Below are 427,775 nucleotides of genomic sequence, written 5' to 3'. Positions count from 1 at the left end.
CAATAATAATAATAATAATTTTTTTTTTTTTAAAAGAGGTAAACAGTGAGTAGACATAACTATACATAATAATATTTGTATAATTTTCAGCGAAAATTATACTATTAAATAATATTTCTACGTGAGTTTTTCCGTTATTTATTATGTATAGTTAATAATAATAATGTAACAGTAGGTTGGAGAATACCGGATATGAAGTCGAAGATAACAGAATGAAATATATGGTACAGTGCATTTACAGACCTGGCTTTCAGCTTCTGCAGATGAATCAGTGTATTGGCAAATTATCCTGATGAATATTAAGCAAGTAATCATCATGGATTGAGTAGAGGAGAAATCTCATGATAAGAATGAAGGAGAATTTATTGAGCTGTTAAGAAACATTGTTGTCACGCACCTTACGCAACATGTGATGGAAGGAACTCGGGGTCAATGAGTGTTACATTTGAAAATAGCATTAGAAGAAGGTCTCGGTTAAGAATATGAGTCTGCTAACAGATGGTGATAAAACCTTTCGAGTGATCATGTATTATGTTCCAGGAAGTAGATAACTATATAGATATTACAATCAGTACAAGTTACATGCTGAACTACAAAGATGGAAATTATGATAAGCTTTGAAGGAATACTATCAGTTTCCGTAGAGTATCAGCACTACATGGGAAGCTATCAGCATTACAGTGGCTATACGCTTCGAAACCTAGGAAAGGAGTTTCCTGGGTTCGACTCCCGTCACTGACATGAGGAGCTTAGGATCTTTCTCAGACATAGCCAAGTTATCCAGTTTTGGGCGTGGACTGCAGGTATTTTCTCCCCAGTTTATCTGGGATTTTTCATCCGCAAGCAGTCAAACCAGCTTTGAGAACATAACGCTTCTACAGACATAGAATACACCAGGCCAACTACCTTATCCTCGTATAACGGTTGCGGTTATAAGGAATTGAAACCCTCGACACCTCAAAGCTAAAAGAGGGAAATATTAAAAAAGAAAGAAAGAAATGCAGACTGTACCCTTGTATCAGTAGCTGATGAGCTTGTTCAAATCAATTGTATGTATGTAATATGCTGCAAGATATACTCAAATTAAGAAACAAAGAGAAAATCATGAAAAATCGGGATGAAAAAAAATATATATATATATATACGAAAGTCAAGTATATTATTAATATTATTATTATTATTATATGACACCTCCAGGAAGTCCAAAGACTTATCGAGGGAGGGCACATACTATACAACACTGTCACCAGCACTCAATCCACCAAAGAATTGCAACTACCTTCACATCCACATCAACGCCATCTACCGCCCACCATCTTCACTAGCATGTTCACAATCACAAACATCCATGCCCACGGCATGGATGTTTGTGATTGTGAATATATATATATATATATATATATATATATATATATATATATATATATATATATATATATATATATATATATATATATATATATATATATATATTCACAATCACAGTAAATAACAGTGGAACTGTTATTTACACTCCTCAGCGCTAAACCGCCAGAAGAAAGAGTACACAAGTTCGATTCTTCTCGCCGACCAGTAAATCACGAACAGTAAAGTATGAGAAAGTGGGTTTTTAACCCGAAAATCGGGTTTACGTCCTAAACTCAATAAAATCGACCGCAGAACGGAACCCACATTATTTCAGACATTAAATATATTGTGTTATGGTTAGAAACTACGAGATGGCGGCACTTGTTAAGCCGTCTCTCTTGACTGCATGCTGCTTAATTAATGATAATCTTGGACCAGTTATCTGTAATTAGCTACCAGTAGATATTAAACTGACCACTCGGTCTCCAAAAGTTAAATAGGACTAAAAAGTCCTCTCATGCTTCCTATGGCGATGGCTGGTTTTTTGAATATATATATATATATATATATATATATATATAAAATTAGCTAACGCCTTTTTATTTCCATACAGGGAGTAGGCGAAGCCGTTTCAGCCCTATCTAACTTCAGCCCTATATATATATATACGTGGGTGCTCTGAAAAGTTCCCGGCCTCGACCATAAATGACAACACTATCACCAAGATTTTTTTTTGTCTAAGTTGGTACATCTGTCATAAGCATCCGTGGAAAATTGCAAGTCATTCTATCAAGTAGGTTATATATATATATATATATATATATATATATATATATATATATATATATATATATATATATATATATATATGTTGGAAACCATAGTGTTGTCTGTATTTCTTCAAATGCATAAAATTGAGGATCTTGCGGTTAAAAAATTCTATCTACAAGGTTTAACTCTAAAAGAAATTCATTCGAAGTTCATAAAACTTTATCGGAACTCTTACCTTCATTTTCGACAAATAAGAAATGAACTACCAAGTATAAACACTGCCGTACTAGAACTGAAGTTGATCCACGTGAAAGACATCCAAAAAGTGTAACAACACCAGAAATCATTGATCAGTGCACAATATAGTATTGGATGACCGGTGAATCGAAGTGCTTGAAATTGCTGAGCTTATAGGCATTCAAAAGAACGTGTAGGATATATTTTGCATTAAGAATTGTAAATGAAAAAGCTTTGCGCAAAATGGGTGCCGCGGTTGCTCACTCACAGCAGATCAAAAACGCACTCGCATAAAAATCTCTGAATAGTACTTGGAGCGTTTTAACAAGAATAAAACTGATTTTATTGTACAAAGAAACCTGTGGAGAATTCATGACGAAAGAAACACAGGTAATATCATCCTGGCTGGCCGAGTGGTTAGCATATCCGCTCTCCAGCCAAAAGGCTGCGGTTCGAATCCTGCTGTGAGCATGGATATTTGTGTTGTCTGTGGAAATACCAGTGGCGGTGGTTGGCGGTAGATAGCGTTGGTGTAGTTGCGGTCAGTTGGTGGATTGGGTGGTTGAGGCAGAGTTGTAGAGCAGGTGCCCTCTCTCGTTGAGTCTTTGGACTCCCTGGAGGTGTCAAATAATAATAATAATAATAATAATAACCCCAGCAAAAAGTTTTAATGAGTAAATATTTCATCCTAAAGTATCTTAGGACATCATCGTCAGTACAGTTAATTCAAACAATACTAGGAGTAACATACAGTTAGAGCGCTTGATTACAATGGAATCCCAATATGTGTGCAGTAGCGTGTTATAGAATTAATTTAAAATATTTCTGGAGGGAAAAAAAAGATTACATTAAAATAAATAACATATATAAAAATTATTTTACACAATTTTGTATGACAATTTTTCATACTTTAGAAACAGCAAGAACGTCATTACGGTTTAGATTTGGTCTGTGACGAAGGGCTTCAACAATTTCTTCATATAAACGTTCATGTTTATATAAAGATCTATGTAGAAGTTTAGTCTTTTCCCAATGGATCCTATAGTTTGAGTTTTCAACTCTGTGTTGTGCGATGCCAGATTTATGCGATTTGATAAACCTAATGTGGTCTTGATGTTCCGAAATGCGTTTATGAACAGATCTACCTGTCTGTCCGTAGTAAGACAATTTACAGGAGCATGGAGCCTCGTACACGCAAGGTAGCATCAGAGGTGAGAGCTTGTCTTTAGGAGAAGGTAACAAGTTATAGATCTGGTTGACTGGTTTGTAGGTAATAGAAAGTGTATATTTCTTCATAATTTTTGAATGAGGTTCGGAGATGCGTTTGACTCCTGGTATGGGAATCTTATGGGCTTCTTCTTGTTTAGGTTGATGTTGGGGAAGTGAGTGATGATTTTTTGAGTTGTTTTAAGATTGTGTCATAAATTTAGCTTAAACCTTTATCCAAGTGTGAGCAAATAAAGTTTTCGCCTGAAAATATCTTCAGGACTGGGGTAAGGTAACACAACACCGGGCAACTCGTAGCAAAGGTGGACTAAGCTAACATCATTCCTATCTCAGTAGCTCCCATAATGCAAAACACATCTCCTTGTGGATATGTATAAGGTTATGCATTAAGGGAAGGCCCACTACCCAGACTAGTTTCGACCTTTATTGAGGTCTCTTCAGTGGGAGCCAGGCCCAGAAGTGGAGATACCAGGCAGAAGCAATAGGGAGGTTATCTTTACCTATAGGAGTTGACAAAAGGTGCCATCTTAAGATTGTATCCATCTAGTATGGCTGTATTTTTTATTATTTCCAATTCTTTGTTTAGAGATTCTTCAGAGGAGCAGAATCTGTGTGGTCTGGTTGCTAATGATTTGTTGATGCCAAATTTTTTGAGATGGATGATGAGCAGAAGAATTGTGAATGTAGCGGCCTGCTTCTGGATAAAATAAACCTTCTTCATCCTCGCATCAAATTTACGCTAGAAAAATAATCTCCACATGTTATCTCCTTTCTGGATTTACACATCCAAATAAAAGAAGATGGTTCCATCTCCACTTCTGTCTATGGCAAGCTGTCATTTTCAGGTCGCTACATTCACAATTCTTCTGCTCATTCACCTGCATCCACTCTGATTACTTCTGTTTTCCTGAATTTCTGCTTTCGCATGGTTGGTGAACAACGCTTTCTCTAGACTAAAATTAAGGGGGAGTCGAGATTGAACCTCGGACGTATCAATTTGCAGTCGATAACTCTACTATCGAGCTACACCGTATTAGTATTAGTAATAGTATATTGTAGTAGAGCAGAATTTTGCCAATAACTAGGCTTTCCTTTAATTTATTTCTTAGAATAAATAAATAAATAACTATAGAATTAATTATTTTTCTTTTCAATATTTAAGCAGAGTTGCAAAAATATAAGAAAAACACCAGTAGTTCCAGTCTCCCTTAACCCCAAGAGTAGTACTCTAGGTATTGTGGTACCAGGTTATGTGGAGCATAGTCTCCTAACTAAAGTATTGAAGGCAGTGAAGCGAGTTCGAGACACCTACCTCTTCACACTACTATGACTCGGTTGATCATCTGGGCAAAGATTTTCCGATTCAAGTGCTTCAATTTTGTCAGTCTCTGGAACATCTTAAATCAGTGGCTGTAACCTTTTCGAAATATTACTGTCGTTGAAAACACCGTATATTCGAGAAATATAGTGCTTTCATTTCTCTTCGCTAGGGAAACAACAGTGATGGTAAGCCAGCAGGTAAGAAAGAAATATAAGATAAGAAACTGAATGATTCACAATGGAGTATATTGAGGCCAAAGACAACGTTAAAGCAAGACTTGGGTATGTGTGGGAATGTAAATAACATAACATTAACAGACTTTTTCCAAGGAATATCCATCTTAGTTCTCAGGTGAGGTAAAGTTCAGAATGAGTGCAAGGATACTTGTGGCTAAAGGGTTTCAACTGCGTCAGCGTATGGCACATCCCAAGCAGGTGCTTGAATACCTGCTGCAGATGGATCCTTCAGTCTAGAACATCGGCTTCCCACTTCCCTATTGCAATAAGGGTAGGGACTCCTATTGAACTACTAATGGAGAAGCCAGCTATCAATAATGACAACAACAACAAGAACAAAAATAAGAATTCTCTAAAAACATCAGAGAGAATGCATTCAAACAGACTATCCTCAGGAAGGTGAAGAGTGTAAGTGTAGGCCATGCCTATTACTCTAATACCTACTTCTGCCTCAACCACATCAGCAGCTACTGAAGAACTGACAATTAATAACCGGCGAGAAATATCTTCAAAACGGGTTATCTTCCACCCAGCAAGAAACGTTCATCCAGCGCTCAACAACTTCCGAGCACAACACTCATTGTACTGTAGCCAGCGACCACTTAAGAAGAGATGTTAGTTGAAGAGAGGGAGATTATAGATTAAATCCTCCCACAACTACTACCAGTAGTACCACCCATGGTGACGAAAAGAATGGACGATTCAGGTCCAAAATCAGAGAATGTAATATATCAGTGAAAGATTTAGACAAGAATCTGAAAACGAACCTGAAACTCTCATTTCTTAGAAGACTCTCAAGGAAAAATCAAGTGGTGAATGGGATCGCAGTGTAATACATACCCTTACAATATCTCGAATGATGAACTGACCAGCTTCCAAATTAAGAAGAGCAAACAAGAGTTCAAAGTTCTGGCTAGAGTTCTTTCTTCAAGATCTTCCAACTTGAAGAAAGTCTGCAACATGGAGGATATTTCATACAAACAGAGTCCCTACCTTCATACAAACAGAGTCTCTACTCAGATTCGCTAAGCGAATTTAAATGAAGGTATCATATCAGGTATAATCAACAATGAAGCCACAATCTTTTTACATTGCCTCTCTTGGCATCCGAGGCATCCGTTCACCACTCAAACAGGAGCAAGTGTGGAAACTGATGATAGTATTCAACATCAAACAACTGTTCCTAGAATAGACATGATTCTATAACTTCAGAGATATGCAATAACTATACCAAGCATTGTACCAATGAACTGCATACTCCGGTTTTGCACAATAAATAGTGCTGCAGGTTGAGCACTTAGCAATAATCCTTCCTAGAGGCCTTTTTCAACATTCAAACTGGGGGTGCACAAAAAAACAGGATCACCATCTAGGTCTGGTCCACACAGCTCTAAGACCAGAATTCTTTCAGGGTCTCAACAACTACTTCTGTGGCGCTAATTCAACTGTGTGTGGCAAATCCAATTTTAGATAAAATTAGTAGGAGTTCTGGAAATCCAAATACTAAATGCTGAGCTCGGCAGTATAGCGGTCGCCTAACTGCCACGCCCATGATTACACATGGTTTGGCCAGAGAGTTTGTACGAGACTTGGCCGCTATTTGAAACATCATTACTAGAATGTAGAAAGTAAGGCGCGTCAATCAACCTAAGTAACAACTTTGACCAGAGTAGGATATGCTCACTTATCACTATCTAGAGAAAGTAGAAAATGGTCATGACCTCTAGAAGCTACCACCATATTTCCTCTTTCTCAATAACCTACACTATCTTTGTTCCAATTGAATGAATACTGGCAGGGATTGGGATAAGTGGATGCAATTTAAAATTCTCTGCGATAAGCAGCCGGAAGATAGACTTATATCTGACTCTAGTTGCCGAAGGGAAGAACTTTTTCTCAACCTTTTTTCGACCGGTTCCCAAGTTTATCGAACTCTGGAACAGCAAGCCTGGTTTCTCTCCCGGAAACTGGGGTTTATCGTTTAATAAAATCAATTAAACCGATCATAGAAACCGCAATATATAAGACAGGAATATATCCTTTAGGGGTAGGCACCTAGAGATGGCAGAACTTGTTTGCCATTATACTCATCGGTTGCCACTTATAAATAGCGATGATCTTGGGCAGGCTATATTTAGCTACCAGCAGAAATTGAACTGACCACTCAGTTTCCAAATGCTATGTAGGAAAATAAAGTCTCTTCTGCTCCAGTAAAGGAATAAAAGGCGTTAGCAGATTTTTTATCACCCCAAGAATGGTGCCAAGCATGTGCCTACCTGTGCTGATGTCGGCTGTGAAATCCACAGGAACAAACGTTCGAAGCGCCAGAGAATACCATGGAAAAACATCATCATCCTCCAAATCAATGCAGAAATTGATTAGAAAAGCCAAAACAAGCAGAGTAAACAACTTCAAGTTTTGATTGAATTACTACCCATCAGCTGTCTTACAACAGCAGCTTTGTAAATTTCAGAAAGGAGAGAACTATTATCAATATCATCTACGGCAATACCACGTCAGAACTTGAAATCTTTCACGCCTTTCAGATGCACTAGAGAGAGACTTGCTCTGGAGAAGGCTATTGCTCCTGGAATGTTAATGTCCTTATAGACATCCAAGCACGGTTGGAGCATTCAAATTGTCCGAATTAACACCAACAGATTTCGAGCAGTGTCTTACCAAGATAGCGGCTGGCACAGACCTAATGGGTCAAAGTTTTATATTGGGATTTAGTTTTTTTTCCCATTGTCACGACAGTTTATAACACCTTCCTCACCAACGAAAATGTGCTAAGCGAGTTCATGAGGCTACCACTACCAAGAATCGGGCCAAGAAAATGCCGATCTCTACTGATCTCGGCTCTGAGACCCAGGCAAAAAAGTTTTTGTAGCCAGTGAACGCAGGTAATGCCATACAGTTGTCATCCCAAGATAACAGGGAAGCATTTCTTATCGAAAATTGCATTCCTTCCTATCTAATTATGATTTCGAGTTGCTCTATCGAGTTATCAATATCAGTCTAAGAGTGGGGAATGCGATACTTCTATAAATACAACCAAGTGTATTACTTTCCGGAACGATCGACAGAATTCAATGTGTTCCTCCTTATACACCCACTCTGTCTAGTATATGCCATGTACTATCCTATGGCATTGCTTTCCATAATGATTCTCTTGTCCATTTTAGTTTTCAGTAATGACTGTAGTACATCATGTCTAAATGGAAACATTCAGCATTTGACAAAGATGCATTCGTTGCTACTCGACCGTCTCCAAAACGTAGGGGTAAGCAGGGACCTCCTTCCCATTCTACAGAAGACAACAACATCTCCAACTTCCTCAAGAGGAATGCATTCCTATCACTCCACATCGTGATCATCTACAGAGATTAAACAAGGACGTCACCCTTATCCCCTTACTTTTTGCAATGGCCCTTGAGCGCTTCATTCAGCAGATTAACAACTATATTCCCATAAGAGGGTTTTTACTTCCTCTCATTACTGAGGGACTTGAAAGAATATGCTATGCAGATGATGTGATGTGCATCTTTAGGGGCAAAAACTCTATTAGCAATCTGATGAACATCCTAGAGAGATATAAAGTGCCTGAACTTTAACCCAATCTCAACAAAACACAGCTCAAGATCTGTGGAGTCTCGGACCCAGTTAACATTCCCATAGGTGTAATTCCAACGAATAACCCTTTTACCATCTTAGTGGTACCGTTGTAAGTATATCCGGAACTTTACCTTGACCAGATTAAAACAAAAGCTCTCTACGACCACAAGTACTTGAAAAGTGGCAGCTCTCACCTTCCTCCACAGCAACACTTATCTGGAACATATAACCAGCCTACCATTACGTCGTCACTATTGCAGATATTTCAGAGCATAAAAATGATTGGCGATAGAGAAATCCTTAAAGTTGTTCTTGGACAATCTGCCCAAGGAACTTGATATCTAGATACCTTAGTTTCTGGACAAGTTTGGGCTTTGGCCACACAGTCATAAAAATATGACACCCAAATAATACCGCTTTTTCTAAACAGAACACTGCAATCCGATCATCTTAGAGCTGTCGTATTTGATATCACTCGAGTAATAAGCTTCGTCAGTTCAGAATCACTGCCTATCAAGGACCTAAACCAGAAATTGTCCCAGTATACTAAAACAAGCTGTGCTAGCTTCGACAACAACACTGATCTTCTGAACAGACAGCGTTACCATCAGGGGTGCTATACACGGGGTAACCATTTATTTGACATAGCGAACATCACTACCAACAGCAACAACAACAACAAAATCCTGTTTAGTCAACTAGTAAAGTATCTTGGCTACTCGATGAGACAGGACTTGGCGTGTTCAGGATGGTAATCCAATGTAATTTAATATCTGGAGATTCCAGATCACCAGGAATCTTCTGCCACCAGACACCTTTTGCTCGCGTTTGGGCAAAAGGCTTCCCAAATCTCTCCTTAATATGATTTTATGAGGGTACAATCGCCAGAAACATTTGGAAGAGATTAATTGACGTGGTTCTCATTCATCGTCTCCTACAGGATCAAGTTATAAGTATATTATTTGATCCTGTAGGAGAATATGTTCATCCAATTCTATCCGTTGGATGAATATCTTCCTGATAATTTTATACCGCCTTTAAGCATCAATGTGAAGTTTCTTGCTTGTGGAGAAAGGGACACTAGTTGAGCAGAAATTCAATTACATCTGGTGTTTTCCTCACACCTTTGTACCTTAAGAAATGTAGCAATTAAGTTAAGACCATGGTTTATCTAGTCTTCCTATTGCTCTATTCCTACAGAAGTTAGCCTTGAGAAGAACCTAGGCAGCGAAGGCCAACTCCAGTCGGTCAATACTTAATGGATAGGTCACCTGGCAGCAGGTTGCCTTCGTGATGATAGATACCCAGCAAACCTCTGGGAATAGCAAAGAGTTTGATGACCATTCCCAGAGATTTGCATTCTCATTGATTGTTATTATCAGCTATTCTCTTGGGTATCATTGTAAACAGTTAGAATCATAACTGTAAGCGATGTCGGTGAGGGGTGATGACCACATTCCTTTTTTACAAGATTCAACAATATTAACCTATTATTTTGACTATTATAGTCATGTACCCATTAGTTTCTGAAATAAAATAATTATTTACAATTTTTGTGGGTGTTTCTGTCACATCTAATATCATACTGCTTTCCACCAAATAGCATAAAAATTGACCAAGCAGTTTTTGAGTTATCGTGATTTTTCTCTTTGTCCTTAATTTAAGTTCGCCGGTATACTTGTTGATTGGTGACCATATAGAATACACAGGGTAAAATGAAACCAAATGGGATTCATCAAATTGCAAATAAATAAGAAAGAACATCTGCTATCCTAAAAAATGAGTTACTTAAAATAATTAGCCAAACGAAAACATCCAAAACTGCTGGAATTATCCAAATTCTTATTGAACTCTGGAAACACTGCGGACAGGCAACCATAAAATATTCATCGATACTTTTTAACCAATTCTTATTCTCAGTTGAAATAAATAATGATTGGAAAACTCGGATTATAATACCGATCCCTGAAAAAGGTGACAAACAAAAATGAGCAACCTATCGCTGTATCACCCTTTTAAATCATAGATACAAGGTATTTGTTCGATTTATACAAAACGGCATGTATAAACTAATGAAAGAAATCGTCGAGGAAGAACGAACTAGTTTCAGACCCACAAGATCTATAATTGATCAAATCTTCATACGTAATACTATAGCGGAAATGTGTGGGGAACACAATCTACTCTACTGCAGCTTTATTGACTTTAAACAAGCCTTTAATTCCATAGAAAGAGACAAACTGATGAACATACAAAACTCTAAATCAATACAGTCCGAATTGCTGCCCTTCGTTTCAAACTTTTACAATGACACAAAAGGACTTGCCAAATTTAATAACATAAAAACAGAAGAATTAAGATAAAAAAAGGAGTCGTGCAGGGCTTCCCACCTTCACCTCAATTATTCAACATATCTTCATCATCATCATTACGAACGATGGGCTCACTGCCCCTTGTGTCTGATGCTTCCTTCACTATCTTCTTCCACCTTTTTTGTCCAGTGCACAGCATTGCAGTTTCTGTACGCCCATTCCACACTACTCTATTATGTTGTCTATCCATTCTCTGTATGGACTACCTCTGCTCTTTACACCGTCCATAATGCCAAACATGAATGTCTTTATCTTCCGATCCTCGCTCATTCTCCAAATAATTTCAGCTTCCATTTTATAATCTTTTGCATTAGATTCTTCTTTGGTTGTATCGTCCGAAAGAGCTCTTTATTTTTAATTTTCTGTACCATCCTATTCTTAGAAATCTTCTTTAAAAAGTTCTTTCAAAATGCCAAAATTCTTTTTCTTGATTCCTTATTTATTACCCACGTTTCAGAACTGTACAGTACACCGCTAAAGATGTACAACAAAATAGCCACGAAAATATACCACAAACCCTCACACATCGGAAACTACCTCCATTTTCACTCATACCATCCTTATTCTGTTAAAAAATCTGTCATCTTATCACAATTCATAAATGCTTACAAATTTTCAACCAATCAAAATAGTCTAAACTTAGAAATAAAAAAAACTAACACAGATCTTCTTGAATCGCAACTATCCTACACAACTGATTAACTATGCAAACAAGACGGCAATAAAACCGCAAAAACAACCCAAGTACCAAAACGAACTTCCCTACACAATAAATTATCAAACTACCATACACCCAAAACACATACGAAGCCTACAAATACATTTTCAAACATACTGACTACAAACTGGTATTCACCACAAACCAAAAACTGGCAAACCTCCTAAAATCTACCAAACCTCACACACAGAAAGAAATATTTGAACAGCACAATGTAGTCTATAAATTTCCCTGCCAAAAAGACTGTGACATCACCTACACAGGTTTTACCATCAGGTCTCTATGGGCAAGACTACAAGAACACTTCCGTGACTGCAACATCCCTATTCCAGTACATTTAAACACTAAAAAACGTAACATCAAAAAAGAAAAATCGAATACAAAGCACAGGAAAAACGGAAATAGCTGTTCACACCCTTGAACAAAAACACACCCCGCAGATAGACAAGGCCATCATAGTTGACAGACAAGACAATGAAACAATGCTCAGAATATCGGAAACAATAGCTATAAAGTGTGACGCGAACTCTATCAACGTACACAGGCCCTACATAATCTCCGAGGTTTGGAAGCTTCACAACATAAAATTGAGGTCACAACCCCGACCAATAGGCAACAACACAAACACTTCAAAAGCAGAAGCACCTTCCCGACCTGAAATAGCATCCACTTTCCCAATGTGTTCAGATGACGACCACGAATAGTCGAAACGGACCGCACCCCGTCAACCACCTTTCCTCTTCCCCCTCCCTATTTTAAAAAATCAACCCTTTCACCTTTTGCCCACCTTACATAATATAATATATGTTTATATATATTATGGAAAAAAACCCGGGTTTTTCTAACTTTTTTCTAACTTAATTCTACCAAATTGCCTACTCCCCCCCCCCCCACACACACTCAGTAGTTTTTCGACATCGCAGAAGAGAGGAAAAGCCGCAACACCCAGAAAAAGGTATGTGGAAATTTCTATTCCTTATGCTACATATACTTTTTGGTACATTTACACTCACAATGCCCTAAGAATCCATGAGTAAATAGCCAATGACATTTAAACAGGGGCACTCCTAAACTGAAGCAGGCAAAATAGCTGTAATTATAATAGCAGCTAAATATATGTTTTTGGTTTTTCTTTTAGCTTTCTCTGCTATTAATCGCATTTTCAAAATCTGTTGAACTGTCGTTCCATCTTTCCTAAATCCTGCTTGCTCTTCTGCAAGGTATGCTTCCAATTGTGTTCTCCATCTCTCTGTCAGTATCATCATCATCATTACCTTACAAAGCCGACTTTTCAAAGCAATTGCTCTATAATTTTTACATTCTAGTTATTTCCTTTCTTTCATAATGTGACTAATATCGATTTTTCCTACTCCTCTGGCATTTTGCATACCACATTACATGGTGTATTTCTGTAACCATACTTATGCCACCATATTTAATCATTTCTCCAGTGTGGTTATAATTACCAGGACTCTTGTTGTGTTTTGGCCGTCCTGTTGCTTTTTCTACCTCTCCTCTTAATATGTCCATATTATACTTATTAACTGATGGTGATATCTGTTTCAATTCTTCAATCAGTTTCCCAACACTATCTAAATCTAGTTTTTCTTCATATATCTCACTATTATCTTGTCCACCGCTGTACAATTTTATCATTATTTATCAATACTTTTCCTTTTTAATCTTCAATCGTGGTCTGTTTTGGTTGCAACTTTCTATTAATAGTTCCAATCATTTTGTACACCTTCCTAGTTTTATGCTCTCCATAGTGCTGTGGTATATTATTGCACTGGGCTTCTAACCATTTCATCTTATCTCTTCTGACTGCTTTTTTCACCTCATTACACTTTCTTCTATATTGGTCTTCTATTTGTTCTGATGTATCCCTTCTAATCTTCAACATTCCCTTCTCCTGTACTAACTTCAATGTATATTGTCTATTCCACTTCTTCTTGATCTTCTCTTGTTCTTCTGGTACTGTTTCTTCAACTCCATCTTCTATCGCCTACATTACCCTTTTCACTCTTAGATTCAAATTTTTAATCTTCTAACTCTGTTCTGTACCTTATTCCATTTTTCTGCCTCACTTATTCTTGCTGTGTCTCTTCGTTTCTGACGACTGGGTTTTTGAATTTTCTTTTTAGTTTCAACTTGATGTTTGCAATCACTAAACTATGATCCGAGTCTATATCCTCTCCATGAAAAGTTCGACACTGCTGTACTGATGTTATTCATCTTCTTTTAATCTTAATCATATCGATAATGTTCTTGGTTTTCCCATCATTTGATCGACACGTCCATTTTCTACATTCCTTTTGCTGGAATCTTGTGTTACAGATCAACATCTTGTGGTTCACAGCAAATTCTAACATTTTTTCACCTCGTTCATTCCTTTCTTCAAAACCACATTTTTCTATGACGTTATCCCAACCACCATTATCTATTCCGAATTTGGCATTCCAATCTCCTTCAATAATTAGTACATCTTGCTTTGGTAGTGTTTCTGTTGTCTCCGTCAGATCTTTGTAAAATAAGTCCATATCCTCATCTGTGCTGTCAGATGTGGGTGAATATATCTGGACTATTGATATGTTAAGTGGTTTTGCTTGAAATCTTGCTACCATGATTCGTTCATTGACTTGTATGTAACCTAAGAGCGCCTTTCTAGCTTTTTTTATTAAGAAGAAAACCAACTTCTGCTTCATGCCATTCCCTGACCATATGATTTCACATCTATTTATCTCTCCTGATGATGTCCATCGAATCTGCGCCATTCCTAGTATATCACACTGATAGCACTTCATTTCCTGCGAAGTAATTCTAGTTTTCCTGACATCCAAAGTGTCCATATGTTCCATATTTCTACTGATAATATTTCTGTTAGTTTCAGTTTCTGTTTCCTTTTGATATCCCACTTTTCAATCCAACCAAAATTTCTCGATTGGTATCGCGGATCTTGTTCAGTCGGGCAACGTTCGCGCTGGCATGATTTAGATGTTGGTTGTATAGGCATCAGATAACAATTGTGTTTTTTCTTTGACAGAGCACTGATAGTCATCTGACTTACCTTCCTCTTTATCCAGGCTTCAGACTGGCATGTGACCCCTAAGGATCCCATGGCAGAGATCATCATATACCTAGAGGAAATATGCAAGGAAATCTCCAATGAACCAGTGATAAATATAAATGGAAGAAACAACAACCACATCAAATACTCAGACGATATAGTAATTCTGGCAGTATCAAAGCTACAATTAGAAAAAAACTGTCATCTATTAAATGAAGAATGTAAAAACTTTAAATGGAGATCAACAGCAATAAGACCAAAATAATGAAAATAAGAAAAGAAGTTGAAAACTTCTCAATTACCCTGCAGGACCAAATCCTAGAAGTAAAATCCTTTGTCTACTTAGGAAGCACCATTACAATTTGGACAACACTGAAAGACGCTGAATCAAAAAAACATAGAATTAACATTGGATGGTTGAACATGAACAAACTAAAGAAAATATGGAACAATAACCAACTCTAGAAACATCTTAAAATCAAAATATTTAATGCCATGATCATCCCTACAGCAACATATTAAGGTGAGTCCTGGCGTCTCACTAAGAACGAACTACCAAAATAAAATAAAAAATAAATCAACTATTGCGTTTTATACCCTTATAGGAAGTAGGCGAGGCCTTTATACCCTATCGAGCTTTTGGAGACTGAGTGGACAGTACAATCTCCACTGGTAGCCAAATAGAGATAGCTGGTCCATGTATATCACTAATTATACCAGACACAGATGAAGAGGCTGGCAAACAGGTGCTGCCATCTCTTAGTACCCAACCCTAACAAGATATGTTAATGTGGGTATTACGGTCGATTTTCTTGAGTTTAGGGGATGAAAAACCCATTTGTTCGTGCCAGAGATCGACTAACTCTGGAACCGGTCGAAGAAAGGCTTAGAAAAAGTTCTTCCAGTAGGCAACTAGACTTGAACTTAAGTCGAACTTCGAGCGACCAAGAGCAGAGGATGCAAGCGTCACTTCCACTGAGCTACACAGGCCAAAAGGGAAGTGTCTCAGAAAAATAAACAAACACACTGGACTGAACATAAAACCACAGAACAAGTAAAGCAGGATCTTAACTAGCAGGAAAATCTCACAGACATTATCCTTTAGCAACAGCTTCTTTGGTTCAGCCATGTCTAGTGAATGCCTTCTCACATACTTCCAAACATCATGCTGAATGGTAGAACAGCAGGTAACAGCATCCACCCGGAAAACCGAGGAAAAGTTGGCTCATATTCTTGAAAGAAAGAGGCAAATTCCCCAAATTCATTAGTTTGTTCGAAAAGACTGGAAGTAAAACGATTTGCAGATTGTACAAAGGGGAATCAACCCGTCATCAGACGGATGAGAAGAAGAGGAAGAAGATGGTGTGAGGCTCTCTAGAAATTGAGCAAAGTGTCAGTAAAAGAAATTTATAAGTATATTTTTCACATTGAGTGTGAAAACAAATGGAACAAATTACCTAAGTTTATTGATAGAATTCAAACTACAATAGGTCTTAAAAAAATCAGCTAACACCTTTTTATTTATAGGGAGTAGGCGATGCCGTTTTAGCCCTATCTAACTTTTGGAGACTGAGTGGGCAGTTCAATCTCCACTGGTACCCAATCAGAGATAGCTTGCCCAAGGCTATCACTAATTAAGCTGCAGGCAGTGAAGAGAATGGCTCAACAAGTGCCGCCATCTCGTGTCCCATAACCCTAACGCAATATATATAATGTATGAAATAGTGTGGATTTTACGTGCGATTTTCTTGAGTTTACCGGACGAAATTTTTTTTTTTCTCCCGAATTTCCGGGAGAAAAAAAAATACGCTTGCCCGTGCGAGAGATCGACTAAGTCGAGAAAAAAAAAAGGCTTAGAAAAATTTCCTTTAGTCGACAACTAGATTCGAAACCTAAGTTTTCCTTTGTACGCAATGGTGTGCAAACTTTACATTGACTGAGCTACAAGAATTAAGTCTAACTTTTCAATGCTCCTTTCCGATTTCGAGGCGTTTTCTGTTTTGAGGTACAATTATTACCATTATATTCCGCTAGGTTACTGATCTGATTTCAGAAGCAACTGCAAGAACGTTCTATGTTTGTTGTTGTTGTTCTACTTCTACTTCTAATAATAATAATAATAATTTGTGTTAAACATATTTTGTCTATATTTATTACGAATATTTCAAATAAGCTCTTCATAATATTAAGCAGTTCTTGGTCTTTTTTGACTCTTACGGCGAAGTCGGAAGCTTGGAAGTATACCAACAGAATAGTTCCGTTTTTAGACAGCCGTTAGGGTGCAAGCCACATGGCAAGTGCCATGTGGTTTTGTATTCGGTCTGTGTCTGTTAATAAGAAATGTTATATGTACTTTTCATTTTCCCGTATTATTTTCTGTTGTCAAGTGGAATGTGGCTGTACGCGTTACTCAACCTCGGAAAAGTATAAGAAGACGTTATTTCTGCCAAACACAACATTCCCTCACCATGTGAATAATCACCAGCGAGTAGAAAGAGATTTAGAAGTAGAGAAGGTGAGTGTTTATTATTATTATTATTATTATTATTATTCCTGATACCTCCAAGGAGTCCGAAGACTCATCGCGGGAGGACACCTACAACTGTCTCTACACCTAACCTCTACTACGAATCATCTCCATCAACGCCATCTACCGCCCACCTCCAACACCACCACAACTAGTAATTTTTGTCTGTAAATTGCGTGTGTTCTGAAGGGCCGATTTGTATGTATGCGGGATGAAAAACCCGAGTTTCCGGGAGGAAAAACCCTGCTACCTCCGTATGAGATCGGCTAACTCACCTTCGATTGAAATCAACCAGATAAAGTTTAGTTAAATAAATAAAACTGCTCTAATAATAGTTTTGCATGGTACTCGCCTCACAGTCCTATAAGAGGCACTAGACAAAATACTATTTATTTGCAATGCGAAAAATTTCAGATATGTGTTTGCTCGCTGTCTTAGGGAAACAAGGTATTTTCCACCATACGACATTCGACTCCTTGCGAAAGCGGTCCTAGAACATGCTATGGAGTCATTTTGGCGATAGAAACAACCCGATCAGATATCTTGTATAGGTGGTAATGAATTTAACGGGGGGGGGGGGTTCAAGATTTGCAGTAGATTTTGTGGTCACGGTATTATAAAATATCCAGTCTCGAATAATCCAGAATGAGGCTAGATTTTTTAATACCATGTATTTTTGTTTCAGCATAATTCTTAAAAATGAAATTAAATCATTTTATTTAAAGATGTCATGAGAAATTACTTTGGTTATCAATTTATTTCTTGTGACATGCCAGAAAACCAGGTGCTTCCATAGAAACCAAGTGATATGTGAAAAAAGAAAAAAAAAATGAAAATCATGATTCATATAACTAAAGGAATTCAGAACATTACCAAGCACGTGTAAGAAAAAAATATGTGAAACCTAGTTAATTATTAAAATTTAACAAATTAAAATTTTTTTAACTACATCCCACACTGAGGCATACTCAGTGTGGGATGTAGTTAAAAAATATTAACAACATTCCTTAGGACTGTGGACCTCATTATGTCTTTGGACCATTAAGCCTTAATAAATGAATTTTGCTTTCAGCATTCATTGAAAACACAGGCTAACTGATAAACTTTCCTCTGTATGATATGATGCTGTTTGCCTCTCTGAGTTTGAAGGAACACATTGCATCACTGTAATAAACCATCTCTCTATAGATTGCTATGAACTGGTAGGCTATTGGCCTACACTATAATAATACAAAATTCCATAATGTTAATTAACATACAGCAAAATATCTTGTAAATTTCTGAGTATAAGTTTATTTTATTCTAAAAAAATCCATACAAGAAAAGTAAAAAAAAAGAAAAGAAATGTTTTTGAGTTATCACATGGGTCTCTCATTTCTTTTAGTGTAGTTTTAATAATGTGGCAGTTTCTATTAGGTTTTATGTGTGCTGTTATAGTTGTGTATGTCTCATAAATTAGTGAAAAGTTGTATATCTCATGATTTTTTGCTTTCATTTAATTAATTGCACCATTGTGCTCGATATGACTTTGCATTTTTTACAATGTGATTGACAAATGTCATTAAAAGATTAAAGAAAAATAAAATACGAGGTACAGAGTTGGTTACAGATGAAATGCTCTAAAATAAACAGGATAACAGTATCATTCAGTTGATAAAATTTTTTAACTTAATATATTACCACTCAAACCATACAAATATTTAACTTCATATATAACCACTCAAACCACACAGATATTTAACTTCATATATAACCACTCAAACCACACAGATATTTAACTTAATATATAACCACTCAAACCACACAGATATTTAACTTAATTCATAACCACTCAAACCACACAAATATTTAACTTAATATATAACCACTTGGCAACTAAGCCGCTAGCCTGGTTGGCCTAGTGGTTAGCGTACCTCTCTCTGAACAGGCCATAGGCTTGAATCCTGCCATGGACATGTGATTGTCTTTAGGTGGGAGATGAATTTCACTCCCTAGTGTGAGAACACTGCTCTGCTGATTTGGAGACTTGAAGTGGCTTGAAAATGTTCCCTGATTGTTCTCTAGAGAAGGGTTTATGAACTATGTAAAAATAAATTAAACACACAAGAAATATATATAAAATTGATAAAAATAGAAAAAAGAAATCCTTAGCTTACTTATACAAATTGTACTATAGATTTGTAAATAGCATTTTGTGAGTGAGAGCAACATAAAATATATATATATGCTAGGGGGGGGGGGGCTGATGTCTACGGCGCCCCCCAAGTTCCGGACTGGTAGGCCGGTTCTCCTTGAATTCTGATGACTCGAAAGGGGAGGCTCTGCCCCCCCCAGCACCTACGGTGCCCAACCCCCTGAGTTCCAGACTGGTAGGCCAGTTCTCCTTGAATTCTGATGACTCGAATTTTGAAGACTTGAAAGGGGGATGCCTCCTCCCGGCGCATAGGGCACCCAACTCCCCCGAGTTCCGGACTGGTAGGCCGGTTCTCCTTGAATGCAGATGACTCGAATTTTGAAGACTCAAAAGGGGTCCCCCCTTCCAAGTTTTCAGCACCCAATCCTTAAAGTTCCAGACTGGTACGCCGGTTCTCCTTGAATTCTGATGACTGGAATTTTGAAAACTCAAAGGCCCCCCCCGGCACCCAACCCCCTGAGTTCTGGACTGGTAGGCCTGTTCTCCTTGAATTCTGATGACTTGAATTTTGAAGACTCAACACTCAGGGTAGCCCTGAGTTTCAAAACGTTACAAAAAAAGCCTTATCATTTTATATTATAGAATAGATATATATTTAATATGATTATGATGTCTTGCCTAAAACTATGAGAAACTTAATAATTATTTTAGTACAAAAAAAGTAAAATTCATTACAATATGATGTGAACTTGACATTTTTTCATTTTTATTTTTATCAGTTTTATATATATATTTTTTCGTATTTTTAATTTATTCTTTACATAGTCTGGAAACCCTTCTCTAGCTGAGCAAATGCTTGAAATTATTTCTTAAAATAATATTGGACAGATGTCGAAACCAGATAAATAAAATAATAACTGAAGAACAGTATAGATTCAGAAGTGGAAAAAGCACAAGCGATGCAATACTAAACCTCCGAATGATATTAGGAAGATCAATTGCTGTAGAAATTTGGTCCTCAGGATATGAAGGGGATAAATTATCTGTGGAAAAGAGGTACAGAGGTGGATAACAAAGATGATCTCAGGACTACAATGTTAGTTATGAGGATCAGCTGAGTGAATGTGGACTGCGGAGTTTGGTAGATAGAAGAAGAGGTGATATGATTGAGATTTTTAAACTGTTGAGAGATAGTTACAGGGTTGACACTGGGAGTTCTTTCGCATAGTGGAACAGCAAGAAGGAGTGATGACAAGGGACACTCCCTGGAAGTTACGAAAGGATGCTATGAGCAAGAGGGTGAGGAGTGGTTTCTTTCCATGGACGGTGGTTGAACTGTGGTGAGAGCAAGAACGATCAACGAGTTCAAGGAGTGGTATGATAGATTTTGTGTTTGGTACGAAGGACCTTCCACGATGAGTCCTTTGACTCCATGGAGGCCTGAAATTATAATAATAATAAAAACAGGTCTACCACTGCTTCATAGATTTCAAAAAAAAAAAAAAACACTTGATACTATCTTTCATGATAAACTTACAAGAATCTTAGAAATCATTGACCTGGATTCAGAGGATTTAAGGATAATATACTGGAGTCAACAATATACATTCAAGATAAACAATACTCTTTCACAGTGGATATTGCCAGCCTGGATATTGGATAGTAGATATTGCCGACCTGGTTGGCTGAGTTGCTAACCATCGCTAACCACTCAGCCAACAATGTTTGTGATGGTCTGTGAAAATCTAGTGGTGGTGGTGGGCGGTAGATGGCGTTGGTGTAGATGATGATGATAGTAGTTGCGGTTGGTCTCCACTAATCGCAACTACTATCATCTAACTACTAGGCACTAACTCTACCAACAAAGTTGTAGAGTTAGTGCCCTCCCTCAATGTCTTTAGACTCCCTGGAGGTATCATGTAATAATAATAATAATATTGTTTATCTTGAATGGATAAACAATATACATGTAACCCTCGTATAATGTTGTACTTATACAACGCTCTCTACAAATTGTAGTATCCCTTGTTCAACTCGGTTTTAATATAATGCGATCTACAATTTCTAGTAACCCTTTATTTATTTTTTTCATATTTTTCACCACAGGACTTAAAAATCAAATTTTATCTTCGTTAAATTTGTGTCTGCCCGTATCGTACAAGTAATTATAAGTATCGAATTTAGTTTTATTTTATCCCTGAATAAGGTACTGTACAGAGGCTTTTGCAGTCTGTGTCATTCTCAAGAAATAGTGCAATTAAAGACAATTAGAGACTTGGTATTTTTCCAATCAATTCTGTGGTATGTTTGGAGTGCGTGGTCAGAAAGGCCAGTTTTTCCAAAATGGAGGTATTTAATGTGTAGTTTGTGTTCATCTTGTCTGATTGGGATAGTTCGCCCTGTTTCCCCTATGTAAGGTATGTTACATGTGCATTGTATTTTGTATACCCTTGGGTGGGCTAGGTGTGGAAGAGAATCTTTAGAAGAACTGAGTAGATGTCTCAACTTATTTGGGGGATTAAAGGTGGTTTTAATGTTGTAATGTTTCAAGAATGTGGAGGACCCATCTACAACCTGTATAACAACTTAAACTAGCCATAGAAAAATCCCACTACAAGAAGACAACCTGGTGAAGTGTTTGTAACATTCAACAGCAATTGAATTTGCTGTTGAAACTTATTTGGGGGTTTAAAGGTGGTTTTAATGTTGTATTTGCGTAGTGTTCTGTCTATTTTTTCAGAAATGCCTCTAACATAAAGAATGGCAATAGCATTCCTGAAATCTTTTTTGTTCTTACTGGTATCGTTGTGGAGGATCTTGTGAATAGTTTTTTTACTGTATCCATTTTTTATAAATGTTTGGTTGATGATCTTGTATTCCTGGTTTAGAGCTTGTTCATTAGAACAAATAGTTAGAGCTCTGTGTTTAAGGGTGCTTATGACACCTAGTTTTTGTGTTGGGTGGTGGAAAGAATTTTTGTGTATGTATTAGCCTGTGTGTGTAGGTTTGCGGTAAACTGAGAAGGAGAGACAGCCAGAGGGAAGACGTGTGACAAGTGTGTCTAGGAACGGAAGAGAGTTGTTTTTTTCCATTTCAATGGTAAGTGTATGATAATGGTAATTTCTTTCTTAAAAGAAAGAAACATTCAAAGAAAACTATCAGCCCATTTTAATTCAAGGAATATCATGCTTTATAATTTATAACTAGTAATTCTAACTATATTTGTGAACAAACTATTCTTAGACTAACTTTCCAGTCCTGAACTATGATCTATGTTAAGCACAATAAATTTCTGTGGATTCTCAATCAATTTCACATATCATAAGCAAACACAAAAAAATTTACTCACATATCTTCTTTAACACTATTATACACCCGTTCCTAGTTCCTTTGGCTTCCATTCCATTTCAGGTTTTGACTTCCACTCAAAGATTCGGTCGTCACTGTGGTCTCATTTGGATGACTTGCAGGCTTGGAGCTCATTTTCCCGATGTCTATGAATCAGCTGAAGGGGTCCGACATTGAGGCACTTAGCAGACTGTCCTGTTGGCAATGCATGCTGGTCCTGCTTCTCTTCTCCCTCGGTAGTTTCATGGCTCTCATGGCTGTCCTCACTACTTCAACCAGACCGACGAACATGACAAATCGACTCGATCTAACTAAAGTTCTCTCTTCTCTTCCTCCTTTCCTTTTTTTTTTTTTTTTTTTTTCATTCTTAGATGACCTTTATACAATTTCTCGGGTCTCTGGACGAAGGGTCAAGGCCTCGAACATTCCTGCGCAAACCGTCTTGATCTTCACGTTAAAGCTCACTGTTAGTTCTCACCGAACATACAAACTTAATCCTATTTTCAAAGAGTGGAACTACTTCAGAAGTATATATAAGCCTTTTATCACTGTCCTTGAAGATGGTATCAGGCTGACTCTGAGCACATTAAAATTCACTTACATTATATACAATTCCTACATCAATACTATGCCGATTTCTAAGGCATTGCCTGTGAACCTTACAATTTAGACATTTTCTGTTTTGTACAATCTTGCATGTTAATTCCTTGGAGTTAAATACATGGGCTTTATATTATTTACGACGTTAATACAAAGTTAGTTTAGCGTGTTTACGAGTTGCGACCTATACTGCATCGAATTTTACGCATCCTTCTTATGAAAGGTATCATGCATGCTGTACTGTAGAAAGTTTCGATGAACCTGAGCTGTAGATGTAGAGGATGCCAGGTGAGGTTCAATGATAAATGACAGGTCAGGTTTGGATATCAGTAAGTGGCAGTGGTGATGTACATCAGTGATGTTGGTACTAAGTTCTCAGATATTGGTAAAGTCTATGTGGAAGTGTTTTTACCTGGAGTTTTGGATTTTTTTTTTGGGGGGGGGGAGGAAGGGATCTCTATTTTTAATTGGGTTTTGCAATTTTTTTGTTGTAATTTTTTATATTGTTTTGGTGGGAGATTTTTTTAAAATATACACACTATAATTATTATGCTGTCCTTCATATTAGAATGTTCAGAAAATTTATAGTAGGAACATTCAGTATGGGCAAAATGACTCATGAATACCCCATTCTCTCCTACATATGCATATTGCCCAGACCCCCAATCTAGACTTGGTCACAACAGGTCTTGTCCTCTGCAAGAGACTCAACTCCCACCAGGCATTAGATGTTTACTCTGTCAGGTTGATCAGGAAACTTCCACAAGTGCTATGGATAGGTTCAGTCCCATGAACTATCCAGGACTGCACCTGTCTGTAAAACTGCTTTATTGCTGTAACACTAAATGGAGGAAATGCTGCTCACTGGTTTAATAATTGCAGTGTGGAAAAAGGATGCTGACCTGCAGAGATCAAAGAGTTATCATTCCATTGTATAAGACCCTGATCAGACTATGCTTGGACTATTGTTCTCAGATTAATTTATCCCCTTCAAATCCCCAGGATTTGAAGGGGATAAATTAACTGTGGAAAGGGTGCAGAGGCTAATAACAAAGACAGTTTCAGGACTGTGCAATGTTAGATATGAGGATCGGCTGAGGGAATGTGGACTGCAGAGTTTGGTGGATAGAAGAAGGAGAGGTGATATGATTGAGACTTTTAAACTGTTGAGAGGTGGTTACGGAGTTGACACTGGGGAGTTCTTTTGTTTAGTTGAACAGCTGGCAGGAATGATGACAAGGGACCATCCCTGGAAGTTACGAAAGGAAACTGTGAGCAAGAGGGTGAGGAGTGGTTTCTTTGCATGGAGGGTGATTGAACCGTGGGATGCATTGCCTGATAGAGTGGTGAGAGCTAGAATGGTCAATGAATTTAAAGAGTAGTATGATAGACTTTGTGTTTCCTGGGAGGGACCTCCCACGTTGAGTCTTGATAGACTTGTGTTTCCTAGAAAGGACCTCCCATGATGAGTCTTTTGACTCCTTGGAGGCCTAAATAATAATAATAACAATTATCAATTACAAGGAATCATAATAGACTTTTGAACAAAAAATATGCTTTCACAAGATATATATATATGTGTGTGTGTGTGTGTGTGTGTGTCGTTCTCTATATAACAGAATACTGTTATGAACAAATGAAAGTATTCTCTATATAACAGAATACTGTTATGAACAAATGAAAGTATTCTCTATATAACAGAATACTGTTATGAACAAATGAAAGTATTCTCTATATAACAGAATTCTTTCATTTGTTCATGACAGTGCTGCATGCTATAAATAATACCAACAGATAAATATATAATTTATTGAACATAGTAATATTTCACTCGTTTTCGAACCAGCATCATCAGAACACAAATTACAACTGTGACAAGCACACAGCATTCAACAAGATGGTTATAGAAACAATTTTAACCAAAAAGAACTAATGTCCTGGTGTATATAAAGTTCATTGTGCCTGGAGTTTAGCCTTCTCTGAATGGATCTGTTAGCATCAGCCTTGAAGAACACAAAAATTACATCTGTGATCACCTGTGCCACAACAGGCAAGTCCAAACTGGCAGACATTGCTCTGGATATTCCTTCACACAGGAATGAATGGAAGATGTACTGCACAGAAATTGCTATAGGTCTGAGAGACTAGCCTAAAAATATGATTCCTTGTAGTTCCCATTATTACTCATCACGATAAAATAAAATAAGTACCATAGCATAAACCAGTCATTATTAATCATAGAACTCATATTAACATTCATTGTGACAAAGTTGATTGCCAATCCTCATCATTTGTGTTGAAGTTTTACAGAAGCTTACAGTATAACTTTTATATCAAAGTTTAATAACTAGTTTATTATTTTTTTAAAAATACTGAAATATTAAAAAGATATTTAAAATTTTTTTAAAAACATTTTACTAAGCTGGAAATTGACAAACTCAAAAGAATACTACATTTTGGTATCAGTTGCTGAATGGGAAGGATATCAGCAGTTCCTGGAAACCTCTGAAAGAAATGCTTAAATAATGCAGCATGAAAAGAAGTTTGCTGTGCAGGCCAAAGGCATCCTGAAAAAAAAATTTTTTCATTACAGTGCAAGTACAAGAAAGAAAGAATACATACATGCAGAAGAATAACCTTACTGAATGCAGGTAGTATACTTGGAAGTAAATGTGATTGTTGAAATAACGAGTGCTCACTATGCAGCATGGTGGAACATGCGAACATTACTACTACTATTATATTGAATGAAGAGACAGAAGTGCATGAGATGGAGGTTCTGTAGCTGTTGCATAACCTGAATAAGAATTCGGTTTATGCAACACTCGTGCAACTCATGGTCAATGAGCTGGGAATCAGTGTATAATGCTAAAAGAATTTTTAGCTAAAGTGGGTAGGTCCTTGATCTGGCTGTATAATTTGAGTCTCAGCTCATGAGTGATCTCACAGGATACACACGAGTGTCCCATTGTGTGGTGGTGGTGCAAAGACTGATCTATCTAACTATTTTGACCTCTCAATATTTCTCGAGTCATGGTGAAAATTTTAAAGTAGTTGTCAAGAACTTGCACACAAAAATGGATTGATATATATATATATATATACAGTCATACCTCGACTTACGCGAATCCGGAGTTACGCGGTTTCATATATGTACATATCCCCATCCTGCTTCACGCCTCACCACTAGTCGTATCTTTCCGGTGCCGGCCGCATTTGCCAGTGTCGCACATGCTGTGAACAAGCACTGACGTGTTTTGCACGGTCTCCATTCATACACGATTTTTATAGTCTACAAACCTTGCGATTGTTTAATGTTATGTTCTCGATAAAAATTTTATCACATAAAAAATAATAATGTCATCCAAAGGAAGCAAGTCCGATTCTTCTACAGCTAGCAAGAAAATAAAAACATTGACTTTGGAAACAAAACTCAACATTATTAAGGATTTTGAAGGCAGAATGAAAATTTGTGAGCTAGCAAAGAAGTTTGATCTACAGGAATCCACAGTAAGAACAATCATAAAAGAAAGGTTTACAGATTTTGGAGGACATAGATTCTAACGAGGAACGAATTGTAGCCACAAGGTAAGGAATAAAAAAATCATTAGCTTGCTATGAAGAAATTTTGCTTGACAAGAAAAAAGACAGTATGCCGTCAGACGAATCTATTAGATTTTATGAAACCATTGACATCGAAATAACTTTCTTTTTTTTTATGTATGAAAAACTACAATTATGATTATATTTCTTAAAAAATATAGGTGTTTTTGTAAACCTTTGGTCCCAATTAACTAATATTTTGTATGCAAAATTATACCCGAGTTACGCGAATTCGACTTACGCGCTTTTTGTTGGTCCCGCCTACCGCGTAACTTCGGGGTATGACTGTATGTGTGTGTGTGTGTGTGTGTGTGTGTGTGTGTGTATATATATACACACACTATACTTTGCAAAGAACAGCAGGACTTTACTAAAGGGAGGTCATGTCTGTGAGCAGTATGCTCAAATTTTATATTTGAGTTGGATGAAGGGAATGGATACGCTGTGATGCTGTTGGACATTTGACAGAATACTGCATGAAAGGCTGTTGCATAATTGGAGGATGTTGGATTTGAATATAAATTATTGATTTGGATAAGTTGATTGGTGAACATTTATCAGAAGTGCTATAAGGGAGATTTGAATCTGTCCGATTTGAAGTGACCAATGGTGTACTCCAGAATCAATCCCTGGATCATTTCTGTTCAATCTATACATTAATGATATTCAAAAAGTCCTGACAGGAGATGTTCAGTTGTTTGCTGCTGATTTTGCAAAGATAGGCAGGGCAGTCAAGGATATATTGATTATACAGCACTTGCAGAGGAAATTGAATATCTTGGAACTGTAAAGAAATGATAATGACTGTCAGCTCACTATTAGTAGATGATATTCACTATTATGTATCTTGGCATGATGAGATTTCCAATGGCATGTTATTTTAGCCTGCTTAGTTGACTGCATGGTTAGCATATCTGTTCTCCAAACAATAGGCAGCAGGTCTGAATTCTGCCCGGGCACGAATGGTTTTGATTGTCTTTAGATGTGATATGACTTTCATCATCTGATGTGAGACCACTCACCATATGGAACTTTTTCAAGCTGGAAGTGGCTTGAAAAAGTTTCATGTTTTGGTCTCTAGAGCAAGGTTTCTGGACTAGATAAAAAAAATTAATAAAAGTACAAAAATATATATATAAAATCAATCAAAAATAGAAAAAAATTTTTTGTCCACCCATGGTATGAATGCACAACAAGTAAACCTTTTTTTGGGTGGGAATAACATAAAAAAAAATTATCATTGTCATCATCTATGTCACTCTTCTTGCGAATTTAGAAAATTTTTAATTTAGTATTTTATCTTTTGCAGAAAGCAAATTTTTCTGATCTTTATACTTGGCAATTGGAAAATAACAAAGGGAAAAAATTCATTCTTCATGATGGTCCACCTTATGCTAATGGAAAAGTTCACATAGGGCATGCAGTTAATAAGGTAACGAAATTGTAAATTTTTGTATTTAGAATATTATAGCACATGACACAGTACATTATTATACATGCTATACATTACTATGTTAATGTATTCTATCTGGAATATACAAATGGTATACATTATATATATATATATATATATATATATATATATATATATACAGGGTGGCCATAAAATAACTTTCCCTCTTTGGAGGCATCTGTAGCTAAAACTAATAAACGGAATGACACCGATTTTATATTGGGACTTTGGAAGGCATGGGGAGATGATTTCCACGAAAAAAATATTTAATACCAAAAGTCGCCGATAGGGGAAATTTTGGTGCTGGCGGAGCCGAAAACAAGCAGATAATTACATTAAAGGCAGATAAAATGGAATAATAACACTTCGATGGTGTAAGCAACATCCTCGTCACTCATTCCAGTTGGATATGTGGCGCGTTACAATGATCATAAGAATAATAATAAGTAAACTAAAACAACAACTTGCGAGAGACACAGAAATTAATGTAGCGATTGAACTCACAGGAAATAATGTTTTATTCATCAGAACCAGGGTCCTCTGGACCACATGCACGATTTTCAATGTGCTGACCAGTAACGTCTGTTACTGTCTCTTCTTTCACTGCTTTCCATCCTCTGCCGGGTCTAACTGCTAGTGATCCAGTTTCTTCAAACTTCTTAATCATAGCTCTCAATGCTGCAGCTGACATAGGACATGTACGCAGGTTATGAAGCCTTCTAAATTACTGAAGGGCTGTTACGGCATTGCACTGTTTAAGGTAAAACAACTTAACAAGTAAAGCATGCTGAGGGCAAGGTAAGATGCATATTGAGCACAATTCATCAGTCATTCGAATAACTGCCTGAACGTTCCCAATCCCTTTTTAAGTGGAATTGGTGGTGCTGCTGTCACGTATGCACAGTAAAATTTGCATAATCCTTTTTTACCTGCTTTAGGCTCTGCCAACGCCAAAATCTCTCCTATCGGCGACTTTTGGTACTAAATCTTTTTTTCGCAGAAATCATCTCCCCATGCCTTCAAAAGTCTCAATATAAAATTTGTTCTCATTCCGTTTATTGGTTTTAGCTACTGATGCCTCCAAAGAGGAAAAGTTATTTTATGGCCACCCTGTATTTATAAAGATTATTGTATTTTTACAACTTCAATAGGCAGAAAATTGAAGTTTTATGACCAATATTGTTTAACTTATATGTTAACGATATTAGGACTGGCTTACCTGGAGACGTGCAGCTGTTTGCTGATTATACAAAATTGGGAAGAACTACGAAGGGGAAGGGTCTGGAAAGTTCTGATAAACACCTAGAACAAAAATGTGTTCATATAAAAAATTATTCATAAAAATTTTTTTTTCATATAGAAATGTTTTTTCAGAAAATATCTTTTCTTTTAGGATGTATAAGAAGACAAAATTAATTAATTTTTGTTCTAGGTGTTTATCAGAACTTTCTAGAAACCCCTCTCACATGAGAGGTAGAGCAGATGTTGTGACCTTGCAGGAGGATCTGAATGGAATGTGTGAGTGGGATATATAAGCATACTCTTCTCAAGTATGCTTATATATTATATACATCTTGCATGGAATATTTAGGCAGAAATTTCTCTGTAATGCTCACTTTGAACTTCATTCCCAGTTTTACAGATGGGAACTCGAAGAACTCTTCTCGAATCATCTAGAATTTTGGCACTCTCTTCTGACCAGGTCTTCTGAATTATGTAGTGTAGCCACTGTAAAACTTTTGTACCTCTATATTTAAACATTTCTGGTAGAATCTTCTGATCCAGCTGTCTTTTCACATTTCAGCTTTTGATATATTTTTTCAAGTATTGATTGCTTGAATTTTTGTTTGCCTTTCTCTTGAATATTTTATACTACTGTTTTGTTGCTATGTGTTTTGTTTAATAGTCTTTGCAAGTAATTACTCCATACGTCTAGGTTGTCCTTCAATTTTCATCTCACCATTATCATCTTTTCCAGTGCTCTTTCCTCCATATCCAAGCTTTTTGAATAGCCTCTGTATCATTTTACCACCTTACTGATGTCTTCCTATAACTTTTGTTGTTATCATTATAATTGTTATTGTACAGGCACCTCCATGGAGTCCAAAGACTCATCACAGGTGACTCAAACTATCCACACAATCTATCGTACCTCCACTTGAACCTATTAACAGACAAAATACACACAACTGACTCTGGCACTAGCAATCCATTACATTCATTCACAACTCTCCAAGCAAAAAATCTAGTCCTCGCATCCCTACTAACCACAACTTTATTCAACTTCCAGAAATGACCTCTTGTTCTACCCCCTCTTGCCAAGTGCGGAAACATTTCCCCTGTATCAATCCTATAAATAAACCCTTTAAGTAACTTAAATGTTTCTATCATATCTTCTCTTTTTCTCCTATCAACCAACTTCTGCAATTCACACACTCAATCGATTTTCATGGGGAACATTCCACAGACCACTCACCATGTTGGTCACTCATGTCTGAATCTTCTCTGCCACTTCCTCATTCCCAAGAAATCCAGAAGACCAGACCTGAGCACAGTGATCCAGATGTGGCTGTATCAAGGCCTTATAAATTGGAATAACAACTTCCTTATCAGTAAACAACTGAATATTTCCTTTCAGGTTACTTCCTATAGCAATATCTTATTTAAATCTCAACACTCTACCATCACCTGTAAATCTCTAGCTTCATCTATTTCCTGAAGTACAGTTCCATCAATGTAGTACTCAGCTTGTAATCTGTTTATTCATAAATGCATAACTTTACATTTCTCCACATTAAATTGTTACCCATTATCTTTTGCCCATACTGACAGCCTATTTAAATCATCCTGCAAGCTCTCCACATCACCTTGATTAACTATTACTTTATCTAATTTTGCATCATCAGCAAACAACTGAATATTTCCTTTCAGATTATTTCCTATATCATTTATGTACAAATTAAACAGTAGTGATCTCAGCAGCCTTGCAGCACAGCACTGGTTACCTGTTTTCTCTTTGATTCTGTCCCTTCATATCCCACGTTTTTGATATCTGTCCAGGAGCCATCCTCTTATTCACATAACCAGTGTCATATCCATCCCCATTTGTTCTAATTTGTGTAACAGAATTCCATGTGTATTCTGTCAAATGCCTTTGCAAAATCCTGCAGAGTCATCATGTAGCCATTTCCTTTATCCAACTCAGCTGTTACTCTATTATAAGAAGTTAGTAAATTACTAAGGCATGACTGACCCTTCACAAAGCAATGTTGCCCCATGTTTTTATGTACTTTTTTACATAGCTTAGTTCCCTTTATGTTTTTCTCTGTATTCTTTAATGGCATCTGCTAGGAGCTTTTGGTATGCTTTCTTTTTTCTCAGGCCTGCACTGCTTCTTTAACTTCTTATGTTTGTGATAGTGTTCTTATTTTTCCATCCATGCAGAAAACTTCATGGGATGCTTTCCTAGCTGAATCAATGTTTTTTTTGTTTGCTGTTCAAACTCCAAGGTTTTATTTTTGTTTTAAAACTGTTTCATTTTTTTTCTGAATAATGTTTGTATAGATGCCTTTACAGTTCACCTGTAAAAACTGCTAAACCTTTATTTGTTTTAAAACTTTCTTTCATGGTGTTCTTTTCAGTATGATATTCCTTTTTATCTTATTTAAAACTGAATGATGATCACTTCCTATTTCAAATTTTTTGTATTCTGTTGTATCCTGAACCAGAAATGCCTCATTAACAATAACATACTCAATGAGCCTTTTTTTATTTCTTGTGCCTTCTCTCCACATGAACTTGTATACATTTTTATGTTGGAATATGCTGTTAATAATGACTAGTCAATATCTGAGCAGAAATCCATCAGGTACTCACTGTTATTAGCCTTGCCTTTTTCTTCAAATTTTCACAAACTTTTCTATATGGCTAGTGGGATTCATTTCCTACTCTGCTGTTTAGATCTCTAACAAGGACCACTTTTCCTATTTTCTTTATATCACCTTCTTGCTCTAATGACTCAAAAAATTCTTCCACTTCTTCCTTTAGGAGAACCTTCTGTGGGATTTTCATTGTCCATTTTCTCATTTTGAAATTTGCCCATATAACTGTACTTGAAACTGCTTTCCAATCAAGACATTTATCTTCATGTTTGGTGTTGAATGCTCTTACTACTCCTTCCTTTCCTTGGTTGTTATTGCCCAAATATAACATTCTATACTTCTTATTTAGTAGGATCTCACCTGTTTTTGTCTTCTTCATCACAGTAATGCTAGTTATGTCCACATGTTACTTTCCATTTCTTCTGCAAGTTTGATTTTCCGTTCCATTAACACTGCTAACTTCTGTTCTTCTGACATTGGGTTTGTTGTTCTTCTTCTGAGTTTGAATTTATTCCAGTAGCAGACTTTTTGCTGTTTGCCATGGTTTCTTGATGTAAATAGCAGGGCCTTGGTCAACTGTGTGACTTCCCATCTGTCATTAAATATTGTCATATGTATTTCTGTTTGAAGCCAGACATTTCAAAGCATCTGTAATAACTAAGGTGTTGGTCTTGCTCTATGTACCAAAAATTGTCAACCACTACAACTGTGCTGAGGTTCTGTATAGTTGTATATAGTCAATTGCCTCTATTTACACACACACACACACACACACACACACACACACACACACACACACACACACACACACACACACACACACACACACACACACACACCTGTACAATACAAGTAATAAAGGAATAGTTATCAGATAGAGGCATTTGATTTCACATGAAGTTGCATTAGTACCTCCTTCTCTTCCTTTTCTGGTACTGTTTTACAGTACATATTGTATATCAAGCAGTATGGGAAGGGAGTAAGCACCTATATCTCTTTCAACCTTTGAGTTGTCATCAGTGGGAATTGTACCCATTGAAATATGTATTGATTGATTGATTGATTATCTAAAAATTTGTTTTTCTTATATATCAACTCCCACAGGAGATGTCACAAAACCTATAACACAACAGTGCTGTTTATGTGCAGAAGTCATTAGAGAGAAGGAAGGAAGGATTCTGTTAATGTGTTTCTTGAAAAGTTTGAGATTGTATTAATTGAAAATAATGATATGGGATTGGGAAGACAGTTCCAAAAAACAGATAGATAGAATTAAGATGATGAGATGTTGGTTTGATAAATTTGGAGTTGAACTGCATATGGATGTTGAGTGGCTGCTTGTGTTCTTACATGATTAAAGATGATCTTACATGATCTGACATTCACAAAAGTACCTGTAAAAAGACCTAATGTAGAAACAAGGCATCTGTGAGAAACTGATTTGGAGGTAGACTGTGAGGGGTAGGGGAGGACTGTTTGAGCATATAGAAGGAAGAGCATGGATGAGAATACACAGTGCCCTGAAATAAACCCAGGATTGATGGCAAACTCTGATGAGAGGAAGCTGGCAATCCCATCACAAGTAGCATATTCAAAGCAGTCAAGAATAAATAATTACAACACTATCCTAATTCACTTTAATGGTAACTATATTCTTGTGTTAAGTATGCTGGCTGAAACAAATTGCATTTTTAGTAGACTGCTATTTTTAGGATGCTGACTGTATGTTACCAGATTATAGCAGTACAAAAAAGGGAGACTGTAGATGCCTCATTCTATTCTGGCTATCTTTAGGTGTTATTACATAACTGAAGTGAGGCTGAAGGCAGTGATAGCATTTTTCTGGGACAACCAATTAATTCACATTTGTTCGGGTGGCTTTTATGTATTTTTGGACAGATATATTGAATTTCTTGATATGAAAATTTCACTTTTTTGAAATTCTTTGTGCTGTTGCATATGATGTCTGCAAAAGTCAGATGTCCAGTTCACTTCAATTACTTAGTGCAATGCCATCCAATTCTCCCATTTGAAAATTTCTTTTCATCCAGATTTCCATTAACACCAACTTACATTGGCCATGAAATTAATACCTCCTACTTTTTTTTCTCCCCCTCCAATTTAGGTGCAGCAGAAAGATGACACACTGGAGATGCATTTGGTCACATGAGCATAGTACACATATGTGGTTCAAAATAATGACTGTTATAGATGAATATATAACTAGTCAGGTGATAAAACATGGGTTCATGTTTATGGCCCTGAAATGAGGACACGTTAGATGAAATGGCATCATCTCAATTCACTGCACTGGAAGAAATCGAAAAGGCAGCTGTCGGTGGGGTCATTTTGACTGCGTCTTCTTGGACAAAGATGGAATGTTGCTTGTTAACTTTTTGGAAAGAGAGAGGCATCATGATAAATTCAGAATGGTACATGGAAAAGTGGAAATTGTAAAAACTCCTGTACAGTTTGGCTCAGAAGAATGAACGAAGTCCTCCTCCTCTATGAAAATGCCCATCTTTACACCAGTTTGCACATAATGGATACAATTGTAACATTCGATCGATCTTTTCAATCTTGTTCATAGCCTGAATCTGGCATCCTCTGATCACCACCTGTTTGTTCCCTTGAAGAATCTACACCAAGAATGCCATTTTATGGATGACCAGGAACTGAAGCAAGCTGTGAAGCTCAGATGTCAAAGTAATGACTTTTAAACGGTCAGCATACATGTCACTTACCAATGGCAGAAGTGTTTAGAGAATTGTGAAGATTTTGTTGAACAATCACAGAATGCTTGTGCAAGTTGGAAGATTAATTCATGTAAAAATCCTTGTTAAATAAATTATATTTTCTGAAAAAAAAAGTGGGAGGCATTACTTTCCTTCTGCTTCTCATACTTACATTGTCTATGCTACAGACTTTGAAACTTCCATTCATCATGTTACATCCTGAAACTTTTCTGTAAACTTATGTTTACAATTGTCATACATAATATTTTAATGCCCTTTCTACCACAAGCTTAGTGAATAATTTGATGAGTAAATGTGCCAAATTTGGCACATTATGAAATACCAAAGCTTAAGTAGTCTTAGATGATGCTGTCAGGCATTTAATCTTGTATGTACTGATGAAGGCATGAATGACAGTGACAGAAATGCTGATGAAAGAAGAATGGAATTTTATTTATTCATTTATTTTTGGTTTTGCAATTAGATTAAGAGAAAGTTTTAGCTATAAATGCATGTTTTATCCTAAACTTTCTTTTAACGTCATATCTCATCATCTTCCAGATAACAGGACAAAAAAAAAAGATTCTGACTTTATCCTTTCAATCTTACACATGACATTGATGAACTATAGGTTTTATAACCTTGTGTGCAGGGCTCAACAAATAATAATGCAAAATTCTACTTGCAACAACAACAACAAAAAAAAAAAAACCTCTCACAACTCCTCCATTTTCTTTAATGTCCCAATTTTCTGTTTGATTGTTTGGAGAACATTTCCATTGTGGATGGCCAATAAATAATAATAGGAAGAACAGTAAAAACAACATTGATTTTTTTGGAAAATATAATTAGTTCCACTAATTTTTGTTACTAGAATTCCTTTAAATTATGAACATTCTTTTGTGTATTATTAAAATTAAAAACGATTTTGTTTAGATTTATTTTTTATTAAATAGAACATGTCTGTTTTGTCCAGTGTCTGGCAAAATCTACTCACCAGGTTGAGTGGATGCCATATTTGTTTAGCTTTGTTTGTATGTGTGATATAAAATAGTCACTTAGACAGGTTCATTCTGAAAACAAATATTTTTGCTAACTACTTATTTAAATATCTTACAGTTACACAATACAAAAAGATCTCTAGTAGTTTCTAGAAATAATTATTTTTTTGTTTTTTAAAATTAGTTATTAGTGTATTAGCATATTAAATAGTCATGCTATACACGACTTCTGTATTTTGTGCTTAATGTTCTATTAGAAGGCATAAAAAAAAAAAAAGTTAAAGAAATGAGTTTTGGAACAAGTATAAGGATTTAATATTTAGATTCTTGAGCATCTTATTAGTTCCATTTTGTCCTTCTGTCTGTTTAGCTTCATATTATAGCCCTGTTTTGACTGGATGGATTTATTGAAATTTTTATTTATTTTTATGGTAATCCCATATACTGTACAAGAAGGGGGTTGCTCATCTTATAGTATGTTAATGGATAAGCAGAAAGTTGAGGAGAAAGTAGAAACATGTTAACACTGAAGGATTTCAGTGTTAACATGTTTCTTTTTTCAGATTTAGAGAAAAGTGGGGAAATTGCTGATACTAGTTTGGATTAATGGTGACTATGGAAATATTTGTAGAAAATGCAAGTGGCAAAAACAATTCCTGTTTCTATGTAGAACAGAGTGAAGGGTATAAATCAACTTCACTGCTGTTTTTCATACCAAGTAAAGTATTTTTAGTGACAGCTTAAGGACATCACCCCAAATATTAGAACAGTATTCAATTGTTAGGTGGACTTGTGATTTGTATAGAATTGTCACTAAAATGTATAGTAATGCTGAACAAAAGAGAGAGAGAGAACCTAATTTCTGGATACTGAGAAGGCATCCCTTGTAACATAGATAAGGTAATGAAGCTCTTTATTTCTTTTTTCTTTGTTGCTGTAGTTGTTATAGGTTCCGTCCCTTAGTCTTTTGATTATTTCTATCTTTTGTAGGTGGTGAGATGAAGTGTGGAGGAACTCACCAGTGTTGGTGGATTTTCTATATACTGAATATGTAAATCTTATATCTTCAGCGAACTTCTAGGAGAATATCAAGGAAAGGTCCTGTAGTTCCAGATATCAATAAGAGAGTGACATCAAAGAGTAGTATATGGGAGAATTGAATCCAGAAAATGGGTCATTAGTGGTGTACTACAGTATATTGTACTTGGCTACTGCTCCATTTTTCACATCAGTGATATAGGAAATGATTTAAGGAAAGATATCTAGTCATTTGTCAATAATGCAAAACTTTGAAGAGAGATAGTTAATGAAGATGATAGAGATACAGGATGAGTTAAATAGGCTGGCAGCACAGGCAAAAGATAATGGCAAAGAAAATGCAAGGTCATATACTTTGGGAAGAAGCGATCACATGCTTCATACTACACTGATGGAGCAGGACAGCAGAAAATTGATGATGCCAAGGATTTGGGTGTGATTGTGGACTGGGAGTTAAAGTTAAGAGGGTATATTGCAAAGATGACCAGAACAGCTCTTCAGATTATTTGGATGCTGAAGAACACACTCACAAGCAGAGAAAGGGAGATTCTTATTTCTCTGTATAAGGCTTCAATAATGCCACATTTGGATTACTGTGCACAGATTTGGTTGCCTGGTTTCAATGAGAATATGATGTTATAGAGATGAGCAATTGTGACAGGTCTATGGAATGCTCACTATCTGAACAGATGATTGAAGGTCTGTGGGTTACAAAGGCCAGTTAAAAGACAAAAAAGAGGGGATACAATAGAAATGTAAAAGTTATTAAAAGTGTTTTATAATGATTGACACAGAAGACTTTTCAGTATATGGCATGATGTAAGAGAACATGGGACCACTCCTGAAAACTATGTAAGAGTGTGGCTAGCAAGAGTTTGAGGATTAGATTTTTTTACTTGAAGGATGGTGAATAGGTGGAATGGGTTGCCAGAGGGTGGTTGTGAATGTTTTGTCATTGAATGAATTTGAGGAAAAGTATGATTGGTATTGTGTGAATAATGGTTAGTACTGGTCTTCTATGATGAACCTTTGACTTATTCATAACAGTGTTTCACAGTATAACACCTGAGGAAGTAAATAATTTATTTATTTCTTACTAATATTTTGCTGGATTTCCAACCAGCATCCTCAGAGCATAAAATATATTATAAATGTGGTAGACACATGTCACTCAATTAAATTATTGAAGAAGCAATTCAAGTTGTAACTGAAAGGAACTAATATCCTAAGGTGCCCTCCAGGGACTGGATAAAAATACAGTTAATTCAGAAATGTCATTGTAAATGTGGTCTTAGAATGACAGTCTTCCAGATTTATAGCAAATTAATTCAGTATTTCAGTAGTATTTGTTGAGGTTAGAGAGTGCTTCATAGCTGATGCTTGCTCTAAACATAGTCTCTCAGATCTATAGTGACTTTTCTGCAGCAAAGTTTTCTTCATTTAATCTTGTGTGAAGGAATGTCTAGAGCATGATCTACCAGTCTTGACCTATCATATAAATGATTTCAGATGTAGTTTTTATGTTCTTCAAGACAGATGTAAACAGATCTACCGTCTGTTTAAAGTAGCCTAAGTTGCAGATACGAGAAATTTTATACACTCTAGGATGTTCAGAAGGATGAAGGTGATCCTTAGGAGAACAGATGAAGGTTGTGAGTGATGTGTGACATGAGTCACCTGTCTTCTAGGATTTTTTGGAGGTAAATGTATGAAAACTTGAGCACAGTTATATTGAGAGATGTAATTAATCACTTCCAGACATCACTTAAGATGAGTCTTTGAGTTTTTCTTGAGGGATCCACGTGAATGGATGACGGCAGTGGATTCTTTCTTCAGGATAGAGCACGGTGGCTTTATCCCAGGATAACACGATTTCTGTTGGAAGAATGATAAGGTCGAATTTTTCTTTTTTTTTTCTTTTAAGCCACAGCACTGAGAGTTTCTTCTTTCTTGTTTCAAAGCTTTTGCAAATCTGGCTTTGTGAAGTAGACAACGAGAACAAGGAATTCTTTGAACACCTGGATGTTTATAGTGGAGATATTATCTTTCTGAGATTATGCCTTTGGAATAAAATAGTGATCTTGATGGAGACACTGATTGTATTACATGATAAGTATTTATTATTACTAACTTTCTATCAACAGTTTTCTTCTAAGTTAGTCTGTTATCTGTCATGATTCCAATATTATCAGATATTACAGTTCAGTCTTCTAAGACACTTCTAACTGCATCAGTCCACCTAGATCTTTGTCTTTTGCAGGAACTTGGTATCAAACACCTGTTTTTATTAACCTTTTCTGTTTAAGTTACCATACTACTTTAGATTAGCCCTGCTCATGCATTCCTGAATACTAATGTCAAGTTCATTTCTAATATCCTCATTTTTCATATGATTCTGCCATTGATAAATCTGTTCACTCTCCTAACTTCCCAGAACTTTTCATATCTGTAGTCTCTTCTCTTTGATCAACTGTTATTTCTAATATAGATCCATAAGTTAAAGTCGATTTGAACATCAACAAATATTCAGCTAGCTAGTTTAGTACTACTAAACCAGCACTATTCAGTATAAATTCATTCAGCTGACTGCCTACCCTACCAGTTTTGTTTATTTTGTTGTCCATTTCTATACTTAATTTGTCATCTTCACTGAAAATTGCCTCGATAGTTGAAATATTTTACTTGTTCTGTAGGTTCATGGATCCATTCAGGATGCCACTGATGTTTTCCCTCTCTTGTTTTCAGTTTTTATCTTTTCATTGCTGATTTTCATGCCATATTTATTAGTTATTCAGTTTAGTTAAAGAATCCTAAACTTCTGTTGGAGTTATTTAAGATTGTAACATCATCTATATAATATAAAGGACTGAGATTAACACATCTAATTTTGACATCAGGTTTAATGATACTTTCATTTATAATGTTTCATTTATTATTTTATTCATCATCCATATAGATGATGAATAAAAGAGTAGATAGTGCACACTCTTGTACTAAACCTAATTTGCACACCAGACTTTCTTCTACCTGCTCGAATTCTAACTTCTGACTAATAACTTAAATATAGACCATGCATTTCTCTGTGTAACTTATTTATGTACCAAAGAAGTATAGACTTTTAAACGGCCTTTGTTTAAATTTTTTTTACACAATTTTTTTAATCATCTTCTCAGGTATGCTTGCAGAAATTCATCTGGAATAATTAGTATAACAATTCCTCTGAAATTTTTATAAAAGCCTTATTCCAGTCTTACAGAATTCAGCCTTTCTGAAACCAGGCTTTCTGAACTACACAGCGCAGCTACTGTAAAACTTCAGTACCTCAATTTTTGAGCATTTCTGATTCATTATTATGTTCTCCAGTTGCCTTTCTGCACATCAGATTTTTGATATCATTTTTACCCCTTAAGTATTGATATATATACTCCTGACTGCATTCCTCTTGAATATTTTCTAACACTCCAGAAAATATTCATCCTACACAGTTGACCACAACACGTGTAAAACCACCATTAAAAGGACAAAGTCTAAATTTAATGTGGATAAATGTAGAAATTTGCTGATTATGCAACTGGCAGTCATACCTTCTGGTCCCTTGCCAAAGCCACTGTGTGCAACTCTGATCCATCTATGTTACCTTCTCTATCTCACCCTAATGGTAGCATTGTAACATCACCTAAAGACAAGGCTGATTCCTTGGCTTCATTATTCTCTTCTATTGCTGAACATAGATGAACTGGCAAATTACCTTCTTCCTTGCCTAGAACACTTCATGCTTCCTGTGACCTTCCAACAGAAAGACATGAACTCTGTTTATCTTCATAATCATATCTTAAAGTTTAGAAAGGGAACTTTGCTAAACTGCAAAAATGTCATCCACATATCTGTACACAAGGAAGAAAGGCTTTAGTCATACATTCTGGCTACTTGTCTGAACAAGCTTTACCAGCAGATTGAAGGCTACATGGGTAATATTAGTAGCCTCCTTTTCTAACCTATGCAAACTATTTCATGGAGCATTTTGAACAAAGGCTATGGAATAGCATCTCTCCTATGCCTTCCTTTGGTACAGATATGCAGATGACATCTTTGCAGTTTGGCCAAGTTCCCTTTTGGAACTTCAAGATTCTGTTACAAAGGTTAACCATCCAGATGACCATATGGATGAAATATACTGGTTTATTATTATTATTATCTGAGACCTCCAGGGAGTCAAGGGCTCATTGAGAGAGACTGTACATTGCTCAAACCAGCTGTTATACCTTTCCTTAAATTCATTCACACTAGATGCATTCACTACCTCTAAAGACAAACTATTCGCTCACTCATTGCTCTGTGAAAGAAAAACATAGCTCTTACCCCTTTCTTGACTGCAAACAAACTAAACTTCCATGGATGTCCCCCATGTTCTCTTCCCACCTTCCATATGAAACAAAAAATTTAATCAGATGTTATCCTATAACACCCATTCAGAAGTTTATAGACCTCTATCATATCACCTTTCTTTTGCCTGTTAACCAGAGTCTGTAATCCTCATACTCACAATCTGTCCTCATAATCTAAATCCCATAATCTGATATAATCTTTGTAACTCTTTTTTGCACCCTTTCCACGCTTTTTTTATCAGCTTGGAACTCAGGAGACCAAATCTGCACATAATAATCCAGGTTCAGTCTTATCAAGGACTTATAAAGAGGCAGAATGACTTTCTTATCCTTACATCAAGGTTTGCTTCAACATTGCAATTATCCTCTGAGTTGTATTTGATTTGCAACTTTTGGTATATGACCTTTGAACTTCAGATTCCTATCCATCATTGTGCTAAGATCCCTAGACTCGCTAGTTTCTTGTAGCATAACCCTGGTAATATAATATGCGGCTGGAAATCTTATCATGCCAAAGTGCATAACTTGCACTTACTAACATTAAACTAATAGCCATTTTCATTTGCCCAAATTTCCAGCATGTTCAAATGTTTTGTAAGTGCTAGATATCAGTAGCATCCTTGATTGCCCTGCTTCACATCATCAGCAAACAATTGCACATCTCCTGTTAGAACCTTCCTAATGTCATTACTGTATAGATTGAACAAAAATGGACCAAGGACTTAACCCTGAGGTACACCACTAGTCACCTTAAATCTGGCAGATTCACACCCACTGTATACCACTTTTTTGTTATGTTATACTGATCCAAGTCAAGAGTTTATATTCCAATCCCATATTCTTGAGTTTAGCAACAGCCTTTTAGTGGTATCCTATCAAATGCCTTAGCAAAATCCAACATTATATCCAACTCTGCCATAACATTATGATAAAATATGAGCAAATTGCTAAAACATGACCCTCCTTTAGTAAAATGATACTGCTGCTCCTCACAGAGTGTAGCTTGTTTGTCTGCCCATTTTTGTATGCGAGTTCTTACCAACTTCTCTAAAATTTTCACTACCACACCAGAGATACTCATGGGTCACTAGTTAGACATAGTTTATGCACCACCCTTGTACAATGGAACTATCATAAATTCCTTTCTAATTTACGCTTCATATCCATGTTATTTCAATGGGCACTTTGCACATCTGTAATTACATATATTATATATACCTCTAAGCACGGAGAGGAAAGCAATGTGCTACAAAGACCAAATTTGACTAGGCTGAGGAACTATGACGTCAACAAGACTGATGACAATCCTAGCCCACAAAATCATCAATCAGATCATCATAAAGTAACTCTCAGAAAGACTCTCAAGATAGGAACATGGAACATCAGAGGACTCCTGCAAACTGGGAAACTAGACATATAAAGAATGAAATGGAAGACAATAAGATACTAATCTTAGGGTTGGCTGAAACTCACTGCCCATTTTACAACACATAAGGGAAACAAGGTGTTCTTCTCTGGTCAAAACCATAACAGTGAAAAGGGAGTTGCCATCATTGTTAATAAAAACATTAGTAAAGCAGTAAAAGGAAAAGGATACAACCCAGTCAGTGACAGAATCATAACAGTAAGATTAAACACCATCCCAATTCCAACAACGCTGATACAAGTTTATGCACCCACATCGAATGCAGAAGATGAAGTAAGTGAGGAATTCTACAAAGATCTAAATGAAACTATGGATACAATACAAGAAAGGACATTCGAATAGTTCTAGGAGACTTCAATGCTAAGGTGGGATTCAATGCACATGATGATCACTTATATGGAATCATTGGAAAATACGGACTGGGAATTAGAAATGAACGAGGAGAAAAACTATTGGAGTTCTGCATTGAAAGAGAATTAGCAATTACTAATACAATGTACAAACTGCACAAGAGGAGACTATACACATGGGGAGCACCTGGGAATCGATATAAGAATTAAATTGACTACATTTTAATTGACAGAAGATGGAGGACATTAATCAAAACACTGCCAGGAGCAGATTGTGGATCAGACCATCAATTATTAATCTAATTTAAAGATCCATCTGAAAGCAAATAAGAATAACAGCAACAAAAGATATGACTTTTCACAAATGGACAACAAATTTACAATGGACGTTGAATCAGAGCTCAATAAACAAAAAAGCACACCTCAGGAACAAAGCATTGACTCATATTGGACACACCTAAAACAAACCACTGCAAAATCTGCAGCCAAACTCATCCCAACAAAAAAGAAGAATGGTAGTCCATGGATTACAAAAGAAACCCTAGAATTGAAAAAAAAAGGAAACAAATTGGCAAAACCCAAATTATCTGAACCTGAATAAAGCTATTAAGAAATCTTGTCAAAAAGATAAAAATAGCTATAGCCAAAACATCTGTAAAGAAATAGAAAGTCACTCCAACTCTAATGAAACAGCAGATTTATTCAAGAAGGTTAAGGATATAACCAAAAAATTCAAACCAAAACTTAATATAATTGCAGAGGAAAATGGCAAGATCTTAAATGACACTAATGACATAGCCAGAAGATGGAAAGAGTATTGCACCGAGCTTTACACGCATCCAACTATTCAACAAGAAGATGGAGCTATGGAAACAGAACTGGAGATCCTCATAAGTGAAGTGGAACAAGCATTCAAAAAATTAAGGAAAACAAAGCCCCAGGTCCTGATTCAATACCAGCTGAAATGTTGAAAAACCTTGGAGAGAATGCAGTCAACTGGATACACGATTTATGCAACAAAATCTGGAAGACTGGAAAATGACTGAATGACTGGACCAATTCCACCATTATCCCAATCTACAAAAAAGGCAATCACAACAACTGTGAAAACTACTGCATCATTGCCCTTATCTCACATACCAGCAAGATTTTATTATGCAATCTACACATTATTAAGGAGAGATTACAAAGTTTTATAGACCATCAGATCCCAGAAGAACAAGCAGGATTCAGAAAAGGTCGAGGGACTAGAGATCATATATCTAACATCAGACAAATAATTGAAAAAGCAAGGGAATTTGACTTAAGTTTTTATCTATGCTTTATAGATTACTTCAAGGCTTTGACTGCATGTGGTGGGATATCATGCAAGAATCAGGAATACCAAACCATCTAATAACCCTCATAAAGAACTTATATCAAGGAACTCAAGCAACAGTAAGAATTGAAAACTCACTGTCCCCTGCATTCCAATTTGAAAAAGGATCAAGACAAGGATACATACTCTCACTATTACTATTCAACCTTTACAGCGAAACTATAATGAAAAGATCTCTAGAAAAGTGGAATGGAGGCATTAAATTAGGTGGCCGAAAAATCAGTGACCTACGATATGCAGATGACACAGTGATAATAGCAAAAAGCAAACAGGAATTAAAATCCATCCTGAATCAATTAGAATGCGAAAGCCTAAGCCACAGTTTAAGAATAAATCAGGATAAAACGAAAATAATGATTTTAGACAATGCAGAAGGAATTGAAATTGTTGACCATTTCACAACTACCTTGGAGTATGATAACAAAAAAAGATGGATGTAAAAAAAGAGATAAGAAGAATAGCACTAGCTAAAAAAGCAATGACTGATTTAACCAAGATCTGGAAAGACAGGCACATCTCCAAAAAGAAAAAAATTAAGCTTGTAGAAACCTTAGTTTTTTTTCAATCTTTCTCTATGCTTCTGAGTCTTGGACTATGACAAAAGATGACAGAAGAAGAATTGGGGCATTCGAGCTCTGGTGCTGGAGATTGTTAAGAGTGTCTTGGACAGAAAAGAGAACAAACAAAAGTATTCTAGAAGAACTGAATATCCACACAAGACTGATAAACATAATCGAAAAGAGAATACTGCAATATTTTGGACACATATGTAGAAGGGAAGGCAACTGCCTAGAAAAAGTAATCATCCAAGGTAAACCATTTGGGAAAAGAAAAAGAGGAAAATTCCCCCAACAGGTGGATTGACCAAATATCAAGAATCACCAAACTTGAGCTAGAACAAGCAATAAGAGAGGCACAGGAAGAAATGGTGAAGCATCATCAGGAAGGTTACGAGTTCGACATGAGGAGATCCGAGAGAGAGAGAGTGATTATACATTTGAAGAGCAAATTCACTCAAACTAAAGTTCAAATTTATCCTTATCTGCATAGTACTGCATTGCTAGTACTACACTCTTGCTAAATATCTTTTATAAATATAGTAGAAATTGATCAGTGTTCATCATCCATGTGTATGAGATGACAGTAGTAATATATGCTTCCTTCAAATGGATAGCATAGCTAGTTTGAAATAATTTTGAAACCCATTCATATCCAAGTTGTGACTTTAAAATTATGAATAAAATTTGTTTTTAGTAGCAGGATACCAAAATTTTTTACCAGACCACTAGTACAGTAGTGACTTGATATTTATGTAGGGTGGCTATAATTAAAGAGGAGTGTTCAGAGCCCTGTAGCCAAAAAATTAATTGGACTAAATTTAACCAAACTTGATGTAAGTACACTCTGAAACATGGGATTTTTTATTTACAGAAGATAAAATAGTACAAAATTCTGCCATAAGGGCACATTTAGTACTCTAAGTATGTGATATTTGCATAATCTGACCATTTCTACTGACGAGTTGGTGGATATATGGAAGATCAAAACAGATTCGCATCATTCTGATAAGACTGAAGTGCTATGGATCTCACCTTACCAGGACATGCGTTGCTAGTCAAGCTTTACTATTGTTGAAAGTTTATTTTTCACTTGGTTAGACTATAATAAGTTTAGTTTAATCCTTTATCTAAGTGTGATCAAACAAAGTTTGCAACTGAAAGTATCTTCAGGACTGGGGTAAGGTGGTACAACACCGGGCAACTCATTGCAAAGGTGGAGCAAGCTAACATCACTCCTATCTCAGTATTTCCCATAATGCAAAACACATCTCCTTGTGGATATGTATAATGTTATTAAGGGAAGGGCCACTACCCAGACTGTATAGGTAGAGATGACCTTGCTAATGCTTCTGCCTGGTATCTCCACTTGGGCCTGGCTCCCACTGAAGAGACCTCAATAAAGGTCGAAACTAGTCTGGTTAGTGGCCCTTCCCTTAATGCATAACATTATACATATCTGCAAGGAGATGTGTTTTGCATTATGGGAGATACTGAGATAAGAGTGATGTTAGCTTGCTCCACCTTTGCAACGAGTTGCCCGGTGTTGTACCACCTTACCCCAGTCCTGAAGATACGTTCAGGTGCAAACTTTGTTTGCTCATGCTTTGATAAAGGATTAAACTAAATTTATTATACTTTACTATTGTTGGCTTTGTCTTTCATCCAACCTTATATTTGATAGCTGTTGGTTGACCCCACTTTCAAACATAAAGAAAATTTTTATTATACTGCGCCACTCTATGTTTGAAATTACACAATTATTGTAAAGGAATCAAGCATCAAATAGCACAACAGCAACGTGAACTAACTACAGGCCAAAATTTTCTTATTTATACATAGGGTTTCCCACAAGATTCATATTTTAATGAGCGGTGCAATGGAATTGAAATTGGCAAGCACAAGAATCAAGTTAAACAAGATATTTAATTCTCTCACAAAATTATTCTTACATAAGAAACAAGAAATCCATTAAAATCAATACAATTAGAAAATAATTTATGCGTTCTATAAAGTATTTAGATTCTACTCAGCTGAGTGCATCATTTACTGCTAGAACTTATAAGGTTTTCACAATTCTAATCTGTTAGGATTTCGACTTAGTTTCACTTTAAACAACATCAGTATTCAGCAAAACACTTAGAAATTAATTCTTTTTAGTCTCATAGAATAATCATAATCTTCAATAAGATAAAAAGCCAAATGGCATTCATATAGGTATGTAAGTTCTTTTCACTTAAACTTTGATATCATCTAGGTCTACCTACTCACTGATGAGACCTCAAAAAAGGTTGAAACCTGTCTGGGTAGTGACCTCTCCTCATAATGTAAGGCAGTATTACATCTCCTAGGAGCTGTGTTTTACATTATGAGAAAATATCAAGGATAGTGAGGGAGCTTGCTCCACCTTTGCTTCGAGTTGCCTTGGTGTTGTACTACCAGGTGTTCACTGACGCTTAGATTCGCCGATAGTTCTTCGGCATGGAACTCTTAGTTCGTAGTTTTCGATCTCAGAGTTTTGCATACTGGTTGTAAAATAATAAGGGATTTTTATCCCCTTAATTTAATCATGAACTTCAATTTTATCAAACACTTAGCTTTCATCATCAATATCTGTCAGAGGATTAAAATAGTAAAAAAAAGGCTCAGTCTTGAATTTACATATACATTGTGAGATAACACATTCAAACTCGAACTAATTCTACAATGAAGTTTCTCACATTAGTTTTACAAGGAAATGTTTTATAATATCACTCATTCAAGCTTGACTAGCTGGCTCCAACAACATGAAATTTGACTAAGTTCTCCGGACACAAGTAACACTATCACACGTTAGTTATAGAATAGATATTCTTAACAGTATGATCATCATAGCTTGCACAATATGGAAAAACTCTTACAATACTTCTAGGCACTCGCTAATCTTCCACTATAGGCAACACAAAACTTATGGTATTCCTGAGTTCAATAACTTATTTGTTAAGACTGAAAAATGTATTTTCTTACTCGTAATAACGTATCTTACGATAAATCTCAATCATATTATTATCCTTTCAATTGAGTAAATTCCTTTACAAGGTGACAGGAAACTATAAATAAATGTGAGTTCGAAGTAAGATTCATTAAAATCAGAACAAGTTTCCAAATCATTGTTACGTCATACGATCCCAGGTTAGATCACATCTCACGACCTTCCTACACTCCCTCCATTTTCCTTCTCGTTATATAGCAAAATTCCCACGTGATCGTTGTACAGTTCCCAACGCTAAGGTACGCACTATCTCAAAATAACTTAGTTTTCTGACAGCAGCCAATCAAATAACATTAGCAGAGTCCCTTATAAATACTTTCACTTTCAACAAATAAAATGCATATATTACAGTTCGCTTAGGATACATTTACAAGTTAATATAAAGAATTTATATAAGATAAATAACTAAAAAATTACAATTATTATTTCAATGAACAAAAAACAGTAAGTGTTTAAATTACAATTTACTTAGGAGCAAACTTAGCTCAGGAAATACAATTAATGTTAAATCATGAATGAAGTATTAATAATCATAAAATTCTTCATTCACATTTTAACACTATCAACAACACTGTAATGCTACACTTTGAGAATTTCGGCATTTGAAAGATAGGAGAAAAGGTCCAATGGCAATAACACATCTTAGAAAAATGATTTTACTATTTGAAAATAGTGGATCTTTAGCAGTAAGGCCAAGACGAGAGCACAAATGGGTTATTCCTCAACAAGTTGACGAAGTTGCAACTGCCGTCATGGAACACAAAATGAATAATGCACAAAGGTTCAGTAGTGCTTGGGCAATATCAAGGCAACTGGACATGCCATACTCAACTGTGTAGAAAATCCTGCATCAAATGCTGAGGTTTTTGCCCTACAAGATCTCCCATTCTCAAGCTTTGCTTCCTGGTGATGCAGAAACTCTACTGCAGTTTGTCCTGACATTCTTAGCTCGAATGGAGGTGGATAATCCATTGCCAAGTAAGATCTTGTGGAGTAATGAGGCATATTTTTATCTGAGCGGTAGTGTTAACTCTCACATAATTGCAACATTTAGGCTGTGCGAACAACCCTCATGTTTTCCATCAGAACCTTTTACGCTCACTGAAAGTCACAGTGTGGCGTGGTTTCACTTAATTTATTATCGGTCCATACTTTTTCGAAGAACTTTGCCTAACAGGACCAGTGACTTGTATCATCTCTGCGGTTAGGTATCGAGAGATGCTGCGCAACTTTGTTGTTTTGAACTGCAGCAACAAAGAGCAAAGATGCCTTGACTCTACCATATTTGTACAGGATGGAGTGAATGATATGAAAACACTTCACAGAACACAGAGTGATTAGGCGTGCATTTCCCACATCATGGTCACCTGATTTCAACCCCTGTAACTTTTGGTTGTGGGGCCATCTGAGCACGTGTATAAAGGACATGTTCCTGATTTAGCAACCTTGAAAGAATGACATAGTATGTGAAGGAAATCAGCAGATCTGCATTGAAAATGCATTCTCTATTGACTACATCCTGCATTCTCAGAATGCAGTCCTTTGAACATCTGAAAAGAGGACATGTTGAACCACATTTGTAACGAACACAAAAATTGCTGTTGTGTCTCTTCTAGCCATTACTGTTTAATTATGTTGAAAGTTTATTTTTCACTTGGTTAGTGTATAATAAATTTAGTTTAATCCTTTATCCAAATGTGAGCAAACAAAAGGATTAAACTAAATTTATTATACTCTAACCAAGTGAAAAATAAACTTTCAACATCTTTCTCTAAATCCAGAGTAATTTATTAAAAAAGGGTGGCACACCATTTGGCAACTCCAATAGGTAGAGATGACCTGCTAATGCTTCTGCCTGGTATCTGCACTTGGGCCTGGCTCCCACTGAGGAGACCTCAATAAAGGTCGAAACTAGTCTGGGTTGTGGCCCTTCCCTTAATGCATAACCTTATACATATCCACAAGGAGATGTGTTTTGCATTATGGGAGATACTGAGATAAGAGTGTTGGTAGCTTGCTCCACCTTTGCTAGGAGTACCCTGGTGTTGTACCACCTTACCCCAGTCCTGAAGATACTTTCAGGCGCAAACTTTGTTTGCCCACACTTGGATAAAGGATTAAACTAAATTTATTATACTGTTTAATTAATCCCAAAATATTTAATTAGTCCCCTGGTGTTAGAATTATACCAATTTTTATCTTCTGTAAATAAAAAAAACCCCAAGTTCCAGAGTGTATGTACTTACACCAAGTTTGGTTGAATTTCATCCTATACATGTTTTGATACAAGGCTCTGAATACCATATTTTTAATGGTGGCCACCTTGTACATTTAATTTGAAATGAATAGTTGTAGTAGTTATCAAAAAGTGTAGGTGGAAAAACCTACTAAGAGGGTATGAGTTTCATTATTTATTATTATTATATTTATTTTATTATTATTATTATTATATATAAATATATATTTTCAGATTTTGAAGGATATTACCATTCGCTATAAAGTTTTGAATGGTTATCAAGTTCATTATATGTTAGGTTGGGATTGCCATGGGTTGCCTATTGAGCTAAAAGCACTAGGAAAAGATGAACATAGATCCAACATGCTCTCAGCACTAGATGTTCGAAAACGAGGTGAGGGTAGTTGTCAGATGGTATGCATTTAATTGCTCATCAGGTTATATATAATTATGATGTTGTTTAAAATATATATATTATTAAATTTTTACACATAATTGTAATAATAATAATTATTATTAATAATAATATGTCAATCATTTCTCATCTTGAATAATTAATACTTTTTCAAAATAATTTATGTATATATTAATATATATATATATATTATGTTATTGGTTTCTAATGGTAATTATATTTCTATAAATTACTATTTATTATTTATGTCAAAGTTTCTCTAAGACCTTTTTTTTTTTTAATAATTATTATACCTGTTTTTATGGTATTAACTCATGACACCATGTAACAACAAAATAAACTCTGTAATTTATTAAACTCTTTAAGAAAGATGTCGATATATTTCCTCTCTCATGAAAGATTAACCATGTTTGACTCATAGACTTTTTATTCATTAAAACTGTTACTCTGACATGTTTTGCTGTCTTTATGGCTGACATCTTCAGGAAGGTATTTAATATAACCAAAAAACCTTAAATGTTTTCAACAGCCATTATTTCTGTAAATTGAAAAATACTAGTTTGATAGCTTAATTACATGTGTCATTAGGTACATCATGTGCAGTCTATACATTGTTGTGTAAACTCTATATGTGATTGCTGGCATAAGAGAGATTGAAAATGTTACATACCTTAATTATTGACTTCCAGTTGTCATGAAGTGTAAATCCTTGGTTTCTATTTAGTGAGCAAATGATCTCAGAAGATTCAGACAATCTGATAAAAGTATTCTCTTTTAAGTAAAGCATGTAGGAGGCTTGCCAATCTACCATGTAATGTTCTGCACGTATGTGTGCTACAAATATGCTTCTTTCTTCTCTCATTTTCAGCATTGCCTACATGTTCTTTTTTATGGATTTCAAAACTTTTCCTAGTTTGACCCACATACACCTTTTCACAAGAACAAGAAATCTTGTATACTCCAGGATGTTTGTAGAATGGAATGTTGCCTTTAAGGGAACAGAGGAAACTTTGTAATGGGTTAACTGGTTTGAGGGCTGTTCTGATATTGATTGATTTTATTACTTGGGTTATTTTTCTTGGTGTGTTGCGAATGTGTGGTAAGGAGCCCCATGCCTTTGTAATTAATTTCTAGGTTAACATGGGATGGTTTTCAGATTTGTTCTTTCTCAATTGCTCTTCACATACAGCACTGATGTGCTGTAGGTTCTTGTACCTCTTGTGAGGATTTAAAAAAACAAAAATAAAGATTCCTGATATATTGCTGGATTCAGATCAGAATTATTGGTTTTTGTCATAAAACACGAGGTACTACAATCAAGTAACTAGTGGAAAAAATAAATCTCAGTTTGTAATGTAATGGGGGAGGGGAATAGAGAAAGAGAGAAGTATAGGTAGTCCTTAGCTATTTGGCTAAAGGTGCTATTAACATAAGTCTCCCAATTTTAGGAAATTGGAAAAATGTATTCTAAACAAGAATATAATTTCTTGACAAGGAAGAACTATGTAATACCATCATCAATTTCCTGATATGTACCCCCAAGGAGTGTACAGGCTACCATAGCAGCACTACACGATTAAGTTTAAATTATTAATCTCTTATCAATAGTTTTCCTCCAGATTAGTCTATTACTTGTCATCACTCCAATATTGTCATATCTAACATTTCAGTCTCCTAAAGCACTTATGATTAAATCAACCAGAGGAAGACCAAGACCTAGGTTTGATCTTCTAAATTTAGATGTTCTAACCATTTTTGTCTATATTTACTTATATAATGATTAATTAGTTTTATATTCAGGGATTGTAAGATTTCTTAATTTGTTTTATGGTCCCATTTGGTATATCCAGCTGTTTTTCTAAGAATTTCATTTCTGCTGTTTGAATCCATTTTTCATTCTTTCTTTTTTTATGGTCCATGTTTCACTTCCATATGATGAAGTTGGTTTAGACAGAACATCATATAGTCTATTCTGGTGTGTTGATGGCTTAAATATATTATTTATTATGCTGTTTACTTTAACAAAATATGATATTTTAATGTCTATATCTTTTTCATCTTCACATGATAAGTTGCATCCCAGCTGTTTGAAATTGTTCTAATATTTTATTATCTATCACTGTTTTACTTATTGGGGTTTCTCCTCTGAAATTTTCTCCATTATTTTTGTCTTTACTTTTGATATTCTTATATTATATTGTTCTGAAATTTCATTTAATGATTTTACTGATCTCTGTGGAGGAGATAGAGACAGCCTTCCTGCAGTCCCCCAGCAGTAATATGTCCCTGACCTTGGGGTACACATAAAGCTGATGTCTCAAACCTTGTGTCCAAAGGGTACTATCCCTCCTGGACTTTTTTCTACTCAGCTATGTATTGTCCCACTACTCTGCCTCATGCATTCTCAACTGTCACTTGAAATAACAAGGGTCATGTGGCCTGCTTCGGAGGAGGCCACACGACCTTTGTTATGGTTGAGAAAAGACCACGAAAAGTGTACTACAGTCCACACATCAACCAGACCTCAGAATTCGCTCCCTGAACATTGAAGATTTCTCAAGATCCAAAGCCCAAGTCATTGGAAAAATGTTCCAGAACAAGAACATTGATGTCCTGTTACTTCAAGAGATCCATGTGCCTGATACCACCCCAAATAGACTCAAGATCTCTGGCCTCATCTTAGTTGCCCAGAGGTTCCATCCCATCCATGGTTTGGCTACTTTTGCACACTGCTAAACTCAACTCATTCATTATCTGACCTGGAACAAGCCACAGGAATAAAAATGGACAATCCTAAAATCTACAATGTCTACAAACCTCCATCTCAGCTATGGCCAAACCAGATGTTAATCTCCCCATCCCACCTTCTGCTTTACCTTCCTCTTATTTGTCACTGCTTCCACCAACGCAGGAGACTTCAACTCCCATCACTCCATGTGGGCTACCAATCTGTTGACCTTAACAGAGAACGACTAGCCAACTGGATGGATATCCACAACTTTCACCTGATCTTTGATGCCAAACAACCAGGAACCTTTCTATCTGCCAGATGGGGAAAGGCATATACTCCCAACCTATGCATAGTCTTTAGAAACACTGACCACCACCCTGCCAATAAATAGATCTAACCTTGACAGCTTTCCAAACAGCCAACATTGCCCTCTCCTTCTGGAGATCGGTTTATCTATTCCACTCATTAAAACTGCTCCAATTCCTAGATGGAACCTTCAGAAAGCAAATTGGATGGAGATTGGTTAAAAAAATTGAACTAACCATCAATACCATCCTGCCTGTGCCCAAAAACTACACCAGATTTGTGAAATTGATAAAAACAGTAGCCAATGCAACCATCCCTTGTGGTTTCTGGCCTCATTATACACCATGCTGGCTCTGCACGAAGAATTCGGCAACTCATTAGTGGCTAAAGAACTAATAAAGCTTTTGGATGACAACAGAAGAGAGAGATGAAAAAACTCGACTTTCCTAATCCAGCTAAAAAAGCTGGTCCCTGCTGAGAAAACTTGGAGGAGCAGAACGGATAACAAAAAAAAAAAAAAAGTTCCAGAAGTGACCCCACACCAAGTTGCATCCCATTTATTTTCAACATCTAAGAACAATTCAAAGACCTCTAGAAAGAAGGACATACAAAATACTCTGAGACACAATTTAGTTTCATGCCCTGAAACTTCAGACCTGTGTAGCCCAATCACAACAGAGGAAATCCAGGAAGCCCAAGAATGGCAAGGCTTCTGGTGTCGATGGCCTCCTCTCTCAGTTCCTTAAACACCTTGGCCAGTGTGGAAAGGCATGACTGTCAGTTCTGTTCTCCATTATTATTCTACTGGAGAATTACCAGCCCTCTGGTGAGAATCAAAGATAATTGCAGTTTTCAAGCCAGGGAAAGACCTCAGCTTATTTGGAAACCTTCACCCAATTTCCCTTCTATGCTCAACCTACAAGCTCCTGGAAAGAATCATACTGAAAAGGATTTCCTCGCTCATCAAGATGGCTCTCCCTATAGAGCAAGCTGGCTTTAGGCCTGGCAGAAACTGCTGTGATCATATCTTGACTTTAACAACTAAGATTAATCCAGTTTCCACAATAAATTAAAATCTGGAGCTGTCTTCACATTGACTTGACATTGGCCTGTGATACAGCCTGTATCAGAGACTTGCTCTCAAAGCTCAGTTTCATTATAAAATGCAAAACAAGCTTACACATTTTTAGAATTCATGCTCGCAAACAGAAAAATTCGGGTCCATATTGGAGGAAGAAAGAGCAGATCCAGATTCCTTCAGAATGGCTTACTCCAGTGCTCTTTTTGGCACCAACTTTTTTTTAGCATCTATATCTTGGGCATTTCCTCAACAACAACAAGCAAATATATGTATGCAGATGACATACTGATACTCCACTGATCGCCTTCTTTCGATTCCTTGGAGGCTATCCTAAACACAGATCTGGAGATTCTCGAGAAATGTTTTGAGCAGTGGCATCTAAAGTCCTACCAAAACAGTGCCCACACCTTTTTATCTTAACAACAAGGAGGCAAACTGGCAACTCAACCTAATTTTCTGTGCTAATTTGCCTGGTCATGCATGATCCTCACCTGCAGTACCTGGGAGTGAACCTGGATGGAAGTTTGACTTACAAAAATCACATCTGTAAAGTAAAAAACAAAATAAAAATGAGAAACAACAACATCTCAAGACTGAGTGGAACTAGCTGGTGTTGCAGAGTCAAGGATCTCAGGCCCTTGTTTACTCTGCTGCAGTGTACTGTGCACCAGTCTGGGAAAGAAGTGCTCACACAAACATCATTGGCCCAAATGGAACATAACCATGCACATGATTAGCAGGACCCTGAAATCCACCTCTCTGCCATGGCTACCCAGTGCTTTCAAATATAGCCCCACCAAATATACAAAGATGACAGGCTTCACTAAAAGAACTGGAAAAAATCGCAAATAACTCCCTATTGCCTCTGCACGCAATCCTCATGAATCCCTCTAGAACCTGGCTGAAGTCAAGGTACCCATTTTGGGACATAACCAGAGCATTTTCAGGCCCAGCACCTTCAACCTATGACATGTGGAACCAACAACTTGCCAATAAATGGCTCTCTTGTGAAAGACCCCTGCAGTCACCACCCTGGCTTCACCCTTCCTAGAAGGCTATGGACTACTATCCAGAGAATCAGGGTGAACCAGTGCAGATGTGGCTATCTACTGCGTAAATGGAATATGGCAAATAACCCTTACCATGACTGCACCCACACTCTATCATCAGTGACTATCCCTTTTGCCATTTCCACGGCAATCTGCAGAAGATACATGCAGTGTCAAAGGAGGCTAATTTGACTGCTGTTTTATTTCCTGTATGTAGTTCTTGAATAGACTGTAAGAGCTGGTTTGGTATATTTATATTGGTTAATATTTTAAATAACTTTTGTATATTAATTTTATCAAAGGCTTTTTGAAATTCTCTTCACTTTTCAATTAATATTTTTAGAGTGAATATTGAGTCTTTACAAGAATGGCATTTTTGGAATCCAATTTCTCTAGTAGTTTGTCTTATACAATACTGTGTAGTTTCTCTTTTAATATTCCTGCATATTGCCATCATCGTTATTTTTTATAAATTGGGATAACCAGTGCTGCTTTTTTCCATGAATTAGGAATTTTTCCAGAAATGTAGACCATATTAAAGATTTTCAGAAGTCTTTCATTAAAATTTTCACCTGCATTTTTGTACAGTTCCATGTTTATATTGTCTTCTCCTGTTGTTTTCCTATTTTTCATCTTATTTATTGTATTTTTTAGTTCTGACATCGTAATATTTTCTGTTAGATCATTGTTTGTTGTTATAAAATTGTACTTTATTATCATCAGTTGAGATTTGAACATAAGTTATCCATTTTTCTAATTCTATTAATTGCGTTTTTATTTTTTATTTTATTTCTTTGTTCATGTATTTTATAGATTTTTGGTTGTGGCTTAATTATATCCTTTTCTAGTTCATTTACAAAATTGTTCTATTTCTCTTTGTTTTTTTCCTTGCTTCTCATTTTGCAATTGCACTGTTTCTTTTGTACTCTATTTTTGCTTCTGCTAACTTGCAATTGAGCTATTTCTGGTGACTTATTATTATTATTATCATCTTTTCTATTTCTTTGTCATTTTGTAGTCCTCTTTTTCTTTTCCATTTACTCTTTATTCCTACTTTTGTCAGGATTTGATTCAAATTTTCCCATTCCTCTTCTATGTCATTTGTTCCATGTATAGTTTTTGTTTTTAAATCAGTGCATTTCTGATATTGTTATCTAGCATGGGAATCTTGTAATGAAGAAATTTTTATGTTAATAGTTATTTTTCATTTTATTTTTAGCCATTTTAGTTTAAATTGAATTTTTGCCAATACCATGAAACGATCGTCATTTAATTTAAAGCTTTGATATGCTCTTACATCTAGGATTAACTTGGCTAATTTAAAATTTGTGATAATGTAGTTGATAACCGACATGCATCCTCTGGCTGACCATGTATATTTACATATTCTTTGTTTAAATGCTGAGTTCATTATTCTCATATTATTATAAATGACAAAATCTTGCAATTTGTGTTCCTTTTGAATACATGCATCTTCAGCAAATCACCCTGTGTTTATTTTACATTTTCTGTTTCCTTCTGGCATTTAAATCCCCTATTATTAAAGTCTGTTTTATTTGTTTTATCTATGACTTTCTGCAGTTCTTTGTTAAAGGTCTTTCCCCCTCTTTTGGTGCATATGACCCAATTATTATGTGACCTCTTTTTTAGGTCACATAATAATGTTTTGAGTCTAATTTCTCTTAGTTTTTCAGTCCAGTAGTTATAATATACAATATTGTTCTTCATAAATATAATAATATAATATAGTATAATGTCTTGTAACATGAAAACGATATCTTGACAACCTCTGTTTGGCTCGAGTCCAGATTGTTCTTCACCAAGTTTCTCTTCCATAATTCTTCCCAGCTTCTTTTCAGGTGTGCTTCTTACCTGGAACACTTAGCATAGAAATTCCTTTGTAATTCTCACATTCAGCTTTATTGCTTTTATACACCTCTGAGTCAAAAATTTGTTGAATGATTTGCAATTCTAATTTATTGCATAGAAAATAATTATTACCAAATATGAATTAGCATCTTCTAAATCTATGTACTTCATAGATTACCATGTAAACTCGTAAAAATGTAACGTAAATTATAAGTAAACTGTTATTTGAAAACATTCACAAAATTAGAATAATTTTTAACATGGTTCAAAATATTAGAATAATGCAAAAATAAATGCACAAAAAATTAGTCAAAAGGAAACAACATGATAATTAGTACTTTGTTGCATCCTCCTTTAGCTTTTATGGCCATTTGTAAATGGTTGGGTGTGTTATTTATTAGTGGTTCACAGTCTTTTTTTTTTTTTTTTTTTAATCAAAACATGCCCATATGGACTGCAAACTAGAAACAAGTTCATTTTTGTCTCTTGGGGCAACTTCTTGAGGATGTTTTTTTCCATAATTCCCTACAAATTCTCAATGAGGTTTAAATCTAGCAAGTTTGCCATCCAAGGAATTACATTGATTGGTCTTTTTTTCAGCCATCTAGTAGTGGTCTTGGAAGTATGACAAAAAAGCTGAAAAAGAAAATCACCATCACATAAATCTTCTGATGCCAGTAACATAAAGTACTCAAGAATTTCTTGGTACGCTTTGGAATTGACCCTCTGTGGTCATACAAGCCCATACCATGACAGAGGTCAAATTTCACTGAACGTTTTGTGCATTCTTTATCAAATGCTTCTTGCTTAAGATGCCAAATATCTGACATACATATCCCTTGATGACCATGGGACACACAAAACATACTTTCATTGCTAAAAAGTACCTTTTTCTAGTCCTCTTGACCCCACAACATTCTTTGCTTACACCATCGCACTCTAGCTGCCTTTTGCTTGGAAGTCATAAGTGGCTTTGTCGTAGGGACACATGATTTAAAACCCAATTTGTGAAGTCATCTCAACGTTATAGATGTAGACACATTCACACCTAGTTCTTAACATCTCCTGTGAAAATACCTTGCACTTTGGAAGCAGTTTTTCTTCATGATATTCTTCAGTCTCCTCTCATCTCATGATGTAGTTATTACCTTTCGACTACTATTGCAGGGATTATTTTGAAAATTGCAGTTATTAGAACACTGTCTCAATACACTACTTACACTTGCTTGAGAACATTTCAATTCCTTAGCTATAAACTTTTTTTTTTTCTACTAGAGGTCATGCCAGTAGAATAACCTGTGATCAAATCATTGTTTTTCTAGTAGCTTACTGTATGTAATGTAACTCAGCTTGTCCTGTATATTTGTATATGCTCCAGATGATGATCTTAATATGAAGATCGAAACGTCGGGAAATTAAAAAAGTTATTTATAACACAGTTGTAAAGTCCATAATTTCTAAAATGAATGTGAGCACCGTGCAACACTAAAGGAAAGGATATAAACTGTTGAGTTTGGCCTTCTTTGTGTAGAGCCACCATACGAAACTTCTTAGCTTCTGATATATCACTCATTTGACCCATGTTTAGCAAATGATTCAGAGGTGCAGACAAGACAACTATGAGAGCTCTACTTCAATCATCTGGAATTATTAGTGTAGCCACTGCAAAACTCTTATACCTCCATATTTAAGCATTTTTGTTTGAATATCATTTCCTCCTCCAGCTGCCTTCTGTTGTGTCCCTATCTTTTAAAACTGCAAATTTTGTGTTCTCTACTTTTGATTTTCCCTAAAGAGTCACGTGGTACCTTCAAGACAAAGGGATTCCCTCAGAAGCGATCCAAAACCCAAGTGGCAAAGTTCTTGAAATCTGTCTTCTCATAGAGCTCTAGGAATATTTATTTTTTTTGCTGTGCCACCTAAAACAGTTAGATTAAGTAAAGTTATCTTAACCAAGAAGTGATTTCAAGATGTGCACAAATGACTAATGTTTTTACAGTCGTGACCCACAATGTAACTTAATCTTCCCTGCTCAGATTCGAACCTTTTACAAGTGGTGCATCGGATTCTAGAATTCAGACACTTAGGTTTAAAAATAACAAAGGTTTATTAAGCATATTAATACAGTACAAATACAATTAATAATCATTCTAAATTCCAATACTAGTTAGATAAGATTACATATACCCTTAATGAGACAAGAGTATCTAAAACAACATTTCTAATAAATCATTCACAAATATTGTTATCCTAAAGTAATATTTCTTCATTAAACATTCATTATATATCTCGTTACTCAGACTAATTCATCTCAGCTCTCTTCAAAGCATACACATTAAATTAACCTGTATTTGAGCTCGCTCATTGTACTCTTTAATGTTAACATGCTACAGTCCTGCTCTAAATAAATCAAAGTCCTCGATCCTTAATGTCTCTCAATTTCACTTAACTTAACACCATAATAGGTTACACACATAACATAGACAAAAGAAATTTTTAACATTACCATACACTAAGGCTTTTCATGCTCGATCCTTTTATTTGGACTGCCTTCCTTTGGTCGGTCTTCCTTCTTGTTCACTTAGACGATGAGATACCTTGGATTCTCCAGTCATTCTGTAATTTCACACGATTCTGGCATAACTGTGGCATAGGAACGATTTCTCCTTCACGATGCCTGCTATCTTGACGCTGAGTGTTTCCAAGGACTGCGAATACACTAGCGGAGATGTACTCCTTCATTATACGGTCAGGAACTTAAAACATCACCAGCACTTGGACAGCATTTCCTGCTATCGTTCACTGGATTTTTAACACTGCTTACCGCTGTTCCCAGTCCGAGCACTCCAGGACAGAGCTGCTGCCTCCGTGCAACTTTCTATCTCTCAGACGACCTCCGACCACCAGCCAAGGGAAGAAAAAATATACAAGAGCGAGGGGGGGGGTTCCTAACCCTTTTATTACTCTCTCCCCTACCGATAATCACTGTAACCTTCGTAACTCATCCAACGCGTAGCACTTCACCCACGTGAGTCTTGCTTCATACCATTTGTTTCCGATTTTCTTTTGACCCTGCTCCGCCTCGTGCGGTGAGCATGCGATTGCCTGAGGCCATCTCTCCTTCTGTTGGTGTGCCTTTGCCCTTTGCCCTTAATGACTTACATAAAATCACAATATTTTATGTAAGTCATATCATTCCTCAGACAAGTATTACACATTTTAGGACATCTTTGTTCAATTTATACATTATTAACGGCCTTGCACAATCAAAAAATTATTATTTCCTCTAACAAATTACAATATCTTTTCTTTATGTTAACATAATTTTCTTTTATATCACATGTATATAGAACATATTTAGAAGACAAGCATATTTTTATATTTTTTATAGGGTGTTAGCTCTGTTAAACAAATGATAAGTGGAATCTTAATATTCTAACTTATCAAGGTTTAACACTTCCTACATTTACATTTTGATGGCTTTTTGCATTCCTCTTGAAAATTTTCTATTACTGATCTGTTAAAGTTTGTTTCATTTCAAAGTAATTAGAATATTATTATTATTATTATCTGATAATATCACATAGTGTGTACCTCATCGTGGGAGGTACACACTATTGCACATGATGCTCATCCAACCATGCCTTAGAATGATTCATTGTGTCTACATTCACAACATACTCAGGCAATGCATTCCACTCACCAACCACTCTCCATGCATAGAACCTGCTCCTCACTCCTCTGCTTACAACCTCCTTATACAGTTTCCAGCAATGGCCTCTTGTTTTACCTCCTTCTCTAATTCTATGAAAAATCTCTTCCATGTTAGCTTGATAACAACTCCTGACTAGCTTATATGTCTCAATTGTATCCTCTCCCTTCTCTTCCTATTCACAAGGCAGAGCCTTGTGAATAGGAAGAGAAGGGGGAGGATTTTTATCACTGCTTAATTTATTAATCACTCTTGGATTTTTGTCACTGCTTAAGAAGAATATCTATTACTTGCAAAATTGACACTAAGCCATATAGAATATGTGTTTTTAATAATACATTTTAAGTGTAATTTAATGACAAAAAAATTAAAATATAAAAATTATTTGTGAGAATCCTGATAATTGTTTTTTTTTCTTCATCCTTTTACTGTTTTTATGCCTAATATATATTTTGAAATTTAATTAGGTATATTTTGCTTTTAGCTCGAGACTTTGCAGAAAAAAATTTGAAAGATCAGCTATCTGCTTTCAAACGTTGGGGGATTCTGACTGACTGGTCAAATTATTATTCAACTAGCAGTTATAATTATGTTTGCAAACAGCTTCATTTATTTTATCAGCTTTTTAAGAAGGTAAGATTTTTCCAGTGATACACAGAATGATATCATGGAGTGTGTGCATGTGTACGTTTCTAAGAGAGTAGGAAGTTGCGTGCTTTGTTATCACATACATTTCATTCATCTGTGTAAATTAACTATAATTTTATATGGTTAAGAACATATTCAGTAGAAGATAAATTTAACTTGTCTTCTATTATATGCTTTACTGAGCAAATTATATACATATTATGTATTGGTTGGAGTTGTCTTCAACCAATTGGAGTTGTCTCAGCAATATGATGCTGAGATGTATGCTCAGCATCATATTTGTCTTAATTAAAATAATAAAGAGGCATATTCTTGTTTTAAATTGTTTAATGACATGAGATTTACTCCTTTCAATTTTAAACAGTTTATTTTTGAAACTAACATGCTGTTCCTTTAAATGCATGCCATTACTATCTGTCATCATGCTACTGCAGAGTTGAATTAACAATTATTGTTTTAAATATTGTTAATTTAGTCTTTTTCATGGTAAGTTACGTAGCGTAACTTACCATGAAAATCATGATTTTTGAGTGTGAAAGTAACAACGTCATCCAAGGTGTCATTGTTTAAAGAATTTAACCAAAGAGGTTTCTGCAGTGCAATGTCTGCAAAATGTATGCATTACCAAATGCAAATGGAATTTAGTTTGAAAACAATAGTGCTGAGAAAGTGTGCCAAAAAGGCTATGAGAGCAAGGGTCACAAGTGTGTCTCAGGTCACAAGATTGAAGTAGCAGATGGAACTTAGAATATGCTTGAAACTGTGTGTGAAGTAAAGGCAGATAGGATTGAAAGAGAGATTAAATGTGACTTGATTGAGAGAGAGTAAAATTGTTGATCGAAAGAATAGTATGACTGATGTAAAGATTGAAGTGTTGGCTGTAATGAGGAAGATAGCTCGGTTATGTGGAGGATACAGAGGGCTAAGTGGGAGCTGGAATGAATGCTGAAACGTCTGACGAGTGGGTCAGCTGATAACAGAAAGAAAGAAGTTCAAGATAAGAGAAATGAGGGCTTGACCGAGAGAGAGAGAGAGAGAGAGAAAAAATCAAGGAGCCGGTCTTGTACAGATGCTTCAGTCATGAGAGGTGTGATTGACAAGAGATTGACAAAATCATGATTTTTGAGTGTGAAAATTAATGATGTTAATTGTTAGTGGTGCAGCTGTTAGAAAACAAAAGGGTAAGGTGAAAGAGATTATTGTATTGGCTGGAACAAATGACTTGGGAGAGGACATGAAAGAATTACTGAAAGTAATTCTTTCATGTCCTCTCACTGCAATTTTTGCATTATCACTGCAAGCCAGTGATAATGGCAAAAAGAAAGGAGTGAGAAAGTTAAGTTAGTGAGTCTGTTGCTGTGGTATGACAGAGTAGAGCTCAGAAGGAGGGCCATAATAGCAAACGACTTGATGCTCACTCCACACCACTTATTCAGAAGGAGTGGTGTGGAGTGAGTTTGATGGGTAAAAGGACTTATACAAGAAGGATGGTTTGCATCTGAATGGATTTGGTGTTTGGAGACTGGAAAAACTGTTGTTGAATGAAGTGAAAGTGGATGTGCAGAATCAGGGAAACTAGAGCATCTGAGACGGGGGGGGGGGGGGGGGGGGGCTGTTGAGTGGATATGCAGAGATCAGTGAGGCAGTTGAGTGTAAGAATGTGTGTAATATGCCTAAGTTAGTACCACTGGTAACAAACCAAAATGGGATAGTTAGTATAAAGTGTCAGGATATCTTCAGGCCTAAGGTGCTTTTGCACTTTATGTACACTTGTTCCGAATGCTGGGAGCATTCGGAACAAGCAGGAGGAATTTTTGCGTTGGTTAGTTCATTCTGGCCAAAGGTTATTGGCATTAGTGAGACATGGCTGACAGAAGATGATATAGTTAGTGGAATAGACTGTGAAGGGTGTAGCATGTTCAGGGAGGATAGAGAGAAAAGAATGGAAAAGAAGAGTGTTATTGATGATAGCCGATGAGCTGCAACCAAAGAGGAGTAGAAGTTCAACTGCAAGCCAGTGATAATGGCATATTTGAGGCTATCTGGTGTGAGATAGAGGCCAGCAGAACAAAATATACAGTTGGATGCTGCTATAGACCAGTGGAATGAAAAGACGATGAAGATAGAATTCATCGGCAAATAGACTCAGTGAGTGGAGGATAGGATATTATTATGGGGATTTCAACTGTGGGAACATAGATTGGAAGGAGAAGAGGACACATGGGAGGAAGGAAATGAATTTATGCAGTTACTAAGGCATAATTACCTGAGACAGCATATGACTAGGGTTTGAGAGTGCTCGATCTAGTAATTGCATCTAAGAATTTGTATATAACGAATATGATCACATTGCTACCAATTGGTGAGAGTGATCATATGGTTTTGACCCGGGAGGTGGCTCAATGTATGGAATTTTCAGTTAAGATGGTGTGTGTGTGTGTATATATATGGAATTTCAGGTTGGTAAGTATGACAAGCTTAGGAGATTGTTTGGATCGGTGTCATGGTGTCGAAAACTGTAAGGGCTGGATGTTGATAATGTTGATACTGCATGGGAAGTGGTAAAGGTCATTTGAGGGAAGTAATGGCAGACTTATATTCCTTGAGTCAGGAGAGTAAATCAAGTGACAGTTAAATGAATGAATATCATCATTCAGCTGCAAAAAAAAAAAAAAAAAAAAAAAAAATGAAACAATTGTGGAGGGAATGGAATTTAAGTAGAAATGTGACCAGCAGGCACATGAACAGTACAAGGCACAAGCCAGAAGAGTAGCTAGTACAGTAAGAAAGGCAGAAGCAGAGTATGAAAGGAAATTAGCAATGCAAGCTAAAGATAATCCCAAACAGTTCTTTCGATATGCTGCAAGTAAAAGAAAGAATATTTATGGCAGAATGATTTTAATGAATGCCGATGGTAGGGAGGTAACTGAATCAGTAGAAATAGTAGAATTACTAAGTGAACAGTTAGCAAGCATATATTATACAGGTGGTGATATTGCAGGAACAAGAGTGGGATAGGCTTACTATGGGAACTGAGGTAAACGAATTGGAGGGGGCATAGCATATTACAGAACCTTAATGTAAATACAGCTGTGGGATTGGATGGTATACAAGCTTGAGTTTTGCATGTCGCTGCTAGGAATTGTCAGCATCCTTGAACCACATTGTTTAATCTAAGTCTTAGCTCTGGGTTAGTCCCGAGAGGGGGGGGGGGAGAGTAGTTCCAATGCATAAAGGAGGCTCAAAGACTGATGTATTCACATTCAACACATGATCCTCATCAGCGTTTTTATACTTTTCAGTTTGCACAGTTGTTTAAGTAATTGTTGGCAATTCTCTTTGATTGTGGTTTTTCTTATGCTAGTCACTCTTTGATTGTGTTTTTTCTTATGCTAGTCACTGTTATAGATGTCTCTGGTCTGTTCTTGGTGGCATCTCGAGGTAGGTCATTTGTTCTTCACTCATGAGAAAAATAGGGACAGTTCTTCCTGATATGGCCTTCATCATGACAGTAGAAACACTGATCAAACTGATAGATATATAAAATGTGTAAGTGATTCTGTTTATGTCGGTATCAATAAGTTGCTTAGCGCATCACTATTAGTGAAATACCTAAGGGTTTGTCTTCAAAAACTTTGGTTGCTTGTAAACTCAGGCTTAATTGTGGTTGTTGATAGGTGCATATTTTTCCAGTAACTGAACTGTATCTTGTTAATATTCCTTGATGGGGATTTTTTTTTTTGGAAGGGGGCATTGCACTATTACTTTTCTGTGTGCTAGTAATATTGGAGCTGCTTCTAGATGTTAGAGATCTTTGTCAATGTCATTTTGCAGTACTGCCTGTGCCCATGAAATATGGTTGACGTATACTTGTATGGTTCCAGCTACACAAGAAGCATCGGTAATTATTTTGCCGGTATGATCTTGGAAATGGCTATCAAGTACTTTTCCAAAGGTGTATTTTCTTTTGTAGCAAAAATAACAATTCCATTTTCTCATGAGGTGATCATGGAGTTGGTTACTGAAGTATTACTGGATCTGGCCTTTTCTGAGATAAGTGTTTGTTGTTGAGAATACTATTTGATATGGCAATAAGTGGTACATTAGCATAAAGGAAGGAAGTTGCTGACTTGATTTCTGTTTCAAAGGTTGTTGCTCATCCTTTTGTTGATGAAGCGGTAGGGAGTTCTTGATCTTCTTCATTTGTGGCAGGGAGCTGTTTGGTTGATATGGTAATGCTAATTGTAGGCTATAGCTGAGGGAGACACTTCAGGTGTCTATGAAGGGTTAAGGTAGAGGATGAAGCTATGATGCTAAAACTGTTTGACCAGTTGACATTACTAGACAGAATCATCACAGAAATGCTCTATGAACCACTTTGCCATTTCCAAACACCCACAAGATTTAATATGGGAATAGTTCACAACTGTACACCATACAAGCTCTACCCTAAAAATAAAAAAAATCAGCTAATGCCTTTTATTCCCTTATAGGGCGTAGCCTTTATACCCTATCTAGCTTTTAAAGACTGAGTGGGCAGTTTGGTCTCCACCGGTAGCCCATGTCTATCACTAATTATAGACAGCTACCGATGAAGAGGCTGGCAAACAAGTTTTGCCATCTCTTGGTACCTAACCGTAACAGGATATGTTACTTTCTTAAATAATGTTGGTACTATGGTCGATTTTCTTGCGTTTATGGGACAAAAAACCCACTTCCCCATGCCAGAGATCGACTAACTTGGGAACCGGTCAAAAATAGACTTAGAAAAAGTTTCTCCAGTCGGCAACTAGACTTGAACCTAAATCTAATTTTGAGTGACCAAACGCAGAGGATGCGCCACTTCCACTGAGCTACACCCCCTAAAAATAAAAATAAATAGTAAATAATAATAAATAAATAAGGATAGCAGGTGCTAAACATCACATCTGACATCTAGTGGCGTAGACTGAAATAAAGTTAGAAAAAATGTGTGTGCACTCTCTACTTCTTTTCTTAAGCAAAATGGGTGAGTTCCAAATACATGAAAATAACATAACAGTTGAGACACAAACTTGAAATATATGTTTGATAATTCATGATACATATTGAAGTTATCATTTGTAGAATATTATCTGTAGCTCCTATACCGTAATCATAATCAAATAAGTTATTAAGCTTTTCATTTTCTTTTTTTTTTTTTTTGTTCATTTTAGTCTTCTCTTATTGATATCTTATTCGTGTCCTTCAGGTATTGATTCATTTTTCTCCCTTTACATCTTATGTTTTAAAATATAGTTCTGTTTTACTTCAGGAAGTTAGGCCCAACTTAGCTTTTGTTGTTGTTTCTGTATTTTTACAAGATAAATTCATTACAAATTTTGCATATTTGTTGTTTAAAACTGTTTTTTATGTATATCCAAATAGCACATTGCAAAATAATTTTAAAGATTATATATTTATTTTTAGGGACTGATTTTTCAAGATTATAAGCCTGTGTTCTGGTCTCCTTCTAGTCAGTAAGTTTATTTGCTTAAAATGTTCTACCTCTTGTTATTATTTTTTTGTTGTTTATTTTGGAACATTGCTAAGTAATCCCTTTAAGTTTAATAGAGAATAACATTATTTTCATCAAGGCATCTCCAGAACACTAAAATAGAGGTGAATACTAACCGTTATTGACACATTGCTCACACCTCTCTCTTAAACTCATTTACTGATACTGCACTGACATCTGTCTCTGTTAGTGAATTCCACTTATTCTCTAAGCAACAAATCTAGTTCCCACATCTTTGTTAACACTTATTCAACTTCTACAGTAACTCCCCTTCTCTTTCCTTCCATCATATAAAACTTCCTTAGTAACTTGTATTTTTATCATAACCCCTTCTCTGCATAACAGTTAAATTTTGTTACTCATATACTTTCATTCTTTTCTCAAAGGATGATTCCACAGACCTGTCACTTCTAGGTTACTTGTCTGAACCTTCTCAACCAGTTCCTTATTCCAATGAAACTCATGTGACCAAATCTGTACAAGCATGTTATCTTTTACCAAAAGTGTATAATCTTGTGCTTTGCAACATTAAACTGTCATTACTTTTTTTTTTTGCCCAATATACATGTCTCTTCAAATCATCCTGTAGAATCTCTATGTCATCTTGATCTTTCTTTACTCTTGTTCTGTACAGTTTAGCATCACTGTCAAACAGTTGGATATTTTCCTTCATCGTAATATTATTAATGTAAAAATGCTTGCTCCATTTTACATGATAGATTTTGCATTATCTTACATAGTGCCTTTGCATAGTCCAGCAATATCATGGTGTAGCCATTGCCTTTCTTCAACTCAGTTGTTGCGTTATTATAGAAAGTAAATAAATTACTGGATACAACCTTTCCTTTCCAAACCTGTACTGTCTCCATAGTGTATCATAATTCTGTTCAGCCATATCTGAATTCTGGTCTTAACCAACTTTTTGCCTTTCTATAACCATCGTTCCTTAACTTCTAACGCATATAATTTGCTAACTCTATGCATCTCGATTATGGATAAATTCTGAGTTGCTAACTTGATTATGGACAAATTCTCTGATGCTGTCACCACTCTGAAACTTCATTCCCCTCTCCCCCATATTATTGGCTATTTTACATAATTATCACCTGATTATTGTATAATTCTTTCTCCTCCTTCCAGTCTATATCCTTACACACACACACACACACACACAATTCTTAATGATTTCTCATCCTGTGCTCCTTCCCACCCCTAGATATGGTAGCAACTAGCTATATATTTTGTCCTGTCGGCCTCTATCTTAAACCAGATAGTCTCAGATGACCTATTTTCCATTATTGTTCCTGTTTTCCTGCTGAACCTGTATACATGCTGGTTGCTGTCATCAGCAGTACCCCTCCCCCTTCTATTTCATTGTCCCCCTTGAAAAGACGGTATCCCTTATATTCCATCTCTGTAATTATATCCTGCTCCATCAGTAGTCTCACTAATGTTTATAAATTTCAGCTAAGTTAAACTGACAAATGCTAGGCCCATTTTTTTTTTTTTTAGTTCTGATGTTTTTTTGTGTTGGTATATATGAATTTAAATATTCTTTTGTACCCACAAATATTTTTGCATCTTCCAATGACTGTTTCATTCATATTTCAGATATATGAAGCTACATTCAATGTTATGATCTCTTCTTTGATCATCTCTCATTCTCATGCTCATTTGTCTCAAGAATACTTGCTAACTCCTGCAATAACCTTACTTTCCCCAATGTGCATCCGTACCTACACTAAATATTTTCTCTAGACTCCAAGTCTCTTTGATGCAGACCATCATCATGCAAAACACGTGAAAATGAGGCCAGTTTCTAGAGACCAGGGAAAAGCCTGAAGAAAGCATTACTAGATGCAGCATGAGTGCCAAATAAAGTTATCTGTAAAGGTAGGAAAACAAAATATCTATAATGGACTCCAATATAAAGAGGCACTGTAGAAAAAGAAATTATATTAAAAATTCCTGACTTCTAGCTCAGCAAAGTATAAGTATTCTAGGTTATATCGAAAAGTAGCTAACCAAAAAAAAGGTAAGAATATAGAAAATGGATAATGTAGACAGTTTCTGGTATTGAGACCACGTGTTTTAAGATAAATAACGAGTTTAATAAAATATAACCCTGCAAGTTTCGTAAGTCATCTGACTTACATTGTCAGGGTTCTTAACAAAAGTTGTACAGAAAAGGGACTAGCAATTTTGCTAATACCTGACAATCTGATGACTTACAAAACTTGTAGGATCATATTTTATTTTATCGTCATCTTCTTCTTTCTTTCCATTACTAGATCTAGTGACCTGTTATGGTCTCTTTCCATCTTTTCAAATGTCATCCTCTATTCATTTTCTTTTGAGGGAGAATTATAGGCTTACTTATGTCTGATGCACACGAAAGGTTATGTGACCTCTAGCATATCAGTGCTGTGTATGGACAATAGGATAAGAAGATAGAAGGAATTTGTTTATGATGAATATGTTGATTTTATCGACCAAAAAAAATGAATGTTACAAAAAATAACTAAAACTGGGTTTCATAGGCTGTAATTGATATTTAATCAAACCTACTAGTTTCACCACATATGCTAGTGGCTTCTTCTGGGTCAGGAAGAACAAACAAATAAACAGTAAGTGATAAACATGAACCATTACATAACTAAAAGCCAAATAGGTAGGAACCGTTACACAACTAAAAGCCAAATAGGTAGGAACCGTTACACAACTAAAAGCCAAATAGGTAGGACTATTACACAACTTAAAGCCAAATGTGTAGGAACCATTACACAAAAATAGAACAGATATATGTGAAACATGGAATGGTTCAGTCTTTGTCAAACTATTGTGCACGCCTGTTGAACAATGACTGACCTGTGTCAGCTTACATGTTCCACGTGTTTCTGTTTTATTTTTGTGTAAACGGTTCCTGTATATTCATCATCATCATCATATACAGGATATGATGATGTACAGGATATGATAGTACTACATTAAAAATTTACATCATTACTAACTTCCTATCTACAATTTTCCTCCAGATCAGCCTGTTACTTGTCAAGACTCCAATATTATCAGATCTTGTATTTCTGTCGCCTAAGGCACATTGTACCGTATCAATCCACCTATATCTTGGTCTTCCTCTGGGTTGTTTTCCTGCCAACCTGGCAGAGAACACTTGTTTTGCCAATATTTCCTCGCCCATTCTATTTAAATGACCATATGACCTGAGATTAGCTCTGCCAACATATTCCTGGATGCTGATAATGTCAAGTTCTTTCCTAATATCCATATTTTTAATATGATATTGCCATTGATGCCATCTGTTCATGCCTCTAATCTTTCTCAGGGTTCTCATATCTGTGGTCTCTATTTTTTGGTCAAGTGTTTTACTTCTGACCCAGCTCTCAGATCCATAAGCTAAAACTGGTTTGAACACTGTCTTGTATACAGCTAATTTAGTATTCCGACTAGTAATTTCTCAGGGGTGCTTAAGGGTCAAAGCTGTATAACTGAGAGGAGACCTCCACATAGCCTTTAAAGGAATGCGGAGAACCCACCAGGGCTTCTGACCTAATGTCCAGTCCTCACCTTCTCGTGGTGCACCCTGTTGGTTATCTACTTGGATACTGAACGAACGAGAATGGGCTGGCAATTTGGGATTTAGCCGACCAAATTGTATTCTTATTGGTTAAACCAAAATAAAAAATGATGGTACAACATGACAAAATTTCATGCCGGCTGAGGCGCCGCCCGGTTAAACAAGGCCCCCGTTGTTTTTGCCAGGGAACCAGGGCAAACAGTGAAAAGTCAGCTACTGGAACAAATCTGAAAACAAACCCCAACTCAACATCACCAGAGTTAAAGATCGATACTATCAACGTAAGAAGCCTGATTGGCAAAGAAATGGAGCTAGCTGAGGAATTACCAGATCGACATAATAGGGGTGACTGAAACAAAAAAGACCAAAACTGGTCTTTTTTGTTTCTGAGATCTTTCTGAGCAATAAATACAAAATGTTATATTCAGGCAATGACAATCAAGGAAAAGAAGGAGTAGCCATAGTATTCAACACAAAATATGAGGCTAATCTACTTGAATGACAGTCAGTCTCAAGTAGAGTAATGTGGGCAAATATGAGAATGGGGAACTGGACAATGAGACTTATTTGTGCCTATGGTCCCACAGAAGGTTCTACTAAGGTATAAGTGGAGGAATTTTTTGACGCTCTAGAAAAAGCAACTGACACAATGAAAAAGGAAAAGTTGGTCCTTGTTGGGGATCTAAATAGCAGAGTAGGAAATGATTGTCAGACATACAAAAATATTTTGGGAAAATTTGGAGAAAAGAGCAAAGCTAATAATAATGGCAAATATCTGTTGGATTTCTGCTCAGGACATGGACTGGTTATTACTAACACCATGTTCCAACATAAAAATGTGCACAAATTCACATGAAGAGAAGAGGCAAGGAATAAGAAAAGTCTCATTGACTATGTTATTGTTGATAGTGATGTTTTCTCCCTGGTGCAGGACACCAGAGTGTACAGAGGATTTGAAATTGGAAATGATCACTATTTAGTCTTGAGTAGGATAAAATTGAATTTCATATTGAAAAGAATGACATGTAAGAAAGTTTTAAAGCGAATAAAAGTTGAGTAGCTCTCAGATGTGAACTGTAGACTAAAATACACAAAGATTATTGAAGAAAAAATGAAAGTTTGAGAAGAGGAATCAAACTTTGGAAATTCAGTGGCGAACTCTGAAGAAAACATTGATTGATTCTGCCAGAGAGTCATGTGGTGAGGTTGTCTGCAAGGATAAAAAAATCAGAACTCCCTGGTGGACACAGGAAGTTAAAGAGGCAGTGAAGAAAAAAAAGAAAACATATCAAAAGTTCCTGTCAAATAAGTCAGCTTGTGCTCTTAGAGAATATAGAGACAAATACAAGAATGCTAAATACTGTGTAAAACTAGCTAAAAAAAAAAAAAAGGTCATGGGAGGACTTTGGCAAGAAAATAGAAAATAAATATCAAGAAGGTGGCAAAATATTCTGGAGGATATTGAAGAAGCTTAGGAATGGAGGAAAGAGTGCTGTAAAGGGAGTTAGAGATGATAAAGGTGACATTTAAACACGAGAAAAAGATATCCTTTAAGTATGGAGTAATTACTTTGATAAACTGCTAAATGAAACAAGCAGTGATGAGAGGACAGTGGTAAAAAACACTGAACAGGCATGCAGTCAGGAAATCATATCCATCCCTAAAGTAGAAAAAGCCATCAATGGCTTGAAATGTGGAAAGGCAGCAGGAGTAGATGATATTCGACCAGAAATGCTGAAGTATGGTGGGATAAGAGTCTTACAGTGGCTGCACTGTATAGTTCAGAAAGCCTGGACAGAGGGACGAATTTCCGATGATTGGAGTAGAGCTGTCATAGTACCCATATATAAAAAGGGAAATAAAACTGAATTACAGAGGTATTTCTCTACTGAGTGTTCCTAGGAAAATCTATGCATGTATTCTTGAGAAACATTTGAGAAGAATTATGGAAGAAACGCTTGGTGAAGAACATGCTGGATTCAGGCCAAACAGAGGGTGTCAGGATCAGATCTTCACTTTACGACAAATAGTGGAGAAATCATGGGAATATAACAAAGATCTGTATTTAAGTTTTGTCGATTTGGAAAAGGCATATGACAAGGTGCCAAGAGAGAAGCTGTTCAATATGCTGCAGTTATATGGTGTCAATGGGGCATTATATCAAGCAATACTTAGTCTTTATTTGAGTTGTAAGTCAGCAGTTAAATAAGTTTCTCTCTTATTCCATATATATACAGCTAATTTAGTGTTTCGACTAATTTCTCTCTTATTCCATATGAATTTATTCAATTGACTTCCCACCATACCAGCTTTGCTGATTCTGTTGTCTATTTCTATATATTTAATTTACCATCTTCAGTAAAAATCGTGCCTAAGTAGCTGAAATGTTTTACTTGTTCCACAGGTTCTCCATTCACAACACAGTTGACATTTTCAATGATTCTGCCTATTTTCATTGTCTTTGTCTTTTTATTGCTGACCTTCATACCATATCTATTAGAACAGTTATTGAATTTAGTCAAGGAATCTTGCAGACTCGTAGCAGATTTATTGATATGTATAACATCGTCCGCATAAAGCAAAGAGCTGACATTAACACCTCCAATTTTGGTATCATGTTTAATATCACTTTCCTTCATAATGTGATCCATATAGCTAATGAATAACAGAGGGGATAATGTACATACTTGTCTCACACGAGATTTAACATTAAACCATCTTCCTGTACTTCCTTCTATTCTAATTGCTGACTTACAACTCAAATAAAGACTAAATATTGCTTGATATAATGCCCCATTGATACCATATAACTGTAGCGTATTGAATAGCTTTTCTTTTGTCGAATCCAAATTGACAAAACTTAAATACAGATCTTTGTTATATTCCCATGATTTCTCTACTATTTGTCGTAAAGTGAAGATCTGATACTGACAGCCTGTATTTGACCTGAATCCGGCTTGTTCTTCACCAAGCTTTTCTTCCACAATCCTTCTCAACCATTTCTCAAGTATACTTGCATATATCTTACCAGGCTCAGTAGGGAAATACCTCTGTAATTCTCACATTCAGTTTTATTTCCCTTTTTTATATATGGGTACTATTAGAGATTTACTCCAATCATCACGAATTCATCCCTCTCTACAGGCCTTCTGAACTATGCAGTGGAGCCACTGCAAGACTTTTATACCACCATACTTCAGCATTTCTGGTCGGATATCATCTTCTCCTGCTGCCTTTCCACATTTTAAGTCTTGGACTTTTTCTACTTCAAGTAAGGATATGTATTCCTGTTGAGTGTTTTTTACCACTGTGCTATCACTGATTTGCTAAATTGCTAAATTTTTGAAAAATTTAGCAATTTTTCAAAGTAATTACTCCATACTTCAAGGATATCTTTTTCTCCAGTTGTCATGTCATCTTTATCATCTCTGACTCCTTTTGCAGTATTCTTTCCTCCATTTCTAAGCTTCTTCAACAGCCTCCAAAATATTTTGCCACCTTCTTGATATTTATTTTCTATGTTCTTGCCAAAATCCTCCCATGACTTTTTTTTTAGCTAGTTTTACACAGTGTTTAACTTTATTACATTTGTCTCTGTATTTATTCTCAAAGAGCACAAGCTGACTTATTTGCCAGGAACTTTTGATATGCTTTCTTCTTTTCCTTCACTGCATCTTTAACTTCCTGTGTCCACCATTGAATTCTGATTTTTCTATCCTTGCAGACAACCTCACCACATGCCTCTCTGGCTGAATCAGTCGGTGTTTTCTTGGGCTTGTCACTGTATCTCCACGGTTTGGTTCCTGCTCTCAAACTCTTTCATTTTTTCTTGACTAATATTTGTGTATTTTAGTCTACAGTTCACATCTGAGAGCTGCTCAACTTTTATTCATTTTAAAACTTTCTTGCATGTTCTTCTTTTCAATATGAAATTTAATTTAACCTGCTCAAGACTGAATGGTGATCACTTTCAGTTTCAGATCCTTTGTACACTCTGGTGTCCTGCACCAGTGTGAAAACATCACTATCAACAATAACATAGTCAATGAGACTTTTCTTATTCCTTGCCTCTTCTCTCCATGTGAATTTGTGCACATTTTTATGTTGGAATATGGTGTTAGTAATAACCAGTCCATGTCCTGAGCAGAAATCCAACAAATATTTGCAATTATTATTAGCTTTGCTCTTTTCTCCAAATTTTCTCAAAATATTTTTGTATGTCTGACAATCATTTCCTACTCAGCTATTTAGATCCCTAACATGGACTAGCTTTTCCTTTTTCATCGTGTCAGATGCTTTCTCTAAATCCTCAAAAAATTCCTCCACTTCTACCTTAGTAGAACCTTCTGTGGGACCATAGGCAGAAATAAGTCTCATTGTCCAGTTCCCCATTCTAATATTGCCAACATCACTCTACTTGAGACTGCCTGCCATTCAAGATTAGCCTCGTATCCTGCATATTCATCATTTAGTTATGTAATGATTCATGTTTATCACTTATTGTATATTTGTTTGTTCTTCCTAACCCAGAAGAAGCGATTAGCATATGTTGCTAGTGGCTTCTGTATATCCAGGTTGCATGTGAAATGGTAATTCTTGTAGATAAACTTGTATGTTGGTTTCACATGACTTGAAATTTTTCAGGAAATGACAACGTATACTAAAATATTAATTAAAAAAGTTTAATCAATATCTTCCAATATTTTGGCAATGTTACATTGCCATCTTCTGGAAACATAAAACTATGATATGTGCATGCAGGCACTAACAACGAGCAAATGAGGTTGTAGAAGACAACTGGAGTTGATCTTAGAGTCCTAAAGGCACCCTAGCAGGCTAAATTGGATTGTCTTGGCTGTTGGGCTGATGTTCTTAGGATGCATGCTTCCCAAATTTGGGGCAGTCTCATGCACCCAAATTTGTTGAGGTTTATGAAATTTTTTACAGCTGAGGCTGATTCCAGGAATAATCTTATATATTTATATTTGCTAATTAAAAGAAACACATGTATTAACCACAGTGAAAATTATTTAATTGTAAATATTTCATCCTAAGTATCTTACAACATCATCAATACAGTAGTTTAAACAATAATAGGAATAACATGCAGTTAGGGCGCATGATTACAATAGAATCTCATTAAACATGCATAACATGTTTCAGAAGTAAAAAAAACTAATAATAATTATTTTACACAATTTTTATGACAATTTCCTACTTAAGGAATAGTAAGAACGTCATTGCGGTTTAAATTTGGTCTGTGTTGTAGGGCTTCAGAACTTTCTTTATATAAACGTTCATATTTATGTAAAGAAAGTTCTGAAGCCCTACTACACAGACCAAATTTAAACCGCAATGACGTTCTTACTATTCCTAAAGTATGGGAAATTGTCATACAAAATTGTGTAAAATAATCATTATTATTATTATTTATTTATTTATTTATTTATTTACTTCTGTAACACGTTACGCACGTTTAATGAGATTCTGTTGTAATCAAACATGCCCTAACTGTATGTTATTCCTAACTACTGTACTGATGATGTCCTAAGATACTTAGGATGAAATATTTATAATTAAATAATTTTTACTGTGGTTAATACGTGTGTTTCTTTTAATTATGAACTCACTACAGGTTTTGTTATTTAAAAAATAAAAAAAATTTATATTTGCTGCAGTATAGTAAAGTGGCTTTCTTCCAGCGTATTCTTTGGTGGGTATCAAGTGCATGGTCTGCAAGTCCTGAATGGCTGTATCAGTAAAACTGGATGTAGTCTTTGTGTTCGGATATCCTGATATTAGCTGTCATGCCTGTTTGGCCATAGTAGGACTGTTTACAACTGCATAGGACCTAGTATAATCCAGGTAGGTCTAGGGGAAGTGCCTGGTCTTTGGTGGAACAGATAAGGGATGCCAATTTCTTATGTTGTTTGTAACAGGTAGTCAGGTCATATTTTTTTAGGATTTTTCTTAGCTTTTCAGACATGCCCCAGGTGTGAAAAGGTAGCTAAAGTTCTTGATAAATATAATCATTATGACACTTTCAAGCAATACAATTTTTGTGCCCTATCAGGGTCATTCACATCCTTTTGCATATTCTGTTAGAGTGTATAAAGTTCCTTGTGCCTGCAACTTAGTCGATCATATGGATAATATATCTTGGACAGATCATATGGATAATATATCTCTCAAAATCTGTCTTGTAGAACATAGGAACTGCATCTGCAGTCATCTATATGGCAAGTCAGGACTGGCAGACCATGCTTTGGATTCTCTTTCACACAGAATTAAACGGAAGAAGAAGAATAAGACATCTCTGTTGCATAAATCTCTCATTTTCTTTCACTTCAGTTATCCTCTTGCTTAACAATATCCTTTTAAGAAGTCCCACCCAAAACTATTCAAATGTAATCCATCACTATTTTAGCTTCAGCCACTCCTCATATTCACTGAATTCATTCATTTACTCTGTTAACAAACTGTTGCTCCTTTTCTTTGCACAGCTCTTGAAATTACCTAATTCATTATCCTTGCTTGCTTTCTTAACTCATTGTCATACCTGGATTTCATACTGATCACTTTCTCCTTCTATGTCATTATCTTTCCCTCTCTTTAACAACCTATTTATGCATTTCTAACATTTCTGAAAGCATTCCTTCACATCCAAAGCTTCAGTCATCTTGGCTGTCTTTTCTCCTTATAAACAGCCCTTATATAACTCCTCCCTCCCCTTCTCATTCACCTTATTTGTAATAATGAAATGTCCATGTAGGGCCACCCATGAATCATGTATTACCTCTTTCACTGCGCTGCCATCCATATGATCCTTATTCACTCTTCAACTTTCACCTGCTACTGATTTAGCATCATCTAACATTGTGCATATATTTCATCTCAGATTTTCAGGTTCTTATTTTTTTTTATTTCTCTACTCCTCTTTCATCATGTGTACCTCTTATTCACCATCATTCTCTGGTCCAAATTGGGCTGTAGACAGCCAGAATAGAACTAATGATTGCAATGGATATAATGTTTGGATCACCATATATGGGTGTACAAACCACTACTCAAGCTCTATCTCTCTCCACACACACATATTGCAGAATGTAACTGATAGTGGTGAAATAGTGTTGGATCCTATTTCTTCTCACTCTATACTTTGGATCCGACATGATTACTACTACGATGTTCTTAACCTAAAAAATAGTTGCTAGTTGATTTCTAATACAAATATAGAGAAAATTTATATTTATAGACTGCGCCACTCTATATCTGGATTAGTTCAAGAATTGAAGATAAATCAACCCTCAACTATTACTCCTTAAAATATATACTGGCCGAGAATATTTAACTTACTTAATTTACCCGATTTGGTTCGAATATTTTATGAATGGTGCAGTAAAAGAGATTCAGGCAAAATACAACTTAAGGGTCAAAGCTGTATAACTGAGAGGAGACCTCCACATAGCCTTTAAAGGAATGCGGAGAACCGACCACGGCTTCTGACCTAATGTCCAATCCTCACCTTCTCGTGGTGCACCCTGTTGGGTATCTACTTTGATACTGAACGAACGAGGATGGGCTGGCAATTTGGGATTTAGCCGACCAAATTGTATTCTTATTGGTTAAACCAAAATAAAAAATGATGGTACAACATGACAAAATTTCATGCCGGCTAGGGCGTCGCCCAGTTAAACAAGGCCCCCGTTGTTTTTGCCAGGGAACCAGGGCAAACAGTGAAAAGTCAGCTACTGGAACAAATCTGAAAACAAACCCCAACTCAACATCACCAGAGTTAAAGATTGGTACTATCAACGTAAGAAGCCTGAATGGCAAAGAAATGGAGCTAGCTGAGGAATTAGATAAGTACCAGATCGACATAATAGGGGTGACTGAAACAAAAAAGACCAAAACTGGTCTTTTTTGTTTCTGAGATCTTTCTGAGCAGTAAATACAAAATGTTATATTCAGGCAATGACAATCAAGGATAAGAAGGAGTAGCCATAGTATTCAACACAAAATACGAGGCTAATCTTCTTGAATGGCAGTCAGTCTCAAGTAGAGTAATGTGGGCAAATATGAGAATGGGGAACTGGACAAAGAGACTTATTTGTGCCTATGGTCCCACAGAAGGTTCTACTAAGGTATAAGTGGAGGAATTTTTTGACGCTCTAGAAAAAGCAACTGACACAATGAAAAAGGAAAAGTTGGTCCTTGTTGGGGATCTAAATAGCAGAGTAGAAAATGATTGCGAGACATACAAAAATATTTTGGGAAAATTTGGAGAAAAGAGCAAAGCTAATAATAATGGCAAATATCTGTTGGATTTCTGCTCAGGACATGGACTGGTTATTACTAACACCATGTTCCAACATAAAAATGTGCACAAATTCACATGAAGAGAAGAGGCAAGGAATAAGAAAAGTCTCATTGACTATGTTATTGTTGATAGTGATGTTTTCTCCCTGGTGCAGGACACCAGAGTGTACAGAGGATTTGAAATTGGAAATGATCACTATTTAGTCTTGAGTAGGATAAAATTGAATTTCATATTGAAAAGAATAACATGTAAGAAAGTTTTAAAGCGAATAAAGGTTGAGCAGCTCTCAGATGTTAACTGTAGGCTAAAATACAGAAAGATTATTGAAAAGAAAATGAAAGAGTTTGAGAACAGGAATCAAACTTTGGAGATTCAGTGGCAAACTCTGAAGAAAACATTGATTGATTCTGCCAGAGAGGCATGTGGCGAGGTTGTGTGCAAGGATAAAAAAATCAGAACTCCCTGGTGGACACAGGAAGTTAAAGAGGCAGTGAAGGAAAAGAAGAAAGCATATCAAAAGTTCCTGTCAAATAAGTCAGCTTGTGCTCTTACAGAATACAGAGACAAATGTAAGAAAGCTAAACAGTGTGTAAAACTAGCTAAACAAAAGTCATGGGAGGACTTTGGCAAGAATATAGAAAATAAATATCAAGAAAGTGGCAAAATATTCTGGAGGTTGTTGAAGTAGCTTAGGAATGGAGGAAAGAGTGCTGTAAAAGCAGTTAGAGATGATAAAGGTGACATGAAAACAGGAGAAAAAGATATCCTTGAAGTATGGAGTAATTACTTTGAATAACTGCTAAATGAAACAAGCAGTGATGACAGTACAGTGATAAAAAACACTGACCAGGCATGCAGTCAGGAATACATATCCATACTTGAAGTAGAAAAAGCCATCAAAGGCTTGAAATGTGGAAAGGCAGCAGGAGTAGATGATATTCGACCAGAAATGCTGAAGTATGGTGGTATAAAAGTCTTACAGTGGCTGCACTGCATAGTTCAGAAAGCCCGGACAGAGGGACGAATTCCCGATGATTGGAGTAGAGCTCTCATAGCACCCATATATAAAAAGGGAAATAAAACTGAATGTGAGAATTACAGAGGTATTTCCCTACTGAGTATTCCTGGCAAGATCTACGCAAGTATACTTGAGAAACGGTTGAGAAGAATTGTGGAAGAAAAGCTTGGTGAAGAACAAGCTGGATTCAGGCCAAATAGAGGCTGTCAGGATCAGATCTTCACTTTACTACAAATAGTCGAGAAAGCATGGGAATATAACAAAGATCTGTATTTAAGTTTTGTCGATTTGGAAAAGGCAAATGACAAGGTGCCAAGAGAGAAGCTATTCAATACGCTGCAGTTATATGGTGTCAATGGAGCATTATATCAAGCAATACTTAGTCTTTATTTGAGTTGTAAGTCAGCAGTTAGAATTGAAGGAAGTACAGGAAGATGGTTTAATGTTAAATCTGGTGTGAGACAAGGATGTACATTATCCCCTCTGTTATTCATTATCTATATGGATCACATTATGAAGGAAAGTGGTATTAAACCTGATATCAAAATTGGAGATGTTAATGTCAGCTCTTTGCTTTATGCGGATGATGTTATACTTCTAAATAGATCCGCTACAAGTCTGCAAGATTCTCTAAATTGAATAACTGTTGTAATAGATATGATATGAAGGTCAGCAATAAAAAGACAAAGACAATGAAAATAGGCAGAATCATTGAAAATGTGAACTGTGTTGTGAATGGAGAACCTGTGGAACAAGTAAAATATTTCAGCTACTTAGGCACAATTTTTACCGAAGATGGTAAATTAAATATAGAAATAGACAACAGAATCAGCAAAGCTGGTATGGTGGGAAGTCAATTGAATAAATTCATATGGAATAAGAGAGAAATTAGTCGGAACACTAAATTAGCTGTATACAAGACAGTGTTCAAACGAGTTTTAACTTATGGATCTGAGAGCTGGGTCAGAAGTAAAACACTTGACCAAAGACTAGAGACCGCAGATATGAGAGTTCTGAGAAAGATTAGAGGCGTGAACAGATGGCATCAATGGCAATATCATATTAAAAATGAGGATATTAGGAAAGAATTTGACATTATCAGCATCCAGGAATGCATTAGCAGAGCTAATCTCAGGTGGTATGGTCACTTAAATAGAATGGGAGAGGAAAGATTAGCAAAACAAGTGTTCTCTGCCTGGTTGGCAGGAAAACGACCCAGAGGAAGACCAAGATATAGGTGGATTGATACGGTACAAAGTGCCTTAGACGATAGAAATATAAGATCTGATAATGTTGGAGTCTTGACAAGTAACAGACTGATTTGGAGGAAAATTGTAGATAGGAAGTTAGTAATGATGTAAATTTTTCATGTAGTACTGTCATATCCTGTACACCCCTTGAGGGTACATGGCAGGAATTTGATGATGATGATGATAAGTACAATCATTCAAACTCAGACAGTGGTTAATCTGTTATCTCTAATACAGTCTTCTTACATTTCCTTAAGTTCCAGATACAATAAAAATTGCAGTAACACATCTTCACAAACAAACACTTTTAAGTTTACACTTGAGGTAATTTCTGCAATAGTTACTGTTAGTATAAGGAAATTCTAGGATGAAACTCACACACCTCTCTGTATAGGAATATTAATGGTTGGAATAATCTTACCAATAATCTTCTATCTTCATCTACTTATACGTAAACACTTTTTATAACTGTAAACACTTAAACAGTATATGGCACTCATTAAATAAATCTTCTAAGCAATAACTGAATTAATCATCGGTCACTATACACATAAACAAACGTTCTTGAATGAAATACTACTGATCACTTATGAATTAAGGCAATACACAATAATTCCTTAACTTGAGGTTTTATATGTACAGCTATTCATTCTTCCTGCAATCATTTAATTCTTTAGGCAATATATTTCTAAGCACAGCTAACGGTAAATTTCAACTTTACAGCCTCTACTATTCTATAGATCTTCGTGCTTTGCTTCGAGGTTCTGTATGTCCTTGAAAGGTCGGCCCTGAAATTGAATCTCAATTCAAATATCGCTAGTCTATTTTGTAGTCACTCAGCTGTCTTCCGTAGCTATAATTGTTATTCTTCAACTTGTTAGCTAACTGCTTCTCGACTAGTAGACTTTATTAGCTACTTGAGTGACTTGCCGACTTGCTATTATCGCACTATGATTCCCGATGCCGAATGCTCCGATTCCATCCTAATGCCAATCCTCTCCTTTCTTCTTCTTCTTCTACAGCTTCTCCCACTTAAGTGGGGTCACTGTTTGTTATGAGTCTCCTCCACACCTTTCTGTCTTGGGCTGTCACCACATCCAAGTTCTTCATCTTCAAGTCCTCTTCTACCAGCTCCCTCCATCTCTTCTTTGGCCGCCCACGCTTCCGCCTTCCTTGCACATCCATCTGCATGACCCTTCTTCCCACATATTCATCCTCCCTCCTCATCACATGACCAAACCATCTCAACCTTGCCTCCTGTATTTTCGCTCCTAAGTTCGTAACTTTCACTGTTCCTCTGACATAGTCATTTCCCAGATGATCCTTTCTGGTCACACCGCACATCCACCTAAGCATTCTCATCTCTGCTACTTCCATCCTGCTGATGTTATTTTTCCTCAGGGCCACAGTTTCTATAGCATATGTCATAGCTGGCCTCACTACTGTCCTATAAATTTTGCCTTTCAGATTGATCGGCACCCTCTTATCGCATAACACTCCAGCTATCTCCCTCCAGTTCCTCCAACCCGCTTGTATCCTGCATCCCACTTCCTTCTCAGCTCCTCCATCTTCTTCCACTGTTGAACCTAAGTATCTAAAGTCTCTCACCTTCCTGATGACATTTCCTTCCAGCTCCAGATCTGTCTCCTGGCCACCGCCCACTGCGCAACACATATACTCTGTCTTACTTCTGCTCAGTCTCATACCTCTCTCTTCCAGTACTTTTCTCCATCTTTCCAGTTTAGTTTCCGCTTCTTCTCTTGAATCTACACACAGCAAGATGTCATCTGCATACAACATTGTCCAAGGTGCATCTTCTCTCACCTCCTCTGTTACTGCCTCCATCACAATATTAAACAGAAACGGACTTAATGCTGACCCTTGATGCAAGCCAACTGTTACTTGAAAACTTTCTGTCTGTCCCAAACAGGTCCGAACACTTGTCTTCACATTTCTGTACATTTCCCGCACCAACCTGACATATTTCTCCGGCACCTTCTTCTCCCTCAGACACCTCCAGACTTCTTGCCTTGGCACTCTATCGTATGCTTTCTCCAGATCAATAAATACCAGATGTAGCTCCTTTTGTTTCTCTCGATATTTTTCCATCTTCTGTCGTAACCCAAAGATAGCATCTGTTGTTGATCTACCAAGCATGAAGCCAAATTGTTCCTTTGCAATCTCCACCTCCTCCCTCAATCTACCATCAAGAACCCTTTCTAGGATCTTCATTGTGTGGGACATCAACTTTATTCCTCTGTAATTTTTACAGTCTTGTGCATCCCCTTTACCCTTGTAGATGGGAACAAGAGTACTCTCCCTCCATTCCTCGGGTATATTTTCCTGTTGGCAAACTTTCATGAACAGGTCCCACAGCAGGTCAATTCCCTCTTCTCCCAGTGCCTTCCATGCCTCCACTGGAATTCTGTCGGGGCCCACTGCTTTTCCATTCCTCATCCTCTTCATGGCCTCCGTCACTTCCATTCTACTGATGTTCTGCACTATCCCCTCAGAAGGCTGCCCATCTCCTCTGTGAGTCCTTGCATTTTCCTCATTCAAAAGTCCCTCAAAGTATATTTTCCATCTGTTTCTTATGTCCACAGCCCTCCATAATACTCTTCCTTCAGCATCTTTGATCTGCCTCACATGTAAGATGTCCTTAGCTGCTTTATTTCTACATTTCGCTAGTTGGTAAATTTTTCTCTGTCCTTCCTTTGTTTCTAATTGATCGTACAGATCTTGATATGCCATGGCCTTCGCCTGTGCCACAACTCTCTTGGCTTCTTGCTTTCTCTCTTTGTACACCTCTCTGTCCTCTTCCACTCTTGACTCATCCCACTTCTGCTTTGCCTTCCTCTTAGCTGTCACTGCCACTTGTACATCATTATTCCACCACCAACCCTCCTTCTGCTCTCTAATCTTTCCATATGTCTCACCAAGCACCTCGATTGCACAGCTCAGGATTACTTTTGAATTATGTTTCCACCAATCTTGTACACTTTCCAGTCCATCCGAAATCCTCTCTAACACTCTCTCCCTAAAACGATTCCTCACACTCTCCTCTTTCAAGCGAAACCACTTAATTGTCTTCATCCCATGGCAACCAGAAGTTCTTATCTTCGATCTTATTTTAAAGTCTGCGCACAGCAGTCGGTGTTGTTGTGCTACTTGATCTGTTGGAATTACTTTACAATTTGTCACAACCTTAAGATGTTTTCTTCTAGTCAAAATGTAGTCAATTTGTGAGCTGTTGTTACCACTTCTAAATGTTATCAAATGTTCTTCCCTCTTGAAGAAAAACGAGTTCACAATTGCCAGATCAAACGCTACTGCAAAGTCCACAACCCTCTCTCCTTCCTGGTTCATCATTCCCACTCCGTGGCCACCATGCACCCTTTCACAGTCTCTATTCTGTCTTCCTATGTGCCCGTTCAAGTCTCCTCCGACAATCACCATCTCTCCTCTCTCCTTTCTCTCTCTCTCTTAATAATCTAATCTCCCCCTTAATTTTCAGCATTCTTTCCTTTTTATATCCATTCTTCCGGCCTAAATCGTTTGTGTGATTTCTTTCTAAAACTCTTTTCAATAAACCTTCTCACGTGGCGTTCCAAAAACGTGCTCACTATCTAACATACGTTTCCATGACAACAAAACAAAATATAATAAAATTGAGCTATTGCATAACGTTAAACTTTTACAAATAGGAATAAATAGAGAATATTTACATTTCAAATAATGCGCAGTTAAATTATCAAATACAAGTTCTTATAATATTAACATAGTAATAATTAAAATAGCTTAATAATATTTAATACAGTCTTATCACTATTAATACATATATCTTTGATTAAATAATTAGATATTAGACAAAATTAAAGTAGTATATGAATATTAAATTGTAAAATAAGTTGTTTACATTAAATAATATTTACAAGTCTAGCTTTTGTGATGGAAGATTATGTTGGATTCTGAGGCAAATAATAATTACTTTAATCTCTACATAATCAGAATCCAACAATACCACTACTGCTACACCACTTGGTGAAATACCACTTCTGTGAAACACCGCCACCACAGTGGTAAATTAAAAGGTTGGGAGAGCAGAGGAGAGACTTAATTTGTTGCTCACCCCCCTTTTTTTTTTCCCTCTACCAGTAAGATTATTGTTGTTTTTCAGATTTGCTTAAGACATCATGGAAGGGCTCACCATTTCTTCATCTTAAGGATACAGCTTTAAAACTATTCTTTTACAGGATGGCTGCCCAATAGTATACTGGACTGAATCTAATGGTAATGCTCATGCTAGCTAATGAATAATCTTGCAATTGCTGTTCTGCAATGTGTGTTTGGAGAGAGAGAGAGAGAAAGCTTGAGTAATGGTATGTGGAGTTTTGACAAAACAACCATTTTTGAGTTGGTTAAAATAAGCCTTCATGTATGTAAAAAGAAATAGATCACATGGGGAAAATGGAAACATCCTCAAAACCTTGCAGGTCCACTTTACAAACATATATATTCTTGGTTCAAATCACGTTGAAGTTTCTTTGAATCTCCAATATTCCATAACACATTTACATTTTTAGACTAAAATGCAAATTTTTTTTTTTTTTTAATCACTAGTCATATCACTTTCCCATTTATGCACTTTTGAACCTTTTTTGTTTTTATCTCCAAGATGGCATTTATGCATGTGTTTGTGGTGATATTTCAGAGTATCAGAGTGTTTTGAATCTTCTTCTTTTGCCTCACTGTTGCTCTCTTGATTCTATCAGTCATTCTGAATTTTTGATTTCCTTCATTTAAATCAGGGGGTCGCAAACTGGCAGCCCGCGAGCCGGATATGAAATACCACTTACGTGATATTGCGGATACGCAAAGGCTTCGTATCTGCCCCGCAACCTTAATGATTTCTTTTCTAAAAATCAACGTTTCTAACATCCTGCAGGGATTGAAACAGAAAAAATTCAAACTTCTAAATGTTTTATGACAGCTTTAAACAAAAGTAAAACTTATTACCATAATTCTTTGTACATATTTCTATCATCAAATGTTGGCAACACTGAATGGAAGTTACTCGTCATGAAGCCATTTTAATCCACGTGATACACGTCAATAAGTTACAGGTTACCATTGTCGTATGATAGCGTGTTTATAAAAAGTTACCTCAATAACTTGGTAAACCGGTTTTTAAAAAGGAATGCACTTCATAACGTGAAGATTACAAGCAAGGTTGCAGCAGCAGATCAAGATGCAGCCAAAAATTTTCAAGAGAAGTTAGCCAAAATTATTGAAGATAGTGAATATTGTCCCGATCAAGTGTTTAACGCTGATGAAACAGGATTGTTTTGGAAGAAAATGCCTAGTCGAACTTACATCGCAAAGTCTGAGAAAAAAGCAAGTGGGTTTAAAGCAAGCAAAAATCGAGCAACATTGTTACTTTGCAGCAATGCATCAGGAGATCAAATATTGAAACCCCTCCTAGTAAATCGATTTCTAAGACCACATGCTCTAAAAAACAAAGATCTAAAACTGCCGGTACATTGGATGGCTAATACAAAAGCCTGGGTAACAACTGCTGTATTTACTGAATGGTTCAATAAGTGCTTTGTTCCAGAAGTGGAAACATACATGAAGCAAAAAGCTCTCGATTTTAAAGTTTTATTAATTGTTGACAATGCACTAAGTCATCTACATTTAGAACATCCAAATGTGCAGGTAGTGTTTTTTCCACTCAATACAACAAGCATTACTCAGCCATTAGATCAAGGTATAATTGCTATTTTTTAAAAATATTACGTTAAGCACCCTTTTCAATTTATATTGGATAAACTAGAATAATAGCAACTGACGTTTGGAAAAAATTTTCTATTTTGGACTGCTTAAATCATGTTGCATTTGCTTTCGCTGAAATAAGACCACAAACTTTACATGCTTGCTGGAAAGCAGCTTGGGCTGAAAGTATTGCAAACAGTGCAACCCTGCAAGCATCTACATTATCAGCTGAAATCATTACATTGGCACATGAAATTGGTGGAGAAGGTTTTGATACATTTAGCCAGAATGATGTAGACGAATTATTTGTGGATAATGCCTTAAGTGACTACGATATTATTGGATATCGATTAACTTTAGATATCATCAAAGATTCAGAAGTGAAGCGGAAGAAAAATCTGTCCCCCTCACTGCAAATATAATTCAAGAAGGTCTTGAACTGTGCAATAAATTGGAAAATCATTTTCTTGTTAATGACACAAATTCTGAACAAGCCTTTAAATTCCAACGTGAGCTGAAGAACTGTATGTCTGGATATCGCGAGCTGTATAAAAAATTAGTGAAATCATCATTGCAAAGTTTAATCACTGATTACATTGTCAGAAGAAAAAAATCAGCACAGAACGAGGGTGAAACTAATTCTGTTTGTGAAGAACCATTGCCTTTACCATAGAAATCTGGTGATGAAAGTGGTTTTGCACCAGTTTGCAAACGTTGCCGAATATTGTCTAATAGCGATGATAATTTTGATGACAAAATATTAAAAAAAAACAAAATGTTACTTTTCAATAAAATTAAATGAATAAAGCTTTAAAACCAACTTAGGTATTCTTATTTTCATGAATTTTCATAAACTTTTTTATGCGATTTTAGGTTTATTTTAATTCATTGCTTCAGTTTTAGCAAATTATGGAACGTATCCCTGATTTTTCAACCTAAGTTAGGCCTTTTTTGTGCGATTTTTTTATATGCGGTTTTCTGTGGAACATATCTAACGCATAAAAAGAGACCCTACTGTACATAATTTTGACTTACAAAAATAAAGATTTTTATCTACAAGTCCTTTTTTTAATTTGATTTTGATCCTGAAACCTGACATCTTTTCCTCTGTACTAACATGTCAATATCTGATTTTTTCGTTTCGTGTTGCAATATGAAGTATTGCATTTAATCTAGAATCTTTTATCCGTGGAACTTTGACTTATTTAGTTTCATAATTGAAAATAATTGCTCACATACATAGGTGCTTCCAAAGATTGACACATTTTTGCACAATAAATTTTATATTTGGGATATTTACTGCCTAGGTATTTATAAAAATTTGGTATACCAACTTCGTTATATTTATTTTTTAGTTCAGTATTGCACTGGAGTTAAATTACTTCCATTTGTAATTCTTCGTCAACATTTTCAAATTGGTTGAAATCAGAAAAATCTTTTTTCAAATTTAATTTTCAATTCTTCAATTTGAGGAATGTACTTTCCAGCATCATTATTATTTTGAGAAATTGATTTAAGTGTAGGAAAGTGAGCTAAATTATTCTTTGCCAGCTGGGTTTTCCAAAGATAGACTTTAGCCAGAAATGACTTCATTGAATCATACATGTGACATATCAACTGTTCACATCCTTGCAGAGCAGCATTCAAAGTGTTTAAGTGGCTTATTATGTCAACTAAAAAGGCTAAGTCTTTGCACCAATCTTCATCAGTGAACTGAGGAATCAGTTTTCCTTCAGATGAAGTAAACATGTAAATTTCTTTTAAGAGTTCAAAAAATCTTTTTAAAACAACGCCATGACTAAGCCACCTAACCTCTGCATAATATAGCAAACTGCTGTATTGTGAATCCGATTCATCCAACAAAGCATTGAATTGACGATGATACAAGCCATGAGAGCATATCCAGTTTAATGTTTTAATTACTACACTCATGACGTGTTCCATCTTTAGTTTTTTAGCACAAAGTGACTCCTGGTGTATTATGCAATGAAATGATTTAAGTTTGTCCTTGCACAACATTTCCTTTTTCATTTGAAGTTTTGTAACAAGTCCAGCATTAACACCAACCATAGCAGGAGCCCCATCTGTAATCACATTTACTAATTTTGACCAGTCCGCATGAGCATTTTCAACTTTTCTCAAAGCACAAATATAAGTCATTTCCTGTCGTTGTTTCTGACATAAGCACTATATCCAATAGTTCTTCAGTCACATTCATATCGTCAACGCCACGAATAAATATTGCTAACTGGGTAGTATTAATAATGTCTGTACATTCACCAACTGCAATGAAAAACACTACAAAACTTTTTTTTTTCATGCAATATATCTTGGAAGTTCTCTGCTATATCTTCAACACGCTCCGCAACTGTATTTCCTGATAGGCTTATACTTTGAAATGCCTGCTTTATTTCTGGACATATGATTTTGACTGCACTTAAAATACAATTTTTAATAAATTCTCCATCAGTAAAAGGTTTCGAAGCCCAAGCAATTTTTTCACTTACGATGTAACTACAGTTAACAGCAGCATCACTTGTTCTGATAACATTCGAAAATATCCTCTGTTGAAACTTCAGTTCATTTTTTAAATCTAAGTTTGTCATCATGCATCTTTTCTGTATATTTATCACAGTTCTTATGGTTTGTTTCATAATGCCATTTTAGGTTATATTCTTTCACCATGGCGACACTTTGTCTACATATCAAACATGTTGGAATATTTTTTTACTTCCACAAAGAAATATGCCTTCTCCCATTTTTCTTGAAAGGTTCTGCCTTCTTGACCTATTTTTCTTTTTTTAACTCTAAATTCAGACATTGTTATGAGTAAAAATTGCTTCATTTGTTCATAAAACCAAAGAGCTTTTTGTTTAATTAAATAACCACTTATAGGAATTTTTCTTTGAGTTAATTCTTCAATCCAAATTGTTAGCGCTCATTCCTTTTTTTCTAATAAAGCATCTCTTATTTTCTTATTGCGACTTCATTCTTTTTAATTACTCTTTTAGTAGATTCGCCTAAATTAAAATGTTTACCAATCACCGTAGATCCCTCTCCTTTTGCTAAGCGATCTAAAATTGCAGTTTTCATTTCCGAAGAAATTGCTATTCTTTGGTGCTTTCTTTCCACCACTGGGCCAAATTTAATTATTTATTAATAATTAATGATCCATTATTAATTAATAATAAAAATCAGCTAATTTAACAATTAATTATTAATTAATACATTACAAAATAACCAAGGTGTTCCATGAAAATTTCAGGATTTGTGAAGTGTTTCTGTCGTAGGAAAAGTTTGGGAAATGCTGGATTACCCTATTATCGGAATGGATTCTCCTTCTGTTGACATGCGCAGAAGTGTCGAAAGGTCTCGTATCTGTGGGCATGCACCGCATAACTTCAAATCCACATAAAAAGAGACCCGAGTGTATTTAAATAATTTTATTAAAGTATGAATAAAATGTAATTGAACTTATATTTTCTAGACTTGTTATATTTTTAAAATTTAAAAATAAAAATGGTTATAAATTTAAAATTTAAATAGTGTTGTAACTGTTTACGTTTGGAGAAACTGAGTATTTCACAATAGGTAAAAGGGTGCGACAAGGATGTATTTTATCTCTGCACCCGTTTAACTTGTACAGCGAATACATTTTAAGAATTGCAGGGCTGGAGGAATCTTCAGTTTGAATTAAAATTGGTGGGAAAAATATTAATAATTTGAGGTATGCAGGTGATACCACCTTGCTAGCAGAATGCAAAGATTTGGAGGAACTTATTATGAAAATTAAAGAAGAAAGTGCTAAATATGGGCTTAAACTTAACCTCAAAAAGACAAAAGTTATGGCAACGTGTGAACTTAATGATTTTGAAGTGGATGGGGAGAAAATGGAAGCAGTAAACAATTTTATGTTCCTGGGATCCCGAATTGATAAAGATGGTTATTATACCGAAGAAGTTAAAAGATTATTATTACTCGGAAAAAAAGCAATGACAAATTTAAGCAAGATCTTTAAAGATAAAGATATTAGCCTCACAACAAAAATCAGAATCGTGAAAGCAGTGGTATTCCCTGTGGTGCTATATGGATGTGAAAGTTGGACCCTGAGAAAGAGTGAAAGAAGGAAGATAGATCCATTTGAATTATGGGTTTGGAGATGCTTACTAAGAATACCATGGACTGCAAAGCAAACTAATAACTCAGTGATAGATAGAATAAAGCCAGATTGCTCCCTTGAAGCTATGAACATCAAGCAAAAATTGTCATACTTCGGACATACTATGCGAGCAAATGACAGTCTGGAGAAGATGATGATGCTTGCTAAAGTTGATGGAAGCAGGATAAGAGGAAGACCAAGAATTAGATGGGTGGATGGAGTTAAAGAAGCAACTGGAGTGCGCTTGGAAGTTCTGAAAGTCATGGTCAGGGACAGATCGGAATAGTAAGTGTATGTTTGTGGAGTCACCAGGAGTCGGAAACAACTCAATGGATCATAACAACAACAAACAACTGTTTACGCAAGTTGTAAAGGCCTGGCAACAAAAGAGACTTTGTTAGAGCCTTTCTTTTTTTAGTTTATGTTTTGGTTCACAGAATAATATTGAATACGGCCTGCGTCTAATATACCGGGTGATTATAAAATAATGTCAAGTGTTCAGAGCCCTCTATCGAGTAATGTACTGGACGAAACACACCAATATTCGGTAGATGTACACAATGGAATATGGGAATTCGATTTAATGGAAAAAAAGTACCAAAAGTCGCCAACAGGAGAAATTTTGGCACTGCCTAATTAATTTTAGTAGGTGTGACTAATGAATGACTAAATGGCAATGAGAGACAGCACACATCAATTTCATGACGTTTATTGTTAATTACAAATGAGGTTCAATATGACCACCATTCTGATGTTTCAGGAACTGCATGCGGTGCACGACATTTTCCACAGTGGCTCGCAACATATCGGAATTGATTTGTCTCACATGTAACGTTATTCGATCTTTCAAAGTTGGAATATCGGGTACATGTCCTTGATACACAATGCTTTTAAGAAATCCCCACAGCCAAAAGTCACAAGGATTGAGATCAGGCGATCTCGGTGGTCATGGCGTGGGAAATGCACAACTGATGATTCTTCTGTCAGAGAAATGTTGTCGCAAAGCACGCTGTACCTGAAGTCTGATGTGGGCTGGTGCACCATCCTGCATGAAGATGGTCGAATCGAGACATCATCTTTGCTGCAGTTGTGGAACCACAAAGTTCTGTAGCATATTGGCATACCTGTTAGCATTGACAGAACAGGTACTGGTCCATTTTGGCGATTTTCCTCGTAAAAGTATGGACTGACGATAAAAGATGCCGTAAATCCGCATCACACGGTAACTTTGATCGAGTGGATAGGCATCTGCAGACACGTGCGGATTAGTTGCAGCCCAAATGCGACAGTTGCGTGTGTTAATATCGCCGTTCAAATAAAAGTGCGCTTCGTCACTCCATAAAATCTGCCACGGCCATGCATCATCCACTTCCATGCATGCTAAGAATCTCAAAGATAAGTGGTTGTTGTATATGCGATATCCGTTTGCCAGGATATTGCTCGTGCACTGCTGGTAACCTGCACATTCGTCATCACCTGTTCCACAATAGCAGTTGCAACTTGTTGGTGATTGATTGGTTTGCATCCCCTGCCTACCTGCACTGCTAGAGTTCCAGTAGTTTGAAATCACCGAATCAGTTTTTGTAAGTTTGTTACGCTAATCGGTCCTTTTCGTAAATTTTTCATATGCCGAAAATCACAAAGGTAAGCACTGGCATTATTGTTCTGCTGATAATAGAGTTTGACTAACAAAGCACGCTCACTTTAGGTAAGTGGCATCGAAAAGCAGTTTGTCTATGAATGATAAGAAATCTCACAGCTTTCCTTTTATTGCATGATCACTCACAAGAAATGCGATAATGCAAATTAATGCATTTTACTCGGTAAACTGCACCAAAATTTCCCCTGTTGGCGACTTTTAGTACTTTTTTTTTTCGTTAAATCGAATCCCCATGTTCCACTGTGTACGTCTATCGAATATTGGTGTGTTTCGTCCAATACATTACTCACTAGAGGGCTCTGAACACTTGACGTTATTCTATAATCTCCTGGTACATCTAATTGACTGGCCCTTTGCTGCGTTTGAGTTTGAGACCCCTGATTTAAATGCTCTTTTTTTTTCCCCCACTCCAGTCCAATTTTTCTAGTAGTTCAGTCATCTTCCTTATTTCTCACAGAAAAAAAGGATTGTTTTTTCTGTGAGAAATAAGAGAGGATTGAGTTTTACTTGATTGAGAGATTCCATGAGCTAGAGATTCAAATCTTATTAACTTCAAAACTAGCAAAACTCAGTCCTGTCTTTTTTCTCCCAGGAAAAAAAACAAAAAGAATCCTTTTCTTCCATTTTACTTTTGAGAGTATATAAGTCTCTGGACAAAATAAGACCCTCTCTTTTTTAGAATAATGTAATCCTCTGATCTTTCTTGGTTGGCATAAACATCACAAATATTGCCTCTTCATTATTTCATAAATTAGGTTCATTTTTGCATGAGGCATTATTTTACTTCTAAACACATATTAACTTTATACAAATCACAAATCTATTCCTGGCATTGAATACTTTTTTCACATTTCAAGTGGTGATCCTAAGAGATGCTTAAAAATTTTTGACTCAGTACAACAGAATGCTTGTTTCTTAGTCCATTTGAAATTACATTGAGGCATCTAAATCTTGAGGACAGTGTATTATATCTGTTAATTGCATATTTTCTTGCCAGTTTGCTTGTTTGAAAAACCCAAGTTTTCATGCAGAAAATCCTGCCACTTATTATGAGACAAAACAACTCATGTTCTGTAGAAAAGCTTATAAAGGTTCTTTGCATTCTGGACAGGATTCGAATCTAGATTTTTCCAGCCGTAGAAGACTGGAAAGGTGAAATGTTGAGAGATTGATGACCCAATCTCTCAACATTTCAGCAGCATATTAAATTCTAAGCATCCTCTAATTTTAGACTAAAATTGAAAACTTATTATGGTCCTTCTGAACCAGTTAGAACTACAGAAGCAAAAACCATTATGAGGCTACACAAAGCACCCCACCATTTTTGTTATGCTGTAATCTGGTTTATTCAAGAAAATAAACAGGTTAATATTTTATGATTTTTAATGAAATTTATTACTGGTTTAATGTTATTAGGTGTTTATAATTTGTAATTCAAACTATTTTTAATATTAGCATTAATTTTTTTTAGAACTTCCTTAGCAGAATCTGAACTAGAATACAATCCAACTCACACCAGGTAATTTTACTTTTGCATAGAGAATTCATAATTTAGTGGTGTTTCCATTTTAATTTATCTGTTTAATTTGCATTTCTAGATATAATAAATAAACTTGTATGTACTAATAATCAGGATATACATATGTTTTAGGTATTTTGTCAATGTAGTGATTGAAAGTTTGTACCAAGAGATGTTCTATCTGTAGTCCTATTTATGACACACTTGGGGTTATGATTTATTGAATGGTACACTCTCTCTCAAGTATCATTAAAGCAGATGATGGGTTTGAGAGGTGGAGAGTAGTTGAAGTCTAAGGAAGAATGATGCAATAAGAAGCTAGAGTCCTGTATTGGAACATTTATATTAGATTATCCTGCTGGTCAAAACAGTTGGAATGATGCTTCCCCATAGAGAAGGTAAATTAGAATTGTAGTAAGCATGTTAGTATCAGAGAAGCCAAGCTCTTGTCCAGATATTTAATATTATTAGGAAGTCATTCTTGTTTAAGTTGGGCACATATTGATTCTTTCTATCACTTCTTTGATGCATTTTTCATGCTAATATTTGGTTTTGTGCATTGTTTCGATGACCTTCAAATTCTGCAACAGGTATCCAGAGTTTCATGATCTTGAAACTGGTATATATATATATATATATATATTTTTTTTTTTTGTTAAAAAAAATAAAAAAGGAAAAGAATACATTCTGTTAACACATGCACAGTTACTATCATCATAAGCATCAGTTGCTTTGAATGTATTTAAACCAAACCAAAAACCAGTGTGCTAGCTGACGTGACTTATTAAAATCAATATACTTAAACATAATTTTTGTATATGATTTCTTCTTTTCATAGATGGGTTACTTCTTTAACTTCTGTGTCCACCATAGTAGTTTTGCCATTTAGTCTTTAAGGTTTGGTCCATATTTTACCCCTTCCCCCCAAGTGATATTTGTGGATTTGAGTTTATGGGGGGAGGGGGGTCACTTAAAGATCAAATCTAGGTAACTGCAAGAAGAATTCCACACGTTTTAAGGAATACAGTGAGAAAAACCAACTGGGGGCTTCTGAACATGATGCACAATTCTCACTTTCTCATGGTGCATCCTGCAAGTTGGTATATACCTGGATACACAACATACAAGTATGGGCTGACAGTTTGAGATTTAGCCAACCAAATTATACTCTGTGTTGGCTTAAAACAAAAGACGATGATGCAACAAAATTTCCCAGTTAAACAAAGCCCCTGCTGTTTTCATTAGGGAGTGAGGACAAACAGCAAAAATCTGCTGGAGAAAATCTAAATCAGTACAATACAGTTCAAGGCAGGCATCATCAACACAGCAGAAGTGGAACTCACAGAACCATGTCAACAGAATTGGATTTCAAAACAAAGAAGATGACAACAGTTGAAATTCTTCTAAGTAATAACTACAAGATACTATATTCAAGTAATAATGATAAGGAGAAGGAAGGAGTAGCTATAGTATTCAACCCTAAGTATGAAAATAATCTTTTTGAATGCCAGGCAATTTCAAGTAGAGTGATGTAGCAGACATAATCAAAAAGGGGAAATGGACAGTGAGACCTATTTGTGCTTGTGTTTCCCATTGAAGAAGAAAGGAAGTGGAGAAATTTTTAGGGTCATTAGAGAAAGCAGGCAACATAAAGAAAAGGAAAAGTTGGTCCTTGTTGGAGATCTAAAAAGCAGAGTAGGAAATGAGTGCCAGACACACACAGAAAAGTGTTTTGGAAAAATTTGGAGAAAAGAGCATAGTTGATAATAACAGTAACCATCTACTGAATTTTTGTTCAGGAAATGGATTGATCATTACTAATACTGTGATCCAACATAAAGATGTGCACTAATTCACATGGAGGAAAGAAAACAGAAATAAGAATAGTCTTATTTGATTATAGTATTGTTGATAATGATACGTTCATGCTGTTTCAGGACACAAGAGTATACAGGAGATTTGAAATATAAAGAAATCACCACCTTGTTTTCCAAAGAATACAAATGAATTTCAAATTGAAAAGAAAAATGTGGCTAAAAGTTTTAGAAAAGAATCAAAGTTGAGAAATTTTCATAGGTGAACTATAGACTAAAATATACAAATATTAATAGATTTTAAAAAAATAAGAGTTTCAAAAGAAGAATCAAACTTAGAAACTCATTCGCAGAATCTGAAGAAAACATTCATTGATTCAGCTGGAGAGGCATGTTATGAAGTTGTTTGCAAAGATAGAAAAATCCAAACTCCGTGTTGATCTCAGGAAGTTAAAGAGACATTCCTGGAAAAGAAGCATGCTTATTGAAAGCGGTCAGTACATAAATCAGCATGTGTGCTGAGAGAATGCAGAAGAACATATAGAAAAGTAAACAAATATATAAAAGTAGCTAAACAGCTGGCAAGAAATCAAAAGATATATATCAATAAAGTGACAAAATGTACGACATTGAAAAAGATTAAAAATGGAGAGAGAGTACTGTGAATGGAATTGTATGAAGACCACTTATTTGTCTTTCTATTGCTGACCTTCATACCATATCTATTACAACAGTTATTCAATTTAGTCAGAGAATCATGCAGACTTGTAGCGGATTTATTTAGAAGTATAACATCGTCTGCATAAAGCAAAGAGCTGACATTAACATCTCCAATTTTGATATCATGTTTAATACCACTTCCTTCATAATGTGATCCATATAGATAATGAATAACAGAGGGGATAATGTACATCCTTGTCTCACACCAGATTTAACATTAAACCATCTTTCTGTACTTCCTTCAATTCTAACTGCTGACTTGCAACTCAAATAAAGACTAAGCATTGCTTGATATAATGCCCCATTGACACCATATAACTGTAGCATATTGAATAGCTTCTCTCTTGGCACCTTGTCATATGCCTTTTCCAAATCGACAAAACTTAAATACAATCCTTGTTATATTCCCATGCTTTCTCGACTATTTTTCGTAAAGTGAAGATTTGATCCTGACAGCCTCTATTTGGCCTGAATCCGGCTTGTTCTTCACCAAGCTTTTCTTCCACAATTCTTCTCAACGATTTCTCAAGTATACTTGCATAGATCTTGCCAGGAACACTCAGTAGGGAAATACCTCTGTAATTCTCACATTTTCAGTTTTATTTCCATTTTTATATATGCTATGAGAGCTCTACTCCAATCATCGGGAATTCGTCCCTCTGTCCAGGCTTTCTGAACTATGCAGTGCAGCCACTGTAAGACTTTTATACCACCATACTTAAGCATTTCTGGTCAAATATCATCTACTCCTGCTGCCTTTCCACATTTTAAGCCTTTGATGGCTTTTTCTACTTCAAGTATGGATATGTAGTATTGGTGTAACTGTGACAAACAAGACTAAAATCAGGTGAGATCCTACTAAATAATAACAGGATGTTATATTCAGACAGTAATAATCAAGGAAAGGAGTAGCATTCAGCACCAAAATGAATATCTTGAATGGAAGTCAGTTTTAAGTAGTTATGTGAGGAAACTTCAAAATGGGGAAATGGACAGTGGAACTTGTTTGTGCCTGTGTTTCCACAGAAGGTTGCTCTAAGAAAGAAGTGGAGGAATTTTTCAAATTGTTAGAGCAGGCAGCTGACATAAAGAAAATGGAAAAGGTGATCCTTGTTGGAGATCTAAACAGCACAGTAGGAAATGAAACTTAACAGGCATTTGCTGGATTTCTGCTCAGCATACGATCTAGTAATTATTAAAAAAAGTTACAACGTAAAGACATGCACAAGTTCACGTGGAGGGAAGACATCAGAAATAAGAAAAGTCTCAGTGACTGTTATTGTTGATAGTGATATTCATGCTGGTTCAGGATACAAGAGTGTGCAGAGGATTTGAAATCGGAAGTGATCATCACTTAGATATAAATAGGATAAATATGAATATCACATTGAAAAGAACAATATGTAAGAAAGTTTTTTAGAACATTCTTGCATAATGTTCTTTTAAAGTTGAGCAGCTTTTACAGGTAAACCATGGACTCAACTATACAAAAATATTCATTTTTCTTGAATATACTTTGAAAACAAAAACCAAATCTTTGATAAGTGGCAAATTGTAAAGAAAACATGGATTGCTTGCTTCAACTTGGGAGGCATGAATTGAAGTTTTCGGCAAGGATAGAAAAATAAGAACACAATGGCAAACACAAGAAGTTAAAGACGTAGTCCTGTAAAAGAAGAAAGGATACCAAAACTCCTAGCATGTAAGTCAGCAGATGTCCTAAAAGAATACATGGAAAAAGGTAAGAGAACAAAGTTATGTAAAAAAAAGTAGATAAGCAAAAAGTTTATCTATTTTATTCTTATCTACTTGGTGAAAAGGAATCACATATGATAGAGGTGAAAACTGAAGATAAGATATCCTAGATGCCTAGAGTAATTACTCTGAAAGACTGTTAAATGAAAGAAGCAGTGATGGAACAGTAGTAGAAAATTTTCAACAGAAATGTAAACAGAACATGTCAATACTTGAGGCAGAGAAAGCCATCAAAATCTTGAAATGTAGAAAGGAAGCTGGTGTTCATGATATTCAACCAGAAATGCTCAATTATGGTGATATACGAGATGTAACAATTTAATTATCAGAATGCATCTGTAAAGAAAATCTATGTTCGGACATCTATACATTAGTGGCTACTGTTGCCTCGAAGTAGTTCCCTTGTGCATTTATACACTGGTTTAGATGGCATTCCCATTTTTGGAAACAGGCCTGTAACTCTTTTTTCAGAACACTCTTGAGTTCCTTTATCACATTATGCTGGATATCAGCGATGTCATAAAATCTTCGTCCTTTTAGTGCAGTCTTTAATTTTGGAAACAGCCAGAAATCACAGGGAGCTTAGTCAAGTGAATAAGCAGTATGACCTAATTTGCTAATCGATTTTTTGGCCAGAAACTCTCATGATGAGCATACCTGGCACATTGTCGTGATGGATGATCCACTTGTCAGGCCACAATTTAGGTCTTTTTCTCTGAACAGAATCTTATTATCTTTTCAACACCTCTAAATACCTCTAAACAGCATTGTTCGTTGACTGTTTGACCCTGTTCAGTGAATTCATAGTGAACTATCCCCTTGATCAAAGAAACACCAGCATGGTCTTGAACTGTGAATGTGACATGCATGCTTTTTTCGGACGTGGCAAATTCGTGGTTTTCCACTGCATGCTCTGGCGTTTTGTTTCAGGACTGTACTGGAAGTACCAGGTTTCATCACCCGTAATTACTCTTGGAAATGTGCGTATTTGTAGAAATATCAGTCACAACTTGAAGCCGCCACTGCTTCTGTTCGTCCATCAAGATCCAAGGCACAAACTTCACAGAAATCTTTCGCATACCTAATTCTTCAGCTAAAATTACCTGAGTGTTTCTCGATTCATTTGCAATTTATCAACCATTAATTGCACAATTAATCATCTGTCAGACCATACTAAATCTCGCACTCTGTGTTTGTCATTTTGTTTTTGGCTACCCACTTCTGGGGTTGTTGTTTACATCTTGCCCACCTTTGAATCACTTATACCACTCAAAGACACTTGACTTTTTCAGAGCATCCACACTATATGCCACTTTCAACAGCTCCAACGCTTCAGTAACAGTTTTGCCGATTTTCACACAAAATTTGATGTTAACACGCTGTTCCATATTTCGATCCCACATTTTTATGCTAAATTTACACACATTTCTCTATTGTTTTTGCAATAGCCAACTAGCAAATGGCTCTATTGTCTTGGGATTTAATCATGCATTAGTTAAAACATACAAACACGATTACTCATGTGATCCCAACCAAATCACCACACGAATGACACTGTGACCATTCAGAGAATTAAATTGTCACACTTCGTACAAGTTTTGCAATGTCTACACTGCATAAATCACAGTCCCTGGTCAGAAGGTTTACCAGAGACTGTGATTTGGTTGAATCTGCTTTCATCATTTCTAATGTAATTCTATCTTCTCTTGGCATTTCATTATTTTTCATATCTTTTAATGCTTGTTCTATTTCAAAATGTTATATTTCTGGAATACTTTTGTCTTCCTGTTCTTCTAGCCTTCCATATAATACTATTTTCAACAGTTCTTGTGGTATTATACAATTCTGAAAAATACTATCTAGTCCTTTCTACTATGCTTTTTTATCTTTGATATCTCATCCAGTTTCATCTTCTAGTGTTATCATTTCTTTTTTTCCTATTGTGAGATTGTTTCATAGTGCTTTCATATTTTGTTGTTGTCTATTGTTTCTTGTATCATTTTATTTTCTTTAATATTTTTCTGATGCTTTTATTTATTTCTGTTAGTTCTACTGTATTATTTTTCTTTTTCCAATTAGCTGTCTTCTTTTTTTTTTTTTTTTAAGTTATTTTTAGCCTTTCTTATATACACTTTCTATAATGATTAGATTAAGATTTTCCTCTATATTATCCATTTGTGGATTTTAGTTTTCAATCATGCTATTTCTTTGATTGTATAATTTTTTTGCAAGGTCTTCTTGATATAATTTTTTGTTGGCTACTAATGTGTCATTATTTATCTTTACATATTATGTTTCCTCTTGTGAATTTTTTCTTTTATTGTTATTTTCCCTCTAACTATTCTCTGATCACTTCCTATGCCTATTTGATCGATGACTGAAACATCTTTAAATATTCTTATATGAGATGATAAAATATAATCTATTTTACTTTTTGTTTATTCATTTGAACTAATCCATGTCCATTTTAGATTTGGTCTTTTCTTGTAAAATGTATTCATAGCATTCAACTGGTTCCTCAACATGAAGTTTAACTTCATATTTCTTCTTTCTTCAACTTCTTCATAGTTGCTGGTTGGGTTGGTGCATCTATTTGTACTATCTTAATGGTTTTCTTTATTAATAATAGAACATGTATAGACCACAGTAATAACTTTAATTAAATAAAGGTACAAATATTTCATGCTGAAAATAACATTACATCCTCAGTGTAGAACAAACAGTTAAAAGGAATTGAATACAAAGTATAGAACAGTCGGTGGATCATCAAATAAATTGTTACCGCGTGCCAGAAGATTAATTACTAAATTATTATTAAATAATTCTTTAAAGATAATAAATTCATTGATGGTTGCATAAAATAAGAGTCTCCCAAACTTTTGGGAGAGAGAGAGACAGTCATTTCGATTTAAATTCGGCCGATGTAAGAGGGCTTCGCAACTTTCTTTAAAAAGACGTTCATATTTATATCTACATCTATTTATTTATTTAATTAAAGTTATTACTGTGGTCTATACGTTTTTTATTATTAATTTACTATGCCACAAGTGCCTTTTAAGATTAATGGTTTTCTGTTTTCATCATCAAATTCCTGCCCTCATATCATATCCTGTACCCTCAAGGGGTGTACAGGATATGATAGTACTACATGAAAAATCTACATCATTACTAACTTTCTATCTACAATTTTCCTCCAGATCAGTCTGTTACTTGTCAAGACTCCAATATTATCAGATCTTATGTTTCTGTCGTCTAACGCACTTTGTACCGTATCAATTCACCTATATCTTGGGCTTCCTCTGGGTCGTTTTCCTGCCAACCTGGCAAAGAACACTTGTTTTGCTAATCTTTCCTTGCCCATTCTGTTTAAATGACCATACCACCTGATATTAGCTCTGCTAACGCATTCCTGAATGCTGACAATGTCGAGTTCTTTCCTAATATCCTCGTTGTTAATATGATATTGCCATTGATGGCATCTGTTCACACCTCTAATCTTTCTCAGGACTCTCATATCTGCAGTCTCTAGTCTTTGGTCAAGTGTTTTACTTCAGACCCAGCTCTCAGATCCATTAGTTAAAACTTGTTTGAACACTGTCTTGTATACAGCTAATTTAGTTCCCTTAATGCATAACATTATACATATCCGCAAGAAGATGTGTTTTGCATTATGGGAGATACTGAGATAGGAGTGATGTTAGCTTGCTCCACCTTTGCAACGAGTTGCCCGGTGTTGTACCACCTTACCCCAGTCCTGAAGATACTTTCAGGTGCAAACTTTGTTTGCTCACACTTGGATTAAGGATTAAACTAAATTTACTATAGTCTAACCAAGTGAAAAATAAACTTTCAACATCTTTCTCTAAATCCAGAGTAATTTAAGAAAAAGGTGGCACACTGTTTGGCAACTCCTATAGGTAGAGATGACCTTGCTAATGCTTCTGCCTGGTATCTCCACTTGGGCCTGGCTCCCACTGAAGAGACCTCAATAAAGGTTGAAACTAGTCTGGGTAGTGACCCAGAATGCATAACATTAATGCATAACATTATACATATCTGCAAGGAGATGTGTTTTGCATTATGGGAGATACTGAGATAGGAGTGATGTTAGCTTGCTCCACCTTTGCAACGAGTTTTCCGGTGTTGTACCACCTTACCCCAGTCATGAAGATACTTCATGACTGGGGTAAGGTGGTACAACATAAGGTGGTATCTCCCATAAAGGAGTTGCCCGGTGTTGTACCACCTTACCCCAGTCCTGAAGATACTTTCAGGTGCAAACTTTGTTTGCTCACACTTGGATTAAGGATTAAACTAAATTTACTATAGTCTAACCAAGTGAAAAATAAACTTTCAACATCTTTCTCTAAATCCAGAGTAATTTAAGAAAAAGGTGGCACACTGTTTGGCAACTCCTATAGGTAGAGATGACCTTGCTAATGCTTCTGCCTGGTATCTCCACTTGGGCCTGGCTCCCACTGAAAAGACCTCAATAAAGGTTGAAACTAGTCTGGGTAGTGACCCAGAATGCATAACATTAATGCATAATATTATACATATCTGCAAGGAGATGTGTTTTGCATTATGGGAGATACTGAGATAGGAGTGATGTTAGCTTGCTCCACCTTTGCAACGAGTTTTCCGGTGTTGTACCACCTTACCCCAGTCGTGAAGATACTTTCAGGCACAAACTTTGTTTGCTCACACTTGGATAAATGATTAAACTAAATTTACTATAGTTAATTTAGTGTTTTCCGACTAATTTCTAATTAAAGAATCAACAAAGGTGGTATCTAATTAAATACCAGCTTTGTTGATTCTGTTGTCTATTTCCATATTTAATTTACCATCTTCACTAAAAATTGTGCCTAAGTAGCTGAAATGTTTTACTTGTTCCACAGGTTCTCCATTCACAACACAGTTGACATTTTCAACGATTCTGCCTATTTTCATTATCTTTGTCTTTTTATTGCTGATCTTCATACCATATCTATTACAACAGTTATTCAGCTTAGTGAGGGAATCTTGCAGACTTGTAGCGGATTTATTGATAAGTATAACATCATCCGCATAAAGCAAAAAGCTGACATTAACATCTCCAATTTTCATATCATGTCTAATACCACTTTGCTTCATAATGTGATCTATATAGATAACAAATAACATAGGGGATAATATACATCCTTGTCTCACACCAGATTTAACATTAAACCATCTTCCTGTACTTCCTTCAATTCTAACTGCTGACTTGCAACTCAAATAAAGACTAAGTATTGCTTTATATAAAGCAATACTTGCAGCATTGCTGCAAGTACGCACTCTCCCAACAAGGCAACAAACAAAAGAACAGCTTTAAATACAACCACAACGTTTTCATGCTAATTATGTATAGAGACTCTCTATGTTGTTCATAGTCTTTTAGCCTTCAGTGTTTAGTGTTTTTTCTTTTTTCTTTCTTTTATAATGTCACCTGATGAAAGCTGTTACAGGCCGAAACTAGTCATGTTTTTATATTAAAACCTTTTTACTTAAATCTCGGTTCTAGTCATTCATTTCTTCATAAATATATATATATATATATTGTTGTAATTAGGATTATATATATATGTCTGCACTGTTAGCTTAGTGGCTATTCATACATATTTACGAATTTAGGAACACAAAACACATGTGTTGAAATGATTATTTTACTTATTATTAGTAAAATAACACTTGACGTTTCGACCCCTGTATTGAGGTCATCATCAGAAAGATACATGTGTATAAGAAACCAAGCTACATGCTCTTGCACTCTATGAAGGTAAATTAACTCTACACTGTTAATTGATCTTTTTCTTAGCCTGACCTCTAGCGATAAAAATAAAATAAATAAAAACCTACTATAAATTCTGTTAAAGTCCTCCTGTACTAAGATTTTCTTCTGGACTTGTACATTCAAGTTGCTATTGAATGTTAAGGGGAAAAAAAACACTTCACCAAGTCTTCTTATATTGAGATTTTTCTTTGGCTTGTTCTGGTTGCTATAAAGGTTAGGTCCTCGACATTCTTGGAATGGTTAGTCCATCATTTTTGTTTAGATTTAGATTATGTTTGAGCATTTCACATGCTTCTTTAAATTTCCTCTCAAACCAGGTTTTGGTGGGGTGTAGGGACTTGATACCTTTCCAATCAATTCTGTGGTATGTTTGGAGTGCATGTCAGAAAGGCCGGTTTTTCCAAAATGGAGGTATTTAATATGTCGTTTGTGTTCATCCTTCCCAATTGAGATGGTTCGCCCTGTTTTCCCTATGTATGGTAGGTTACATGTGCATTGTATTTTGTAAACCCCTGGGTGGGCTAGTTGTGGAAGAGGATCTTTGGAAGAACTGAGTAGGTGTCTTAATTTTGTCAGGGGTTTAAAGGTGGTTTTGATGTTGTAATTGTGTAGTGTTCTGTCTATTTTTTTTGGAAATGCCTCTAACATAAGGTATGGCAATAGCATTCTTGAAATCCTTTTTGTTTTTAGTGGTATCTCTGTGGAGGATCTTGTGAATAGTTTTTTTACTGTATCCATTTTTTATAAATGTATGGTTTAGAGCTTGTTCATTTGAACAAATAGTTTGAGCTCTATGTTTAAGGGTGCTTATGACCCATAGTTTTTGTGTTATGTACTGGCCCATGTGTTAGGTTTGCTGTAGACTGAGAAGGAGAGACAGCCTGAGGGAAGACGTGTGACGAGTATGTATGTCTAGGAACGGAAGAGAGTTGTTTTTTTTCTATTTCAGTGGCGAATTAAATACATTTGTGTTGTTTGTTCAGGTGGCTAAGGAATGTATTTAGTGCTTCGCGGCTGTGGGACCAAATGGCGAAAATACCGTTGACGTATCTGTGCCGAATTTTGGGCTTTAGGCACGCTCACTTTAGAGCTCGTTTCTCAGTCTTCCATATAAAAGTTAGCTATTGGTGGGAGGAGTGGTGAGCCCATGGCTGTACCCTCCTTTTGAAGGTAAAAATTGTTTTGCCACACGAAATATCCGGAGCGAAGTACGTGGGCAAAGAGGGCTGTGATGTCATGTTGAAATATGTTCTGTAAGAGCAAGATAGTATATCATTGATCGGGACATTGGTCAAAACGGAAGTTATGTCAAAGCTGACTAATAAATCTTGGTCGTTGAGTGTAATGTGTTTAATTTTGTTTATGAAATGTTGTGTATTTTTTATGCAGGAAGGGGAAAGACCTACCAATTCCTTGAGTGTGGCCGCTAATTTTTTGGCTAAGTGGTAATTCGGGCTGTCGAGATGATTAACCCCAGATGATTGCTTATTTAAACCTTTATAACAGTATTTCATGCATAAAATCGTATAAAAAACAATGAAAATGCATAAAATCTTACACAAAATGAATAAATATAATAAATAGATAAAATATAGATGAAAGCTGATCGGATCTTTATTTTTGGGTATTGTACAGATAGTTGATTTTGCTACTATATGAACTGCATAGCAAGATCCGAGACAAAAATGCCATTTTCATGTTTGGATATGATTTCTTTTTTCACCTCTATCGTGGTTCTAACAACTTTTCTTTTCGCTATATTGTTATCACCATTCTTCTTCAGCCCCCCATGGTGGCTTATTTAATAATAATTTATAAAAAAACAACAAAACACAAAGAAAATCATGAAAAGGCACTGCAAATTTGAGCAGGTGTCTGCACTGAGCGGAGGTTGCGGCGTAACTGACGCTCTCCCGCTGTACATTTCAGCCTGCAGAGCACTTGGTTGCCGGTTTGCCTGTTCAGGAAACCAGTGCGTTTTTTGTTTCGGAAAATATGTTCGGGAACCGATTTGTTCGAGATGAGAGTCGTTCGACAACCAAGGTTCTACTGTATTTGTAATACATTTTGAATTCATTCAGAATTGACTTTTCATTTGTCCATATATCCATTGCTTTCATGATGATGCATCTGAGACACCGTCATTATAAAAACAATTAGTGATGTTTATCACAAATATATATCTGTCACAAAATAAATTTGTTGCAAGTTACTTCAATATTTTTCTTGAAGTGTTTTCTTTTTTTCCATGATATACATGATGTTGACTAAAGTATTTGGACACCTTTTCCAGATACTACCACATGCAAATATTCAGGGAGTGTCTGCATAATCTGGTAATAAACAGTGGGATGCACTTCATGTTTTACACTGTACTTGATGTCAAGATGCCATGTTCAGCTCAATTGACAGACTTCTAATGTGGGATGGTAGTTGGGTGTCACATCAGTGGTCTTTCTGTCTGTGACATTGCTACTCATCTCAGTATACTGAAATATATGAATGGTCTAATTGTAATCAAAATTTAAACAAACTGAGAAATTTTAAGAGAGATCTTAAATACCAAATTTCTTTAAATTCTGTTGAGCCAGTTTGAAATTATTAATGTCAATTTGAATAACTTTGTCAGTATAAATGATCAAATTAAAAGCAACTGAGGAAATGTCCTTACATCCTAAATAACTAAATCCAGAATTTTATTAAATTCCATTCAGCCAGAATGAAGTTGTTATTGCAATATATAATTTTGCTGAATTTTATCTTAGTTGAATCATTTGATATAAATAGTTCAGATTTCTTGCATCTTCTATTCATGTGAATTTGTGCACATTTTTATGTTGGAACATGGTGTTGGTAATAACTAATCCATGTCCTGAACAGAAATCCAGCAGGCATTTACCATTATTATTAGCCTTGTGCATTTCTGCAAATTTTCTCAAAACATTTCTATATGTCCAGTAATCATTTTCTACTCTGCTCTTTAGATCTCTAACAAGGACCAACTTTTCCTTTTTCATTGCGCTAGCTGCCTTCTCTAATGTCTCTCAAAAAAATTCCTCATTTCTTCTTTGGTAGAACCTTCTGTGGGATCCTAAGCACAAATAAGTCTCATTGTGTTTAATTATCATTCCATTCAGTGAATTGCTTTCCTTGCTATGGTACAAGCCATAGCAGGAAAACAATAGCTCACACACACACACACACACATGCGCGTGTGCACACGCACACATGCACTGTTGCAGTTATGTTTAATGAACTTTCCATATGCTTTTAAAAATATCACATCATTAAATTTGATTCAGGTTATTTAAATAACATAAGTTTTTAAACATAATAACATAAGTCATTAATGAAATAAAGAGCCAAAAGGCTTCACTTCGGCGATGCAAAATTATACAAATTAAGTGGATATTGAATCCAACATTATTTCAAAGCCGAATATATAGAAACTACAAGAGTTTCATGCCGAATATAGAAACTATAAAAGTATCGGCAGATCCAAGCCTAAGCAACCTTTCAGGACAGGGCAACTCATGGATAAAGGTGGAGTAAGTTCTGATTACTTCCCTTAGTATTTCTCTAACGAAAAGCACATCTCCCTGCAGACATGTATGATGCTATGCATTATGGGAAGGGGTCACTGCCCAGACTGGTTTCGACCTTTGTTGAGGTCTCATCAGTGGGAGCCAGACCCAGATGTAAAATACTCAGGTTGAAGTGATTCAGAAGTCATCCTTTCCCATATGAGTTGAATGATTTAAATTTCACATCTTAAAAGCTTGGATCCGCCGATGCTTTTATAGTTTCTATATTTGGCACGGAACTCTTGTAGTTTCTATATATTCGGCTTTGAAATAATGTTGGATTCAATATCCACTTAATTTGTATAAGTCATTAAGTTTAAGAATTCTGTTAGGTTGATAGCACTTTTTAAAGTCTCCACTTATGAAAATAAAATTTGTAAATAATATTTTATACCATCCTAAATAACTCAGTTTTAGAACCTTATTTTAAATAATTAGCCCTTTATTTTGAATGTGATCAAGAATATTAAAATTAAATAAAAATTACTTAAATATAAAGAACCAATAGGCTTCATTTCGGCAATATAATCTATATTCGGCATGAAACTCTCTGATTCCAATCTTTGAGTTTCTTATTCGGTTTTAAAACAATGTGGGATTTAATATCCTCTTAATTTAAATAAAAATTCAATTTTATGTGAAGTTATATATTTACCTTATTATTTTTTTTATAGCACATCGGTCTATGTTAAGTTTCCAGTAGCTAAATTAAGTAATGCTTTAAAGACTGGCATTGGTGAGTATTTATATAGATTTAGTTTTTTTTTGGTAGCATAGTTTATTTATTTATTTTTTTTTCAAAAAACATTTTTTTTTTAATTGAAGATTTTGAAAGTTAAATGCATAAGAGAAGGAAATTTTCTCTTGAGTTTGGTAATTTTATTTTAAAAAATTCAAAATTTAATACAGTTCTTTATCATTTTGACAAATTCCAATGCATCATCATTTTATGGTGTGAAGCCACAAATGTTGCATCTTGCAACATTTGACAAAATTTGTTAGTTCAAATGTTAGTCCAACACAGTTAAGTTTTCATTATCACCTTGCTTAAAGATCAAAGCTGTATAACTGAGAGGAGACCTCCACATAGCCTTTAAAGGAATGCAGAGAACTGACAAGGGCTTCTGACCTAACGTCCAATCCTCACCTTCTTGTGGTGCACCCTGTTGGGTATCTACCTGGATACTGAACGAACAAGGATGGGCTGGCAATTTGGGATTTAGCCGACCAAATTGTATTCTTATTGGCTTAAACCAATATACAAAATGAAGGTACAAAATTTCATGCCGGTTGGGGCGTTGCCCGGTTAAACAAGGCCCCCATTGTTTTCGCCAGGGAACCAGGGCAAACAGCAAAAAGTCAGCTACTGGAACAAATCTGAAAACACACCCCAACTCAGCATCACCAGAGTTTAAGATCGGTACTATCAACAGAAGAAGCCTGAATGGCAAAGAAATGGAGCTAGCTGAGGAATTAGATAAGTACCAGATCGACATAATAGGGGTGACTGAAACAAGAAAGACAAAAACTGGTGAGATCTTTCTAAGCAATAAATACAAAATGTTATATTCAGGCAATGACAATCAAGGAAAAGAAGGAGTAGCCATAGTATTCAACACAAAATATGAGGCTAATCTACTTGAATGACAGTCAGTCTCAAGTAGAGTAATGTGGGCAAATATGAGAATGGGGAACTGGACAGTGAGACTTATTTGTGCGTATGGTCCCACAGAAGGTTCTACTAAAGTAGAAGTGGAGGAATTTTTTGAGGCTTTAGAAATAGCAACTGACACAATGAAATTGGAAAAATTGGTCCTTGTTGGGGATCTAAATAGCAGAGTAGGAAATGATTATCAGACATACAAAAATATTTTGGGAAAATTTGGAGAAAAGAGCAAAGCTAATAATAATAGCAAATATCTGTTGGATTTCTGCTCAGGACATGGACTGGTTATTACTAACACCATGTTCCAACATAGAAATGTGCACAAATTCACATGGAGAGAAGAGGCAAGGAATAAGAAAAGTCTCATTGACTATGTTATTGTTGATAGTGATGTTTTCTCCCTGGTGCAGGACACCAGAGTGAACAGAGGATTTGAAATTGGAAGTGATCACTATTTAGTCTTAAGCAGGATAAAATTGAATTTCATATTGAAAAGAAGAACATGTAAGAAAGTTTTAAAACTAATAAAAGTTGAACATCTCTCAGATGTGAACTGTAGACTAAAATACACAAAGATTATTCAAGAAAAAATGAAAGAGTTTGAAAACAGGAACCAAACCTTGGAGATTCAGTGGCAAGCCTTGAAGAAACCCTGATTGATTCAGCTAGAGAGGCATGTGGTGAAGTTGTCTGCAAGGATAGAAAAATTAGAGCTGCATGGTGGACACGTGAAGTTAAAGAGGCAGTGAAGGAAAAGAAGAACGCGTATCAAAAGTTCTTGGCAAATAAGTCAGCTTGTGCTCTTAGAGAATACAGAGACAAATGTAAGAAAGCTAAACACTGTGTAAAACTAGCTAAACAAAAGTCATTGGAGGACTTTGGGCAAGGACATAGAAAATAAATATCAAGAAGGTGGCAAAATATTCTGGAGGTTTTTGAAGAAGCTTAGGAATGGAGGAAAGAGTGCTGTAACAGGAGTTAGAGATGATAAAGGTGACATGAAAACGGGAGAAAAAGATATCCTTTAAGTATGGAGTAATTACTTTGAAAAACTACTAAATGAAACGAGCAGTGATGACAGTGGTAAAAAACAGTGACCAGGCATGCAGTCAGGAATCCATATCCATACTTGAAGTATAAAGAGCTATCAAAGGCTTGAAATGTGGAAAGGCAGAAAGAGTAGATGATATTCGACCAGAAATGCTGAAGTATGGTGGTATAAAAGTCTTACAGTGGCTGCACTGCATAGTTCAGAAAGCCTGGACAGAGGGACAAATTCCCGATGATTGTAGTAGAGCTCTCATAGTACTCATATATAAAAAGGGAAATAAAACTGAATGTGAGAATTACAGAGGTATTTCCCTACTGAGTGTTCCTGGTAAGATATATGCAAGTATACTTGAGAAACGGTTGAGATGAATTGTGGAAGTAAAGCTTGGTGAAGATCAAGCTGGATTCAGGTCAAATAGAGGCTGTCAGGATCAGATCTTCACTTTACGACAAATAGTGGAGAAATCATGGGAATATAACAAAGATCCGTATTTAAGTTTTGTCGATTTGGAAAAGGCATATGACAAAGTGTGAAGTGAGAAGCTATTTAATACCCTACAGTTATATGGTGTCAGTGGGGCATTATATCAAGCAATACTTAGTCTTTATTTGAGTTGTAAGTCAGCAGTTAGAATTGAAGGAAGTACAGGAAGATGGTTTAATGTTAAATCTGGTGTGAGACAAGGATGTACATTATCCCCTCTGTTATTCATTATCTATATGGATCACATTATGAAGGAAAGTGGTATTAAACATGACTTCAAAATTGGAGATGTTAATGTCAGCTCCTTGCTTTATGCAAACGATGTTATACTTCTAAATATATCCGCTACAAGTCTGCAAAATTCACTGACTAAATTGAATAACTGTTGTAATAGATATGGTATGAAGATCAGCAATAAAAAGACAAAGACAATGAAAATAGGCAGAATCGTTGAAAATGTCAACTTTGTTGTGAACGGAGAACCTGTGGAACAAGTAAAACATTTTAGCTACTTAGGTACGATTTTTAGTGAAGATGGTAAATTAAATATAGAAATAGACAATAGAATCAACAAAGCTGGTATGGTAGGAAGTCAATTGAATAAATTCATATGGAATAAGAGAGAAATTAGTCAGAACACTAAATTAGCTGTATTCAAACAGTGTTCAAACCAGTTTTAACTTATGGATCTGAGAACTGGGTCAGAAGTAAAACATTTGACCAAAGACCAGAGACCACAGATATGAGAGCCGTGAGAAAGATTAGAGGTATGAACAGATGGCATCAGTGACAATATCATATTAAAAATGAGGATATTAGGAAAGTACTTGATGTTGTCAGCATCCAGGAATGCGTTAGCAGAGCTAATCTCAGGTGGTATGGTCACTTAAACAGAATGGGGGAGGAAAGATTAGCAAAACAAGTGTTCTCTGCCAGGTTGGCAGGAAAATGAACCAGAGGAAGACCAAGATATAGGTGGATTGATACGGTACAAAGTACCTTAGACGATAGAAATATAAGATCTGATAATGTTGGGGTCTTGACAAGTAACAGACTGATTTGGAGGAAAATTGTAGATAGGAAGTTAGTAATGATGTAAATTTTTCATATAGTACTGTCATATCCTGTACACCCCTTGAGGGTAAATGGCAGGAATTTGATGATGATGATATCACCTGCTTGTTATCAACTGCTTTCTTCTAAAGAAATTCTTTATTTATCAGGTCACCAATATTATCAGCTCTCTTCCAATGTTATCTTCATGTCAGTCTTCTAAAACAGCATTAATTGGTATAGAACTTGATCTTTTTCTGTTTTTTGTCATTCTTTCATCAGAACATTTTGCTAACCTTTTCTGTCCCCATTCTGTTTAACTGATCGTATGCTAAATAAATTTGATATTACTAAGATTTAAGAATGTATCAACAGAGTTAAGCTATTCTTAGATATCCTAAATACTAATGAAATGTCAAGTTCCTTTCTAATATCTTTATTTTTAATATTGTTGTGCTTTTGATTTTATCCATTCACTTCTAATTTTCCTTGGAACTTTAATGAAATTTTTTTGCTCATTGATTGCAGTCTCTCTGAGTGATGTGAATATCTCCATATCTTCTGTCTATACTACTAATACTGGTCCCACAAGGTTCTGTTCTTTGGCCACACTCTTCCTTCTATATATAAATGATTTACTCCAGCTGACTGCCAATTCAGTACACAATTTTGCTGATGATAGAATATTGCACTCCTTTTCACTTTACAATCCTTGTAAAGCACAAATCACCACAACCTGCAGAATTCTAACCTCTACTATCTGGTTAGGATAACCTTGTTAACTTGAATGCTAGCAAAACAGCTGTGCATTATTTCCTACAAAAAAGAACCCTGTTCTTCCAGGCTTTCCCCTTGACAGTACCTGAATCTCTATTTAAAATGAGATTTACCTTCTTGAAATAACTCTAACCTCACCTCTTTCTTGGCATATCACAAATATTGCCTTCTTTGTATCCAAAAAATTACGCTTTTTCTTCCATTTGAGGCATTACTTTAACTCCAAACAGCTCCTGACGCTATACAAATCACAAATCTGCCTGACCATTGAATACTGTTCTCACACCTGAGTGGTGCCTGTAAGAGCTCCTTAAAAATACTGAATTTTATACAGAAAAAAAAAAAGCATTTAGATTGATTGATGACCCATCTCTCACTAATGCACTCCACTCACTTTCGCACAGGCGTTCAGTCTTTGCAGCCTGTATCTTCTATAAATACCTCTATGGTTGCTATTTATCACAATAGGCATTGGCAATCCCCCTTTCCACACAGACCCTCTTGCAAATCTATCCAAACACGTGCAGCAGCCGACCAATACTTATCACAGTTCAACTCCAAACCCACAGAACAAATTACATTTCCTCTTTGTTCATCCCTTCTACTGTCCTCTGCAATAGTCTCCCATCATATGTGCTTCACTAGGAATGCAATCTACAGTTTTTTAAGTCAAATGTGAACACGTTCATTATTGTTCATCCACGGTACTAGTATATTATAGGTTAATTATTATTATTATTACGTGACCTCGGAGTCTAAAGACTCATCAAGGGAGGCATCTACTCTACAACTCTGTCTCAATCCACCAACTAATGAACTACAACTACATTAACACCATCTACTGCACACCACCACCACTAGTAATTTCACAGACAATCACAAACATCCATGCCCACAGCAGGATTCGAACCCGCAGCCTTTTTGGTTGGAGAACAGATATACTAACCACTTGGCCAACCAGGCTGGCTGTTGTGCTATCAACCAACCTCTTATGGATTCTCCATTAAAAAAAAAAAAAAATTCTCAGATCTATATGTTGAAATTGGTTTGAACACTGCCTTCCTATATACTGCTAGTTTGATATTTTGGCTAATTTTCCTCTTACTCTTTATAACTTAATACACCAGACTTCTGTTCTCACCAACATTGCTTATTCTGGTATTTACTTCCATGCTTAATTTGAGTTTAACTAGATAACTAAGAGGAGACCTCTATATAGTCTGTTAGAAATTTAGAGAACTGACAGGGTTACTGACCTAATGTCCAATCCTCATCTTCCCACAGTCACTTCATTGCTAAGTATCCACCTGGATATTCAATGAACAAGGATGACCAGCTTGGGACACAGTGAACAAATGGTATTCTGTTTTGGTTCACACACACACACACACACACACACACACACACACACACACACACACACACACACGTGATAGTACAACAAATTCAAATGCCATGAAAACTATTGCATTATTTGGTTAAACAAGGGCTGTGCTGTTTCTTCTGGGCAAGCAGTGAAAAGTCAGCTACTAGAACTACCTCAAACTCTAAAGAATTGAATACTCTCTATCAGCAAAGGAAGCACCAATAATAAAAAAAGTGTAACTAGCAGAGAAATTACAGAAATTCTATATTTATTTAAGTTGCTGATTTAGTTAAATGTACAGTAATCTAGGCAAATTTTAAAATGGGAAATTGAAGAATGAAACTTATTTATGTTTATTGTGTTACAGATACTTCATTTTAGTAAGAAGTAGAGAGATTTTTTGGGTCATTAGAAAGAGCAACATAAAGGGAAAAAATAATAATTGGTATTTATTAGAGATTTGAACAATATATGAAAATTAATTCTTGACCTATAGGAAAAATTTAGAAAAAAAAAAGAGTAAAATTAACATTAGAAAATCAGATCATGGTGTACACAAGAAGTTAAAGAGATAGTCCTAACATGGAAATTCTTAGCAAGTAAAATTCATCATTGTGCTTCACAGAATACGGGGAAAAACACAACAGCCATCATAAGACTGGTAAGAATATAGAAGATCAAAATAACAAAAGTGGCAAAATGATCTGGAGACTGTTGGAAAAAGCTTAGAAGTGGAGAAAGGAGTATACTACAAAAGAATTCAGAGATAATAAAGTGGCATAAAAACTGAATAAAGGATATTTCAGGTGTCTGAATTAATTATTTTGAAAACTTATTTTAAGTGAAATGAGCTGCAACAGCACAGTGGAAGAAAATATCCAAGAGTAATACAGTCATAAGTATGTTGTTTTGATATGAAAGGTAGAAAATGTCAGAAATTGGATCTGAAATGTGAAAAAGTAGCTGGAATAAATGTTCAACCACAAATTCTCAAATATGAATGTATAATTATATAGTTTTATATGTGTATAGCATAGTGAAGAATCCATTACTGTACACTGTTAGAAAGAAGTCAATGGAGACTTCTTTCTAAGGAGACACCATTGTGCGAGGATCAAACATCCATGCCATCCACCTTTATAAGATGTAGAATCTCCTTTTGCTGTGATGACTGCAGCAATCCTATGGGAGATTCGCAAGTGTACAATAGCGATTAAGGGTAATTTTGGACTGTTCTTCTTGTTGGCATGTAATATTCTTGGACTATTGTGGAGCAGATGTCTCTTGACCTCACCTGACACTCTAGTTCATCTCACAGATGTTTGCTAGGGTTCTGTAGAAGCCAGTCAAGTGTGGTGTGGTGATGTCCACAAACTACACAGTTACAGTAGTAGTAGCCTTGGACATGGTGTATTGTCTTGCTGAAAGAGACAATAGTCATTTCTGTTGAAACGCCACAAAGTAGGAAGCATTGCATTTTCCAGAATGTTCAGATACCTCTTGGAGTTAGTGTTCATGGCACCACAAATAGTCTGAAGCCAAACCAGGAGAAAAGAGAACCATACCATCACACTGCCACCTCCAAATTTCATAGTTGGGGTTATGCACTTTGGTAAGAGACATTTACAGAGCATCTGCCACACCCAAATCCCTCTATCTGCATGGTAGAGGGTGTAGCATGATTCATCACTCCATAACACAGCTTTCCAAACTTCCATGTCTGACTGTACATGCTCTTTGCATCACTGAGTGATGCAAAGAGCATGTATGCATAGACATACCCCCACATTATGCATACCCCACATTACCCAAACCAATATGCAACATCACTGAAGGTGATGCTGCATATTGATTTGGGTAATGTGGGGTATGCATATTGCAGCCCAACCATAGAAGCTCATGTTATGAGCCTTGGTTCTGAATGTTTCTGTGCAGATTCATGTTCCAGTGAAAGCCTGAACTTTATATTCAACATGTTGGCCAAAAAATGGTGGGTAACACTTGCAGTTAACTCTCTTCACTTACATCTCAGTATGGTATCATTGATTGTTGACCTGGGATGGTCTAATTTGTAAACAGATTGGCCTGCAACATGGCATCCTATCACAATGCCTCTTTCAACTCTGTCACTTCCCTTCTCACAGCCATTTCACCTGGACATTGACTTGGGACACAAATTATCTTTGACACTGTTTCAATTTGTCTAGAAGGATAAAAATTAATTAAAGAAAAAGAAAGTTATCTAACAGGAAACCAGAAGAAATAACTGCGCTTCTATTCTTGGCTGCAGCTAATCTAATGAGTGGAACTAAGCTAATTGTTTTATTGACAACCCACATACCTTTAATTCACATATAAATTTTGGTCAGTGTGAATGCACCAGTGAGTGCTCTGCTTAATCTGTGCTCACCTTCAGCTGTTAAAAATGCCCACAGATGCCTCATTGCAGACTCCATGCAAGCCTGGTTGGGTGAGTGGTTAGCTTATCCGCTCTCCAGCCAAGAGGCTCTGGGTTCGAATCCTGCCAAGAGCATAGATGTTTGTGATTGTCCTGCTAACCAATTGTATTGCTGTGACCTGTGTCCTGGTGCAGTATGACCCTTGATGTTTTTGCACCATAAAAAAAAATAAAATAAAATCAATAGACCCCATATAAGGACATAATTACATTACATTACATGAAGAGAAATAATTACATTATTTCTCTTCACATAATTACCAGTTAAGGCTTGCTGCAATGGTCTGCTTATCTGTCTTACAGTTACAGAAGAAATTCACAGTTACACTGTGAATTTCTTGATATTTGTAATAGTTCATGACTATTCATTTCAAATAAATAGCTGATATAAATAATAAATAAATACATTTATTTCTAATGAATAACTACTCAAAAATTATTTGTTGTGAATTTTCCATATTTGCAGCTCACACTTATGGAATTGCTCTGCATGTTAATTTCCTTGGAATCTTATGTTTTGATCTTTTGTGAAACCCCCAGTTCTATCAAGATTAATTGCCTCTGTTGTTCTAATGCCACCAACTATTCTGAACTTTTTTGATTTCCTTTCTTCAAATGTCCATTTTCTCCAGTCCAGCTTTCTTAATAGAAGATCATCTTCTTGAAAGTAGAATGTTTTTCCACAAAGTTACAAATGTTATGTACTGTTTTTTGCATTATAGGATACCGATGCAGTTGGTTGTGAAGTTACTTGAATTGCTTATGCTTGGGTAAAGGAGTAAAGCAAGAATGTAATTTGTCAAGTATAAAATCTTAAAAATTTTAATGTTCACAACTCCAACTGGCTTTCCTTTTCCAACTATACAAGTCAAGTAAATAGTGCTGAGACATGCTTTCACCAAATGATCTTATACAAATTGTTCAGATGTCTATCAAAATACCAGATAACCCTGACACTAGAGATCTCTTCCCCTAAGTGACCCTTCTAAGTGTACCGTTTGTCCTCTAGGAAATATGAACCAGAATCTAGCATTGATTTTTCTCTCATAGCACAACCATGCAGTCAATTTCATCATCATCAAATTCCTGATATGGTGTACCCTCAGGGATGTACAGGATAATTATGATAGTACTACATGAAAAATTTATACCATTACTTTCTTCTGATCAACAATTTTTCTCCAAATTAATGTCAAGATTCTAATATTATCTGATCTTATATTTCTGTCAGCATATTAAGGCAATTTTTACAGTATCAATCCACCTATGTCTTAGTCTTTTTCCTGCCAACCTGGCAGAGAATACTTGTTTTGCTAATCTATCCTCTCCCATTCTGTTTAAGTGACCATACTACCTGAGATTAGCTTTACTAACACATTCCTGTATGCTAACAATGTCAAGTTTTTTCCTAATATCCTCATTTTTAATGTGATACTGCTATTGATGCCATCTGTTCATTCACTTCACTAATCTTTTTCAGAACTCTCATATCTGTGGTCTCCAGTCTTTGATCAAATGTTTGATTTCTAACCAAGCTGCCAGACCCATATGTTAAAATTGATTTGAACACTGTCTTGTATACAGCTAATTTAGTGTTTTGACTAATTTCTTTCTTATTCTATATAAATTCATTCAGCTCACTTCCTACCATACCAGCTTTGCTAATTTTGTTGTCTATTTTCATATTTAATTTGCCATCTTCACTAAAAATTGTGCCTAAATAGCTGAAATGTTTTACTCGCTCTGTAAGTTCACCATTCAGGATGCAGTTGATGTTTTCAATGTTTCTGCCTATTTTCATTATCTTTGTATTTTTAATGCTGATTTTCATACCAAATTTATTACAATTATTCAATTTAGTCAGGGAATCTTGCAGACATGTACTGGATTTATTCAGAAGTATAACATACTCTGCATAAAGTAAAGAGCTAAGATTAACATCACCAATTTTCATATCAGATTTAATACCACTTTCTTTCATAATGTGGTCTCCATAGTTAATAAATAACAGTGGAAACATGCACCCTTGTCGCACACCTGATTTTACCTCAACCTTCCTTCAAGTCTACTGCTGACTTGCAGCTTAAATAAAGACTATGTATTGCTTGATATAATATGCTATTTACACCATATAACTAGTATTTTGAAGAGCTTTCCTCTTTGCATGTATGTGCCTTTTCCTAGATCAACGAAATCTAAATACAAATTCTGTTATATTCCCAAGATTTATCAGCTATATGTCTTCAAGTGAAAATCTGATCCTGACAACCTCTGCTTGGCTTGAATCCAGCTTGTTCTTCACCAAGTTTCCCTTCCTCAATCCTTCTCAACTGTTTCTCAAGTATACTTGCATAAATTTTACCAGGAATACTCAGTAGGGAAATTACCTCTGTAATTCTCACATTCAGTTTTATTTCTCTTTTTGTGTATGGGTACTATGAGCTCTTTTCTAATCATCTGGAATTCGCCCCTCTAACTAGACCTACTGAATTATGTAATACAGCCACTGTAAAACTTTTATATATCCCTATTCAAGCATTTCTGGCTGAATTTTATCTACTCAAGCTGCCTTTCTACATTTCAGTTTTTTATGACTTTTTCTACTTCAAGTATGTATTCCTAACTGCTTTCCTATTGGGAGTTTTCTACCATCATGCTGACATTGCTTGTTTCATTTAGCAGTCTCTCAAAGCAATTACTCCAGACTTCTAGAATATCTTTATCTTCAGTTTTCATGTCATGTTGATCATTTCTGATCCTTTTACAGTATACTTTCTTCCATTTCTAAGCTTTTTCAATAATCTCCAGAATATTTTGCCACTTTCCTGATATTTATTTTCAATACAGTAAAACCCTGAAGTTACGCGGTAGGTGGGACCAACAAAAAAACGCATAAGCCAAATTCGCATAACTCGGGGTATAATTTTGCATTTAATTTATATATACAAACATACAATTGGGACAATTGGTTTAAAAAACACCTATATTTTTTAAGAAATATAATCATAATTGTAATTTTTCGTACATAAAAAAAAAGAAAATTATTTCGATGTCGATGGTTTCATAAAATCAAATAGATTCATCTGACGGCATAATGTCTTTTTCTTGTCATGCAAAATTTCTTCATAACAAGCTAATGATTTTTTTATTCCTTGCCTTGTGGCTACAATTCATTCCTCGTTAGAATCTATGTCCTCCAAAATCTGTAAACCTTTCTTTTAAGATTGTTCTTACTGTGGATTCCTGTAGATCTTTGCTAGCTCACAAATTTTCACAAATGAAAATTTGTGAGCTAGCAAAGTCCTTAATAATGTTGAGTTTCCTTCCAAAGTCAATGTTTTTCTTTTCTTGCTAGCTGTAGAAGAATTGGACTTGCTTCTTTTGGATGACATTATTATTTTTTATGTGATAAATTTTTTATCAAGAGCATAACATTAAATATAGAATAAAAGCCAAAAGGCTATTTTTCTGGCAACCTTAATAATAATGAAGGGGATTCAAATCCTTTGATGTTTATTAGTTCTTAGAGTTTTGCTTACTAGCAGATAAACATCAAAGGATTTGTATCCCCTTCATTATTATTAAGGTTGCCAGAAAAATAGCCTTTTGGCTTTTATTCTGTGTAATAATATACAGGCACACCTTTATGGCATTCATATAGTGAAGGTATGTAAGTTCTTTTCACTTAAACGTTGTTATCTTCCAGGTCTACCTACTCATTGATGAGACCTCAAAAGAGGTTGAAACTGGTCTGGGTAGTGACCTCTCCTCATAATGTAATTACAGTATTACATCCCCTAGGGGCTGTGTTTTTACATTATGAGAAAATATCAAGGATAGTGAGGGAGCTTGCTCCACCTTTGATACGAGTTGCCTTGGTGTTGTACTACCAAGTGGTTACTTACACTTGGATTTGCTGATAGTTTTTCGGTATGAAACTCATAGATCTTAGTCCTGGTTCATAGAGTTTCGCTTACTGGCAGATAAACATCAAAGGATTTGTATCCCCTTCATTATAACATTAAATAATCACAAGGTTTGTAGACTATAAAAATCGTGTATGAATGGAGACTGCGCGAAACACATTGCTTGTTCACAGCATGTGCAACACTGGCGAATGCGGCTGGCGCCTGAAAGATACGACTAGTGGTGAGGCGTGAAGCAGGATGGGAATACGTACATATAAGAAACTGCATAACTCCAGATTTGCGTAAGTCGGGGTATGACTGTATTCTTACCAAAGTCTTCCCATGACTTTGGTAAGAATACTGTTTTCCCCTGCTGTTTAGCTAGTTTACACAGTGCTTCGCTTTCTTACGTTTTTCTCTGTATTCTCTAAGAGCACGAGCTAACTTATTTTTCAGCAACTTTTGATATACTTTCTTTTCCTTCCCCAATCCGATATTTGCCAACAACAACACTCTACTTGATATTGCCTGCCATTCAAGAAGATTATCCTTATATTTAGTGTTGAATACTATGGCTACTCCCTCTTTTTCCTGATTGTTATTCCCTGAATATAACATTTTGTATTTGTTGCTTAGTAAGATCTCACCTGTATTTGTCTTCTTTGTTTCAGTCATGCCTATTATGTCAATTACTTATTCAGTTCTTCTGCTAGTTCCATTTCTTTTTCATTGATGCTTATTACATTGATAGTACCAATCTTGAACTCTGTTGATGTTGAGTTGGGATGTGTTCTGGGATTTGTTCCAGTAGCTAACTTTTTTTGTTTGCTCTGATTCCCTGATGAAACAAGTAAGGGGGACCTTGATGCTTATACATTGATAGTACCAATCTTGAACTCTGTTGATGTTGAGTTGGGATTTGTTCCAGTAGCTAACTTTTTGTTGTTTGCTCTGATTCCCTGATGAAAACAAGTAAGGGGGACCTTGTTTTCTCATTCTCATTTGTTCAGTATCCGGGTAGATACCCAGCAGATACCACGAGAAGGTGAGGATTGAACATTTGGTCAGAAGCCACACTAATTTCTTAAAAGGCTGCTTGGAAGCTCTCCTCCCAGTTATGCAGCTTTGACCTTTAAGCAGTCATTTTCATCCTTATGCTTTCTTGCATTATGAGAAAGCCAAGTGGGTGATGAACTTTCATGACTTCTATGTCTCATTTTTGGTTGGAATTGAGACAGACATGAGACATTATTGTTTTTGTTGTTGTTCTCTGATTTGCGCTGAGGCAATTCTTATTGTATGGGAGCATTTATTTTTCATTCCACTTTAAATTCTTGTCCCTTATCTAAACATTGGTTTTCCAAGATGTCTGCCGAGGCTGTGCAAGGAAAGAACTGATTGAAATATTGATGAAAATCAATTGCATGTTGCTGTTGACTTTCATTGATATTTCTGTCTTTCTTTTCTGTTTATGTCATGCCAGAATAGCCAGAAACAAACTATCATCACATCCACCGCTTATTTTGAAAGTGTTGAAGCTATTATTCATAACTTTTGACCAACTGTGCTTCCACCTCTTTTTGTACTCAGATTGTTTCATTGTCATTACCCACAGAAAAATTTAATCTCCTGGCTTCGTACTCTTCCTCTAATTTTTGCATTGACAGTCTTGGTAAATGCGCTCTTACCATCTCATCATCTCATCTTCCTTTTTACCCTCTTTTACCTTGCGGTGTCAAGGGTTTATTAATCATCGGACCTCAAACCATTCACAGGATAAGGTGGTCAGCCCTATGCCCCGGTGTATCCTATGTTCTGTAGTGTTGAGTTCTCAAGGCCGGTTTGCCTGCTTTGCGGGATGAAAAACCCCAGGATAAACTGGGGAAAAAGCCCCTACTGTCCACGCCCAAGACTGGCTGACTTGGCTATAGCTGAGGAAGATCGTTCAGCTCCGCACGTCACTGACGGAAATCGAACCTAGGACACTCCCTCCCCAGGCATATGGTTGCAAAACGCACAGCCACTAGGCTAACCGCACGGTGCTCTCTTACCATTACAAAGATAAACCATTTTTTTTGTCCCTCTTTAATTTTTCATTTGAACAAGATCAGAAGAATCTTGTTCAAACAGGACAAAAAAAAGTCTCCTGGTCCTGATGGAATTCTCCAGTTATATTGGAGATTTGTGCTCCAGAATTGAATCCTCTTCTCTGTTACCTTTTATTCTCTTGTTTTCTGGTAGTATCTATCCTTCAGGCTGAAAATGAGCACATATTCAACTCATTCCAAAGAAGTGTGACAAATTCTTTGCTATCGAATTATTGTCCAACTTCACTTCTTTCTAAAGTAATGGAGAAATCCTTTAGAACTGAACTTCCTTCTGTGCCACCTCAATCCACTCAACTAATAAACGATGACAAGTATGGTTTCTGACACTTGATCATCTGGGGATCTTCTTGCTCACCTGTGGATATGTTCTATTGAAGAGTTTGGGGAATCTTGAGTGGTTGCTCTTGATATCTTTATGCCATTTGATCAGGTATGGCACAGTAAATTCCCATCATATGATATGAAGATCTGACTTCTGCAACTGGGTTGTGAGCTTTCCAGAAACATGTTACATGCAGTAGTAGATGGATGTTTATCCTGAAATTTGGTAACTAATGATGTTTCACAAGTCCCTATTCACTACCTACTCACTCCCTTCTATAATGTCAGTGATCTTTTCCATTTGACAGCAAATTCAATGCACCATTTTGCCAATTATGCACAATCATCATCATTCTTTAACCATACACAATTATTCATTCTTCAATTATGCACAAATGTAGGTAGCATGCAGTTATGATAATGGGAACTAATCTTAAGATCAGGATCTGTGCAGCTGCAGGCAAATTTTAAAAAAGTTTGGTGGGCCACAATTTTTTTTTTTTTTTTTTGAAAAAAATTACACACACACATATATGCGCACAGTTATATACACATATAACTATTGTGCACATATATGCACACACACAAATACAAAATTTATTTGTATTTGTGTGTGTGTGTGTGTGTGTGAATATTTTGTAAATTTATTAAGTTAAATAAATTCATGAAAATATAACCTTCCACCCTTGATCTTTATTTATTTAAAAGTTTTTGTTTTGTTTAAATTATTGCCACATAAGAGCATATTGTTTATTTGCACACAATCACACTCTATATACAATGTTGCAATCAAGCTATCAATAAATGGTTGCTAAGTAGTTAATGTGTTCAGATCCCACCTCGGGCATGGATGTTTGTGATTGTCTTTAGGTGGGAGATGAATTTCATTGCTTGTTGTGAGACCACTGCCCTGCTTATTAGAAGCCTGAAGTGGCATGAAAAAGTTCTCTAGAATAAGGTTTCCAGACAATTTAAAAAGTCAATAAAAATACCAAAAATTATTAAATTAATTTAATACTGATGTACAATACTCACAATATAATGTATAATGCTCACAATACTAATGTACTAGAGACATATAATGTTTTGTGAGTGGGAGTCATATACTTAAGGACAGAAAAAAAAGGGGAGCATATAACTGAAAGTTATGTGGTTATTTTGCAATGAAGTAAATATTAATTACATTTATTTACTATAAGAATAAGATTTTAAGCCTGTAATCACACACTGTTAGTTGAGAAACTGCAGAATGTTCCACTAGAAATGACACAGTAGGGAAGGAAATTTAGAAATGAAATTTGGTTTAGTTTATTCCTTCTTTTTTGAAATGCAAAATTTCATTCCGCAGGCTGTAACAACCTGGTAGTTGCCATTTGGACAGTACTGATGTAAGGTAACAAGAGTCATAAATGTAATTTCTTTTTACACAGTCCATTTAAAGATTTTTAAAGCTGTATGTTCACAATGGCTTTTTGTTCAGTATCTGATGATAGCATATTATGATGACACAAATAGGCATTGACTTATGTTTTCTATCATTTATTCAACTAGTAATGGATTTGTACTCAAAACTTATGCAATGTTAATATTTTATTTATTAATTTAAACTGTTCACAGTCATCATCAGTGCTGAGACTTGAGACATTCTTTAGACATAGTTTTTTCCTTCTTCTTAGTTATAGTAATTTTTTTGAATGAGTCAGGTTTAGGAGTCTTTGATCTCACAGGGTCCTAGTCCTGTACATACCACCATCACTAGTAAGTCTCTGTCTTCATTCACAATAATAGATGAAAAATGAGATGCCAAGGCCAATTTCATTACTGTATCCACAGTATATGAGAGATATAAATGAAATAATGTAATATTTAATGGAGGGTTGACAAGGAATAGCATTTGTAAATGTAAAGCCTATTTCGAGGAAAGAATTTTTCCTTTAAACATAGGTGATATTGCAAAATTGAAATCCCATTAAATTGAAATTAACTTGTAAATGGAAGCTTTATGAAGTTTTAGCATGATAAGCTAAGAGTGATTCTCAAATTCATATTTGTAAATTTAGGGATACAAAAACACACCTGTTGAACAGATTATTTTATTAATTACTAATAAAATAAAACTTCACGTTTCAACCCTGTATTGAGGTCATCATCGGAAGAATACAAGTGTATAAGGAACCAAGCTACATGTTCATGCCCTGTATACCGGCAAACTAAATATACATAGTTAATTAATCCTTTTCCCTAGCCTGACCTCTAGTGATTAAAAAATAAATAAATAAATAACTACAATAAACTGCTAAAGTCCTCATGTATTAATATTCTTCTGGATAGTTCTGATTATTATAATATGATTTCTTTCAATTGCTGTTGAATGTTACAAACACTTCACCAGGTCGTCTTCTTGTAGTGGGATTTTTTCTATGGCTAGTTTAGGTTGTTATGCAGGTTGTAGATGGGTCCTCCACATTCTTGAAATTGTTAGGCCATCATTTTTGTTGAGATTTGGATTGTGTTTGAGCATTTCACATGACTCCTTAAATTTTCTCTCAAACCAAGTTTTGGTGTGGTGTAGGGACTTGGTATTTTTCCAATCAATTCTATGCATGGTCAGAAAGGCCGGTTTTTCCAAAATGGAGGTATTTAATGTGTCGTCGTTTGTGTTCGTCTTGTCTGATTGGGATAGTTCGCCCTGTTTCCCCTATGTAAGGTATGTTACATGTGCATTGTATTTTGTATACCCTTGGGTGGGCTAGGTGTGGAAGAGAATCTTTAGAAGAACTGAGTAGATGTCTCAACTTATTTGGGGGATTAAAGGTGGTTTTAATGTTGTAATGTTTCAAGAATGTGGAGGACCCATCTACAACCTGTATAACAACTTAAACTAGCCATAGAAAAATCCCACTACAAGAAGACAACCTGGTGAAGTGTTTGTAACATTCAACAGCAATTGAAAGAAATCATATTATAATAATCAGAACTATCCAGAAGAATATTAATACATGAGGACTTTAGCAGTTTATTGTAGTTGTATTTATTTATTTATTTATTTTTTAATCACTAGAGGTCAGGCTAGGGAAAAGGATTAATTAACTACGTAGATTTAGTTTACCGGTATACAGGGCATGAGCATGTAGCTTGGTTCCTTATACACTTGTATTCTTCTGATGATGACCTCGATACAGGGGTCAAAACATCAAGTTTTATTTTATTAGTAATTAATGAAATAATCTGTTCAACACGTGTGTTTTTGTGTCCCTAAATTGACAAATATGAGTGCTGATCACCGTGTAACCTTAAAAGAAAGTATTATCATGATGATGATGATGTTATTTTAACAGACGTTTCACTCTGTGTTATTAGTCATCTAGGATTACAATACTAAATGAATTTATAAAAATATCCATTAAATGAAGTAAGTTTTCTCCCACTTTCTTAAATTTGAATTGTTATTGCTATGTTGATTGTTTATAGGCACCAGTGATCCAGTATATGTATTAATATGGACCACAACTCCTTGGTCGCTTCCAGCCAACCAAGCAATTTGTTTTGCAGGTAAAGAAAGGTATGAGAACAGACAATACCATTTACTGATATTTAATTATTAATCAGTCTGCAACTGTAAACTAAAATATATATAGGTTATTATCATCATCAAATTCCTGATATGTGTGATCAGTTAGTGTACAAAGATACCATGATAGCACTACATGATTAAGTTTACATTATTACTTGCTTTCTGTCAACAGTTTTCCTCTAAATTAGTCTGTTATTTCTGGACATCATGGTCAGATCTTTTAGCTTAGTATTATGAGGGACTTATAATTAAATCATTCAATCCAGGTATTGATCTTTTGGGTCTTCTCTTTACATTCGGGCATAAAGCAACTGTTTTCCTAACTTTTCTGCTCCCATTCAATTAAGAGATCATGCTATCTTCAATTACATGTATTTACACATTCTTAATGCTAAAATGTCAAATTGCTTACTCTAATATATTCATTTTTAATTGGATTGTGGCATTGAAGCTATCAAGTGACTCTCCTAATTTTTCTCAGAATTCTAATGTCTGGTCACTAGTCTTAGATCAAATGCAAAAAAAAATATATAAATTTGATGAAAATGGGGACAAAAATCCTTAGCCCACCCATGGTACTAAAAAGAAAGGTAATGTAGGTTTGCAACTATAGGTGAGAGCAATATTTAAAAAAAAAAAAATGGCTTTATTACTAACCAAACTCTCAGGTCGTAGTTTAAATTTGGTTTGAATGCTGTCTTGTGTGCTGTTAATTTAGTGTTTTGGCTAATCCCCCCCCCCCCCTAGTATATCAGTTTTGCTATTCTGTTATTTAGCTTCACTAAAATAGTTGACATAATTTACTTGTTCTATAGGTTCAACGTTGAGACTGCTGGTGATGTTTTCTATGTTAATGCCTATGCCTACTTCCTTTTGTCTTTTTATTTTCATTCCAAATTGATACATCAACTACTCAGTTACAGAACCCCGAAAACATATCAGACTTATTTAGCAGTACAGTATCATCAGCTTAAAATTAAAGAGTTACGTTGAACATGTTTGGTTTCTTAATACCTCTGTATAGCAATTGGAAGAATGATGGGACATTGCACCCTTCAATTGGAAAAATCCTAATTTGATTCTTATCCTGATGACAAGAGATTCTTTATGTGAGGTGTTTTCAATTGAAGGTTAGCTAGCCAATCTTATACAGAGGTAACAAGGTTTTTTTATTCCTGAAAACTCATGTTTTTCATCCTGCATTCAGGCAAATTGGACAAGAGTACTCACAGTTCATAGACAAAAATATTTGGAGCCAGTAGATGGGATAGTAGCATGCAGATGGTTGTAGTGGCATTGTGTGTAGATGGAACATGGAGTAGTGTAGATGGTAGGTTTTGTGGAATAGTGCCCTCCACGAGGAGTCATTAGACTTATTGAGGTGTTACATAATAATATCAACTTGAATGCCACTTTTCTTCATAATGAGATCAATACATTTAACGAATAACAGTGGAGATAGTGTGCACACTTATTTTCCATTTGATCTAAAGATATCACACAATGAACAAGAAACTCAATAAGATGTTTCTTATTTCTTGCATGTTCTCCCCATTTGAATTTTTGAATTTGAGCATATCTTGGAGCCAGTAGATGGGATAGTAGCATGCAGATGGTTGTAGTGGCATTGATAAGCACCGCCAACATAAACAGTACCAACGGTGGGGGGGGGGGGGGGAGTCAAAATGGCAGAAGCATTACAAAGTACCATCAACATTAGTACTTTCTAATGCTTCTGCCATTTTGATCTTTTTTTTTTTTTTTCCCCCCCCGTTGGTACTCTTTATGATGGTGGTGCTTACCTGTGACTGCCGATGTTGAGCTTCAGTTTATTTCAATAACTGACTTCATTTTTTGTTCCCTGATGAAAACTTTGTTTAACTAGTCTGCATCCCAGCCATAATGACAGTTGTTCATGTTGAACTTCCATTAGATGTATGTTTGTGGTTTAAGCCAATACCGGAACCAAATTTTGTCAGCCATTTTTCATTCATTTATTATCCAGGTGGATACCTAATATGGAATGCAACTATGAGAAAGTGAAATAAAAAGTTTTTCACTTGGTTACAAAGTAAATACTTACCAAGAAATTATATTCTTGTTTAATCCTTTATTCATGGCAAGCCTACTTGTATATAGAGGCTTGACTTTACATCATCACATCTGAAAGTATATGCGCTTTGCATTATGGGAGGCAGTTGATGTGAAGTCAACAGCTTCTATATACAAGCAAGTGCCCTACTTGTGAAGATACTTCATGCACAACTTTTGTTTGCTTACACTTGGATAAAGAATTAAAAGGAATATCATTTCTTGGCAAGTACAATTTACTTGAGAAGATCCTTGTCATTTTCCCACATTTTCTAAAGGCTGTGTGGTGACCTCCCATATATAAATATTATTGGAAAGACCAAACCTTGGAGACTTAGTGGGAAAATCAGTAGAAAACATTTATGGATTCAGCAGAGAAGGAATGCGAAGCAAAGGAGGTGTTAAGTGATTTGCAAGGATGGAGAAGAGAAATCAAAACACAATGGAACTCAGAAGTTAAAGAGTGTTGAAAAAAAATAAAAAGTCATATTGGAATGTAAGTCAGCAAGTGCCTGTAGCTTCTTTAAGAGAGTACAGAGAAAAATGTAAGAAAGTTGAATGTAAAAGTCAGTTAACAAAAGTTATGGATGATTTTGGTAAGAATTTAGAAGATAGAATAACAAATTCAGCAAAAGTTTTCTGAAGACTATTCTTGAAAATGCTTAAAAATAAGAAAAAAAACATTAGAATGAAACAGATGATAAATCTAATAGATAAGCTTATGTGTTGAATGTTATAATTTATTTTAACAGTATTAACACTAAACTATTTTATATATATATAAAAAGATGTTTATTAACTGGCTTATATTTAGCTTAATTTCAAACCAGCATCTTCAGAGCACAAAGCAGTATGTCATAGTTTACATTCAACAGTCAGTAAGTGAAACAATTCAAATCATAACAATTTGATTTGATTGAAATCCATCGAAATATAAGCCAGTTAATAAACACTCTTATTTTTATATGAAATAGTTTGTTTGGTATTGTTAAGACTGTTAAAATAAGTTATGAAGAGATGATAAAGGGGGCAAAAGCACTGAAGATACATATATTCTGGATGTCTGGAGTAATTCCATCCTTGATATAATCTGTTTGCTAAAAAGCAAAATGCTGGCTTGTTTAATTCAAACCCGCAGCCTAACTAGGCTGAGGGTTTGAATTTCACCATGAGTATGGATGTTTGGGATTGCATTTAGGTGACGGATGAATTTCACCTGTAGTGTGTGAGACTACCACCCTGCTTATCGGAGGCCCGAAGTGACTTGAACAAGTACCATGTTTGTTCTCTAGAATAGGGTTTCCAGATTATTTAAAAATGGTACTTTTTCTTATTCCACCTACTGTATTAATGTGTTACAGAATTAGAATTTTTTGTTGTTGGCGGTTACACATTGTTTTTTGAAAAGATTACTTTGAATGAGGTGTACATATCAGTATTTGTGGTAGAAGAAGCCCTCAGAAATCTAGTGGAGGAAATACTTAAATATGTAAGTATAAAAGTGTTGCTGTGGCTACAATACATAATTCAGAAATTTTCAGAAATTCAGTTCTTTATTATCAGGGTATAGCAATAAAACTGAATATAAGAATTAGGAATTTCCTTACTGAATTCCCTACTAAAATTTGTTAAAACTAATAAAAAAAAAAAAATAAGAAAAAACTTTGGAAGAGAAACTATGGGAAAAAGCTGGGCTCAGGCCAGATAAGGATTGTTGGAATCAAATTGCACTTTAAGACAATCAAGAAATCATGTAAAAATAACATATTTCATAGATCTGGAAGATAGCATGACAAGAGAGAAAGCTCTTCAAAACACTGTAGTTCTATTGTGTAAATTGAACATTACAGATAGCAATATCATCATCAAATTCCTGATATATATCCTCAAGGGATGTACAGGATATGATCCACATGAAAAATTTACATACAGAAATATAAGACATATATACAATTTTACATACAATTTTCCTCGAAATCAGTTCTGTTAGAGGTTAAGACTCCAATATTATCAGGTCTTATATTCTGTCTTCTAAGGCACTTTTTACTGTATCAATCCACCTATATCTTGGTCTTACTCTGGGTCTTTTTCCTGCCAACTTGGCAGAGAACACTTGTTTTGCTAATCTTTCCTCTCCCATTCTTCTTAAATGACCATGCCACCTGAGATGCTGACAATATCAAGTTCTTTCCTAATATCCTCGTTTTTAATATGATATTGCCATCTGTTCATGCCCCTAATCTTTCTCAGGACTCTCATATCTGCGGTCTCTAGTCTTTGGTCAAGTGTTTTACTTCTAACCCAGCTCTCAGATCCAAGTTAAAATCGGTTTAAACACTATCTTGTATACAGCTAATTTAGTGTTTTGGCTAATTTCTCTCTTATTCCATATAAATTTATTTAGTTGACTTCCTACCATACTAGCTTTGTTGAATCTGTTGTCTATTTCCATATTTAACTTACCATCTTCACTAAAAATCGTGCCTAAGTAGCTGAAATGTTTTACTTGTTCTGTAAGTTCTCCATTCACAGTGCAGTTGATATTTTCAATCTTTCTGCCTATTTTCATTGTCTTTATCTTTTTAATGCTGATCTTCATACCATATCTATTACAACAGGTATTCAGTTTAGTCAGGGAATCTTGCAGACTTGTAGCAGATTTATTAGAAGTATAACATCATCTGCATAAAGCAAAGAGCCGAGATTAACACCTCCAGTTTTGATATCAGGTTAAATACCACTTCATAATGTGATCCATATAGATAATGAATAACAGAGGGGATAATGTACATCCTTGTCTCACACCAGATTTAACATTAGACCATCTTCCTATACTTCCTTCAATTCTAACTGCTGACTTACAACTCAAATAAAGACTAAGTATTGCTTGATATAATGCCCCATTCATATAACTGTAGCATATTGAATAGCTTCTCTCTTGGCAGCTTATCATGTGCCTTTTCCAGATCTACAAAACTCAAATAGAGATCTTCGTTATATTCCCATAATTTCTCCACTTTTTGTCGTAAAGTGAAGATCTGATCCTGACAGCCTCTATTTGGCTTGAATCCAGCTTGTTCTTCAACAAGCTTCTCTTCCACAATCCTTGTTAACCGTTTCTCAAGTATACTTTCATATATCTTACCAGGAACACTCAGTAATGAAATACCTCTGTAATTCTCACATTCATTTTTATTTCCCTTTTTTATATGGGTACCATGTAGTTGCAGCCATTGAAAATTTTAAGTGGGGGGTGCTGCATATATATACAAAAAAAAAAAAAAAAAAATCCTAATCAGTAACGAATTTTTTAATAAATAAATTTACATATTAAAAAATTGCTTTATTAAAAATATTTCATCCTCACCACGAACAAACACCAATAATAAAAGTTTCGTATCAATAACAACAGCAACTGCAAACGAATATCGGCATTAGATCGCAGTGCATTTGTTTCATGTAATGATAATTGAAAAAATATTATTCTTTTCATTTTTTCAACAGTGACACTCGTCATAATTCAGCCTTGTATCTATAATAAATAAATAATTATATGTTATTTTAACAAAATAAAATAAGATTTACAAAAAATAGTTCACTATGCACAAACACCAATAATAAACGTTTCATATCTCACAGAAATAAGGTGCCTAAGCATACTAAACACTGCCGCGTGAGCAGTTACAGTTGGGAATGACGTAACGTGCAATAATGGGCAAACGAATATCGACGTTAGAAAGCAGTGCATTTCTTTCGTAATCTAAAGCATTAATTGAACAATTATAATTATTAACTATTCAATGAATGTCAAAACATAAGTCGTAACCTTTAACATGTTGTACTGCATTTATATAATGTTGTAAGCATTGTTATTATTTATAAACACAAACAAAATTTTTTCATTTTTTCCTTCGGGGTGCTGCAGTGTCGCAGTGCTTATGTACCGGCCGCTACTGGTACTATGAGAGCTCTAATCCAATCATCTAGGATTCTTCCCTCTGTACAGGCCTTCTTAACTATGCAGTGTAGCCACTGTACGACTTTTATACCTCCATACTTCAGCATTTCTGGTCGAATATCATCTACTCCTGCTGCCTTTCCACATTTCAGGCTTTTGATGGCTTTTTCTACTTCAAGTATGGATATGTATTCCTGACTGCATGCCTGGTCAGTGTTTTTTTACCACTATGCTCTCATCACTGCTTGTTTCATTTAGCAGTTTTTCAAAGTAATTACTCCATACTTCAAGGATATCTTTTTTCATCTCTATCATACCTCTGTCATCTCTAATTATTTTTACAGTATTCTTTCCTCCATTTTTCTGAGCTTCTTCAACAAACTCCAGAATATCTTGCAACCTTCTTGGTATTTATTTTCTATGTTCTTGCCAAAGTCCTCCCATGACTTTTGTTTAGCCAGTTTTACAGTGTTTAGCTTTTTTACATTTGTCTCTGTATTCTCTAAGAGCACAAGCTGACTTATTTGCCAGGAACTTTTGATATGCTTTCTTCTTTTCCTTCACTGCCTCTTTAACTTCCTGTGTCCACCATGGAGTTCTGATTTTTCTATCCTTGCAGACAACCTCACCATGCCTCTCTGGCTGAATCAATCAGTGTTTTCTTGTGCTTGTCACTGTATCTCCACGGTTTGGTTCCTGCTCTCAAACTCTTTCATTTTTGTTCAATCACTTTTGTGCATTTTAGTCTACAGTTGACATCTGAGAACTGCTCAACTTTTATTCGCTTTAAAACTTTCTTACATGGTCTTCTTTTCCAAATGAAATTCAAATTTATCCTGCTCTAGACTAAATGGCAATCACTTTCGATTTCAAATCCTCTGTACACTCTGGTATCCTACACCAGTGGGAAAACATCACTATCAACAATAACATAATCGATGAGACTTTTGTTATTCCTTGCCTCTTCTCTCCATGTGAATTTGTGCACACTTTTATGTTGGAACATTGTGTTAGTAATAACCACTCCATATCCTGAGCAGAAATCCAACAGGCATTTGCCATTATTATTAGCTTTGCTCTTTTCTCCAATTTTTCTCAAAATATTTTTGTATCTCTGACAATCATTTCCTACTCTGCTATTTATATCCCCAACAAGGACCAACTTTTCCTTTTTCGTTGTGTCAGTTGCTTTTTCTAGAGCGTCAAAAAATTCCTCCACTTCTACCTTAGTAGAACCTTTTGTGGGACCATAATTACAAATAAGTCTTATTGTCCAGTTCTCCATTCTGATATTAGCCCACATCACTCTACTTCAGACTGCCTGCCATTCAAGATGATTAGCCTCGTATTTAGTGTTGAATACTATGGCTACTCCTTCTTTTCCTTGTATGTCATTGCCTCAATATAATATTTTGTATTTATTGCTCAGAAAGATCTCACCAGTTATCGTCTTTTTTGTTTTAGTTACACCCTATTATGTCGATCTGGTACTTATCCAATTCCCCAGCTAGCTCCATTTCTTCACCATTCAGGCTTCTTATGTTGATAGTACCGATCTTGAACTCTGATAATGTTGATTTGGGGTAAGTTTTAGGATTTGTTCTAGTAGCTGACTTTTTGCTGTTTGATCTGGTTCCCTGGTGAAAATAAGGGGGGCCTTGTTTAACCTGGCTGCGCCCTGGCTGGCATGAAATTCTGTCATTTTGTACCATCATTTGAAATTTTGGTTTAATATATACACTCGGGTCTCTTTTTATGTGGATTTGAAGTTATGCGATGTACGCCCACAGATACGAGACATTTCGACACTTCTGTGCATGTCAACAGAAGGAGAATCCATTCTGATAATAGGGTAATCCAGCATTTTCCAAACTTTTCCAATGACGGAAACACTTCACAAATCCTGAAATTTTCATGGAACACCTTGGTTATTTTGTAATGTATTCATTAATAATTATTTGTTAATTTATCTGATTTTTTATTATTCATTAATAATTCATCATTAATTATTAATTAATAATTAATTAAATTTGGCCCAATTTAGGAAAAAAGCACCAAAGAAAAGCAATTTCTTTGGAAATGAAAATTGCAATTTTAGATAGCTTAGCAAAAGGAGAGGGATCTATGGTGATCGGTAAACATTTTAATTTAGGTGAATCTACTATAAGAGCAATTAAAAAGAATGAAGTCGCAATAAGAAAATCTGTCATTTCTGGCACAAAACTAAGTGCCAAATTATCATCGTACTCAAGAGATGCTTTATTAGAAAACACGGAACGAGCACTCATAATTTGGATTGAAGAATTAACTTAAAGGAGAATTCCTATACATGGTTATTTAATTAAACAAAAAGCTCTTCGGTTATATGAACAGATGAAGCAATTGGAGCCATCTACTTCCGCTTTCCAGGCTGATAAAGAATTTTCGGCTAGCAAAGGATGGTTAACTGGGGTTTTAAAAAGAAATGCACTTCATAGTGTGAAGATTATAGGCCAGGTTGCAGCAGCAGACGAAGAAGCAGCCAAAAATTTTCAAGAGAAGTTAGCCAAAATTATTAAAGATGGTGTATATTGTCCCGATCAAGTGTTTAATCCTGATGAAACAGGATTGTTTTGGAAGGAAATGCCTAATCGAACTTATATTGCAAAGTCTGAGAAAAAAGCAAGTGGGATTAAAGCAAGCAAAGATTGAGTAATGTTATTACTTTGTAGCAATGCATCAGAGGAGATCTAATGTTGAAACCCCTCCTAGTAAATCGATTTCTAAGAACACTTGCTCTAAAAGGGAAACTAGATTTGTTAGGGGCGGGGGGGAGTAGAGATACAGTCCTTATGGAGGCAGTTGAATGTAAGAATGAATATAATATGCCAGAGCAAATAAGGACAACAAATCTGAGTGGGATAGTTAATATAAGGCATCAAGGTAGGGTTGGGGCTAATGGGGGTCTTAAATTCATGTACACTAATACTAGGAGTATTAGGAACAAGAAGGAAGAGTTTTGGGCCATGGTTGACACTTCCAGACCACAGGTTATAGGTATTAGTGAAACATGGCTGACTGTAGATGATATAACTAGTGGGATTGAATGTGATGGGTATAGTGTGTTCAGGAATGACAGAGAGAATAAAATGGGGGGAGGAGTATTGTTGATGATAACTGATGAGCTCCAGCCAAGGAGAATAGAAGTTGAATTGCAGGATAGAGAAAAGAGCACATTTGAGGCCATTTGGTGTGAGATTGTGGCTAGCAGAACTAAATATACAATTGGGTGCTGCTATAGACCAGGTGATGGAAAAGATGGTGGTGACAGTATGCACAAGCAAATAGAAGAAATGGGTGGAAGGAGGGTGATTATTATGGGAGATTTCAACTATGGTCGCATTGATTGGAGTGAGGAGAGGACACACGGGAGGAAGGAACTGGATTTTATGTGGTTATTAAGGGATAACTATCTGCAACAGCATGTAATGGAAAATACTAGGGGTCAGAGAGTACTTGACCTAGTAATTACATCTGAGGATTTGGCTGTAACAAATATGACCACATTGCCACCAGTCGGTGAGAGTGATCATAGGGTCTTAACTTGGGAGGTGGCTAAAGGTGTAGAATTTTCAATTAAGACAGGGTACATGTGGAATTATCGGGCTGGAAAGTATGACAAGCTTAGGAGTTTGATTGGTTCAGTGCCATGGCATGTACAACTGCAAGGACTAGAAGTTGATAGTGCATGGGAGGTAGTTAAGAAGTGCTTGCAAGAAGCAATGGCTGACTGTATACCTAGAGTCCGAATAATAAATCAAGTAGGGGTTAAATGGATGAATAACACCATTAAGCTTGAGTTGCAAAAAAAGAAACAACTATGGAGGGAATTTAAGGAGAAGGGTGACCGGCAGGCACATGAACGGTATAAAGCACAGGCCAGAAGGGTGACGAGTGTGGTAAGAAAAGCAAAAAAGGATTACGAAAGAACATTGGCCATGCAGGCTAAAGAGAATCCTAAACAGTTTTTTAGATATGTAGCAAGTAAAAGGAAAAATGTACATGGCAGATTGATTTTAAAGAATGCCGATGGTAGGGAGGTAACTGAATCAGTTGAGATAGTTGAGTTACTGAGTGAGCACTTTGCAAAAGTATATCATCCAAGTGGTGACATTGCAGAAACGAATAAACCAGTAGATTATACGGGAATTGTGGTTAATGAAGTGGAGGTGAGTAGTCTATTGCATAACCTCAATGTCAATACATCTGTGGGATTGGATGGTATACCAGCTCGTGTTGTACGAGAAGCAGCTAAAGAATTGTCAGTACCCTTGACCATTTTGTTTAATTTGAGTCTCGGGTCTGGGTTAGTCCCGAGCGGGTGGAAAGAGGGGAAAATAGTTCCACTGCATAAAGGTGGTTCCAAGACTGCTGTAGTAAATTACCGACCGATTAGCATATCAGGAATCATTGTCAAGGTTTTAGAGAAAATAGTCAAGAGGAAAATACAAGATTGGATAGAAGAAAATGGGATACTGTATCGGGGACAGCATGGTTTTGTGAAGGGTAGGTCATGCCTCAGTAACTTGCTCACGTATTATAACACAGTGACGGCTGAACTGGATAAGGGTAATGGGTTTACGGTGATTCTACTGGACCTTGCCAAGGCCTTTGACAGGATTCCACATGGAATTCTAATCAGTAAATTGCAGCATATGGGAATGGACATAGGGTTGGTGAGATGGGTAGGAGGGTGGTTGACGGAGAGATATCAGAGAGTGGTTTACTCGGGAGTAGAGTCCACAAGATGGCCTGTGACTAGTGGTGTGCCACAAGGATCTGTTCTTGGACCACTGCTGTTTAATTTGTTCATAAATGATATAGGAAATGATCTGAGAGGAACAGTTCATTTGTTTGCGGATGATGCGAAGTTGGATAGGGCAATAGTGAATGCAGATGAGCGTCAGAATTTTGCAGGATGATTTGGATAGATTGGAGGTCTGGGCTAAGGAGAATGGATGTCAGTTTAATGTGGCAAAATGTAAGGTTATGCATTTTGGGGTGAAAAGATTGGCAGCAGTTTACTGCATTGGCGGAACCGTGCTCCAGGAAATTGATGAGGCACGAGATGTAGGAGTGTTGGTACATAAGGAATTGAAATTTAGGGGACACATTGCAAAAGTGACCAAAACAGCTCATCAAATCACTTGGTTGCTGAAGAATACGATGACAAGCAGAGACAAGCAGGTTATTGTTCCTCTGTATCGAGCCTTGATAAGACCCCATCTAGACTACTGTGCTCAGATTTGGTCACCTAGGTTTCTTCTTGATGGGGAGGAGGTGGAGAGGATCCAGAGGCGAGTGACCAAGATGATAGCAGGTCTGTGGAATGAACCGTATGAGAACAGGTTGAGGATTTGTGGGTTGCAAAAATTGGTTGATAGGCAGAGGAGGGGAGATATGATTGAGACATTCAAATTACTGAAGGGTTTCTATAAAATTGATTCAGAAGATATTTTTGAGAACAGGGCTGGTTGTGGGAGGACTAGGGGACATCCATGGAAACTGGGCAAAAGTGTGGTTAGTAAAGGTGTTAGAGCTGGGTTCTTTACTTTTAGAGTAGTGAATGAGTGGAATGCGCTCCCTGAGTCTGTGGTGGATGCTGTGACAGTGAATGAGTTTAAGGCGAGGTATGATAGATACTGTATGAATGTCAAATAGTTGTGATGAATATGATTTGGGGCCTCCCTCGATGAGTCCAATGACTCCCTGGAGTTGCCCGTAATAATAGTAATAAAAAAGGCAAAGATCTAAAACAGCTGCCATTGGATGGCTAATACAAAGGCCTGGGTAACAACTGCTGTATTTACTGAATGGTTCAATAATTGCTTTGTACCAGAAGTGGAAACATATATGAAGCAAAATGCTCGCGATTTTAAAGTTTTATTAATTGTTGACAATGCACTAAGTCATCTACATTTAGAACATCCAAATGTGCAGGTAGTGTTTTTTCCACTCAATACAACAAGCATTATTCAGCCATTAGATCAAGGTATAATTGCTATTTTTTAAAAATATTACGTTAAGCACCCTTTTCAATTTATATTGGATAAACTAGAAAATGAATCATTAACAGTAACTGACATTTGGAAAAAATTTTCTATTATGGACTGCTTAAATCATGTTGCATCTGCGATCGCTGAAATAAGACCACAAACTTTACATGCTTGCTGGAAAGCAGCTTGGGCTGAAAGTATTGCAAACAGTGCAACCCTGCAAACATCTACATTATCAGCTGAAATCATTACATTGGCACATGAAATTGGTGGAGAAGGTTTTGATACATTTAGCCAGAATGATGTAGACGAATTATTTGTGGATAATGCCTTAAGTGACTATGATATTATTGGATATCGATTAACCTTAGATATCATCAAAGATTCAGAAAACTATAGTGAAGCGGAAGAAAAACTGTCCCCCTCACTGCAAATATAATTCAAGAAGGTCTTGAACTGTGCAATAAATTGGAAAATCATTTTGTTGTTAATGACACAAATTCTGAACAAGCCTTTAAATTCCAACGTGAGCTGAAGAACTGTATGTCTGGATATCGCGAGCTGTATAAAAAATTAGTGAAATCATCATCGCAAAGCTTAATCACTGATTACATTGTCAGAAGAAAAAAATCAGCACAGAATGAGGCTGAAGCTAATTCTGTTTGTGAGGAACCATTGCCTTTACCATAGAAATCTGATGCTGACTATCTCTTCTGGTGATGAAAGTGATTTTGCACCAGTTCGCAAATGCTGCCGAATATTGTCTAATAGCAATGATAATTCTGATGACAAAATGTTACTTTTCAATAAAATTAAACGAATAAAGCTTTAAAACCAACTTAGGTATTCTTATTTTCCTGAATTTTCATAAAATTTTATGTGATTTTAGGTTTATTTTAATTCATTGCTTCGGTTTTATGTGGTTTTAGAAAATTATGGAACGTATCCCTGATTTTTCAACCTAAGTTAGGCCTTTTTTGTGTGATATTTTTATATGCGGTTTTCTGTGGAACGTATCTACCACATAAAAAGAGACCCAACTGTATATAGCATATTCATAAATCAACAAGATGTTCAATGTAAAATCAGTACAAGGGTGCCCCCAGTCCTCACTGTTATCCACAATCTGGATCACATGATGGAGGAAAGTGGCATTAAACCTGAACTCAAAATGAGAGTTATTCAGCTCAGCTAAATACTTCATGGAGATGATTTTCTGCTCCTAAATAAATCTGGATTAGAGGTAGTTGTTGGAAGTTTCCAACAACTATCTCTAATCCAGAGTATTTTAATAATATGGTATGACACCTTTTGGCAACTCGTTATATGAAAATATGACTTCTGCTTTACTTCAATCTTGGTATCACCTCTGGATCTGGCTCCCACTGATGAGACCTTAATAAAGTTGAAACTGGTCTGGGTAGTGACCCTTCCCATGAGGATATGTGCTTTGCATTATGGAATACTGAGGCAAGTGATGTAAAGTCATAAGCTTCTATATACGAGTTGTTCCATTCCTGAAAATAGTTCAGGTGCAAATTTGTTTGCTTACACTTGGATAAAGGATTAAGCCAAGTATATAATTTCTTGGTATCTTTAATTTATAGTATAACCAAGTGTAAAAACTTCCAACATGCAAAATTTCCATTATATCTGTACTGTTACAAGATCCTCTTACTGAGTTGTCTTTATTTGTTTCTTCATTTATATAGAACCCAGATGACATATCTGAGCACAGTAATCCAGACATAATTATCAGTACCTATGGGTCCAGTGTGCATTGGTGTTCAATGCTCTCTTCACCATTCTTTGCCATATCTCTCTGTCCATTTCCAGATGACTGAAATCCTGCAAACTCTTTCCATACCACTCCTTCACATCATCTACCCACTTTCATCTTGGGCATCCTCTTCTGTTTATGCCATCCATTGTACTAGGCATCAAGGTTTAATCTTGCAGATATATCCAAAAAGCTTAAGCTTCCTTCAAATTATTTTATGCATTAAATTCTCTTTGCTGTTTACTTTGCTATACAGTTATTCATTTGTTACCTTTTTTCATCCATCCAATTCATAGAATCTTTCCATAACATGTACTTTCAAAAGCCAGTATTCACCTCATGTGTCTGCACGGTTATCCAAGTGGCTATGTGCCTCGCAACCATATGCCTAGGAAAGGAGTGTCCTAGGTTCGATTCCTTTCGCTGATGTGAGGAGCTTAGGATCTTTCTCAGACATAGCCCCAAGTTAGCCAGTCTTGGGTGTGGACTGCAGGGTTTTCTCCCCAGTTTATCTGGTTTTTTTTTTCATCCCTCAAGCAGGCAAACTGGCCTTGAGAACTCAACGCATCTACCCACATAGGATACACCTGGAGGCATAGGGCTAACCACCTTATTCTTGAGTACAGTTGCGGTTAAATGAATAGAAAATTCTCAGCACCACAAAGTAAAAGAGGGAAAAGGAAGATGTATTCACCTCACAGAGTCTTTGACCATTATCCATGTCTATTACAGCATACAGAGCACTTGTGAATATGGATTTCCAGCAGTATTAGCTTTGTGGCAAGTCTCACTGATTTACTTTTCCATGCCTTGTCTATTGGTTGAAGGTTTACTTTCACTTTTGTTAGCTGAGATCTTATATCTTTTTTTTTTACGTTCTAGCTTGTGTCTTATTGCTCCCCCAATTACATGAAGCTCCTAACCTCCTCCAGCTTGTTCATTCACTTTTATTGACTTTTTCATCCTCTTCTCTCTCTCTCTCTCCAAATATTTTTGTTTTAGTTTTTTTGATGTTCTTTATCAACCCTTATCTCTTTCCTTCTTCACTTAACTTTAGTACTGTTCTTTCTAGTTTGCTTCTTCATTTTCAGTAATGACTGTCATCTGCAAATCATAAATTGTTGATTTTTGAACTTTGAAATGAAATTTCCTATATACAGGTAGTCCTCGCCTTACAACGGGGTTACATTCCAACCTCTACATCGTAAGTCGGTCTGACGTAAGTCGAGGACTTTTGTTAATTCTGATTTGTTTGATTTCTGTTATAATATTTTCATAAATTAGGTTTCTATATAACTTAAAATGGTGAAAAATGTATAAACTTGCATAAACATTTATAAATTATTTATTAGCACATACAAATACATAAATACAAAATTAAGAAAGAAAAATTTAACAAAAAAATACATAAACACATCAAAAATGATGCACTTACTTTAATTTGAAATTCCTTTAAATATTAGTTAACATAAACAAAAAACTTATTAACAGTGTCTTTAATTAAACAGATGAGTAACTCTCACTTATTTGGACGATATGGTTATTTCTTGCGATCGGGAGTATACTTTTTAATCAGAAAATTGGTTAATGTTGTCTGTTGGATTATTTTCTTTTTTCTTCATATATTTTGTGATAACATCTGACTGCTTCTCGAATTTGCTTTTCAACTTTGGCGAAGCTATCAGTGTCTTGATCCATATTCTCGAGTAGCTGAAGTCCTTGATTTATTTTAGAAAATACTTCAGCTAATCCTTTTACAGTAAATTTTTTTAACGATTTCTCTTCTTCATCTTCCTCGTTATTCTTTTCTTCTTCTACAACTCTTTCGTTTTGGAAAATCAAGTCTTGATCAGTCAGTTCACCTTCTTCGTGATCTGCTAATTCTTCTATATCTGTAATATCGATTTCTAAATCCAGTTTTCTTGCAATTTCAACGATTTCTTCACCAATTTGTTCTAACATACTATGCTCATTGTACTCTTCGAGTGTCTCCTGCGGCAGTAACTTCTTCCAAATTCCTCGCATACATTGTTCCGACACTTCCTTCCAAGAAGTTTCAATGTTCTGGATACATTGGCTAATATCGTAATTTTTCCAAAAATCACGTAATGTTATAGCATCATTGTCCATTGCTGTTATTGCTGTGAAAATATAGTTTTCAGGTAATATGTCTCAAATGTAGCAATCGAACCTTGATCCATAGGTTGAATCACAGCTGTCGTATTGGGCGGTAGATACATTACATTTATATTTTCATTCAAATCGCTGATGTGAAGATGTCCTGGAGCATTGTTAAGTAGCAATAGAATTTTATAAGGAATGTTTTTTTCCAAGACAGTAGGCATGTACTTCTGGAATAAAACAATTTAAGAACCTGTCTTCGAATAAAACAATTGTCATCCAAGCCTTAGGATTACTCCTGTAGTAAACCGGCAATTTATTCTTGTCAATATTTTTCAAAACTCTGGGGTTTTGTGAACGGTAAACAAGAAATGGTTTTAATTTAAAACCAGCAGCATTTCCTCCAAGAAGATGCGTAATCCTATCTTTAAATGCTTTAAAACCAGGCACCGATGTAGCTTCTCTGTGAATGTAAGTTCATTCTAGCGTTCTTTTCCAGAACAGCCCTGTTTCATCTACGTTAAAAATCTGCTCTAGCAAATAGCCTTCATCTTTTATCATCTCTTTCAAATTTTTCTTGAAAATTTCTGCACTTTCAAAATCGGAACTATCAACTTCTCCCGTTATTCGTATGGTATCTAAGTTTAAATTGGCTTTTGAATCGATAAAACCCACCTTTGTTAAATGTTAAATGTATACTCGCTGTATTTATCTTCTTGTTGTTTCCTTAAATTGTCAAATAGGCTGCATACTTTTGTTTGAATCGTAAACAAACTGAGAGGAATATTCTTGTTGATTTGATCATCTATCCATATTAAAAACTTCTCCATTTCATGAATTGGCCCTTCTCTTTTTTTTCGTTAAAATTGTACATTTCATATTAACTGCCCCTTTAGCTGCCTCCGTTATTCTTGATTTATCTTTTATGATTGTCGAAACAGATAGTTTTTCTTCTCATGCTATTTCACCAACTTTCTTTCCTTTGCCATATGCTTTAATGACCTTCATTTTGACATCTAAACTTAAAGCTTTCCTCACCATCTTTTTGATGTTGGAATTTTCATCAGTAGTTTTACTTCTCTTACTGGACATGATAGGGTTACGACGAGAGAAAAACGAACACTTCGACTGCTGATTAGCAACTAGATGTGATAAGTTAGAAGTGGATGAATCATAGCAGCAGCTATTGCATATTGGTGATAGGCTTTGCTTGTCAACTAATGGCGACGCTGCAATGCGTATGCAAAAGTAATGTGATATATGTATGTATATGCTGGCGACAAAGTTAAATTAGAGAATTTTTAATAATTCTTTTAATATTTAATAATGTTAATAATTTTAATATTTAATAATTTAATAATGTGACTAGTGGTGTGCCGCAGGGTTCTGTTCTTGGACCACTGCTGTTTAATCTGTTCATTAACGATATAGGGAAGGATCTAAGTGGAACAGTTCATTTGTTCGCTGATGATGCAAAGTTGGGTAGGGCGATAGTGAATGCAGAAGATGTCAAAGTCTTGCAGGATGACTTAGATAGATTGGAGTTCTGGGCTAAGGAGAATGGATGTCAATTTAATGTGACAAAATGTAAGGTTATGCATTTTGGGGTGAAAAGATTAGCAGCAGTATACCACATTGGTGGAACTGTACTCCAAGAGATTGATGAGCCAGGGACTTGGGAGTGTTGGTGGATAGGGAGATGAAGTTTAGGGGGCACATTGCAAAAGTGGCAAAATCAGCTCATCAACTCACTTGGTTGTTGAAAAATACTTTGATGAGCAGAGACAAGCAAGTTATTGTACCTCTGTACCAAGCCCTGATAAGACCTCATCTCGACTACCGTGCCCAGATTTGGTCACCTTGGTTCCTTCTTGATGGGGAGGAGGTGGAGAGGATTCAGAGGCGAGTGACTAAGATGATAGCAGGTTTATGGAATGAACCATATGAGAACAGTTGAAGATTTGCGGGTTGCAGAAACTAGTTGATAGGTGAAAAAGGGGCGATATGATTGAGACATTCAAATTGCTAAAAGGATTCTATAGGATTAATTCAGAGGATATTTTTGAGATCAGGACTGGTGGTGGGAGAACTAGGGAACACCTATGGAAGCTGGGCAAGAGTGTGGTTAGCAGGGGTGTTAGAGCTGGGTTCTTTACTTTTAGAGTGGTAAATGAGTGCAATAAGCTGCCAGCGTCTGTTGTGGGTGCTATGACAGTGAGCGAGTTCAAGGCAAGGTATGATAGATACTGTGAGAATGTCGAATAGTTGTGTGGACATGATGTTTAGGGCTTCCCTCCCTCCCTGGAGGGAGGAAGTCCTTAGACTCCCTTTCGGGCTACTCCAGGGAGTCCTTAGACTCCCTGGAGTAGCCTGAAATAATAATAATAATAATTATTATTATTATTATTATTATTATTACTACTATTATTGCTGGCGGCAAAGTTAAATTAGAGAATTTTTAATAATAATAATTGCTGGCGGCAAAGTTAAATTAGAGAATTTTTAATAATAATAATTTTGACCGTCGTAAGTCAAGGACTACCTGTATTTTCCTTTATGACATCCATTGTTCTTCAGCAGCATGATAAAGATGTTTTTGAATATTGGGTCTATTTGTCTTGTGCCTCTTGTTCTCCATAACCAATATCCTGTTTTTTCACAATTTCTCACAGCAACCTCTGTATTATCATTAATATTCTACAATTCTACATATCAGGTGCCTGTCCAATGAATAAAATAGGAGTTATAGCCCATGCCACTTGCTGATTTATATTAATGAATGCTTTTTGAAAGTCAACAATTAAACTCAATATTAATATTTGATGCACAGTACTCCTGCCTCTTCTGAATCCTTGCTCATCTTCTAGATTTTCTTCCATTAGTTTCCTTATCCTTTCTATTAATATCACTAAGTACTTTTTCCCCATATGAGATGTTAGAGTGACTTCTGTAGTTTTTGCAATCAATTTTGCTTCCATTTTTGTGAATGGGTATTATGATAAATCTTGTCCATTCTTTTGGGTTCTTTCCTTTTGTCCCATGAAATGTTACAAAACCCAGTATATTTAGAAAAAATTAAAGAAGGAAATTAAACTTACGTGAAACAACTTCATTAGGTGTAAAATTTTCACCTTAGTATAATAGACATTCTCAGTACAATAACAACAACGGAACACAAAACTGGGAGAGTGGGTCTGAGGCTATCTGGTGAAAAGACGTGTTGTTAAAAAACTCTTGAAAGATCTATGATTTTTGTTGATTTATTGAGTATTTAGTATATTATTATAGTTTTTTAGTGTAATTATTGTACTACAGCATTTTATAACATAATTGCAGAAATATTATTAGTTTTTACTACTCTTAAGAATGGCACTGAAAACACGTCAGAACAGGGCAGTGTCTAAAGCTCAAGTTGTTAACTACTGAGGAGAGCATTTGTCCTGATGTTCTGCTGCATTAATGATGATAATTTATCTGAAGATAGCTGATATTAGAAATATCTTGATTAAAAGAAATTATTAGAAAATCGACCAGAATTTAGAAAAGTGGAAAAACATTTGAACTTAGACACAGGATAAGAAAAAGGATCAGAACAAGAACAGGCAGGAAAGCACTGCACTTGTTAATTATAATATTGATAACCACAAGGTAAGTCGGTTAAAATCTAAGAAAAAAGAAGTGATACGGTATGGTAATTCAATCATAAAATTTGCGCATGACAATGGAGTCACCACTTCTAGTTTCCCAGAGGCAAAAATTAAAGATATGACAAACATAATTGAAAAACAAAAAAGAAAAGTAAAAGAGATGGTAATTCTGATAGGTACTAATGATATCAGATGACTTAACTCCAGTTAGGATAGAAATGCAAGAAAACAATGATAGTAACAATGTCCCATGTAGTGGTGAGTTTGAGGCTATCTGGTGTGAAGTGGAGGCTAACAAAATGAAATATATGGTGGGGTATTGCTATAGACCTGGAAGCTCAGTTGCAGGGAACAAAGAAATGCACTGCCAATTTAGCCTTATGGGTACGAAATGAGTGATCATTATGAGCAATTTTAATTTTCCAAACATTGATTGGGTAGAAGAGAAATCTCATGATAAGAAAGAAGAGAAATTTACTGAATTGTTGTGAGACAACTTTCTCATGTGAAAAAAAGGAACTCAAGTTCAAAGAGTGTTGCATTTGCTCATAGCATCAGAATGGTAGTCTCTGTTAAGAATATGGCTAATTTACCACCAGGTGGTGACATGATCATGCTGAGCTTTCTTGGGAAGTATCCAATTGTATTGAAGTTCTGATTAAAACAGGTTACATGCTGAGCTATAAAGCTGGAAATTATAATCATCTTAGGAGAATACTATCTTTGGTCCCATGGTATCAGTTACTTAATGGGAAAAATATCAGCAATGCTTGGGAATCTTTGAAAAAGTGCTTAAATGAGGCAGTATTTGAATGTTTCCCTAGTGTTCAAAGAATAAATAGGTTGAGAGTGAAATGGATGCAATCTTATTAAGCAAAAGATCTACAAGAAGAAGATGATGCGGAAAGAATATCATGAGAGTGAGAGGAGTTATGAAATGTATAAAGCTCAGGCCAAAAAAGTAACAAGTATTGTGCAGAAAGCTAAATCGGAGTATGAAAAGAAATTGGCCATGCAAGCTGAAAGCAATCCAAAAGAATTTTATCATTATGCTGCAAGCAAAAGAAAGAATGAATGTGGAAGAATAACTTTACTCAATGCAGATGGTACTCTAATGTCAGAAGCTAATAAGATTGTTCAGTTAATGAGTGCTCACTTTGCTAAGATATATCAACCAGGTGTATGTAACATGGTGCACAGTGCTACTGCTACATTAGATGAAGAGTTAAGTTACATGAAAATGAGGTTGAAGAGCTCTTGCACAACCTGGATAAGAATTTGTCAATAGGGACAGATGGAATATCAGCCCCTATTGCTAAAGGAATGTTCAGCTGACTTGGCTAGGCCTTTCACATGCTTGTATAACTTGAGTATCAGCTCAGGAATGATACCACAGGAATGGAAGGAATTGTAAAATCTCTTATGGTGAAATAAAGAAATTTTTTTTCCCCTATATCGATTTTACATAGGTCATAAAATATATAAAATTAGAAGTATATGTAACCTGCTTTAATGTATTAAAATTTGTATTATATTGTGAAAATAACTGAACGTAGAACTACAAGTATATGTAATAAAGGATTAGACAGGATTATGCTAGTGAGCTGGCGGTGAACAATAATCTCTAAAGTCACTGAAATATAGGAGTTTTGCCACCAAGACCTAAAGTAAGCATAGGTGATGTCAGGGTGCTTCAGTAAAATCTGAGAAGTTTGGATGGTAAGACAAGGGACATCGAATGATATAAAAGGCCATGATTGGCAGACGAAGGGCTTTTTTTTTTCCCCGAATTTTTCTGGAGTCTTGGGAGGAGAAGAGTAGAGAGTCCCTCAAGGAATTGTCCAGGAGATCTTGGGAAGTTCCGCTGGTAGGTGACCCCAGTGTGGAGGGGGGGGGGGGAGAGTCAGGAGAGGCCGTATTCAAAAGAGCCTTCCGAGATGTTCTTCGATGAAAGTACCGCTCCACATGCATGCTGATATGCTGCAACCGGAGCAATTCCTAACATCGCCGAAGAACTATATTACTTTTCCAAGGGAGAGAACTTGCAAGACAATTGTTGAATAGTACCCAATTGTAGCCATTTCGCAAGAATGAGGAAGGAACCAGCAGAACTCACCCATACCCCCTCAAAAATCCTAGAACTTTACAAGATACTGAGAGCTAGTAAGTAGATTGCTCTATGTAAATGTCCAAGATTGTTTGTGTAGATAATCAATGCTAATCCTGTTTAATCAATTGTAGTACGTAGCAAGAAGTTAGAGAGCTGTGTTAGTCTGTGAATGGTATAAGTTTGTATGTTGCTTGTGTTAACTAATGCATAGAAAGTGTTACGTATAATTTGTCTTAATTTTTATAAAACTGAATGCAATTCTTTACGGGCTAAGGCCCTTTCATGTGATAAGTAAGTTGAGTGTGAGATTTCTTTGTTTAATGTCTCAAGTGATTAGCTTTACTTCATAAATTGTGATTCAAGCACGCGATATGCCCATTGCTGTTTGTAAAATATTTGTCTTAGTTAAAATAAACATGTTTTGTCTTGTAAATAGCCTGCGTGATCTTTGTTAACCAATGCACTGTCTCACAAAAACTAATCAGACCTGTATGACCAAGGTAAAGCAACCGCCATGACTGTACAATTCAGAGTTGCTTGAGATTAATGAACAAAGGATTCTTATATGTGCTTAGCAGAAAATTCTCATGTTTGTAAAGAATAAAAATTTTACATAGTCCCTGATGGTGCAGTCATTAACTAACATAAATTTTTCAAGGACTATTAAACATGAGCATTAGCAATCTAAATTGAGGATTTAAATTTGGTTTTGCCTTTAACTAGTTAACTAGAGGTTTTCCCTTATTTTTAGACACTAGCACATATAAGGGTATACCTTATGATGTTGAGGGAGGGGGGGTAAGTTAAGTGGATTGCAAACAGACTAAGGTCATGTTAAATTATCAGGCGTAAGTTTTAAGATTAGAACATTTTAGGCAAAGATAGAGGTTACCATCTCCGAAGGAATTTAACATAAACTCAAGCTGACACAGATATCAATGTAAAGTGGAGGGGATCATTAAAGATAAGAGTAACTAGAAAACAAAGACAATTACAAATGGTGCAAATGAACATCACAAAAATAAATAACTAATAAATATGTACAGAATATATGATAGTTCCATTGTACAAGGGTGGTGCAAAAATTGATGTGTTTAACTACCAACCTATCAGTATCTCTGGTGTGGAAGTGAAGATTTTAGAGAAGTTGGTAAGAACTCTCGTACAGAAATGGGTAGACAAACAAGCTATACTTGCTGCAAGGAGCAGCATGGATTTACTAAAGGAAGGTCATGTTTTAGCAATTTGCTCATTTTATAACGTTTTATCCAAGTTGGATAAAGGGAATGGATACACTATGATAATGTTGGATTTTTCTAAGGCATTTGATAGGATACCACATGAAAGGCTGTTGCATAAACTGGAGAATATGGAATTGGAATATAAACTCTTGACTTGGATCAGGGGATGGTTGACAGACACATATCAAAAAGTGGTATACAGTGAGTGTGAATCTGTAGATTGAATGTGACCAGTTGTGTACCTCAGTGTTACGGTCCTTGGGCCATTATTGTTCAATCTGTACATTAATGACATGAGATAGGGTCTAATATCAGATGTGCAATTGTTTGCTGATGATGCGAAGATAGGCAGGGCACTCAGGGATGCTACTGATATTCGGCACTTACAAAATGATTTGAATAGGCTGAAAATTTGGGCAAACGAAAATGGCAATCAGTTTAATGTCAGTAAGTATAAAGTTATGCATTTCGTGATGAGATTTCCAGCAGCATATTATATTAGTGGGTTATGCTACAAGAAACTGAGGAGACATGGGATCTTGGTGTGTTGGTGGAGAGGAATTTAAAGTACAAAGGTCACATAGCAAAAGGTGCAAATGCAACTCAGAAGATAATTGCGATGTTGAAGCAAACCTTGACATGTAAGGATAAGGCCTCTTTATAAGGCTTTGATAAGACTACACCTGGATTATTGTGTGCAGATTTGGTCTCCCAGATTCCAAGGAGATAAAGAAGCTGTGGAAAGGGTGCAAAGAAGAGTTACAAAGATTATATATGGATTATAGTATTTAGATTATGAGGACAGATTTATGAGTATGTCCGTTACAGACTGGTTTAACAGGAGAAAGTGGGGCAAAATGATAGAGGTATATAAACTTTTGAATACATATTATAGAATATTGTCTGATGAAATTTTTCATTATATGGAAAGTGGGGAGAGAACATGGGGAGCATCTATGGAAGTAAAGTTTGTTTACATCTAGAAAGATCTAGGAGCTAGGTTTTTCTCTCACAGAGCAGTGAGTGAGTGGAATAGTTTGCCTTTAGGAGTAGTGAGTGCATCTAGTGTGAATGAATTTAAGGGAAGGTATGACAGTTGGTTTGAGTGATTTATAGTCTCCCTTGATGAGTCCTTGACTCCTTCGAGTTCTCAGATAATAAAAATAAATAAAATTACAATAAAAGAATCGCTTTCAAAAAGCACCACTACAATGTCAATATGACAGCAGACAGTCAGTAAATTTTCAGTCATAAAGAAATAAAAAAAAAAAGCACGGTCATATAATAATCAGGTATTTGCATGAAAAATGATATAATAATATTTTCCATAAAGTGGATAACTGAAGGCCATCAGATCTTTAAATTTGGTTAGTATTGAAAGGCCTCACAACACTTTTTATATAATTGCTCTATAAGGAATCTATTTTTATGTAAAAGTAGATTCCTTATAGAGCAGTTTTCTTTTTTAGTTTTCTTCCAAAAAAAAACTATGTTTAGTTGAGATGGCATGTTCTGCTAGGCCAGACTGCCTAGATTCAAGATACTGGATATAAGAATTCATGTTGTTCTTCATGATGGATGGCTGGAGATCTCTCAGACTGTCAAAACTAAGACAAATCACAGGAGCTCTGTAAGGTTGAGTGGAGAAAGCTTGTCTTTAGTTGAAAGAAATATTTCTGACAATATGAAAGGATACTGCAATATTAAGAGGTTTTAGAACTTTCAGAAATATCTTGAATATAAGGGAGTGAAACATTTAGACTACATGCTTATCAGTCATAATGGATAATTACACAGTCTTGCCTCATAGCTTTAGTTGAATTGGCTATGATCAGAAACAACTATTGAGCCAGATATCCAGCAACTCTGCAATGCCGAGAAGCTCATCCATCTCATTAAAAGTAAATAGTAAATAATTATATCATATTATTTATTTGTTTAATCAAAATTAAAACTTTGTTTGATGATGATGATATACTTTTACTCGTTTACTTCCAAGTTAATTATGTTTCCATATATATTCAAAACATGCTTTTAGATTTATTATGTTATAAATGGCACAGTTTTTCCAAAATGTTGGTAATCCCACATACGTTTTTAAAAAAATTACATAACTTAGTGTTCCATAGAATTGTTTTAGGCATTTTACTTGTCCTTGGGCTTAGAAAGGATGAGAAACGCTGTCTGGCTATCTGAGCCGGGCCAGAGAGGATCACAGGTATCATGTATTGGCAAATCATTGCAGATGCTCAGTCATAGGTTGTGTGCGATACACTCGTATTTTGTGCTATTTTGCATTGAGTTTGTTGAAAAGCATGTCTTGAACTTGAAACTTCTTTCCATTTCTGAAGAGTAACCTTACCGTACATAAATTCTTCAATAAGATTGAAGTTAAGTTAAAGTTAAAATTTTAAAGTTAAATTTGTAAAAGATTTCATTTTGTTTTTTGGATTTTGTGCTTCAAATTATGGCTGAAAATCATACACAGAATATTTTATTGAACTATTTCAAAAAACCAAAATAGAATGATTCAAATGTTAGTAGCAATGTTGGCGCTATTAATATTGTCAATTCCGATTTGGATTCAGTTTCCCCAGTTGTAGGTCTGACAAAACCATCGAATTATCCAGAAGAAAGTACTTCCTTAGTTATTAATAATTCTCACGACATCGCATTTTTGAAAGAACAAACATTTAATTCTGACGATAATTTAGATATTGTGAAAAAGTTGTGGAAACCAGAACCAACTTTTAATTTTCCTGCAACCTGTGCTGCAATTCACAACCGAAGTTTTCAGTACACATGGTTTGAAAAATTTACATGGCTTGTGTACTCTCAAGTTGAAAATAGTGCGTACTGTAAATATTGTGTGTTTTTTGCACCTGCTAATGTTGGAAAATCTAAATCTGAAGTACCAGGGCAGTTAGTTATGCAAGGTTATAATAATGGGAAGAAAGCCATTGAAAAATTTATAATCATCAAAAAAAAAAATATCATATAACTGCTGTTATGACTTATGAAAGGCTAAACAATATTCGATATGGAAAATGTATTCCAATCAATCGACAAATTGATGTAGATAGTGCATCACAAGCTGCAGTTAATCGGAAACAATTAGAGCCGATTATAAAAACAGTAATTTTATGTGGTCAGCAAAATATACCCCTGAGAGGACATCGTGATTATGGAGAATTTTCATTTGAACAGGAGCCAATCACCAATGAAGGCAATTTTCGAGCTATTTGTTAAGAACGAGAATCGATGCGGGCGACAAAAACTTGGCTGAACATTTTAAATATTCTGCCAAAAACGCTACCTACATTAGCAGAAGCATAAAAAATCAAATTATAAATGCATGTAATGAAATCATTTTGAACCGTTTGGTCGAAAAAATTAATTCGGCGAAATGTTTTTCAATTTTTGCCAATGAAACTTCTGACATTTCTACCACTGAACATCTTTCCTTGTGTGCCAGGTATATAGACGAAGAAAATGACAACAAAGTTTGTGAACAATTTTTACAATTTGTTCCTGTAACAAGCACTACAGGAAAAACTTATCCAACAAAATATTAGAAAGCTTAAATAATTATGGCATCGATTTGTCATATTTACGTGGGCAAGGTTATGACGCAGCCGCATCAATGAGTGGAAAGTTTAATGGTGTCCAATTACACATATCAGCCATATATCCACAAGCTTCATATGTTCATTGTGCATCACATAGTTTGAATTTGGCAATTGAAATGCTGTATCTGTGACTGAAATAAGAAATTGTATTGGCATAATTGAAAATGTACACAATTTCTTCAGTATCCCTAAGAGACAGGACATCCTTGTTGACAACATTGATAAATATACACCTGTGAAAATATTTATGTCTCCATAAAGACAAGGCATTTTTACATAAAATTTTACCAAGTTCAAGCCCACTAAGAACTGTAATCTGTACATAGATGTTTGTTAAATGTAAATAATCCCTATGGGAATTGTATATGCTCTCTACCAAATAAGAGAATATTCTAGAAGGTGTAGGATTGAGGCAATACCTTGCCACTAGTAAACAGTGTATTTTTAGCTCCTTATAAAGACATCAAATTTTGTGTGTGTATTCTAATGGAAACGCTCAAGGTCAGTGCTAGATGGACCGACAAAAGCTTCAAACAAATGTCCACTGCCAGAACGAATAGGATTTGGGGAGTGTTGGAGAAAAACAATGGAAGGGTCAGTCAGAGAAAGGGATCAAGGGTTTTCACCGAAATGTTCGGGGGGTCCCATATCTCCGTGCAAGGATTCGTGAGTGAATAAAAGGCGTTGGCAAAAAGATCGCGTGATTGGATGATTCAGTTCCAGAAGTTTTCATCGGTGACCCAGAGATCGTTGGTCAGTCGGCAGTTATCCGCCAGATGTACGCCATCGTGAACGTGACTTGGAGAAAGTATGCCAGAGGCCTAAAGGAAGGATGAGAGGAACCGATCTGCCAGGCAATGAATAGATCCCTGATGACAACTCTACACTGGGAGCTGTAGTCCAAGGAGAAGGAATCTTCAAGCGGAAGGAAATTGCTCCGTTGCCTTCTATGCACATGCAACTACTCCGTAAACCGAAGAATCTCCACTCGTATCCCGGGAAAATACTGACTCCGCAGGCCGTCAAAAAGTCTATCGCCGGCACAAGCAGGGAGAGAAAACCCGACACAGAAGAAAAAGGAACAGAGCTCCAGTGTGAAGCCAGATCAATAGAGGGTAGTCACCACCAAAGTGGGTGGATCTGTTTTTCCAATTTTTCTTTGAGTTTTTAAGGGACCTTTTATTAGTGGACTGTAAAGTAGAGGCTGATCAAAATAGGCATAATTAACAGTTGAAGATTAGAAGTTAAAATAATTGTCAGGAATTTGTATGTGAAATATGTCAGAGCGTAACTGTTTGCCAAATTGGTGAAATTTGCCTATAGAATATTCCCAGCATAAAAAGGAAGGAGCGTTTGTGTATAAAAGATATGGTCTATGTGCTCGATATTTAAGAGTTAACAGTTAAGTAACATGTACCAATGCTCAGCATAAATGATTTGTGTAATAATAGGAAACCTAGTTAATTATGTGATATAATTTGTGTGACTAAAATACAGGAATTTAACTAATTGATTTATATAGATCTGAATTGAGATACTTTATTCTATTATTGCAAGCTTAGTGTAAATTGTTTTATGCGAATTAAATTTGTTGTTTAAATATTAATAGAGTGTCGGCCGATATTTAATTCTTTGATGCACTGTTCTCAAAAACAACCGAGCTTGTGAGTGGGGAAGATAGATAATTAATACAAAATTAAAATAATGGGGTAGCCACGACTGTATATGATTGCAAGGAAGGATATCTACCGAAAGTAGTAATATTTCATGCCTTAAAAGGAACTCCTGAGGCACAGTCACTAATTCAAATAAATATCTAGAGATCCTTGGCATAAAAATAGGAATGCTGGAGGTATATAAGGAACAGAAGGGCATAAGTATAAAGTTAATAGAGGTATATAAGGGAACAAGACAACATTAAAGATTTAGGAATTGACATAAGGATAAAGATAATATTCTAGGAATAAAAAAAAAATTTATATGAAGATAAGGGAAGAAACAACAAACGATGAAAGAGGAGAATACAGAAGCAACAACAAAAAAATTAAAACCCATGCGACAGACAAATTTACACAGCGGATACTAAGAGACAGAAAGCTGTCTCTTAGTATCCGGTATTGCCCTACTAGGTGTGGGTGGAATGCCCTGAAGCCATCATGACCATGGTGGAATTATATGATGCAGTGATTCATAGTCTTGAGACAATCATTTCTTGGGAAGACTGAGACTCGTTCTCTAACGCAAAACTTTTGAATAATTCATTGTTTGAATTTGGTTTTATAATATCTCTATTTAGCTTGCAAAAAATATTTGCATACACCTTACCATTGTCTAAAATAATGCAAAAATCTGACAGTGACCTCTTATTGCCCTAAATTTTGTTGATGATGTTGTGGCTCAATTAAATACCATTCATGAAACACCAGAGTCTTCATTTAAAGATATTTACGATGAAGCATGTATAAAAGCCAATAATTTTAATATTGACATTAAAAAGCCTAGAATTTGGTGCTTAAAAAACATCAAAACAAACATTAAGGTCCAATTTTTCAGCTGATTCGATAGAAGAGTATTTCAGGAGAATTATTTTCATTCCATTTATTGATCAAATATTGACTCGACTTCAGGATCATTTCACTCGGCACCGCAACATTTTGATTTTTTTTTTCTTCTCTTCTACCAAATGGAAAAGATGCTCCAACAGCAAATGCAATGGAAGATTTTCGTCAGTTGTGTGAATTTTATGCTGGTGATTTGCCTTATAGAAATCCAGCAATTTTGAATGCTGAATTCAAGTTGTGTTATAAGAAATTTGAAAAACAGTTTGCAACAGCTCCATGCAAAAATGCCGTTGATGCAGTTTCAAAGCGTGACAAAATGATATATCCTAACATCTATAACTTATTAAAAATATTTGCGACGCTTCCGGTAACAATATGCGTCAGTAAAAGGTCATTTTCTATCTTACGCCTTTTAAAAACATATTTAAGATCTACCATGACACAATCACGATTGAACAGACTGGCTTTGCTGTATATACACAGAGAGATTAATATAACCATGACTGAAATAATTCAAGAGCTTTGTAAAAAGAAAAGAAAACTGGAATTTATTCCTTATTATAAATTATAAATATAATCACCTAATGAATTTTATTTAATGACTTTTAGTTGGAAAATATTTTTATCCGTTCAACTCTTCCCCCCCCCCCCCCCGATTAAATCCTGGGTGCACCACTGGATACAACTACCAGTTTAATATAAACCAAAATATACACTCGACGTTTCGACCTTCACATTAAGGTCATTTTCTGGAGTATATGTATATATACAAGAAACAAAGAGCACTACAATCTGCATGGCATGCTAAAGTTACTGATCAACCTTTAAAATTATTTGCCTGACCTTTGGTGCTTAAAAAAAAAAAACCTCACTACATCAAAGCTAGAGTCCTGTCGTTATGATTATTATTATTATCTATTAGGTTGCAAAGTTAAATTGAGCTAAAGAGTAACATGTTCATATAGAAAATAATAAATAAATAAATAAACAGAAAATAAAATTACTTATATAAGTATACATATAAATAAATGAGTGTTATGGTTTTACTGTAATCTATATTACTTTTTGATGAAGTTTTATGAAGAATTTTATTAATAGTATTTTTGCTATATCCATTATTTATAAATGTATTGCTAATAATTTTTAATTCTTGTTTAAGAGCTTGTTCATTAGAGCGAATTTTATAGCCCTGTTTTTGAGGGTGTTGATGACTCCAAATTTTTGTGAAGGGTGGTGATATGAGTTAGCATATATATATATATATATATATATATATATATTGGCCGGTGTGTGTAGGCTTGCAGTAAACAGTGAAGGATAGACTGCCTGAGGGGATGTGTGACTAGTGTATCCAGGAATGGGAGCGAGTTCTGATTTTCAATTAAGTCTGTGACCTCTTGGTGTTAGACACTGTTAAAAAACTAAACCCTATTACGCCCATTCTCCCAGAATATATATGGTGTTCCAAGGTACAAAAACATAACGTTTTGCTTTGGCCAATAGTTGAGAGAATGGACAGCCCTAATTATCACCTAGCCAAGAAAGTAGTGTCAACACTCAAGGATTTGGTAGGTCATTCCCCCTCCTATATAATGAACATGCAACACATCAGAAACAAAATTAAAATCATAACACTCAGCAAAGATGATTTATTAGTCAGTTTTGATGTTTCTGCCCTTTTCACAAATGTCCCAATCAATGACACAATTCTTATACATAACAAATTTCAGCCCGATATTACGCTCTTGTTGTCCACATACTACATTCCAGTCACTTCGTGTGACAAAATAAATTTTACTTACAAAAAGAAGGGACGGCTATAGGCTCACTACTACCCCCCCCCCCCCAATTGCTAATTTTTATATGAAAGCTTTTGAGCAACGTGCTCTTCATTCCTTTACTCTAAACCTTACAGTGTGGCTTAGATACCTTGACAATGTTTTCGGTATCTGGCCACACGGCTGCCAAACATTAAACATATTCCCTAACCACCTGAACAAACAACATGAGCATATGCAATTTACTATTGAAATTGCAAATCAGAACTCACTCCCATTCCTGGATACACTAGTCACACGTCTTTTCTCAGGCAGTCTATCCTTACTCTAATGAACATGCTCTTAAACAAGAATTAAAAATTATTAGCAATACATTTATAAATAACGGATATAGCAAAAATACTTTTAATAAAATTCTTCATAAAGCTTCATCAAAAAGTAATATAGATTACAGTAAAACCATAACACTCCCATACATTAAAGGGTTATTGGAAAAAATTAATAGAATCCTACATCATTATAATCTTAAATGCCACTTTTTAAACCACCTTTAAAATTAAAAAACATATACAACTCCTCTAAGGATCCTCTTCCCCCATTGGCACATCCTGGAGTTTATTACGTCTATTGCACCTGTAACTTACCTCTTTTGGGGAAACTGGACATACAATCCCTATTCGTTAAAAAAAAAAATAAAGACACAAATGACACATTAAATATAATAATTTTGGTGAAGCAGGCCTCTCAGATCACACTCTTAACACCCTACATCGAATTGATTGGAAAAAGTACTTGTTCTTTGCATCATACAAAAACTTGGTATGAACGGAAATTTAAAGAATCCTGTGAAAATTTGATTAACCACCCTAATCTTAATGATAATGGGGGCTTAAAAATCCCCAGAATTTGGATGGCACACATTCAGCCCACTTTGTTTCCAGCAAACCCCGACTTTAGGACCCTAAGCAGTTTTCATTTTTTATTGGCCACTATCCATACCAGTTGCAATTTATATGTCTACTTATATTACTAATTTTATTTTCTGTTTATTTATTTATCTATTATTTTCTGTATAAACATGTTACTCTCCAGCCTAATTTAACTCTGTAACCTAATAGATAATAGTAACAGGTCTCTAGCTTTGATGTAGCGAGGTTTTTTTTTTTTAGCACCAGAGGTCAGGCAAATAGTTTTAAGTTGATCAGTAACTTTACCGTGCCGTGTAGATTATAGTGCAGCTTGTTTCTTTGTAAATATACATATACTCCAGAAGATGAACTTAATGTGAAGGTCAAAAATTCGAGCGTATATTTTGGTTTATATTAAACTAAAGTTTTACTCTAACATGGTAGATGTATACATAATTTTCATAATGTATTCTGATCACCGTATAAGCATGAAAGAAAGAACTAGCTTTTTAATACTACATTAATATCTCAATTTAGTCACATCATACAGTATGTACATGCTGCTGCTATCATTTGAAATAATCCATTGTTAGAATTTTACTATATATAACCATTCCTGTACAGAAATAATACAGATTACTGATAATACTATCAGTAATTCTGACAGTTAATAAAATGTTATTATCAATTCTTCTATTTGTGTAAAAACATATTCATTATTATGACAAGTGCCTCTGAAAACAAGATAGACCTTTGGAGATGTGATCAGCTATCCCAGTGGCAAAATTAATTTTTATGTATGTAAAAAAAAGAGATTCCCAAGCATACTGCAGATGTTGAGGAGGAGTGGAAGCTGTTCAGAACAGCTGTCACTGCCTCTGCACTCTCATGCTGCGGCAGAAAGCAGGTCGGCGTGGCAACGGGTAGTGAGAAAAGGACACCTTGGTGGAACCAAAAAGTCCAAAAAACTGTCCAGGCAAAAAAAAAAAAAAAAGAGTCCTACCTAACGTGGCTTAGGATCAGGTCACCTGAGATGCGTTTGCGGTATACTGAGGCACAAAAAGCTGCTGCTGAGGCAGTAAAGACAGCAAAGCAGAAGGCTTGGGAATCCTTTGGAGAAAGATTAGACTCATCCTATGCAAACAAAGTATTCTGGCAGACCATCTGTGGCCTTCGAAAGAGGAAATCGTGCACAGCAAGGGCAATTAAGGCCTCTGATGTTGCACTTTTAACAACCGAGAAGGATATCCTCCACAGATGGAGGGAATACTTTGAGAGCATTCTTAACCTGGGTGGCCCAGCAGCTGTGGACATCCAAGAGGTGAAGATCGGGGCAATGACTAGTTTCAGCAGGAGGTCCATTTAGCAATGAAATCGCTAAAAACTCGAGTGTGTCAGGCTGCTTGGATATCTGGGCGAGCACCAAAGCAATGGCAGACAGGAATAATAATACCAGTCTTCAAGAAGGGAGACCAGAAGGATTGCAGTAACTATCGTGGCATCTCTCTGCTCAGCCTGCCTGAGAAAGTGTATGCTAGGTGCTTGGAAAGACGTTGCAGGAGCATAGTTGAGTCAAAGATCCAGGAAGAACAATGTAGCTTTCGTCCTGATAGAAGCACAAATGACCAAATCTTCACTTTAAGGCAAGTCTTTGAGAAATCTTGGGAATATGCCAAGAATGTCTACACATGTTTAGTGGACTTGGAGAAGGCATATGACCGGGTTCCTCGGGATAAGCTTTGGCAAGTAGTACAGGAGTATGGAGTGGATGGCCAGCTATTAGCTACCATCAAGTCCCTGTATGAATGCCCAGAGTTTTGTGACAAGGGTAAACAGCACAAAGTCTGAACCTTTCACAGTCTCCTTTCACCCCCTCCTTTTCATAATATTTATGGACTGGATTGATAGGCACAGCCGAGGCAGTGAGTGTGTCAGAATTGGAAGATGTTGCATTGGACATCTGCTTTTTGCAGATGACCTAGTTCTGCTTAGCTCTTCCACAGATGACCTCCAGCGGATAGGTTTGTAGCTGTTTGTGCAGACGCTGGAATGAAGATCAGTGTGGCCAAAACTGAAACATTTGTGGTCTCAAGACAACCATCCCAGTGCACTCTACATGTAAGTGGAGTCCCAATTAGACAGGTGGAGAAGTTTAAATACCTTGGGTCCATATTCAAGAATGATGGAAAATGGGACATAGAGCTAAATACTCGAATTGGCTTAGCAAGCTCAATATTGCAGGAGCTTGGTCATTCGGTAGTATTAAAGCCGGAGTTAAGCCAGAAGGCAAAGCTGGCTGTCTTCAATACAGTCTATGTCCCCATCCTCACCTATGGTCATGAGAGTTGGGTAATGACCGAAAGAATGCGGACATGAATCCAAGTGGCTGAAATGAGGTTCCTTCAAGGGGTTAGGGGGACTGACAAGACTCAACATGGTTAGAAGCTCTGCAATTCGGGAAACCCTCAATACTCAACGGCTGCTTCTCCGTGTTGAGAGATCACAGTTACGTTGGTACGAGCACCTGGTCAGAATGCCATAAGCAAGGCTCCCTCAGCAGGCCCTCTTTGCCAAGCCAGAGGATGGGAGACTACGTGGAAGGCCAAGGACTCGCTGGATAGATTATATCCAAAACCTTGGATGGACACGTTTGGGAATCCCACCAGAACACCTGAGCTTGGTGGCAGAGGATCATGACCATTGGAAGTTCCTCTTGCAGCTGTTGTCCCCACAACCCAATTAGGAAAGGTGGGCCTTTCCTAATTGGGTTGTGGGGTTGCTCTCCTTTCCACAACACCATCAAATAAAGGGTTAAATAGACTTTTGTGGCTGTTTTCCGAGTTTCAAAAATGTTTGGTATATTATTATTATTATGGGCAACTCCGAGGAGTCCTTAGACTGATTGAGAGAGGCCCTAAACACCATGTCAAGAACGTCCAACATTTGAGCAGTAGCTATCAAACTTTGCTTTGAACTCATTTGAACTCAACTTTTTCACTTTCAGTACATGGCACCCACAACAGACTCTGGCAACCTGTTCCACTAATTCAGTACTCTCCAAGCAAAAAAAAAAAAACCTAGGTTTAACACCCTTGCTAACTACACCCTTACTTAGTTTCCATGGATGGCCCTTAGTTCTCTCACTGCTAGACCTGTTTTGAAAAAATTCCTCTGAATTAATCTTGTAAAAACTCTTCAGTAATTTGTATGTTTCAGTCATATCACCCCTTTTCCATCTATCAACCAGTTTCTGTAATTCACAAATCTTCAACCTGTTCTCATAAGGTTCATTCTGTAGACCAGCTACCATCTTGATCACCCACCTCCGGATCCTCTCCACCTTTTTCCTCATCACCAAGAAACCCTGGTCCCCAAATCTGCACACAGTAGTCAAAATAGGGTCTTATCAAGGCTTGATAAAGAGAAACAATAACCCACTTGTCTCTGCTCATCAAAGTATTCTTCAGTAACCAAGTGATCTGATGAGCTGCTTTATCATAAATAATCATAAACTTCAATTTTATCAAACACTTAGCTGGCATCATCAATATCTATCAGAGGATTAAACTAGTTGTTAAAAGGCTTAGTCTTGAATTTACATATACATTGTGAGAAAACACATTCAAACACGAACTAATTCTTCGATGAAGTTTCTTACATTTAGTTTCACAAGGAAATGTTTTATAATATCAAGTTTGATATTATAAAACATTCAAGCTTGACTAGCTGGCTCCAGCAACACGAAATTTGACCAAGTTCTCTGGACACAAGCAACACTATCACACGTTAGTTATTGAATAGATATTCTTACCAGTATGATCATCATAGCTTGCACATTATGGAAAACTATTACAACACTTCTAGGCACTCGATAATCTTCCACTATAGGCAACGCAAAACTTATGGTATTCCTGAGTTCAATAACTTATTTGTTAAGACTGGAAAATGTATTTTCTTGCTTGTAATAACTTATCTTACGATAAATCTCGATCATATTATTATCCTTTCACTCGGGTAAATTCCTTTACAAGGTGACAGGAAACTATAAATAAATATGAGTTCGAAGTAAGATTCATTAAAATCAGAACAAGTTTCCAAATCTTTGTTACGTTGTATGATCCCAGGTTAGATCACATCTCACGACCTTCCTACACTCTCTCCATTTTCTTTCTGGTTCCTTCTTCCTCTGTCTCCTAAATCCTCTCTCTTTTTCCTGCCCAAACTTGTTTTTCTCCACTCTCTCAGTTTACAACGAAATTCCCACGTGATCGTTGTACAGTTCCCAACGCTAAGGCACACGCTATCTCAAAATAACTTAGTTTTCTGACAGCAACCAATCAAATCACATTAGCAGAGTCCCTTAGAAATACTTTCACTTTCAGTAACAACAAATAAAATGCATATATTACAGATCGCTTAAGATACATTTACAAGTTAATATGAATTTATATAAGATAAATAACTAAAATAATTCTTCTTCTTCTTCTTTCACTCTGCTTTATCCCATGTTAAATGGGGTCGGCGCACGAATCTTTAACCTTCCTCTTCCAAGTTCTCCGGTCCAGGGCATCCTTTGGACTCCATCCTTTCTCCCTAAGATCCTCTGTCATCTTATCCCTCCACCTGAGCTTGGGCCTGCCTCTTTTCCTCCTTCCCTCCAACTCCATATACTCCACTCGTTTACCAACATACTCCTCACCCTTCCTCTCAACATGTCCAAACCACCTCAGCCTACTTTCTTGTATCTTCTTGCCAATTGGTCCCACCTTAACCGTCCCTCTGATGTAGTCATTCCTTATCCTGTCCTTCTTTGTCGCAGCACTCATCCATCTCAACATCCGCATCTCCGCTACCTCCATCTTCCTCACCTGTGCCTTGGTTATAGGCCACGTCTCCGCACGATGGAGCATCGCCGGCCTCACCACCATCTTATAGAGCTTTCCTTTCCTCTTACAACTCACTCTCTTGTCGCACAGGACCCCCGCTCATCTTCCTCCAATTCATCCAACTGCATGTTATTCGGTGCTGTATTTCCTCATCCAGGTCACCATTCCTCTCGACAACCGACCCAAGGTACTTGAATTTCTTCCCTGAAATTAGCCTTTCACCCTGGAGTCGTATGACGATATCCTCGTCACTCCCCATTGACATATGTTCAGTCTTCACCCGGTTAATTCTCATGCCGCTCTCCTCCAATGCCTTTCTCCACTCTTCCAGGGTATTTTCAAGCTTCTCTCGGGATGATTCGCATAGAACAATGTCATCGGCAAACAGCATGCTCCATGGTGCCTCCTTCTTGACATCCTCCACTAGTACATCCATGACCAGGTCAAAGAGGTAGGGGCTCAGAGCTGACCCTTGGTGTAGCCCTACGACAATAGGGAACCCTTCTGTCATGCCGACACTAGACCTGACCTGAGTTTCTGTTCCCTCATACATCTCCTTCACCAACCTCACGTACTTCTCCGACACCCCCTTCTTCCTCATACACTTCCATACCTCCTGCCTGGCCACTCTGTCATATGCCTTTCCGAGATCTATAAACACCATGTGCAGATCCACTTGCATCTCTCTATATTTCTCCGTCAATCGCCTTAGTGCAAATATTGCATCCATTGTCCCTCTTCCTGGCATAAATCCAAACTGCTCCTCACCAATTTTCGTTTCCTGCCGTAACCTTGCTTCAGTTACTGTTTCCCATATTTTTAATGTGTGTGACATCAGCTTGATTCCTCTATAGTTGCCACAGTCTTGAACATCTCCTCTTCCTTTGTAGATTGGGACGAGAATACTTTTCCTCCATTCCTCTGGTATCTTTTCCTGTTGGGCTATTTAAACATCAGATCCCATAACATATCCATGCCATCACTGCCCAAACTTTTCCATACTTCCCCAGGTATCTGGTCTGCTCCCACAGCCTTTCCATTCTTCATTTTTCTCAGTACCCAAACCACTTCCTCTCTACTTATGTCTTGCACCGGTCTCTCATTTACCTCTCCATCCTCGCAACTCTCTCTTGGATTCTCCTCATTTAGTAGTTTTCGGAAATATTCTTTCCATCTTCCTCTGATTTTGTCCTCGTCTTGTAATACTTCTCCTGAGGCATCCTTTATCTGCTTGACTGATGTTATGTCTTTCGAGGCCTTATCTCTGGCTTTCGCTATTCTCAACAACTGAGCTTCGCCACCATTTCTCTCCAGTTCTTCATAAACCTCATCAACTGCCCTCGCTTTCGCCCTTGCCACAGCTCTCTTTGCATTTTTCTTTGCTGAAATAACTAAAAAAATTACAATTATTATTTCAATGAACAAAAAACAGTAAGTGTTTAAATTACAATTTACTTAGGAGCAAACTTAGCTCAGGAAATGCAATTCATGTTAAATCAAATGAAGTATTAATAATCATAAAATTCTTCATTCACAATTTAACACTTACACATTGTAACAAGAGTCCAGTACTTACTCTATCACTTGTGGGTAATTTTCATAAAACAGTTTAAGAGAAAGGATATGAAGAGCAAGACATCAGCTAGATCAAGAATGGCATGCATATTTGACACTGTTAATCTTCCTACCTCTTCTGTCCTAGGATATGTTGAGCCTTTCATGAATGATGATTCACCATTTTCTCCTGTCTTGCACAAGATTTCTCATTTTCTGGCTTATGAAGTTTATGGGGTTTGTTTTGTGATCCTTTCATCTGTCCATCCAGCACCTGATATAGACTCTGGATGTATTCTAACTCTGTCAGTGATTCTTGTCATTTGATATTATCTATAATCGTATCTGATTTATCAAGTTCATTGGTTTGAATTCTGTTCACTGTGTTTTATTAATTTTTCTGGGGACATTTCTTTCAACATCTTTTCTAATTGTCCATGTCTTAGCTCCATAGAGGGGTAATAAGAATAACGATTCAATCATAGAGCTTTAGTTTCAAGTGTTTCATTACTTTTCCATATTTTTTCCAATTTAGTCATCATTGCCCATCTTGTTGGGATTTTATTGTTAATTTAATGTTGAAGTATCTTTTAAAATAGATGCGATCTGTGAACCTAAGTATTACTTGTTCTATTATGTGATTATTTAAAATTATTGTTACTTCTTCTATCTTCTCTGTAGTTTTAGATTTGTTGATATCTTATATTTTTACAGGTTTTGTCTAATTTTGTTATCTGATAGTGAGGATTGGGGTTTAATATTATGTTTAATTATGGTGTTATTTGCATATTTTATAAAAACATTGTCTGCCTCTTATCATTATTCCTTTCTTTTCCTGTTTTGCATTATTAATAACATCCTCTATAATGAATTTAAAAAGTTAGAGGTGAGAGTGGGCAGTCTTGTGTCACACAATGACTAACTGTGCATTGATATTAACATATTTCACCATTTCATGAATATTCTGATAATATACAGTTAGAGTATTTCATAATCTATATCTTTATTATATAGGATTTGAGTAATTTTTCTCTATTACTAGAGATGAATGGTTGTTTGAAATCAACAATGAGCAATAAAGATTGATGTCTTTTTTCTCATACTATACCTAGACACCTTATTAATATGAAAAAATAATTGTTATAATAACTGATTGAATTGACAAATTCATTTGTACTATTTCAATTATGCAGAAATTGCTTGTTATGTTTAAATATATATATATATATTTAGGCTATTTTTGTTAATTTACTATCGAAAAAATATACCAAAGAGTATAACACTAATAAATTAAAATAAATCCTAAAAAAAGTCTGTGGATATACCTGTTATTCTTGAATCAAAGGAAATATTTTATTGTTTTCATCCATGGAAACAAAAATAATTTCTTGTCAAGCATAATTACAAACGCATCTGGTAGTGTTGCTTTCTCTATCTTATATGCATATAAATGTTGGTGGTTAAATTGTAATATAAAGTAATACAAAATTATATTTGTGTTATACCTGTAGTATACAGAACTATATGGTATATTTTAAACTAGTGGTATTTGTAGCATACTAAATTCTAAAATGATGAACATGTAACTGGAATTTTGCTGTCTTCTTTTCCTGTGTGCATGTGGCTGCATGCTGCTTAGACATCTTTAGAAATATTTGCAGCTTATTAAATTGTATATTTATTTTGTTCTTGTGATGTTGTGAATGAATAATGTGAAATGAAGAGACCAGAAACAGGATTGGATACATTTTATAATTATATTGGGTGGTCACTTATATATATATTTAGGTATACTAGGTGCATTAAAATGTGCTATTACATAGTCTATTCTATTATTCTGATCATTAAATAACACATTTTTATAAGAAATGTTCATCACACACTTTGTTCTTGAAATTATTTAGATATTCCTTGGTAAAGTCAGAAAAGTTTCAAGAACTGTTTATTGTTGCATCAGAAATGAACACTCAGTTAGAAGAGAAATTAGGAGATCGATTTTCATCTCTTTTCAGTTTTGAAGGTAAATCTTTTTAATAGGCTAAGTAGGAATTGCATACAAGTATTATAATAGATACAGTAAAAATAATTTGAGAATAAACTTACTTTAAGGCGATAATGCTTTAATGAGCAATAAAAAGACTAAAACTATATCAAAAAATTATAATATAGTGAGGGTTAATTCGTCACCTTTCACACCGTTTTGCTATTGACAAATAATCCCTCATCACATTTAATATTTTCATCATAGTATTTTTATTGCTCATTTTAGTACTGATTTGGCTAAAGACTCATGAAGACTTACTGCTGATTTATAGAAGAGGATGGCATCATCTTCATAGAGTAAAGGTCCTAAAATCTCCTATTTCTGACATGTCTTCTTGGGAGGGTACAAGATATTACAATAGTATTATATGAAAAGTTACATCATTACTAACTTCCTATTGAAAATTTTCCTCCAGATTAATCTGTTATCTGTCAAGGATCCAATATTATCAGATCTTATATTTCTAACTTCTAATGGACTTCTTGCTGTATCAATCCACCTAGAGCTTGTTCTTCCTCTGGATCTTTTTCCTGCCAGCCTGGCATGTTTTGCTAATCTTTCATTTTCCATTCTGTTTAAGTGACCATACCATACCACTTGAGATTAGCTCGTCTAATATATTCTGGAATGCTAAGAATGATCTTTCCTAATATCCTCATTTTTAATATGATATTACCATTGATGCCATCTGTTCACTCCCCTAATCTTTCTCCAAACTCTCATATCAGTGGTCTCCAGTCTTTCGTTAAATGTTTTATATCTAACTGAGCTCTCAGATCCGTAAGTTAAAATTGGTTGAAACTAAAAACTATTATTTTTCACGGAATAACAGTATAATAAAATATTAACTTTAATTAGCACCTTCCTATATTTTGGCAACATTACATTGCCATCATTAGGAATCACAAAAACAATGATATGTGCATGCAGGCACTAATACTTGGGCCTAAAGTCCTAAATGGCACTCCCTACTGGGCTAGATTTGGTGGTCTTGGCTGTTGGGCTGAAGATCTGAGGATGGATGCCTCCCAAATTTGTTGAGGTTTAGAGAGGCAGATTCAAGGAATAGTCTCTTATACTAGTATTTGCTGCAATGTGATAGAGTGGCCTTCTTCCTGCATACCCTATGGTGGGTGTCTAAAGCATGGTCCTGAGTGGCTGTAATGGTGGAACTGGATGTAGTTCTTGTGTTCTGAAATTCTGATATTGGCTGTCTTTCCTGTTTGGCCATAGTAGGACAGTTTGGAACTGCAAGTGATGTGGCAGACACCTGTTAGGTCTAGGGAATGTGGCTGGTCTTTGATGGAGTGGATAAGGGATGCCAATTTTATAAGTGATGTGTAAGTGGTTGTAAGGTTGTATTTCCTAAGGGATTTTTGTCAGTTTTTGGATGTGCTCCATATATATGGAATGATGATAGATCTTGAGTAATCTCTGCTCTAATGGGGGGGGGGGGGGAGATTGCACTTACAGGTTTTTAATACTTTTTGGATTTTTTTAGGATTATAGCCATTGGATAAGAAAGTGAGAATATGGTCAAGTTCAGTAGTTAGGGACTGTTATCAGAAATGATCAATTTTGCTCTGTTATGTAGGGTTTTTATAATCCCATATCGTTGGGGGTGGTGACTGATGGTGAATGTATCTATCTGTATGTGTGGACTTTCTGTAAATTCTTTCTTCATGAGCACTGTTCCAGTTCAGATGTTTTTTTTTTCTGGATCTTCTCTTATCTGTTCTCTACTATTTTCCATAAGCTTCCTCTTTCTCTTCCCCTCAAGTTTCATTTTTCATACATTCTTCTTCTTGATATTCTTTCTAAACTCATATTCATTATATGTTGAAACCACTTAAGTGAGAGTTCACAAGCATTTCTTCAACACTTTCTGTCCTACACCATTCCTAATGTCCACATTTCTTTATCTTTCCTTGTTTTTGCCAACAAAGTCCATAAAACTTTCATTTTCACTGCTTGTATTCTATTCTACTTATGTCTTTCTCTTTTAGTCTCCATATCTCCTACTGGAACAAAGACTGGAAGAATCGATAAAGCTTATAACATTATAAAAGGAATAAGCAAGCAAAACAAGACAAGAAGTACAATTATCAAAAATAAACAGGGGAACATACTTATAGATAAGGAAGAAATTTTGGAAAGATGGAATGAGTACTTAGAAGATCTATATAGTGGAAAAGATCTAGATGCCAAGGCTATAGAAGATGAAACAAGACTTGATATGGAAGAAATTGGTCCAACTATATTAAAAGATGAATTTGAATGGGCACTGAATGAATTGTCAGCCAACAAGGTACCAGGCACTGATGACATCCCCTCAGAATTAATAAAATACTCAGGAAACATAACTAAGGCATACCTTTTCAAGATCATAAAGGATATTTATGAAACAGGGATCATCCCCAAAGATTTTACACAATGCTCTATGATACCCATTCCCAAAGTAAATAATGCAAACAAGTGTGAAAATCATCGAACAACAAGCTTAATATCACATGCTTTGAAAATACTACTCAAAATTATACAAAAAAGACTAACAAAGAAGGTTGAAGAATATGTTGGTAATGACCAGTTTGGATTCAGGAAACAGCAGGGGACAAGAGAAGCAATCCTAGCTCTAAGAACATATTGAAAGAAGATTGGAGAAGAATCGAAATACTCTGATAGTCTTTCTTGACTTGGAGAAAGCCTTCAATAGTATTGACTGGAATCAAATGTTTCACCTCCTAAAAACAATAAAGGTAGATTGGAGAGATAGAAGGCTCATATTTAATCTTTACAAGCATCAAGAAGCCCTAATAGAAGCAGCCAGCAATACAACAAAAACCGCAATAGCAAAAATACGTAGAGGTGTAAGACAAGGGTGCTCTCTTTCACCCATATTGTTTAATCTGTACATTGAAGATGCAATAAATAAACTGAAAGAGCTAATAGAAACCATAATTAAGAGAAATGGAATTGATATTAACTGGCTACGGTTTGCAGATGATATAGCAGTTTTAGCTGATAACGAAAACAAACTGAAAGCCACCCTAACAAAGATGGAAGAAATCTTCACACAGTACAGCTTAAAAATTAATTATAAGAAAACAAAATTATTAATTACAAGTAAAGCAAATCCAATGAAAATAAACCTGGAAATAAATAATAACCTACTACAACAGGCATCCTCTTTTAAATATCTTGGAAGTCTTATCACAGAAGATGGAAGAAATGAATCAGATATTAAAGCATGAATAATCCTAGCCAGAAAAGCATTCTATAACAGAAGAAACATTTTTACCAGTAAAGGACTTAGCATCCAACTCAAAAAAAGGCTAGTGAAAACATACATATGGAGCATTGCATTATATGGTTGTGAGGCCTGGACTCTAACAAAACAAGACATGAAAAAGTTGGAGGCATTTGAAATTTGGTGCTGAAGAAAGATGATGAAAATTAGTTGGACAGAAAAGAAAAGTAATGAAGAAGTTCTGAATTCACAGAAATAATGGAGGGGACTGTAGAAGGAAAGAGGACACGAGGCAGACCAAGAATTTCATATATAAATAACATAATGATGCTAACTGGTGCTAAGAGTTATGAAGAGATAAAAAGGAAACCACAAGACAGGATGTTGTGATGTGCTGCTATATTCACCAATTTTCAGATTGATGCACCAAAGAAGAAGATCTCTGCTACATAAGTCAAGATGGACAAAAAAGTAACTCTTCGTCTAATAACAGAAATTATTCTTGCCAGGACGAGTGCTTTTATTCCCCACTCCGTTTAAAATCCTTAACCATTATCCATACTACCCATGTTGTTCAACAATTATGCCAAAATAGTCCAAGCTAAAAATTCAGCATATGCCCAATGGCTCATGCTGAAAGGCAGTGTCAGATCATGATCTGTCATTGCCTTTCAGAGAATGCCAAATTTAGAATCCCTTGCTTTTGACCTCCTCTGACTCAGGCTTTCCTTGCCCCACTTATTAACATTCATCTGCTGCATTTACTGGTTCTCCAAAATCCACTCAGACATGATGTCATCACTTTTCTTTCAATGAAGCTTGACCATCTTCAATCCAGCTATCCAAACAGTGAAGCCATCTTCCTGGATGACCTTAATTGTCCACAACTCCAACTGGCTCCCCTTCTCCAACATTATCAATCAAGCTTAATGTGATGTAGAAATTTTTGCTATAAGTATTGATCTTGCAGTTCTGTTTTGTAACTAGTTCTCCTTCCAGATATACTGTAGTGGTCACTTCTCCTCTCTGCAGCTCAGATCACAAAGTTGGGTTATTTCCAGTTCCACTGAACACCCCTCTTCTGATTACACCTATTCTTGTGTCCTCTGGTACTACAAAGTTACCAAGAAAAATGACCTCTGAAACTACTGCTATTTCTTTCCATGGCATGACTATTGCTTCTGATCTTCTGACCCAGGCATCTGCACTGAGCGAGTCATGGAAATTATCCTCACTGGCATGAAGGACTTTCATTCTACCTCCTTCATTCTGCCCAAAATTCTCACCACTTTCCAAGCTCTTGTTCAACAGAAGATAAAAAGTTGAAGAAAGAAAAACTTATCTTACTGCAGTTGGCTATTATCAAGAATCCCAGCTTTGTATTCTGCCTATGCTGAAGCACAATAAATGTAAAGCAGCTATTAGCAAATCCAATTCTAACTTCATAAAGACCAATAGCAGAAAACTCACCTCTTCTCCAAATGTAAGCAAAGCCTTCTGGTCCCTCACAAAAGCCATTGGATGCAACCTCTGCTCACCTGCACTTCCAATTCTCTACCTCTCTCTCTTTCATCTCCAGATGGTACCACTGTTATAGAATCCAAAGGTAATACTGACCTCCTGGCATCACTTTTTCCCTCCATCCCCTGCATATATGACATAGGCAGATCCTCTCCTTCGTTGTTAGCAACTAAGCACTGTTGCTTCCCCCTCCTGTCATCTTTTTGCATAAAAGATAGGAAGAATACTAAATAACCTAGACACTAAAGTCTTCTGGTATCGATGGTGTCTTTCCTATTGTATTCAAATATTGTCCAGAGCTAACACCTCTTTCCTATCATCTCTTCTATACTCAGTTGGTATCTATCTCAACACATAGAAGCAAGCATATATCCAGTCTTTCCAAAAAAGGAAGATCAAAGATTATCCTCCAAAACTGCCTTCCTTCAGCCTATCTGCCACCCTATGTAACTGGATAGCCAGCTTTCTCTCTGGTCATTTACTGCATTTACTTTTGCTATAAGTATTGATCTTGCAATTCTGTCATTGTGAATGGCACCCTTCAAGCTTTGCATCAATGTAAGAGTGCCTGCCTCAGGCTCCATTCTATTACCTACCTTTTTTTTCTTATACTTGAATGACCTACATTCAATTACCATTAATCCTATTCACAGCATTGCTGACTAAACACACTTCATTCATCCTACTCCTTCAAACTATGTAGTTCTCAGATATCCCAAACATCAAGATTATCAGCAACCAGCACCTTAAACATTGATCTTTATACCATCTTTTAATGTGACAAGAATAACCTTCATCTTCAGTACCACTAAAATGTAGTCCTGCCTTTTCTTTTGCAAAAGGGATCTTAGCTGACCTTCTGCTATCCTGTGTAATACACACACGTCACCAGATAAGATCAAAGTCTCTAAAAAAAGTAGGCATTCTTTTCCACTCAAGAAACTGTTTTACACCCACTTGGCAACTAACCCTATGTAAATTCCAAATCCACCTACCCTTAGAATCCTGTTCACACATTTGGGGTTGTGCACCTAAAACTTCCTTAAAAATTCTTATGCCATCCAGAGAACAATTTGGTTCATAGATGACTCTTCCCTCACAGCTCACTTCAATTTCTATCTCTCGGATGCAATGTTTCAGTTCTGTGTTTCTTCTACAGGTACTCCCATGGTCACTGTAACAGTGCATTAGCAAACATCATTCCTGGCAGCTGTTGCTCTTGTTTTAACAGGTTCACTTACAGCTGCTCAACATCCTTTTTTAGTACAACTGCAAACACATCAAATATGCCTCTCCTCTTTCTATTTTATTCCAACCTCTGTCTTCTAGAACAGCCTTTCTTAATGTGTTTCCTAACAACTTCAGTCTTTACTCTTTAAGAAAAATGTCAATAGATTTCTTCTTTCTTATTCTTTATCTACACCTCACACACACACACAGCAGATGTGCTGCAGGTTCTTGTACTTCTCACGTGTGTGTGTGGGGGGGGGTAGGGTAAAAGCTCTTGATCCTTCCAGTCCCTTGCCAAGACTGTAGGATACAACTTCTTCCCTTCCATGCTTCCACCTCTCTCACATTCTGATAGCACAATGGTAACACTCCTAATGATAAGGTAGCCTCTTGTCATCAGTTTTTGTTCTGACTCTCATCTAGACTAAGACATTTCCTCTTGCCATTCCACATGTTATCCACAGTATGCTTTCTCTGAAATTTTGCCAGAAGGATATCATAAAAAAAAGACTCAGTAGCCTTGATACCAATAAGTCTCCTGGCTCTGATGGTATTCTTTCAGGTGCACTGAAAGCTTGTACTCCAGAACTCTCACCCATCTTGTAGCTTATTTTCAAGTTGTTATTATACTCATTTGAATCTGCCCAAATGCTTGGAGTCAAGCTTTTGTCCAGCCTGTTCTTGCCAAAAAAAAAGAAGAAGAAGATAAAATTCAACTATCAAACTGTCACCTTATTGCCCTGACCCTAATACTTCAAAAGTAATGGAAAAGGTCACTGACTGCCACTTCACTGCTTATAGACTCATAGTTACTTAGTTTTGTTTTGATTTGATTTTTTTATGGTGCAAAGACATCAAAGGTCATACTTTGCCAGGACACAGGTTTACAGCAGTACATATGGTCGGTTAGTAGGACAACACAAACATCCATACCCTTGGTGGGATTCGAATCCGCAGCCTCTTTGCTGGAGAGTGGATTCGCTAACCACTCAGCCAACCAGGCTGGCAATTACTTAGTGAACACCAGTGTGGATTCTCCTTCCTCAGCTGATTTCCTAGTAAACCTCACCTATCTTTGGATGCACATCATAGAAGAGTTTATAGAAACTCTAGTGGTCACTCTCTTAATATTTTCATGGTATCTCATTGAATGTGGCATCATGGCCCTCTTACCAAGCTGTCATCTTCTGGTATTCCTCCCTCTCTATTTATGAATGAATTGATAACTTCCTTCCTAGTCATTCATTATGGGTCATGGTGGATGGTTTCCTTTCATCAGATTTTTCAATTAATGCTAGTGTATCCCTGGGTTTAGTGTCCTGTGCACTTCTTCTTATAGATCAGTGATTTTCTATCTCTGACATCCAATCCTAATTTATAGCTTTGCTGATGACAGTACTCTCCACACCTCTTTTTCATTTTCAAAATCTTATAGTGCTCAGGTAGTTCATGCTTCAAGATCTTCTTTAAAAAGTGCCTTCCTTGCCATACTCAAATGATGTGACAATAATCTGGTGAATTATAATGCCACCAAAATGTAGTTCCTGCCTTATTTCTTTGTTGATGGACCATGCCTCCCCCTCTCTTAGTTTTGACAGCATTCTTCTCACAGACCAGAATCAGTTTTCTTTTCTTTGGTTAACTGTCACATCTAATCTATCCTGGCATGAGTCTATCAGGTCTATATCCTCTTCAGCCTTGGAAAAGCTTGGTATTCTTTTTCATTCCAATGTCCATGGTTGCTGCTGCACCAAACTGGCCACTACAATTCCTCCAGTTTCTTCTAATCGTATACAAACATGAGCAGATGCTGGTCAACACCAATATACAGTTCATCTTCAAACTCATTGAACCAGCTGCTCATCCTCTGCTTTCATTCTCTACACCTTTGGATCAGTCTTTCTCAAACTGTTTTATCCAATCATTACAGTCTTCAGGTCATCAACAAATTCCTTTTTATCTTTTAAACTTGCCCACTTAGCACTGTTATTTACACTTTTTGATAACAAAAATTCTCTGTTTTAAAGTTAATTGATGTGCAGCAACAGCTGCAATATTTATCATCTGAAAAAAAAAACGTAATAATAATAATTAAACATTTATAAGCAAAATTTAAAAAGAAATTAAAATTAATAAATAATATTATGGTAAAGTAACTTGTTGCCCACCCTGTGTGTGTGTGCGTGCATGTGCACGCGCGCATACAGGGTGATCAAAATTAAGTATCCCTGCTTAAGGCCTATTGGAGTGCTATCCAGTGAAACTTTGCAGGAATACATTGTCCATCATGCAGAAGCAATATCTGAGGGGGCGGGGAGATCATTACAAAATTCACCACCAGGGGCACTGTATGATATACCAAATGTAGATATAGTAATTTTTCTGTGTGTATGTAAGAAGGAGAAAAGCGACACAAGCATAAATAAGACATATTTATTCACTTCCATTATGTGTTCACAGGTTGTACTGTTCAATGCACTGCCCTTCCCAGTATGCCACAAATTGCATCATTCGCACAGTGTGTTCAATGACAGAATGCATCTGATTGGGACTGATGTTGCACACATGCTATGTTATGCTGTCTTTCAATGCTGGCAAGTTATCAGGATGAACACGATAAACCCTGTCTTTGAGAAATCCCCAGAGTAATAAGTCACAGGGGTTCAGATCAAGTGAACAAGGCAGCCATGCAGCGGGAAATGCACAGCTGATCATCCAGGCTTCCATGAAATGTTCTCGAAGAACCTCCTGTATAGATCGACTGATGTGTGGAGGGGGCCCCATCAAATGCACATGTGCTGCTGTGGCTTTGGCACAACAAAATTGTTTATCATATCATGATATCTCTCGACAGCAACTGAGCAGGACACACCTGGTGAATGTCTTCATAGAAGAAGAATGTTCCAGTAATAAATGAAACTGTAAATCTGCACCAGACAATTACATTAGGTGAGTGCAAAGAAGTTTGTTGGTTGCATGTGGGTTTTGCTTAGCCCATAACCTGTTATTTGTGGAAATTCACAGCTCTGTTCAGGTAAAAGTGAGCCTCATCTTTCCACATAATCATCCATGATGCAGCATCCAACTCCACTCAAGCCAGGAATGTTAAAGCAAATGTCAGTCAACTTTCAAAGTCCTGCTAGCACAACTCCTTTATCAGGGTTATCTTGAATGAGTAGAAATACAGAATCTTCCATAGAATTTTCCAGACAGTTATGTAAGGCACATCCATTTCTTGATACAGCATGTGCACTGCAGGAACCAATGCTGTTATTCATGGCCTACTGTACAACGGTAGTAGCAACTTCATTCACTTGTTGTGAACTGATTGGTTTGTGACCTCTGCCAGGTCTAACTCCCAACGATCCCGTTTCCTCCAAATGACTAATCGCTCGTTGCAGAGCACATAAATCTAGTTGACCTCATCAGTATTTGTTCAGGTGATGAAATTTGCCAAGTACAGCAACAGCATTGCATTTGTTTAGATAGTACAGCATCACAAACAAAGCATGTTGGGATAAGGTTTGTGCCATTACATCATCAAATTCCTGACATGTACCCTCAAGGGGGTGTACAGGATATGATAGTACTACATGAAAAATTTACATCATTACTAACTTCCTATCTACAATTTTCCTCCAAATCAGTTTGTTACTTGTCAAGACTCCAACATTATCAGATCTTATATTTCTATCGTCTAAGGTACTTTGTACCGTATCAATCCACCTATATCTTGGTCTTCCTCTGGGTTGTTTTCCTGCCAACCTGGCAGAGAACACTTGTTTTGCTAATCTTTCCTTGCCCATTCTGTTTAAGTGACCATACCACCTGCGATTAGCTCTGCTAACGCATTCCTGGATCTGAAAGAACTTGACAATGTCAAGTTCTTTCCTAATATCCTCGTTTTTAATATGATATTCCCATTGATGCCATCTGTTCACACCTCTGAACTTTCTCGGGATTCTCATATCTGCGGTCTCTAGTCTTTGGTCAAGTGTTTTACTTCTGACCCAGCTCTCAGATCCATAAGTTAAAACTGGTTTGAACACTGTCTTGTATACAGCTAGTGTGCCGACTAATTTCTCTCTTATTCCATATGAATTTATTCAGTTGACTTCTTACCATACCAGCTTTGTTGATTCTGTTGTCTATTTCCATATTTAATTTACCATCTTCACTAAAAATCGTGTCTAAGTAGCTGAAATGCTTTACTTGTTTCACAGGTTCCCCATTCACAACACAGTTGACATTTTCAACAATTCTATCTATTGTCTTTGTCTTTTTAATGCTGTATACAGCATTAAAAAGACAAAGATCTATTATGACAGTTATTCAATTTAGTCAGAGAATCTTGCAAACTTGTAGAGGATTTATTTAGAAGTATAACATTGTCCGCATAAAGCAAAGAGCTGACATTAACATCTCCAATTCTGTATCATGTTTCATACCACTTTCCTTCATAATGTGATCCATATAGATAATGAATAACAGAGGGGATAATGTACATCCTTGTCTCACACCAGATTTAACATTAAAACGTCTTCCTGTACTTCTTTCAGTTCTGACTGCTGACTTACAACTCGAATAAAGACTAAGCATTGCTTGATATAATGCCCCATTGACACCATATAACTGTAGCATATTGAATAGCTTCTCTCTTGGCACCTTGTCATATGCATTTTCCAAATCGACGAAACTTAAATACAGATCTTTATTATATTCCCATGCTTTCTCAACTATTTGTCATAAAGTGAAGATCTGATCCTGACAGCCTCTATTTAGCCTGAATCCAGCTTGTTTTTCACCAAGCTTTTCTTCCACAATTCTTCTCAACCGTTTCTCAAGTATACGTGCATAGATCTCGCCAGGAACACTCAGTAGGGAAATACCTCTGTAATTCTCACATTCAGTTTTATTTTCCTTTTTATATATGGGTACTATTAGAGCTCTACTCCAATCATCCGGAATTCGTTCCTCTGTCCAGGCTTTCTGAACTATGCAGTGCAGCCACTGTAAGACTTTTATACCACCATACTTCAGCATTTCTGGTCGAATATCATCTACTCTTTCTGCCTTTCCACATTTCAAGCCTTTGATAGCTCTTTATACTTCAAGTATGGATATGTATTCCTGACTGTATGCTTGTTGAGTGTTTTTTACCACTGTGCTATCACTGCTTGTTTCATTTAGCATGTTTTCGAAGTAAATTACTTCATACTTCAAGGATATCTTTTTCTCCCATTTTCATGTCACCTTTATCATCTCTAACTCCTTTTACAGTACTCTTTCCTCCATTTTTAGCTTCTTCAACAACCTCCAGAATATCTTACCACCTTCTTGATATTTATTTTCGATGTTCTTGCCAAAGTCCTCCCATGACTTTTGTTTAGCTAATTTTACACAGTGTTTAGCTTTCTTACATTTGTCTCTATATTCTCTAAGAGCACAAGCTGACTTATTTGCCAGGAACTTTTGATATGCATTCTTCTTTTCCTTCACTGCCTCTTTAACTTCCTGTGTCCACCATGGAGTTCTGATTTTTCTATCCTTGCAGACTACCTCACCACATACCTCTCTGGCTGAATCAATCAGGTTTTTTTTTTGTTTTTTTTTTTCAAGGCGGTCTACTGAAACTCCAAGGTTTGGTTCCTGTTCTCAAACTCTTTAATTTTTTTTTCAATAATGTTTGTGTATTTTAGTCTACAGTTCACATCTGAGAGCTTCTGAACTTTTATTCGCTTTAAAACTTTCTTACATGTTATTCTTTTCAATATGAAATTCAATTTTATCCTGCTCAAGTCTAAATAGTGATCACTTCCAATTTCAAATCCTGTGTACACTCTGTTGTCCTGCACCAGTGAGAAAACATCACTATCAACAATAACATAGTCAATGAGACTTTTCTTATTCCTTGCTTCTTCTCTCCATGTGAATTTGTACACATTTTTATGTTGGAACATGGTGTTAGTAATAACCAGTCCATGTCCTGAGCAGAAATTAAACAGATATTTGCCATTATTATTAGCTTTGCTCTTTTCTCCAAATTTTCCCAATATATTTTTGTATGTCTGACAATCATTTCCTACTCTGCTATTTAGATCCCCAACAAGGACCAATTTTCCTTTTTCATTGTGTCAGTTGCTTTTTCTAAAGCCTCAAAAAATTCCTCCGCTTCTACCTTAGTAGAACCTTCTGTGTGACCGTAGTCACAAATAAGTCTCATTGTCCAATTCCCCATTCTGATATTAGCCTCGTATTTTGTTTTGAATACTATGGGTATTCCTTCTTTTCCTTGATTGTCATTGCCTGAATATAACATTTTGTATTTATTGCTCAGAAAGATCTCACCAGTTTTTGTCTTTTTTGTTTCAGTCATCCCTATTATGTCGATATGGTACTTATCTAATTACTCAGCTAGCTTCATTTCTTTGCCATGCAGGTTTCTTATGTTGATAGTACAGATCTTTAACTCTGGTCATGTTGAGTTGAGGTGTGTTTTCAGATTTGTTCCAGTAGCTGACCTTTCGCTGTTCGCCCTGGTTCCCTGACGAAAACAACGGGGACCTTTGTTTAACCGGGCGATGCCCCAGCCGGCATGAAATTTTGTCTTGTTGTACCATCATTTTGTATATTGGTTTAAGCCAATAAGAATACAATTTGGTTGGCTGAATCCCAAATTGCCAGCCCATCCTCGTTCATTCAGTATCCAGGTCGATACCCAACAGGCTGCACCACGAGAAGGTGAAGATTGGATATTAGGTCAGAAGCCCTGGTCAGTTCTTCACATTCCTTTAAACGCTATGTGGAGGTCTCATTTCAGTTATACAGCTCTGACCCTTAAGCGCCCCCTAGTGCCATTACTGTTAATGATATTAACAGTAATTTTTTTTTTTTTTTTTTCTTCAGGTCTTGCTTCTGCATGGTACACAATGTATTTCTGCAAAGTTTCACAGCATTTGGATCACTGGATGGTGCTCCATAAGGCCTTAAACAGAAATACTTTAATTTTGATCATCCTATATATATATATATATATATATATAGCTTTGTCCCCTTTTTGTCATGTCCATCTACAGAAAAGTATTAATGTGATATAGCTTAACAACCTTTTTTGTGAGGATTAATATGAAAAAATAATAAAAAGCAATAAGAATTCTATTTGTTCATTATTCTGCTAGAAATGACAATTTTTTTGCTAACATGAAATTATAAATTATATTTATTATATTTTTGTGAAGTAAGGTTTTTGTGCCAGTAACATTTTTCAGCCCTTCTCAAATTAATCACAGAAAAAATATATTTGTAAGAATCAGAGTGAAACAGCACATAGATACAATCAGTATAAGAATGGCTAAAAATATACTTGATTCTAAATTGCCACAATAAAAACAAGGTATATGTTACATTTTGTTTTGTGCAGCATTGTCAGTGATTACAGTCTTGTGAATTTTGTTGACCTTTTGTTGATTTTCCCATTATGAAATTGTGTACTAAACCAGATTATCTAACTTGCAAAAAAAAGGTTAGATAATCTGGTAAAACAAATTTTATTTATCTGCTTGATCACATTGTGCATTATGAAAATGACTGCCATATTGGTAATCCTTGATTGATACAGTAGCATCTACTGGATAAATTAAATCAATTTATGACCTAAATATGTGCAGTAATATAAAAAGATGATCTAATACCAATTAAGGATTACCAGTATGATAGCTATTTTCCTAATCTGCTGAAAGTATTTTACCTTGGGTATAATAAATGTTAAAGATACCAAGCTATTTTAAACCTGGTTTTACTCCATTTCCCAAGTAAGCAAACAGACAAATAGGTCAAGTTTGCACCTGCACGTAATGCAAGTCTAGCTGACCGTGCAGGTAGTGCAAGACCAAGGTAACTCATGGTAAAAGTAGAGTAAACTCTGATCACTAATCTTAATATTTACCCATTATGCAAAGCACATCTCCTGGAGGAGATGTATGATGCTTTGTATTAAAGGCAAGGGGCCACTACCCAGACCGGTTTTGACCTTTATTGAGGTCTCATCAGTGGGAGCCAGGCTAGAAATACCAAGATTTGACAATTGACATTTATGTCTTTAGGGGTGAAGCAAGATGCTTTTCATATTCCCCGCTATCTGTTGTGGTTGCAGTGAAGGTAAAATTTATGAGCAGAATGCTCGCCCTGATTGGGCATGGAGATTATGCATCACTAAAGGAGGCCAATATAGCTTTTGGTCTTCTGTATTTGAATATGTCCGTTGGATCGTATGCTGTAGCTTGTTGAACCAAATCGTTGGGATGTGTGGACGTCTTTAGGAAAAACTTGGTGGCTAAGGATCGTAGAAAAGAGAAGATATAGGGAATATTTGTGTCTCTGTGGAGTTGAATGTTTCTAACATACCACGGAGCATTCAAAATCATTCTCAGGCACTTGTTCTGCACTCGCTGTATTTTGATGATGTTAGCATTAGAGGTGTGGCTCCAGGCCGGAGAGGCATAGGTGATTATAGGACGAATCGTCAACTGGTATAGCTGCAATTTGATTCTGTTGCTGAGCTTGCTATTTCTATTAATTAGCGGATAGATCTGTGCTATGACTTTAGATGCCTTTGTGCATGCAGACTTGGTGTGTTGATTGAAAGATAGCTTTTTGTCGAGAATTACACCCAGGTAATTTGTTTCTGACTGCCAGGGAATTTTAATATTGAATAGTAACAAATCTCCTACAGGAGACATTGGCCTTTTTGAGAAAAGAACGGCTGAGCTTTTCTGGGGGTTGACTTCCAATCTCCATTTAGAGAACCAACCCTCCAGCTTTAGAATGTTTTCTTGAAGCTTTCTGGTAATGAAAAGGGGTCTGAGAGATCTGGTTAGTATTGCCGTATCGTCTGCATATAGGGCCAAAATGGAAGTCATCGGATTGTGTGGGATGTCTGACATGTATACAGAGAACAGCAATGGAGCCAGCAGAGATCCCTGCGGCACTCCAGCAAAGATGTGGCGCTGGGAGGATGTAGAACCGTTGATTTTTACTTGCATTGATCTATTTTGAAGATATGAGTGGATTAAATGAACCATTTTAGGTGAGATGCCGGCTGAGATAAGCTTGTGCAGGAGTCCAAAATGCCAGATTTTGTCAAATGCTTTGGATAAATCTAGGAAAACAGCACCTGCGCACTGGCGCCAGTTGTAGCTGGTTGTGATGTATTCAACAATTCTGTGGATTTGCTGGGTAGTACTATGGTGTTGCCTAAAACCAAACTGTTCTTTTGGAAGGATGTTTAGGTCATTTATTGAGGTTTGAAGTCGTGAGAGGATGACCTTCTCTGCAACCTTACCCAGATTTGAGATGAGACTGATTGGACGATAATTTTGGGGTAGGTGTGAGTCTTTGCCTGGCTTATGTATGGGAATTACGTCAGCCAGTTTCCAGGTGGAAGGAAAATAGTGAAATCTTAAAATTGCATTTATTATACTGGTCAGGTACACTACTGCCCTCCGGGGCAGAAGTTTAATCACACGATTAGTAATGCCGTCTGGTCCAGGAGCTTTTTTGTTCTTTAAATTTTTAATAATGTCATATATCTCAGCAGGTGATGTTGATGCAATATGGTCAGTGCTGGTGATAGGAAGTTTGAGTGAGTGTCTGACCTTGCTGTGAATCTTATGTATGTGGTCTAAGTCAAGGTTTCCATACGAAGGCCTGCATTGCTCTTCTAAGCTGTGCGCTATAACCTCTGCTTTGTCCACATCTGTGTGAGCAAGGCCCTGATCAGTTAATATTGGGGGAAGGGATCTGCCTTTGTTTTTGGTATTTTTCAGTAGTCCCCAGATGGAGTGATCACTAGGTGAAATGGAGGATAACTTTTCATCCCATACATAGTCTCTGTGAGCTTTCAGTGCATCTCTTACTGCCCCATTTAGTCTGTTTAGATTTGTTTTGTCTTGTGGTGCACACGTGTTACGGAATCTCTTTCGAGCTCTGTTTTTATCTCTGATTAAGTTCATGATGTCTTCAGGCAAACGATCTGGCTTGCGGGCAGTTTTGTAGGAGGAAGCTACCTTTATAGCAGAATTTATTTGTTGTGTGAGATTTGTAACTGCAGTTTCTACTTCTTCTTTTGTGCGTATGTGAGGAACAGGTCCAATATGATCCTTGAGTGCGGCTGACAGTCTTTCCCATACAATGTAGGAGTGAGAAGGAGGACACAGGAATTCCTGATTTCCCAGCTGCAGCAGTATTGGATTGTGATCGGATGATAGTTCATCCATAGAAATGATACTGTACTGAAGTTTAATATCCTGCAGGATAGCTATATCCAGGATATCAGCAGTGCCGAATGTACTGAGATGAGTTGGTTCGGTGGGGCCTGCCACAACAGCATTGCTTGATCCTAAGTAATTGAAAAGGATGCAACCATTCTTGTTTGTGGTTGAACAATTCCAGGCAGGGTGCTTGGAATTCAGATCCCCGGCAATAATGGTGGGCCCTCTGATGCCTAAGATGGCATTTAGATCAGAGTGAAGAAGAGATTTTTGGGGAGGGTTGTAAGCTGAGTAGATTTTCAGTTTGTCAGTGGAGCTGGTGACTACTTCCACTCCTGTGATCTCAAGGTTAGTGGTTGAAGGAATGCTCACAGAGTGGTGCTTAATGTAGTTTTTAATGAAGATGGCAGTGCCACCACCTCTGTAGAGTAGTCTGTCATTTCTGTATAGGTGATAGCCACTTATTGTAGGGTTGTCTGAGGGTCTTAGATGAGTTTCGCTGATTAGAATAACATCTGGCTGATACCTAGATGTGAAGGCACGGAGTTCCAGGATTTTGTTTTTGAGGCCATTTGCGTTCCAAGCAACTATTTGAAGAGATGCTGGAATGAGTTTGTTACTATTCATTTATGAGAGCTGTGAGGATGACCTGTGTTTCACGAAGAAATCTTTTAGTGGAGGTTTCAGTAGGGTTTGATAGGCTAAAATTTTGTAGCATGTTTGCTAGTGAGGCCGTGATAATAGCTGTTAGGTTTTTAGGTGCTCTTGGTTGATTTTGGTCTGGAATTGGCCTAGTTGTACGGGTCACATCGGCATAACTTCTTGTTTGCTTTTGGTTGGAGGTCTCCGACTGTGGTCGATGAGTCTCCGGTTTTGATGTCTGGGCCGCTGGTGTTCTTGTACTGTAGGAGGAGGGCTGATTGATTGCCTCCATCCGTCTGTTCTTTGGGTGTTGAGTACATCCTTTGTAGTTCGCCGGATGAGGGCCACTGCAGTTGGCACATTTGGCCGAGGTGGTCCTTGGCTTAGTGCAGGTATTGGTTGGGTGGCTGTCTCCACATTTTAAACATCTATATTCTGCTCGGCATAGATTCTGGGCATGGCCAAACTTTTGGCACCTGTGGCACTGCCCAGAAGATGATCTTTTACGGAGTGGTTCCGGTGTGACGATGAGACCACAGACTGTTTTTAAGTTGTAGATATCCTTATATATTTTGTGAATCTCAACAAGGACTAATGGCATGGGAGTTTTGTCTGCTTTGTACATTCTGCTCACTTTGACTGGTGGCAGATCCTGAGAATTTAGGTCAGCAGCGATTTCTGCTGTGTCAATGTCTTCACAGACACCACGAAGGACTACTTTTAAATTTTTTTCTGAACTGAGCGCAAAGGTATGATACTGGATGCCTCTGTTGTCCAGTTCCTTGGTCAACCTTCTGTAGTCTGTCACTGTTGCTGGCTGAATCTTTATGCCTTCATCCATGTTTTTGGCCTTAATGAAGCCAATATGCAGATTGGACATTGTGGATCGTAAAGCTGCCCACTTTTGTTTTTCTCTAAGGATGACCGGAGGCACCTTTTCTTTGGGAGAGGTAGCGGCGTCCGAACCCTGAGAATCCTGTTCCATTACAGTATTGTCATTGTGCGGTTCTTCTGTTGTTCTTCGCTTTTTGCGAGCACGCACTTCTACAAAGTCTGAAGGTGTAGAAGGCATCGACTCTAAATGATCTTCAGCGACGACTTTGTGAGCACGCACTTCTGCAAAGTCTGAAGGAGTAGAAGGCATCGACTCTAAATGATCTTCAGCGACAGCGTCTGAGACACATTCAGGGGGAAACGTGTCATACAGTTTAACCTTTCCCGGCCAGTTATCACTCAGTAGCTTTCCCAGTCTGAGGAATTCCCTGTAGACTTCTTCGAATTGGGTCTCATTTAGAAGTTTTGTCATTTCAAGAAATAAAAATGTGTTGATACACAGATGGAGAAAGAGTAGAGGTCCCTCAGGTGCCCCGAGCAGGCAAAGACAATCCTGTGAACTTTTGAGGGTCCACTAGCAGATCCCGTAGACACTCTTAGGTGTCTACCAGCAATAAAATGTTACTCTATTATATATATATCCCGTAGATCAAATCGATCTACCAGCAACGGTAGCAAATATTTCACCTTAAAAAACCTTAGAAAATGAAGAACACTTACCTCTGTATATATCATTTATCATTCAAAACTATCGCCACTAATTAACAACACAATGACTCAGCTGACTCTTTAATTTCATCATCAATAATACACTACACAAAACACTAACACACGGGCCGCCATTTTTTCTCCTCTACCAAGATTTTAGTAATACAGAGCTTATAAGTATTTTACCAGAACAAGTTACCATAAGGTGTTTTAACCTTATTAAATAAAAATCTCAGGAGGAGATATAAATGTAGAAAGTATTTTACCTTGGTTATAATAAATGTTAAAGATACCAAGCTATTTTAAACCTGGTTTTACTCCATTTCCCAAGTAAGCAAACAGACAAATAAGTCAAGTTTGCGCCTGCACGTAATGCAAGTCTAGCTGACCCTGCAGAGTGCAAGATCAAGGTAACTCATGGTAAAAGTAGAGTAAGCTCTGATCACTAATCTTAATATTTACCCATATTGCAAAGCACATCTCCTGGAGGAGATGTATGATGATGCTTTGTATTAAAGGCAAGGGGCCACTACCCAGACCAGTTTCGACCTTTATTGAGGTCTCATCAGCTTGGTATCTTTAACATTTATTATACCCAAGGTAAAATACTTTCTACATTTATATCTCCTCCTGAGATTTTTATTTAATAAGGTTAAAACAGCTTATGGTAACTCGTTCTGGTAAAATACTCATAAGCTCTGTATTACTAAAATCTTGGTATTTCTAGCCTGGCTCCCACTGATGAGACCTCAATAAAGGTCAAAACCGGTCTGAGTAGTGGCCCCTTGCCTTTAATACAAAGCATCATACATCTCCTCCAGGAGATGTGCTTTGCATTATGGGTAAATATTAAGATTAGTGATCAGAGCTTACTCTACTTTTACCATGAGTTACCTTGGTCTTGCACTACCTGCAGGGTCAGCTAGACTTGCATTACGTGCAGGCGCAAACTTGACTTATTTGTCTGTTTGCTTACTTGGGAAATGGAGTAAAACCAGGTTTAAAATAGCTTGGTATCTTTAACATTCCTAATTTGCTGATAGATTATTGCAATATTCCAATTAGTGTAGGGAAAATAGTAATAAGACTCACTTTTGAATCCAGGAGGGTTGCAAAATTCATTCTTTGTAACATACATATTATCAACTGTCAACTGACATACTTTTCAGATTGAATGTCAGTCAATTACCTTGTATGCTCAAGGTCATGATGGTATGCGTGACTTTCAATTATGCCAGATTTTAAATAAGAGGAACCATAATAGAATATAGTCTCTGAAAAAGCATAAGCATATTTACAGAATATATATTATTAACTGTCAACTAACATGCTTTTCAGACTGAATCTCTGTTAATTACCTTGTACACTACCATGAGCCACCACCATCATACAGCAAAAATTGATGGTATTATGTAAATATGCTTATGCTCTTTCAGAGACAATATTTTATTTGTGATTCCTCTTATTTAAATTTAAAATATGACATAAATGAAAGTCATGATGGTATGTGTGACTTTCAGTGATGTCATATTTTAAATAAGAGGAATCACAAATAAAATATTGTCTCTGAAAGAGCATAAGCATATTTACATAATACCATCAATGTTTGCTGTATGATGGTGGTAGCTCATGTGAACACATTGCTTATCATTATGTTTCTTTAAAGGATTTTACTTGGTCAAGTTTTTTATGTGCATTTAATGAAATATGTGTATTACTGTATATTGTACGTGTATTACTATTTATGGGTAGGCTAAGGATTAAATCATCTGGAAACTCTTCACCAGTGACTAAACATGATATTTGCTGAAGCCATTTCAAGTCTCATACCAGAGAACAAATATTGTCTACCATCTGAAGTCACACAGAAAAATCCATTCCATAGTAGGATTCAAACCCAACAGCTTTTTGGTTGGCCATAGCCTAGTATATTAAGCCTACTAGTATGAGATACTTGTAGCAAGGCTAAAATTGTTTGTTTCTCATTAGAGACCAGGCAGAAACCAAAAGAGAGCAAACACCTTCTATTCAATCAGAGCAATCCCATGTTGTGTTGAGAATGAAACAGCTCAAAATGTGACAGCTGGTCAAATAACTGAAGGTACAATTTACATGGTGCTGTATAAAGTCATTTGACACACTAACCTATTCACGGGTATTAATTAAAGGCTCCTTGGATAATTGAGAGAGCACTATATTAACCTGGTGCAAAAGAAGTTATAAAAAAACCTATAGCACAGTAGGCTTTCACTATTGCAGACACCACTGTAACAAACTTGTTCACTATAATAAAGGAGTTTACCGAAAAGTCCCAGAGGCACAATGCTATGCTGAAAGAAATTGACTGTAGCAAACTATGATAAACATTTCCTTTTGTTCTTACTTGGACTGCACAACAATGCCTGATGTAAGCAAAAGGTTAAGTAGAGAAAGAGAGACTTGATGTTTTTCTTGAATATCTAAAGGCCTTGGTATATAGTAGGTGAGCAAGACTGTTCCAGGGAAAAAGAAAAGATGGAGAGAATGAAAAAGAAGAACAGAAAGTCAAGAGTTTGGTTCAGTAGGTTTGACGTTGGACAATGAATGGATGTTCACCAGCAGCTGCTTGTGTTTTTATACAGGAGAGAGAGAGGCATGGGGGATAGAATCATCTTTTAATTTATTACTATTTGACACTGATTTCTTATAATATGTCCATTGCTGCAGGCATTCTGTATAAAACTTATGTGCATATTATATGATTATTCTGAAATTATGCTTTCATGTAGTTCCTCATTATATCACTAATATTGCTTATTATATAAATAACATTCCTTTTCAAAATTTCTATTACTATTCCTTCAAGTAAAGTAGACTCAGCTAATGTAGCAATTGAGTCTACATATTTCATGCAGTTTTATGCATAAGGTGATACAACAAATGAACAGAAAAAAAAAATAGCACTAAGTTAAATAACAACTTAAGTTAACTCAATCACTTTCTCCCACTGTAGACAATGCTCTATATGTTGATGACTTCACAATTTACTGTCACTCTCGTAACAGGAGGGTAACTGAATGACAACTTCATCAGGCAGTTGATCATGTTTCTCTATCTACTCTTAATAAATAATGGGTACAGATTTTTAACAGAAAAAAGTGTCTGTGTACACTTCTGTAGAAAACACACTCTTCGCCTAGATTCTGAATTAAGACTGGTATGAACTGTTATTCCAGTAGCAACATAAGCCAAGTTCTTTGGACTCATCTTTGACAGAAAACTTAATTCCTTGTACACATTCATCAACTAAGAGAAAAGTGCAAGAGAGCATTGAATCTCCTTCACACTCTCTCCTCTACTGAATGGGGATGCCAATCGATCTTCATTGCTTCATCTTTATCTTGCATATCTTCATCTTTATATCTTCAAAGCTGGATTATGGATCTCCTTGTCTATGGTTCTGCAAGGCAGAATAACCTGTGATGGTTGGATCCCATCCATCATCAGGGTATATGGATAGCCACTAGTACCTTTCACACATCACCCACTCAAAGTCTTTATGTTGATGCATATGAACTGGCTGTATTACTTAGATGGAAACAGTTTTCTTAATTATGCCCTAAAGATAGTCCCTTTCAAATCATCCTACAAGGACTAATCTCTTTTCTCTGCTTTGGGAAGCTTAATGTCACACATGTCAAACTGCCATACATCATTTTGTCATGCATGTTGAAGAGACTGTGCAAGCTGTTGGCATGAATGTTGACAACATTGCCTTCACCAAATATAACAGCATCCTTTCATAGCAGATTTACATTCCTGCAACCTCTCACTTTGTCAACTGCATAAGTTTCATACTCCATCTATCTACCAACAATTGTTTAATGCACAGAGCAGCCCACTCCAATTTCTTGCTAATCTATATTGATGGCTCAAGAATTGATACCTATAAATTAAAGATGCCAAGAAATTATATTCTTGGTTTCATCCTTTATCCAAGTGTAATCAAACAAAGTTTGCATGTGAAGTAACTTCACATGCAAACATTAGCCTCTATTCACAACTATACTACTTGTGAATAGAGGCTAATGACTTCACATCAATTGCCATAGTATCATGTAATACAAAGCTTATATTCTTATAGACAAACTTAATTTTTGTGCATGCATAATGCTTACTAATTTGTCTATTTATGTACTGCTGTAGTCTTTAACCTTGTGTATTGTTATAATTTTCTTTATATGTAGATACCGCATTGTTAAACATAATTTTTGTGCATGCATATCGGTTACTAATTTCTCTTTGACTATTTATCTAACCTTTGCTGTAATTTTATTTATATGTATATACTGCATTGGTTGGCTTGGTTTTTGTACCTGCATATTATTTCTTAGTTTGTCTTTGCCTATTTATGTATTGCTGTAACCTTCACTGTTCTTGTGCCAAAAAACCATAAACCAACCAACCAAATTTCTCTCGCAAAAGAGATCTGCTCACCTATCCTTACCCTCAGTAACACACAAATCACCAGACAATATCAGATCTCTCTCTCTGCTTGGACTAATGTTTACCAGTTCCTTGCATAAACACATCACATCAGTCTCCCCAGCATCCAAGAAACTGGACCTTCTCTTTCGTTCAAAAGGATATTTTACATCCAACCAACTCCTAACTATATACGAATCTCAAATCTGTCCATGCTTAGAATACTGCTCACGTGTTTGTGGTAGGACCTTAAAAATCCTTGATGCTCTCCAGAGGCAGCATTTAGGCTCATTGATGATTCCTCTCTTACAGATGCAGTATTTTTGAGATTATGATTATGGTCACTGATTCAGTGAATTGGCAACTATCATTCCTTCACTTTCAGTTTCACCTGTTAGTGCAAGAGCAGCAGCTACTATCCAGCATCCCTTAATTATGCAACTTCATATACACTGAACCTGCTTCTCCTCTTTTATTCCATCCATCTCTGTAACAGCTTTCCTCATGAATTATTCCCAAACAATTACAACTTGCAACTTAAAAAAAAAAAAAAAAAAGGCATTAATCTCTGTTCTCATCTGCACCTCACACGTGGCACTGATATACTTATAGGTCTTTTGACCTCCCATGTATGGGATCAATATAAAAAAAAAATAAATAAATTATAAAATTAATGGTGTATCAGCCATTTCAAGCATTGTGTCGTATTTTGAGAAAAAGATGCTTTTTGAATTTGTGGTTTATGTATATTTTCCAAAGCATGGATTGCAATTTCAGTTTTTGACATTCTGGGATTTTTATTTTGGGTCTTGTTTTTATTATTGGTAGCTAGATTATTATTATGTGACACCTCCAAGGACTCATCTTGGGAATAGGGATTGAAGTCTTTGAAATGTTCCTGAGTGAGATTATATTTAGCATGGGAGCTGTATACAATGCTGTGATATTCAAATATTTCTATATTAGCACAAATCTTTATGGGTTTTAAAAGGGTGGCTAATTTCTGATTTGTAGTGAATACTCATAAGAAAACTCAAGAAAAGAGGATTAAATATGATGGATAATATTCGAATAATCTACAGTTCACCAGTGATATTGTTAATAGTAACATCACCAAAAGAATTAGAGCATATGATTATAGCATTAAATGAAGTAAGTCTTGTAATAGGTCTACAAATAAATATGGACAAATTCAAAATAATATATATTGGAAACACTTGAGAAAGAGGACATATAGAAATAAATCAAAAACAGATTGAAATAATAAGTACATATAAATGTGACAAATTATTACTAGCATTGTAATAATAATTTGTCACATGATCCTAAATGTAGATAACAAAAATGCACTCAGAATATCATAATGAAAAGATTTTAACCAGTATAGATATTAAAGGAAATTTACTGAAATGTTTAAAATGCAAGATTGACTACCAATGTCTACTACTAGTGGTAACATATGGTAGTGAAGCTTGGTGTCTTACTAAAAGACATTAGAAGAGAAAACATAGCGTAACATGGAAGAACCCATTCTAGGACTAACATATTAGATAGAAAGACTAATAAGTGGATAAGGAAACAAAGATAATGGACATTGTAACAGTAATACAAGTCACTAAATGGCATTGATAGGGCATGTGATGGGAATGAATGAATGACAAGTGGACAAAGAGAACCACAGGATGGACAGAACTAGACATTTGAGAATAGGTAGGCCAGCAATGAGATAACATGAGATAAAAATATGTTATAGATATTTATTGGAGTAGCAATGCACAAGATTATCTAAAATGGAAGAAATATAGAAAGACATTCATCTGGCAGCAAACTGAAAAAAAAAAAAAATCTATTTGCTTTGTTGCTGTATATTATATTGCTCCAGATATTCAAGCAAAGTAAGAATATATTTATCTGTAAATTTAAGCACCATCCCATGTGCAGTAGCATTTGCTTTCTAGTATTTCAAACTTTGTAATACTCTTTTGTTTAGTTTGAGTAACTATCTGTGCCAATTTCTTTTTTGACTTTAGTTTTAAAATTCACATTTATTTATTTATTATTTTTTTTTATGTTATTTTGTTTCATTTGGTGATTAAAATGACACTATAAATAGAATAGTAATCAAGGATGAATAATGATAGCATTTATTTAGTAGGTCATAGCTGTAACTAGTTACTTCTTTCAGTTTACCCCAAAGCAGGAGCATTATTTTGTCCCCCTGTCAGTGTTCACAATTCAATATGTGTGTATGTGTGCTTAAACAACATAGGGCTTGCACACTGATAGATTCATAGTGAAGAATTTATGGAGGCACAACACACATGTTAGAATAATTACTTTGCTTAACCTTAAGCAGGTAGCAGTCGATGTTTTGACCTATGTATTGAAGTCATCATCAGGAAAACATGCATATGTACAATATACAAGCTACATGCCGCTGCACTATACAAAAGTAAAATTAATCTAAATTTGTTAATCATTTACCCTAACCTGACCTCTCGCGAGAAAAGATTGGAAAGGCACTAAGTCCCTACACTGCACCAAAACCTGGCTTGAAAGAAAATTCAAAAAAGCTTGTGAAATGCTGAAACATCATCCAAATCTGAACAAAAATGATGGATTAATTGTTCCAAGAATGTTGAAGACCCATCTTCAATCCATATAGCAAGGTGTTCAACCCGTCGATTTTTGGTCGATCTCTTGTGTATTCCTCCTTACTTACAAATTTAATTAAAACTGAAAACATAATATTTTATTTATCATTATTTTGTATTATTTTTAATTTGCTTTAAGTGTATTTATTGCTATTGTTTATTTATTTTTCGTTAAAATTGTCAAATCAGTAATTTTCTTATAAGTCCGGGTAAATGAATTAATTTGGATCAGTGGAAGTCAAACAGCGAGCTGAGTGAATACGATTATAAGCAAAGTGTAAAAACTCGATTGTAGCTTAAATATTAAATATTCCAAAGCACATTACATCGATGTTTTACTTAGATTAAGTCCCATGTGAATATTGTAAAAAAATAAACTTTGTTTGTCTCGGTATAGTTTGTATTAGATGTTTTTGTAAATAACTCTTTTGAAGCAAACTATATATACTGCTTTAATAAGAATATGTTAGAGCGTTAAAAACAAAGGCAATGTTTTTGTCGCCAAAACTGTAAATGGTGGCATTAGAAAGATTGTTATTGAAACTTGTATGTATGAGAAAGGCTTGCAGGCTCTTAAGTGTAAACATCATCGAAGTCAGTCAGAAAGAGTTCAAACAACTTTCCGATGGCCGGCAACTTACAATCAAAAGAAAGCGGAGGAGAACAAAAGGCATGCCGAACTTGAACCTTAAGATGAAAGACTCATACCGATTCTTCGGGGGTTGCCAAACTTCATGCGAGGTCTCAGAGGAGGCCTAATAAAAAGGGACTGAAGCAAGCAGAAGGGGTCCCGGTTCCAGAATTGCTGTCAGAGAGAGGAGGCTGCCCAGTCCAGAGTCACCATCAGGGAGACAGAGAGGCTGCCCGAATTCACCTTGCTTGAGAAAGGAGTTTCCCGCTTCCGGAAAGGAGCTTCTCAGTTCGAGACGTCGCCACAGAGAGACTACTTCTAGACCACAGACAAGGTTTCAAATTGCTGAAAGGAAGAGTTCCTATTGCCGGAGAAAAGTTTCCAGGCCAGAGAGGGATCCAGTTAACTGTTGGTGGCAGTTCTAGCTGTTGAAACGGCAGAAAAAGAAGGCAGTCATCCAGGCATTTTCGGCAAGCCCAAGCAGAGGAGAAAGGGCAAGGCAAATTTCTCGAAGCACCTTCGCTCTTAAGTCTTTCTTTTGCCGGAGCCGAATGAGCCCAGCCCGCTACGTTCCTGATGTGATGCAGCTGAGCCAGAATTTCCTGAAGAAGATCTGAGACTAAAGAATTGCTATAGAACTTTTAGTGAAAGACTTTTGACTGAATATGAGCTACAGAGCCTTTGTAAGTTCAAAACTTTTATATCTTCTTCCTTTCCAGGCTTATAGGCTAAGAGGCCTGTTCTAGACTCAATTCCATCTTTTTAAGGGTCTTCCTCTGCATCGAGTGGTAATTTAGAATTTGTTTAGGTATTCTGCTTCTATTCATTCTTAATATGTGTTCTTTCCATTTTTCTCTATAGCAAATCACTGTTTCATTTAGGGAGGTTGTAATTCCAAGTTTTTTTCTGATTTCGCTGCTTTTCATTTTGTCCATTATTGTGACTCCTTCAGTTCTGCACAGAAATTTCATTTTGGATGATTCAATTCTTCTTTCATCTGCCTTTTTTATTGTCCATATCTCACTGCCATAAAGTAAGGTTGGTTTAGCAACTGTATCGTAGATTCTTATTCGTGTGTGTTTTTGTACGTAATTGGGTTTAAAAATTTTATTTATAATGCCTGTTACTTTTAAAAAGTTTGATATCTTTGGTTCTATCTCAACTTCATTTTCATATGACATTGTGCAACCTAAATATTTGAATGTATTTAATTGCTCTATTATTTTGTTGTTTATTACTATTTTGCTTCTTATTGGATTAGCAATAAGTTCATGGCCTTTGAAGGCCATGACTTTTGTTTTGTCTGTTGATATTTCCATACATATGTTTTTATCAGATTATTTAGACTGCATAATGATTTTTGTAGTTCATCTTCATTATTTCCAAAGATTATTTGGAAATAATCAGCAAAAAGAAGAGTAGCTAATCTGGTGTTACGGTTTATCTTGAATCCTCCTTCATTAGTTATCTTCCATTCTTTTATAATTTTATCTATGTATATGTTAAATAAAACCAGTGAGAGAGGGCAACCCTGACGTACTCCTCGATTTATTGGTTTCCAGCTTGATGTTGAATTATTGTACTTCACAGATATTTTATTATCTTGATATATATTATGTAAGCCTCTAAAAAGTTGGTTTGGTATTTCATATTCTTCTAGGATTTCCCATAGTTTTTCTCTGATAATTTTATCAAATGCTTTGGTGTAATCTATAAAAGCTATGTGTGTTTCTATGTTCATTTCTCTGTGTTTTTCAATTAATAATTTGAATGTAAATGCAGAGTCTATGCAAGACCTGCCTTTTCTGAATCCATTTTGCTCTTCTATTAATTTTGGGTCTACTATATGTTTAAGTTTATATGCTAAGAGTTTTGCATATACTTTATAACAGGTACTAAGTAAGCTGATTCCATGATAATTGTTACAATCAGATTTGTGTCCTTTTTTTGTAGATGGGAATAACTATTGCTTTGGTCCAATCTTGTGGGCATTTTCCTTCTTTCCAGATCATATTATAAAAGTTAAGTAACCTGAGTGAGAATTCAAGTCCTGCATATTTGATAAGTTCCAAGTTTATATTGTCTTCTCCTGGAGCCTTTCCTGTTTTGCTTTGGGTTAATGCTTCTGTTAATTCTTCTAGAGTGATGTTTTACTCTATCAGAGATGTTTACAAAGGATAGTTTTCTGTTTTGAATGTTTTCATCATACCATAGATCTTGGTAGTGATTTTGCCATGTTTCTATTTTAATGATATTAATATCTGCTTTTTCTCTAGTTTCATTGCTTAGATATTTGAGAATTTTATATGCATTAGGTCTTTTGAGCGTACAGTCTCTCTAATTTTGTTACAAAATTGTTCCATCTGTTTCTGTTTATTCTCCTGCATGCTGCTTTTGCTATTGCTTTTTTTCTGTTGTATTCGATTTTTGATTCTATTGTTTTTAGGTTGAGCCAGTTTTTATATGCTTTTTTTCTTTTCTTCAATAATGCATTTAATTTCATCATCCCAGTCCCTAAGGCCTCTTTTCTTTGTTCCTAAACTTTCTTTTGCAGCTTTTGTCATTATGGTTTTTGGGTTTGACCATTCTTCTTCTATGTTCTGATTTTGTTTTATACTTGTCATCCAGTTCTTTATTCTTTTTTGGTACAAGTCTTTAATACTACTGTCATCCAAAAGTCTAACTTTGAAAGATTCAAAATTTCTATTTTCCTTGTGCTTTTTTGTTGTTTCCCATCTTGGTTCCCATTTTATTTTTCCAATTAAAAGGTAATGATCTGATTCTATTTCAGATCCTCTGTATACTCTTGTATCTATTATCATTTCTGACATTTTGATATTGCTGATTATGTAATCAATAATGCTTCTTGTGTCTCTTGCTTCCCAGGTGTATCTGTGGATGTCTTTATATTTGAAGAAGGTGTTCATTATTTTAAGGTTATTGCTTATAGTAAAATCTCTTAATCTATTTCCATTTGTAGTACAGTTAAGTTCTCCGATAGGTCCTATGTTTGGTTTATATGGTTTATTGCCAATTCTTGTGTTGAGATCTCCTATTACTAAAATCTTATGTTCTGCAGTTGGGTGTAGAAGTTTTCTGAGTCCTCCTCTTTTCCTTCTTCAGGTGCATAAGTTCCAATTACTGTCATATAGCCTCTGTCTATTTTAATTCTTATTTCTGTTATTCTATCACTTCAAAAGTTGTAATGGATTATATTGTTTCTAAGAAATTTATGTAGAAAGATCATTACACCAGATTTAGCTCTCCCTTCTGCTTTTACCCCACTGTATATATAGATATAAACTTTATTTATAAAAACTTTTATATAATTAATTGATGCAAGAAAGACTTTTAAGGTATATGTTTATTAATGTTAAGAAATATCAACCTCTAACATGCCAATTGATTATCCATAAGATAATCAATTGGCATGTTAGAGGTTGATATCAATTGTGTAAAGATAACTTAACACAGATTTAGGTAACCTCTTTACGAGTAAGCTTAAAGATTAATAAGTAAAAATTTGTAAACTGAGAGTAGGTAACCTTATGCATTAAAGAAAGTATTTAATATTGAAGAAAGAAGGTTCTAATTTTTGCTAAAGAGTTTTTATAGATGGATAGAGAAAGCAATCTCCCTAATGTTAAAATTGTGCATATTCATAGTAATGTAAATAATTGTCATTTGACTTTCTTGTTAAAAGAGTGCTGCCTGTTTGTTTATTTACAACTGCACTGTTTCTAAAATAAATCAGACTTGTTGAGCGGGAATCTAAGTGAGTTGGCCAAAGCGGGAAATTAAGAAAAGGAATAGACCACGGCTGTTTGTGAAAGTTTTAATGTAGGAATTTGTGTTAGAGAGAGAGAGAGAGAAATCTACCAGCCATATATTTGAGTTTCTTTTTGCTAATCAAAGATATTAGTGGCGCAGTCCCATTTTAAATAAATTTTCTAATATCTTAGGCATAAGACTCGTGTAAGTAATAGAAATTACAAGTATACCAAGTTACATAATAATAAAAGTTTACAATGTCGCAGTAACGACTGGATAGCAAAAGTAGATGTATAACAAAAGCACATCGTATGTGTTTCGTTTAATTTGAGGATAATCATGAGTGTATCAAAGACATCGAAGACGTATCGTTTTCACAAGGCATGGGAAATGGATTTTTTCTTTACAATGGTAAATGGAAAGTGTTGTTTTTTGATTTGTAATTCATCTGTAGCAATTCCAAAAAAAAGGTAATATTGAGAGACATTTTCGATTGCTACATGCAAAATATGATTTTCCCAAAAATTCCGAAATACGTAAATCAAAAATTATAAATTCAAAGGCAGGACTTTCCGAACAACAAAATGTGATTTTGAAAGTAATAAATAAACCAATATCAGTCACTATTGCATCTTTGAATGTGTGTCATTTATTAGCAAAAGCAAAAAAGCCTTTTACTGATGGAGAGTTAATAAAAGAATCATTTCTTACAGCAGCAGAATCTTTATTTTCTGATTTTAAAAATAAAAATGAAATCATTTCGAATATTAAAGATTTGCAATTTTCAGCTGCAAATCTGAAATCAAGAACAATGGTTATGAGAAGAGTTGAAATTTTAAGTACCAATCTGAATACTCAGTTAATGTCAGACATTCACCAATGTGTTGCGTTTTCATTACAATTTAATGAATCAAACGACTTCACTGATATTGCTCAGTTAATGGTATTTATTCGCATGGTATTTCTAGATTATTCAAGTAAAAAAGAACTTTTGAAAATTATACCATTATTGGGAAGGACTAGGGGAGAAGATATTTTTTCGGCATTTGATGAATTTGTGAAACAACACAAACTTCCGCTTTTTAAACTTGTGTCTATTACTACTGATGGTGCTCCTGCAATGACAGATAATAAATCAGGCTTCATTTCATTATGTAAAAACGAAGACAAATATCCAGATTTTTTAATTTACCACTGTAAATTAAAAAATCTGAGTTCAATTATTCACCAACAAGTACTGTGTAGTAAAAGATTAAACGCAAAAGATGTTTTGGATATTACATTTAAAATTGTAAATTCTGTTTGAGGAAAAGCCCTGCAATGGCGGTTATTTAAATTACAGGCAGATGATGATAGTGAACTTCTCTTGTACAATAATGTTCGCTGGCTCAGCAGAAGTCAATTTTTAGAGTGATTTCTTGTATTAATTAACGATATAAAATTTTTTTTGATGAAAAAGGAGATATTTATCCACAATTGAGTGATAAAAGATGGTTGTTACACTTATCATTTTTAGTAGATTTCTGTACGAAATTAAGCAATGTAAATTTAGAGTTACAAGGTAAAGATAAAAATTTAATTGACATGTTAAGTTCAATAAAATCTTTCCAACCATACTTACTTTTATTAAAGAAAAATATAAATGACTGCAAATTTAGACATCTCCCATATTTATTAAAATTTTTTTGAACAAAATCAAGAAATGCTTCACTATGATTTAAAATAATTTATTCGTGAAATAGAATTAGTTGAGGAAAAAATAAATTTGCGATTTAAAGATTTTAATAAAACGGAAATGATAGTATCTTTTATCAATAATCCGTTTGAAGAAAACTTGAACATCACAGAAATTTCAAATAAAATTAGTGGGCTGTTTGATATTAGCCAAGCTGAAGGAGAACTTGAGATAATAAACATTCTGAATAGTTTACATTTAAAATCAATAAACAATGAAGTCATTTAGAAGTATACACATGAAAAATTCCCAATATTAACTGATATTGCGCGAAATATTCTGTCGTGTTTCAGATCGACATACTTGTCAGAATCTACTTTTTCAAATATGAACGTCATTAAAAAATCAATTAAGAAACCAAATTACAAATGATCATTTGGATGATTTTCTGCGATTGGCCACTTCTTTATATCAACTTGACTATGAAATTATTGCGAGGTCCAAACAATGCCAAATTTCACATTAACTTCTTTTTTTTTTAATCAACCAGCATTTCCTATAGCTTGTGAGTAGTTTTTAATCAATCTGTTGTTGTTTTTTCTAACTTTGGTTTTCCAAAATAGAGAAATAAATATTTTATTCCAATATTTTTTTTTTTTGTTGTTGTTGTTGTTTTAAAATAATGAAAAGTGATAAATAAATCTTTAAATACACAAATAAAGTTTTTAGTTGTTTATTTGTGCATAATCAGATATCAGGTTGGGGAACGTGATCTATATAAGAGAGTAGATCTCCGAATAACTTATATATAAGAGAGTAGATTGCCGAGTAACTTATATATGAGAGAGTAGATTGCCGAATAACTTTTTATAGAAAAGTAGCTCGCGTAGTAAAAAAGGTTGAACACCACTGCCATATAGCAACCAGAACAATCCCAAACAGAAAAAAAATAATAAATCCCAATACAAAAGGACTGTAGAAATTGTTTAATGTAGTTCCATTTTTTTTTTTCTCACCAGAGGTCAGGCTAGGATAAATGATTAACAAACATTTAGATTAATTTTACTTTCATATAGTGCAGCAGCATGTAGCTTGTATATTGTACATGTGTATGTTTTTCTGATAATGAGCTCAATACAGAGGGCAAAACATCAATTGTCACTTTCTTAATGTTAAGTGAAGTAATTATTTTAATGTGTGTTGTGTCTCCATAAATTCTTCGCTATGAATGCTGATCACCATGTAACCTTAAAAGAAAGAATACTCTGGTGGAGTTACCATGGCCATTGTCCAGCAGCTCAAAATGATGAGCTAATCTTTCCTTGTTAATTATAATGGGCCATTTAATAAACCAACTGCCACATTCTTGACTGTAATGAGAATTTACCAGTTCATCTTCAATTTGATTACTTTTATAAAAATGTTGTTGCCTAACTCTCCATAAAAGGGTTATAGGAAATTGTTTAGAAGGAAGCATGCCAGAAATCTTTCTTAACATGAAATCATGAGAAAGAATGAATGAGAAAATGAGAAGTCATTGCAAAGGATCACAGCATGCCAATCAAAATGCATGATTAATTAATTGATTAATTGATTGATATTGATTAATTCTTAGTAATACTTAATATTATATATTCTTAGTGCTGTTTTACTAAGAATGACTCAGCTAGATATGTAAAAAATTTTATTGTTGTTAGAGGAATAAACACATTATACTTATTTGAAAATTTGGAATAGCTTTTCCTTTGCTGTTTTCATCTGAAAATATTGGTATGGCTGTTTTATAGTGGATTCTGAAAACATGATCATTTTAATATCTGAACTTTTCAATTAATTTGTTTTTCTTCACAGTATTTAAAAAAAATGTGAACTGTCACTGTGGACATTCTTTAAGAAATCAATAAACTTTTTTCCCTCTTCTTCAGGAAATAATTTGAAAGATACCACATATCATCATCCTATGTATCCAGGAAAAGAGTTTCCTTTAATAGATGGGTATCATGTAACAGTAACTAAAGGTACAGGTTTAATTCATTCAGCACCTAATCATGGGAAAGAAGATTTCATTGTAGCACAGAAGCACAACATGCCAGTCAAAGTATGTGATTATATTTAAAAAAAGCTTTCTCAGATATTATTTGCTATATCATCACTTGTTAACTTATTCACAGATTAGCTAACTCCAATTTATAAACAGGAAAGTAAGTCACAACAAATCTCCCACACATTTTCCAGCCTTCAAAAAATATAAAATAAAAAAAAAATTAAATAATTAAAATGGCTCAACCCATTTTTTTTAAAAAATTAAAATGTATTGATCCAGCTTTTACATTAAAAATCCTAATGGAGAAACATTGTGAATTCAGCATAGAAACATAACATTTGTAGATTACCAGAAAGCCTTCAACAGAATCTGAAGGAACAAACCTGCACCATAACTCAAGAATCTAAACTTTCCAAATCTGTTGCTTTCAACAGTAACTAATATGTATCAAAACTATCAAATAGTTGTAAGAATTAAAGAAAAAATTACAGAATGGAAATCAATAAACAGAGGATTAATAATTTAGCACGTATAAAAGCAACAGTAATAACTTGAATGAATTAAAGGTATAAATATTTCGTACTGAAAGTAACAGTACATCATCAGTGTACAAACAGTTAAAGGAATGGAATACAAAGTACAGAACAGTCGGTGGATTACCAATGAAAATTGTTGCCGCTTGCCAGAAAATTGAGTCCTATGTTCCAACACCTCAGGATTCCTCAACAGATGCAGAGTTCCAATCCCTTATATTTCAGTCATCTCAGAACCTATTGGCAGAATTTTGAAGAAGTATCATCTTATTCCTGCATATTTTCCTATCAACAAAATTTCTCACTCGTTGCCATCTACAAAAGACAAATTGGCACCTCTCTCATTAGCTGGTGTTTACCAGATACCGTGCGAATGCAATTTATCATACTTTAGACAAACAGGCCATTCTGTGGAAAAAAGAATGAAGGAACATCATTATTATATCGAATACATGAAACCTCATAAGTCTGGTCTAGCACAACATAGTATTGACAATAAACATAATATCCAGTGGGATAAAGTTTGTCTTCTCCACAGATGCAAGTTTAAATATGAACGCCTTTTCAAAGAAAGTTGCGAAGCCCTTTTACATTGGCCGAATTTGAATCGAAATGACTGTTTCTCTCTCCCAAAGTTTGGGAGATTCTTATCTTATGCAACCATCAATGAAATAGTTTTTGAGAATTATTTAATAATAATTTATTAATATTAATATTCTGGCATGTGGCAACAATTTTCATTGATAATCCACCGACTGTTCTGTACTTTGTGTTCCATTCCTTTAACTGTTTGTTCTACACTGATGATGTACTGTTACACTCAGTACGAAATATTTGTACCTTTAATTCATTAAAGTTATTACTGTTGGTTTTATACATGTTAAGTTATTAATTTTAATTATGCCACAGGCACCTCTAAAGATTAAAGAATAAACAGAGGAGTCTATAAGGGATGTACAGTGTCACCACTTATTTAATATCTATATAGATGAAATAGTAACAAAATGGAAGAAAAATATAATAATAAACTGGATTGTGGAACTATATTTAATATCCTTATGTTTGCTGATGACCAGATAATCACAGCAAGAAGTGAAGATTAACTCCAAATATCAATATACTCCTTAAATATAATTGCTAAAGAATTTGGAAAACAAATGTCAACAGACAAAACATACATCATGGTTTTTAAAGGACCATCTCCAGTTAGAAGTAAAATCATGATTGAAAATAAAATTTTAGTACAAATTAACTGCTTCAAATACCTTGGTGCTGTAGCATATCCAAAAGAAGCTGATATTGATATTTAAAAATTTCAAACTTCCTAAAGATAACTGTTCAAACATACAAGAATAAGATTTATAAAGTTCCTGGTGAGATTTTTACACGATTTTTTACAGTTCACCATTGCCCCCCCCTGTTTTATTTGGGCTCGGGACCAGCATATGGCTGGGATGTATTTGTGACTGTAATCCATGATCCAATGCGTGTTCACAGGGCAGGTTTGCCTCTGTTCTGGGGGAAGAAAAGCCCAAGTTTCCAGGTGAAAACACCCCCTACCTCCATATTATGACTGGCTTTATCTGGTCTCTTTCACCTTTCGTTGAAAGGGACCAGATAAAGGTTCGATTCCCGTCACTAACGGGAATCAAACCCAGGTTTTTTCCGACCAAAAGGCTTCATCTATACTGACTGAGTTATGGAGGCTCATTATGGAAGTGAATTATGGACCATAAAATCTTCAGAAGAAAAAATAATAGAAACTGGAAAATTGAAATTTCTGTCCCAGAGAGTATAGCTTTATTTTCTTCGTATAGCCTACAAAGAACAGCAAGCTATACTCTCTGGGATAAAAAAAGAATCACAGAAGTATATAAAGAACTCAAATTACACTCAGTATTGAACAAAGTATACAAATACCAAAAGAAATGGATTGAACATATTGAAAGAATGAACAGTTCAAGACTACCCACAAGGATACTCTGATACCACCCAGTTGGAGGACAGTCAGAGATGATCAAAGAAAAGATGGAATTAGACCCAATGGCCTGTTCGTAAAGAACAGGCCATTGTGTCTAAATCTGTGAAAAGTTGATGATGATAAACATACAGATCATAACAGTACAACATATGAAATAAAGTTAAAAGATTATTGGATTCACATTTCTCTGCTAGTTCCACGTACCTTTTTCTGTATACAGGTAACCCTTGTATAATGCGATACTTATAACAACACAGTTTCGATATAATGCGGTCTACAAATTGTAGTAACCCTTGTTCAACGCAGTACTTATACAATGCAGTTTCAATATAAGACGGTCTACAAATTGTAGTAACCCTTTATCGTTTCATATATTTTCAACGCGACTTAAATCTCAAATTTTATCTTCATTAAATTTGCATCTGCCTGTATCGTGCATGTAGTTATAAGTAGCAAATTTATATTAGGGGAAATACCCTTTAGTACGTATGTATGTCAATTGTTTATTGTTGAAAATTGTCTTTGTTTTCTGCCAGAAAAGCACATTAAAAATCATAAGTGTGTTAATCTCAAGCTGAGCATTTTATTTTTTGGCCAGTTACATACAATATGTAATGCTTTTTTTTTTTTTTTCATGTAAAAAATTTATTTTTATAGTAATGACCACTTAGGGCACTTTTGTGATATGGTTGAAAACGAAATTAGTGAATTATTTGATGGGGAAATAGATTTAAATGAGGAGGAACTGGTATAATTAATAGATGACGTTGAACCAAATGGTGGGAAAAATTCTGCCGAAGATTCTGATTGCGATGAATCCATTAAAGAATTCAATTTAAAGAAATTAGCAGAAGGATTGAACTTGGCAAGAAAGTTATTTTATGAATAATGATCTCTCAATGGAGCACTCGGGAAAATTCACAAGACAACTGGATATTTGTTTAGCTCCGTATTATGAACTTAATAAAAAATTGCAGCATAGTGGTAAGCAAGGTCTTATTACTGATTTCTTGATAACTAAACCAGCTGAAGTATGCAACGAGAATTATACAAATGATGCCCAAGAGATTTCAAGTGATGACGACGTCAGGTCACTAGTAAATGAAGAACATTATGAAATGTTAGTTTTGAAGAGAGTGATGATGATTAAAATATATACTTTATTTTATTTTGCCTAAAACATTTATGTATTATGTGCAATGAAGTTTATGTACAATTTATAATTTTTTTTAGAATTTTATACTATGTATTTGTTTCGTAGTTTATATGGTTTCTTAACTTACATGAATTACTTGAATTAAATAAAGATATATTTTTTTGGAGTATGTCACTGTTGTTTATATAATTTAAAACAAAACAAAAAAAAAGATTTCGGAACATAACCCTACTTTTTCTATGTGATCTGAGTCTCGCATAACACGACATATCTAACATCCGTGTTATACCAGGGTTACCTGTACTTTTTTCAGGAGTGTTGGTTAGATATAAGATATGTTTTGGTTGACAAGAAATGATATTCTTGTTTTGATCCTTTACCTAAGCATAAGCAAGGTTTGTATGGTGAAATTATCTTCTTGACTAGTGTATAATATTCCATTCACTTCAAATCATTATCTCATGATGCCAAAAACATTATGGGAAGGGTCACTGGTTTCAGACTTTATTGAGGTGAAAAAGTAAAGGGATGTTTGTCATAGGCATAGAATATTTAGTATAGGGGCAAGAGAGCTTGATAGTATTATGAGAAAGAAAAGACAAATATATAGTATGAGAGAGAAAAACAAAGCCATATAAATATATGGCTTTGTTTTTCTTTAATATCACCATGTAGCCAAAAGTTATAATTTTTTTTTCTTTTTCATCAGTCTCATGCAGCTGAACAACCAAAAGACCAATTGAAACTAAAGTCTAAAGATGACATACCCAGGTATCTGTTAGCCTTATCTAAGTTAACCGCCTTGAGTTGGCCTTCTCTGCCTGGGATTGTTCTCCAGTCATCCCTACAAATGACCATAAGATCACATTGAATTAAGATGATGAAACCATTTAAAAAAAACATACATCCAAGGAGATATTTCTATAGCAAAATTAGACAGAATTTTATCTCCCCCTGGTGGATATTGCATAATGTGGGTGGTCTACACCACCTAGCCAAAAATTTGGTATCTCCTAGAATGCTTCTTTCAAAATGCAAAAATCGTCTGACTGAACAATAACATTTCCATAATACAATATTGTGAAGCATTTGAGTGTCATATTGCTGGTTTTCAAATTCTCAAATTCACATTTGTGGTTGTTTTGTTTTTTTCCTAACTTTCCATAAACAATATTTCAACTCATTAATTATAAAAAGCAACTTTTTTATGCATGTTTAGCTGAGCATGCACTGAACCTTCTCTAGTGTAACTATTACTGTACTATGTCGTATATTTTTTTATTATTATTATTGTGACACCTCCAGGGAGTCCAAAGACTCATCGAGGGAGAGTGTGCCAACGGCATCAAATGATTGATCACCTTCCAACTACTAACCACACTCAACTTGCTTAACTTTTTGCTGAGCCATTAGTAGCAGAGGCTCTACCAGTCGACCAACCTTTGCTGGCAAGGTTGCTCAATTGGTAGACACAATCACAACAAAAGCACAAACTTTGAAATACAAGGAACACTGCACATATTTTCTTTTTTTTTTTTTTTTCTATTTCTGTATTTGTGTAAACAAACAATACACTTTGTGAAGATTTTTTTAGGGTTGTATTTATTATGTGTACTGTTATCGTCACTTATCAAATTTCTTTTGATAAGTGACATGTTTTATTGAAGCTTCACGTTTATTTTCTGAATAATCTACCAGATAAGTGTCATTTCACTGATCAGTGTATTATTTTCAACATGGGGCCAAAGAAAACTAAGAAAGAAGAGAAGAAAAATATCACAATAGAAATTAAGAAAGAGATTGTGGAAAAATATAAGAAAGGAGTCAGGCAAAGCAATCTCTGCAATCAGTATGACTTGTCCAAATCCACCATAGCTACAATTGTGAAGAAAGCAGATTTTTATAAGGAACTGGATGTGGCCAAAGGAGTATCTATCGTGTCATCTCAAAGAAATGGAAGAAATGGAAACTTTACTACTTGTCTGGATTAATGACATGCAATTGAAAGGAGGTAGTGTATCTCAAAACGTGATCTGTTTACAAGCTCAAACTATTTACAAAAATCTTTTGCTGAACTTTCTGTCACAACTTTCTGTCTCCACACTCAATCAACGAACACTACAACTAACATCATCATCTACACCAACGCCATCTACCGCCCATCATCACCACTATTATTTTCACAGACAATCACAAACATCCATGCCCACAGTAGGATTTGAACCCACAGCCTTTTGGCTGGAGAGCGGATACCCTGACCACTCAGCCAACCAGGCCGGCCTGGTTGGCCGAGTGATTAGCGTATCTGCTCTCCAGCCAAAAACGCTGCGGGTTCGAATCCTGCCATGGGCATGGATGTTGGTGAAAGTACTAGTGGTGGTAGTCGGCGGTAGATGGCGTTAGTGTTACGTGATGAAGATTGGTGGAGTAGTGAGACGAAGAGTTGTAGAGTAGATGCCCTCCCTCGATGAGTCTTTGGACTCCCTGGAGGTGTGATATAATAACAATAAACTTGCCTTCCACTAGCAAAGACATCGGCGAAGAGTTTAAAGCTAGCAAAGGATGGTTGGAGAAATTCAAGAATAGAACCGGTATCCATAGTGTTATTAGACATGGAGAAAGTGCTAGTGCTGACAAAGAAGCCGCATTAAGGTTCGTGAAGGAATTTCAGAAACTGATGGAGTCAGAAGGTTACAGACCAGAACAAGTTCTACTTTTCTACTCCTAAGAGAATGTTCATCACTAAGGAGGAAATGGCATTTCCAGGACACAAGCTAATGAAAGACAGACTAACTTTGCTTTTTTGTGCCAATGCTAATGGTGACTTGAAGATAAAACCTCTGTTGGTTTACCACTCTGAAAATCCTAGTCTTTAAAAAGCAGAAGTTAACTGGCACAAACTCAGCGTTATGTGGAGAGGTAACAGAAGAGCCTGTTACCTGTCATCCACTCACAGAACAATTCCTCTGTTGAGTGGATGACAAAAGTCTTTGCTCCTACAGTAAAACGATCTACAAGAAAAGGGTTTGCCTGAGAAAGTTCTTCTTATAATGGACAATGCTCCAGCACATCCACCACAGTTGGAAGAAGATTTAGATGAAGAGTTTACTTTCATCAAAATTAAGTTCTTACCTCCTAATACCACACCACTCCTACAACCAATGGATCAATATGTTATTTCCAACTTCAAAAAGCTTTATACCAAAGCTTTTTTCCAAAGATGTTTCGAAGTTATCACCAACACACAATTAACCCTCTGGGAATTCTGGAAGAATCACTTCAATATTCTTCATTGTTTGCATCTTATTAGTTGAGCATGGGAAGATGTTTCTCTGAGAACTCTAAAATCAACCTGGAAAAAGTTATGGCCCGTCTGTGTCTGAGGAACTGCATTGGAAAGACCTGAAAACGAAATTGACATATTAGGTACATTTGTCTCCCTGTGCAAGACCATGCATTTTGAAGTTGATGAAGCAGACGTAGAGGAGCACAATGGTGAGCTGACCACTGAAGAGCTACAGGAGTTAAGAAGAGAGCAGGAAAAAGAAAGGGATGAGGAGGAAAAGCAAAAGTCTTCAGAGGACAAAGAAGACAGCAACAAAAAGGGTGCAATTCCAACAAGTGACGTAAAAAAAATATCTTGCAGCACTGTGACGAATTGGTTAACAAGTGGCATTCAAATCAATGTTTTGTTTCTATAGCCACCAATATCTTCAATGACAGTGTCATTAATCATTTTAGAAGGGTGTTAAAAAAAATGACAGATTCAGTCAACGTTGGATCGGTGTTTTGAACCTCCCTCACCTAATAGACAAAAAGAAGCAACTGATGACAACAAATCAAACTCCTGACAGCCACAAGAAAATTGATTTTTTTTACAATATAATGGAAGATGATTTTCATACTAATCATGTAAAACCAAAGTTTCATAAATAAAAGTGAATATGTAATGGTATACAAAATGCATAGTTATAGTGTAAAAATGCTCCTCCTCACTCCCTCTCCATTTCTTTACATTTTCTTTATTTAGTTGAGAATAGTTTTTTATTTTTTTTAATTTTTGAACTGGAACGGATTATTGATTTCCTATAAGATATAATGGAAAATTGGGTTTCGAGATATGAACTGCGGTCAGGAATGAAAAGTTCATGAGTCGGGGTACCACTGTACTTTATAACCCACTGGGAAAATTTCCTACATAAATCAAATAAGTACCAAGCAATGTTTGCATATGGGAAATCTCATTTCAATGCTGGAATGGAATCAATTCATTATAGTTTAACAGTGGATGTGTAATGGTACATACAAGCTGGATTATTATATTTTAGAATGTAATGTGTGTGTGTGTGTCTTCCAAATTTTGTGTGCTGCATGAGATTCTTGATGAATGATGACCAGACTTGATGTAAAATGATACCTTGATTTTTATTGCATTGAGTAACATTTCTGAATGTTTCTTGAATTTTCTGACAAAGCATTTGTGGTCCATATAAGTCCTTTTTGTAATAATACAGGATGATTTTCATTAGCAATTTTCTCTTCTCTTCCTCTCTGCATCTTTAACATGTTCTGACGTTATTTCTCCAAAGCATCTTGTTTGTCCTACATAACTTGCACTGCATGAAGAGTGGATTTTATGCACCCCTGGTTTTTACTCAGGAGGATGTAAAAATCTTGATATCTTGCATAGTGGGATGAATCTATCTATCTATATATCATGAACTATTTCAGGAATTTTGTATGCTACCATGTTGGAGATATAAGAACCTTTGTGTTCTTGCTTATTTGTCATTGTTGGGAGGTGGGGGTTGCTGGCTCTTGTTCATCTTACACCTATATCCATTTTGAGATAAAATGTCACTGAGATATTTAAGTTCTTAATTAGTCTTTCCTATGTTGCTAGTGATGTTGTATGCTCTTATCTCTTTTAATTATTCATATTTTTTGTGCTGAGTGGTGGTGGTATGTGGCAAGGTGGAATCTTCTGATGTGGCTTCCTGTATACTGAATAACTGAGGTTTTTGAGAAGACATCAGGAAATGTTAGAGTCGTATTGTTTTGTGTGAATACAGGCTGTTCAATAGTGTGTGAATACTCTGTTGAACCTAGTCAGATGATGTTGAATATATCAACCACATAATGTAACCAAGTGTGTATGTATGTATGCTCTATCTCTTTTAATTATTCATATTTTTTGTGCTGGGTGGTGGTGGGATGTGGCATGGAGGAGTCTTCTGGCTTGGCTTTCTGTATATTATGATGGTAGCTTTAAATGGCTTTTTTATCATCATCTTCTTTTCAGCCATTTTCTGTCCATTCCTGGATGAAGACCTCCTCCAGTTCCTTCCACCTTTCTCTGTTCTTGGCAATGGTTGGCCAATTTTTCCCAACGAAATTTGACAATTCATCACCCCATCTTTTAGGACGTCCTCTGCCTCATTTCCCTTCTTTTGGAATCCAGTTCATTAGTATGGTGGTTCATCGCTCATCTTCTCTTCTGGCTAGATGTCTGGCCCATTTTCATTTTAGTCACTTATGGTGAAGAATGATGTCAGTGATGTGAGTCTGACTTCTTATCCAGGTGTTTAGCTTATCTTTTAATGTGATGCCTAGCATCAACCTCTCCATTTTTCTTTGAGTTAATTTATTTGCCAGTGCTTTTGTTAGCTACCAAGTTTCACAACCATATGAGATGACTGAAAGTATACACTGGTTAAATGTCTTCCTTTTTAAACAGGGTGGGACATCATTGTTTTGAAAAATGCTTTTCAATTTTCTGAATGCACTCCAGGCAAGTTGAACTCTCCTATTTATTTCCTTTTGGAGTCCACAGTTTAGATCAATGAGATGACCTAAGTATGTATATGAAGAGACTCTTTCCAAGAAATTGTTTTCTTTGATATGATTTCATAAATAAATTATCTAGAAGTGGTGACAGAGGTGAACCCATCGCAAGACTGTTAAATTCATACTGTTTATCTTAAAACTGGAAGAACATGTTTTCTATGCAATGTTGAAAAGTTGCATGGTGGCATTAAAAAAAGAGTTTGAAATAGTTCTAAAGTTTCCTCTCTGGAGATATTTGTAAACAGATTTCTAACATTGACCTACTCAGTTTTCACTTTTTCTGGTATTACTAACTCCTGACTTACAAACATAAGGAGAGGTTGGAGGTTACTGATGTAAGTAGTTTTGTGAAGATATATATGAGCATACCATTGTCATATATGGAGATATATGACAATGGTATGCTCAGAACTAACAGATGTTTGCATCTGAGTCATTTTTTAATTTCCTCTGGCCAGTTGATGAAGCTTTTGATTAAGTTATTTCTTTTGGGTATTGACTGTCAGAGCTGAGTTTAGTAATTCATAAATGTTATTCGTCTAGTAAATTATTAATTTTAGATGTGCATTCCTCAACATTGTGACATTGCCTTTGTCTTCTTATATAACTACATTGCTGCTGTTAAATTGTTATTTCTGAAGAGCTCTAAATTTATTTTGAAAATATTTTTGGCTGGCCATTTGGCTTTTATTAATATGGATGGTTTTTACAAGTAAATTAGATCTGCTGAATCATTTGGTAATTCTCCCAGTCCATTTTTTATTTTAATAACTATAATGTCTATTTCGGGATATATTAGGGATAAAGGCAAAATTAAAACCTTTTGACAATATATTCATCACTGCATTTGGCAATGTCTGTGAAGAAAGATTAAATATGACTGTTGTGGGATAGACACTTGTCTTGTTTCTCTGTTCTCTGTTTTGCATAACAACTTATTGAATTCCTTCAAGTTGTTGTTTTTTTTTTCTTAGTGCAATTAATAAAGCTTTGTTAGCAGACAATCTGTCTATAGTGTTCCATATGTCTGTGGAAAGTGTGGACAAACAACAGCTTAGAATGTAGGGTAAGCATGCTGAACTGCTTGGATATTTAAAATTTAAAATCTAGTTCTGGGATTTTATGGTGCACAAAAGATACATAAAGCAAAATGCCTTTCAGACCTGTTGTAGAGACACTAGACATTCACCAGCTTTCAATTTCTGCTTACATCTATAACTATTAGCACTGCACTTAGCAAAAACAATCCTTTATATATATATTGCCTGCCTGGTTGGCCGAATGGTTAGTGTATCCACTCTCCAGTCAAAAGGCTGCGGGTTCAAATCCTGCTGTGGGAATGGATGTTTGTGATTGTCTGTAAAAATACTAGTAGTTGTAGTCGGCGGTAGATGGCATTGGTGTAGATGATGAAAGTAGTTGTGGTTTGTTGTAGTTGGTGAATTGAGTGGTGAAGACAGAGAGTTCTAGAGTAGGTACCCTTCCTCGATGAGTCTTTGACTCCTTGGAGGTATCATGTAACAATAATATAATTTATCTGAGAGCTGCTCAACTTTTATTCGCTTTAAAACTTTCTTACATGTTATTCTCTTCAATATGAAATTCAATTTTATCCAATTTTATTCTGCTCAAGACTAAATAGTGATTACTTCCAATTTCAAATCCTCTGTACACTCTGGTGTCCTGCACCAGGGAGAAAACATCACTATCAACAATAACATAGTCAATGAGACTTTTCTTATTCCTTGCATTTTCTCTCCGTGTGAATTTGTGCACATTTTTATGTTAGAACATTGTGTTAGTACCAGTCCATGTCCTGAGCAGAAATCCAACAGCTATTTGCCATTATTATTAGCTTTGCTCTTTTCTCCAAATTTTCCCAAAATATTTTTGTATGTCTGACAATCATTTCCTTCTCTGCTATTTAAATCTCCAACAAGGACCAACTTTTCCTATTTCATTACATCAGTTGCTTTCTCTAAAGCCTCAAAAAATTCCTCCACTTCTACCTTAGTAGAACCTTCTGTGGGACCATAGGCACAAATAAGTCTCATTGTCCAGTTACCCATTCTCATATTTGCCCACATCACTCTACTTGAGATTGCTGCCATTCAAGAAGATTAGCCTCGTATTTAGTGTTGAATACTATGACTACTCCTTTTCCTTGATTGTCATTGCCTGAATATAACGTTTTGTATTTATTGCTCAGAAAGATCTCACCAGTTTTTGTCTTTTTTGTTTCAGTCACCCTTATTATGTCGATCTAGTACTTATCCAATTCCTCAGCTAGCTCCATTTCTTTGCCATTCAGACTTTTTATGTTGATAGTACCGATCTTGAACTCTGGTGGTGTTGAATTGGGGTGGGTTTTAGGATTTGTTCCAGTAGCTGACTTTTCGCTGTTTGCCCTGGTTCCCTGGCAAAAACAACGGAGACCTTGTTTAACCGGGCTACCCAGCTGGCATGAAATTCTGTCATGTTGTACCATCATTTTTTATTTTGGTTTAAGCTAATAAGAATACTATTTGGTCGGTTAAATCTCAAATTGCCAGCCCATTGTCATTCGTTCATTATCCAGGTAGATACCTAACAGGGTGCACCACAAGAAGGTGAGGATTGAACATTAGGTCATAAGCCCTGATCGGTTCTCCACATTCCTTTAAAGGCTATGTGGAGGTCTCCTCTCAGTTATATAGCTTTGACCCTTAAGCACCACTAGCTCTTTACTTTATGCAGATATTATACCTCTGAATAAATCCATTACAAGTCTACAAAATTCCCTGACTAAATTGAATAACTGTTGTAATAAATTTGATATGAAAATCATCAATAAAAAGACAATGAACGTAGGTAGAAATACTGAAAACATCAACTGTATCCCGAATGGTGAACTTAAAGAACAAGTAAAACATTTCAGCTATTTTGGCACAGTTTTTAATAAAGATGGTAAATTAAGTATGGAAATAGTCAACAGAATTATTAAAGCTGGTATGGTAGGAACTCTGCTGATTAAATTTATATATACACCTCCAAATCAAAAAATTAAAATAATCAAAGAAAATACAGGAATACCTTGTATAGCGCGGTTAATTGGTTCCAAGAAGCGTTCACGCTATGCAAAACCGCATTGTTCGAGGTCTGTTTATAAAGATTTTCAATTTAATTTGTTTATTACAAAAATTTAGGATAATAAAAGGTTTAAAAATGAAAAAAAAATATTATTTTTATTACTAAATAACAAATAAAATCCTTTTAAACTGATATAAAAGTTGTAGAAAACAAAACAAATATTGCTTCAATTTTAGCATACAGTAATTTACTTTTTACTAAAGTAGTTTAGTGTTCATCGAACCATCCTTGTCTTCCTTGTCTCTTCAAGTACTAGATCTCTGTAGCATTTGATGGCATTATTGAGACTTTCTCTCACTTTGATGCTTCTTTCCAAATTTGGGTCGGCATTTATGAGAAAGTCGGAAGCTTCGTCGATTTTTCTCACAAAAGTTGAAAGGTCAGCAAAGGAAAATTCTTGAACCATGACATCAGTGGGGTCATCTTCGTCTTCTTCTGCTTCATAGGCTCATTGTTGTTCCAACTCCAAAAGGGGTTTCATCATCCGGATCATTTGAATGAGAATCAATACATTCGTTCACATTGTTACAATCTAAACTTGTAAAGCCAAGATATTTGCCCATCTGCACAATTTCTGTTGAGATTTACTCTTTCTGTGTTGCAAAGGCAACAAAGTCCTTTGAACAATGCGGCAAGATATTATGCCATACGGCTCTCATGTTGCTTTGAGTCACCTCTTGCCAAGATTCATAAATAATTTGAATGGCATCTTTTATCTTAAATTTCTTCCAAAATTCACTCCAAGTCCAAGAATCTTCTTCTGCTGCAGCTTTAATAGCTTGAGCAAAAGTTCGTCCTAAATAGTAAGCCTTCTAAGTGGAGATAACCCCTTGATCCATCGGCTGCAGAATTGATGTTGTGTTTGGAGGGAAAAAATGAATCTTGACATTTTGATCTAAGGCAGTCAGTGAGCCATTACCAAATATGAATTAGCATAATCTAACCTCTATGTACTTTGTAGATTATATAACCATGTAAACCCATAAAAACTTAATATAAATTATAAGAAAACTGTTATTTGCAAACATTCACAAAATTAAAATAATTTTTAATTTGGTTCAAAATATTAGAATAATGTGAAAATAAATGCACAAAATTTACACTCAATCGGAAGAACGTGATAATTAGTACTTTGTTGCATCCCTCTTAGTTTTTATGACTGTTCATAAATGGTTGCACATATTATTTACTAGCAGTTCAGTCTTTTTTTTTTTTTTTTTTTAAATCAAAACCATGCCCATGTGGTCTGCAGAATACGAACAAGTTTATTTTTGTCTGTGGCAACTTCATGAAGACGTTTATTCATAATTCTCCACAAATTCTCGGGGTTTAAATCTGGTGAGTTTGCTGGCCAAGGAATTACTTTGATTGCCCTTTCTTTCAGCCATCTAGTAGTGGTATTGGAAGTGTGACAAGGAGCTGAATCTTACTGAAAAAGGAAATCACCATCACATAAATCGTCCGATGCCAGTAACATAGTGCTCAAGAATTTCTTGGTACGCTTTGGAACTGACTCTTTTCGTACACAATACACTGCCTACCTAGACCCTCTGTGGTCATACAAGCTCATATCATGACAGAGGTTGCAAATTTCACTGAACGTTTCATGCATTCTTTATCAATGCTTATTGCTTAAGATGCCAAACATGTATCCCTTGATGACTATGGGACACACAAAACATACTTTCATCACTAAAAAGTACCTTTTTCCAGTCCTCTTGACCCCCACAACAGTCTTTGTTTACACCATCACACTCTAGCTGCCTTTTGCTTGGAAGTCATAAGTGGCTTTGTCTTAGGCACATGTGATTTAAAATCCAAGTTATGAAGTCGTCTCAATGTCGTAAATTTAGACACATTCACACCTAGTTCTTAGCATCTCCTGTGAAAATACCTTACACTTTGGAAGAAGTTTTCTTCACAATATTCTTCAATCTTCTCTCATCTCTTGATGTTGTTACCTTTCGACAGATATTTCAGTGATTATTTTGAAAACTCCGGTTATTAGAATACTGTCTCAATACTCTACTCACACTTGTTTGAGAACATTTCAATTCCTTAGCTATAAACTGTTGAGTTTGACCTTCTCTGTGTAGAGAGATCATACGAAACTTCTTAGCTTCCAACATGTCATTCATTCAACCCATGTTTCGCAAATGATTAACAGAAATTCACACGCAAATGGTTCTTCACACACGAGTCAGTCCCACTGCTACTAAAATAAATGCTATTTCTATGCTCTCCTCAAAACCAATTGGAAAAATTTGGAGTATTCTAATATTTTGAACATGTTAAAAGTTATTCTGATTTTATATATATGTGTTTACATGGTTATATGATCTACAAAATATGTAGATTTAGATGATGCTAATTCATATTTGGTAATTATTATTTTCTATGCAATAAATTAGAATTGCCAATCATTCAATACATTTTCTTTTATTATTCTAAGTTTTTGATTCAGAGGTGTAGAATAAGAAGGAAGTTAGTTAAAACTAAATGAGCTGTATGCAAGACAGAGTTCAAACCAATTTTAACTTATGGATCTGAGAGCTGGGCTAGAAATAAAACACTTAATTAAACACCGGAAACCTCTGATATGTGAGAGTTCTGAGAAAGATTAGTGGAGTGAATAGATGGCATCATTGGCAGTATCACATCAAAAAGAAAGATATTAGGAAAAAACTTGCTATTGTTAGTATTCAGGAATGTGCTACTAGAGCTAATCTTAGGTGTGTTATGGTCACTTAAACAGAATGGGAGAGGAAAGATTAGCAAAACAAGTGTTCTTTGCCAGGTTGGCTGGAAATAAATCCAGAGTAAGACCAAGATGTAGATGCATTGTTACAGTAAAAAAGTGCCTTAGGAGACAGAAATATAAGTTCTGATGATATTGGAATCTTGACAGATAACAGATTAATTTGAAGGAAAATTCTCAATCAGAAGTTAGTAATGGTGTAGCTTTTTATGTAGTACTATCATAATTATCCCATACACCCCTGAGGGTATATTCAAGAAATTGATAATGATGGTTTAAGAGAGAAATTAGCCAAAACATCAAACTAGCAGTATACAAGATAGTGTTCAAATCAGTTTTAATTTATTCATCTGAGAGTTGTGTTAGAATTAAAGCACTTGATTGAAGACTCAAGACCACTGATATGAAGACTGTCAGAAGAATCAGAGGTGTGAACCCAATATCATATTAAAAATGAAGATTTTAGAAAGGAACTTGACATTGTTAGTATTCAAGAATGTGTCAGCAGAGCTAATCTAAGGTGGTATGGTCATTTAAATAGAATGGGTGAAGAAAGGTTAGCAAAACAGGTGTTTGATGCCAAGATGGCAGGAAAAGAGATGCATAGCAAGACTCAGTTTTAGGTTGCTTGATTCAGTCAGAAGTGCATTAGAAGCACAACTTGTGCTAATAAGTAATAGACTAATTTTGAGGAAAATTGTTGGTAGGAGATTAATAATAATGTAAACTTAATCATATAGTGCTGTCATAGTAATCTGAACACCCCTTGAGGGTACATATCAGGAAATTGATGATGGATTTCCTAAACACATACCAGTCTATGCAAATAGTTCATATCTAATTAATGCAGATTAAAATATAATTACTACTACACCTTTAAAAATTTAAAAATAAAAGCAGTTATAGAATTTTCTTTCATTCTGTATGACTCATATAACTGAAAACAAAAAGTCTCTAACACAACTTGTGTTTCTTTGGAAAGTACGCTTAACACATATTGTGTATCTAACATCTAACATATAGAGAAACCCAAAAAAACAAAGCAAAACAATTTGTTGGGTCCAGTATCCATGGGCCAGTACCACGCAGTGTAGATGGTATTATTATTATTATTATTACGGGCAACTCCAACGAGTCGACAGCCTCATCGAGGGAGGCCCTAACATCATATCAAGAACAACTATTCTTCTTTCACACAGTATCAATCATACCTCACCTTAAACTCATTCACGGTCATAGCACCCACAACAGACTCTGGCAGCTTATTCCACTCATTTACCACTCTCCAAGTAAAGAACCTAGCTCTAACATCCCTGTTAACCACATTTTTGCCCAGCTTCCATGTATGGCCCCTAGTCCTCCCACCACCAGCCCTATTCTCAAAAATATCTTCTGGATTAATCTTATAGAAACCCTTCAGTAATTTGAATGTCTTAATCATATCACCCCTTTTCCACCTATCAACAAATTTTTACAACTCATGAATCTTCAATTTGTTCTCATAAGGTTCATTCCACAGACCTACCACCATCTTGGTCACTTGTCTCTGGATCCTCTCCACCTCCTCCCCATCAAGAAGAAACCTTGGCACCCATTTCTGGGCACAGTAGTCCAGATGGGATCTTATCAGGGCTCGATATAGAGGAACAATAACTTGTTTGTCTCTTCTCGTTAAAGTATTTTTCAGTAGCCAAGTGATTTGATGAGCTGTTTTAGCCACTTTTGCAATGTGCCCCCCTAAACTTCAACTCCCTATCCACCAACACTCCCAAATCCCTGGCCTCATCAATCTCCTAGAGTAGGAGTACAGTTCCACCAATGTGATATACTGCTGCTAATCTTTTCACCCCAAAATGCAAAACCTTACATTTTTTCACATTAAATTAACATCCATTCTCCTTAGTCCAGTCTTCCAAACTATCCAAATCATCCTGCAAAATTTTGACATCCTGAGCATTCACTATTGCTCTACCCAACTTTGCATCATCCACAAACAGATGCACAGTTCCTCTCAGATCCTTTCCTATACTGTTAATGAACAAATTAAACAGTAGCGGTCCAAGAACAGAACCCTGTGCACACCACTAGTCACAGGCCGTCTTTTGGACTCTACTTCTGAATAAACCTCTCTGATATCTCTTTATCAACCACCCTCCTATCCATCTCACCAACCCTATATCCATTTTCATATGCTGCAATTTACTAATTAGAATTCCAGTGTTATCCTGTCAAAGGCTTTAGCAAGGTCCAGTAGAATCACTGTAAACCCATTACCCTTATCCAGTTCAGCCGTCACTGTGTTATAAAACATGAGCAAATTACTGAGGCATGATCTACCCTTCACAAAACCACGTTGTCCCCCATACAGTATCCCATTTTCATCTATCCAATCCTGTATTCTTCTCTTGACTAGTTTCCTGATATGCTAATCGGTCGGTAATTTACAACAGCAGTCTTGGAACCACCTTTATGCAGTGGAACTATTTTCCCCCCTTTCCACCGCATCGGGACTAACCTAGACCCGAGACTCAGATTAAACAGAATGGGCAAGGATACTGACAATTCTTTAGCCACTTCACGTACGACACGAGCTTGTATACCGTCCAATCCTACAGATGTATTGACATTGAAGTTTTGTAATAGACTACTCACCTCCACCTCATTCACCACAATTCTCGTATAAACTTTTGGTTCATTCATTTCTGCAATGTCACCACCTGGATGATATACTCTTGCAAAGTGCTCACGCTGTAATTCAACTATATCAACTGATTCAGTTACCTCCCTACCATCGGCATTCTTTAAAATCATTCTGCCAGATACGTTTTTTCTTCTACTTGCAACATATCGAAAAAACTGTTTAGGATTGTCTTTAGCCTGCATGGCCAATGTTCTTTCGTAATCCTTTTTTTGCTTTTCTTACCACACTCGTTACCCTTCTGGCCTGGGCTTTATACTGTTCATGTGTCTGCTGGTCACCTTTCTCCTTAAATTCCCTCCATAGTTGTTTCTTTTTTTGCAGCTCAAGCTTAATGGTGTTTTTCATCCATTTAACTCCTACTTGATTTATTATTTGGACTCTAATTATACAGTCAGCCATTGCTTCATGCAAACACTTCTTAACTGCCTCCTATGCACTATCAACTTCTAGCCCTTGCAGTTGTACATGCCATGGCACTGAACCAATCAATCTCCTAAGCTTGTCATACTTACCAGCCCGATAATTCCACATGTACCCTGTCTTAATTGTAAATTCCACATCTTTAGTCACCTCCCAAGTCAAGACCCTATGATCGCTCTCACCAATTGGTGGCAACGTGGTCATATTCGTTACAGCCAAATTCTCAGATGCAATTACTAGGTCAAGCACTCTCTGACCCCTAGTATTTTCCATTACATGCTGTCGCAGATAGTTATCCCTTAATAACCGCATAAAATCCAGTTCCTTCCTCCCATTTGTCCTCTCCTCCTTCCAATCAATGTTACCATAGTTGAAATCCCCCATAATAATTACCCTCCTTCCACTCATTTCTTCTATTTGCTTATGCATACTATCTCCACCATCTATTCCATCACCTGGTCTATAGCAGCACCCAACTGTATATTTTGTTCTGCTAGTTTCATTCTCATACCAAATAGCCTGAAATGTGCTCTTATCTCTATCCTGCAGTTCCACTTCTCTGCTCATCCGCTATCATCAATAATACTCCTCCCCCCATTTTATTCTCCCTGTCATTCCTGAACACACCATACCCCTCATATTCAATCCCACTAGCTGTGTCATCTTCTGTCAGCCATGTTTCACTAATGCCAATAATGTGTGGTCTGGAAGTGCCAACCAAGGCCAAAAATTCTTCCTTCTTGTTCCTAATACTTCTGGCATTTGTATACATGAACTGAAGAAGCCGATTTGTCCCATCCCTATTTTGATGCCTTATACTAACTATCCCATTCTGATTTATGGCCTTTCCTACTCTCTTGGGCATATTACACACATTCACACACTCAACTGTCTCCCTAAAATCTGCATATCTACTCCCCCCCCTAATAACTCTAGTTTCCCTGGTTCTGTACATTCACTTCCACCACATTCGACAACACCTTTTCAAGTCTCCACACACCAAATCCATTCAATTGTAATCCATCCATTTTATATAAATCCTTTCACTCATTCCACACATCCACAAATTCCACACCACTCATCAAACATAATTCACGCATAAAGTCATTGGCATTTTTGGCCCTCCTTCTATACTCGTCACTTTCATGCCGTGGCAACAGACTCACCATCCGAACTCTCTCACTCTTCTTTTGCTACCTCAAGCAATTTCTTCTCATCCTCACTCATAGCCTTTTTGTTTCCTTTCAAATCATTTGTACCCGCTACCACTATCAATTCCTTCACCCGCTGTTTCTGCATTCTAATTGACTCACTTACATTCTTTGCAGTCGCACCGGGTTGGTACTATTTTGTTAAACTCTCAACTAACACACCTCTTACTAGGGAATGTCCATGCAACACATGCTCTTTCATTTTGTTTACACTCACTATCATACCCTTATTTTTTCTATCATGCTTTTGCCGATTATTAGTCGGTACGCTTGTTAAAGATTTTTGCCAACGTTCCAGTTGCTGGTTTACTCCATGTATCGCTCCGCATAATAGAGCTATTTTACTCATTGCGTCAGTGTCATCATTCTTATTTTCTGATGATTCATTCAATCGTTCTGTATGCTTAACTTCATTCTCTCTTACAACGCCACTCTCACAGCTATCAGGTACTACCTCAAAAATATCCTCATTCATACCTCGAATATCGCTGTTATCTAGATTCTCACTTTCAACAATGTTATCACTCACACGACCTGAAACAATCTTTAAATCCTCACATTCTTTACACTTTTTGCACACATTCACTCCACAATCGTTGTTTAACCAGACTCCAACCGCTCTCCTCAATGCATACATTTCACAAACGGTACACTGAATCAAGTCTTTTAAGTTAAGATTTTCAGACAAATATGGCGACCTGGATGCCATCTTTGTATTCCTCTTTATGGGAGCCATGTGCACAGATAATCAATATATCAATTTACTATTAAAATACTCAAAAAACATACAAAAATCACCCAGGCACGTTAAAATACTAAAAGTAAACAATACTATGTAAATACTATGCAAATTCATCAATTTTTACTCAAAATATCACTTATCTGGTCAGGAGCTATCCTCAGACACTACATACTATATAGCCCTCTAGTGACTAATTATATATGGTGGCATTGTGGAACATTAACACAGGTGGGAATAATGTTCAAGTTGCAACAGCATTTGAGGAATGCCAATCTTTTTATTAGTCTCACTAATCACAGTTTTTGCTTGACAAATTGATGTCCTTAGCATGCCAAATCACTTCTGTGTAAAATCACTAATTTGGTATGGATGCTTAAATTTTGATTATCACTCATTTTGCTTTTTTATAGGATTTATTCCTATAAAAGGATATATACTCTGCCTATGCATTTCGCCAGCTTCCCACTGGTATTCCTTTGTGCACATCAGTAGGAAACCGGCTTTGACTTTAGGTGGGATTTTAAAGTCTTAGCTGGTTAACACTTTAGGAAATAGTCCTAATTTCAGATTTTCAGTATTGTTAATTTGCATATTTTTTTCATTGCTGAATTAGAAAATAAACCTTGGAATTAATGTAAGAATGTTATTGAAGAAAATATTGTTTATATCAATGCTCTGATGTTGATGCATTCATCACTGATGTTTTTGTAGAAATTAAAAACTCTATTTTGTATACTGCATCTTTCAGTTTGCATACACCTCACATATATATTTTCTCTACTTTACAGAGCTGCTTGATAGATAGCCAAGGCCGTTTTAAAGCCAATGCAGGAAAAGAATTATCAGAGAAAAATGTTTTGTCAGATGGTCAAAATTTGATAATGCAGATGATGGAAAAGTATATTGTACACAGCGAAAAATACATTCATTCCTACCCATATGATTGGCGGACTAAACAGCCTGTTATCATACTAACTAGTTTGCAGTGGTTTCTTGATACTGATGTTATTAAAGAACAAGCAATGGTAAATATCCATATAAAAATGTTTATAATAGATTTTTTATGACTATCCCACTCAAATAGGCTATTGTAGACCTATATCCATTGAGCCATTGGTTTTTTTTGTAAGTAAAAACAGAGGTGCTGGTACTTGTTCTTTGCTACCAAGAATAACTTAAAATGATATGAAAAGAAAACAAACAAAAAAAAATATTTACTGATATTGTTACATCATAGTGTGATAATGTTTTGGGAATAAGCACAGCAAATTAAATATATAACACACAGTTTATTAAGCATAAATTAACTGGTAATTAATTTATGGAATTAACAACGCATATAAAGTATATTAATTAAAGATAACTTTAATGAATCACTTCTATATTTCGGCAATGTCACATTGCCATCTTCAGGAACATAAAGATATGGTATGTGCACTAAGGAACTAACAAAGCAAATGAGGAAGAAAGTAAGAAACTAATTTTGTTCCTAAAGTCCTAATGGTGCCCTCTTGCGGGTTAATTTGGTAGTCTTGGTAGTTGGGCTGAAGTTCTCATATAATGAAAGTCTCCCAAATTTGGGGCAGTTTCATGCACCCAAATTTGTTGAGGTTAGGAACGATTTTTAGAGCTGCTGAAGATTCTTTGAATAATCTTTCGTATTTAAACTTGCTGCGATGGATTATTTTTGTTTTCTTCCAACGAATTTTATGGTGGGTATCTAAGGCATGGTCTGCCAGCCCAGAGTGGCTGTACTGGTGAAACCGGATGTAGTCTTGGTGTTCTGAAATCCTGATATTTGTTGTTCTGCTTGTTTGGCCAAAGTAGGACAATTTGCAGCTGCAAGGAACCTGGTATACACCAGGTAGGTCTAGGGGAAGTGGTTGGTCTTTGGTAGAGCGGATAAGGGATGCCAACTTTTTATATGGTCTGTAACAGGAAGTAAGGTCATATTTTTTGAGGATATTATTTATTTGCCGAGGCAAATAAATCGTCTGACATTCCTAAAATGCTGCCGGGATAACAAAGTGATCCCCAACTGTGTCAAATTGAAGCACCGTTTTACTTCCGAGAAAGCTCTATGCATTTATAACCGCACTAGCTTCGCCCTGTTAAGAGAACAAATTACCGCGACGCGCGTTCTCCTTGCCGACGAAAACAAAACCTTACGGGCGCTAGAGGAAGAGCTTTCTAACACATTCGGCCTTGATCTATGGTCTATACTTCATGACATCTCATGCACATCGGCAAGAAAGGAATTCGAAAAAATACGTAGTCGGCACGTGAAAAAATACGAAAACCTGACAAAGACTTCTACTTCTGTACCCCAGCCACCACTTAACACAGTAGTCAACCTCTCGTCGGCAGTTTTAAAGCCTGAAGCACTCACTGCACTTTCACGTGGTCACAATTTCGCCCTAGCTCCTAAAAGGATACCTGCTGAAGAAATCATGATCCAAATAGAGCGTGGAATTCGCAACCTGCCTAACCATATCGCCAACAACGTGAGACTGGATGTAGTCGGTGTTCTCACTAAAGCCAAACCTCCAAAATCCAACTTATCCAAAAACGAATATACAGCCCTACAAGAATTAAAAAACAACAAAAAAATAGTAATCACCAAAGCTGATAAGGGAAGCACCACTGTGGTACTCAATCAAAAAGACTACAAAGGTAAGCTAAATTCTTTAATACGAGACCGTACTACTTACCTCCCCATTGAATATAATCCGACCAGCTCTCAGATTAGAACTATCCACAGACTCCTTAAGAAAGTCACTTCTTGGCCTGTGGAAATCACCAACAAACTTAAACCTTATAACTCTAGACCCCCCCCGATTATATGGACTCCCAAAAATACATAAACAAAATGTGCCATTGCGTCCCATAGTGGATGGCATTGATTCCCCCACATATAAATTAGCCAAACATTTAGCCAAAACGCTCACACACTACACTGGCAACACACCATCACACATAAAAAACTCGGCCCACTTTAAAGCCAGTATAGAAAACCTCACACTCCAACACACTGACATAATGGTCAGTTTTGACGTCTCCTCCCTATTCACTAATGTCCCACTCAAAGAAACCCTTGAGCTCATCCAAGCCAAATTTCCTCCCGATATCTCAGCCCTATTTCAGTTCACAATGAACTCAGGCTATTTCGTTTGGCAAGGAAAGTTCTACAAACAGAGGGGGACAGACATGTGTTCACCACTTTCCCCACCCTTGGCCAATTTCTTTATGGAGACATTTGAAGAGAAAACCTTAAACTCCGCCCCACAAAAACCCACTATTTGGCTTCGTTATGTGGATGATGTGTTTGCTATTTGGCCACATGGCTCAGACACACTCCACTCCTTCCTAACACACTTAAACAACCAACATCCCAGAGTCCAGTTCACCTTAGAAAAAGAGGAAAACAACACCCTCCCCTTTCTAGACAATTTAATCACCTGCCAGCTTGATGGATCTTTGGTTTTCTCTGTTTACAGAAAACCCACCCACACTGGCAGATACATTCACCAGCAATCCCACCATCCCCCCTCACAACAGTATGGGGTGATAAAAACACTATACTGCTCAGATGACAAGGCCCTGACTATGGAACTAAACCACATCCTCAACACTTTCTTAGCCAATGGCTATAACCCCCAAAAAATCCAAAAATTACTAAAACCTATAAACCACAACCCCCCTCCACAATAAAGACTACAGCAAGTCTTTCACTATCCCCTACATCCAGGGCACCTCTGAAAAAATAACTAATATCTTCAAAAAATATGACCTTACTTCCTGTTACAGACCATATAAAAAGTTGGCATCCCTTATCCGCTCTACCAAAGACCAACCACTTCCCCTAGACCTACCTGGTGTATACCAGGTCCCTTGCAGCTGCAAATTGTCCTACTTTGGCCAAACAGGCAGAACAACAAATATCAGGATTTCAGAACACCAAGACTACATCCGGTTTCACCAGTACAGCCACTCTGCGCTGGCAGACCATGCCTTAGATACCCACCATAAAATTCGTTGGAAGAAAACGAAAATAATCCATCGCAGCAAGTTTAAATACGAAAGATTATTCAAAGAATCTTCAGCAGCTCTAAAAAACGTTCCTAACCTCAACAAATTTGGGTGCATGAAACTGCCCCAAATTTGGGAGACTTTCATTATGAGAACTTCAGCCCAACTGCCAAGACTACCAAATTAGCCCGCAAGAGGGCACCATTAGGACTTTAGGAACAAAATTAGTTTCTTACTTTCTTCCTCATTTGCTTTGTTAGTTCCTTAGTGCACATACCATATCTTTATGTTCCTGAAGATGGCAATGTGACATTGCCGAAATATAGAAGTGATTCATTAAAGTTATCTTTAATTAATATACTTTATATGCGTTGTTAATTCCGTAAATTAATTACCAGTTATGTCTAACCAACGTATAAGTCTTACTACTATAAGCATAAATTAATTCTTTTTATTTATTTTTTTCATATTTAACCCACACACAAAAGATCACTAGACACCTATAGCATATCAGTGCTGTTTGTGGGCAAAAGGATAAGAAGAAAGGAGGAATCTGTTTCTTTATTTATTTTTTAAATAACTGTGTGTTGAGGCTTAAGTGCTGTGAAGAATTCATGTTGGAGGTTTAATGGTCAGCACTGAGAAAGGATTAAAACTAATTTTAATACTTCCAATATTTCGTCTCCGTCACAGAGACATCTTCAGGGATTACAAAAAACTTTTTGTAACAACACACACACAAATACAATATAATAGTAAGTGAAACTAAAGTCCTATCTAGGTGGTGCGCCCTCTATGGACATTTGCAGGTGGCCTAGGATGTAAAGAGGGTCTCTGATAATTAATGTTTCCCAAATTTTGGGAAGTTTAATGCAACCGTATTTGTTTAAATTCGGTTGATTCCTGAGTGCAGATGCAGATTCAAAGAATAGTCTTTCTTTTTTGAATTTACTATGGTGGAGCATGGTGGTTTTTTTCTGGTAGATCCTGTGGGTTGTATCCAAAACATGGTCTGCAAGGTTAGATTGATTATAATCGTGATTGCAGATGTATGACTTGTGTTCTTCTAACCAGATGGTTGCTGATCTACCTATCTGTCCGAAGTAAGCCAGTTTACAGGCACAAGGTATTCTATATACTCCAGGCACTGAGAGAGGAGGGAGCTGGTCTTTGGTGGAACGGATAAGGGTAGCAAGTTTACGGTGGGGCTTAAAAGCTGTATGGAGGTTGTACTTTTTTAATGATCTGGCTATTTTTTTCTGATGTACCACGGATGTAAGGTATGGTGATGGCATTTCTTAAGAGATGGTCAGGGAATGACTTGATTATCAAGTCCTTCCCCATTCACCGACCCACTCCTGTTTATCATTGCTATTTTGGTAAATATCATTGCTGTATTGATTTTTTTTTTTTTATGTCACATCAGATAATCATAAAATACCTAAAATAAAAAATATTTTATGCTAGTTGGACTTTTCTCCTTGGGAATTCTGCATATAATTCTTATATATGTATGTATATATTATTGAGAAAAGTAGAATTGAAATAACATAATAATATTTTTTAGGAATGTTTGAAAGATATCCAGATACATCCTCCAATCCTTAAACAGTACTTTGAGGACATTCTGAAATCTTGTCCACAGTGGTGTATCTCACGCCAGAGAGTCTGGGGTGTTCCTATACCAGTGTTTTATCAAGAACCAAGTAAGAAGCCCATCATCACCAAGTATGATTTCTTATGATATTTTTCTGATGTAATAATCTGATGAATTTTTGACTGTATAATACATGTAGTATATAACTGTGCAGATTTTCATTTTATGGAGCATGCAAAACGGTGTTCATAAAGATTTCCTGTAATTCTTTTCAGTTCATGCTTCTACTTCCTTCACATCCTCCAAAAATAAGGCTGACCTCTGGCTTCAGGCTTCTCCTTCACCTCTTGTATAGACAATAAAGGAAAATCATATCTCACTATGTTCCTGTGATCTTTTAACAGAAAGATATCAGAGAAATCCTCATAAATCATTGATAATGAGATTCCTAGACCAGATAATGACTGCCAGTTGTACCCAAAACTGAACCTGAACTTAACATCCATTCTATATCATCTTTTCAAGCTAGCATAGCATACTTCCATGCCAGCATGAAAGCTAGAATATATTCACAAAAGTCATATATAAAAGTCAGCCATAAATTTGTCCTACTGTACACTCTCTTCTGTCTTCTTGAAAAAAATTGAGAGTCTTCAACAGCAAAATTTTTCATTTCCCCAGTCCTTCCCCATTGATCACCAAAATATGGATTACACCACTATTGTTCCACGTCAGATTTTCAGATCTGATTTCTCTTCTTCCATTGACTTTCAATCTAGTCATTCCTAGAAAAACACACACACATCTGGATCCGCCTCTAAATGTGTTTTTTGGTCAAGGCACTACTTTATTATCATCATCAGCCATTTTCTGTCCACTGTTGGATGAAGACCTCCATTCATTCCTATCTTGAGCTTTTCTATGCCCCTAAGTTCTCATCCTCCCACCATTTCTTTGGTCTTCCTGTAGCTCTCTTTACATCTTTAGGATACCATTCTGATATCAGCTTTGTCCATTTTCAGTTACTTCTTACAAATATGACCTGCCCATTGCCATTTGGATCTTTTAATGGTTGTTACAATGTCTCTCACTCTAGTCTGAGCTTTGATCTAAGTATTGATCTTTCCATCTAGAATGGTAATACTGAGTAATGAATATTTCCATTTTCCTCTGGGTAGTCCTCAACTTGCTCAATTTTTTAGTCCATGTTTCACTTTCATATGTCATGACCAGAAGTATACAACTGTCAAATTTTTTTCTTTTAAGGTTAGGGTACCCCCAAAAAAACATAGTTTTGAGGTAAAAATAAGAAAAAAAATTTTTTTTTTGTTTTTATAAAGTTATATACTAAAGAATATATTCCGTAATTTTCGTACTCAAAAACTTCCTTCATTTTGAGTTATCTTTTGAGATAGTTCAAAACTTCCTACATTTTGAGTTATAGTTATAAACTTTAAATTGATTTTTCTCTGGTTTTTACATTGCAGTTGGTTTTGGCAAGATATCTTAAAAACTATTAGTCCTAGAATATTAATTTTTTTTTTCTAACATAGCTTAATATATCCAGAATATATTGAACTAAAATTATAATCATTGATATATATTTTCATTTTTATTTTTTAAGTTTATTTTTCAAACATGCAAGATTTGTGTAATAATCATTATATGGACAAATTAAATTTCTTTTTAAAGGAACCGATATATGCTCAATAATTTTAGTTTATATTGTTTAATAGACATGATAGAATATCTGTAACAAATTTGAACTAAAAAAAATTATTTGTTTCATAAAAAAGTGACACAAAAAATGCATAATTTTTTAATAAAAATTTGATTTTTTAATTAATTTAATTATTTTTTATATATATAATAATTAAAATAAAATTTAATTAATTTAAATTTTTTTCCAATTTCATGGTACACCCTATCCTTAAGGCATACTGGGATGTTTCCTTTGAGTGCTTCACGGTTTCCAAAGACTTTCCAACCAAGTTGAATTCTGTATATAATTTTTTCTTTACAGTCACTCTCTACTGTGATCTTTTGTTTGAGGTTACTACTTCTTGCTTGTGCAATTTCTAATTCATATAAATCCCATATATCCAGAAGGAGATAATTCGTTCAGCAGATAACTCTCTGTCTCAGACCCACCCCTCTTCATTTGTTTTATTATGTTTCTGTAGGTATTTTCATGGCAGCTACTTCTTCAAACATGTAAAAACACAACAGATGCTGGTCAAAATTCAGTTCAGCTGTAGACTTGTTGAATGAACTTCTCATTTTCAGCTGTAGACTTATTGAACCAACTTCTCATCCTCTTTTATTCCATTTATTTCACATCTTTAGAATAGCGCTCCCATACCATTTTGCTGAATGACTGTGGTCTCTGTATGTTCAAGAAATGCATAGATTTCTTTCTTCACAACCACAGGTCACACTTTTTTTTTTTTTTTTTTGTGGGGTTGGTATATAATTCTCGAATTGTCCCATTTGCAGTTCATTCTATTTGCATAAGAATATTGTGACATACTTAGTGAACCAATTTGTGCAAAATATATCAAATGTCATTTTAACCTCTCTACCGGCCAAGGTGGATGAAATAGTGAGACCAAATTGTGTATCCTATCAATGTTATTCAATAGGTGTTACAGAATTGTATCCAGATTTAGCTGGACGTCTATAGATGTCATGGCTGGTTGGGTGGTTAAGGAAGTAACAGTAATCCTGAAAATTCCTAACAGGTAAAGTCCTATATCTGTAGCCTACATTCATTATCTGGCATCCACAGATAATTTTTATTTATTTGTATGGGTTCCCCCATTCCCCCACCATCCCTTAGGACTGGTTGAGCCCTCCTAATGAGGGATTAAGTATGTATTTTATGTAGAGCCATGTGTGTTCACAGGCTGGTTTGCCTGTTCTGAGGGAAGAAAAACCTGAGTTTCCGGGTGAAATACTCTCTGCCTCCGTATGAGACCGGCTAACTCACCTTTTGTTGAAAGAGACCAAATAAAAGTTCCTCGCATCACGGAAGGAAATCGAACCCAAGTCTTTCCGACCAAAGGGCTTTTATCTATACTTACTGAGCCACGGAGCCTCTTCCAGAGATAATGAATGTAGGACATTGGTTCTCAACTGGTGGTACGTGCTGGGCCATTCAGGGGTACTCGAAAAATAATCAGTAATGGCGAAAAAACAAGTAAAGTAAACAAAATGAAAAACGTTAGTTATGGAACAATAAATATCAGTATTTAAACACAGCCATTTTAAAAACAAGGGGTACAATTTATAGGAATGGGTTTAAAAGGGGTACACAAGTGGAAAAAGGTTGGGAATCACTGGTGTAGGATAAAGATATAGAGTTTCCATTCTTTATCTCGTATAACCTAACAACAATAAACAAGATATGCAAGATTTTAGTACATATGCACCTAACAATTCAGCAAATCAGTGAATCCATTTTGCAGCAGATTGATTCTGTATCATTTTGTTACATTTATTGGTTCTTCATCAATTTGTCATGGTTGTATGGTACCAGTTTAACTGATTAATATATTATTATTATCATTATTTGACACCTCCAGGGAGTCCATAGATCATTGAGGGAAGGCACCTGCTCTACAACTCTGTCTCCACCAACTGACTGCAACTACACCAATGCCATCTACCGCCGACCACCACCACTGGTATTTCCACAGACAATCGTAAACATCCATGCACACGACAGGATTCAAACCTGCAACCTTTTGGCTGGAGAGCGGATACACTAACTACTTGGCCAGCCTGGTTGGCATATTTATTCATTTTGAATTAGGATGCATATCAAATTCATTTTCTGTGTAAGCGTCAAGATTTTCAATAACCTATGTCTTAAATACTATCTCAGCATCATACTCAAGTGGTGTGTGTGTGGGGGGGGTGAATTTAAGTGCTATAAAAACATAGTCCTTTCTTTACCCAAAAGAATGATACTACTTCACTTTTTCTTAGTTTTGCTAATGTTTAATTCAAGGTAATTTTTCTCTTCTTGGACTGACTTTCTATACAACTTATCCTGGCATGTTTATGGATCTCATCTCATCTTCCTTTTTCCCTCTTTTACCTTGTGGCGCCGAGGATTTATTAATCATCAGACCTCAAACTGTTCACAGGATAAGGTGGTCAGCCCTACGCCCCAGTGTACCCTATCTGTAGTGTTGAGTTCTCAAGGCCAGTTTGCCTGCTTTGCAGGATGAAAACCCCAGGATTAACTGGGGAAAAAACCCACGCCCAAGAGTGTCTAACTTGGCTATGGCTGAGGAAGATCCTTCAGCTCCTCACGTCACCAACAGAAATCGAACCTAAGACACTCCTTCCCCCAGGCATATGGTTGCAAAGTGCACAGCCACTAGGCTAACCACGTGGACCTGTTGTTTATGGAGGATGGGAAACTACACTTTAGCCTCCTCATCCTCCATAAAACTGGTATTCTTTTTCATTCAAAACTCTACTTCTCACTTGCTCAAATCCTGACTTTTATAAATTTTAAGTCTGACTCATCTTACAATACTGTTCACACATTTGGGATGGCTGTGCCCAAAAGCCTCACTGTGCAATCTGCTCATCATTAGATCTCTGTCATAGGTTGCTGATGTGTTCACACCATCTGTGCTAATCACTTTATTCTCCCCTTTGCTGACTAATGAATGCTAGCTGTTCATCACCTGTGTCCCCTTTCTTTTTGTAATTGAAGATGCCTATACAGTGGATTGACTGTTGAAGTTTTCAGGTTGCATCTGATTTAATGATACAGGTTGCATATTTTAATTAATTTTGAAGATATCTGGAAAATGAGATTAATTTATACTATTAATATTTCATATTCAAACATTAATTCTGGATTGTCATTATTATAATTCCATATTCTTCTAGGTCTCTGCCTAGAAGGATATGGAATTATACTCATCCCTTGATACCCTTGACCTTAGGCTGAAGTTTTCTCCATAAATGTATCACTCTTGAGAAGAGCGTATTTCTTGGCTATAAATAAAACATTGTATTTATTAGCCTTCTTTATATTTATTTTTATTTATTTATTTTTTTGACTAGAAGTGTGCAATTGTAGTTTCATTGTACCATTGATCCTCACTGCACCAAATGTTTTTTTGTCTCATTTTGCCTTAACTAACAAAATTTTGTTTTCATTCATGTCTTCACAGTTGATTCACAATAGTATATTTAGCTTTTATCAATACATTTTCTAGTTTTAATGCAAAATGCTAATAAATTTTATACAGGCTTCTTCCCACAACATTACTCATATTTTGATCTGATGATTTTTAACAACCAGTTAATGTCAACATTGGACAGAACTGCCCTTCCTCTAAAACACGATAATCACCTTTCACATCTTTTGTTATGCCAGTGACAATATCTTATTCTTATGTGTAAAAAAATGTGCATCTGTTCCTGCAAACGGTATGCTGAAAAATTTAATTTGCTATTGTTTAGAAAGAGTAGATTATTTATTAATTATTAATCACCATTCCTCATTTGTTATGAGATTTTCTCTATAATGATTATTTCTATTTCCAAGTGTTTTTATATATGCACAAGAGTTCAATTCCAATTGGTGCAATGACTTTTAAACTGTTTCTTTCAAAATCCAAAAAAAATCACTGACTCAAGACCAAATACAAAATATACACATTTAATAAAACAAAAACAACATATACACTTCAAATAAAATTACACAACTAACTACAAAATTAACTGGATCCAAGGCCTTTTAAAATAAACTTACACTTTAAAGATCACCCATTCTCTGACTCATTCTATTACTGGTTTGTTTAACATATACTTAATCACTTCTACTAGACTAAACACCTGATTTACACAATAACAAAATGTTCATAGTTTTTTTTGTTAAGGCCTTTTTCTGAAGATATAAGATTCTCTTCTTTTCCATAGAATCCTTTCTCATCACCCTTATGTAGCACACATTATTCCTCCTCACTCTGAAGTAAAGATATTCTGAATTCATTGAAGTATAAGTATAACTCTTATCTCATGCAGTTCGATTTTGTTAATCTTTCTACCAGCAAAAAAGTTTCTTCTACTGCTTTATCTAAGTTGCCAAATTATGTCTCCTTTTCCAGTAGAAATAATAGATAGATCCAGCGTCCTTAAAATAGATGAAATTTTCCAATCAGTGTTTCCTCGAACATTCCTGTAGAATGGCAATTGCAATATTTTCTTTTATTTACCAATACTTATTTACAGTCTTAACTCCTCCAATTTAAAGGCTCACAGTTCTACGATTCCTTTTTCGGAATCTTCTATTAATATTCCTCCCACTGTCACATACAACTAAATAAGCTTCGTAAGAACAAAATTCCTCTGTCTGCCTTCTTAAACTTCCATTATCTCTCTCTCTCTTGTTTTTCCTCCGTTACTTAAATACCGAACGCTCCCTCTCCTTGTCAGCTGTCAATCATGCATCAAATTCCTTGGCGAGCATGCATCAAACTCCTTGGCGAGCATGCGCACTCCATGAAAGTGGCAAGCAAGAATTAGTATAATGGCTGACGTGTCATCTCCATTAGCTTTATGAGAATGTCTTTACAAAACACAGCACTTAATAATTTTAAACCACAATAAAATTTCTGAAAGTAACACGACTATCGAAATCCAGTAAGTACATAATTTTTTTTAATTGCCTCACATTTCATTTTGACAAAATAACATCAGTAATGGGCACATCGCAAGTGCCGACAATACGCATTATGAAACCAAAACTAATAATGTACTAGCACACACCACAACTCGACATCACCAGAGTTAAAGATCGGTACTATCAACATAAGAAGCCTGAATGGCAAAGAAATGGAGCTAGCTGAGGAATTAGATAAGTACCAGATCGACATAATAGGGGTGACTGAAACAAAAAAGACAAAAACTGGTGAGATCTTTCTGAGCAATAAATACAAAATGTTATATTCAGGAAATGACAATCAAGGATACAAAATACGAGGCTAATCTTCTTGAATGGCAGGCAGTCTCAAGCAGAGTGATGTGGGCTAATATCAGAATGGGGAATTGGACAATGAGACTTATTTGTGCCTATGGTCCCACAGAAGGTTCTACTAAGGTAGAAGTGGAGGAATTTTTTGATGCTTTAGAAAAAGCAACTGACACAATGAAAAAGGAAAAGTTGGTCCTTCTTGGGAATCTAAATAGCAGAGTAGGAAATGATTGTCAGACATACAAAAATATTTCGGGAAAATTTGGAGAAAAGAGCAAAGCTAACAATAATGGCAAATACCTGTTGGATTTCTGCTCAGGACATGGACTGGTTATTACTAACACCATGTTCCAACATAAAAATGTGTACAAATTCACATGGAGAGAAGAAGCAAGGAATAAGAAAAGTCTCATTGACTATGTTATTGTTGATAGTGATGTTTTCTCACTGGTGCAGGACACCAGAGTGTACAGAGGATTTGAAATTAGAAGTGATCACTATTTATTCTTGAGCAGGATAAAATTGAATTTCATATTGAAAAGAATAACATGTAAGAAAGTTTTAAAGCGAATAAAAGTTGAGCAGTTCTCAGATGTGAACTGTAGACTAAAATACACAAAGATTATTGAAGAAAAAATGAAAGAGTTTGAGAACAGGAACCAAACCTTGGAGATTCACTGGCAAACCTTGAAAAAAACCCTGATTGATTCAGCTAGAGAGGCATGTGGTGAAGTTGTCTGCAAGGGTAGAAAAATTAGAACTCCATAGTGGACTCAGGAAGTTAAAGAGGCAGTGAAAGAAAAGAAGAAAGAATATCAAAAATTCCTGGCAAATAAGTCAGTTTTTGCTCTTAGGGAATACAGAGACAAATGTAAGAAAGTAAAACTAGCTAAACAAAAGTCATAGGAGGACTTTGGCAAGAACATAGAAAATAAATATCAAGAAGGTGGTAAGATATTCTGGAGGTTGTTGAAGAAGCTTAGAAATGGAGGAAAGAGTGCAGTAAAAGGAGTTTGAGATAATAAAGGTGACATGAAAATGCGAGAAAAAGATATCCTTGAAGTATGAAGTAATTACTTTGAAAAACTGCTAAATGAAACAAGCAGTGGTAGCAGAGTGGTAAAAACACTCAACAGACATACAGTCTGGAATATATATCCATACTTGAAGTAGAAAAAGCCATCAAAGGCTTCAAATGTGGAAAGGCAGCAGGAGTAGATAATATTCGACCAGAAATGCTGAAGTCTGAAGTATGGTGGTATAAAAGTCTTATAGTGGCTGCACTGCATAGTTCAGAAAGCCTGGACAGAGGGACAGATTCCTGATGATTGGAGTAGAGCTCTGATAGTCTCCATATATAAAAAGGGAAATAAAATTGAATGTGAGAATTACAGAGGTATTTCCCTACTGACTGTTCCTGGCAAGATCTATGCCAGTAATACTTGAGAAACAGTTGAGAAGAATTGTGGAAGAAAAGCTTGGTGAAGAACAAGCTGGATTCAGGCCAAATAGAGGCTGTCAGGATCAGATCTTCACTTTACGACAAATAGTTGAGAAAGCATGATAATATAACAAAGATCTGTATTTAAGTTTTGTCGATTTGAAAAAGGCATATGACAAGGTGCGAAGAGAGAAGCTATTCAATATGCTACAGTTATATGGTGTGAATGGGGCATTATATCAAGCAGTACTTAGTCTGTATTTGAGTTGTAAGTCAGCAGTTAGAATTGAAGGAAGTACAGGAAGATGGTTTAATGTTAAATCTGGTGTGAGACAAGGATGTACATTATCCCCTCTGTTATTCATTATCTATATGGATCACATTATGAAGGAAAGTGGTATTAAACATGACTTCAAAATTGGAGATGTTAATGTCAGCTCCTTGCTTTATGCAAACGATGTTATACTTCTAAATAAATCTGCTACGAGTTTGCAAGATTCCCTGACTAAATTGAATAACTGTGGTAATAGATTTGGTATGAAGGTCAGCAATAAAAAGACAAAGACAATGAAAATTGGTAGAATTGTTGAAAATGTCAACTGTGTTGTGAACAGGGAACCTGTGGAAGAAGTAAAACATTTCAGCTAGTTAGGCACAATTTTTAGTGAAGATGGTAAATTAAATAATGAAATAGACAATAGAATCATTAAAGCTGGAAGTCAATTGAATAAATTCATATGGAATAAGAGAGAAATTAGTCTGAACACTAAATTAGCTGTATACAAGACAGTGTTCAAACCAGTTTTAACTTATGGATCTGAGAGCTACACTTGTCCAAAGACTAGAGATTGCAGATATGAGAGTCCTGAGAAAGATTAGAGGCATGAACAGATGGCATCAATGGCAATATCATATTAAAAATGAGGATAATTAGGAAAGAACTTGACATTGTCAGCATCCAGGAATGCGTTAGCAGAGCTAATCTCAGGTGGTATGGTCACTTAAACAGAATGAGCGAGGAAAGATTAGCAAAACAAGTGTTCTCTGCCAGGTTGGCAATAAAAAGACCCAGAGGAAGACCAGGATATAGGTGGATTGATATGATACAAAGTGCCTTAGATGATAGAAATATAAGATCCGATGATGTCGGAGTCTTGACAAGTAACAGACTGATTTGGAGGAAAATTGTAGATAGGAAGTTAATAATGATGTGAATTTTTCATGTTGTACTATCATATCCTGTATACCCCTTGAAGGTATATGTCAGGAATTTGATGATGATGGTTACTTAAACAAAATTAAAGATTACTAGAAGTGTTTAAAAGATCCAGAGGAAGATCATGGTGCAGATGGTTGATCACTTAAGGTGTGTACAAGACAGAGATGATAAGCTGATGAAACCAGGGATCTGACAAATCATAGACCAGTTTGATGTTAATTAAAAATTAGTAATGGAATTTTAACTGATTTTATCTCTTGTAATATCTAAAAATTTATTAAATAAATTAATCTAAGGTGTAATTGTATGTTTAGAACATACATTACTAAACATTAACGTATCTTGTTGGAACAACATGATGAGATTTCATGCCGCTGGGGCATCACATGGTTAAACAAGGCACATATGCTATTTTCATCAGGAAACCGGGATGAACAGTGAAAAGTCAGCTACTAGAACAAACTCCAACTCAACAGCTAGAAGAAGATGAATAAACCCACTGACAGAACAATGGCAGTAGAACATTTTCAGGAGAAGTAAAAAAAAAAGGAATACATATCAATACTCAAGGAAGAAAAGCCATCAAAAACCTGAAATGTGGAAAGGCACCTGGAGTAGATCATATTTGACTTGAATACTTAAATGTGGAAGTATAAAAGGTTTAGAGTGGCTGACAGAACAATGGCAGTAGAACATTTTCAGGAGAAGTAAAAATTGCTTTTAAATTTTTAAATTTTAAACTTTTAAATTTTAAAAAAGAGAAATAAAAATGCTTAATTCTGAGGGCCTGGTCAGAATGTTGAATTCCGGATGATTGGAGTAGAGCTCTCATATTTCCATCTTAAAGGAATAAAGCTAAAATTTGAGAAGTACAGAGGAATTTCTCTGTAATGATCCAGATAAGATTTATGCAAGGCGTACTTGATAAGAAGCTGAAAAAAATTGTGAAAGAGAAATTTGGAGAAGAACAAGCTGTGTTCAGGCCAAATAAAGGTTGTCCAGATCAGATTTTCACTTTACAACAAATAGTTGAGAAATTATTGGAATATGACAAGATATATATATACAGGTAACTCTTGTATAATGCGGATGTTAGGTTCCATAGAAATGCCATGTTATATAAATCGCATTATGCGAGACTCAGTCATATAGAAAAAGTAGGTTTAGGTTCCGAAACCGTTTTTTTTTTTTTTTTTTTAAGATTATATAAAGAATGGCATATCCAACAAAAAAATATTTTTATTTAATTCATGTAAATTAAGAAAACATAAATTATGAAACAAAATACATAATGTACACTTATAAAAATATAAATTTTGTGTAAACTTCATTGCCCATAATGCATAAATGTTTTAGGCAAAATAAAGTAAAGTGCATATTTTAATTGTCATCACACTCTTCAAAACTAACAGTTCGTATATGTTCTTTATTTACGAGTGGCCAGACGTCGTCATCACTTGAAATCTCTTGGGCATCATTAGTATAATTCTCATTGCATACTTCAGCTGGTTGAGTTATGAAGTAGTCAGTAATAAGACCTTTCTTACCACTATACTGCAATTTTTTATTAAGTTCATAATACGGAGCTAAACAAATATCCAATTGTCTCGTGAATTTTCCGGAGCGCTCCATTGAGAGATCATTATCCATAAAATAACTTTCTTACCAAGTCCAATCCTTCTGCTAATTTCATTAAACTAAATTCTTTAACGGATTCATCGCAATCAGAATCTTCAGCAGAACTGTCCTTCTTTCGACATCATCTATTAATTGTACCAGTTCCTCATTTAAATCTATTTCCCCATCATTTAATTCACTAATTTCGTTTTCAACCATATTGCAAAAGAGTTCTAAGTGGCCATTACTATAAAAATAAATTTTTCACATAAAAAAGCATTATATATTGTATGTAACTCACCAAAAAAATAGTGCTCAGCTTGAGATTAACACATTTATGAAAAAAAATCATAGCTTGCTATGAAGAAATTTTGCATAACAAGAAGAAGACATTATGCCGTCAGACGAATCTATTTGATTTTATGAAACCATCGACATCGAAATAACTTTCTTTTTTTTATGTACGAAAAACTACAATTATGATTATATTTCTTAAAAAATATAGGTGTTTTTGTAAACCTTTGGTCCCAATTGTATGTTTGTATATATAAATTACATGCAAAATTATATCCCGAGTTACACGAATTCGACTTACGTGCTTTTTGTTGGTCCCACCTACTGCGTAACTTCGGGGTTTTACCGTATATAAAAATAAGAAATTAGAGAGAAACAACGACGTAACAATATATACTGATTTTTCTTGATTTTTTTTTTTAAACTATATTTATACTGATATTCAGTTTTAATTTTCAGACCCATTATAGACCATATTTGTCAGCTGATTATTTCTCATGGGACTGACTGTTGGTGGTCATTACCTAAAGAACAGCTCCTTCCATCACATGTCCTACAGCAGGTAATTTTTCTTAATTTCCACTGTGTCATCCATATTGAATAATTCTTAGTATTTTATTATACATTACCTACACAAATTAATTCTTAGTGGTATTATATGAATAAAACCATTTTAGAAATTAAATTTGCATAAGGCTGTCTTATATGCTAGTTACTGATTTTTAAAATTTGAATATGTGCACATTTCCACATGAAATTGTAATATGGCTTTTTGATTGGAAAGACTTGGGTCCATATCCCATCTTCAGTGTGTAGAATCTTTATAAGGAGAGGAGTTTTTCAAGTGAAGGTAGGTTAGCCAGTTTCATATGGAGTTTGCAGGGTTTTTCTTACCTCCATATGAAACAGGAATGAAAATTCTTGAAACTCAGGTTTTTCATCCTGCAAAACAGGGAACCTGACCAGAACATATTCAGTTAGCAGATACTCAGATAGGATGAACCACCTTATGGAACATTAAGTAGGTTTCTGAGGTACCAAGTTACTTGGCTGTAATAGACCATTAAACCTAACTTGTAAGAGTAAGATGAGAAAGATATATAACATGCATGCCATGCCATGCATATTTAAAAGGATATTGGGAATGTGTGATAGTTGTGAAATATTTAAACAAATTGTTTTTGTGAATGAATATTAGGTGATCCTTAATGCAGATTTCATTTATGAGAATGGAGGCTGGAAGGGAAGAATAACCTACACAATCAAAGAAAATGTTTATTTGCAGAATGAATATCTTTGAAATAACGATTAAGAATTCAGATTTGGTAATGGAGAATTCTTTTATTATTTTGCAATTAAGAAGAATCAAATCCTATTATCCTTTCATAATGATTTTTGGAGTATTACTTCAGTTGGTAGAGATCAGAAGGAATTGCACCCACAGGTCATATGGAATTATTTAATGAACGCTGTAGGATTTTTCTTGCTTGTGAAACTAATTTTGTTAAAAACTCGAGGGGAGAGAAGAATACTAGAGGACTGGAATTTACTGAACTGGAAGAAAGAGTTAAGTAAACTGGTTTTCAAGAATACAGTGAGCTGAATGACATATATTGTTAAAAGGCATGAGTAAAGAGGTCATGACATCTTCTGAATTTGAGTATTTAATGAGAGTTTTGTAACAAGAAAGATAAAGGAATGGCAAGAGGCTGAAAATAGTCCATTATTCCTAAACAGAGCTTTAGAATTACATATTGATTGGTTATATTATAAATTAAAGATGCGAAAAAATTATATTCTTGGTTTAATCCTTCATCCAAGTGTAAGGAAACAGTTTGTGCCTGAAATATTTTCAGGACAGGGCAATTCGTATATAGAGGCTAATGACGTCACATCACTTGCCTTAGTATCCCATAATGCACATATCCATAAGGATGTGCTTTGCATCATGGGATACTAAGGCAAGTGATGTGAAGTCATTAGCCTCTATATATGAGTTCCCCTGTCCTGAAAATATTTCAGGCACAAACTGTTTCCTTACACTTGGATTAAACCAAGAATATAATTTCTTGGCATCTTTAATTTACATCTCATAAGTACTTAGCCAGCCTCCTGATTTTCTCCCTTATTTTTATATATAAACAGAACTGCTTTAAATCTAATTTTAAGGGTGCATTTTACACCTCAAAACTAACAAACAAACAAAAAAAAAAAAAAAAAAAAAGGTCTCAATAAATATCATCTGGAGAAAACTTGGAATTTCTGAGATACAGCCCTTCGTAGTGGCAAAGAGCTGTAATATGAACACTGACAAATTGCAATGCAGATAGAAAGCAAAATGTCAGGAACTGGTGTGAATCCCTTAATAGCATGATGAATGTAGGTGTTTGAAATGAACTGTGTTGCTAGTCACACCACCGCTGACACATCTGAGACAACCTCATGCACTTGGTAGTTCCTGGTTGTTATAAGTGTGGTCTGATGGTTGTGTATACATGATCAAGATAATAATCTGTAGGATTTAAGTCATGTGACTGAGGAGGCCATGTAATTCGTTCCTACTTTGACCAGTCCATCTTTCAGAAAATCCTTGGGCCTCATGATAAAGTAAATGTTGATATTTTCTTCCACAATAAAAGTGCATATCAACCACTTCAATAAATGTGAACTCTTCATCCATTGTAAAACATCAGCATATGATTTAGAAACACTGAAAGAAATAGCAGCTGTCACTTGCTGAGGGTGAATCTGTTACACTGAACGTAAACTCCAAGCACATTTTGCATGTGATTCTGTTTGTTTACAGTCACATGATTGGTTGAGTTGCATCCATCTGCTTTGTATGTTGATATTGTTCATCTTGTAACTACAAAGGCCTCTTTGTCAGAAATGTGAAATTCCATGGTGTAGTATGCCTTTAAAGTTTAGAGTGGAGTATTGCATCACTCCATTCATCTCCTGTCTATATATAAATACTACAGTTATCTCTATAAATCCTGTGATATTCTTTCATCCCTAATGTGAGCAGCACATTGGGGATGAAACATGAAGTCCTAGATAAGGTGATTTCCTAATCCTCACTAGTATTTATTTTTATATCAACCACTTCAATAAATGTTGTGGGTATATTCCATGGTTGATTTTGCTGTGATGTAGATTTGAAGTGCAAGTTTCTTTAGTAAACCCTACTTTGTCTTAAAATATTCTTTTGCAGGGGGGGGGGGGGGGAGTTAGGTAGAAAGCAGCTCATCTAGTTTGAAACTAGAATCAAACCTATAATGATCTTTCTTCTCCAAATCTAGTATCATGGAAATTGTTTCAGGTTTATGGAAATTTCTTTGACTTTGTAGCAAGGAATGCACTTTTGACTTACTCAGAATTATCAAATTGTTTTAAATCAAGCTAGTAAATTTGGAATAATCTAATATTTAAAGATCTCGAAAATATCAAACCAGGAATTTTTTTCTCGACCAGGTTTGTCAGTTTTTACATATATGATCCAACAATATGGGTAATATCCAGATTAAAAAAAAACTACAATTTTCTTACAGTGCGGCACTCAGATCACCGGAAATGCTTAGAATAGGCTGAGAATTTTATTGACTAATAGCGCAAAGAAAATTTTTCATTTTATGAATATTTAATGAAAAGCATAGCAAAACCTTATTGATTCCAGAATTGAAGATCATTTCTTCATTCTGGAATTGCTGATTTGTACCACTTTTTCATTAACGAGTTGATTCAGATGTTGCGTTCCATTTCTGAATCAACATTTGATACAAGAATGTTACGAAATGCAGATCTTCGTTTATTGACAGTATGTGAAAAATTTATCTTTTCAGGTTTTGATGCATTCTCAAGCCGTTGTGAATTGCATTGATGATAATGATGTAATAGCTCAAATTTAGTGTCCAGAGATAATCCTAAACAGTTATAGCAAGATTATCTTCATGTGAACTAACAGCTGATCATGGAAATTGAATCAAAATGAATAGATTAGCACTAGTGAACTTCATCTAGACGATACTCACCAATTTGCTAAATCTCACTTTTAGCAAATTTAAACCTTTCATTCAGTAAACATCTTCGCCACCTGGCGGTCTATTAATTTCTACTGACATATTTTTAATATCAGCTATTGTTCTGGTCCTGTTTTGAGCAGAAATGTTGATATTTCTTTGAAGCATGTGTCAGAATAATTTTTTAATTTATGATAATCAATAGTTTCAGTTTTATTATTGAAAAATTATGAATTACCTGATACAAGTACGTATGTGTTTCGTAGGTGTCCAACTTTTTTCTTTTCTTTTCTTTTTTTTTTTTAAGAGAGAGGTTACTCACCTATTCAATCTGCAAATATTTCAGATTATAATTCATTTCAAACCTTTCATAAGATAATTGAAAATGTAAATCACTTGGGAGCATGTACTTATACATTTTTAGTGTAAAATTGTAGTAAAAGTACAACTACTTCAAATATGACATGTATCTAAACTAGTAGAAAATGTATTTTTCAAATGTAGTTTCTTCTTCTTCATTGTACTGCAAGATAATAGCAAATAATAATGAGAAAAATATGATGTATTTTCTTTTTCATTGAGTGATCATTTCAGAATGAAATGTTATTTAAAATATTTCTTTCTTTCTTTCGTTGGATTTTCATATGAAAAATTATTTTTGCTAAATCTCGCTTTTAGCAGATTTAAACCTTCCATTCAGTAAACATCTTCACCACCTGGAGGTCTACTAATTTCTGCCAGTAGAATTCTACAAATTTCTGCCAACAGATTTCTACTGGCTGATGAAACGTGTCAGAATAATTTTTTAATTTATGATAATCAATAGTTTCAGTTTTATTATTGAAAAATTATGAATTACCTGATACAAGTGCATATGTGTTTCATATGCACTTGTATTATTAATGTAATTGTTTAATATTGCATTAGTTGTATTTGTTTCATAATTGTTTGTTTCAATTCATAATGCACGAATCTTGGACATGGAGAGGAAGGGTGGGGAGAACTTAGCTTCAAATACTGCAGATAACATACATTATTATTATATAATACTGCAAGCAAAAAAAGGGGGAAGAATTCTGCAATAGACTAGATCCAGTGTGAGCTTCATATACTAGAAGACAGAAGAAAACTCTCCACAGTTAAATTCACTAACAAAATCAGGAGCCACCAACAGGATCACATCTCACTCATGACTTTTGATGCCTGGACAAGAAAATCTAGACTAAAGAGATCATCTGCGTTATAATATGATCATGAAATTAGAAAACAGATTGACTTAGAGCATCTATCCATTAAAATAAGCAAAGAGCCATTCTTTTCCACTATTCCACCAAAAAACATAATGATAACTTAAATCTCCTCGAACCTTGTTCAAAAAAGGATTCACAGCAAGAAAATAAAAGAAAAGGACTTGACACTATACATCACTTAAATAATCTAAACCATGTCATTTGCCTATACTGATGGATCATTTGATGAAACTCAACCAAGGAGGTACAGGGGTTTTTCTAACTTTACTTGGAGGCAACGAAATGCAAATCAAAACCATAGCTGGCAAAATAGCTTCAAACTTCACTTGTGAATTAGCAGCCATACAAACAGCTCTTAAATTCTATCTCTCAAATCTAGTAATAAACATTACAGAAGGAATAACCGTCTACAGTGACTCAAAATCTGCACTTGGGTCATTAAAAAATGGAATCTCACACAGCCCATGTAAATATTGAAGGCAATGAAAGAGCTGATAGACTAGCCAAAGAAGCAAGACATTTACCTCAAAAATTACATCCACTATCACTAACTGATGTTAACTCTGTCGCCAAAATAAGATTGGCAAAACAAGCATTCAAGAAGAATGAAATCAGTGAAATTAATGAAAATAGAGAAATAACCTATTAGCACTACTGCCCTGAACCGAGATGGTAGTGCTAATAGGGCATTACCGAACACTGTAACTGGTCATGTCATCATTCAATGGTCATACAGCATCGTATGTCATGCTGGTTACCAAGGAATGCATTCAGGTTTTAGGCAGAGGGACTCGTTCGAAAAATATACTACAGTCTCCCTTAGACACCATTCCTCAGCACTCTGCTAGAAGAAACACCAACCACCGCTACCTGTTTGGGGAGGTGTTTAGGGGCAGCGCAAAGAAATGGTTCTGCAAAAGGATGGAAATGACAACGGCACCAGGCTATGGCTTTAGGCAACTGGAACATCTTTACTCTGACAGGGAAGAAGAAGGAACTGGTTGAGGAGGCCAAGCGCTACCAACTAGATTTAGTCGGGCTTTCTTCGACCAAGAGGAGAGGCTCTGGAACTATCGACCTGGATGAGGGGGTGGAAGCTCTACTACTATGGTGTGAGCCCGACAATATCTGCTCAGCCAGGTGTGGGGATATTCACAAGGCCACGGCTGTCAAACTGTGTTGCTGAATGCATACCATTGGGGGGGAACGGATATGTGTGTTAAGGCTCCTTATGAAAAACCACAACTTAGCTGTGGTTCAAGCCTATGCACCTAATCTGAGTCAGAATACTCTGTCTTCTTAGAGGAAGTGGATGCTGCTTTTGACAGAGTGGCAGACATAGAATCAGTCCTGCTAATGGGTGACTTCAATGCACATATTGGAACAGATAACCAGACATGGAGGAGTGTGGTTGGGAGAAACAGAGACCCTGACTTTAATGCGAATGGGTTGAAATTATTGGACTTCTGCTGTACAAACAGCTTGTCCATAATGAATACCTTCTTCCAGCACTGAGAAGTCCATAAGTATACTTGATACAGGGATACACTTGGAAAAAGGTCTCTGATTGGCTTCTTTATAGTCTTAGCAGACCTATTTTCCTCAGTGTTGGACATTCGTGTGAGAAGAAGGGCAGAACTGTCAACTGACCACCACCTTGTTGTGTGCACACTATGGCTTCAGAAACCAGATGTTACATCAATGCTGGTAGGCGTAAGCAGCTATATCGCATGAAATGGGAAGCATTGGAAAATGAGGCTGAGGAAGAATTTTGCAGATAACATCCCCTCCAGGTTCAAAGATATTCCCAAACATACTGCAGATGTTGAGGAGTAGTGAAAGCTGTTCAGAACAGCTGTCACTGCTTCTGCACTCTCATGCTGTGGCAGAAAGCAGCTTGTCGTGGCAACTGGCTGTGAGAAAAGGACACCTTGTGGAACCAAGAAGTCCAAAAAACTGTCCGGGCAAAAAAGAAATCCTACCTAACATGGCTTAGGGTCAGGTCACCTGAGATGGGTTTTGCGGTATGCTGAGGCAGTAAAGACAACAAAGCAGAAGGCTTGGGAATCCTTTGGAGAAAGATTAGATTCATCCTATGCAAATGCAAAGAAAGTATTCTGGCAGACCATCCGCTGCCTTCAAGGGAGGAAATCATGCACAGCAAGCAATTAAGGCCTTGCTGTGCATGATCCTTGAATTTGATTCATGATTCTTGTCTTGGATGTCCTCAGTTAGCACAGTAGCTGGGGACATCCAAGAGGTGCATATCAGGGCGATGACTAGTCTCACAGCAGAAGAGGTCCATTTAGCAATAAAATCGCTAAAATTGGCAGTGATGCTGGAGATGAAATTTAGCTCGAAATGCTAGAAGCCTTAAATCGAGATGGTGTTCTCTGGCTGACTCGAGTGTGTCAGGCTTCTTGGATATTTGGGCAAGCACCAAAGCAGTGGCAGACGGGCATAATAATACCATTCCTCAAGAAGGAAGACCAGAGAGATTGCAATATCTATCATGGCATCTCTGCTCAGCCTGCCTGGGAAAGTATATGCTAACTGCTTGGAAAGAAGGTTCAGGAGCATAGTCGAGTCAAAGATCCAGGAAGAACAATGTAGCTTTCATCCTGATAGAAGCACAACTGACCAAATCTTCACTTTAAGGCAAGTCTTTGAGAAATCTTGGGAATATGCCAAGAATGTCTACACATGTTTTGGACTTGGAGAAGGCATATGACCGGGATCCTCACGTTAAGCTTTGGCAAGTAGTACAGGAGTATGGAGTGGATGGCCAACTATTAGCTGCCATAAAGTCCCTGTATGAATGCCTGGAGTTTTGTGTCAGGGTAAACAGTACAAAGTCTGAATCTTTCACAGTCCCGTTGGCCTCCGCCAAGGGTATGTTCTGTCACCCATCCTTTTCATAATATTTATGGACTGGATTGATAGGCACAGCTGAGGCAGTGAGTGTGTCAGAATTGGAAGTTTCTTTAGTAAACCCTACTTTGTCTTAAAATATTCTTTTGCAGGGGGGGGGGGTAGGTAGAAAGCAGACATCCAAAAAAGCATTGGATGTCTGCTTTTTGCAGGTGACCTAATTCTGCTCAGCTCTTCCACAGATGATCTCGAGCGGACCCTGGATAGATTTGTAGCTGTTTGTGCAGAAGCCGGGATGAAGATCAGTGTGGCCAAAACGGAAACATTTATGGTTTCATGACAACCACCCCAGTGCACTCTACATGTGAGTGGAGTCCCACTGAGGCAGGTGGAGAAGTTTAAATACTTTGGGTATTTAAACTTCTTTATTCACAAGTGATGGAAAATGTGACGTAGTGCTAGATACTTGAATTGGCTCAGCAAGCGCAATATTGCAGGAGCTTGGCCATTCGGTAGTATTGAAGCAGGAGTTAAGCCAGAAGGCAAAGCTGACTGTCTTCAATACAATCTATGGTCATGAGAGCTGGCTAATGACCGAAAGAATGTGGACACAAATCCAAGCGGCTGAAATGAGGTTCTTTCGAGGGGTTGCGGGGCTGACAGAACTCAACAGAGTCAGAAGCTCTGCAATTCAGGAAACCCCTCAATACTCAACCGCTACTTCTCCATGTTGAGAGATCACGGTTGCGATGGTATGGACACCTGATCAAAATGCCACAAGAGAGAGGCTCCCCAGCAGGCCCTCTTTGCCAAGCCCGATGGTAGGAGGCCACGTGGAAGGCCAAGGACTCGCTGGATAGATTATATCCAAAACCTTGGGTGGACACGTCTGAGATTCCCACCAAAATACCTGATCTTGGTGGCGGAGGATTGTGATCATTGGAAGTCCCTCTTGCAGCTGCTGCCTCCACAACCCAATTAGGAAAGGTGGGCCTTGAAGATGAATGGATGGACTGATTGCAAAGTTTCATGAAAATAATTGATTATAAATAAATAATTATCTTCAATAAAGATTTTTGTGAACAAAAAAACTGAATGGTCATCCAATCATAATTAGGCAATATTACAAAAAAAAAAAAAAAAAACTTGCATTTCTTTTTCTAGGTTAATACAAGATTTACTTGCAATAATTATTAGCAACATCTTCTCTCACCCCATACCCCGGATGAAAAAATACTTTAGAATAGAAATTTTTCTTATTTTGCCCTGCCATTAATAATAAACTATAATTTTATGATAAAAGGACTAGAAATATAAAAAAATATATTGTATGCATTTAGTCTGTATGTCTATTTTAAATTACAGCTAAATTGCATATACTGCAAGGAACTATGCATTTCGTGCTTCCTAGTAGTGCTGGCTTATTATGAAACCGTTATTTCATGCAAAAGTAATTTTGTTCTTGAAAATCTTTATTGAAGATAAATTTAATGGTCATCTAACTGTAATTAGGCAATATTAAAAAAAAAATAATTATGACATTACTTTTTCTAGGCTGATGCAAGATGATTGCAATAATTGATGGTAACCATTTTTTTCATATATGTTGATGGTGTTTTCTTTTTTTTTTCTCCTCCAACCCAGATAAAAAAAAATATTTCAGAAAGAACTGTTGTTTTGTCCTGTGATTAATAACAAACCATGATTACATGATAAACGATTAGAAATGTAAAATTATACTGTGTGCATATACAGTAAGGCAGTGGTTCCCAACCTTTTTTCACTTGTGTACCCCTTGGTAGCCCATATCCATAAATTGTACCCTTCATATTAGCAAAATATTTGTAATAATATAGTTGCTGTTATTTCAAATTTATATGCTGTAACTGTAAATAAATAGCCCAATAATGGGATTAAAAATCAGTGGAATAATAAGATAAACAGACAGTGCACATATATTTACATTCAAAACTCAAAAGATACAATGAATTCAAGTAAATAGATCACAGATTACATTAAAAAACTACATTACATTAATTGATAATACATTATATTTGTTACTTTAATATATTAATAATTGAAGACTTTAATATGTTTTGAAATAATATTTATAAAACACACAACTAATGTTCAGTGCGATCCTTGACTTTGTTTTGAGGCACATATTTTTTGAAATCAGGTTCAACTAATGTAAGATACAGTTTTAAATCTGGAACTGCATTCAGCTTACTATGGTATATATTTTTTATAAAGTTATAAGGAGAAGAGAAAGCCTTCTCCACAGCTCTGTATTTGTAAATCGCAACAGAAACTTAAGTGCCTTGTCAGAAAGCTGTTCACATTCTTTGCTGATGTCTGCCCAAAAGTTAATAAGGGATTATTTTAGGCTTACACGGTGATCCGAATGCATTTTTGAAAAATTATGGAGACAACTACTGTGTTTGAATAAAAACTTTAGTTTAATATAACTAAAATCTACATTCGACGTTTCGACCTTTATGTCAAGGTCATCTTTTGGAGCATACAACTATACACAGGAAACAAGCTACACTACAATCAAACTGGTTTGTTAAAGACACTGACCAACCGCTACAACAATTGTTGGCCTGACCTCTGGTGGGGTGTGTGTGGGGGGAATTATACATCAACGCTAGAGTCCTATTATTATCTGTTGGTCGTAGAAATACATTGGGTACAACAACAAGTATCTATATATATATATATATATTAACATCATGTACACATTCCAGCCAGTTGGTATGGAATGGTTTCTAATACTAGCTGTAGATTGGCTAGAGTCCTGACTTATGCTGGATCTTACATATTAGGTAGGCTGAATGTGTGCCATCCAGATCCTTGGAATATTCATACCGTCTTTGTTGTTGATATTTGGGTGGCTTATCAGGATTTCGCAGGCTTCCTTAAATTTCCTTTCGTACCAGGTTTTTGTGCAGTGTAAAGAGCAGGTGCTTTTCCAGTTGATTTGGTGTAAGGTGTTGAGTGAGTGGTCTGAGAGGCCTGCTTCACCATAATGGTTATATTTAATGTGTCTAATGTGTTCTTTCTTGCGTATAGGGATTGTCTGTCCTGTTTCACCAACGTACGGTAAGTTACAGGTGCAGCGGATGCAATAGACTCCAGGATGTGCTAATGGGAGGAGAGGATCCTTAGAGGAGTTGAATATGGTTTTAAGTTTAGTGGATAGTTTAAAGGCAGCATTGAGGTTATAATGTTGTAGGATTCTGTTGATTTTTTCTGATAACCCTTTATTGTATGGGATGGCTATGGTTTTACTGTAATCTAGATTTGTTTTTGTTGTAGTTTAATGGAGTATTTTATTAACAGTATTTTTGTTATAATAAGGGATTTTTCTTTGAATTCAGTTTAAAATAGTATCAGTCAAAAGTTTGATCAATTTCTCTTTTTCCTTGATTGATAATCTGGTAGCTTGGAAGTATTCTTCTTTAAAGGGATTTGCAATCCAGTTGCTCTCTTCTCCAGGTATTTCTCGATAGATGATTTTAGTCTTTTCAAGTGTTCAGTTATTTTCTCGCTCATTTCCTGGGAGAGCTGTAACTTGTTCTCAGATAGATAATTGTGTAAAATTTCAAATACCTCAGGTTGGCCTTTTCAATATATGACCTCCAAAAATCTAATATTTTAATCATTGATCCAATTTTGTTTGAAACTTTGAAGATCATTATCGAACTATTCTGAACTGCTTGTTTATGTGTAAAAAAATATCTGAGAAGTATGCAAGAGCCTTAAGTCAATCACAGTCATGTAACTTGGAAGTAAGTTGGAAAGGATTGTCTACAAAAAAAAAAAAAAAGTCTGGACCTCATGTCTAAGTTTGAACAGCCCAGTAAGGACTTTACCACGAGGTATAAAGGAGCAGGATAGAATGAAGACTCATCTCTTCACACAGTGTTTTGAAAATCCTCAAGTTTGTTGAAACCAGATTAACAGCTTTATCAAGAACGACTTTCAATTCACCAGGGAAGTGCTTAGTTGCTAGGCTTTGCCTGTGGATGCAGCAGTGACTCCAGGTAATATTGAGGGCTACTTTCATGACTTGATTTGAAGACCAGATTAAAAACCTGACCTAGACTTGCCTCCATTAGTGTATAGCCTGCAGCAATTAGACCAGTTAACCTTTTCTTTGAAATAACAATCAATAACATTAAATACATCTTCAGCTTCATTGCCTTTCAAATACTTTGCAATAACAAGCAAAACAGCAAAATAAGCAACGTCTGTGCTTTTGTCAACTTGAATTGCAAAGAATTTATTATTTTCAGTTCTACCTATTACTACTGCCTCAACATCAGCAGACATATCTTGAATTCTCCGAGATATTATTTTGTTTGAAAGAGGGATGGTGTTCATTTTCCTCACATGTTCTTCTCCAAGTATACACAGAATGACATCTTACACAAGGAGAAATTAAATTCTCGGTTATAGTATGATTCTTATCACATATAGCAATACGACAACTAATATGACAGGAGGCACCAAGCACATTTTTGTTATCTTTGTTAGCTAATGACAAGAACAATGTCATTCTCTGATATTTCTCTAGGCAGTGAAAAAAACTGTATTTCTTGTTTGTATAAACAAGGAATGCAGTTTTTTTTGCACCTTACTATACCTTTAATCAGGCTTTGACAGATATACTCACCCACTCACCTGGGGTGAGTTGATTTTGCTAGCTGGTGAGTAGCTGCAGAATGAACAAAATTGAATATTTTTTACTTAATAACTAATGAGTAAATAATTTCTTCAACCACAGCAATATTAATCATTTTGTGGAACTCCTGTTGACTTATTAGGGACATAACATTAAAGTACTGGGTGATTTGGAGCAAGTACAGTTTTTTGCGTGGCAAATAGGGTTTTCCATAATTCATCTACCCCTGCCTTTAATAATACCCAGATCTCTAGATAAGATCAAATTTTTCTTCTTGACATATACCGCTAACACTTCTTGAGCACAAAAATGCCATATCTATAATTTCTCAGCCTCCAAAACACTTGATGCCCTTTTCTACTCAAGACACTGCTTCTCACCCATGTAGCTGTTAACCACATACAAATCCCAAATCTACCCAGTCACAGAATACTATTCTCACATTTCAGGTGGTGTTGCAAAAACCTTCTTAAAAAGATCTGTTTTTTCCTTATGCCTTTTTATAGGTATTTTCACAAGTGCTGTTCTGCTGAACAGACTTCTGGTCTTTGCTGACGTTCCTGCCATTTACGTCCTTTTCCATTGGTCCCATCTTAAGGCCTATTCTTACGATATATTGTTTTCCCGCCATTAACAACTTGATGTGGACATTATTTCCTGTGATTTGTGTTTTTTTCTGTTTTTTTCTCGGGCAGCAATGCTGATTTTCAAATCGATTTCTGCAGAAATCTGCACATTTCTGTTCCCAGATGGCATTGCTTTTGGCTGTAGTTTCATTTCCGCCATCACAGTGACTTGCATGCTTGCAGCAGTAATGTAGTGATGAGTGATACTGTGAGTTTTCAATCACAGTACAAATTGAAAAGATGGCATACTGGAACACGTGTGCATTTAGCAAAAGATCTTGGACTCTCCATTCCAATTTGAACACGATAGTAAAAAACAGGTCAACTATCGAACTCAATGCAAAGCAATCTGGCACTATGCCAAGAAAATGAAAAGCAAAAACAATCAACAATTAAAGAATTTTTTAAATAGATAAATGTAAGTAATTGTAAATTCATTTATTTTTAGTTATTAAATTTTGTAATCTAGTATGTAGACTCATATACTAGCAGTAAGTCATCTTTTAGCCTTTTTTAATTTTTTTTTACATTTCCTGCTATTTACACTTTTTTCCATCAGTTCCCTGAAAAGTGTAAAAAAATGGGTTTTACTATATTATATATATATATATATATATATATATATATATATATATATAAATGGAGAGAGAGATTGAATAAGTTCTGTGGCTACAGTTGCATTTATTGTGTTTAACACAGTTATCAAATGTTATGCAGTCATTTGTGACTGCAGTGTTATACACTAGTTTCCATAAATTAAGGAACAAAGTGAAAAATCACAATAGCTCAAACACCATATGATGAAATTTTATGCAGTTTGGTAAAAAGTCATGATATGAGATGTGAAAGAAACACCCACAATAATTGTAAATAAATGGTTTAATTCCATAGCAAATGGGTAAATGAAGACAATATTCAAAAAACAAAGAGGTTGAAATCAGATTGTCATAGTGTGCCAATAAGGAATGCAATGACCTCTCACAGCAATACAGTGCTCACAATGATGTTTCATACTGTTTATAATGTGCAGGAACACATTTGGTAATAACTATTACTTCTGAAAGCTCTCCTAAGTACCTCAAGGTTTTCAGGAGAAGGATTGAGAGTAGGAACAGATCTACCTAGAGTATTGTCTCCTATAGGAGAGTTAATAAAAGATCATCGATATGACAAAATTTAACAAGGTCACAGAACTTAACTTGCTAGTTACTCCCCACCCCCCCTCTCTTTTCCACTTCTCTCTCATTAGCTGTCTGGGCATGATTCTCCATTATCATGGCAAGGACAATTCTAAAACTTATAACCAATGCAAAGAATTATTACTGAGATTCAAAGCTAAAACCCAATTTTTACGAGGGTGATCTGAAAAGGTCTCCGCCTAACAATGAAAAAACGAATTTATAATTCAATTATTTTTATTTTTCAACATAATCTCCCTTAAGCCTAATACATTTATTCTAGTGATGCATCAGAGCCATTATCCTGTCCCTGAAGTCATATACATATTTAATGTTTATTGCCAAAAGAAGCTATCTTGGCATGAAAAAAACACTAGGTTTTCTTTTTGGTTCAAAGTATTACTTCTCACATAAACACCTCAACTTAAATTATGAGCACAGTTCCCACATTTGGTGATGGAACCTGATGTAAACCTTATGTTCAGCAGTTCCTGGAAGATCTAGAGACTGTGACTGATCTTTGGGGAAGTGAATAATGGGCCAATTTTTTATATAGCCTGTAAGTGGTTATAAAGTTGTATACCTATTTAAAATTTTTGTCAATTTTTTTTATGTGCCTCAGATATATGGAATGGTAATAGATTTGGTGTAGTCTGTGTTCTGGGGGTGGGGAGGAGAGTGTGATTTTAGAGTTTTAATATTCTTTGGATGGTGAGTGCTGGAGCCATCAGCTAAGTAGGCATTGTGAATATGTTCAATCTCAGTAGTGAGGGCATGTTATCAGAGCTAATCAGTTTTGACCTATTGTACAGGGTTTTAATAATCTTGTACCATTGGGAGGTGGTGACTGTTGGTGAATGTATCCACCTGTGTGTGTGTGTGTGTGTGTGTGTTGGAGGGTAACCAGGTCTGTAAACTTGAGGATGAAAGGGATCCATCAGGTTGATGTGTGAACAAGGTGTCTAGGTGGGGGAAACTATTGTTTTATTCTTTTTTCAAGGTGAACTAGATCCTGGGTGCTGGTTATTAAGAAGTGTTTGGAAGGTGTTTTAATAGCCTCAGAGCCTTCTGCCAAAAATGGGGAACATATCAGCATAGAGTAGCTAAACTGTAGGTCTCTGTGAGGAAGATGTTAAGGCTTTTTCTTCAAATGTTTCCTTAAGTAGTTTGCTTGGGAGGGGGAGGAAAATGGAAACCACAGACTGTCTCCCCTTTGTTTGCTTGTAAAGATTTCCTTGCCAAACAAAATAGCCTGAATTCATGGCAAACTTAAATAAAGCTAAAATGTCAGGAAGAAATTGTGCTTAGAATAAGGTCAGGTGTCTTTCAGGGGAACATTGTTGAGAAGAGACATCAAAAACTCACCATTATGTTGATGTGTTGGACTGTGAGGTTATCTATACTAACCTTAAAGTGGCAGAGTTTTTAATGTGTGAAGTGGTTTTGCCAGTAGATTTGGTGAGAACTTTGAGTAAATGTTTAGATAATTTGTATGTGGGTGAATCAATGCCATCCACAATACAGGGTAAAGGCACGACACATTCTATTTGTGGATTTTTGGTAACCCATATATCTAGGAAGAGGGAGTGGATGATCTGGAATTATATAGTTTAAGTTTATCTGTAATTTCTGCAAGTCATTTAAGGAGCCTCTAGAGGGCTGTGATCAGATGTGTCAGTAAGATCATAGTCTGAAGGGGTGGTAGGTAGAGCGATCCTTAAGTAGAGATAAGTTTGCATGTCTAATCATGTGTAAGAATACAGTGGCATTTTCCTTAGCTGCTTTCATAATTAAAATTCTTTTGTTCTTCACTCACCTAAGCTCAAATTCCTTGTGGGAGAAGTTGCATCTTGATAGTTTTGCTTGTGTTAGGATATTCGCTACATCCAGGCTGATATTTCTTGATAGGAAGGCTGTGAATCACTCTTTTAATCAGTGTCATAATTTCTTTTGCATGTTTTTTTTTTTTTTTTAGGTGCATTAGTGTAGTTATGGCCACAGCTGAGTGTACTAATAACTACTGGCTTGAGCATGACAGATTTATTAGTTTTTTCCTGTGGTTGTTGAGACTTGGAAGTATAACTTTAATAGTTTTGCAGATGTGCTGACTTTTACTTTTTGAAATTCTTTCGCTGAAGCATTGGAAACATCTGAAAGGACATTCAGTGCAGCAGCAAGCTCTGAATATCCATCACACGAATAGCTTGGTTAGTGTCGACAAGCAGAATGCATGCATTTGCCCCAATCTGTTATCATAAAAGTGTGAAGCAAGTGCTTTGGTAAATTGAAGTGGTGTTTTAATTTAACATACTTAGGCCTGATGATGTTATCCAGGGGGCATTTTAGAAAGGCTAACTGGTTTAAATGTCTAGAAAGCTACAGTTTTAATTTATTGTACTGATGGGTTTATGCGTGGAATCACCATGGATAATAGTAATTCTGGTGGTAAGGCTTATATGTTAGTTATTCATAATGGTATTACTTAAGTAAATTAACCACATACACTATATATTAATTAGAAAAATCTAATTAATAGTTCCAGTATTTCAACAAATTTACATTGTTCATCAGATAATAATAATAAACAAACTGATGCAAATGCAAACATTTATTTATTCATTTATTGATTTTACTATTTTTTTTTTTATATATAAAATACATGAATTTTTACTTCACAGACTGATAAACACACTAACAGATAAGTAATTAACATATTTCCTTCAACACTGGTAGTTGTATAGCATGAATATTGCCCATAGCTTATAATTGACCAGATTTGGTATAAAACACTGAATTACAATATAATAGATTTATGGTAGAGTATACCTGTGCTAACATCTGACTAACGAAATATTTACTTGACTGGTGATGCACAAAAATTTTCAACCACATAACCTTACAACTTGAAAATTTTCAAGTTGTAAGGTTATGTGCCTTACAACTGCATACTTTCTTGAGAAAATTTTTAAATTAGGGAAGTTCCCAAATATGATTAGTAGTACTGTGCTGTGTCGCATTCAAATTTTGAGAATTAAAATGAGGGAATTCTACAGAAAGAATCTTTTAAATAAATACATGATTTGATCCTAAAATGAGACTATTTAACATGATATGTAGATGTCCTGATTTAATTCCAGGATACTTATTTTTGAGATTTTATAGCTACAGACTTGGAAAATGGGAAGTATTATCATGAAACCATGGAGTCAAGTGACTCATCATGAGAGGTCCCAAACACACAGTTCATCATACTGTGCCTTAAATATATTCACCATCTCTGCATTCACAACACTCTCAGGCAATGCATTCCAATCACCCACCACTCTCCATGCAAAAAAAGCTGCTCTTCACCCTCACCCCTCTATATTGCTCACACTCTCATACACCTCCCATGAATGAACTCTTGTTTTCCCTTTGTTTTTCATCTATATAAAACATCATCCACATTAATCTTGTAACAGCTCCTTAAGTTTATATGTCTCAATCATATTCTCTCCTCTTCTTCATATCAACTAGTCTGCAATTTGCATTTTCGAAATCTGTCTTCATACTCCACATTCCAGAGACCAGAAACCACCTTAGTCAATCATCTCTGGACCTTTTTCAATATCTCCTCATCCTTTTGAAAGCCATGTGACCATCTGTGCACAATAGTTCATGTGTGACCTAATTAAAGCTTTACACCCTCTGTCCAAAAAGAAACCGAACTTTTGATAGAAAATAAAACACAGGCCAATTATAATTATTCAAATCATTTATTTCAATCAATATACTCTCCCTCAGCTTCGATACAGTATTTGGCACAGTCAATTCATTAAATGAGTTTTTTATATCGGTTTTTTGGAAACTGTTGAGGGTCGTGGTTACTGCTGCTTGAACGTTTTCAATGGTATTGTATTGCTTTCCTTTCATCGGCAAATGAAGTCGGGGGAAGAGAAAGAAGCCAGGGTGCTAAATCAGGTGAATACGGTGAGTGATCCAACACACAAACTTGGTTTTTGCTCAAAAAACTGTCTCTCAATGTTCGAACGATGAGATGGTACATTATCGTGCAAAAGCGACCAGCTGCCTGCATCACAATATTCATGCTGTACATGATGAATTCTCGCTATCAATCGCTTCAAAACTTCGAGATACAACTCACCATTGACCGTCTGGCCAGGCCAAATGGATTCTTTGTGGATGATGCCCTTGGAATCGTAGAAATAAATCAGCATTGTCTTTACTTTTGACTTCTCCAAGCGACTTTTTTTCGGATGCCCCTTTTCTGGTGGTCTCCACTCAGCACTCTGGTGCTTTGTTTTGGGCTCATACTCAAAACACCACGTTTCTTCACCAGTAACGATCGTTTCAAGGAAGTTTGAGTCCTTACGAGCAGTTTTAATGAGGTCCTCGCAGTGTTCAATTGGATACTTTTTTTGTCATTGGTCGACTTGCGGGGAACAAATCTCGAATTCAATTTACGAAGGCCCAAACTCTCAGTCAAAATGTTGTGCAAGTTGATGTTGGAATCCCCAATTCATCTTCAATCAATCTCATGGACGATTTTGGGTTTTCTTTGATGAAATCACGCACGTTTTGGATGTTAACTTTGCTCAGTCCAGTTTTTGGACAGCCCAGCTTTTCGTCATCCTCAGGCGTCTCACAACCACTTTGAAATTGCTTAAACCACTTGTAAACTTGAGCAAGAGATAAGCATTATCACCGTATGCTTTTTGAAGCATTTGATGCATTTTGGTTCAGTAAAACTTTTACCAAGTTTAACACAAAAATCAATCACAGCTCTCTGTTTGAAACTCATTTTCCAACCGTTCGTCAAAACACACTGTCATTGTTGTCACTATTACTCGGCTTCTAATGAAACAAATGTCATAAACAGTTGACACTAATGAAGGATGCCACTTTCGACAACAAAAAGATACAACAGGTGGTGCCACTAGTTTCTTCTATTTTTGAAAAGTTTGGTTTCTTTTTAGACCGAGGGTATATATAGTGGAACTATAACATCCTTACTTCTACATGGCAGTGTTGTCTGCATCATTGCTAAAATCTGTTGTGCTGTTTTCATGATTCTAACAGTGTTTCTCCAAAATTTTAATAGTTATCCACAATCACTCTCAGATCCCAGTTGTATATTCTCCATTCCATCTTTGTTTCCAAAATTTTTAAACTTTGTACTTTGCAACATTGAACTGCTAACCCTTCACTTGCCCATTTACCCAATGCATTCAAGTCCTTTTGTAAAGGATTCCTCATTGTTCTCCTCAACTTTGAATCATTAGCAAACACCTGAAAACTAGCAGTGCACAAACATGCACTGCTAGTAATTTTCCTCTTCTGAGATATCACTCCTCCATACACAACTTCGTGATACCTGTCAGACATCCAGTCTCTTATCCAATGTACAAATGTGCTATCCAATCCTATGCTTTCCACTTTTCCATTTTAATCACCAGCTTATCATATGGCACTCTATCAAAGAAATGTACGTAATGCTATGTATTATGGGAAAGGCCACCACCCAGACCGGTTTTGATTTTTATATCATCAGTGGGAGTCAGACCCAGAAGAGATACCAAGGTTGAAGTAATGCAGAAGTCATGTGTTTCTCATATACAAGTAGTCAAAAGGTGTTACACCTTATTAAAATGCTCTGGATTAGATGTATAGAGATAGATGTTAAAAGTTTTTTCCACTTGGTTATACTATAAATTTAAGATGCCAAGAAATTATATTCTTGGTTTAATCCTTTATCCAAGTGTAAGCAAACACCATTTGCACATGAAGTATCTTCGCAACTGGGCCACTTGTATACATACAGGCTGACTTCGCATCGGTTTCCTTAGTATCCCATAATGCAATTCGGATGTGCGAAAAAACTTTCAACATCTATCTCTGATTCAAAGTATTTTAATAAGTTGTAACATGTTTTGACTACTTGTATATGGGAAATATATGATTTCTGCATTACTTCAACCTTGTTGTCTCTTCTGGGCCTGGCTCTCACTGACCACACCTCAATAAAGGTCAAAACCAGTCTGGTTTTGGTGTCCTTCCCATAATGCATAGCATTATGCACATCCTAAAGGGTGTGTGCTTTGCATTAGGGGATACTAAGGCAATCGATGTGAAGTCATTAGCCTCTATATATAAGTAGCCTGGTTGTGAAGATATTTCATGCACAAACATTGTTTGCTTACACTTGGATAAAAGATGAAGCCAAGAATATAATTTCTTAGCATCTTTAATTTATAGTATAACCAAGTCAAAAAACTTGAAAGTCAATCAAAGGCCTTTGTAAAATCTAAATATTAGTTGTTTAATAGACATATATGTTAGACATACTGTATTTTTTGAATAATGGCTTCACACATATAAGAGAAAACTAAATATTATTTGTTACTTCTATAATTTCACTCAATATTTCATGAGCTTTCTTTCAGGGAGAAGATAGAAAAACTGGTAACAACATTTAAATACTGAATCCAAGAACGAGTCATGTTGGATCCTACTTCTACTTAATCTGTACCTTGGATCCGACATGTTAGTTACTACGATGTTCTTAACCAAATAGACGGTTGCTAGTTGATTTCTAATTCAAATATAGAGAAAATTTATATTTAAAGACTGTGCCACTCTATATCTGAATTAGTTCAAGAATTGAAGAAAAATCAACCTTCAACTATCTCTCCTTAAAATATATACTGGCCGAGTATATTTGACTTACTTAATTTACCCGCATTGGTTCGAATATTTTATGAATGATGCAGTAAAAGAGATTCAGGCAAAATACAACTTTAGATAAACAAAAACAAACATTTAATTTTAAAATCACAAATTATACACTTAACTTCAAATCACTAATTAAGTTATTAGAAACACTTCAGCCTTCCTGGCAATACAGTGTCATGCAAACTCAGACAATGGTAATTCTGCTATCTTTACTTTACAGTCTTCTCACAGTTCCTTAAATTCCAAATACAATAAAATTTTCAGTAACACTTCTCCACAAACAATCACTTTTAATTTTACACTTCGGCTAATTCTCCACAATAGTTACTGTTAGTATCAGGGAATTCTAAGATGAAACTTACGCACTTCTCTGTACAGAAGTATTAAGGTTGGAATAATCTTACCGATAATCTTTTCTTCTTCATTTACTCATATGTAAACACTTTTTATAACTGTAAACACTTTGAACAGTAAACGGCACTCATTAAAATAATTCTTCTAAGCAATAACTGAATTAATCATCGGTCACAATACACATAAACAAACATTGTTGTATAAAGTACTACCGATCACTCATGAAATAAAGCAATACAATAATTCCTTAACTTTAGGTTTTATAAGCACAGTTGTTCATTCCTCCGGCATTCAATTAATTCTTTAGGCACTATAATTCCAAACACAGCTAACGGTAAACTCCAATTTTACAGCCTGTACTATTCTCTAATAACTTCGTACTTTACTTCAAGGTTCCGTATGTCTTTGAAAGGCCAGCGCTGGAATTATATCTCAACTCAAGTATTGCTAGTCTATTTAGTAGTCACTCAGCTGTCTTCCGTAGCTATAATTGTTATTCCGAAACTTATAATCTAACCGCTTCTCGACTAGTAGACTTTATTTAGCTGCTTGAGTGACTTGCCGACTCGCTATTATCACACTGTGATTTTCGAATGCTGAATTCCAACCTAATGCCAACCTCTCTCTCTAATAAATCTCTGATCTCCTAATTAATTAATAATTCCAGCGTTCATCGCTTATATATCAGTTTTTCCCCCTAAATTGCTCACGTGATTTCTATCTAAAACTCTTTTCAATAAACCTCACGTGGTGTTCCAAAACGTGCTCACTCACTTACATACGTTTCCATGACAACAAAACCAAATATAATAAAATTGAGCTATTACATAACGTTAAACTTTACAAACAGGAATAAATAGAGAATATTTACATTTCAAATAATGCACAGTTAAATTATCAAATACAAGTTCTTATAATATTAACATAGTAATAAATAAAATAGCTTAATAATATTTAAAACAGTCTTTCTTTTCATTATTAATATATACATCTTTGAATAAATAATTAAATATTAGATAAAATTAAAGGTAGTTATATGAATATTAAATTATAAATAAATGATTTACATTAAATAATATTTACAAGTCTAGCTTATATGATGGAAGATCATGTTGGATTCTGAACCAAATAATAATTACTCTAATCTCTACATAATCAGAATCCAACAGTCATGCAGCATGTGTATAATATCATGTGTCGAAGTCGCAGCTGTCCAATAGGAGGACACTATTAGAGTTCAGAGGTGTGCGATGAGATGTATAATTAATTAATTCATTTAAAAAATAATACATAAATAAAAATATAAACAATTGCCATTGTTATTGTAGATAGCACTGAAGTTTAACTCTATCAGTTCTTGCTAGATATAATATACTTTCGATCTCTGAACTCATTCGTACATTTATACAGAGTGGTTAACATTATGTCCTACTATACAAATTACCACTAAATCATTAAGCAAATAAGTTTTAATAAGGGAATACCGTGAGCAGACATGTAAATACAAAATTAATAACAGAAAAACTCGTAACAAGATTATTTAATAGTATAATTTTCGCTTGCATGTCACAGGCATCTTCAGACATATAAATACAAAATTAATAACGGAAAAACTCACGTAACAAGATTATTTAATAGTATAATTTTTTCCTGCGTGTCATCTACATTAGCTACTTAGGTGGCACTTTTTGGAATTGTCAGTTATTGTTTAATTTTAGCTTAAAAATGTACTGAAGATGCCTGTGACACGCAGTCGAAAATTATACTATTAAATAATCTTTTTATGTGAGTTTTTCCATTATTAATTTTGTATTTATCATTAAGCAAAATTTGACCTCTCCAGCTAATGCTCCAGAAATGAATTTGCTTCTTGACTGTTTTTGTTCCCATAGTTGCACCTTCCAAAGTCAGTTGTTTATCTAGAGTAATTTCCTTCATTGGAAACTGCTGTATGTTGCATATATTACTAATGCTGCTGCACTAAACCTGTTACCGTTCCTATTCAGTATGTAGGAACATGTGCTGCTGCTTATTATCTACTGTCCAGTTTCAAACCTGTCAAATGTCTCTATTCAGTTTTCTTTCATTCTTTCTATGTGACTTCTTTGGAATAGCCTTCCTTATACTGTTTTCCCAAAGATAATTACAGCTGTTTTCTTCAAGAAACACATCAACAGGCTAACCTCAAGCCCACATATGGTATAGTTGCTAAAGATTTTGCAACTCCTTGTGTGGATGGTTGAAATAAAAAAATAATAATAATAAATAAATAAAATGATAATTTTAAAATTATTACTCATAAAGGCCACAAATTTCTCCATAGTGAATGTGAACATCATGTAACAGTTAAAGAAAGAGAATTCAAAAACTACTATTTCTTTGACTGTTACATAGTGTTCACCATTTACTATGGAGAAATTTGTGGCCTTTATTTAAGCCATGCTGTATTTCACTAATATGTAGTAGTTTTGCAAGAAATATTCTTAGCACTTGTTTTTTTTTTTTTTTTTTTTTTTTTTTTTTTTTTTTTTTGCCTAAGCTCTTCTTTCCATGTCAGAATGATAATGTTAAACTTACAGAGTAATTTGCCTGAAAATGTAAACTATGAACAGGAAAAAGACATCCTGGACATCTGGTTTGATAGTGGCTGCAGTTGGTTTACAGTCATGCCAGGTAAGCTACCAAAACATTATATGCTGATACTGTTTATCTGTAATTTGTTATTACTGAAAAATAATAGCTATTATATTTTTGTGCAGTAGAAATTTTAATACTGAAATATTATGAATAGCCAATGAAATAAAATACAGAAGATCACCCTTTGCATTTCTGACTGGTAAAACTTTTCTATTATGAACATTTTTACTGGTTTATATGTTTTATATCACAATCTTACAATTGACTGTACTGTATTATTACTATCATGTGGCTTATATCTTTTGAAATCCATTGCATTTGTTCTCTCTTATTGAATAAATACGAATGTTGTCTCTTATGTTCAGATTAATAAATATTTCATTTAATAAAATGTTATTAAATCTTTTCTATCTATGTGTTTCAATGTTTGTCTTATTATGAATGCATGTAATGCCAGACCACATAAGTGAGGCAATGAGGATTCAACCTTATTCTCAAAGGTGGATGTAACTGGTATCAAGCGTATTAGCAGGAGTGTGCTATTGGATGGTTTGAGTCCATTTAAGGTAGAATGTCATAATCGCAAAATAGTAACAGTTTTACATGTAATTTTACTCCACACCAGATAGCATCAAACTCATGCTTTACATCAGTTTGATGCTATCTGGTGTGGAGTGAAGTCTAACAGGAATCATATACATGTTGATGCATTGTTATAGACCTAGTGGATCAATTGCTGGTGATGACAAAATGCATTGCCATATAATCAAGATGTATGCTAAGTGAGTAATCATCATGAGTCACTTCAATTATCTAAACATTAACTGGGTTAGTGGTGAAATCTCATGAGAAGAATAAAGTCAAATTTATTTGGCTAGTACAAGACAACTTCCTCAAGCAGCATCTGACTGAAGGAACTCAGAGTCAAAGAGTGTTAGACTCCTGATACAGTGTCATTCTGTACTAACCTGGGAAATGGCTAAGTATATGAATATTGCATTCAGAAAAGTTTGCATGCTGAATTAAAAATGCAGGAAAATATGACCAACTGAGGAAAATACTGGGTTCAATCCCATGGTATCAGTTGCTAGATGGAAAGGATATTGGCAGTGCATGGGACATATTCAAAATACATCAGTAGTGCAATATTGGGGAATGTGCAATCTTATTAAACGAGAGCTTCTTAAAAAAAAAAAAAAAGATGAGGAAGAAATACTGAAGTCATAAGGATGACATTAGTTATGAAAATTATAATACATAGATCAGAAGAGTTACAGGTATTGTACTAGTATAGAAAAAAAAATGGCTCTGCAAGCTAAAGACAACCCAAAAGAATTTTGTCATTATGTTGCAAATAAAAGAAAGAATGAATGTGAAAGAATAACTACTGAATAAAGATAGTATGCAGGTGGCAAATGCAGAAGAGATTGTTCAACTAACGAATGACCATTTTATTATTATTGTTATTATTACATATGGGGCATCTTCATAGGGTCTGTAAATTTATCATGGGAGGTCCATTACATCAACATTAACCATTGATACCTCTACAATGCCTGTCATGTTTTGCTTTGAACTCATTCACTGCCAAAGCACATACAACTAACTCTGGCAATCCATTCCATTCATTCATCACTCTCCAAATGAAAAATTACACTATTAGTCCTTACACTCTCCTAACCATGCTCTTGCTTAATTTTGGTGGATAATCCCAAGTTTTCCTCACATGATTCATGTATGAAATATTTCGTCCATGTTCTATAAAATTCCATAAGCAACTTATATGTCTCTGTCATATTCCTCCTCCTCCTTTACCTGCCTGTCAACCAGTTATAACATCTTTAATCTCCTCATACGGAGCATCACACATACACCTGCTACCATCTTGGTTACTTGCCTCTGAATCTGTTCCACCTGCTTCTTTCATATCTCCAAGAAACCCAGGAGACCAGATCTGTTCACAGTAATCAAGATGAGGCCTTATACAGGAGAATAATAATAACCTGCTTATCTCTGCATGTCAGGGTTTAATAACCAGATAATCCTCTGTGCTGAACATGCATATTTCTGTGGTTTAGCAAATCTCCATTTAATTTCAAGTGTTGATACCACGTTTCTAAGCATAAAAAAACAGGCACATGCAGAATTCATTGCTCTGTCGGCCATAGTGTCTGGAGAGATACAGACATGTCTGAGTTTGTAAAAGATGTTAAGTAAAAAAGAAAGTACAGATCAGGAGTAGCCTTCCACACAACAAATGCAGGCCACCAAGTAGTTTGGAAAAGAAACAGAAATGCTATATATTGATTATAACTGTTTTATAAGAAAATTTAAAAAATCCTGGAATGCTCCATAATCATCCTCATACACGCTAATATTTTATAATCCAAAAACCCATATTCTCCAATTTATGCAACAGTCTTCCATCCTATATTCTGTCAAAAGCCTTAACAAAATCCAAAAGTATCATGGTGTATCCATTCCCCTTATCTAACTCACTGATAAAATTTTATAGAATGTGAGCAAGTTGCTAAAACATGACCGGAATATCATGTTTTAGCAACCTTAGTAAACGAATGCTGTTCATTGCAGAGTAGAGATTCTCTGTCAACCCATTTCTGAATGCGAACCGTAACCGAATTTTCCAAAATCTTCACCACCAATCCTGAGATACTGATTTGGCTGATAGTTGATACATTGATCTTTGCACCACCCTGGTGCAATGGGATTACCATACGTTCTTTCCGCTCCTGCAGAATCTTCCCTCTTCTGATACTCGAATTATATACCTTAGTCAATCCAATAGCCAATTCAGCTGAACACTGTTTTAGAATCTATGCTCCTTTATGCAGCTGAACTATTTTCCCCTCCTTCCATTCTCTTATGACTCTTCCAGTGGAGACTGAGACTAAGCAATCTTGTCAAAGACACTACCAATTGCCTAGCCCATTATTGTTATATGCAAAGTGATATCCCATCCAATCCCATTCACATCAAGATTTTTTGATATCCTGTATATATATATATATATATATACATATACACAGGCTATATACATCTCGTTTTCTATAAATTAAAGATGCCAAGAAATTATTTTCTTGGTTTAATCCCTTTATCCAAATGTAAGCAAACAAAGTTTGTGCATGAAGTAACTTCAATACTGGGCAACTTGTATATAGAGTCTCGTGACGTCACATCACGTCATCATCAAATTCCTGCCAAGTACCCTCAAGGGGTGTACAGGATATGATAGTACTACATGAAAAAATTACATCATTACTAACTTCCTATCTATAATTTTCCTCCAAATCAGTCTGTTACTTGTCAAGACTCCAACATTATCAGATCTTATATTTCTATCGTCTAAGGCACTTTGTACCGTATCAATCCACCTATATCTGGGTCGTTTTCCTGCCAACCTGGCAGAGAACACTTGTTTTGCTAATCTTTTCTCTCCCATTCTATTTAAGTGACCATACCACCTGAGATTAGCTCTGCTAACGCATTCCTGGATGCTGACAATGTCAAGTTCTTTCCTAATATCCTCGTTTTTAATATGATATTGCCATTGATGCCATCTGTTCACGCCTCTGATCTTTCTCAGGACTCTCATATCTGCGGTCACTAGTCTTTGGTCAAGTGTTTTACTTCTGACCCAGCTCTCAGATCCATAAGTTAAAACTGGTTTGAACACTGCCTTGTATACAGCTAATATAGTGTTCCGACTAATTTCTCTCTTATTCCACATGAATTTATTCAATTGACTTCCCACCATACCAGCTTTGCTGATTCTGTTGTCTATTTCTATATTTAACTTACCATCTTCAATAAAAATCGTGCCTAAGTAGCTGAAATGTTTTACTTGTTCCACAGGTTCTCCATTCTCAACACAGTTGACATTTTCAATGATTCTGCCTATTTTCATTGTCTTTTTCTTTTTATTGCTGACCTTCATACCATATCTATTACAACAGCTATTCAATTTAGTCAGAGAATCTTGCAGACTTGTAGGAGATTTATTTAGAAGTATAACATCGTCTACATAAAGCAAAGAGCATACATTAACATCTCCAATTCTGATATCATGTTTAATACCACTTTCCTTCATAATGTGATCCATATAGATAATGAATAACAGAGGGGATAATGTACATCCTTGTCTCACAACCAAATTTAACATTAAACCATCTTCCTGTACTTCCTTCAATTCTAACTGCTGACTTACAACTCAAATAAAGACTAAGTATTGCTTGATATAATGCCCCATTAACACCATATAACTGCAGTGTATTGAATAGCTTCTCTCTTGGCACCTTGTCATATGCCTTTTCCAAATCGACAAAACAAAAATACAGATCTTTGTTATATTCCCATGCTTTCTCGACTATTTGTCTTAAAGTGAAGATCTGATCCTGACAGCCTCTATTTGGCCTGAATCCAGCTTGTTCTTCACCAAGCTTTTCTTCCACAATTCTTCTCAACCATTTCTCAAGTATACTTGCATAGATCTTGCTAGGAACACTCAGTAGGGAAATACCCCTGTAATTCTCACATTCAGTTTTATTTCCCTTTTTAATATGGGTACCATGAGAGCTCTACTCCAATCATCGGGAATTCGTCCCTCTGTCCAGGCTTTCTGAACTATGCAGTGCAGCCACTGTAAGACTTTTATACCACCATACTTGAGCATTTCTGGTTGAATATCATCTACTCCTGCTGCCTTTCTGCATTTCAAGCCTTTGATGGCTTTTTCTACTTCAAGTATAGATATGTATTCCTGACTGCATGCCTGGTCAGTGTTTTTTACCACTGTGCTGTCATCACTGCTTGTTTCATTTAGCAGTTTTTCAAAGTAATTACTCCATACTTCAAGGATATCTTTTTCTCCTGTTTTCATGTCACCTTTATCATCTCTAACTCCTTTTACAGCACTCTTTCCTCCATTCCTAAGCTTCTTCAACAACCTCCATAATATTTTGCCACCTTCTTGATATTTATTTTCTATATTCTTGCCAAAGTCCTCCCATGACTTTTGTTTGGCTAGTTTTACACAGTGTTTAGCATTCTTGCATTTGGCTCTGTATTCTCTAAGAGCACAAGCTGACTTATTTGCCAGGAACTTTTGATATGCTTTCTTCTTTTCCTTCACTGCCTCTTTAACTTCCTGAGTCCACCATGGAGTTCTAATTTTTCTATCCTTGCAGACAACTTCACCACATGTGCCTTTCTAGCTGAATCAATCAGGGCTTTCTTTAATTCTTGCCATTAAATCTCCATGGTTTGATTCCTGTTCTCAAACTCTTTCATTTTTTTTTCAATAATCTTTCTGTATTTTAGTTTACAGTTCACATCTGAGAGCTGCTCAACTTTTATTCGCTTTAAAACTTTCTTACATGTTATTCTTTTCGATATGAAATTCAATTTTATCCTGCTCAAGACTAAATAGTGATCACTTCCAATTTCAAATCCTCTGTACACTCTGGTGTCCTGCACCAGGGAGAAAACATCACTATCAACAATAACATAGTCAATGAGACTTTTCTTATTCCTAGCCTCTTCTCTCCATGTGAATTTGTGCACATTTTTATGTTGGAACATGGTGTTAGTAATAACCAGTCCATGTCCTGAGCAGAAATCCAACAGATATTTGCCATTATTATTAGCTTTGCTCTTTTCTTCAAATTTTCCAAAAATATTTTTGTATGTCTCACAATCATTTCCTACTCTGCTATTTAGATCCTCAACAAGGACCAACTTTTCATTTTTTTTGTGTGTCAGTTGCTTTTTCTAAAGCCTCAAAAAATTCCTCCACTTCTACCTTAGTAGAACCTTCTGTGGGACCATAGGCACAAATAAGTCTCATTGTCCAGTTCCCCCTTCTCATATTTGCCCACATTACTCTACTTGAGACTGACTGCCATTCAAGAAGAATAACCTGATATTTTGTGTTGAATACTATGGCTACTCCTTCTTTTCCTTGATTGTCATTGCCTGCATATAACATTTTGTATTTATTGCTCAGAAAGATCTCACCAGTGTTGGTCTTTTTTGTTTCAGTCACCCCTATTATGTCGATCTGGTACTTATCTAATTCCTCAGCTAGCTCCATTTCTTTGCCATTCAGGGTTCTTATGTTGATAGTACTGATCTTTAACTCTGGTGATGTTAAGTTGGGGGTTTGTTTTCAGATTTGTTCCAGTAGCTGACTTTTTGCTGTTTGCCCTGGTTCCCTGGCGAAAACAACTGGGACGTTGTTTAACTGGAGGACACCCCTGCCGGCATGAAATTTTGTCATGTTGTCATGACATCACATCACTTGCCTTAGTATCCCATAATGCAAAGCACATATCTTACAGACATGTATAATGCTATGCATTATAAGATCGGTTGCTACCCAGACCGGCTTCAGCCTTTATTGAGGTCTCATCAGGGCAGCCAGATCCACTGATAAAAGATTTAAACCAAGAATATAATTTCTCTGCATCTTTAATTTATAGTATAATCAAGTAGGAAAACTTTCAACGTCTATCTCTAATCCAGAGTATTTTCGTAATAAGATGTGACACCTTTTTGCTACTTGTATATGTAAATCTGATTTCTTCATTACTTCAACCTTGTATCACTTCTAGGTCTGACTCCCACTGGTGAAACCTCAATAAAAATCGAAACTGGTCTGGGTAGTGACCCTTCCCATAATGCATAGCATCATACATGTCCACAAGGAGATGTGTTTTGCATTATGGGATACTAAGGCAAGTGATGTGTAGTTATTACCTTCTTTATACGAGTTGCCCCAGTCCTGAAAATAATTCAGGCGCAAACTTTGCTTACACTTGGAGAAAGGATTAAACCAAGTATATAATTTCTTGGTACCCTTCATTTATTGTATAACCAAGTGAAAAAAAAAAACAACTTCCAACGGTGTTAGTAGGCACCCCAGAAATATCCTTATGCATCATCATAGAACTACTGCTACTACTATCTTGATATAAAGTATGAACAAAAGGTGAAGCAGGAGGCTTTTGAGATGAGGTGAAGACCCTGGATTGATGTCTTGAATTATATCATGAGTAATCCCAGTGGATATGGAAAATCCAGGGAATGACCACTGCCCTAATAGTTGACCCTCTTAACACATCCCCTGATAATTTCAGATGAGGTTGAGTGGTAACTAATTTAGTAGTGCCAAGCACATGCTGCTTGTTGTTATCTGGAATTAATGTAATCCCTCTTGATTCAGTGAATTAAGAAATGGTAGAGAATCAATGAACAGTATGGATTTACTATGGTAACATCATGTTCGAACAACTTGCTTACATTTTATGATAATGTTCAGTGGCGGCCAGTACATAAACACTGCAGCACCCCCAAGGAAAAAATTTTAAATTTAAATTTTGTTTGTGTTTATAAATAATAACTGCTTACAACATTATATAAATGCAATACAACATGTTAAAGGTTACAGCTTATGTTTTGACATTGATTGAATAGTTAATAATTGGAATTGTTCTATTAATGCTTTAGATTACAAAACAGATACACTGTGATCTAATGCAGTGTCAGAATTATCATGTTTGGCCAATCGCAGCCAGGCTCACTGATATTCGTTTGCGCTTGTGATTGCACGTTTCGAGTCATTCAGGCACTGCTCAATTCGGCAGTGTATCGTATGCTTGCGCACGTTAGTTCTGTGAGATACGAAACTTATTATTGGTGAGGGTGAACTATTTTTTGAAAATCTTATTTTATTCTGTTAAAATAACATATATTTATTTATTATAGATACAAGGTTGAATTATGACAAGTGTCACTGTCGAAAATATGAAGAGAATTATATTTTTTCAATTATCGTTACATAAACAAATACACTGCGATCTAACACAATGTTAGAATTATCGCGTTTGGCCAAATGCAGCCAGACTCGCCGATATTCGCTTGCGCTTGTGATTGCACGTTACAAGTCATTCCGACACTGCTTGGTTGGGCAGTGTATTGTATGCTTGCGCACGTTATTTCTGTGAGATACGAAACTTTTATTATTGGTGTTTGTTCGTGGTGAGGGTGAAATATTTTTAATAATGCAATTTTTTAATATGTAAATTTATTTATTAATAAATTGGTAACTGATTAGGAGGGAAAAAAAATTTTTTTATTTTATTTTGTATATGCAGCACCCCCACTTAAAAGTTTCACTGGCCTCCACTGATAATGTTACTGTTGAGTTAAACAAGGGGTAATGGATACACCATGATACTTTTGGGCTCTGCTAAAGCTTTTGACAAGTATATAGCTTGAAAGACTTGCATAAATTTGAAAACAAGGGACTGGATTACAAAATCTTAGCATGAATAAGAGGATAGCTGATTGGTAGATATTAAAAAACAGTATATGAGGATGTCAGTCTGCAAGATTTAAATTGACTATTGGTTTACCACAGGGATCAGTCCCTGGTCTTACTGTATATAAGCCACATTCATGATTACCCTATCTTTGCATCATAAGCAAACAGCTGTATGTCACCAGTCAAATCCTTCCAATGTCATTAATTTAAAGATTCAATAATCAGGAATGCGGCTTATATACAGTACAGTAAAACCTCGATATATAACGGACTAATTTGGGTGAGGGGGGGTGTCCCTTAAATCCGAAAGTCCGTTATATAATAAAGCAGATTTTCTGAATGCTTTTTTCTGTTGAAAACCTGAACCCATTACTAAGAGCCCACAGAGAAACAAGAGTATGACTTTTAATTTTGGATTTAACATTAAATTAACTCTTTTTCGTTTGTCTATATTTTAAGGTTAGGGTTTCAAAGATGTGTTTTGCATTCATACATATCTGATTTTAAATTTATGTTGAATAGGTCTATGAAATGCATACGTACATAAACTATTCACCATGAGTAAACAAATGCACACTACTGGGCATGGCTCAGCGCACGTTGGAACATTGGCTGGCACGCGTTAAAACTGCTGCAGTAAGTCACAGCACATGACAAAAGAACCATTTACAGTGCGATTGGTGTGATCTTGTGCTAATCATTTGCCGAACATGTTTTATGAGGTGACTCATTTATGTCGGCTAAATTACTACAGTATTTTTCCAACATGTGATGGCCTATTCGCCAAAATTTGTTAAAAATAACAGGAAATTAATAACAAAAAATAACCTGTTAATTTAATTATAAGCAAATCTTGGTTAAAAGCATTTTAAAATTAACAGGGTGTTAATTTTCACATGTGACATATGGACTAGAAATTTGTCCGTTAAATCGAGGGTTTAACATACTTACTGTACTTGCACAATGCTTTCAATAGGCTGGAATTGTGGGCAGGTGAAACTGGCTGTCAGTTCAATGTTAATAAATGTAAAATTACATTCTTTGGTGTAATGAGATATCCATGGTTATATGCATCCTACTGTGGGCATGGATGTTTGTGATTGTCTGTGAAAATACTAGTGGTGGGTGGTAGATGGCGTTGGTGTAGATGATGATAGTAGTTGTGGTTTGTTGTAGTTGATAGATTGAGTGGTGGAGACAGAGAGCTGTAGAGTGGGTGCCCTCCCTTGATGAGTCTTTGGACTCCCTGGAGGGATCACATAATAATAATAATATATTGGTGGGATTATGTTAGAAGAAGCTGATCAGGCTAGTGAACTTGAAGTTTTAGTAGATAGGAAGTTGAAGTTCAAGGACCATATACAATAGCAAAGATTGCAAATACAACTCAGAAGATAATCGCAACGCTGAAATGAACCTTAACACATAAGGACAAGGAAGTCATTTTGACTCTTTACAGGGTGATGATGCAATGTCACTTGAACTATTGTGCACATGTCTGGTCTCCTTGTTTCCATAGTGAAGCTGATACAGTGAAGAGGGTGTAAAGGAGAGTGTTAAAGATGATATTAGGATTGTGGAATACAAATTATCAAAACCATTGATAATTTGTGGACTGCACACTGCAAACAGGAGAAAGAGGAGTGATATGATTGAGACTTACAAATATCTGAAAGGTCATACAGGATATTAGTTAATGGAATTTTTCATTTTATGCAGGGCAGGGAGAAGGCGAGAGCATCCATGGAAGTTGAAAAGTAATGCAGTGAAGAAGGTGCTCTCATAGAGTAGTGTGTGATTTGAATTCACTGCCTTTGGAAGTTGTGAAAGGAAGTAGTGTGAATGAATTCAAGAAAAGGTATGACATCTGGTGTGGGTGATATGCCTCAGTGAATCCCTGACTCCCCTGAAGTCTATCTTAATAATAATAAATCAGCAATAAAAAAAAAGACTGAAAATAGGAATATAGAGAACTTTAACTGCATTTTATGGAAATCCCATAGAACATCTAAAACATTTCAGCTATTTAGGTGCAATTTTTAGTGAAGGTGTAAATTAAATATGGAAATAGGCAACAAAAAAAGCAAAACTGGTATGATGAAGAGTCATCTGAATAAATTTATATGGAATAAGAGAGAAATTATTCAAAATACTGAACTATCTCATTATTACATTTAATGAAATGAATACCACAGAGGAACAATAAAATATAAGTTTATTGGATCCTGTATTTTGTCTCTTTCACAGCCAATACAACCTCAAAATTGTAAAAGAATACACAAAAACACTCAAAACAATTAGTGGAAAAAATTCGACTAAAAGACTAAAATCCTGTGAAGGAGCATCCTCCATTGGGTACATTTAGCTAGTCTTTGCTGTTGGGTGGGAGGCCTAAGGATTAAAATGTTAAAAATCTTGGGAAGCTTAACACAGCCGTATTTATTAAGATAGGCTATGGTTTAAAAAATTTGTAGCTGATTCTAATAAAAGGCTTTTGTTGCAGTGAAGCACAGTAGTTTTTTTTTTCCATCTGATTCTGTGCAAGATATCCAAAGCATGATCAGACTGACTATAGTTTGGCTGCAGATGTATTTCTTTTGTTCTTCTAGGCAGATGTTGGGAGATCTCCCAGTTCTTGCAATTTATTTCATCATAATTAAATAAATTACAAGAACACATAAACAGAGAAGGGAGGGTGGATGAGGACACTCAGCTTCAGATTAAGATTGAAAGACATACAGAGATTATATTTTTTTAAGGTTCTGGCTATTTTTTTCTTAGGTGCCTTAAATATAGGGAATAGTAACAGCATTACTATAGTCTGTAGAGAGGGGTGCGAGAAGGGAGGAAAACCAATTTATTAATCTTTTTAGCATCATAACCAGTGGAAAGGAAGGTCTGGTGAATAAGGGAGATTTCAGCTGAAACTCCCCTTTATTTGCTTGGATGGAATGGTTGGAGGCTTTGTTGACAAGGATTTTAATATCACAGTACTGTTGAAAGGGAGGATGATGGGAGATTTTATGTATATATCTACCTGTGTGAATGAGTTTTCTGTAAACTTAGAAAGAATGGGTGCATTGGGAAGACAAGTGATTCAAGTATCTAGAAAAGGCAGGCCATTATTATGTCTTTTTCTGGGATGCTGTCTGTTGGGGTGAAGGAGAAAGGAGTCTAATATATCTTAGCTAGATGGACAGTTTCAGAATGACAGTATGAAGGTTACCTTTTTTTTTTTTTTCAAATATTTCATAAAGAAATTATTTATGGGAGGAGAGAGAGGGTAGAATCCCTGGCTGTATTATTATTAACATCTGACCTCTATGGAGTTGGAGACTTATCATGCAAGGTACACATTATTGCACACAATGCTCATTGAACTGTGCTTTAAACTGATTCCATGTGTTTACATTCACAACACACTCAGGCAATGCATTCCACTCACCAACCCACCCTCCATGCAAAGAAGAACCTTCCCCTCACTCCTTATACAGTTTTCAGTGATGGCCTCTTGTTCTATCCCCTCCCCTCTCCCATTCTATGAACATTCTCTTCCATGTCAACCTGATGACAATCCCTGACTAGCTTATATGTCTCAATCATACCCCCCCCCTTTCCTCCTATTCACGAGGCTCTGTAACTTACATTCTCTCAATCTGTCCTCGTGCTCCACATTCCAAAGATCACTGACCACCTTTGCGAATCTTCTCTGGACCCTTTCCAACATATCCTTATCACCATGAAAATCCAGCGACCAAATCTGTGTGCAATAATCCATATGTGGCCTGATCAAGGCCTTATACAATGGCATCATAACCTCTCTCATTCTGCATGTCAGAGTCCTCCACATCATTGTCATTATCCAGTGTGACGTCTTCACAACTTATGCAGTATGGCTCCTGAATTTCAGGTCCTTGTCCACCATCACTCCTAGATCTCTCATCTCGTCTACTTCCTTTAAAGTTTCCCCACCAAGTGTATACTTTTCATCCCATCGTTGATTTGCAACATTGAACTGACAGTTCCACTTATCTGCCTATTCATGCAATCTATTCAAGTCCTCTCTTGTAAGGCCATAAAATCTGCTTGACTCTGCATTGCTTCCCCAGTTTTGCATCATCTGCAAACAGCTGCATATCACTAGTTAAACCCATCCCAATATCATTGACATACAAATTGAACAACAGTGGCCCCAAAACTGACTCCTGCAGCACACCACTACTGAGCTTTCTCTTTCGGGATACTGCACTCCCATATACAACTTTCTGATGCCTATCCAATAGCCAGTCACTGATCTAGCTCAGAAGTCTGTTATCCATTCCCATCTGTTTCAATTTATTTAAGAGCTTGTTGTGTTGACAGTCTATCAGAAGCCTTTGCACAATCCAAGTACACCACTGTATATGCATCTCCCCTGTCCAAGGTATTTGTCATCTTGTTATAGTACATAAGTGAGTGAATTATGATCTCCCCTTAACAAAGCCATGCTGATAACCACAGAGAATACTGCTATTATCAACCCATTTCTCTATCCTACTACACCAATCTGTCCAGTATCTTCATCACAACTCCAGATATACAGACCGGCTCTAATTTGAAGCTACAGCCTTATCACCACCTTTATGCAATGGAACAATTTTACCATACTTCCACTCCCTTGGAACCTGTGCTGTTGCAAGACTTTTATTAAACAAGCATGAGAGTGCTACTGCCAGTTCCCTGGAAAACAAATCCTATCACCTTATTGACATCAGGTTTATTTATTTCTTCAAATACCTTCTGCTCACTCACAATTAAGCCATCCTCTCCTGTGTCCTTTACACTTAAGTTCCTCATGATTTCACCCTAATCGGGATGAAACACCCTTATAAATTGAACACTGAATACCTCAACAATGCCTTCTGGAGCAGTTACCATTCTACCACTTTCATCCATTAACATCATCTTACCATGATTGTTCTTCCTTCTACTTGCCACATATCTAAAAAAACTCTCTAGGGTTTTTCTTTGCCTGATTGCCAATTTCTGCTCATACTGCATTTTTGTTTTCCTTACTAATTGAGTCACTCTCCTGGCTTGTTCTTTATACACTTGTAACTGATTGTTACCATTATTCATCTTGTACTTCCTCCAAAGTACTTTCTTTTTCCAGATTTCATGCTTAAGCTCCACATTCATCCATTTTACACCCATCTTATTCAGCCTTTTGGCCTTCGGAATACATTCACCCATTGATGCTGTTATGTGTTTCTTTGTCAATTCCCATGAAGCATTTATTTCCTTACAACTCAAACTCCTTATAACTGTCTCCTAAGCTTGTCATAATCTCACATATATCCTTATAATTTCACATATATCCTTTCCTCACGAAAGTCTAGCCACAACACAGGTGATCACTTCATTATCACTTTCACCGACTGGAGGAAAGTGTGAAACCCCTCTCACAATTATATCCTCTGATGAAATGACCAGATCTAGAACTCTCGATCCTCGTGTGTCCTCCTTTACGTGCTGCCTGAGATAGTTATATCTCAAGAACTCGAGAAATTCATTTTCCTTATTCCAAATGCTATTTCTTCATTCCAATCCATACTGCTATAATTAAAATCACCCATGATAATTACCCTTCCTTTGTTCACTAATCCAAGTTGTTTATACATTTCTTCATTGCCACCCTCTACATTCCCAGGCCTATAGCAACATCCAACTTCAACCTCCACGTTACACCACACTGCCTCATAACCAGTGCCATTATTTCTCCCTTTCATGTCTACCTTTTGTGAACTTCCCCTGCTATCATCAGCAGCACTTCTCCTCCCTTTTGCCCTTTCTGTCCTTGTGAAAAATATTGTATCCTTCCATTTCTATTCCTGGTATGATATCATCTTCATTCAACCATGTTTTGCTTATTCCAATGATTTTGGGACAAATAAACTCAATCAGAACTCTGCCATTGTCAGTCATCAAACCCATATAAAAAAGGAGGAGGGTTGTACTTGTAGTTAGCAGCCACAATATGAAAAAAAAAAAAAAAAAAACATTGCTACAGAAACCTCAAGGAATGAAAGAAATTGGATTTGCGTGTTGCTGAAGAACCTCCAGAGGAGATGATGCATGCTTGTGAAAGCTCATTTAGAGAAGAAAACTGGAAGGGATAACTTCACACCCAAACATGTGACAAAAATTAGATGCTGTAACATCAGAACAATGTATGAGACTGGTAAAGTATACCACATACAAATCCTGGGGACTTAGCAAAACCAGATGGAATGGTATTCGTGAAGTCAAATTGGCTTCAAACAAACATATCATATTCTCTGGCAACCCACAAGATGTGGAACATAGTAAAAGTATTGCTATAATGATGTCAGAGAAGGCAAGAAAAAGCATTGTCGGAATGGAAACCAATATCAGAAAGAATTTTAAGAGCTAGATTTAAAACAAGATATAAAAATGTCATCATCAAATTCCTGACATGTACCCTCAAGGAGTATATAGGATATGATAGTACTACATGAAAAACTTACATCACCACTAACTTCCTATCTACAATTTTCCTCCAAATCAATCTGTTACCTGTAAAGACTCGAACATTATCAGATCTTATATTTCTTTCTTTTAAGACTTTTACTGTATCAATCCACCTATATCTTGGTCTTCCTCTGTATCTTTTTCCTACCAACCTGGCAGAGAATATTTGTTTTGCTAACCTTTCCTCTCCCATTCTGTATAAGTGACCATACCACCTGAGATTAGCTCTGCTAACACATTCCTGGATGCCGACAATGTCAAGTTCTTTTCTAACATCCAAATTTTTAATATGATATTGCCATTGATGCCATCTTGTGTAGAGGCTTAAGTGCTGTGAGGACATTATGTTGGAGGTTTAATGGATTTTTTACAACACTCAAAAAGAATTAAATTAGAATTTAATACTCCTATATTTCGTCCTAGTCACTAGGACATCTACAGGGATTACAAAGACAATTAATGTAACATGCACACAAAAACTTACAATACTAAGCCCAACCACGTGGGTGACACTAAAGTCCTATCTAGGTGGAGTGCCCTCTAAGGGCGGTAGTAGACGGCCTGGAATGTAAGGTGGGACCTCTGGTGATGAGTGTTTCCCAAATCTTCGGAAGCTTAATGCAACCGTATTTGTTAAGATTTGGTTGGTTTCTGAGAGCTGCTGCTGCTTCTAAGAAAAGTCTCTCTTTCTTGTATTTGCTGTGGTAGAGCATGGTGGTTTTCTTCCATGATACTCTGTGTGTGGTGTCCAAAACATGGTCAGCCAAGCCTGAGTGGCCATAGTTGTGTTTACAGATGTACGACTTGTGTTCCTCCAGACGGATGGATGCTGATCTGCCTGTCTGTCCAAAGTACGCAAGCTTACAGGAACAGGGTACTTTGTAAACTCCAGGCAGAGAGAGAGAGGAGGGAGCTGATCTTTCGTAGAACGGATAAGGGTAGCAAGTTTGCGGTAGGGCTTATATGCTGTGTGTAGGTTATACTTTTTTAGTATCTTGGCTATTTTTTCCGAAGTGCCTCGGACGTAGGGTATGGTGATGGCATTTTTAAATTCTTGTTGACGCGAGGGACGGGGAATGGGGGGGGGGGATTGATTATTTTTTTGATACTGTGTTCGCTGTAGCCATTGGAGAGGAAAGTTCTGTGTATGTGGTTAAGTTCAGTAGTGAGGCCGGTTCCACTGGAACAAAGATTGTGGGCTCTCTTGGTAAGGGTTTTAATGATGCCATATTGTTGTGAGGGGTGGTGGTGGGAGAGTTTGTGAAAATGTATCTGCCTGTGTGTGTGTGGGTTTTCTGTATACAGTGAAGGCAAGTGTATCATTGGGCAGGCGCGTGACTAAGGTGTCTAGGAAGGGTAAACAATTGTTCTTTACCTTTTCCATAGTAAACTGGATTCTTGGATGTAGGCTATTGAGATGACAGAGGAAGGAGTCTAACGTGTCTGGGCCATGAGGCCAAATGGAGAACACATCATCTACATATCTTAGCCAGATAGAAGGTTTGAGTGGGGCTGAGTCTATGGCTCGTTTTTCAAAATCTTCCATATAGAAATTGGCAAGGGGGAGTGAGCGTGGGGAACCCATGGCGGTTCCTTCTATCTGCTTGTAGATTTTTTTATTCCAAGAGAAATACCCAGAGTTGATGGCAAAGAAAAAGAGATCTAAGATGTCAGAGGGGAAAACGTTTTCTAAGAGAGATAAAGTGTCAGTTAAGGGAATATTGGTAAACAAAGAGGAGAGGAGAACAATACAGACATATTGGTAAGCTTTGATATCTCCTCTTTGTTTACAAATATTCCCTTAACTGACTTAGAAAACGTTTTCCCCTCTGACATCTTAGATCTCTTTTCCTTTGCCATTAACTCTGGGTATTTCTCTTGGAATAAAAAATCTACAAGCAGATAGAAGGAACTACCATGGGTTCCCCCCTCTCACTCCCCCTTGCCAATTTCTATATGGAAGATTTTGAAAAATGAGCCATAGACTCAGCCCCACTCAAACCTTCTCTCTGGCTAAGATATGTAGATGATGTGTTCTCCATTTGGCCTCATGGCCCAGACACGTTAGACTCCTTCCTCTGTCATCTCAATAGCCTACATCCAAGAATCCAGTTTACTATTAAAAAGGAAAAGAACAATTGTTTACCCTTCCTAGACACCTTAGTCACGCGCCTGCCCAATGATACACTTGCCTTCACTGTATACAGAAAACCCACACACACAGGCAGATACATTCACAAACTCTCCCACCACCACCCTTCACAACAATATGGCATCATTAAAACCCTTACCAAGAGAGCCCACAATCTTTGTTCCAGTGGAACCAGCCTCACTACTGAACTTAACCACATACACAGAACTTTCCTCTCCAATGGCTACAGCGAACACAGTATCAAAAAAATAATCAATTCCTCCCCCATTCCCCGTCCCTCGCGTCAACAAGAATTTAAAAATGCCATCACCATACCCTACGTCCGAGGCACTTCGGAAAAAATAGCCAAGATACTAAAAAAGTATAACCTACACACAGCATATAAGCCCTACCGCAAACTTGCTACCCTAATCCGTTCTACGAAAGATCAGCTCCCTCCTCTCTCTCTGCCTGGAGTTTACAAAGTACCCTGTTCCTGTAAGCTTGCGTACTTTGGACAGACAGGCAGATCGGCATCCATCCGTCTGGAGGAACACAAGTCGTACATCTGTAAACACAACTATGGCCACTCAGGCTTGGCTGACCATGTTTTGGACACCACCCACAGAGTATCATGGAAGAAAACCACCATGCTCCACCACAGCAAATACAAGAAAGAGAGACTTTTCTTAGAAGCAGCAGCAGCTCTCAGAAACCAACCAAATCTTAACAAATACGGTTGCATTAAGCTTCTGAAGATTTGGGAAACACTCATCACCAGAGGTCCCACCTTACATTCCAGGCCGCCTACAAGCACCCTTAGAGGGCGCTCCACCTAGATAGGACTTTAGTGTCACCCACGTGGTTGGGCTTAGTATTGTAAGTTTTTGTGTGCATGTTACATTAATTGTCTTTGTAATCCCCGTAGATGTCCTAGTGACTAGGACGAAATATAGGAGTATTAAATTCTAATTTAATTCTTTTTGAGTGTTGTAAAAAATCCATTAAACCTCCAACATAATAATTGATGCCATCTGTTTACACCCCTAATCTTTCTGATGACTCGCATATCTGTGGTCTCTAGTCTTTGGTCAAGTGTTTTGTTTCTAACCCAGCTCTCAGATCCATAAGTTAAAATTGCCTTGAACACTGTCTTGTATCTAACTAAGTGTTTTGACTAATTTCTCTCTTATTCCATATAAATTTATTCAGTTGACTTCCTACCATACCAGCTTTGTTGATTCTGTTGTTATTTCCATATTCAGTTTACCATCTTGACTAAAAATCCTGTCTAACTAGCTGAAATGTTTTACTTATTCTATAGGTTCTCTATTCACAATGCATTTGATATTTTCAATGCTTCTGCCTATTTCCATTGTCTTTGCCTTGTTATTGCCAACCTTCATACCATATCTTTTACAACAGTTATTAAATTTAGTCAGGGAATCTTGCAGATTTGTTTAGAAGTATAACATGATTCACCTAAAGCAAAGAGCTGAGATTAACATATCCAATTTTGATATCAGATTTACTTCATGATGTGATCCATATAGATAATGAATAATAGAAGGGATAATCTACATCCTTGTCTGACACCAGATTTAACATTAAACTATCTTCCTGTAATTCCTTCAGTTTTAATTGCTGACTTACACTCAAATAAAGACTAAATATTGCTTGATATAATGTTCCATTGAAACTGTACAACTGTAGTGTTTTGAATAGCTTTTCTCTTGCCACGTTGTCATATGCCTTTTCCAGATTTACAAAACTTAAATACAGGTCTTTGTTATATTCCCATGATTTCTCAACTATTTGTCTTAAAGTGAAAATCTGTTCTGACAGCCTCTATTTGGCCTGAATGCAGCTTGTTCTTCACCATGCTGCCCTCTACAATTCTTCCCAACCAGTTTCATAGTATACTGGCATAAATCTTACCAGGAACACTCAGTAGAGAAATACCTCTGTAATTTTTGCATTCAGTTTATTTCCCTTTTATATATGGATACTATGAGAGCTCTACTCAATCATCTGGAATTTGTTCCTCAACCAGGCCCTCTGAACTATGCAGTGCAGCCACTTTATGACTTTTATACCTCCATACTTGAGCATTTCTGGTCACATATCATCTACTCCAGCTGCCTTTCCACATATCATGCTTTTGATGGCTTTTTCTCTTCAAGTATGGATATGTTTTTTTGTTTAGTGCCTGTTGAGTGTTTCTTACAACTGATTGTTTCATTTAGCAATTTTTCAATGTAATTACTCCATACATCAAATATAAATCCATATATAACATATAAAATGTTACATGTTACAATTATAAATATATATGTCCCCACAAACAAAGTCGATTTAAGGGAAAAAGAAGATTTCTCTGAATTACTAGATTTACTAGATACTAGAAAGAGATAGATATGATTAGTAGAAGAGACATGATTTTGCTTCTGGGAAATGCAAATGTAAAGGTGAGTAAAGATAATAGTGGATATGAAGCAGTTATAGGAAAGGAAGGACTAATAGTCGAAAATGAAAATGGAACAATATTAAGAGATTTCTGTCTTTTCAATAACTTGATAATAGGAGGCGCTATGTTTAAACATAAAGTTGTACATAAATATACCTGGATATCTGGTGATATCCAGGTAATAGTAAAAATCAAATAGACCATATAATAATAAATAAATTACAGAGATCCTCTCTACAGGATGTAAGAACAAAAAGAGGAGCAGATGCTTAGGCAGATCATATATTAATAATAGGAAAGATAAAAATAAAACTAGCAAAGTTTTTTAAACCAAGAAATCAGAGAAAACAATATCATTTAAGTAAATTAAAAAATAAGGATTATGCAGAAAACTTTGCATATACAATTAAAAATAAATATGAAATAGAAATATTGAACAAAATGGAACATACAGATATATAGGAACAAGTGGAGAGAAATAAAAGAAATTTATAATGAAACAGCTGAAGAAATACTTGGGAGACAGGATAGGTTAAAGAAACAATGGATAACAGATGAAAATGTGAGGAAAGAAGAGAAATGAAGAAAAAAGTACTGCAAAGTCAAAGTGTAGAAGAAAAAACAGTGAGAGGAACCAAATATATAAAGAAAAAAAATAAACAAGTTAAAAAGAATGCAAGAAATGTCAAAAGGAAATATATTGAAGAATTATGTGGAGAGGCAGAACAAGCTGCAAGGAACTAAGAATCTATATGAGATAATAAAGGAAATAACTTTAAAAAACATAAGAAAAGAAAATCAAATAAAAGATAAATATGGAAATTTACTGACTAGGGAAAAAGACAGAAAAGAGATGAATATTTTCAGGAAGTCTTGGGCAAGAAATCTACAACACGGGAAGAAATACTGCCATAGAACATTGAAATGGAGACACTAGATATAAATATAGGAGAAATAACAATAACAGAGATAACAAGAGCAATAAAGAAGCTAAAAAATGGAAAGGCAGCAGGGATAGATAACATTCCAGCAGAATTAATTAAAACAGACATTAAATTTTCAACAGAGATAATACACCCACTGATAAATGAGATATGGAAGAAAGAGAAATGGCCAAAGGACTGGGATATAGGAATAGTACCAAAAAAAAAAAAAAAAAAAAAAAAAAAAAGGTTATATTACAGAATGTAAAAATCGGAGAGGAATCTCACTGCTGAGCATGGCCAGTAAGATCTTTACAAGAATAATTCTGGAAAGAATACATACATACATGCATCTTCAAGGCCCACCTTTCCTAATTGGGTTGTGGGGGGGCAACAGCTGCAAGAGGAACTTCAAATGGTCACGATCCTCGGCCACCAAGCTCAGGTGTGCTGGTGGGATTCCCAAACGTGTCCACCCAACTTTTTGGATATAATCTATCCAGCAAGTCCTTGGCCTTCCACATGGCCTCCCACTCTCTGGCTTGGCAAAGAGGGCCTGCTGAGGGAGCCTCTCTTATGGCATTCTGACCATGTGCCCGTACCAACGTAACTGTGATCTCTCAACACGGAGAAGCAGCGATTGAGTATTGAGGGTTTCCCGAATTGCAGAGCTTCTGACTCTGTCGAGTTTTGTCAGCCCCGCAACCCCTCGAAGGAACCTCATTTCAGCCGCTTGGATTCATGTCCGCATTCTTTCGGTCATTACCCAACTCTCATGACCATAGGTGAGGTTTTTTTTTTTTTTGAAACAACGTAGATCCAAATATAAATTAAATAATACTTTAATAGATATTTCCGATATTTCGGCAATGTCACATTGCCATTTTCTAAAGGAACTTACAAAAAGGCAGGTGCACACAGGCACTAACAATACAGTAACTGAGAATGAAGATATGAAGCTATCGTTCTCCTAGAAGTCCTGATGGTGCCCTCTGGCGGGCTAAGTAGGCGTTCTTGGCCGTTGGGCTGAAGGTCTGCTGATGTATGTCTCCCAAATTTGGGGCAGTGGCATACAACCAAATTTGTTGAGGTTTGGAGAGTTTCTTAGGGCAGAGGCTGATTCCATAAATAATCTTTCGAATTTATATTTGCTCCGGTGTATTATTGTTGCTTTCTTCCACCGTATTCTGTGGCGAGTATCCAGAGCATGGTCTGCAAGACCAGAATGGCTATACTTGTAAAACCGGATGTAGTCCTTGTGTTCAGAAATTCTGATATTCGCTGTCCTGCCTGTTTGGCCAAAGTACGACAGTTTACAACTGCAAGGGACCTGGTATACACCAGGTAGGTCTAGGAGAAGTGGTTGGTCTTTGGTAGAGCAGATAAGGGATGCCAATTTTCTGTAAGGCCTGTAACAGGAGGTGAGGTCATGTTTTTTTAGAATTTTGGTAATTTTTTCTGAGGTGCCTCGGATGTAGGGAACGGTGATGGATTTAGAGTAATCTTTTTTGTGGAGGAGGGGGGGCTGTGGTTTGTAGGTTTTAATATTTTTTGGATTTTTTTTGGGGGGGGGGTAGCCATTGGCTGAGAAAGTGTTGAGGATGTGATTTAGTTCAGTGTTAAGGGCAATGTCGTTAGAACAGATTAGTTTAGCCCTGTTGTATAGTGTTTTTACCACTCCATATTGTTGTGAGGGGGGGGGATTGTTGGTGGATGTATCTGCCTGTATGGGTGGGTTTTCTGTAAACTGAGAAAACCAAAGTTCCATCAGGCTGGCGGGTGACTAGTGTGTCTAGTCACCCGCCAGAAGTTGGCAGTTGTTTTCCTCTTTTCCGAAAGAGGAAAACAACAGGAGGCAGTTGTTTTCCTCTTTTTCCAGGGTGAACTTGATTCTGGCGTGTTGGTTGTTTAAGTGTGTAAGGAAGGAGAGGAGTGTTTCAGAGCCATGTGGCCAAATAGCAAACACATCATCAACGTAGCGAAGCCATATGGTTGGTTTTTGTGGGGCAGAGGCTAAGGCTTTTTCCTCAAAGGTCTCCATAAAGAAATTGGCCAAGGGTGGGGAGAGTGGTGAGCCCATGGCTGTCCCCTCTATTTGTTTGTAGAATTTTCCCTGCCAAACGAAATAGCCTGAGTTCATTGTGAACTGAAATAGGGCTGAGATATCGGGGGAAAATTTAGCTTGGATTAGCTCTAAAGTTTCCTTGAGTGGGACATTTGTGAATAAGGAGGAGACGTCGAAGCTGACCATTATGTCAGTATGTTGGAGTGTAAGGTTTTCTATGCTGGCTTTGAAGTGGGCTGAGTTTTTTATGTGTGATGGTGTGTTGCCAGTATAGTGTGTGAGCTCTTTGGCCAAATTTTCTAAAAAAACATGACCTCACCTCCTGTTACAGGCATTACAGAAAATTGGCATCCCTTATCCGCTCTACCAAAGACCAACCACTTCCCCTAGACCTACCTGGTGTATACCAGGTCCCTTGCAGTTGTAAACTGTCGTACTTTGGCCAAACAGGCAGGACATCGAATATCAGAATTTCTGAACACAAGGACTACATCTGGTTTTACAAGTATAGCCATTCTGGTCTTGCATGGTCTGGATACTCGCCACAGAATACGGTGGAAGAAAGCAACAATAATACACCGGAGCAAATATAAATTCGAAAGATTATTTATGGAATCAGCCTCTGCCCTAAGAAACTCTCCAAACCTCAACAAATTTGGTTGTATGCCACTGCCCCAAATTTGGGAGACATACATCAGCAGACCTTCAGCCCAACGGCCAAGAACGCCTACTTAGCCTGCCAGAGGGCACCATCAGGACTTCTAGGAGAACGATAGCTTCATATCTTCATTCTCAGTTACTGTATTGTTAGTGCCTGTGTGCACCTGCCTTTTTGTAAGTTCCTTTAGAAAATGGCAATGTGACATTGCCGAAATATCGGAAATATCTATTAAAGCATTATTTAATTTATATTCGGATCTACGTTGTTTCAATTCCCTAAGTGATTTAGAAATGCATAACCAACGTATAAGCCTGTCTACGAGGACCATAGGTGAGGATGAGGACATAGACTGTATTGAAGACAGCCAGCTTTGCCTTCTGGCTTAACTCCCGCTTCAATACTACTGAACGGCCAAGCTCCCACAATATTGAGCTTGCTAAGCCAATTCGAGTGCCTAGCTCTACGTCCCATTTTCCATCATTCGTGAATATGGACCCAAGGTATTTAAACTTCTCCACCTGTCTCATTGGGACTCCACTTACATGTAGAGTGCACTGGGATGGTTGTCTTGAGACCACAAATGTTTCAGTTTTGGCCACACTGATCTTCATACCAGCGTCTGCACAAACAGCTATCCACAAACCTATCCAGGGTCTGCTGGAGGTCATCTGTGGAAGAGCTAAGCAGAACTAGGTCATTTGCAAAAAGCAGACGTCCAGTGCTACATCTTCCAATTCTGACACACTCACTGCCTCGGCTGTGCCTGTCAATCCAGTCCATAAATATTATGAAAAGGAGGGGTGACAGGACACACCCTTGGCAGAGGCCAATGGAGACTGTGAAAGGTTCAGACTTTGTGCTGTTTACCCTGACACAAAACTCTGGGCATTCATACAGGGACTTGATGGCAGCTAATAGTTGGCCATCCACTCCATACTCCTGTACTACTTGCCAAAGCTTATCCCAAGGAACGGAACCCGGTCATATGCCTTCTCCAAGTCAACAAAACATGTGTAGACATTCTTGGCATATTCCCAAGATTTCTCAAAGACTTGCCTTAAAGTGAAGATTTGGTCAGTTGTGCTTCTACCAGGACGAAAGCCACATTGTTCTTCCTGGAACTTTGACTCAACTATGCTCCTGCACCATCTTTCCAAGCACCTAGCATACACTTTCTCAGGCAGGCTGAGCAGAGAGATGCTACGATAGTTACTGCAGTCCTTCTGGTCTCCCTTCTTGAAGGCTGGTATTATTATGCCTGTCTGCCATTGATTTGGTGCTCGCCCAGATATCCAAGCAGCCTGACACACTCGAGTCAGCCAGAGAATACCGTCTCGATTTCAGGCCGAATTTCATCATCGCCAGCAAGCAGCCTTGCCCAATTTTAGCAATTTTATTGCTGAATGGACTTCTTCTGCTGTGAGACTAGTCATTGCCCCGATCTGCACCTCTTGGATGTCCACAACTGCTGGGCCACCCGCGTTAAGAAGGCTCTCAAAGTATTCCTTTCATCTGTGATGGATATCCTTCTCAGTTGTTAAAAGTGCACCATCAGAGGCCTTGATTGCCCTTGCTTGCACAATTTCCTCTTCGAAGGCGGCAGATGGTCTGCCAGAATACTTTGTTTGTATTTGCATAGGATAAGTCTAATCTTTCTCCAAAGGATTCCCAAGCCTTCTGCTTTGCTGTCTTTACTGCTTCAGCAGCAGCTTTTTGTCCCTCAGCATACTGCAAACACATCTCGGGTGACCTGATCCTAAGCCATGTTAGGTAGGACTCCTTTTTTGCCCAGACAGTTTTTTGGACTTCTTGGTTCCACCAAGGTGTCCTTTTCTCACTGCCCGTTGTCACGCCGAGCCGCTTTCTGCCACAGCATGAGTGCAGAGGCAGTGACAGCTGTTCTGAACAGCTTTCACCCTCAACATCTGCAGTATGCTTGGGAATCTCTTTGAACCTGGAGGAAATGTCATCTGTAGAATTCTTCCTCACAGCCTCATTTTTCAATGCCTCCCATTTCACGCGATATAGCTGCTTAGCCCTACCAGCATTACTGTAACATCTGGTTTCTGAAGCCATAGAGTGCACACAACAAGGTGATGGTCAGTTGACAGTTCTGCCCCTCTTCTCACACAAACGTCCAACACTAAGGAAAATAGGTCTGCTGAGACTATAAAGAAGTCAATCAGAGACCTTTGTTCTAATGTATCCCTGTACCAGGTATTCTTATGGACTTCTCGGTGCTGGAAAAAGGTATTCATTATGGATAAGCTAAAAGGTACAGCAGAAGTCTAATAAATTCAACCCATTCGCATTAAGGTCAGGCGCCGTTCCTCCCAACCACACCACTCCATGTCTGGTCATCTGTTCCAATATGTGCATTGAAGTCACCCATTAGCAGGACTGATTCCATGTCTGCCACCCTGTCAAAAGCAGCATCCACTTCCTCTAGGAAGGCAGAGTATTCTGACTCCAGATTAGGTGCATAGGCTTGCACCACAGCCAAATCATGGTTTTTCATCTGAAGCCTTAACACGCATACCCTTCCCCCCAATGAGATCCACTCAGCAACACAGTCTGACAGCTGGGGGCTTGTGAGTATCCACACACCCGCCTGAGCAGACATTGTCGGGCTCACACCAGAGTAGTAGAGCTTCCACCCCTTATCCAGGTCGACAGTTCCAGAGCCTCTTGGTTGAAGAAAGCCCAATTAAGTCTAGCCAGTAGCGCTTGGCTTCCTCAACCAGTTCCAACTCCTTCCCTGTCAAGAGAGAAGATGTTCCAGTTGCCTAAAGCCATAGTCTGGTGCCGTTGTTGTTGCCATTTCTGTCCTTTTGCAGAACCATTTCTTTGCGCTGCCCCTAAACACCTCCCCAAACGGGTAGCAGGCCCATTTATGGAGTTTCCTCTAGCAGAGTGGTGTCTAAGGGAGATTGTAACATATTTTTCGAACGGGTCCCTCTGCCTAAAACCCGAATGCATCCCTTGGTAACCCACGCGACGGATGATGCAGTATGAACATTTTTTGATGGCCTGATCATGTTACAGTGTTTGATAATGTCCTGTTAGCACAAGACGAAATGACACAGCAAAATAGGAAAGATTCCCCTCGAATACTCTAATAGCATTCGGGGAAAGTGGCAAGAAGAGAAGAAAGAAAGAAGCATGGGAGGAAGAGGAGGGACCAATCTACAGAGGTATATTACATGAAGTAAGGCATGGTCCAGCATCAGGTACCTCGGGTTTTGCCACGCCTGTACTCACTAAAGTGAGCCCCTGAGGAATCTCACTGCTGAGCCCAGTCGGTGAGATCTTTACAAGAATAATTCTGGAAAGAAGGAAATAGAAAATTGAAGAAAGGTTGAGGGAAGTACAAGCAGCCTTTAGACCTAATAATAATAATAGAACAATCAGTAGAATGGCAAAACAGCTTTTATCGATTTTGGTAAAAGACCTTTCACAGTATAAAAAGAGAAAAGATGTGGAGTCTAATGAAACAATAAAAACAATAAGTTTGGTGAAGAAAATGTATGACAACTATAAAATTAAAATACTGTGCAATGGAAAATTAACCAAAGAAATTAATACCACTAGCAGTGTAAGATAAGGATGTATACTCTCCCCCAGTTGATAATATAAATATACAATGGGGATGCACAAACAAATGATTTAGATTTTGCTGACGACATATGTCTGATAGCTCAAAAGCACCAATACATGCAAAAAAAAAAAAAGAGATAGCTTAAACCAGGAAGCCTCTAAATGTGGTTTAAAAATAAACAGGAAAAAGACAAAAATAATGAAGATAAACCCTGAACAAAATGTAACTTTTAAAATAATAGAAGAGTCACTGGAACTGATAGACACTTTTGTCTACCTGGGATCAGTAGTAAGTACCACAGGAGGAACAGAAGAAAATATAAAAATCAGAATACAAAATGCTCAAAGTATCTTCAATACAATGAAAAGCATATGGAGAAATAAAGAATTAAACTTAAAAACTAAAATAAGGCTTTTCAACACTAATGTTAAAACTATTCTGCTATATGGATCAGAAACCTGGAAATTAACTAAGGAAAATACAAACTATAGGAATAAATGTCTAAGAAAAATTTTGGGGATATACTGGCCAGATAAAATTTGAAATATGGCATTATGGGAAAGAACAAACCAACACATGTCGCAATAGAAATAAAAAAGAGGAAATGGATTGGACATGCTATCAAAAATCCTGATAGAGACATAGTTAAGGCAGCCATGGAATGGAACCCACAGGGGAAAAGGAAAAGGGGTTGCCCCAAGATGACTTGGGGGAGACAGACCGAGATATAGATGAAGCAGATGGGTAGATCCTGGAGTGAAGTCAAGAGAGAAGCAGCAAACAGAGCCCGATGGAAAGCATTGATTGAGGCCCTATGCTCCCCAGGAAGTGAACAGGATAAGTAAGTAAATTCAATCAGTGAAAACCATTTCAACTCCCTTATTTCTGATACTTCTGGAATTTGTAAACAAACACAGCACTTCATTTTTAAGTCTGTAACCAATCCTATCCAAGCCACGTGTTGGTTGTGATTCCCCCCCCCCCACACACACACCTTTATCACCACTTATCACATATATCTGCTCAGTCTCAACTTCCCCACCCACATTGCAATGTATTCCATCTTCATACACACATTCACTGCCACTTTCAACATCCACTCTCCCTATTCCATGTATCCCTGTCCACCCGAGCCCTCCCCCGTTTCCCTGTTCCTCTTGTATTCCCATTCTCTCTTCATCTCTCACACTACTAGTTTCCACTGCCAAGCACTTCTGTCTCTTCAATACCGCTCTCCTGATTTTTCCTTTCATCTCTTTCTTCTGATCTCTTGCACGCATCACACACTGAACTTCCATCTAGCAAAACTTTTCCAGTGCACTCATTCCAAAGCCATTTAAATGCAACTCATCATGCCTGTATATTTTCATTCTTCCCTCAAACACATGCCATACATCCACAAACTGCACTCCCTTCTCCTCACACAGCTCCACTAGCATACCATTCATGATTTTGGCTCTCCATTCCATCTCGTTATTGTCATACCTCAGCAACACACACTGACAGGCTTTCCTACTACACTGTTATCTTTGACTCTTCTCAATAGTCTCCTGATATTCATCCTCACATCCTTCTTATGTCCATGTAGATCATTCGTCCCCACAATCATGGCTAACTCTCTCTTGCTGATTTCCTCCTCATGTCCAATACCTTAATTATCCTACTCATTCTCCCACCTAGATAGCAGACCTTATCGACTCTCTCAGTAACTAGTCTTCTAATTATGGAGTCTCCATATACTGCTATCCTGGAATCACTCGCCTCTTTTACTCTTTTTTTTTTTCTCTCATTCTGTTCTCGTACACACTTTCATTAGTTTCCACTAGACGTATATCTCTCCATATATTCCATTTTCATTTTCAATTTCATTTTCAATAACTGTTTCATTAAATCTTGCATTCCGACAATTTCACTCTATCACTCCCACAGTATCGCTAACTCTCGTTCTGCTATACTTTACTCCTGTTTCCTCAGTCATACTTTCTTTCACTCCCTTATCACTAACTTTTGCTTCTACATCCTTGCATTCTTTCACTCCCTCAGTTTCTTTAGCTTTTGTAGAGAAATTTTTCATAGCTCTCATAACTTCTGTAACTTTTTCCATAATTTTCGCTTCTACATCCTTGCATTCTTTCACTCCCTCAGTTTCTCTAGCTTTCATTTCATTTCCATTTCTTTCATGTACACCATCTTCTATCTTTTAAGTCAGTTTTGCATTCTTTTCCACATGGTCCAACAATATATCACACTTCTGACAAATCTATATTTTATCTCGTCTCTTGTTCATTTTCTCTCTCTCCACAAAGACATCTCTTGCACTCTGCTACACATACATATGGCACTCATGACATCGAATCATTTTCGAAAAATCTATGTCATTAATGCCACTTGATTTTTGTGGTGCTCACCTAGTAGCACCGGTCAATGCCAGTGCTATGAATGCTAAAAATCATGCAGACACACTTTATCAAAAATAAATAATAAACCCCTAAAATTCATGATATATTGCCAATTATTATTCTAAAGTAGCACTTCTTTCCGGAGCTCTTTCTAACACTACACAACTTACGGCCTTCTAGCAGAGCTACTTCTACAACTGTATGTATCCTCTGTCTGTTTATATTAGTAAGTTCAATTTATTGAACTTACTAATATTTCACTAGTTTTATACTTAGCACCATCTGAGCACAAATTATAAATGCGACAAGCACTGCACTAATACATTAGAAACAGTTCAGTTTGTAACTGACACAGAACTAATGTCCCAACAAGGCATCTTCTATGGGCTTGGTTAACTGTCAAGTTAATTTGGAGAAGTCAGACTATCTGGCCTTTCATTTCTTTTCTACTTGTGTACTGCAATTTGCATTTGGATTTATAGTTTATTGGGTTACTTAAGGTTTATTGGGACTGCTTACATTTCAAAGCTAGAAACTGAAGGAGATATCCACATAGCCTTTAAGGAATGTGGAGAACCATGCTGAGTATCCATTTGGATACTGAATGAATAAGGTAGGTTAGTAATAGGACTTTATTAACCAAATATTTATATCGGCTAAAATTACATATACACCCATGAGCCACAACATGACTGTCTACACACCTAGCATTTTAGACCTCCTTTGGCCAAAATAACCACTTGCACCCATCTTGGCATTGACTCCACTATATTATGGAAGTTGTCCTGAAGTATTATGGAGTATTATTATTACAACTAGATAGAATAATAGATGCTGCATTCCACAATTCTGCAAATGTTTGATGAGATTCAAATCAGGAGATTAGGTGGCCATGGAAGCATACAGAAAGTTTAGATATACTCTTTGAACCATGCTTGCACAATGCAAGCCTTGTGACACTTGGCATCTTGCTGAAAGAGTTGAAATCCGTTTGGGTTATATTGTCACCAGTAGGGCAATGCCTAGTCCAAAAGAATCCCTGGGTAAGAATTAGTGGCCAAGGTGTGTTCATTCCACGTATTAAGGCTTAAGTGCTGGAAGAACATTGTGTTGGAAGTTTAATGGAATATTGACAGCACTAGGAAATGGTTAAAAACTAATTTTAATGATTCCAATATTTTGTCTCAGTCACTGAGACATATTCAGGGAGTACAAATAACACTTACACGTCGGTGACTCTAAATTCCTAGCTAGGTGGTGCACTCTCTTTATGGCATTCTTCACCAAGCTTTCCTTTCACAATCCTCAACCATTTCTCAAGTATACTTGCATAAATCTTACAGTACCTGGTAAGATTTATGCAAGTATACTTGAGTAAGGAGATACCTCTGTAATTCTCACATTCAGTTTTATTTCCCTTTTTATATATGGGTACTGTGAAAGCTTTACTCTAATCATCCAAATTTGACTATCTGACCAGGCCTTCTGAATTATCCAATGCAGCCACTGTAGAACTTTTACTTCCATACTTGAGCATTTCTGGTTGAATATCATCTACTCCAGCTGCCTTTCCACATTTCGGGTTTTTGATGACTTTTTGTACTTCAAGTATTGATATGTATTCCTGATTGGATGCATATTGAGTGTTTTTTTGTTTTGTTTTTTTTACCATTGTGCTATCACTGTTAGTTGTTATCACTTATAAAATGAATAAAAAAAATTCATTTATTTTATAAGTGATACAAGACCATTTATTATAATTTATTTACTAATAATGCCATTTTTCACTGCACTGTCACATCTAACAATTATAACATGTGTTGAATTACTTTTAAGTATTTTTTTTTACTTTGCCTACAAATGACAAAATTTATATTTTGTAATTTATAAGCAGACTGAAAACATTCAGTAACATAAGATTCGGAGATTGGTTCTCTGAACGATACTAGCAAGTTGTGTATGATGGAGCAGTGTCTCAAAAAAAGTAGGGTAACCAGTGGCATACCCTGGGGGTTTCTGTTTTAGGGCCCCCTGCTGTTTAACTTGCTTGTAAATGATACATCATGTTGAACCAACTGGGGATCTTCAGTTGTTTGCTGATGATGCAAAGTTGGGGAGAATTATAAGTAGCTGCTGATGTTAATTCCCTTCAGGAAGATTTGAATATACCTTTGACTTGGACAAAGGAGTGGGATTGTAGTTTTAATATTAATAAATGCAGGATGTTGCATTTTGGAATGCAGAAATATAAGGCTGTGTACTATATTGATGATGCCATACTACAGGAAGTGGATGCGATTTGGGAATGATGGTTGACAGTAGACTGAAGTTTAGAGTGTATATTGCAAGTGTTGCAAAGGCTGAACATCGTATTGCTGCTATGATAAGCACTACGATGATAAAAAGTACTCTAACATGTCGGGATAAGGAAGTGGTTGTGCCACTCTATAAGGCACTGGTCATACCTCACTTGGACTATTGTGCTGGAATTTGTTCACCTGGTTTTCAGTGTGAATTTTATCGGATGAATCCAGGTGGGATTATAAAAAGAGTAGAAGGTGAAAGGGGAAGAACCAGAGGCCATCCCTGGAAGTTATGTAAGAGTGTGGTGAAGAGGGATGTGAGGAGTAGATTTTTTACATGGAGAATTGTCAGTGAATGGAATGCATTACCAGAATGTGCTGTTAATGCAAGGAGTGTTAAAAATTTTAAGATTCTGTATGATAAATATGTTGTCAGTTGAATGAACCTCCTACAATGAGTCTGCTGACTCTATGGAGTGCACAATAATAGTAATAATAATGTCTCTCGATAAAGTAAAACCTTTAGTTTAGTGCATTTCTGGATTCTGATTGGCTCCAAAACATTATCAGATGAATAGGACCAATAATGTTATATGACATGGTAGGCAACTCAGAAAAGAATTGAATAACATTTAGGTTAGAATCAATATAATGAAATATATTGGGAAAATAAATACTTGTTTCTCAACTTTCCACTTTTAATATCTATTACTAACAGTTCATATTCTGCATATTTTATCAGTGGGAAAGAAATAAGCTAATCATTTCTGCCATCTGTGTATACATGTTGCCTTGTCATGATTAACTGGTTCCCTCATGGTAACACTGAAGATAAAATAATGCATTCTCTGAAGATAAAATAATGCTTGTGTATCCAATGGCTTCATTGGTTGTATTCCATTATGATAAAATCAGTGGTAATCAGCAAAACAGCTATTTGTAATGATTAGCATTACCCAATGAATACTGTAAGTAAGCTAAATATACAAAAACTATGTATGACTTAACCTCTTGATATTTAATGTATTCAACAACTAAAAATTCTCACTTGTCATGAATAAGCAGCGCATTTTTCAAGCCCTGGTTCACACCATCACCCATTCTTAAGAGGATCCTCACAGAGGCAGGGCTATTTGTTCAACTGACACAATCTTTGCTACAGAACTTAGGTTTTTGCAACACTTTTTAGTCAATGACTACACCCCCCCCCCTACAAAAGAGGTAAAATACTGCATGCTTCCCTCCTCCTACGATCAACATGAAAAGCGATAGTAACAAAACTATTTCCATCCCTTTTATTCAAGGTTTATCAGAAAAGATAACCACGATTCTCTGCAAATGTAATCTTCATACCCACCAACTAGTAACATTCATCTGTTCTGAGGATCAGTTTTATCCCTTTGTACATTTTGGAGTGTATACTGAGCTTTGTAGCTGCATCTTAGTTCTACTTTAGAACTTGGTAGTTCTGTTAACATTTGTCTTGAAAAATATAAAAACTATATCTGTGTGGCAAATCAGGACTGGCAGACCATCCCCTGGACTCAGGACTAAATGAAAGAGGACAACTGTTTTGCTTAAATGTTGCTATAGGTCTGATAGACCATTTTTAGAATCAGCATCAGTTAAAAAGCACTCCTCCAACCTCACTAATTTGCCAAAGATCTGGGAGGCCATCATTCTAAGACCATGTTTATCCTGATTTTTCTGAATTACTTTATTTATTTATTTTTTAATCTAGCTTCTAGAGGGTGCTTTGTTAAGATAGTAGTTCCCTTTCAGTTAAAATTTGAATTGTAACCGGAAAGGTCTTTATAACTACAGTCAGTCTTCGACTTACAATGGGATTCTGTTCCGATGATTCCATCAGAAATCACTATCACTGTGTGTGTGATTCCCTCCACTTTTATGCCTGTTTCAATCTTTCTTTTTCATTCCACTAGAAGGATGTTTTTTTGCTTGATGGCCATTTTCACAAAGAAATAACCCCTTAAAAATTAGAAATGAAAAAATGTTATCATACAGTGGCAAGATGAAGCAGTCATCATTAGAATTATGACAAAGTGTCTGAAGTCTAACAGGGAAAAATCATCTTGTGCTTTACTTGACCTTGGGGTGAGCATGCTACAAATCATGGAATATACTTCCATCATAACCAAAACCATGTAGACAGGGCTGGGAGAGGTTCTGTTTCAGGTCACATTAGAAAATGAAAAATTAAAGGAAATTCTATATTTGGTTGGTAAATTTAAACTATATGTAAGCCATCTATAGTAAGCAGCATCTATATATATTGGTAGCTTAGTACTTAAAATGAAACTGACCCTCTATATAGTGAAAAATTTTACCCCTGCTCCACCATAATGAACATCATACTACACCAACCTAAGCAACATTTTTCCCCTTACAGACAATACTGCATGGCTACGTGCCAAACAAAGTACAGTAGAAGTTATATTCTACCACAAAATATAGCATAAATGTGTTAATGGTTTTTATTTTATTTTATTTTTTTTGCAATGGGATGACTAGTCATAGGACAAGGACTGACTATAATTATTACATACAACACAGTTTGTTAATGATCAGAGTTGAATTTTTCAGTTTCATTACAAAGGCTTCTGTGGACAGTGAATTGTTATACCGGTATTTAACCATATGACAACTTGATAGAAAAAAATATTTATTCAGACACTTGATTAGTTTTATGAAATAACTGTTTTTCACATCATTGGGATTAGTGAATAAAAATGAAAAATTAAGCTTAAAGCAAACAAAGATTTGCAATGTCGAGATTTAAAAAAAAAAAAAAAAAGTGACTAACAATGGAATGCATGTGTGCTATGAGGACACTTGATAGTTTCAAATTTGTGTAATAGATGGAAGCATAAAAACTTTTTTATCTAAGTCAAGAAACATTAATTGCTAATTTAGTTTACTTTAAATGGTACTGTCATGTCAGCAGAATCAATAGCACTAATGAACCTGACTGTTCAGAAATTGTCAATTTTAAATAACGACTAATGTAATTCATACCAAAGATCATGTAAGCTCTGTAAGTTCATCCCTATTCAATCTTTTTGATATATTTTTCAAATTTTTTTTGTACATATATTTGCCTAATTACCAAGGAATGGTTATATTCAAAGATAGTGTTGAAAGTTGTTAAATGGCATGCAGTAAATGGATCTTATAAAAGTTTCAGAAAACTATCAGGTTGACTGTTTTTTTATTTATGGAAAGAAGTGCCTGGAATTTTACTGAACTGCTCTAAATGTAAGATATGAATTTTAATTTGTAGATCTTCATGAAGCTGATATGTATCTTGAAGGTGTTGACCAGTTTAGAGGATGGTTCCAGTCTTCACTTCTGACTAGTGTAGCACTAACAGGGAAAGCACCTTATAAGTAGGTACATATTATTATTATTCAAATTTGTTATGATATATATTTTATATTTTGAAAGCATAAGGTACATTTTTGCATGTACTAGATGTGATAAGATCTCAGATTTTTATATTGAAATTCATATTGATACTCTCAGAAGGTGTGTCCAAGGCATGGGCTGCTAGTCTATTTTTTGGGGATTATAGCCAAGGGCTAAAAAAGTGTCGCAAAGATAGGTAAGTTCACTGGTAAGAGCAATATCACTGGAACCGATAGCTCTGGCTCTGTGTGTTAGAATATCATACTGTTCTGCTAGATGATGGTGTGATTGTTTGTACAAATATTTTCCAGTATATGAAGGCTTTCTGTAAATGGAAAAGAATAATGAAGCATTTGAAATGACCTGTGGCTAGTATATCTAGGAAGCGTAAATTTATTTTCCATTGTGAAGTGGATTTTAGGATGTTAGCTATTTAAATGCACTAAAAATGTCTTTAATGTGTCTGAACCACAGGTAATTTCAAATGGCCAAATTGCAAATACATCACCTACATAGCAACAGCCAAACTATTGATTTGATTGTGGCTGTGTTGAGCACTTGGTTCTCTAAGTGTTCCGTGTAGAAATTAGCCAAAGGGATGAACTCATGGCTGTCCCATCTAGTTTGTATATTTTTCCTTTTCATGTGAAATAACCAGCATGAACAGTAAGTTGAATAATTCCAATATAGGTATTATTTCTGGGAAAATTCCCTGTTACTCCTCTAAGAAAAATATTATTTTTAATGCTATTTAGCCTATTTTTGTTTAGGAGTGCCTCTTTTATAATGTCATTACTGACGTTTTATATAGGCAGATATATATGAAGAATATATAGGAGGGAATAATTCTGACATACCTTTGTAGAATGTTGCTAGCTGTCTTCTTATTCAGCGGCATCCCAGCATGTAGCGATATATATTCATCTGCTGTTAAAGGAAGGAAGGGGGTTGGAAGATGTAGGGGTAGAGAGATGTGAGAGAATTATTAGTGAGGCAAGGTCACAAAAAACATTAATTAATGCTTAATATGGCAGTCATTAAAATAAAATTTCACAAAAACTAGTTAATTTTTTTGTGAAATCCTCAACTTTATTTCTCAATTTCTACCATGAACTTCAGACCATTTGACAACATAAACTTATTTAATGAAGAAATATCAATGTTAATTCTTCTTTAATAAACTATTCTGTTAATTGCACAACTGAACAAATTAAATATAATTTACATGCAAGGCCCATGTCTCTCTCCTTCCTTCCTGTTGTGCTGTGTACTGTAGAACAGTAAGAAAAAAAAGTTTCAAAAAATTTGTGCCAAATTTCAGCACACACATGCACATCAGAATTTAGCTCACACTGGCATTGTTAAATTTATAAAGATATAAAGGTTTCAAGAAAAACAGGCCAAGACAAAAATGAAAATAAGTTACTTGACTATGTTAAGAGGATAAATTACACCAGGAGCATTTTGAGCTGTCATTATTGACAACTCAGTTGATGACTTAATACAAGCAAGATGACACTGCTCCTATTTCACAAACTGATGAGGTGATGATTAAAGTGAAAATTATTAATCCATCATCATCAGCAGTAAATGAGAAAGTGAAGAGGAGAATGAAGAAATAGAAGATAAGACCAAGTTAGAGAAAGATGCAAAACTGGGGATTTTTATAAGGGTTTTGATAACACCATACTTTTCTAAATACTCTAATCATGCATCTTTCTAATGGCACCCTTTCTTTCTCAGTTTCTTAGATATATATGTATCTGCCCACACAGGTATAATATATGTATATAATCAGTGGTGTCACGTGCCCATTTTAGTTGGGTGTGTTGTTGTGGCTTATGCAACCAGTGCTACAAATTCACATCAGTTTGACCATATGATTGTGTTTTTATCGATGTATGAAAGTTTTAAAAGCGAATAGCACCTCAGTGCTCATCTTAATTTGTCTTATGCAATTAATTCTAAGATAATGTTGAATACTTTAATTTATCAATTAATTATAACTAAATCTGCTCAGAGTTGGGGGGGGGGGGGACAACATGTCTGTTTTAAGATACTGTATATTAGAAAACAATAATGAAGGAGAATTCTATATTTGGCTGTTATATTTGAATTTCTCAAAAGTGTAAAATTTGGAAGAGGAGGAAGAGGCTTGTCTCCTTCAACTACAGTACTGTTTCCCATTGTAAATGTGGGCAAAAAAAGTTATAAATTTATCGAAAATTATATATTAAAAACTTGCCTACCATGTCAGTTCACACTTCACACACACAAAACAAATGAAACTCAGAAATCAAAAAGAGCAACTCATGACAAATGACAGCATTTCAATTGGATTGGTTCACACAATAACCAATCAGATACTATTGTCTCAGAGCTTGCCTTCTGAGTGGTTTAAAACTACTAGAATGCTAAGAATTTGATCCACTGCATCTGTGCATCTTTTCAAAGGGCTCAAAGGTGTATATTTTGAACACACATCCAGGCTATTAACACAAATATGGTGCAATGTTTACGTGTTAAAAAGTGTCCTCTTCATGAAGCATTAGTATATTGTGTTTACTTGAGGAATCATGCAAAGTCTGGAAACAATTAGGGGAGTCTTTAATAGGAATAAATGCAAAAATATAATATTGGTGATATTGCTATTTGGTGGATGAGCACTGCATGCCTAACACACCCTGAATATTTTCCCCTATAGAATTTTCCTATTATTCCCTCTCTCAACACTATGGTGTTATCAAAACCTTTGTCAACAGAGTTTCCAACCTTTCTTCCACCCAGGCTTCCCTTTCAGCTGAACTCTCCTGTCCATTGTAACCATTGGACCTTCTTGTCCAATGGTTACAGTGGACAGGCAATGTTGAAAAGATTAACAAATTGATTTTCCTCTTCTCACATTCCTCTCTACAAACAGATTACAGTAATACTATTACTATGCCCTGTATCTGGGGCACTTCAGAAAAAAATAGCAAGAACTAAATAACGTAATCTCTGTATTGCTTTCAAACCTCACCTGAAGCTGATTGCTCATATTAACTCTTCTAAGGATCTGCTTCCTCTCCTCTCTGTTCCAAATGCCTACAAGGTTCCTTGTTCTTGCAAATTATCTGATTATGGTCAAACTGGGAGATCTGTCAACATCCACCTAGAAGAACACATGAAATACATCAGTTGCAGTGACTATGGTCAATCTTGTTTAGCTGACCATGCTTCACTGCAACGCAACAAATATACACTCGAGAAAGACTTTTCTTAGAATCAGCAGCAGATTTATTAATCCAGCTTAATCTTAATAAATATGGTTGTGTTAAATTTCCCAAGATTTTGGATACTTTAATTTTAGACCTCCTGCAATTGCTAAGCTAGCCAACAGCAGCCATAAAGGGTGCCTCTCATAGGACTTTTGGCTTTGTCTAATTTTTTTTTCCACTTATTGTTTTGAGTGTTTTTTTCCTCTCTGTTTTCTTTTACAAACCATTTTGAGATTGTATCTATCTGACAGAAACAAAATATAGGATCCAATAAACATATTTTATTGTTCCTCTGTGCTGTATTCAATCCATTAAATCTAATAATGAGTTTTAAACCAGCACATAAGCACTTGTCTAGCATTAATTTAGTTGTGCTCGTTGTTGTTAATAATGGATAAAGAGATGTTTCATTTAGCAATCTTTCAAAGTAATTACTCCATACATTATGAATATCTTTATCTTCAATTTTAATGTCCCCTTTTATTCTCTAATTCCTTTTAGAGTACTCTTTCCTCCATTTCTGAGCTTTTTCAATAGACTCCAGAATATTTTATCACCTTCCTGATATTTATTTTCTATGTTCTTACCCCATAGTCTTCCCATGAATTTTGTTTATCTAATTTTATACAATGCTTTGCCTTAAATTTTTTTCTCTGCTTATCCTAAGTGCACAAGCTGACTTACTTGCCTGCAACTTTCGATGGGCTTTTGTCTTTTCCTTGACTGCCTCTTTAACTTCTTCAGTTCACCTTGGAGTTTTCTAATTCTTTATCTTTACAGATTACCTCACCACATGCCTCTCTGGCTGATTCGAACAGTTTTCTTTAGGGTTGCCACTGATTCTCCAAGGTTTGGTTCTTGATTTTAATCTTTTTCAGATTTTCTTGAATAATGTTTGTGTATTTGAGTCTACAGTTCACATCTGATAGCTGTTCAATTTTGATTCATTTCGAAACTTTCTTACACACCTTTCTTTTCAGTATGAAGTTCAATTTTATCCTTCTTAGCATTTCCTATTTCAAATCCTCTGTATCTTGAACAAGTAGGAAAACATTACTGTCAACAACAACATAGTCAATGAGACTTTTCTTATTTCATGCACCTTCTCTCCATGTGAATTTGTGTACATTTTCATTTTTTGTGTTAGAACATGGGGTTAATAATAACTAGTCCATGTCCTGAGCAAAAATCTAGCAGGTACTTACCATTAACTTTTCATTTTTTCCCCATTATTAGCTGATTTTTGTCCTTCAAAAAAGTTCGACATTCAGAATTAAGTTAAAAAACAAATAAGTTATATAATAGGATTGAAAAAAGAAAGGATGAGAGAAAACAGCCAGTTATTCCTAAATGACAAAAATACTATAACCCATAAAAGCAACTATGTGCATATAAAGTACAAATTTTGGCCATTGCTGTATTTAGAGTGATTTAACTATAAGAAACTAATATGGAGAAGAATTTATTGTGATAAAGAGCATCTTTTTGACTACTTTGCAAGGGTTCTCATAACATTGTGTTCTAGAAATTTAGGACTTGTTATCATCAGGGCTTGTTTGACAATTTCATCGTTTACATCAGAAAATCAGCATCTTGCAATTTACAGTGTAAATACATTAATAATAATCAATCCAGATAGTTTGCTGGCAACAATATATTAGCCTGGATGCTTTATCATAGAGTAGCCTTAAGTTCTTAATTATAGACACATAAATTATAATGATAATAATTATTATTGTTGTTGTTATTAAGTAATGCCTCTATACCAGTAATTGTGGAATGAATTTTACTCACATTTGGTATTTGAAACCCTTACAAAAAATATGTCGAACTTCCAGTTTTCAGTTCAACAATATTCAGTTCCACAAAGGGACTACATGTCAAAATTCTATGTATGTTGCAGTAACGCTTTGACTTATCATATTTACTTGAATATAATGCGGCCTCGCATATAACTCGCAGCCTGATTTTACTTTACGAATTAAGAAATTAAAAAGATTTGCATATACATCGCACATGAAAAAAAAGTTTAAACATGTTCACATCAGGGTGATAGTAACTCGCTCGCTGCGGTAAACAACAATCCCTCCCCAACCACCACTATACTACAGACTCCAGAAAAACAAGTGGTTTTATTGTATTGTATAGTCCTGTCAAAACGATAAGGTATAGAGACTAAAATAAATTTAGTTTAATCCTTTATCCAAGTGTGAGCAAACAAAGTTTGCACCTGAAAGTATCTTCAGGACTGGGGTAAGGTGGAACAACACCGGGCAACTCATTGCAAAGGTGGAGCAAGCTACCAACACTCCTATCTCAATATCTCCCACAATGCAAAACATCTCCTTGCCGATGTGTATAATATTATGCATTAAGGGAAGGGCCACTACCCAGACTAGTTTCAACATTTATTGAGGTCTCTTCAGTGGGAGCCAGGCCCAAGTGGAGATACCAGGCAGAAGCATTAGCAAGGTCATCTCTACCTATAGGAGTTGCCAAACGGTGTGCCACCTTTTTATTAAATTATTAATAAAAAGGTGGCACACTTTCTCTTGATTTAGAGAAAGATGATTTAGAGATTGAAAGTTTATTTTTCACTTGGTTAGACTATAATAAATTTAGTGTAATCCTTTATCCAAGTGTGAGCAAACAAAGTTTGCTCCTGAAAGTATCTTCAGGACTAGGGTAAGGTGGTACAACACCGACAACTCTTTGCAAAGGTGGAGCAAGCCAACATCACTCCTATCTCAGTGTCTCCCATAATCCAAAACACATCTCCTTGTGGATATGTATAATGTTATGTCCTCTTGTTATCCCTCCATCTTCCACCATTTTATGCAAAACCTCTTCAACATTAATCCTGTAACAACCTCTATCATATCACCACTCTTCCTCCTATCCACTGGACTCTGCAATTTGCATCCTCTTGACCTCTCTTCACACCCAACATTCCAGAGACTGGAAATTGCCTAAGTCAATCACCTCTGCATCCTTTCCAATATCTCTTATTATTATACTTTTATAATTATGAAATTGAAAGATCATGGATACCACTTTACAGAGACATTCTAGGAATGATAAACAAAAGGTACAAGAAAATTGAACAAAGTAGCATTATAGGAAAATTTTCATCAAATAACATTACAAGAAGAACAAGAAACCTGTTTAGAAAGATAAATGAAGTGACATGGAGATTTATCACTAGATTGGAAGTATTAAAAAGTAATTTGGGAAAAGTTTGAGAAAGAAAAAGAAGTGAAAAATAGATGGAGTGAGTATGTAGAGGATTTGAACTTACTTGATAGAAATTATGAAAGATGGAGATATTAGTAATACCATGAGAAAGATATTAATATTGAAGGAGAATTGGAAAGATGAAAATTTGGAGTGTTGAAGTTGATGGATTGTTAGTGGAATTATTGAAAACAACTTAAGATGAAGTAGTAAATACATTAATTGAAATCTATCAATAGATTTGGAATTTAAAAAGTCAGATCAGATTGTGGAAATTATACAACCATTGCTTTAATTTAACATGTAAGTGAAGTTATGTTGGATGTAATTCAAAAAAAGCCTGGAAACCATATGTGAATATAGAAATGCCAAGAAAAACAGGCAGGTTTTAGTAGAGGTAGAAGAACTAGAGACTACATAACAAACATGGATAGAGTATGGAAAGAACAAGAGAATTTCAAAAAGGAAGTATTCATCTGTTTTAATTATAAGAAAGCATTTGACTGTGCTTATCATAGCAGACTGTGGAATGTGATGAGACCAATAAAAATATCTCAGCATCTAATTCTCTTAATCAGAGAACTATATGACAACCAAGAATCTTCTGTAAAAACAGTCTTTAGAGAAACAGTGTTCAAATAGAAAATGGAATGCAGAAAAAGTGTGTATTGTCATCCAATCTTTAGTGGTGAATATATTATAAGAATGTTTAACTTAGATAAAAGCCCCAGCAGGAATTAACAATTGGAGTTTGAAAAAAAATAAAAATTAAGATATACAGATGATACAGCTCTCAATGCAGAGACCAAAGAAAATATGGAGGAGTTGATTCTGTTAGTTAAGAAGGAAAAAAAGATAAAAGCCAGGCTTAATTTAAACATCAGTAAAACAAAAATGTTGGCTTCTGGCAGTTTGGATGAATTTATGATTGAGGGAGATACAATAAAGGTGGTTGAAAGTTATGATTTACTGGGGTCCAGTATAAGAAATAGTGGTCAGTATGAAGATAAAATTAAAGAGATAGCTAAGCTAAAAAAAAAAAAGGTATGTGAAACCTGATGATGAAATGAAAGATGGAGAAATTAGTAATGCCATGAAAGTAGAATATAAAGACAATACCTGGAGGCAGTGATTGCTAAACAGAAGTTAATGTATTGGACATATTATGTGAGCAGATAAATCATTGGAATAAGTGACTATGTTGGGGGAAGATTGATGTTAGGAGAAGAACTGACCAACATGAATTTACAGCTGTTGAAAGAAGAAACAAGAGACCATGTGAGACAGAAAGCCTGTCTCAAATCAAAAGTTGGAAACAGCTAGTTGGCATATAGCAGCAACATTATTTTGAAGGTTTAACTGTCTTGTAAACATATGCTTATTCTAAGAATAATCTCTCACTTCTGAAGCAATATCTTAATGTCGCCAACATGGTTATGAGAAGCCAACATGGAAATAACTCAATAGTTCTCTGTGTAGGCAAGTGTTTAAGGAGATAGAAGTAATTATTAACATGCTAAAAATAAAACTTTCAATTAGAATTATAGACAGTTTAATGTTAAAAAGAAAAATAAATTCTACTTTACAAGAAATTATATTTTTTTTTTCATCCTTATTTTCTAAAGTGTGATCAAATAAAAGTTACCCATGAAGCCTTTACATGCAACTTTTCTTTGCTCATGCTTGAGAAAAATAAGGATGAAAATAGTAATTACAACTTTTTATCAAGTATAATTTTTAATATAAAAATGTAAAACCTACCTTGAATGCATTTTGATAGTTATGTGTACAAAATATGAATTTAGGTAATTGGAGTTCGTGCTGTTTCCATGCTATATGGACTTAAGACTCATGGCAGAAGACCAATAATAATAAAATTGAAACTGGTTAGATAGCATATCTAATATTGCATACATTTATGATAGGAAGAATATTAAGGAAGATTTTTAATATAAAAATGCAAAACCGACCTTGAATGCATTTTCATAGTAGATGTGTACAAAATATGAATTTTAAATAATTGGAGCTCATGCTGTTTCCACCCTATATGGACTAAGACCCCTTTCAGAATGCCAATAATCATAAAATTGAAACTGGTTAGATAGCATAGCCAATAGTGCATATATTTATGATAGAAAAGGTCTGGTTTTAAAAATGGACTAAATGTTATAGATTTGAGCAAATTGGCATGTGTTTTTAAAGTAATAATTCTGTAATAAATATTTTGTCAGCATAATATTTTCTTTTAATGCTGATTTTATTGGCACATGATCTTAAAACTGATTTCCTTTTTAGGTGTATTTGTGTCCATGGTTTTACTGTAGATGAAAAAGGTCACAAGATGTCTAAATCACTAGGAAATGTTTTGGATCCTGAAACTGTTACAGATGGAGTAAAGGTAAAATGTAAATAAAGAATAAGATAGTAGGATAAATACTAATGTAAACAGTGCTATGTGATGTTGCATATACAAATTCAAGTAAATCACAGTTTTTAAGATTTTTGTGTTTTGTGAGTTATTATCTAGCATTCTTATTGCATCATCATCATTTCATGATATGTACTGTTGGATCCTACTTCTTCTCAATCTATACTTTGGATCCGACATGATTACTATTACGATGTTCTTAACTAATTGATAAGTTGATTTCTAATTTGCCAATAATTCTAATATAAAGAAAATTTATATTTAAAGACTGCACCACTTTATATCTGAATTAGTTCAAGAATTGAAGATAAACCAACTCTCAACTACCCTTCCTTTATATGTTGTTATTATATATACTGGCCGAGTATATTTAACTTACTTAATTTACCCGCTTTAGTTCGAATATTTTATGAACGGTGCAGTAAAAGAGATTCAGGCAAAATACAACCTTGATTAACAAAAACAAACATTTAATTTTAGAATCGCAAATTTTACACTTAAGATCAAATCACTAAATAAGTTATTATAAACACTTCAGCCTTTCTGATAATAAAGTCATACAAACTCAGACAATGGTAATTCTGTTATCTGTAATACAGTCTTCTCACAGTTCCTTTTAACTATTTAATAAAGTTCCTTAATGATCATTCACATCAATATCTCATACTCTTTAAGTTTCAAATACAATAAAAATTGCAGTAACACATCTTCACAAGCAAACACTTATAAATTTACACTTTAGCTAATCTCCACAATAGTTACTGTTAATATAAGGAATTTCTAGGAAGAAACACACTCACATCTCTGCATAGGAATAATAATGGTTGGAATATTCTTACCGATAATTTTCTTTCTTCATCTACTTATACGCAAACACTTTTTATAACTGTAAGCACTTTTAACAATAAACAGCACTCATTAAAATAAATCTTCTAAGCATTAACTGAATTAATTCACGGTCACAATACACATAATCAGACGTACTTGCATGAAGCACTACTGATCACTCATGAATTAAGGTAACACAATAATTCCTTAACTTGAGGTTTTATATGCACAGTTGTTCATTCCTCCGGCATTCAATTAATCCCTTAGGCACTATGATTCTAAACACAGCTATCGTTAAACTTCAACCTTACAGCCTCTACTTATTCTCTAGTTACTACGTGCTATGCTTCAAGGTTCTGTATATCCTTGAAAGGTCGGCCCTGAAATTAAATCTCAACTCAAGTATCGCTAGTCTATTTAATAGTCTCTCAGCTGTTTTCCGTAGCTATAATTGTTATTCTATAACTTATTAGCTAACTGTTTCTCGACTAGTAGACTTAAATTAGCTGCTTGAGTGACTTGCCGACTCTCTAATATCGCACTCTGATTCCCTGAATGCTGAACGCTCCGATTCCAACCGAGTGCCAATCCTCTCTCCTTATGTTTCCTATCTATCTCCTTCTCTTTTACCTTCTCCAATATTTTCAGCGTTCCTTCTCTTATATATCCATTCTTCCTGCCTAAATTGTTCTCGTGATCTCTTTAACTAAACTCTTTTCAATAAACTTTCAAGATTCTCCTCACACACAGTTCCAAACTCGCGCTTGCTCACTTACATACGTCTCCATGACAACAAAACAAAACATAATAAAATTGAGCTATTGCATAACGTTAAACTTCTACAAATAGGAATAAATAGAGAATATTTACATTTCAATTAATGCGCAGTTAAATTGTTAAATACAAATTCTTATAATATTAACATAGCAATAAATAAAATAGCTTAATAATATTTAATACAGTCTTTTCTTATTAATACATATATCTTTGATTAATTAATTAAATATTAGATAAAATTAAAGGTAGTTATATGAATATTAAATTGTAAAATAAGTTGTTTACATTAAATAACATTTACAAGTCTAGCCTTTGTGATGGAAGATCATGTTGGATTCTGAAGCAAATAATAATTACTTAAATCTCTATATATTCAGAATCCAACTGTACCTCAAAGGTTGTTCAGGATACTATGGTAGTCCAGCACAATTAAGTCTTGTTTCATTTTTATTGTGCTTACCAGTATAACAAGAATTTAAAACATTGAAAAACATGGTGCGTAGATATATAGATATATAAAAAAAAATAAATAAAATTGTTGCTTATATTTATTTATTCATATTGCATGAATAACAAAACATACAGTACACTATACTGTCACTTTAAAAACATATAAAATTAAAAATCATTTTAAAAACCAATACAATTAAAAGGTTTACATCCATATTGGTCAAATAGTTCATTGCTTTGGGTGTAGCAGTTAAAAAGTCAAGTTTTTCTCCTGAATATGCTCTGAAATAACACTGAGTCACAATATGGTCCACAATCACAATGCGGGGATTGTTGTTTACCCCATTTAAAAAGCATGTCTGCACATACACCATGACCAGTTTGTATTCTATTAAGCTGAGTCCAGGATTTTCATGGGAGGTGTGAGCAAGCATCAAAACTTTCTTGTAATTCTTTGAGAGAAAATTTTGTGATGTCATTTGTCTGGCTCTCCCACTGATCTTGCCACTTTTGCTTCAGATCAAAGTTAGATTGTAGTAGTAGTTGGGCTAATTGTAATGGTGGATGTCTTGATCTCAATCATCGTACACTTAAGTCTGGGAGATCTAAATGTATTGGTAGGGCTGTGTTCTCCAAGATTTTCTTATATTCCTGTAAGAGAGCCTTAGTTCTGCGCAAATTTGGTGGAACAATGTTGCTAAAAGCTGGAAGACAGTGTGTTGGCGTTGATTTAGTTGTGCCAGAAATCAGTCTCATTGTATTATTTAGTTGGTTATCAACAAGTTTAACGTGTGCTATTTAGCCACACTGGTGAGTAATATTCGGCAACAGAGAAAACTAGACCAAGAGCTGTAATCCACATATTATCAGCTGTTGCTCCCCATGTCATGCCTATTAGTTTTTGTATTATGTTGTTACGGGTTCTTAACTTAGCAGAGACATTTGTTAGGTGTTGCTTGTAAGAGAGCGTGCGGTTCAGGATCACACCCAAGTACTTTGGAAACTTATTGTGTCATAGTAAACATCCTTTGAAGAAGACATGTAAAGTAACATCTGCCATGTGATTATTAAGGTGAAAGCTTGATACTTCTGTTTTGTCTGGATTGAGCTGGAGCCTCCATTTTTTGTAATATTCACCTATTGTTTTCAGATCTTTTGTAAGTACCTCTTCAGCCTGACTCATGTTTTTGTGTTGAATGGCAATTACAGTGTCATCAGCATAACAGAACTTGCGTGAAATGGTAGCAGGCAAATCATATGTGTATTAGTTATAAAGTGCCAATACTGACCCTTGTGGAACACCATTATTAAGTTTTCATTGTCGGGACATTTTATTTCCTAATATAATTTGAAAGATGCGTTCAGTGAGCATGGAGGAAATTAAGTGTGCAGTCCGTTTCATGGAACAGTGCTAAGAAATTTGTATATAAGACCTTCACGCCATTCTGTATCATAGGCTGCTGTTAGGTCCAAGAAGACAGCTGATGTGTTTTCTTGCTTCTGAAATCCAGCTTCTGTGTATGATGTTAGAGTGAGCACTTGATCACATCAACCACGTTTTTCTCTAAAACCCGCTTGTTCAATCGGGACATGGTGCATAATTGATATGGACAATCTGTTGTACAGAAGGCATTCTAACATTTTATAGGTGCAACTCAATAAAGCAATAGGTCTGTAACTTTTTGCCTCCTGGGGTGATTTTCCAGGTTTAAGAATAGCAACTATTTTTGACTTCTTAAACTGGCTAGGTAGTTGGCCAGTCAATAATATATCAGAAAAGAATTCACAGAGCCATTTTATAGTATTTGGCCTGCTATTAATCAGAAATTCAGGATGGACACCGTTGAAGCTTGGGACCTTGCATGCTTTGATATCTTTTATGATGGCTTTTACTTCATCTGTAGTGAAGATTGAGCCATATTGTGAGAAAGCAGGGGCATTTGTTTTTAAAGCTCTAAGTTCTTTCTTAACTTTCTTGGTATATTTACGGTCCCTTGACATATTAATGATTTGATTAGCTATTTTCTCAGGGGAGATAATTGTACTTTTTCTTTTAGGTAGATTAGTTGTGGATAGTTTCCACAACTAATTGTGAACTTCACAACTAATCCACAACTTGGAGAAGATTCCAAGCTTTTCTACTTGATCATTTGAAGTCGAGGTTTTCAACCGTATCAAACCATTTTGTTTTTCGAGATGAGTTCAGGCTATGTAGTAATTCATCTGCAATTTCAGGATCTTCACTTTTCAGGAACTCTGTATAGAGATGTTCACTCTCTTCATTCCATCCAGGGACATAATCTTTTCTGTAACCTCTAGGGATATATTTTTTTCGCAGTTGATATGATTGCTCCTACAAATCTCTTGTACTCTGCAACTCTAGCAGGTATCCAACAAACACATTTATCCAATTCATTTGCAAATTTCTTCAATTTGCTTTTTTAAAATTCCAACGCGGTCTTGGAAAGGATCTTGCTATAGGTAGTGTCATACCAATTTCCAGCAACACCGGTCGATGTTGACTGTGTGGAAAGTTAGAAAGTACATATCGTCTTGCTGGTAATGGTTGCCCTTCTGTGTTTATTGAAACAAAACATAAGTCCAGATTAGACTCTGTTTGCTATGCTGATGATCTGTAGGTGTTTATATCCTTGGCATCAAATACAAGGTGTATATTATTTATTTCTGCCCAGTGAACAAGAGTAGTACCACAGCCGTTGTTATCACAGTACTTCTATTCTTCATGATGGCTATTAAAATCACCAATCCATACTGTTGGATGTTGATAAGTCTATATGATAATCTATAGCCCATGATGTTAAAGGAGGTTTATAGACATTGACTGTTGTTATGTTGTGAATTTTCACACTCGCAAGATGAGTATCATTATCACATCTCATTGTCAGGATAGAAGCATTTTCTATATCATCCTTGATATGTTGCAATGCCATAATTCCTGTGGTATTTAGCACCAATCAGAGTGTAACCAGTTATTTTTCCTCTTCTATGAAGGTCGTTTTCAGCATGCGTTTCTTGAAGAAGCACAACGTCAATGTTATTTTCTTGTTGTATTTTGCAGAGATAGTCACATTTTGCTCTGTTAATTCCCTCGATATTCGGTTGACACATCTTGAGGCTAAATCCCAGTTTTTTTATCAGCCTCATCAATAAAATTAGAAAAATCAGTATTGCTTGACTGCATGCCTTAGCCAGGAGAACTAAGTGTTAGACTAGCTGCCAAATCACTCTAGCTCAATTAGCATTACCCAGGGTGCACCACGAGGAGGCGAGCTAGATTACACCCCTAAGAAAATTAATAGAAAAATTTTAAATGCAAAATGTTATAAATAAAATAAACTACTGGGAAGAGAGCGCTACATCACCTTTAAGGAATATGGAGAACTGACTGGGACTGCAGACCTAATGTTCATTCTTCACCTTCATGTAGTGCATCCATTCAGTAGGTATCTACTGGGTACTGAGTGAACAAGAATAGGCTGGCAGTTTGGGAATTAGCAACCAAATTGTGCTCTATTGGCTTAAACCACAAATGTGTGATGATGCAACATGACGAGGTTTCATGCTGGCTGGGGCATTGCCTGGTTAAACAAGGCTCCTAGTTGTTTTTGTTGGGGAACCGGGTGAACAGTGAAAAGTCAGTTATTGGAACTGAACATCTAGAAGAAGAACAAGCTCAAATGTCAGAAAAATTGAAGATATGAATGATCGATATAAGAAACATTAATGGAAAGAAAATTGAACTTGCAGAAGAACTGGGAAAATACCACATAGACATAATCAGCGTTACTGAGACAAATAAAACAAAACAGATGAGATCTAACTAAATAATAAGTGTAGGATTTTATATATTCAGGCAATAACAATCAAGTAAATGTTGGAGTAGCAATGGCATTCAATACCAAACATGGAGATAAAATTCTAGATTGGAAGGCAGTCTCAAGTAGAGTGATGTGGACAAACTTCAAAATAGGGAGATGAACAAGTGAAACTTATATGTGCCTATGGTCCTACAGAAGCTTCTCCCAAGGAAGAAGCAGAGCAATTCTTTGAGTTATTAGAACAGGCAGCTGACAAAGAAAAATGGAAAAAGTGATCGTGATCCTTGTTGGAGATTTAAACAGCAAAATAGGAACTGAATCCTTCCACCCATATACAAAAGTTTTGGGAAAATTTGGAGAAAAGAACAAGGCTAATAATAATAGTAAGTATCTGCTAAATTTCTGCTCAGTATATCGACTAGTCACTACTAACACCATATTCCAACATAAAGATATCTACAATTTCACATGAAGAGAAGACAAGAAATAAGAAAAGCCTTATTGTTTGTCATTTTGGATAGTGATATCTTCATGCTGGTTTGGGATATGAGAGTGTATAGAGAATTTGAAATTGGTACTGATGACCATCACTTAATTTTATCTAGGATAAAAATGAATATCACATTGAAAAGAACAGTATATAATAAAATTTTAAAAAGAATTTAAGTTGCAGCTTTTATGGGTAAATTGTAGACTCTATGAACTATATGAACATTATTGATGGACAAAAAAAAAAAAAAAAAAAAAAAATTAAACGGTTTATAAACAAGAACCAAACCTTGGAGTCTCAGTAGCAAGCGCTGAAGGAAACATTGATTGACTCAGAGAAGTATATGGTGTAGTCTTTGTAAGGATAGAAAAATAAGAACTTCATGATAGACACAAGAAGTTAAAGAAGCAGTTGCAGAAAAAAATCATCCTGAAAGTTTCTAGTAAATAACTCAGCAGATGCGGTAGTTCAAAAGAGTTCAAAGCTTCTGCCTATTTTCATAGTTTTGGTCTTTCTTATGCTGATTTTCATGCCAAATATGTTAAAGCTGTTATTCAGTTTACTTAGAGAATTCTGGAGACTTGCACTTGATGTGTTTAGGAGTATAACATCATCTGCATAAAGCAGAGAGCTAAATTTGACTTCTCCATTTCTAATATCATGCCTAAAGCCACTTTCTTTCAATGTGCATCCTTGTCTTACATCAAACCATCTTCCTGTATTTTCTTCAATTCTAACTGCTGAGTAATCTCAAGAAGAGAAGTCTCACCTTCTCTAGAAATTTAGATATTGTCAAAGTAAGACAGGTAGGAACCTATAATTTCTTTTAATTTTTGGTACTCTTTAATCTCGCATTAAAATTTTCCAGCACCTTGTTTTGGTTGTGTTCCAGAAATTGATTTAGTGATCACTGTTAATAGCATATCATTATTATCTACTTGCTTGGATGATAAAATCAAATATCATTCATGCACTTCTTCATTCTCACAACAAGGGATCTCATAGTCTTGCCAGTTTCATTTGAAGTTATTTTCATGTATGAACTGCTGTTGATACTGCAAACTGTCATAGGCAGCTATATTTTGTTGCCTTTTCTGGGTGGGGAGGGTGAGTCTTAGAACTGAATTTTGTATATATCATATTTATTGGGACAACCTCAATGCCTTATTTTTCATATTAAATATTGATTTTCCATTCTAAAGCATTATAAATTATAGGATCTTCTTAAGAAGATCCTATAATTTAATTTTCCGCAGAGGAGAATTGTTGTGTTCCTAGATACTTAACTGGTTTTGTCCATAATTTATCCCTAACGTTTTTTTTTTTAGTTTTCATATGAACGTCCTGATAGTGATACTGAAGACGAGTATCTTCCATCTGTCTGTTTGTGGCATGGAGGTTGTGCATGAATAAATACAATTTTTATTAATCCCTTCTTGCTAATTCTTGTAGCAAGGCTTATGCGTTGGTCATACATAACTGGTAATTAACTTAAACAAATTACAACGCATAAAACGGATATTAATTAAAGGAAACTTTAATGAATACCTTCAATATTTTGGCAACGTCAAATGGCAACGCCCTTCTTGTTAAGACTAGTAGTCAGATCTCATTGTAGGAAATACTTGATATAATGAACCACTCACTATAACAAACTATTCTTTCAGTTCTATTAGCTTGTTATAATGGAAGTTTCCTGTTATTCAAGTATAGGAATCACGTTTAATTTATAAAAGGTTTTTTATAAGTGAAATAAGGTATATATATTTAAATTATATACCTTATTTCACTTATTCTTTTAAAATGCTTATTATTAAGTTCAAAGTACCCACTTTATTGGAGATATCTACTGACTAGACATTATCCTCTGCTCTCTGGTGCAAACCTTGTGTTTATAGCAACACATAAAGATTCTAACATATATATATATTGAGCAATAAGTTCTAAGGTTTTTTAAATAAATAATGGATTAAACTTTAAATTAACAATTTTTATTTTTATTTTTTATAGTGCGGTATGTGATTATAAGTACCAATATCTCGCAAACAAGTACTCTACTTGAGTATTCAAAAACATTGATGTCAGAAGTATATTGAAAATAGTCCTTATAAAACTGCAAGGGGGATGAAAAAAAGTGTACAGCAGAATAGATAATGGTATTATTAGTGTTTGTCAGTAAATCAACATAATGGACCATACATAGCATATACTTCACGTTGCATTCTTATTCATTTTGACTGTAAGACTTTCCTTATCAAAGAAGATAACTACTAACAGAAAACTGACTGCACTAAATTGTACAAAAGGTTGTCAAAGCTAGTTACTGGAAGAATAGAAAAAGAGTTATCTGATGTGATGTGTGCACATGGAAAACACCCAGACTGAGAAAAAGAGAAAGTGATAATAGCCTAAAGCATATACTCATAGAATAAATTTACCTGATTCTCTTATAGTACTGAACCAGTGTTAGACTGCAATATTCTGGCTAAAGCTTGTTGGTAACCAAGTGTGTACCTTGCAATGTGCACATTGTGCAGTATGACAAAATGAAATGAAGTGGTTTTTCCTGCATCACTGACTGCATTCAGTCATCTGATTTTAGCCAATTTTTAAACATTTTTGAATAATGTAGCATAAAAAAACCTCTTCATAGATTAGTATTCCTTGAAACAGCTTCTGCCTTCTTGAGGAAACAGTTCCATTATTAATAGGCCAGTTTTGAAAGCGCAAGCACTACACCATATTAGGCAGTATCTCTAATAAAGTGGACACTGTGCATGTGCACGTGCACATGCAAGCAATGTGATGTATGTCTATAATGTGTTTCTTTTTATATTGTAGGTGAGGAACAAAACGAATCTAGCAATTGGAGTAGATGTTTTAAGGTGGCATGTAGCTAGCCAAACTAGTAGTCACAAAAATATAGCAGTGAGTATTGATGACATCACCAAGAGTGCTACAAAGCTTTCTAAAGTAAGATTATACTTTTAATTTTATAAATTCAAATTAGCCAGTAAACATATGGATTAGTTAGTTCCAATGATAAGACCTACAGTATATAGGGTCTCTGTTACCTCAAAGTCAAAGAACACAATAATGCAGTACACTACATTTTCTTTTCCCTCATTCTGTAGATAAAAAGGCTCAAGTTTTTGTGGAAATAATTTATAAGGTGTTGCCCCTGGAACTAATTGATTCTCTATCTGCTAGCTGACATGGTGGTCAGCTAGCAGACTCTCTGTCTATTTACTCTGTTAGAATAAAAAATAAATCTTTTATAATACTTAAAAAAAAACAGAAAATACATTATATACTGTATTCAGTTTGAAGCAGAAATAATGTGATGAAGGATAACACAGTTTGTTTGTTGTTGTTTTTTCATCCTAGATATGCAAAATCTTTTTGACTCAAGTGATATTTCTGAATATTAACTAATAAAAATGTTTATGCTAGTATTGTATCCTAATTAATTACCTTTGCTATTAACTGCACAAATACCAACATCATTAATGCTGCCAAGTTGTAATTTTTTTTTTCAAGCAGAGTGGACATTATAAAATTTTAGCAATCAAAATTCTATATGCTGTTGCATACTAGTTTACCTTTAATTTCTTTGCCTTTAAAATTGTTCATTCAAAATACTTTATTTTCATTCTAGTAAGGAATTAAAAATGTCTGTTCAGGACATGTGCTAGTCATTATTAACGCATTGTTCCTATATAAGGACATGCAGAAATTCACATGGAGAGAGAAAAGACACAAGAAATCTAAGAAAATTAAAACAAATACTATATTATTGTTAATACTGACATGTTTATGCAGGTTTAGGGCACAAATGTATTGAGAGGATTTGAAATAGGAAGTGATGATCATTTAGTTATGAACAGGATAAAATTGAATATCATATTGAAAAGATAAGTGTGTAAGAAATTTTTAAAAATAATCAAAGTATAGCAGCTTTCAGAGGTGAAACTACAGACTCAAATGCATAAATATTGTAAGAAAAAAAATGAAAGAGTTCTAAAAATAAAATCCAAACTTTGGGGATTCAGTAGAAGACTTTCAAGAAAACATTGATTATTCTTTGATCTGTGTCTTAATAAACAAAACTAAAATATGTTCATATGGAGATTAAAAGAACATAAATGGAACAGCAATCAGCAAACCTGATTTCTGACCTGTTTAACAGAGGATTTGCAAATTATGGTAGCTGATAAATGGAGAAAAATTTATTTCTGAGAGAGAGAGCATTGTTTTTATCATGTTAAAATGAGAGTGTTGTGTGAAAAATGTTAAATTTCAATATAACACGTCCTGTATTAGAATATTTTTATGGAAATGTTATTTCCTGAAGCTTTGGAGTGACATATTTGATGTCTTTTTTATTATAAAGAATGAAGAAATTTTTTTGGAATTAGACATAAAAGTTAGAAACAGGTTTTAATTTGACTTAAAATGTTTGTTTTTATTGATTTTATAGGATTTGTATTTAAATATATATATATTGGCAAGATTACACAATTAGAAACAAGCTGAAGCAAAATTATTGTCATGGTCTACAATGAAATATTCTATCATTATGCAAGAATTTTTAAGCTAGGACATAAATTTGTCACTTGGTTTGGAGTTGACTGATACAATTAAATTAGCATACCTAAAGTTCTGTATCTTAAAAACCTTTCCAAGAATGTAATTTCTGAAGAAAGTAGTGCCTGATTAATACCATGCAATGCTTTAACACGTTCATTGCCAATCACGCGATATTGCGCGCTGCAAGCTCTCACCAAACGGCCGATCACGCGTTATCGCGTGGACATTGTTAACTAAATAAAAGAAATATAAAAAATTTGGCCACCACACGAAATTTCAATTTTCAGCTTGGCAATGAACGATATCACGCGATGCGAGTCCTCACCGAACGGCCAATCACGCGTTATCGCATGGACGCCGTTAACTAAATAAAAAAATTTAAAAAAATTTGGCCACCACACGAAATTCCAATTTTCAGCTTGGCAATGAAAGTGTTAAATACATGAAGACAAATTAATATATTTTATAAAAATTCACTTTCAAAACACATTGTATATTGTGTTTGTATAAAAGATTTATATTTCACCTCTTTTTTATAAATAATTTAGAATAAAGGCAGGAATACAATTTTTAAATAAAACATTGATTAGTTCAGCCGAAGAGGATATGTGGTTAGACTATCTTCAAGGATAGAAGCATCAGAACTCCATGGTGGATGTCGAATAGTCAGTCAAGAAAAAGAAGAAAGCATATCAATAGTTCCTGGCAAGTGCCAACATGTGGTATGAGAGAATACAAAGGAAAATGTCAGGTGACACAATTTTCAAAACTGGTTAAACCAAAGTCACATGAAGACTTTGGTAAGAACAGAGAAAATAAATGTCAGGAAGTTGGTAAAATATTATTATTATTATTTCTGGCATCTCCATGGAGTCCAGAGACTCATTGCAGGAGACCTAAATCAATCATCATACACACAAATCCTATCATATCTCTCCTTGAATCTGTTCATTGTCAGGGAACTCCAACGATTTCTGGAAATCCATTCCACTCACTTACCAATCTCCACACAAAAAATCTGGTCTGCACACCTCTGTTAACCACACACTCTTACACAACTTCCATGGATAGTCCCTAGTTCTCTATTTATCATATTCTGAAAATTTTCACTTGCATCACTTTTATAAAACCCCTTTAATATCTTAAAGGTTTCTATCATGTCCTTGCTTTCTGCCTATCAACTAAACTTTGGATAGGTTGAAGGTTTGTAACCCACAAACCTTCAACCTATTTTCGACCACCTCCTGGTCCCCAAGAAACCCAGGTGACCAAATCTATGTGCAGTAGTCAAGATGTGGTCGAATCATAGCCTTATAAAGAGGGATAATAACTTCCTTATTTTTACTTGTTAGTGTGTTTTTCAACATCCAAGTATTTTATTGAGCTATTTTACCAACTTTCACAATATTCCCTCTGAACTTTAACTCTTTGTCCACCGTTATCCCCAAGTCCCTAGCCTCATCTATTTCCTGCAAAACAATACCATCAATATGATACACCTCGTGTAACCTTTTCAACCCGAAGTGCATAACCTTACATTTTGCAACATTAGATTGACAGCCATTATCCTTTGCCCACAATGCCAATTTATTTAAATCATCCTGAAGGATATCTACATCACCTTTATCAACTATTGCTCTCTCCAGTTTTGCATCATCAGCAAACAACTGAATATTCCCTCTTAAATCTTTTCCTATGTCATTGATATACAAATTAAAGAATAGTGGCCCTAGTACCAAACCCTGAGCTACTCCACTAGGCACTATCATTCTCCTAGACTGCACTCTGCTATATACTAGTCTCTGATGTCTGTCCATCAGCCATCCCCCTACCCATATTACTAGCCTCATATCCATTCCCATCCTCTGCAGTTTTTGTATCATGTGGTATTCTAGAGCCTCCATAGTTCAGTCAGTATAGACAAAGCCCTTTAGTCAGAAAGACCCTTGGTTTGATTCCCGTTCCATGACGTGAGGAAACAATCTGGTTTCTTTCGACTAAAGGTGAGTTAGCCGGTTTCATATAGAGGTAGAGGATTTTTCACCCAGAAACTCGGGTTTTCATCCCTCAGAACAGGCAAACTAGCCTGGATCTACTGTCTTAAAATGCATTACTTAATCCCTCACTAGGAGGACTCAACCAGTCCTAAGGATCAGTTGAGGAATGGGGGGAACCCCACACGAATAAATAAATAAATGTGGTATTCTGTCAGATGCCTTGGCAAAGTCATGCAGTATCATGGTGTAGCCATTACCTTTATCCAATTCTGCTGTCACTTTATTATAAAATGTGAATAAGTTACTATGACAGGACCTATCCTTTATGAAGCCATCCTATCCATCGACTATTATATTTTATCTTTCACCGACTTTTCCAATACTTTAAGAACCACTCCCGATGTATTAATTGGTCTGTAGTTTGCTTCCTCTGTCTTGGAGCCACTTTTATGCAATGGTACTATCTTACCCTCTTTGCACTCCCTGGGAACCCTGTCAGAGTTGAGACTTAGATTGAACAACTTTGTCAGAGGCAATGCCAATTTTCTTGCACACTAATGTAGTACATGGGCTGATATGCCATCCAGTTCCACTGCTATGTTCACATTCATATTTTTTAATATGCTGAACACCTAATGTTCATTTACCTCAATGTTGATTTACATCTCTCTAGCATCAGCAACATAAAATCACCACCTGGATGATACACCTTTGTAAAATGATCACTCAGTAACTCAACTGTTTCTTTTGGTTCAGTCACCTTCCTACCATAAGCATTGTTTAGTCATTTTACCATAGTCATTTTTCCTCTTACTTGCTACATAACAAAAAAAAACTCTTTTGGGATTATTCTGGCCTGTTTGTTTAATTTTCTCTCATAGTGTGATTTGGCCTTCCTTACCATACTAGTCACCCTTCTTGCTTGCACTTTTACTGCTCATGAGTATGCTGATCACTTTTTTCTTCTTTATCCTTCACAATGTTTTCTTTTTCTTCAGCTCTTGCTTTATATCCCTACTCATCCAATTCCAACTTGTTTATCCTCCTGATCTTGGGTATGCAGCCTGATACTGCTACTCGCAAGCAATTCTGACCACTTGCCAAGCAAGTGATCAGAGATTCTACTGACATTCCTTCCTTGTATCTTCTCAAGCCATGGCACTATTCCAAGACTACTACTGAGTCTCTCATAATCACCAGCCTTGTGGTTGAACATAAACCCCTTCTTGACAGAGAACTCCAAGTATTTGTCAACTTCCCAGAACAAGACCGCATGGTCACTCTCCTCAGTTGGAGGCAGAATGTCTACCTTGGTTATTGATATGTCCCCATAGTTAAAGTCTCTCATAGTAATTGTTCGGCCTACACTCATTGTACTGATTTGCCAATACGTGGCATCTACATCTCCCTGTGGACCCCCCCCCCCCATGGTCTGTAGCAGCACCCAACAATGCATTTTGTCCTATTTATCTTTCCCACATCAGACAAATGGATCATCACCCTCAGACCTAATATCCTCTTTAACTTATAATTTTGTTGGTTGTAATTCTGCAGCTATTATCAGCAATACCCCACCTCCTGTCCTGTTTCTTCTATCCTCCCTGAAAATACAATACCCTTTACATCCTATCCCTGTAACTATCATTTTCAGCCAACCAGGTCTCACTGATGCCTGTACATTTTAGCCAAGTTGAGTTTACCAATGCCAAAAACTCCTCATACTTATTCTTGATACTTCTTTGCATTCATGCACATGCATTTCAACGTCCCTTTGTACCCATAATTACCCTTGTGTAATGTCATTACCAACCCATTTAAATTGAAGACCTGTGAAATCCTGTTTGGCATTGCATAATCATTATTGTACCCATGCTCGTTTATCACAGGGGTGGCCAGGCATGCTTGATTTAATCCTTCCAAATATCTCTAGTGCAAAACCAGGGAAACTGGTTTTGCACTACCACACTCTCACCAAACAACACTTGCTCCAAATATCTAACTCCAAAACTATTTAAATGTAGTCCTTTCTTCCATGAAATTCACTCCATACATCAATAAACTGCACACCATTCCCTTCTGCTCAATCTTCTCATTGACAATCATGGCCCTTCTCATTTCTGCCCTATCATACCAAAGCAGCAGACTCACAATCTTTACTTTCTTGCTCTTCATTTTCACTTCCACTAACAACTCTTTTTCTTATCTTCTCTCATTGCATGTTCTTTCATGCTCTGTCCTTCCATACCACACATCAGTCGTTTCTGAATTCTCTTGAACTCACATTTTGTCTTGTGAAGGAGTCTGCATAAGCATGCAATTTCTTTCTGCACTAACATCTCATCATCCGCATTACTTTCAACCACTTCCTTCAAACTCTCATTCGTATTTTGTGCACTATCACTCACCGCTTCTTTTACATTCTCCACAACACCTTGATAATTCTACCTTATACCCTTATTATTATCAGTCACTTCATTCTTTTGTGACTCACATTTCATACATTCTCTTTCAAAACATTACTGACAAATATTTTCTCTGCTCTCATACCACGAATGATTCGCTCTTAGCAACAAATACACTAAACGCACATTACATTGAACTAAATCCTGCATGTTGATAATGGTCAACATCGATGTCTTGGTTGCTATTTTTCTCATGTGTATTGGTGCCATAATAAAAAACGATTCTGAAAGGAACATCACTTAATAATAGATGACTAAACAACACCACTTAACTACAAAGTCAAAAATAAACAAAATACCACCGAATATATATATATATAACAATTTCGCTAATATCTACTAAAAACGATAACTTAGCTGAGCAACGCATGTAATGTATCAGCTACTCAAGATAACACTAGTGCCACCTGGGAGGGAGACTATTGAAAAAGCTCAGAAAGAAATTCGGAAGGCCTGGTGATCAAATTCCAAGTGATTGTAGGCGCTCTCATAGTACTCATCTATAAAAAGAGAAATAAAAGCAATGAGCATTACACAGTAATTTCCCTTCTTAGTGTGTGTGTCCCTGGTAAGATTTATGCAAGCATATTTGTGAAAAGGCTAAGAAAAATTGTGGAAGGGAAACATGGAGCATAAGCTGGGTTCAGACCAAACAGAGTTTGTCAGTATCAGTAAGACAGATATAATAATTGTAATATTTGAGAAACATTGGAATATAATGAGGATCTGGAAAAGGCATATAACAAAGTGCCAACAGAAAAGCTGTTCAAAGTGCTACAGTTACATGATGTAAATTGGACATTTTATCAATCAGTTTGAAGGAAGTATAGGAAGATGGGTTGATGTAAAATCATACGTGATATAACATGAAATGAGATGTTTGTTATGTGCCATCCAGTCATTTTTGACTCTTGGTGATCCTGTGAACAAAGGCTCTCCATTCTTCTCAGCCTCTTGTCCTTTCTTTTAGTAATTGTAAGTTCAAGTTGGTAAGTTCTTTTATGTTGTCCATCCAACTCTTTTGTGGTTGCATGATATGCAACCACAAAAAACAGCTCGCATAATATAACCAAAATACACCAACTTTTGTTTAGCAATCATCGCCAAGGAGCATTCTCTCTTTACATTCTCTAAAACCTTCTTATTGGTCATTCTTGCAGTCCATGGAATTCTTAATAGTCTCCTCCCACACCCATAATTCAAATGAATCAATTCACTTTCTGTCTTTCTTCTTAATAATCCAGCTTTCACATCCATACATCACTTTTTTTAACATCGCTTTTTTTTTTTTTTTCCCCCCCATAACTATCTTTCTTTTAATTTCATCTTCATATTTACCATCATTTCTGATTCTGGATCCCAGTAAATCATAACTTTCAATTATTTCTATTTTATCTTCCTCTATTATAAATTCGTTTAAATTGTCAGAAGCCATCACTTTTGTTTTGCTGATCTTTAAATTAAACCTGGCTTTGTTACTTTCTGTCTTAACTAATAGAATCAGCCACTCCAGATCTTCGTTAGTTTCTGCTGTGAGGATTGTATCATCTGCATATCTTAATGATTTATTTTTCTGCCACCACCAATCTTAATTCCAGCTGGATATTTGAGGTCGCTTGGTGTCGCACTGATTAGATTGTCAGGAGCTCCTGAAAAGATTAGTAGTATTGTTTGCTTTTTGTTTCTTGGTGTGTCTGTGCAATTTTTGCATGTTTTCTGTTATTTTAATTATTATTTTAAGAAAAGATAGCGTACACATGGCACCAATAAAGAAAAAAATGGCGGCCAGGTCGCCATGTTTGTTTAAGAGTTTTGATGTAAACTCGCATTTATCAAAGAGTTTTGATAAATGCGAGTAGCGAAATTGCCCGTTTGAATGATGCGATACACAGAGCCAAAAGACAACTGGAGCGTATGGAAAAATGTGTGTTGAACGTACCAACAAATAACCGGCAGAAGTCTGTGACGGCAAATAATACAATGTTCGTAAACGTCAATAAAATGAAGGAGCGAGTGCTGTATGGGGATTCGCTATTAAGAGGCGTAATAATTGAGAGTTTAACTAAGTCGTACCAGCCTGGTGCGAACATAAAGGACGTCAGCGAATCTATTCGACTGCAAAAACAGAGGGTGAAAGAGATGATAATCGTGGCAGGAACGAATGATTTGAAAGAGGACAAAATGGAAATGATAGAGGATGTGAGGGAGTTGTTTGAGGTAGCAAAAGAGAAGAGTGAGAGAGTTAGGATGGTGAGTATCTTACCGCGGTATGACAGCGAAGTGTTTAGAAGGAGGGCCATAATTGGCAATGACTTTATGCGTGGGTTATGCATGGAGAGTGGTGTGGAATTTGTGGATGTGTGGAATGAGTTCGATGGGCGAAAGGACTTATATAAGATGGATGGGTTACATTTGAATGGAGTTGGTGTACGGAGACTTGAAAGAGTGTTGATGAATGATGTGGAAGTAGATGTACAGACTCAGGGAAACTAGATTTATTAAGAGGGGGGAAGTAGATATGCAGACTTTAGGGGGGTAGTTAAGTGTATGAATGAGTATATTATGCCCGAGCGAGTACGACGGACAACAAATCAGAATGGGATAGTTAGTATAAGGCATCAAAGTAGGGATGGGACAAATGGGCTTCTGCGATTCATGTACACTAATGCCAGGAGTATTAGGAACAAGAAGGAAGAGTTTTTGGCCATGGTTGGCACTTCCAGTCCACAGGTTGTCGGTATTAGTGAAACATGGCTGACAGAGGATGATAAAGCTAGTGGGATTGAATGCGATGGGTATAGCGTGTTCAGGAGTGACAGGGTGAATAAAAAGGGGGGAGGAGTGTTATTGATGATAGCTGATGAGCTTCAGCCAAGGAGTATAGAAGTTGAACTGCAGGATGGGGAAAAAAGCACATTTGAGGCTGTTTGGTGTGAGATAGAATCTAGCAGAACAAAATATACAATTGGGTGCTGCTATAGACCGGGTGATGGAGTGGATGGTGGGGATAGTATGCATAAGCAAATAGAAGAAATGAGTGGAAGGAGGGTAATTATTATGGGTGATTTCAATTATGGTAACATTGACTGGAAAGAGGAGAGGGCACATGGGAGGAAGGAATTGGATTTTATGCGGTTATTAAGGGACAACTATCTACGGCAACATGTATTGGAAAATACCAGGGGGCAGAGAGTGCTGGACCTAGTAATTGCAACTGAGAATGTGGCTGTAACGAACATGACCATGTTGCCACCAATTGGTGAGAGTGACCATAAGGTCATGACTTGGGAAGTGGCTAAAGGAGTCGAATTTACAATTAAGACAGGGTACATGTGGAATTACCGGGCTGGTAAGTATGACAAGCTTAGGTGTGTGCTTGGCTCAATGCCATGGCATGTAAAACTGCAAGGGCTGGATGTTGATAGTGCATGGGAGGTGGTTAAGAACTGTTTGCAGGAGGCAATGGTTGACTGTATACCAAGAGTCAGAATAATAAATCAAGTAGGGGTTAAATGGATGAATAACACTATTAAGCTTGAGCTGCAAAAAAAGAAACAATTGTGGAGGGAATTTAAGGAGAAGGGTGACTATCAGGCGCAGGAACAGTATAAAGCTCAGGCCAGAATGGTAACAAGGGTGGTAAGAAAAGCAAAAGCAGATTACAAAAGGAAATTGGCCACGCAGGCTAAAGAGAATCCCAAACAGTTTTTTCAATATGTTGTAAGTAAAAGGAAAAATGCTCATGGTAGAATGATCTTAAAAAATGCTGAGGGTAGGGAGGTAACCGAATCAGTTGATGTTGTGGAATTACTGAGCGAGCACTTTGCAAGAGTGTATCATCCAGGTGGTGACTTTGCAGGAATGGAAGAACCAACAACTTATACTGGAATTGTGATGAATGAAGTAGAGGTAACTAGTCTATTACAGAACCTCAATGTCAATACATCTGTGGGATTGGATGGTATACCAGCTCGTGTCGTACGTGAAGCAGCCAAAGAATTGTCAGTGCCCTTGACCATTTTGTTTAATTTGAGCCTCAGGACTGGGTCAGTCCCAAGGGGGTGGAAAGAGGGGAAAATAGTTCCACTGCACAAAGGTGGTTCCAAGGCTGCTGTTGAAAATTACCGGCCAATCAGCATAACAGGAATCATTATTAAGATTTTAGAGAAAATAGTCAAGAGGAAAATACAAGATTGGATAGAAGAAAATGGGATACTGTATCGGGGACAGCATGGTTTTGTGAAGGGTAGGTCATGCCTCAGTAACTTTCTCACGTATTATAACACAGTGACGGCTGAACTTGATAAGGGTAATGGGTTTACAGTGATTCTACTGGACCTTGCTAAGGCCTTTGACAGGATACCACATGGAATTCTAATCAGTAAATTGCAGCATATGGGAATGGACATAGGGTTGGTGAGATGGATAGGAGGGTGGTTGACGGAGAGATATCAGAGAGTGGTTTACTCAGGAGTAGAGTCCACAAGATGGCCTGTGATTAGTGGTGTGCCACAAGGATCTGTTCTTGGACCACTGCTGTTTAATTTGTTCATAAATGATATAGGAAAGGATCTGAGAGGAACAGTTCATTTGTTTGCGGATGATGCGAAGTTGGGTAGGGCAATAGTGAATGCAGATGACGTCAAAATTTTGCAGGATGATTTGGATAGATTGGAGGCCTGGACTAAGGAGAACGGATGTCAATTTAATGTGGCAAAATGTAAGGTTATGCATTTTGAGGTGAAAAGATTTGCAGCAGTTTACTGCATTGGTGGAACCATGCTCCAGGAAATTGATGAGGCACGAGATTTAGGAGTGTTGGTGGATAAGGAATTGAAATTTAGGGGACACATTGCAAAAGTGGCCAAATCAGCTCAACAAATCACTTGGTTGCTGAAGAAATTTTGCAGGATGATTTGGATAGATTGGAGGCCTGGGCTAAGGAGAACGGATGTCAATTTAATGTGGCAAAATGTAAGGTTATGCATTTTGGGGTGAAAAGATTTGCAGCAGTTTACTGCATTGGTGGAACCATGCTCCAGGAAATTGATGAGGCACGAGATTTAGGAGTGTTGGTGGATAAGGAATTGAAATTTAGGGGACACATTGCAAAAGTGGCCAAATCAGCTCAACAAATCACTTGGTTGCTGAAGAAATTTTGCAGGATGATTTGGATAGATTGGAGGCCTGGGCTAAGGAGAACGGATGTCAATTTAATGTGGCAAAATGTAAGGTTATGCATTTTGGGGTGAAAAGATTTGCAGCAGTTTACTGCATTGGTGGAACCATGCTCCAGGAAATTGATGAGGCACGAGATTTAGGAGTGTTGGTGGATAAGGAATTGAAATTTAGGGGACACATTGCAAAAGTGGCCAAATCAGCTCAACAAATCACTTGGTTGCTGAAGAATATGTTGACAAGCAGATACAAGCAGGTTATTGTTCCTCTGTATCGAGCCTTGATAAGACCCCATCTCGACTACTGTGCTCAAGATTTGGTCACCTAGGTTTCTTCTTGATGGGGAGGAGGTGGAGAGGATCCAGAGGCGAGTGACCAAGATGATAGCGGGTCTGTGGAATGAACCGTATGAGAACAGGTTGAGGATTTGTGGGTTGCAAAAATTGGTTGATAGGCGGTGGAGGGGAGATATGATTGAGACATTCAAATTACTGAAAGGTTTCTATAAAATTAATTCAAAAGATATTTTTGAGAACAGGGCTGGTTGTGGGAGGACTAGGGGACATCCATGGAAACTGGGCAAAAGTGTGGTTAGTAAAGGTGTTAGAGCTGGGTTCTTTACTTTTAGAGTAGTGAATGAGTGGAATGCACTCCCTGAGTCTGTGGTGGATGCTGTGACAGTGAATGAGTTTAAGGCGAGGTATGATAGATACTGTATGAATGTCGAATAGTTGTGATGAATATGATTTGGGGCCTCCCTCGATGAGTCTGATGACTCCCTGGAGTTGCCCGTGATAATAGTAATAGTAATCTATTCACAATAAATATTAAAAAGGTAGAACGACAGTATACAACCCTGCCACACCCTTTTTTCCACTCGAACACTGTCTGTTTCTCCAAAGACTGTTTTTACTGAAGCTTCTTGGTTGTATACAGCTCTCTTATCAAGAGAATGAGATGTTCAGGTATTCCCATTGATCTCATTCTTGTGGATATATTCACTATAAATATTAAAAAGGTAGAACGACAGTATACAACCCTGCCACACCCTTTGTTTCCACTCCAACACTGTCTGTTTCTCCAAAGACTGTTTTTACTGAAGCTTCTTGGTTGTATACAGCTCTCTTATCAAGAGAATTAGATGTTCAGGTATTCCCATTGATATCATTACGATCTACAGTCTGTTGTGATTAACTCAATCAAAAGCTTTCTTATAATCGTTAAAACAAATGAATACTTCTTTCTGAAATTTTCTTGCTCTTTCCATAATCCATCTCATGTTTGCTATTTGGTCTCTAGTTCCTTATACTTCTTCTAAAGCCTGCCTGTTCTTCTGGCATTTCTCTATTCACATATGGCTCCAACCTTTGTTGGATGACTTTCATAATAACTTTACTTGCATGTGAAATTAAAGCGATGGTTCTGTAATTCTCACAGTCTCTGGGATTTGATTTTTTTGGAATTGTAATGATTATTGACGTTTAACAATCTCTAAGTCACTATATTTTCTTCCTGCTGACAAATTTCAGTCAATTTATTCACTACTTCATCCCCAGCTGCTCTCAATAATTCCACTGACACACCATCAGCTGCAGGAGCTTTTCCTTTAGGCAGCTGTTTCATTGCTGATATTATTTCACTTTTCATTATCATGGGTTCCTCAACAAATTCTCTCCTTTCAAATTCTCCTTCAATATTATTATCTTTCTTGTACAAATCCTCTACATACCCTTTCCATCTTTTTTTCACTACTGCTTCTTCCATCAGACATTTATCTGAATTACTTTTTACAATCCTAATCTAGGGATAAACTTTCCTGTAATATCGTTTATTTTCTAAACAGATCTTTTGTTCTACATGTAATACTGCTTTCTTCAATTTCCTTGTTTAGATGTTTTTCCATATCTTTCATAGCCTGTCTCTGAAAATCAGCACTCAGTTGTCTAATCCATTCTTTGTCTCTTTAAAGTTTCATTTTTCTTCTTTCCTCTGCTATTTGAATAGCTTCTTCTGACAATCATTTACAATCTTTCTTTCTTTGTTGCTTTATTTAGTCTTCTTTGCTGCTTCTCTGACTGTACATTTTGTTTCTTCCAATAGTTACTATTATTATGATTATTATGATTCTAGTAGCAAGGCTTATACGTTGGTCATACATAACTGGTAATTAGCTTACGGAATTAACAATGCATATAAAGTATATTAATTAAAGGCAACTTTAATGAATAACCTCTATATTTTGCCATCTTCAGGAACATAAAAATATGGTATGTGCACGCAGGCACTAACAAAAGCAAATGAGAAAGAAGGCAAGAAACTAATATTGTTCCTAAAGTCCTAATGGTGCCCTCTGCCTGGCTAATTTGGTTGTCTTGGCCGTTGGGCTGAAGTTCTCATAATGTAAGTCTCCAAAATTTGGGGTAGTTTCATGCATCCAAATTTGTTGAGGTTTGGAACGTTTTTTAGAGCTGCTGATGATTCCTTGAATAATCTTTCGTACTTAAACTTGCTGCGGTGTATTATTTTAGTTTTCTTCCAACGAATTCTATGATAGGTATCTAAGGCATGGTCTGCCAGCCCAGAGTGGCTGTACTGGTGAAACCGGATGTAGTCTTGGTGTTCTGAAATCCTGATATTTGTTGTTCTGCCTGTTTGGCCAAAGTAGGACAATTTGCAGCTGCAAGGGACCTGGTATACACCAGGTAGGTCTAGGGGAAGTGGTTGGTCTTTGGTAGAGCGGATAAGGGATGCCAACTTTTTATATGGTCTGTAACAAGAAGTAAGGTCATATTTTTTGAGGATATTGGTTATTTTCTCAGAGGTGCCCTGGATGTAGGGGATGGTGATAGATTTGGTGGAATCTTTATTGGGGAGGGGGATTGTGGTTTACTGGTTTTAGTATTTTGGGGGGGGGGGGTTTATAGCCATTGGCTAAGAAAGTGTTGAGGATGTGGTTTAGTTCAGTGGTTAGGACCTTGTCATCTTAGCAGATTAATTTTGCCCTGTTATATAGTGTTTTTATAACCCCATATTGTTGGGGGGGGGGGGGATTGCTGGTGAATGTATCTGCAAGTATGGGTGGGTTTTCTGAAAAAAGCCTTAAACTCCACCCCACAGAAACTCGTTATTTGACTTCGATACGTGGATGGTGTGTTCGCTATTTGGCCACATGGTTCAGATACACTCCACTCCTTCCTAACACACTTAAACAACCAACACCCCAGAGTCTAGTTCACCTTAGAAAAAGAGGAAAACAACACCCTCCCCTTCCTAGACACTTTAATCACTCACCAGCATGATGGATCTTTGGTTTTCTCTGTTTACAGAAAACACGTGCATTGTTTCACGCTCAGTACTATTTTGTTATTGAATTAGAATTTGTCAATTAACATCTAGCTTGTAATTTACTTTGCCTACCTTATTTGTACCCTGAAGATGCCGACAGCAATAGCCAGCAAAACTAGTTGGTGATTAAATAGTTTATCAGCACTTGACCAATACTTCTAACAAGAGAATCATGTTTCTCTTGACCTTTCCAATCTTCTTTTACCGTGTCGGTTCCAATTTAGAGCCTGTTTTACTATTATTTTTTCTTCTTTCCTCAACACATTCCCCAACCACTTTCATTTCCTTTCACATATTCTGTTGCAACATGAGTTTCTGGTTTATTCTCTGCCATAGTTCTTCGTATGATATTTGTTTTGGCTAATATATTCCCACTATCATTCTTAAACACTTGTTTAGGAAGACCTGGACATTGTTACCTATCTTTTTGTTTCACATCCACGTTTCTGATCCATACATTAGTACTGCTTTTACATTTGAGTTAAATATTCTCAGTTTAGTTTTTATAGACAAGTTCTTATTTTTCCAAATTAGTTGAAAGTTGAATAAGCCAGCTGTTTCCTTTTATTTATATCTTCAGTAGTTTCTCCTTTTATTTCTATGAATCAAGGTATATAAACTGTTCTACTTCTTTAAGCAGTGTTTCTTCTATTGTTATTTGTTTATTTTTCTTTGCATTTATTTTAATCAACATTGCTTTATTTTTATTTATCCGAAGACCAACTTTTTTGGCTGTTTCTACAAGTGTTCTTTTTTTGTTCTATATGTTGGTGTTTCTGTGAAAGTAAGCAGATATCATCTGCAAAATCTAGATTGTGGAGTTGATTTTGAATTAACCATTGTAATTTCGTATTTCCATGTGATACTTTTCTCATCATCAAGTCTATGATAATAAAAAACATAGTAGGGAAGAGTATACAACCTTGCCTTGTTTATTTGTTACAGTGTAACAAAAAACACGGGATCATTTTACATTGTCAGGTCTTTCTTAATCCATCATGACACACTTATATCTACCAGTAGTATACAGCAATCCATAAACCAGCAGCCAGCATAATAGCAGAGGCACATTTTCCATTGTTTAAATGTTTTCAAATATTTTTCACTAGAAATGTTAACTGTTATTACTTGTGATTATTATTTTTCAGGAAATAATAATATATACTAAAATATGAATTATAATCACTTTAATTAATACTTTCCTATACTTCACAATATTACATTACCATCATCAGGGATCACAAAAACAACGATATGTGCAAGCAGGCACTAACACTGGGTAAATGAGACTGAAGAAAGTCACCAAAATCTGGCTAGTGTCCTAAATGACACTCCCTAGTGGGCTAGATTGGGTGGTCTTGGGCACTGGACTGAGGATCCAAGGATGAGTGCTTCCCAAATTTTGGGCAGTCTTATGTATTACTTGAATTTGTTGAGGTGTGAAAAGTTTTTTAGGGCTGAGGCAGATTTGAGGAATAGCATCTCATATTTGTATTTGCTGTGGTGTAATAGAGTGGGCTTTTTCCAGCATATCCTGTGATGGGTGTCCAAAGCATGGTCAGCAAGCATCCTCAGTGGCTGTAATGGTGGAAGCAGTTGTAGTACTTGTGTTCAGAAATTCTGATATTGGCTGTCCTGACTGTTTGGCCATTGTAGAACAGTTCTCCACCCCTGGCCAACTTTTTTGCAGAGACCTTTGAAGAAAAAGCCTTAAGCTCTACTCCACTTAAACCCTCAAATCCACATTTTCTTAATACATCTAAAAAATCAACATTCCAGGATCCAGTTTATCTTAGAAAAGGAAAACAACAACGGTCGCCCATTACTAGACAGTCTTACACAGCAGTCTGATGGATCCCTGGCAATCTCTGGTTACAGAAAACCCACACACACACATGCATAAATACAGTCACCTGCCCCATCCCCCTTCCCAACAATATGAGATTATAAAAACCCTATATAACAGGACAAAATTAATCAGTTCTGATAATGCCCTAACTACTGAACTTAAGCATATTCTCAACACTTTCTTAGCCAATGGCTACAATCCCCCGTAGGTTATGCAGGAGGAGTGGTGTGGAGTTTGTGGATTTGTGCAGTGAATTTGATGGGAGAAAGGATTTATACAAGAAGGATGGTTTGCATCTGAATGGATTTGGTGTTCAGAGACTGGAAAAAGTGTTGTTGAATGAAGTGAAAATGGATGTGCAGAATCAGGGAAACAACAGCTTTTAGGAGGGGGGGGGGGGTATGCAGATATCAGTTGGGTGTAAGAATGTGTATAATATGCCTAAGTTAGTACCACTGGAAACAAACCAGAATGAGATAGTATAAAGTGTCAAGATAGGGGTGGACCTAAGGGGCTTTTGCACTTTATGTACACTAATGCCAGGAGCATTAGGTACAAGCAGGAGGAATTTTTGACATTGGTTGGCTCATTCCAGCCGAAGGTTATTGGCATTAGTGAGACATGGTTTACAGAAGATGATATAGTTAGTGGGATAGTACGTGAAGGGTATAGTGTGTTCAGGAAGGATAGAGAGAAAAGAATGGGGGGGGGGTGTTATTGATGACAGCCGATGAACTGCAACCAAAGAGAGTAGAAGTTTGACTGCAGGACAGTGAAAATAGCACATTTGAGGCTATCTGGTGTGAGATGAGGCCAGCAGAACAAAATATACAGCTGGATGCTGTTATAGACCAGGGGATGGAAAAGATAATGGAGACAGGCAAATAGATTCAATGAGTGGAGGAGAGGTAATTATTATTATTATGAGTGATTTCAACTATAGTAACAGTGATTGGAAGGAGGAGAGGACACATGGGAGGAAGGAAATAGATTTTATGCAGTTACTAAGGGATAATTACCTGAGACAACATGTAATGGAATATACGAGGGGTTCGAGAGTGCTTGATCTAGTAATTGCATCTGAGAATTTGTCTACAATGAATATGACTCTCACCAGTTGTGGTTACCACCAACTGGTGAGAGTGATTATATGGTCTTGACCTGGGAGGTGGCTAAACATGTGGAATTTTCAGTTAAGACAGAGCATATGTGGAATTACTGGGCTGGTATGTATGACAAGCTTAGGAGATTGCTTGGATCGGTACCACGCCATGTAACACTGCTAGCGCTGGATGTTGACAGCACATGGGAAGTGTACTGTCAACAAGGAATTACCTTGTTGACAGTACACTTCCATTCTGCCATTACCTCCCTCAAACAAGGAATGTTTGAGGGAGGTAATGGCAGACTGCATATCTAGAGTCAGAAGAGTAAATCAAGTAACAGTTAAATTGATGAATATCATCATTAAGCTGGAGCTGTAAAAAAAGAAACAATTGTGGAGGGAATTTAAGTAGAAATGTGACCAGCAAGCACATGAACAGTACAAGGCACAGGCCAGAAGGGTAACTACTGTGGTAAGAAATGCAAAAGCAGATTATAAAAGGAAGTTAGATGCAGGCTAAAGAGAATCCCAAACAGTTCTTTCGATATGCTGTAAGTAAAAGAAAGAATGTATATGGAAATATGATTTTACTGAATGCCAATGGTAGGGAAGTAGCAGAATCAGTCAAAATAGTAGAATTACTAAGTGAGCACTTTGCAAGAATATTTCAACCAAGTGGTGATATTGTAGGAATGAGAGAGAGAGCCAAAGCAAATACAGCAACTGAAGTAAATGAAATGGGAGTGCACAGCATATTACAGAACCTTAATGTGAATACACATGTGGGAATGGATGGTATACCAACTCGAGTTTAACATGAAGTGGCAAAGGAATTGTCAGCGCCCTTGACCATATTGTTTAATCTAAGTCTCAGCTCTGGGTTAGTCCCAAAGGGGTGGAAAGAGGGAGAAAATAGTTCCATTGCATAAAGGAGGCTCCAAGACTGATGTAGCAAATTATCGACTGATCAGCATGTCAGGAATCATTGTCAAAGTATTGGAGAAGTTGGTCAAGAGCAAAATACAGGAATGAATAAATGTGAAATGGGATACTGTATGGGGGCAGCATGGTTTTGTAAAGGGTAGGTCATTGCCTCAGTAATTTACTCAAGCTTTATAATACAGGGACAGCTAAGTTGGATAAAGGTAATGGGTTTACAGTGATTACTGCTGGACTTTTCAAAGGCCTTTGACAGGATACCACATGGAATTTTAATCAATAAACTACAGCACATAGGGTTGGATATAGAGTTGGTGAGAGGAGGAGGGCAGCTGATGGAGAGATATCAGAGAGTAGTTTATTCAGGAGTAGAGTCCAAAAGTAGGCCTGTGACTAGTGTTGCGCCACAGGGTTCTGTTCAGTTGTTTGCTGATGATGCAAAGTTGGGTAGAGGAATAGTTAATACTCAAGATGATGTAAATTTTGCAGGTTGATTCAGATAGATTGGAAGACTGGGTAAAGGAGAATGGTGGCAAAGTGTAAGGTTATGCATTTTGGGGTGAAAAGATTACCAGCTGTATACCAAATTAGTGGAACTGTACCCCAGGAAACTGACGAAGCCAGAGACTTGGGAGTGTTAGTGGATAGGGAGTTAAAGTTTCCGGAGCGCATAGCAAAAGTGGCTAAAGCAGCTCATCAGATTGCTTGATTAGTGAAGAATATTTTGACGAGCAGAGACAAGCAAGTTTATTATTCCTCTTTATCAAGCCTTGATAAGACCCCATCTTGACTACTGCATGCAGATCTGGGTGTCAGGGTTTCTTAGTGATGAGGAGGAAGTGGAGAGGATCCAGAGGCAAGTGACCAAGATGGTAGCAGGTCTATGGAATGAATTGACGAGAACAAGTTGAAGATTTGTGGGTTACAGAAACTGGTTGATAGGCAGAAAAGGGATGATATGATTGAGACATTCAAATTACTGAGGAGTTTTTACAAGATTAATTCAGAGGAAATTTTTCAGAACGGGTGTAGTGGTGGGAGAACTAGGGGCCATCCATGGAAACTGAGCAAGAGTGTAGTTAGCAAGGGTGTTAGAACTAGTTTTTTGCTTGGAGAGTGGTGAATGAGTGGAAGAAGTTATCAGAGTCTGTTGTGGGTGCCATGACTGTGAATGAGTTCACATTCATGGCACCCAAAGTATCTGAACATCAAAGTATGATAGATATTGTGCAAACGCTGAATAGTTTTAACATGATATTTGGGGATTCCCTCGATGAGTCTAAGTCTCCTTGGAGTTGCCTGTTATAATAATAATTGGTAATTAGCTTACGGAATTAACAACTCATATAAAATATATTAATTAAAGGAAACTTTAATGAATAACTTCTATATTTTGGCAACGTCACGTTGCGAAACACTTGTTACTTGTTGAGAAACATTTTGTAGTTGGCGCTGAAGTTCATTTCATGCAAAGGGTAATATATGAAAGATCTGATTAAGGTCTTTCATATATTAGGTAGGATTAAACCTTGATTCCTGTTGAGGTTTTTTGTGGAATGGGCGACTGTAGCTGCTTCTTTGAAGATTCTGGAATGGTAATTTTCTTATATATAAGGCATATAACTTTTATTCCATTCAATAATGTGGTTGGTTGTAGAGAAGTGGGAAGAAAGGCCAGATATATCTTGTCTGTTATTTCTTACATAACATGTGTTCCCTTTGTCTCATTTCGAAGTTTCTTGACGTCTGACCAATGTAACTAAGACCACAGGAACAATGGATGTTGTAAACTCCAGCATACTTGTAGAAAGGATGGAAGTCTTTCGGTGATCTTAGAAATTTCTGAATAGTTTCAACTGGCTTGAAGGTCACTCTAATATTGTGTGGTTTTAGGAGAGCCAGTTTTTTGGAAATGGTACCAATGTATGAAATAGTTATAGTGGTGATATATTGGGTGACATCACATTGTCTTTGTGGTATGTCAGAGAAGAGAATCTTGTTGACGAGTCTTCTAGGGTAGCCATTTAAGGATAGGTCGTTGGATATTGTAGTCAATTCTTCTTGTAGATCATTTTGGTCCGTAGTAAACTGTATAGCTCTTTTCTTTAGCATATGAATAATGCTAAGATTTTTGGGAGATGTGGTGTGATGAGCTGAATTGTAGATAACGTCCAGTATTTGTAGGTTTTCTATAAACAGATAAGTTGACACTGTTATTTTCTTGTTTCTTTATTATGATGTCCAGGAATGGTAGTTGTGTCCTTTTCAAGTTCTAGTGTGAATTTGATAGCATGGTGGAACGAATTGATTTTGTTTAGGTAATCCAATAGCTCCTCCTTTTTGTGGTTTCATATGATAAAGTTGTCATCTACATATCTAAACCATGCTGTAGGTTTTGGGTTAATCTGAGATAAGATTTTAGTTTCAAGATCTTCCATAAATAGGTCAGCACAAGAGGGTGAGAGGGGACTACCCATGGCCAATCCGGTTAATTGTTTGTAAATGGTTTTCTGCCATATGAAATAGTTAGAAGTTAAACAGTGACTAAACAACGAAGTGATGTCTTGTGGGAACAAATTGATGTTACTTCCCTGTTTACCAACATTCGAGTAGTTGAAGTCATCAACATCTTAGACAATTTGTTCCCACAAGTTGTTCTGATGATGGGGTTTATATTTTCTTTTTTAATTTCAACTTAATGTTTGCAATCGCTAAACTATGATCCGAGTCTATATCCACTCCTTGAAAAGTTTGACACTGCTGTACTGATGTTATCCATCTTTTAATCATAATCATATCGATCATGTTCTTGGTTTTTCCATCATTTGATTGCCATGCCCATTTTCTACACTCCTTTTTCTGGAATCTTGTGTTACAGATCATTATCTCATGGTCCATAGCCAATCAAAAATTTTTTCACCTCATTTATTTCTTTCTCCAAAACCATATTTTCCCATGATTCTTTCCCAACTATCATTATCTATTCTGACTTTGGCATTCCAATCTCCTTCAATAATTAGTACATCTTGCTTTAGTATTGTTTCTATTGTCTCTGTCAGATCTTTGTAAAATAAGTCAATATCCTCATCTGTGCTGTCAGATGTGGGTGCATATATCTGGACTATTGATATATTAAATGGTTTTGCTTGAAATCTTGCTGCTATGATTCGTTCATTGACTGGTTTCTTGCCTAACAGTGCCTCTCTAGTTCTTTTGTTAAGAAGGAAGCCAACTCTTGATTTGTGCTTGGTGTCATGTCCTGACATATGATTATGTGATTTTGCATATGATTTCACATCTATTTATCTCTCCTGATGATGTCCATTGTATCTCAGCCAGTCCTAGTATATCACACCGATATCTCTTCATTTCTTTGGGAAGTAATTCTAGTTTTCCTGACATCCAAAGTGTCCATGCATTCCATGTTTTTACTGATAATGGTTCTGTTAGTTTCAGTTTCTGTTTCTTTTCGGTATCCCACTTTTCGATCCAACCCCAATCGCTCAATTGGTATCGCGGACCTTGTTAATCCAGGTGACGTCTGAGCCAGCATGTTGTAGCTGTTGATCATATAGGCATCAGATAACAATCGTGTTTTTTCTTTACAGTCAGAGCATCGACACTCATCTGACTTACCCTCCTCCTTTATCCAGGCTTGGGACTGGCATGAGACCTCTAAGGATTCCATGACTGCTTTTTGCTTTACTTCCTGGCAAATCAGAATTAACTTACAGCAGATTATTCAGTGCCTTAAAGGGCTTAAATTCATCATTAGATCCCGAAACTTTAATAGTTGACTTCGAGAATGCAACTGTCAGTGGTGCTTTTCCTAACATATTTATATCAACAACTATAACAGGTTGTTTATTTCATATGGCACAAAATCTTTATCGCAAAATTGTTGCCATTGGTGTGAAGTTATGCTATCAAACAGATGCTTAATTCAACACAAATTAAATGCTTCACAGCATTAGCATTTCTTCTGATGAGTGATGTTACTGATGGATTTGTTGAATTGACAATCTGCATCAAAAAGTTAATTATTTGTGCAGCATCTCTTTTAATTTGCACAATTTTTAAATCATTTCATTATGTGATGTATCACTGATGTATCATCCACCTTAATAAAGAAAATTGCCTTTTTAATGATTTTATAATACGTTTTATCATCATTGCTTATTTACAAAAATTAATGCAAAATATCTTACGCCGAAAATGTTTATGCCGAATTTTCTGGCCACGCTAACAAGGTACCCTCTATGGACTGGTTAAAAGTTAATTTGGAAAAGTCAGGTTATCTAGTCTCACAATGACTGTCTCCCAGATCATTAGTATCATACTTTTTTGATGTTGTAGAGTATTCCTTACCAGGTGCTGATTCTTGCAGGTGCTTTCCATCCTATAGCAACTTCTGTATAAAACCAATGTCTTCCTCCATTTAATTCTATGTGAAGGAGTATTCAGAGCATGGTCTGCTGATCCCAACTTGCCATAAAGATGATCATTGGTGTAATTTTTGTGTTCTTCAATTCAGTTATTAACTGATGTGCCAGTCTATCCAAATTGCAGGCACAAGGAACTGCATACGCTCCATGATGTGCAAGAGAATGAAGTTGATCTTTGGGAGAGTGGATGAAAGTAGCTAGCTGTATGAGTGATTTAAACATATCATAGAGATCATATTTGTAGAGAACTTTAGCAATCCTTTCTGATGTTAATCAGGATTATTATTATTATCCTAAGACTCAGTGGAGTCAAAGACTCATCTAGGAGGTCCTTTTGTCATACACACAGCTCATCATATCCTGCCTTAAACAAATTCAAATTTTTGCAGACACCACATTCTCAGGCAGTGCATTCCAATCATTCACAGCTCTCCATACAAAACACCTGCTTATCACTTCCCTTGCTCACACCCTCCTTATACAGCTTCCATGGATAACCTGTTGTTCTCCCTCGATCTCTCATCATTTTATGAAAAACCTCTTCAATGTTAATCCTATAGCAACTTCTTACCATCTTGTATGCCTTTATCATATCACCCCTCTTCTTTCTATCCATTAGACTCTGTAAATTGCATAATCTCAATGTTTCTTCATATTCAATATGCCAAAGATCAGAATCTATTTTGGGATCCTCTCCAACGATATGTTGGAGAGGAACAGGTGACCAAATCTGTGCACAGTGGTTTACATTTGGACTAATCAGAACCTTATACAATGGAACCAGAATCTCCTTACTTCTATGAGTCAGTGTCCTTGGCATCATTGCCAGAATTTGTTGTGTTGTCTTCACAATTTTGGTAATGTGTCTGTCCTCTGAATTTTAGATCCTTATCCACCATCACCCCAAGATCACTTATTTCCTCCATCTCCAACAATATGTTCTCACCAAGCATAAATTCTACATCCAATCTTTGTCTCCCAAATTTTAAAACCTTACATTTTGCAACATTGAACTGGCATCCCCGCTCCCATGCCCATCCATTCAATCTATTCAAATCTTCTTGTAAGGCCAAAACATCTGCTCTACTCCTCATAGTTCCAATTTTGCATCGTCTGCAAACGACTGAATATCTCTATCCAAATATTCTCCAATATCATTAACATACAGGTTAAATACAACAATACAGGTTAAACAGAGGAAAGTCACTACGGGTGCCTCACACTTAGTGACTTTCCTCTTCTGGAATATTGCTCCCTATACACAACTTGCTGGTACCTATCAGATAGCCAGTCTCCAATCCAATGCACTAGTCTAATATCCAACCACATCTGCTCTAGTTTGACTATCAGATTATCATGCAGTAATTTGCCGGCCTGGTTGGCCAAGTGGTTAGCGTATCCGCTCTCCAGCCAAAAGGCTGTGGGTTCGTATCCTGCTGCGGACATGGATGTTTTTGATTATCTGTGAAAATGCTAGTGGTGGTGTTGGTGGTAGATGGCATTGGTTAACCATACGTTGCGGTACATTGTAGTTAGTGGATTGAGTGGTGGAGACAAAGAGAGTAGGTACCCTCCCTCAGTGAGTCTTTGGATTCCCTGGAAGTGTCATGTAATAATAATAATAATAATCTATTAAAAGCCTTTGTAAAATCGAAGTATACTACTTGTGTATCCATTTCCTTTGTCCAATGAAGTCAGCTTATTGTAATAAATAAGTAGATTACTAAAGAATGGCATCCCTTTAGCAAATTCATGCTGTCCATCAAAGATAATACCATTATTATCAACCCGATTCTGGTTCTCACCATCCTCTCCAACTTTAACCACAGCTGACATACAGATAGGCCTGTAATTTGATGCTTGAGTTCTGTCACCTCCCTTATGATGCAGCACAGTCTTGCCTTTCTTCCGCTCCTTTGAAACTTGAAGTGTTAGACTCATTAAACAAATATGTCAAGGCAGATGTCAGCTCTCTGGCATATTCCTTCCAAATACATGGTGATATATCATCAAGTTCCACAGTCTTATTAACATCAAGTTTGTTCAATTTCCCCATATACTTCTTGCTCACTTACAGTCAGTCAGTCTCTCCTCCACACCATCCACTGCCACATCCACTTGAACCCCCTGAGCTTCTCAAACTCTTCATGATGTCACATTCACAAGAATGAAAATCTTCATGAACTACTCATTATATATTTCAGCTATATTCTCTGTAGCAGTTGTTTTCTTATACCATTTTCTTAAGTCATCCTTCAGTAATCATTCTTTTTTTTTTTTTTTTTTTTTTTTTTTCTTTTTCTTTTTTTTTTGAAGGAACTCCCTAGGATTTTTTTGGACTCCTACTGCACTTTTGCTACCCTTACCAACCAAGTTACCATCCTTGTCTGTTCTTTGTAATCCTCATGGAAATGATTATTACCACTCCTCTTATGTTGCCTCCAGAATGCCTTTTTCCTCTGTATTTCATGCTTAATCTCTTCATTCATCCATTTCACACCTACCTTATTTAACCTTCTGATCTTGGAATACATTTAGACATTGCTTCTACTAGATAGTTCTTGAATAACCCTCAAGCAGTATTGATCTCCTTTCCACCCAACTCCTCCTTCCCTGCTACACTTGCAAGCTGTTTCCTGAGCTTCTCATAATCCTTGTAATTCCAGACATTCCTTTTCCTCACAGAGGTCCTTATACTGATGGCAACCACCCAGGTAATCAATTGACAGTCACTCTCCAACTGGATGATGTAGATAAGTTAACATCTGTTGAATTTAAGTTAAAAGCTACTCTTCCCTCTAAAGCATGGTGACCTCCTTTTCACACTCATTTCTATTGCCAACACAGATACACCTTCTGTCCAAAAAAGAAACCAAACTTTTGATAGAAAATAAAACACAGGCCAATTATAATTATTCAAATAATTTATTTCAATCAATATACTCTCCCTCAGCTTCGGTATACAGTGTTTGGCATGGTCAATTAATTCGTTAAATGAGTTTTTAATATCTGGTTTTGGGATACTGTTGAGGGTCATGGTTACTGCTGCTTGAAAAATTATGTGCTCAGAGAATTAAAATGAGGGAATTCTACAGAAAGAATCTTTTCAATAAATGCATGATTTCATCCTAATATGTGACTATTTAACATGATGTGTAGATTTCCTGATTTAATTCCAGGATACTTATTTTTGAGATTTTATAGCTACAGACTTGGAAAATGGGAAGTATTATCATCAGACCATGGAGTCAAGTGACTCATCATGAGAAGTCCCAAACACACAGTTCATCATACTGTGCCTTCAATATATTCACCATCTCTGCATTCACAACACTCTCAGGAAATGCATTCCAATCACCCACCACTCTCCATGCAAAAAAATCTGCTCCTCTCCCCTCAACATTGCTCACACCCTCCTCTTTGTATCCACTAGTCTCTGCAATTTGACATTTCCTCAATCTGTCTTCATACTCTACATTCCAGAGACCAGAAATCACCTTAGTCAATCATCTCTGGACCATTTTCGATATTTTCTCGTCCTTCTGAAAGCCATGTGACCAAATCTGTGCACAATAGTCCATATGTGACCTAATTAAAGCTTTACACCCTCTGTCCAAAGAGAAACCAAACTTTTGATAGGAAATAAAACACAGGCCAATTATAAGTATTCAAATAATTTATTTCAATCAATATACTCTCCCTCAGCTTCGATACAGCATTTGGCACGGTCAATTAATTCATTAAATGAGTTTTTTATATTGGTTTTTGGGATACTGTTGAGGGTCGTGGTTACTGCCACTTAAATGTCTTCAATGGTTCTGTATTGCTTTCCTTTCATCGGCAAATGAAGTCGTGGAAAGAGAAAGAAGTCACAGGGTGCTAAATGAGGTGAATATGGTGAGTGATCCAACACAAACTTGGTTTTTTCTCAAAAACTGTCTCACAATGTTCGAATGATGAGATGGTGCATTATCATGCAAAAGTGACCAGCTGTCTGCATCACGATATTCATGCCATATGTGACGAATTCTTGCTATCAGTCGCTTTAAAACGTCGAGTTAAACATGCCGTTGACCATCTGGCCAGGCAAAACGAATTCTTTGTGGATAATGCCCTTGGAATTGTAGAAATAAATCAGCATTGTCTTTACTTTTGACTTCTCCAAGCGACTTTTTTTCGAATGCCCCTCTTTTGGTGGTCTCCACTCAGCACTCTGGCACTTTGTTTCGGGCTCATACTCAAAACACCACTTTTCGTCACCAGTAACAATCTTTTCAAGGAAGTTGGAGTCCTTAAGAGCGGTTTTAAAAAGGTCCTTGCAGTGTTCAATTCGATACATTTTTTGGTTCTTTGGTCAACTTGTGGGGAACAAATCGGGAATTCAATTTACGAAAGCCCAAACTCTCGGTTCAAAATGTTGTGCACAATTGATTTTGGAATCCCCAATTCATCTTCAATCAATCTCACGAATGATTTTGGGTTTTCTTTGATGAAATCATGCACTTTTTGGACGTTAACTTCGCTCAGTCCAGTTTTTAGATGGCCTGCTTTTCGTTATCCTCAAGTGTCTCACGACCACTTTGAAATTGCTTAAACCACTTATAAACTTGAGTACGGAATACACATTCATCACCGTATGCTTTTTGAAGCATTTGATGCTTTTTGGTAAAACGTTTACCAAGTTTAACACACAAGTCAATTGCAGCTCTCTGTTTGAAACTCATTTTCCAACTGTTCGTCAAAATACAGTCACTCTTGGCACTATAACTCGGTTTCTAATGAAACAAATGTCATAAACAGTTGACACAACAGTAATGAAGGTTGCCGCTTTCGACAAAAAAAGATACAACAGGTGGTGTCACTAGTTTTTTCTATTTTCGAACAGTTCCGTTTCTTTTTGGACAAAGGGTGTATTATATATTGATGCTGTGTTGGTAAGACTAATTTAAAAATATGTATGTATCTGTATTCACTAAATGAAAATTTTTGAGTGTGGATTATTGGCATCATTTGCTAGGAAATTCAGTTTGCTATCATGAAAGTTTTGAACCCACTCTGTTTTAGTGATGAGCTTAAAGTATTGGTTCTTTTTAGGTGATACCAAAATTAAATGATCGATAAGCATGTAGTTTATTGTACAAAAACAAAAGTGTTTTGAAAGAAGAGAACTGAAAAACATGCACAACAGTATTCATTTGCTTTTGTTAAGGAATAGCATCTGTTTTCAGATGTCATAGTTCAAATGGTATTTACTATTTTTAACACCTTCACTTGATTCTTCATACTAAAATCTTTCTGTTCTTTTTAAACCTATATTACCTACTTCTGAGCTAATAGTGATTGCTTAACTTTATTATTATTATTTTTTATTTCATAGGATTTAATCGAGTCGGTAGCTACCTTGCTCTCAATTCTACATTGTTATTTCCTGCTATTATTTCTTTTGACCTTAAGGTAATTTTTTGTTTTTAGAAACCTGAATACATATTTTTTTTATTCAGTTCCTTTGATTTTAAATATATATATATATCTATCTTCTTCTTCGAGTGTCATCTATCAGAGGTCAGCGAACACCTTGGCAAATTTTTTGAGTTATCCTCAGCCACTCTGAACAGTCTCTCAGACCTTATGTCAGTCCACTGTCTGATGTTTGCCAGTTAAGATTTTCTTCATCTTGTCCTCTTCTGTCATTTATCTTACCTTTTATAATCAATTGAAGTATCTTATATTTTTTTATTACAAAGTAGGTGACCAAAATATGCAGTTTTCCTTCTTTTTTATGGTATCTAAAAGTTCACATGATTTCCCCATTTGTTCCAGTTCTTGATTGGATGTTTTTGCTGTCCATGGAATGTTTAACATTCATCTGTATAACCACATCTCAAAGGCTTCAAGTTTTTTTTGTCGATGGTTTCTTCATGGTTCAAGTTTCTGCACCATACAGCAGTACAGATCATACATAGCATTTAACCATGTGTACTCTAAATTTAAATTGTAGTTACAAAGTGTTGATTTCATCAGGAGAAAATTTTTTTCTTGCCATTTCAATTCTAACTTTTATTTTCATTTCTAGGTTGCATTCTTCATTTAATCAGCATCCCAGATATTTAATTGTCACTCTTTCTGTTTGTTTCCTGTTTAAAGAAGTGTTGAATTAAGAATTAGTTCCTTGCTTATGACCATGGATTTAGTTTTGGTGATATTTATTCATAATTCCATTTTTTTTACTCTCTTTGTTCATTAGTTCAAGAAGATTTTGAAGATTCTGAATATTGTCAGCCAGGAGAGATGTGTCATCAGCATATCGGATGTTATTGATGATTTCACCATTTACATTAATCCATTTCTCTCTTCCTTTTAAGATTTTTTGAGGCTTCTGGGTATATGTTAAAAAGGAGAGACGACTGCACACATCCTTGCCTTAATCCTCATTTGATGTTAATGGTGTTTGTAATAATGTCATCAACTTGAACAGATGCCTTTTGGTTCCAATACAAGTTTTTGATGATCCTGATGTCTTTACCATCTAATCCAATTCTTTTTTAATAATTCAATCATTTTAGTACGTTGGACTTTGTCAAATGCTTTCTTGAAGACAATGAAGCAAATGAATAATTCCTTGTTTTGGTCACTACATTTTTTAAAAAAGATTTGAGAACAGGAAAGAGCCTCTCTCATTCCCAAACTGCTTCTAAAGCCAAATTGGGTATCATTGATGGCATCTTCACATTTTCTGTATATTCTTTTTTGAATTATTTTCAGAAACTCTGAAAAAGAGAGCCAAAAGGCTTCACTTCGGTGATGCAAAATTATTCAAATTAAGTGGATATTGAATCCAACATTATTTCAAAGCCGAATGGAGAAACTACAAGAGTTTCATGCTGAATATAGAAACTATAAAAGTTTCAGCAGATCCAAGCGTAAGCAAACCTTTCATGACAGGGACAACTCATAATAAAGGTGGAGTAAGCTCTGATCACTGTCCTTAGTATTTCCCATAATGTAAAACACATCTCCTAGCAGACGTGTATGATGTTATACATTATGGGGGTCACTACCCAGACTGGTTTAGACCTTTATTGAGGTCTCATCAGTGGGAGCCAGATCCAAATGTAAATAAATACTCAGGTTGAAGTGATGCAGAACTTATACTTCATCATACGAGTTGCTAAAAAAGGTGTCACATCACAAAAGAGAGCCAAAAGGCTTCATTTCAGCAATGCAAAATTATTCAAATTAAGTGGATATTAAATCCAACATTATTTCAAAGCCAAATAGAGAAACTACAAGAGTTTCATGCTGAATATAGAAACTATAAAAGTTTCGAATTTGTCATCACTGAAATGAAGCCTTTTGGCTCTCTTTTTTCAGTAATTCTTGGTGCCTTTTGTGATGGCGAAACTTTTATAGTTTCTATATTCAGCATGAAACTCTTGTAGTTTCTCTATTTGGCTTTGAAATAATGTTGGATTCAATATCCACTTAATTTGAATAATTTTGCATCGTCGAAGTGAAGCCTTTTGGCTCTCATTTTCAGTAATTCTTGGTGCCTTTTGTGACGCGAAACTTTTATAGTTTCTCTATTCAGCTTTGAAATAATGTTGGATTCAGTATCCACTTAATTTGAATAATTTTTGCTGAAGTGAAGCCTTTTGGCTCTCCTTTTCAGTAGTTCTTGGTGCCTTTTTTAGCAACTCGTATAAAGTACAAGTTCTGCATCACTTCAACCTGAGTATTTATTTACATTTGGGTCTGGCTACCACTGATGAGACCTCAATAAAGGTCGAAATTGGTCTGGGTAGTGACCCCCCTCCCTCCCCATAATGTATAACATCATGCATGTCCACTAGGAGATGTGTTTTACATTATGGGAAATACTAAGGATAGTGAAACTTTTATAGTTGCTATATTCGGCATGAAACTTGTAGTTGCTATATTCAGCTTTGAAATAATGTTGGATTCAATATCACTTAATTTGAATAATTTTCAGAAACATTTTGAGAACAGGATTCATTAGACTGATCATTCTATAGTCATTTCAAGTTTTTACATTTGCTTTTTTTTTTTTTTTTTAGGTAGTATGATGAAGATCGACTGCAACCAGTCTTGAGGGATTATGCCTGTGTCATAGATCTTATTCTATCAAGGCCTAAGGCTTTACCATTTTTAGCTGAGTTCAGCACATATTCTACCTCTGATCTTAGAATACATGAACTTAAGTATTTTCTGGGTTTTGTCTTTATCAGTAAAGAGTTCTACATATTTCATTCATTCTTGTATTTTATCATCCTCTTCAGATATTATTTCTTCCTTTTTGTTTCGAAGGATACATAGTTTTTTTTTTTTTTAAATATATCTGAAGTCTCTTTCACCTTTTTGCGTAGATTAAAAGTGTCATGCTTTTCCTGTAGAAATTCTAATTCTTTACATTTTTCATTCATCATTTCTTTTGCTTCTTTGATCTTGTCTTTAATAATTTTCTGAACCCCTTTATATTTTGTTGGAATATGATTTTTATATGATCTGCGTTGATCTATGAGAGAAAGAATTTCGTCAGTTATCCAATCTTTCTTTTTTGCTTCTCTATCAGAACACAAAGTATTGGCACATTTCTCTATGAAGACAGATTTTAATTTGTCCCATGATTCATCAACCCTCATGACGTCATCATTCTTGATATCTCGATTCAGATCATGACTCAGTTTTTTTTCTTATTTCTGTGTTTTTTAACTTTCCTAGATCAAACTTTTTTTGTAGATGTTTCTTAAGCGTAGCTTTCAGTCTGAGTTATAACTCTGTCACCAGTAGATTATGAGCAGAAGCAGTGTCTACACTAGGATAGGTTTTTGGAGTCTTTACGGAACTTCAAAATTGTTGATTAATTAGCAAGTAATCAATTTGGTTTCTGACTATATTTGTATTATTATCCTGTGGTGATCGTAAAGTATATATAACATAAAGCCTTTGGGATGGTAGTTTAAACCATGTTTGTGATTATTAGTTCCTCTTCTTGGCAGAATTGAATAAGATGGTCTACTCTCTCATTTTGTGTTCCCATTCTATGTTCGCCAACTATATTTCCACTTCTACCTTTCCCAACTTTAGCATTGGCATCACCCATGACGATGTTAGTATCATGTTTCTTTGTATTTTTCATTACTCCTTTTAATTGATCATAAAATTCTTTGATCTCAGTATCATTCTTGTCAGCAGTAGTGGGCATAGACCTGTATAAGATTGATATCTAGTAGTTGACCTTTCAGCTTTAATAACATTACTCTAAACTAAGTAGGGGATGAAGGTTAACAGTAACTGACATCTTTGTTTAATATTATTCTAACTCCGTTTTGATGGTTTTAACTACTTCCACAGTGGTACATTGTCATATCATCAACTTGAGTTTTGCCTGATCTTGGTCACCTAACTTCACTTATTCCTTAAATCGCAATTCCAAGTCTTTTCATTTCCTGTATAGCATTTCTTAGCTTACCTGCTTCATACAGGGTTCTGACATTCCAGGTTCAAGATTCTTTTCACTCCTGTCCCATTTAAGGGACCCCAGGAACTTGGGGCCATTTGTGTAGATTTGCTCACCATGATGGTTAGTCTGGAGAGAATAGAGCAGTAATTTTTCCATTGCTTTCTGCTCTGCAGTATTACAGATGTACACAATAAATTGTATTCTATCTATATGTTCACTGGCCGGATGCTGTACGGTCACCCTGATGCTCGGTGATATGCCACACCAGGCCTCGCCATGTAGTCCTGTTGTTTGCTTTTCTGGAGGCCTCAACTCTCTGAAGATCAGTCACTCCGCGCACGCACACACACACACACACACACACACACACACACACACACACACACACACCATCCATCCATCTTGTTGATGGTCTACCCCTTCCTCTTTTTCCTGGAACTTTACCTTCTATTACTGTTATGAGAAGTCCCCCCCCTTCCATCCTTTCTATGTGTCCAAAATATTTTAACTTTCTTCTGTCAATATCCTTAAGGAGCCTTAAAGTTCTATTGATCTTTTTAACACCCATTCATTTGTACATCTTTCAGTATATGATATCCTCAACAGCCTTCTGGAACACCACATCTCAAAAGCAGGTATTCGTTTCTTATCTTACTTGTTTAGGTTCCAAGCTTCACATCCAAAAATCGCTGTTGAAAAAACTACTGCATCCAAAATTGTCAACTTTGTTCCCATGGAGATAGATCCCTCCTTCCAGATTTTAGACAACTCTCTGACTGTTGTTTTAGCCATTCCTAACCTTCTTCTAACATCTTTTGAACAGCAATTCTTCACATTCTTGTACATCAAGAGCTTTCCTCTATGTATTTCCTTTGAAGTTTCATGATGACAACTTTACCATCATCATGAGACTTCAACGTTGTGTCAGTACTGAAAAATGGTGTTTCCCTTTGTCAGAGGATTGAATCCTTTAATCTTCCTTGTAACCCTAGGTAGGGGCCCCTAACCAAATACTGACAGCCGAAACTAGCTGAGCCCAGGTTGTTTATATAGGTCTGCTCCTCTGAAGATTCTTCTGCACATTTCATGGACAGTCCCAGGGAACACGACAGGTGGACTTGCTTTACTCCCCATATATATATATATACATATACAGGGTGTTCGGGATAAATTTGACATATTTATAATTAATTATATTTTTCCGTAAGTTACATGTATTAACACACACTTCTCTTCATTTAAAAGTTTGGACCCTTCTTCATTCATATACAAGATGTCAGAAAGGATGGATAGCTGGAACCCACCTGAATCATGGAAGAGAATAACTTGTATCATGATGATTCGTGCCCGCCATCAAAATAAGGATATTACGACTGCTGCCCAATGCTCCCTGAATACAGTAAAAACAATCAGGCATGAACTAGAGACTTGCAATGGTGACTACGAGGATGTAGCAAGAAGAAAGATCCCTAGCAGACGATCTGATTGCGTTCGTACAGCAGAATTCCTCGCAAATCTGCAGGAACAGGTGTTGAAGAACCCTGGCATTGGAATTCGGGCTTTGTTCATGGAGTTGCTAACTGTAGTCAAGCCCTGGATAACAAGGGTAGCCAATGGTAGGCCGTATGTATGGCAGCAGGATTCGGCCCCTTGCCACACCTCTGGGAAAAGTCAAAAATGGTTGTCTGAAAATTTCTACAACTTCACCAGTCCAAATGTTTGGCCTCCAAACTCCCCAGACCTTAACCCCATGGATTATTTTGTATGGGGCGCAGTTGAAAAAGACACCAATCGCACTTCCAGTAATACAAAAGCCCAGTTAATGGATAAAATTAAAACAGTTTTTGCGGCCCTTCCCAGGGAGACTGTAGCATCAGCTTGTTCGAGGTTCCGAAGCAGAATTGAAGCTGTGATCGATGCTAATGGTGGTTATTTTGAGTAAATCTTGTTGATAGTATTGTAATTAACTCTGCCTGTAATGTTTTTTTGTCAATTCATTAAATTTAATAGATACAAAGAAGATTTTCTTTTTCCTTACGAAACTGTCAAATTTATCCCGAACACCCTGTATATATATATAAGCTGTTTTTTTCTGCTGTTACAGTAACCAAAATTTGTATATCTTTAATACCACAGTAACTAATCCTAATAAGGGATAGCTTGATTTCTGTAGTACTTCATTCTTTCACATCAAAATTTGGTTATCACCTGTGTGTTATCTTAGAATTCTGAGCAGACCTCTGGAGCTAAAAGCAGAAATATATTGAAATTACACATTTTACAAGAGATGCTGTGCATGAATGCAAACTTTCTTTCTCTTTGACTGGTTTCTGAGAATATTATAAAATCATTTATTCCCACATATGCTACATAATCCACTGAAAGCCATTCATACAATATCAAAATTCTGTCATGCAGAGCTTTAACTATGAGAAGGTTAAGTTTGAATATTTGTGTTAAAATTTACTGTTTCAGAAAAAAAAAGACAAAAGCATCCAACATGCCACCAGTTGTAAAATCTTACAAGTGCTAATAAAACGGTCAGCTTGTCTTATCTGAATGAGATTTTTTTCTGATTTATTCTTCGATTTTAAATTTGGATTGAATTTCTGCTCTAGTTGATCCAGATGTCAAGGGTCAGTAAATGAAGATTTGTTCATTTTGAAGTTGGATAATTGAGAGATAACTATATATATATATATATATATATATATATATATATATATATTGTTTATTTTATTTTAATTTTTCTAGATACGAAATACTCTACGTTTTCTCCTTGGTGCCCTTCATGGTTTTCACTTTAGTCACCACTCAGTTTCACTTAATAACATGTGTCAGCTAGACAAGTACATGCTTCACCTCCTGGATGAATTTTCTAAAAAGGTAGGGTCATTTTATGCACATGATTTGGTAATAGCAATGATAAACATAGTTTTATGTGTGTTATCATCATCATCATTCTTTTTTCTTATCATTAGGCATACTGACCTGGTATTGTCCCTTTAATTAGTTCTCCAAACCTTATTTGAATAGGATAAAGTTATCCCCCACCACACACACACACAGTGTTGTCTGGGTGCATACTTGTATTGGCCAGTGTTCATGGTTGTAGGTGGGAACATCTCACCTAGAGTAAAACTCTCCTGCTTCCCCCTATAACTACCTGAAAAGTGACCAGAAAATTCCTAGTGCAGATGACATTTGCATCCAGGTCTGTTTCCCAGAGAATTAATGTCAAGTGAGGCATCATAATGAAGTACAGTAAAACCCTTTTTTACACTTTTCAGGGGACTGATGGAAAAAAGTGTAAATAGCAGGAAATGTAAAAAAAGGCTAAAAGATGACTTACTACTAATATGTGAGTCTACATACTCGATTACAAAATTTAATAACTGAAAATAAATGAATTTACAATTACTTACATTTATCTATTTAAAAAAATCTTTAATTGTTGGTTGTTTTTGCTTTTCGTTTTTTTCTTCTTTTTTTTTTTTGACTTAGCGCCAGATTGCTTTGCATTGAGTTCAATGCTTGACCTGTTTTTTACTATCGTGTTCAAAGTGGACATGGAGAGTCCAAGATCTTTTGCTAAGTGCACACGTGTTCCGGTATGTCAATCTACACATCACAGAATTGGCATCTTTTCTTCTACCAAAATACATTTTCTGTCTTTTTTCTCCATGTTACTAACATGGATAATCCACCACCGCAACTTGAAAGCAACTTTCACACACTAAATTACGTAGTAGAAATATTTTAAATTAAGGGGATATAAAATCCACATTGTTTCAAAACCGAATCAGAGAGTTTCATGCCAAATATAGTAAACTATAAAGTATCGGCAAACACTAGCGTGAGCTAATGCAAGTGACCCTAGTACGTAGTACAATATCGGACAACTCGTTGCAAAGGTGGGGAAAGTTCAGATTGCTATTGTTAGGTATTTTCCATAATGTAACAATGTTTTACATAATGTCCATAATGTAATAACAGCATGCATTTCCTAGGAAATGTGTTTTTACATTATGGAAAATACCTAAGAATAGCGATCTGAACTTTCCCCACCTTTGCAACGAGTTGTCCGATATTGTACTACATACTAGGGTCACTTGCATTAGCTCACGCTAGTGTTTGCCGATACTTTATAGTTTACTATATTCGGCATGAAACTCTGATTCGATTCCAATCTTTGAGTTTCTTATTCTGTTTTGAAACAATGTGGATTTTATATCCCTTTAATTTAAAATATTGTTTATATTGCCGAAATGAAGCTTATTAGCTCTTTATATTTAAGTAACCAATGTATAAACTTATATACAAGAATTACAATCATCCATGGAGATTCCATTACATGCAAGGCCTATCAATACGCATGTTGAAGCTATCCATACAAATGAATCGATTAGCCTTTCTGAAATGCTGCCAGGATAACGACATGATCTCAAATTGTGTTAAATTAAAACACCGATTTACATCATCAAAAGCTCTGCACATTTACAGATGCACTAGCTTCGCTTTTCTACAGGAGCAGATTGCCACCACCCTTGTTCTTCTGACCAACACCAATGAAGCTATCCATGCACTTGAAGAAAAGCTTGTGAATCTACAAGAAAAATAACTCAGCTTCCTAACCTCAACCACCTCCTAACACAGTAATAAACCTATCCTCCCTGACTCTGAAGCAGTTAGCGCACTCATGCATGGCCATAACTCCTAAGAAAATTCCTGTGGAGGAAATAATGATACAAGTTGAACAAGGTATCCATGCCTTCCCAACCGTATTGCCAACATCAGACTGGATGTAGCCAGTATACTCACCCAAGCTAAACCATCAAAAAGTAACATATCAAAAAAAGAATTTGCAGCTCTCCAAGAAATAAAATTCAACAACAGAATAATAATTACCAAAGTGGATAAGGGAAATGCCACTGTGGTTTTAAACCTGTCAGATTACTCAGGTAAGCTTGCCTCTTTACTACTAGATCGTTCTACCTACCTCACTATAGACTGATCCCACCAGCACACATATCAGAACATTCCATAAGCTCCTTAAAAAGGTTACCTTTTAGTCTGTTTCAAACAGATTAAAACCTTATAACCCTAGATCCTCTCCTCTCAGATATATGGACTACCAAAAATCCATAAACAGAATGTGCCATTACACCCTATTGTGGATGTTACTGATTCACCCACATAAAAATTAGCCAAAGTTCTCACAGAATATACTGGCAACACACCTTCCCACATTTAAAAAAAAAAAAAAAAAAAAAAACTCAGCCCACTTATTTATTTATTCTTATGGCCAAAGCAGCTACAAGTCAATGTCCAGAACAGAAAGCCAATCCAGGGCCTCATCTGTCATTGCGTGGATGTCCCGGAGGCCACCACCATGAAATTGGCACCTTGGGCAGTCATTCACAATATGAGTAATTGTCTGTGCTACAAGAGAACAGTCACAATAAGGGTAGTCTGATAGTCTCCATTTATGTAGTAGGTAGCCACATATGCCTCGGTTAGTTCTGATCCTGTTGATAGATGACCAAATCTTGCTAGGAAGGGCAGAACCAGGCTGCGGAGCACAGGGATCTTCAACCAGGAAATCATTTGTTGGAAGATTGTTGGACCATTGTTCTCTCCACATGTCAGGTGCTGATGATAAGGCAGCTGAAGAGAGTTCGTCCATGGATCAGAAAGGGTTTCGTGATTTTTGGTTAAATGATTTGTTGTTCAATGAATTATTGTTGGTGAATGTTTTGCATACTTGTGCATATTGGTTTGGTTGCAATGGTGATTACTCAGTATGTGATTCACCTTTTTTTTTTTTTTTTTTTTTTTCTCTCATCCAAGCATTTAGTTTGTTGGATTTATTTTCATCTGTCTACTCCAGTCTTCTCCTTGAAAAACATAAAACTGACCTTGACACATTTGGTAGTATTCATTTTAAAAATTTATGGAATTTACAACCTACGTAAATCTTTGTTTAAGTAGCTTTTAAGCTACTTAAAAAAATGAATCTGTTGGTCTCTGACAATAACACATACAAATTAGTTAACTACAACCCAACCAACAGAATAAAAAACAAAACAGAGAAACTACTTAAGTCAATTACCACTTGGCCCGAAGATACGGTCAAAAATCTATTTCCTCACTACGTGCACTCCCCAAGAATTTACAGGCTGCCGAAAATTCACAAAGAAAACACACTGTTAAGACCTATAGTTGAAGGAATTGATAGCCCGACGTATCACTTAGCCAAAAAATTAGCGGCAACACTCAAGGAGTTGGTAGGTCATTCCCCCTCCTATATCAAAAACACACAACACTTCATAAACACCATCAAAGACATTACATTAGAAAAATATGATTTATTAGTCAGTTTTGACGTCTCTGCCCTCTTCACGAATGTCCCAATCAATGACACAATCCTTCTCCTACAGAACAAATTCCTTCCAGATATCATGGCGCTCTTTGCGCATATATTACGGTCGGGTTATTTTGTATGGCAAAACGCCTTCTACTTACAAAAAAAAGTTACAGCCATGGGCTTGCCATTATCCCCCCCCCCCCCCCCCGCTATTGCTAACTTTTACATGGAACATTTTGAGCAACTTGCCTTAGGTTCCTCCCCTTTAAAACCCAAAGTCTGGCTTAGATACGTTGACGATGTTTATACATTAGACACATTCCTTAGCCACCTAAACAAACAACACAAACGCATACAATTGAAATTGAAAAACACAACATACTTCCGTCTCTGGATACACTTGTCACACGTCTTCCTTCTGGCAATCTTTCCTTCACTGTTTACTGGAAATCGACACATTCGAGACAATATATACACATAAACTCCTACCACCACCCAACACAAAAACTAGGTGTCATCAACACGCTAAAAAACAGGGTGCAGACGATCTGTTCCAATGAACAGGCACTAAAAGACAAATTTAAAATTATCTTTAATACTTTCCAAAAAAATGGATACAGCCAAAACACTATTAACAAAATTCTCTACAAAACTTCAATAAAAAACAAAGACAAACCAGACTACAGTAAAACTATAACCATTCCCTACATTAAAGGAACATCAGACAAAATAAACAGAGTACTACGAAAATTCAACCTTAAAGCCACCTTTAAAACTTCTTGTAAAGACCCACTAGCCCACCCTGCAGTATACCGGATTTATTGTACTTGCAACATACCATATATAGGAGAATGAGGACGCACAATTACTATCAGACAAAAAGAACATAAACGACACATTAAATATAATAATTATGGTGTAGCTGGCCTTTCTGATCATGCTCTGAATTCCTTACACAGTTGACTGGAAAAGCACTAGCTGTCTACATCGCACTAAAACATGGTATGAACGGAAATTTAAGGAAGCATGTGAGATTATTATCAACCACCCCAATCTGAACAATAATGATGGTCTAAAAATCCCAAACATATGGAAGGTATATATTTGACCCATGGAACGTTCCTCACTATGAACAACTATAAACAGGACTGTAGAAAATCCAGTATCTTAAAAGCAAAAATAAGAATTGTAATACTAAAAATAGGACATCATTGTTTCTGAAAGAAAACCATCTGAAAGAATGTTTATTCCTGTCATTGTAAATAGAATTTAGCTTGATGTTTTTTTTTCACTAGAGGTCATGCCAGTAGAATAACATGTGATCAAATCATTGTTTCTTTAGCTTACAGTTAATAATGTAACTTAGCTTGTCTTGTATATTGATGTATGCTCCAGATGATAATCTTGATGTGGAGATCGAAATGTCGGGATAATAAAAAAGTTTTTTAACACGGTTGTAAATTCCATAAATTTTTAAAATGAATGCTGATCACTGTAACTCTAAAATAAAGGATTACATTTGGTAGTAGTTTCAATATTCATGTTCTGCAGTTCATGTTTTTTGCCATACTTAAGCTCCTCCTTAGCATAATTAGAACAAACCTGAGTTCAGTTATCATTGTGATGAAGAATCTTTACATTTTTTTTTTAATTGAAGGTGAGTTAGCCAATCTCATGGAGGTAGCAGGGCTTTTTCTCATAGAAACTCAGTTTTTTTTTATCCTGCATACAGGCAAATCAGCCAGGAGAACACACACAATTTACAGATAAAAAATACTAATGATGGTGGGCACTAGATAGTATTTTGTGTAGTTGGTGAATTAAGTAAGTAGTGGAGATGATGAGTTGTGTGCAGTAGAATAGAATGACCTTCTCAGTTAATCCTTAGATGTGTTACATAATAGTAATAATAATAAATGGTCTTAGTTGGTTAGTGGAATCCCAGCCATAATAATAATAATATTCAAGTTATTAAAGATCACAATGAATCTCATATCATACCATTCTACTTTACAGTGTTCTCTCCTGGCTGGAAATATATATAAATGCATTTTTAAGTAAAAAGTAGTTTATCCTTTATTATAGTAGTATGTTACTTCTGTTTTTTTTAATTACATTGTTGTAAGATCATTTGAACATTTGATTATTTCAAGCATTTTCTCTTATCTAAAGTTTTGCATTTATCACAAGTCAAGTCCTCTGTTCTTTTTTTTAGTGTTACACAATGATGGGCATTCATTTTAGAAATTTTACAACCGTGTTATAAAAAACTATTTTAATTTCCCAACGTTTCGATCTTCATATTAATGTCATCATCTGGATTATATTATTATTATTATTATTATTACATCACACCTTTAAACTTGCAACTTCATTTGAAGATCAATTGCTTGCCTCTTTTTCTGTGATTCTTCACTAGGTTTCATGATTGTGCATGTAGGGGCCATGTTGCACAAAACATCGCAAAATATTTAATGATAAATACATAAATAACCCATTTCTCAAACACAAAATCAACAGAGGAACTGTTGAAGACACATGCCGACTGCCAAGGGTGGTTGTCGATGAAAGCGCTGTTGCCACTTTGCATGCTTATCCTTGCACTCGCATGCATCTTGTTCGAAAGTATAGCCAAAAATGTTATTTATTCCCTTATGGGATCACGGATGTATCTTCAAAAGGACATAACTCGAGGGATGACTATAAATATAACCACGACCTTATAAAAAATGTGTGGATAATCTGAATTTTCTTAATTCAACATTTTTGATTATGCACTATTGAAAACTGTTACTCTATAAAAGAATATAAAATATATCATATACAAATATAACCTTCCCTCCAAGTATGAAACCTTCATCTGAAATTTATCAGAACTCTCATAAGGCCCCACAAAATTCCAATATTAAACCAGAAATTACATGAAAAATAAGAAAAAAAAACATGTTTTCTTATCATACACCCAACATCCCAACTGTTTCTGTTGGGAAAATGTATCTTTATCCAAAAGAGTTTGGAAGATTGGCAGATCTCAAAAAATTGTTCAGAATACTGTTAATAAGGAAATATCCTTCTTGATACGTCTTCAAAGAAACACTTGAATCAAATCATTTGTGCAGCACATGTGGCTCTATGGTAACCCCTGATAAAATGTTAAATTCTGAAGGAGCATTATCAGTGTGCACCTCCTCAGTGTTTCAGATGAAGAGATTTGTTTTGAATTGAAAGATCAAAAAATAACAAGCATAAGATATAGCCTGATATTTAAGGATGGTAATCTTGTACTTACCATAAATCCTTAAATTTAAAACCTCTAAACCTTGAACATCGTTGAAAGCAGTATCTCAACTACTATGCCAAGTTTTACATCCTCAATCCTTTGAGGCTTCAAGTGCCAGAAAATACAGTCATACCCAAAATGTCTGTTGTGGCTTTTGCCACTTATGTCCAATGAATGAAGAGCATGAAACCAAATTCTGTTTGTATAAATTACATAAATGTACCAACTGTTAGACCATCTAGGATCATTCTTGAGCATAAAGAATAAGGAAGAGATTCAGGGGATCAAAAACATGAGCAGAATATTCCATATCAGACGGTGAAGAGGAAGTTTGTCACAACACTAACTAGTGCTGAATCTGCTTGAGAAGATAGCACCAAAAAAAAAATATTAAAGAGAACTTAAACACTGAAAGGGAACTCATATGACTGTACCATCTTCTCACAATTCATCATCTCCAAATGTTATTATGTATTCTGCTTTTCATTAAAATGATTCCTTTTTATGAAAATCCTTTAGTGTTCTTGGCTCTCTCAAGAACATAACCCCCCCTCCCCTTTTTTTTTTTTTAGATCCAACAGTATTGTCACTCTTTGTCAACACTCTTGTTAAAAATTACTTTGTCAGTAATGTTATGTTATATACAGGAACCAGTTGGGAATGAAATTAATACAAAATTCATAATAATCTGTATATAGCCGAGACCTAAACATTTGGTATTAGCACCATCTGGACAGCACAACATGCTTTCTTTGGTTGGACAAGTAAAACCTGGATCCAAATCTTATAATGATATAAAGAAAATTTCTAATTGATTTTTTATCTGAAAGTTACTTACCTGATCGTACATTCAGATAACAGGGTTTTCCTCTGGCAAAAAGTAATACCTTGAGAACATTCCCATAACTAATTGTGGAGTTTAGTAGATTGTAGATTTAGATCAAGTATGTAGAATGGTCTCAGCAATGAGCGTGGAATACATGGAGGTGCCAAGTACTTTTTTTTAACTAGTAATAATATTTTTTCACCCCAAGGTTTGAATGTGATACAATATACATATGAGTAATGGTTTTAAAAATATTTACTAGTTTGTAAATCTAAATAATTGTTTTGGAACCATTATCCTCACTCCAGTTATCATATGACCTTAATTGAATGATAACTGGAAGTAGTTTGTCTGAATTTGAAAATAGTAAATAAATGTTATTGTTGAAAAATTATTTGTTTTCAAGATAGCAAATCATTTTGGATAAGATCTTTTCATAAACACATATGCTCAGCTTTCATCTTATCTGTGCTATCAAGCATTTTTGATGTTAAAAGTGTTTGATTGATAACATAACACTTTTTACGCTGTGTATGTTTTAAGTGAGATTTTTAATCAAACATTTACATCAGCTCTGATTCTGATTTGTGATGTTTTAAATATTACAACTGTAAAAAGTTGGAAAATTCCCCCATCATTATAACATGAAATATTAACAGAGACATGTTTGCAGTTAATTTATTAAAAAACATGCTGTATTTTTCCAAAAAAAGTAAAAGTAACTACTTTTTTTTTAGGTAGAAGATGATTACAATTCATTGCGCTATGACTTAGTGAGTTATGATGTTAACTTCATTGTGAATATAGTATCATCATATTATATTCTTCTAATTAAAGACAGGTATGGAATCTTACTAAATAACTACTTGGATGTATATATTTCATATATTCAATATTTTGAATGACAAACTTCATAGTATATAAAATTGTAAAAGATTGAAAAGATTATTAATGGATATGCTATTCTATATTAAAATCTTGATAATAAACAGTTTGAGCATCTGAAAATATCTACTATTCCATACTCCTTTCTCTCTCACTCACTCACATTGCTCGTTACAAAAGCTAACAAAGGTTTTATTAAACAGAAATGATTACCTTTGAAAAATGAACTTACTGGTGTCATATACTGATAATAATGTAGCTGTCAACTACAATCCTACAAAAATAATCTGAAACAAAACCATAAATATTACTGTAAGAGGTTTCTTCTTGTCCTTCTGAAGTTGCAAATCACCGTTGCTGCATATTACCTAGCCAAGAAATTAGCAACAGCGCCATAAAGGAGTTGGCTGGTCTTTGCTCCTGCATTAAATAGTCAACACTATTACAAAAATCAAAGACTATGTTTTAGATTATCAAGATCTCTTATTCAGCTTTGGCATTACTGCCCTCTTTACAAATGTCCATATCCCATCAGTGACACAATTCTTCTTTTATGGAACAAATTCTCACCTGACATTATGGCCTCTTTACTCGCATGCTCTGCTTTGTTATTGCAGCGAAACAACTTCTACCTTCAAAAAAATGGGATGGCCACAGACTTGTCACTGTTCCTTTCCCATCATATCCCCCAAGTATAAACTTCTTTATGGGACATTTGAGCAGAAAGCTCTTGAATTTGCATTCTTAAAACCTAAGGCTTCACTTAGATATGTCAATGATGTGTTGGTAATTTGGCCACCAAACTCTAATACCTTCCTGCTCTCTTCAGTAGTACTTCTAAGGTATTACTGCTCTCTTCAAAAAAAGAGAGCAGTAATAATTTACTCCTATGAAAATAAACTCAGAACTCAGCTAAATGAATTAAATCCACCTTCTTAAGAAACAGATATAATAAAAAGAAAATTGCTGATATACTGAACAAAAAAATAATGGCAACAGCAGTTTCAGCAAAGCTATATCTGTCTGTTATATTAAAGGACTATCTGAAAAAAAGGATCTAGAAATTTAAGGAATTACAACATTAAAACTACCTTTAAACCTTCTATAAAATTAAAGCAATTATTCAGCACACCCAAGGATCCCCTCCCCTTCTCCTCACATATAGGAATATAGATTACATGTACATAATCAAATTCAGTGTGCATGTAATCTTCCCTACATAAGTGAAACTGGATGCACAGTATATATACAGGAAAAGAACACTAAAACCATATCTGCTTAATTCACCATGGGAAAACAGATCCTTCTGATCATGCTCTGGACTGATTGGAAAGTCACACAAACTTCAAATAAGAATGATGGTCTTAAAATTTCTAAGTTTTGGCAATACGTATACAACCCTGACAACAATCCTCATCCTCAAATTGCCTAGAGTACTAACCCTATTAGCACTAATCTCTACAAACAAAAATTGCGTCACCTATTGTGTACTTTAAAAAAATAAATAGATAAAATAAGGTAACTTCAATAAAGAATGGTCAACAGGAGAGCAAAGTTTTAAGGACTCTATGCTAAGATATGTGTAACTATATGTCAGGCAAAGAATCAACAGGAATAAATTGCGAGTGAATACATTAATATAAACTGGCAGGATTAATTGTAGGAGTTGAATTATTATCATTATCAGCAGCAGAGACCTCCAGGGATTTACAGACTCATTGCGGAAGTCTGTAGATCCCTTACACAGATGTCATACCTTCTCGTAAACTCATTCACATTGAATGCACTCACCACTTCAACAGGCAAATCATTCTATTCACTTACTGCTTTAACAAAAAAAAAATCTAGATCTCTCTCCCCTTTCTTAACTGCACCCAAACTAACATCCACAAATGCCCCCATATCCTCTCCCCACCTTCCATATAACAAAATATTTCATCAGTTCCAAACATCACCTCAGACAGTGCCCTCTTTCCCTGCAAGCTACTGTACTTGGGCACAACCTGACAAATAAGCAGTAACAAGATTATTTGTCATTCAATTGGGAAGTCTCCTGGAAAGTGATCAACAGGTTCCAATGTTCTAGTTAGTAACCAGTCTGCAGAAACCACTTCACTGTTGCACCCACAAATGGAGGAGGTGCTGCCTCCTTAACTAAATATGATGTGAAGAACATGAGCAGAGTGGCACTCACCTGCACTGATGTAGGAAGAAAAGGGGAAGGGACACAAACTAGAGATGAAGCATGGCAAAGGCCACAGGTGAAACAGCACAGCTAGTGGTGCTGTTTCACTGAATGATGAAAGATATAACACCTAGAGGTTAGTTGACATGTCCTCCAACTAGGGAAGGTATGATTTTAAGGTGGCAAGTGAGAGTATAATAGATGCCAGAGTTTTATTATTTACCATCATCATCATCATCAAATTCCTGCCATGTACCCTCAAGGGGTGTACAGGATATGACAGTACTACATGAAAAAATTACATCATTACTAACTTCCTATCTACAATTTTCCTCCAAATCAGTCTGTTACTTGTCAAGACTCCAACATTATCAGATCTTATATTTCTATCGTCTAAGGCACTTTGTACCGTATCAATCCACCTATATCTTGGTCTTCCTCTGGGTCGTTTTCCTGCCAACCTGGCAGAGAACACTTGTTTTGCTAATCTTTCCTCTCCCATTCTATTTAAGTGACCATACCATCTGAGATTAGCTCTGCTAACGCATTCCTGGATGCTGACAATGTCAAGTTCTTTCCTAATATCCTCATTTTTAATATGATATTGCCATTGATGCCATCTGTTCACGCCTCTAATCTTTCTAAGGACTCTCATATCTGCGGTCTCTAGTCTTTGGTCAAGTGTTTTACTTCTGACCCAGCTCTCAGATGCATAAGTTAAAATTGGTTTGAACACAGTCTTGTATACAGCTAATTTAGTGTTCCGACTAATTTCTTTCTTATTCCATATGAATTTATTCAATTGACTTCCCACGATACCAGCTTTGCTGATTCTGTTGTCTATTTCTATATTTAGTTTACCATCTTCAGTAAAAATTGTGCCTAAGTAGCTGAAATGTTTTACTTGTTCCACAGGTTCTCCATTCACAACACAGTTGACATTTTCAATGATTCTGCCTATTTTCATTGTCTTTGTCTTTTTATTGCTGACCTTCATACCATATCTATTACAACAGCTATTCAATTTAGTCAGAGAATCTTGCAGACTTGTAGCGGATTTATTTAGAAGTATAACATCATCCGCATAAAGCAAAGAGCTGACATTAACATCTCCAATTTTGATATCAGGTTTAATACCACATTCCTTCATAATGTGATCCATATAGATAATGAATAACAGAGGGGATAATGTACATCCTTGTCTCACACCAGATTTAACATTAAACCATCTTCCTGTACTTCCTTCAATTCTAACTGCTGACTCACAACTCAAATAAAGACTAAGTATTGCTTGATATAATGCCCCATTGACACCATATAACTGCAGCGTATTGAATAGCTTCTCTCTTGGCACCTTGTCATATGCCTTTTCCAAATCGACAAAACTTAAATACAGATCTTTGTTATATTCCCATGCTTTCTCGACTATTTGTCGTAAAGTGAAGATCTGATCCTGACAGCCTCTATTTGGCCTGAATCCAGCTTGTTCTTCACCAAGCTTTTCTTCCACAATTCTTCTCAACCGTTTCTCAAGTATACTTGCATAGATCTTGCCAGGAACACTCAGTAGGGAAATACCTCTGTAATTCTCACATTCAGTTTTATTTCCCTTTTTATATATGGGTACTATGAGAGCTCTACTCCAATCATCGGGAATTCGTCCCTCTGTCCAGGCTTTCTGAACTATGCAGTGCAGCCACTGTAAGACTCTTATACCACCATACTTCAGCATTTCTGGTCGAATATCATCTACTCCTGCTGCCTTTCCACATTTCAAGCCTTTGATGGCTTTTTCTACTTCAAGTATGGATATGTATTCCTGACTGCATGCCTGGTCAGTGTTTTTTATCACTGTGCTGTCATCACTGCTTGTTTCATTTAGCAGTTTTTCAAAGTAATTAACTCCATACTTCAAGGATATCTTTTTCTCCTGTTTTCATTTCACCTTTATCATCTCTAATTCCTTTTACAGCACTCTTTCCTCCATTCCTAAGCTTCTTCAACAACCTCCAGAATATTTTGCCACCTTCTTGATATTTATTTTCTATATTCTTGCCAAAGTCCTCCCATGACTTTTGTTTAGCTAGTTTTACACACTGTTTAGCTTTCTTACATTTGTCTCTGTATTCTGTAAGAGTAAAAGCTGACTTATTTGCCAGGAACTTTTGATATGCTTTCTTCTTTTCCTTCACTGCCTCTTTAACTTCCTGTGTCCACCAGGGTGTTCTGATTTTTTTATCTTTGCACACAACCTCACCACATGCCTCGCTGGCAGAATCAATCAATGTTTCCTTCAGAGTTTGCCACTGAATCTCCAAGGTTTGATTCCTGTTCTCAAACTCTTTCATTTTCTTTTCAATAATATTTCTGTATTTTAGTCTACAGTTCACATCTGAGAGCTGCTCAACTTTTATTCGCTTTAAAACTTTCTTACATGTTATTCTTTTCAATATGAAATTCAATTTTATCCTGCTCAAGACTAAATAGTGATCACTTCCAATTTCAAATCCTCTGTACACTCTGGTGTCCTGCACCAGGGAGAAAACATCACTATCAACAATAACATAGTCAATGAGACTTTTCTTATTCCTAGCCTCTTCTCTCCATGTGAATTTGTGCACATTTTTATGTTGGAACATGGTGTTAGTAATAACCAGTCCATGTCCTGAGCAGAAATCCAACAGATATTTGCCATTATTATTAGCTTTGCTCTTTTCTCCAAATTTTCCCAAAATATTTTTGTATGTCTCACAATCATTTCCTACTCTACTATTTAGATCCCCAACAAGGACCAACTTTTCCTTTTTCATTGTGTCAGTTGCTTTTTCTAAAGCCTCAAAAAATTCCTCCACTTCTACCTTAGTAGAACCTTCTGTGGGACCATAGGCACAAATAAGTCTCATTGTCCAGTTCCCCATTCTCATATTTGCCCACATTACTCTACTTGAGACTGACTGCCATTCAAGAAGATTAGCCTCGTATTTTGTGTTGAATACTATGGCTACTCCTTCTTTTCCTTGATTGTCATTGCCTGAATATAACATTTTGTATTTATTGCTCAGAAAGATCTCACCAGTTTTGGTCTTTTTTGTTTCAGTCACCCCTATTATGTCGATCTGGTACTTATCTAATTCCTCAGCTAGCTCCATTTCTTTGCCATTCAGGCTTCTTACATTGATAGTACCGATCTTTAACTCTGGTGATGTTGAGTTGGGGTTTGTTTTCAGATTATTTACCATGGCTGTATAAATATCTGGAGAAATGCATGCAACAGAAATTATTTTATTATTATTTTTTTATTTTTTGAGGAGAAATAGAGCTTGAATCAGTGAGAGAGAGAGAGGAGGTAATTGATTAACCTGCTTGTTCTCTTCTAAACAAGTCATGAAATTTCATGGGCTTGGCTCCCAGTAGGAGAACAGCATTATTATAAATGGCTATTGGCTATTCTGACAATTCTACCACCATTGTGCATCCCTTGTACTATAATTGAGCAAGAAAAGCTTTATCTTCAATTAACTCTTTGATGATAAAGCTTTGTTTACTAAATTATGTGAGAATCGCTTGCCACGATTGGGTGAATTCAGAATTTATACTGAAGTGGAAGTTGTTCTGTGTGTAAAAGTAAAAATTTTGTTTATTAGATGCTGAAAAATATTTATGTGATTTATTTATGCTAAGGAAAATTAGAAGTTACTCCAAGGAAAGAAATCTGATATCAAATATTATCAAAGGCAACAGTAATTTGTTGCCTTTGCTTGGACATTGATTATTACTTGTTTAGTTGTATTTCTTTGTGCTCATGAAGACACCTTGGTGACTAAGGTGAAATATTGGCTTAATAATTTAATAGCTAAATAAATTTAGTTAATAATTGTTATTTGTAGATGTATGTTTTCTCCACTGAACATTAATACATGTGCATGCAGGCAACTAGCAAGAAGCCAAACACAAAGTGAGTATGAAAGCTGGGAGCTTACATTCCTGATGGATACACTCTATGCATGTGGTGATGAAATTATGCTAATAGTCTCCCAGATTTTTGGTAAAGTGAGGCAGCTGAATTTTCAGATTTAGCAAATATCCATTCGCCAAAAGATCTTTTCCATCATGTTGACTGTCTTGAGGTCTACAGTATCCCTTGCATCTCCAAACTTTCATATTTTGAACAAACAAAACATTAATATCCATTTGGAGGAACACAACTATGTCTGTTACCTGTAGTACTGTTGTTTCAAGGTGGCAGACCCTGCCATGGAGGCAAATCACTGGATCCAATGGAAATAAAACTTCCCTTTTATACAGGAACAGATATATAAATTAGCAAAATTATTTCTCAAATCCTCCAGAGCATTCACTTTACCAAAAATCTGGGAGACTGTCAGCACAGTTCCATTATTGCACCCATAGTACCAGTTAGGACTGTAGTATCCCACCTTTCATACTCAGTCTGTGTGCAATGTTTTGTTGTGTTTCTTTGTGCCCATGAAGATACCTTAGCAAGATAATATATTAACTTAATAATTTATTAGCTAAATAAATTTAGTAATTATCATCTCTAGATGTGTATTTTCTCAAAATATCAACATTAAAATAAGTATGGATAATTAAGTAAAGAACTGTTAATTTCTCTTCAAGAATGCTCATCTCCAGTGATTAAGAAACTGGAGATGGATGTTCTTTAAGTTTTATTTATGGCAGTGGGGACTGTCTTGTCTGAATAGTGCAGTTTTGTTTGGAGGAGGACAGGAGAGGGTTGTGATTTGGTAGCAATATTCATGTTGTAAATTAAAGATGCCAAGAAATTATATTCTTGGTTTCATCCTTTATCCAAGTATAAGCAAACAAAGTTTGCATGTGAAGGAACTTCACAACTGGGCATCTCGTATGTAGAGGCTAATGGCTTCACATTGCTTACCTTAGTATCCCATAATGCAAATCACATATCCTTACGGACATATATAATGCTAGTCATTATGGGAAGGATCACTATGCAGGCCAGCTTCAACTTTTATTGAGGTCTCATCAGTGGAAGCCAGACCCAGAAGTGATACCGAGGTTGAAGTAATGCAGAAGTCATATTTCCATATACAAGTAGCGAAAAGGTGTCTCACCTTATTAAAATACTCTGGATTAGAGATAGATGTTCAAAGTTTTGACATCTGCATTACTCCAACCTTGGTATCACTTCTGGGTCTGGCTCCCACTGATGGGATCTCAATAAAGGTCAAAACTAGTCTGGGTAGTGATCCTTATCCTCTGGATAGATTATACATGTCCATAAGGATATATGCTTTGCATTATGGGATACTAAAGCTGATGTGAAGTCATTAGCCTCTATATATGAGTTGCCCAGTCATGATGTTACTGTTATTTTCGATTTTGTATACGACTCCTTATTACTTTACTTTAACTAATCCTACCTTATACTTGATCTTCTTTTGTCCTTTCCTAATTCTGCCCCTAGTTCCTGCGCATACAAAGCAGGCCTTAAGGTTACTATGATGTCCGATTTGCAGTTAGCCAAAATTCTCGTACTTCTCAACTAGATAAATTTGTTTGATTATCGACTGCACCAGCCTAATCTAATTAATATAGTCTGAGAATTTTAGGAAAGGGAACATAGACAAAATTACAGCTAAATTACATCTACTCGTGCTGCATGTCGTTGCGATTCTCTATCAATTTGCACACAGGTTCGCAATTATTTTGAGACAGTGCATTGACAAAAGATCAGGCAAAGTTATTAATCGAATAAAACAAGTTTATTGCTAACTAGTAAGAGGTTACAAGTAATACATCCATGAGGAGGAAACTGCTTCTCATGACCAGACTATACTAAATTATCTGTAAATTAGTGTATGTTAATACACTTATTAGTTAAACACATAGCTTCACATAATTTAGGATGTTGTTCAACAAATTTACAATATAGGAGCAGTTGTCCCCTTATTTCTAATCTAATTTAGTTCCTTCCATTCTTTGTACATAATCATAACATTTTACTCTTGTATATCTATAGCCTAAACTCAAATTCACACCAACTCCTTTCCGTAAGCATGAATATCATTCATGCTATTACTAATCTTATATATCTGAAAAAAATTTTAACAAGGCATGCCTGTTCACAGTACCTTTTACATTCACATTTCAGTCACATGAACAATATTTCAGGCCAGATTTCTTGCCTCTGTTCCTTTACTTCAGGATGCAATAGTTGCATTGGTGCTCCATAGACAATTGCGGTGCTCTAAACTAAGGTTGCAGACGATATCCTTTCTTCGAACTTCCTACGACGATGGCTGTGCTCTTTCTACCTTCGCTGGTCGGTAATTTAACTTATCGTGCTTGATTTTACATTACTTCATGTGCAGACTTTGTTTGCTTACACTTGGATAAAGGATGAAATCAAGGATATAGTTTCTTGGCATCTTTAATTTATAGTATAACCAAGTGGGAAAACTTTCAATATTCATGTTGTAAAATGGATCTTTTTCTGTGCTGAATGTGGTATCTAATGACAGTGATGCACATTTGAGCTAAAATGTTATACGCTCTGGTTTTAATGGCTGTATTTCATGATATCTGTATATTAATGCAGTGTAATGCTTTTGTAATAGCCCTTTTACCTTAAATTATTCTGTCTAGTTCAGAAAGGTCTTATATTAAAACTATTGCATAGATGTGCTGGAAAATAATTGGATTTCTATAGTCCAAACATGTTTTCCTCTTCACTTTCACCAGGGCTCAGTAATTGATGTTGGTGTTAGAATGTGGATATGTGTTAAACTATCTAAGTTTACCTCCAAAAAAAGTTCAAGGATTCATCATGGGAGGACACACCACTCTACACAACCACTGTCTACACTACTGAATCCACCATCTCCAGTGCCACTATTCATCTAATATAAGAATGGCTGTCTGTTAGATATGTAAGCGTTAATATTTGGATAAGCAGTATATAAAGTAAAAGAAATAACAGGCTTTACAGTTTTTTCTCTTCTTGAGTCACTATTATTTAATATAATGTATGCTGACAAATTTAAAAGGTATGAAAGGAAATTTCAAGTCATTTTTGAAGGAGATTATAAAGTATGTCTGATATTTATTATCTTGTCACTGTTATCGTCATTACAGTTTTATACTGTGGGTTGAGATTAAAGGATGTGCATTATTCTGGGAGGAATGTGTCAAGACATTGAGAAGGTAAGAAATCTAGGAGTAAAGCTGAAGAGATTGAAGTTCAGTGACTTCTCTCGAATATCTTTAAAAAAGAAGTAAAAATAGTCCAGATAATTACTACAGTAAATCAAAGATAAGTAATGAAAAAGCATATAGAATTTTTTTTTTTTTGAGCAGGCAGCATCTTATATACCACCATAAATTTGCTTGCTTGGGTTATTGTGGAAGTAGGAAGAATGAATAAAGAGTGGAGATAGTCCAGAAATAATTAATCAAAATATTCTCAGATGAGTGAATATCAGTTACAGTAACCTTCGTAAGTAAAGGGAAATGAAGAATATAATCATAAATTTGTGGCAGAATTATATTAGATAAAACTTACAGGAATGAATTGTTTGATAGTAATAATGAAAAGGTCCTGTTGAATTACAGTTTTCAAAATCAAATTCCTCTTTTTCATAGCAAAATCTTTGAGTTATTTTGTTTATCTAAATAATAACTCATAATGAATAGAAAAATGTTACTTACTAGTCTGAACATAGAAATCAGAATCACGTTATTCTTTTCAGATTTTCACTGTTTCTTTTGTTTACAAAAGACTATAAATTTTTCCCTCTTTTTCATTTGTATTTTATTTTATTATTTTATTTTTTATCATTTTGTAGACTTTATTGTGAATTAGAAAACTCTCAGATTAGAAGATCCTGCCAAACTGTTATCTACCATGTACTTGAGGTGCTTACAAGATGTGTGGCTCCTATTATTCCTCATATGGCTGAAGAAGTATTCTTGCATCATCCTCAACAAGAAAAAAGTTAGCAAAGTTAGCATTCAAGTTCAATAAATTTGTTATTTCAAACACTATTGTAAAATTGTTATTATTCTTATTTTACTTATTTTATTATTATTTTTTTATAACTTACAACTTTTATTTTATCTTAACTTATTTCATTTATTTTTTCTGCTACTAGATGTTACTTTATTTTATTCATTCAGTTCAAACTCACTATGTTTATGCTATCTCTACTTTAAACATAAGCCTCTCAAAGTTAATCCTTTCGTGACTTATTTCTGTCCCCCCTGCTATTAGACAAACTTAGTGATATTAGTTAGTCTAATGTATGCAGTCTCCCACTCACGCACAAAGTCAAATTAAGAAATTTATTTTTTATTTTCGACTGCACCACTTAATTTGATTGGATATTGTTAGAAATATGGGGTGGGAAAAATAGGAAATATTCACAAAACGTATATCCTATTTCTCAAAAATGCAAGTTGTGACTATTTGTTATGCCTGCAGGTTCACAATTTTAATTTTTAGAGATAGTGCATTAGCTAAGGAAAACAGACCTGGTAATTACAAAAACACAACATTTATTTTTTCTGCTAAGACAATAATTACAAAGGTCATAAGTTACTGAAAAGTTAAACCACACAACCATTAAATACACATTAGAATGTAAAATTCATGCAATGAAGCTCACAGTTATTTAACACTAAGTTACTTTATAAGGAAGTTTCCTGTGACATTGCTATACAAAATTTGTGCACTGTGATCACAAGTAACATAAACTCATCCTTTAAAGTAGTAACTTAAATCTTGTCTAGCTACATACACTCCTTATTAGCACTATTCCCTATCTTACAATTAAACACACATTCTGTATCCAAACACGTAAATAAACATATTATTTTCTCATAACACTTTTGATCTATAAACCACCTGATTTACAAACACTTAAGTAACACACAATTCCGATACATGCTTAAACAAAAATATAAAAGATTTTACTTACTCACATAACCATGCATGAACTGTCCCAAAAACATTTACAGCAAACCACCTCAGGATTTGACCATTTCTTTCCTGGAAAATTTCTTCTTGCTGCTAGGACTTTCGCTGGTGGTAGATTTATAGAACCTGCCTCATCGAGATACTGCTGACATAAGAAGTTCTCAGATCGGACACTATGGACCCTCTATGGCCTGGGGAAACGGCCAGTTGCAGGAATATGGCTGGACACTAGGAAATGGCCGACACCTGTGGAAGAATGGCCGGCGACTACAGGGAAAGACCTTGATGACGACTGAAGAAAAAGTGAGCCAAAAAGGAGCATGAGCTAAGAGCTACAAGCTTCTTATATATCACACTTATTCCTTTGTTCTCACGGTCTGCTTTTCCGGGATGAGCCTATAGCGTTATGATATCAATGCTGCCTGTTTCATTAACAACATTTAGCCTCATGACCTTTGGCAGATATTTGTCATTGATAATCTGGCTAATCCTTACTGAGCTTTACAATCAAGTCTACCTATATGCACTTTTACAGCAATTCTTATAACATTATATTCAGCACATAATATTTATTTTCACAGTACATTTCAAATATTAGGAAATACTGAGAGAAATAAAATTGTGAAAAATCGGTTGCGAAAATTAAACATAGCAAATTATTAATTTTTTCTTGCAACAGATTTTACAGTATATATGCTGCATATTCATTACATTTCTCCAAATTAATTTAAAACAGTGAATTTTATAGATTTGTCCTATCACATTACACTCATTGGTTATGTACAGATAAATTAGACCATCATCATCATCAAATTCCTGCTATGTACCCTCAAGGGGTGTACAGGATATGACAGTACTACATGAAAAAATTACATCATTACTAACTTCCTATCTACAATTTTCCTCCAAACCAGTCTGTTACTTGTCCAGACTCCAACATTATCAGATCTTATATTTCTATCGACTAAGGCACTTTGTACCGTATCAATCCACCTATATCTTGGTCTTCCTCTGGGTCGTTTTCCTGCCAACCTGGCAGAGAACACTTGTTTTGCTAATCTTTCCTCTCCCATTCTATTTAAGTGACCATACCACCTGAGATTAGCTCTGTTAACACATTCCTGGATGCTGACAATGTCAAGTTCTTTCCTAATATCCTCATTTTTAATATGATATTGCCATTGATGCCATCTGTTCACGCCTCTAATCTTTCTCAGTACTCTCATATCTGCGGTCTCTAGTCTTTGGTCAAGTGTTTTACTTCTGACCCAGCTCTCAGATCCATAAGTTAAAACTGGTTTGAACACTGTCTTGTATACAGCTAATTTAGTGTTCCGACTAATTTCTCTCTTATTCCATATGAATTTATTCAATTGACTTCCCACCATACCAGTCAGGATCCTTTGCTGATTCTGTTGTCTATTTCTAAATTTAATGTACCATCTTCAGTAAAAATTGTGTCTAAGTAGCTGAAATGTTTTACTTGTTCCACAGGTTCTCCATTCACAACACAGTTGACATTTTCAATGATTCTGCCTATTTTCATTGTCTTTGTCTTTTTATTGCTGACCTTCATACCATATCTATTACAACAGCTATTCAATTTAGTCAGAGAATCTTGCAGACTTGTAGCGGATTTATTTAGAAGTATAACTTCATCCGCATAAAGCAAAGAGCTGACATTAACATCTCCAATTTTGATATCAGGTTTAATACCACTTTCCTTCATAATGTGATCCATATAGATAATGAATAACAGAGGGGATAATGTACATCCTTGTCTCACACCAGATTTAACATTAAACCATCTTCCTGTACTTCCTTCAATTCTAACTGCTGACTTACAACTCAAATAAAGACTAAGTATTGCTTGATATAATGCCCCATTGACACCATATAACTGCTGTGTATTGAATAGCTTCTCTCTTGGCACCTTGTCATATGCCTTTTCCAAATCGACAAAACTTAAATACAGATCTTTGTTATATTCCCATGCTTTCTCGACTATTTGTCGTAAAGTGAAGTTCTGATCCTGACAGCCTCTATTTGGCCTGAATCCAGCTTGTTCTTCACCAAGCTTTTCTTCCACAATTCTTCTCAACCGTTTCTCAAGTATACTGGCATAGATCTTGCCAGGAACACTTACTAGGGAAATACCTCTGTAATTCTCACATTCAGTTTTATTTCCCTTTTTATATATGGGTACTATGAGAGCTCTACTCCAATCATCGGGAATTCGTCCCTCTGTCCAGGCTTTCTGAACTATGCAGTGCAGCCACTGTAAGACTTTTATACCATCATACTTAAGCATTTCTGGTCGAATATCATCTACTCCTGCTGCCTTTCCACATTTCAAGCCTTTGATGGCTTTTTCTACTTCAAGTATGGATATGTATTCCTGACTGCATGCCTGGTCAGTGTTTTTTATCACTGTGCTGTCATCACTGCTTGTTTCATTTAGCAGTTTTTCAAAGTAATTAACTCCATACTTCAAGGATATCTTTTTCTCCTGTTTTCATGTCACCTTTATCATCTCTAACTCCTTTTACACACTCTTTCCTCCATTCTTAAGCTTCTTCAACAACCTCCAGAAGATTTTACCACCTTCTTGATATTTATTTTCTATATTCATGCCAAAGTCCTCCCATGACTTTTGTTTAGCTAGTTTTACACACTGTTTAGCTTTCTTACATTTGTCTCTGTATTCTGTAAGAGTAAAAGCTGACTTATTTGCCAGGAACTTTTGATATGCTTTCTTCTTTTCCTTCACTGCCTCTTTAACTTCCTGTGTCCACCAGGGAGTTCTGATTTTTTTATCCTTGCACACAACCTCACCACATGCCTCTCTGGCAGAATCAATCAATGTTTTCTTCAGAGTTTGCCACTGAATCTCCAAGGTTTGATTCCTGTTCTCAAACTCTTTCATTTTCTTTTCAATAATCTTTCTGTATTTTAGTCTACAGTTCACATCTGAGAGCTGCTCAACTTTTATTCGCTTTAAAACTTTCTTACATGTTATTCTTTTCAATATGAAATTATTTTATCCTGCTCAAGACTAAATAGTGATCACTTCCAATTTCAAATCCTCTGTACACTCTGGTGTCCTGCACCAGGGAGAAGACATCACTATCAACAATAACATAGTCAATGAGACTTTTCTTATTCCTAGCCTCTTCTCTCCATGTGAATTTGTGCACATTTTTATGTTGGAACATGGTGTTAGTAATAACCAGTCCATGTCCTGAGCAGAAATCCAACAGATATTTGCCATTATTATTAGCTTTGCTCTTTTCTCCAAATTTTCCCAAAATATTTTTGTATGTCTCGCAATCATTTCCTACTCTGCTATTTAGATCCCCAACAAGGACCAGCTTTTCCTTTTTCATTGTGTCAGTTGCTTTTTCTAGAGCGTCAAAAAATTCCTCCACTTCTACCTTAGTAGAACCTTCTGTGGGACCATAGGCACAAATAAGTCTCATTGTCCAGTTCCCCCTTCTCATATTTGCCCACATTACTCTACTTGAGACTGACTGCCATTCAAGAAGAATAACCTGATATTTTGTGTTGAATACTATGGCTACTCCTTCTTTTCCTTGATTGTCATTGCCTGAATATAGCATTTTGTATTTATTGCTCAGAAAGATCTCACCAGTTTTTGTCTTTTTTGTTTCAGAGTCACTCCTATTATGTCGATCTGGTACTTATCTAATTCCTCAGCTAGCTCCATTTCTTTGCCATTCAGGCTTCTTACGTTGATAGTACCAATCTTTAACTCTGGTGATGTTGAGTTGGGGTTTGTTTTCAGATTTGTTCCAGTGGCTGACTTTTCGCTGTTCGCCCTGGTTCCCTGGCGAAAACAACGGGGGCCTTGTTTAACCGGGCGACGCCCCAGCCGGCATGAAATTTTGTCATGTTGTACAATCATTTTTTATTTTGGTTTAACCAATAAGAATACAATTTGGTCGGCTAAATCCCAAATTGCCAGCCCATCCTCGTTCGTTCAGTATCAAAGTAGATACCCAACAGGGTGCACCACGAGAAGGTGAGGATTGGACATTAGGTCAGAAGCCCTGGTCGGTTCTCCGCATTCCTTTAAAGGCTATGTGGAGGTCTCCTCTCAGTTATATAGCTTTGACCCTTAAGCACCCCTGGTGCCGTGACCAGGATAAATTAGACACCTTATCATATCTGACTATACTATCTAAGGTTGATTCTCATAGTAGACTTGTAGAAACAACAGGATAGTTTGTTATAGTGGATAGTTTGTGAATGGTGAATTTCTTTTTAGCATAACATTGTACTTAGGGGACTCAGGGTCAAGACTTTCCATTAGTTTGTTAGAGCAATGCATGCTTTTGTGAGACTTGGCTGTATATTGAAATAGCTGGATATTTTTGGCAATTGCTTCAAGTCAAGATTGAAAATTTGAAGATGCTTTTTGACTGTCCATAGTGGCCAACTCAAGAGCTATTTAAACTCTAACACCCCATTACAATAAACAGACAGTCAGCCTGAACACTATCTTAAAACTCATCAAGCCCTATTTTCTTATTAATATGTGGTTTACTACCTCCTTTTTTAACTTCTCTTCCACCATTTCCTTCTGACTGATTCAAGCTTTGTACAAAATCATTCTTATCATTATGAAATTTCTTGATGAAATGCTCATTAAATATTTTGACTATCCTATGCAGTGGTTAGAGCCTCCGTAGCTCAGTTGGTATAGACGTAGCCCTTTGGTCGGAAAGACCTGGGTTCGATGACATGAGGAACCTTTATCTGGTCTCTTTTGACTAAAGGTGAGTTGGCCAGTCTCATACGGAGGTAGAGGGTTTTTTCACCTGGAGACTCGGGTTTTTCGTCCCTCAGAACAGGCAAACCGCCCCCGTGAACACACACCGCTACAGTTATGAATACTTACGCCATTATGTGGAACAGATAGGGTCCTCACCATACGTCATTACTCCCGTAGTTAACCATGAATAACATCATGGTAGTCAATCTCCAAGATAGGAGACGGCACATGAATGGAATGGAATGCAGTGGTTACCTTTACATGACTATTTTGGAAAACTCCCTATGATTTTCTTGATTTTAGTTGACCAATACTGCATCCCTTTTTCCCTTACTAGAAGTTACTTTCCTTATCAGTCTTTACACTCCTTTTGCTCACACATGGCACCCTGTTATAGGTTTTGCAACTTCTCAGATATTGCAATTGATATATTGCCTTCTATCTTATTCAACTTAATTGCAGCCTGCTTGCTTAATCTCACCACTTATCCAGTTTATATCTATTTTATTGATACCATCACTTTTGGAACACATTCAAACATTGTAAATGCTAATATTTCTAATAATAATATTTGGGAAAGAAGGTCTTAACTAGACCTTCTTCCCTAAAACACACACACATTATTGATCTGTTTACATCCCAATTCCCTAATCCATGCTATTGCATTAGACTGCCTTCTAAGAGTTTGATAATTATATGACTATGATGTCAATATCTCATTGTTGGTTTCACCAACTGGAGATGTAGTTGATTGACACTTCATTCACGTGACATCTTCTAGTACCATAATCAAATCAGAATGATGTCTCTGCTGTCATATGCTATCTAAGGTAGCTTTCTTCAAAACTCATAAATCAATTTTTATTGGTCCTTGATGTTACTCCTCATTCCAGTCTATTTTTCCACAATTAAAGTCACCATCCTCATTTTATTCACTTTTCCATATCATTTCATCACTTTATACATGTATAGACTTGTGACAATATCCCAACAAATATCATAGCCTGTCTACAATACACACACACACACCATGTGGCCTCAGAAGCACCGCCACTGTTTCCCCTCTTGAATCAACACATAATTCTTGTGTTATTAATGAAAGTCTTCCCATCCTTCCTATCTTTGTAGAAAGTACCATACCCTTCCATATGTATTCCTATCAGTATCATTTCAAGCAACCATTTTACATATAAACAATCTTTGGACAAGCCAAGCCAACTCCATTATTGCTACTAATTCTTTCCCTTTATTCCTGACATTTGTAATTACCATAACTCATTTTGGAGCCTGTAACCAGCCATATCTACGATGACCAGCGGCCGATCACAAGTGCATCTGTACCCGCTAATGAACTCCCGTGATTTAATCGCATCAACAGTACACGCGTCGCTCGAGGCCAAAAACAGGAGACTCAATGCCATTATTCTGAAGTTGAGGTATGCCACAAACTGGGTCAAATTAAGAACTCCATCCTCCTTCAATGCCTATACTGAAGCCCAAAACAGATGCAAAAAAATTATCAATGATTCCAAAACAGAATTTGAACGGGCTGGAAACTTGCAGCCTGTCCTAGCAGTGGCCATGCCTTTTGGTTTCTTGCCAAAACAATTGGTCGCAACTTTTTCCCTACACTACTCCCACCCCCTATCATACCCAGATGGCTCAATTGCAACATCACCCACAGAAAAAGCTAATCTCCTGGCTTCACACTTTGCCTGCAATGCACGCATAACCGACAATGGCAAATGCCCCCCAGTCATTCCATCTGCCCAACATACAATGCCCCCCCCCTTGTATCCTTTTGCCAGAAAAAGATCATAAACCTATTGTCAAAATTAGACACAAAAAAAAGCCCCTGGCTCTGATGGCATTCCTCCAATTGTCCTGAAGGTCTGTGCAGCAGAACTGACTCCTATCCTTTGCCATCTGTACACTATCTTACTCCACTGGTATATATCCCAAAGTTGGAAATTGGCCTATATTCAACCCATTCCCAAAAAGGGAGACAAATCACTGCCATCTAATTACCACCCTATCTCACTTACCTCAATCCTATCTAAAGTGATGGAGAAAACCATCAATTCTCAACTACTACTCTACCTTGAAGTTACCCAGCTATTAAGCAACCACCAGTACAGATTCCGCTGATGCCAATCAACAGGTGACCTGCTTTCATATATCACCCATCTCTGGACATATACCATGGAAAAATTTGGCAAATCCCAAGTAGTTGCACTCGATATCTCTAAAGCCTTTGACCAGGTCTGGCACAAAGGCTTACTAAGCAAATTTCCATCATTTGGACTGTCTCAGGACTTCTGAAGATGGATTGCCAGCTTCCTGTCTGGACTGTGTAATGGTAGATGGCTCCCTTTCCTCCCACTATACAACTAATGCTGGGGTTCCACAAGGTTCAGTTCTCTCACCGACCCTCTTCCTTCTATACATCAATAACATACTTCAGTTGACTTCCAACCCAATACACAGTTTTGCAGATGACAGCACATTGCACTCCTCCCTTTCATTTGATAAACTTTACCCTACACAACTTGCTTCAACCCACAGAACATCAACCACAACTTCCCTTAACGCAGACCTCCAAAACATTCTCCGGTGGGGCTCAGATAACCTCGTCAACTTTAATGCTAGTAAAACCCAGTTCTGTCTTATTTCCCACAAACAAGAACCAATTTCCCCCAGTATTATTTTTGATAACACTCAAATCCCCAGACGAGATGAAATTTCTCTTCTCGGAATTACCATGACATCAGGCCTCTCCTGCCATAAACACATCACAACCATTGCATCCTCAGCTTCCAAAAAACTAGGCTTTCTCTTTTGCTCAAGACGTTACTTCACTTCAAAACAACTGTTAACCTTATATAAATCGCAAATTCACCCAGCTATCGAATACTGTTCCCACATTTGGAGTGGGGCTCCCAAAAAGCTCCCTCAAAATGCTTGACTCAATACAGAGGAGAGTAATTAGATTGATAAATGATCCATCGCTTACCGACTCACTCCCCCCCCCCCCCCCCACTTTCACATAGATGTTTAGTCTCTGCAATTTGTATATTCTACAAATATTTTCATGGAAAATGCTCATCTGAAACAACATCAATAATTCCCCCACGCTGTACTAAACCCATTGGAACACGTACAGCCACCTCCCAACATCCCTTCACAGTACACCTTGAAACCCACAAAACAAGTTTCTTTTTCCTCCTCCTTCATCCCTGCTACTGCTGTACTGTAGAACAGTCTTCCCCCTGAGGTATTTCCCAAGGAATACAATATACAGGCTTTCAAATCGAATGTTAACAAGTTCCTCACTTCCCATCCCACTACCCATATACAGTACTAAAGTACTATAGGTTGACCAGCCAACCTCTCATATATGGGCCCAACATTAAAAAATAAATAAATAAATCTACTCACTTCTCAGCTCTGAACACTTCCATCAGAAAGTATCTTTTTTTCTCCCCAAGACATAACTGATCTTTGTGCATCCCAAGCCATCCATTCCATCCTATCTTCTACTTGACCAACTCTAATACACATATTTACTTTTGTTTCCATCCTTTCGATTGTTTGCATGTCCCATCACTAGTTCTTTCTCCCCCATCTATTCACATCCTCTCCCTTCAGTCTCACATCTCTTACTTTCTCTCAGCTCTCATTCACTTTCAGTCTTTCCATTACATGCTCTACTGATACAGTGCAACCTAATTCAAGTACAATCTATAATGTTTCACTAAACCATCAGATGTATCTCTTGCATTCACAAAACTAGTCCCTTCCACAACCATGCATAGCATTCCTTATGTTTGTTTGTTTGTGGTCTCACCTCATTGGTCATACGAGGTGGATCTATGCTGATTACGCTAAATTATCATTTCTTTTATAAAAGTTTCTTTTATCATTCTTAGTATTCTCTTTCTGATTATTCAAATAATTTGTTTTTAATACTGCTCATGTACACTCCATGACTGAAGTTTCAATCACCTTGAAAATAAATTGTGCACTTTTGTGCTAGTACTGTTGAGGCTTTGGAGGATAAGAATGAACGAAAAATGCTTAAGATAGTACTGCAGATAACAAATCGGAATGGGATAGTAAGAGTCCGAAGCGACTACTGCACTTTATGTACAGTAATACCAGAAGTATTCAAAACAAGGGTGAGGAATTTTCTGCATTGGTCAGTTCTTCACTGAAAGTTGACACTAGTGAGATACAACTGATAGAAGATGATACATTTACCAAGATAGAATGTGATGGGTATACTATTTCCAGGGAGGATAGAGAAAGGACGAGGTATTGCTGAAATAGCACCCAAAAAGAGTAGGAGTTCAGCAGGAAGTCAGTGCATTTGAGTCCAACAAAACAAAAAGTACAGTATATTTGCTACTATAGTCCAGAGAACAAAGAATGATATGAATTGGTCAGTAAGTTCAGTGAGTGAAGAGCAGTTAATTATTTTGGAGACTTCGACTATGGGAACTTAGACTGGAAGGAAGAAAGGATATATGGGCAAAAGGAAGAGGAAATATGTAGTTACTAAGTGATAATTACCTGAGGAGCATGTGTTGAAAGGTATCAGGGAGTTTAAGAGTGCTAGATCTAGTAATTATATCAGAGGATTTGTCTGTAATCAAGATGACCCGATTACTAACAAATGATAGTAATCATGCAGTCTTGACCAAGGAGGTGGCTAAATGTGTATAATTTTTTTTTTATTAAGAAGGGATATATATGGAATTACAGAGCAACTAAATACAACAAAATCATGGACATCTGCTTGAAGCAGTGCCATGGCATAAGAAACTACAAGGATTGGATGTTTGATGGTGCATGAAAAATGGTAAAGAAGTATTTGAAGGAAGTAGTAGCAGAATTCATACCAAAAGTCAGAAGGATAAATCAAGTGTCAATTAAATTGACAAGTAGCATCATCTAGCAAGAGTTGCAAAAAAAAAAAAAAATGTTGAGAAAGGTAATCAGAAAGTACATTAGCTAAAGTACAAGGAGGTGGCTAAATGTGTATAATTTTTTTTTTATTAAGGGATATATATGGAATTATCAGAGTATAAGATGAAATTAGCTATGCAAGCCAAAGGTAATCCTAATAGAAAAGGATGATGAGTTGTTTGGATGATGTATGAACTATTGTGTCTAAGAAGGGAAAATGGTTATTTCTTTATTTTTCTGTTGTGAAGAGCATATGAGCAGAGTTAATCTCAGATGGTATGATAACTTAAACATAATGTGAGAGGAAAGGTAAGCAAAATAATTGTTTGATGCCAGAATGGCTGAAAAAAGTCCCAGAGGAGGAAAACCAAGATCTACTTACATTAATGCAGTTAGAAGTGTCTTATGTGACTGAAGTATTTGACAGTATTGGAGTCCTGATTGATATTTGACTAATTTGGAAGATTGATAGGGAGCTAGTAATAATAATAATCTTTTCATGTAGTACTATCATGGTGTCCTTTGTATAAACTATTTAATGTTATGATAGGACCACATGATCCTGTCTACATAATCTGCTATGTCTGTTATTTGCACATTTTCCTGAGGGATAAAAATCCAGTTTGTGGGATGAAAATCTCTGTCACTTCCATATGACACCTAACTTACTTTCATTTGAAGAGGTCCTTATAAAGGCTCCATATTGTAGATGGCATTCAAATGCCTTTTCAGCCACAGTCAGTATGGACTGTTCAGTGTACACAGTCCATAAAATACGTACTTTCATGTTCCAAAACTACTAGGTTTTTGGCTGATTTTAAAACATTAATTTTTTGAAGATGGCTGTATGAAGATTTGAAGATCTTTTGGAAGGTTAAAGATTTTAATATAGTAATGAAAATTAAACATAACCAAATGAAAACTATATACGGTGTGCATGTATAGTTTGAGTGTATACAAAGTGTTTGGACTTCATATGGCAGCTTTGTATGGTGAAATGGTGAAGCTCACCTTTGTACCCACCCATTCTCCTCTCCCCAAGAATACTTAACTGATTCTTAGCCCACACAGATAATTGTGTGATATAAATTTTCAGCCTTTTCATGACAGAACCTGTTATTTAGGGGGGGGGGGAACTAATAATCATTAAACAAATTAATTAAGGTAATTTTTCTGGCAAAACTCCCATGTTACTCCTCTTAAAAACTATTATTTTTACGGCTATTTTGCCTGCTTCTGTTTAGGAGTGCCCCTTTTTTAATGTCATTGGCTTTTTACTCAAGAATTCCTAGGTCATTGCAGATGTATTTTTAGAGACAAATAATGTAGCATAATCGAGAAAATTCGCACATACCTTTTCTTGGATGCTGTTGCCTGTCTTCTTTCTGTGGTGTGCATACTTCTGCTGTTATGGTGTTCAAAGAGGAGTGGGGGGGGTGGCAATGTGGGAGAATTAATTTGAAAAAACCTTTTTTTTTTTTTTAATATAATATATACATATATTATATTTAAGGGTAGGTGGAGTCCTTTTTTTGTAGGGTGGGAAAAGATGAAAAAGGGGACTGAAATTATGAAACTGTTTTTTAGAGGTAGGGGAAGGTTTTAATTAAATTATCTCAACACAGAAAAAAAAAAAAAAACTAACACAGATTTTTAAAAATCACAACTATCCCACACAACTAATAAATTATGCAAACAGGACAGCAAAGACCCGTCAAAACAACCCAACAACCAAAACAAACTTCCCAACCCAAAAAAGTTATCAAACTGCTATACATCCAGAACACATATAAAGCCTACAAATACATTTTCAAACATACAGGCTACAAACTGGTATTCACCACAAACCAAAAATTGGCAAACCTTCTAAAACCCACTAAATCTCACACACAGAAAGAAATATTAGAATACCACAACGTAGTCTACAAATTTCCTTGCCAAAAAGACTGTGATATCACCTACACAGGTTCTACCATCAGGTCTTTATGGGCAAGACTACAAGAACACTTCGGTGATGACTGTAACATCCCTATTCCAGAACATTTAAACACTAAAAAACGCAACATCAAAAAGAAAAATAGAATACAAAGTACAGGGAAAACAGAAATAGCAGTTCACGTCCTTGAACAGAAACACATCCTGCAAATCGACAAGGCCATCATAATAGACAGACAAGATAACAAAACAACGCTTAGAATATTGGAAACAATCGCCATAAAATGTGACGAGAACTCAATCAACGTCCACCAACCCTACATAATCTCCGAGCATTGAAAGCTCCACAACATGCAACATAGGTCACAACTCCGACCAATAGGCGATAACGCGAACACCTCAAAGGCAGAAACACCAAGCCGACATGGCATAGCATCCACTTCCTGCATGAGTTCAGACGACGATCCATGCGGTCAAAACAGCTCGCACCCTGTCAACCCTATCCCCCCCCTTCCCCTTCCTCTAAAAAACAGTTTCTAATTTCAGCCCTCTTTTTCATCTTTTCCCACCCTACAAAAAAGTGCTTTGCCCACCCTTAAATATAATATATGTGTGTATATATATATATATATATAAAAAACGGTTTTTTTTTTTTTTTTAAATTAATTCTCCCACATTGCCCCCCCCACTCCCCTTTCAACACCAAAAAGCAGAAGTATGCACACTGCAGAAAGAAGACAGGCAACAGCATCCAAGAAAAGGTATGTGCAAATTTTTTTCTATTATGCTACATATATTTGTCTTTAAAAATAAATCTGCAATGCCCTAAGAATTCTTGAGTAAAAAGCCGATGACATTAAAAAAGGGGCACTCCTAAATAGAAGCAGGCAAAATAGCCGTAAAAATAATGATAAATGAATTAATTTAATAACATTAGAAACAATCCTCTGTTGTGTATATATATATACACAACAGATATATATATATATATATTGATCCCATACACAAGAGGTCAAGATACCCATAAAGCACATAAGTGCTGTGCGTGGGATGCAGATGACTGAGATAGAATTTTTTATTTTATTTTTTTATTTTGAAGAACTGCAAGTTGTAATTGTTTGGGAATACTTAATGAGGAAGGCTGTTCCAGAGGACACAGCTGAATAGAATAAAAGATGAAGAAGAGGATAAGCAGGTTTTGTGCATTTACAGTTGCAAGTAAAGGAATGCTGGATTGTTGCTGCTCTTGTATTAACAGGTGCAACTAAAAGTGAAGGAATGATAATTGCCAATTCTCTAGAGCAGTGATCATGGAAGTACCTGTAGAATAGACATAGTAATGAGCCTAATTGCCTGCCTTTGGACAGCATCAAGGATTTTAATGGAAGTTTTAGGTACACTTCCCCAGACATGGGAGCAGAATTCTAGGCATGGGCAGATTTGGAATTTGTATATGGTTAGGAGTTGGGTGGGTCTGATGAAATAATTAATTTGATAATTAAATAAAAAGGAAAGGATAACTTTATTATTATTATTATTTATCATGTAGCTAAACATTTTCAAAAAATGTATAGCAGAAAAATGCATTATTTCTTGTAATAATTAGAAATGTTAATATAAGAAAGCTTTGTTACTCATGGCTCATTGAAAACTATTTGATTATGATATTTTTATTTATAAAAAGGACTCACCTGAAGTGTAGTTTTTTTATTTCCGTAACATGGACTTGAAAGAAGAAATTATTGAACTTTCTGACAATGTTTACATGGCATTGAACTGCTGACTTGCTTGCAAACACTCTTCACCTCACTGCCATGTTGATTACTGCATCAGGCAGTAGTGCGCTTCTGCAAACATCGTACTTCGGAAGAAGAAGTTGAAGGAGTTTGAGATAGAAAAACAGAACAGCTGCCACGTTCATTAGAACAGAAAAAGAGATGACGTTCTAGAGAAGGGAATTGGAAGTTTTAGGGAATTTCGGAAGCTAAAAAAGCTGGATATGAATGTTATGAAGGAAACAAATAATTATCCTAAAATTAACAAATGAATTTCCTTTATATAAACCTTTATATAAAGTAAAGTTGCTACAGATAAAAAGTGATTATATAGATTCTCCCAAAGCAAAGGACATTTTCTTTTTGATGTGGTATGCAGAAAGCGTATTCCAGCTAAGTGCTATAAACCCACAAGAAAAAATCTTTTTGAATTTAAAGATAATGATAAAACTTCTATAAGGAAACTGGTAACTTTAAAATTATCTTCATTTTCTAAAGAAGTAGGAAATGAACTGATACTGCAAAGAAGATATGAAAGAAATACGCTCTTTTTTTAAAGAAAGATTGTACAAAAATTATTTTTTTGTTTTAGAGGAAAAACAGGTATGAGTTAAGAAATTTATATTTTAGAGCCATTATTGGCCGCTGAAGAAACTGTTTTATGAGTTTAAGGCGTGTGTATTCTCACAAAATCCTGTGATCTTGAAGAGGGGAAAACTTATATAATGTTTATGTTCTTTAACTGTGTTAAATGTGTGAGCCTTTATTCTCTTTAGGAGATAATTTATTCAAAATGAAAAATTGTATGTTTTCATACTTGTGAAACATGAACATTTTACACACACACACTATTTAAGATAATACAGAAAAATCTACACTAATATTTATTTACAAATAATAATTTGTAAATAAATATATTATTTTGAATTTCCTTTGTGTCTCGCTTAATCTCTTAATTTATCATAACAATATCCTGGGTATGAATCTGTGGTATTAATCAATTTATTTTTGTTTGCAAAATTTTTCTTTTTCTCCAAAAAAAAAAAACCTGACTATTTCTCTTTGAAATAGCTGGTTCTTAAAAAAAAAAAAAAAAAAAACACTATATAAAACATTCTCCTTTGTAGTGCCAGAGAACACGGGGTTGGGAGTGAGCAGAGAAGGGACACTCTGTGAGAGAGAGAGAATACTTGTACAGGATTGTGATCCAAGAATTGCTGAGAGGAGAGCAGAGGTGATCTGTACAGTGTATCTGGAAGGAGATCCAAAATATTGAGAATGAAGCGAGTTATCGAGAATTCAAGTAGGTAGGTGTATGGTTTGTGTTAGGTCATTATTTATGGCAAAAACTTCTACTTCTCATCCAGCTTGGTCAGTGGTGTTCAGATAGGGGAGCCAGTTGGAATTGTGGATATAGCAGTCAGAAAAGGCTGGAAATGTCAGCTTTTGTTGTATTTTTTCCTAATTAATTAAATTTTTGCCACAATATTAGTATGATACATTTTATGTTTTTTTCACTTAGGTCAGCTAGGGGTGTTTAGAACAGGTTGGATTCAGTGTGATGAAACTTGGCACCAGACAGATCTTGCAGAAATTATGCAATATGCAGAGTATGTCAGGGAAGCTGTACAAAGAGCACGAGTCTTAGCAAAAAATAACAAAAATCTGAATGTTATTTTATGTGGTTCCAATAAATTTTTCAAATGCATAAAGGTATGTTCTTGTCAGTTTTTGTTTGTTTATCGATTGCTTGTATATTTTATTAATAATTTAGTGAGATTTCCACACAGCATTGCTTGTTTTTTATTAGCAGTCATATTTTGCTGATATTTGTGCAAAATATATAAGACTGCTTATATATCTGCAGTCGCCCTATTGGACCAAGCAAACTGTCAATTTATGTATAAGAAAAAGCAAGGAGATAACTTGTTATGTCTATACACAAATGCCAGGAGTATTAGAAAACAAGCGGTTGAGTTTGTTGCTTTGGCAAATACATTGTGGTATAAAATTGTTGCCATTAGTAAAACTTGGTTCTCAGAGTCAGGTGTAACTAGATTTGTGTGCAGAGGATGTAGTATTTTTAAGAATGACAGAAAAGATAGAAGAGGAGGGGGATCTGATATCAATAGTACTACTATTGATATCAGATGACTCGAGTCCAGTTACAATAGGAACACACGAAAGCAGTAGTGGTAATTGTAAAAATTTGTAACTTAATAATGCCAGAAAGCCTTACATAAAATTTTACAGAAGTCAAGCCCAGTAAGATTGTAACCTGTATGTCTATGTATAGTTAAAACAGTTTGTTAATGTAAATAATCCCTATGGGAATTGTCCATACTTGCTACCCTAAAACAAAAATTCTAGAATGTGTTGAACTAAGGCAATACCTTGCTACCTGAAAACCGTATATGTTAGCTCCTTATAAGGACATAAAATTTGTTTCTGAAGTCCACCTGTAAATACTCAAGGTCAGTGTTAAACAGACCGACAAACTTCAGACGAATGTCTGCTGCCCGAAACAAATAGAATTAAAGGAGTACATGAGAAGAACAAAGAAAGGGTCAGCATCAGTGGAAGAACAAGGGACCGCACTGAGTTGTTCGGGGTCCCATATCTTCGTGCAGGGATATGAAAGAAGGCGAATAAAAGGTTTTGGCTAGAAAATCGAGTATCGGTTCCAGGAGTTCCTTATCGGTTGTCCAGAGGTCATTATCGAGAAGTCGCGAAGGGTTGTCCGTCAGATGTAAGCCATCGAGGACGCAACTTCAGCAGAAGTCAAGCCAGAGGCCGGAAAGAAAAAATGATAGGAGCTGACCTGCCAGGCAACGCATAGACACGATGACAACTTTTCGCCGGGAGCTATTGTCCGAGGAGAAGGAATTTTCGAGCGGGAAAGGATTGCTCCGTTACATTCAATGCACATGCAAATACTCCTCAAGCTAAGAATCTTCACCTGTGCATCAGGAGGACACCGTCTCAGAAAGTCGTCAACAAGTCTAACGCCGGCATAAGCAGGGAGAGATAAACCTGATTCGGGAGAAAATGATCAGGACTCCAGTTCAAAGCCAAGTACACAGTGAGTAGCAGCTAAAGTGAGTTAATCCATTTGTTCAAATTTTTATTATAGGAGAACTTTATTAGTGGACTGTTAAGTTGAGGCTGATGAAATTGAGCAGAGTTAATGGTTGAAAATTAGATGTTTAATATTTAATAGATGTGTGACAGTAACTGTTTGTCAGTGGTGCATTTTGCCCATAGAATTATCTTAGTATCATAAGGAAAGAGCTTTTGTGTGTAATGATATGTTTTATGTGCATAACAGTTAAGAAGTAACAGTTTATTAATAGGTATCATTGCTTAGGGTAGTAACTTGTATTTGGAAGAGAGTGGTTATTTATGTGACATAATTTTCATGAATTGCAAGGGCATTCTAAGCTAATTATTTTATGTAGAGCTGAACTAAGCAAATTTTTCTTTATTGCAATAATAGTGTAAATTGTTTTATGGTAAATAAATGTGTTGTTTAAATGTTAATAGAGTGTTGCCTGATATTTAATTCTTTGATGCACTGTTCCAAAAAAATATTAGAGCCTATTAGCGGGAACCCACGAGAAAGGATAGATAGTAGACCACGACTGCAGATATTATTTAATCAGGGATAATTTGAATGTAATGGGAAAACTGCTGGATGCACTTAACACTTCTTGTTACTAGAAAACGGACATCAGTGGCACAGCTTTTTTTTTTTTTTTCAAATAAATTTTCTGGTGTTCAAAGAATAAGAAGGCAAGTGCAGAAGGCAGTATAGCATAAAGAGATCCATAAAGAGATAGAGATATAAAGAAGGGGGCATATAAATAAAAAGGGATAAATATAGTAAGATAAGATATATAAATAATAAATAAATAGACCCCCCCCCACCCTGTTTACAGTAATAATGTCTCGAGCAGCACTGACATTAGAACTATCTGGTGTGAAGTGGAGGCTAACAGGATGAAATATATAGTGTGGTGTTGCTACAGACCTGGTGGTTTATTTGCTGGCAATGAAGAAATGCATTGCCAAATTACCTTAAATCAGTAATTATTATGAGCGAAAATTATCCAAATATTAATTGGGTAGCAGAGAAAACTCATAAGAATGAAGGAAAAATATTGAGCTGTTACATGACAGCTTTCTCAAGCAGTATGTGAAAGAAACAACTCGAAGACAAAGAATGCTAGATTTGACCATAGCATCAGAAGGTGTGTTAGTTAAGAATACGACTATTTTACTACTAGTTGGTGACAGTGATCATGCTGTACTGACCTGGGAAGTAGCCATCTATATAGATGTTCCAATCAGTACAGGTTACATGCTAAACTACAACTCTAGAAATTATGACAAACTCATAATGGAGTAAAGAGATGCCCGAATGATGCGGAAAATTGAATGTGTCCCTGGAGTTCAAAGAGAACTCTAGGGACACATTCAGATACCACATGAAATTACACATCCATTTCACTCCCATTCAAATGGAATGGGAGTGAAATGGATGTACAATTTCATTAAACAAGATATCCATAAGAAAATGATGTTGTGGAAGGAATATCAGGAGATTAAGAGTGAGAGAAGATATGAAATATATACAGCTCAGGCCAGAAAAGTTGCAAGTATTGTATGGAAAGCTAAGTTGGAGTATGAAAAGATGTTTACTGCGCAGGCTAAAGACAATCCAGAAGAATTTTATCTTTATGCTGTGAGTAAAAGAAAGAATGAATGCAGATCATACCCTTTGTATCAGAAGCAAATGAGGTAGTTACAAGTGCAAATAACAAGTGCTCACTTTACTAAAATCTATCAGCTGTATGGTACATTGTGCTACCCCTGCATTGGATGAAGAGATAGAGGTGCATGAGAAGGTGGTTCTAGAGCTGTTGCATAACCTAGATAAGAATTTGGCAACTGGGACAGGTAGGATATCAGCACGTGTACTAAAAGAATGTTCAACCAAACTACTAGGCCCTTGACATGTTTGTATAATTTGAGTCAGCTCAGGATCTTTCCTAGAATATAACATTATTATAAAATATGAGCCAATTGCTTAGTCATGACTTCCCTTTAATAAACCTATGCCATTCCTTCTGAAGTATATCTTGTTTGTCCACCCATTTCTGCATGTGAGTTCTTACCAATGTCTCAGAAACTTCACCACCACTTCAGAGATACTGAAAAGTTGATAGTTAGACACATCATACAACTGAAGATCAGTAAGAAAAATCACCTTGGAAGTCCATCAGCTATTTAGTAACCAGCAGCATGGGTTTTGCAACTCTCAATTGATGTTGAGAGTTGCAAAACTCTCAACATCAATTGAGAGTTGCAAAATCAATTGGTGTTGTAATAGATGGCCTCCTGAGATTTCCCTACCTGTGCTGGAGTACTCCAGCACTCTGTACTTTCACCTGCCCTCTTCTTTCTGTACATAAAGTAATTTCTCTTACTGATCTCAAATCCGATCCATACCTTTGCCAGTAATAGTATACTCCTGCTCTTCTTCATTAGACATATTGCAGAGTCATTAGAAGCTTCAAGATCTTTTACAAATAATAACAATACAATACTCTCTTATTTATTATGAAAAAATTGTCACTTCAGTTTAAATTAGAGTAGTTTAATCCAAAAAAGCAATAACAATTTGTAATAATTAACAAGACCTATTGTGGAAGGAATAGATAGCCCTAATTACCACTTAGCCAAGAAACTAGCGTCAACACTCAAGGAGTTGGTAGGTCATTCCCCCTCCTACAAAAAGAACACACAACACTTTATAAACAAAATTAAAAACATAACATTCGATAAAGATGACTTATTAGTCAGTTTCGACGTTTCTGCCCTTTTCACAAATCCCAATCAATGGCACAATTCTTCTCCTACGGAACAAATTTCCGCCCGACATTACGGCCCTCTTTGTCCATGTACTATGTTCCGGTTACTTCGTGTGGCAAAATAAATTTTACCTACAAAAAGAAGGTACGGCTATGGGCTCACCACTATCCCCCCCCCCAATTGCTAACTTCTATATGGAAACTTTTGAGCAAAGTGCTCTTGATTCCTCCACTCTAAAATCTACAGTGTGGCTTAGATATGTTGACGATGTGTTTGTTATCTGGCCACATGGGTGACAAACGCTAAACACATTCCTTAGCCACCTGAACAAACAACATGAACGCATACAATTTGCTATCGAAATTGAGAATCAGAACTCGCTCCCATTCCTGGATACACTGGTCACACATCTTTCTTCAGGCAGTCTATCCTTCATGGTCTACCACAAACCGACACACACTGGCCAATACAAACATGCTAATTCATACCACCACCATCACAAAAATATGGAGTCATTAACACCCTTAAAAACAGAGCTATAACAATTTGCTCTAACCAGCAAGCTCTGAAACAGGAACTAAAAATCATCAGCGACACATTTATAAATAATGGCTATAACAAAAATACTATTAATAAAGCACTTCAAAAAACATCATCAAAAAAGAATCTAGATTACAGTAAAACCAGAACCATCCCATACATTAAAGGGTTATCAGAAAAAATCAACAGAATCCTACAGCATTATAATCTCAGTGCCACCTTTAAACCACCAACAAAACTTAAAAACATATTCAACTCCTCTAAGGATCCTCTCCTCCCATTGGCACATCCTGGAGTTTATTGCATCCACTGCACCTGTAACTTATCGTACATAGGTGAAACAGGACATACAATCCCTATACGTAAGAAAGAACACATAAGACACATTAAATATATAACCATTTTGGTGAAGCAGGCCTCTCAGATCACGCTCTCAATACTTTACACCAAATTGACTGGAAAAGTACCCGCTCTTTACACCATACAAAAACCTGGTATGAAAGAAAATTTAAAGAAGCCTGCGAAATTCTGATAAACCACCCAAATATCAACAATAATGGTGGCAAGAAAATTCCAAGAATCTGAACGACACACATTCAGCCTACTTAATATTTAGTATCCAGCATACTTCAGGACTTTAGACAACCTTCAGCTAGTATTGGAAACCATTCCATACCAACTGAAATGGTTTCCAGTATTGGAATTTTATGTATAATCATGGTGTTAATATATATATATATATAGACTTGTTGCTCCCAATGTAATTTTACGACCAATAGATAATATTAATAATAGGACTCTAGCAGTGATGTAGTAAGTTTTTTTTTTTTTTTTCACCAGAGGTCATGGCAATAATTGTTGTAATGGTATGTCAGTAACTTTAACAAACCATGTAGATTGTAGTGCAGCTTGTTTCTCTATATATAGTATATATGCTCCAGAAGATGACCTTGATAATAAGGGTCGAAACGTCGAATGTGGATTTTGGTTTTTATTAAACTAAAGTTTTACTCAAACATGGTAGTTGTGTCCATAATCTTCCAAAATGTATACCAGTATGTTCATTGTTAACACACTTTGTAATAGCTGTCATTAAATTGACTAGTACTAATTAATAGTAATAACAACATGTACTGTGCTTATTAATCACCTAATTAACCACTTATTACTGTAATGTTATTACTTAAAATTTAGAGCATTACTAATTAACAGTAATAACAACATGTACTGTGCTTATTAATCACCTAATTAACCACTTATTACTGTAATGTTATTACTTAAAATTTAGAGCATTAGTCAGCACTGCAAATAATGCTAGGAATAACAGCATTTAATGGTAATAGCACACTCAGCAGTATGTTGACATATCCTAATTGATTTTTTTTTTTCATTTATTTATTTATTTTTAAGAGTAACCCATACACAAGAGATGGTTCAACCAATAATACAGTGGATGAGCTGAAAGTTGAGGAGAAAGAAGAAACTCATTCATTTTAGATTCCCAAACAACAGCAAAAGAAGAAAGGAAGGAAGGAAAGGAAAGAATAGCTGATGTATGTACTTTAACAGATATATGGGAAATTATCGATGCCATTTCTAATAGCAGTTGTTATGAAAATATTTGTAGAAAATGCAACAAACTGGATGTCTGGGTGAAAGAATGGAATGATTTGCTTGTGTGATGGATTTTTTTCAAGTATTTTCGGGGAAGTCATAATTGGAGCTAACTGATTGGATGAATTTGTGATATGTACAAAGTTAAATAGCTCTTCTGAGGTAATGCAGAAGACAATATTTATAATATATTTATGTAAAGAAAGATTGGAAGTTGGACTTATCCCAAAAGAAAAATCATCTTGTCCATAGATTTTGGTGTTATATAAGACTGGAAGAAAAGGATCTTTTTTTTTTTTTTTTTTTTTTGAGAAATATATCAGGATTGAGTTTTATTATCATTGAATTTAACAAGTTTATCAGGAGTTGTAAAAATTTATATTCTTGAAGGTTTGTAGATTTTGTATGGTTCAAGGTTTGCAAATTTAGAAAGAGGAGCACAATATATAATCATCAGAAAAGTTTGGATTGAAAATGCAGTCAACTGGAGAGAGAGAGATCATTGATATATGGAATGAAGAAAGTAAGTGTAGGTAAAAGTAAGAAAGTAATTTACTTACTTTCTATAATTATTATAGAAAGGGTGGCTTATGGACTGACATCAGGAGTAATATATGGTGGGATTGGATCAAAAAGAAGGCAGGTGACCACCACATGCCACCATACTGGAGCTGCTTCTATTCAGTTTGTACATCAGTGATATTGGGAATGATATAAGGGAAGTATCTATCTAGTTGTTTGCTGATGCTAAACTGGAATGAACAATAGTTAATAAAGATGATTTACAGATCCTGCAGGATGATCCAGCTGGTGGTTTGAAAAAGGATGATTGCTGCCAGTTCAGTGTATTAAAGTGTAAAGTTATGACCTTTTTTTATGGAGAACTCTGAGAAGACTTTCCTAACCAAAACCAACAATTTGATGGAGATATGTTGATGATATTTTTATTATTTGGGAATGTGACCTTCCAAGTCTGAATAATTTCTTCATCTTTTAACTCTTACAAACCTACTATCAAATTTACATTAGAGCTTGAAACAGAAAACTCCCTTTCCTTGATGTTCTCATCACTAAAAAATCTGTCAGTGGTATTACTCTTGAGATATAGCGTAAGTTTGCACATACAGGATGTTATCTTCATGCCTCACCTCTTCACCATCCTTCTCAAAAATTAGGCATAATCCATACCCTAAAGAATTGAGCAAATTCAAGGCTAAATTTCAGACCTTCTGAAATTTTTTTTTTGTTCTGATAAACAGTTGACAGGATTTTATTTTTGAACCCCATGTATCTCAATAACCAGAATATCCAGTATAGAGTCTTGATCACAATTCCATATATTGACAGTCTATCGATTGAAATAGCATCTCTTTTCAAAGATCATAACTTCAGAGTAACTGAAATCGATTCAAATTGTTTGCAGTCTCTCTTAAAGATAGCATACCTTTCTACAAACACCCAGGAGTATATAAAATTCTGTGCTCTTGTGGTTTAGCTTATATAAAATTGAGATGAGAAAAAAAAGGAACACTTTGCAGATGTCGAGCATAAAAGAAGAGATAGATCTGGTCTGGCCAACCATACTTACAATACCAACCATGCAGTTGATTGGAACATTTCAACCATACCTTATGCATGTGTGTGTGTGTGTGGAGGGGGTCCAGATTTCTGAAGGAATCAGTTATGGTCACTCTCTACCATTAAGTGCAAACAGCTAATACATGCCACACAACTTCATGTTTATTTGTTAGTATGAATTTATACATTTTTCTTGTAACTGATTTTCAGCATTTAGAAAACTTTGTTTTGTATTTATATATTTTTGATGTGTATTAACCCCAGATGATGAAAAGCATTTTCTATTTAGATTTATTGTTGCATCCCTCAGCATCTTTTGCAGTATGATGATATACCACAATGTATATCATGAAATGATATACATTGTCATATACCTATATATCATCTCATGATATACCATTGGTCTTATTGCAAGATTCAACTTGCAGTGAGTCTTGTGATTCCATGTAGCCCTGGATATGATATTAATACTAATTACTACAGCAGTGTCTATTACATGTTTTTAGATTTCATATTAGTGTATAAGTTACATCACATAGATGAATTAACAAACAACAAGTAATATTTCAGCAACTATTTCCTTCAGGTGTTAAAATTCATGTTTGATAAACTTTATCTTTGTTATAGAAATTTTTAATCATAAAGTATTCACTGTTTTCAGATTCTTCAGTCAGAAAAAATATCTACTTCGTCAGGTCTTTGTGAACTACTTGAAGCTCCTTGTGTGATATATTCTGAAGAAACTCCAAGCTTTTTAGATCAGAATGCATATATGCATCATGATTGCATTCATATAAAAAATTCTGGTAAATATTAAAATTAAAATAATAAGCATTAATTCTTACTTATTTTTTTTTTTTTACATTCCAGATCATAACTAACCATCTAAAAATAATTTGTAAACATTGAAATTAAAATGTTGTCATTAATAATTTTGCTGTTTTACAGTTTAACATTTTATATTTACAAACTCTCATCTGAGTTTGTAAATATATATAAGATTTGACTTATAAACTGTCATCTGGACAATTAAACAGCAGTTATTAATATTTCTAAATCTGACTATTTCAGGGAATATTTTAGCTATTAGAAATGAGAGGAGAAATGATTACATATTTAATTATTATTATTATATGGAAACCTCCACAGAGTTTGAAAACTCAATTCAGAGCACTAACAACCATCTCTGGCATCTCATTCCACTCACTCACCACTCTCTCTCAAAAGAAAAATCATTCCATACCCTTGCAAAATTTCTGGGGGCTCAGCAGGGAAACCCTGTCACTGTCATGGTGCAACTGTGCTATTAGACGAGCCTAACATTATTGAACAGTTGCTGTTTGACATTTTGACTACATTACATGAGCATGAACAATCTGGACTTCCTAAATATACTATCTCCACCAAACATTGAGTCCTTTTCTCTTAGGATGATGTATTAAAGTAAGTTTCATGGCTTACACATATAACAAAAATTATATAGATTTTATTCAGAAACTTCAACATATTTCATCCAACGTTACATGGAACATATCATCAGGGAGATAGACCACATTCAAAAGATGAATCAAAATAATGAGTCATAAATCATGTGTATATTATCTTGTGTCTCAATTTCAGCTGAAATATATGATATTACACTAATTAGAGTTCAAAGGGACAATTGTAAGGTGGTAGATTAAAAAAAATTTTAAATAATTATTAATTAAAAAAAAAAAAATTATGAGTGGTCACTTCCCAAAACTTGGATATTGGCATTCAGTCTGATCAGTTCAAGTTTGGACAATTTCTTAGCATTTCACATGTTTCAAGGAAATATCAAATTTGAACTGGAATGAAGAAGTTTTGTTTGACTCTGGCTCCCATTTCTAATTGCTCTAATCTGTCAAGACACTTTTCACATACGTTAATGCAGGAAAACCTCGCATAACGCGATTAATTAATCCCTCACTTAATGCGCCCTAAGCAAAATCGTTAAGCGAATACAATAAAACAATAGGAATAATTATAATTCATCCATCAGTTAGCGTAAATTTGGGGAAAAAAATTATAGTATAAGCTATATTAGAGGATAAAATCATCCAAGTTAATAAAAATCATGCTTCAATTTTTATTTAATGTCTAAACATTTGATTAAGCTACTTTTTTACAAAAAAAGTTACGTAAAGATGTTTGAATCATGCTTGACTTTTTCATCTTGTCATGCAATTTGCGATAGCTGGGCAATTGCTTTATCAAGATTTCAGCAGACTTCAAAGCTTCATTCCATATCAAGATCAGCATCAAACAAAATTTCCTTAGCATACTTGACGTGATTGAAAACTAGCCCAAGTTCTTTTGCAGTTAGCTTCTTAGTCATAACATTCTCTTCTTGTTCATACTCCTTATCTTCTTCTTCATATGCATGCTGTTCTTCAGATGAAGGAGATCATTCTCACTTAACTGTTCTGAATGGGAATCGAGCAAGTTTCTCACATCTTCATTATCCAGTTCATTAAATCCAAGTTCTTTTCCAATTGTGCTGATTTCCTCAATAATGTTAGATTTTGGATTTTGCACACGATAAACATAGGCATGAGTTTCAAGCCTATGCATTGCATCCTAATAAAAGCGCAAAAATAAAAACAAAAGATGATCTTTAGATACTTTGTATCCTGGTTGAGCTGCTTCAGTTTTAGTTAGGAAAGTTTTTGTTGGCATACGCTTCCAAAAGAGACCAGTTTTGTCGACATTGAATATTTGCTGATTGTCATAATCACCCTCCTGAATGATCTTTTGCAATTCTTCAGGAAACCTGGCTGCAGAATCTTTATCAGCACTAGCAGATTCCCTAGTTATTCTTGTATTATGCAGCCCAGTTCAATTTTTAAAACAAGTCAAATCATCCTAAACTCGCAGCAAAGCTTTCACATTCCTCTTGAAATTTGTTCTCTTTTAATGAGGTAAAAATATTGAGAGCTTTTGCCTGAATATTCCCAGTACTAAGAGGGTTTTTTTTTTTTTGTTATAATCCTCATTCCAGTGTGATCGAAGACACTCCATCTCAATCATTAAGTGATCTGCATGCTTAAAGAAACAATAGCAACTTTCCCTTGTTCTTTGTATTCTATGCTCTTATTTTATATAGTGCAAACTGTAGACTCGCTGTATCCCTGGTCTTGCACAATCATCGTATTACTAGTGCCACTTTCATGACTTAATGACTTCCAGCTTTTCTACTCCCTGCAGATTGGTGACAAAAAAAATTTCTCAAGAAATTGCATTAACTGATTAATCACTCGCTTAAAACGGGAAATAGTATAATTTCACTCAGTCATGTTAACTGATTATCACGCATATTGAATTCACGTTAAGTGAGGTTATCCTGTGCTTTTCTTCTTTTTGTTTACCCAAACAGTCCACAAATCTTTCACATTTTTCGGTGCATACATACAGCAATTTTTGCAACGCATCCATTGCAAAAAATCCAATGCAGAACTTGATCTTCATACTGAAGCTTTCCATGCTGCCAACATACACTTTACGGATGGTGAAGATACCAAATGAAATGCAAAAATAGACCACTGAATTTGCAAAATTGGTATGGTAAGAAGTCAAGTGAATGGATTTATATGGATTAAGTGAGAAATTAGTCAACACACTAGATTTTAACTTCTTTTAATTTTAACTTCTGGATCATAGAGGCTGGGATGAAAACACAACAAATGATCAAAAACTAGGGACCACAGATTTAATTATTCTGAGAGAGAGAGAGATTATGGGAGTGAACATGTGGCAGACATGGTTAGCATTCAGGAATGTGAGAGCTAATCTGCTATCATGGTATGGTTAGTTAAACAGAATGGTAGAGAAAAGATCAATTAGAAGGCCAAGATCTAATTTAAAATAATTATAGTACTGGGGGAAAAAAAAACGCATAAAATACTTTATTTGCATAGAATTTTCGCCTAAGCATCATAGGCATTGTCACTACAAAAAAACACAAATTTATTTATTTACTTCTTCTCCTGGGATGAAGTGCATGTAATTTAGAAAGAAACTGCTGTAGCTCAGAGGAAGAGCCATTTTTAGCCTTTTTAGATCTTTTAATTCTTCATCAACTAGATGGTAGCCTACACTCATGGTATCTCTGTCTCTTCAGATACAGAAAAAATATCTCACATTCCTATCCATTATGTGCAAGGCATTAGTGAACGAATAGCGAAAGTTTTAAAACCACTGAATATTTTTGCTGCCTTTAACTCCATTAGAAAAATCTCCACATTTCTCACTTCTGTTAAGGACAAACTTCCACCTCTCAATTATTTATGTATCTACCAGATTCCTTGCTCTTGTGGGTTATCTTATTTTGGACAAACAGGAAGATCTGATTTTATTTGGCTAGAAAAACACAAGTAGTTCATTGGAATAAGACAAGAGTTCTTCATAAAAATCGGTTCCTAATGGAACGGCCTTATAAAGAAACATATCAAACTTTACTTCACTCTCCTAAATTAAACAGATCCAATAGTCTATGTATATCCCCTTTGTGGTAGATAGTACTTTTTAAATCGGTTAATCTTTCCTAACTTTATTTTGTCTAAATACTTATGATTTTTTTTTTTATTTTTATATTTAAGTTAGGGAATTGACTGAACCTTTTTAGTTATCTTACATCAGCTACTTAGGAGGTGCCATTTAGAATTATCTGTTAGTGTTCAATTGCTATTTTATGTTCTTGTACTGATGATGCCCATAATACTTAGGTAAAAATTCTATGCAAATAAAGTATTATATGTGAGTTTTCCTCTGGTATTATAATTATTTTAAATATGCCTATTCACGGTATTTCATGATTGAAACAAAGGTCAAGATCTAGGTGGTTTGATGAGCTTGGAAGAGCTTCAGAAGACCAAAATATAAGATCTTACAGTATTGGAGTTCTGTGAGATAACAGGCTAATTTGGAGGAAAACTTTCGATAGGAAGTTAGTAGTAGTAGCTTAAACTTTTCATACATCATCATCATCATCATCAAATTCCTGCCATGTACCCTCAAGGGGTGTACAGGATATGATAGTACTACATGAAAAAAATTACATCATTATTAATTTCCTACTTTTCATACATTACTACCATAATTACCTTGATCACACCTTCTGGGTACATAACACGAATGTAGTGATGTTGGTATTGATAATCAATGCCATCTAAAGATGCATAATAGAATGAATAATAGCCAACACTTTCTATATGATTAAATTGCCACTTTCTTTTATACTCGTTATCCTCTGGGATGCATAGATCTAGCCCTGAGACAGGGCTAGATCTATGCATCTATGCATAGATCTATGCATAGATCTAGCCCTGAGACAGGGCTAGATCTATGCATATGCTAGACAAGCGACATCTCACATTACAAGAAAGAGCTTCTGCCTCAATATAAGTAACCTAAAATTTACCCAGTATATGAGAGCCTCTTAAAAGTTATAGCTTAGGGACCAGAACAACCTTAAAGCTGGCACTGTCCTGTCTTACATGCGACTCTCACAAGGTCAGCTAATGTATGAGGAATGCATTTTTTCTTGCTCATTACTAATTTTCAGTTTTGTATATGTATATTATAAAAACAAATTATTTTTTATTCATTGTTTATAGCGAATTTTAAAAAATTATGAATTCATATTTTTGATATCTGTAGATTTAAAAGAAAATATTACCATAGTCTTAATGCCTCCAACGCTGATGAGATGTCCTCGATGCTGGCGCTATACATCGGATAAAATAGATACACTTTGTACGAGATGTGAAAATGTTGTAAGTTCTGTCAGTTAGCTTAATGAACATTCACCTGTTATTTAATAAAAAAACTATCCTCTTGACCAAAAAATAAATAAATATTAATTTAAAAAACTATTAATGATGTGATAATAAAATGGTCTTTTGTAAATATGGTTAAAATACCATATAAAGTCTAATAAAATAAACAAAGAAAATTATTTAGGAGATGCTTGTGTTCTGTAACTCAGGCAGTATTGGAATATTTTGAAGGAAATGTGTGTGTGTGTGTGTGTGTGTGTGTGTGTGTGTGTGTGTGTGTGTGTGTGTGTGTGTGTGTGTGTGTGTGTGTGTGTACACATACACACACAAAAGCAGTGTGTACACACACTGCTTGAAATGAAGTCAACAGACATTCTCATGGACAAGCTGTATTGTGCCATGTAATGAGTCACATGTTTGTAGCCAGTATAAATTGGAGGAATATGATGCTTCCAAGTCGATGCAGGTGGGTAAAATGGCTGCAAGAAGGAAACTGGCAGAGTTTGAAAGAGGCATTGAGATAGGTTGTCATGCTGTTAGTCAAATTGTTGACAAATTGGGCCATTCAAGGTCAATAATCATTGATACTATACTGAGATAGAAACAGAGGGAGTCAATTGTAACCACTCACCACACTCACTGAACGTGACCATATGTTGCTCTGAAAAATAGTATGTAAAAACCATCATCCAACATGTTCATTGACTGGAATATGAATCTGCACAAAATCATTTAGAACCAAGGCTCACAACATGGGTTTTCATGGTAGGACTGGAATATGCAAGCCCCGCATTACCCAAACAGTCATGCAGCATCATCTTCACTGGTGCAAAGAGCGTGTACAGTGGGACATGGAAGCTTGAAAAACTGTTATGGAGTGATGAATCATGCTACACCCTCTCCTGAGCAGATGGATGTGTGGTGGGTGCCCAGTGAACATATGGTCCTGTTTTTCCTGAGTTGGCCTCAGATCTCTGTTTGTGGTGCCACAAACATTTGAACTCCAAGAAGTATCTGAATATACTGGACAATGCAATGTTTCCTACTTGGTGGTGTTTCTGTGGAACTGACGATTATCTCTTTCAGCAAGACAATGCGCTATGTCATAAGGCTGCTGTGTAACTGCATGGTTTGTGGACATGAATGTCACCACACTTGACTATCCTCCATGGAGCCTTGATCTCAACCCTATCGAACATCTGGGGGGAATGAACTTTAGCATCGGATGCCTGCAGGAAGAATGGTCCAAAATTCCCATTGATGACTATCATACGTTTGTGGAAAGTGTGCCTTCTAGGATTGCTGAAGTCATCACAGTGAAAACAGGTCCTACATCCAGTACCGTTGACAGAGTGTAGCATAGAGGCAGCCTGCCTCACGATGAGACTTAATAAGGGTGCTCCTTCAGCCATATTGCAGTAGGCACCGTCACTATGCTAACAATTCCTGTTAGCGTAGTAAGTGCGGAAAGAAGTTTTTCCAAGCTTAAAGTGATTAAAAATTATTTTCAAATAGCAATGACCCAAGAAAGATTGATTGATCTAGCAACTATATCGATAGAGGCGGACATAACTTATAATTTAAATTTAGAAGAGCTTATAAACAGTTTTATTGTGCGATATCCCGTAGATCAAACATTTAATTAATATTATTATGTAATCGTTTGCATTAATGTTTCTCTTGCAATAAAAACAAAATAGCAATTGGAGATTTTCTTATATTTTTGTCTTATAATCCATCAGGGGCAATATTTAATTGTTTTCCTCAGGGCACGATGTAATCTTGCGACGACCCTGCCTACATCTCATTAAGGTGGGTGCCATGGCTGCTTGTTCCTCATACTGTGGTGTCGATTGGCTTCTTTCCAAGCAGTGTGTGTACACAAAGACATAAGGAACTAGATAAACAGCTATAGTTTTAAACTAAGGTTTAATGCTTCATCAACTTCCTGGAATCCTTCAGATTAAAAAATAAAAAAAAAATTAAACTAGATAGTGTTATATTATTGCTGTGAATGTGAGTTGGTAGATTCTTGAATTCATAGAGGGATTGTGCTACTTTAAAGTAATGCATATAAAGGATTTTTTTGGGGTAACTGGTTTAAATGTTGTATAGTTTGATTATGTTATTATTTGTTATGTGACACCTGCAAGGAGTCCAAGGACTCTTTGCAGGTGGCACTCTACTCTTCTCTGCTATACATACCTCGCTGTCTCCCTTACTACATGCAATGATGCCACTACCATCAATGCTATCTACTACCCACCACCAACAACAGTATATTTTGTTTCTAAATTTATACAGATTTTTTGGCTTTGTTTCTTGAGATTCTTTTTAAGTAAGGATACTTTATTTTGTTTCACCATATCAGTGTTCTACTGATATTCACTTTAATAATTTATGCATGTACCACCCATTGGAAAAGAAGAATTAATCTCATCTAAAATTAGATAATTTAGAATTTCAATCTCTGTGTTGTGATCATTTTCAGAAGCATTTCACACACATACATACATAAAGTAATTACCATTTATTCAACCTTCAAAATGATGACACTTGCATGTCAACTGATTCCAAATAGAGCATCATGTAATTGTACTTCAGTTATCAGAACTTGTTAGTCTGAAAATTTATGTTATTTCTAATTTTAGATAGTAGATATTTATATATTTATTTTATCTCGATATGAGACTGCTTATTGGCCTTTCATTCCATCCATCCATGATGGATTTGACTCTCCTGATTAGCAACCTCAGGCAGTTTAATGCAGAAAGTTGTCATTCCTCTGATGCATCCCTCTAGGGCAGTGGTCGCCAAAGGGGTCGATATTGGGGGTCGACAGAAAAATATAAGACATCATTGTATGGGTAATATTTAATTTGGTTAACTTGGATTACCTCCATGACAAAAGACATGGAGGTAATGACAACGCAATTAAGAGTGAATCGTGGGATCAGTACCTCCATCTTACAGGTCCATGAATAGGACCTGTAAGATGGAGGGGATGAAAAAACCCAAGTTTCCAGGAGGGGGAAAGGGAGGGAACCCTTGGCTAACTCACCATTTGATTGAATAGACCTGATAAAGATTCCTCACATCATAGATGGGATTCGAACCCAGATCTTTTCAACTAAAGGTCTCATCTTTACCAGCTGCACTATTACTATTTTCCTGATCTCCATGGAGTCACAAGACTCATCGCAGGAGGTCAACACTAGTGAACACAAAGTATATCATACTACTTCTTAAAATCATAAAAAATCTGCACATTCACCACCTTCTCAGGCAATGTATTCCATTTTCCTACCACTCTCGATGCAAAAAATTTACTCCTTACCCTTTTACTCACCACCTCCATTTGCAACTTCCAGGGATAGCCTCTTGTCCTTATTCCTCTCCCTCGTTCTACCATTGAAAAATCTCCTCACTGTTAATACGATAATAACCCTTCTACAGCTTAAATGTCTTGATCATATCTCTCCTTTGCCTTCTATTCATCAAACTCGGCAGTCCACATGCCCTTGGTCTGTCCTCATAATCAACTTTGTACACCATTTTTGTTATCCATCTCTTCATATTCTCCAAGGTTACTTCCCCTTCAAATCCCAGTGACCAGATTTGAACACAGAAATCCAGATGTGGTCTGAACAAAGCTTTATACAATTGCACCAGAACATGTGTTAAAACAAATTATTGAGAAAAAAAAATGAGAATTTAATTTAGAGACTCATCTGACCTTTATAGATTATGAGAAAGCTTTTGACAAAATACACACAGGAGAAATTATGGAATATAATGGCAAAACAAGAATATCTGTTACATTTGGTACAAGCTATATAAAGCTTATATAAAGATACAGAAATACAATTACAGTTAGGTAATAAATTAACAGAAAAGATTGAATTATCAAGGTGGTAAACAAGGATGCATCTTATCTCCAACTCTATTCAACATAGTATATTGATCAGATTATTAAAATATGGAAAACAATAAAACAAGCTTAACCAAAAGAACTGTTATCAATACAATGAAGATAACCTTCAAAAATTATAGAGTATGTGACAGCTTTATTATTTAGGGTGCATAATAACATATCTAAAAAATAAAGAAATTTTAGAAAATCTTTGGAACAATTAAAAGGATACCGAATAAATAAACAACATGAGGAACTCAACAAAAATTTTATGAAGTGAATGGGCACTCCCACTCTATATGTTTCAGAAACATGGATTGTTAAAAAGAAAGATGAAAATAAAATACAAGCTGCAGAAATAAGCATTTTAAAAGCAATTAAAGCATGCACGAAATTGTGCCATATAAAAAATGAAGACATCAGAAGAGGGCTAGATATTTATAACATAAATGAAAAGATCAAGGAATATAGAGAGACTTGGAAAGCGCATCTATTTAGGATGGAAAGAGGAAAGATATCGGCTAAAGAGTTGGATAGATATAGACCAAAGGGAAAGAGAGAGAGAGAGAGAGAGGAAAACCATCTGCAAGATGGAAAGACCAGTGAAGCCAGAACAGGCAAATGCCTAAGAGAAGAAGAAGGAGGCTTGTGTAAGCAATTGACCTGAAGAGTTATACCAGTAATAGCTAAGCTACTCGTAGGACCTCCCTAGTTGGACAGGTAAGTCAAGAGGGAGATGCTCTGGTTCTCCAGGTTTGGTGGTTTTGCGTAAGGCTGGTTACCCTGACCAAGTAAAAATTGCTTCAACTGGAAAATTCATCACACATAAACAACATTTATGACCAGACAGGATAAAGGTAAAAGATTAGGATTCTCGGAAATTTTAAAAGTAGCCAGGTGGACTCTAAGAAGTATAAAACAAAGAAATTGGAATTAGTAAAACAACTAAAAATCAAAAATATTAATATAGCTGTGATAACACAAACAACATAGAAATTAAAAGGGAACTAAAGGTAGCAGATGATTATATTATGTTATACAATGGTGTTGACTAACATATCAGAGCTTCGAATTGTGTAGTTATTTAATTGATAGTAAACAGAATACAAAAATACTCTTTTGTAAATGATTGAACTTTAACATCTTAATTAAAAACAAATAAAACTATTAAATATTATGGGAGTGTATGTCCCTAAAAATGATAAAAAAAGAGGATTCTAAGCAGTTTTCTGAGGAACTGCAAAAACAATTAAATGTAAGAAAAATAACTTTTAATAACAGATTTCAATGCTGGAGTTAGAAACAATCCAATGCCAAATGTCTTAAGTAAATATGAAGAAATTTGCATAAATAATAATGGTTGAGCACTAATTGCAAACTAGCTACACTTGTAAGAACTGTACATATCATCATCATCATCATCATCATCATCAAATTCCTGCAATGTACCCTCAAGGGGTGTACAGGATATGACAGTACTACACGAAAAAATTACATCATTACTAACTTCCTATCTACAATTTTCCTCCAAATCAGTCTGTTACTTGTCAAGACTCCAACATTATCAGATGTTATATTTCTATCGTCTAAGGCACTTTGTACCGTATCAATCCACCTATATCTTGGTCTTCCTCTGGGTCATTTTCCTGCCAACCTGGCAGAGAACACTTGTTTTGCTAATCTTTCCTCTCCCATTCTATTTAAGTGACCATACCATCTGAGATTAGCTCTGCTAATGCATTCCTGAATGCTGACAATGTCAAGTTCTTTCCTAATATCCTCATTTTTAATATGATATTGCCATTGATGCCATCTGTTCACGCCTCTAATCTTTCTCAGGACTCTCATATCTGCGGTCTCTAGTCTTTGGTCAAGTGTTTTACTTCTGACCCAGCTCTCAGATCCATAAGTTAAAATTGGTTTGAACACAGTCTTGTATACAGCTAATTTAGTGTTCCGACTAATTTCTCTCTTATTCCATATGAATTTATTCAATTGACTTCCCACCATACCAGCTTTGCTGATTCTGTTGTCTATTTCTATATTTAGTTTACCATCTTCAGTAAAATTTGTGCCTAAGTAGCTGAAATGTTTTACTTGTTCCACAGGTTCTCCATTCACAACACAGCTGACATTTTCAATGATTCTGCCTATTTTCATTGTCTTTGTCTTTTTATTGCTGACCTTCATACCATATCTATTACAACAGCTATTCAATTTAGTCAGAGAATCTTGCAGACTTGTAGCGGATTTATTTAGAAGTATAACATCATCCGCATAAAGCAAAGAGCTGACATTAACATCTCCAATTTTGATATCAGGTTTAATACCACATTCCTTCATAATGTGATCCATATAGATAATGAATAACAGAGGGGATAATGTACATCCTTGTCTCACACCAGATTTAACATTAAACCATCTTCCTGTACTTCCTTCAATTCTAACTGCTGACTCACAACTCAAATAAAGACTAAGTATTGCTTGATATAATGCCCCATTGACACCATATAACTGCAGCGTATTGAATAGCTTCTCTCTTGGCACCTTGTCATATGCCTTTTCCAAATCGACAAAACTTAAATACAGATCTTTGTTATATTCCCATGCTTTCTCGACTATTTGTCGTAAAGTGAAGATCTGATCCTGACAGCCTCTATTTGGCCTGAATCCAGCTTGTTCTTCACCAAGCTTTTCTTCCACAATTCTTCTCAACCGTTTCTCAAGTATACTTGCATAGATCTTGCCAGGAACACTCAGTAGGGAAATACCTCTGTAATTCTCACATTCAGTTTTATTTCCCTTTTTATATATGGGTACTATGAGAGCTCTACTCCAATCATCGGGAATTCGTCCCTCTGTCCAGGCTTTCTGAACTATGCAGTGCAGCCACTGTAAGACTCTTATACCACCATACTTCAGCATTTCTGGTCGAATATCATCTACTCCTGCTGCCTTTCCACATTTCAAGCCTATGATGGCTTTTTCTACTTCAAGTATGGATATGTATTCCTGACTGCATGCCTGGTCAGTGTTTTTTATCACTGTGCTGTCATCACTGCTTGTTTCATTTAGCAATTTTTCAAAGTAATTACTCCATACTTCAAGGGTATCTTTTTCTCCTGTTTTCATTTCACCTTTATCATCTCTAATTCCTTTTACAGCACTCTTTCCTCCATTCCTAAGCTTCTTCAACAACCTCCAGAATATTTTGCCACCTTCTTGATATTTATTTTCTATATTCTTGCCAAAGTCCTCCCATGACTTTTGTTTAGCTAGTTTTACACACTGTTTAGCTTTCTTACATTTGTCTCTGTATTCTGTAAGAGTAAAAGCTGACTTATTTGCCAGGAACTTTTGATATGCTTTCTTCTTTTCCTTCACTGCCTCTTTAACTTCCTGTGTCCACCAGGGTGTTCTGATTTTTTTATCTTTGCACACAACCTCACCACATGCCTCGCTGGCAGAATCAATCAATGTTTCCTTCAGAGTTTGCCACTGAATCTCCAAGGTTTGATTCCTGTTCTCAAACTCTTTCATTTTTTCTTCAATAATCTTTGTGTATTTTAGTCTACTGTTCACATCTGAGAGCTGCTCAACTTTTATTCGCTTTAAAACTTTCTTACATGTTATTCTTTTCAATATGAAATTCAATTTTATCCTGCTCAAGACTAAATAGTGATCACTTCCAATTTCAAATCCTCTGTACACGTTGGTATCCTGCACCAGGGAGAAAACATCGCTATCAACAATAACATAGTCAATGAGACTTTTCTTATTCCTAGCCTCTTCTCTCCATGTGAATTTGTGCACATTTTTATGTTGGAACATGGTGTTAGTAATAACCAGTCCATGTCCTGAGCAGAAATCCAACAGATATTTGCCATTATTATTAGCTTTGCTCTTTTCTCCAAATTTTCCCAAAATATTTTTGTATGTCTCACAATCATTTCCTACTCTACTATTTAGATCCCCAACAAGGACCAACTTTTCCTTTTTCATTGTGTCAGTCGCTTTTTCTAAAGCCTCAAAAAATTCCTCCACTTCTACCTTAGTAGAACCTTCTGTGGGACCATAGGCACAAATAAGTCTCATTGTCCAGTTCCCCATTCTCATATTTGCCCACATTACTCTACTTGAGACTGACTGCCATTCAAGAAGATTAGCCTCGTATTTTGTGTTGAATACTATGGCTACTCCTTCTTTTCCTTGATTGTTATTGCCTGAATATAACATTTTGCATTTATTGCTCAGAAAGATCTCACCAGTTTTGGTCTTTTTTGTTTCAGTCACCCCTATTATGTCGATCTGGTACTTATCTAATTCCTCAGCTAGCTCCATTTCTTTGCCATTCAGGCTTCTTACGTTGATAGTACCGATCTTTAACTCTGGTGATGTTGAGTTGGGGTTTGTTTTCAGATTTGTTCCAGTAGCTGACTTTTCGCTGTTCGCCTTGGTTCCCTGGCGAAAACAACGGGGGCCTTGTTTAACCGGGCGACGCCCCAGCCGGCATGAAATTTTGTCATGTTGTACCATCATTTTTTCCTCTATGAACTGTACATATTCATAGAGGAAATGAAATCTTTTCAGATAATTATTTTGAAGTTTTTAAAATTAACAAAATGAAGTAAATTAGAAAATAGAGTATTATTATCTTTGAGGGGCAATATGGTTTTGTGAAGGGTCAGTCATGCCTGAGTAAATTCCTAACTTTTTATAATAGATTGACAGCTGAGTTGGATAAAGGAAATGGGCACATGATGGTTCTGCTGAATTTTGCAAAGGCATTTGACAGAATACCACATGGAACTCTGTTACACGAATTGGAACAAATGGGGGATGGATAAGATGCTGGTTATATGGATGCAAGTGTGTCTTTTGGATAGATACCAAAAAAGTGATATATGGAGAAGCAGAATCCAGGAGAAAGTGTGACTAATGTTTTACTGTAAGATTCTATGCATGGACCACTACAGGAAATAATCTGAAGGGAAATATTCAGTTTGTGATTATGCAAAATTGGGTTGGATAGTAGTTAATGAAGGCAAATATAGAGAGCTTGCATGCTGACAGTATAAGCAAAAGATAATGGGTGTCAGTTTAATGAGCAGAAATGAAAGTTATGCATTTTGGGATGAAAAGATTGCAAGCTATATATCACACTGATGGAATTGTACTCCAAGAATTTGATAAAGATGGGGATGTTGGGGGGGGGGCAGATTGGGAGTTGAAGTTCGGAGGGCATATTGCAAAGTTGACCAAGTTAACCCATAAGATTAATTGGTTATTGAAGAACATGCCAGCAAGCAAATATAATTGTTATTGTTCTGTATAAGGCCTTAATATGACCACATCTGGATTACTGTACTTAGGTCTGGTCACCTGGGTTTCTTGAAAATGCGAAAATAGTGGAGAAGATTCAGAGGCTAGTGACCAGGATGGTAAATGGTCTGTGGAGTGCACTATATGAGGATAGATTGAGACTTTGTGGATTACAGAAGTTGGTCGAGAGGCAACAAAAAAGGAGGATTTTATAGAATTGATACAGGAATGTCTCATCACTTGGAGTGAGGGGGGGGAATAAGAAGTCATCCCTTAGAAAATGAATAAGTGTGTGATTAATAGGGGTGTCAGGACTAGATTTTTTTTTTGTTTGTTTGTTTGTTTGGAGAGTGGCGATTGATTGAAATTGGTTTCCAGAGTCTGTTATGAGCATGTTTTTGAGACCAGATATGATAGATATTGTGCTGATAGCTTGGGTCTCCAACAATGAGTCTTCGGACTCCATGGAGGTGCCCATACAATAATAATAAGCATTGTGGAAGTTACAGAGGAATAAGTTTATTAAATGCAAGTTAAAAGATAAACAGTAAAATATTCAATAAAAGACTTAGAAAAATTGCAAACAATTACTCTCAGAAGAACAAAATGGTTTCAGACAAGGAATATCATATACAGGTATCCCTTGCTTAATGCGGGATTTGATTAACGCACCGAAATTAATTGCGACAATCCTTTTATATACTCGGCAAGAGTTTTAATTAACACTCCTTTAAATTTGCCATGCAAAAACATGCAATCCTTGAGGAGTGTCTCTTGGCCAAGACAAGGAAAGTCACGAGCATGATGACGTCATTCCTTCCCATTAAGCATTAAGAGTAGGTGTATTACAAGCTCCAATTGTTCTGCTGTATTTTAAAAAAAATATTTAGATAACGCACCTGGTCATCCAAATTCTCTTAGTGAAAGTTTTATTTTTTACACCAAATATGACATCATTGCAACTTTCAAAGCCTATTTCCTTAAAAAGACATTCTCAAAGGTAGAAAAAACAATGGGAGAAAATGCGATTACACTCCAAGAATTTTGTAAAAATTTTGACATTAAACACGCAATTGAAAACATTCATGAGCATGGGAGCAAGTGTCTTCTACTTGCACGAGAGCTGTTTGGAAAAACCTTTTGCCAGAATGTGCTAATAACTTGGGTGATTTTCAAAATCCTGTGAACAACGTTGTTGAAGAAATCATTGCAATTGGTGAAGACTTTGGTTTTGATGGTGTTTATGCAGAAGATAAAGAATTATTGGATTCAAATTCAAAAGATTTCAGTGACAATGATCTTGAACAACAACCTGCATGTGAAGACAACGAATAAATGGAATGTGAAGATGAGGTTCCAAAGGAAATAATCAAAGAACTGGATGGAATATTTCGCAGTTTAGAATCACCTAAGCAGCAAGTAATGGATATGGATCCAGATGTTAATCGAAGAATGCTTGTTTGCCGAGGTCTAGAGTGTCATTTTGTTTGTTATCATAGAATATATGGTTATAAGAGAAAAAAAAAAACTAAAAACTGTTCAAACAACTCTTGATAACTTTTTTTTTATAAAAAATTGCAGGAACTAATGTAGGTAAGCATTTATTAAACATTTACTTTGCATTTTTTATCTTTCCTAAAGAATACCTTATAAAACGAATTATTAATACAGTAATCGATCATGGACGAATTGTAATTTTTACCATTGATTATTATATTCGATTAACGCGATTTTGATATACGCGGTAACATCGAGGGATTAATTAACCGCGTTAATCAAGGGATACCTGTACATACTATCTGTCTTTTAAAACAAATTATTGTAAAAAGGAGAGTATTTAATTCTGAGTTGCATTTAGCATTTGTAGATTATGAGAAAGCTTTTGATAAGATATGTGGAGAAAAATTAGATTAATTAAAAAACAAGAATATCCATTAAACTTAATACAAACTATATGAATTTTATATATGAATTGCAATTCAAGAATAAAGTTACAATTAGATAATAAATTAATAGAAGAAATTGAAATTAATCAAGGTGTAAGACATCTATTTCGTCTTCAACTCTTTTCACCATATATATGTATGTTGATGAACTTATTGAAATACTAAAATCAATAATAAAATAAGGCATTAAGTTAACGAGAAGATCTGTTATCAACACACTGCTGTAGCCGATGCTCAGCTTTTGTACTACAAGTCGGCATTTAAAGATTGAGATATAGATCAGAAATAGTCATAGAAAATAAAACAATACAACAGGACATAGTTTAATTATTTGGGGTTCCCTAATAACGCATCTGAAAGATAAAGATATAGATGAAATAAATAAATTTCAGAATCAAGAATTAAAAGGACCCAGAATAATAATAATAAAACGACGAGAAACCCATTTTAATTTTTTTAAAAGTAATCACTTATATGATATGATCTAGAAACATGGAATGTTAAATGTAAAATAGAAGCAGCAGAAATGAGATTAAAAACGATTAAAGGATGTACAAAATCAGACCATATAAAAAATGAAGACATCAGCAGATTAGTATTTATAACTTAAAAAAAATCGATACAGAGAAATGTGAAGGGCATTTATATATACTGGAAAGTTGTTGGCTACCAAAAGAAGTGGATAAAGTTAGACCAAGGGGAAATAGCAGAAGGCCAGCAGCAAGATGGAAAGACCAATAAAACAAACAAGCAAATGCCTAATCCTTCATGAGCAGTATCGAATGCACCATATCTTTTGGCATTGGTTAGTGCAACCTCACCAAAAATTATAGGCATTAGTGAGAGTTGACTAAGAGCAGATGGCGTAGTTAGAATAGAATCTGATGGATTGATAATTTGGGGGAGTATAGAATAGACACAACGGGGTGGGGTACTGTTGATGATAGTAGATGAATTGCAAACAAAGAGTAGAAGTCGGCTGGGCACATGGCAGTTCTGTTAAGTCAATATGGTGTGAGATTGAGGCCAGTAGGATAAAATTGGTTGCGACTATATAGGGAAGAGGTGCCAAGGTTGATGGTAGAAGGCATGCATCAGTAGATTAATACAATGAGTGCAATTTGAGTTATTATTATGGGGACTTCAATGTTGGTGAAATACACTTGAAGGAGGAAAGATAGCATGGATGGAAGGAAATGGAATTTATACACTTACCAAAAGAGAATTACTTGAAGCAAAACTTCAAGTAATTCTCTTGGGGGAACTCTGGGTACAAGAGCATTGATTACAGCATCCGAAGACTTGACTATGACTAAAGTGGCTACATTGTCTTCAGTGGGGAAAAGTGGTCATATGGGCTTGACTTGGAAGATAGAAACACATGAAAATTCTGGTTAAGAATAGGCTATATGTCTATAAGGCAGGTGATTATGATGAATTTTTAATGGCACTTGTGGCATAATAAAGTTTGTGAGACGTATTCACAAGAATATAATATAATTTATTGCTGCAAAGATTTCGACCAGAAACTAACTGGTCATCACCTTCCCACTACAGGGTATCTGGCACATGACTTAGCTTGCTAAATAGAATTAACATTCTTTGTTCTAGTTTCATCTTGTGATTATGCTGATGCACTGATGATAACCAGTAAATTTCTGGTTGAAATATTTGCAGTAATAAAATTATATTCTTGGGAAGAAAGGTCATTATGATACACTCAGGAAGCAGTGCCATGGCATAAAGATCTGCAATGGAAGTATGCTCATAGTGCACGAAGTTTGATAAGAGGTATCTGGAGGAAACAATATCGCACTGTATCCAAGGTGAGGAGGGTAAATCGGGTAGAAGTTGAATAATGTTAAGCACAAGCTGCAAGAAAAGTTGTGGAGAAAAAATATATATACTGTATGTGTGTGTGTATATATATATATATAAACAGAAGAATGACCAGTAGGATGGGGAAAACAAAATCAGATTATGAGAAGTTAGCTGACCAAATGAAATCAAAAAAAAAATCAACTAACGTTTATGTTGTTCCCGTATAGGGAGACCAAATGAAAGGAAATCTCAAAAAGATGCATTATGTGGCAAGTAGGAGGAAGAATGACTATGAAAGGATAACAAATAAATGCAGATAGCACAGGCAGACAAAATTGTTGAGCTATTGAATGACCATTTCCTGAGAGTATATCATCTGAGTGAGGGTATTGCTATGGTAGAGGTGACAGGCATTGATGTGAGAAGAGTGGTTTGTGAATTGGCGCTACTTTGGATCTGAATGCAAATACATCTGTTGGATTGCATATGATATTGGCTCTCAGTTCAAGAAAATGTGCAGGGGAATAAAAATTGAGGGGAAATTAAATTAAATAGCCTTTGACTAGGCTATTTAATTTAAATACTTAGCTCTGGTAAAGTCCCAAGAAAGTGGATGGAGGGCAAAATAATGTTTTTTGGCATAAAGGAGGATCTAAGACTGACAGCAAATTATAGACCAATCACTATCTCAGTAGTGGTAAAAGTTAGTCAAAAAGAATTCAGGATTGAGAGGTTAAGAATATGGTATTCTATAAGGGGAAGCACAGATTTGAGAGGGATCGGTAATGGCGTAGGATTCTACTAACTATAGGATAAACGGAATGGCTAAACAGTGATACTGCTGGATTTTGCAAAGGCATTTGACAGGATACTACATGGTACTCTTATGCAAACTGCAACAAATGGGGATGAATATGCAACTGGTAATATGGATAAAAGGGGTGGCTGAAGGACAGATACCAAAAGGTAAAATGAGCAGAAGGCAGGTTTACTAATGCCGTGCTGGAGGGCTCTGTGCTGCCTTAATTTGCAGAGGTCCCTAATCTTGAACGCTGTTTACTGTGTGAAAATAGTGTGGGTACTATGGTTGATTTTCTTGAGTTTGCAAGACGAAAAACCTGAGGTCTTGGATGAAAAGCTTACTCGCCCATGCTAGAGAGAGACTAACTTGGGAACCAGTCAAAAAAAAAAAAAAAAAAGCATAGTAAAAATTCATCTAGTCGGCAACTCCAATTGAATTAACGACGCTTTCTTCAGGCTGTCTAGCATTGTGGAAAACTACACATATCACTTCCACTGAACTACACAGTTTTTCAAAAAATACAGGTTTAGAGGGCATGTTGCTGGAGTTAGTGAGGTTAGCTCACAGGATTACCTATTGAAGAATACCCAAGCATATCTAAGGAAATTATCATTCCACTTTATAAAGGCTTGATACGACCACATGTAGATTACTGTGCTCAGATCTGGTTACCTGGGTCTTTGGGACAAGAAAGTGGTGGAGAGAATTCAGAGGAGAGTGATCAATGTGGTGATGCCTGTGGAATGCTTATGGGAATAGATGGTTTGGATTACCGAATTTGGTTGAAAGGCAAATATGATGGTGGTAGGAATGTGATAAAAACATTTAAGTTACTTGAAGGATTTTATAGGATTGATGCTGGGGAATTGTTTCAGCACTTGGCTGTGGATGGGGATTGAAAACGAGATCATTTAGAAAAGAAGCCCATTTATAACCAATAGCTTTTTCTAAGCCTTTCTTCAGCTATTGAGTTAGCAGTCTTTGGTGCATGCAAGTATGATTTCTTCTACAATTTTGGGTTTTTATACTTTCATCTAAAAAAATCAATCTTGCACCCAACTTACATCCCTGTAAGTTTGGCGCGAGAATTTTTTTTTTTTTTTTTTTTTTTGCTTGTGGAGTGGTGAACTATTGGGAATGGATTGCCTGGGTCGATGTCACTGCTTTGTCTGTTAATGGTTTCAAGGTACAATAGATAATGTGGATAGTTTATCTCTTATAATGAGTCTTAGGACTCCATGGAGGTACCCGTGCAATAAAAATATCTATCCTTACATAACATCATAGCCGCTAAAGATGAATTAGGCTATTTTCTATAATATCACATGATTAAATCATCTATTACCTTTCTTTTCCTTATAGGAAATTTGAAAAGCTTTAATTCTATCTAGCATTCTTGTACATTGATGGGCACCTGCTTGACATTCTTCAATCTTTTGTTCATAAACAGCAGAGGCTTTCAATCAAGAGTTTCCAAATGAAAACGTGTGACAGACAACTCTCATCATTCTTTGTTGCAAAGTCGAATACTCTTATTTATTGTCACTAATAGTGTGAGTAAGAGGATTTATTTTTTTAGATGAGAGTATAAAAACCCGAAATTGGAGAAGAAACCATACTTGCATGTACCGAAGATTGCTAACTCAATAGCTGAAGAAAGACTTAGAAAAAGCTGTGGGTTATAAACTGGTATATTTAAAAAGATACTACTAGTTAACAAGTTTCGTTGAATAGATCAACATCTTCAGGTATCACAATCAAAGAAATATATAAAGAATTACAGAGACTTAAAATTGTAATAACAGAACAAGTACAAAAAAGACAGTATCGTGTTTGAAAACAAAAAGCGAGCTTGAGTTCCAAACAAACGTATACTACGCGCTGTCGCGAGTGCACCAATACTGATCAGAGGCAACGTGTGCGTCAGAGAGATTGAAGCTTAGGCTGTTGTTGATATGAGAAGAATCTAGCAAAATTTCTCTAGATTCGACAATCTTTCTTTCAAGCTCATCATAGCACACATGGATGTTAGAAGTTTGAGTCCAGTTCACAATGTGTTGGCGGCCTTTGTCTGAGTTAACTGAAAAGAGAACGTGGCTAGAGAGAGTGCTGACTCTAGGCCTGTTATAGGAGATATCTCTATGGTATTCTTCCAAACGCAGAAGGATGGATTTAGCAGTCTGGCTTTCCACAATCATTTCCATTTCCTGGAGTGTACAAGATTTTGTGTGATTGTGGAAAGTCATACTATGGCCAGACTGCTAAATCCATCCTTCTGCGTTTGGACGAACACCACAGAGATATCTCCTATAACAGGACTAGAGTCAGTGCTCTCTCTAGCCACGTTCTCTTTTCAGTTAACTCAGACAAAGGCCGCCAACACATTGTGAACTGGACTCAAACTTCTAACATCCATGTGTGCTATGATGAGCTTGAAAGAAATATTGTCGAATCTAGAGAAATTTCGCTAGATTCTTCTCATATCAACAACAGCCTAAGTTTCAATCTTTCTGACGCACACGTTGCCTCTGTTCAGTATTGGCGCACTCGCGACAGCGCGTAGTATACGTTTGTTTTGAACTCAAGCTCGCTTTTTGTTTTCAAACACGATACTGTCTTTTTTGTACTTGTTCTGTTATTACAATTTTAAGTCTCTGTAATTCTTTATATATTTCATTGATTGTGATACCTGAAGATTTTGATATATTCAACGAAACTTGTTAACTAGTAGTATATTTTTAAATACACCATGTCATCTTTTTATCTCTCGGTAACAGTCATTAAAGTTTTTTGAATAATATTCCTACCGAGTAAAAATGAATTCTGAAAAAAAAAAAAAAATGTATATATATATATATCATCTCAGGGGCGAATATTCTGGGTGTGCGGTGCTCATCCACGAAATATCAGTATCACCGATATTGTATTTTTGCATTTATTCGCGTTAAAGACTCACTCAATTGTTTGCAGACATCGGTCGTGATTCCTAAAATTGAACATAATATACTGTACTAATCTTCAATGTCCTCTTCACGAGGAAGAAGGCGCTTTTTGCCGAGTAAACATTGCGCCAAATTAGCGTTAATAGCCCGGGTGTGCTTTCCAAATGCATACACCTTTGAGCCATTCGAAAAGATGTAAAGAGAGCGCAGCGTGTCAAATTCTGAATGTTGTATTATTTTTAAACCGCTGAGAAGGCGTGACTAGGTGAGCTTAAATTTTGAGCTCACTCAGCACCTAGCGGCTGTGATTGGTTATTGTGTCAACCAATCCAATTGAATGTTGTCATGAGTTGACAGATTACTATATTTGATGGCTTTTTACAAACAACTGTTACACATGTTTTCTGGAACTGAAAATTTGAAAGTGGATGTTAGGAGAAAAATGCTAATTGTTTTTTTCTTTTGCTTGTGCAGTATAGCATCTGTTGAGGTTGCAAAGTTTTTTAACGGTATAGAGACGTTTTTATTCTAGTCTTGGGAAACAATAGACATTAAAAAATATCTCTTCCTGAATAAAAATGAATGTTCTGTATATTATAAGGCGTTGGTGATCTACAACAAACTAACAGCATATGTAAGATTAATTAGAAGAAACACACGTATAAACCAGAGTGAAAATTATTTAATTGTAAATATTTCATCCTAAGTATCTTAGGACATCATCAGTACAGTATTTAAACAAAATTAGGAATAACATACAGTTAGGGCCCATGATTACAATAGAATCTCATGAAAACGTGCATAACGTGTTAAAGTAGTACAAAAAAAAAAAAAAAAACCTTAATTATTTAACAATTTTGTATGATAATTTCCCATACTTTAGGAATAGTAAGAACGTCGTTGCGGTTTAGGTTTGGTCTGTGTAGTAGGGCTTCAGAACTTTCTTTGTATAAACGTTCATGTTTAAATAAAGATCTATGTAAAAGTTTAGGCCTTTCCCAATGGATCCTATGGTTTGGATTTTCAATTCCGTGTTGAGAGAGGCCAGATTTCTGCGGTTTAAGAAGACGAATGTGGTCTTGATGTTCCGAGATGCGTTTCTGAACAGACCTACCTGTCTGTCCAAAGATATACAATTTTGCCACTACTTACAAACCTATCAACCAAATTTACAACTTATTACCTTCTCCTAAGGACAAATTCTCACCCTTGATGTTACCTGGTGTTTATGAGATTCCATGCTCATGCAAATTATCTTACTTTGGACAGACAGGTAGGTTATAAACTGACTGTTTGAAAATCCAAACCATAGGATCCATTGGGAAAAGGCTAAACTTTTACATAGATCTTTATTTAAACATGAACGTTTATACAAAGAAAGTTCTGAAGCCCTACTACACAGACCAAACCTAAACCGCAACGACGTTCTTACTATTCCTAAAGTATGGGAAATTATCGTACAAAATTGTGTTAAATAATTAACGTTTTTTTTTTTTTTTTTTTTTTTTTTTGTACTACTTTAGCACGTTATGCACGTTTTCATGAGATTCTATTGTAATCATGCGCCCTAACTGTATGTTATTCCTAATTTTGTTTAAATACTGTACTGATGATGTCCTAAGATACTTAGGATGAAATATTTACAATTAAATAATTTTCACTGTGGTTTATACGTGTGTTTCTTCTAATTATGAACGCACCACAGGTTTCGTTATTTAAAAAAATAAAAAATAAAAAATATAAGATTGATAAGACAGAAGAACCGCTGATACTAAAAAAAAAAAAAAAAAACTAATGAATTTAGGATTCCCGAAAGTGTGGATAACAATGCTCCATCCCATAAAACTGCAACTGTGATGGAATGGTATGAAGAGATGGGTGTTAAACGACTACCCTGGCCTGCACAGAGGCAGGACCTCAACCCAATAGATCACCTGTGGGAAGAATTGTAGTGGTGATTCAGGTCTAGGGTATCATGTCCTCAATCTGCCACTGAACACAGTGCTGCTTTGATGGAGGAATGAAGGCAAATTCTACCTGTCTGCTGCACAATGATGAAAACCTCCCTCAAAGGGTGGTGGAGGTGATTGAAACCAAAGGTGGACATTCCCGATATTAAGGTTCGCCTTCTGCTATCAATTGCAAATTGCTAAAGTGTCCGGACAAATTTTGATATATAGTGTTCATGATGAGTAGCTTGAGATGAACTACTTTTACAGATGTTGGAGATTTAGCTGTATCAAATGTAAGGATAGTGTTCCGGGTTGGAACTATGTCACAATCTCTAAGAATCAGGATGCACATCACACTTGCCACTCCCAGAATTTTAAGCTATTAACATCATCCTTACATTTGATACAGCTACACCTCCAACATCTATAAAAGTAGGATGTCTCAACTGTCATGATAGACTCCATTGTGATTCACTCAGATACTTGAAATGTCAGAGATATGGCTATGGCCAAATTGCCTGTGGTGGTTCTACAACTTGTGCCCCATGAGTTAGTAAAGAGCATAATAAGAAATCGTACTCTGAAAAGAAAGATAAATACGTTAGCTGTCAGGAAGATCATCCAGGTTACCCCGGTTCATTTCTGTTCTGAGATCCTCTTATGCTGAGAAGGTGGCACCTAAGAAATTGTCAACAACATGTCAAACACATGTCTCTTTCATCACCTGATAATTTCATCATTCCTGGATTCCATAATCGAGAGTGCTTCTCTGCTGAGCGTAACAATCGTATGACCTATAATCTCACTCCAAAATCAATTATAGAGGTCGATCATTTCGATGAGAATCCACTTGTAAATAACTAACAGCATATCACTTAAACAGAGACCTCTAGACAACTCGGTAGAAAAAATTGATTCTTTGGTATTCACGGTAAGTAAATTCAACTTGCAAATACACACTCACACATCAGATTATTATTATTACTATTATTATTATTAAGAGAGACTTCCAGGGAGTAAGGGACCCATATAGGGAGGCCACATACTACAAGCCCCAGCTATCATACTTAATCATGTATTCCTTCACACTGCTTGCACTCACAACGTCCAATGGTAATCCATTCCAATCACGCACCGCCCTATGAGAGAAATATCTAGCCCTCACCACCTTCTTAGCGGCATTTATTCTCTGCTTCCAAGGATGCCCTCTCGTCCTTTCCCCATCCTCCTCCATAAATTGAAAAATTCCATCATCTGAAATCCTGTGTGTGACCCTTTCAGAAATCTTTCTCCTGTTTGGTAGTGTCTGCAGTCTACAAATTCTCGATCTGTCTTCATAATCAGTATTCCACAGTACTGATATCTTCTAACACACTCTCTCTCCAGTGTATCAGAATCACAACAGAAACCAGGAGACCAGACCTGCAGACAATAGTCCAAGTGAAGGGTTATCAAGGCCTTGTGAAGAAGCAAAAATAACATCCTTATCTTTGCATGTGAAAGTTCATTTCAGCATTGTAATTATCTTTTGAGTTCTACTTGCAATCTTTGCTACATGGCCCCTGAACTTCAACTTCCTATCTACTAACACTCCAAGATCCCAAACCTCATCAACTTCTTATAGCATAATCACACAATATAATACGACATTGGATATCTATTCACAACAAAGTTCATGATTTATATTTATTAACAAAGAAATCACAGCCATTTTCACATGACCACAATTTCAGACTATTGAAATCATTCTGTGAGTACTGCATATCAGCAGCACTCCTGATTAGCCTAGCTATCTTTCCACCTTGGGCAAATATCTGTGACCAAGGCTGATCCTTAAGGCACACCATTAGTTGCCTTGAAACTTGCAGATTCACAGTCACAATATACTACTTCTTGATATCTGTCAGTCAACCATCCTGTTATTCATGTCAATAGTTTATACTCCAATCCCATATTCTCCAATACATGCAACAGTATTTTAACATTTTGTCAAAAGCATTAGCAATATCCAAAAGTATCATGGTGTATCCATTCTCCTTGTCTAGTTCAATGGTAACATTGTTATAGAATGTGAGCAAGGTGCTAAAACATGACGTTCCCTTAGTAAACCCACGTTGTTCATTGCAAAGTAGAGAATCACTCTCAACCCATTTCTGAATGCGAGCCCTGACCGTTTTTTCCAAAATCTTCACCACCACTACTGATATATTAATTGATCGATAGTTGGATACATCGGTCTTTGCACTACCCTTGTGCAATGGATTTACCATGCATTCTTTTTTTTTTACTTGCAGCATATCGACAATCACAGTTCCAGCGTATTTAAATCAGTCTCTATGTCAGACATAGACCACCACATGAGAGGCTGTTGAATAAACTGGAGATTTATGGGATTGGATTATAAACCATATAATAGGACTTGGATCATTAGGTGGCTATAGCAAGTAGCAGTGAGTGGTATATGGGAAGTGGGAATCTGCAAGATTTATGATGGCCGGTGAGGTGCCCTAGGATCAGTCTTTGGACAACTATTGCACAATCTATACATTAATGATATTGGAAAGACCAGACAGAAAATGTTCAATTGATTGCTGATGATACAAACATAGGCAGGACAAGCAATGATGCTACTGACATATAGAGAATGATTTATATAAGCTGGAACTGTGATTATAATATCTGTCAATTCAATTCAATGTTAATAAGAGTAAAAGTGATGCACTTTAGCATGATGAAGTTTCCAACGGTGTATTATGCTTGAAGAAGCTAAAGAGGCTAGACCTTGCACTTACGGGGGGATGAAATGGGGGAAGAAGTTCAAAGGACACATTTGCATAAATTGTACATGCTGAAGTTTGTGTCTGAAATATCTTCAGGGCTGAGGCAACTCGTGGTAAAGGTGGACCAAGCTCTCATCTCTCCTTGTCTTAGTATCTCCCATAATGCAATGCACATCTCCTTGTGGACATGTATAATGGTATGCATTAACGTAAAGGCCACTACCCACACCGGTTTCGACATTTATTGAGGTCTCTTCAGTGGGAGCCAGACCCAGAGGTGGTGATACTAAGCTGGAAGCAATGGAGAAGTCATATTTATCTATACGAGTTGCCAAAAGGTGTCTCACCTTATTATTAAATTACTCTGAATTTAGAGAAAGATGTTGGAAGTTATTTTTTCTTTTCACCTGGTTAGATTATAATAAATTTAGTTTAATCATTTATCTAAGTGTAAGCAAACGAAGCTTGCCCCTGAGGTATCTTCAGGACTGAGCCGTCTCGTGGTAGACCAAGCTCTCATCACTCCTTGTCTTAGTATCTCCCATAATGCAAAGCACATCTCCTTGCGGACATGATTAATGCTATGCATTAAGGGAAGGGCTTCATTCTTATTTTCTTTCTAAAGAAAAATGCCCTATTATGTTGCAAAAGAGATCCCTATTTGAATGGGGTTGTCATTTGCAAGAGATCAAGTGTCTACTTTCCAAACATACATTAGCTTAATTGAAAAAGATAATATTTCAGCTACAGAAGTAGCCATGAACATCGAAAATCTTCTTAACAATTTAGAATCCAGAAAAAGTGAAGTGTTTGTAACTACTGATGTCTAAAAACAACAAAAAATGTTAGTAGATTCAGGAGAAATTAATGAGGGTAGGTTTCTTGAGGTAGTTGAGAATTTCTATGAAACCAGTTTAGAATATGTCAACAAGTGGAAGTACAGTTTAGGAAACACTGAGAAGTTCAAGTGGGTTCTACTAGGAAGACACCTTGAATGGAAAGAAATACAGCACACCGTGAACGAGGAACTCATCATATGCACAGAAACAGAAGAAACTCGTGTATTCGATCAGCGGACCCTCATAAAATCTGTAATTGTGAGGCAGTTGTATATGTGGAATAAAGAAAACATTCCTGTATCTGATAGATGAGTACAGATTTTTTTCTGAAATGAGCGAAAAACGCCTACACTTTCAAGAATTTTTTAACATTGTAGTTTATTCTTTATCTTCCAGGAAGTACAGCACCTATTGAGAGGTTATTTTCTGTTAAGTACAGGATGTGGTCAAAGGAAAAATCTAGATTAAGTGTTGAAGCAATGAGGGCTATGTTAGTTGTAAGACAAAATTGTGTCTTGGAGTGCGAGAGGTTTTATAATAAGGTGTTAAAAGACCGATATTTGCCGCATAAGGTCACTTCATCGGAGAAATATTCATGGTACGATCGTGGTTAAATACAGATCCCCTCGACAACTACTTACATTTTTTGTATTTGTTCTGTCACTGAAGAATAATGGTAAGCTCAATTTTTTATGTAATAAAACTTTTTTTATTACATAAAAGTTTTTTTTTCATCCCGTAAACTCAACAAAATCGATTAGTAGAAACATTATTTCAGACTAACTTCTCCTGTTAGGGATAGTTACCAAGAGGTGGAACACACTTGTTTGCCCATCTCTTCATCGGTTTACCGCTTATAATTAGTGATCACGTTGGGCAAACTATCCATGATTGGCTACCAGTAGAGATTGTACTACCCATTCAGTCTCAAAAGCTAGATTGGTTTAAGAGTCCTCGCCTACTCCCTATAAGGGAATAAAAGAATAAAAGCGCTTTGCTAAGCTATATCAACCAGGTGTAGTGTATGTAACATGGTTCCCAGTGCTACTGTTACATTGCATGAAGAGTTCGAGGTGCATGAATATGAGGATGAAAACCTGTTGCATAACATGCATAAAAATTTGTCAATTGGGACTGATGGTGTATCAGCACATTTGCTAATGCAATGTTCAACCGAATTGGCTAATCTTTTTTCACAAGTTTGTGTAACTAGAGTTGCAGTTCAGGAATGATACCACAGGAATGGAAGGAATGTGTTAATTTCATTTTATAATGGTGGGGAAAAACCGATTGGTCCGACTACCGATCTATCAGTGTCTTTGGTGTGGTAGGGGAGATTTTAAAGAAGTTAGTAAGAACTTGCATATTGAAATGGTTATTTAAACGAGCGGTTGCCAATCTTTTGGACCTCACAGACCACTAAACTCACAATTTTGAATCCCGCGGACCACTGGCCTGAATTTTTTTAAAAAAGGTACAAACATGTATAAAATAATGATCATAAAAGTTGCATTTTATTAATATGAAATGCACTTATTTAATTATAACAAAATTATTAGTGTGATATATGTTGCTGCTCGTTTGGAAAAAAGTTTATGGATTCTTGGCTCCAATGACGTCACTGCAACACGGAGAGCCGTTTCTATTTCAACCCGACAGTGGTAGTTGTTTTTAATTACCATAACAGATGAGAATCTCTTTTCACACAAATAGGTGTTGCAAATGTAATCAAAATTTTGATGGCTTTTTCACTCAGCACTGGATATTCACTTTTTATGGAGAGCCAAAAATTGATGACTTGATGAGGACCAGTAGAATTTAGCTTTGAGACTGTCGTCGGATGATTGATCGATTAGGCTTTCTTTTTCTATCATGATCAAATTGCTATCTTCAGTTTTTGCGGAAAATGGATCCATTATCCACATATTGCCATGTCAGAGGTCCTCTTCCTTTGGGTAATAACAGCCATAAAATTCTGTGAGCGACCGTAAGTGCTGTCGAACAATGATTATTACCTGTCGGTTGACATCATCTTCTTTCATATACTCATTAAGATTCGGGAACATTTGCAGATCTTCTTCGGCCAACTGCGTTTGCCACAGCAATATTTTCTTTTGAAATGCATCCATTTTACCTCGCCGTGTGAACAACTCCGTAAGCTATCCTTTCAAAGACGTGTTTAGTTCGTTTAACAGTGAAAATATATCTGCCTGGTATGCAAGCTTGGATAGCCAATTATCGTCGGATAAGTGATCTAGGGATTTCGATTTATTTTGTTGCCTGAAAAATAACATGACTTCTTGGTGCAAGTCGAACAATCAGGTTAGTATTTTGCCTCTCGTCAGCCATCTCACCTCAGCATGAAGGAGATGAGCATATTGAAAGCCCACTTCTTCACAAAGTGTCTCAAATATTCGAGAATTGAGCGCTTTGTGCCGAATTTTATTTACAATTTTCTTTTCGCCGCAAGTTGCTTGGGATATAAAATACAATTAGTAAACAAGATGTCTGGGTATCCAACATCTTTCACTTTTGTAACAACTCCTGAAAGATGCCCGGTCATGCTTGCAGCACCATCTGTGCATATCCCAACACATTTCTTCCATTCAATACCATGTCTCAGTAAATAACTATTAAGTGCATCGAAAATCTCAGAGCCGGTTGTTCTACCCGGCAAGTTGCGTGAACAGAGGAGTTCTTCCTTTAGCTTTCCTTGACACTCAAACCTCACAATACAAAGGAGAACTGCCTTTTTAGTTATGGCTGTTGATTCGTCGAGTTGAATTGAATAAAAACGTTGAATTTTTCACCATTTCTATCACTAGATTTTCAAAATCTTTGGGCATGTCTTTGATTCTACGCTTCACAGTGTTAGCGGATATAGGAATTACTTTCAATCTCTGGACAGTCTGTTTCCACAAAACCTCTTCACAGGCTTGTAACAAGCAAGGCTTAATAAATTCAACACCAATCGTATACGGCTTTTTATTTTTTGCGATTTGAAGTGCTATCAAATAAGAAGCCTTTAATATGTACTTATCTTCAACAGTCATTTTTGCTAATGAACTTATTTGCTTTTGCATACTTTCACTCATCCTTTAAAAATATTCAACTGGCTTCTTAGCTAAATCTGAGTGTTTTCGCTGCAAGTACCTCGCGAGTTTCGAAGGTTTCATGGCATCATTGCATAAACTCTCAGAACACACAACACAAAGCGGCCGTGGATCCAGCTCACTTCCAGGTTATTGAATAAATCCAAACTTCAAGTAGTCCCCATCATATGTTCTTGAAACCTTGAAAATTTTCTTCTCTCCACCTCCAGTTGTAATGTCCTTCCTGATGGTGTGTGGCGGAGACTGTGGAGGCTCTGATTCATTGATCAACTCACGGTTACGCGAAGTAAGTATTAACCAAAGAAATGTAAAATGCCTGGCTACTTTTTCTCACTGAGTGTGGGTTTATTTTATACAGATTCACGCCCTAGACCAAACAAGAAATGACAGTTATCAAACTCAAGCTCTTCGATGCCATTAAATATCACACTGTGCACAGTTAAAATAAAAACATCACTGGTCGCTTAACTAAGAAGAGTATCGTGAGTAATTAATACCAGCATAGTGTTGACAGACGACAATTCGCTTCAACAAAATAAAACAATCGGACGAGAATCGGTATTCACGTGGGGGTTTGATTGTTGTGACGGTATGCAAGCGCCACAGAAGCCTGGCGCATGCGTACTAGCGTTCGGAAGCCGCGTCGCCGGTGGCCCGACAACAAAAGCGCCTCTAGACGAAAATTGTCAGCGATCCTGTGTCGGTGTCCACATTTCTCCACGGACCACCGAAATTTTCCCGTTGACCACAGATTGGCGACCTCTGATTCAAACAAGCTATATTCTGAAAGGCTCAGCATGGGTTTACTAAAGGAAGGTCACGTGTTTTGCAATTTGCTCAAATTTTATAAAAATGTTACGGCCGAGTTAGATAAAGGGAATGAATAGACTATGATAATTTTCGATTTTGCTAGCATTTGATAGCATACCACATGAAAGGCTGTTGCATAAACTCGATAATATTGGATTGGAATATGAACTCTTGACTTGGATTAGTAGATGGTTGATAGACTGTTTTCCGCTATTTCCGCTTTTCCTCTGCTTTGTATTCGATTTTTTTTTTGAGTACAAAGCACAGGAAAAACGGAAATAGCTGTTCACGCCCTTGAACAAAAATACCCCGCAGATCGACAAGGCCATCACAGTAGACAGACAAGACAATGAAACAATGCGTAGAATATCGGAATTAATAGCCATAAAATGTGACGCGAAAACTATCAACGTCCACAGGCCCTACATAATCTCCGAGGTTTGGAAGCTTCACAACATAAAATTGAGGTCACAACCCCGACCAATAGGCGATAACACAAACACTTCAAAAGCAGAAGCACCTACCCGACCTGACATAGCATCCACTTCCTCCATGTGTTCAGACGACGATCACGAATAGTCGAAACGGACCGCACCCCGTCAACCTCCCCCCTCTAAAAATCAGTTGCTGTTTTCAACCCCTTTCACCCTTTCCCGCCCTATTTAAATATAAAAAACGCTCCGCCCATCACATTATAATATATATGTATGTATATATATATATATATTATTAAAAAAAAAACGTTTTTTTTTTCCATTTCTATTCCCACATTGACCTAACCCCCCCCCCCCACACACAGTAGTTTGGACATCGCTGAAAGAAGAAAAGCCACAGCACCCAGAAAA

At 35.9% G+C, this 427,775-nt stretch overlaps 1 protein-coding gene across 2 annotated transcripts; it reads left to right on the top strand.

Annotated features, from left to right (window-relative positions):
- The first annotated feature begins 16,809 nt into the window (after positions 1-16,809).
- Positions 16,810-400,873, top strand: IleRS-m (Isoleucyl-tRNA synthetase, mitochondrial). Of its 2 annotated transcripts, XM_090403396.1 has the most exons (23): positions 16,815-17,426; positions 28,433-28,555; positions 50,829-50,988; positions 62,242-62,390; positions 67,854-67,903; positions 95,187-95,234; positions 109,597-109,658; positions 127,585-127,675; positions 167,891-168,006; positions 201,601-201,773; positions 222,986-223,222; positions 227,794-227,954; positions 239,857-239,959; positions 263,697-263,790; positions 298,475-298,580; positions 307,386-307,488; positions 316,744-316,875; positions 352,048-352,179; positions 360,504-360,607; positions 370,684-370,832; positions 386,809-386,999; positions 395,554-395,698; positions 400,572-400,873. In XM_090403396.1, the coding sequence occupies exons 1-23, from the start codon at positions 17,202-17,204 to the stop codon at positions 400,703-400,705; spliced, it is 2,988 nt and encodes a 995-aa protein (XP_090259522.1). In that variant the 5' UTR covers positions 16,815-17,201; the 3' UTR covers positions 400,706-400,873. The 2 variants fall into 2 exon arrangements, with proteins under 2 accessions (XP_090259523.1, XP_090259522.1); XM_090403397.1 differs by lacking the exons at positions 395,554-395,698; positions 400,572-400,873 and having other exon boundaries at positions 16,810-17,426; positions 370,684-370,841; positions 386,809-386,943.
- The last annotated feature ends 26,902 nt before the right edge of the window (positions 400,874-427,775 follow it).

This window comes from Typopeltis vanoorti, chromosome 14 (genome assembly GCF_054136105.1).
Source record: "Typopeltis vanoorti isolate ZY-2024b chromosome 14, IOZ_Tvanoo_1.0, whole genome shotgun sequence".
Classification (NCBI taxonomy): Eukaryota; Metazoa; Arthropoda; class Arachnida; order Uropygi; family Thelyphonidae; genus Typopeltis; species Typopeltis vanoorti.
This window is presented reverse-complemented; position numbering and strand designations above follow the sequence as displayed.

Excerpts from the sequence above, each read along its gene's own strand:
- IleRS-m (XM_090403396.1), top strand. The coding sequence starts at position 17,202 with ATGGCAAGTGCCATGTGGTTTTGTATTCGGTCTGTGTCTGTTAATAAG. Across the intron at positions 263,791-298,474 it reads TTGGTTTACAGTCATGCCAG|ATCTTCATGAAGCTGATATG; the intron begins GTAAGCTACCAA and ends TTTAATTTGTAG. Across the intron at positions 352,180-360,503 it reads TGGATGAATTTTCTAAAAAG|GTAGAAGATGATTACAATTC; the intron begins GTAGGGTCATTT and ends CTTTTTTTTTAG.